Here is a 483,287-nt window from a genome sequence, read left to right on the forward strand (position 1 = left end):
CTGATGCGTCAGATCATTATTATTAGCAACTATTAATACACGCAGCGTATAGTAAAACAATATCAACAATTGAGAAAAGTTCATAAAAAGGAAAAAAGTTTAGATACTTGCGTAAAGAGCAGACTGCCCAATAACAGTATTTTAAAAGTTATTTGAAACATCTATCAAGATTCCTCTTTGGGAAACACTTGTCTCATTGTCAGTTTAGTACTAGAACATAATAATTACATTCTGCAACAACATAGGAATTAATCAACCTTATCTTTTATATTTACATCTATGTTTATATTATGTTTATATTTATATTATATTATTTACTACTCATACATGATTATTATGTACCACTAACATTGTGAGCCTGTCGGGCTAAATCGCTATTGACTCTCACTGTTGATGCGACTTTAAATTAAAATAAATAAATAAATAAATAAGATTCCTCTTTATATTTTCTTTAACACTTGATACTATTTTCAAACGAACAAAGAAAAAATAAAATTGTAAGTAAGAAAATGTTTAAAATACCTACAATCACAATTTTATAACAATAACAATTTCCGACTGATAATCGGATTCCGACTATAATAGTTTTAATTTTATGAAAGATAACTCGTTCCAGCGATACAAGATCATTCATAATCGTTGTGAATACGATCCTGTAATATTGCTAAACTGATATCAGCAAATACTGGATATCGTGTAAACAAGAGAGAAAAAAAAGAAATATAACGCACGGCAGGAATATTATTCATAAGGTGAAGCTTGAAAAGCAAACGCAGAAGGCCAATCTCCTATCCATTCGACCACGACGACACAAGATCACGACTGGAGAATATGATCGGAGCTGTTGATCTACGTCAGCAGGAGAATTCGTTTGAATAAACTATGAAAAGAAGGTGTGGAGCTTGATCAACCAATCCGACCGGTTCATTCGTCCTCCAGCCTCCCAGGAGTTCCTCTATTTTCGCAATAATTAACATTCGTCGCGTGTCTACCTTGAGATATGCAAGTTTATGTCGCAAATTGTAATCCATTCAGTTTGTTGTTTTCCACGGGTTGTTGAAAATACTAGAACGCAAATTGTTTCGATCAAAGTTGAAGGATTTTTCAAAAAATATATTTTTCGATCACGTCGCTGAACAATTTTTCAATAACTGCGATAAACGAAAGTTATTCTAGCAAGAAACGTGAATGTACAAAAAGATTGAAATTCTACAAATATATAAATAAAACGAGAATGTAATAGCGAAGTTTTTTATAGGACGCTTCGTTTTCGATAAAATTGGTTCTGAATATTTTTCGATTTATTGGAAAATTTTCCTGTACATACTAAAACAAGAACAATTTTTTGCGAATGAAAAATACCTTTTAAATGACCGTCTGGGGCTCCAGACTTATTATTTCTGAATTTTTATTTCTGAGACTACATTAAATTTATCGTGTACATTAACGATGTAAGAAGCGTTGAAAAATTAAAAAAAACAATTATTACAGCATATGAAATATTAAACAACCAATATAACATTAGAAAAGGTTTATAGTAATAAAACAGAACTACCTACATACAGGAAAATTTTATTTTATATTTTTGTTTTAGTTATGACGTCCTGTATAAATGAAATTACATAATCCTGTGTTTCTTTTTTGACAGGTATAATATTTACTCAAGTTAAAAATTGATTGTTGTTTAGCTGATAAAATTATTAGCTAATCTCACTGATGAACGATTCGTTCTAAAAAAATATGTACAAGCGCAGTTTTGTTTACCTTTACATAAAGATTTCTTGTCAATTTGCATCATCGACTTACACTGAATCATGCAATTTTCTTCCTTTAATTTACATGAAATGTTGGTCATCACGACTTGGTACGAAATCAATTGGAACTTGTAAAATTTTATTACGCTTGTAAGATACTTTATGCCTTTTGAATCTGATGTCATGTAATATTCATAGATGTACAATATTCATGCAAAAAATTCGTTATGATCGCCTTTACATGTGACGTTATATAATGGATTACATACCACGTGGAATCAATTTCACCTCTTACAGATGAAATAGATCGTGCTTTTAATACTATTGATAAATGTACCTACTTGTACCGAATTTTGCTCGAACTTTTTAAACATTTATTATTTATAATATTCAAATTTTGATAAAAGAAACATGATGTCCACCTGTAAAAGTATAACCAATGAAAATTAATTATGTAATGAATTGATTACTGTCTTTCTACAGTCACAATAAAATTTGCATACCATAATGATAAGATTTTTATATACATATAAAGAGCTAAACACTATAAAAAAGTGTCTCAAAAATATGCTTTAATAAATACTATACCTATATATTTGACTTATATCACGTTTAACTCACATCAGAATTTGGAATAATTTCCATTAAGTATAGCAATCTTTTTCCTATCTAAAAAGAGAATTTAAATTGACTGTTCTGTGTTGCATATTATAAAGTTCAGTCTCAAAATTAGCCAATGCGGTTGCCAAAAAATTAAAAAGTTTTATGAAAATGTAAAGTGTCGACATGTTTGCAATAATTCCTACCAACGCAGAAATTTATTTAAATACAATGGAATTAAACCTTAAATTCCGTCTCCACATTCGATAGTCCACTAGAAGAACAGCTTTAAGAAAATTAGTAGCGATAAGAGACTCATAATAATTTGTACCAAAATGTAATTTTATTTATATCGTAATGAAATAAAATTTGAATTATACATTAGCTTGGCAACTAAATTCGGCAAATAACAATTTCAATATTTCGTCCCTTTATTTATTTCTCTGTAGTAAAATTCGCGCAAAGTCGCGAATTTAGTTGTCGACATAATATAACGAAATTAAGTCTGAAATGTTACTATGAGAATTTTTTGTATAATAAAATAGAACGTGAAATTTCGCACAGAATAGGCAACAATGAAAATGATTAAAATTCGCAAAGTGTTTGAACACGTGATTTAGCGTAAAGTGTCCGAATCACAGGCTTCCCTGGTCGCGATAAAACGACAGAGGAAGTCGTTGAAAAATGTTGATCTACGCAAACAGGGAATCTGTTTAAATTAATTACGATAGAAGGTGTGGGATAGAGCCGACCAATGGAACCGGTTCATTCGTCCCCCAGTCTGCAATCGAGTATTTTGATTATTGGTAGATCCGAACAGATCTCGTCTCAGTAATGGAATACCACCTGGACGAGGATTATTGCTTTCTGATTCTTCAGTTTTTTCTCCAACAAAATAATTCCGACGACCGAAAAACATTCTGTTTATTATCAACAGTGAATGGTCATTTAAAAACTGGTGGATTTGTTGACGGCTTATACGGTGAATTTTCAAGTGTGTATTGGATCCGAAATGTCGACTTTGATTTCCCGCGAAAGATGGAACGTGGAGGCGTCGGAAATCGCGAGGAACACTCACAACCCTATAAGATCCATCATAGAGAGCCTCGTCGTCGAGCCCAACCCTGCTAAATCCGTGATAGCTTTATCCATAGGTGAGATTTATCCATAATTTCTATTTTAGAGTAACGGTATATATTTTAAAAATTAATTTTTAAAAATTCTTTTAAATCTATAAAAATGAACATTAGGATTATTATATTTTCATAATATTATTATATAATTTAAAAATAGTTATAATTAGACTGTGGATGTTTATGCAAATACAGTAGACTCTTGATAACTTTCCCCATTCGGGGCTGTAGGGGAAGAAACTGCTGTGAAAGGAAAACTTAACAAATGGCGCCATCACAAAAGTTAACGTATAATACTGGTCTGAAAAGATAGCTAGCCATTCGATTAGAGGTGTGTGAGTACTCGATTTATTCGAGTATTCGAATTTCGAGTCAAACAATAATCGGTCGGTCGAGCCGAATCTGAATTTGCTGAATTACTCGAAATCGACGAACTGTTTGAAACAAAAGCGAGCTACTCCAAAAAGTCGAATTACTCGAATATTCTAGCTGAAAATTCATCCTCAAATAAATCGGAGTTTTACGACGGCTCGAATATTCGAGTAGTTCGCTTTTCTTTCAAACAGTTCGTCGATTTCGAGTAATTCGGCAAATTCAAGCGCTCGGCTCGGCTCGAACAATCGAAGCGAGTTCAGCTCGGCTTGTAAATTACGAGTACTCGTACACTTTTACGGACGATATAGAAGCAAGTGGTGGAGGCAAGTATAATAGAATATTTCCAAAACAATTGATCGTTCTAACAAATCACATGCTTGAGAAACGGCGTGCTAACGGCGCGTGATTAGTATTGCTGAAACTACATGTAGAGGGTAATTGATCTGTATGGAAAGTGAGTAAACGGAAAATTATCAGAAGTCTACTGTATATGGTTTTATAAAATATTTTACAATATTACCCTTCATACATAATTTTGGATACTCAACACATACCAGTTCTTTAAATATTATTTTCTAACATATGAAATTTTTTCGTTTAAAAATTGATACGTCTAATTTTAATTATAATATAACTAGATATTTTTCATAGGCCCGGGTTACGATTAACCAAGCTCCAGAGCATTAATTGCTTGAGTTTCATTCATGCAATAATTTATGTGATAAAGTAGTAATTGAATATTTTATTAACAAACATTTTTCTTGTGATAGTCTTCAAAAAATTCTACATTATTGTCAAGTATATCTTAAATGTTAAATTAAAGTTTCTCTCAAATGCCTGAAAATTATGTTACTGAATTTAATTTCTATTACAAGAGATAAACATTCACGATAACTCCTCTATTACATGAAACTACTTCTTTTTAAACGATTATAATTATGCGTTTGATTCATTCTTCATGAAAAATTCAACAAATGTAAATTAACATGTTCTGTGTTTTCATGCAAATTGTGATTTCGAAAGCTGTCTAATTTTTTGTCAGGAAACATTTTTGAAAAAGCACTTTGAATAGATAAAAGTTTTTCATTAGAAGTTTCGGAGATTGGCAAGGAGTTCCGTGAGATCAGCTAATTTCGTGTTTCGCGCTTATCGTGACCCGTTCGTGTATAATTAGTTGGAAGTCAGTTCTGTTTTAATGTCTCGTTTAATAACACCATGGTTCGGAGCATTTTGGTTGTTTCAAAGCTATCCTGATGTTTGTAAATGAATTTCACAAAGTTTATTTGTTCACTTTCCATTGAATACACGAATGCACGTTCTCTTTTATTAAATTGTTGTTTGGCTTGGCATAACGATGAGAAGGAAGTGCTTAACATTTTAGCAGTCACTATACTAAAATACTTTATTAAATAAACAGAAAATTTGATTTTTATACTAGCAGATATCTTTAGTTTTTAGTAGAATGATGATTTCTGAAAGTATTATTATTAGTAATTACTAGGCTACATTTTTAACACGTCAGATCGCACAAAAGATATGTTGGTAAATTATACGATACGCGTGAAAAATCAAAATGGTTTTTATAATTAATTTAATTTTTTTCTACAGTATCGATCAAAGTAGGTTTCTCCAGAGAAAATGGCGATATACGAGAAGCAGGCGTTTTCAAAATCCTAAGTTTGAAGATATTGACATTAGAAGCGATAAATAATATAATTTTTCAGTACTAAATATTATAAAATTTAGTATATAACTGAGAAACATGAATAATAACGTAAATAACATTTCAAATTCTCCCGCGTAAATGTTTATACGCAAGTGGTGGGAGACCTTAGACCTATATATGTGTGCATATGGGGTCTCCTCAGTCCTCAGCTACACCGTTATTCTCCTCATTAAACGCTTAAGGGGCAAGGCGGGAGTCCGTGGAGGGAAGAATTATGACGAGGGCCAAGAATCCCGGAACCCGAGGAAGCTGACGAGTAGGTCGGGAACCCGAGTATTCGGCGAAGTTTACGAGGGTCGGAAGGGGGGCATCACAATTTTCCTTGAAGAAGCTATGCTCCATACTATACATGAAGATTTCAAAAATATTTTAAAATCGTTACTATTTTTTTAAATGAAACATTCTGTTTAAAAAGGTGTTAGAGTATAACATTAAAAAAATAAACGCAGTACAATTATTATTACATAATATTGTATGCGGAACCAAAAAATAATTTTCTATTCTTGTAGCAAATTATTAAGTTATAGTTATAATTAAATTATTCTGTATCAAAACAATTTTATATTTATTTCTGATTAATTTATAGGAGTTCGTTTGTCCCAAAATAAATGTTTTAGATCTGTTGGCCATTTAAATATAACATCCTTTCAATTAAATATAATATACGGTCATTTATTGAAATATAATATCCTCAGTATCAGTAAGACGTCCTCAAAATCTAAATTAACCTCATAATGTGACGTAATTGTCATTCTTAATAAAGAAATCGACGGTAATCGAGCAAGTTTCTTAATTATTTAGGATCTTCACAGCGGACGACGCGACATACCCTTCTGACGATTCACTGCCTACTAAATATGCACTTTTAATATATAATATGTTTCAAGACAACCATAAACTATGAAATAGAAACGTCTCAGACAACTTTTTGTTAAACCAAGTATTAAAATTGTATTTTAGAATTTTGTTAAATAATACAATCGATGTGAATCTTATAATTCCAAATAACGAGATGAAGCAGAATTCAATGAATTTCTTAATGAATATATCAATTTAATTTATCTTCTTCTATTTTTAGGTGACCCAACGACTTTTGGTAATTTAAAACCACCCAAAGAAGCGATCGATGCTGTCCAAGAAAGTCTTCTTTCTCAATCGTATAATGGATATGCACCAAGTACAGGTAAATTAATACAATTATAATAATTGAATGAAATTTATATCTTTGTTAGAAAAATATAGATTGTATAGAGTACAGATGGATTTTGTTAAAATTACAAATGAAAATGTTAAAAATTCAGTAAATATGTTTAATTAAAATTTGCATGATTTAACAATTATTTGTATTTAGAATTTCTTTAAAATGAATAAAAAAGTCTTTAAAATCTTACTATTTATTTTGTAAAGGTAAGTATAAAATAATATTTCACTGATATGAAATAAGAACAATCTTTTTATTTAATTCTTTTTTTAAATTTAGGATACCAGATGGCAAAAGAAGCTGTGGCAGACTATAGTTCCAGCGAATTTGTGGATGTGGATCCTAAGGTGAGTTTTAAATTTAATAAATTCAAAGAAAAATTTCAATCGATGTTTTTCAAACGTTATTAATTATAATACAAACACTCTAGTGCTCTGAAATTTAAAAAATTTCTACAAAAATGTAATCAACAGCAATTACTAAAATTTTCACCATAAAAAAAAGAATATAGAAATTCTAGGTAAAATTAACTCCGGATTCGTGGTTGTGCATTTTAATTAGTCTGAAATAACATTTCACGCTGCTAATTAATATTTAGTTGCAATTTCTGTAATTCATTAGTGACATAAAATATTGCTTTCCATAAACAGCATTAATTAATGACATTTCAAACTTTATTATGTCACTTGAGAGCGCAGAAATTATTTCATGCTACGTAATTCGATTTTTCTCTCACGTTAAATGTATTTCACAATCCGTTCTCTTATTTATTAACAATTGAAAAGCAGTCACCGATATTAAAATTTTTGTTCGTTCCGCTGAATTAAACCAGCAAATAACGATTATACTCGTTCATAAATCGATGAAAATATTACTTGTAGACATCGAGATTATTGTTAAACGTGATGATAATCAAAAACTTAATGAAAAGTAGAATTGCTTTCGGAATATTAAATGAAAAATCGCATATTATTAAATCAAGATATTTTTTTCCTTTACTTTCTTTAGCCACTAAAGAAACTTTTTTATTGAAGATTGATTAAAATCCTCTGAATTATTAAGTTACTAAATTGGGAATTTATAAGATATTAATTTTCGAATAATTTTAAACATTTAAACTTGACAGTATTTATATTTATTTTATAATTGCATTAATTTCATTGCTTTTGTAAATTTTAAGAGATGCTATTAACTTAATGTTCAAACAGTGCATTAAAATCTTTTAAAACACAATTTATCTCTGTAAATCTTTTCCATTAATTTAAAAAATGAAATTGATTTTCATCGAGATTTAAAAGCGTTATGTACCGGATATTTCTGTTACTCGTAATTTACATTTACGCCAATGACACATGAGCAGAAAACGCATGTAGATTAATTCAAAATAAAAAAGGATAGAATAGTTAACGAAGGAGTATTTCGCTACATTTCATGTTGTTATTGATCTGCAGGAAATGATGCTGCTGAAAGCTGCGTTGCATACAAATTTTATCCGGCCACGCCTTGTTTGAAATTCCCAAATAAATTGTACACGTTAATTATATTTGAAAGCTGATTAATTGTACAATTTCATGAATTATTTGAACAACATTTTGTAGAATATTTCGTTTAAAAATTTATCCTGATCACCATAGTTTCAGTATTTCCAAACCTAGAGAAAGATGGAACTAATAATAAAAATGATGATGGTTGTATTTTATGGATTAGTTTCTCAGTACAGTAAAAAGAAAAAATATTTAAAAATTGTACATATCTATTGTACAAATTTTTTGTACATTATTTTATTCATTTCTCTATTTCCAGTTCTAAAAATATTAGCAGTAGTTTCCACGGTCTTAGATACATATGTAAACGACGACAGGTGGTATTTTATGATATTAAAAACTATACTTATTAATCAACCTTCAATTCATGTTTGATCGTATTCGATCTATTGTCTATAATATATTGCTATATTAATGAAAATTGCTTTTACACGGTGACTGCCACGCTGAAGCTACTAACAATTTCGTTAGGTAACATTTTTATTTTTTAACAAACCTTATCTATTGTTTTTCCAATATTTTATTAATTTTACCATCTCTGATTTTAAGTATTTCATACGACTACTTCTAATTAAATGAATAAGGAGTTCCTAATGATATGGATGATGGACTCTTATGAACATTCAAATCTCATCTATACATATTAGTGACGTAGCAATTAAAGTGTTAAAAACAAAGAATCAGAACGAAATCTAATTTAACACAATGTAATTAAAAAAAAAATCATCTACGAGGAATAGACATCTTTCATATAAAAAATATTTTTTCAAACTTATACTAACATTTAATTGCCCTAATAGAAAACATATAATAAAATTTGAAAAATAAATTTGAATTTCAAACGTCATGAAAATTCATATACAGTTTTAAATAATTGTTCTATATTTGTTAACAAAAAGTTAAAAAAACCTGATTGAAACATGAAACAGAGCTGTGCAATCAAACAGAATAAATATAATACAATATTTTCACAGACAATTTCAATTTTCCACATGCATGGCGCCGATACGCTTTCAATTTTCCACAAGATGTTTCGATTCGAATTAGCCGAACGTGTAACCAGATGCACATAGAAACTTGTTCATCTACAGCCGGATTGTGTATTTATTCCCAGTTTCCATGCACGTCTATACGAATATCTAGTTAAACCGCCAGTTGATCGAGCCGTCGCGTCGGTGAAGTTTGCAGGGAAAACCAAATTTCCCTGGACGATCTGCCGCAAACTAGAAGCTTCGTATCCTCGAAAAGAAGAAATGCTATCAATTAACTGGCAACTGGTTGCTATCCATGCGATGGTCGACGATACAATCACTAGTAAAACGATGGATCTCTTTGATATCTTTTTCCATTGAAAAACAATTGCTTTTCCGATCAATGGACATTTCCTTTGCTTCCTGTTTAATTGCATTACTATTTGATAGTTTTGAAACTTCTAATCTCTTATTTTTCTCAAAATTTTATCCGGGAATTCCATTTATATGGTTTATTGAACAATCTTTTATTTTTCTTAAAATTTTATTGGGAAATTCCATTTATATGGTTTATTGAAAAATGAAAGACATATTTCGTGGATTCTTTACTGAAAAAAATATATCAGATCGAATAGAGGAATTAAAATTCATATTCATGTATTGCTTATCGCACTTTCATACGAAATTAATGAATGCAATTTGATACTTCTCGTCATTGTAAATAACCAATATTTTGTGTACAATGAAACAATATCGAATTAATAATCCTTTCGGAATATTCATGTTGGAATAAAACACGAATTATTATTTGAAATAAGGTGAAGTGGGACAAGTGCAGACTGGTTTTTGTAAAGTTGGAATTTAAACCTGTGTATTTTCAGTCTGTTATGTAGGAACCCAATTTTCCTTGTAAATTTTCATTTTGTTAGGAAATTATACAAAATTTCAACAACTGTGCATTTTCCTCGAATATAAGGCAAGAGCGTACCTTTGAGTTAAAAATCCTTTGAATCCTTGCTTCATGTTCAATGGGGCAACAACAGAATTATTAACAAGCCTGCTATAAAATGTTTTTTATTGCTGCATTCAAATATGTTGTTTAGTTCTATAGTTAATCATTTTTATACAAACATATACTTTTTGCTGAAATATAAAAATAGTGAAATAAAATGACAATAGAAAAAGGTTTATCACTATACTAGAGAAATTTCGCTCATATTATAATCAAAATAACCGATTATTGGGGAATTCTGTTTTTCTCCTATAAGCCACGCGGTTGGAGAGCGGCGGAGGCGCCACCGCTTCTTGTCTACTACGCATTAACCCGCAACGAAGACAACGTGCCGCGAGCTGTATTTTTGTGTTTCATCAAACGTATCATTAAATCCTTTTATCGCATCACTACGTTGGTTATTGTTTTGGAACTCCCCTCGATACTCCTGCTTAACACCGATAAATGCACTTGCCCCGTTTGCGAACTTACCCCACTTAACTACACTCGTAATAGAACCAGAGGCAGAATAGTTATGGGAAGTTTGGGAAAATTCCCGGAGGGTTGGTAAGGATTTCGGGCCTACTTAATTAAAATTAGAGCCCGTATTCTACAAGAGGGCCCGTCATATCATAAATTTCCTTGTTAAATTTGAAGTCCTAATTTGCCCCTGAGTAGCGAATAGTAGCACATAGATTTCGTACGCATTTTTGACTAACTTTAAAGAAGAAGGCTCTGTGTACACACGCGATCAAATCAGGTTTCTGCAGGATAATTGATGTCTCAGGTTCCTGTCCTTTCCCATACATGTCTCCTAGGAAAATGACAATGTATGTAGTGAAGGAGCCTCTTATACAGGGTGTTCGGCAACAGGTGAAAGATTTTTTAAGGGGTAATTTTAGGGATCAAAATAAGACGAAAATCAAGAATGACGAAATAGCGTTTGCGGCTTTGTTTTCCAGTAATTAACGTTTAAAAATTCGAGTAAAAAACGCCTAAAACATGTAATCTGCCCAACACGGACGACTGAATGTCAGGTCAGCAGGGGTGAGTACAGTCATAACCAAGAAGAGAAAGCCGAATGTTGCAGTACCGAGAAACAGAATAGCACGAGGTAAGTTTCTACTATTCAATGATTCTTGGTTATGACTGTACCCACCCCTGCTGACCTGACGTTCAGTCGTCGGTGCTGGGCAGATCGCAAGTTTTATTTTTAAACGTTAATTACTGGAAAACAAAGCCGTAAACACTATTTCGTCATTTTTGATTTTCGTCTTATTTTGATCCCTAAAATCACCCCTTAAAAAATCTCTCACCTATCGCCAAACACCCTGTATAAGAGTTTGACTCTACCACTTGCGTGTAAGCATTTATGCAGGACGATTTGAATTGGCATTTATTTATTATTCATATTTCTCAGTTACATACTATAATATTTAGTAATTACAAATTATATTATGTTTATTAAATTACTTTTAATATTAATATCGTTAAAAATGAAAATTTGGAGAATTTTTGCTTTCCCAAACTTCCCCAGGGAAGTTCGATCTGATTGCGAGTGTACGTATGTTAATACGTTTGTCCGCCAGTTTCTGCGGAACTATTAAATCAATTTTCATAAAACTTATTGCATCTGACTTGGCACTCTTCAACATAGATCAAGGAAGAAACACTTTAAAACTAACTGAGGAATTTCAAAATTATGCAAAAACTGTTTATATCATTATAAAAATAAATAAATAAAGTCACTTTTATTATTTTTTTCTTAAAAGTTTTTTAATACGTTGAAAATCCTTTGAATATTTCCTGCAGGATGTAATCCTGTGTAGTGGATGTTCCTGTGCTTTGGATCTTTGTATCACCGCTCTAGCTAGAAGGGACCAGAATATCCTGATACCACGACCTGGTTTTTCAATCTATAGAACATTGGCAGAGGGTCTTGGGATCACTGTAAAATCATATGAGTTACGTGTAAGTATAAACGCGAAAAGACTTCTTTTCTTTTGATCGAAATTAAAAGAATTTATCGTTAAAAATATTTCTGTAAATTTCTTTGTATACGGTAATATTGCTAAAAAATTTGCAGCTTCAAGTGTTGATATTGATTTAACATTAACTATGAAATAATTAACTCTGTCAATATCAAGGGGGAATTTCTGCTGAAATAAGCACTCAAAAATTTTTAATTTCCAAAGCTCACAAATTTTAATTTTAATAGAATACGAGATTTATTCAAAATATGAAGTTTCACCGCATTATTACCACTTCACGTAAATAGAAGGCTTTTGTTGGTATTATGAGAATTAAGTTGAGTTATAAATTGGATATAGTGAGGATTAATCGAAATTTCTAGATACTTGAAAATTTTAAGATATAATAAAACACAAAATCTTTTGAACTAATTGTAAGATACCAAAAAAAACAATAATAGCGTCGTTAATACATTATAATCGGTAAAGGTAAGAAGTTACCTTGATACATTGATATCTTTTTCAAACTGCATCGAAATAACTTCAAATACTTTTAATCCAGTAGAATATAGAAAACGAATGTTATAAACGAGATAAAAATATGCAAATTTATAGCGATTCTATGCGATGTATGGTAATGATATCTTTTTGAGTTATTCATTGTCAAAGATCGAGCCGTATACATATACATAAGTCTAGGTACCTGCAGCTTATCGTATTGCATGGTTCATACCATTTTCTGTGACTTATATGCCCACACATAGGTATTGATCCAGCTTCTATATAACGGGTGTCTTCAAACTATTTATTACCATAAATAAATAAATCTCAGTATACATAGAATAAATACCTAACTCAATAATTCCGCAGATATTTAGCAAATGATAATTTCTAAAATCGAATAAATTTTAATATTTCATTCATGAATGAATGCTGTTACATGTACTTACTTACTTACCAATATATTGCTTGCGAAAAGCGTCTGCTTCGTCAAATGAGTTTCATTTAGAAATTTTCAATATTAAAATATATTTCAAGTGGATTTTATAACGTATTTCTATGTTATAAAATGATTTTATATTTCATGAAGGTAATTACGGTACTAATTAAAAATATATCTAGAGCTAATACTAATATTTAAATTTTAAATTTGCTATAGAAAAATTACAAAGATTAGTAATTACAGCAGTAGTAATAACACCATATGAGTTATGTGATAAATTTAATTTTACTAAAAACCAAAAATATTTTACTGTTTAGTTAATCGCGCTTTTAAGGAATAATATTCGTTCTATTATTTTATAATACATTAGTTTCAATGTATGTAAATGAAAACTATGAATTTAATACAGAAATTTGTTGCGTTATCACAAAGTTACTTGGGTGCATGATTGGTTAAAATAATATTTTACCAAGTGCTGCTGTATTATGTCAGGAAGCGTTGTATTTTCTTTATTACTCCATGTATTAAAGACTCGGAACGTGTATGCATAAAGTTGTCGTGATATGCTGAAAGTATTTTAACTTGTTACACTAGATTTCAACAACGATTAATCCAAAAAAACGCAATAACAATATATTATGCAAATAAACTCTCAACTAACAAGAAGTTGTTTCTTGTGGCATACATAACGTAATACATAATCTCAATCTCAGTCGTTATAAACTTCGTTAAAAACACTTTACAAATATTCCATGGATAAATAGTGATTTAAAAAATGAAAATAAAAATGGAAAATCGTTAGATTCAGTAGAAAAAGGTAACAATTTAATTTCGAAAAAATAGAATCATTCGACTATTGAAGAATTCGTTACTGAAACAATTCATTTTAAACAAAAGTAGAGGGTATTTTTTGTTATCTAAAAAATTATGAATATTGAACGCAAAAATGATAAAAATACACGGGTTGTTTTTATATGAAAAAGTTTTCAATTTCCATACAGTACATTATTTTTAGATCTTTATTTTTAAATTTCGATTAATTTCATTAACCATTTTATTTTTCAGCCTGAATTTGGCTGGGAGATTGATCTGAACGACCTGGAATCACAGATCGATGAATCGACGGCGGCGATAATTATAAACAATCCTTCGAATCCGTGTGGTTCTGTATTTAGTCGAAACCACACACTTGACATTCTCGACGTGGCTGCTCGTTATTACGTACCCATTATAGCCGATGAGATTTACGAGCACATGGTACGAGCTTAATATTTACCTTTTATCATACAACAATCACGAAATTATTTCCTTTTTCGAAGAATAATATGGAAACGCTTATAAGTCAGCAAATAGTTGTCGGCAAAAATTCTTACTTTGTATGAAATTATTAATCCGTTAAGCCATTAACCCTTTTGCTAGAGGTGTGCGAGAACCCGAAAATATGAGGTTTGATCGTCTCAGAGTGACTTAGTTAGACACAATTTTCTTTTTATTTTGTAAATACTTCCAATTCAGGGTCATGTTCAATCAAGTTCGTTCCAAAATGTCGGAAATCTCGAGTCGACCGAAATAATTCTTGACCTGATCCGAGTACCGGATACCCAAAATTGCCGAGTTCTTGGACATTTGTATCTTCAAAAACCAGACTCGACTCGAGTATTGGGTACTCGACATTTTCCATTTCTCACACACTTCTATCATTTGCTATGGTCACTTTTATCTAAAATTGTTCTCGTACATTTGCATATTAAATTATTTAACTCACAAATTTAAACGTAAATAAAACAATTTGATCGTTCAGTTCTATTTTAACGTTGATAGGTTTTTGTTTTTTAAAATTTTTCGTTACATGTTTTTTTCTCTATAATATGTATCTCTTTTAATTCTTTGATGGTTTAAGTACTTAAATCTGCAATTGAAGTTTATGGTGAAAATAGAGTTAATAAAAAGAATCATTACACATTATTTTTTCTTTTATTTAACAGGTATTTCCAGGACGAACTTTTCATTCGTTAGCGTCCTTGTCGAACGAAGTTCCTATTTTGTCGTGCAGTGGTCTGACAAAAAGGTATGCAGAGATTAATATTTCAGTGAATTCTTATAAGTTTAGGAAAAATATTATGTCTAGATACAGTATATAAATTTGTCAAAGTCTTGAAATTATAAAAAATGATTTCCCCCTTCAAAATAAAATTCATATGTCAATCTGAAAGTAGAAATTCTTTACGTTTTATTGCACCGTTAAACAAATGTCAGAATAATATAGCGAGAAATCATATTAATGATCTTCAATCTGTTCAAAATAAATCCATCGGTCTTTATCGAGGCTCCTTTTTATGCTCGATTTACCCTGTTCAACGGTATACGTTATAAACACTTTAATTCGTTTTCAAGGAAATTTTAACGAGTCGGTCCGCCTCTCGATTCCCAGTTCAATGCTCTTCAAATTGCACTCGAATCAATCTTCCTGGGAGCAAACGATAAGCAACTTACAGCGAAGGCATTTCCAACGACTAACTTTCATTTGAATGTTTCAGATTTTTAGTGCCTGGCTGGCGTATGGGTTGGATTATTATTCACGATCGTCAAAATATTTTGAATAAAGAGGTAAGCTGCTTTACAAAATACAAATACTTCAAAAGTGGTTGTATTTTAGATGCTTGATTTCGAAGCATTAAAAATCTGATGTGTAGGCGTTTAGTGGAAGGGGAATTCGAGTCGGCGACCGCCAGGTGGCAGTAGGATTGGATCGGTTCTCTCGCTGGCGGTCCCCAGGTATGCGATTCGGATCTACAGGGTGTAACCTGTAACGTTACTCACGATTTTTCACCTACTGGCGGCCATCTGACAAAAAAAATTTTAAACAAGAGTTGCAGGGTATGAAGTGCACAATAGATATCAGTAGAAAAAATTTCAAAAACAGTTTGTTTTCATGGCGAAGTCGAGGTCACCTTGGATTTTACAAACAGGACCATATATTTTTTTTCTTTACCATATGTAGAGGACATCGAGACGAATTTAAAACACATATTACATGGTATTTTTACTAACATATTACTTGATTTACAGAAGTGTAAATGTGAAATATTTAGCTTTTTGTTGTATTTGACTTTGACAGTGTAAACATTATTTGACCCCGAAGAGATTACTGAATGTAAACACGCCACTTGAACATAACATAAATGCATTTTATTTAATTACATGTTCGAAATGCATTCCGTCTTCTGCGACGCAATATTCTGCTCTTTTATAGAAGTTTGAATGCATTGCTGCAGTTAGACTTGCTAAATCTACAGCTCTGCATGTAAAATTCTTCAATATTGTTAATTGGTGATTGATATACAACGGGCTGCAAATATCCCCATAAAAAAAATCAAGTAGCGATAAGTCCGGGGAACGAGCTGGCCATCGTTATTTCGTCATTGCAGTTCCTTCGTTAGTCTTCTTTTTTTTCCACACAAGATCGCACTTTTGAATGTGATGTCCTCTAAATATGGTAAACAAAAAAAATATATGGTCCTGTTTGTTAAACCAGACCTGTCCAAGTAGGGGAAATCCACTCCTGGAACACATGTTCCGGTTCCCCTTCCAACGCTGCTTCTTCAAGTAAGATGGAACGGTTCCGACTACCGTCTCTCCGTCTTTCCTAGCAGCGGTACTGTCTCCTCGGAGAGACGGTAGTCGGAACCGTTCCATCTTACTTGAAGAAGCAGCGTTGGAAGGGGAACCGGAACATGTGTTCCAGGAGTGGATTTCCCCTACTTGGACAGGCCTGTGTTAAACCCAAGGTGACTTCGATATCGCCATGAAAACAAACAGTTTTCGAAATTTTTGTGACTGATATCTATTGTGCACTTCATACCCTGCAACTTTTGTTCTAAACTTTTTTTATCAGATGGCTGAAAGTAGGTGAAAAATCGTGAGTAATGTTACAAGTAACACCCTGTATAGGAGTTCCGAAAAGCGGGGTTATAGGTGTCTGGGATAGGGATCGTCTGTCGTCAGCCCAACTGATAAGTCTGACAGACGATCCCGAGACGGAAAAAACGCCTCCTTTTTCCGTTCGTACAGACCCAATTTTATAACATAAAAATACTGCGAAACAATACTTACCCTAAATCAATCTAAAGGTTAAAGTTTGCTAAAAATAACTATATACATGCTTTATTAATACTGCTAATACAAATTATCTGGTTTACAATTACAGCTATTAATTACCAATTTTGAAATGTATTTGGTTTAACACAATTTGATAACATAAAATCGTCGCAAAGTAGCATTTATGGTACATTAATTTAAAACTTAAAGTCTGCTGAAAATGGCTGTACAAGCCCTTTTATTAAGATTACTTATTTAATACAAAAATGATTGATTGTTAAAGGGCCGTCTTTTCGTTACAAAGTTATTAAGGCAAACAGTGTACTCAAAGCACCAGTTTGTATCTTAAACATGATTTTAAATTTCTTATACAAATTAAATTTATGTACTATAATGAATATTATCTCAAATAATATTGTTTCCTGAGAGTATAGAAAAATTTGAGTTAAACAGGGCTAATAAGGGAGAACAGCTTGAAGCCTGCGACCACGTCGTTTCCGCACGATTGAATTAAATTTCGTTGATTAAACTTTATTATCCGTCGTTGAAGTTCGTCTGTTGGTACCGTTCTCAGCTTCGTTCGAGGTTTAATTTTGTCATGAAAAAAATTAGCAGAGGATGGCTAAGAGTTCGAGCTGAATCTTGCTTTGAAGAAACTTTAATTCGTGTCCTTCCTCTTCTATCCATCTTCCGCGATTCCTAACGACTGGAATACCTGATAAATCTCCTCCAATTTCTTCTTTTTGCCGTAGATACGGAAAGCACTTCACTGTTTGAGTCAGAGAATTATCGGCAGTAACACGCTGATTCAAGGTGCGCTTCCAGCGATCCTGAAAAACACCCCTCAAAACTTTTACGACAATATCATGCACACGTTGTATGTGAGTGTTAATTGTTATTGTTTAATGCAAGACGATCGATTTTATGCTTTAATATGTTGACAGCATAATATTATATTAGACGGGGCAATTAATTCAATTTAGGATTTATTTTTCAAAAGTTTGAATGTTTTAAAAATTATTATAATTATTCTCGTGCTATTTATTTGTAGAATTTCAACTTTATAAAAGGGGTAAAACACTATTTAAATCTAAAATCGCAATTAGAAAGGTGTGACATTAAAGATACCGAAATAATTTGTAAGTACAGTACTGAGCATTGTAGACTTTCCCTGCCTCGGGCTCCAACCCCTACCCATAGGTAGCCCTGCAGAGGATGACGTTGTAGGGGGAGGGGAGTTCCACATATAATGCTGCGTAGCCTCCCACCAATTTTATAATATTTAATAATTAACCCTTTCGCTACGAGCGTCGTCTATAGATGACATCCGCGTGACGACCTGTGTGTACGAGCGTCGCCTATAGACGGCATTGTACAAAAGTACAACGTAACAGGAAATCTTCCTTGAATCATTAGAAGAAATTGGATAGAAGCTGTTAAGTTTTCAAGGTTTCCGAACACCAGTTTACCTAAGCGCAACATGCACACTTTGCGGCGCAGAGCTCTGTTCAGTGGCGCTATTCGGCGGTACCGATGGCGCGTACAGCGGTGCCACTCTGACGGAGCACACTGCCGGAGCGAAAGGGTTAAAAGTTATTTTATTTCTAAATCACTCCTAATATTAATGTCGTCCAAATTATGATTTTAAGAATTCCAATTTCTCCTATAACATCATTTTCCCTAGGGAAACCTACTGTGATCGATACTGTACATTTAATAATTGGTCAAGAATTAGAAACACAGGATGAAAATGAGTCAATTTGTTTTTTTCAGTTAGTAGGTTAAGTAATATGAAGTTTTGTCTGATTGTAAGTACTATTTATGATTTTCAAAAATTTAAGGCCTCAAAATTATTAAAATATTTAAAAGTATCTTCTGGAAATTCGTCATTTTTAAACACATACGATAGAACCTTTTAAATGTAATTCGTATCATGTAGTTCATAAAAGATAAATTTTGGTAGTTCGTTGTAACTTTAATGAAATATCAAATTTATGTACGATTATTTCTGACTACCGCATAAAATAATATAATTTGACAGACAAGTGTGAAAGATTTGTTTAAATATCAATTTTGGATTAAAATAAATTATTGAATACCTGTAACCAGTAAAGCTTATGCAATTTTCTGATTTCAAATTAATTTCGAAACCATCAGTTTTAATGCACCAAAAGCTACTGATATTCATAATATTTATTTTTCATTATTAAGGCAAATATTTTTCATTCGTGAAAATCTCAATAATTAATTACATCTACCATATTAGCTAATTTAATTAAAATGAATGATTCTTATATTAACTCTTAAAATATCACTTAATTTAGAAATGTATAGAAAATATTTTTAAACACATCAAAAGAACACAGTATTTATTTTCTAGATGCACATATATTCTATCAATATTCTAATTATTTATTTTCTATTTTTAGAACCATTCAAAGGTAGCATACAACTGTATAACAAAGGTTCCTGGATTGAAACCAATAATGCCAGACGGTGCGATGTACATGATGGTAATTACTTGTACAACGTTAATGTTTGCATTTGCAATTATCTCACAATGTAACTAATCAACTTTCAATTATAATAGAAATTTCACACTTGAGATATAATGAGTATTGATTCTAACTATACATATAATCATGAATACAACAATCCAGTATTGTAAATATTTCAAAAGTTATAATAATTTATATATAACAAAATTTTTATTAATCATGGTAAATGTTGGTTTGGAAGGGTTAAAACAGCTTTGTAATAAAACCATCTCAGAAGTAAATTGGCTATAAATGGTTCTATTGATATGCAGGTTCACATAGATCTATCTTGTTTTCCGGAATTTAATTCCGACTTGGAATTCGTGCAACGGTTGTTAATGGAGGAATCCGTGTTTTGCCTTCCTGGCCAGGTACTCCGCTTAAATCAGTAATTTACCATCGAATCACCATTTATACTGATTACATGTTTCTCAATTATTTTTGTAGTGCTTTGATTATCCGTCCTACATGCGATTGGTGATAACAGTGCCCACGGACATGTTGGAAGAAGCTTGTCAAAGGATTCGGGAATTTTGCGAAAGGCATCATTACAAAACGGCTGAACATACCCGTAGAAATAGTTTCTTTGACGGAGAAATATCCTGCTGAAAACGAAGCGAATTAGTTTGATGCGTTACCAGTTTCGTTTCAGCAGTACTTATTTGAGTTACATAATCATTTGTGGATACTCATGAAAGAAACCAAACGAAGACAGATAGTTTGATTTATTTGATTGTCAACTTTTTAAGTTTTTTTAAGTTTCTTTATAGTGCTTGTAAGATTTGACCTCAATGTTCAAGAAGAAATATGCTGGAGTATTTAACTCTTGAGTAGGCACATGGGCTCATAGGCACGTCAAAAAACAATTGACCGCAAGCAGTTTCTCAATATGAATAAAAAAATATTTCATATTCCTATAATTTTGTATGGCTCTTAGTTTATTTAGATCTTAAAAAGAAAGTTGTGGTTGCTAATGAATCCATGCGCCCACATGTATGATTTTGCCATACCTAGTTAAGGGTTGAAGGATACAATGAGAAATAGGAACTTATGTTTTTTTAATAAAGAAATTTATTAGCATTGAGAAGATACAATGGAAAATATAAAATTAAATTCTTACGATTATTAAAGGAATGTTATCATATCTTACTCGAAGGGTTCGATGAAAAATAAGAAAATCAATTTTTTGTTAAGGATAAATTATTATATTAGTGTTCAGAAGATACAATGCAAAATATGATATTAAATTCATCGATAAAAAGAAATTATTAGTATTCTGGATAGGATGGGAAACACAAAGTTAAATTTTTTCAGTAACGAATTGTTATTATTTTAATATTCAGAAGATAGGTAAAAAATATAAACTTAATTTGTTTATTAAAGAAAAATTATTTTATACACGAAATACGACGAAAAATAGAAAATTAAATTTTGTAGAAAACATGAATTTTTTTTATTAAATGAAAGCAATTTTATTAATACACAAAAATAAAAAGTGAAAAATACAAAGTGAAATTTATTGTTAATGAAACATAATTAGTTAGTCTATTTAGACATTGAATTCAGTATGAATAAATACTTATATACTGCATTTATTTAGCAATCGCTAATACTTGTTAAATGATTTATTTATTATTAATCTTAATTCTGCCAGCAGAAATTTACCCCTTACATCTCAATTAATAATTGTATATACATATAATACCATTTACAATTAATGAAGTATAAATACGTCGTTAACAATAGTAGGGTAAAGTTATTGAATTGATACGAAATTTGCTAGGAGGCACTTATGGAGATGTTTGAAAAAGGTTATTAGCAATAAAGTCAACGTTGTTCCGTAAAATTCACCGAACCAGTTACCATTGCTTCTCTTCATCCTCTCGCTTCCGGCGCTCGTATCCTGTTAACTTCCGCTTAAACAAATCGTCCATTCGCTACTGGATGAAAACGTTACAATGGAAACGCGGCTGATAATTAAAACGAACGATTCTATGCGGAACGAAATTTCCTAACACACGCTATTTTTTCAATTTCAACCAGTGCTTGTTTATCGTTGTTGTTCGTTTGTTCGAATCGAATTCTGTTCATCTAATAGAAAATACGGAAATGCAACGTAAGTTTTGAAACAGTCCAATAAAGTACTTGATCATTTTAAGAGTAATTTTGTATTCACAAGAAGAAAGGAACATAAATACATTTATTTTGAAATCCATAATACGACGAACCTTATCAAATAATAAGCTACATACTAGTGGTGTACTTTTCTATATAAAGTAAAACAAATTGGATTTTTATTTTTTGGATTTCTTAGAATTATAATATCAGGTTTTTTCAAGTTTTCGCAAGAAAGAAGTAGTACAAGCACATTTATTTTTGAGCAAACACAGGGTGGTTCAAATGAAACTGAAGGATGTAAAGCTTAATAAGTTTTTTGCTATTAATTTCTTTTATTTCTTATTTTCCTACTTGCCACCTATTTTTGTTTTTATTCCACTAGACGATCTGTTATTTTAACTCAACGAAGATATCCTTAATTTTTTCATATCATAATACCTCCATTCCCCGATTTGGCAGGGGAACTCTTATTTCTTCCTGTGGGAATATTTAAAGGAACGAGTGTATACGAATAAATCCCAAACCATTCACGCTGAAATCTGAAACTTACAGTCCGAAACTTACAAGTAGTAATATAAAATACTCTGGAAAGCAGTGGCGGCTCGCGTATAGGCACTGTGGAACTGCAGCACCCCCTATTTCCACTTGATATTATCGATAACATTTAATATAGTGAGTCCTTTTTTCTTTAATTCTTTCTTTATACTCGTACAATATATAATTCTTAAGCTTAATGTCAGTAGCCGTCCCCCAGTTTATGAAAAAGATACAAAAATCTTTGTATGGAACTGTGCGCTTCACAGTTTCAGCTGCGTGATGTTTGACTGTATGCGCATGCGCACATCACAAGCTGCGCGCGAGGCTGCGCGGGAGAAAGAGCACTGTCGCTCCCACAGTGCCGGTTTTTTAAAACAAAGGCTAAAAATTTTCTGGAGAAGCACCTCCACTAATTTTAGCTACGCCACTACTGAAAAGGACCAATATTTGTCATAAAGAAAATGGGAGGTATTGCAGGCTATTATTATATTTCATACGTAGATACACAAAGTTTATCACAAATAATAGAAAATAGGTACAAATACTTTTTTCTTTGCAAATGTTATTCAACTTTTATATTCTTCAATTCCAGTTGGGTCACCCTGTACTTTTCTAACTCATCATAATTATTCCAGGTTCTGGTTAGTGATCACATCGTCGCAGCACGCAAAACACGCCCTGAAATATTCGAATTACGATTAGAAATTACCTCGTATATCATTCGCAAGAGCAAATTGGAAAATACGGGCGTCTCCCAAAGTTCGTGTTTCACGCGAGCCAAGGGTTGGTTTTATTTTCGTTGAAGACTCCGTTGTAACGCGGAACAGCAACCGGCGCATACTACAGCCTCATTATGGCCTACCAATTACTTGCATGATTATTCACGTTGCGTGTTGTTGGTGATTCTGTTTGGACTATTACGGATATTCAATACAGTTGAACATGTAGTTGTATTAAACTTTTTATTCACACAAGATACGCATCGACAAGCATAGAACAGCAGTTCTTCGAAAAGGCGATTTATAGAGTGTAGGTCAAAAATATAGAGCTATTTTATTCAAAATTGTATTTTATAAGGTATATGAATCGTATACAATTGAGTTACCGGTGAGTTGAATAATAGTACAAGTTTAAAAAATTACGTTTTAACCCTCTCTTCATCTCTAACTTATTTTTATATTATTAAAGAATTTTAGGAGTTTAGGATCTTAGAAACTTACAATTAATATCTTAAAGTCTTAGGAACTTAGAATTTTAGAATTGTTTAATTTTCTAGTTTTCTAATATTCTAGTCTTTTAATCTTCTAACTTCCTAATATTTTATTGTTTTAATATTTTAATATTGTAATTCTCTAATGTTCTAATAGTCTAATTTCAGAATTTTAAGAAAACCTAATCAAACCTCCGATTATACTTATATTGATTGGGAAAATTGAGAAAAGTTGCGAATAACATGAGAATATTTTATATTTTATGAGTCGGAGAATATTTGCAACTATTTTTAAAATAACTTTGTAAGTGTCAAAAGTTAAAACCACTACATTGTAAGGTGTATTATACAATGCTTGTTTGTAACTTTGCAGTATCAATAATTTTATGTAATAGAAAGTGTGTGTACTTCATTTTTGATCCTAAATTCTAAATCACTTTGTACTTGTTTAATTTGTAGAGTTTTCACAAATTTTGCCTTGAACAGTTGCTATAACCATAATTTCATAGAAATGAAAAATCAGAGGGGATATCTAAACATCTGAAGTTTCCGTCTATTATTGGATAGAGTAACTATTCAGCTACGAAATTGGAATAATCTATAGTTCGTATGATTCAGTAACTGATACATGGCTCCAGAAGTCTTAATTCCTACAGATTAATAGTTTTGGAATCTGATACTGTGATCAGGGAATAACCACTGCCAGATCTTATAACTTCGAGAGGTATTACCTTCCTATCACATAATTCGTATATTCATCGCTCCTGAATCATATGATCCAGGAAATCCCTTAGTGTGCAGTTTAACAACTTATAAAGTTATTAATGAATGATGTAATTTAGAATGATATAATTTACAAGTTACTATCACCGCATTTTTTATTTAAAAAATTATCGTCATTGAATCGTTCAATTTGATGATGCTAATTATTAAATTGGTTGATAGATCCACTATCAAGACCTCTTTTATTTATATTATTTTACGATTAGAAATTTCAAATAAAGGGTACATTTATGTTGGAGCTACGATAAACGACCAACGTGATGATAAGGTGAAGCGTAGAAGTACATTATAATGGAACTATATATTTACATTGAAACATTGTTGCTCGAGCAGAGCAACACTTACTAGATGGCCAACGATACAAGCGATGAGAATCAAATAGTAAATTTTTCTTCGCTATTATCGTCGTTCTCATCGTCGACACAACTTTATTGACGGTGGGTATTTAGAAATTAATAAATGTTTATTAGATTTCTTTTATCGGATCAGAGAGATATAAATTACCATAATACATTTGTTTTAGATAAATTATGGATTGAATTGGCCATTAAATTAAATACTATTCATTACTTTTTTCCGACGTACCATTTTGCGGAATTTGAAGATAATAATAATTCTTTTTCAAAATCACTCAGGTTGAAATGGTTCATTTTTGTGAAATATTAAACTACTAAACGTGTACTATTATCACAGCTTCATTATAAACACACCAAAGAAAAATATTTTTTAGTACCTTTTATGATCGCTCTGATCGACGCAACTCTCACAACTCCGACATAAATATGCCCTAAACATAACAAAATATTTAACAGTCTGTTTCGCCTTACGTTTAAATTCAAGTTGTAACCTTATACAGCAACAGGGGTTCGGGGCTGACCGAAAACACAGGGAACACCATTAGCAGCGTATGCTTACAAAGTATGTATTTCACTGATTATTATTACAGAGTCACAGCTTGTTCTTAAACACTACAAAATTCGTACGCGGATAAAACACTCGGCCGGTGTTTCGAAAAAACTGAACCTCGTGAAACAAGGGCTGCCTCGTGGTCCGGGTTTGATCTCTCAAGGGAGCAAGGTCGGAGCCAGGCAGGGGTTACTGTCCTTTCGATGTCCACTCAAGGGAGCGTCTTTAAAGCAGTGATCCGTCTTGTCCATAAAAATATACATAGGTCTGTGGCCCTTTTTATCTTCGCGGGAGGTCTTGGGCCAGCGCGAGTAGTTGGGTAGGAGAGTCTATCACGCATGCGCACTGGAGTGGACATGGTAGCGGGGATGCACGCAAGTAATGACTACAGATAGTACAAGGTAAACCTCTCGCTACGCTACCCGAAAGGAAGTGCCGTCACAATAGAATGTAGTAGTCGACATCCAATTTCTGTCATCGCTTACTTGACCGAGGTGGCCCCTGCAGCGAAAACCGCTGTGTGCGTGAAAATGTGTTAAGAAAATATTCTGTTTTGCGCAGCGCTTAAATGGGACTCTTCTGCTCATTACACACATTTTCACGCACACAGCCGTCTTCATTGCAAGGGTTAAGTAAGCGATGACAGAAATGAGATGTTGACTTCTACATTCTATTGTAGCGGCACTTTCTTTTGGGTAGCGTAGCGAGCGGATCACCCTGTAGAAAACTGGACATGTCGTTGTTCTCAACGGGTCGTGAATTTGAGCCTTGAGAAAATTTGACGGACAAAATTTGAACTAAATTTTTCACGAAAAAACAGCGCCCCCTGGCGACGAAAATTGGAATTTTTTGCATGATTTCTCTCTCTGTGGTGCAGGGATACTAGAGATGCAGAAATATAAGAAATGTATAGGTTACAGGCATATAAAGAATGCGAAGATGTGGGCAATACAGCGATATAAGGGATGCAGGGATATATGTATCAACTGCCAAGGAAAGCCTTGGTCCGTAAAGAGAAGGAATAGGATTTGTTGTGACTGTAATAGTTTTTGCGTAATCGTAGTTCGAAGTCAAATTGTTACTTTTATCCTCGCTCCCTCCTATTATTTACGTATTCCCAACACACCGCTTTTCATGTGTGTTGTAAAAATGAATGTGTTTTTAGAAATATTACGGTATGTTTTTCTTCATCTCTCGCCTCTAAATTGTTTCGCTAGCTATCTGGTGGGGGGTATCTGTTAAATTTTTGTTTCCCAGAAATTCCCTCTTTTAAAACCTTGAGTATAGAAAGTTATCAGGACTCTACTGTATTGCTTTTGACCGACTAAAACTTTTATTCTCTCTATTATCAAATAGAGGACCCACAAAAAATGTAGGAAAGATAGTTACACCAAAACTTTTCATTTTTCATTAAGACTATAAAGGAGAAGGATCTTCATCCTAGTTCCTCTTCCACCTGATACTCCTCCACTCGTCTAGCCTACCTCGTTAGCTGTGTGCAGTTAGGAGGGCTTACCATCACTGCATGTTTACTTACATTGTGAACCCCCTTTTCCTGCAGCCGCATTCTACTTCCCACGTCCTCTCGTTTGTTTTGTAGAATTATGTTTCATTCAGGTCTCCTCGCAACTGACCGCCCTGTTAGTTTTGAAGCACAACTTTCCTAACGTTTCACCATTTTGCCTTTATAAAAGTTTGCTTGTACGTTATATTTCATTGTTTTCTATTTGCATGTCAAACGTTTAGTAAATTTTCCAAAAATTGTGGTAGTTCTTTTCTAATATTATTTATCTCAGATTTTCGCTTCTGATGACGGGAATGAATATATTTCTTTTTTTAACCGACTTCGAAAAGGAGGAGGTTACTCGATTCAATCAGTATATATTTTTTTTTTGTGTTACTCCGAGACGGATGGACCAATCGGAACGAAACCTTTTGCATCTTGTAGGGTATGTCTTCCGATTGGTCCCATTAAAATAAAATTTTTCATTTTTTCATTGTGATTGCAAAATACAGGAAGTTTTTAATCTCAAGATTGGACGATTTCAATGACCTTTTAATATGTTGTCGGGGGCATGATTCTGAACAACTTTTTCATTATGCATAATTAACGGAAAGCTTTAGTTTCCGAGGTATGTATACGTGAAAAACTATTGTTACTACTACATTGAATTCTACGTATGCCTACGTGTCTCTACCGGTGTATGAGTGAGCATGCAGTCGCCGATTCTCTACTGTTTCTATATACATATAATACATATACATATATGTATACTCTGCAAGGCATGTACCGATTGCGATGAAACCTTTCATATCTAATAGGAGATATTTCCGCGATACCTCACTTGCAAAAGTTTATGCAATTTGTTATTGTTAATAACTATTGTTATAACAAAAACCCTATTCCTTGGTGTTACTTTGCACGGAATGTACCGATCGCGATGAAACATTTCGCATTTAATAAGAGATACATATTTCTGCAATGATCCCACTTGCAAAAATGTATGGAACTTGTTATCGTTAAAAACTATCGTAATTGCAATTAACCAATAAGAACGGTAAACCACCTTACGGCATCCTACAAATACTGCTCGTCCCACTAAAAAGTGTGAAATAAAATAATTTTTAACAAAAAATACAACCGACTTCGTAATGCACTAAAAAGTATGAAATAATTTCTACTTCATTTATACAAATACCCAACAGCTATTAATAAAACCTATTTACTCGTTAAATAGTATACTAAATATGTACATTTCAACCTTTTCGAAGGCGGCGCAAAATTAAAAACTTTTCTTCTACTAGGAAGATTCTAGTTCAGGCGTCGACAACCTATTAAATCATTATTGGCAGCATCGTATATTCGGGTATTTTTAAGTTTGCGCCGCCTCCGAAAAGGTTGAAATGTATTTAGTATACTATTTAACGAGTAAATAGGTTTTATTAATAGCTATTGGGTATTTGTATAAATGAAGTAGAAATTATTCCATACTTTTTAGTGCATTTCGAAGTCGGTTGTATTTTTTGTTAAAAATTATTTTATTAGATAAAATGTTCTACATATTTGCCATTTTCCATTCTTTAAGATACATTTTACAATATATTTAGAGATCGATGTGTTTCTTAAATGTTAAACAACGTTAAAATATATTACATATACTCTCCATCAGATTAGGTTTCCCTAGGGAAAATGACAATATAGGAGAAGCACAAATTTTGACGTCATTAATATTAAAAATGATTTAGAAATTGAATAACATGATTTTTAATTGTTAAACATTATAAAATTGAGTATACAACTAAAAAGTACGAATAACAAAAATAAATATTTCGTATCATTCTCAAGAGCTAATAATTACAGAAAAATAAACTTTTACAAGCTTCGAAGTAGAATAACCCAAGGAGTCATAAATGTTGGAAAATCAAATAAAAGTCTAATATTTCTTGTTGGTTAAGTAAATTTTTCGGCTTTTATTAACAAACACACAGTTCTAAAGTTATTTAGAGTTCAGAATATTTAAATGGTAATATCGTTTGCTTGAGTGGTTTGGACTTTTATGTTTTTTAAGTGTAAATCTGCATTATTAAGGCACTAAATGGAGATTCCTTTGAGGAGATTTATGATTGTTCCAGTTTCTCGCATCTGGCTTCTAAATTGATGGATGACGAATGATAAGATCCATCTTATTATTCAATTATTTTTATTATTTCTATGGAATTTAGAAGCATGCGAACAAAAAAGAAGATACAAAATATTATCCAGTGAAAAATAGTTGAAATTTTTTTAATTATCTGTTTAATAAATAAATTTTCAGTTTTAATTGCATAAAATTTTATATTAACTCTTCATACAATAGTCGTTGTTAAAAGTATATAAAATATCTACACACAAAATTTTTGATTACTTTAAATAATAATAGTACGATTTAACCAACACCAGTAACAAGTGAAAATGTTGCAGAACAAATTCTTTAGAAAAATTCTTACATATCATATAATATAGTACCTACAAGATATTATAAATTATATAAACTTGCTTTCAAGCAAAAGCAAAGTGAAACTTTGATAATATTTTATTAACAATAATAGTATCACCTATCACGTATTTTCTGCAAAATTAAGAAAAATTTAGATAATTGTGTAAATAAGTAATAGCTTGGAGAATTTACTTATTGCAAGACATAATAATGATCATGATAAATAATATTACTTTATGATGTGCGCAATAGATTAGTGGAGGTTAATGTCTACGTACATGTAGAAAATCAATTCACATGTAATTACCTATCCAAGCTTGCCAATTTTCTAAATTAAAGAGCCCTCTGTGAACAGGAAACGTAGATGTTTAGAATAGCTGACGTGGCCTTGATGAAGGGGTGCGTGTAATCGTTTCCTATTATTCCAGGAATTGAATCCATTTCACGTATGCCATGTAAACATAATAACTAAAGAAATTATAATTTTACACATTATCTCGTAAAATGAAATTTAATTGAATTTCTCTACTATAGTAAAAAAGAAATAACAAATGAACAAATGATAAATATACTAAATAAATAATTATAATAATTCTGAAATATTAAGAACATTTCATTTTTTCTACTTCAAGTATTTCTAACCATTGTAAATATCTATATGTAATACCAATTGTGATCGTATAATGCATAGTTAATTAATATTGAATTAATTTTTAATCAACTCGATGCCATTTGCCATTACACATCTTTTTATACAATCCCGTCCCTTTGAAGCAAAGCGTCTTTCGTTCGAAATGTCCTAGAGACGGCACCTAAGAGTATCAAAGTGAAACGTGTTGCGATGTCTTTTGTAAAGAAAAAGAGAAAAAGAAGAAACACGAACGATGTCAAAAAAACAAAGAGGACCTGAGCGCATCATGCTCCCTTCATGATTACATCGGGATGCTTATGGCTATCATTTCGAACATCTGTGGCAAGCTGGTTCCTAACAGCTATAATTGTCCATTCCTAGATTCTTAAGTACAATAATTCCTTTATAGATCTTGAATAACGATAGTATAAAAATGATGTCGTTAATAGCAACAACGATGACGATTTTATACATTTTTACAGGTCAATTTGAATATGTAACTACAGGGCATAAATGAAATTGTAGTATGGAAATGAATGCATACTGATGAAGTAATAAAGTGCAAATGAATAAATGTGAATTTTTCTTATTGTTCATTATTAAATGCTTTCATTTCATTACTTAATGAACATTTGCAAAATTAAACGTTATCATTGCAATTTGAATAAATACATAGTAAAGAGCAGTGTGTTTTATAAAATATTACATTTTTTTTAATTTTTAATTGAAGATTTATATTTAAAATATCATGGCAACAGGAATAAGTGAATTTTTATTATTATTATTATCATATTCTCGCGCTACTTTTTAAATACACAGAAGGATGAGAAAATATTCAAATTTAAAATAGTAATTAAGAAGGCACAATCCTGAATCCTTTAACCTAAAGTCAAGTGTATAATTTTTACGAAAGAGTTCCACGTGTAAAATTTAGAAAATGGAAATGATATGAAATACAAAATTAAATTAAAATTGTGGCTCTCGTCGTGGTCCACCGTCCGAGGGTTAATACGTGGTGTCACGTGTGCCCCCCCGTTACAATCGCTGCGCGTCTCGTACCTCCCGTTCCAAAGTCGTCATGACCCATAACCCTTCCCTCACCTTACCCCTTTCTCCCTGTCCACCGGTGTCGGGCCGATGGAGGCGACGGACAGAATCCACGAGGACTACCCTAAACAGGAGCTTCGAGGCCGGCAACAGACACCCAACCTTTCCCAGGAAAGGGAGCAACGCGGGACTTCGAAAAACCAGACGAAGCAGCCCAGACGATTGCGAAAACGCCCACCCGGAGCCATCAGTCGTCGAGCCCGAGGACCTCAGCCCACACCCGTCGCCACAGGACATCCGCCAGCCTCATCGACCCCGATCACCGGTAAATCGAGGATCGATAATCGATCTAGCCCGTTGCCGGAAGAGGCCCCCATCCTAGACCCATCCCCTCCCCAAAATTATCCCGCGACGGTCTCGACGTCGCAGCAACGACGACGAGCCGGCATTGAGCCCTAGGCTATCGTTGTATAGAGAGTAATAGAAGCGTATAGAGAGATTTGGAGAATATAGAAGATTTATAGTAGCGATTTTCGTGGTGCGTTTGAGTGCGAGAGTGAGTAAGGCGTTTGGTGAGTCCCCTCAATTACTATAATTGTAAAGTTTGAGTTCTAGCAACGGCAATCTTCGCGCCCGCGTATTTTCGTGTCCGCGTATTGTACCAACTATCCAAAATTTCTACGTTTGCGAAACCCCCTGGTCCGACCCTCATTACTCCCGTCTACAGCAATCCTCCTACGCGTAAAGTACACGAGCGTTCCTGCGAAACCTTTTCCCACCCTGAGATTTTTCCCTACCCTAGACTGTCCTCCACTGCGTACTTCCCCGCGAAGAACTCTACAGACGTAAGTGCCCGAAACCCATCCCCTGTAATTGCCTCTATACCCCCTTTTCCTTTTTCGATTTCGATTACCACCGTGAGTGGCTGGCGCCCAACGTTTGTAACAAATTATAAAGAGAATATAGAGTTTCGTAACCTAGTAAAAGAATATAGAGCAAACCCCCGAGAGGGTCACAATGTATAAAATACTATCTAGTGATTCTTTATCATTATTTTTTAAAATTATTTACTCTCGACCTGGAGAATAATTAACCAATGACAGGAGTGGATAAATCTGTCATGTTATAAAATAGATGCTAGGTTAAAAGAATTAAAATAAACGATACAGGTGTCCCTGACAATACAATATTATAAATCAAAAGGGTTAACACAGACAGTATTCTATAAAAATGTAGATATCTAGAAATACCTACAATCTGATAAGTAAACGTCTCTTCATTTCAATGTAACACAAACACGATCGACAACTGGTTGTCCAAACACATCTTCTACAAGCTGATTTCTGCCAGTCTGTCTGTTCAACAAAGAGTGATATTCCTGCTGGAAATGGCCATGGAAACTCTGCGCTAGTGTTAGTTATTAATTGATCGACGAGCATGGAGAGATTTAACAGAGAGTTGGTAGTACATACAAACCGAATGTGAATCGGAATGGAATTCAACGTGGCCTGTAAGAGAATTCTCAGCATCGTTGAGAGTGCTACACGGGATTTCACATAATTGCGATGCGAGGATAATCCTTTGAGATGAAAACCGATAACTCGGTATGTAATGTGAAATTACTTGAACACGAATGTAATTCCTGATTAATAATTTCAAGGCACCGTGACCGGCCGTATGTGACCTCTGGTAATTGCATTCTGTAGCCCATATTCCGGCTTTCCCACGAATCATCAACCGTCTTTAATATCGAAAATCGTGTCAGAGCATTGATAAAAAATTCGACAAATTATTCGTGATAATTTCTAATAATTTTTTAGTAGTTGTTCCTATTAATTTCTAAAATATTTTAATCTCTAGAAGCAATCATTTAAGGATACAAATTTTTCATTTAATTGTACTTTGAACTCACAATAATGTTTAATTATATATTAGTTGTTCCTGTTAATTTCTAAAATATTTTAATTTTCTTCATATTAGGTGTACAGATTAATTCTGTGCCCTTTGCGTTTTAATTAAAGATTTATTTCTAAACAGTCATGATAACTCTAATTATTGAAGTAATCGTCAATGTTATTATATTTTTGCATCATTTTTCAAATACACAGAAGCGCGAGAAAATATTTAAATTTAATACAGTAATTAAGAAGGCATAATGCTATTAGACAATGAATTAATTCGTATACCTAATAGTAAATCAATTGAAGACATTTTTTTCAGTTATACTTTGAAATCATGATCATTTTAAAGCATTTTTTAATAGTGGTCTGTGCTGATTTCTAAATATGTAAATAATACAACTTAAAAATCTTAACTAAACATTATTCTGACGAAAATGGAGATCTTATTTTCCAAATATTTATTCCATGAGATAAGAAACGTTATTCATTATAATTATATTTGATAAAAGAAACCAATATCGTGATATAAAATAATATTTCGGTACACGAGTAAATAAATTTTGATATAAATTTTCTATCTTGATGGGTGTATTTTTAACGTCACAGACGCCGTGTTATCTGTGCATTTTGTTCGAGACAGTCGTCATTTATGTGCCTTAAAATTTCAGGATTTCGTCAGTAGCTGGAAACAGGATGATTTATCCTTCGATCGGTTTTCCAAACGCCGTTGCGGTCGATGCCTATATTCGTCGACCAGTTCATTCGCTATATGAAACAACTTTACCTCCCAACGGACGAATATTCGCGAAACGTTGATATCCATGCGGTATTGATAAAGCTGCTATCGCAAAAATTCCTCGGTCGAATCCAATTTAGATCGTAGCTGAATCGTTTTGCAAGAAGTTTTTAATGCACTTGCATGAAATACCGGTCGTCCAAGTTTTATCGGAGTTTGGGAAACGATCACGCCTATCTTGTACATCATACCCGTTCTCCAAGATCCGCAGTACTTTTATTTCAATTTACCGTGTTGTAGAATCAGAATGTATTATAATCTTGGTATTACCTTCCATGACACGAAATAAAAATTTGTACAGAGTATAAAAGGATCGTTGTGAAGGAATATGTAATGACAGATTTTTTATTATCTGTTATTATAATTTTTAGTAAGTATGGGTTGTAATGAATTTGTGGAATTATTGTTAAAAATTCTGGTAAATGTCTACAATAGTTCTGATTCCAAAACTGTTGATAAAATTTGGGGGTCGGTAAAAATACAGGGAACGGTAAACGTTTCACGGTTAATTTATACAAAAGTGGCAAATTCTATTCGAATATGTATGAGCAAGGATATTATATAATGACCAATTTTATCGAGTATGGAAATAGTATTTAATGAAAATTACGAATCGATAAAGAAAAATTGATCCGTTTCTTTCTTTTCATCAAACGCGGTAATTAAAATTCTAATATACTTATGAGTGAGACAAATAAAAATTAATAAATTGATAGTTATCTATATTTTTTAATTGCGGAACATAATATCTAATAAGCGTGGGGGCTAAAATGCAAATTAGGATTAACCTTTAATTATTACCATGGCTAAGAAATGTAATACGCAGAACAGTGCCGAGTAAAAATAATCTCTATCATTTTCTAATGTGCAGTACCGAGCATGATAAGGTCCTTCTGAGAAAATGATGTCTCCCGAAAGGCTTCCCCCTTCCACCGACTCCCACCCAACCTGGAGGTGGCCCCACAGTAGATATACAGGGGGGCCTCATTAGGTCTGTGACCTCCCACCACATGCATATAAACTTTTAAGCGGGAGAATTTGAATTAATATTTATTTTACTATCCATATTTCTTAATTATATAATGAATTAAAATTACAGTAATTATTAATATCGTCAAAATTAAGATTTTAAGAGTTTCTGCTTCTGCTGTATTGTCATTTTACCTAGGGAGGCCTATTTTTCTCGATACTATACAAGTAATACTGTCTATAATTTCCTTTTTTTTACATATTTGTAATATTAGAATTTTAGTAATGTCGAATTGGACTTTGCGGAAGTTTTCTGATTTATGTAACTGCATACTAAGTTGTTTCACGTCAAGTAACTAACTTTGAAACACAGAAAGTTTAACATGATTTGGTAACATAAAAGTATCGCAAAATAGTACATAAGTACTATAAGTATATAACATAAGTTATATCAATTTGAAACTTGAGGTTTGAAAAAAATAACTACACAAACGATTTATCGATTTACAGCTAAGTATGCCCGACTTTGAAAGATAAAGGAAATTGGTCGATCTATTGTTCCTTCCAATGAAGAACTACACAGTTGCAATTAAAAATATTAGTAAAATGTTTATGCAGCCATTTATAGCTAACCTTAAGTTTTAAATTAATATACCATAAGTGTTACTTGGCGATTCTTTTAAATCATCAAATTGATGTCATTTACTGAGGAGCCATATACAAACTTAACTTAGAAATCGGTCATTGTTTACTATAATTGGTAACCAATCATTTGATATTAAGGATACTAATGGAGGGTCCATGTGGTCATTTTCTTCAAACTTTAAGGGGGGATATAAATTGTTAGTTCAATATGTCAAGAATATCATCCCAAAATTTGAAAAAGAAATTCGAAGTATTTTTGAAGCTATAGCCTTTGAGCGTGATATGCCACTTGAGCATTGCTGAGGCCAAGCAAAACTTTAAACGCCTTTTCTCGAAACATGATTTTTTAAATTGGCGGGAAATGTAACTCAAAAATTATTTAACCCATGTTTCTGAAATTTTTATCACAGCTTCATAACACTATTACCTTGTCGCTAAACCTAATTGTTTTTGTAAAAAGTACTTTGTTATTGCAAACAATATAAAAAAAGTACACAAGAAAACCTGTAAAAATTTACTATTTTTTCTAAACGCATATAAATCTTCCGATTCTCAATTTTTCAATTTTTATTTAAGTACAATTAGAAATTATGGGTATGAGTAATAAGTTCTTTCTGTCTCCAAGGTTTGAGAAGGATATAACGGGCGCTACACGTCACGCCGATTTCCACCTCCCACGCGGACCTGTTGGACTATCGTATTAATAAAACCACCATTTTGAAAAATTAAAGATTAAAGAAAATATGATTTTGTACCTTAATATAGGTATTAATAAATGCCAAAGTTTCAAAAATGTACCACTATTTCTTTCTGCTCAAAAAATTTCCGCAAGAGCTTGCAAATTTCTAGCTTTCAATTGTATTTCACCCCTTAAAATAAAAATATATATTATCTAATGGAACTTTCGACAGGTTGAATGTCGTAGTCAACATATTGAATAAGTTATAAGCATTTCTACATTATACAAATTTACTTCAAAATAGAAAATACATTTAATAAATAGAAAGTATTTTTATTTAGCTCGAGCGAAATAAAACCTGTATGAACCCTGAGTTTTCCAGAATCGACCCGATTTCTCGGGTACCCGCACACTCCTAGTAAATTTTCTGATCTTTTTCTATCCTTAGAAAAAATAGAACATCCCAGTAAAGTTTAACCATCTATTTTTCTGTCACTCTATACAAAGCAGCAAAAAAAAAATACTTTTCTAGGTCAAAAAATGGTTGTTTTCATAATAGTTACTATGTTTATTTGCATTATGACTCGGTGTCTTCAATAATGAATTGATATACCTTATTCTCAGACAACTCATCCTGAATATTTTTTTTACCCCTTCTAGTTCGACCCTCGCCGACTTGTCTCCTTTTGCTTTCGTAATAACCAGTGTTTCTCATGCGCGCATACTGAAACCCTCTTGATTCTCAAAGCTAGGGACACAACCCTTTACTCGCAGACGAAGTAAGCCGACGTCTCGTGAAGTGGATGAGGCTGCAATATTCAGATGCCGCTGGGGTGGATTTTCTCGTCCGAGGCGAATGTCTCGACTTCAAGCAGCCAGGATCAAGCTGGAATACTTAGCCACACCGTGGTGACATCAAGAAATAACCGGCTTTACGATTGTTATCCTTGCGGGAACTTTGTTACGAAGATGTAATTGCAAGAACATTTCGTGGAACCTCCTGTAATCTGTTCAGGAAATTATTTATTTTACTTATTTAGAACAGCAAAATATTTATTTTAGAATAAATACATCACTATCAGCTATTACTACATATTAACCACCTAAAATACACGAAATCTTAAATTTTTTCATGAATTTTTCCGCGGTAATAAAATTTCATAACTTTGTGCAATTTTGCAGATTCGCCTGTGGCAGTTTTTAAAATTAAACACTAAAGTTTTGTATGTGAAATATTGATTGACTCGCGTCAATATTTATATTATTCGTGTTGTGATTTTTTGAAAAAAGTTGGCTCTAAACTTTTGACACTCGTAGCTTAAAATTTTTAAATGATACCATAGAACAGAGAATTAATTTGTAGTTCGAATATCGAATATGCATAAAAAGATATTGGTGAATATCATTTTCGTTAATCAACAATGTGGTTAATTGTTACCTACATATATCTACATTTCTTTTAACGTTAAACACATTTCTAGGAAAGGAACTCGCCGAATTTTATACGATAAGTATTAACCAGCTTGACGATTGCTATAAAATGGTCTTTTAATTAGAGAAATATTATTAGAATAAATTTAACTAGAGGATCATTTTGTGCAATTTTATTCTATATATACCAGACTTATCTATGTTAGATCATTATTTATTTAGCTCAATATAATAAATATATTGCAAATATTAAAGACGTATGACAAAATTATGATTTTACAATCAGTATTATTTATTTATGATAGCTCAAAATCATATAAAACAGTAGTAAATATTTTAATTAACATTCATATAGTAACAATAAATATTTACATTTTCAGGTGTAGATCTTGAGGAACTTCATCTCAAAATTGGCTCCGTAATTATCATTCTAAAGAGTAAGCATCTTAGAAAATGCAGAACATTTATGAAAATTCACTGACAAATTTATTACTTGTACTGTTCTTTAATGATGGGTAATGAAGGTTACATAAAATAAAGGTAATTATTTTGATTAATAGTCATATCTACACTTTGTAACAACAAATACATTTCTAAGGAAAAACATGAAGAACACGCAGAAAAAATTAATAACTGGCATCTGGATTGCCATTATTAAACTGTAAGTATTTATGTAAACATACATTTTTACAATTTTATTACATTCGTATGCAAATCTTACACATTTTCCACCTTCTACTAATAGTAAAAAAAGTTTGCGTCACTTTTTAATTTAAACTTTTCATTTTCTATCTACCATTTTTTTTTTTTCTGAATAGTCGATGGTATTAGATTCGTCGCGGCGGTCACCAATAACCCGCACGACAGTCAGTGTGTTAAAAATCATATCCACGTTTCAGCAAGGAACTCTATACTTGCTAGAACAGATTTCTAAGAAAAGAACTGGAGAAACTTTCCCTAACAGTTAATATAATTCAAACTCGACAGTTCGCGCAGCTACTCCAGTCAACCGACAAGCAAAGAGAAGTTGGAAATCGTGGTGCCCGCATCGCGACGCTTTGAATCGTCGCTAGTCCACGACGACGACGACGGCGTCTGCTGGGGTGCTGAATGTGAAGAACACCAACAGCGACCCCGGAAAAAAAAGGGAAAGAAAACGGCTGGGTGTTTTGCACGAGTGAACACGCCGCGTGTGCCGCCTGCTGCATCCTATGTTCCGTTTACTGGCCGTGTGCAACGAATGTCAATAATAGAGGTCGAAATAAAGGGGTGCCTGTGTGCGAAACTTTTGAATATTATCAGAAGTTGCCGAAGGAACAGACACGTGCCATCGAAGTGGTGCACAAGTAGTAGAAAAACCTTACATTTGTAGGTCGCGGCAGGTCATCGACACTTCCGGTTTACCGGGAAATATATTATTCTTACATTTGATGTTTGCTATAATTTGTTTCTCTATTTTAAATTCTTGATCATGATTTTCATCAAAATATTATATTGTAAATATAAAAAAGTATTCTGAAAAGTATTCATATTATGTAGTTAGGTACACTCGCGATCAAATCAGGCTTCCCTAGAGAAAATGATAATATAATTAATAGGTGAAGCAAGGATTTTCAAGATCTTAATTTTGAAAATATTAATATTAAAAAATATTTTGAAACAAAACAAAACAATAAGATTTTTAATTATTAAATATTATAAAATTTAATGAATTTAATATAAAAAAATATAAATAACAGTAAATATCAATTAAAATTTTCTTGCGTAAATGTTTACACGCAAGTGATAGAGCCACAGATCCTATACATATTGAGATCCACCTCCCCTACATCGCCAGTTCCTCTCGGAAAGTCTATAACGAAGGACGTAAAGCCGGGACGTCATCATTTTTTTCTAGAGAAGTTTGATTTGATCGCAAGTGTACGCCCAAAATAAATGAACTTCTTTTGTTTACTTTTTATTGCATATCCAAGGAGAAAAGAATTTCCGATTGAATATAAAATTAATTGGGTTAACCTTTACGAGCCGTTCGATGTATAATTGAAACACGCAGTTTTTTACGGCTATTTTTCTTAGATTTCGTGAATTAATAAAAATTTGAAAAAATTATATAAACAGTTATATGTAGAGTACAAGTTATCTTTCTTTCAGCGTTATGATTAATTTCGAAGACGTGGGCATTTTCGATGCTCTAATTAAATGTTCTAGTTACTATTTCTAATATTTCATTATTGCAATTGCCATTTAAATGCATGGACTACATTTCATTTGCATCTAAATACCAATCGAGACATCTGGCCGATAACCTCTTGCTTTGATGTACAGATGAGCTGCCAACATCGATTATGTAAGATGATGATGTATACAAGAGGGGATCTTTTTACAGTACTAAACGTTTAATAATGATTCTAATTTAACGCGTTGAGAGTATGCAACTTTTACAAAGAACGGTTTCACACTTTCTTATACTTTTTTCCATGGGCGAAACTCGGTAAGGGCTTGATAAAAATATGAAATGGTCCCCCCAAGTATGGCCCGGGTCATTATTATTCTTAGATTCTCTAATTTTAAACATCCAAAGTTTTAAGATTCTGAGATTATAAAATGTCCAGTCTAAAATTTAAAAATTAGATCATTCTAACATTCTTAGATTCTAAGTTTCCTAAATTTCAAAATTCTAGAATTAAAAAATTGAAACATTCGAAGATTTTGAGATTCTTTTATAAATTTTGCGCAATGCAAGGTAAACACTTGACACTGTTAACAAAGTTAAGAGACTTAGCCCATTTACATACATCAATTTTTACATCTATCCTGTTGAAAATGTAAAATATATTCCGACACTTATTACTATCATTATATAACATAATAACAATTGAAATTTAATAAAATTCATGTTATCAAAACCCCCTTAATGTAAGAAATTTGAAATTCTATTATTAAGAATGAATTACAGATAATTATTAATACTTTTAGGAATTGATTTTCTGTCAGTTCCACCATATCAATCAGAAGTCTATCAATAGATACGGAATGATTACTGAGTGGAAATTAATTAATAGTCCGTTAGTCGACGTAGATTTATTTCTTTATTAGAATGTTAAATTTTGATTCTTTGAAGACAGTTTTACATCAATTTTCTTTACTTTATCATTATTTACTGTGCTATGTACCAATGATTTTATCAATGATCACTTTTTTAATTTTATAATATAATGATATACATTTTATGTTTCCATCAGCTTTAGATAAATTGCTAGCTAGAGGGCAATAATTTATCGCTTATAAAATTGTTTCCACCATTTCACAGTCAATTGGTTTTATAATTGATGTTCAGCTGAGCTTGAAATGGCAACTTTTGCCATTTGGAAGAGATCAGAAGTGTCACTAGGACAAGTCTTTTAAATTCACAATTCGTTCTAAAATATTTTCTTATTTACATATTAAATACAAACAATAGTAACAAAATAAATTAATATACATTATTTAATTTTTGCAATTGCAATTATATCTACAAAAAATTTAGCTGAAAAATATTTGAAAGTACTATACAATTTGTCTTCTTAAATGACAATTAAAAAGCCATGGAAACAGTATAAAAATGAAACAATCTTTCTACAAAATTTCTTCAAAAGTGGTCATTTAATGATTGATGTAACTCATTGCTCCACAGTAAATATTAATGGCGCTCCTTTGAATTCCATCTGGATTACCTGTTCGCCTTGAACCAACATTAATTTTCGTCCTTTGAGGTAAAAGGTATTCACGGCACGCTTTATAGGTTTCCTCGAAGTAGGTTGAAACGTCCTAAACGCGTCTGAAATGTTCTGATAAACTCTCATCCCGGATAAGGATTTGCGTATGCTCATGAGGTATATGTACGTGTGGCATTTCCGTCGAACATTTGCTCGTTCAATATTTCTTTCACGCTAAAATGCTAAAAATATATTCATACGTTACCACATTGATTTCTACCTTACTTAAGTATATTTAGGTGACGTTAGAGTTTCCGTTCGAATCCATTATCCGTATCATTAAGAGATCTTTTATTCATCTAATCAAAAATACCCCTATTAGGTGTTTGAAATTTCGTATAATAAAATTAATTAAATGTTGTAAAAATCATTGACAATAATTAAAAATAAAAAAATATTACCTAATGATATTGACATTATGTTTAAATCTTATTTATGATACATAATTGCAAATCCAATATTTATTTTTTTATATTAATAGATAATAATAATTAATAATTGTATCAATAAATAAGTTATGTATATTTTTTTCGGAATGATTCGATACTTCATCCATTTTTCTAGATTCTTTACAGACAATGTTCTTTTTCAGGATATTTTTAGTCACAGTTTCTATTATATTTGTTACGTTCCGAACAGAAATTTTTACACATTCACCTTGCGTTCTCCCCTCCCCCCATCATTGAATTGTCCTCCGCATTAACTGGCAGTATCGTTAACGTCACCATCATTGAATTGTCCTCAGTATTTACTGGGATCCTGTCAATTCGAGTCCTGTCTAGGCGAAAGCCATGTCTGCCCCCCCCCCCCCCCCCCCTTCTGTCCCTCTTGATGGGCCTGTTCCCATCATCTTGATCCGCCGTACCCTTGACCTTGCTTGGAGGTGCGAACGAAAACCATGAACATTGATAGCTTGTTTTACATTCTGGACCTCCCCTGATTGGACGCAAAACGATCGTTGATATTTCGAGATAGTCTATCTTTTCCAGACATAATTCCGATTGTTAGCCTAACAAATTCCTTCCTCGAAATCAGCGTGGTCCCACGACTCAAAGTCACGTGTTGTCCTTGGTACTGAGTATCGCCGGATGTAAACCCGAAACATCATTCGTGTGGTCCGATAATCTTGACCACTCTAGAACGTTCCTTATCGGTTCCGCGAAGATGATCGAAATTCCTTATACATACATTATAATAATCCGAATTTTCTACTAATTTCCTTAACACTGTAATATTGTATTTCCACCACGCCGGTCAGTCCAAGTTGCGAATTTAAATTTTTATTTAGCATTCGTTCAAATTCAGTAATCTGTAATAATTTTGGGAAGCATGTTTCCTTCCTATAACGTTAAGATCAAAACAATTTTGTAAAATTTATTATATTTTAATGAATAGCGAAATCTTTAGTATGATAGGAAGAGTAAAGGAATATTCGCGAATTAGAAAGAGAAAGATTGAAACAGAGAAAGGAACGCACATATCCCTGCTGCACCACCGATAAGCGAATCCCGCCTCCTTACGCACCGACACCGCCGCCTAATTCGTTAGGCGCACAACAACGCAATGTAAACAATTTCGGACGAGGCTCGCTCTGGTCTTCTCCGAGAGGTGCAGATTGTGACACTCTTCGACGTACAATCGCGAGCAGCGTGTCGGCGGGTCCGCGGAGCAATATTGAGACGAGTTTTGTACTTAGCTTGAAAAGTGACAAGTGAGGTAAAAGACTCAACTTCGCGTATAAAAATTCTTAATTCAATTTATTTTACCTTTTTAATTATTCTATATTGTTTTATTTTAAATTTGGTTTTTTTTTAATCGTAGTTTACATTGATAATAACGTAGATTTAAATTTGGAATAGCCCGAGTGTTAAAACTTCGAACGGTGCAACAGTTCAAGGTGTGTGTGTTCTACTCTCCTTCCTCCAGTTTGACGACAAGGAAATAGCAGCGATAGAATTTGGATCATTGTACGGAATTTTTCCCCATAATCCGGTGAGTCGTTTCCATTACTCTTCCGGTTGTTTCATGAATATTTTATCAAGGAATTTCCAGTAGTCAAAATTGACTACGTCAATTTTGATTGTAAGAGTCTCTTCAATTGGAAATTCCTAATTCTAAATTGTAGTTCATCACATGTATTTGTCTATTTCCGGCCAATAATTGTGTGTCTCAAATCTAAATTGTTCACGAACTAAATCTGCATTTCTTTATATTTAATCGCATTATTATATTTCATTATATTTTAATATTTTGCACCTATTATTATTATATTTCAATATTTTATATACTTCATAATATTTCAGTATTTTATATACTCTTCACATACCAATATTTAATATATTTTATACCTTTCAATATTATATGTATTCCATTATATTTTAACATTTTTGTTTTATGATATACCATTTGATTCATTTTAATCAAATCTAATTTTCTTTGACATAACCTTTTATTAGCCTCCTTCATAAATCCTATTATATTAGCGATCTGATGAAAGGGCCCGTATGGGACTAGCGTATCTCCGAACTCACAAATATTTAATAAATTTTCCGGCATCACGGCGTCACACGCGCGTTACGTTATCGATAGTTGCATTGCTCGGCTAACACACTACCACATTTCATACCTTTACATTCATACATCAGCTGATGCTTCCACACAGTAGCGTCACAATCACACGCGCGCACATGTTCAAAGTATTTTTAAAAATCAAATTATTTACAAGTGAGTGTTGAAATATAAGGGAATAAAAAATTTTACGTCAGGTGTCCGGTAATAAAAAAAGAACTATCGTACAAGTTACACACGGCCGAGCGTTCTCGCGTAACACGTAATATCCTTTGAACAAGGGCTTCTTTATATATAAAACCGGTGCTTTTTGTTTTCTGGCTCATTTGATCAACCATAAATGATTATTATAAAGAATGACTGAAAAGAAATTACGGCTTCCTTCCTCTATAATAACCAGATTTATTTGATTGAATTGCACTTCCACATTCTATTAATCTTCTTCATCCTTATGTAAAAGTTAATTCAATTAAAGAATGAGTTAAGGTCTTGAAAACGGTCGAAATTAATTCTGAAAATTTCTTACATACGCCATTAGATTGTCGCGTATCAAATGGTTGACTTTAAAATATAGAAAATCCTAAATAATTTAATGACATAAAATTATCATAAAATAGCATATTAATTTTGTGACATACTACAATTTAGCAGAGTCTCTGGCTCGTATCAACATTATCAACGATTCTAAGTGCAATGTAATATGACAGTCCAGTCTATATGAACCTCAAAGGATAAAATTAATCGAATCTTTAAAAAAACTTTCCAACAGTCTACCACTAAACATAGAAATGCTTATCGCGAAAGCAGATATTAAAGCTTGCCTCTGCATTTTTTCGTTTTTAAAAAATTGTGATCTGCATATTTAGTTTCTTAAGCTACGGTCCCAATGGTTTAATCGTCTACTCATTTGAGTTACGTTAATGTACGTTCGAATAAATCCATGTATCCTCTTAATTTAGTAATTTGAAATTTGAAACCGCACAATGTAAAATTTCAATTGTTGTTGTATAGCAAAAATAAACCTCATTTAAGGTTTTTCAAATGCTTAATAAAAAAGAAAATTTTGTGACATATCAATTTTAAGCTTAAGGAGGGAAATACAATTGAAAGCTAGAAATTTGCAAGCTTTTGCGGAAATTTTTTGGGCAGAAAGAAATAGTGGTACATTTTTGAAACTTTGGCATTTGTTAATACCTATATTAAGGTACAAAATCATATTTTTTTTAATCTTTAATTTTTCAAAATGGTGGTTTTATTAATACGATAGTCCAACAGGTCCGCGCGGGAGGTGGAAATCGGCGTGACGTGTAGCGCCTGCTATATCCTTCTCAAACATTGGAGACAGAAAGAACTTATTACTCATACCCATAGTTTCTAATTGTACCTAAATACAAATTGAGAAGTTGAGAATCGGAAGATTTATATGCGTTTGAAAAAAATTGTAAATTTTCACAGGTTTTCTTGTGTACTTTGTTTATATTGTTTGCAATAATAAAGTACTTTTTACAAAAACAATTAGGTTTAGCGACAAGGTAATAGTGTTATGAAGCTGTGATAAAAATTTCAGAAAGATCGGTTAAATAATTTTTGAGTTACATTTCCCGCCAATTTAAAAAATCATGTTTCGAGAAAAACGCGTTTAAAGTTTTGTGGCGTGTCACGCTCGGAGGCTATAGCTTCAAAAATACTTCGAATTTCTTTTTCAAATTTTGGGATGATATTCTTGACATATTGAACTAACAATTTATATCCCCCCTTAAAGTTTGAAGAAAATGACCACATGGACCCTGCATTAGTATCTTTAATATCAAATGATTGGTTACCAATTATAGTAAACAATGACCGATTTCTAAGTTAAGTTTGTATATGGCTCCTCAGTAAATGACATCAATTTGATGATTTAAAAGAATCGCCAAGTAACACTTATGGTATATTAATTTAAAACTTAAGGTTAGCTATAAATGGCTGCATAAACATTTTACTAATATTTTTAATTGCAACTGTGTAGTTCTTCATTGGAAGGAACAATAGATCGACCAATTTCCTTTATCTTTCAAAGTCGGGCATACTTAGCTGTAAATCGATAAATCGTTTGTGTAGTTATTTTTTTCAAACCTCAAGTTTCAAATTGATATAACTTATGTTATATACTTATAGTACTTATGTACTATTTTGCGATACTTTTATGTTACCAAATCATGTTAAACTTTCTGTGTTTCAAAGTTAGTTACTTGACGTGTACATAAATCAGAAAACTTCCGCAAAGTCCGATTCAACATTACTAAAATTCTAATATTACAAATATGTAAAAAAAACGAAATTACAGACAGTATCACTTGTATAGTATCGAGAAAAATAGGCCTCCCTAGGTAAAATGACAATACAGCAGAAGCAGAAACTTTTAAAATCTTAATTTTGACGATATTAATGATTACTGTAATTTTAATTCATTATATAATTAAGAAATATGGATAGTAAAATAAATATTAATTCAAATTCTCCCGCTTAAAAGTTTATATGCATGTGGTGGGAGGTCACAGACCTAATGAGGCCCCCCTGTATATCTACTGTGGGGCCACCTCCAGGTTGGGTGGGAGTCGGTGGAAGGGGGAAGCCTTTCGGGAGACATCATTTTCTCAGAAGAACCTTATCATGCTCGGTACTGCGCATTAGAAAATGATAGAGATGATTTTTACTCGGCACTGTTCTGCGTATTACATTTCTTAGCCATGGTAATAATTAAAGGTTAATCCTAATTTGCATTTTAGCCCCCACGCTTATTAGATATTATGTTCCGCAATTAAAAAATATAGATAACTATCAATTTATTAATTTTTATGTCTCACTCTCAAGTATATTAGAATTTTAATTACCGCGTTCGATGAAAAGAAAGAAACGGATCAATTTTTCTTTATCGATTCGTAATTTTCATTAAATACTATTTCCATATTCGATAAAATTGGTCATTATATAATATCCTTGCTCATGCATATTCGAATAGAATTTGCCACTTTTGTATAAATTAACCGTGAAACGTTTACCGTTCCCTGTATCATGAATTTGCTAATAGCACAGAGGTCGTCTGTCATCTTTTTATATTTTATAGGTACCGATGTTATGGGGTTTGAAAATTACGATCTACACAATTTATGGAATTTATTATAGCATACGGGTATGCAAATGGAAAATAAGTTACGATAGGAAGTGGAAGCACTTAAAATGAAAATGCAGTACTCGTATTTCATGAAAAGATATTGTGCAACTTTAGCCCAGCGTCGATTAAATAAGATGATTTATCATGAAAATTACTTGTTCTTCCAATACGTATTTTTCAATATTTATTTTCGATATCGTGTTCAATTTGACATTGTTTCTACCGTATATCAAATATTCTCCCCTAAACAATTAGAATTTGTTAAATTTAAAAAATTTCTGTAATCGATCGAAGAAAAATTATACTAGACAATCTGTGCTTAAAATGTCGTTCAGCTTCTCGAACGCCATAAGCAATTCTTTGTAGTTTAGCTGCCGCTTAAGCTCATTTTTATTGATCGTAGCCATTTTGTTCCTTAAGACAAGCAAATAAGATGATAGAACATGCTAAAGTTGCTTTTACGATAAAACATTAAGGAAGTGTTAGTAAATCAGTGGCGTGATAATAATTTTGATAGTACTTAATTTTAAACAAGTTGTTAAATTTTGAGCATTTAAAGATATAATTATACCCTGATTTGTTCCCAACCTATTATTCTGTATGTTTCTAACTAAAATTGAAGTTAAAAGATATTCGCTGTAACGAATATTAAATTCGTTAAATTTCTACCGTTCAAAAATCTTGAACCGTTTATCTAAACAAGATCTTGGCAGAAGCTTATCGAAGAAGCTTTAAACTCTATATCGACGGTCAAGAAGCTTATTTTCAAGAGGATAAATCTGCTTTTCGTTATTTATAATTTAACTAGTCGCATTGGATCTTGGACAGAAAAAGTATAAGTAAAAGCTTGGTCAAAGTGTATTTTGATACATTCATCAAATAGCCAAAATGTGTTTCAAAAATGGAAGTGAAATGAAGGTCGCATTGCCAATTATAAAAAACTATAAACGACTTACTCCAGGAAGGTGTAATTAAATATGCCAATAAAAGAAGTGCATACCTTGAGAAATATTTTTAAGAAAGAGGTGTTAAATTAAGAGTAACTTGTGCATTTAAAGGTTCAAAGACAGATTATTACATTATGAGTTTAATTGAAAGCGTTTCATTTTGTTAATAAATTATGGTTTTCTTCTATAAAGGATAAAGAAGACGTTAGGGGAAGTATTAAATTTACTAACTAACAACATATTCCATGTTATAAAGTTCGTTAAACTCTAACCAGAACTAAAATTTCGCAGGAGCAGATTGTGGTCCATAATACGATGAAACCGCAATCAAACTCAACATCAATCTTTGGAAGAAAAGCGACGTGTCCAGACCGCTATCTCTCTTATCAGCCCTTCCGTGAAAACTCGAAAGAACCACCGAGCGAAATTTCTCCCTTATAAACCGAGATCCGATTTCCTCGAGCACGAAGCGTAGATTGTGCTCATAGCGAAGAGAAAGATCGCGGCGCGCCATCATCAATTTCCATCCCCTCGACGACCTTATCCAACAACGGTCCAATATATCACCGGTGCGCCAGCTTAAAAATTCTTCGATCGTCCGAAAGACGAGACAGTACCGAAACACCTATATCCTATCTCGACCGCAGCATTTCCATAATTCGCCGCGGGTCATCGGCATTCCAGGGTCAAGCGACGGATTCTTTCCGGAAAGGGACAGAGGCGGTCGCTGTGACGCAGCATCGTCTAATCTCCAACCCCCGATCGCACACGGTGGGTCGAGTGACGTGCTCGGTCGGTGAACGTTAACGAGACACGCGCGAGCAAAGCGTATATGAGAGCGAAGCGTAGGGAACGGGTCGTGCGCTCGCGCACCCTGCAGGGTCGTGGGATGACGGCGACGCGACGCGACGCGACACGACGGTCGTGGTATCTAAGCAGCATGGTAGGGGTAACGCAGGTGGTGGGTGGCCGTTGGAAAGAAAAGGAGGAAAGATGGGCGAGAGGGTAAGGCTTGGTGGGAAGGGAGACGAACATGGGTCGTGTGTTGATGGTAGGGGCAAAGAGAGAGTGGGGAGTTCGCACGCCGACCGGAACGGCCCCACCGAGTTTTATCCAACGATCCGGGAGGCTCGTCGAGGTAGTGGTCCGCGCCCCATAGCCGCGACAGCTTGAAACGCGTGTCGTTGTGCTGCGTCCGTTTCTCTCTGTCTCTTGGTTTCGCTTCTCCTCTCGGGGAAGCAGCCGTTTGACAGAAAAGTCGTGCGTTGGAGCGCGTGTAACTCATCTACCTACCCCACGGCCACCGTCTCCATCGGGTTGATGTGTTATCGTTACCTGTTTTTTTTTATTCTGGACAACGGATTGAAAGGGGTCAGGGTGGTAGTGAATGCTCTCCTTTCCGGTGGAGAGAAGAGCGCGCGATTCGGATAACGAGCAAACGAGACGAGACGTTCGTTCTCTATCCGCAAGGTGGTGGGTAATGATAACAGAGGGTAAGCTTCGAGAGGGGGAGACCTCTGCTGACAGTGTGATCGTCGCAGGATTCTGAGTTGTTGGAAAAAGGAAGAATCGTCGATAATACCGGTGCGTGGTGAGCTCGTGCCAGAGCTAGAGTTTCTCGAACCCCCGAACCCGGCGAGTAGACAGTGAAACATACCGGTCGTGTTGCCCGGTGTATCTAACCTTTTGAGTTGAACCGATTGGACTGGAGGAGACTCGGTTACACACGGACGTCTCAGCTACAATTGCAGGTGCCAGGACTTTCGGGGGTGGTGCTGGTTACACTTTATTCCCATACACGACTAACCCGAACGACCGAGGGAATAAACGACTTTGGATAATCACTGTTGGATCGCGTACGTATTTTTCTAACACACACCTGACTCGTGCTACCTTTGCCACCTAGTGCGGCGGTGCCGTGCTATGGCCTCTCTCCTTAGGTTCTCTCCTACACCCCCAAACAGGTTATTGATTTTGCCGAAGTAAGGAGGTACGGATGTAGCTCGTACGCCCTGCGGCCTGCGACCTGCTCATTTTTCTACCCTCCCTCTCTTTACCTCCTGTCTCTTGCTCTCGCTGCTTCTCGACTTCGCTTTCTCGCTTGCCTGTCCTTGGTGCTTGCTACCCTCTGACGGCAGGTGAGCTTTACGCGATCTTTTGACACACTTTGAGAAATACCAAATACAGGGTCGAGGACGAAATTGCTGGTGCAATTTTTATTACCATCTCAGAATCCCGATGTACATACGATTCTGTTAATCAGTTAAAGGAAAATTGTTCAGAAGTCAAATTACAATGAACTCTGATTTAGAGATAAGGATGTGAGACTTTAAGACACACGATTTTTAATACTGTGACATTACTCGGTATCTCTCCTTCAGGGTGATAGGGATTATAATTAGAGACGGGTTATACAATGGTATTAAATCGTAAGAGGAAACCAGACGAGATACGAGTGATCAGGAAACGCGTTGTGCCGCATTGGTGTCTGTTCTTTGATTCCGGAAACAACCGGTGTCGATTCCCTGAAGCCAGGCCGATGCCGTGTGTCGTATAGTGTACCGTGTCACTGAACCGTTGGGGCAGACTGTTGCAGTGCTAGCGTGACTATACACCCAGACACACAACAGCCAGAAGGAGATGTCGACTGACATCGGATCGATTTAGTGGCTGAACTTTTCACTACGAGATTTTGCGGTGCTTTCTTTCTTTCGCAAAAGCAGCGCCTCGTAGTAAATCAATAGAAGCCACGTGAAGTCAGAACGGGAGTTCGCGCTCTCTCCTTCTCTCTCCCACTCTCGCTTTCTCTCTTTCGTTGCTTCTCACTCGCCCTCTAGCCTATTTCTCTCTCTGTCTGTTTTTCGATTCGCGCGTTTCGTAAATTTTGTCGAAGCTAGCCGCCACCGATCGATACGAGACGAAACGTTGCTTCGCGTGCCGTTCTGTCTTCCCGCTCCGAACAGAATTAAATGATTAGCCCTGATCGTTTGGGATAGTTTTGCTGCTTGATTCTCGTAGAGTGACGGTGTCTGTGCGCGAATCGTCGCATCGCGTCGGCGAAACGTTATCCGTCCGTTCCACTCGTAGCCGCTACGAGTTCGTCAATTATGTAAGATTTCCTGAATTTCGGCTTATCGATCCGACGTGTCGGGCAACGGGGACGTGATTAATTTTTCACCGATTCCTGACGTTTTCAAATCGTATTTCTGTCTGGTTCGTTGAACGTCCAGTATTCGATTCTCTCGGTCTTATTTTAGTGACATCCACCACTATCGTAAATTTTACGACCAGAACTATTCCTCGCCGACATCATGTTTTGATTCTGCACGATTTTCTTTTGGTAGCAAGCAAGTCTCATTTTCAGCCTGCCCTAAAGATGAGTCTTAGAATAACGATGACATCTCACTTTTCACGTTTTCTGTTAATCTGTCCCACTTTAGGGACACCCTGTAGAGATACTTCAAACAGAGTTTTAACTGAGGCTGATATCAGTGAACACATTGAAATTTGGTGTTGGTAAATTTTTTATCATCTCGGGTCAAAATAAGGCCAACTTGTAGGCGTGTCTAAGCTACTCTATCCACGAAGAAATAGAAGTGTTTCCAGGACAGATGTGAGGGTCATATCGTGCTACTTTTACACTGGCTACATGGCTGTCAGGGTAAATGGTATCGTGTTCATCTTAACTAATGAAAGAGAGAGAGGGAGGGATGGGGAGAGATTAGCGAGTATTAGATCGAATCTGTGTTGGTGGACATGAATTATGAAGTTGTCACATGTCAGTGATTCTATCGTGATCGCGTTGAATTGCTTCGTCTTCGACGGTCTCGAGCGGTCATATTCCCATTTCGATAAAACTTTCCAGGTTTCAAGAATAGCCAAAATTAATAAATACGTGAAATTTTAATACCCGAATTTTAAGGGGTGAAATCACCCTTCAAAGTTTCAGCTCCCAAGAGCTAACTTGGTAATTGTTGGAGATAGAAGAAAACTTTCTTAACCAGAATTGGATAGTTTTTAACGTATTACACGAAAATGCAAAGGTTGAAAAAAGTTTTCAAAATTGTTCAAAAAATTTGTGTCGGCCATATTTATTTGAAACACTACAGCAACCATGTATAAAACAAAAGATATTGCATGTTTACATAGTTCCTTCGTCAGTTACTGAAAATATATCATTTTTACTACGCGATTCGATAATACGTAACCGATTGTAACCATCGTTGCTACTGTCCAGGTGGTTATAAGTGTAACGAGGTTTAAAATTTCTACAAATTCATACTTCAATTAATTTTTCCGACGTAGATGTTCAAAGTACTAATATCGACGGTAACTCTGATAATTATAATGAATTTATATTGCATACAAAAGTACAAAAATATTGCGACAACATGCGTATGTCTAATAAAATGATTATTACCGACATGAATTAATACACAGATAACATAGTAATAATCAAACACGACAAATTACCTGCAAAGTTTCATCGTTAAGTAATAAACAGCGTCTATTGTTCATGAATGTCAGTTTGTATCAAGAGTTTAAAGGTGACTTTGATCTTTTGTAAAACAAAGTCTTATGATCGTGTTCGTATGATCGAATGGACTATTTTTGTTAAACACTCACATCCTTGAGTTGATTATTTTGCTCCATTTCTCTTTTCTAATATTTAACTGGTAGAAATTAGGGATATTTAGTTGGTGAAAGTTAAAAATAACCTTCTGTTGGTATTAGCCATGTTTAATTTGAAAATCGAGTACTTTTGGATTTGAAAGATTAGTCTTAACTCAATATTATAGAGCAGCGAATTATATTGTAACTTCAATTAGTGAAAAGAAATTTGCAAGTTGAGAACAAAAGGAAATTACGACATTGAAATATAACTGAGCGACATGAAATAACGGGCTATACTTGCACGATAGAGCAGATGGCAAAATACGGCCAATGACCAAGGCATGCAACGCGCTGCAATCCATGGAAACCCGCCAGTCCCGAAATACAACGGAAGTAACGTCCATGGAAGGACGTTTTCTGAACGGTTCGTAGCTCGTTATTCCGGCGTCTGTTTGCTGAAATTCTGACAAGCTGGCAAAAAATATATCGACAAAAAGTCTTGACTATTCCCCAACTTTCATTTTATCCAAAGCGGTACACTGTATAAAAACAATGACTTTTTAACTTTGACAAATATTTTGTGAAGCTTTCAATATTTTTATCTGTGAATCTTGGGATTTTCTAAAAGAATGTTAATGTGAAAGATTACAAATTGAAAAAGTGTTTTCGAATTATCAATTTAAGGTATATATTTTGATTTAAAAAAGCTAAAGAAGGTGTCATTTTAAATTGTGAAATGACAGTAGATAGTAGGCATTAAATTTTAGCCATGTGGTTCGAGAAGTTAACAAAGGTTTACTTTTAAATATAAATTATTGTTAAGAAACACGTTATTCGAATTAAATTATGGTATTTTGAATAAAACAAGACTAAAGAGAATGACAGTATCTGACTTTGACTGACAAGGAATAATCCCGAACCCGGAAATTCAAAAAATTATGAAACTTTGTGGACACGTAGAGGGTGCCCCCCTGATTAAAATGCAATTTTTTTTGACTATCCATTTTCAGTCCAACGGGGTGAAAATCGCCCTCAAAGTTTCGGCCATTTTTAAAACTTTTTCTCCGAAATCGTTAAAGACATCCAAAAACTTTATAAACGAAAGTTGTTCGTCTTAATGTATAGTGTTTGTTTATGTTGGAGCAAAAAATTGTTTAAACAATTGCAAAAAGTTATAAACAAAAAAGCTTAAAAACTATTGAAAGGTTCTAAAATTCGTTATGAAAATAGGAAATGGTTTGTTGCTTAAAGCGACGTAACATTTGATTATCATTTGTTATTTTATGGGAGTAAAAAATATTACTGAATACATACACATAATCATATATTTCGTTTTTATTTTATTTGCAAACGGTTACTGATATAAAAAGGTTCTTAAGACAATAATTGTTGTTCTTGATCCCATCTATCATTTTCTCTGATTAACAGCTTATATTTATTAACACGATTGTATATTAATATAAATAATTATTACTTTTATATTATATTCTTTTAACATTTGTATCTGCTAGTAATTCATATTAACTAAAATTAGTTACTATTGAATGCAGATAATTTTAATAATTATCCGTTACCTATATATACATTGTGAATAATTTTTTGCCAGTAGCGTTGTTGTATACGCCAGTATCAATCTTCGATTATAAATAGAAACAGGGCACAGAGTGCAGCGAAAATGAGACAAAATATTCGTTATCCGAAATTTTTGCGAAAACATGTTTTCCTGCGCCTTTAAAAAGTTGTGATACTACACGTCCATATTTTAATGCTTTAAAATTTATTTTAAGAAAACATTTATCTAGTAAAATGGTTGCCATAAATCCGGTAAATGTAATTCGTTTGCTTATGATTACATTCAGGGTAACGAATGATAATCAAACACCAATTAATAACCGTGAAGAAGAACCCTCTACGTATCCAGAAAGTTTCATAGTTTTTTGAATTTCCGGGTTCGGGATCATTCCTTGTGAGGGTGAATCACATACATTTTTAACGGTCTTTAGGCCTTCAAAAGATAAGTAATGCTTCTGTGGTATAATTTGCTCATTTTATCTTTGAACGAATGTAGGCAGTGGTTCATTGTACGTGCTTAAGAGATGACTATTTGATGATGACATTCGTGATTCTGGCAATTTTAAACGGCACAATAACGCGTATTTGCAAAAATAAGCTAATTATAAACAGAGTGTAATCGTTATTGCTTTACAATATACACATTCCTTATTTTATGTTAAAGTTGGGAATAAAACAGAACCTTCTAAAGCACTGCAAGAAACTCACATATTTTAGATTCTTCAGACAACTATTTCAAGATAGGCACTCATTTTGTAGAATTACTGCGAAAAGATCAGTCTATAGTTAATAGAATTAACTCTTATCTAGTTACGAAATTAAATTTTACATTGTGTGGTTATTGTAATACTACATTGTTCTAAATTCTCAAATCATCGAATAAAGCATCTATGATGACACTCAAACCTTGCAGAGGTATTGGTTTTTATCATAATAGCATTTAATTAAATTGTAATTAATTTTTACAGTTGTTGCTAACAATTTATGCAGTTAATGCAACATTAAATTACCTATATTAAATGTCGTATTGACATCTTATATTAAAAAAGACACTTACCTATAATACAATCGAAGCTGTGAATTCCAAAATAACAGATGTCGATCAACCAATATTTCAAGGAGAACAATTTTTAATTCATTTTCTTTCATTTTTCAGTATACACTTTGGGGATAATATTTTTGTGTTATTTTAAATGTCACTAGATAAGTTTGAATTACTTAACCAAAAGCAATTATATTAAGAACTCATAAGGTGTTAAAAATTGGACATATGCTATTTTGAAATTTATCCCAAAAAGTGAAAATTTCCACTTTTATGAGTCTTGCATACGGAAGGCGATGTCTTCGAAGCGATAAGGATTAAGAAACCACGGTTTTCCCATCGATTTTCTCGGCAGAAGAGTATCAGACAGGGGGGTGAAGATAAAAATTCGCAAACGGGTTTTATGCAGACGCGTATTCGCCACATGTGTGCTTTTCTCCCATCCCTAAGACTATGTCTCTTGAAAAGAGGTTCCCTATTTGACACCGGTGTGCTACACCCTCGTGCCGGATGGGAATCGTGCGTGTGCACGCGCGCGCACGCGCTGACAGCCGCGTGGAGTGCTCGTCTACCCCGAACACAGAGGTTCCTCTTTCTCTTCCCTTTCGCTCTCCAGCTTCCCTTCGGTTAAAGAGTCTTTAACGTTTGCGTGAGGCCAGCTCCCTAAGCGGCTACTTAGGTCGAAGTTTAACCGATGTTGTGCTACGATCACGTTTACCACGAAACTGCGTGAATCTCGATTGTCTTGTGCCGGTGTGCGGGGATCTTAAACCTTAATTGGTGAGCAGAAATTCAGGAGATTCTGAAACTAATTCTGGTATTATTGTGTTAGTCTATGTATGTACAGGGTGCCCTATGTATTTAAACTTCCGTCCATGAGTCATGGAACATTTAGTTATAATTAGTAATTTCAGCGTTACGTTTAAGTTAACGTTAGAATAATCAACGATGGACGTATATCTACTCCTAAATTGAGAATAAGTTGGAAAATAATTCTACTTAAAAAAGTATTTCGGTACAGTGTTAACAAAAATTAACAGTTCGAAAAATATTTTTAATTAAAAATATGGTATTTCATACAAAAATTTTTAATATCACACAGTTGATTTTGTACCTTTTTATGCAAAACATTTCCCTTTAAAACTGTTCCATTATTGTTTTATGTATTCCACATATTATAAAACATGTTGTAAATGGTAAAGTTTGTTCGAACTTGAATAAGATGTCGTTACTAAAAAGGATTATCAAACGAAAGAATACAGAAGCATTAGTACAAACTTTCCAGACAGTCCAATAATTTTCTCCTAGGTTCAGTGAACCCAGGAACACTTCTACTACAATAGGCTGTTCTATCTCACGAATTTCGAGCATCATAAACTACTGCGGACTATTCTTTCTAAGTTTCATACTCCCACAATCGAATTATACTATCCATAATTAAAAATTAAAATATCTTCTAAAGTATTTAAGTAGAGAAAAACATTCAAGAAAACGTATAGAAATACTAGTATAAATTTTCTAGATGACCCATAACAGATTCAATAAACCTGGAAACAGCATTGTTAGACCAAGCTATTTCATCACATTAATTTCAAAATATCTTTGTGTATTTTGTCAAATTTGTTTGTTTCTATTTATGGAAAACAAACAATGACTTTAATTATGGGTAACAATGAACATTAACAGAGAGCACTCTAGAAAGCAAGAAATTTTGTAAAAGGAACTAGATATCAGGAAAACTGATTGCATTAAGCAAAGTAAAACAAAACACATGTAGACAGTGATTTGTCGTTTCAACCTCACGTTTGGGTCATTTTTAATAATTAGAATAAAATTGTGTATTTACGAACTTTTAAAATTTGTATTGAAAATAGGCATAACTGATAAATGTGTACTGTAAAATCTTCGCTGTTAAATAATTTACCCATTGGTGGAACTAGGTAAGAACTAAGATGGGTCTGGCTCTGCAAAAATATGGACTATTGCAAAATGTGGACACCACTGCAGAATTTTAAGATTCTAAAATTCAAATTACCAAAATTCCAGAATTGCAAAAATTTTAAATTCGACAATTTTTAGATTATAATATTCTAATAACCTAACACTTAAAACTGTTAATGAAGCTAAGAAATCTAGCCTACCCCTGAAAAAAATCACAGTTCCGCCAATGTATTGTTAGAAAAATAATAGTATAGGCGAGAAACGTATCAATACTTTAGCAGCCATCCAGGCATGACGAAATTCCAGCACAAGAATTTTCAGTAGGAAATTCCATGTTCAGAACAAAATATTTCAGTTACAATCATATCACGCATAAAGATTCTTGAAAAATACGAGGACCATAAAACGATACGGCACCTCGAAGATCACAGCAGACATCAAAGGTGGCGTCAAACTACCATTTCACGGCGTCTCGTCGCGAATCTCTCTCGAAACATAGGGGAAATTTACTTTCTTACCCCCTCTTCGAAGGGAAGTTCAAGTTCCCCGCGAGGGTGGCGATGATGGCTAGGGCGCAACGTGTCTGCGCAACCATGGTGCAGCAAACATCAGGATGCCAATGGTTTCAGGGTAATTTCATAAAAGATTTACCGGTCGTCTGGCATCTGTCGTTGTCGTCGTCGACGTGGTTATCTTCGTCGAGACGGTCGTCCTGCTCGTGATGCAATTCGTTGGGAATCAAGAACGAAATTTACATAGTTCCGCGAATATTCCTGCCTATCTGTCTTGTCGACTCGTAAACGAGCCATGGAGGACCCTTTTCAGAGACAGTGCGTCTGGGGAGGGCATGGGTATCTTCCGTTGCCTTGGAATCGTGCAAAGTTTGAACAGCGTTACCGGGAATGGGCGTTCCTCTATGGCCCTGATCTACTCCTTCTCGCCTGGAGCACTCTAATTAACAGAATTCTCTTTTGGAGAGTTTAAAAAATTCAATTTTCGATTATAGCATTTTTCAACACTTTCAAATTTTTGATACGTGTTTCCATACTATTTTGATGGCGTTTGAAAAATTGCTAAAGATATGGTTGAAGAATTTGATGATCAGGACAAGCCACAATTTCCAAAACAGCACAGGTTCACTTTCTAACACTTTTTCCAGCTCACACAGATTTATCTAATAATATTTAAAATAACACAAGAATTTCATCTCTAAAGTATAAACAATACCCTATTCACAAGAGAACTCATTGTTAGAACAGTTAATGGAGAATTGAAGAAAACAAATTATAAACCTGTTCTTCTGGAAATATTAGTTTCCAATTCATAGCTTTAATTATAATCATTCAAAATACAATTATTTCATTCCTTCATATGTTGTTGAGTAGTGATAAAAAAAATAAATAGTCCAATAATAGAAATAGCTTTTTCTACTAGTACTAGCCTTTTAATGTGTACTAGAATTAATAAAATTATTTAATACTCCACAATAGTAATAGCTATACATAGCCAGAGTGCGATAAAATGAATTACTGAAAATATTCACAATTAATCTTTTATACGATGCTTTGCTTTGTTATGTTATACTATTAGTGTAATTTTTATAGTACGTAAAACCCACGCTAGACTTTTTATTTCCTTATTATTTAATTAAATTAAATTGGAAGTGTCGATAACAGGTGACTAACGGAACGTGATGATGACTGGGTTAATTAAACTTTTCATTTGCTACTTTTCACGAATAATATAATTTTAATGGTATATAAAAACTGTCATTATTTGATTCGATGTTAAAATACAAGTTAACTTGCAATTAACAATAACAATGATTGACATTTCAAATTTAATGTAATCGAATAATTATTTTAAAAAACAGAGGAAATAACTTTTGAATATCATTACTATTATATTAATAATGTAAAATAGCAATTTAGAAGCTTGAGTTCAAAAATTAACCATTCGTATCGTTAATAAGTGGAGTATGTTCTGTATGTCTGACTAGATATGTCCATTTCTACTGTGGCAGTTAACGCGTTAATCCTGCTATACTTCTCGCTTATGTGCGCATCGGGTTCATATCTCTTTGGGTCACAATAAATAGAAATGTGATATTTTAAGAATGTTCTAAACTTTATAAGAAGCATTATATTTATTTATTACATATAAAATAATAAGATAAGGTGAATGAAAAAATATTGGTATGTAAATTTATTTCTCTTATAATAATTATACATTAGGATTGAAACATTATTATAAAATGTATTCTATGGTATTTTAATATTCAGTGCAACACAGATAATGTAATATACAGGATATTGTACCAAACCTTTTACAAGTCAGCATCTACGAGTTAATAATTAGTCATGTAACCATTATTTCTCTATTTCAAGTTCAACAAAACAAATAATATCTTCAAAAATTTTATGAATACTGAAGATTTGAAAGATGGAAAGAGGGTATAATACTTGTACTTGAATAACAAGTGTACAATCATTTATTCTTTCACTTTTGTCACATCCAAGTTCGAAATCATCAGTTTTCTGTGATTTCTCACTGAAGTTCATCCGCTTATTATTATTTGCAAAATTATTTGAAATGTTACTTCAAGAGTGCTCAAATCCGACTTTAAAGATTAGGAATAAACATACGGTTGCAAAGGATTAATACTAACCCAGCCTCTTCTCTTTACCGCTTAAGCAGAGTACATCCGTGAAACTATGTATAATAGCGTGAAAATAATTCAAAGTCTGTTTATGTACGCTTGTTTGAAACAATATTCTACTTCAAGATGATATGAAGTTTTAATGCCGCTTTTAAAGCTGACTTTTTACATTTTCTTCACAATAGTTGCTTGACAAAGTGGTCGTAAAAAGTTTGCCAAGTATAACGATAAAGGGAATGGAGAAACGACACTTTGTTCGACTTGTGCGGTTCCTTCGTTGTTAAAAGTGTTTGTAGTTATCACTTGCTTATCAGGTATATTACCATTCATAGGTATTTATCCATTGTTAGGAATAAATAATGTCTTAAAAAGCACCGAGTAGTCAATATTAATATTGCAAAACTAACCCAAAACGTTCAAATTTTCATACATAAGTCATTTGTCGAATTGATTAAATCCAAAAATCAAGATATCAAAAAATAGAGAAATTGGTCAAATAATACAAGTTAAATGTAAATTAAATGTTTTAGTAGTAAAATTGTAAAAAATTCAAAAAGTAATGTTGATCACTTTGACCTATAGAAAGTTCATACGTGTCTTTTAATCACCTTTAAAATATTTATTAAATGTTTATTTAAAAAGAATAATGTTTCCTAATGACATAATACCTTTAAATTACAATGTAAAGTATATGCATCGGTAAATGAACATGTACCTATCAATGAATGAACATTATATTTTAAAACAAGTAAAATTAATTAAAACAAGTAAAATTAATTAAAACAAGTTAGTTAATTAATTAAAGTATGAAAGTGATTAAATATTGATTTTTTTCAATTCTTAGTTTCATATTCAAGCAATTTTCCCACTACCAACTTATTTTCATTAACTAGTTAATGTTGTTTATTCACTGGAGAAATTAGTATTGTAATTAATGTATTTTGTTAATTTCTGAAATAGTAATCTATATATTGTAGAAAATTATTGATATCAGGAAATCTAATTTTCATCTAATAAATACTTATGAATATTATTATTATTATTTAGAATTCAACTTCAATAGTTACAGAATATTTTATTCTGTAAATTCTTATAAAAACTTATAAGGAAAACTTACGTATTGTTAAACATGAGTTAATTTTAAAGCCTTTTTAATTTACCTAATTATATTAGGAAAATTCAGTGAATTTCTTGAAAATGAACACAAGAACTTCGAATAGTCTGTTCAAAAGTATGGATCTTAAATTTTAAAGGATCAGACACATGTCTTGTGAATATGAAAATGTAGCCACATACTTTTAAGAGGTAGTGTAGATAGTTTTCCATTAATACGTAACAAGGATACTTTATAATTAGCATTAAACCGTGCTGTTTCAGTGTTTCGAGGATCTTGACTCTCATGAAATACGCGAAAGCTTTTCCTTACGCATGAATTCGCGTTATCCTGCAAAAACGGTAACAGCTCCGTCTCGCCTGCTCCAAGGTGCACGACGAAACAAAATTTTGTATTCAAAACTTTTATCCACAGGATTAAATAGAGATTTCCGTGCGAGTGAAGCTTGCGTTTACTTGTTTGAATTATTTCCACTTTTTTCACTGAACTCTGGTTTACCACGATTTAGTGCTAGAATCCTTTATAAATACTACACAGCAGGTTTTCAATATTTTCGTGATACGAATTAATATGTACATACATATATATTTATTTAAAGTGATTGAAGCCTTCTATAGTAAACTTTAGTAAAATTTAGTGTTACTCAACAGTTTTTCAAGACTATTTATATAATTTTATTTTTCAATTTACTCTGAAACGTGAGCAATACTTCTCGGAGTAATCTTTACTTAAATTGTGATTTATGTCGAGAATTTTTTTGTCGACAACCCAACGAAATATAAAAGGAATTCTCGAGGTACTAAAACTCTCACGAACTCGAAAATTATTGCGAATGCACTGTGTTACTTGCGTGCGGTTGCTTCCTCTTTTGTTTCGGTAAATTTACGAGGTTACATTTTGAAATATTTCGTTTATTCTGAAATAATTTACACCGAACGAAAACGCGACGGATAAGCTTATCCTGCTATGATGTAATTAATAGATTAACGAAGACTATCTCCATTTAGTGTAAATTAAGATGTGATCTTTTTAAACTTTTCTTTTTGTATTGCGGTATAAGGATGTTGTTTTCGAGTAATTTCATTTGTCTGGTCAAGCGAAAATTTCAAATGAACACTTTACTTACACTTAATATTTATTACTTGCATTTGCAAAATCTTTATGTTATGAACTTAAACAAATTCCTTTTGATCAGAAATCTGATCTAGGACTTTAAAAAACGAAAGCTTTCAAAATATAACATCCTAACATCAACGTGTGATGTTCCTGTATTTCTTATTTTTTATAATTATTCTGAATTTGATTTTACATAATGTTGCAAATTTTCATTATTACAAATAGAAATTATTTTGTGTATTACTTTTTAAAATTAAAAAAGGGATCATACAATGAAGAGTTATGTTTTGCATAATGATTGGACTTAAAGAATTAAAACCAATCACATTTTGGTATAGACTCGCGATCAATGTTGCGCGGCATAGTAGACCGCTCACGGAACTATAGTAGCAGTTTTATACTTTTAACAATCTTACGGTTCTAACTATCGGGAGCAATAAACTCACCGTAAGATATCGTCCGGTTTGCCTTCTATGTACCTGGTAAAAATGGTAACAATGGTAAATTCATGAACCAATGAATTTACTGCACCAATTTAGAAGCACGGTCAGTCATATTCAATAACACATTGTCTAATTGCTAGAAACCTTTCTAAGCTGGTCGGAGTAGTATTTTGTCACGTACAGAATCAATCACCATGAAGCTTCAAAAGGTCCAACAGAAAACAGACCTTCTACAGTACAAGGCCAGTAAAATCAGAACGTTTATTTGGCATTCGCATTGTCCACAAATGCTCACGACGAGCAGTTTACAATCTTTTACGAGGTCTTGCCATTCACTTTACTTAAATTCTAACTTCCTCTTCCGTGTCTTAAACGGACCCCACGCCGTGCATGTGTCTTGTGAGCTCTACCAACCCCGACAGGGTTCGAACCGTCTTCTGTGCTCTGTCCCAGGTACCATCGGTCACCAAGACCATCTGGGCCCACAGTCGCTCTTGCCTGGGAGATATCACCGGTTCTGTGCAAACACGCACCTTAAGACTCCCACGTGCACCGCAGCTGCTGGGTTTTCGGCTAGCTTACATGGGAAATGTCCAGCGAGGTGATTTGCTAAACCGTCAGCCTATGACCATTAGTCAAACTCCAAACGTTTGCTAATTGGCCACTTTTCGTCAACACCTCCCTTGTTGGACACCTCTCTGCGGCTCCTTGCTGACCGTTCGTAAGACCCAGGAGAGGGAGAATACAAAACTTGGAACGAGACACCGAGACTCAAAGTCACTTCTCGTTGATCATCAGATCTGATCACATCGTCAGCATTTTTAAAGTCAACTTACACGATCTATCATACACTCCGACTTAGCTTCACAGTTCAGCTTTGACGTACCTCTGAGGTATTAGTTCTCACAAACACATAAACACCAAAGACATTTGTACAACATATACGTATTAAACATATCTATAAATCAGTGTTCAAATAATTTATTCTCATTACAAAGGTAAAAGGTTGTAAGGAAGCTACGCATCTTCCGGTGGTGGAATCCGCGTCACACAACGGTATCCTCTACCACGAAAGCGTAAGCAACAATCAATCCAGGCTTCCCTATGCAAAATAGCGATGGCCCGGGTTTCCGCTCTTCCCTGTAGGCTTTCCCAGGGAAAATGACAATATTGGCAAGGGGTCCCATATATAAGAGTCTGGCCCTCTCATTTGCGTGTAAACGTTTACGCAGAAAAATTTGACTCAATATTTACCTTGCTGTTTGTACTTTTCACTTATAATATACTAAATTTTATAATAATTAAAAATTATATCATTTTGTTTCCAAATTACTTTTAATATTAATATCGTCAAAATTAGGATTTTGAGAATTCCTGCTTCACGATTAACAGTAGAATAAAAATGCATCTACGACACCTAAAATGGTGACAAGAATAATTTAAAAATATATCTATAAATATTTCAACCCTTCTGCGAAACCATCAATATAAATGATGTATTTAAAAATATAACACGGATGTAAAGTCATTACAGAAACCAAGATTAATCAAGAAATTAAACCGTGCTACAATAGAATTAACGGTATTTATAGTGTTTCATTAGCCTGATTAAAATTCAATTGATATCTTCATTGTTGTAAACCCACACTAACAATTAATTGAAACTACAGGTCGCAATCAAACAGTATTATTGGATTTTGAATGCAGTCCAGAAGATTGATTTTGTTTACAGCATTAACTGTTCTTAATTAATTGAATCTGCATCACACGTTCGTAACAAGTTCTATTCAATAAATTGTTTGAATAAAGGAAGAAATAAAGTAGAGAAGTTGATGGACCGTAACAAACCGAATTCTCGTTATTCATGGTCGGTCATTCTTTAAACGATCAACTACAAAGATAGAATGACTCACTGATTCAACTGATTCGCGTGTCGTTGCTCTTAAAAGATGAATAAGCAATTAGACGGACAACGATGTATAATTTATCATCGCAGTTTATTTTATCGTTCGCTTCGCGCTGCTTATTTCGTGGTTAATGAGGCTTATTAAGAAATTTGTTATACAACCTGAATTATGCGAAACAAAACGGATGAATATCTCCGTTATTTATAGAAATATTTATAAAATAACGCGGCATCGAGAGGCCATAACATAGTAACAATGATTCTTTTATAAATAGAAGATTTTCAAAGGATTTTTAAAGTAAGTTTTGTTTGTTTAAGTAGAAGGGTATATTTTTTTCTATACAAATTTTGTACACAAAATTATTAGGGTACAATTAGCAACCGATTGGAATTTAAATTTTTACGAGGAAATTAGTGATATGGCGGACTCTTTTGCAGTAAATTTTAATTAATTAGGTCCCGAGTCCCTGCTGGCTCATTGGAAATTTTCCCCAACCCCCCATTGCTCAGTCCATCGCTGGATATATTATTGAAAAAATCAATAATTGTTTAGATATGATGTACATTCGTAAATAATATATACCTGTATTATACCTATTTTTATTTCTTATTTTTTGAATCATTACTATATTTACAAATTGCATTATTATTTTGCCAAGATAATTGTACGTAAGTGGAGAAATGTATTGCAAAAAATATTGAATTTAATATTAAACAACTGGTTTTATTAGCTCTGAAATGTACTTAAGACAATTGAAGACGTAAAGCCATGAGAATGCGGTTGTTTCAAATTGCCAATCAGAATCAGGATAAAAGATCTGTCATTGTTACGATTACAGCTCACGTAACAGTCATTGTTAATCTCATAGTAGTTCATTGGTAGAAACAAAGCGAGCAGAAGGGCGCGAGTAAATAGCCGCTAACTCGGTTACGTTCATCTGTACAGTTTTTCGCAAGCAATTTACTCTACTTTGCATTTGGTTGACGTCTAATGGTCGGTGCTTCAATTTCTCGATGAAGATTCTCTCACAGTCAGCTATTTGCAAGGATAAGGTCGTCTTAAACGACCGGTCTCTCTGTTTCTCCCCAAACGGGGGTTGTTCTCATTGTCACTTGTTTAACGATGCATTGACTTAGTAGCAAATTCATGAAGGGAGCTATCCGAATCTCCATACTTCACTATATTTCTTGCATTCTGTTGCATCGCACATCGCAATTTTATATGCAAGACAAGATTTTATAAACTGATAAGTGTTGTCATTTATTTTAATAATTTTTGGTCATGTAGAGGAAGGGGTTACAGCACAGGAAATAATTAAGTCAGATGAATTCATTAATTTTTGCAGTCATTTTTTTAATATTTCAGAAAAAGAGAAGTTATTTGTCCGATTAATTTCAAACTCCCAAGGAAAATAAGTGTAAAAGAATCAAAAAAGGGGAATCCTCACAAGTAATAATTTTATTGCTAACCTTGTCATTACTTTTGGTCAGAGGTGTGCAGATAGCCAGCCTCGGGTTTGGTGGAGTAATGATGGAGTCTCGAGTCACGTTCGGGTTCTAACTTGATATTCGGATCCCGAAATTACGAGTGCCCGAACAAATTTATGTGCTGGAAAAATTTGCAAGGTTCCATCCGCACTCGAAACAAATCTTTTTTTTACGAAAAATGATATTATTTTATTTGTAGTTGATTGAAGTAACAATAGTTTCGTTTGTAGTTTTATCAATTAATAAATAAAAAAAATTGAAAAAGTGACCCGCACCTGACATTGAGATATTTCAAATCCGTTTCTTCCATGTGATAAAACTACAAACGAAACTATTGTTACCACAATCAATTACAAACAAAATACTATCATTTTCCATTAAAAAAAATTAATTTTTTTAAAGTCGGGTGCCAGGTTCACATACATAGCTGCCCAACCCTATAAGTCTTACAATAGAATCTTTGCCTAACAAATCAATTTGTGACCTATTTGTGTATTTTGTTTTTGAGCTATCCGAATTTTATCGTCGAAGTATTAAAAAATTATCCTAAATATAGCAACGAATTTAATTTTCTTGGTATATGAAAATGGTACATAATAAGCATGATATAACAGAACAAGAAATTTGATTAAAATGTAACAATAAAGTATGAAAATAGGTTTTTTATTAATTAAAAGCGGCAAGCGGATCGTCGAGCTTGTCCGTGATAAAAGGAAATTACGATACTCGCCGTGATAACAATCATCTAAACGATTACCGCCAGAAGAACTCTCATTACCGTTCATCCAAGAACCAATTTCTTTTTATACAATCATCTGATAGCTTTTTCGGTGCTTTCCACGATCGAAAAGTGGCGGAATAAAATCCTGCGGCGAATAAAGAAGCCACAACTTTCGGATCGTTAGGTTTTTATTCGGTCTGAAACACTAAGACGATCTCCTTGATCGCATTTACTTAAACGTTCACGATTGCAATAATCAAGCAAATACTTTGTTGCATAAAAACATAAAACGGTAGGCATATAAAATAATTTGGTACTTTTAACATTACATCTTCCTGATTATCATTTCACAATTATCAAGAATTCTGATAACGATAATGATTATTTGAAGAATTGAAAATACTGCAACATTTGATAAATAAATAAGTAAATAAATAAATGCACCAAATTAATTTATATACCTAATAGCAATATAAGGAGCAGACCTAGAGTATATTCAGTCCAATTTTTGGAAAATATCACATTGTAGCCATTGTTAATTGAAATACAAGGAAATCTGTTGAAAGACAGGATTTATTTGGATTAGGTGAGGTTACAAGGTGTAGGATACATTTTCTTTATTTATTTATTTGTACAAAAAAAAAAACATTCAGACGTGTTTATACTCTTCCCGTTCGATAGGCGTCCAGGTATTATCGCCGAACTCTCCATATCGAACGGGCGTTTTAGGAAAACTAATTCTACTAGGGCGTCCAGGAGGTGCTCTGTAAGTACTCTCTCGACCGACAGGCGTCCGGGTATTATCGCCGTACTCTCCGTGTCGGTCGAGCGTCCAGGAACAGGTCTCCCGTACTCTCCCTTCTTCCGGTAGGCGTCCAGGTATTGTCGCCGAACTCTCCTACCGGGATCTTTCTCTCTTTCTCTCTTCTCCGGCAGGCGTCCAGGTATTGTCGCCGTACTCTCCTGCCGGAGTCCCTAACCTGCTGACCAAGAGCGGCCGATGGTCTTACCTCGTCCTTTCTCTCTGTTAACAGCAGGCGAAATAGACGGAGGCAGTCGCGAGCCCTTAATTTATATCCGCTCGTTGCTATCCGCGGTCGCCGAAATCAACGATCTCGTCGTCAGGAATGAATTTGGCGTTTTCCGCGCTCGCGTTCCGCGTCTCCGCTCGCGCCTCGCGGCTTTGCTCACGCCTCGCGTCCCTGCCTCCCGCGATGCTCTATCATCGACTTTCCGAAATTGTCTGGACGTTTCCAGACTGCGTCGCTTTCGCGAAGCTTCTTTTTTTTTACTGGTGTTACAACATTTTATATACAGGTTTCTTTTATGAAGTTTTTCAATCTCAATTTAGTTTTTAATATAACAGAGTAAAAATAATATTAAGCCCATATCTTCTTCTGAGCTAAACAGTCTAAATTGCCCTTGATACAACTTTAAACAAAATTTCAGGACCGAATAATTTTTTGTCCAGTGTTAGGTTAAAATAATTTTGGACTTGATATCTGCTTCACAAAATACATCCGAGCCATATAAACTGTGTTCAGGTTTATGGTATTAAGTCACGCAAAAGAAGATACAAAATTAAAATCAGATAGTATTAAGTCCATCGTCAAAGCCAGACAGTATCAAGTCTAATTTATTTTTTACGTCAGGAAGCGACAATGTCCTGTATACGATTTTACTTTTAAACAATAAAACAATACATTCTTTGTTTTCGTTAAAAAATTACGTAGGTATATGTATATCTTTCATGGTTTCAAAATTATAAGGCTTTTGCATCTTTGATTTGCTCTCCTATAAAGTTTGAATAGTGCGACTTACACATTTCGGCTCTGGGGTCCAGATACAGTGGGTGATCATATTATTATGAACAGTTCGAAATTACCACTTATTTGAAGTTTGATCGGAAATGGAATTGAAAAAAATACACTTAAAATGGTATGCCTTTTTATTGCAAAACTTACTGTTATATTTTTATTACTATGATATTGCTATATTTTACAACTTTTATAATTTAAAACACATATAATGTTAATATTTGGTCACGCCGCGCTTGGTATCTATAATTGCCTGAATACGTCTCGGCATGCTTTCCATATTTTTTCGGCAATTTTCTAGCATTTCTAGGTCGTGATGCCATACGAATATAATTTTGTCAATCAGTTGTTGCTTGTGAGTTATTGTCTCTGATGCAATGCGACGCTTTAATAATTCCCATAGATTTTCCATTGGGTTCATATCTGGTGAGTTTCCAGGCCACGATAAAACTTGAATTTTTTTATTAGTTAGGCAGGCTGTTACGGTTTTTGCTAAAAAGGATATATTTCACTTTTATGGAATACATAATAGCATCGGAAACATAAAATATGTAAGTTTTCCATTTGTTCATAATAATTTGATCACCCACTGTATGTATGATTAATGACCTAAATTTTGGATGACGTAGCAGTCACTGTCAAAATGATACTTCATATCTCCTAATCTAAAAAATATTAAGTTCTGATTCTCATCTAACGATCTTCTTACTATGTCGTTGATGATTCTCTACGGCCTTGAACCAAGCGGTTAAAATCCCCCATAAATGGTCGGTCGATGCCTTCATCGAGGAGACCACGATGGCCAGGCATTCATACTAATTAGGGTACGTGTACGCACGCGAGCCAATAACGTGTCGAAGGGTGGATAGAACCATCAGGAGGGTAAATTCCCCAAGCAGGCCGGTGGTGCGTGGCGTTCGCAATAATGGCCAGGGGTGTCGTCGAAGGGTGCAACACAATGAGCCAAAGAACAGTTACGCGTGCGGGAACTGCAATTTTGTAAATAGGGAATAGCGCTGGATTTATTCTAGGTGCCGATTATTCAATCCGTGATGTGTCCCGGCAGCTGTGCACTATCAGGCATCATCCTTAACTGTCCTCTCCGTGTACATGCAGGAAGAGTCGAATTTTTCATGGGGTCATTGATTTTCTTCGTAAGGGAGAACGAACGTGGGAAAATGATTTTTTGATAAGATTTCTAAAAGATCTTTGGATTTGATTAACAATTGATACATAGGATGATTTAGAAGCTGGCGGGCAAACTTTAATATACCTACATTGTTAACTCGCTCTTTTTATAATAAATTAAAAATTCATTTTAAATTATAAGTGTTACTGTAATTTAAATCAAAGGAAATGAGTACATGTATTCAGAATTAAGTAAGTGTGAATTGGATGAATGTTTTGAGGTATAAGTGATGGTAAGATGTTGGTTGTAGATAGTATCTAGGTGTGAAAGCTAATAGGTTGATGAAATATAACTATTTTTAACCTGGGTTAAGTGGATTAATCTTATCTATGTATTAATAGTATTACTGTGCAAATTAAGGTGCTTGTTTGATGAATTATTAACAATCTTGGACTTGTTTAAAACTTGAAAATGATTTAAAATGTCGCCGATATTTAATTATTTAATAATACTTTGTTATAATTTATTGACATAACACAGAAGTGATTAAAACAACAAAAAGTAAAAAATTTATAAATACCACTATGAAGGATCATCTTCACTTTCTAAATTTTTCTGTTTTATTCTCTAAAGAAATTTGTATCCACCAGTTCAAAGCAAAATAAATTTCACTATTTCATTTCAATACGACTCTCTATTAAAGTGATGGTTGCTAATCTTAATGAAATACAAAATTAATACAAATATAAGATTAAGTATTACGACTAATACTAATAAATATTAGTATTGACACTTAGAATCATTTTAAACACATTCAAGGATGTTAATAAATTATCCATTAAATATTCTAATTTTTAAAGTATCACTATTAATACATAGACAAAATTAATCTATTTCATCCAACAAAAAGACAGATAGAGATATCTTTTGCAAAAACGAATTAATTTTTCTCTAATTGTAAGTGAATTTTCATTTATCACTTCAAAATAGAATAAATTTTAGCATTCCATTTTAATACAAATTTCTATTAAAATGATTGATGCTCGCCTTAATGAAATACGAAATTTTCCCCCAGACAGCACAATCTTCATGCCATTAACGGTCCATTTCAGCAGTGAATCCAATCTTTCTCATTTCACCAGCATCTCGCCACACAATCCCTCATTTTAATTACACCTTAATAGCTGTTATCATTCGAGTTTACACCACACCTAGATACAAGCTATATCTGTTTCCAAGTATCGTAGTACGATGACCTCTGCGTATAAATAAATTTCCAGCCTAAAATACACTTCGAATAGTCTGAATAACTTTAAACAACTCATTCAAGCTGGACTTTTTCTGCTTCACTGGAACGACCTACCTGCATTCACGTGAATGAATGTTTTTATAAGAACGTGTTAATTCATGCTTCGAGCACCATAGAAACGCAAGAAGTGGATGGTACGTTTAGCCTAGACACAGATAAATTTTCTGTGATACTTTATCGTTGGGAAATCTGTACACCTTACCATGGATAATATGAACAAATCTTGAGAACCATTATCTATTCATTCTGTTTTTACCATTATGTTATCGACAATGACAACATTTGTAAATATTAAAATTATTATGCTTTGAATAGTTAGATTTAGGTAATTAAGGCATGGTCAATTTAAGATTGTGAGTAATAGACTATAATTTAATTTTTGATTAGTTGAATAGTTAATAAGCTTGTGTGGACAATGATAGTATCACAAGCTTGATTACTTTTTTGTTTCCAATTTTCAAGAATAATATTAACCGTCCGACAGCGGACCATGGAGAGACTCCCAATTTTAATTCAATTTTGTATTTCGTGTTATATTAATTTTCTAAATTTTACACTGTTTGTCTGACAACTAATTTTGCAGTATATGAAACTTTTTCGTTTAAAAATTATTATCTTTGTATGTGTTTTGTAAGTTTGGGTCTCGATTGACCCAAACTCCGCTGTTGAAGGGTTAATAAAACTTCTAGAACTTAAAGATTAAAAAAAGAGAAATAGAATTACAGTATATATTCAATACAAAATTGAGTTAACTTAACACGTCTTCATTAATAGAAATCCTATAACATTCTTTACAAGGAAATCTGTATGAATGACCTAAGGTTACAAATTCATGAATACCATTATTTTTATAAGATCTTTGTTATTATATCTTCCTCATAGAAAAAAACAAATCAGTAATAAGAAAAATAGAAGTTAAAAAAATATATTTAATTGAAACCTCATGATATTTCCCTTAAAAAAATAGAAATTACTTAAAATTAATATTAGTATCTTGAAATCATATTTTGACACTATACTTTTGAAAAAATCATAGAAACATACAACTAAAGATTACAGGAGGCAAGTTTCAGCGCAAAGGACGTTTACAAAGACTCTTCAACTCGCGTCGCGTCTAGCGGCACAAGTTCGGAGGAGATTTCATTCAGGCTGATCCCCAGGAGGATCGTAGAGCGGAAACATAGCAAGAAACGATATCGTTCAAGCTTCCAGGGAACATTACGAAAGTCCCAGCTTGTATACTCGCGTGCACCGGGCTTCACGCTGCGAGCAGTTTTACGTGTCCGCGTCGCGGGTATTATAAAGTTGGTCACGCCATATGGCGTCGATGGAGCGTAAAGGGTCGCCGGTCCTCGAGCTCCTGAAAGCCGCTCGTTTTACCAGTCCTTCACCTTGGGTCTCGAGTGGTCGCCATTACAAGGAGTTCCCGCCCTTTTGTTCGAGCACGGTATTCGCACGCGTTCTCATTTTGCGCGTACGTGCTCTCGCAACGCGTCGAAAGATCGTTCGTCCTCGCTCTCCCCTGGTAATTAACGCTTCTTCTTTTTTTTTTTAACCCTTTCGCGAAGGGTTCATGTTAATGAACGGTAAACGTCTGCCTACCCAGAGGAAGCATCGACTCTCGTGTCAACGTGCTTCTTTCCTTTTTATCGGGGAAACGACGCTCCTCTGGCTTCGACGCTCCCCGGAGAGCTTGCGTCATCTATTGATCTGTTGAACGTAGCTGTTTGAAATATAGGGTGCATTATATCATTCCTGTTTTTTGCTTTAATTAACCGACAGCTTTTTTTCATCGAAAACACTCCCCGGATGGGTAATGACAGAGGAAAAAGAATGAATGCACTTAGTTCTTCCATGGCAGGTATGGATGTATCTTAATTCTTTTATTTTTTCCTAGGTCTATGTTATTATAAACGAAGATCAGGTTTCCCTAGATATTATACATATTTCTTGAAAATACTCACAAGGGATTGGTCAAAAGTGGATGGTAGAGTTGCTCGTCGAGACTATGTTTATTAAAAGAGCATGAAACAAGGAGTTTATGGTGCAATTTTTCGATGCCATTGGCAACGGGTTCAAATGTTTTGGGACTTTGAAATTTTCATATTTTTAACTGCAAATGATTAGAAAACATGAGAAATCGAAATATGAAGTGAAAATTAAGTGTAAAAGTGACAAAGGCATAAAATTGCATGTGTGATGCAATTTGCACTTAAAAATATCAAAATTTAAAAGTCCTATAACTTTTGAACCCATTGCCAATGATACCCAAAAATTGCACCATAAACTCCTCGTTTCATGCTCTTTCGAATAAACATAGTCTGGACGAGCAACTCTACCATCCACTTTTGACCATTTCTTTGTCATTATATTCGTAGCTCCACGTTTACTTCTTTGCTATCTTATATTTCAAAATTTGAAGAAAATATAATGTTTCTTGTACAAAGCTGGGGTAACATACACGTATAGATAACATATGTACTTACTGTATGTATCTTGATTATAGAATTTCTATTTTTATCATTTTTGTGAATATATTTTTTTAGTTTTGGATTCAATGATTAAATATTACTTTTCCTGCTCGTAAAATGTCATATTCTTCTTAATTACGGATATTTTTCATATTAATTTGTAATAATCGGCGTCGATTTTTGGATAATCGCTGTAGAGCCGTTATTCCATGTACGCATTATTAAATTCTTAAATATTCTTAAATATTAGGGGTTTTCCAATTACTTCGTTCTCCTGGATTTCCCGATCCTACATGTAGAATAAAAATGACAGAAAAGTAGCAAAAATAATTCATTATATAAATGTATAAAAATATAATTTGACATACGAGATAAACTTTACACGAGAAATTCATATTCACTATTACTCTTGGTAATAAACACCGATTATTGTCATCAATTCTGAAGTATGACAAATAAAACACCAAACAAATATCAGTAGATATACTAAATTTGAAACTGATATATGCATTTTTTCAAAATGAGTGTAATTTATTAATGTAAGCGACAAATTATTAGCTCTCGTTGGTTGATAGAATAAATACAATGAGACCAGTTTATGAGTTATTGATTCCGAACATAGGAAGTGAATTAATTAATTCATTCGCAATTTATAGGATTATGAAGCTAGTTTAACGATAACATGCTAATTTAGGATTAGTAATATGAAATGTGTGGGTTCGTATTAAATAAACCAAATGTTGCCATGTAATCTATAATTGATTTACGTAATGGTATATTTGGGAGAAACACAAAACAATATTGTTTCTACAGTTAATTGCTTTTAGTGTTGAAATACAATTGTTTATGATATAATACCTGCAGATAAAGATTATTAGATTCTATACGTTTTGACCAAATAAATTATTTTGTTTATAAATTTTCTTATAGAACATATCATTATAGTACATTTCTATTCACCTCTACCATATTTAGTTTTAATATTTCATCCTTAAAAGATAACATCGTCCATTTGCCAGAAGAAACACTTCAGAAAAGTACATTTTTCAAAAAATTGGTTTGAAATTTCGCATGATAGAAAAATTATTGTTTACATCATCATTTAGCAATGGCAACATTTGATTATTTTTTTTTATAATTTAGCCAATATGTTTTTAATTTCTATTGGTCTTTAATAAAATCCTTGCTTACTTAAAAAAGGATTTTAAAAGCCTTACTTTGAATTATAACATTGTTCTTGCTAAATAGTGCAATATTTTTGGTCATTCATGAAAAAGGAGCACAGTTATAATTTTTTATTTACGAATTGTAGCATAATGTTAGACAAAATTGAGATATTTTTAACCGACTTCAAAAAAGAAGGAGGTTACTCAATTCTATCAATTCTATGTATATTCGCCGATTACTCCGAGACGGATGGACCAATCGAAACGAAATCTTTTGCATCTTGTAGAGTATGTCTCTCGATTGGTCCCGTAAAAAAAAATTTTGCATTTTTTCATTCCTAACGACTTTTATTGCAAAAAACGTAATGCTCCATTTATATTTTTCGGCGTTTACTCTGCAAGGAATGTACCGATCGCGATGAAACCTATCGCATTTAGTAGGAAATATATCCGCGATGATCACAGTTGCAAAAATGTATGAAATTTGATGTTTATTAATCATCTAAATTCGGTCAATATATTTTTTTCAATATATGATTATTAGCTACACAATAAAAACGCAGAATCACCTCAAGATATCCTACAAATACTGCACGTTCCACTAAAAAGTGTGAAATAAAATAATTTTTAACAAAAAATACAACCGACTTCAAAATGCGCTAAAAAGTGTAAAATGATTTCTATTTCATTTATACCAATGCTCCACAGCTATTAATAAAATCTATTTAATTGTTAAATAGTATACTAAACACATTTCAACCTTTTCGGAGGCGGCGCAAAATTAAAAATACCCGAATAAATGATGCTGCCAATAACGATTTGATTGCGGTATGGCAAACTTGGTAATTAATAAGTCGTAAGAAAAAATACGGAACGTTATAGATACGGCAGAAAACATTTGTAATTGTAACGTTTGTATCAGAAATTGGCAGCACTTCTGATGTATGTATGATATATGTAGTTAAACCGCAATGGATATGTTGATTCTCGTTGAATATTGTTCACTTGAAATTATCAAATTATTACTTGGTGACCCACGGGTCATAGGTTACCAACGCCTGTACTATAGAATTTTGTAGAATCTCTCTAGTTGTTTGTAAGCTGAAAAGCGAAGATGGACAACGTGGGCAGGACAGACACGATTTTTCGAACCTAGCGGCTGCTTTTGATCTCCGGCGACAAGTCGTAAAAGGGAAAGATAGCATGAGAGCCGTAGCAGCCGAGAAATTAACAACAGTTTAGCTTTCTAATTTTTAGATTTTTCTGGATGCAAATTGTTTTAACATATTGGTACAATTTTTCTGATTAAAATGAGACCAAACATGACATAATTTGGACTATATGGACGAAAAAAAAATTCGCATTGGGGATGTTCCCTTGTTCATAAAATAAAGTAAATATGCTCCAAATTATATCGTGCTTGGTCTCATTTTAATCAAAAGAGTCTGGCCAACATGTTTAAAAAATCCGTAGGTAAACAAAATTAATATTAAAAAAGTTACAGTGCTTTATTATAAACTACCAAACTCTAACTCTCATCAAAGAAGTCGCGTCGCGTATCGCGCGACTGACTCGAACGAAATACATAGGCATAGGACAAAACCGACGGACACTGTCAGCAGGGCAACAAACGGACAACTAGAAAGATTTTACTGTAGAAGGAAAGCTTTAATTATGCGCCGCCTCCGAAAAGGTTGAAATGTATTTAGTGTACTATTTAACGATTAAGTAGGTTTTATTAATAGCTCTGGAGTATCGGTATAAATGAAATAGAAATTATTTTATACTTTTTAGCGCATTTTGTTAATGTAACAAGAGGTTTTATCAATAATTGTCACGTAGTTGTATAAACGAAATATAAATTATTTTACATTTTTCAGCGCACCTCGAAGTCGGTTGTATCTTTTATCAAAAATGATTTTATTGGCTGCAAAAAGTCTGGATTCACTGAAATTTTCCCCAATTCGTCGCGCAACTACTCAACGGTCATTTAATTCATTATCGCGTGTTAAATAGTGAGCTACGCTTCAGCGTTAATCGACCGTTTAATGAACTCAATATATAATCGGAGTTTTTGGTGCTGGAAACTGAATCTCACTGTTAATTTGTATTTTCAATACTGAAAATAGACATTTTTCTAACTGAACAGGAAAACGTGAAGAGCTTATAAAACGACACAAGTATGTATGTTTTAATATTTGCTGTAACGGAAAGATAAAGAGGGCACAGCAAGATTATCGTTAGTTTCTTTCTTAATCAGCCGTGTCGATAAATGCAAAAGTTTACGTAGCGTGGAAAATATTCACTGTGACGAGTCCGGCTTGGTCTCAAAGCTGACCCTTCAAAGGGTTGAACGGGAGAATAACAGGATGTGAACGCAATCAACGACGAATACGCTACGTGAAAGGCGTCGGACACAATGAAGCCGTGGACATGACCGGGCTTCAATATTGTTTTCCTTTGATCCCAGTCTAGAAAGGTTAGGTAATTATTAAAATAACTAATTTCCTTTATGTCGCAAAAACTAGAAACGTCGTTGTTTAACCACCGAATACAATATCTCACAATTACATGCACTATTTCCATGGCGGTAAAATACAAACGAATAACTATAGCTTTTTCAATTTTTATTTCTTTTTTTTACATAAATAGAATAAAAGATTTGGGTGATCATTATCAGTAAATTTTAATCTCTAAATTAACAATATAAATGCTTCTTTGTGACAAAATAACATCAAATCTTGTCAGACTTTTGATGTTTGGGAACTGGTCATTATTTACTATATTTGGCAATTAATCAATTTATATCAGGAATATCAATGAAGCGCATATGTAAACATTTTAAGGAAATTTTAAGCTTCAAAGTGATGTAGATTAAGTATTAGTTTATGGTACTTTTATTTTATTAAATCTTTTCAGATTTTTGTTGTTTGGAAATCGATCATTTATTCTAATTGGTGATTAGTCAATTTTGATGAGACGCTTATATCTTCATTTTGCAAAATAAGCTTTATGCAAAATTTAAGCTTTAAATTGATATGTATAAAGTATTATTTTATGATACTTTTATGTCATTAATTTTGTCAGATTTTTGGTGTCTAGAAATTGGTCATTTAATTTTATTCATTTGAAACTTAATAAATTATTCCGAAACAATTCAAACTTATACATAATCACATGCTGTTGAAATATTATTTGCATTTTTCCTCTTCATGGGCGAGGTAGTTTTATTAAATAAAATACGAGCTTGCGCACCACCTTCGATTACGTTGCGTCTAATGCGGAATTTCATTTATGGTGTAACCAGGTCCTCGACAACGTTCCCAGGAAATACATGTCACCTATAAGTTCGTTACCGTGGAATTCACCAGATCCACTTAGCTTTAAGATTCTTATTCCAACGATATCATCGGGGATACGGTAAAGTGGATCAGAAGAGTTTTATAACCGCACGGCATCATGGGGCTGGAGAAATTTCTACGGTACCTATTACTTCCTTTTCCCTCGACGAAACTCTCTCGAGTATATTCTCGAAACGTTCTAAACAAATGACCGAATAACACGCCTTAGTTGAAGATAATACGATGCTCGCCAGATTCGGGTCAATTGTGGCTTACTAATTAATCGATTAGCCTCTGGTGGTTTTCTGCGGCTTTAATAAGAAGCTAACATGACTTCCGAGTGTACATTACTGAATTGATACTATCCTAAATGAAGATTACACTGTTGAAAATGAAAATTTTCAAACCACTATCTTCTAACAACTTAGGTCATATTATTATTGAATTTCATAAATGTAAGAAGCTAGTCGTATTATTTCATTTTTTAAAGAAAAGGGAACGTTATATTAAGTGTACATTTAAATACCTGCTATTCTTTTAACTTGCAAAATGTTTTGATAATCCTACTTGGTACGTTGTAATTACAAGGGTTTAGTAACTTTAATTTTTTTTAAGAAAAAGAAATTAACGCCAATTATGTTAACTAAGTATATTGGGCCGTTCATTCTGTAAGTGGTGCAAGTTCATTTATTAAACAAATTTAGAAAACGAAAAATTTACATATACTTTAATGTAATCTTTTTTATTTATAAATGATGTATAATTTTTTTGAAAATAGACTCACACAACTTTCAAAATAAATAGTCTAATTATAGTATTGAATTTCCATCTAAATACTATTTTTGTAATGTTGTAGTATAATTTGAAAATCTAAATTTTCAACATATAAGTGGTAATAACATCAGGAATAATTTTTTTATTCATAAATGATTGTAAGAGTCTTAGAATTATTCGGTTAATACATTAAGGAATTTTTCTCATGAAATTAAATAGGTAACAGACAATCACCTGTCATGCAACAGTGAGTTGGGTGATATAAAACTTTTGAATTTTAGTTTTAGTTTCTTTATTCAAAATAATTTTCTCGGGTGGGATAGGTATATGAATTAGGTCTTTGGTATAATTCCATATTTCTTATTCATTCTCTTGATTAATTTAAATGACTTTCAAGGTTTCAGATACAACAGTGTCATTAAATACTTGCAAAATACTTGTTTCAATTTTGAATTTAGTTTTATATAACAAGAATGGTGAAGGCGCCTTTAGGAAAATGAACATAAATAGAAACAAATAGCACGTATAGTCCAAGATATTTCAAGATTGACCAGATTCAGGTCAATTATGGCCAGCAATTAATCGATTAGCTGTTAGTTGTGGCTTTGGTAAAGCGAAGTTGGAGCGAGTTTCCACGATATGTCGTTGGAATTAAGATATGTAGTATTGGAATGGCTGCAATGTCCGATACTGCTATTTAGGAGATATCTAGAATTTCTGATTCTATTAACTGTTTAGACGATAGAAACTGTTTGTAATGATTAGTGTTTTTAGATAACAAGCGCATATTGAAAAATAATACTAATTAAAAAATGTAATTTACCTATGGATATATCTCATGGTGATGACACCTGTGATGATTTAGTTTATAACAATGAAATTTGTGATATTTTAATGTATCACATAATAATATTATGGAAATATTATTGATTTCTTTCCTATAATTTTAACAGGTTTAAAAATTAAAGTTCTTAAATATATGGATACACAAGTCATGAAACATGAAACCTGTAGTATTTCAATATATCTTACAATAATTTTATAAAATTAATATTATATCCACAATATTACTGGAGAAACGTTACTCTAAATTTAACACGTTACTTATTGCTTTGAATCTAAAGCTTGGTACACATTTAATGTTCATTAGGATAACCAGGATTTTTCTGGGGTTGGCAAGGTTCTTTAGTAATTTTAGAATTTTGGAATCTTAAAAGGATGGTAGAGACCCATCCTGACCTCTCAGGATAGACTCCTTACGTCAAGGCTAATGTTAATTTTAAAAATAATGTTTTACAGCTTCATCGACTTAATGTTTATACGTCATTATTTCGAATCTGAGATACTCAAGTAGATACTTATTCCTTTTTTTCTAATTCATTTAAAAGCAACTGTAATCAATTGATGGTTCCCTCTTTAATTAATTTCTGATTCAGCGTTTCACGAGTGAAAAATTGGGATCGCAGAATCATTCAAGAGACACTGTTACATATAGTAAAAAAGAGAGATAAAGAAGATAGTAAAATCTAGGCCAGCGTATTTCAAGCTGACAGGAGTTCAACGAAGTCGTTGATTAATTATCGATTAGTTTAATAATTGTTGGACAATCTATTTAAATCAAGAGTGTCAGTACTAAAGTTGAACTCGCAAATGAAATCGGCAAAAGGGTCAACGAAACGATTCATGCGGAAATCGTTTTCCTGAGCAGCGTGTTAAATCCCATAAATCTTTCTCAGCGCTAGTGACTCAGCGTTACCCTTGTCTGGTTACGCCCAACTATCCTTCTCTTTGTGTTTTGTATTTCTGGGGGTATCATCTTCCTATCAATTACTATGCTCGATCGAAATACAAAACGAAACCGGAACGTGTACGTGTGTGCGGATTAGGGCAAATGCTATAACATATATTCGCAATATGTCAACAGAGGGAAGCTTATAATTAATGGATTTTGTGATTCTGGCATGGGAAGCTAAAATCAGTTTTTAAAATTCGATGAAAAGTTTTATCCTGTAAGGAAAAAGGGAAGAATAGTGCACTGCTGATATAGCAATCATTTGGATTTAATTTCGTTTTTATTTTTTTCCATTTAAAACATTTTAATCTACAATATTTCTTTAATCCTACTGTCTCCCTTCGGGTCTATACATATAATCCACAGTGAAAATTATTGCACACCTCCATGTATGTATGTATACAGTATGTACCAAGCGGTGTAGGCTTCCCTAGGGAAAATGACGTTACAAGGAAAACAGGAATGATCAAAATTATAATTTTGACAATATTAATATTAAAAGTAATTTAGAAACAAAATAACATATTTTTTAACTATTAAGTATTATAAAATTTAGTATATAATTAAGAAATATGAATAATAACATAAATATCAATTCAAATTCTACCGAGTAAATGTTTATACGCATATGGTGGAAGGCCACAAACCTACTTATATTTATGGGACTCTCTCCCCTATATCGTAATTCTCCCTACAGCCACGTAAGGGGAATAGAGGAGTCCAAAGAAGGGGAAGCCTACAGGGAGAACCGGGAAGCCGGGGTAAGCTTTCCATGTTCGGTACTGTAGGTACTATGTTTTTAAAACATTCTTTTTAATTCTGAATTGAGTTTTAATTTTATATTTACTATTTTAATATTTTGATTTAAAATTCAAAAAGATATAGTATACAATCATAACACCTTCCAAATATCATAAAATGAAACCGAAGCGGGAAGAACAGAAGGGTTAAATATTAGTTTTCCAATATATGACTGTGATTTCATGGATATATATCGGAAAAATTTATTACCTCCAATAATTAAAAGACCGCTATGCATTTTTATAAAAGTAAAATATTCAAAAAATATGCGAGGATTAAAATACAGTGAAATATAATACTCTGCAATTCGTATTTAAACGCAAAATAGAAATGCACTAACTGTACCTAAACTTTTGACCCATGGTGTACTTTTTTTTGTGAGTTACAAAGAAACGGTGATCCCTATTGCGTTTCGTTGAGGTTTACATTTCATTTCTCGGCGCTATGGTTCTTCTCGACGGAAGTTTCATTTATTTTATTACGAGAAACCTGGTTGCAGCTACCACTGTGAAACGAAAGCAATGTTGGATATCCGTCTTCCTAATAGAGGGGCCACTGTGCTCGTTAGAAGCTTTGCTACAAGTGCTAGTTTAGCGATTAGAACGAGGGTGTCTCGTATATACAACTCCTCTTCTGTTTTTTGTGCCTGACAATAAGTGGTATTCTTATAGTATGTATACTGTAAAGACCGAGGTCGAGAACCATTAGAGTCTATGGATCTGATTTGAGGCTTCGAAGACCGTCTGGAAAAATAAAAGGTGTCAATAACAAAGGATGTGTGAAACCAATTTTATGCAAATTATCAACCTGACCTGTGATTTACTTAATTCGCAACCTGGTCGATTCAGAGTACTGGTGGTTGCTTCAGAAACTTTGGATGGAATTTTAGAAATAGAAGGAGTAATTTATTTTCAGCTTCTTTCTTAATGATTTAGAAATTAACGGGATACAGAGATTTATTAGTGAAGAAAATTAAGGAATATTTAATTCGTATTTTATTTTTTCTTGTGTAATTAAATTTTACATTTTATTAATAAGTTACCAATGATAAAAATTAAATTTCAATATGAAGACACTTCCGCTATGGGAAGCAAAAATCCCTAGGCTACAACTAGCGCCACTTCCTGTTAGTTGTAGTGTTGCTAAGCGTCTAGTATGCACGCAGTTATAATTCATTCGATAAGTTTATTCTTTCTTTTTGTATTCATAACTATGCATAAACTATTATATTCTTTTCTATTATGTGTCATAAGACATCCTTAAATATACATATTAATACTAAGTAATTATCATTTGTAAGGCAACGTTTATTCCACCATACCCATCACACAATATCTCTTGATAATTAATGTAAATATATGTAACATGAAATATTACACTTCCAAGAATTAAAATTATTTAACATTATTTTTTCTTGTATTAGGTATACAAATTAATTCTATGCTTTTTTTTAACTCGCGATTTATTTTTAAATTTATCATATTTTTTTATATTTATCCGAGTGTATGATAATAAAAGTTAAATTCAATATTTTTTATGAAAATTAATGTACAATATTTTATTGAATTTGAAATTACGCTTTCTGTAATAGTTTTAAAATTAAATTTGTTAATAAGTATTTCGAAGAATACCTTAATATTGTTGAATATAAAAATAGCTGTAACTTGGAAGCAACATCAAATAAGCTACTTACATAGGTAAATATTTAGAATAAGGGAGCCATCTCCGATTTCGATGACCTAGAAATATGCTGTCAAGATCGTCATTCTGAACAATTTTTTTCTATACATATAATAGGCGGATTCTTTCAGTTTTCGAGATATTTGAGAAAATAGTTATCTTAAGGCTACATTTTTCGACAGCATTTTGCGTTCAATAAAGTGCTTTTATATATTGCTTACATTTTTATTAACCCTAATCACTTACATCTCTAAAAAATCACATATTCCCTACACAGGGTCATATAGACCCCAGGCAACTTTCGACCGTTCTGTAACTCATTAATGCCTGAGGCATTAAATTTGGATGGACTTCCGAAGAAGGGTCATCCCCGATTTGAATGAAACTGCGTATACTTACGTATTTGGATGCGCTGATTACATAAATGATAGTGAAAATTGGCGCAAAATTGATTTTCATGGTGAAAACCGTAAAAAACCCATGAAAATTATGATTTTTTATGTTTATCTTGAGAAATACTAAGAAGTTCAAAACACATTTCAAGTAAAAGTTGTAGATCTCATCGAAATATATATTTTATGTTCTATCTATTTTTCTTCTACGACTGATAGTTTTTGAGAAAATCATTGATGTAGTATGATGTCTCACGCCCCACCGCTTGACTGTAGGCTCTCTCCACTACACGTTTTACTTCATTACTTATATGTCCAGATTCGGTTAGGTTAGGATTGCCGGCTACGCAGGCAAATGTCAACATTATTGAAATTAGTTAATTTTGATTTTAAGCTCACCCGTTATGTGGTCGGTAGCCAGGCCAGAAATAGTAGAAAAGCGATGGTCACTTGCGGACGATAACACAACCGCGGATGTGTATTCGTACGTCCAAGTGAAATTTAAGTTCATCGCAACTTTCAACCTCTACATATCTCCGCCCCCTTAAGACTTACAGGTTAGACACCTGGAATTACCATATTTGTGATCCTCATTCTCCAAGCTATCCGACTATATATATATTAAATCGGAGTACAGATTTAATCTAAATATAAATGTAGAGTATCACAATATACATATACCTATAAAAAGTTAATTTGAGTCATAACAGTAAAAATAATAACTTTACGAAAAAAATGTATATAACTTTGGGGAAACTTCCGAAAGGCCCCATCACCCCAGGACAACCAAACTTCGGATTTATAGTAATTGAGGAACGAGAAATCGAATGAAACCATTTTCAGAACTGGCAAATTAACCGTTCTCGAGATATACAGGGTATTCCAAAAGTGTGGAAACCCCCTATTATCTTGATAAGAATGCATTTCCACGCAAAATGACTAACCCTAACCCTAATCCTGAACCCTAACCCTAATCCTGAACCCTAACCCTAATCCCAACCCTAACCTAGGTTAGCATAGTCATTTTCCGTGAAAATGCGTTCTCATCGAGGTAATAGGGGGTTTCCGCACTTTTAGAATACCCTGTATATCTCGAGAACGGTTTATTTGCCAGTTCTGAAAATGGTCTCATTCGACTTCTCGTCCCTCAATTACTATAAATCCGAAGTTTAGTTGTCCTGGGGTGATGGGGCCTTTCGGAAGTATACCCATAACTTTTTTCGTAGAGCTCTTTAAGTACTTTATTTTTTGTTTGAAACCTTTTCCTCTAAAATCAATATTTTTGGAGATATACAATAAAAACGTTTTAAATTTTGAAGGGGGGTGGGGGGCAAACGGGGCCTTGTCGCCAAAAATCCTCTTAAGGATTTTATTCTCTAATCAGGTATAAGCTTTGGTAAAAATTTTATCTAAATCGAGGGTGACCCTTTTTCGGAAGTCCATCCAAAAAAATCTCTGAAGTTGATGCTGGGGTCTTTCAGACCCCTAGTGAGTGATTAAGGCTAAAGTCGTCGACTTAAGCTTATAGCTGCGCATACCATTCATTCATTATTGACCTTTAATAATTTCGAATTTCAGTTTGCATAGTCGACCGCCTGAGTTCGCCCGGAATGTTAGTACATATTCTAACCTAACCTAATCCACCGATTAGGTAGATTGATGATTGTAAAATATCTGAAAACGTATATTACAAAATACTGCATTGTATTTGTAACACTTAATCCATCGAAACAGAAATTCAAAATCACTGAAATCGATTAAGTGTATCTTTTAAGTTCATCTGTTGTTTGCTGACCGTCGTGATGTGTTTATAGAAACAATATACAAGCGGCCACCCCATGCTGATACATGTTATAGGTTGCCAGGACCGTGCACGTGTAAGTAGACAGTATTCAATGTGGTAACAGCAGCAGTTTTTCGCGAATATCTTGAAACTTGAAAGAGTCCGCCTTTCATATGTATAGAAAAAAGTTGTTCAGAATAACGCCCTTGATAACATATTTCAAGACTATCGAAATCGGAGGTGGCTCCCTTATTCTAAATAAGGAGTGATCAAATTATTAGAGCCACTCGTGTAAATTGATGATTTTACATAAAAATCATTAATTCTTAAATGGTAACCGAGTTAAACAGAGTTTTTATTATTTTTTTATGATGTATTGATGCTTGTAAAATTATGATACACAGTTAAAAAAGTGAAAGTTCTTGACTGGCCTCGAAATTCTCTGGACTTCAACCCTATCGAAAATTTGTGGAAACACTTATTATTAATAATAAATGTCAATTGATTGAACGTTTGATAGAAGTATGGGCTAGAAATAAAGCAATCAAAATGAATTGCTTAAAATGCATCGAAAGTATCTATGCCGAAAAGAATTGAGGCAGTAATTGCAGCAAATGACGGCGTTACGAAATATTAATATACATATGTATATAAATATAATCTTTTAGATGTACTTGTTTATTTTTGTAAGTATTTTTTTGTATATTAGTAGTGAAGGGTTATTGATTAAAAGTTACACAATGTAAAAACCTTAAAATTGTGGCTCTATTTCTATACAAACACAAAAAACCTATTTGTCATACAGTGGCTCTAATAATTTGATCACCCAGTGTATTTACCCAATTCCTTCAGTTATTTCTGCGTACCGACTTCCCAGATGAAGTTGTGCTCGCATTTTATGAAACGTTCTGTACAATTTATCGACATTTTGTACAAGAACGTTCGCAACAAAAGACGATCTTGCCCTCGTGTACAAAAGAGCGGCGGTTTTGTTTGTAAATGTATGCATTATGACTTGAGCTTCGTTCTTGTCGGCCGTCCCGCGACGGCCACGTTTTTTTTTTCCAATTCTTTTTCCTTGAAGATCAGTTTTTTTGTGATTATTTCACCAAGCTTGGACCAATTTTTTATTTCAATAGCCTATAACCATTACATTGTGATCATGGTGCGCTGTGCCAAATTTGGTCAAGATTGGATAAGCCGTCTAAGAGGAGTCTCTGGAAAACGAAATACATTTTTCGCGAGAAATTGAGCTTCGTTCGCTGCGCTCAATAATAGAATAAAATAAGTCAGAAAAATATTATTTTCTAACTTCATTGTGAGAGATTTTCTGGTAATTAAAATTAATTTGTATAGTTTATTTAAACATTTTTCAGACAGCTGTAAGTTGATTTATTTTAAATTGTAGCTGTAAAATTATTAAGAAGTATTGTATATTTTTTAATGCCAATTAAAATCTTGTAATACAGTTGAATGTTATTCAACGTTATTTTTAGTTTATATATAAATATATTTAGGTTAATAGATAAGTGTTCTACAATATTTACAAATGACTTGAAACATTTGCTGATTTGATACAAATTTTTTATATTATGATCCATTGATTTATGAAAATAATTGATGCTTAAAAACAAATTATGGGTCAAACTATTACGAAATGATTATGAAATCTTACAAGTGGACGGTCAGCTAAAAATACGATAGGAATTTGAAACCTATTTTTAGTTTCACAAAGTATTTAAAACACATCCAGTGATTTTGCATTGCGACATTTTTGTCTATTGCTATATTTCATAGGAATGAAAAAAAAAACAGCTTGTATAGCATATTAAAACTGTTATCATTTGAGAAATTTAAAGTAACAATTAGCAACGTTTCGAAAAGGGATAAATATGTAATAGTTAATAATAAAAAGTGACATTTTTGAAAGATTTGTATTTCTAATGCATCTATTTAATATGTATATTTCAATAAATAAAATAAAATTAACAATAAATTCTTGAATGCCACATAAAATACATTATAAGTAGAATAAAGTGTACAAATCATTGCCAGTGATGCAAATTCAAGAAGCAATTCTATCTTCCATTTTTAATAAACTTTTCCAATTATAGTTTTAACTTTTGATAAAACAACCAAATGGATGCCGTAAAAGTATTCACCTTCATCAACATTATGTTTCGCTAAAAAGCGTATTTCACAAGCAGAGCCTCCTTGACGTTCATACCTTATTAACAAGAAGACAAAGCTTACAAAGCATACAAAGAGCCAGACTTGAATTTAAAGTCACCGAGCACAGAGTAATTCCTTGCCCGAAACAAAGAACGTTATTATGAACTCTCAAAGGGACCTACAAGATGTTTAATTTGTAAACAAAAAAATGTAACATTCCATCGTAGGCAGCTGATCACGGTTCAAGTTTCTGATTTTATGACTAAAGAGATTACAAGGAAATTCTATAATCCAAGAATCTTAATCTTTTCTTTTTAAATTTTGCAAGCTCGTAGAGGACCTCGAAGCAAGCATTAGGTAATTTTTTCTTTCTGCTACTTCGTGGTTTTATAAAGAAAGATCAACCCTCCAAAATTAATACATAGTTTTTTATTATTTTTCTTGTGTATCTTGAAACTTGTAATAGATATAAAAAAAGTTATTAGAATGAAAATATGATAGGGTTTTCATGGCGTATAAAACTACTACAAACCTGCAAATTTTTAATTAATTGGAATTTTTTAATGGTCTTCAATACATTATTACAGGATTCCTAGTAGTTCATGTGAGAATTAAAAACATCAGTAAAAAATGATTAATTATGAAGTGTGCGAGAAATGCTAGAAATCTAAGTGCCATAAAAACTTAAAAGAAGAAACTGACTCCTAAAGAGACACACCGATAGTCGTAACTGTTAAAATGTTAAAAGGAAGTTCCCATCGTTTTTCCTCCCTCGAGCTATTTCGTTCTAATTATAGACAACTGCAATCACGTTTCAGATGTTTATCCGAAAAGCATGGCTGACCCTGTCCACGACGCGAGAATGATCTAAATTTGGATAGTTTTAAGGGCGACAACGTAGCCAAAGGCACGGTAATACCTGAAACTTTGCGGATTAATTGTTTCTAACAATAACGAGGAGAATAGTAATAGTTAGTAGCTGGAGGCAGCCGAGAGGGTGGCTTTAGACTTTAGACGCATGCAACCACCATTATCGATTGACATCCCCGCCTCGTTCGCGTCGACGACACCGCCATAGTAGACCCGCAACCGTCGCGCCAGCCTCTTGCCTTTTCTCTCAATCAATTCGAGTAGTTTCCTCTCATTTCTACTTCCTCTTTTCCCCTCTCGCTTCGCCATCTCACTTTCATCCCCTTTTGTCTACTTTCTATCCACTATTTTCGTGCATTCCTTTCTTTCATTTATATTTAGACTTAGCCTATGAAAACTTATTAGATGACCAATTACTCTAATTAAGCTTAGAGAGCTCGATATTTTTGTAAAATTTTGATCAAAGTTATTTCAATTTATATATATATATTTGAAACACAACAAACTATAAAGTTTAAGTTAATTCAATGTTGACAAAATTTTTCATTAGTGACCTAAAAGTTATCAGAATTTATGTGATAAATTACGGTAAAAAGCATTTGTGAATTTTACAGAAAATAGTTGAAATCATAGTTTGTGAGTAAGTATTCCATTCAATACAAAATGACTGTTTATGGTAACCATTAAAAGTAACTTTAATCAAACAATGTAATCATTGCATAAATTATGTAAAAAAAGAAAAAACTTAATTTTTTCGAGCTGCTAAAGTGTTGTTCAAGCTTAAACGAAGCTTAACTCCAACAATCCCCAGAGAACTTCATTCAAAGTCCGTATATTCGAGTCGTGACAACTTTTCAAATGCTGTTCTTCAGTCCACCTTGGATTTCATGAAGATTTTCCATCGTTTTCTTCTTTTTTCTTCATTTACCATCCTCTTTCTCGTTTCGTCTTTCAACATTTCTCATACTCCTCCAAGTATTTTCTACTCTTCGCTCCACACTCTTTCACGCTAGCTCGCAATTCTCCTCTCAGCGTTTTCCTCTAGCCACCAGAGAGCCTCTCTCCATTTTTCGACCCTCCTTCCAGACGTCTTTCTCTGGAACAGAGGTCTTCTTTCTCCAGCTGCAACTTCGCTCTCTTACTCACTGTTCTCAATCCCTTCTGTCCTCTCGCCCTCTGTGCCCAACTTAACAGAGAGTTTCTCCTCCTCGACGTCTCGCCGTTACATTTCTTCCCCAACGCGATGTCTCTCCCCTTTACGACGGGAGATGGAACGATCGAGCGAAGGGCGATACGGTGGCAAAAGCAGAGGAAACGAGCGAGGAAAGGGAGACCGGCAAAGGGCACGCCCTTCGATCGGGAGCTTCCGAAATATTTTACGAGTTAAACTGCACCGGCGGCCTCAGATCAATGTCCGAAGATCACAAGAAAACGAAATTCCATTCTAGTTAATTTTGACCTTTAATTACTATGCTGAAATGGAAGTACACTCGCGATCGAATCAGGTATTTCTAGAGAAAATGGCAATATAGGAAAAGCAAGAGCTTTCAAAATTTTAACTTTGAGAATACTAATATTAAAAGTACTTTAGAAAAAATAATATGGTAAATGTCTACAATTAGGGCCCCAACGAAAAATCTATTGAAAAGAGGTAAATTCTATGTATTTTTGCCCCTCGAATCCAAAACTGTTGATAAAATTTGGGGATCGCATTTTTCGTTTACCCTTATGTAAATAGTTTTGGTTATAATTGAAAAGATCATCGCTCTTTCAGTTATTTTATCAGCTCAATTTCCTCGGAATTAGTGCATAAGTCAGCAGAAGTAAATTACCATGCATTGATACATGGTTTAATATTAAATTCATACGAAGAACATCGTTTTCTACCTTTTGTAATTCATAACTGGTTACTCTACATATTATGTATATTCATATGAAGTCTGATGAAATGCATGAAATGTTCTGAATCGCATGAAAAATCCATTCTAGCTTTCCTATGTTTTACTCAAGAAATTAGGTCATGCAAGCTGTTTGAAATTCTTTGTATCTTTTAGTTTCTTTGTGTGTTCCTACTTTCTGTGATATTATCATGCAAAACGTTAATTTATCGTTATTATACAGTAATATTAATATAATTACCGTGCAATTTTTCATTATCAAACATATACTATTTTTACAAATTTTCAACTGATTCAATTTCTATTGAAAGATTTTAATATTTTTGTTGCAAAAATTTTTGATTAATTTTTTTGTTAGAAAATTACAATACAGATGAAAATTATGTAAAGTCATTAGAAAAAAAAATCATTTAAAGCGAATAAAGATATTACTACTTTATAATTACTATAGAATAACTCTCAACCGGCGGATCACGGAGTGAGCCCCGATTTTAATTTAATTTTGTATTTCATATTATTTTCATTTTCTTTTTATAAGACTCCTTTAAAAATTATTCTTTCAATATATCAATCCGTTTCGTTTAAAAGTTATATATTTAACTTCAGGTTAATATTATATTTTATAAGATAATATAACAGTTCTGCTGTTCAAGGGTTAATGTCAGCAGTAAAATAATTTACACTGAATTAATTCTATTCAAAGACTAATATTGTTGTTACAAAAATTTGGTATGCTAGAAAATGACAGTGATGATGGCTGAATTTTACTAAAATCGTTGGAATTAAAACTGAAAGTAAATGGGGACATTTAAACTGGGTTGGCAAACGACTTGGCAATACATAAATGACATGTTTTATGATTTAATAACTTTTCTTTTGTTTTTGTTGCATTTTACATTCATGAACACCACTTTTGTCCTTTCTTCTTTATACAAGCACCACTTTCCCTGTACCCACCTATGCGAATTCAAAATTTATACGGCTTGGGTGTCCCAGTTTCGCATCGCGAGCGAGGAATTTCTGAATTTCTTTCCTTCTAACAGACAATGGTACCATTTCAAATATGTAGTAGGTTACGATTGTAACTTCCTGTGTTTATGGCACATTGTGTGCGTTTCTGTGTGATACCTTTACAGTGAATATTCTATGTAAAAATGTAGTTTTTCTCTGTACAACGTCTATCTTTTCTCTTGACAAGGAATTATTTCTTGCATTTTATTGATATTCAGATCAAAACATTGAATACACCTTTCTGGAATTTCACATTTGTTAATTACAGTTCCATAGATAAAACCATATCCTTTTAACTTCATTTATTTGATCATGAATAAATATTTTATTTACACCAAATGGGAATGTAAATATTAAATAATATTTCTCCATAAGATAGACACTAAGCGTAGTATTTTCAAATTTTTATCATTCCTCTGAAATTATTTTAAATTTTCTCTAGTTATTAATGTCTTAACTTTTTGGAATGAGTTTTGTGATACAACCACCTTAAAGGAGAAAGTGTAATTCGTTGACCGTAGGCTGGCCAAAGGGAATTTTCGATTTCCGATTATCTAGAAAGCGCAAGCTCGCAGGTCACGTTATCACATCGTTCCGTCGACCCCGTTTACACCTTCCGTCGACTCGCGACCGGAAATTCCTCTTGTCGATCGTGGAGGAGGCCGTCTAACGAGGCGTGTCTCTCCACGGGAAACTGGGTTAAGTGCCGAGAAAACGAGTCATAGGCGGAAAAGTGTAATTTTCGGCAGCTTTTCTGCGGAAATATCTTCCTTGAGGATTGTACAGGGGGTATTGGCAGCGGAGAAAACTTAATTCCTACACGACTTGGAATAGATACATCCTTTTTTCTGCTACAATTTCAAACCCTGTCGTGGGAGTTAATTGTCCGAGCAAAGCCTTTTAAGTTTAAATGTTTATTCGTTCCTCTTGAAGCTTTTTTTGAATAATAAGAAGTTTCTTTTATAGTCTATTTAAGTCTATTATGATGGAGGATTAAGCCCTTTATCTGGCTAAAGGATACAAGTACTTGTTGGACAACATTCTTATACAAGTGTGGATAATAAATGATAACGATGATGCTTGTTTAAAGAATTAATTTTGATTGGTTTAATCAATAATTTATCATTAAATCAAAATTCAGTTTAGTTTCAATTCGATCACTGGAATATTTTTACTATTTATTTTAGTTCTCTTGAAATTTCTTTTTATTATTTAAACACACTGTTAATTTAATATCATAAATATTTTCTCAGCTGTACATAATTACTATAATTTTATCCACATTTTTTATCTTTTTCTGATTTAAAATTGTACCACTGCGGTGTCCTATATAGCAAGCTAAAAAATTTGAAAAAGAAATGAAAAAAAGTCCAGTATTTATCGTGATGTTTGCTAAAAGCCAGTAGTAGATTCTGAAAGAAAAACTGTATCGTTCAGTGCAGTGTGTATGCGAAACATGAGCTTCATAAACTGCATACAAATATACAGGGCATAGAAAAAAATGGATCAAACAATTTTCTTTTCTCTTAATTCTCGATAAACATATAAAATATGCAAACGTGACCTAACTTTGCACTCGTGTCTCATGGAGTTTTCTGATTTGACCAAATATTTTTACAGATAATCGTTCAATTTTTAAACATATTTTTACATATGAAAGATTGCAAACGTCTTGTTTCCCAACCTTTTGGAATGTAACCAAAAGAAACGTTAAATCGTGTCGCGTAATTTAAATAGATAAATTGACAACAACATCCAATCTTCGAAATTTTAACTTAAAATGGAAAAGTTACAGCAATGCACTTTCATGGAGAACACGTTTGAAACTGCGTTTGCGGCTGAAAGTGCTTGCAGTGACTTCAACGAAGTTAGGAAATCACTTTATGTTATTTTAAAACTTCAGTCGCTGGCTCATAAACAATTTTCTTCCCCACGATTTGAAAACTTTATTAAATATTCATGGTATAAAAATGGATATGTATCATCGAGACCACCTCATTTTGAAAATCCCGTGGAGTTCTGCTATGCTGCAGATAATGAACCACGATGTCACGTATGTGGTGATGTGGCTATTATTACCTGTGCTTGGTGCCGAAAGCCTTTATATTTGAAGTATTTCTTCGAAGAATATCATTTTTGTCACGACTATGTTCTTTAAGTTATTCAAATTCCTTGTTGCATATTAAAATTATCAATTTCATACATCCACCCTGGAGTATGTATAGCTTTAATTATTTTATATCATGCGATACAAATTTAACAAAATTAACCGTTGTATGTTATAAAAATAGTTGTTTTCCACTTATGCGGATAAATAACATCGGTATATAACGTTAGATACGATTAAAGTATCACGCGCTGACTCAGCGGGCGTACGCGCGAGTCATAAATAATAAAAATCTGCGGAACTATAGGAGGGAATTTCATAAACATATATATCAATGGATTTGGAATGAAATGCTCTACATTTTTTGTCATTACATAAATTTAAACAAGTTGTAAAATAATGTTATAAACATTTTTTATGTTATAAACAAATGGTATTTTCGACAATCTGTTAACGCCATATTATTGTATATAAAAAACCATTAAATCCGCCCATTAGAAGTTTTCACGTATCTTCTTTAGTTTTCGAGATAGCAGTTTCAGGTCGAAACTTTGAGGGGTGGTTTCACCCCTTAAAGTCGCGTCTCAGCCGATATAAAAAAATACGTGTCCCTTATTTTTACCTGCTTAACAAATGTACGAAGTTTCATCAAAATCGGAGGGGGACACTTCGCGGCCTTTCCTTGTTAATTACATATTAAATTTTATAATATTTAATAATTGAAAATTATATTATTTTGTTTCCAAATCACTTTTCATGTTAATATGGTTAAAACTAATAAGATTTAGAGAATTTCTATTTCCCCTGTAACAGCACTTTTCCTAGCGACGACGCCTAGGAAGAAAGAAAGGAAGAAATTACATTCACACTGAGCCAATATTTCAGAATGTCGAAGCATCCTTTCTTGTTACTCTTTAGACACCGCCACTGTTGAACTTTTCTGAATATCGGTGAAAAGTTTGCAACGCCGCTGCTGCAAAGTAGAATAAAAGTATTATTGGATTTTCAAAGTTCCTGCGGAAAATATATATTATTGTTTACTTCTTGCGGGATATTGCATTGAATAAGACGTTATTTATGACATTCACGTTTATTTTTGGATGATATCAATTTTAAGATTTTGATGATGAGCGTCAGGTATTCACGATTTTGATATTTTTAATTCAGTTTCTCGATCTAAATAATACTCATAAATTTATTTAATACTAGCCGTTTATCAGTGCTTTGCACGACCTTTATAGAGATCTTTTTAATTTATTTATTTTTATTCATTTTTCCTTTTCTTTAAAGAATCTTTATTTTTTCAAAAAGGACCATTGCCCGCGTGTTATGTTCCTGATTCATTGAATTTCTGATATATGAATACCATGTACCTTTCGACCATCTACCATCCCCATTTTCATCCCTTTAAAAAGTGAAAATCTAAATTTCATCCTACATGTATCTAATGAATTTTAACAAAAAGTATTTCCATCTTTCATGTTTTTAGTACTAATCGTTTCTGAAAAAGACTAAAATTTCAATCCCTCTCATTTTCACCCCTTTGAGGGTTGAGTATTGAAAAATTCTGTCTTATTGAATGTTTACGTTTTAATGAAAAGTCAGTCTCAAAATTTTAACTTAGGTTCAACGATTTGGGCTGGATGTTAAATCACTAAATCAGTTAGGGACTTTACATAAAAAACTGAATATATTTTATTGACGAACATTTTCAAGTTACTTTAGATAATTCCTGTCTCGGCTTTCATCGCTATCATCAAAATTAGAACAAAGGTATTAAAAAAGAATAGAGTGTAAAAATTGTCTAGTGTTTCCATTATTTTGTATATCCTCTGTATTTCACGAACATTGACGTTCATGGAATAACGTTCTTCCGGAGTATGAGCAAAATACGATTCTCTTGGTAACTATCGCTGGGCGCTCGTAAATCAGAGTAAAGTCTGAATCGCGGACAGAGAAACATGTTATGTGTCTAAAATAGAGCGAACGTACCAGCTCTAACCGAGATATATGGTAGCAAAGTAAAATGTCTGGAAGGCACGGAGTGTTCCTTGTTGCCAGAAATCTCTGTTTGCGTCTTTTGTCTCTTTTCTTTTTTCAGTACAGCGTAACGGGCCAGAGGAGGAAAGGAATTTACAAGGATTTCGGCTGCATTTTTATTCGAAAGCGTCTTTGTGTTTACCTTCTTCCCTCCCGAGCCCTGAACGCGTTGCCAGCAGAAATCTTGCGATTTTCTTTTAGATGCATTCGCGTTCGTGTCACGTTCAACATTCTCGCGTGTCGAATTTGTCAGGAGACTCATTTTTCACGTGAATCCTTTAGAAAATTCGTGGGGCTTTTAACGTGCCGCGTAGCATCGTGCAACTATCGATGGATTATTTCTGGTTTACGGAAATGCATGTGACAGTCAATGATGTCGAAGTTTGAAATTTGAAAGAATTTTCTTGTTTCCAGAAACAGTGTATTATTTTGTTTTACAATATAAATGCAATCCAAGCTATTATTATTATTATATAATTATTTTATTAAGGTTACATGAAAATTTATTTAAATATACATTTTCTTCTGTAACTGTTATCTTGCTTTTTGAGTTCTGTGAAACAATTGATATGATTTTACTAATAGTAAATTACCAATACTTGAAATTCAAGGTGTTGTTAGCATCACATAAAAATTTCATAAAGAATTACATGAAAATTGGCAGAAATATAAATTTTTCTCTACCATTATATAAACTCAGGTAACCTTTTATTTACAATCACCGGATTCATCTTCTATGTTTCTAATAACAGCATTCGTTAAATCCATTGTATGAATTTGAGTTCATAAATTTAATATTTCTATTATTCTTTTTTTTCATTACCTTTCTAGTAACATGAAAATGAGTTTGTATGAATATAAAATTTCCCTGGAAATGTTCAAATCATAATGCTACTTTGATTGCTTGAATTAATAATGCCTCTTCTTCATTGAAAAGCTCAATATCAAAGAATATCTTCGATTTTGTTGAAATGCATTGCAATAAATATGAGGCACTGAGAATCAAAAAGATATTCTTTTTGTATTTGCAATATTGCATTTCAAGATTTAATTTACCATTTCTGTTGTTGTTTCTTTAATTCTAAGTAGTTCATATGCAATATATAAAACATGCAAAATAAAAGCTACATTTTTTTCAGAATTTTCTAAACAACAAAACAAATTTCTATCCAAGGTATGCATTTACATAAAAGTATGATGTCTATTATTAGAATGACCCAATGACTACATTCACTGTGCAAAATCCTCAAGTAGCGTCAATAATAGAACGCGATTCCCCGAAGAAACATTTGAACGTTCCTGAAAATAGTTCCATCGAAGCTGGTGTATTGATAGATCCTGAGAATTGGGCTTGGTGAAAGAGTACAACGACCTACAATCGTTTTACGTCACAGGAATCGAGTGCATGCGTACTATCGTATGCGACATGGGTAGTACTTACGACATGAGTTTTCTCGAGTGTACTCGACAGGTAGGTATCGATACTCGATACGGAGGAAGCGATGTAGCTAGCAGCCGCATCGTCGTTAGATTCTTTATGGCTGTTGTCGCAGGTCGTCATGGTGACTTCACCGTGGAAGTTCATTAGGGGTACTGGGAAACTCTAAAGTGTTCTTTGAACGTGTCGTATCAGAATCCTCCTGCCAACATGGAGGACCGACGTCTATGGAACGACGACTACAGTTACGATCTTTCAAACGATTCTCTGCGGAGTTTCTCGTTTAACTTACGAGTTTCGTGAACAAGTTCCCTTGTTTCTTCGTTATTACAAGCCAGAAAGTTCCTGTGGTCTTTATAAGTTGAACCAGATGGGACGCCCTTATTTTTATTTTATTTTAATGAAACCTAACGTTTAGTTAGATCGATTAACAGAAAACAAGATTGACGATTATTATGGTTCTTAAAATGTTCGTGCCTCGGATTTCTAATTATTATTCAGAATTAATGAATTTTCGACTTCGATACAATATTGAATAGTTGAACTTTTCTTAAGTGTTCATTTTTTTTTTAAAGCATCATTAATTTACTGTGCTTTCTTTCTAGTGCGAAAGGAAAAGGAAAAGGAACAAAAAATAAGTATAATGAATTTTATGCAATTATTTTTTTACAGTTTGATATCGAGCTTTCAAACCTATAGAGAACTTCAGGGTTTATTCGAAGAATAAAATTTTAACAAATAATTTGATGTGCCTTGAGAAATTATAAAATGCCTAATTACACTGTCCAACAAATTTTAACTTTTTTTTGGTGTTCCGATCTCCACTAGGTGATTCTTACAGTGCTTTGCACGCTGATTACAAATCTGCAAGCCGTTTTGCTCCTATACGTACAGTTTTTGAGAAATTTGATTTTGAAAAATAAACATATTTTTCAGATTTAAACAAATTTTCAGACGTAATTATAAAAGATATTGAAATTCTATTTACACTGAAAAATTCTGTAGACTTTCCTGAATACAACGATACCTATCTTTAATACATTATAAATGTTTAAGTATATTTAAATGATCATTGAACGCGGAGGGACCCCGAATTGGCACCAATTTTTTAGGATATTTTTCAATTTATCTGAAAAAGTAGAGGTCCAGTGTAAAATCGAATTATACCACGCGATAGAGCAGATTTTTATCTTGAAAAGCCACCCAGAGAAAGTTGCAACATCGATTTTTTTATCAAGCCAGAAAGCGAAATAGCTTCGCGGGAGACGAAGTACCGACATACGACAGTGGCGCTCCGCGCCAGGACGGTTCCTCGGCGTCCCGCCTAATACAGTTGCTAGCGGCAAGAATTTTAATATTTTTTATAATTATGTCAGAAAAGTTTAAATCTGAAAAATATGTTTTTTTTTCAAAATCAAATTTCTCAAAAACTGTACGTATAGGAACAAAACGGTTTCCAGATTCGTAATCAGCGTACAAAACACTATAAGAATCACCTAGTGGGAATCGAAACACAAATTCACTGTTGGACAGTGTTATTTATTATGATCATGGCAGAAGTATTATAAAAGAAGGATTTAATCCTTTGAAACCTCCTGGTACAAATGCGTACCACAAACCTCTCTTTATCCTCGACTTATTTTTATATTATTAAGGAAATTTTAGGAAAACCTAGTCAGACTTATATAGATTGTGATAGTTTAGAAAAGTTGTGAATAACACGAATAGGTACCAATCATACGTCTTTAAAGGGTTAAGGCAGAAAATATTACTGTTTTATTATAAAGCTAGAAAATGCTATTGATTAGGAGCATACATTTTTGAAATCAATCCTTTACGTCATATTTCTATTGTTATTTTTATTTTTTATTTTTTTCATACTGTTTCATACAAATTTTTCTATATCAAATAGTATCTGATCATTTTTATTGTATGAATTCCTTTTAAGGTTACAGTTATATCAATTCAACATTATGTAACCTGGCAAACCATGAAGTAATAACTGTTTGATTGTGTTAAAGATAAATATAAGTATCCATTTATAATGCTTTAATAGAACTTGCAATTTTATTCTGTCATAAGATAGAAAACTAAATATTTCAAAGATTAGTTTATGCTGTCATATTTTAAATATTAATTTAACATATACTTTGCTCTCTGACATAAAGAAAAAATGGTTGTTATTTTATTTAACTTACTACATCGATTTAAGTACAGAGAACAAGTGTTAGCTATGTGAATAAGGACTTATCATTAACAATACCAAAGTATAGTAAATTCTTCATTTATTTATCTTCAGTCAGTCATAACATTCATTAATTCTCCCTGGAAACGTTATTTTACCTAATCCTTACGATTAGTTTTAATAAAATGAAAAACTGTTGCTAAAAGGTATTGCTTCATTGTGAAATTAAACTGAAACAGTTAAGACCTGTCATTAACAAAATTAATTTTTCTATTTAATTTCTTTTGGAAATCCTATTTTACTTTACTTCACCTAATACTTGAATCTGTGATAAAACAAAAATTTTTACTGAAATGTATTTCATCATAATTGAAAACAATTAACTACATCAGTGAAGGTATATCGTTAACAATATCAACAATAGTAAACCCTCTAGTTATTTATCCTCGATCAATTTCGATATTCATTAGTTTCCCCCTGGAAACCTTCGTGTAAACCAATACCATCGTAATTTCAATCGGTCCATGATATCGGTTAACGCAATCGTAAAGAGGTAACATGTTTTACACCTTGGTAACAGTTTGACGTTTGCAGTCGCGGTTCAGGATTGAATTTGCATTACATGAGCGTGTTTGTGTTGTTGCAAAGTTTGACTAATAACCTGGGACAACAGCCAACGTAGAAATACAATATTTGCCGGGCCAACGAACTCGAAACGTCAATATTGCTGATGGGGAGGCTTGTTGTTATTTCACTAGGAAAGAAATCGATGATGGTCGTGGTCGAAGTTGCGCCGCTATTCGTAACCCCTCATTAACCCCTTTCAACGATTCGTGTATCCGCGATAATAACCCCCGTTATTACCGGTCCTTCGCTTCCCCTCGTTGTCCGTTAAACGTTCAGACTGAACCACGTCACTTTCTTAGAAAACATTGCCTGCCTCGTTAGTATGCGACTCTTCGTCCTCTTAATTGGCTTAATTGAACTCTCCACGTTTGTTGCTAATCACCCGACACGCGGTCATTCAACGTCCCTCGAATTCAAGTACTATACGGTAACGGTAAGCTGCCGTCCAATCAAATTCGTTGACCTGCCTCCAGTCCAATCAGTTGGTTATTGGCAGAGGCCCGTACATCCACAAATCTATCTCATGACGAACGTCGCTAAGGGCAGACATTGAAACAAAATGACATGAAGCGATAGCGAGCAACGATTCGGACGCATCGACGTAGACGTAGACATAGATTCATAGTTTTTACACTTTCCATAATGTAATTTTGCATAAATTTTATATAATAACAACTGTTGCCAAGAACAAGTATTATAAAAAATCCATTAATATCCAGAAAAAATCGCAGGTTTATACAGTTAAATGTACCCCTCGCGAATATAAAAGTTTTACGCCTATGCAATGTGACCGCTGACTTTTCAAGTTACGGGTTCTTGGAGGGGATTAGGTGGAGCCAACGACACAGTCCTCTTGCCCTCTGTCGTTCAGTTTATAGGTGCTTGGCAACATTTTTTTTTTGATTTTACAGGAGAGGAAATACATAAAATTCGGCTAAGAGGGCCCGGGCAGTGTGGGACTCGTACCACCCACGCCAAAAAACTCGGGGTGGTACCCTGCCCACTAAAACCTCTCCCCTGTGTGGGCCGCCAGTACCCTTTCACCCTCGGCAACTTACCGTCACCGAATAGTACTCTTTTCTCTCTATCCTATCGAGGCTGTGACAGGCACCATGACGGGCCAGTCAGACGTCTGCAAATCAGAATTTATGGTGGAAAATTATGTATGTATACGAGAATTTTTGATTAATGGAAAAGTCTCTCTAGTTTTCATTTGTCGTATCTTTGGTGGGCGGGAAAAACAGTATAAGTAAAAATTATTAGTTTTGTAGAGAAGCACTTATAATACATATTTAACCGTATGTATTAATTTTCAAACGAAAGAGAATTCCCCATACATTGGAAGAATTCTTTTTGGAAGAAAGTGTTAGTTTTCAGCGTGAGATTTAAGAAAATACCTCACACTTGATTTAGAAATATTTTTGTTTTTAAATCAAAAAACTTTTTAATAAAAAAAAGCTTTGAGCAAAATTTAACTTGTACTCTGTTGCTCTCCCATTAGAGATGTATAGGTTTTTTTAAGATGATGATCTATAAATTCTTTGAAGATATAATGAATTTTATTCATAGGGAATTATGAATTTATACATTCAGTTTCATTGTGGTAGATATGTCAGTCTGTTGCATTATAAATAATGGATTTCATAATCTGAAAAGTCTGACGTAATTTAAACTGAAAGTTGGAAAGAAATTACTATGCAGATTCTTCATTAATATTTTTTGTATGAAATGACTAGTTGATAGTTCCAGAAAGTAGCAACTGATTTTGGAGAATGTAGAGACTAACACTAATGGTATATTAATTTGAAGCTTAAATTTGAAGATGAAAATGACTACGTAAATGCTTCATCAATATTCCTAATCAACCAATTTATAATTTAGCCATTGTCTATTAGCAAATATTCAATTTAATGTTCCAAAGAAAAACTAGTCACTTTTTATTATGAATATTAATGAAGCATTTATTTAATCATTTTTATTAAACTTTAAGCTTAAAAGATTCGCGTAATATCCCTTAATCACGAGGATCCACAGCTTTCAATAATCCTTCATTTATTGCAAATTTTAATTACACTGTAATAATCAGTTATGAAATTCCTATAATAAATACATTAGTTAACGTATCATATTCACATCAATTATCTACTTTGTTTATTTTCTTTATAAAAATGAATGATAAATAATATATGGGATCATTTTATTAAAATTTTGTTGTTAAGAAGTTGAATGCATGTTATCAAGAAATGGATACAAGATTAATAAATTGAAACGTCAGTCTAATTCTTCAGGAAAATCATAGGGGTACGCCCACGCTTAGCTGACGTGTTTAAAAGCTTAAGCCGTTTTACAGTGCTATACATCCTGATAAAAAATGAGAAGTTCCGACGTTCTTTTTAATAAAGCTTGCTCTTCCAACTGGTCTTCATCCACGCTCTTCAATTATTCCTATATGCGCACCCTGTAATCTTTTAGACCGCTAAGCGAGCAGCGCACATTATTCATTTCCAATAAAGGAAGGTGAAACTTACACTATCGCTAAAAGCTTATCATACATACCTATATCCAGAAATATTGCAGTGCATCTTTTTAGGATTAATTTGTGTTTTATCAAACGTTGTCAATCACATGTGAACTTACAAGCATATCATGTTAAGAAATAAATACATTTTTGAAAAAATAATAAATAGATACTTAACTTGAACTTCTATGGACCCTTTTTAAAGTTTTAAGTGAGCGTTAATTAGTATAGCTTTAGGGTAATTGTTTGGGATAATTAACTTTCACAAATTTCTCGGTTAATTTTAATAACATATTAACACTTTGCTAGTCACATATCATTAAGAAAATAAATCGAACGTTTTATATGCTTCACATATCCACTATCATATAAAAAATGTCAAATAACAAAATATTTGCTGCATATTTATATTTCTTTCTATAATTTATCTTGAGTTTAAGTGAAGTTTAATTTTTTTAATTTTCAAAATTACCATGGAACGAATGGAAACGTTTCGCGGTCCGGGCGGAAATTTTAGCAGGATTTCAAGCTCCTAGGGTGAAACGTTTAAGAACGGAATAATCAGGTTTCCGACCGACTGTCTCGTGAATTTCTGCACGTTTAAATACGATCGAGCCAGGAGCAGTATACGCGTCAGTTGCAATAATTTTTGCAGCTTTGTTATTGTTGTATAACTGGCATTTAATCCGAAAATTGATACCGACGCTAACGAACGACCTGTCGATTCCTGCTGCATAACCACCCCCTTTTTCACCCCCTGTCTCGCCGCAATTTGCCGACAACTCATTCCCTGTATCCTTCGAATTCACTGATGATCCTTTTTCGATATCGTTGTTGTTGATTTCCGACGATTTAATTGGCATCATAACTGGCATTCCTTTCGAACGTTGCGACAAGCTTGAATTAATTTAATGCTATATTCAACGAGGTGATAATATCTGTTCAAGTACGAGATTCGAAAGCACTTGTACGGGTGCGAAAATAAAGGACTTTTACTAAAGGTCGATGTAAATTGATTTTTGTATTGAAAAATATTTTGCTTGATTATGGAAGGAGATATGTTGATAGAATGGTTATAAAATAATCTATGTTGCTGTTTTTAGTCTTTAAAGGGATGCATTGACTTATTATTAGGTTATTGTATACTAAATAACCGATAATGCGATATAATATTTGCTTCATTTCTATAAAATAATTAATAGAAATCAAGATTTACCCATTAGCGTAATTTCGACCTCCTTCTGGGGTGGATCAGATCTTTTAGATATTTCAAAATTTCAAAATTTTGGAACTTCGGAAATTTTGAAACGAGTTCTGGAATTTCGGAACTTGAAGTTTTCAGGATTTAAAATTTAGAAAGTCATTTTGGAATTTTGGAATTCTAGAATTTTGGTAATCTGAAATTCTGATATTTTAGGATTTCAAAATTTTGGAATTTTGGAACTTTGAAGTTTTAAAATTCTAAGCCTGTCCAGAATTTTAATTTAGATTTCATTTGTAAGGGAAAATGAGACCAGATACACCCTGGCTCCCACTTAGTTACGTCAATGAATTCGCCAATGTTTTATTAATCTATTGTATGTATTTTACATACGATAATTTTCTAAATTATGATTAGTAAAGAATAAATATAAAAATTCACGAACTGAAGTTATGAGTATATGAAAAATATATAAAGTGTTGAATTGAGAAATAATGATATCTGCAGTAAACGATATGATAATATGCCTAACTGAATAAAGCTACTTTTCACTGCCACAATTAGTATAAGTACGAAAACATTATGACATTCAACTACAAAATACAGTATTAGATAGAAACAAGGAAATTAAAAACTTATTAGTTGATTAGTTATTAGGTAACATGTATTAAATGTACGATATTATTCTAATTGAATAACTACAGGGAGGGAAGAGAACATTAAAGTGACAAAGCTATAACTCGTTAGATAATTTATAGTACTCCGAACTTTCAAGAAGTTTTGAAGTAGATGAAAATAGAATTTAGCATGGTAGGAAACTTTTTCATTTTACGACTGCACGAAGATAATTAATATGCAATTTACAGACGAAGGAGTGCCACTCAACCTTTGAACCTGGGACGAACTTTAATTCAACCTAGTGGATTAAAAATTTTTACTGAAACTTATGTTTTGTGCAACATAAAAGTATGATGCCACTTTGGAGATGAATGAGTTTTTAATTATTTCCAAAGGATATTTGGATTGTCTCTTTTTATTTTTGAATTGCTTCATATACAGCCATGTGAAAATATTAACAAGTAATTTAATTTAGTTTAGTTTTGCAAGTGCAACTCAATTTGTCTTCTAAAATAGTAATCATATTACAATTAAGGTGTCGGAGTTATTCATTTTTATGTTTTACAGTTATACTAGCTGAACTTTCCTTTGGAGCATACAAAAATATTAACGTTGTTTTATGTATTCTGAATAGTATTCAAAAAGAAAATTAAAAGATTCTAGTTTCAACTTTAGGAATCCATCCGTCAAAAGTTATGTATATGTAAAATTAAATGTTTTTAGTGTACTTTCGAAGTTAGTTTGACACCATATTAACTTTTGCTTATAATCTGATTGGTTCACGAAGAAGAGCGTAAAAATGCTGTGCAAAAAACTAAGCTAACTAATCCAACATGTGCGATGCACATCTAGATAAAGAAATCTAATAATAAGTTATTTCGCCAAATATATCTATTTAAAGGCATCGACTTCGCTCATTGGACGAATTATAAGTAGAAGCCAACATGGCGTCAATAAACTTCCTAACCTCAAAATGCACTAAAAACGATCAGCTTTACATATAATCTTTGATCGGATTGATTTCTAATATTAATACTTATATTTGAAAATTTCTTTCTTCGCATACTATTAAAATATATAAAAAATTATGAACAATTTTGTGCGCCCCAAAGTAAAATTCAGTCGTTTTTAATTAGCACCTCAAAACTAATATTGCACTTATTCAACAGACAATTTCAATTCAGAAATTTCAATTATTTATTTTTGTTCTTTTTTCTGTTATTTTATTTCAACTCCAAACATGAATGATAAATATCTGACATGAATATAAAAATGTCATAAAATGGTAGTTTCTTCGGCAGGGCTTTATAATCAGCCACAATTTCTTCTTACCCCGAAGGGAAACCTGAAATCGAATAAGTTTCATTTCTTTTGAAACTCACACAGATCCAGGATGTACGTTGAATAGACAATCAAACGCTGTTTCAAGGAAAGCTCTTTGCGGCAGATTCCCGAGCAACACGAAACTGGAAACAATTGTTTCCTGTCCAAACGCAGGAACGTATTCCCTTTCAGGGAAATCGCATCAGCGATTTCGAGTTGCCGGTTGCTTTATTCTTTCCACGTGAAAACCATAACAGTAACGAAAGTTCCGACATGCATAAAGGCACCGGTGGCCTGTTTGCAATACTCGCGAACGTCTTTGGCGAAGCTAAAAGCCTTTTGTGGATTTAATGAAAGGTGGAAAGTTCCTGTTCCTTTTGTTCCTGCGTTAAGGTCATAACGATAAAAGTCGAAGTTCGAAAACGAGAAATGGTACTGGAAAAACCGTTTTTAACAATTATTTAAATCCTTTCGTTGCGACACATTTTAACTGAAAACTTAAAAGCTGAAGTGAAACATTTCTATTTCTATAGTTTTGGTAGAATTCAAAACTCGAAAGCTAAAATTTAAGAATTTGTGCAATTTTTACTTTTGCAATTTTAATAAATTTCAAAACTTAGAAGCTGGAATTTGAAGTTTTTACAATTTCGATAAATTTTGAAATTCAATACCAATGTCTCCAATCTCAAATTATTTTGTATCGTATGTGTAACCTTCGCCATTGTATTTCAAATTTGACGTAAATTCAGTTTGGTAACATTTGATGACTTTAACATGCGCATGATAATATTAATGTGCGGCAATAATTATTCGTATCGAGTCGATAATTTGCATACGTTTACGGTTTGCTTCCCTCCGTTTTGAAAGTTACGTTTGTTCGAAACGCATACCATATCGCGTCATCAGCAATGCTTCGTTTTAATTGCTCACGGTGGCTATATTTTATTCACTGTTTGCTGTTTGCATACGTTCATATTATACACGGGTCTCTTTGATCGATCATATAATTGAGTAATTCCAAGCCTGCTCGTTCATTTTCAGTAAGCTCGTTTCCTGTGTTCGTTATATGCTAGATGAAATATATTACGCTCATTTGTAAACGCATCCGATATTTCATGTAGAACACTGAAATAGAATACATAGAAAAGATTATTCTGTTATAAAAGCTGAAATTTAATAAGGGAAAAGAGATTGGACTCTGAATAATTTTTTGCAAAATAATAAAATGCAAAATATTATAAAATTATTAAATTAGTATTAATAGTCTTAACTTATGTTAACGATTCGTAGTTACCTCACTATTTAATTATCATGATTGTTAGACATAGAATCAGATTATCGTGTCTGCTACCGACATGTGGGGCAGGGAGCTGCCACCCAGAGTGGTGCAGATCCAAAGACTTCTGTAATCTAATTTTTGAAAACGCGTAGTAAAAATTACACCATTCTTATATACAAGGTACACATGTATCTTATCTATCATTGAGCAATTTGGGGAGGAGGGTCTCGCCCAGGGTGACAGACATGCTAAAGTCTGCCTTAATTATATCCTTCATACGCAGTACACCAAAATTTATTGATAAACCAAGTTTATGCATCATCTAATATTTTGACAGTAACAAATGAAATGTAATATGATACCATACCTATTCTTTCAAATAAAATAATTACAGAAATGCACAAAGTAGAAATATTTTTCTTATTTACTGTAGACGTTAATCTTATTATAATATGCATATCACTTTTGTTAGAAAAGTAATTTAAACGTAACAGCAGCTTTTATCTTATTACAAAACTATCTTATTAGTCATTATTGTTAGTAATAATAAAGAAACACATCTCAGTTATTTCCTTAGCAATTTTTAATCTACATATGTATGTTCTGTGATTCCATGAACCGGAAAAGGAAAAAAAAGATTTATCAATCTGCTTAAAGATATGATTTTTTTAAGTTCTAAATTAATATTAATGCTATTCAAAACTATTTTTTTTTTAAATTATTTTGATAGGTATATTAACCATTCGTGAGCATTATGGTTCATTTATGTCCCAACCGAATTCCAATTTTCTCCAAACTTTCTCTCAAATATTTATTGTTCCTAATTAATCGCTCAAATTTGAGCCCTCCATAAATATTCCAGAATTTTGCTAGATTTTTTCAGTGTCAAAAATAGTAAAAAAGTTAATCGTGGACATAAACGACCCAGGTTATCTTCGGAGGATTTTTGTAGCAGTCAATATATTAATACATGTCAAATAATCAAACGTTTGGCTCATGGAAAAATCATTCTAATAATATTTCATTGAAGCTATCATTTTAATTAAATTTTACAATTGAACTATAATTACAGATTAACGATAGTAAATTCATACAAATGTTTAAACTAAAATTTCAACCTTGCCAATAATAATGGTCAATTTTGTTATGAAATTTCGTTAATTACGCTTCAGTACATATAATTTACTGTGAAATTAACTGAAGCTATAACAATATTTAATCAATATTCATGCTAATGCAGTCTGCAATTCCCAGAAACGAGCATATAATTATTACATTTTATTGCCTATTTATCGAAAGAATAGATTCAAAACATGTCGATACAATCAAAATCAACGAGCGATATTAATAATTGGGGCTAAAATTTCAGGCATATTTTATAATTATTAAATGTTAGGTCAGCAACTAAATTTATCAAATTTCCGTTTCAAAACTGTTCGATTTCAAAGGAAACTAGGAACTACGAAACACAAATGTTGACTCTAAAGCTGCTTACTTTAATTAAAAATTGCTATTTGTAAAATCTTACTAAATAATTTTAAAGAAATATATGCAAGTTTCAGAAATTAAATTGTCAGCATAATATAACCATTGTCGAAGTTCTTATTATTTAAAATATGAACAGATAATTTAAAAATTTCTATTTCTATTTTATTACTTTATTTTACTATAGAAAATTATTCTTCTATTACTATTATATCTATTAATAGTAATACTATTCACAAATTTTCTTTTTTGTATTTAATTAACACCTGAGCTTCTGTAAGAATGAATATAGACGAATGATGACACGAATGAAAGAAACAATGAACATAGGTAAATGATTAGATGAATGAATCCGACGAAGTATGAATCTGTATGAATCTATTAAATGAATCTACAAAAAAATTGATTGAATTGATTGAATGGGGTTGCACGGTAATAAAGAAGTAAACGAGGAATCAGTCTGATTGAACATGAAAACGAAAAGACGTGTTTGTAATAAATAATATCAAAAAAGATAGAGAAAGCTTACACTGTAGACTTGTTAAATAAATGGTAATCAATTAACATGTTATTTTACAGTAGCTTCAAAGGGCGATAACCACAATCGCAATACCAATAATCAATGTGCCCATTGAATTGTCTTTCTAATCAGTTAGACACACGTTCGATCGCATTAATCCCACACAGCTAATGTATTATCGGTTCTATGTTGGTTGTCTGGCGGCAAATGGACGCGTGCTATGAATCAAGCCTTAACTACGTACTTACCATTTCTGGCCTGAGGATAACATGTTTGTGTAAAAAGTTTTGCAAAAACACCGATAATTTATCCTCTCTACTAAGTTATTAATTTTTAGAAGGCTCAAATTAGTCTTTTCCAAATAGATCCAAACAATAGATCAGAGATAAAAGTTCCTGCGGTTCAAAATAATCAGTTGAGATCAATAGAATGGCTATAGGCTTCTTCTTCTTTTTCATTTTCTTCTGGGGATCACTTAATTACTAGACAGATAGAAACAATATATAAAAGATCTAACAATAAGTATGGCAAAATGATCAGTATAATTGTATTTGAAATATTGAAGTGTAGCAAGGGATTATATTTTATCACGTATTGTATTTTATATTATTTTATTTGTTCAAATAGTAATAGTTGTATTTCATATAGTTAATGCATTGTGTAGTTTTATTTTAGGTGTTTAAATAATTACACGTATATTAAAATACATTGGCATAAATTGGAGCTTCTTTTGGAGTGGGTCAGGTCCCTTAAAAATTTTGAAATTAGCATCTAGAATTCTGGAATTTAAAACATCTGAAAGTTTCAAATTTTGAATTTTGGTGTTCTGAATTTGGTGAATCTCAGAATTTGGGAATTTTGAAATTCTGAAATTTTAGAATGGTGAAGATCCAGGTTTTTGGGGATGGGCCAATCCAGATTTTTTAGGGGGAAGGGGCAGGCCCTTGCACCTACCTAGTTATACCAAAGTTAAAATATCAAATATTAATAACTATATTATTAAATTGAAATATTAAAGTTCAGAATTAAAATATTAGGCATCAAATATTCAAATGCAACTAAATATTGCAATTCTATTTGAATATACAGAAAATACTTAAGTTTACCTAAAACATTAAAATACCTTTAGTATACTAAAGTATTGAACGTCATGAATAATTGAGGGTGTTGACAGAAGGATTAAACACGTTCAGAGCTGCCTTTAATTTACCCTTTTATTTTACCCGTGTCAGATGATCAGTTTACAAAGGGCCATTTTACCGAATTCCGAAACGGGATTCCACTTTCTAAGAAGGAAGTCTGATGTCACGTACAAGTGCAGCTCGACCGGGAAGTCCATGGAATGAGTGGAATTGTTTTTTCCCTTTAAAAGGGCGCCATAGCTTGATGTATCGTTTTCCATGCTCGAGTCCTGCTGGTCCCAGCTGAAGGTAGTCATTTAATACGTTTCAAGAAGGGATTAGGTATCGTGTTTCTCCGGACTTAACCATATAATGCTTGCTCGACCCGTGGCATCTGCTGCCATTGCAAATGTTGCTCTCGACAATTCGCAGTGGCAGATGACCCGACTCCTAATCGTTATTCGTTCAAATGTTAACTGCAATACTCAATAATGCGAGGGTCATTGACGACCAGCGTCATAAAATAGATATATTAGAATAATTAAAAGAAAATGTATTATTACTTTAATAATGTAAGGTAATTAATTAGGAGCTTGAAATTTGAAATTTGGTGGTTAACTGTTCTTATGCTTAACATTCAGAGTTTCAATATAATTTTATAACAAATTCCCATTTTCAGAAGCTATAAATTCTTTATGGCAAAATAAACAAAAAATTCCTTTGTCATTTTGTCATATAAGCAATCGAAAATTGAATATTTGCTAATGAATAATTGCAGAGTTGGGTACAATTTAAAAATAAATATTTCAAATTCTGCTTCAATATTAGATGTTAGAAAGTTTCAAATAAAATAATATTTATTTAAATAGGAAGCAAAATTTTGGCAAATAAATAAATTTTATTTTATACTTCAAATTATATTAATAAAATTTGCTTTTCTTACTGATATTTCGCTTGATGTTTAAAATATTATTTTACTTAAATTTTGTAACATTATTAGTGTTTAAAATATTATTTTACTTAAATTTTGTAACATTATTAGTGTTTTAAATATTTTGTGACAGTAATATTTTAAGTGAACTGAATCTTTAAGTAAATATCTTTAAGTAATCTCTTTGAAAGTAAACTGAAAAACGAAATAATATTATAACAAATTATAAATAAATAAATTTAAAAAAAAGAAACTATAATATGTACCAAACTAAATTTATTTTTGATTATAATTCAGTATAAGTATTAAAATTAGTATTTGAGAAACTTATTTCTGTAAATAAGATGTATTTTTTTTTCATGATTTGAAATAAAACAAACTATTTGCTATTTACAAATAATATTGTCAATTCAATAATTGATAAAATCTTAATATATTTAAAATAAACACAAATGAATACAAGGAATGAAAAGTCGAAAATAGTACATAACTAACTTATAATAGGATAATGAAATAAAAAATAACTTCGCTTTTCTGGCGCTTCTATCATGATGCCTTTTTGCAACATGGCAGACCACTCTACTAACAGGAGCAAAAGTAACTAGGCCCACAGCCGGCCCCAACAGAAACAGCCAACGGCAGCACGGTTCGGCGCCCCGCCAGATTCAAAGACATCACTAGAGAATGTGAAGATGGCTGAAGCGCAACATCCATCAATCTCCCACTTTGCGCTTCAGACTCTCTGAACTCAACTTCAACTCATTCACGCAATTATCATGCTTAACTCTACATAATGCCTTAGTAAATATATCCGCGAGATTATTTTCAGTAGTTACATATTTTGGAATAATAATATTTTCGTTTATCGCGTCTCGCACTATATGATAACAAATGTCTATATGTTTTGTTCTCGAGCGCTCTATACGGTTTTTAGAGAAGTCTATCGCTCGATTATCGCACAGCACAATATATGGCGTCTTGAACATTTCCAGCTGCATTTCTGTAATGAACATTTTCATCCATTTAGCCTCTCTTGCAGCTTGTGACATGGCGATGTACTCCGCCTCCATAGTAGATGCGGATGTGGACTTTTGCTTTGTAAATCTCCAATCCACAATATTTTCTCCAATAATTGTCAACATCCCGCTATAAGAACGCCTATCGTCTACATCACCAACCCAATCCGCGTCTGTCTGAAACAAAATAAAAGGCTCCCCCTTTCTATAATCTAAGCCATAGTCTTTGGTACAATTCAAATATCTTAGGACCCGTTTTGCGGCCGTTCAATGAATGCGTCCCGGATTTTCACAGAATTGCGACAGCTTAGCAACCGTGTAAGCTATATCGGGTCTAGTACACTGTGCGAGGTAAATTAGCGATCCGATTAACTCCCTGTATGGGATTTGCTTCATTGCATGTTTCTCTTCTTCATTATCCGGCGAATCACTCCTGGATAATATGTACAACACTGGGATCCATCGGTGTTGCTACGGGTCGACATTTTTCCATTTCAAAACGCCGTAGCATATGTAAGATATAAGCCTGTTGATTTAATGATATTTCACCTTGGGCATTACGTTGAATTTTCACTCCCAGAAAGTGTGAGACCTCTCCAAGATCTCTGATTTCGTACTGGCTCCGTAACATTTCTGTTATTTTGTCTAAAGTTTCTTGGCTTCTGGAGAACATGACCACGTCGTCTACATACACCACCAAAAAAGTGTAAAAATCTAATCGATATACGCAATTTGACGACGCCAACTGTTTGAATCCCATTCTTACTAAATAGTCATTAAATTCATCATTCCAATTCCGACCACCCTGCTTTAGTCCATATAGTGGGCGTAATAGCTTCGCTACTTTTCCATCTTTGTTTTCATACAATGGCGGTAATTTCATGTACAGATCCTCATCTAGTTCCCCATTCAAGTAAGCACACTTTACATCGATGTGCCGGGTCACCCAGCCAAAAATGCTTGCCATTGCTAACAATATTCTAACAATAGCGAACTTGGCCACAGGAGCATATGTCTCTTCATAATCATCACCTTTCCTTTGAGTGAAGCCCTGTGCAACCAATCTTGCTCGGTAGCGAGAAATTCTACCATCGGCGTCAGTTTTTATTTTAAAAACCCATTTGCATCCAATGCAATTCTTACCCGGTGGTAGTTCAATTTCTGTCCACGTTTTATGCTTGACCAAATTATCTATTTCTTCTTGTATAGCTTTTCTCCATTCGCTGGAGTGCGGCGAGGCGAGTGCTTCATCGAGATTCTTAGGTTCAATTATTTCTGTAAAATTAATTTCTACATTTTCCTTCGGTTTGCCTTTGCGTCTATAAGGATTCGGTGGAGGTCTCTTTCTTGGCCGTCCAAACTTGACACCTCTTTTTCCTCCTACACTTTGGTGAGGCTCTCCCACTATCTTCTTATCTTCCTCTTCTGTATTTTCCGTGTTTGCCGGGTCTATATGTGGAAACTCATCTTCTTCTATTTCGTCTGCATCCATCTGGGATGGTTGCCCTTCACTTGACTCTTCTTCTCTAACTTCAGACTTACAGCTTTCAGTGCTTGTACTAAATTTCAAACTTGGTATTTCTGTCCACACCTCTTGATTTCCGTAGATACAGTCATACCCGATTTTATTCTCGTCAAATCGCACGTGTTTTGTAAGAATGATATCTTGTTTCTTTGGGTTCCACAACCTGTAACCCCTAGTTTGACTTGCGTATCCGACAAATATGCATTCTTGGGCTTTCGCATCCAGCTTCTTTCTTCCTTGAGTAGCTAGATGAGCGTATGCTAGGCAACCGAAAACCTTCAAATGTTTCACGCTCGGTGCACGCCCTATCCAAATTCCTTCGGGGACTCCATCTTTCACACTTGCATGCATTACTCTATTTCTAACGTACGCGGCAGTGTTTACAGCTTCTCCTCAGAATTTCGGAGGAACTTCGCGGACATCATCATCGATCTAGCCAGATCCATCAACGTGCGATTGGCCCGCTCAGCTACGCCATTCATCTGTGGAGTCTCGACGCAGCTTCTTTCGTGCTTAATTCCGAGCTCTTCAAAGAAATCTCTTAATTCTTTGTCCGTACGGAAACGCTTAACTTTAACATCCTTTTCGCGTTCGACCCTTCTGATAAATCGTTTGATATAGTCGACGACTTCACTCTTTGACTTCAGGAAACACACCTCTATTTTCCGCGAATAATCATCTATTAGCGTCATAAAATATACAGAACCGCCTATAGACTTCACCGGTAATGGCCCGCACACATCTGAGTGGATTAACTCTAGGAGTTTAGTTGACTGTTTACCTTGCAGCCTTTTGCACGGTGCTTTACTGGATTTTCCTGCGTAACAACCTGAACACGTTCCAGACTCCAATTTGGCGTCTTCAAGGCCTCGAACGAAGTCCTTTTTAGCAAGTGCTTGGATACTTTGGCTACTCACATGGCCAAATCTTTTATGCCAAATATCTAGATTTTGCACAACCGTAGAGTGCAACTTGATTACTCTGTTGTTCTCTGGATTTACCACATCAGCTCGTACGACGTAAAGATTTTCTTCCCTATGCGCTTCGATAATCACGTTTCCAGATTCCTTGTCTTTTATTCTTACTTTGCCATTATCGAAAACAATACATTTGGCCTTCTTTTCCACTTGGGCAATTGATATTAAGTTTCTTCTACACCTAGGAATATTATATACGTCTTTTAAAACTATTTCACAAGTGTAGTTACTCACGCAAGATTTCAAGACCACGTCGCCGATTCCCTCAGTCATCAGCGTATTCTCGTTATTATCTGTGTTTGACTCCGCTGTGCCAATCGGCTCTGAGGAGGTTCTAAAATCCCTGAACCAGCTCTTATGTCTGCACACGTGGTGCATCGCAGTACTATCTGCAAGCCAGGCATCATTTACAGTCACATGTTGTAGGGACATCAAACATGCATATGAGTTCTTCTTATTGCTCCTGAACTCCTTTTTCTGTGTCTTGTCTTTACTGCGACAGTATCTTGCAAAATACTTGCCACACTTAAAACAAGTGTCTTGCCTTGCCACACTTAAAACAAATTTTCTGCTTGTCTGGTACTTGTTTGTTGCCCTTCTTTACTTGGTACGCAACCACCTCCTGTGATTGTTCTTGATTCTCATTTTTATCCAAGCGTCGTTCGTACTTCATCAGCAATGCCTTCTTTATTTCTGCTGAAGTAAACTTTGTATCATCTAAATTGGTTAATGACATTGTTAATGCATCATATGAATCTGGAAGCCCACTGAGCATTGCATAAGCTAGGTCTTCATCCTTGACCTCTGAACCTGCTGCGTTCAAGAAGTCACAAGTCACTTTCATTCTAGAGAGGTACAATGCCATAGTTTCATTTTCTTTAAGCCGTAGCCTGACGAATTGTCTCCTCAGTTGCATGATTCTTTGTCTTGATTTTGGCTCATATACCTGTTCAAGCACTTTCCAAGCATCCATGGCTGTTTCACAATCCACAATATGCACCTGTTGATCTGACTCAATTGATAGAGCTATTGTGGATAAGGCATTTGCGCTATTTGTGAGAAAAACTTGCCTTTCTGCGTCTGCGGCATCTTCCGGCAACTTCGCCGTTCCATCAATGTATTGTCACAATTCTCTTTGTATTAACAGCATTTTTATAGAAAACTTCCAGATTCTGTAATTCTCGCCATTCAGCCTGTCTATTCTATCTATCACATTTGCACTGGCCATTGTAACGCTGCTTTTTCTAGAGAATACCACTTTCTACGCAGTTAGCGTGCTAAAACGTAGCACAGCAGAAAACACCCTGGGCCCATAACCCTGATAAAATCTTAATACATTTAAAATAAACACAAATGAATACAAGGAATAAAAAGTCGAAAATAGTACATAACTAACTTATAATAGGATAATGAAATAAAAAATAACTTTGCTTTTCTGGCGCTTCTATCATGATGCCTTTTTGCAACATGGCAGACCACTACTAACAGGAGCAAAAGTAACTAGGCCCACACCCGGCCCCAACAGAGACCGCCAACGGCAGCACCGTTCGGCGCCCCGCCAGATTCAGACATCACTAGAGAATGTGAAGATGGCTGAAGCGCAACATCCATCAATAATATTTCAAATAATATTTTATTTAGCAGTAAATAATTGTTTATTCTATGAAAGAACTAACACAAATTTAAAAAATTTGAGATATTTCAAAGAAGGAAGTCCTAAATTATTTGTATAGGATAATTTGCAATATTCCTGCCCCATGAGGAAAATTGAAATAGTTTGTTTTTTTAAACAATTTAAGAATTGTTGGAGTAGTATGATGAATAGAATACCTTGGGTAAACAGATAGCTAGAATATGTTGAGAGCGTTAATTTTATGTTGAATATGTAAATACCTTAAATACATATAATATAATAGGTGAAATAGTCGACATAATCATAAAAATGTCAACAGCAATAACTTTTCTGAGAATGATTAGTCCTTTATCAAAACGCGTTCCAAAAGGTTTTTTTTTCTAAAGCCATGAATGGTTCAGAGTTATACATTTCTCTTGATTGTGGCTGCACATTTGGGTCGTCCATAGGGTTCATTTTTGAGATTCATATTTTTTCATTGAAATTTGTTTAAAGCTGTATTGTATGTCCATCAGCTTCATATTTTTGTAAATGGGGCGACACATTACCAATGGTTTCGGTTATATAATGTTGGGATTGAAATCACAAACAATACCCGAATTTCACTCTGTTTTATTGTTGACTGTAATTGGCAAGCAGAGATTCTGTACGACAAATGTTAATGAAAAATGTATTCATTCCCAGTAAGCGTTGAGATTCAAATTGATAAAAGTTCTATTTCAATTAAATTTGATACGCAGAAATATTGAAATATTACTCTAAATGAAACTGTAATATGATAAGCAGACATAAAAAGAAAAAATTTTAAAATTCAGTCTTATTTTTAATTACATCATACACTAAATTTAACACCACCTGTTAATAAAAACAGAATATCAGTTTCAGTTTTCTCATTTCCTCCAGTATTAAATTTTCCACTGACAAAATAAATTACGAGCGCCATTCTTCCATGCAAAAAAGCGTAGCCAGCGAAAGAAAAATGCAAATATTGAAGTTCATAAAAAGCGTCAAATTTCTCCATAAATTATATTAACACAGAATATTTATATTTAAAAAATAGAAAACATAAAATGTAAATTTTCATATAGCAATTTTTCGTATAGCAATAAGAATGTCTAAGGTAAAAAGTTTCTTATTGCAAAGAACATTTTATAAACAAAGTTATTTAATATACAAACATTCAGGAACAGGTCTCGACAGAGGCCATCACAGTTGAAAGGTTAAACTTCGTATCACAATAAAAATTTTTATATTTTGACAATATTTCAATATCGTCGATATTATTGAACGCGTGAGGAAGAAATTGACGTATTCCCAATATTTAAAATATTGACGAGATGATTCGATGAAAACCAAAGTCTTTTCAGTATTGATAATAAATATTGATCGTTCGAAGATCCCTTTAAAAAAATTGAAGAGAAAGGTATCCAAAATAGGGTTTCATCTAGAACGCGGAGTGAATAACGAAGAAACGACAATCATTCAATGATTGTCTCCTTTTGTCGCTCGATATATCAGCGTCGCCTCTGGCGTCCGAGAGACACCAACGGAATGAACAATGTCCGCAACGTTGCACCGGAAATAAGAACCGGCGCGTACGAGTTGACCATTGTCATTTAGTAACCCCCTCTGTTCCATTTGATTCTATTCACGCCCCAAGAGGACCGGACGTGAGGTCAGCCGCGGCTCGTTTAAGTTCGAAACTACTCCGGCGAAAAAAGACCCACAAAGGGAGAAACATTTTCGTGACGGGTCTCAACGACGCCTCTCATTCAGCTTCATTTAAATTTGCCCGTTTCAATTTCTATATCACTCGATCGCGATGCAACATTCTTCTGGGTCAAATAACTAATGCATCAATCTATCAATAAATATTTGGTATATTACAATAATAGAATTTCAATTTCAATTTCTAATGGTAAATTATTTATTACAGAATTATGCTATTTAGTATAGATCAACGGTTCTTAATCTTTGTATGAATGGTGCCACCGAAATCAAAATTCAAGAATTTCAGTACCATCAAGAAAAGTATGTCCTGTACATAAAAATTTAAGAGATTTTACATTTAATTACATTACTGTCATATACATATTTCCTTTTTTGTTTCTGATAGAATAATTGTATTTAAAAAAAAGGAATTGGAGCAAAGTAGGTTTTCCTAGAAACAATGGCGATATAGGGGAAGCAAGAATTCATAAAATTCTGATTTTGGCGATATTAATATTAAAAATGATTTAGAAATCATATTATTTGATTTGTAATTATTGAATATTATATAACTTACAATTAGTAAACAGGATGTTAAAAAATACCCTGAAGACCTCTACGCCGCTAGATAGATCACGAAAAAAATCAAAGTGAAAAGTTCTGTAGCATTTTTCGATGGGATCAGTAGTTTAGCCACATTTCGTTGTTGAAAATTGAAAAATTGACCAATCAGCGCGCAGCTTGAGTGGCAAGATCCGCGGAGTAGGAGACAAGCCTCCTCTGCCGCCGAAGAGCCGCGCCGCTGAGCGTCACGCTTACGCATGTGCCGAGAGTCTAGTGGAGACAGACAAATTATTTGTTTGTTTGTTTGTTTAATCTATTAGTGGGTCATACCCAGTCGTTTCAATTTATTAAACGGTTTGATAAATTGTACACGTACAATTTTCGTCTGTATCCTGTAGTAAAGATTGATATCGAACATATCCAAAAAAGCATAAAATTGCTATTTTTACAATAGCAAACAACGTTTGAATTATTTAAATAATTAATTAATTTCGTCTCTACTAGACTCTCGGCGCATGCGTAAGCGCGACGCTCAGCGGCCCGGCTCGACGGCGGCAAAGGAGGCTAGTCTCCTACTCCGCGGGTCTTGCCACTCAAGCCGCGCGTTGATTGGGCAATTTTTCAAATTTCAACAACGAAATGTGGCTGAACTACTGATCCCATCGAAAAATACTACAGAACTTTTCACTTCGATTTTCCGTGATCTATCCAGCGGTGTAGAGGTCTTCAGGGTATTTTTTAACACCCTGTATAGCCGAAAAGTGCGAATATCGAAGTAAATATTAATTCAATTTTTTCCGCGTAAGCGTTTATATGCAGATGGTGGGGAACCACAGATCTAAATACCTAGGTATCCTCTATATCATCATTCTTCTGTGGAACGCCTAAGGCGCGAGGTACGAGTCTCGGAAAGGGGTGGTTACAGAGTGAGTTGGGGGTATCGCTATTTACCCTGCGGAAATCTACCATCCTCCATACTGTACGATTACCAAACAATATTGCAATTTTTATACTGTATATTGCACAAATTATCTGCGTGCCATTCAGCTGCCTCTCGCGTCCCATTAATATTTCTACCACTAGTTGAGAACCGCTGGTATAGATCACCATTACTATTTATTATACTCTAAAATATTGTAGAGTGCTGTATTATTTATTACAAAGTTATTATAGAATAAACAGTAATGTTACAGTGCTTCGTTAAATGTAGCAAATGACCTAAGCCTTTTAAACGGTAGTATATACAGTTTTCTGAAAATATTTCTACCTTAAATATACATATACACATCAAATTTTTCATTCACAATGAAATAAAAAAGTCGTAGATTTTCTTTAGCAGGTTATTTTTTACTTCGAATGAAGTATGCATTTGGAATGAAAATAAATGACTGGTGCATTCTGATATTTTTATCTTCACAGATATGAAATAAAAATGGAAAAATGGAAAAGTGGAAGGTTATATCGACGACTTCTTTCATTTGCTCTCACAGAGTTTCAGTCGTGCTTGTAGATTAAATTTTCATTGTTTTATGTAATATTAACACGTTGGCTACTATTGAGGTCACCAACAAGCGATGTCCCAAATATAGCTACTATGTATAATCTAATAATTATTAGAGAGGAGAGAAAGAGGAATTTGAATAGCATTACTATTATACCAACTGTAAGAATATGATAACAAAATTAAGGCTTTTAACCAGATACATATTAGTCTGAAAGTAAGGAATAAAGAATAAGTCTCTTCGAATTAAAATCATTGTACAATATGCAACGTGTTCTATTGAAAATCAATGATCTTATAAATTGTTTTTCGAATATTGCAAGTATCCGTAGTATCGTATTTAATGTGGAATCAGCATTACGATAAACGAAGTGTCGACACGTAATTTCGTGTCAACCCTTCATGATCCGCAACAGCATGAATCTCGATAATGATGCCTCATCATGGTCCCATTCAGTTCCATTTCTCCTTTAATTTTCGACGGGGTTCAAGAACCGACAAAAAGGCCAAATGATGAAAGGAATACGGATAATCTATTAATTGCCAATACATTTTGAACAAAATAATGAAAAGTTTTATTCACAAAATTGTATTTATTATCTTTTCAATATTTATTTGTGATTTTCTAGCAGGTGATAATTTTAATATTGCTAATTTACCTAATTTCTAATTAGGTAATTAACAAAATTCTTTATAATATACATGATTGACCTCTATCGCATACGAGTCAATATGTTAATTCATAAAATAAAAGTTGAAATTTATGTCAATGAAAATATCAAAGAAGTTATTAATTTTAGATTGACAGAAAGTGAAGTTGATTAGCCTACTTTCTGAAAAGTTATTTTCACAGCCTGTTTAAAAGTTCAAAGTTCAAATTTTATGTGTTAAGTCGAGGAAATTTAGTTATGGAACCAGTATTTCTCGTTTATAAGTACTCGACTGATGTTAAAATTCCTTTCAACGAATTCGAGTAATCAGAGAGACATAGAAAATCGCATCAATTGGTATGAAAATTGCTTGTTACATCGATGTTGGCATGTACGTGGGTGCGTGTACGCGCGATTTGGTTAAAGGGTGGCATAAATCTGAATCAACCAGCGGATTACACTCGTCGAAATAATTTATCGTCGTTTTAGGGCTGTCTGTCTTCGTTTCTGGCACAGTTTTCGCCAGACAATTGGCATGGGAATATGTGACTGAACCATTCATCCTTTCAATCCATGAACAACCGAGTCAAGTGATCGTTTTCATCGCTAAACTACTGTTTTATTTATACAGTTCTAGATATTAATAAACTGTGAAAGTTTATATATTCATGACATATTAAAATATGCAAAATTCACAAAAATGGATGCTATATTTAAAAAAATAGAATTACCAATTGTCAACAAATCGCAAAAATACTTTCTTCTTTTAATAAAAACATCGAGGCCATACAAATGCTTTTATGTGGTATTGTAGATATCATTAAGACAAATTCAGTGATTTTTAATGATATTTTTATTCCATAACGTGCAGAGAAGATCATTTATAATGTAGCTGAGTCCTCCATAGATTCGCCATACCAAAACTTTCGTTTATTTTTCTAACAAAAAATATAATTTGAAACTAGGAAGATAAGGCAATTATATTTTAATAATTTATTGAAAGTGTAATTATTTAGCGCCGGTGCAGGGGGCTCAATTGCAAGCCTTCCACTTATTTTGTCTCGTAATATTGAATGACATTTTTTTTACCGTTGCCCTTTTTCTTTGCAATTAAATGTTACTTAATTTTATTTAAGATAAATTTCAATTTTTGAACCAAGTTTAGCAACCAAGGGGACCCTCGAATTTTCGATAGTCCCAGGCCTCAGAAACCTTAATACGATCCTATAATTCAAGCAATTATCGTTGTAACCGTTACACAAAACTCGCTTTTTCAAAAATAAAACTATCTATACCAAAGATTTATTCTATAATTTATGAAATAACATGTTCTAATTGTAAAGCACCTTTGATTAACCCCACTGTTTCTTATCTACTTGCAGATGGTGTCAGCACTCATGCTTTAGTAAAAGCACGAGAGTATTGAGAGCGGAGCGGAAAAGAGGCAGCACGATGTGGCGCATACTAGTCGTCGCAGTCTTGCTGGTGGCCACCTCGGTGGGTGACAAAGTGGTGGTTTTACCCCACGATGTTTATCCAGGATACGAGGTGACGCTGTTTAATACAAAACGTCCATCGAACTTCCATCTGATGGAGAATGGTTTTTCCAAATTCTTCACTGTATTGGGAAACGGTCTGGTGATGACTACGTCCGATTTGTCACCGCTGGTCGACCGGCCAGTGAACCTGATCGTCCTCGAAGAATTGGCCAACGGTACCGAGACACATTTCCTCCATCTATACGTGATTAATCGCCGGAACATGATCACCTTCTCGCACGATCACCTTGGCGAGGGGGAGGTACCGGAGAATTCTGTCTCTGGCACCTTGATCGACGGCTTTCCGGTCCTAAGAGCTCGAGGAAGCTTCCCGGTCCATTACACCATTCTCCCGGACGAAACTGGGGATCGTCCGTTCGCTTTGCAAGAGGAAGACTCGAACCACACCGGTTTCAATCTGACGTTGAACAGCCAGAAAGATGGGGTCAGGGTGGTGACCGCGAAACCTCTGGACCGAGAGACCAAGAAGCTTTACACTGTCGCGATACACGCTTCTGATGGTTATCTGCTTAGCAGTTCACAGATCAGCGGCGTTGTCCACGTGCTGGACGAGAACGACAATAGCCCCGTGTTCGAGAAAGAATTATACACGTTTGAGATAAGACCGAGCAACCTGGACGCCATTCACAAGAACTCTGTCGCACTTCCTGGATGGAAACGGTTCTCTGTGGTGGGGAAGGTCGCTGCGAAGGATGACGATGGTGACAAGGTTGCCTATAAATTACTTACGCCTAGCAGTTTGTTGGTGGTAGTACCCCAGACTGGAGAACTTATGTTGGTCGGCGAACCGGAAATCACGATGGACGAAGACAGCGAGTGTGTGGTGATCGTCGAGGCTCACGATGTACGAAGTCCTAGTCGATCTGCGGAGAAACCAGCCAAGGTTATTGTCAGATTCTTGACGTCACAACCGGTGGACGTTGAAGTTCACCGAATACAAAAACGTAGGGTAACCAGGGCTGTTAGGCCGACGAAGAAGGTGGACTTTACGGAAGCGGACGGCGATGTCGAAGGAAAGATCGTGTTTTATTTGGAGAAGGAGAACGAGAAGGAGGAGTACAAGATTAGGGATGAGAATAAATGGGTCTCTGTTTGCTCGAATGGGTCGGTTGTGGTGAAACAGAAATGGGATTACGAGGAGTTGGGCTCGGAAAAGACCATTGACTTTTGGGTGACCATTACGAATACAGGTAATGAATATTACGTTTGGTTAATGTTAGTATTATTCCATTTCTCGTAAGTGATTAAAGAGAAAGAAGGTAATGGTGATATTATTTTTGCCTAATTGGTTATTCAAGTTTACTTCTCCATCTTTTTTCTTTTTGGTACATTTGAAATTAAAAATAAAAATATACAAATTTTTCAGTGGTACAAGACATCTCTCGATGCCTATGAGTTTACTTGGTCATTTCTTTAATAATTTTGTTTTTTATTGATGCTGAAATTTATTAAAAATTTAGAAATAAGAAAATTAGAGAGTAAATCTAGCAAAACATAACAATTTTTAATAGTTTAAAAATTTATTTATTTCTTTATTTCGTGATCATTTTTATAATTTGCACTTTGATCTACTGTTAAGAATCCCGATGAAACCCAAGTTTTTTCTAGAATCATTATATATCAAAATCTTCTTTCCTTTACTTGACGTAATATTCATTTATTACTCTTTTATTACTCGTATTATTATTTTTTTATTATTCGTTTATTACGTATTATTTCTTTTAATTAATATTTATTTTGTTGTTCGCCTCGTGGCCGAAGATCGGTGTTCACGGTACCCGCCGTATATCCGGTGTCCATTTCACGGTACAATTTTAATTTTTGCTTATCATAATATAATCTCGAACACACCGTTTACACATCGTCCATCAGCTTTGTCCACGCTGTGGCTCGGTTCTTCTCACTGAATTTCTTTTCCGTGGGGATGGAATCATGTGCTTATAGAAAGCCATACACGCTGCACGATTATGTCGATTAAGAACGGTTACAACCAGGGGCGGACTGGCTACATATTGGGAGTTCGAGAAAATTCTCGGTAGACCGGTAGGAATTTGGGACCTAATTAATTAAAATTGTGTCACTAATTTTCCGATAAAAGTATGTCCCATTCCGCCCCTGATCACAACACTAATTGTACATTTGTATCGTTAAGGAAACACGGCGAGAAACATCCAAGGCAGACTAATAAGTATTATCATTTTAAATATTTTTGAATGTTAAGGGGTTGAAGAAAATATTATCAAATAAAAACTGCATGGCAAAAAGGATCACATGAAGCTAAGAATTTGTTTCTCGTACTTAGTCGTTTCTAAATATGATAGAATATGTTTAAGATATAAACAGTAAAATACATTATTATACTAAATAAAATACAATACGATATAATATAATATAAAACGAAATCGATATTTCGTGAGATTTCAAGTTTTTGTATAAAACAGGTAGGTATCTTATTTTTGAGTTTATAGTATTTCACGAATTTTTTATTTTTTTAACATTGCACATTCGCGATCAAGTCAGGCTTCTTCGAGAAAAATAGTGATGTACACGGGTTTCTCCCTTTCCCTGTAGAGTCTATGCCGTAGACCAGGCCTGTCCAAGTAGGGGAATCCACTCCTGGAACACATTTTTTGGGTCCCCTTCCAACGTTGCTCCTTCAAGTAAAATGGGACGGTTCCGACTACCGTCTCTCCGTCTTTCCTAGCGGCGGTATTGTCTCCTCGGTCCCATCTTACTTGAAGGAGCAGCGTTGGAAGGGGACCCAAAACATGTGTTCCAGGAGTAAATTCCCCTACTTGGACAGGTCTGCCGTAGACCGTCTAACCTGCGGCCCGCGGGCCACTCGTGGCTCCTTCCCCTACCACGCAGCTCGCACTCGGCTCCCCCCGACTCTTCCAGTTGGTTTCCCGCTCTCCCAATATTTGACGCGTATTCCTAGTCCTAGCTGCTAGAAACCGCTGCCCCACTACTGACACTACTGGATGGTGGGGAAGTCTGAATCGGTAAGAGTGGGAGCAGTGACTCTTTCACTTCTAGGAGTTAGACAGGCCTGCCGTAGACTTTCGCGAGGAAAATAACAATAGAGCGAAAGGGGCCCTATGTACAGGATGTCCCAGAAAGAGTGTTAGTCCTTGAAGGGGGTGGTAGCCAAGGTGAATCTGAACAACATTTTCCTTTGCGAAAATGTTGTTTGAGCTTTGTTTTCGAATTATTAAGGAAAAACATTGGCCAATCCGAGCGCGCATAGCGCGCGGGCTCATGGACGGCAGCGTCGACTACGAAAAATAGGCTTGGCCTAGGTCCCAATAACGAACACTTTCGCCATCTTGCTGGTATAGCAGGATTCGAGACTGTCGCCCCTGAGTCCGCGCGCTATGCGCGCTCCGATTGGCCAGTGCTTTTCCTTAATAATTCAGAAACGAAGCTTCAAATAATATTTTCGCAAAATATCACCCCACCTACCTTCCCTTTAAAGGACTAACACTCTTTCTGGGACACCCTGTATACAGGATGTCCCATTTGAATTGAATCATCGATACTATAGTTCTGCATTTATTGTCTTCAAATACAATATGTGATATGCAATAGTTTTTATGAGCTATTCAATTTCAAAATGTAAATATAAAACTTTGAATTTTATGAAGTTTAACAGTAACTATATTTTGTAGCAATATGATCACCATCTGGTTCACTTTAAACAGGACACTCTGTACATACAGAAGTCTAGGCTCTTCTACCAATTGGGTATAAACCCTTACGTGGGAACATTTTAATTAATATTTACTTAATTGTCAGTTATATACTAAATTTTATAATGTAGTATATAATAATTAAAAATTATATTATTTTCGTTTTTTAAAATTGCTTTTAATATTAACATCGTCAAAATTATGATTTTGAGAATTCCTGCTTTCCCTATATCGTGATTTTCCCTATGGAAGCCTGATTTGATCGCGAATGTACATTAGCTCTTTACATAAAATACGTTGAAGATAAATGTATGGTTCTATTCGAAAAAGTAAAAATACTTTCAAAAGTAACTCTACCTAAAAAACAAGTTACTGACACCATCTGATAGTTTCTTTTTCACTATGAAACCTTTAACATTTTTTCGGTGGTTCCCGCAGTTTGAAAAATATTCAAGATGATAATTTTTAAACATTCACCGTGTATATGGGATTGAAGTCGTATGCGAAAGTTTTTCTACTTGCACGTGGATACAATTTCCTTTCGGAACCAGGGTAATTGTTCGAACATGGACCTCGTATCGTGGGTCAAGCGTTAATTACAGTTTCGCCGGGAAAAATGAGTGCGACGCGTGTTACGCATGAAGGGGCCGGAAGGAATTAAATTACGTCGTATTCCGGTGTGTTAGCGTTATTTAGTGACGCGAAATTATTACGTTGTCGCAGTTTTCATTATTATACAGTTTTAATTAACCCTCGTGCTTCAGGTTTCACTCGAAATTGATCCGAAATGAAAATTCACCATATATTGAGTACTATCGAAGGTACCCAAAGAATGTGTTTAGAGGATCCTGAATCCTTTTTTCAGGGGCCAAATAATAATATCGATTAACGTGTACAAGTGTTGAATTTTAATTCTTTGTTTCGTTCTGTTTCTTTTTGTTGAAATTTTAATTTAAATATATAAATACATTTCTTACTTATAAATACAGAAAATCCATTTAAAAATATAATTTATCGTATAATATGTTTTCAACCTACTTATATAATAGATATGTATTTGTCATCATCTTTCAATGCATTACAGTTCATTTAAACAAATTTTCAAAGTATTTGAAAATTTAAAAAAACTGCTAAAATTCTAATTTCTTGTCGTGCTTCCTTATCTTTAATTATCTATGCTTTTATTATCACTTTGACTAATGATGAACATTTTCTTTCCCGCATTCTCGGCTTCCACAGGATTTCAATGTAAGTAAAACCACATGTCATCTTCATTTTCATTTATTCGCACAGTCACTTCTTGTATATAAAATATTAGAAAGAAGCATCATAAGCTTTAGTAGTTTGCGTAGAATAAAACAATCCAGGTAAAATTTTGCACTAGATGCTTGTAGTATAAAATTCAGCTTGCTATGTAGATTGCTCGGTTGCTGGGTTGACAGTGTTTATGGGCGGTGACGGAAGAAGATTTAAGTGAATAAAGTGAATTCCTTTTACGATGAAAGCTTTCGTGACAGGATGCTTGACTTTGCAGTAAATCGGTCAAGAGACGGCTTGAACGCTGTTCCAAATCAATTTTGCAGGAGTCTGTTCATCGTGAAAATTAATTAAACCTTTCATTCTTGTCGATGCTTGGAGAGTATATTTTTATATTTTTCATTGTTGTTGCAGTCGCGATAGATTCGATGAGTTCTGTACAACATGGAACTGACATTTCAGACAATTATTTCGTTTTTATAGATAGATTTCGTAATGATAGGATATGCGTAGACAATTCTTCAGATTATAAATTTAATAAATAACATTGCCGTAATTAAGATTCTTTTCTGGAATGGGCCAAATCTTTGCGAAATTTTGAAGTCCTAGAATTTTTAAATTTTTAAATTATGAAATTTTATTGAGAATCCTATATTTCTATTATAATGAGGGATCCATATTCCACCCTACTTATGCTAGTGATAAATAAATTACTGTAAGTTGTTATTTTTGTACATGAAGAATTGTACTATTCTCAAATCTCAAATATCTTGAAAACACCTAGATAAAATTTCGGTGAAAATATGAGTCATAAAATGGAGCAGTGATTATTAATATTAGAAAAAATAAAAAGTTTAAGATTCTAGATAAATGAAAAATTTTTCAATTCCAGTTATCTATAATAATTTATACTTACAATAATTTATTACAATAATTTTTTATATCTCCGAGTGTATTTTATTTTTTACATTTGACTTCACTTGATACTTCAGTATAAAATTATAGATCAATGCTGAAAAGCAAACTTCCTAAATAAATATTACGCTGGGTCATAAAAATTTTGAAATAACAGTTATTCAAATAAAATCTTTCGAAACATTCATTCCATCAAATCAAACACCTTGAAAATACATATAATAGATATACATATGTATAACGGAATTGATCGTGCTAAATTCAAAGTGGAACATCGCGTTACAACATACATATCGAGAAATTTCATTTTGAGATTCACGTCGAATTTAACAGGCCAAAGGTCAAAGCGTCCAACGAGATAATGTCAAATGCCATTCGGCCACCGCCTTTGAACACTGTTCACCGTATCCCGCCAATATGGGCTTGCGAGCTCATATCAATAATCGATCGATGATTACAGACACAGACAATCAGCGTGTCATTATCAACATGAAGGACGTTAACGATGAACCGCCATACTTCATAAATCGACCTCTGCCAATGCAAACCGTCGTTCAGCTGAATGCACCACCGAATACCCATGTGTTTACCCTTCAAGCAAGGGATCCTGACACCGACAGCAATATTCATTACTTCATAGTGCGAGATCGGAGTACGTATGAATTTTCGACATTCCTATTTTCTACGTTGCCAATTAACATTTGTAATATAATAGGAGATTATTAATCTTTGAACAGCGGAGCCTTCAATGGGTCAATCTTGATCCAAACTTACAAAATATACGAGAATATTGACCTAAAGTTAACTATAATATATAATTTTTAACGAAAAGGTTTCATACATTTGTAATATAATAAGCGATTATTAATCCTTGAACAGCGGAGCCTGGGTCAATCTTAATCCAAACTTACAAAATATACGAGAATATTAAGCTAAAGTTAAATGTATCATTTTAAACGAAAAGGTTTCATACACTTGAAGAATAATTTTAAAAGAACAGTCTAAAATTTAGAAAATTAAAATAAAATGAAATACAAAATTTAATTAAAATTGTGGCTCCTCCCATGATCTACCGTCCGAAGGTTAATAAAATTTTATTTGATGGGGTATCGACTTTTAGAAGTATGGAAAAAAGGATTTCTTTGGAAATTTATTATTATTTCCTTTGTTAGAAAGGGGATATATTGTCGGTTACAATATAATTATTATAATGATTAATAAATAAACCGATCCCTATTAATTTTACAAATTAATCAAATGCTTATTTCAAATTTTCCATAAAATTTCCATGTACTTCATACTTAATAATTAACATAAACAGTATATTTACATCTTCACATTGTATTTACTGTAATTCCTAAATTGAAATTAATCAATTCAAAGAAATATTACAAAATTCCTCAGTCTTGCATAAAATTTTAAACAATACTAACTCGGTAAAGGTCATCTTAACAGTTCTCACATACAGATGTATTAAAATAGGTAGCAGTTTTAATATCGAGAAGATGAAAAAATAAAAGAGGAGAAAAGAATAAAAAATGTCTCTATAATCGAGCATCGTTGTTGTTTTCGTTCTCTGACAAAAGGGACAGCTTCCTCATGAGTTGCTTTCCATGAAATATCCACGGGACTCCCGCATGAAACATCGTGTCCCCTATTCGATGTCAGTCGCCATAAAATAATCCGGCTGAGAAATAAATGGCTCACGTTTTGTCTTGCAGCTGGAGGCCGTTTCGAGGTAGACGAACGATCCGGAGTTGTACGTACCCGGGGGACCGATCTCTTTCAGTTGGACATGGAATATGTTCTGTATGTGAAAGCAGAAGATCAGAATGGCCGTATAGACGAGAGGCGTTTTCAGTCGACTCCTGAGGAACGTTTATCGATCGTAGGTGGAAAACGAGCACCTCAGTTTTACATGATCGCGTACGAAGCTGAAATACCGGAAAACCAGAAGAAAGATTCTGAGTAAGTTTCAACCTTATCTGAAATTCCTTTCTGGTGAACGCTGCTGAAAAACTAGCCAGTATCATTGTTTTGAGAGCAATATAGGCACATATGTACAGGGTGTTCCAGAACTCGCGTAACATTCGGAAATGGGTGGTTGCTAGGGTGATTCTGAACAACTTTTTCCTTTACCAAAATGTTGGTTGAAGCTTCCTTTTTGAATTATTAACGAAAAACACTGGCCATTCAGAGCGCGCGCTCAAGCACGAGAACGTTGGTTCTGAACCGCGCTCGGTCGTGAACAAACGCATTGGCACAGCGTGGGTATCGAAAGAAGTGTGTGATAAATATTACATGTGGAATTAATCGCACGCTTCCCTCGATACCCACGCTGTGACAATGGGTTTGTTCACGACAGAGCGCGGTTCAGAGCCAACGCTGCCGTCCCTGAGCACGCGCGTTCGGATTGGTCAGTGTTTTTCGTTAATAATTCAAAAACGAAATTTCAACCAACATTTTGGTAAAGGAAAAAGTTGTTCAGAATCACCCCAGCAACCCCCCATTTCCGGGTGTTACAGGAGTTATGAGACACACTGTATATCCATTTTAATAAAATTCTATATTAGTGATGATTTAAATCAAATTTCTTGAATAATTTTGTACAATTCGGAATAATGGGCTAATCACCATGGAAGTAATATTCTTCACGATATTAACGAGAATTAGGACAATAATTGCAAACTAATTAATATTTAATTTTCAATAGCAAATATTTGTACAAATTTACTATTCAATAAAACATTTTTCGAATTTGAGTAAAAGTCCTCATATCATATCATATCGCAACTTTTAAATATACATTCACTGATATTTGATTTATAATTGTTTTCAGTATCATATCCGTGAAAGCAAAGTCATTTGCCGATCGTGAAATTCGTTATACGCTAAAAGCTCAAGGACTAGGAGCAGCAGGAACATTTAACATCGGACCAAGTTCCGGTATTGTGAAGCTCGCTAAGGAATTGGATTTCGAGGATCTACGTCAACCACATATTTATTCTCTCTTAGTCACTGCTACCGAAGATTCTGGTGGTTTTTCCACTTCCGTCGAGGTAGATTAATTTCATCTTTCTCATAAGTATTAGTTACACTATAAATACCTATTTCTGAATGTAAAAGTTACAAAGTATTACCCAATAATTTCAATTACAAAAATTTGTAGCTTTTTCCGATCTCTAGTTGCTAACAAATAATTATTAAAGAAATTTTTCAACCCTTTAGTGCCAAAGTATCATATTTAGGATGGTTTCTGAGCCTTTAGTTTATTTGTCTATAAGTACAGAAATTATACATCTGTCAATTTATAAACTGTCATCTTAATAGAAATAAGTATTTTCTTATTATGCGAAAATATGAATAAAAATTATGACATTAGACTTTTGACCCTTTTAGTAAAGTTAGGGGGGCGTGGCTTATCCCAGATAAAAATCTTAATTACACCAATTATCATACTTGATTATGAAATCCACAATGTTTGCCAGACAAAGTATAATCTTATTAATTTAAACAAATCAATCAATACCAAAGTACCAAACCTGCTATACGTACAGTTGCAAAATAATATCACAAATCGTTCTACGTATAATACTCGAATTTCATCCACCTATGAATTTGATCGATTCTATAAAATTCATTGTACTAAAATTGTCTTGCGGTTTCAGCTGACCATACGCGTGTCCGATGTGAACGACAATGCCCCGAAATTCGAGCTGCCCGATTACCAAGCCCACAATGTTGACGAGGATATTTCACTGGGCACAAGTATATTAAAAGTGAAAGCAACGGACGCAGATTCCGGTGCTAACGCGGAAATAGAGTATTTGGTGTCAGACGACCACTTTAGCGTGGATTCCCAAGGGATAATTGTTAACAATAAACAGCTAGATGCAGACAACAATAATGCTTATTACGAATTTGTTGTTACCGCCAGAGACAAAGGTGCATTCTCATGTTCTTATAGAAAAATTGTTAACTTTTCGACTGTATACTATTGTAAAGGAACATTGCTAAGAAATGAAACCAATACGTGAATAATTCTGATAATTCCAGAGAGAAAATGGCTTAAAAATAAAAATTTGTTAACTATGAATCAATGTGTAAAAAATAATGGGTTTCAATTTTCAAATATAAGTTCCTATAGAAATTACTAACAGTCAAAGGGTTACATAATAAATAAAAGCTCCAACACTACATATATCTTATTCACAAACTCTCTAAAAATCATCTTAATATTCTTTCTACTAACTCTAATAAATATTTACAGGAGAACCACCAAAGACTGGTACAGCAACAGTACGAATATACACAAAGAACAAGAACGACGAAGAGCCAAAATTCTCTCAGCAAGTGTACACGCCAAACGTGGACGAAAATGCTGGACCCAACACCCTTGTCACAACCGTGGTAGCTTCAGACAAGGACGGTGACAATGTTCGGTTCAGATTCGTCGGGGGGAACACTACGTCCGGTCAGTTCGTGATCGAGGAGATCACTGGTGTGATTCGACTGCACGGAAAAGAGATATCTCTGGAACGAGACAAATACGAACTGAATGTGACTGCTCTCGATGATGGAGCTTGTTGTCCTAATGGAGAAACAACAACTCACACCAGTACTGCTGTCGTCGTGGTTTTCATCACTGATGTCAACGATAACAAACCAGAGTTCAAAGACTGCAGCATGTATAATCCAAAAGTCGAGGAAGGTGCACCCAATGGAAGTACTGTTATCAAGGTTCAAGCTACGGATAAAGATAAGGGTGTGAATGGGCAGGTTAAATATTCCATTGTTCAACAACCCAATCAGAAAGGAACAAAATTTACTGTTGATGAGGAGACTGGCCAAGTCCTGACGAATAAGGTACATTTTGTGTGGAAATTAATTCTTTGATTGCTGACGCAATGATAATTTAATTTGAATTTTATATAAATATTATATTTTAACGTACAAAACGTTTTCGTTAAAAAATTGATAGATCTAATTGTAATCGAAATATTGTTGGATATGTTTCGTAGGTCTGAGTCACAATTGATCCGGCTCAGTCGTCCAAGGGCTAATGAAACTATGAACATTAAATTCAAATTAGATTAATATAAATTTTTGGTATTTTATTATCAGGATTTTTACAATAGTGATTTCAGTGAAAAGAAAAAGGGGACAAGGTTACAGGTGTTACAATTAATTTTAATGGTTTTTTAGGTATTCGATCGTGAGGGAGATGATGGAAAGTTCGTATCTGTTACTGTTAAAGCAACAGATCAAGGTGAACCTTCTTTGGAAGGTGTCTGTTCCTTCACTGTTGAAATTACTGACGTTAATGACAACCCACCCCTATTCGACCGTCAGGTGAGTGATTTTGTAAATTATCTAAAAAGAAGCTAGGTTATATGATGGTTAAAAATAATTATTATATAAATCAATTTGTGGAGAAGACTCTATCTACAATGCTAGAAACAGCCACAAATGTTCGAAACAACTATTACATAAGCTTTGCAAAATATAAAAATTCAGAGTAGCGTCATTACTGAAATCATAAAACAGGAATTATGCTTACAGTTTTATATTTCACAAACAGAAATCAATTTTTACTAGATTTTGAGCTTTTCATTAAACGAATCAAATTATTATTCAAGTGTTGTAGTACAATTTAAAAGAAATTTCTACGGTCGATCAGGAAATACTATATACGTGTACATATAATTAGAAAAAATTGTAAAAAGCTTTAATAATATTTCAATCATAAAGATAAATATAAATCCAGAACATACGTAACGAAAAAAGAAATCATGATATCTCCATTACATCATACTCGAAAAATAGAAGAAAATTTTCACGAGTACCTACATATTCTATGTCAAGTTGATATTCTAAATTTATTAAAGTTAAGCAAAAAAATTTGCACTACAGAATAAGAATTGGGTTTTTAATGTTATAAATATTTTACAAATAGAAATTATTTTTTTAAATTTTCCAGTTCGCATTAATTTACATTTTATCATACGCTTCATTTCGGAGTTTAAATACTTAATGAATTAAAGATTAAATAATAAAAAAAAAATTCAACCATTTAACTAATATATATTTTATACAAATCTCAATTTTAGTTCAACTAGATAAATTTTAAATTGGATTAAATTAAAACCTGATTCATAATAGATTGAATAATTATTATTATCAATAAACCGACATCATGTACCTAAGTACTAAAAATTAATGCAATATATCCTAATTTTAATATAATAAACTATAATTCAAAATATAGTTAATAAACAATTGCAATACACGCGTCATATTACATCTGTAAGATAGTATAGACGAAAGCGTGCCCTTTAATATGCACTTAATTGTAAGTTGATATCTCAAGTGGTTCTCGAGATATAACACTTTAAAGTTGCCATTCAATATATACGGAGTATTGAATGGTCATTGATAATTTCGCCAGCGGCGTGACCTACTTTTTTCCAGAAAATGCATACGCGCGTAGTAGTACTATGCAGAGATGAGAAGTTGACGAGCGGGACGGCACAGAGGCAAAGGGAGCAGTTCGCACGCTCCGCCCTGTCCCCACGTTTGGTCCTCGCGTTCAAAGTTCGCCGCAACGCCGACTTCGTACCAACTCACTTTTGTCACAGTCTCATTTTCCTTCTTTGTCAGACGACGCGATCAGTGTGTGACCGCATCGTCCAACAGCGCGCGACGATCTAGAATGGGTGTGCGTGAGGCGTGACTTACCGACGACGACCAATCGTACCCGCATTCCTTAAGCTCGTCAACTTCTCATCTGTCTATAGTAATAGTAGTAGTAAAACAGCTTGAATCAGCGTATGCCAATGACCACAACTCCCGGCTTGGGATTGGTCAGTGAATCCGAGTAGGGACTGGCCTGTGCGAGTGAAATAATCTAAATTACGGGTATCTTTCAACGACGATATCTCGAGAACGGCAAGTTCTATTGACATCTAACGAAATGTACTTTAAAGGGAAAGAATTGCCCTTTCATATGACGGTAGATGCAGTACTTTAGGATAATATTTGGTGAAGCTGTGCGACGTTTTTTGAAGGCCACCTTTTCTCGTGATTAATTGATGATGAGTAGTATCTAGTGTTGCATGTTATTAATTAAATGGAAGTTCGTGCACTTATAATGAAAATAGTGGAAAGTTCAATGAAAAAAGAACAAACTAGAGCTTTATATAATACGTTTGTACGAAGTTGTTACAGTAAGAGCGAAAAATATCGTGATACCTTTTAAGCTAACTTATATAAATCACTTTAGGATAAACTTAAATTGTTGATGAGATATAAATAATGACTACGAGGCTCTTAAAAATTTCTACACAAGTAGTGGTATATTGAGATAACACTATTCAATTATGTCATGTTCTTTTGGAAATATTTTTGTTCATGTTAATTTGTTTAATATTGGTTATAATTAATTTTTATGGAAGTTTAACATAGAAAATATATTTAGTGTGATTAGTAACTATGAAAAGTAAAACGTGAAAACATTTATGGAATAATTTGTATAATTTAAAATCTGTGTGATGATAAAAGTTCATTGTAATAATATTTCTTTTATAGATCTAATTTGTAAGAAAAACGTAGCTTCAATAACTTTTTCTAAAATCCTTACTACATTAATCATTTCGCAGAAAATTGTAGAGTGGCATATTATATCTGAATATACTGATTAAAGTTGCTTTGTTATTATATTAAAAATAATGTTAGGTAATTATTTACAATACATTAATTTAATTGACCTTTCGTTTGATTTAATGTATATTGTGCTTTATTTGAACAATTGCTTGATATCGATCGTTGAAACGAAGTATCAAAGAATAGTGTTTCATTATTAATGGATAGAAGAGGCGGGTAAAATTGTCTTTCACGTGGTTGTATTGGATCATTCGATGGCCTTTGAAATTCAAACAGTAACCATCGAAGCATACAAAGAGACCAGTTTGAAAGAAATGCAAAAGATGGTTGACTGGGACAGTTTGCACTTTGTGCATGGCATAACAATTAGGAATAGATTGATTCGCTCAGAATGAATGAAATTCTTCGTAATTTGCATTCTCTTTGTTAGCCACATGTTAGCCTTTCTATTTTCGTTTGAAACATTTCCATTCAATAATTTGTCCTGCAGCAGTTATCTATGTTCAACTTACAATTACAACGTGTAATTATTATCCTAAGAGTTGACGTACAAAGATTAAAAATATTGAAAAGGATTAACACTACTATTCAAAGATGGAAAGTAAACTAGCGGGACGGCACCGAGGCAAAGGGAGCACTTCACACGCTCCGCCCTGTCCCCATGTTTGAACCTAGCGTTCAAAGTTTGCCGCAATGCTGACTTTATACCATCTTGCTTTGTCGCAAAGTCTCATTTTTCTTTTTTGTCCGGCGACGCAATTAGTGTGTGATCGCATCGGCCAATAGCGCGCAATAATCTAGAATGCATGTGCGCGAGGCGTGACGTACCCCTAGTTCCTTTCCCTAGTTTACTTTCCATCTCTGAACAGTACTTACTTATCACACATTGCTTAGATCAGGCCTGTCTAAAAGTAACTGCTAGAAGCGAAAGAGCCATTGCTCTCATTCTTACCGCTTCAGACTTCCCCCACCATCCAGTAGTGTCAACAGTGGGGCAGCGGTTTCTCGCAGCATGAGTAGGAATACGCGACAAATATTGAAAGAGTCGTGAAACCAACTGGAAGAGTGGGGGGAGCCGAGCGCGAGCTCCGTGGTAGGGGAAAGAGCCACGAGTGGCCCGCGAGCCGCAAGTTAGACAACTCTGGCTTATTGTTAAGGCTGGTTCAGACACGGCTAGTAGTTTAGTTGAGTGGCGAGTAGTTTAGTGTATGGACACTAGAGTTTAGTCGAGTAGTTTAGTAAAACGGTTTAGTCGAGTCGATCCGTTTCATTGGATTTTGCTGGTCGAGTAGGCTTCCCCCACCACTAACTAGGCTTGCCCCACCACTAACTAGCTTTCGTGACAGACCTGTCCGGACGCATTTCTTCAGTCAAGGGATATATCTTGAACTCTTGATTTTCAAAGCTCAACTGTACTAGTCCGGACACTTTTCTATGCACTAAACGGTTTAGTAGTAAGTAGCTACTCCCCACTCGACTAAATTACTAGCCGTGTCTGAACCAGCCTTTAGATGTAATTATAAGTCAAATCGTCATTTCTACTAAAGAAGCTAAATTTTCAATATATCCTCAAATTTCTTCTCTTTTTTTCCAGCGATACGTAGAAAACGTAAAACAGGATGCTAGTATTGGCACAAACATTCTAAGAGTATCGGCATCGGACGAAGATGCCGATAATAACGGCGCTATAACGTATTCGTTGACATCGCCGAACAATGACCAAGGGTTGGAGTACTTTGAGATTCAACCAGAGTCTGGTTGGATCGTCTTAAAGAAGCCTCTAGACGTGAGTATTTCAATTCATGATAATTTACATATACTCTCTTTAGCAGTAACAACAACAATGGTTCTATGGAGGAGCATCGTGCGTTTCTCGAGCAACGAACATCTGGTTCTTCGATTGTACATCGTTCACCGATTCGTCTATCGTATTTAAAAATACTTGTAAGCCTATATAACTACGTATATTTTTATAAAACAACGTTGTTATAATTTAAGAAATTTTGTTACCCACGAAGAACTGATTGAAAGCCGAGAAGCCACGTGGCATTCTCCATACATATTATGCCCGAATATATATGTGTACTCACACACGGGTGTATATTCAATTGATACATTCGTGTGTGTGTGTACAAGAGATTAAATATGTTTATATCTATATTTATATTATATAAAAACAAAGTTGAGTGTACACCTTCTGCCGATATATATATATATATATACATCTATATATATTGTATATTGTACTTTTACGTTCAATTACGTTCTTTAAACACCAATCCGTTTTGTTGCTGATCGGATATTAACTTTGTATAACAATATGCGTTTGGTCGGCAATTATTTCTCTAATTATCACAAATATGCAACGAAATGAGTTTCCTTTTTACGGCACATGTATAGAACTTTTTAATTCCCATTGATATGCACAATGTGTTCACTATGGTAAATACTTAGCTATGCCTGATTTCCTTCAAACGCTTCATGTACCTGAATCGATCGACCGTTCGGGCTATTTTTGCAACAGAACACTCTCTCTCTGTCTCTTTCATTCTTTTCTATCGAGAACATGCTCGCGGCGCGAGTACCTTTTTTAACAAGTTCCAAAATCGAGCTTTCGAACACCTCTTGTCCAATTTTTTATTTATCGCCGTATCGGTCGTCGACGAACGTCTTTTCTATCATTTTTGTCTCTTTTTCTTTCCGTTTTACGTTTCCCGATTTTCTATTTTTTTTTTTTTTTCTCTCAAGAAACAAGAAACTTTTCCAGTCGATCTTGTTCTTTTTTGTTCTGTTGTTCCTTCAAATTTCGATCGTTCTCAACACGTTCCACGTTATTTGATTTTGTACATTTTTATTTTCAAAATTCGATGAAGATTTGTACTGCGCACACGGACCGGTCAGAATCCGTTGATCGACGTACACTTTTTTTTCATTTTCCATCCTAGCCATGAGGAAAAACTGCCTGCGTGTTTTTCCTTATATTTCTTTTTTTTCATGGACTTTTTCGTTTCTTCTTGTTTTTCTTTTTGTACACGCGCCACAGAGCGTCGCGGAAAAACAACGGGAAGGAAACGAATGAATAACAGAGCAAAAGGAAGAGAAACGATACGAGACCCTACTAATTACCTTTTAATTAATTCTCCTTAAACTAAATACTAATGTGAATGTTTTTCAAAAGGGAAGTGATGTTTTTTGAACTTCCAGGAGCAGGTGGGAACGACATTTTTTGAGCCCCACGTACGGTGTACTTCAACCTCTACGCATTTTGTGGTGCATCAGACATAAACAATTTTTGAAAATGCTTGCAAATATTTTATATGAATGTGTTTTTGATTCCTTTACAGGAACGGATCTCGCTCTCGCTCCTATTATCCTTCCTTTCTCAACTCTCTCACTCTTTCTGTTTCCTCTCTTTCTCTCTATCTTTTACACTATGTTTCATTATATTTTTTTCCTTCTCTATTTTTTGTATATTTTTTCTTTTGGTGGACTTCAATAATTTTGCATTTTGTTACATGCAACTTCAGTAATATTTTTACTGTTTTTCTTTCTTTTTGATTTTTGCTCAATCAAAAGTTGATCGTTCGAAAGGAAACAACTTTTGCAATTTGTATTCTCTTGTCACAAAGATTAACTGATTTTTCTCTCGATTTTTTTCTATTTTCATATCCTTGGTACTGGAACAATTTCATTACCTTTTTTTTTGTCGGATTCTTTTGCATTTTGGTATTTTTGATTTTTGGTTTTTTTCATCTCGACGTTTCCAACTTTCGATCCACCTGTTCTCCCTCAAACTGCGACGTGACTGACAATGAGCCGAATAAAAAGCCAAAATAAAAAAAAAGAACGAAACGAAAGACATTTTTTGTCGAGAGCGCAATAACAATATAACCGTAAGAAATCTGTCCGTGGTGTGACATTTTTTCTTCTGTGATTGGGGCGGCATACCACTGTCGTAACGAAACAGAAATAATACGGAATAATGCAGATCTATAAATACAAACGACGAAGCAACGTAACGAAACATATATAAAAAAAAAAATCCACGGTACAAAAAAACGTCCATCGGTTTTTGAGTGTCGTTAAAACGAAAGAATCAGACGAGGGGTCGTCATGAATTTTTTTTTCCTTCTCTCTGTAACTCCGATTATCCTCCTTTTTGATTCCGCCCTCTCCAACCCCCTCGTGCTCTCTTTTATTTATCACTATTTCTCTCTCTTTCTTTCTTTCTTTCTTTCATTCTATTTATTTCTCTCTAACTTTCAAAATCTTTCTCTTTGTCTACCTCTTTTTTTCTTTCTCAAGTCGCCCTATTCCTCCTGATGCCTCTTTAAACGCATTCTTGCTTGCATGCAAATGCCTGCATTGGTTGATTTCGTAAAGGAACTAATTTGAATTTCTTATTGTTTATGTTTGTGTTCATTGCACCATTTACTTTCTTCGGATTTGATGATGATGATGATGATGATGATGATGATGATGATGATGATGGTGATGATGATGATGATGATGATGATGATGATGATGATGATGATGAAAATGATGAAAAAAAGGGCTGTTTTCCAGTAAGTAGGAACCACATTCTTGTGTTTCACATTTTGCATCGAGACACCAAAAAGTATAACATGATATACAGCATTGTTATACCAGTGTAAAGAAAAGCAATGAAAAAGAAAGATATACATATAAAAAAAAGTAAGAAGAAATATGAGTTATGTGATATTTGGTAGAGCGGCTTTTCGTTATTGATTATTGATTGTATTCAATGGTTTTTCGATTGTTTCGTTCGCCTCTGTTGTTGTTGTTGTTCTATGATTATTGTCACTCGGAGACGTCACTCTGTTTTATTTTTTACTTTCTTTGTATAGCTCTCTCTCTCTCTCTCTCTCTCTCTCTCTCTCTCTATATATATATATATATATATCTATCTCGCTATCTCTTTCTCTATCTCTCTCTCTTTCTCTGTCTCCGTCTTCGATCAATTCTTTCTTTATTTTTTTTCTCCTTTGGTTTTGATATTAATTTGTATTCAAGATTTAATACCAACTGCGATATTTCTGCAATTTTTCTGTTCTCTTTCGGTTTTTTCTTTTCATTTCGAACAATAATCGCGTTTCCGTTCGTTCTCTTGTCCTGGTCTCGAGTGTATCCGTTGGTGAAGGACCTCCTTATGATGATGTATCGCCGATAACCATTTCATTACCTTTTTTTTGCTTTAATTCTTGGATAGGTATTAGTCATTCGAATTTTTAACCCTTATCCAGTTAAGGTGAGTTTAATGAACTGACGTATGTACCTACTTTATATAGTTCATTTAATTCTGAATATACATTTTCAAAAAGCTGAATGTTTTTGAAAATTTATTATAAAGATGAAATATACTTTTTTATCCAAATTGCATCTTGATACACATCTGTTTAGATAAGGGTTAAACGAAAGACTTTCAAGCATTGAAAAAATAGAACGTAAAAATAAAAAAGGGTCTAAGATTGAATTTTAATTTTGGTTGTTTGAAAATTTTTAAATTGGAAGCACGATAACTGAATAAGAAAGTAAATCCTATTCTATTATCGTATCGAAGACAATTTACAAATTAATGTAATAAAAATCTGGCACTGAAACAAACATAAATAAAAATTAACGTTATCGGCACGAATAATTATTTCATACTGTTGATTTTAAATATCATTTGAAAATTTCATTATGAAGGAATTTCAACTTAAAATTCGAACGAATGTGAAATCCTTTAAAAATACATTCTTGGTTAACTGAATTATTTTGAAAATTATAATCTTTGTCTCCATACCGGGTAAGTATCCTCCATAGGGATTCCAATGAATCAAAGTGTCAATCAATTATTCTACAATAACTGATATTCGATAATGATAGAAATTTTCAGGTTAATCAGAGATTGGTGAACACGCGGAAGATAAATGATAATCGAAAAGGTCTGGAACGATGTAAACGGATACCCACGAGACCGTACGGTCCTTCACTATCTTCTATTTCTTTCGTTTAGATATACCCTTCGGGTCGTTTTAGACGACCGCGCGTAAAAGTATATACTTCGCCACCGAGTGACTTGCCTCTCGTAAACGTCAATCAAAAGCAGTTAAAAAGAAAAAAGAAAAACAAAAACCTAACGAATCTAAAAATATACCAAACAAAAAGATCGAAAGCAAAAAAGCAGTCATCAGAGAAAGTAAAAACAGAATAAAAAAAAAAAAAAAAAAAAAAAAAAAACAAATAAAACAATCCGCTAACAACAGTCCCAAAAAAGTGTCCTGTGAGTTGACGGCCCAATGTTTTGCCATTAGCGTGACAGCTATCGCCTGCGAGTACGGGCCTCCGACAGAGGGACGCAAGTGTTGTACGCAGATGTGGACGTTGAGTTAGACGTCGTAGACAGAAACAATAAACCACCTGTGTGGGATGCGAATGTATACGGCCCCATTCACATCAAAGAAAATGTCACAGTGGGTACTGTAGTGACGTCGGTGAAAGCCAGGTTTGTATGCCACGACATGACCGAGACAAGACACGTGACATGCCGTGCCGTGCCATGCAATGCTACTCCCTTTTTTCAGTCATTCTTTCGTTTTTTTTATTTGCAGTCGGTATTGGTTTTATTAACTCTACGTTTCGTTCTATTCAATCTTTCACCATCTGTCACCGACTATGTTCGTTCAGTCTTATTATATTAGCTTCACGTTTCACAATTTTCAGTCGATTTTGCGTAACCCTTTTGTTTGTGTCTTCGTTCGTTATCATTTTCAAAGCGTTTTAACTGTGTTGTCTTTCTTTCATCTCTGTACGTACATGATGTAATTTCATCGGGAGAGGAAAAGCATGTATGGTTATGCGCGGCGCGGTAGATCGCTGATTGGTCGGACACTCCTAACTACTTACTACTTACTTACCTACTTACTACTACTACTGTTACTACAACTACTACTACCATTACTATACTATTACCACTACTTTCTATCCCTTACTTATGTTAATTATTACCATTCGACGGAGTCGGTTTCTTTGGATAACTTTTGGGAATCGAACGTCACCGAATCAAATACAATATTAGAGTTTGAAATAACGTATTTTGAATAAAATTTCTAATAAAGTCCTCTGTATTTACTTAATATAAATGAAAGAGATTCGGTGCAAGATGGTTGCCGAAGGATCGACGAAACCGGCTCCGACGACTATAGCGGAAACCATCCCTAGATGTGTACGAGTTCGGAAAACCGGATGCCGGATTGTCCTTAGCGCGATGATCCGTATAGGGTAGGCGAGGATATAGCGAGAGATCCAGGTCCCCGTAGACGGGGGAGAAAACAAAAAAAAAAAAACTTGTCCTTTTTTCTTTCACGAGCAGAGTACAGGCAGGTGCAGAAGCTGGCATCAGCGATTGCCGATCCTCGTTATCTAGGGGCCTTTGGTGTCCCCGTTGTAATCAGCACGCTCAGCTTCCAGTTGGCGCTAGTCCCGCTTTGCTTAGAGCGTAAATCGCGCTAGTAGAGCGTTAAAATTGAGCGAAGCAGCGGCTAAAGCAGAGAGAATTGTCGTCGAAGCCGAATCGACGTTATGATTTAACATGTGATCTAACCAGACACGATGAACACTGGCTACACCAGGGTGCGAATGTTCAAATAATGGCCATCAGAATTGAAACGTGTGATTAAGACAGACAGACACAGAACGCGATGGACCGAAAGAGAGAGAGAGAGAGAGAGAGAGAGGGGCACGAGAGACTCGAGAAAGAGCTAACTAGGCTCATCCCGAGATTCAATTGTTCCAACTGCCACGAGTCATTACGACTGACACTAACGCCATTGTTTTTTGTTCCCGTTTGTTATACACGCGGTCTGGTGTAGCGTGAGATGTACAAGCTGGAGGCGATGGCCCAAGACAAGGGCTTCCCGCCCTTGTCGCGAACGGTGGAGGTACAGATTGACGTTGTGGACCGTGCTAATAATCCGCCCGTATGGGACCACATAGTGTATGGGCCGATCTACTGTAGAGAGAACATGGCCGTTGGGGCTAAAGTTGTGTCTGTTAAAGCCAGGTCTGTCACACTGTTAATGCTCCGTGCGGCTCTGCACGAACCCGCCCTGCACGCAATCTCGTGGCAGTATTGTTCTTGTGCACGTTAATTGATATTGTGTACGATTTCACACACACACACACACACACACACACACATATACGTACGTATCTACACATTTGGTCACACAGAGATACACGGGCGCGTATAATGGATTGGGTGATTAATAGCGATGGGATCAAGTGCAGTATGTATTCACAAATTAGAGCCAAGTTTTATTTTATGCAAAACATGAGTTCCATTTTATGAGCTTCGAATATTAATCAAATGAGATCGTATATGTGTGCTTGCGAAATACTCGAAATATACGAGTTGGTTTCGAACCCCACAGTTATGAAATTAATACTTAAATGCTGAAGAATACAAAATTGCAGATATACATATATCTATCATATAAATAAGGACATTACTATGACTATTTTATTATTACATTTATTAAATTAAATATAGATTTCTTATTTTTTTGTTTTATTAGCTGTATCTTAATGTTATATTTACTAAACTAATCATACTTATACATATTCTCATTTTTAAAAGTATTTACAATGTACATACATACATTCTTTTATTCACGTATGAATTCTCGTTCAAATATCCTGTTAAAGAGCACAAGGGGTAGGAAACTTAAATACTTGAATCAAGGTTTAATTACGCTTTAAAGCACTTACCTCTTATTTCTGAAAGTACTCGTAAGAGGTTCGAACCTATCTCTAGGTTTGAGTATACTCGCAAGTATCGCTGTTATTTTAGAAGTACTCGTAAACTAATTAATCAATCGACTAGATTCGAAACTATTAGTAATATACTTGAATCCCATCGCTAGTGACTAACGACGGGCTAAGACATCTTTGGAATTTTCAATTAAAAAGGTTATTACAAAATCATAAATTTTTTTCTTGGATAAGCCGAGATCCTCGAATGGGTCGACTGTCTCGAAGCGGTTAGAGTCGTTTCTTGAGTAGCATAGTAGCAGCTGTATCAACGCTTGAGCGAGTAAAGCGCAGGCAATAATGTGATAGAATTTTGGTATAGAGTTACGAGGATATATAATGTATCGTTGTATCTCAATACTATTGCATGCATCAATTTCTAATGTTACAAAGCTTATTCTGTTGTGCTCCCAAGTTGATCGAGATCGTCAAATCATTTCAAGATCTCTGTGTCTCCTGATGATTTTCGATTGAAGCATATTTATTGAACAGTAAACTGGTGTCAAAATTGCCCGTCGTTACACACGATAACTAACACGAGCACAGGTGGACACGCATACACGTCAGGTGGTGAGCACGAGTATACGTTTGAACGGAAAAACGGAAAGAAGAAAATATGGGGAAACACGGGGTGCGATTCGTTTGCGAAAGCTCGTTACTCGCTCGTACGAGTCGCGCATATTGGGTGCCGAACAGATGTTATTGCGCGTTTTTTTTTTCTTTTTATGGGTGATTCTAGCCGGCCCCTTGTAATTTAAATCGTTTGTAAACGAAATACATCTTCTCACGAAGCGACTCGTTCGATTATTTTCAAACAACGCCGCGAAACATTTTAACAACTAAGGTAATTTTATAATATATTTCATTCTAGCTTTTTTAGTGGATTGAAAATTGTTGGTGATAACACTTGGGGAGGAAATAGATGCACGTATAAGGAAAGACATTTGATTCATGCTCGAATGATGCTGGTACCTTATTTTGAAGCCTGAATTATGGTTTAAATAGGGGCTTGAGTTGTGGTATAATTTGATGCTAGTGATTATGTCAGAGATTGCTATAGTGTTACGATGTAGTACCTTGTCAATTTTATTAATATGTCAATTGAGATGATAATTAATAAATTCTTGCCGGCTTATTGAAAATATAGAAGATCGAATGCTTTTGTTAAACAAATAGATTGTCGCTGTTTTGAATTATTTCTATCAAAGTTTGCATATACTTTTCAATTGCAATATGTACTGATATCTCTAGACAGGAGTAGATTGATATTTCTACTCAGAAAGTTTTATATAAAATGTTTCAGATTTTATTTTTGAAGGGATCGAATAGAAATGTGATAAGTTAAATAATTAAGACATTTAATTAAAATTATTTTATTTAAAATTAAGACATTTTCAAAAATAATTTAAATGCATACACTTTATCTTTAGTTAATATATTGCTTTAATTGTGATGAATATTAATTTAATTGCAAAAAACCAACAAATTTCTATACCAGCTGAAATTCTCTATTCAACAAATTGAATGGAATGTTCTCTTTCCGAGGAAATTTTCTTTGAAATTAGCACGCAGTATTTCACGAAAGGGGTCACTAAGCACACCACGATTTCGTTCACTTAATGCAAACGTTCCTTCTTTTTTTAGACGTGCAACCGAATAGACCGCGGTGAAAAGCATCAGCACCGGAAGGTATGCTTTCGATTACGGTTTTCGAGCGGAACGTCCGCCGGAACAGATGGACTTCCGGCACGAACGAATCGGTTAATTACGCGTGCATTTGAGCCAGATGCCGTGACCGCGTGCTGTCGGTGCAGCACTGGGATCAATGCATTTCACGGTGCACACAAAGTCCAAACACATTTCGCATAACGTCACGCGATCGTTCGTACGTCAAACACGTGCCAATTTCTTCCTTATTGCGTTTGAGGTGCAGGCAACAGATGGGTGCAAGATTTTATAGCACAAGTTGAAAGTACATGCTGGAAAGCATAAGATATAGGATACGGAAGGATATGACAAAATCTTGCAGATTGTTTTATTGTATAGACTGTACATTATTTTGATATATATTCAAGATTTTTTAATATAAATTATGGAGGGATGTGAAAGATGGAAGAGGAACAAGGGCTTATTATTAATTTTTTTGAAACACTGAGCTAAAAATATGGAATACAACTTTTTCATATGCGGCTTTATATGTGAGAAAATTAAATTTTTAAATTCTTCAAAATTTGGTATTTGGAAGAAAATTATTTGCAGCACGCAGCAATCAAACCATTTTTTCGTTAATTTAACAATATTAATTTGGTATTTTAGAAAATTTATACTATTTTTTTCTGTATTGATAGTACAATCAGAAAGGAGGAGATTCTACATGAAATAAAAATATGTCATAAAATTGTTTCATGTAGAGCTTCATTTTTGGGAAAATTGAATTTAAAAATTCTTCAAAATATTTCTATGAAAATCTCTAACAATTACTAGATGTTACGAATCAACAAATGTACTTGAATATTTTCTACTATTCCATTTTTATCATTACTTTATGTTTTAGTTTAAAGAGATTGAATCAATTTAGAAGCACAAAGATGTACATACATACCATTAGTCTAATATTTCTCGCAAAAAGATTAGTTTTTTATCTTTGCAACAAAACATCCCGGAAAAATTTGACATAAAATAAAAAAACATAAATTCTATTCTCTTTCACTTAAAAGTTGCAGAACGATCGCGTCTCGTTTTACCAAAACGTCTGGAATTAGTCGTTTGTTTGGAAACGAGTCACGTGAGTTTGGTGTCGGAAAGATACGAGATTGTATGAAATAAATGAAACGGGGGCAGGCTGGAACGTAAAGCGGTTCGTGGTGGTGGAAATATCGAGCAATCGAGTGGCGGATTATCGCAATCGGTGGTTCGCACACATCGCGAAAAGGGGGTAAGCGAATTCGCGAAAGTCACATTCGTTCTAGCGATTATCCAGGTAATCGTGGGATCCGGATTTAGCCGCAGCAAAGACTCTCATATAATACAATTAGTGTGTGTGTGCCGTAAATATTTTTTGGGCATGCGTTTTACAAATAGCTGCTTCCCTCAGACATTCGTACTTTTTTCGATTGATTGATTAATTCGTTTAGTTCAACTGGTTCACCGGTATATACTCCCCATATTTTCCGTTCTTTTTTTTTCTCCATCGTTCTCCTCTTTATTTCAATTTTTCACTGTCCCCTCTTTGTTTATTATTTGCACCGAATTGGCTTTTTTCAAAATTCCATACCGCTCGTTGTTTTCGTCACGTATCCGGGTATAATAAATAAATCAATTGCTCGTTGTCTGATTCCATGTCGATATCGAATTTCAAACTTTGACGAACTTGCAGAGGTAACGTCGCGGTGACACGTGTTTTTCCAATAATTCATTGATAATTATCAATGACAAAATATATACACGAATCATGATTTTCGACAATACCATCGCGCCTATCGTTCAGCATCATTTTTTCAACGTTTCCTACGAACCTTTTTGTTTCTCGTTTTTTTGCAATATATTGCGAGACTTGCATATTCAGTTATAGATCGTCGATATGTATACATATTTATATATGTACATACATTACTATATATATACGTACTGTACATTACGTGAATGCCGTATTAATTTTTGGGCATGTTTCGTCAGTTGCTTATCTGCGGTAGATTACCTACCGTATTCGTTCTGAAAGTGACATGTTTTTTTATCGAACCCTCACCTTCTCCGATCTTTATTCTGCAATCTCGTCGTTTTCGTTGGACCAGTCTTTCTTTTTCTTTCTGTTTCCTTTCGAGAGCGTAGTGTGTTCTCGTAGTGGTTTTTTGCCGGTCAGACATTTTTGTGTAAAGCAGCTGGCAAGCTCAGTAAGAATTAGGCCTACGAAGTTTCTTTAATTAGATCATCTGTTGGAGTTCGTTAGTCAATTAATCGCCACGCTGATCGACGCGATTGATCTGAATGATTAATTTTAAGAACATCCTGTTAACGATAATTGTATCTCGGGTTCTGTCGATTGAATCTGATTAACACGTTGAGTGCTACAGTGAAATATATTAGGGAATCTTGTGATAACTGATCATTTTAATTAAAAGGCCAACCACCACGGTATAAATGGCATTATGCACCTACTGACATAAGATTATTAAGGATATTATGATTTTTGGAACATCAATTGAGATCAAACTTTGTATAATATAGGGAATTCCAAAAGTAATGACATTGCAAAATTATGGGGATTGCAGGGGAAATCATTGCCCCAACAATGATATCGATTTATATTTATACTATATAATGCTTTTTGCCTAAAGAACAATTCATTGATTTCAATCCCTTCGCCCCTGATAAGGGAGATATCGGGGTAACTACGTTAAACTTTATTAAATATTTTTTTCTCGACAACTGTTTAAGATATCTGAATAAATCAAAATGCAAATAATAGATACTCATTACCTTCACTTTATATATTTTTCTCAGAATTTTGAGCTAATGATTAAGGGTAAAAAAATAATAATTTAATTTTTGGGGGTGATTTTTGCAAACCCCCTTAAATAACACCCATAAAAAGATTAAGAATAACGTTCAAAATTTTTTGAATGCAGAAGTTACTATGATTCAATGATAAGGTACTCGCTACGCTAAACTGTGCCTCGGATTTATGAGCTTACAGAGTACACTTGGCACCTTACCATTTAGCTATAATGGAATAGTTAATTAGACATTAGCCCTGGAATAAATGGGTAATCTGTTTGGTAAAAATTGTTCTTGGATTTGATAGAACAAAAAAATTGTTTTCCTGTTTGAAATATTAAACATTATAATCATATGGAGTGGAAGTTATTTAAAACAAGTGCGCAAAGTGATATAATTTTGCAAAGTGATTGCTTTAATCCTCTGTCTACTAGGCGGGGGCCATTGGACCCGATTTACACCCTTAATGTATTTTTTTTAATTTCATAGTTCGAAAAATAATTTTAAAACTTTTTGAATTTGTTTTTATATAATTAGTGCATTTATTTCTGGATGAAATTGAAATTCTTTTTCATTCTTCGTAGTTTACAGTCTTTCGTTGAACCCATAACTATATTAATATATTATTTTATATTATATCAATACAAGCAGCTATGTGTTATTTATTTAATATATCAAAAAGATACATCCATATTTCTTCAAATGGGTCCAATGGACCCGAATGGTAGTTGATGTGTACTGAATTTTTTGATAGATGGAGGGTCTAGAGATCCTTACAAATTTTGAAGAGTTTAAATGAAATCAGTGTCTTAATTATTTGATTAAATTAAATTATTATTTATACATATATCAAGTTGTCAATTTAAGAGGCGATCGACTAGATAAATAAATACCCAAATCTACTATTAATTTTTCAATTTATTTTGTAAATATCTTTGCAATAAACATTATTGAATGTACATACTTTTTAACAACAAATTTTTAATTCAAATTGTCAAATTGTAATAATATTGCTATTTAAAATTAAAATTCTCTTTTCTTTGCTTAATTAGTTCATTATTATATTTAATCTGTGGTGGTGGCCAACGGTGACCCTCAAGGCAATTAACGTGTTAATTAACGGTCAGTCTCAGGTAACCAGGAAAAAGGATAATTTAATGTTTGTTCACGAGAGAATATCGAGATTGAAATATCGAGATTGCGCTGGAGATCTCGGGTGTGTTTTAAAGAATATACTGGATCACAGGCGAAAACGATGACACAGATTTGCTGCGTCCTTTCATTTGGCGAGACGATGCTAATTAACAAATTATCACGCTGAATACACTACTGCCAAACACATCGCGCACATCGTTCGGAGACAATTCAAGCACTGTTTTTCTTTTTCTTTTTTTGGAAAGGAATATGAAAGGTTCACGCTGTTTCTTAGTTGTTACTAATCACAACTGATGCGTTAATGTCTTCGTCGGCTTCTTGTTGCACACATTACTGTGTGGATAGGTGAAGTGTCACGCTTATGAATTACTAACAAACACTACTACTATTTATCAATTATACACTTTCCATCTTTTCCTTACTTCCCATGTTTCATCCGTTAGACGTATTTTGGAATGAAGTTTAAGTTACAAAAGTGAAGTTCACTTAATTTTGATTCCTAAGAAAATTAAATAAATTATTGGGAATGGGTCTAGTAGGTAGTTCTAAAGGTTTATTTTGGTAAATGTTTCCAATTAGGGCCCCAACGAGAAATCAATTGAAAAGAGGTAAATTCTATGTATTTTTGCCCCTCGAATCCAAAACTGTTGAAAAAATTTGGGGGTCGCTTGTATCTACTAAAATATTGTGGTAAATATTGACATAAAATCATTATTTTCAAAAGTTAATGACTTTGTGGGATAGACAATAATACTTTGAAAGCACGTCACTAACCTACATAGGTTAGGTTAGGTTAGGTTATCAGAAAAAATATAACTTACTTCACAGCAAAATCTTGACCAGTCAACAATAGTCTTATAAGTTACCTTATGGAAGGCAACAGAATTCAACATAATTGGATTTCATACCTCTATTTTTCATACCTCTTTTCAATTGATTTCTCGTTGGGGTCCTAATTGTAGACATTTACCTTTATTTGTATTTTTTTTATATCTCTATATCAGTGAAACTATAAAAGAAACAATTGGGAATGTGTGATTCAGTAATTTCCAATATTTTGAGTAAATTAAAACGTACTGTAGAAATATTTTTTTTAAAGGCAGCTTTTATAAATTTGTTTATCATTTACGAACCATTAATTTTTAAATAATTTACTGTATTACACTTTGATACTTATGCATCTGTGGTGTTAGATTAGAAAAACCTTAAGAATATTATAGTATGATAAAGTTGTTTTACTTATTATATGGTAATATAAAATTACAAACAATATGAAATTAATGCTGTGATATTAACATAGATATTTAACTAGACGATTTTTAAATATGAATAGGTAAACAAATGTTCATAAACATTGAAATGAAACATTAATTGTTTATGTACCTTAAAACATATGAAAACCATTTTTATTTGTTTGAGGATCTATGTTATGTTAAGACAAAACGTTAAAAAAGAAATTCAATTGTTTATTTGTTTGGTAATTTTCAATCACATAAGCTGATCTATTTCAGAGTTCTATTTATTATTAAATAATATTATTATGTTAAAATAAGGTAATATATTGATATGTGTTTCTTTAAAGAAATTTGTTTACAATTAATTTATTGATATTTGTATCTCATACTAGTTAAATATTTATACATTGAAAAAACAAAATAATCACAATAAGTGTGATTAAATATTCAATTTCGTATAAAATAACAAGCATAAAATGGATAGAAGGAAACAGGAATGACATTTTCTCGAATTTCATATTTTTGGTTCTGCTATTTTCTGGAGAGCTCCTAATTTCTATGAATTGTCTGCTTTTGAGGTTAATACCTTTTTAAACCTTACTGTGTTGTTCCCAATGTTAAAAGGTATTTTCTTGGCAACAGTGTTGCAGATTATCGAATTAGGTTAACTTACTTTTGATTATCAAATAATTGTCAGAGTAACGTAATTAACTTGAATTCCATTGAATCGTAATTTAGATTACATTCGTTCGATTGAACTATACCGTTTAAACTTAATCTGTTTTTAATCTTACGGCTGGATGTTATTAAAAATTGCATCCCAGGATTTTTTTAATCTTGTTAGTCCACGTGAAAACTTTAATCCTTTCGCTCGGCTAGAATTATTAAGTCGGAAGCACGAATTTGGGATTAACTTGAAAGTAGACATTCAGGATTATAAGGAAGAGGTTCGTGACTTCGATCTTTAAATTATCTTCAAAATTTTGAAATATAAAATATAGATCGTTTTGTGAAAACTCTATTAATTCTTTAGATACAATTAAAAAATTATTATTTTATTATTTACAGTATTTATATAAGAATAATCGGAATGTCTAATTTTATGAAAAAAGTGTTTATTTCAAAGAATATTTCTTAATAAAAACCTTCTTATTTCCTATTTCTAGAAGCGTGCCGGTACCAAAAAATTCGAACCTCGAGTTAGGTCGGGCAGGACTTCAAAAGTTTGTCCTCGTACTCTCCTCAGGATCCGAACACGACTGGAGACCCGAAACTCAATTTGGAAAACGACACTACATTCGGGGCATGATTTTTCTGACTCATTTTAAATTTTTCTCGAATCGTATTCGGGTCCCGAAATCACGAGTATCTGAACAAAATGTGTTGAACAAACTTTCGAGGTCCCGTTTGAACTTAAAAAAATTCTTAACCCGTGCCCGACCTGAATTGTCGGTACCCGTACACCACTACCTATTTCATTTTCAATCTTCAACTAATTTTTAAACGAATTAGTTCTCATATTTTGCCCAATTTTTGTATTTTTATATTTTTATATTTCTATATTTCATAAACTAAACAAAACCATTCTTTTAAATTTTGGAAAAAAATTAAATTCTCATGTTCTCAATATGAAACTTGAAATCATATTGTTAAACATTTAGAATAGAACCTTGGAGATTCAGAAATTAGATAAAGTGATACCTATTGAACTCCTCAAATATTTAATTGCGCAGTTTTGAACCCTTTTTATTTATTATTCACTACAATCCATTTTAATCTGCTTTTGTTTGTATTGTATGAACTACGATCTACTGATATCATACAAAATTTTATTTATATCTCAGCACTTCGTCGAATCTTTTTTTCTGTTCATAAATACGACGGCTACAACAATCATTTATGAAAAACTCTGAAAAAAAATTACAATAATATTTTATAATGGAACTTGCATTATGCGGCATCATGTAAATACACCGTTTCAAACTTATTGCTCGCATCAGCTTGCTGGTAATACATTTCATGCTCGTGCAGTTCGTTGTCGCGTAAATAATTTTCACACAGGCACCCAAACTGGTCCGTTTCATACTAAATGCAATATTTCAGTCACTGGCTTTGTCATACCAACGTAAATTCATTGAGTACGGATTGTTATCGTTTGTCGCTATTAGAAACAAGATTAACGACTTCGACAAGTCACTTTATAGCTCAAAAAGGTGTATTTGTTAATGTTAAAATTTTTCAGGAAGATTAATATTTATTAAAGAAAAGAATATTTCATTTTTTTTTCTAGTCATACGTGAAATCAACCATACACTATATTTTTCCATGTTCTATTTCATTGTATTAGGCTGTTGCCTATTAAATGATAGAATACAAAATACAGAAATCAGTATTTTTTTAATGACTAAAAAATGACAACCAAATTATAAAATATTGAAATATTTCAAATGCCAAAAATTATACCAAATTATGCCAATTCATATGCCAAAAATTATAGAAAAATGCTTGATCACTTTTTCTAATGTGTGCATGAAATATTAACTAATCACATAATAATTTTCTTTTCATATATCATTTCTACACACAAAATTCACGTTTATCTGTACATTAATAATATACGAATCTTGCCAAATGGCTGCAACATAAATTATTCAGTGATTTTAAAATGAATTAATACGCTTGAAATGTATAAATAAATACATTATCAACATCGCAGTATTTGGAACGTATAAAACAGAGATGTTGATTTCGGAATTCCGTTTGCTTCTTCAGTGTCCCATGCTCGATCGAATATTCCGGCGCTCGATCAAATTGACAAACAGTACCATTAATTCCACGACCTTTGAATAGCTATCGAGTCATGATCGTCTAACGGATGACAAGCAAGCACACAACGATAATGGTTGGTGATTATGTCGTAATGAGAGATTTATTAAAGAATCATCCATGCTTTGGTGCATTCTATTTTGATAAATTGTCATTTCAGCACGATAAAAGTAACGTTTATCCCAAAAAAGATTTCTTTAAAAAAGAATATTTTATGATAAATAATTTGATATATTATAGGTAATTTATTGTGGAGCAGCTTGTAACAGAAAATTTAACAAATTGTAGGCACGTGCGGATACTGATAAAATTTAACTGGCTTTTATTTTTTTATATTTTAATTTCATAGTATGAAAGTGACAGTAAAATAGAAACTGAATTTATTAATAATAAAATAATACAGAATAAGGGTTCTATAGAGATGAAAGGATGTAAAACTTTAACATGGAAGCAAGGATTTAAATTTCAAACTCCATATGGATATACATCTTTTACAAGTAAAACAAAGTTATTCGATTTTTATTGAATTTGAAACGCTACACGGTTATTTAAATTTTTTATAAGGCACTATGGAGTTTACATTTTGAGGTCAAAGGGCTTTCAAGCCTTATGCAACGCGTTTCAAATATCACATGCAAGATTAAATTGTCTCTTGTAATAAATAAAGATACGACTGAGTGCAATTAAAATTGCATAACACTTTTACTTCAAACTTTTTCTCTGAAATTATTTCATTAAAATTTCAATGGTGGAAGATTGTAATTTCTAAATTTTTTTTCGTAATTTTACAAAGACGAAGAACCGCTCTTTCTTATTTAAAAAAATTTATGATATTTGTAGTTTTTGAAAAATATGAAAATTTAGATGCCTTTCAAAAACATTTATATCTATCTATGTATATTCATGTATAGTAAAATCATTATTTCAATCGAAAAAGTTAGAATTTAAATTTCCTCAAACATATTTCAAGTTCTAATGATTTTAAAAAGTGGAAATTTCCAATATATCAAAAATTGTTAAAATAATAGGAATAATACTCCCAACAAAAGGAAAACTTTTGTTGTCACTAATAACTATCGCACTTAAAAAATGTGAAAAGATATATGCATAGGAAACATTATCACCGATCATTATTTCAATTGATAAAGGCTTTATGCTAATCTCCCAACCATTATTTCATAATTACTCCATCATTCCTCCAACTTTATAAAATACAATTTTACATAAACACACACATTAAGACACAAAACTAATACAGCACAGCGTGATGACACAGCCCTAACAAATAATCTGCTGATAAAAAGAAAAAGTGAAGAGTACTAATGCGGATAAAGGGACCGATTAAGTTCGCTATTAACGACACCTTGATTACGCCTCTCGCATTCGTACGTATATCGGATAATGGACTAACCACCTTGATAACAGCATCATTCGATGAAACGCGTCAGAAACGGAAAATACAGGCGAAGACCGGAAGTGTATATCGCGTTAGGTGAAATTAGTTAAAATACGAGTAGTTCGCATCGCAGCTCTGCTACCTTTGTAGATGTCCTCTTAGCTGGACGGCGTTCCTTTCGTTGGTAAAAACAAGAGAAATGCAAGTGGAAATAAAAGGATAGATCAAAGAAAAAAAGAACAAGAAAGAGACGTATGGTACGACGAATCGCATGGTGACAATTTTCGTCACAACACGGTACAGTTTAGCCTCTGTTCTCTAGCCGGTAAATTAGCCTTGGTATTTTTCGATCTACATATGTCTACCCTAGGAGATTTCCGTTCTCGTTTCTGTTTCCGTTTCCCGTTTCCGTTTGTTAAGCCGACTTCACTAAGCGGAGCTGATGAAAACAGAGCTGGATTTGTAACATGTCCCTATGGTGTGTGTGTCGACAGCTCGGGAATCGACAATAATCCGACGGTGTTTTACCGGTTAATGCCCGGATCCACGGCTCAAACCAACAAGTTTCACACGTTTTACCTTCAGCAACGAGCCGAGAAGTCCGTCACCTGGGCCGATATCAAGGTTAACCATCCTCTGGATTACGAGAGCATAAAGGAGTACAATCTGACTATACGAGTCGAGGTACGTGCAAACATCTTGGATTTTCTATGTGCCAACTCAGAACGAATGTTTCAGAGTACTTGCACTGTTGTTAAAGTAAGCTTTGACTTTTGGACTTTGAAAGCTTGAGTTATGCTTCAGAACTTAACACGTTCATTGCCACATCGAGAACATATTTCTCTAATAAGACATATTAAAATACTAATTATTCAGGATACTTAATGCTTCGCATTATTAGTGTAATACTAACACTATTGATAAACAAAATCATGGCAGTCAATGTGTTAAAAGATAATACCATTAAGATTCGAATCTTGAGCTGTAAAAGTTAGAATCTTCAACTCTTCCGAGGTCACAAACTTTAATTTATACAATTGTTTCAGAGTTTATTTTAAAATATAATAGATAATTATTTGGACTATCATTCAAGGAAAGTTATAACCCAATACTGTAATTATCTTACTATTAGAAGTTATGGTAATTTATGTGTAAATTTCTCTTGGTTGAAAAGTTTCAGGAGTTACAGAGATATTCTAATGCGACTACTCATCTTCAATCTGATTTCTGGAAATTAAATTAAAGAATATTATTGAACATAGCAAGTTGACGTTTTGCATGCATATTTATTTATACGTGTTTAAAATAAGCCATTTTATTAAAAATTTAAGAGATTATGAATAGTCGACTGAACGAAACAAACGTAGTTCCATTTTATTTACCATGAATATGATTATTGTTTAACCTAGAATAGATAATGTAAAAAAGAATTGATAGAATAACAGGGCTTTAAAAGAAAGCCTTCAATTTGACTCAACAATTTTTATTTCTCGTAAAAAATAACTTAAAATATGCTCTATATGTATGCAAAATTACAATCGAACCGCTCAGTAACCTTTTGAAAAAAAGATGCATCCCCACTTTGAAAAATATCATTTGAAAATAACGGATATTTTAAAAGCAATGTAAAATGAAGCGAATTAAAAGATCTTTCGTGAGCTAATTAAGAGAATTTAGAGAATTTGCAGACTGTAAATTGAAAGTCGAAAAAAATGAAAGTTTAGAATCGATTAAATACAATTTTAATATTTATATTTAACAAAATAACATATGTTACAATTTTTCTTATTAAATAATAGTTTACAATACATTAAGTATTTTCTATTTTGTGTTTTCAAAATTTAATTAAACATTACTTTAGCCATGTATATTGTCCTTATTAATTTCTTTCATAATTGTATATTCCTAATTAAATAACTTATTTCAATGAAGTTTTGTTTTGCATACAAAAGTTTAATTAATTAGATCCGTAGTTCGTTTTACAAACACATAGGATATTGCAAAATATTTTATATGATACGAGGATATAATTGAATTTCAACTGCTGTGTAGTTCTATAAAAGAGAACAGCAGTATCTCTTCGGTTTTCAAAGTATCACGTGATGCGATATTGAATGCAGTTAATAAATTTCACAACGAACGGTATTTCTCGCGAAATTGTCGAGCTACTGGGGAATGCAATCTCCCCGGTTAAATAACCGCTGTCCTTTAATCCATTTAGAAAACTGAGGACGGAGCAACTTGAAAATCCGCTTACGAATCTCTGTATTATTTTTATTTTATCAACTACACGGAATATCTGCAGCTTGTGCTTTTCACGTACTAACGATAAGTAGCTCACTGTGAAAATATGCTTTTCATTTGTTTCTTCGGATAATGAAAACCCACGAACGAGTAAGCTTTTTTTCGAAAATTATCTTAAAATTCGATAAGAATCAAATCCTTAAAATCTCCACTTTTGATTCAATGTTTGCAACGAACGTTTATTATGATACAATTTCAAATGAAATATTAGTGAAATGAACAAAATAAAAGTTGCAGGGCAGATTTGTCCTCTCTGTGAGACACAGTTGTCTGGCAACATTAAATAGGAAAATTCTGAAAGAAGGAAATTAATATAGTCTGTACTTAAATAGAAACTAAATAAGCATAGTTGACGCAGAAAATTCAAGGTGCGCGTAAGATAAAGATAATCTTGTTTCACAGAACAATGGTGCCCAGCAGCTTGCTTCTGAAGCAACTGTCTACATTGTCTTGGAGGACGTTAACGACGAAATACCTTTGTTCACCGAACGCGAACAAGAAACCGTACTCGAGGGTGAACCGGTTGGCAGTAAAGTTACTCAAGTCAACGCGATTGATAAGGATGGCACTTTCCCGAATAATCAGGTGAGTAAACATCATGGAGAGTATCCATTTCCACCGGTACACGAAACGTCAATCTGCGAGAACGTTACACGACTTCGAATAACTTCATGATAATTAACGATCAATTAATTGCTTAACTTTGCTGATAATCGCTGTTATATTCTCCTTGTTTAATTTTTTATTAAATAAGATATACAGGAATTTAGCTCATGGATAATTAATTTGTTTCTATTAGGATGCTATAGTATTTTTCACGAGAAAGTAGTACCATCGGATGAACGAATTCTGGTTTTATTTGCGCATGTTGGCTCTGATTGGTTCTGCCACGCTCCGCTACCAAGGTAACGCGCAAGCGCTGTACGACTGTATGTCGTAAGTCACGTAGAAAGTATATCCGGTGATCATAAACTTGTGAATTATGATTTACTACCTCTGTCCTATGTATAATTATCAGCCGTTCCTATATTAGTATATTTTGTCCACCGTGTATATGGCGGATGCAATGAGAAGTACAGTATTGCCTCGAAATAAGCAAGTGGTCTCTGCTTCGAAATAAGCAACTCGCTATCCCCTCTTATTTGCTTGAAGTCGCCCGCAAAGTGAGGTCTAAGAAATGAATGAGAGGTCTGTGAAAGCGAGAAGCCGATGTTTTGGGTAATAAATTTCACGCTCGACTGATGAGCAGTGACATCGGTTAGTAAAAGAAGGGTAGAATATAAATATAATATATATTGCTTTCTCATTCTGGTATATTTGCCTCGAAATCATCGTAATGCGAGAATGAGAGTATGCTATATTCTATCCTTGTTCAAAAAATAACATTTATGATTTGCCGCTACCTCGGATCTCTCACTCGTTTCTCGTGTCCTCTATCGTCCCGTTTCAAGAACAAAGTCGAGCCGAATAGCATACTTGCTTCGTAATAAGCAACTGTTCGGTTCCGAGTGAGTTGCTTATTTCGAGGCAATACTGTAAATCATGATGGGGTAGCGCTACTGGTGGGGGAACTTTCTGAACTCACTTCAGTCGAGCTGTGTTACATACAGTAAAATCTCTCTATACTAGCTGTCCGTAAGCTGAGAAGCGAAAGTGAACAATATGGGTAGGGTAGACACGATTTTTCGAGCATCACGGCTGCTTTTGATCTCCGGCGACAAATTGTGAAACAAAAGGATAGCATGAGAGCCTTAGCAGCCCAGAAATTAACAACAGTTTAACTTTCTTATTTTTAGATTTTTCTGGATGCAAATTATTTTAACATATTGGTACAATTTTTCTGATTAAAATAAAACCGAACATAACATAATTTGCACTATATAGACGAAAAAAAAATTTGCATTGGGGATGTTACCTTGTACGCTGAGTTCCATCGAAGTTGTCGCAGTGAAGTTGGCTACACATTCATTAACACATTCACGCCGTGTCGTCGGCACCTCGCCCATCGGCTCACTGCCGCGGCGTGAAGGCGTTAGCGCGCCAACTTCACTGCGACAACTTCGATGGGACTGATTGTGAGTGTATGTACACTCAGTCCCATCGAAGTTGTCGCAGTGAAGTTGGCGCGCTAACGCTGCCGCGGCGTGAATGCGTTAGCGCGCCAACTTCACTGCGACAACTTCGATGGGACTGAGTGTACATAAAATAAAGTAAATATGCTCCAAATTATATCGTGTTTGGTCTCATTTTAATCAGAAGAGTGTGGCCAATATGTTTAAAAAATCCGTAGATAAAGAAAATGAATATTAAAAAAGTTATAGTGCTTTATTATAAACTATCAAACTAAGCGTCGCGTATCACGTGACTGACTTGAACGAACAAAACATAGGCGTCGGGTGAGAAATACATAGGCGTAGGACGAAACCGGTGGTCTCTATCAGCAGGTCAACAAAGGGACAACTAGAGAAATTTTACTGTACATCAATTTGAAGCTTAAATTTTAATCGAAGTTCATTTTAATGTTCTTAATACAGAGGAACTAGTTGCCAGTTACAGCAAACAATGGCCAGTTTCGAAGGACATAAAGTCTAATATAACTTCATGACATAAAAATATTGCAAGATGACATTTATGACGTAAATTTAAACGTTAAAGTTTGTAAAAAATAGTTACATAAACGTTTCATCGGTATAGTCAATACAAACTGGTTAAATCATGATTAATCACAGTCCAATTTCTCTAAATAAATATTATGATATTAGCAGTTCAGTAAACGGATACATGTATTATTCAGACCGAAACTTTGTTAATTGAACCCGGTGAAATTGTGTTTGTCGAAGTCGCGGTTATGATGGAAATGCCGTGTAACTTTGTTGCCCGGTGTAATGTTGTTATACTGTAAAATACCGTAATTAAATGTGATCGCGCGAACCCCGTTATAATTTAAAACGTCGTACAGTTTCATTGCAACGTGTCGCCGACAAGTGCTCTTGACACCTTATGTAAATGTCTGCGGCAATATTTATTCACCGTTGTTGTCCTTTCATCGTGAGAATGTTAAGGGTAGTTTGCAGTTAATAATTTATTTTTGAAACGGTTAGTCAAATACATTACACTGACAAGTCTCGGCTAAATATTCTGTGCTATACTGTTTTACATGATTGAAAGAATAATATGATAAATTTTTTGATTATTCAGATATTAGTAAAATTATGCAACATTCTGATGGGATGTCGCGTAGCAAATTTTTGAAGTGGAAACTTTTGAAGTGAAAACTTCTTTAGGCGCGTTGAGCGATTTTCGGAAGGGAAAAATCTTATGGGTTCGCGTCACTGACATGCTCGAAATGACGATCTACTGCTCTGGAACCAGACTGGCACACGCGCTATAAGGGTAACGTGTCATGCAACATTAGTGCTGTGTATATTTATACAAGTAAAGTTAAATTAACTACGTGGAAAGTATCAATATTTGTGTTTAAAAATTTGATATTATTTATTTTTTAGTTTTTTAATATTTAACCGGTAATTATTTACATTACGGACAGTAACTCCGATTTCGATGATTTTTAAAATGTTGTAGAAATCAACATTTTGAACAACTTTTTCCTATACATATAACCGCCGCTCGGCCTTAGTTTTCGAGATATTTTCGAAAAACTGTCGAAACTAATACATTAAATTCTGCCTGTCGTGTGTATCCGTGTACTTCTTACGCGTCAGTGTGCGATCGCCGCTTTTCTATTGTTTTTGCAGGCAGCAGCACGGTGACCGACAGCAATATACATATACATATATATTCATATATAACGGGTGGGATTAAAAATTAAATTTAACTAATTTTAATGATTTTAAATCGCACTTAATTTACAAATTATGAAATTTTAATTTTTCATACTACAATTAATTTGAAAATTCAAAAAAAGCCACTGTTATTTCATAGTTTTAAGTTTTCACTTCTGTCGACAGTCCCCATGACTGTTTTCGATTTTTTTTTTTTATATATTGGATGATTGAGATCGGCGGCTAGCGACTTTTGGTGATGGAGGGTTGGTGAACCTGACAAAGGAAGTTCGGTAACTCGAAAATTCCGATTTTTTTTAAACTTTGCAGGTTTGTAGGGAACCTCAAGAGAAGTATAGCACAATTTTTGTTTTTGGTTCAATTTCAGTTCTTCAGAGTGAAAACACCCAGTGCTGGTAGATAGGTGTTTCCATATTTGATTAATTTTTATTTTTCAAATTTCAAAATGTGCTTTTTTTCAATTTTTATATTAATCTTCGGACGGCGGACCACGGAGAGAGCCCCAATTCGTATTTCATATTATTTTCATTTTCTAAATTTGATGCTGTTCCTTTAAAAATGATTGTTGAAATATGTATGAAACTGTTTCGTTTAAAAATTATACATTCAACTTTAGATTAATACTCGATTATCGCGACTTTACTGCTTAAGGAAAAAAAAGCACTTTACGTTAATAATAATTACTATAAGGAATTAATCTTATCACCATTCCTGCCTGTATTAAAATCGAGACGTCCTTTTTTGTTTAGGTCACTTATTACGTGGTCGACAGCGATAGGAACGAAGGAAAGGACTACTTCGAGATCAACCGCGAGACGGGTGAAATTTTCACGAAGGTTATGTTCGATCGTGAGAAACAGGGCGCTTATGCATTGGAAGTGGAGGCTAGAGATGGTGCACCATCGGCGAGACCTAACAGCAACGGACAACCGAATTCAGGTACGTGGATCATCGAGTTTTCTTCGAATTCGTTCGACGTGGCCTAGCCATGTCGACGCGTATTCACCTCGAAATTGAATCTGTTCGGAAGAGCATTCAGATTGGAAACTTAAGCTTGAACGTACGATCGTATTTCTTCATGCAAACGTAGAGTAGATGGGTGAAGAACGTCGTTCTTCTTCGATCGCGTTCTTTCGATAATTCTTCTAAGGTGATTGAAAAGGGAAAATAAATGTGAAGTTCGTAAAATATCGTTACACGAGCAGGGGTTAAAAATATGAAACAAGAGTGAAATAATTGTTAAAAATAAAAGAATTGAAGAATTTTGAAACTAAGCCGGACGCAAAAAAATTGTAGTCTATATTTTGTATTTATTTTTTCACGTAGAATCACTTTTTTTATGGTTAGGATATTCTATGTATATTTTTCAGAGTCTCATATGCTTCGAAACTCTGGCGGAGCTTATAATTCGGTTCAATTATCGCAAAGTTTACACAATAAAATGAAACTTTGAAAATTCATGGCTGATTGAACGGGAAACAACAATTGGTCCTGCTTGACCACACTATGCATAAGAGGGTAGAATTCTCTGAATTCTGAAAAGTTAGGAAAACGTGACCAATTGGATCGCTGCTTAAGCGCACGTGTTGAGTAATTCCGCGGGTAAACTCGTACAATTGCGAATTCCGCATGAACGAACCGAGGTACAGTGTCACCGAAGAAATTGAATTCTGTATTACGGTAGCTCGATAAATTTGCAACCGAGAATGAATTTCTGATACGTGCCGTCCTGTAAAACGAAGTCATTTGTTCCCGAATGCACGAGCCAATTCGGCTTTGAGCGTTCGCGGAAGGATTCACGACGATGCAATCGTGTTCTGAGTCCTTCGGATAGGATAATCGCGAAAGAATTGAATGAAAATGTTTTAGACGAAAGACAGTCGAAAGGACGAAGGATTGGAGATAGTGATATGCATGGTATCGATCAAGTGATACGAAAGCTCTTCAAATTGTTTTATTGAAATTGATATCGGAAATATTCACGAATGGTGAAGTGTAAATGTAAATAGCGTTTGGAAATTCAAAGGTTGGAGTAGAAACAGCAATTTGTGAAAGAGAACATAATTGCTTGTATAAAATGTATATAAATTGTAAAAGATAAAATCTAAAATTAGACTGCTCTAGAAAATATTTTAGTCTGTAATGTAATTTGCAATTTTCAGTTCTACTAAAGTAACTCTATTCTCCCTATTCCCACTTTTTATATCTAAATGAATAGGCAAATTAACAATTCTCATTGTTTATATATCTTTTAGAGGTGTCTCTTGACAGGTCTTTCTAATTAATTCATTTATTTCCTTCTTTTAGAAGAATCTTTATCTCCTCAGAAAGATCCATTGCCCAAATATTATGTTCGTGACTTATGCGACTTATGATATACGCGTACGTTTTAGACCATCTACCAACCCTGTGTTCACCCTTTCAAAAAGTGAAAACCGAAATTGCGTTTTACATAATATGCCAAATATATTTCGATAAATATTAAATATTGGTTGAGTTATGGTTTACGGGGTAATCTCAGATCGACCTGATTTTTTTACCGTAGATAGCCCCTGAGATGGCGATTCCAACAGTGGTCATCCCATCTCTTAACTCCCACCCGCCGCCCCAGTAGAGGTCAAAAACTAAAATCGTCCAAAAAGTGGTTTTTGTACTGATCTCTCAGTGAGCACAATAAGAAAAAAAATTGAAAAAAAAATGTGAAAAAAAATATTTAAAAAATGAAAAAAATATGTGAAAAAAAATAAAAAACCTAACCTAACCTAACTTAACCTAACCTAACCTAAACAGTCAACGGAGCAAAGGCGCCGAAACCACCGCATATAAGCGAAAAGAGGCGAGGAGTTACATTAGGTTAGGTCAGGTTACGTTTTTTTCATTTTTTAAATATTTTTTTTTTCACTTTTTTTTTCTTAATGTGCTCACAGACATCAGTGCAGAAACCACTCTTTGGACAATTTTAGTTTCTGACCTCTACCGGGGCGGCGGGTGGGAGTTAAGAGATGGGATGACCACCGTTGGAATTGCCATCTCAAGGGCTATTTATGGTAAAAAAATCAGGTCGATCTGAGGTTACCCCGAAAACCAGAATCCAACCTAAATATTAAATAAAGTATTTTTATCCAAGCTTCTAGAATCTAGATCAAACCGTTTCCGAAAGGGTCTAAAATTTCAATTCCGTTCTTTACCCCCCGGGGGCCGAATTTTGAAAAGTCCCTTCTTAGTTGATGCTTGCGTTTTAAGGGGAAGTCATTCTCAAAATTTTAACTTTTTAGGTCCAGGGTTTGGATTATAATCTTGATTATAATCTTTAAGTTAGCGAGTCAGTTAGGATTTTATAAATGTATGTATATTTTCTATGCTTTATACGGAGATTTATCTACAAGGTGTCCCACGACTACGTCAACAACCGAAGAGGGATGATTGACAAGGTGATTCTAAACAACTATTTCCTTTGCCAAAATGTTGATTAAGGCTTCGTTTTCGAGTTATTAACAAAAAATACTGGCCAATCAGAGCTTGCCTTTAGCGCGGACCGAACCATGAGAGCACGACCACAGCATGAACGCAGAGCAAACGCAGAGTTTTTTGTTAATAACTCGAAAACGAAGCCTTAATCAACATTTTGGCAAAGGAAAAAGTTGTTTAGAATCGCCTTCTCAATCATCCCTCTTCGGTTGTTGACATAGTCGTGGGACACCCTGTAGACATGAAAAATTGGAATAAAAAAAAAATATTGATATATGTATGTATATCTTCCACTTCGTGAAAGAACTTGTTTTTGTAAAATAGATAGTTCAACTTCATGAAAAGATCAAATTAAGTAATTCACGCTGCAAGGAAAAGATTAATATTTATTAACAATAGAATAATATATCTATTGTTAAATTCACATAAATTATACGATGAAAATTGTAATGAGATTTCAATCTGATTTCAGAAACTTATTTAAATGGAAAATTTCATTTACAAAACATATGTACCTATATTTGATAGAACGATTATACAGGGTGTTCGACAACAGGTGGGCAAAATTTTAAGGGGTGATTCTAGGGATCTAAATAAGACGTAAATCAAGAATAACGAAATAGTGTTTGCGGCTTTGTTTTCCAGTAATTAACATTTAGAAATTCGAGTAAGAAGCGCCTGAAACCTGCAACCCGCACAGCACCGACGACTGAACGTCAGGTCAGCAGGGGAAGGTACAGTCATAACCAAGAATCGTTGAATAGTAGAAACTTACCTCGTGCTATTTTGTTTCTCGGTACTGCAGCATTCGGCTTCGGTTCTTGTTTATGACTGTACCGACCCCTGCTGACCTGACGTTCAGACGTCGGTGCTGAGCAGGTTGCAGGTTTCAGGCGCTTTTTACTCGAATTTTTAAACGTTAATTACTGGAAAACAAAGCCGCAAACGCTATTTCGTTATTCTTGATTTTCGTCTTATTTTGATCCCTAGAATCACCCCTTAAAATTTTGCCCACCTGTTGTCGAACACCTTGTATATTTTACAATACATATAATTTTAAATATTCTAATGTAGTTATAAAATACAGTTTTATTTGAAATAGTATGCTTCTACATCATCAAATGCAAAATTTATAAAAGTATGTAAAATGAACTTCCTATTCTTCTTAAACTACTAACTTCATAAACGAATCATATTTTAGCGGTATCATTAAATTGAAATTCTCTTTGATACGTGAAAGTTGAATGGCAGTACATTTTCATAGAATAAAGTAACTTACATATCGCTTTCAAATGCAAAATACTTTCTTTCCTCAATTTATAAAAGAGCTACGTCCCTGAAACGATTCCATTATTCATATTTTCAGTCAAAATTTTCTTAACTGGTGCTTATATATTCTTAAAACTCGTCTGTATCTTTTATTACGAGTATTCAAAAAGTTTAGAGTAATTCTTGTATGCAAATTGACAATTTTACTCTAGTTATTACAAAGAATAGACCAAGAACTATGTCATAAGAAAAAAGAATAAACCTTGACAAATTACTATGATGTTAAGAAATATGATATTAATTTGTCACCTTGTAATTACAAATAAATGTAAACGTTTATTTGTAAATATAAGTATAAACGTTTACACGGAAAAATTTGAATCAATATTTACTTTGTTATTCGTATACTTTTCAGTTATATATTACATTTCATAATATTTAATAATTACAAATTACATTTTTTGTCTAAGTTACTTTGAACATTAATATCATCAAAATGAAGATTTGGAGAATTCCTGCTTTCCCCATATTGCTATTTTAATATACTTTTTTTTGTACAATTCTTTATATTAGAAACAAAGAAAAGAAATATATGACGGTAATCTCTATTAAATTCTTATGTACATAGCATGCTTTTCTTGGTGGTACCGAAATTCTTGGTACAAAAACAGCATTCCTACTGAAATGTAATCAAAAACAGCATGCTGTCAGCTACCACATTCAAACTTCACAAATAAAAATTCTTCTACACTTTAAACAAGTTCATGAAAGTTTAATATTAAAGGCTCATCAGTTACTTTTAAGTCTGGATTAATCTGAGCAACTTCCGAAAAGAATTTAAACAAATATGAAACTTTGCTACTACTCTCTTCTTTAAATTTAATTATAAAGTTGTATCAATCCTTGTTCAGGTTAATAGCAGTCATAATCAGCACCGCCTTAAGGCATGGACGTACTAGCTAATTTTTCAAAGCTTGTATTATATTCTTCAAAAGTTTGTATTGATTATTTGTGTCTGTGTTAATTGTATTAATTTTTGGGATTATTTGCATTCTTATTCCCATGGTTAGGTAGGGCGCAATGTATTGATTTGCCCAGTACTGTTAAGACGGCTCTGACCATTTTGAATTAAGTGGCAGATAATAATCTATTAATTTAATTATAATTATTATTTAATAGAGTGGAAAAAAGGGGGTAGAAAAACGGTAGCAAAAGAATCAATATTTAAATCATAAATATGTAACATCAATTATGAAAATGTTAATCATATTAACGTAGAAAATGGATAAAATTACTTGCAAATATAAAATCTTCAGAATTTGTTTGACACGTGGCAAAACAATGCCTTTGGGTCGTTCGATGGTCGTGCATTATTCGGATAATGCAAAAACTGATTACTGTTGTCGACGCTGTGGCCTTTGCACAATGGTTCTCGACGATAAATCCCATAACGACTACTCCATTATTGGCTTTTTGGTAACGCGCGTTTTCCTCGCCGAGGCACGGAAACTCCATTCTCATCGCCGCCACTGGAATCGTGAAATTTATAACGCGTAATATATTTCGTTAGCATATTTGACGCGTGTATCTACATTGTATCGAGGGCAACTAAATTTTGGTTAATGGGCCGTTTTTCATGGGGATGGTAAATTTGTCCGGCTAGCAGATTAGCTCGAAACCGTGCAATGTTTTGCCATATAGCTAGCTCTATTTAGTGTAAAACGATACAAATGCGTCGCGTTAGAGTTGTTCCGAATAATTTGGATAATTTTCTTGTTACAAATGAATTTACGCTAATGAACGATGTTATTAAATGGATTTAATTCAAGGGATTAGTGATTTAAAATTAGAGAAATATTAGGCTATGACACCGGTAGGGATTTAGGGCTTAATTAATGAAAATTAGGGGCCATATCTTACAACCGGGCTCGTCATATCAATCCCGATAAAAATTTAAGTCTTAGCTCGGCCCTGCTGTGGCATATCAAATGGTTAATTTACGAAATGTAGAGAGTCTGATATAATTTCATAACATAAAAGTAATGCAGGATAGTACTTGTGGCATATCAATTTGAACCTTACAATTATATGAACACGATCATATAAGTGTTTAATGATATTCTTAGAATAGAATTTATGTTACACAAATTTAGAGCTTATGGTTCAAAGAAACTAACTACATAATTACTTCGTTAATTTCGCTAATACTCTGAATACTGACTGCCGGATTCTTCATTGAATTAAATTGGAATTAAACATTCACTAATGGGTAATATTACCCTATGAACCTGTTCTTTGGAATGACCAATCATTTTGTATTAGGAATATTCATAAAACGTTTATGTAGTTGTTTTTGTCTAACTATAAGCCTTAAACTGATGTGTCACATGTGCTATTTAGTGGTGCTTTTTTGCCATCAAATCATGTTTTACATTTAATGCTCCAGGCTGCTATTTCGAGTTATTGCGTTAATCTCAAGTCCTTCTTCATGTTTCACTTCAATGGTTAATTTTTGTCTATACCTACTTCGTGCCAGTCAACATAGTAAAATTGAATGTAAATGTTAAAAAATGTTTAGGAACAGATGAATTTGCATATAAATTAATTGCAAAAACTGATCCTCTTAACGATATCTTATGTCACTTAGAACAAATTTCATACTTTTTACAACCATAAGAATCCGAAGTCTTTAGAAGTTGAAAGTACTGAAGTCTTCAAAAGTTGTCAAAGTTCCTGAAGCTGTTAAACTTTATAGAACCGACAAGGAATGAATATTGGCCAATTTTGCGAGCATCGAATGAATATAAACGATGTCCCGAGAGAAATGGGGTAATCCATCGTTTCAACCTTTTAACTGGGGATGACGAGTTAACTCGTCATAGAACTTTAAAGGCGACCTCCGTAATTTTTAATCTTTTAACTGGGCATGGCGAGTTAATTCGTCATTTATTAAAATTATTTACGTTAGCTTAAAAAACGAATAAGTCAGCGGTTTCCTTTAGAGGTGTGCGAGTACTCGTAATTTACAAGCCGAGCTGAACTCGCTTCGATTGTTCGAGCCTAGCCGAGCGCTTGAATTTGCCGAATTACTCGAAATCGACGAACTGTTTGAAACAAAAGCGAGCTACTCGAAAAAATCGAACTACTTCAAGTAAATCAAATATTCGAGTAGTTCGATTTTTTCGAGTAGCTCGCTTTTGTTTCAAACAGTTCGTCGATTTCGAGTAATTCGGCAAATTCAAGCGCTCGGCTAGGCTCGAACAATCGAAGCGAGTTCAGCTCGGCTTGTAAATTACGAGTACTCGCACACCTCTAGTTTCCTTAATAATTGTATTAGATAATGTGATTTATTATTAGATAGATATTCCAAATTTTTAAATACCCGTGAAAGGTGATAACAGTTTACCACTATTATTAAATGTTCAATTAAAATCTAAACTAAATCGCGGTTGTGTTAATCCGGCTTTCATGCCGAAAGTTTTTGCTGAAATATTTAACAAACTGATTTATCCAACGTTCAAAAACTGCTCGCGTGTAAAGTTAAAGTATCAAATAGTTTTATATCGAGAAGTTAGTGAACACAAGCGCGTATAACCGACCACGCTATTAATTAGTAAACGTCAAACAGTAAACTGTTCAATTCAAAAGTTGTTTGCGAAATTTCGTCCTATGTTGAAGCACCAGTTTTTCATTATCTTTGCTAAATAGTATTTTAATCTCGATTTTCATGGTGTTGAAGATTTACGATAAAAGTTTGACTTGACTAACTGCATCAAAAATGAAATATAATTAATTGAGTATAATTGATAGATTTAATTATTTGTCTTATGTGTATTAATTCTTATTTACTCCAAGTATTCTTCTTCTCAAATGAAATTGTGAATATTATTACCGAGTTGAAAAATTGAATTTTAAAAACGGTTATACTTAATAATGTTGTCCCAAAATGTCCTAATAGATTATGTTGTTTTAACGAATAATAGAACAGATACATAAAATAACTGTTCCTATTATTTTTCGTCTAATTATTGTCGATTGCAACAAATTCTTGTAACAAATGTTTCCATTCATTCATCCAACTCCTGTCGTCATTACCATTTTAAGAATTAAAAAGAAATCCTAGGGAATTAGTAAAACTTTATCAATTAATTCCTGACAAATCGCAGAAAACGAACACGCGTTTCGTGGCTCGATTCGGCTCGTAATAAATTCACGATCGATTCGTGCAGAATTGGCAGCACCCACTGCGGAATCCATTTCTGACCATGGCTGGTATAAATCGAGCCGCAAAACTTTTCGTGGAACTCGAAAAAGGTCGGCTGTCGTCGTGGTATCGCACAGCCATGCAGATAGCCAGCGGAAAAAAATTGCCTGATCGTACTTTATCGCGTTCTTTCGCATTTGCGATTTTGGTCAGCCTGGCGTGAACTCCGTTTCCGCAAATTTACCGAACATGTACTTAGATTTAGAAACTCGTGGCTCGTTTTTTCTAACGTGTTTCGTGTTTCTAATTCGACAAAGCTTTGAAGTAATCGACGATTTATTTATTCGTGATATATTTCAATGATATGTCTCTTTATATTATTAGATATAAACATATAAACACAGATTAGAGAAAATTCTTTAGATTTCTTTTTTATTTTTAAGCCTTAACATTAGAACTATCAGCATTCAATGCATACTTATTTTTAACACGTTGATCACTACGCTGAAACTATTAGAAATTCCATGAAGTATTATTTTTATTTTTCATAAATTTTATCTATTATTTTTACGATATTTTATTATTTCAGGTATCTAATATGAACATTTCTAACTAGATAAATGAAAGAATTACTAATGGTATGAGCGATAGAATCCTATTCAAAGTGTTAAATTAAAAATAAAATAGAAGAATGAAATTCTGTACTAGCAGTGTAATTCGACCAATCGAAAGAGCTAATTTTGGCTATTTTCTATATCCTACTTTGTAAATGGCTGTTTCTTCCATGTAATTTATTTAAATAATAGACTTAATTTTCATCTGTACAAGGTTTACCTCGAAGGTTGGCCCAAAATGTAGCCTTAAATCGTGCCACGTTGCGTGAAAACCGCAAACTGATAGAGGTAGACATGGGTTAAAGTAAGCAGAATGGAGAGCAAGATTCGAGTGCAGATTGTGGAACAGGTTAACCGTATTTATTGAAATGCTTCTGGGAGTGGATAGCATGGTCGCGTTGCATTATGAAGGGAGAAATGCGGTTAGATTTGGGACTGCATTTCTATCGCGGTAGTTTCACGACGAGATTCGTGCCTGTCGGGGCTCGGTTAATTAACAAATGCTGCTACGTATTCGTTCCGTGCTGTGTCATTTCGCTATTGGCATCTTCTGCATGATTTTGTGAATAGAGTTGAGGTCGAGAGAAAATAGAACCGAAGGTTCTATCATTATAACAAAACGGGGCCTCTAAATATTCAATAGGTAAATTGAAGGGAAGAAAAATATATTCCTAAAATAATAGTAGTAATTGCTAATGAAATTATTCTATCTACGTAATTTCTATTTAATAATCTATTATGGCTTCAGGTTAAAAAAATTTCTGAAAAGATAAGAATTAATGAATTCAATAAAGGGATTCTAAAGGGATTAAATATAATAATATTTTTAGGTGGTCATAGTAACCCAAAGGTCGTTGACTTTTGGATAAGACAGATAATGAATGCCTACTGATATTACAGTGTTAAAAAATATAGTCATATCCTTTTACATTTAAAAGCGATCTAGCCTTCAATGAGAAATTTATAGAATAGCAATTTGGCTATAATTTTCAGAATTATAAAATTCATTTTTCAAATAACAGAAATATTAATACAACAAAACAATTTTTCTAAACTGAAAATATATTAACTTAATTCGACAAACGATTTTCGAGATGAAAAAATTCATAAGCAAATCCTGTTTTCCTGGAAAGAGACAAATATGGTAAAATGCACCGATGCATTTTAAACAAATTCAAAACCAACAAAATGATAAACCTCCCCTCAAACCTCCTCTAATTTCACTTATACTACACTGTACTTCATTTTAAATAAAATCCTGTGACGGATTTTATGCTCCTATAATGATATAAGAAATCAAGCGACGAAAGAAATAAGATATCCAGATCCTTAAAAACTTGTTTACGAACTACTTGGCGATCACGTCTTTCTGTCAAGGGGGAAAAAATTCCTGAACGGGGTGTAAAATCTTAACGTTAATGGGATATCATCAGGGTTGAAGGGAACGCGCTCGATTCGGCTCGACTTTGCATAAAGTAGTTTCGTGTTCGTGAGAAAGCTTTGCGATCGTCTTACGTCAAATCTCCTCGTTTCCAACGTCGGGGTCGTAAGGAGGAAGTTTAAGTTTGTCGTCGATGACATCCGGCGCCGTGATCCATCTAACCTTCGTTCGTGATCCAATTGTCACCGACTGATCCATTAAGTTTCACGAATGAATCTTGCTTGCCGCTCGATTCGAAATTCCTACGCGAGTATCGTATACATTGCGTAGGCGGAATACGTGCGAAACGATAATTAACATCGTGCGGAGAAAAACAATCAACTTGGAAAATTATTCCCGTTGTTTGAGAGGATTTCAGTGTAGAAACTCCTGGTCTGCTGAGGATTAAAACGAAACGATTCGAAATAAACAACCGAGAGGAATATGAATAACTTTGTTCTAGTGGTTTTCACGATGGATGTTGAATATTTTGAATATAGATGGAATTTTTGATGCTGGAATGATGATTTAGAATCGTTTGAAAGTATAATAAGATTGTATTGAAATATTTTTTATTCCATTTCCTGTAGCTCGTGTATTGTGTTGAATAGATTGAAAATAATAAAATGAATAGAAAATTTGAAAGATATTACATTTGGCAGAACTGATTTTTTCATTTCTTGTATCTCGTTCATGCTATTATGATTAGTATAATTTATCTTTTTAATTGATTTTTATCCTATACTTACTGACATTTAGAACTATGTGGTATTTCATAGGTATTAATATGTTTAAGATTAACAATAGATATTTTAATATCAGAAATGCACAAACTCCTACTTTAATCTCTCATTATCAGATCATTATTAAATGAAACTATAAAGTACAAATTAATTTTCCAAACACGTGAGAAATATAACATAATGTCAAATATTCTTTTTCTCCATCATAGATTGAATTGTAAAACTACAAAATGAAAATTGTATACCTTCTCAATATTAAAGTTACTCATTGCGCATAATTACAAACATTAACATATGTATGGTACAGTATCAAGCAAAGTAGGCTTCCCTAGGAGAAATGGCATTACAGGAGAAGCAGAAATTCTAAAAATCTTAATTTTGTAGGAGGGGGAAGAAAAAGGCGTTTCGTCTGGGGATCGTCTGTCAGACTCGTCAGTGGGGCTGACAACCGACGATCCTTGCTCCAGACACCTATCATACCACAATTCGGAACTTCTATGTATACATATTCGAACTGCATGCCGGGCGACCGCTTGCGAGAACACTGTCACCGATCATCTCGCCGCCACCTGGCGGTCCCCGATCTGAACTAAAGACGTCCGGAGAGACGAAACCCTCTTCCCCCTCCACTAAACGCCTACAATTTTGGCGATATTAATATTAAAAATTGTATGACACGCTTTTCACTTCTCACGTGTAAGAACACGATTTTCATGTTTTGAAACTTATAAAAGCTAACTCTGCCATATAATTTAGAAAAACAGCATAATCTTCAGATAGTATGCATGATTCAAAGTTATATTATTTTATTAAACGAAAAAGGTGCTTAATGATCGATGAAGTTCCAATTTAGTGCCAACATGGAACATGTTAATGTCATAAATTCATTATCGCAATAAATGAAATGAACGAAATAATAATTCTGGAATGTCAAGTACAGATTCCTCCATTAGGTAAATATTTTTGTCCTACTTGCTACTCGGAAAATTGATGGCTAAATCGTTTATCGCAATTTCTGATGCTCATGTATGTTTAGAGGATTAGTTTTAATCCATACTGTTCTCACCGCGCCAATAATCGACGGTATTCAATTTTTAAATTCTTCAGCGAACGATATCGTTCGACAAACAACCCCCGGAATAATGGCCTGGTAAGCAGCGATAGCCCATGAAAGAATATTTCCGCGAGCTGAATCAGCTACGTTTTCGCGACACGTTTTTCAGCGACGAAATACGATTTCGTCGTGGCGCTGCCTCAGAATGGCAATTTCGATCGCATTCAAGCGAGAATGATAAATAGGATCTGGTTGAAATAGGGAAAGTGCCGTTTATAGTCGCGTTTCGAGGACGCATAAAGCGTAGCTTGGCGCCTTTTGTACGAACCTTCTCCTGTAAGATTGCTGGATGCAATTGAGGGCCTTTATGCGACTGTAGCGTTCTCGTGTACGAACTGTTTTGAAATGAAAGTCGATTTCTGAAAGTAACACTGAAAAGCACAAAAACAGTTATAAATACAAAATTACAAGAAATTCGAATATTTTATCCTCTTCGCAAACATTGCCCGTGTTACGTAAAAGAAACGAAAAGAAAAGAAAAGAAAAAATTGGTTAATCTAGATCTAGATGATAGGTGAATTGATCGATTATTCTTTCCTTGATTTTCGGGCGATGAGAAAGGTATCGCTGCCACCAGTTCTAATCGCGTATGACGCGATTAAACGTCCTCTACGATTAGGACAATTTAAAAGACGGAAAAGATGATTATTAATTTATTCCGTTTGGGTTCGTCATTGCTCTGGGTCCCATACGGGTCTCTTCTTGAAACAGTATGATGGTATACGTTGTAATTTGAAAAATAAAAGTAAGCTGTTTAGTGTGCTAAAATCGGATGTAATTCAAATAAACTATTGAAATTAACAGAATGAAATAAATCTTTAACAGAACGTATGAATGTGAAAAATTCAATAATTAACTGAGTTTAAACAAATGAGTTGTACAAGGGTAAAGATGCTTCACCTATTGCGAAAGTATGACTATTGTTACAAGATATTATTGAGAATGCGCTTTGATTTGACTTGAGGCTTATTAATGAAATTTTGGGTAAAATTTTACTTTACCGGACCCAAAATTTTGGACTTTTTTTTTATTTATAGGTTTTTTTGCGTAGAATCTGAAAATGCAAGTCTTAACTTTAGGAATCCAATGGTTAAAAAGTTATAAGCGTGTAAAGTTTGACATTTTTAGCAGATGTGCTACGTTACTATGACGCCATATTGCCTTAGATGTATAACCTGATTGGTCCTCGTATAGCCCAGAACTAAACTTCCGCTTACCTTAATTAAAAACATATTGTTTTCGAATCGCTTCCATCATTGATCCCATGAGGTCTATTTTGTTGTGACGGCAAAACCGTCGCCACCGATATTCGCATAAACGATCAGCAAATTCCTTGTCGTGAAAACGACCCCTTCCCCTCATTCAGTCCTTCGCCGGCCGCCAATTTGACTCTATTTGCTGCGTATAAGTCCCATCACTAGCTGTATTTAAATTATTCATAAAATTGAATTCTTTCTCTCTCTCTTTAAAAAAATATAAACCTAACTAACTCAGACAGTATCAAATTTATCTACCTACAAATTCTATGCTGTGATTAACAGATTTATGAATAAATCCTGCTTCTGAAAGTCCGGCGTAGCTGCGAAAACTATCGGCAATCCTTACTGCTAGTATCTACCATTCCTAACACCCAGTATCCTTCTAAAATTCTTCCGCGATTGTATTTCCTTTTTCCAAACTTTGCCTCATCGATCTTGAATAATATCAAAATAATAAGATACAAATAACGTAAGTGGAATAATAAAAAAATATGATATTAGTACGCAATGCACCTATATAACGATCCGCGAACCGGATTCCGAAATTCCTCCTAATTTCGGTTTCTCCGCCTGCATGTTTGAAAAATAATCTACAATCATTTCGCGGCAGTAATGAAACCACGCAGCGATTATGGCGGAAGATACGGTTTGAGTGTCATTCTCCCGCGTAACATCAGACAGTTCGTGGGCGGTATCGTTGTAAGAGAAATCGCGGGCAAAGCAATAGATCAATCTTAAAAAATTTAATAATTTATTAAATATTTTAAAAAATATGTTAGTTATTTATTAAAATGATACAAAACAACTTGAAACTTACATGATCGCTTTATGTAAAGGTAAACGCACTTCTTCAAAAAATGAGTTCACCGTGGCCGCAAATTTCCGATATTTACGAGACGTACAACGAAATCGGCCGATTGAGGATTCTGTTTCATATAATTTCATTGGGTTCCGGTGAACTGGGCAATTTTTTGTTGTACGTAACAATCCATGTTCCCGTGCCCAAATCACTACTGCTTCTTGCGAATTTGGCAAGCTAAGTAAATTGAATTTTACATTTGTCATTGTTTTTATATATATTAATAATCAAATATAAATAAAAAAAACTAATAAAAAAACACAACACAAAAAAGAATACACAAAGTAGTAATAAACAAACAAAATATAAAAAAGAACACACAAAATATCAATAAACAAAAAAAAATACAAGAAACTAAATAAATTGCAAACACTAAAATAGAAAATACTAAAAGCTAAAATAGAATAGTAAATAAAAAACAGTAAAATACAATATAAAATGAAAAAAGGAAAATTCGCAAGACGCTGTGCACTGATTCAAGGCATAAGAAACTCTGAAAAATCTGTTACCTGTTGGCTGCAGAACAATTGAAAAGACAAAAAGCTAAACATCTGGAAAACACATTTAGCTAAAACGGTTTGACTAAACCCGCCAAAGTAGTCGGCACCCATGTGAATCTGCCTGCAGCTAGCGACACCGTCCATTGGACAAACCATAGACAGAAGTCAATATGGCGTCACAGTAACGCAGGAAATCCGCTAAAAATATCAAACTTTACACGCTTATAGTTTTATAACCATTGGATTCCTAAAGTTAAGACTTGAATTTTTGGATTCTCCGCATCAAAAACTATAGATTCACAAAAAAAAGGTCCAAAAATTAGATTTCAATGCAATTATAATGAAACAGTTGAGAAACAGGCTATCTCGATGTTCAGTGACGGGAAGTTAAAGGGGATTCGTTCCGCGAGGGAACGACTTGTATGAAGAGACTCTTGTAACCCGAAGGCCTAACAAGTCGTCCCTCGGTTGAAATTCGCTATCGAGGTAATCATTTCGGAAACCGTTGATAATAGAAAAATATAAAAATATATTACAATTCAGTACCTTGTTAAGAAAAGACGGGACGATCTAAAATGAAGTGACCCTTATAACCCGAAGGCTTAGTAGATCGCCCACTTTGCCTCCCTTGAAATACAATTTAACAGTGTCGTGTTCGAGAAATAGAAATGGACAAACTTACCAGGAAGATGAATATTGCAATATAATATGATAAATTGTTCTTTCTGAATGCTGAGAAACTACGTAGTCTGATGATCTGGAACACCAAGAGAGGATGTAAAACTTCGCCAAACACGCACTTGTCGCGCGCGGTCGAACGTATTTTTAATTGCAAAATTACGCGACTAATTAACGAGTTACGAAACACACGTTATACGAGGAAACGTACAAAACAACGACACGATTTTAAAATACTCAATTATCACGCGAAAAATGAAGTTAAACGAATTCTAAGCGAGCAAACAGATTAAAATCGAAAGAAGAAAAGATAGAATTTTAATAATCGCGTCACTGAGTCTGTGCCGCGAAATCACGAAATTCACCCTCACGACACACTGCCTAGTTAGCTGCCTAATTAGCTGCCGCGCAGCTAATTTGCACGATATTCAATCGGCAACTCTATCTCTAGACGCACGGATTCCTGTCACGTACTAAACGATTGATCGACGAAGAGTCAAATTTTCGATCGCGATCGTAACCTATGCAACTAAGTTGTACAACTTTCCGTGCAACTTCGGGTCCGAATTTTTGTGTTTCTGGCCGTGCCTGTACCAGGTATGCCGCCCGAAAAAGGAAATGATTTTCTCTTGTAGAAATACCAACTTCCGCATTTTTTATCAGATCTTTGCGGAAGCGACGTCAATCGATTCCTTATGTTTTTGCGATCAAAATGAAACCAAACGCGACATAAATTGGACAATAATTAACCAAGTTACGTGAAAAATCTAAATGCATAGTTAAAAGCCAATTTCGTTAAAAGTAGTCCGGTTTACGTGATATGAGGTATCATTTTAATCGAGAGAACTCCAGCAATCCATTGGCACCACTTTCATACCGATGCGGTGAAAAATAAAGAATTTGATGTTTTGAAAAATTGACGCGGTCGGTCGGTTCGATCTTAGGCCGCCGAGCGCCTCCCTGGGGCTTGTATAAGCCTCATATCAAAATGATACCTCATATCACGTAAACCGGACTACTTTTAACGAAATTGGCTTTTAACTATGCATTTAGATTTTTCACGTAACTTGGTTAATTATTGTCCAACTTATGTTACGTTTGGTTTCATTTTGATCGCAAAAACATAAGGAATCGATTGACGTCGCTTCCGCAAAGATCTGATAAAAAATGCGGAAGTTGGTATTTCTACAAGAGAAAATCATTTCCTTTCTCGGGCGGCATACATGGTACAGGCACGGCCAGAAACACAAAAATTCGGACCCGAAGTTGCACGGAAAGTTGTACAACTTAGTTGCATAGTCTGAACGCGGCCTAAGGGCTCGTCGCGCGCGATCAGTGTCCTGCGTCGGGACATCCTGACGAATCGGGGTGCGTAACGGTGGCGTCACGTGCGCCGTGATTGGTTGAAGACGCGTGCTAGGCGAAGTTCTCTCCCTGGTTTCCTTGATCCTATCTTCCTTTTCTAAAATTCGGTCAACTCAGCCGTTTCATAATGATCGATCAAGTAGGCTAAGCGCTGACGGTTGGTTCTTTCGGTAATTGCTCGTTTTATTATTAACAAAGTCGCAAAGTTAACGCAAAATGCGAATTGCAAGTGGAACGCAAGTTTATCGTTAACAATTACGATAGTATGCGGTACCCTGATGTTCAATTAATGTTAATTTTTGGGGCGATATTAATTTGAATTTTATACTAGTGTACATAGCAATATTCGTTTGAGAACGTTCTTCTTGTTTAAAATCTACCGTTGGGTCTTGATTTCAGGCAAATTCTTAACAATTCTATACAATAACTTTTATTGCCTCGTACGACCTATCGTCTCTAAACAGTTCTCGAATGCTCGCTAACGTTCGCACGCGAGGGTTCTCATTCCTCGCTCTTCGTATCCATCCAAATTTTAGACACTCATGCCTTTCTCAACTCTCATACTATCATTCAATTCCCACACATGGTCAAGTTTACGGACCGACTGGCGCCTACGCGAAAAGAGGGGAGAGTATCGATAAAAATTTAAAGGATAATCATGCTTTTTCGCTTTTACGCAGTTAACCCGAGGAGACCCCTCGATAATGCGAAGCACCGGCTAACTGCGTAATGAACGCTGTTTACGATACCTCTCCCGACCGAAACCGAGTTTTTCTCAGTGAAAACTAAAGGAAAGAAAAGTCAGAAATAGAATAATTATATGCTTAAACTCTTCCCTGTGCATTCCTCACATGAAGAGTCTTTTATAACCCGAAGGCTTGATGAGGAAGCACAGAGTTGAGGAGAAGGGTTAGCAACGGTGAAGAGGTAATTCATCCCCTTCACGCCCCTTACATCAGGAGACTCCTACAACCCGAAGGCTTGATAAGGAAACGTAAGTTGGACAAATTTGCAAAAATTTGGACCGGACGTGACACCCGCTTCAAAATTTCTAGTGGGTCACAGAATTATTCGCTCACCGTTTGAAACAGAATACCTCATTTAAAATTGGACCGAATGACTTGAGGTTTCTCGAGAAGCTATACAAATTAATTTACTAAGATATGTGCTTTTGTTGTTTTAAAAAATTACAATTTGTTGAAATCATGAAAAAAAAATAGTGAAGGGTAATTTTGTGACCCACTGTATGTTTATTTCTTAAATCGCTCTGATTAAATTCAGAACAAGTTCTTTACTTAATTATCTTCGTTTCTTCAACTAAAAGCACACATAATATTTTAGCAAAGGCAGCGAATGAAGTTGCAAAAAGATTGAAGAATGGAGCTTTAAAGCATGCATGGTCAAGTCGTCGCAGTGGAAACATTGTTTCTATCCACAAAGCTTGCGGAACTGAGTCAAAGCGGAAACGTGCAGTTCGTCGTGTTCCCTTTTTCGCTTACGTTTCCATTGGCAAGTCCAAGAACCCACGAAACAGAACGAACGACGGGACAAAAACCACCGACAAATTAGGACACGTTTCCTAAGAGGATTCTCTTTATAGTAGCTATTCTTGTGTTGGTTGGAAACAGATTTAAATTTTCAGATCTAATTTTCAAACCATTTGTCTGTACCTCCTTTGTTCGCAACATTTTAATTCCTCATTGATAATTAAAACATAAAGTTCGCACAAAAGAAACAAACAGAGAGGATGGATATTTTATTATTGATTTAATATTGTTATTTTTTTCGATTACTTTGGATTCAAATTTTGCTAAGGTTTCATTGAACAATTATTGATATCAATGCAGCTTTTCTCTTTTTCCTAAATGGAATTCTTTGAAATTCATTTCTTATTTCTTCGGATATGAAAGATTGCAATTTTTTGTTATATTGAAATGTAAAGACTGAAGTTGGTATATTGTCACTGTAAAATCATAAACAGCTTGCAGTAGTCTAAAGTTGGAAACTACCTAATTTATTGTTGCATTATATCCAAACTGAGAACAGTTCCAAAGTACATACAGATTAATTGAGTTGCACATACAAACCTAATGACAGTTGGGTGTACGACAAACAGAGGCGGACTGGCTATTGGGAGTTCGGCTGAATTCCCTAATTAATTATAACTGAGGCCCGTATTCTGCAAGAGGGCCTGTCATGTCCGTGATGACAAATAATATTTATTGTAAAGATAAAGTTTAATATCTTGTAAGACAAAGGACAAGTACTTCTTTGAAATAAAATACAGAAATGAGCTAATTATTATTAATTAAACTCGGTAACAATATAATTTAAGCGTTTAAAAATTGATAACAAGAAATTTTTGACTAATGGTGTATTTTATTTTTAAGAACATTGAAAATAGGTCAGCTATTCTCAATTATTTATTTTCCGTATTGCTAAATCATTTGAGAACACGAAATGTGAAATTAATTTTTTACCATAAAAATGAAATAAAATAAAATTTGTATCATAGATAATAGGATTTTATAATTAATCATATGTGCTAAGTTTCAACGTAAAAAGAATAAACTAATGTAACTATAAAATTTCAAATGTAATGTCTTCAAATGAGTAAGTTAAAATTAATTTAATAGATATTCTTTTCCTGTACAATTTAAATTCTAAAATGTTTCCTCGACACAATAGAGCAACTATGAAAATTATTCTATTTATAAATCGGATTGAATCGAAATGAAATGTAATGAGTATAAAACCGCAGTTTTATTTTCGTGAAGCAAAAAGCTGTTGCTTCGTTCATCGATTAGAAACGCAGCTCTCGAAACCAACATCCAGGAAAGCCAAGTCGAGATATCGATTCTGTTTGACACAATTTCCGCGCGTCGACCAATCGCGTGTATTCGCTAACGGAAACGTGGGATTCGAATGAATCATTTTGATCGAGATTATTTTTTTCTTTTCTGTCTCGCATCGTTTCACCACTTGATTGGCAAACGCGTTTCGAGCCCAAAATTTTTGGTTACATATTCGACGTATATTAACCCTTAGACAACCGCGGTGTATTTCAATTTTGTCCAGTTTTATTTGAAGCCTGTGATATTACGTTTTCGTATAACTTTTTTTTTGAAAATACTTTCAACACTTCGTTGAACGTTTATTACGATGAACGAATATCATACACAGAGTGGATTATATTTGATTACTGTTCTGTTTAATTAGGATGTTATTACTCTGATTTTGTTAAAAAACGAATTATATATCGGGGTGCGTTTGCATATGATCGACGCATTATTGTTAACGATTCATTCAATGATAAAATCAATATATTTATTGGAACATCTCTTTTGTTGTTCGTTATTTATTTGAGCGAAATGAACCAACGTGAGGGGGCAGCGTTTATTAAGGTTCATGAAATAACTGAGAATGTAAACATGGTCAATGTTTAATTTTTCGCAGTATTGAACAAGGAAAATATGACAGATATTGAAAAGCATCAAAATTCATTTCAAATATTGTAACAATTAAAAAGTATGTGTACGTGAAATTCATTCGATATTTTTTATTTAAATATGAACAAAATAAGCTATACAATATTTAATGCAACTTGTTATAATAATATGTGTTGATTTCTTTTATTAGTTATTTGTACTGTACCTATATTCATAATTTACAAATTTTAGAAGCAAAATTTACGATTGGCATAACAATACATATTTAATTTGGTAAAATACTTGAAAAATGAAAACAGTAGGACAATTTTTAATAATTTGGAAAAGCTAATTCATAATTGTGATGGTTTCTAATGTGATGGTCCACATATCAATTGCAGCTTTTAAGTTTCTTTTTTCTAAATTTATTAAAATAATTTTAAGTGATTTTAACATTCCCTATTTCTAAATAATTGCTCATTCGTCGACTGCTGTGATAGTCATTAATAATTAGTGCAACAAAAATTGAATTATTTTAAACTTAATTTTTAATTACAATAGGTGTATTTATGACTACCCATAGATCTTCACAGATTAAATAAATAATTTAATAACTGTTAGTAACCATACAATAAGTTTTACAGTAGCAATGAAAGGAGATCATAAACCTTATTAATATATTCCTAATAAGACATCAAATTAAACATTAATATCGCAAGATTAAATTCTTATAGTGTGCTGCGTAATATTCGACTTTTCTCACTCTGGCAATGAGCAATTTAATATTTAATATACGAAAATAATTACGTCCATAAATTAGTAGAGTGTACAGAGACGCTGTGCAATTAATTTATCTCGTGTACCTTGAAACAACACCTTACACTTCTGTTCATCACCCGTACTGCTCTTCATTCGCTTCTTCCTAGATCGTATAGCGAACAAACACAATACACTGTCTCCCGTTGAGTCCGATTTCATTTGCACTACCGTGAAAGATGTTCAGGACAGCGTGCAAAAATCGTTTGCCCGGGTACATAGCTTTGTCCGGTAGCCCGTTGTAAAGGCAACATAAAGGGTTACGTCGACACCGGTTCGACGCGCCTCAGGCAGAAACTTGTCGTGAAACTTTTGGACGGACGCATACAATTTCGTGTTTATCTCTCTGTGCACTCATCGTCGAAGTTACAAAACGATGGTGAAACCATGGACCAGTTAAAACCCAGAAAGAGGAACAGAGAGTACGAGAAACAAGAAGGATGGGGTATAGAGAGTTAGTTAATGAGCGGTCGTGAAAGGCGGGATCAGAATAATAGGAGAGAAAGAGAAACAAACGAGTAATCCTCTAATAATTTATAAATGAATTACGTACAATGTGCTATGGAAAATGATGATGTCTCGATGTGTTAGTTTATAAAAAACGAAATAGTACATTAGGATACACCAGTGATTCTCAGCCGTTTCATAAATGCGTTCCGAAACCAAAATTCAAGAATTTCAGTACCATCAAGAAGAATATGTCCTGTATCGAGTAAAGTAGGCTTCCTTAGGAAAAGTAGCGAAATCTTAATTTTGCCGATATTAATATTAAAAGTAATTTGGAAAACAATTTTGTGATTTTGAATTATGAAATATATTTTTTAAATATATATTCTAAATTTTATGAGTAATATAATTAATATCAATTCAAATTCTCCCATATAAATGCTTATGCGCAAGTGTTGGAAGGCTACAAACCTATACATATATTCACTGCTACAGTCGTTACAAAACTCATTTTTGTTATTTTTTAAAAAATATTTCGACAGTAGCCAATCAGTTAAATATGCTAGAAATATGTGCCGAATATGCAAGTTACTATAATTATTTGTTTAAATTTATAGTATCATGATCCACAAGGCATTTAATATATTAATTCAACAATGTAAACCGGATTTAACCCTGTTGTTAGTACCCAGCGATTTTCCACAGTCCTGCCAGAAATACACGGATAAATATGCGGTTTTGAAGACATTTATTAAAGTTATCATATCTTTCTTAAAAATAACGATAAATCTCCACTTTTTTAAAAATTTTATTAGAAAATCTATATAGTTTTCCGTTAAAGATAGAAAAAAATTATTTTCCATAGGTATAAGTTTGTATTTAATGATGGAAACAAAATTTATTTTCTTTGGAAACATTTTCATATTATGAATCAAGTGAAAACAGTTATATTTTATGAAATACAACAACATATACATTTTTAAAATAAAATATAAAGACATAAGAATCCTATAACAAGACTTTCCATGTACTCACATATGTATTTGTGTTCAGTAAACATGTTTTCTAATATAAAAACGTATTTTATAAAAATAAAGTGTCATTAGGTGTGTTAAAATTTTACTGAGAACGGAAAGCCGAAATATCGGCTCAAGGTATTTTTGGCGAATCCCGCAAAGCCGATATATCGGCTCAAGGTATTTTTGGCGAATCCCGCAAAGCCGATATATCGGCTCATGGGTACTAAAAGGGTTAAGATCCAACTTCGTTAGTTTCATCCGAAACGCACCGCGTGAAACCATGATTCAAACATATCTTTTCTGATAGCGGATCTTTGCATTTAAGAATCTACTCGTCAGCCAAGAGTCAAGCCCATAAATACTAGAGCCACAGACAATACTGGACGTAAAGCTGATAATGTCGTACGTTATCATGGCGTGAGAGCATTATATCAAAAGAGACGTGGTGCATTTACAATCAGAATTCCGAGATCATGGCTTCTGGCATGAAATTCTATTTTCTTCTAGCCACATCTTATTTATTATTTCTGCCAACTACGTTTCACTTCAGCTGCATTCTTTTATTTTAAAATTTTTTACTCTTCACAGTTCTACTAAGCTTTTTCACTTTCTTCAGTTTTCGCCTTCTTCTTTCACTGGCAAAGAGCTTTGAAATGCGATAATACCAGTCATGTATGTTACTTTAACGCGTGTCCCTATTTCTTTGCGTCGCGTCGTTGAAGAAGTCAGGAACGTGTTCTCTTTAAATTTGTCCCTGTCCCAACGCAGCTTGAGAGCGTTACATTACAGACGTGATGTTCCGAGTCGTCGATAGCGGGCCGGATTTCCGGATTTTCTGTCGCACGTCTATTTCTCCGACACTCCGGTTCTACAGGAATTTCTACTAGCTTTCGACTGTCTCTCTCGTGGAAGTCGCACGATTTGACTGGGAATTGAAGGAACAAAGTGTAATCGTTTCTTCGCGACTTCGAAGCGAGTTACGTGAGGTGGTTTTGGAATCAGCAGGATTTAGCTGTGAAATTTTCTGTAAAACAACTGGAGCAAGAAATGGAGTTTTACTGCGGTATAAAACTGTTAAGATTTATGGGCGATTGATGACTGTGAGGATAAGGAAAACGTGATGCTTTCCGAATAACAGCTGTAATGCTTAAATTAATGTATTGAGTTTTCATTAACATGTTTGAAAATTATTTATTTAAATAATTTTATTTTATTTTATTTATTTAAATTTAAATTTATTTTAATTCATTTAAATTTTATTTATTCATATAATTTAAATAATTTATTTAAATAATAGGTATCCTACCTAGATTAATTATCATTTACTGTCATCTATTTTAGTGAAAATGATCTTAATTACTCAATTACAAATAATTTTGATACATACTTGAATGCCTAGGTGTTGTTATACAACACTAATTAAAGTATTTATAAAATTAAGTTCAGTAATTTTAATACACGTCTCATATTCGTTTACATAAAATAATAATTGAATCATCTCAGAATATGTACTGTGTTTACATCTCCGCATTTCATGTTACGATATTATGAAAATGTTTCATCTGCCAGTGTTTTCGTGTTTTTAATTACCGTCATTTTCACGGAGAACTTTAATTAGGTTCCCACGATTTGCAGGGAAATTCGAAGTGACGTTTAACAACAGAAACACGCGTTAACCAGTATAAATTTAAGCCGCACGAGAAAAATTAACAAGATGGTGAAGTAAAATTTCACGCGTTGGAACAGTTGGAATAATTTACGTTGCAAACAGAGTTATATAATGTTCGACTGGAAAATAGTAATGCAAAATATTTATGCAAAACGCGTTCGCGGAGAATGGCTTTCAATTTACATTTCCAGGTCTTTGGTAACATTTTAAAATCGAGTTGTTCTTGAAAGCATTCTCGGAAAAAATAGAAAAAAAAATCAAATGGACTCCAGTTGTATCATTTTTTTTTTTTTAGATTTTAATGGAGCCGAAAGTGAAATAATTTTAGGCGTGGAAAAGAATATGTTATTCGTTTTTTATGATTTAAAAGAGACTACCGTTCCAGCATTTTTTTTTTTTTTTATTAAGCATTTGAAACCTTATACGAGGTTTATTTCTGCTGTACATAATTTTACATTTGCAAACCAAATTTTACATTTTGCGATTACTAATTTTAACTCGTTGGAGTTGGAGGAAACATGGAGATTTACAAACGCAGATTAACTTAAATCGAATGAAAAAAAAACAATTGAACCATACGATCGAAACTTAAGTAACTAAATGTACAGGTTACAATTTTTTAAAAACGAGAAGATGCAGAGGCAGGCTCTAATATCTGGCTTCGCAATAAGCATTTCTATGCTAAGTGATAGACTGTAGGAGAGTTTTTTTAAAGATACAATTAATTTACTCCTTTGAGGATCATATAGCTGGCACTGCCATATTATATGATTTAAATTTTCGCTGGCAGCATTACATTTGCATGTGGGATCGTTTATGAAATTGATACGAGCTAGAGACTCGGTCAGATTGTAATGATTTGACCTACATCTATTAATGGTAACAATAAACTCTCGAGACAGACATTTCCCTGAGTACCGAGATATCTTTTTTTCAGAGTGATAGAGCTGGAAGTAGGTCTTGCCCTTGAAGAGGCCCTGCTCACGAAGAGAGTTAACAGATAGAGCAAAGGCTTTGGAATTAAACATTTCAAATAAGTCTGTAAAGGGAACTAAGTGAACGTCAAGAGTTGCGGAAGAAGTCATAGATTTTGCAAGCTCGTCAACAAACTCATTTCCTCGAATTCCTATGTGCGATGGGATCCAATATAGCTCGATAGAAGTATTATAAGGATTTTCACTTATAAAGTCGTTATATTTTCTTTTGATTTCAAAGATATAGGGGCTAGTTTTAATATTGCATTTTGTAGACTGTAGAGACTGAAGAGCGCTAAGAGAATCGGAAAAAATATGAAAGTTTCTATTTCGATTTTGCAGGGCGAAATCGAAAGTATCATTCAGCGTAATGCACTCGGCAGTGAACACGGAAGCGAAATTGTTAATGGCTTTTTTGGAATACAAGTTTAGTTTAGGGCAAGACCAAGCAGCCCTGACGGCAGTAGAACCTGCAATTTTACTGCCATCCGAGTAGAGATCGAGAGCCTCGCCGCTCCCTACCAGCTCGCTCAGCATCTGATTTACATCTCCGACATCTCTTACAGTTTGCCCAAATGAGGTATTGGTAGGAATTGAGGTAGTTAGGACATTGTAATCGAAGCAGTATAGGCTCTGATTAATACGAGTATCTATTATCGGACAGATGCCTGTGTTCATTATTTCAAAGATACATTGGTGAAGAATTCTTTTCTTGTTTGATGAATATTTTTTGGCAATATTGAAAAAGCTTTTTATCGTTTTGCAAGTGAGAGAGTTGTTAATGGATAGGGTCTTTGCTATAAAACAATTACATAAATATTTGGCGCGGTCGCTCAGAAAAGTTCATTTTGATCCAGCCAGCAAAAGTGGGAGTGCTTTTTCGGAAGCCCAGAGCTGCCCTAATTGCCAAAAATTGGATCCTTTCAAGTTTTCCAAGCAAGCTTTTGCGTGAGGGAAAATATATGTAGCAACCATAGTCAATGATGGATCGAACCAAGCTCTTATAAAGAGTTAATAAAGTATTAGGGTGAGAACCCTACCAGGTACCGCAAAGGAATTTAATTATATTAAGAGCTTTGTAGCATCTCTTCTGTACAAGGCTAGTGTGATTCGAGAACGACAAGTTATAGTCGAATACAATTCCCAAAAAAGGAACAGAAGCACTGGATTTTGTTTTGAAATCATCCAATTTTATTTCAGTGCAGCCTGGCAATATTCTTTTATTATTAAAATGAATAAATGTAGTTTTACTTGGTGTGAGTTCTAAACCTAGTGCCAAGAGGTTCTTTTTTATTTTCAGTATAGCGTTTTCTAGCATTCTTATACCCCTTTTAGTTGCTGCGCATTTCACAAAGACCGCAATGTCATCCGCGAACTGAGAAATAAAGACGGTCTTGGAAACACCATCAGTTATGTCTGCTACATACATTTACGCCTCCTTGAGGGACCCCCTTGTGAACTAGTCTTGGAGTGTTTTCCATGGAATCAGTGAAAATCATCCTTTCATGTGTAAGGCACCCAAGCGAGGCTAATTTAGAAAGCAAGATGTCAATATTAACATTGTCAAAAGCTCCCTGAACGTCCAGAAAAGCGGCTAATACATTCTTTTTTTCCGAAAAGGCTTCGTCAACTTTTAAGGTGAGGTTGATCAGGTTATCGGCGCACGATTTGCCTTTCCTGAATCCGTTTTGACTTATAGGAATGAAATTGTTATATTCGGCCCACCATTGCAGCCTATTTTTAAGCATGGTTTCAAATAATTGCATAGGCAGGATGTTAATGAAATAGGGCGGAGGCTTTTACCATCAGCTTTGTTTATAAAATGGACAAACGAGTGCTTCCAATTCTCTGGATAGTTGTTCCTTAGGTACATTTCATTAAAGATATCAACTAAGAGCAGTTTATACTTAATCGATACCAGACGAGAGATCAACAACGGTGTTTATTCCAGTAGTAGGATATTCCCGTAAGTCATTTAAAGAGACGGGAGCGTTTACCGAGTGAGTCGTGTTGTCAATGGAATGTGTATTCGTAATCGTTTTCTAATTGCCCGTAGTTGGATTAGAGTCTCTCGTATATTGCTTGTCGCTTGTTGGTGAGCCGGAATTTTCCAAGGAGCCTGATTCCGAAGGAACAACAGTGAATTCGTTTACATTTGAATCCATATAACTGGGACAATGCTTTGCAATATGGCCTTCTATTTTCCATAGAAAGCATTTCAACACGTCGGTACTAGGATAAACATAGTACGTAGTCTCATCAAAGACAATTTTGATAAACTCAGGTAATTTTTGAACATCACTAGGGTTAATGTAGGTTTGCCTTCTCAAACTAAGAACATGTTCGTAGCCGTCTTTAGCTATAGTAGCTTTAAAAGTTGTGATAGGAGCACTACGTTTTATATTGAGACTGTCAATTTTGTCTTCAATGACGTGATGAGGAATTGGAGGGGCCACGTTGGAGATAATGACTCTCTGCTGTTTCGAAATTAGAGGTCTAATAGTGACTTTTTCTTTTTCTATTCTAAGGAATTCGTGTTTGTCAGTAATATCATTTACCAAGTCTTTACTAGACAAGTACAAACAAACTCGGTTGTGAGAGATTCTGGATGAGTACAGAATATTTTTGGGATGAACAATGTCGCCTACTGCTACGGTGTAATCCGTTAGATTTAAGCCTTCGACATAATCCAATATTAGCCCTTGGTCTCTTTTCGGGAAGCGGTTCTTTTGAGCAACTGCGGCATAACTCATACTATTAGCACTTTTAATAACAGGGTTGGGAACTTCACTTAAGGTTGAACTGGAACTAGAACTATTAAGCTGATGGCTTTTTGCTAAAAAAGCCATTGTAAAATCACTCACGTGATTTTCCACTCGCGTTTAGGCGGTGTTTATAAGGGCAAGAGCCCCGCGCAAGGTAACACGCGGTGTACGAGCAATCAGAATATATCGGAGAGCTAGTAAACACGTCTATTCTCGATGAAGGTTCAGAGCGAACTCGTTCCAGCATTTTAATATTTTTTAATATTCATATATCTTTTTATACATATTTTTTGCCGCATGTATTCTTCATGTATCTTATGGACGTGTACTTTATATCATAGAATCTGGATTTTTGCCTATAAAAATGAAAATTCATTTGCAAATTGTTTTATACAAAATAAGATTATTTTCATTTACATTGTCTGTTATTCGTGTATAAATACTGAGATGAGATATTTCAATAGAATTTTTAACATATATTTGCGTCACTTTGCACAAAGAGTGACAAATATACACATACATTGACATATCTACATTTTTAAATGATTATATATTTTTCTTATTTAGCCTTATACAAAATTACTACTGTTACTTTCATCACAACCGTGTAGGTTTCATGAACGATTTTACAATAAATAATCATTATAATTATTAGTTTGTTAACAGGTCATCGATAATTGTATTAACTTTAATCTTTAGAGTACTCGCCATTTTTTTTTTATTCTGATTTTTTTCTACTAAGAAATGGCAAAATATTTTGTTAAATAAAATTAATTCTCAGTTTTTTATTTATTTAAAAACTCAATATCTATACCTAATCATTCTGCGCTGCATAGGTGTATCTGTGCTATTCGGTAAGCTGTGTGCTCATCTTTAAAGGATTAGTTTATCTTTGCAACAATTTCTATATTTATTGTGCAACCTTGGCGACAAAGAGCATCATAAGCCGATTTTTGATATTATCCTAACAAAATCCTCGCAAAACCCGTGAATATTACGTTGGAGCAAACAAATAAGGGAGCATTTCCGAGGTGGAACGTGACTGAGCTTTTCTCCCTGTGTTGACGAAAAATGCTCGTTTCCCCAATATCTCTGTACGAAGATTTCTTACACGAGGCAGTGGCTAAAAATCTGACGTCAGCAGCGATAGCTTCGTAACGTCGGAACGTGGCCGGAGGCCACGTATTCGGAAGCAGCTAACATCAGATAATTTCGAAATTACACGTCCGTTACATTGTCCCTTTCCGAACGATTTCGAGAAAATTTTCTCCTTTGGAATCGCACGGTGAGCTTCAAAAACGATGTGCATTTCGTAAATACCAAATTCTAGAATCAGGAATTGAAAACAGTTTATTAAATTGTGGATGTTTATGCATTTCTAGCACCTTGGAAAGTGCCAAAAAACTTTTAATTATATAGACGAATTTACTCAAAGCCTTTAGCACTACGCTTTCTTAATTACTATTTTAAATTTGAATATTTTCCCGTGATTCTGTATGTTTGAAAAATGACAAAATAATATGATAACAATAACGGTTACTTTATTAATTGGAATAACTATGACTTTTTAAAATTAAATGTTCAGTCAAAAAAAGAAGAGACACATAATTAATTTGTACATTTAATATTTAAAATACATGCAAAATGTATGAATTAAAGGGGTTGTGTCATATGAACATTTTATTAAAAAGTTGTTTTAAAATGTAGGTAGATGAAAATAATAACATTTATTTAAATGTATGGGGAGAAAACTCTTTGACATAAAAAATAACACTGATTAAGAGAAAACATCAGGTACAGCTAATGTTACAAAGAAAAGATGTATAAAGATGGATATAGATATAATAATTATATTCACATGCTGGTGAAATAATTGCAAAATCAACTAAATATTTCAAATAATACCTATTATGATTTATAATGTTCAGTTGATATGGAAATAAATATTTCACATCATCGAATATAAGTAAGTTTGGAAAATAATCTTTATAAGTATTTTAAAGATCCTAATTTTTAATGACCTGGTAAATATCCACTGTTCGAAAATTAGTCGTATCCATATGAACATGCAGGAATTACCAAATAAATTAGATACATACTTATAAAATGTGTAGGTGCTTTTGACTCCAGTTATATGTATATCGTTATCTTTTGATCGTGTCGATCTCAACCATGGTGTTTGATGCATTTCGGATTATCTCCTTCAATATATTCCAATCGTCAGGATAGAGGTCGAGTGTTCAAAACGGGGGCATCCCGATTCTATGCAGTATAGGAACTGATATTTTTCGGTATTTTCTATCTCCGTAATACCGTAAAAAATGCAATCGACAGACGATCCGATGTTTTTTCATTTTTTTTCTTTTTTTTTTTAGCTGGATAGAAAAGTGAATACATCGTCGGGCAATAAAGCTTCCACGTTACGATGAATATCAATTGAATAATGTTGAAGCAAATTTCGATAACGTTGGATACCATTTACTATGATTTATTCACTTAAATATAATCGTATCAATTTATATAATCAATATTCATTATTCATTCATTTGTATATTTGTAAAAATGGAAGCTATTTTATATGCATTTGTATAGAATTTTTCATTCAAAGGACAATTCTAGAAATGAATGAAATTATTGATTGATAAGACAAAATATATCAATTAATTAAATTATAATATTTTGTATCATGAGAACTAAATTATTATTTCAATGATAAAATTGTAAAAAGGAAACTGTAAAGATATTATCTTTCCTAAAAGCTTGATGTGAAATACAGATAGTTCTAAATTTTAAGGGTAGTGATATTATACAGGGTGAGACAGTAAAAATTTCCACCTTAAATTTCTTTAAATCTGTAGGAGATAGAAAAAATATTATCAACTTTACTCGAAATCAATATCTACTAAAAAAAAAATTGTTGATGCAGTTCTGCTTTTACCCTGAAGCTTTATATACATATAACCATATTAAAGAAGTTATTTATAATATTGCATGAATAGATATACGAATCATTGTAATGTGAATATTTTAATTGATATTTACTCAATATGTTAATTACTTTCTTAATTTATTCCAAATTAAGTAATATTATTCACAAAATTTTACTTTCAATAAATATAACAACCATAAAAGGTTATAATGTTTAATTTTTCATTAATTTAAAATTTTTCCTTTTTTCATGTTTAACTGCTTCATAACTATAGTATTTCAGAAGTTTATTTTAATGTTCATATAATTAAAATTGACTCTGCATTAATCATCTGCGATGCACAATCAAATGGCAAAGAGACACGTGATTATGATAGGCTCTACAATTACTATCTCATTAAAAACTGAGAATCAATTTTGAAGACACAAAAGACAGTTCACTGAAAATTCAAAATCGAAATTGAAATTAAACTCGATTACTCATTTGTACATTCTCACGCGATAATCAAAAAGAATGATCAGTGCTCGGAATGGACTCTGTTTATCTTTTTTTAACATTTAATATTTTAATACACAATAATGAAGTAACAAACTTTTATAATTATGTATAATTTCATAAGAACTTTGTGCATTATTATGATTAATATCAAACTTAATTAATTCGTATGTATACATTATGAAAATTCTATAAATACAATGTTCATATTTTGTAACAAGTCCATTTTGATCCGTTAATTATTATTACAAATTTTTCCAAACCGGATAATGATTTTAATGATTAAATTAAAATTTACTAAACACTGCTGGTAATCTGTAATAAAATTATTACACATTTTACTCTACATTTATAATTACAAATTTAATAATTGATTGTAGGTATCGAAACACACCTGTTTGAACAGGGCTGCATATTTTCGGACATTTTAATTCCTATTTCACCAAAAAGTAATAAATAAACTCGTAATAAATCGGTATTATGTATTTATAATTATAAGCAAAACACAGAAAATTTCAAAATTTATTTAAATTGGATTGTATCTACATTTTTAAATATTATTGATTCCTATTTGCTTATTGAAAAATTTAACTTATCATGCAAATTATCCACTTATGATGAATTAGTGTTATAACAGTCTTATTTGTCTTATTTGTTAGAACACAAAGAATTATAAAGTATCGATGATTTCGATTTATAGAACACCTTGAGAATAAAATTCAATTTTTTATAGCAGTTTGATAATTGAATTTTAAAATGTAATTGGTGCTACTAAATGTTGTAGAATTTTCTTTTTATAACAACAGCAATGTATAATATTCAAATAGCCTATTCTTAACATATACTTAAATACATTTCAATTAATGAAACATATAATTAATCTGTTATAAATGTAACAACAGTGTTTTTGTTAACTCTACCAAATTTTGATATGTCTGCTAATGATATCTTTAGCTTTACAGATTAATTCGTTTCAATAACAGGATCTCGTAGCAAAATCGATGATTACATGATTTTACCTAAAGTGCAAACAGAAATTCATTATACTTACGTGTATATTACGATATTTGCCTGTATATAAGAGCACGTATGTGTTGTTAAATCAGAATGAATATGCTTCTATGCGAGCAGTGTCGGAATTCAGAAAATGGTATTCGTTGTTTGGCTCTTTGTCTATGTTGCAGCTTCATTTGTACGATTACAATGGAGTGCTGACCTATCGTTCCTTAGTTTGCGCACTGGCTTCTCGTACATTTCAATTTCACTGACTGCGAACAGTTTCAGCGATAAAGTTCTGATTTTTACAATCAACCGAGCAAATACGCGAACGACTATTGTTTCTCAAACAGGATTCGCTCATTGTAGTTAAAGTTCCTGATTTTCTTTTGATTGCTGTATAATAAGGTGTTGGTGCTTTGAACATTTCAGACATTTATTATTGGTATAAAACTAGAGTTTATGGAAATTTATTAAGCAATTTTTTGGACACTTTATAGAAAGCACAGGTTGTATTAGAAGGATACAACATTTTCAATCGAGGTTCTTGTTAAACTTTTGTAGTGTGTAAAAGTGCTCTGCTTGCGTACTAAGGTAAACATAGAGCTCCTAAAAGTGTCGTTAAATTTCAAAACTGGGCTACAAGCCCAAAATTATTGCCTCACGCGAATGATAAAATCAAACCCCACACAGGCGAATTATGATCTCTAACTACAGAAGTCATTTCACAATGAGTCTTTCAAAAGTTACTTTTGGGGCTAAATGAAAATTATATATAATTCACATTTTCATATATTACAGATACTAAAATACATATTTTAGCATAAAATTGCCTTTTAACAGATTATAATCTTATCGCTACAATAATTATCAGGGTGCATATACAGATCACGAATATGGAACGAGGTAAATTCATGTTTATCAGAATGATTGAAGTATAATTAACACACGCATATGTCTAGATTAATATTCGCGGCGTTCATAGATCCAAAATACTAAAACCAGCATAAGCATATACATTATGTCCTTTCTAGAAATTCACTACAGTCCATGAAAAAGGACGTTAACATTGGAACCCTATTCGATTTTGTCAAATATAACTTTTCATGCCCATTCATCATTTATTTTATTGGCCGTGCACCAGTTCGATTATTCCATCGTGTAAAAATGTACATCCTGCGTTCGCGAAACGGTAATTGCCTACATCTGCCATTCGATGGCTCCAAAATTATGATTCACTTACCCTCTTATAATGCACTGTTTCCTTCGATTTTACCATGCCAGCGTTCAATGAATATCGAAAACGTGGCGAGAAATTTGTCGCGTAAGCGTTTATCGTTTTATGGAAAAGCGTCATTTAAAATTTCCTGCTATAAAATCTTGCATATTCTTCTTTCAATTTCCTTTAGAATTGTTAGGATAACCGTCATTGTTTGAAACAATGTACTTTAATATTATAATAATACTTTTGAATACTTTTGATTTATTCTAAAATTAGTCTAATAGATGAAAGGGTGGTATTGTGCCTCCTGCTGTTAATTTAGTCAGATTTAGTTAAATTGTTTTTGTTTTGTTTTTTTACTTTCATTTTTTATCACAGATGACCTTCTCAGTTGACTCATATTTTAAACAAGTATTAAAGTAGTTTAAATTACGACTCAGATTTTAGGAAAGAATATACAATTGGCAGAGCCATATTACCACCATTTTCTCTACTCTTTATCTAAATCGTACACTAATACTTATATGTTTTAATAGACTGTGACTGTTCGCATTAGGTATAATACCGAGCATAGTAAGCTTCCCCAGGAAAAATGGCGAAATCTCATCCCCCCTCCGTAGGCTTCCCATTCGCTGGGCACCACCTCTTTCCATAGATGGCGTCAAAGAGAATGACGATGTAGGGGAGAGGATCCCATATACATATAGGGTGTTACGGGTAACGCGACGCACGATTTTTCACCCATTTGCAAACATTGGACAAAAAGAGTTTAGAACAAGAGTTGCAGGGTATTGTAGAGTGTACAATAGATATCAGTAAAAAAAATTCGGCTATAGTTCCGAATGTCCCCGGTCGCGGATCGACATGAAATTTGGAGGGTTGGTTGGGAGCAGGTAGACGACTCCAAATATAAAGTGGTATTCTTCGGCTTCCAATTAGTTTCCGAGGTATTAATTAAAAACTTTCGGTACAATATATAGACTTTTGCCTATACAGACGCAACTAACACAGCCATCTTCTCTGTAGCAACCGCCATCGTCAAGTGTCGAACAGCCGATGGCACCATAGCGATATCGGCTTCCGTTTGTATAGGGTGTCCTATGTAAAATCCATTTTTTTACAACTTTTTGTAACATTTTTCCTTTCCTTGTCACATGACCAAGCTAACCGACCAACCAACACAAGAAAGTTTCAGCAACGTTTCAACGGTCGTCGTATCTCTAAAGTTTTGAATAGGACACCCTATAGATAGTCAGGTTGGAACCCCCGCTGCGTCAACGGCTGCGTCTACTACAGCGAAGACGGTTGTATTAGTTACGTCTGTATAGGAAAAATTGTATGTATTGTACCGAAAGTTTTTAATTAATATCTCGGAAACTAATAGGAAGCCGAAGATACCACTGTATATTTGAAGTCCCCTCCCCCTACTCCTCAAAATTTTATCTTGATCGGTAACCGGGGACAGACGGAACTTTATTCAAAACAAGTAACAACTCCCTTCTTCAAAGCAGGACCGAGTTAAGCTTTCTGGGGTCCAGGACTATGACACCTTTGAGGGCTCCTTGGTTAATAAACTTGGTTTAAAAATTGAAATGATGATTTATTTTTGCAACTTTACAAAATTATAGTGGGCTCCGAAGTTGGAATTTTTGAACATAGTAAATGGAAACGTTAGAAAACGGGATCTGGGGCTCTAGCCCCCCTTACACCCCTCCCCCTACACGTTATAAATCTTTACTGCTCACACTTACAGTATACGAAATTCTCAGTTACTATGGTGATTCTCTTTCGACGAATATATGCATCAATTGTCTGTAAAAAATTGAAGCTCTCTGTTGTTGTGAAACTGATCTTTTACACCTCGATTTGTTGCCCACTGTTCTCAATCTGCCACAGGGTTTCCATTTCATGCCGCGTATTATTTTTCGGTCCGCTACCCGTCGCTATACCACGTAACATTCGCGTTTTATAGGACGTGCAGCCTCTAATAACAAACTGCAATCCACTGGACTGTAACCGGCCGAGTGTTTGCACATAAATTCTCATCCAGTTTACAACGGCATCAACAAGCTCGGACAGCGAATTCGCGCGGTCCTGGTTGGCCACTTTCAAAGCGCACGTGTGTTCCGATCAGAAACGAATTACATGCCGTTCAAAATGACCCGTTTGTTTTTACGTTTGGTTTCCAACGTTACAGACGGCTGTTGAATGATACCGAAACGATGTTTCCCTCGGCACGTCCCACGAAATAAACTTGGCTTCGTTTCCAACGATTTCTTGCAGTTCGTTAAATTCATATCTTCTCTGTCTAGAAACACTTCGTTCTTTTATTTCGATCGGTTCGCGGCGCATATGAGTTCGACTTCATGCGAGAACGCGGATGCACCAGCTAGTCGTGATATAGGTCACTGGAAATAATCCGGATTTTTTTTTGTTTTTTAATACTCTGCTTTTCTTTTTTCACGAACGCTCGTATTTGTAGCAAATAAATTGCAGTTGTTTGGATCCTACGTTTGGAAATATTCGGATCGATGGATATCCGGTTTTGGTGGTTATTATCTCGATTAAGAATATTCCTATTCTTCGTGGATATTAATGTTCGTGTTTTTATTTATTGGGGGAACTAGAACGGTTCGGTAAACAATACTTATTGGTAAATTTGTTTTTAATAACCTGCCTTTTCCGTTCCCGCTAAATTTTATTATTTTATCAAGGGTTTATTCCATTGATAAAATTTATATTCAATATTTTATTAGTTAGCTTATTAATCATAATCTGTTTAGAACTTCTTTCTTTAAGTATGGTATTTATAGTTGAAAAAAAAAATATTTTATATATAAATTTAAGACGACTGCATAGGCGTAACTAGGGTTAGTTACGTCTATATAGGAAAAATTCTATGTATTGTACGAAAGTTTTTAATTAATATCTCGGAAACTAATAGGAAGCCAAAGATACCACTTTATATTTGGGGTCCCCTCCCCCCTCGCCCCTGCCTCTCAAAATTTCATCTTAATCGGAAACCGGTCGTATTCGGAACTTCATCCATCTTTTTCGTTACTTATATGTCTAAATTAGGTTAGGGTAGGTTATATCAATATAAACTGCCGGCTGCCTAAAGGCGGCTGGCCATGCAAATCCAATGTCAAAAATATTAAAATTAGTAGTTAACTTTGATTTTAAGCTGACCCATTATATGGACGGTAGCCGGGCCATGTGTTACCGAACAGAAACAGTAGAAAAGCGAGGGTCGCGGACGTATACTTACGTAAGTAAGTACTATTGACCGATGAGAAGTTGACGAGCTGGTCGGCACAAGGGCAAAGGGAGCACTTCGCACGGTCCGCCCTGTCCCCACGTTTGACCCTCGCGTTCAAAGTTCGCCACAACGCTGACTTCGTACCATCTCGCTTTGTCGCGAAGTCTCATTTTTCTTCTTTGTCAGGCGACGCGATTAGTGTGTGATAGCATCGGCCAACAGCGCGCGACGATCTGGAATGCGTGTGCGTGAGGTGTGACTTATCGACGACGACCAATTGTACCCGCATTCCTTAGCCTCGTCAACATCTCATCGGTCAATAGTACTTACTTACACTGCGTTGCGTTGATTCTATCGCGGCGTGTAACACTAACACATGCGCATGCCGGCGGCCGATTGGCTGCAGTCCCTCCTTCGCGTGCCCCTCGCCCATCGGCTCTCCGGCGTGAATATGTGTTAGTGTCACACGCCGCGACAGATTCAACGCAACTCACAATCAGTCAACTGCCTTAGCCATTTAGGCCATACCGATACCCGTAAGATCACCGAAGTCAAGCTAATTGTAAGTGGGCACGGTTTCGCCAAAAGATGGGTTACCGTGTGCTGTTGGCAACGAATAGCGAATAGCGAAAATGAATAATGAATAAGCGAAATGTATGAATGGTAATTATTTAGTATGGCACAAATATTAAAATAGACGAGATTTGAAAAAAGGCGCACATGTGCGCGTGGACGCTAACTTTCGTTGGGCAGAAAGGGGCTGTTAGCCCTTAGATAATGCCGCCCTCAAAATCGAGGGAAAAATATCAATCAATCAATCAACGCAACTCATTGTACAGGTGAAATTCAATATACATATAATAGTAGTATGTACTCATACTTTTTTGCAAATATCTCGCAAACTATTCGAGTCCGACATTGTTAGGACGTTGATAGGTCCTGAGTATTTGCACGGAGTGCCGTCTATAGGTTATGGAAGGACCACCCAAGTTGAATCGGCTTGGGACCGATAGTAATTATGTTGATTGTAGGTTGAAATATTTAATCGTAATTAATGGTAGTGTGTGTGTATGTGTGTATGTTACAACGTGTAGATTGGAGTGTGAAGTTTGTTACACTTGAAAAAACTTTGTGTATCTATTTCTATGTTCTGTACGTACTATGCTCTATCTAAAAATTCTGCCCTCGAGCGAATTGAAGACGATTATATAGCCACAGTTCTTCCCTTCCAGTATGCCCTTGGCGTGGTAGATCCTGGAAGGGGAATGTACCCTTCGTACGGGGGAGGAAAAATGCGAGCTGGTCTGGGTTCTCCAGAAATCGCACGTGGTTCCTCTAGGTCAGGCCTGTCCAAGTAGGGGAATCCACTCCTGAAACACATGTTTTTTTTCCCTTTCCACCGCTGCTCCTTCAAGCAAGGTGGGACGGTTCCGACTACCATCTCTCCGAGGAGACAGTACCGCCGTTAGGAAATATGCTTGGGGCGCTTAGCGTTAACAATATGACTCACGGTGCTGTGCTAGGGTTGTTTTGATTTTATTTTTTTCCTTATAAGCGCCCCAAGCATATTTCCTAACGGCGGTACTGTCTCCTCGGAGAAATGGTAGTCGGAACCGTCCCACCTTGCTTGAAGGAGCAGCGGTGGAAAGGGAAAAAAAACATGTGTTTCAGGAGTGGATTCCCCTACTTGGACAGGCCTGCTCTAGGTCAACGTGCCCCCTTTGTCGTCGTAGCAGAGTCACCCTTCGGGTCTGTACGATTTATAGGATGGCCTTTCTAATTATTCTGAACTCTGCCAGGTACCGTTAAAGCTCTGGCAAGCATATGGCAAGGGAAAACTATCTGGTACAAAAAAATAGCTATTTCTAAACTTGCCATGCCATAAACCGCGCCTATTCTAACAGACATGTAGCTTAGAGGAAAAGAGTTGCTTAAAATGACGAATTTTACAACATATTTAAAAATCACCGAAATCGGAGGAGGAGTAGCTTTTCTACAAGTTCACCCACAACAATTAATTTGGAAGATAATAGAGCGAATAAATTAAAATGAATCAGTCTGTATATAGCATAGAATCGCTTCGTTCGCAAATGGTTAAAAATACAAATCACGTTTACCTCGCACGAAGATTGAAACTCTCGGGAAATTATTGATCTTCTGCCACAGTTTCGGAAGCGAGAAACTAAGCTGTTCTGAGAGAAACGTCTTGCGGTTTCCGCGTCGTACATCGCGTAAATGCGCCGGAAAGCAACGTTTTTAAGAACGAACCACAGTTTTTTCTTTCAGTTACACTTTTCTCCTTCGTGAATGCTCGACTAATTATTTTGAAACTGTTGCCACTGGCAATTTAATTGCCATGTCAAGTCCTGCTTGCTTTATCGACTGAATATTACCTCCTTTTATTGGTTGATGAGGCTCGTGAAGAGGATAATGAGATTGAATGAAGTTGTCTCTGCGTTGCGTTAATACTTCACGACTGATGAATATCCCATTCATTAACGGCTTCCATTGTTTGATTGTTAATTTAACCTTTCATTGGCTGATATATTTCGATGTTCCGCGGTAAACCTTTTCTTCTTACGGATAAGATTTAATGTAAATTCTGAGAAAGAAATATATTTTGATTACCTTCGAATTAAAAAAGCGAGGAGAAAATTAAGTAACAGTATTTGAGAATTGTTAAAGTTTTTTAAGTTATTTTATAATGGTTTTTTATGGGTGTAATTTTTAAATAATTTTAATTCAAATTGTTATTATTTTTGTATAAATAATGTTATAGGAGATTTCTACAAGTTAAAATTTTATTTCTAATATAATAGAATTTTATTTCGAACTGCCGATTTTTTTAAGTTCAAACTGATATCCATTTCACAATGTTTGCATACCTTTCTCTATTACTTTTTACGATTTCATCTTCCTAACAGCTTTTTAAGAGCCAACAATGATACCCATTACAATTCATCTTTCCTTTTTATCACTGACCATGTGCAGCTTTTTGATATAAAATGAATAGCAGATATTCCGTGAAGTTCAACTTTCTATGTAAAAATGTATGAATAATTTTCCAAGTTTTTTTGTTTGATATTCTCTACGTCTACGAATGTAGCATTGTTCTTGTTCTGATTATTCATAAGGAAAATCTTTCGGAAAAATGCATGTTACATTCGGAATTATCATTTGTAAAGCAATATTCTAAAAATATCCTCGAATACAGTCATTTCATCTAAATAATCCTGAAATAGTTTTAGTTTTCGTCAGGAATTTAATTACTCGATTAAATAAACTCAGCGTACATGTTAGCCAAGCCAAACCAAATCAATTCAATTCTATTCTAACCAGCGCAGCGTTCCCGATTAAAGCAAAATTAAAATGTAATTATTCAGAGATATTTACACAGTTATTTTGATACATTATTGCCTCTGTTGAGAGTAATAAATCCGGTAGAACGGATCATTAGAAGGTCGAGGGAAAACAGAAACAATTGCAACCATGAAATTCAATGCACGCCAAAAAATTGTTACATCCTGGAAACTTCTGGTATTCTGCAAATTGTTCATTCAGACAAACTAGGTATTATAATTGGATTCTCAAATTCATAATTGTCAAAGAAATAAGCTCTATGTTTCGGGAAATTTTGGTTAAGGATAATTTCGAATTTTAATACCACATGGAAACGAATGATGTAAAACTTACAGCTTTGTTCCTCGATAATTGATAAAAATCACTTTTCGCTTCTAAATGGAGAGAAATTGTTATGTATAATAGTAGTAAGTTGCAATAGTAATTCTAGAGGTGTTCGAGAACCCGAAAATAACGGGTCAGGTCGGGTTTTCGCGCATATATACTCCGTTCAACGAGACGAGTCATCAAGTCAAAACAAATAACTCCCGCGCTTTTCACGTAATCGGCTCTGCGAGTGCGGTCATTGGCTGTCACATGTTACAACTCAGGGTCAAGTTAGGCCCGATACACACTAGCGGTTCGGTCCCGGTCCGGTCTCGGTCTGGTAAAATCTTACTGCACGACTAGATGCACACTATGGCGGTTCGGTCCCGGTCCGTTCTCGGTCCGGTATAATCATACCGTATGACTAGATCCACACTATTCGGTTCGGTCCCGGTCCGGGAGCAAACCGAACAAGTGGCTCAAGTGGCTACTGTTCGAGAGCGATTGGGACCGGGCTGGGATCGAAGCGAGATCGTCGTGAGACTGGAGCGTGACCGGACCGGAGCTGGCAAGTGTGTATGCTCTCATAAGATTTACATTGGAGTATATTTTGCCGGACCGGGACCGAACCGCTAGTGTATATCGGGCCTTATGGTGGTCCCTTGCCGAGGGCTCTTGTATGCAAAGTATCTTACGATGCGATGTGGGGATCCGGAACTCGTACATCGGCCCTGCTCTGCTCTTATGCACATGTTTGTACTTGATGATTCGTCTCGTTGAACGGAGTATAGGGTAATTACACACTACATGCATGTGTATATCGTGACATTCTAAAGAGATAAACATACTTTTAAGCGAAACATACAGTATGTATAAGAAAGGCAGAAAATTGCATAATATTTATTTAAACACTTGAAATGTTTATTAAAAACGTTGAGAAATTTTTAAACTAGTCTGTTCGCGCCTTAGGCGCTCCCGCGTGGTACGGTATGCTTCAAGCCCTCCGCGTGTTTTTGATAACACGCGTAGAGTTTAGAAGGCGCCTCCTATTGCATTTTAAGAGCCCCCGCAGACTGCAGACTTTTTATTGGCCGATAATTTGGTCGGGTTGGCCTGTTAACGCGCACATTAGGCCAACTAAATAGACGGGTTGGTAAAAGAAGAAAAAGGGTGAAAAGAGATGGATAGTTTAGTTTGAATGCAGTCGTGTAGCCCATCAAACTTATTTATCGGTCGATACCGAATCGTTGTAATATGCGCACTTGCATACATCTTCATACTAATTAAGAACCCGATCAAACTATCGACCGATAGAAAATCTGCAGTCTGCGGGGCCTCTAAGAACTAAAAGGAAGTGAAAGGTACCAATAGCGACCGGTTGAAGGCCCGGATGTAGGCACGCGGGCGTTGATCATGAGGTGAGAGGTTCTTGGCCGAGCGTGGCGTGCGTTGGAGGCGTGCGTGCGTGGTGTGTAAGAATGTTTGATTCTGGAATGGCTGAGCTGGGGGGCTTCTTGGGGGGATGAGGCAGTAGCTGCCCTCATAGAAGAGATCTGCCCTGTCAATCTCTCTGGGATGCACCCAACCAGACGGCATTACATTGCCCGAACAGCAACACGTGACGAGGGCTGTACCCGTACCCAACATCTCCCACATTCTGAAGGGCTGCACGGCGAAGGCTATTCACCGTTGCAGTGAGCATTACTTCCCACCGAACTGGTGGTGATACGAACCCCGAGTAATTAGCAAGAGCGCTCTTTCAAGATAACCTGAATGCATTCAAATCCGATTACAGGTTAAATTCCATTTCTTGAACTGTAGCCTCTGTATCTTCTTCTTGCCGGCTTTTTCCACTCGGCGAATGGAGGTTTTTCAATCTCAATTACTCATTTATTCTTCCGTCTCCCAAATTCACATTCCCCTACTAGTGGTGGGCATATTTCTGAATTGCATCGATATTTGGTATCGAGCAAAGTATCGATATACATCAATTGGGAATAAAGTATCGATATTATTGATATCAATCAATATCGCCCATCACTATCACCTACCTAATTAGAATTCACCTTAGAAGTTGTGTTGGCGGCCCTGTCAACTGTGCTAATACGTCAACAACTCGACGTCGAGACGCCTCGCCTTGAAGGTAACTGCAGGTTCGGCTCAGCCAACCGTTAAGTATCAAATCCACAGTAACTTTAGAAAAAACGAAACATAGTCACGTACCATCAGTTCAAAATGAACTGTAACAATCCTCTGAAAACATATTATAATTTTACATTACACCTGCTCGCGGTATTCTAAAGAATAATACCCTGGCAGAAACGACGAACGAAATAAATTGTCTTAGTTAGCGAAACAAGTAAGTTCAGTGAAGGAATAGGTGGAAAGAAAATAAACACATGGATGAGGCTCGTTTGCAAGATACGCTCTCTCGTGATTTGCAGGCCAGGTCCAAAGGCAAAAGGGGGTCATAAGCGAATGTTAAACGGCCAGCTATAACGGCAGGGCACTCGTGAATGCACTTGGAAACTCGGTGTTCCCTCGTGAAAGCTCGTAACGTTGAGACTTAATGGTACTTGTCCAGTTGCTGTTATTAATTGTCATTGTGATACACGCAAGGCAGCGTTAAACAGCGCAACGCCGGATGCGTCGGATATATACGCGTACAAGTGCGTGAAGCACACTCTCGAAAATGGTATTTTCCGGCTGCATCCGTTAGTTAGGATTGCGCCATTAAACGCAAAGGTGCTAACTGGCGCTGATCGCCCGATGATAATTACGTTGTCGGTTTTGCCCGAGACATTGCACCGCGATGCTAATTTGATAGTCGGCCCTGCCACGAATGTCGGCCAACGACGGGATCGTTTGAACAGCGACGAGCTAACTGACGTGGAAATTCGGCTAAAATTCGCCCGGGATTTCGTGATCCTTTATCCTACACGAAAGTTAAAAGATAACGATAATTTAGATCATGGAAATTTATTGTGAATTTTAATTTCGACGTTAATTAAGGAGATTCTTTTGTTCAATATCATTATGCTCTCTCTTTATTATTTCATAGTGATTCCGAAAGATTTATTATCGTTTCAAAAGGGCTTAAGAGTTGCAAAATTCATTTATAGGGTTTTCATAGGGACTGTAACAGCATGAAAATGACAATTCATTGAATCGTGGTGGAAATTGGTTTTAAATTTATACGTGAAATCAAATGAAATAGAAACCAATACAGGGGTTGTCCTTTCTAATATGATTATAGGTTTGTCTATATCAGCAAATCTCAATGTAAGGCGATGTAAGTGAAGCAGTAATTTTCAAAATCTTAATTTTGATAATATTAATATTATAAAAGTAATTCAGAAAGAATAATGTAATTTTTAGTTATTAAATATTATAAAATTTAGTATATAATTAAGAAGAATAAATAATAAAATTAACATCAAATTTTTCCGCGTAAACGCTTATACAATTTGTCTACGTCAAAATGTTGCTCTATCTTATCATGCAATGACCACCAAAGCAATTTCCTGTATCTTTAATAGTTTAGGAAATATTGGAGTGTTTCCAGTTACGTGGGACACACTGTATAAATAGTGGAAGGCTACAGAGCTATACATACAGCCACGCAACCATAAATATACCATACTGCCTTTATCACCTTCAAATGTAATATGGAATATGCAATAATTGTTATAAACTGTTTAACTTAAAATTACTATTGTCTATACTATCGTCTATACTAACAATATACTATTGTCTAATTGTATAGATTGTTTATGCCCGAACTGGTTGAGAGAGGAAACAAAACATTGCCAAGTTTAGAATGAGACGTGGTTGATGGATGTGTGATTTTATGAGCTGGGTATTATTGTTAATATTTAGTTCAAGTATATTTTTATTTTTAATAAGTAGGTAGATCAATAATGAGGTATACTAGGAAAAGTAGTGTCTTCACTCAGGACTCCTTAGCAATGAACTTGGACATGTTGTTTTTATATCACCTCTTTTATTGGCCGATGTTTTTAGTTTGAAACGTATACCTACACTCAGTCTTTGTCTGAAGACTGAATAAAAGAACTTGGACATAGATAATTGATTTCATTTCTTTTATTGGCCTTTGCGTTAGGATTTTTTTGGGGGAGGGGAGGTATTGGGGGGGGGGCTTGGCCTTTGTTTCACATTTATATTTTTTTGGGGGGATATCATTACTTTTTTCTAAGTGTTTAAAATAATGTAGATTGTTTTTCTTGAGAAAATTTTCCATAAAGCTTCCTTCTTCCTACCAAAACAGTTTTAATAATTCTTCTTACACAGGAACTGGTTTATAGAATTATAATATAAAAACTCTACCCTCTACTTTCATAAAGAAAACCTCTGTGGGCGGGGCACTATTACACTTTTTAGGCATTTTTAATAAATTTCTGTACTTGTGCTAAAAGAACCTTCTTCCCACCAAATTTCAACATTTAACCTACCCATGAAATGGTTTATTATAGTATATTAGTATACCCTAGCCGCTAACAATTAAAATCCCTGTGGGCGGGGTACTTTCAAACTTTTGGGGATTTTTCGATTTTCCCTTTATTTACACGTCAATATCTATCACCATGCCAAATTTGAAGTTTCTACCTACACGAGAAGTGCTTTATAATTTTGATGAGTCAGTGAGTCGTATAAATTCCAATTTTCCACCGCCTATATCTTGGAAACAGCTAAACGTAGAACTTTGAAACTCTTCGGTTTTGCTTATCTCCACTCTCGTAATATGTATTTTAATTTCATGGGTTTATCTTGAAGTGGACAAAAGTTATGAGAGGGTAAAAATCGACTCTAAACCTTCGTGTAATATACACACTGTGTGCGTAGGCTGGAACTTGGCCTGGCGCACTACCCTGCGCCTAGATATAAAACATTGAATATTATGAAGCTTAACGGTAACTATATTTTTTACAAATATAATCACCATGTTGGATTCCAAGGAATTTAAACAACACGTTGAGAATACTCTTAGAAACTTTATTATACAATATGCACTCAATTAGTAGGTACCAAAATCTGATCCTAGTAAAATCTTGTAGCCTTTTTATATACTATTGGTGGAGATGGATAGTGTTAGGGATGATGGTCAAGGAACAGTGTGACTATGAAAAGGTACGAAGTGCAAGATGAGTAAGGAATAGGAACGATGGTCATGGTACGAATCGCAGGATGAGTAAAGATTAGGAATCATGGTTAGAATGTTTGGCTGATGAATCTATAGTTATGATTATGTTATGATTAGTGGCGTTGGTCATCCAACAACCATATTTTTGTTGATGGACCATATTTTTGGACTGTATATGGGGTTTGCTTCCCTACATTGTCATTTTCTTTAGAGAAGTATAATTTAAACTTAAGAGACACTGTATCTTTATATATTACCTTTATATTACAATTATATTACTGTCATATTTTTTCTTATTTCTAATAGAATAATGGTACAAAAAAAAAATTAACATATACGATTACTAAACCATATTAAAATTGTTATACTTTCGCGTACTATTAGCAGTTCACGTACCACTGGCTGAGAACCGCTGACATATTTTATGAGGAAAGATTAATTTTTGTAATTTCATGATGATTGTGGACGATCAATAAAAATTTCAAACGATTAATTGAGTCATGATAAAAATTAGAGTTGAGTTTTTTTATAAGAAATGACAGAAAATAGAGGATAGAGAAGGGTTCTGTTTTATTTTATGACCAAATTATGATAAAATCAAATTTTTCTAATATTTTTGTGCTCTTTTTTGTTACAGGTGAGTGCAATCATATGTTGACAGCATGATAATAACAAGCAGTGAGGTATTTATAAATCATGTATATTGCAAAAATTTTATGATGAAGGACTAGGAGGATAGCTCTACTAATAACATATAACATTTATCTAAAATATGACAAAATATGTCTTTCATAAAGGGAAAATTCAGATGCTGATAAAACAATATTGAAATTATCTTTAACAAGTTGACTGCTAACTTCTGAGTGGGTTGATATTATTGATATACTAAAATGACACTTATAGAAAGAAAAATCTTTAACAATGTATCATACTATTTCTAGTTATTTTTACTACGGCAGTCAACATGCTAATAGTTAAAAAACAAAACAAATAGAACTTGTAATACATTTTTACCAGTTCTCATTATTTTTTTATACGAATATTCCAAATATTCATTCCAAGCGTGTCACTACACGTTTCTAAGGTATGAAAAAAACCTATTTTAACCGACGTATGCAGTTCTTGAAATGGCTGACTCTAATTGTTCAAGGTGACGACAGAAAGAAAAAAAAAAATATATAATCACATGAAATTTGAATGCATAGAATTAGGGCAACGTTAAAACGCGAAATGACTGGCAACAGTTTTTCACGGTGGCCTGGTCAAGAGGAGACCCTTGACTTAGAAACAGACCGGCGGATAAAATGCGACGCCCGCGCCCGTTAACTACTTCCGGGTTATTAAAAAGTTCGACAACGTTGAGTTAAGCGGCAAGTAAGTATTTCAGACGCGATCGAAGGAAATTACTTTCATAATGGATGTATCGAAGCGTCATTCAATTATGAGACGCTTTTGAAGCGTCGAACGTCTGCACGAGATAAGATGCAAGTTTGCTTGATTACGAAATTCCCGTTTGTTTCGCGCTCGTCAAACCTGCGTCAAGGTCTTTAAAAGTTTTAAAAGAGATACGAACAACTTATAAACACGTTTAACGAAATTGTATAACTGATTAACTCTGTGATAGTTAATTAAGCAAACAAATAATTGATTTCGAAGCACATAAACTTTGAGGTGATTTGATGACATTAAAGTATTATAAAATAGCACTTGGGCTATGTTAATTTAAAGTCCAAAAAACTAAAATGACTATATAAACCGTTTTTTAGTATATTTAATATAAAATGGTTAATTGCTAATTATATCAAACGACAACCGATTTTGAAATATATAAAGTCTAACATAATTTGATGACATAAAAGTACTGTAAAATAGCACATATGATACATCAATTTAAAGCTTAAAATTTAAAGAAAATGACAACATAAAGGTTTTATTAATATTTTTAGTAAAAAATCAGTGGTTATTGCAAAGAAGCAATTCACAGGATTATATTACCAATTAGTGAATGTTATTTCAACAACAAATTAACCGACGTTTACTAAAGGTAATGAAGTTATATTCATTGAATTTCAAATTTTAAATTGATGTATCATAGGTGCTATTCCCCTAGTAGCATTTATTTTTGGCATTTTGTTGGGCTATTAATCTGTACTACTTTTATGTCATAAGATCACGTTTGACTTTATATGCTTCGAAATTGGTCATTGTTTACTATAATTGACTATCCTTCATTTTGTACTAAAAACAATTGAAAGCTTTCAACTGATATGTCACGAGGTCGTGTCAGATTGTTCATGTTTTTAATATAATTTATCAAATATGTAGCTCATTGTAAATATGAGAATATTAAGATTTTCATCATAGATCTACGTTTCATTTCATCTGAAATAGTAAATAACGCCGTTTTGTTGCTTTCATTAAACGCGAGAGAAATATTTTATTCGAGATTTTCATTAAAATTCGCTGGCTCGTTTCACTTTCCATTTGCTGCAAAAAATTAATAAAGACTAGTTTTGCATAAAGTTGTGAACTCGTATAGCGTTTCACGGATGAACCTTACCGCTTTTGCTGCTTTGACTTAAAGCGTAATTTTATCGTTTCTGTGTTTAGATATTGTTCGACAATATAATTTTCTATTTCCCATGAACCGATCCTTTCTAGGGTATTTGGTTCGAGTATAATGAAAATGTAAACTAGTCGAAGTTAAATGAATGTTTAATGGTTTATTCTTAATTGGAAAATAGCCTTTTTGGAAAATCATCGGTATTTATTAAATATCATAGGTATTTATCGTGAGAAATAGTTAGTTATTACAAATACTATTTACTCTGGTGTTTATTGCACTTTTTCATAATTTTTATTTAAAAAATTACTCGAATAATAAATAATGCATTAGTCGCGAATAACGCTTACTTTTTCGATAAATTTTTATTCGATTATTTGAGTAAAAAGTGATTCATTATTCATGAATAATTTCATTTTATTCATAATTTTTAGCCAGAGATTATTCGTTATTCATAAGTATAACCATATTTAATAAAGAGATTAACTAGGAAGGAGTTAAAATGAATTTTCATCTACGTCAATCCATAAAACAGACAAGATTCTCCTGCTAAGATCTTTAAGATTACAGTCGATCGATATTTAAATAAGAACCAAGACAAATTCAATTATGAATAAAAAAAAGAAACTACATCGAAGAAGGACCATGAAACTGTTTTCTGCGATAAATGGATTTTCCAATTCTTCATGCAGAAGAAGATATAAGACTGGCACGTTTTAAATTTCTAAATAATCCAAAACTCATCGTCAAACAATGTCTGTACATATTTTTGTATTGTACATTTTTCGCTCCTACACGTTTATTCCTTTTTCTTTCTCTTCCTCGATCTGGAAGTCGGTCTTCTCCCTCGGCCCTTAGTCTTTTTGCGAACAGGCTTGGGAATATACTCTTAACGGTCATCTTTTTTCTTTCTTCCTTAACGAAGGAAGATGAAAAAGTAATTTTCTTTCACGACACAAAAGACATTTTTACATTAACACATTCATCAGAGCTCTCGGGGATTTTCGTTTCTTTTCAGCGCCGATTTTCCTCGGAAATATCCATCCTTTTCTTTTTCCTTTTCGAGCCGCGTCGAGAACACCTCGTGAAAATTCTCTCCTTTTATTCATCGCATACTGATGATTCATTCTCACCGATACCATAATCTCAGCTCCCATTTTCCTTCCTTCCTTCCATCCATCCATCCATCCATCCATCCTGATTGTCTTCAAGTACGCTATCGTTACTTGGACGGCACGTGTAAATGTAATCAAAGCGGAAACGGATGGTTGTTCGACGAACAAATTAACATTCGCTAAATTTGAGGAAAATTTTCCGTGGTATTTGGAATTAATCTGCTCGTTCAACGTTTATGTAGGAAGGAAAGAATTGTTTTTGAAAAAGAATGTCGACAATGTGGAATAATATTTTCTCTTACCAAGATTTGTTTCTCTAATGTATTTGATAATACATTGAATTAAAAAAATATTGGCATACCTTGCTTTTTTTATCACTTTATTTTAAGGAAACAGTGTATTATATTTGAAGACAGAAGTAGTTAAAAATATAAAAGATCATGTTATATTTATTTTAAAATCAGTTTTTTAGCGTAATAGCACTCTACCTTGAGTGATATTTTTAATTTATCATATTACTCTGATAACTTCGAATTTTCTAAAGATAATAATATCTTTACCTCTTGCAAATTTAAAGTGTATTTAATTACTTTCATTGGTTTTCTAAAAAATCAAAATATCTCCTAAACTAATAATTTCTGGGCTTCATAATTTAATACGATTTCATGTTTATATATACTTACAATACTTCGAGAGTAAAAAATAATTATATCAAAAAAAGAACTAACTATAATTTTAGAAATTATGAAAATTACAACTCTTATTTGTTAAATGATTTCACTGGATCCATTGTTTATGAAGCAATTGAAACATTTTATGAAATTGATGAGTACAACAAAAAATTGCTTTGCAAAGCTTAGAAAACCGAATTACATAAATTTTCAAATAATTGCATCAACACGCATTAAAATATAAATACTTACGGGACCACTGGGATCCCCATAATACAATTAATTAATTAATTTCAGGTTTGACATTCTGTTTACACAAATTCGATATAGATTTGATATATTATCAAGCAGCTCTCACAATTTATCGACGTTTAGTGACAATCTGCAGGAACATAAGCTGACAGGTGCTCAGAATTCGTGGGACACCATGATTAATTTTGAATGTGACACCCTGTTTGAGCAAACTCGGTGTCGATTCGATCCATTATCAAATATCTGTCTCTGTTTATTGCCGATTAATATCAAGCGTAACTGAACGTTGGAATAAACTGTGGTGACTGTTCCGAGATAGATAGATCAATGAACGGCCGTCGCTGTTAGTTGAACATCATCGAGTTCGAAGTTTCATACAGACAGTTACCTCGTTGTAATTGTATGATTTGCTGTCAGGTAGCACAGAAACAAATTACACCTGCTGCTCCATATGAATTTCCCTTTGAATAATTAATAACGCAATTGCGTTGCGACGATGGAAATGACCACGTCGAATCAACACGTTTAAATGCGGATGTTTTGTCGCTATAGCTCTTCAACGTGTTCATCGTTGTTTACATTATTCTTGTCAATTCACGGAATTATATAGGTCTATGAGGTGTAAACCCAAACATACATTTGGGAATTTTTTTCATTAGTTAACTAATGGTGTGTTAAAATCTCTATTTGGAAATTTTTATGGGACCAAAGCAAATGATATGTTAAAATAATTTTTTATGCATGAAGAATTGTGTACTTTCCTCTAATAATAACAGAAATTCAGCTGCAATAACGTTGCAGCTGATGTACTTGATTTTTTATCGAATACAAAATATTTATTGGAAAATTTTTTATTGCAACCTGTAGCCGATTAAAAACTAACCAGCTTTTGTTTAAAATACTTTTTCGTCAGATTTTTGAAATTGCTTGAAAAATGGTGGTAAATGTTATGTTGCACAACTTAGAGAATTAATTTATTCATTTTCTGAGTTTACGTAATTTTCTAAATTATTTTTAATTTAAAAGTAAGCGTGTATAGAACGTCAGTAGTTCTAATAAATTTTATTCTAGTGGACAATAAAATTTTATGTCCCTACCAGTGTAATAAATTTTTGCAACATTTATTCAAATACAAAAGGGAAGATCATAATCTTTGTCGATTGAAGAGATGAATTATTGTCTTTGTGTGATTGATAAATATTGTAGATGTGACCTACCTCGCGAAGCTCTGAAAAAATTTATGTTACGCGTTTAAAAGCCGTAAATTCTTGAATTTAAAAGTTGAAAATGTAGAAAGGTCGCATAAATTGGCGCGCATAATTAATAGATGACCGTATAATTTTCGGAGCCCGTTAATCCGTCGACAATGACTGTTTCAGTTCCAAGAAGATATATTTTAGTTATTTTCCGGCAGATTCTCTCTTCCGTTGGTCGTTTCATATTTTTCATGGGACGATTTTAATGCGAAAAAATAACGTGAATTGCGCGTCGCATTTTATTAATCGTTAATACGAAAAATACGCATGTTTGTCCGTGAATTTTGCGAAGATCCATTCGCAGATTGGATTTTGCCAGAAATACAAAATGCATTTTACCGTTCGAATTATTGTTCCGTATTTTCAGCGCGAAAATTCGCGGATAAAACGTCGCGAAGCTGGCGTAATACTAGAATAAAAATATATCCTGATGAATTATACTGTCAAAAAGCAACCAGCTGAAAAAAAATGTGAACAGAGAATAAAAAAACGGAAAATTAGTTAAAACGATAAATCCAATTTTGTAGAATCGTGTCACATTTGTAACAAATATGTATTTTAGTATTATTACTTAATCCTAATATACATACACCTACATATCATTCTTTGTGTACTATACATGTTTACCAAACAAACTCGTATATGAGAATAAAATAAATGTATACATCATAAAAATCTTTCTTTGCTTTACTAAATAGACGTCAGTTAAGTCTGAAAAATGAAAATATTTAGTTTCAGAATTTCTGAGAGATATGTCATTAACGTGTTCACTTCCGCAGTTTAAATGGGCATCTGGTGTAAGTTGTAAGTTATATTAAAACTCTAATTATTAAGAATTGGTATTTAATAGGCTCTTAACACTAGGTTTACCGACATTTCTTATATACCTATCTATACCGACACGGGTCAATTCGACTCATGAACCACACATCTCACACATTTTCCTTAAAAAACAACTGAAAAACTGACATAATTATACACAATAATCTTATAAATGAAACTATGAGATGTATGAGATTAATTTCTATAATTTCCCTCATGAAGTTCGAAATGGGTTAAAATAACGCACCCGATAAACCTAGTGTTAATAACTGACAATTCGTTTTTCTGCATAGGCTTATTGCCGTCCACATCTACTTTCAGTACTACTATTTATGTATCCCTAGCTCACCGTTTCTTCACGAGTGTGATTTGTTTATTACGTTATACTTATTTCACCTCTTACCCCTGAACTGTTTTGTCTAGTTATTTGGTGGGGAAATTAGTTAGGTTCCGTTTTCCAAAAATTTCGTTTTCTACAGCCCTGAATGTAGAAAGTTATTAAGAATCTGTAGTAATTAATTTGAAAATTTCAAATTTCAATATTTCTATTTACTGCTTTACATTCTTAATAACAATAGCAATACTATTCAAAGTAATGTAGACACAATAACATGCTAAACCCCCTTTCGAAGCAGAAAGGCATAAAATAGAGTTATCTGTCTATCTACTGTTCAAAGTAATAATTTTCTATTGATTTCTATTAATTATTCGAGTGTACAGTTTATGGTGCCGGTCACTGGTGACTAGAACCGGGTTAAGATTTTTGGGTCTCGGGGCTATCGAATCTTCGATGGCTGTCTTGCTTAATAAACTTGGTTAAACATTGAAATTTATTTTAAATAAAATTAAATAACTTAATTGCAAAGAAAAAGGCAATTAGAAGGGGGCCTTCTGCTAGGTGGGGCCCGGGGCTGTAGCCTCCATTAGATCCCCTCTTTAATTCGGCGCTGTTGGTGACCCATAAAGCATTCACCTGTTGGTCATTTGTAATGGCTACTGTGACCCTTCCGCGGGAGGGGGGCACTCTATACAATCTTCAAATAAATATTCTTACGATAATATTGGGCGCCAGCCACTCTTGTGGCACCGGAAGGTAAAAGGGGGAAGTACGGGGACTTTTTGGGGTCGTTACAACGTATAAGGGACACGCGGCTCGACCGTGGCCGCCCGTCACAGGCTTCATCTCAAGGATGGAGGGTTCGAGGACATTCGTTGCGTTACGGGATCGAGGGAGGATTGTGCGGTGGAACAGGGAATCTTCGGGAGTGGGAAAGTAGGTGCGACGATATCGCGATTTACAAATATTTGTAAACACAAATATTCGATTGACTTAAAGATGAATTTGAGTAGCTCGCTTTTGTTTCTAACAGTTCGCCGATTTCGAGTAACTCGGCAAATTCAAGCGCTCGACTCGGCTCGAACAATCGAAGCCAGTTCAGCTTGGCTTGTAAATTACGAGTACTTGCACACCTCTACTAATAAGCGCTCGTCGCAGTCGAGGCGACGGCGAGCCTGGCGCATGGAATTTTTAGCGCCGTCAAGGGCTAATTGGTTAGTGGGTCTGTATCGATAAGGGATTAGCTAGGGGATCTGGGTCGATAATAGGTCGATGTAAGTAGAGACTGCTCGGTGAGGGACCTTAGGTCCTTCCTATTGTAAATTGTTATCTCACGAGTACATAAAGAACTGCACATTTGCTCGAAAACATGCTCCGGCTTATTTGTTTGCTAATGTTTTTTGGTGTCAAAAACATGCTTTCCATTTTCAATAGAAAACAAAAAGTACGAGAACGTTCGTCTGAGCGTTTCAGAATGAATATTTGCAATACGTTTTTATGCCGTTTTTAAATAGTTTTTATGTACGTCTATCAATGTTTGCTGCTAATGGTACGCAGATCTAAATGCATGACTTGTTATTACACTCAGGAACAAATATATATTTTTATACAATGTTTTCTCTCCGAAGTTGCTTAAAGGTATTTTGTTTTCCATATTTTCTATATTTCGTGTATTTTCAATTCTAATATGAATTTTTGAAATACAACATAAAGTATACTTACTCCTTTTATATTTTTATATCATAAATACATAAATATCCGCAATACAGTTATTAATCACGTGAAATATTTCATATATAATATTTAAAATTGAATGATAAATCAACTGAGAGGGAGGTTGACGGATCAACTTGAAATTTGTTCAACCACTGATGACAATGAATTTAATATAAAAGTACAGAGAGAAAAAAAACAACGTTCTGTCGAGAAATTGTGAAATATTGGCTTGAATTTTTAACGTGGGCTATTCATTTCTCGGGAAACAAGTTCTCGGCAAACAGGACGATAAATCGTACGAAATCCACGTGGAAAATTTACAGCGCAACTACTTAGAAAGACATCGAGTGTTTGCCATTAAGTTAGCTGTAAAAGTTGATCGCGCGTAAATCGAACTTTACTACGAAATCTATTATCGTGTTTTATTGCCGGATTAGGAAGCCTGGTATTAAAAGTTTGATCATCAATCGATCAAGTTACGTGTAAGTCACCGGTTGATCGAACGTTCTCCTTCGCGTTTAAAGTAATATGTGATACTTATTGCGATTAAAATTAAAATTTCCATTACATATTAAAATTATCATACCTTATTATTAACTATTATAATAATTTTTAAATTACATTTGCTACATTTAAATTAAAATATTTCCTAGAATAATGTTTTCTTGGTATTAACACTTTTTTATAATGTGCAAGCTGCATCTATTATACGGTTCGATTAAAATTAAATTAAAATTGCTTCTTACCAATAATACGAATTTTAAAAATTTCAATTATTGTAAATTATAAATAAGACTAGTTTCTAAAATCGTGGGTACTGTATACCTACTTTGTATATGTATATGTATAGTACTAGCTGCGTTACCCGGCTCTGCCCGGGAATTTTAATCAACTATTATTATCCCTACTTCCTTGTCCCTATCCCTACTAATATATAAAAGTGAAAGTGTCTGATCGTTTGTTCCTCTTCACGTTTAAATGACTAAACGGATTTTAATGAAATTTGCACTATTGGACAGCTTATTCTTTCAAGATGGACATAGGGTATGTCATATTGCGATTTGTTATGTTTTTGACTAACAAAGAAGCATTCAAGAATTGGTTTGGTAATACTCGGCATTGCCACCAAGACCCCCTCAGTATGCTACACTCATAAAATATAGGAATGATCACGAATTCTCGCATATTTATACAGATCGCAACCCGTGATCCCCGCCGCGATTGATGTAGTCAATTAATAGGAAGGTGACGATCATAGGTGGGGAAAGAGTCATATTTCGGTAGACTAACAGCAGTGACATTTGGAGAGTATTCGAAGGCGTTCTCGTAACGTCCCCAATAATTAAACAGCACTTTCGTAAATTCGCCAACAGTTCATTTTAAATTGAATGTTAAAAATGGAAAAAAAAATCAGCTAAAACATACTTTAATACAAACAGAAATACTATTAAATGCAAGGCGCATTTTTTTTAAAATGACAAATATTTCTTTGTTATCTAATACGACATAAATAAGAAAACGAATGCCAAAAAAAAAAAAAACTGATAAATGTATATTATGAATATAGTATACTGACGGAGTCTAAGTTGCAATGCCGAGTATTACCAAACCAATTCTTTAATGCTTCTTTATTAGTCAAAAACATAAGGAATCACAATATGACATAGCCTATGTCCATCTTGAAAGAATAAGTTGTCCAATAGTGCAAATTTCATTAAAATCTGTTTAGCCGTTTAAACGTGAAGGAAGGGCAAACGATCAGCATTTTCACTTTTATATATTACATAGTAAGGAAGTAAGGAAGTAAGGAAGTAAGGAAGTAAGGAAGTAAGGATAAGGATAAGGATAGGGATATATTATTAATTATGGTTTTATTTGGTATTATTGGTGGGTTTTTATACAATTTGATCATTAGAAATTCATGACTCTGGAATTCTTAATTCTACCTGAATAATAAGACTTATGGCTCTCATATACCGTAACTGACAATGAGTAGAAAGTAAACTGGAAAAGGGAAAGTAAGCTGCTTTAAAAAGTTAGTCTGGTAGCTTCCGATAAATGTGGACTTTCCCCAGTGTAGAATTTTAGGACTTCAATATTTCAGAATCACAAAATTTTGAAATTCTGAAATATTAGAATTACAGAATTACATAATTCTGAAATATTAAAATTACAAAATTACATAATTCTGAAATATTAAAATTATAAAATTACATAATTCTAAAATTTTAAAATTTTTTAATTTCAAAATTCGAATTTTTAATTTCAAAGTAGACGTAATGATAAATTCGAAGTGTAATAGTACCGGTACGATTAAACTCACACCTATAGCAGGCGATGTGTTCGTACCCGTAATAACCACACCGAATTTAATGGTTATTCTACCTTTTGAATTAGTTCGAATTAACTCTTCGTTTTTCTTTTCTTTATTCGTCGAATTTTGCGGACTGCATTGATTGAAAGCAGCGGAAAATCTGAACTATTCCCGCGTTTTATACATATAAACGAGAAATCGTGACCATTAGGAAGTTCTGTTTCGAAATCCGATAACGTATTCCATCGTCATTGTAACGTTTTTATTATTATGGAAAACGCAATGGGAATAGGAATATGGGACAGTATTCGCTCATCTTCCCGCGTTTTATATCTCTCGAGATAAAACCAGGTGTTCTAAGATGCGTTATCTGACATCTGTGTTTTCATGAAAACAGCTCGTGCGTGTTTATAGCGTGCCGCTGACAAGCGTGAATAAACGTCACCGACCTTAGACATTTATAGAGAAACGTGCATCTTTAACCCTTTCACTGCAACGAAGTGTTCACTGTAATCACGGACAAATGTAGTGCACATTTCAAAATAACAATTAAATATAAAAACATGCTTATGGTAAAAAAGTATCATATTACAAATAAAATTTGTAGCACGTACAGTGCTAGACAAAAGTATAGCAACACTGTTCAAAGCAAAATACCTTTTTCACAGAGTTGCACTAAACTATTACTTTATTAATGTTTGTATAAAATGAGTACAATAATTCATGAAATTAACTTATAAACTAACATTATAAATGAAAAGATTATTAAAAGAAAATAATGTGGACATGTGTGCCACACCGCTCTTTATCGCCATGACAGAGTAACCACCAAAAGAAAAAAAACAAAGGGTAGCCAACTTCATAATTATACATGGCCTATAGGGATTTCGTGCCAACACTCCCTCTATCACTATAGGCCCTAACATATTTTGTAAATATGAGACTATTTTAAATTTAACCTGGATAGGCAGTTGTGGTATTTAATCTTTGGTAAAGGTTTGGTAAATATGTCTGCGATCATATGCTCCGTGCTTAAATAACTAACTTTTACAACGCCCTTATCAACTAACTCTCTCATCTATATGTTTACTCCTTTTATGTAATACTGCATTTTTGCTTAATTCTATGGCTGTTTGGTTATCACAATACACTGTTATTGGAGCTTTTACATATTGTTCAAAATTCATATGAGTCATTAATCGTATCATAAACACTAGTTCTCTGCATATCTCAGATACTGCTACGTATTCCGTTTCGGTTGTAGACAATGAGACCGAGGTCTGTTTCTTGGATCTCCAACTTATTGGACCGCCAGCTAACATTAATAAATTTCCGGTGCAAGACTTCCTGTCATCAACGTCGCCTGCTCAATCCGAGTCTGAGTATGGTACGAGCTTTTCATTAGACTTTTTATATTGTATTTTGTAATTTGACGTTCCGTTCAAGTATCTGAGGACTCTTTTAGCTAAATACCAGTGTGCTTTACCCGGATTTGAGGTAAATCTACTAAGTGTAGCAGCTGCGTATGCGATATCAGGTCTAGTTGTGTTTGCAAGATATATAAGTCCTCCAACGAGTTCACGATAAGGTCTTTTTTTCATTTCTTCTTTTTCCTTATCTGTTGGAGGTGCCATTTCTTTAGAGATCTTCGTATTCGACTCTATTGGTGTTGACACTGTCTTTGAATTTTGCATACTGAATTTACAGATCAATTCCTTCGTGTATTTTTCTTGTGAGAGTGTCATGCTGCTTATTGCACCGTTTCTGTCAACCTTGATACCCAAAATATCACGAACTGGCCCCAAGTCAGTCATTTCGAATTCTACTCGAAGTATGCATTTGACTTCGTTCAATTTTTCTATATTCTTCGAGGCTAATAATATATCATCAACGTAGCTTATCATTATCACTCTGTTTTCATTATTGTCGAAAACATATACGCACGGATCAGCTTCTGTTCGACGCGCTCCTTGAGCAGTAACATAATTATCCAATTTCTTGTATCACTCTCGTCCGGATTGCTTTAATCCATATAAGGGTTTCAATAACTTGCACACCTTATCCTCTTAGTCGTGCTTTGCGAATAATTGGGGTTGCTTCATGTATATTTCGTCCGCTAAATCACCCTGAACATACGCTGACACAACGTCCATTTGATGAACATGCATTTCATCATTCACTGCCGCTGCCAATAGGATTCTTATGATTTCATATCGTGCTACAGGAGCAAAAACTTCTTCATAGTCAATGCCTTTACGCTGCGTGTGTCCTCGCGTTACTAGTCGTGCTTTATATTTATTTATGGACCCATCTTTGTTGTACTTTGTTTTGAATACCCATCGGTTGCTAAGAATCTTCTTGCCGACTGGCCTTTGAACGAGATTCCATGTTTTGTTTCTCATTAACGTGTCATATTCGACTTTCATAGCTTGCAGTCACAACTCCGAATCCTCTTGACTCATTGCATCATCCACACTAATCGGATCTTGTTGTGTTTCCTTTGATGTCTCCTCGAAATTGTAAATTTTGAATGGTCTCCCTTTTTTACCTGTTCTGTGAATTTTTGGCCTTCCCGGTCCACGTTTTACACTTACTTCTTTCATCCGAGGCATGTCACTCTTTTGTATCATCTCTTCATCTTCTGACTTGTTGTCATCCGACTCTTCCTGTGTATAGTCGTCGTGAAATTCTTCGTGGTGTTCCTCGGCATCTTCAATATTTAATGGTGTAATCACTACGTCTTTTGATCGTTCCTCATTTTGTTCAATTGATTCGATGAATTTTACATCTCGCGCGCGGATTACAGTTTTTGTTTTTGGTTTCCATAGACGATACGCTTTCGACACATTATCATACCCGACTAATATGTATTCATCGCCTTTTGGTTCAAACTTGCCACGTTTGCCCTTTTTATTCAATACAATTCCTTTACTCCCTATTATTCTCATAAAACCAACATACGGCTCTTTGTTAGCCCATGCTTCTAGCGGCGTTTTATTATTTAATGTTTTCGTGGGACACCTATTACGGATATAAGTTGCTGCATTTATTGCTTCAGCCCACAACGATTATGGAAGATTGGCCTGAATCATAATACATCTGGCCATTTCCACGAGCGTACAATTCGCACGTTCCGCCACTCCATTTTGTTGAGGAGTATAATCCACACTTAATTGACGTTTAATACCTTCCTCCTTTAAGAACTTTGAGAAATCATTCGATAGGTATTCTCTTCCGTTGTCTGTACGCAACTGTTTAATTGAACAACCGGTTTGTTTTTCGGCCTGACGTTTGTACCTTTTGAACGCATTGAAGACGTCTGATTTATTTCGCAACATCACTGTTTCAGTGTATCTTGTATGGTCATCGATAAATGTGACGAAATATCTCACACCTCCTATCGACTCCGTCTTCATCAGACCTCAAATGTCCGAATGTACCAGGCCAAGTTCTTCTTCGTTCCGGCTTGTTGAGGTTTTATATGGATGTTGGCATATTTTTCCTTTATTACATATTTCACAACCTAAACTATCTATATTTGTATACAAATTCATGCCATAAACCATTTCGAGTGACTTTAACTTTTTCAGATCGCCTATATTAAGATGTCCGAAGCGCTGGTGCCATCTTACCAAATTGTCTGTTTCATTACTTGCACGCATTGCACGATTATATTTTTGGTTTACAATATACAATTGCCCACGCTTAATCGCTGTTAACGCTGTTGTAACGTTAGCACGTTTCACCGATGCCCCATTTGGACCGAACTTTACAACGTAACCCTTGTCCGTAATGGCAGAAACCGACAATAAATTGTTTTTAAATTCGGGCACGTAAATAACATCGTTTAGTTCTACTTGGTTCGATCTTTTATTAATTTGAACGGCAAGCTTTACTTTTCCTACGCCATGAGACTTGACACACTGATCCGCGGCTGTGTATACGTTCGTTGTTGAATCTTGGTTCAACGACACGAATTTATCGGCTGCGTTGCACATATGTTTAGTCGCCCCGCTGTCAAGACACCATACGTTCGATCGAGAATTTACCATATTATGTACAAGTAATCACTGTCATCGTGTCGGTATAATCGTTTCGTTTCATTCTTGACCTACAATTACGACTTATATGTCCGAGTTTTCCGCATTTGAAACAACTTCCGTTGGGTTTTGAATTATTCTGTTTTGTTTGCTTGTCTTTAAATTTTGACTGTGTTTGTTTACCGCTGCCAGCGACGTTTTTCGTTACCAACGCCTCGTTTTTTCCTTCTACACCATCATAAAGAGTCTTTACGTCTCTTTCTTGTTGTCTCGCTTCTTCTTCCTTTAGCTTCGTTTTTAGATAATCGAGGGTCGGTACATCATCTCGAGACTCGCCACGCAAAAATTTTCATACTCCGATGGCAAAGATGCTAATAACATTATCGACAATAGATCGTCTGGTAATTTAATGTCTGCCGCTTCCAACTGTTTGGCTTTGTGTTCGAACGCGGTTACGTATTGTGTCATCGTCATGTTCGTTTGTTTCGTCATACGCAATAACTCTTTGTATAATGCAGCTTTTCTTACCGGACCTTTCGATTCGAAGACAAATTTCAATTTGTCCCAGGCTTCCTTCGATGTTTCCGCCTTTTTAACGTGGTTCAACTGGCTTTGAGAAATGCACATGTTAATCAACGCCACACAGTCAACGCCAATGCTTTCGCATCTCTTTTTAACCATTCGGCTTGATTTTCTTGTGGCTTTACTTCGGTTCCTTCGACAAGCGACCATAAGTCGTTAAACACTAAGGCACTTTTCATATGCACTCTCTACAGTTCGTAATTGTCCTCGGTTAATCGTTCAATGTTCGCAATACTGCTCATGGACGCCATTTCTACCACGTTTTTCACCTTATCACTAATCCTGGGCCCATAACCTGACAGAGTTGCACTAAACTATTACTTTATTAATGTTTGTATAAAATAAGTACAATAATTCGTGAGATTAACATATAAACTAACATTATAAATGAAAAGATTATTAAAAGAAAACAACGTGGACATGTGTGCCACACCGCTCTTTATCGCCATGACAGAGTAACCACCAAAAGAAAAAAAACAAAGGGTGGCCAACTTCATAATTATACATGGCCTATAGGGATCTCGTGCCAACACTTTTTTAAAATTGAACCAAATAATTTGAGATTTTCTAAGAAGCTGTAAGAATTAGTTTACTAAATGATGTGCTTCTGTCGTTTTGAAAAAAATGTAATTAGTCGGAAAAATAGGTAAAGCCACCTTTTATACCTTTTTTAAATCTGAGCTTATAATGAGAAATTAAACAATACAGTTTATAGATTTAAATGAGTTTATCGATTTAAATATGCATGCTGAAAATTTCACCGAAATCGGTTAACGCCCCTAGAAGCTACAAACAATCAAAATTAGTGAAAATCGCACTTTTTGTCTAAGAAACGATTATGTTGAAATATGAATTACTGAGAATATTAAAAGCTTAAAAAAAATTTTAAACAGTATTAACCCTTTGCTATCGAAGCGATTCGGCACCAAACATTCTGAAATTATCAACCTATTTCTGTTACATATTGCATACCATAATGAAACATCAACTAATTATTCAAGAGATAACTGTGTCATTATTTGAATTTCTGTTTAGTTATTCACTGATATTAAATATACAGTGCTGGTCAGAAGTATAGGATTTTCAAGTTGTTCTTTATTACTTCTCAATTGAAGTCACGTGTCTGATAAAACTGAACGCATAAATTTTAAACAAAAACATTTCTGTCGGGTTCAAACAGCTCAAACGAAAGGAAATACAGGGTGTTCGACAACAGGTGGGCAATATTTTAAGGGGTGATTCTAGGGATCAAAATAAGACGAAAATCAAGAATAACGAAATAGCGTTTACGGCTTTGTTTTCCAGTTATTAACGTTTAAAAATTCGAGTAAAAAGCGCCAGAAACCTGCAATCCGCCCAGCACCGACGACCGAACGTCAGGTCAGCAGGGGTCGGTACAGTCATAACCAAGAATCGTTGAATAGTAGAAACTTACCTCGTGCTATTCTGTTTCTCGGTACAGCAGCATTCGGCTTCGATTCTTGGTTATGACTGTACCGACCCCTGCTGACCTGACGTTCGGTCGTCGGTGCTGAGCGGATTGCAGGTTTCTGGCGCTTTTTACTCGAATTTTTAAACGTTAATAACTGGAAAACAAAGCTGTAAACGCTATTTCGTTATTCTTGATTTGCGTCTTATTTTGATCCCTAGAATCACTCCTTAAAATATTGCCCACCTATTGTCGAACACCCTGTATATACATACATTTTTGCGACAGTGTAGTGACAGCTCAAAATATAGCCAGAGAGGTTTTAAGTGTTCTTCGTTATGGTTGACTCACTGTAAGAATTTTAGATTTTTAACCTCCTCTCTAAAAGTAATCATCGATTCGATGTTCATTTCATTTTACCTTGAAAAGCGAGGAAATAGTGAACTATTTGGTGGTGTTTCGATTAATTGAGATTTATTTACATGGTTTCGCAATTAACCGATTTTCTGTAATTCAAATGCAGCCAAAATAAAACGCATTAACGTAGAACATAGATTTTCCATCTTACACGTATTGGGAATAAGAGGTAAATATAGGCTTAATTTAGGTTGTATTATTAATATTTATAACATTTCATACTTGTAGCACGTAAGTAATTGTTACTTTTTGAATAGAAATCTTTGCAAATAATAATTCAACTAATTAGCTCATATACACCTATACCTCGCTATACGGCCGCTCTTTATACGACATTTCGCTATAACGACCTTTTTTAATTATGGCACTTTTTCGATTTACTGCCCACAATGTTTCGTTATACGGCCAAAAAAAATGCGGCACTTTTATTTTTATGTAAGCATTTTTATAGGAAATAAAAAAAATAAAATGTATTATGAACTAAAAACTATATTATTTTATAAAAAATTGGGACAGATCCAATTGAATTTATATGGGTTTGTATCAAAATAATTGGTTCGTTATACGGCTTTTCGCTTTACGGCCAACTTTTTCTGAACGTATTTAGGCCGTAAAACGAGGTATGGGTGTAAGTGGATTTTATCAAATGTTAACGAAAGATTAGCATTTGGTATGGAATTGAATTACAATAATCCCAATAGAAATTTGATTAAAAGATTGTTACGTCGCGAGCGAGATACGGCGCGCGACGAACAAGATATAAAAAGTTGAGGTGAAGGCTTATTGGTTAGTTAATGATTCTATTAATTCCAATACGCGGTTGAGAACGGTATTAGCTCTGCCACCAGTCCCAATCGTGCTCGACGATGTTAGGTCGGTAACGATTGGAACAATTTAAAAAGAATCGATAAATTTAAAGTAAGATTCTGGATTTATTTATTGAGTCCGTCAATGCTCTGGTCCCATACGGGCCCCTCGTGTGAATTCGTGCAAGAAGGTAGGCGTGTTAGTGAAGGAAATGAAAAGGGTGTTTGAACGCAAATTATTAGAAATTGAATATAGGTAACATGTGTACAATTCCGAGTAAAATAATTACAACAAAATGGTTTGATTAACAAAATGTGCGAGCTGTATGAAATATATGGATAAAGAAAATTATAATATGTTAGAACAGATATTAAATCAGAACGAAATATGTGTAATATAAATGTGATGAACTTCTAACAGAAACTGACAGGAAAAACGATATTGTTATTAGGAATCGTGATTCGAACTTCGGTGTTTTATTGTATTTTATTTTGATCAATTAACGATCGGAGAAGAAGACGGTCCCAGTGGGATACTTCCAAGACTAACAGTCTCGTGGGCCGTCTTCGTGCGCGTGTAATCGGAAATTTTTAATAATTCTTTTGAATACCTCGAACTTTGCGCTGAAAACGGAACGATCTAGTGGGATACTTCCACGACTAGCAGTCTCGTAGATCGCCGTTTTGCCCTCACTCGACACCAGATTCGTTGTGTTAAGAAAGATATAGAATGAACGACTCACCAATTCGATGTACAATAATATATTTAGATACGATTATCTTTATGTGTTTTGCTGTGGTGATGGTCTAGAAATCTAGAAAATCAAAGAGAGCATGAGAACTAAATGCTCACGCACTACGCACTAAGCGTTAAAATAATTAACATAATCATCTGATAAAAGCTTTAGAATATTCAATAATTTAGAATGTCAATAATTTATTTGAAATTACAAAATACACTAGACGAACGGACACTATGATTGATATTGTACATAGTAATAGTAAAGAATACGGTATAGTCCACCGTGCGAAACCTGAGCTTGCGATATGTCAATGGAGAGTTTACATAGTGAAAGGGTAGAGCGACACGGTGAAAATTAGGGGTGTCTTAAAAGCACTGCGATAGGATAATATGTTATTAAGCGATATGATGTTCTTTAAAGGTGACTCTTTCGCGTTACAAATCACTGATGATGAATAGTATCCAGTGTTTTATATTAACAAATAAATGAATATTTGTTTTTTTTTAGGATTAGAAGAGTGATTGTTTTGATAAAAGGAAAAAATACGACTTTATGAAGAGAGTTTGTGGAAATTATTGGAATAAGTTTGAGAAGTAGATTACATAAATCGATTTAGTGTAAAGTTATGGAGTTTTGACCACTTGTATGATACTAAAGTATTTTTTCCTGAATTTTTTAATTAATTAAATTTACCTGTAGTTACATAATATTGTAAACTTTATATTAGTTACCTAAATATTTGATCGAATAATTTTTCCTTCCCCTTTCTTCACTTTCATCATAATAAAAACATAATAGCAATATAAATCACTGATTATAACTACTTTTTATTATTACTGTTGTTAATAAATAATAAATTTTCAAACTTGCGCTGAGTGAAGAAAATCGCACATTGGTAAATGCTCTATTAATATTAATATATTCGCCATGAGTAACAAGATTGATATCCATTATCATTCAATTTATACATGCACGCGCGTGAACTGATTTGAAGAATGAAAGTAATTGTAAATAAAACAGTCCAGAACAATTCATTAATAATTCTTCTGTTTATTAAATGGACAAGAATATATATTAACAGTGAAACAATAATTGAGAATATCATTTCATATTTATGCGTTACAGTATCCAGCATTGTATTATTCTTCTAGTTGAAGAAAAATATGTTGGTTACCCTCTTAACAAATTTTAATCTTTCATTTGAAATAATCAGTGAGTGCTTCTTACAGATTTCTATCCTTACTTAGGAAACAAAAGATGATTTTCTGATTCTCCTCAACTTTTAAAATAAATTCTATAGTGTCCAGGAAAATTTGTATGCTTCAACTTTTCGCACTTTAATTATTATTTACAGAAGTTTATTCAATAGAACTTATAGAACCATTTCATGTAAAAAAGTAGCTAAATGATTGTTATTATTAAATCACTAAACATTCTTCAGGAAAAATAAAAAGTTTTCATACTTTACATTAAAATTAAAAATTTGTATTTTACTTTCAATTTAATATCCCAATAATTGAGTAATCCTACTGAGTATTGCAAATTCAAAATGTGATAATGATTATAAATAATGTCTAAGCAGTCGGTTTCATGCAATTCTCCAAAAGCTGACTGCTCGATTCTTTGAAAAGTTGCCAATCTTTGTAACAAATCGTACATACGTATGCGATTGTGCGAAGCCATTAGACGCCGTTGCTTTGAGTTTATGTCACACATTACGTTCAATGTTGAATTTATCGTGACAATAAATATTAGAGGAAAAAGAAGAGGAAACGTCAAACTTGATTCTACGACTTCCGTACTGGGTGAAATTCTATTCGCGAGCGGTGGAGCTTTGAATTCGTTCAGAGATTTGTATTGTTATCGACCGTAAATCGAACTTGATAACGAGCTAACCCAAGAATATCTCTGCAAAACTCGTATTTTCGTCCAATTGTTTTGGAACTATCTTTGTGGTGATATTTGTTGCCAAGTATTGATGAAATTCTAAGAGAATTGTTATTTTTTCATTTAGGTTTCAATGCATTAATTTTTCAAGATTATAAATATATGTAAGACTGTTTTTATTAATTCTAAATATTCAGAAATTAATTAAATTCACGTCCTTATTTATTAAACTACACACGCGAGAATAAAACAAAGGAACTGTCCCAAAACGGAACGTCCCCTCGTGGCGTTTTACATACATATATTATTTTGAAGGTATAGTGTTTTCTAGTACACATAAAGGTAATTGTAAATAAGTAATATTTACTTAAAGTAAATAGGCAATGAAAGATAAAACGTACTTCAATTGAAGGAATCTTATTATGGACGCTTTATTGTATTTTCGTGTTTTCTTTTGGAAACTTTGAATTTGATTTGAACGGAACCTTACAGTAAATTCGTAATATTTTCATAATATTTACTAAAAAATAATTAGAAACAGGAATTGTTGATCTTGATAAAATGAATTAGGTTTTAATTTAGCAAGCGGAAAATATTGATATTTGGTGAAATATTGATATAATAAAATCGTAGAATTTCCAAGATATGAAAATAATTTCTCCGTTTATTAATTTGCTTTATTCGCGATATTTTAAATAGCAGACACAATTAATTATAATCAATAATAGCTATATTGTTTGCTAATCATTCCTAAAATTTTTCAACTATTTAGGCAGACAAAGTGCATTCTTGAATACCGTTCTCAACGGTATTTAATTCACAACTAAATGCAATGAAATTAAATCCATAATTTTGTAAGAGTGGTGGGATTGCCCAGGGCCACTATATTAATGTGACTGTCCCTGCAATCCCAGAACTTTCTACGGCAACGAATGTTATTAACAAAAGATGTATATAAAACAAATCATTCTCGATTTAGCCGTTGACGAATAAAGTCTACAATTTTGGTTAATTTTACTGTAACGCTTATTCAAAATTTTATATAGAGTTACAGTACAAACTGCAAATTTTAATATCCTCTAGCTTAAAGTAAAACTTCGTTTCCCATATTTTAAAAATAAGCTTCACAGGATTTTAACTTGTATTAAAATAATTTAAAGAAGCTTTCAAAATAATGCAGGAATTTTATCATGGTTTTATAAATGTGTTAATTTTAAATGTTCTGCAATTACCATCCAAACATAGTGATCCAAATATTTTCCTCCTATTAGAAAATTTTATCACACCTTCTAGATTTACGGGCATTTTAATTAAGCCATCTCACGCTTTAAAAAAATGAGAAAATCTTATGGTCTGAACAAACGTGAAGAATGTCGAGACGGCAGCTTTTCCCTATGGTCAATGTTCTCGTTACACCTCGGAAAATTTAAGTAGGTCTTCTTTACCTCGTGATCAATCGGTCGAAAGTACGTGGTCAGGAAATTTTTTACATCGAATCTCATGGATCCCCGAAAATTGTCTATAAATCAATAACACTCTTATAATTCATAAGATTCACAATAAAATTATATAGAAGTACTAGCATCCCCATCGCGGCTTCGCCCGCTCTCATAAATAAAAACTTCGATAATTTGAAGTAATAATTGTTGTATTATTTTCTGGTGATCAATCTCTAGTATTTCAGAAAAGTATTGTTGGCTGCGGAAACAGTAGAAATGCGGCGATCCCAAACTAACGCGTACGTTGTTACGATTGCACACGAATAGGCAGAATTCAATGTGATAGTTTTCACAGTTTTTCAAAAATATCTCAAAAACTAAGGTCGAGCGCCGGTTATATGGATAGGAAAAAGTTGTGCAAAATTTTGGTTTCTACACTAAATTTAATAATCATCGAAATCGGAGGTGCGGTCCGTAATCTAAATAGTTACCTTCACCCCTGAATCTAAATTTGCGCCTTTAGAGGTTGATTGGAACGAAATCCTGAATTATGTTTTTAATCATTTGTATGGATGACCTTCGTAAGCAAAAACTAAGTCCGGTTTGTGTGATCCGTGTAAATAGATTTTAACCCTTTTTACACTCTTAAGGGTCAAATTTCTAAACATCCCTTCTTAGTAGGTGCTTACGTCATGAGAGGAACACACTACTCGAATTTCATGTTTCTAGGTTCAGGGGTTTGGGCTGGGCGTTGATGAGTCAGTCAGGACATTTGGCTTTCTTGTCCGGTCAAACTTCGACACCTCCAGTGCGTATATACAATGTATTGATTCAATCTCTCTGGCTTTTCGCCAACTTTTATCAATTTTAGCAAGTAATTATAATTCAAACTATAATATATCGTGTTTGGTATCATTTTAATCAGAAAAATTTCACCAATGCGTTAATAAAAGTTTCAGTAAAAAAAGTCAAAAATAAAAAAGTTTTATAGTTGAATTAGTATTAGTCATACCGATACGTTTCGGCTCTTTCCTTTGATCATCGGACCTCTCTCTTTCCACCACTGTCTGTCCTTTTCTACGTTCACGCTTGGCTGCTCGTCGCGTGTAACCCGAGATTCGACACCTCGACTGGATATATGCAACGCCTGGGTCCCAATGTTTGTTGCATATATCCAAGTTTTACTGTAACGTGAGATTTGATACCTCGGCTGGATATATGCAACGTCTGGATCCCAATCTCTGTTGCACATACATATTCAGCTTTTACTGTATAGACGGGAGGTCCCTCCATTTATTAGTTCTAATAGTACCACAGTACAGAATGTTTCAAGGAGTTGACACAAGTAAAAAAAAAATGCAATTCCACTTAAATAAAAAATGGATTTGCTTTTTTTGAGTGCATTCACGAAGAAAATGAAATCACAGAAAAATAGACATTATCATATCATTCAACTTTTACATCAATAGCTTTTTCCTATCTCTTACTAAAAAGATATAACCCGTCCCAATTGCATGATGTATCCTGTATACTTTGATTAATTAAAAAACATTTATTCAAATAAATTAATAACTTTTTCTAAAAAGTATTCTCAGATAGCACGTTCCTTCGGTTCTTCAGAGTAGGCATATATTTTTCACCAACGAGGGGTGCTACGGTGCGCTATATAAAATCCACGCGTTTGGTCAGTCAGAATTTACCGGAGCGGGACAATTCTATCATTTGGGTTGAAAGAAGGATAGTATGATCACCGTATATCTCACTCTAAACACGCGCCAATGTTTCGCTTTCGTTCTTCAGGCGTATCGTCGCGATGCCTCTGACGAGATGAGCGTTTGAATGGTTTGTAAAAATACTTGAGGCGCTGTTGCCTTCCTAGATCGTGTTGCGCGCACGCTAGCTAAGAATTAAACCTTTCAAGTTCGTAACAAAACACGCAAGTGGCTCCGTCAGGCCCAACGAAAAAACTACGTCCCGAATCGGTGACGTCACGTGCCGTGTCTACCAAGCAATATAAAAAGCAATATTTGAATGCTATTGTGAAAACACAAAGCAATTGTCTATCATCCTATTTCCTTTTCATACATTTGCTACAGATGAAATTGAAAAGTATTATTCCTTTCTGTGTCTAACAATAAAATGCAATTTTTCCAACTTCGAACTAAAATTAAAGAAATAGTTATTTATTTCCCCTTTGTCCTATTTCTATGAAATTTCAATTTCCAATCTATCACAATTATCAAATTCTATCATTGCCTGTTTCACCCGCGTCAATGTGTCTCTTTATAAAGGAACTACAAATTTCCAGAGATTTTTCAATGTTAGTAGAACCGGAAATAGATCACCGGGGACGTCTCGTTGAATGGATTGTCTCTCGTTTTTAAACACTGTACTTTATCGACTTCGTTTCATCAAAGTCGTTTACAAGTAACGGAAATTAGTAGAATAAAATAGGACAGAAAAAGGCAGCGTGAATTCGATCTTATTTTCTGGTTTGTTTCAATGTTTTCTTTGTTGGTACATTTCAAGGGCATCTCAAACATCTTATACCTATTTCATTCAGAGATGTTTCTCAAACAGGTCATTATTTCATAAGACGATTTTTAGCACACATAGCGTTTAAATCATAAAAGGTCGAGTCGATGGGGATGACTCGAAGCTGCAAAATCTTGTAACGTCCACACTAAAGCATCGTTTCTATCGATCGATCAGAATCACTGAAAGTTTCATTTTCATCGAATGTCTGAATGGAAGCTTGGATGCCTCGATAAAACCCTCTTCGCTCTGTTCTCCAACGATACCAGCGTTCGAGAGATGATAAATAGATGAATATTACTCTTTTTTCCACCAGGAAATATACATACATACATAGGTATGTCTAGTTAAAATAGATGTTAAATAAACATTTAGTAGGTATGATGAGTTTTCGAAAATAAAAGTTTATTTCTTAAATTACAAAAACTTAAATTTTGAGGTCATAGAGTTGTAATATTATGAATTCCTCATTGCATCATTTTCTTTTTTTTTTTTAATTTTAGAAAGAAGTATAGTCTTAAATAGTGCAAAATATTTTTTTATTGTAAAAATTTATTTACAAAACGTACTTACAAAGCAAACTTACAAAGGTATACAAGGATATTAACTGAAAGTTAAATATACTTAACAAGTATCCCAGAATTTTTTCAGATTGTTCGAAAGCCAAGAACAATAAAAGAATTAGTCGTGGTCAAAAACGACCCATGTGACGTTGGAATATCACATCTCTACTTTCCAAAAACCCTTTCGTTTCTTGAAATTAAACAAAAGTACCTAGCAATCTTTAAATCAATCAGACGTTGAATAACCCAAAGGACCAGTACGTCCAAGTATTTTCTCGTGGCTCGATGTGGTTTCCCCAAAGGCCTGGAAAAACGTATTAAACGTATAGCCATTTAAACCGTTTGATCGTCAGAATTACTGTTTCTCTGGTGGCGTCAGAGGATTTTAAAACATCCGAATTCGATAAAAAGAGAAGGTGGTTAGAGCTGTAGGCGATTCTCGTAGTTAAAATACAGTACGGAAACATCGATATGAAAACTTTTGCGAAACGAACTAATCGTTGAATTTTTTTTTCATTAATAACGTAAAAAGAGAGTTAATGTTCTAAACGGGAGGGAAATAGCAACTGCACGTTTAGAATTTACGCCGGCGTTCTGAGAAGAATTGACCCGACCCCTGGAAAATTCATTATCCTTCACTGTTTGTGTAAATTGAAGTAAATGAAGCATGCTCGCGCGATGAAAATCGCACCTCGCGCGGTCGTTCAACGATTTAACTTGTTTTGATCGTGATTGGTTGTTAATGAGTTTCACTGAAGCAACAACGAAACACCTAACTGCCTCGTAGAAATCGCAGTTTTAGACGAATAATCGTTTCTAAACATTGTTATTTAGATTTGTGTCATTAACATGTTGTCTAGGATGAATAGGGTTAATAATTTAATTTAATTAAATGATTATGCATTAAATAAAAATGTAGGGAAAATTCTTACACACACATATATGGGATGTATAACCATTAAAAAATACACATCATTTTTGGTCACAATAGATTTTTGATAACATATCTCTCGCTAACTTTTTAAAAAGCTCTATTGCCCTCCCCAATTCATGTATCACCAGCGTGCCATTGTTCACGCGTGTGCTTTGTTTGAGCATTCAATTATTTTGGAAATACTACGTTATGCTTGTTTTCATCTCTTGCCCCTGAGCTATTTCACTAGCTATCTGGTGGGGGCATTTGTTAGGTTTCCATCTCTCACAATCAGAAACTTCCTCTTCTACAGTCCCGAATGTAGAAAGTTATCAAGAGTTTACTGTATTCTAAATCAAAAGAATAAATTATAACACGAGCACTGTTGTTGTTTTGACGATGTGCATACGATACATTAATATTAATATTTGAGTGTGAATATTAATAATGTTATTAACATTTATGTCGTTATCAATATTACTTGAAACTGTTTCGTTCGCCAGGCGAATATCCACATATCTCTTTTCGTAAACGATGTCGATTTAAAGATGTCGGAACGCGTTGATACCAGGATACACCACCCTGGTTTTTGAAGATTCCGAGACAATCAATGTGTACACATATTATGTGTATCGACATTGATCTCTCAGAGGTCGATATTTTCTTTCTCAAGACCGGTAGGACAAATACGTACTATAACCCCCTTATCGTCCTGAAACTTACTTTTTTTTTAATTTTAAGATTTTAGAATTTTCCAATTTTCTAACTTCTTAATTTTCCAATTTTTTAATTCTCTAATTTTAGAATTTTAGAAAAATCCATTTAGACCTCCAACTATACCTATTTATGTTGATCATAAAAATGTACAAAAATTGCAAATTACATGAGTACTAAAAATTCACCTTCAAAGGGTTAATAGTTTCCGAAATAGCCTTACGGGTGCCAACATTTGAACAATGAGTTCAACCCTTAAATTAGAGTATATTCAGGAAAATGACGACTTCAAGACTTCAAAAATGAGAAACTATTTTTTAATATTTTTAATAATCTATGTACAACATATCGTTATAGATATTTTTATGTGACAACAGCCATAGAAGGTTTTTTTTCATAGAAATTATTGAAGATACTGTGATATCATTTTTCAATTTATTTGCTGATATTGTAATTTGCTATTACGAATGAAATATTACCTGAAATGTCATTTCCTTTGTGGCTTTTGTAAATTAAATTCGTTGAGTCCATAACTAGTGATAAGCCGGGTAGTCAATGTGTTAATCATTTTAATTATTGAATAATTTAACTGTATTAGGTATGGTTGCTTTCACTCTGAAATATGCAAAATACGTAATTAATATGCACCATATTGATTCATTAGGTATTGTCCGTATAAATGTAATTATACATACTATGATCTTAATTGTTGAAGGTTTAATAGAATGATTTAATGAACTTTACTGATTTAAATATTATTAGAGCTCAATTACTCTTATAGGGAAATCTGCCTCAAAAAGAATTTTGATAAATTATTTATTAAGATTTGACAACGTCAGAAAAATCTTGTTTAATATTTTGACTGTTATAATATTCAATTTATTATTAAATATATGAGAGAAGTACAAAATTATTAACTTCACTTTTTAAATTTTCTACAATTTTACAACCAAAGCACTTCATTATTGCCTAATTTTTTATATTTTATTAGTTTCTCTACTTTTGGACTTTTTGAGATTAATCGAATTGGCAAATGAACGATTCATATAGAGTAACAAGTTTATTAAAAAGGTTTAAATAAATAAGTCTCCGTATACAATAAATCTACTCCATATACCTGAAATTTTGCTATGACACTCGAATTGGTAAATGATATTAAAATATGTATCCTCTTCTAAAGTCAGTGTCGTTTAAAATTAACTGTAATTTAACACAAAAGTAGTGTCAACATCGGTAAAAGGACTGTTTGAATCACTTGGGTTGAATAGAAATCGACGACCAACCAAGAGATTCATTGATTTCACTTGAACGTCCAACTCTCCGCGGTTTGTCGTCTCAAGATTTACTTCAAGATGTCGGAAAACTTTGGGGAAATTAATGTCCGACCGAGTTCAGATAACTAGGTCCCACGCGATAAACGGCGCGTAACTTCTGATCGAGAGAAAAGGGAGGGAAAGTGTTGAGGAAGTTCGTATCTGGTTTCGAGATTCGCTTGAACAATTTGGGAAACTAGCTGGATGATCGGGCAGAATTTAATTAGCTCGAATCACCCAAAATGTGCAAGTTCGATTTATATGTAGCATAAACTAATACGTCGTTTATTAAACGTGGTATCAGATAAATTGGACTATTTTGTGGTATAATGAATGAATGTTGTTTATTAGACTTAATAATAATAGATGGAATTGAATAAGATACCAAATTGACAAGGTAGCTCGCAGGCTAAACGTTCTTCACTCTTTGGAAGTCAACTCTAGTCTGACCCATCCCGTAAAGCAGGCCTGTCCAAGTAGGGGAATCCACTCCTGGAACACATGTTTTTTCTCCCTTTCCACCGCTGCTCCTTCAAGTAAGATGGGACGGTTCCGACTACCGTCTCTCCGTCTTTCCTAGCGGCGGTATTGTCTCCTCGAAGAGATGGCAGTCGAAACCGTCCCACCTTACTTGAAGGAATAATTTCCCCTACTTGGACAGGCCTGCCGTAAAGGCACTCGCATTCATAGTTTTTCTTACACCCGCACCCTTCGCTAGGGCCCAAGACCTCGCCTGGAAAAACACGTCATCGCCTTTCTCTTTTATGGCTTTCTTCCTGCCTTTAGAATGTATAAACTACCCTAAGTTCTAAACTACGTTACCATAGTTTTGATAATCATTACGTTACAACCGGTTGGAAATGATGGGATATCCGCTAAAATTTTATACTTGGAATCATTGATCAGACGATTAGAATCGTTTATAGTTTAAATTTCAGTGGTTTACATTTTTGTTCTATTGACTGACCATTGAAAGAGTTGGGAAATTTTTTTGGTTCACTGCAATTTGATTTAATTACACATAACCGACTGTTTCGTTCGATGTAACTGAAATGTTGAATCGTTTAATCGGATAGAAACAGTCTTTTTTTTTCATGAATAGAGTTACAGTATTTTTGTTACCAGTAATATTGGAAATTCGATTGCGTGACATTTTTTCCTGGATTATCATTATTACTTCTTAGAAATTCAATCATTCACTATGGAACAAAGCTATTGCAAATGAATAGTCAAATTCATGGCTTTCTTAACAAGTGAAACTTAAAAGAATAATTTTTAGAAGTATGCGAAAACTTGAAAATTTTCGGTACCCGATACTCCTCCAGTCGAATCTGTGTTGCTCAGGTCGGGTTCTCGAAAGTAAAGTGCGAGAATCGGAATTCCTGAAATTTGGAGAACTGTGTTTCGGGATGAATTTTGTTGAACATGACCGTGAATTGGAAGTGTTCACAAAAAATTGTATCTAATTTACTCTGAGCCGACTGAAACAATTCCTGACTTGCACATCCATACTTTCGAGAACCGACCCGACCCGCCCCAACCCGACTTGACATTTCCGAATTCTCGTACATCTCTAATACTTTTGTGCCTTTTGAGGAATCATAAAATTATTCTTCATAAATATAATAGGAAAATCCTACGAAAGGTATCTAACTCAATTTTATTATAGATTTAAAAGGACTATAACAAAAACTGAAACAAGTAAAATGAATTAATTTTTATTTCTTATTAATAATTTTCATTCATTGAAGGAGGTGATTTTGTTTCTTTTTATTAATGAAATAATATTATTTCGATAAAATGAAGAAAAATTAGGCAGGTATCTTTTTAGATATTATCATGTTTGGTACGAATGAAAAATCGAGTATCGTAGGCAAGATTCAACGCATCTTCTATGATGAAAGCGTTGACCCAGTTTTCGGCTAGGCCAGAAAATCAGGAATTAATTCAGCCTGTGATTATCGAACTACGCGATTGTCTGTCGGTGCCGAGCGATTGCCGACAGCGACATTCTCCAGCTTCAGTGATTTCCGGAGAGATATGCTACCGGGACTATTTCTCTCATTGCACGTACTTCCTGTCACCGCGTATTGACCTGGAAATCCATAAATTCTGCCGACAATATCGAAGCTGATCGTATGACGGAAGGAAGAAGAAAGAAAGATCAACTTTTTGACTACCATAGACGTACATACGCAGTGAGTAGAAAAATATGTGCACCCAACAATTTTTAACTTTATGCAATTTGTGTTCTTTTAACAATTTAACAATGATAGCCAGATCAATCGGGACTCGGATCTACGATATATATACATATGTTCAGTGACGAATAAAGTAGGTTTCCCTAGGGAAAATAGGTTGCAAAGAAAGCAGGAACTTTCTAAATTTTCATTTTGATGATATTAATTCACGGGGGAGGGGGGGTTCATCGCCATTTTTCTGAAGGAAGTCTCCCATACTGTACTGTACAAAGACGTATTAATTAAAATTAGATACTCAAATTTCTAAATGAAAAATCTCGATATATTGAAAAAATAATATGTAGGGTATCTGACAACAGGTGGAACAAATTCTAGGGGGTCAAAATAAGAGGAAAATTAAGAATGATGAATAGCGTTAAAAGATTCGAGTGACAAGCTCCTAAAACCGGCAACCTGAACAGCACTCGTGTCTGTAGGGGCGTTTAGAGTCATTGCCAACAGTCGTTGAATACTGGGAGCTCGCCACGTGTTATTCTGTTCCTAAGTGCTGCAATATTTAATGTAACATGTAAACAGTAGACAACTCCGTGCTCATTTTAGTTAGTACGGTATGTGTTATAACATTTCCTCTGAGATTGAAAATGGGTTTCACGCTAAGTAACGATTTATCAGCACTTTATATCATACTGTAACAAAAACGAAAACGATATCACGCGCTAAGCTTATACAGAAACGGAATTGTCTACTGTTTACATGTTACATTAAATATTGCAGCACTTAGGAACAGAATAACAGGTGATGAGTTCCTAGTATTCAACGACTATACACGCCCCTACTGACGCGTCGTTCAATCCTCGGTGCTTTACAGATTGTCGGTTTTAGGTGCTTTTCACTTGAATCTTTTAACGTTAATACCTAAAAATCAAAGCTGTGAACGTGAATCCGTCAATCTTGATTTTTGTCTTATTTTGACCCTCAGAATCATCTCCTGGAATTTGTCCCATCTGTTGTCGAACATCCTGTATAGAAGAGTAAAATACATAGTAAGTTTGTGATAGTTTAAAAACTAGTTTATCAACTATTATCATTCATATTGTCCGAATTTTTAATATTATATTTATTGTTTAAAATACATTTAATACATCAGAAAGCAATTGTCCACAATTAACACTAAAAATTGGACAAATTATTCCCTGCTAAAAGAAAAATATTGTTAACTAATTTTTTTTACTACAATATACATTAAAAATTGAGTCTGGCATCTCTCAACCTTGAATACCTAATAATAAAGATTAAGTAGAGTTTTCTCTATAAAATTTTGAATATGAGAATGAACTTTCCCATTAACTTTTAGTAGGAAATACAAACCTTCACTGTTTCTCCGAAAAAAAATAATAGAATGGAGAATGTATAAAGAGATAGCAAATTTAATTCCGGGAAAGCTGGCACTACCAGAAAAGTATTACACTGTAATCATTGTCGTAGATTGTGACTGGTCGGTGTACCATGTCAACGTGTTTCTTGCACGGCGGTGTACAGATTAAAATCTTGTTTTTCACGAATACCTTTTTGCGGATTACTTTACCAGTCTGAGTACCGTTCTTTGTTTCTTGTATGTGATATGTACATGCTGTTTCAAATGCTGGTGCTGTGTTTCCTTTTTGTTCGTTTATCCGGTACGTAGTGGTAAATTTAAGCTGACTTTAGAGAATTCTTGAAGCGTGGCTTAAGATGGATTACCTTGAAGAGAATTATAGTTATCGAGCTCTGGAGTATGGGAAATGATATGAAATAAATGTGTACAGAAATATTGGTTGTCCTATTTAACGCGTTTGGTGTCACAGTAAAATGGATATATGTAATAAAACACATTGAAATATTAATTATTAAATTTAAATTTATAATTTGGTTACTTGTGCAGTTAATATAATATTAATATTAACATTATTTATTAATTCACACATTACACATTATAATATTAATTCAAAAGTGGCCTTTTACTAATTAATCGATCATTCCAAATTTAATTAAAAATTGACCTGGTTTTAATTGAAGATTACTGTCATTCAATTACGTAGATACGTATTATTTAATTTCTTTGAAATAAAACCCAATGTTCCTTTCTTCCTTTACTTCGAGAAGAGGATTTATTACCCAATGTGCTACCCTATTTTGTGAAGCATTAAACGACCAAGAGAAAATAAAAGGTACAGTACTTTCGTTGATTAACTGTAATTTGGCCATGACAGCTTTAATTCTTTGAGTCGGTGAAAGACTGGAATGACTGTTGCAAATAGATGCTTTCCAGGAGCTAATTATTCGAAAATAATTAAGGTTAAAGAGATTTGGAAAAGTTATTTTCAGATAATGAGTTTGGAGTCAGACGTTCGTTTAAAATAAATAAACTATTTTATAGATACAAAGTTTCTGAGAAATGTTTCATTTAAGATTAGGGAATTAAATGTCTTTTTTAGATAATTCAATTAATGAATTATTGTTTTGGTCTTTACTTTTATGTAATAGTTCTATAAGGTACGAAATAAAATTGTATATAATAACTTGAGTCGTAAATGAAATAATAAATTTTGAAGTTAAAATAAAGAAAAAGTATCGTATCTGATGTGATTACAAGAAATTGTATAAGTTAAATCATTGTTCTGTTTCTGATCATTATTTATCTAAACAAATCATTTAATTTCTTAATTTTTAATAGTGACCATTATACATTTTCATTCAAGAAAACCATCGAGTATTCAACAATACAAAACAAAGTGGCAAATTCTCTTTAGCAAAGGGTTGCTGGAAATCAGACAAATGTAAAGGAGATTAAAAGCCAGAAAAGCCCACAAACACGACGAGATTAACAACAAAGAGCTACGTATTTTCTTGTCTTACAATTTTATCACCCTCTTATCCACGATCTTGTTTACGAAGTAGTTACTTCGAGACCCGTAACCGTGCTATTCTCTTGCACAGATCACTCTTGGCGAAGCAAGAAAAATAGAATTACGAGGCAGGCCTGTTTTATGAACAGATTTTAATCCTGCCATCGTATTTTATAAAGTGCAGCGAAAATCTGCTTCCATTCTGATCTTAAAATCACAATTTTATTTGCTCGACTCCTATATACCTACACGAACCATCCTTCGGATTTGTAATCTTTAATGCCCTTTTATATCCACTTGCTGAGTGCTGAATGTTTTTTTCCTCGTGTTGAAGTTAAATCGTGTTTTTGAAGAGTTAATATTCTATGACTAAAGTGTAAAACGGATTAGAAAATTCTTAGAGGAAAATTGAAATAAAATTTGAGAGAAACGAAATCATTTCTAGCAGGTATAGTTTTTGAATCATTTCCTTAAAGGAAATTTTAGAAAAAAGGTTATTTAAAAAAAACAGAAAACCCAACTGCATAAAAAGCGAACTAAAAAGATGGAAACAAGATGACGTAGGAACATAGTAGGAACAGTCGGAGGCATACATGTTTTATACTTGCTGCGACTCTTGCTTCATGTATGCCTCCGACTGCTCCTACTATGTTCCTACGTCATCTTGTTTCCATCTTTTTAGTTCGCTTTTTACGCAGTCGGGTTTTTTGTTTTTTTTTAAATAACTTTTTTTATTGCCGACTTTTTAGTTTTGTTTTATGAATATATTGTTGAGTAAATATATACAAAAAGACTCCACCCGCCCATGACTTTGACCTTGACATATGTTGTCAAGGTCATGACCCTGAGTAACGGTGACCTTGAAAAAAGTGACGGTCACGATCCGTTCAAAAGATACGGATCATTTTTCGTCTCTACCGCCATTTTGTATTTTACGGCCGCCATGTTGGTTTTATAAAAACAAAACCTAGCCTGTAACCATCGCACGGTTACATATCGATAGATACCTCATTGATTAAAATCCATCCAGCCGTTGGAATGCTTCGAAGGTATAAATAATATACAGGGTGTCCCAGAACTGGGGTAGGACCCGTGGAGGGATGATTGCTGATGTTATTCTAAACAACTTTCTCCTTTGCCAAAATGTTGGTTAAGGATTCGTTTTCGCGGGCCGAACCACGATAGTGTTGGGTATGCTCTGCGTTCAAACCGTGGTCGTGATCAAGTGCATCAGCACCACGTCGGTGTAATAGGATTCGTTTTTCATGAGCAACCAATAATTCGATACTATTATTCCTTTCTTTTTTATATTCATTATTCGATACAACTTTTGCTCAACGAATCCTATTACACCGACGTGGTGCTGATGCACTTGATCACGACCACGGTTTGAACGCAGAGCATACCCAACACTCTCGTGGTTCCACCTGCGCTAAAGGCGCGCTCTGATTGGCCAGTGTTTTTCGTTAATAACTCGAAAACGAACCCTTAAACAACATTTTGGCAAAGGAATAAGTTGTTTAGAATGACCTCAGCAATCATCCCTCTACGGGTCCTACCCCAGTTCTGGAACACCCTGTATTATATCCAGATACGCGTGAGAAACATAACCCTGTCTTTGCTGTCGCGCAGTCGGGTAAAAATTCAGATTCTTCTTTTAAAAAAAAGAACATTTTGTAATATACTGATGTGTTTATTCTGGGGAGATCAGTTTTATTCTTCGCGTCCGTTTAGTAATGATTTTAATAATTATGATAAGATCGTTATTTTCCTCATAATGTTAAATTACGTTTAATAAGGTGTAAATTGATTTTTCAGTTATTATCATTAAAAATATACGGAAATAAATATTAATGGTAATGAATTATTCATGTTGAATATTTAAATATCTGTTTCATAAGCATGCAAGAATATCAGTAAATGAATAACCAAATAATGCAGTAAAAAAAGAAGAGTTTATTTAACTATACTAAAATCGAACAATATTTTATTTACAAGCTGTAAACTTCCTGTTTTTAGAAACAATAAAGACCATCTAAAAATATGTATATTAGGTGCACAAATTAATTCTGTGCCTTTCATTTTGCTTTAATTGAACCTTTATTTTTGAACAGTCATGGTAACTCTGATTATTGAAGTAATTTTTATTGTTATTATATTTTCCCAGAAATTTTCAAATATACAAAAATGCGGGAAAATATTCAAAATAGTAATTAAGAGGGCACAATACTACAGGCACGGAATTAATTTGTATACCTAATATATTACAATTTGTATATCTAATATTTATAAACATGCTTTAAAAAGATGTGTACTTTTTTAAAAATATTATTTAATCGCTATACTTGGTGCAGCATTAAAGAAACGTTATATTTTCAAAGAAAAGTTATAAAAATTGAAACTGTTGTAAACTGATGAGAAAATATGCTAAAATAATCCATTTGATTTATTTCAAAGCGCGAAGCCTCAACTTCCACTGTATAGCAGGTGATATGTGGAATGAAGATATATACTTTTTCTCTTCGAAAATTTTACAATATCAATCCGCTCGAAAAATATTCCAACATGTTTTCATCAGTGAAATCCCTGTGGGGATGAAAACTGTGATCTCCCCATTACAATAATCTTTTAAAATTTGATGTGCGATTTTCTATCGCCATTTTATTGAACCTTATGTTTGAAGTACAAATAGCGGTATGCGTACAAAGTCGTTGACGTAACTTGGACCCTCTGAGATGGGCTGGGTCTCTTGAAAATTTAAAAATTTTCGAATTTCATAACCTCTAAAATTTGTGAATCATGTAACTCTGGAATTTTAATAACCTGAAATTTTGAAATTCTGGGAATCTGGAGTTTTAAAATTCCAAGATTTTGGAATCTTAAAATGTTAGAATAGTGAAAGTGCTCATTTTTCGGAAGGGACCAGCCTAGATTTTTAGGGATGCTAAGCTCACCCTGATTTCTATCTAGTTACATCAGTATAAAATGTTCCTAAAAATCAATATCCAAGCAGCAATGTGTATTAATCAGAAAGCAATCTCAGTAGAAGTAAAGTGAATCGAGAGGCAACGTTACAAATATAGTAACTGTGGTAAATACAGACGATGGATACGATTTCTAAAGTGTAGGTGCTTTGAGAACGTACCTATCGGTCTTCGGCAGAGGCGACAGAAAAATCGATCGAAGAGCAAGTGGCTTAAAGCCAGCTTCCGGAGACAACTACCGGCTAACATTCGTTTTCCTGTAACTGCCTATACGTTATCGAGTAATCCTGGAAACAAGTTGTTAAAGTAGAGAACGACACTCCCATCTACTGTCCGGCCGTGAGTTAAGGGCACAGACTCCTTGTGCCATGACCTGTATGCGTGCACTCACACAATCAACGGAAAGCATGCACGTATACGTCATGCGTGAGAGAGACACTCGATTTCGTAGATTTCGTTTTTCGTCTCGATAATTGCAGAAATGAAATTCTCACGGGTACAGCACCCACGGGTAGACTTCACCATAGGGTGGTCTGGTCCGTTTCAACGCTAATAAACACCATACTTGATGACATTCTATCTCGGAACCCGTGCGCGCGTGAACTCATGAATGTGGCAACAGCGCAATGTTTGGCATGATCGGCGATACTCTGGTCCGAGATTCGATTCGGGATACGAGTATGTTTGTCTCTCTGCCGATCGCGCTCGAGTTTCGCCGAGCCGAGCCGACTTGAAGTTCCACTGCTCGTCGTGCATACTCGTATCCCGAATCGAATCTTGGACCAGAGTTCGGTCGATTAGCAACTTAACTCTAGGGATTTTTACATCGCTCCCCACAGCTCTCTACGTGACATTATACAGGGTGATCCTCTCGCTAGTGGACTCAAAGAAAGTGCCGCCACAATAGCATGAAATGGTCCAAGTCCTTATTCTGTCATCGATACCTTTTCATGGACACAGCTACAGTATGCACCTCCGTCAAGAAAAGGGATTGGGTCCATTCATAACGGTGTGGCGGCATTTCCTTTGAGTCCGCTAGCGAGAGGATCACCCTGTACTTTCAGCAATGGTTTGCAGGAGGTGCATCTATCGAATTTTAGCGCTGTTGCCGCATTCATGAGTTCGTGTGCGCACGGGTTCCAAGATACATAAATGGTGGACCCTGTAGTTGTCTCGTACTTCCGTTTGACTGCTTTTAAGCCAGTTCTTCTTTTGTCTTGTAACATAGAAATGTTACAAAAGCCTTACAGTGAATATTGTGGTAACTTTTAGTTATAGAAACTTACTTGAAAAGATTATTATAATAACCAGTAATGTTTATTAATTTTGTAAACTTTAGGAATTTTATGAAGTTTGTGAAAATGAAATGGTTACTGGAAATGCATAAACTTAATATTTGTTAATTTATGCACTCCACATACGCAGAATTTTCGTAACAAAAGGTATTGTATTCAAAGAACGGAATACTCGAAAGGCAAATATTAGAAAACCAGTGGCAGGAGGAAAAAAAATTCTCAAGAAAGTTTTACACACGGAACGGAGAGGTCTGGCGTATGAAAGAAACAGGTTAAATCGCTGGAGAACGAGCGGAAGAAAGTCGAAATAAAAAAGTTTCGTGGTACTTGAACGGGTTAAGCGCAAGTTCAGACTTCCGAATTGCAGTTACAAAGCCAACACTGTGATAATACCGGAGGTCATAGTCTCGATTGGAGCAGAAATCCTGGAAAATTTAGACTCCAAAATTTCCCGGTGGAAACTTTTACCAACGTGTTATCGAACAATTTTATACACCGTTGCTTCTTATCTATTTATCTGGATAATATGTTAGCACTTTTAAGGGCACAGACTCCTTCGAGGCTTCCCCCGAATCGATGTAAGCGCCATTGGAAAGAATCGGCCAATCATGAAAACACTTAATTGAGAAATTTGACATTTGACGGTGTGACATCTAACGTCATTATGCAGAATAATAAACAAAAGTGAGTTCTTTCGCGGTGTTGCCGCATCTGTGACCATCTAGCAAAATGAATTTGCTCGAGCCGAGTAAGATTTTGATTCCTGGCGGATATAGAAAAGGATAGCACGAGAGAAAGAGAAGGAGTATCATGAATGAAACAACGTAGGGCCAATCGGCGGAAAGTCACACGCTACAACAGATTCGATGAGACTCTGTAATACACATAACGTACGCGACTATAAAACTTATAGGAATAAAAACTACATGGCATTAATAATTTCAGGAAAGGAATTAAAAAGTAAAGATATGTAAATTGATTTATAATATACAATATTTATTGATTTAAATATAATCAATAAATATAAACAATGCCTCTTCTTTCTCCGCGACGTTTACATCGTCGGTTACCATGACAGCCACTCCAGCCACGTGTTATTGAAATTTTTTTCATCTGAAATATAATAATGAATTTTAATATAATTGTACCTGCATATGTAGGGTGTCCCAGGCTAAGTGTGACAGAATTATATTAAAATTCATTATTATATTTCAGATGAAAAACTTAATCAAGAAAATGCTACATATACGGTAGGAGGCGGCGGTGGCGGGCTGCCTATTATTGTTAACATATACTAAAAATATATACATATATGTATAAATAAACATTATAAATCATTACATTTCTTTATTTCTTATTCCCTTTTTGAAATTATTATGTCATGTAGTTTTCATTCCTATAAGTTTTATGGTCGCGTACTTACGTTATGTATATTATTTCATTGCGGAGTGGACTGGCAATATGTAGTTATATTTATCGAGTTTTCATTGTATATGGTGCAAGTTTTATAATTCATTTTTCTGGCATACCATTTCAAGTATTCTATCTGTAATTTCATTGATAAAAAAATATGATTATAAATATGAATAAAAAAGTTTTATGGTTGCACACATTAGTAAGTAAGTATATGTATTGTTTCATTCTCGGACCTCTTTCTCTCTCGAGCGCACTATTCTTTTCTATGTCTGGCAGGAATCAAAATCGGCTCGAGCCGATTCATTATGCTGATGATTACAATTGTAACAGATGTGACAACAGTGTGACAGTAGTCTTACGATTAATACGTTGCGGCAACTATGCCTTACTTGTGGCTATATTCGCGTAGCAGTTGGTGGTGTCAAATTAGAATTTACATTTATCGACTGATTTTATCGAGAGCAGGATCGTGTAACTGGCTGGTAATTCGATTAACAGGTTTCCTAAATAAAGTAGAGACTTTTATTTTCACCTCTGGAAACGAGGTGAAAAACGTTTCTCTATTATCAAGGTGTTTCCGAGCTGTACAACCAAACTACACTTCATGGGTAACTAAATGGCACCAAGGTTGATAAGAGAGAGTTTTATTATATTGGATTTTTATATACAGGCATTCACAAAAGCGTGGTGATTTTAATTGAAATAATTTTGTGTAATAATATATTTATTTATTAACATACAAGACAATATTAATCACCTTATAATAAAAATGTCAATTTGCACTTAATATATCTAATATTAATCAAATCATGAAATAATATTAACAAAATTAATCGGCTGATTAACAAAATTAATTTCATTTTTAATTTATACTACACTATATCAAACGGTATTTTGTCAGTATATAAAATAAATAAATAATTTTTTGAGAATTTTATACCCTCACTGTTACTAAATATTTTTGGTGGTTGAGTAATTAAACAGCGATTAAAATAAATAATATAGATGCAAACTTTCAGTTCAACCTTTTAATTTTTCTTCAAGATGATTTTCAAATTTTAAGCTTGAAATTGACATGTCACAAGTATTATACTATTCTGATATGCCCAGAGACAAATTAGGACTTACAATTTTTTTAATTGAAAATTTTGTAATCTTTAAAATGTTTCCCTTAAGAATTTACATTTTAAAAATTAAAAATTTTAATTCGATAATTTTTACTTAAAAATGACATAACAGGTCCTCTTGCAGAATACGGGCCCTAAGTTTAATTAATTAAGCCCCAAATCCCTGCCGGCCCATCGATGGGTAATTACAATCAGTTCGCCCCTGGATATACCGCTTGGTATGTAATAAACTATGTAATAGAAATTACTTAATAACACAACAAATCGTGTTACCGTTTACGCTTTGTTTGAGCTTCCATTTCGACTACAAAGAATGCTTCTTTCCTCAAAATCAACCAACCGAAAGGTCTGAAACTGTACAAGGAATACCTGTCGGATTAACCCAGTTTCCAAAGTAGGCGATATTTCACGTAACTGATACCATTCTTCCTTATTGATATTGCTTCGATCTTTTATGTTTGGAGAATTCAAATCTGTATTATACTGTGACTCTTAAAACTATCATGAAAACTTGTCAAAATTTCAAATATTATGATACTGGATTTTATTCAACGTCAAAATTATATGTATATTGCACTGCCCTAAGAGCTGAAATCATTTTATAGTAATATTTTAGTAATATCATAGAGACTATACATATACATACTTTGACAGCGCTTATATCTATGGCTTGGTACAAGAAGTGCCAGTATCATATTTTTGCAAAAACGAGTGAAACACGGTGTCAAGTTTATAAACAAGTTTATACAGTCTGTATAAAAAATGACAGTGTCAAATTCTATTCAGAAATGACTATAGTGACATTCGTACATACTAATGTTAACGTTTTTCGTAAAATAAACTTATGCGCTTTTATCAAAAACACAAATAACTTAAGCTTTAATTCTCTCCTTTTGCATTAGAAAAGAAATTTGAAACAGCACAAACCTGTGCCAGATATTATTCGAGAACGTGAATTTTTTAACATATCTTTAAGTATTTACTAATATCTCAATTTTATAAATACTGATATTGCTACTTTTTACACCAAGCCACCGATATAAATTTTGTAATCATTTATAACTAAACTCGTTATAAATAAGACAAATGTATCGGTATCGAAAAGTCGTCATCACCGTTCTTTCAAATTTTACGACTCACATAAATATAATATAGGTTTTATTAATTCTACGTACTTAACTAATTGTGAACGGTAAAACTATATGAGTAAACTATGGATGAAACGGGTTTGTCGCGGGTTCGTCGCGGATTCGTCGCAGATTCGTCACAGATTTGTCGCAGGGCACGTCTATTTCCCATACGTCGTCGTCGTCAACTGATTGTCGATTTTTTCTATGATCGGTCGCGTCGCGGACCCCCTGCGACCCCCCTGTCATCAGCAGTAAAATCCAGAATATTCTGGAATACGTACATCTTTTATTTCCTACAATAATTTTCCCGAGGATCCAGTAGGCTGGAGGCTTTTCCACATCATGTATCAGTGATTCAAATAGGACAAACTTTGGCTAAGTGTATTTTCACGGTTAAAGATAACAATGATCTTAGAAATTTTTTAAAAACGGCGTTTTAAATGTTTCCGTCTATTAAGATTATGTAAATCGGATTGAATGAAATTATTCATCAGGTGGATAGTGCTGAAACTTTCCTGAATTTTTTTTCCGGAGCTTGTAAGCTTTAATGCGAGTGAAAATCGCAAAATCTGTTCCTCGTTCTACTTATTTACGTTCGTAGAATTAATGTGTCAGCAGATAAGAGCCCTATCGGGTCTAAACTTTCGCGGTTTCAAGCGTAGCCTTTTCAGAATTTGCTAGCTGAAACGTAAAACCCAGCTTATCTTCCCTTAATTAAGATTCACTAATTCTAAGTGAAAAATTGGCCTATAGCTTAGGCTCAAATGAGATTAAAAATATCAATCGTTGAAAATTAGCAATTTATAAGTCAATGAGTACATTTAGTTTTTGCATTTGTGATTTTATATGTATGTATATTTTGCATTCAAATGTAACAAAATTTAAAAAGAACATTTTAAAAAATACGCATTTAATTAATTATTACGGGCCTTCAAACATAATAAATAATGTAACCCCTCTTAATTTAATTCAAAATAATTCATACATTAAATAAATAAATATTCTTGTAATAACCTCGTGTATCAAAAATTCATTAAGTAAATCAGTTTGGACCTTTTATAATTATTTGTATTTCTAAGACTGCGAAGAGTTAGTACAATATATCTTTATTCTTTTGAATCTTTAGAATTTTTAAAATTATAATAAACCTTTGTGCCCCACTCTGCTAATAGATGTAATAATAAATGTATAATACAATTAACCAAAAATTTATGAAATTATAGTACCTATATTTCAAATTCTCGTACAATTTTATCACAGTTCTTCAATTTCTTTTCAATTTCAGCGCGCGAGTGCTTCAAATCTCTCTTGCCTTTATCCTTATATTTTTCACTTTTACACGTTATCCATGGGTTCACGGGTGGTCTGTAATTCAGCGTAATAACTGTCAAAGTGTTATCGTAGTCAAATGTTAGTTGAACTTCGACACGAAAGTTGGAAGTTCGTATACAGGAAGAGATCGTGGAAATCTTTGTTTCTTTTCACGTGTAACTTGGGTCAAGAATAAAGTTAACAAAGTGGTACTTTACAAGACCAATCTGCTCGCTTTCATCCCATAACCAAATAAACCATTCTCATTTAATTACAACACTTTCTCGAAAAATTGAAATCTTGTTTTAGTTGCCGTAAAGCAAAATGAAAAATGAAAAATATTCGTTTCATTGAGAGAAAATTTGTTTCTTTCCCACTAATAGAAACTATTGCTTCCACTCCCCACAATCAATTATAATAGTTTACTGTATTAATAATTATTTATTCTTAATAATGTATATATCACTGAAACTGATTTATTACCATTTGAAACACTGAACACCAATCAGTTCCATCTTCAATTTTAATTAAGTATTTTTATTTAAATTAAATTATTTAAGACCTTTGATTTATTATACTTACAAATTTTACTTGTATTAAATAAATATTCATAGATAACCATGAATTTGTATTATTGAAGAACGACTGTGTTACTTGAAATAATTAGGTAATAACATTGGAGGATTTCAATTATATTGCATCTTCAATTTTCCTTTAATTTCAGATTGCTCTATAAACAGGAGGAAAGTTTATTTAAGGAGAAGTTCTTATCTGTAATTTATAAATGTTTGTATTAACTTTATGAATATATAATACATATTATATGGAAGGGTGTGGTTTCGATGAAATAATGAATCTAGGTAGAAACTCATCTCAAAAAGCAGAGATGAAATATTAGAATTTTTCAGTAATAAAATTTAATAAAAACAAAATCATCTAGCCGTGTTATCATAAATATAAAATCGTTTCAACTCAATTTATTCTTTATCATGTAATTTACTCTTTATTTATTTATTTATTGTTCATTGCTTTAAATCGTATATGGTTTATATAGCAGATACAAAATATATAAAAACTAGTGCAGATATTCTATCTTAAAAATATGCAGATTATACAGAAGTTTTTACGCTGTGTACAATTATACATAAAAGTTTGCAGTTGTTACCATATTTACAATAATTTACTGTTACAATATTTAACTAAACTTAGATCTTTACAAAATATTATTTAAGAAACTTAAATATGAGATTTAGTCCGTCAATATCAGGATCACATAAGAAAGAACGAATATCGAGTGGAAAGCAAAACTCACATCTGCAGAGACGAGCTTCAAAATTCTATTAAAAAGCCACTCTACTTAACCCAACCTAGCATGCGTAAAGCACATCTATATAGATAAAGATATTTAAGTTATTCCGTCAAGACATCGACCTCGCTCAGTGAATGAATTGTAGGTAAAAGCCAACATGGCGTCAAAGTAACCTCTTGAACTATGCTAAACACGTTCAGCTTTATACAGGGTGTCCCAGAACTGAAGTAGGACCCATGGAGGGATGATTGCTGTGGTCATTCTAAACAACTTTTTCCTTTGCCAAAATGTTGGTTAAGGCTTCATTTTCGAGTTATTAACGAAAGACACTGGCCAATCAGAGCGGGCCTTTAGCGCGGGCCGAACCACGAAAGTGTTGGGTATGCTCTGCGTTCAAACCGTGGTCGTGATCAAGTGCATCGGCACCATGTCAGTATAATAGGATTAGTTTTTCATGAGCAACCAATAATTCGATACTATTATACCTTTCTTTTTTTAATTCATTATTCGATACAACTTTTACCCAATGAATCCTATTATACCGACGCGACGTGGTGCTGACGCACTTGATCACGGCCACCGCTTAAACGTAGAGCATACCCAACACTCTCGTGGTTCGGTCCGCGCTAAAGGCGCGCTCTGATTGGCCAGTGTTTTTCTTTAGTAACTCGAAAACGATGCCTTAACCAACATTTTGACCTCAGCAATCATCCCTCCATGGGTCCTACCACAGTTCTGAGACACCCTGTATACATAGACTTTTGAACGAATGGATTCCTAAAATTAAAATGAAATTTTTGAATTTTCCTTGTAGGCTAGTATTAGAATATATAAAAAAATTAATAATTTTGTGTGCTCCAAAGTAAAGTTCAACCAAATTGTACATCAAAAGAAAAAAAATTCAAAAGCATTTCATTAAAAAAAAAAAAAATATCACTCTAACAGTATCGTACGTGGTTTCTTTTAATCCAAATATTATCTGGCAAATACTTGAAACAACAAACTGATGTTTTTACTGTGAAACAAAACATCCGTATACCCGAGGGGACGTTAATTTACAAACCTCGGTACCATACGAGTTGAAATGTCAACGCAAACATTAGTAAATGTCGTTTGCTCGAATAAAACGCACAAAACAAACAAAACGAATCTTCTCCCAGCGGTATGTCGCGATATTACCGTAACGAGTCACTTACAATCGCGTCACAAAGGGGTACAAATGAAAATTGAAGTAACCGTTGCAGGTTAATTGAAACGGGAGTAAAAGGAAAGAAATCTGAAAAAGATAAAATAGAATGGCTCCGCTTTCGGAGCGTTGCCGGTGAAAACACTCGTTGGTTGTTTTCGAGGATCAACATTTTTGTTTTGTTTTTCAGCAAACACTTCGTCGCTCTTTTATTTCCTTTCGAGGTTAAAAATGATTTTTTCCATATGTCACGTTATCGCTGCGTCTCTCTCTCGTCGTTTTATTTACATACGTGTTACGTGAACGGCTGGCACGGTGGACGAGCCGTCGTAAAGAAAAGAAGTGTTTTCGGTTATTTGTTCGCGCGACCCATTTTATAACGTGTGTGAAGTTAGCCCCGCATTTTTCGAATTTTGTATTTTTTGAAATTGTGCTGCATTGTGCTACGTTTGTGCCGTATTGTGCAGTAAACCGCAACTCTGTAAGTCAAAGCGTACTCAAGAAAATTAAAAAAAACAAAATTTTTGATAGCCCCGCACTTTTCGAATTTTTAGATTTTCTTTTTTGTGCCGTATTGTGCTATGTTTGTGCTGAATTGTGCCGCAAACGAGAGATCGATAACATCAATAACAATTAAGAAAATAAATAAAAACAAAATTATACTAGCCCCGCACTTTTGCCGAAATAAACTTTTTACTTTTTAGATAATTTGTGATAATTTGTGGTACGTTGTGCTGTCGATAGAAACTTGATATCTCTATTCATTTTGTAGATAAAAAATATTGAATTTTTAGGAATACGAAATTTAATATTCGTATAACTTACGAACAGCGATAGATAATCGAATTCTGCAAGTTGTGCAGAATTGTGCTATTTACAATCTGCGAGATACATGCGTTAAAAGTTGATATTAGCTTGAGTGTCAATGAAAATTAACAAAAAAGGATGGGGATGATTCAAACATTAGATATTTTCGAATTTTCTTTGATTGTGCGGGATTGTGCTAGACTAGCACAACTTTTCCTAATGACAAAATTTTGTCAGATCGCCAGATTTCGCAGCACTGGCAAAGTTAAGAATCATACGTTAGGAATTTGCATGCATTTAAAAGCTGGATAAGTGCAAGAGAGATTGGGACCCAAACATTGTACACTCAGTCCCATCGAAGTTGTCGCAGTAAAGTTCGCGCGCTAACGCCGCCGCGGCTTGAATGTGTTAGCGCGCCAACTTCACTGCGACAGCTTCGATGGGACTGAGTGTACACTGAGTTGCATTGAACTTGTCGCAGTGAAGTTGGCTACAAATTCACTAACACATTCACGCCGCGTCGGTGAGTCGATCTCGCCCATCGGCTCACCGACGCGGCGTGACTGTGTCAGTAAATCTGGAGCCAACTTCACTGCGACAAGTTCATTGCAACTCAGTGTACATATACAGATATCCAGCCGAGGTGTCGTCGGTTCTGCATTCGTACACATCGTTTGTATTCAGCCGAGGAGTCGATTCTGTGTTGTTTATTTATTCTATTATTATTCTATTACTATTGTTAGCTTGTAAATTACTTTAATTTTCAATGGGAAGAAACTGTCCGGTTTCATGGAGATCACGGGCTTATCCTAACATCATGAAGTATCTAATTTGCAGTCAATAGTTCCGCAGCATATTCTAAATAAATAAATAAGTAAATAAATAAATGAATATAATTCAAACTATATCGTGTTTGATATCATTTTAATCAGAAAGATCTCACAAATGCATTAGGAATAGTTTCATTAAGAAAAGGACAAAAATAAAAAAATTTTATCATTGAATTGGTATTAGTCACACTGATATTACGGTTCGGATCATATTACACGGCTTTCACGTCGAGCATCTCGGTTGCCAAGGCGGAAGCCCCCATGTGGAGGGGATAGCCACCTTGCACTTATCCAGCTTTTAAACGCATGCAAATTCCTAACTTTGCTAGTGCTCCGAAATCTGGCGATCTGACAAAATTTTGTCATTAGGAAAAGTTGTGCTAGTCTAGCACAATCCCGCACAATCAAAGAAAATTCGAAAATATCTAATGTTTGAATCATCCCCATCCTTTTTTGTTAATTTTCATTGACACTCAAGCTAATATCAACTTTTAACGCATGTATCTCGCAGATTGTAAATAGCACAATTCTGCACAACTTGCAGAATTCGATTATCTATCGCTGTTCGTAAGTTATACGAATATTAAATTTCGTATTCCTAAAAATTCAATATTTTTTATCTACAAAATGAATAGAGATATCAAGTTTCTATCGACAGCACAACGTACCACAAATTATCACAAATTATCTAAAAAGTAAAAAGTTTATTTCGGCAAAAGTGCGGGGTTAGTATAATATAATTTTGTTTGTATTTTTTTTCTTAATTGTTATTGATGTTATCGATATCTCGTTTGCGGCACAATTCAGCCCAAACATAGCACAATACGGCACAAAAAACAAAAACTCAAAATTCGAAAAGTGCGAGGCTATAAAAAAAATTTTTTTTTTTTTTAATTTTCTTGAGTATGCTTTGACTTACAGAGTTGCGGTTTAGAGCACAAACGTAGCACAATGCAGCACAATTTCAAAAAATACAAAATTCGAAAAGTACGGGGCTAACTTCACACACGTCATTTTATATGTAGAATTCGATGGGCCGAAGGCTTATCCCGTGACTTATAAACTTCTGTGTGATTCCTTGGTTAGGTCAGTTTATCATTGCTATCTTCGCGTGGATGTTCGCGTGAATTCCTTTAAATGATTCCCTCAAGACGTTGCAATCAAATTAACACGTTGATTGTCACGTTGAAGCTGCTACAAATTTTATTAAGTTGCTTATTTATTTTTTTATTTTTGACAAATCTTACTTCTAATGTTTCTAATTTTTATGGCTTTTCATTGTTTTCTTTATATAAAGCTCCGAGATATTTCTCATTAGATTTCTATAGAAATTCAAGTGGTAACCAGCTTTTATGTTAATAATGTTAATGAAATGCTTATGTAATCATTTTTATAAAATTTTAGGCTTCAATTTGACATTAATACAAACAAGTTTATGGTGCTAGGCTTATTGTTAGATTGAGTTTATCTTAAGTTTCATTATACGTACATATGTAATTTTTGTGTAAAAAAAGATTTTTACACCTTATAATAATATCGTGCTTATTAAGTTGTTGCAATCTTTTTTTCGTCTATTTAACTTTCCTCTTCCCTTCAAAAGCCTCCACGAACTTTTAGGTAGTTACGTGTTAGAAACCAAACAGCTACAAAGTTGCATCTATAAGAACGTTTTTCGTCGAAAGTGTCTTTATACAGCTTGGAAGTTCGTGGAAACTCTAAAAGCAGAGTTTGTCAATACGATGTTTGCAGAAGTCGATTTACAAATTGAGTAGAGGAAACAATTTTAAAACATCGACGATAAAATAAACTGTGGTTATTTTCAGTGCATACAAAATATTACCTAGAAATTAACCGTTTACTGTAAGCCTGATAATATTTAAATGAAAAATTCCTGATCTTGTTTGCTTTCGTACATATTCAATATTTATCCAATAAGACTGCAAGTGCCCTATAAAAACCAGTCGGTGAACTGCATCAAGCGAATAGGTTATAAAAATAGTTTATCTTCGAAGTTAAGGAATGGACTACAAAATAAAATTTATGATAGTAATTCTGAATTTTTAAACAAGATGTTGTACCAGTTATTACTCAACTACTGTCACCTATAACTAGCACTGTTAATTCATAGTTAGTTTAATTGCATAATTAAAGAGAAAAGAAGGAATACTGTTACTTCATAGAAAAATTAATATTTCAGTTAATAACCTCAGTTACTATATTTCAAACAAGTATTTTCTAAACCTGTTTATTTTAATGGTTATTTTGAATAATTTTTTGCTTTAAATATAACCAGCTCTATAAGGAAGATGACGACATAGGGAGAAAAAGCTGCACATACATATAATATGTATACGTACAATATCAATCATAGTGTCCGTTCATCTAGTGAAAAAGCACTGACTTTGGAGTCCTAATTATTTAATAAAAGCGTTAAAATAATTAACACAATCATCTGATAAAAGCTTTAGAATATTCAATAATTTAGAATTTCAATAATTTATTTGAAATTACAAAATACACTAGATGAACGGACACTATGATTGATATTGTATGTATTTAATATAGCTTTATGTCCCTCTCCACCACTTACGTATGAACGTTTACGCGGGAAAATTTGATTTTATATTTATTCTGTTCTTTATATTTCTTAACACTAAACGTACCGAGATTTAATATATACATATTTGTACCGCAACCGGTCAAATGACCTGTCGTGGTAAATTACGCTAGGTTACACGTGTTTATCGAATTTAACAAATAAAAATATAAATAAATGATGTAAAATTAATTGTATATATTTAATATAAAAAATCATGAAGTCAAATCTGAAAAAGCGATACCATTTTATGCGAATTTTCTAATCAAAAGTTTACAACTGGTCATTTGACCTGACCGGTGATGGTACGTTTAGTGTTAATTATACACTAGATTTTATAATACTAATAATTATATTATTTTCCCTTATCTTCCCTTCTAACGTCATTTTACCTATGGAAGCCTACTTTGCTTGATGCTATACATTTAACTTCATAAATTAATTAATTCGGTGCATTTGTTGAAACAGCAGTAATTGTCAGTTCGTACAATGTACTTAACAACATCTGTAGAAGACGATTCTCTCAAAGCTTCAACCGATTTAATAATTAAAATGGCTAAATAGTAATTAAGCGGTAATAGGATAAACTAGCTTTTATTTCATCGTCTGTGGTATTAACTTTTTTAATGCGGATTTCTCTTGTGTTCGTCCCCGTCCGCTAAACTAAATCCTAAGCATTCTCCTCGGTTTATTAACCGAATTCCAAACAGTAAGCCGTTACGGGTTTTGTGGGTTCATAATAACAGGAACGTGACTGCAGACATCCACGTTTTGCTCGTTTTATCATAGAAATGAATACATGCTACCTTAATCCAACTGTTCCTCTCATTTTCTTTTTCCTAAGATTTCTCCTTAACAAAAAATCCTCTACAAAGAGTTCCGAATGTAGAATGAATTTTATGAATTATCATTGGTTTCTTTTATGAATTCCCCTGGTTTTTGTCTCGTGTCTGTCACTTTAAGAAAGGAAGAAGCTTATCTCATTTACCGGAAGATGAGTCTCGGTAATTAGATTTTCTTTGTTTCATAGGAAAAAAGTGAGCTTGCTTTGAGCAGTTGTAACAGAAATGTCCACTGCTTGTTGTAAATTAGGTTCTGTTTGCTGAATAATGTATTTGCCTGGAATTAAACGTAGCGATTAAATGAAATTCTCAGAAAATAAGAAAGCAATGTTTATTTATGTAGACAATTATTTTGAACACTTTGAAGGAAGCAAGAAAAGTCCTTCATGAATGAAGAATATTCTCTATAATTTAAGAGACATTTTATCTTTGGAAATGTTTCTTTATAGTATTTGGCAAATAAAAGATTGTGATTTTTTCAAAAGATATAGTTTTAATTTTCATCTTTATATTGTAATGTTTGTTTAATTTAAAAATGTTACAAATGTCAGAGGTATTTTATAAAATTTCTTTTGCTAGAACATGATTGACTGTCATTCTTTAGAAAAATTGAATTCTTTTTAATTCATAAATTAAAATCTATTATTTATAATATAGTTTATGATTTTGCAGATATTATAATTACAAAAATTTTCTAATGACTTTTAATATGGTGCGTCATATTAATGGTGAAGTATCATGTTGTCATAAGGATAAACGTAATCATATGTTTGAGAAGAAATGTAATATCGTAAATTTTCATGGGAAAAATAGAGAAATTTTTCTTTTCCTGGATCAAAGGCAGAAACATTTGTTTCACGACTGCTTTTACAATTTTCATAGAACCTCGGGGAGCAATGTTTGTTTAGTCTGAATGTCGAAACCAACAATTTATTGAACGATATTTTCCGCTTGGAAAACATATTTTACCGTATCATCTGTGCCCATATCCGAACGAAATTTATGGCTTTTGTAAGACACCCTCCATTCTCTATCTAAACATGCGTCTTCTATTTTCAATAGAAAGCAACTGTTACCGGTACTATTTTAATTTAATCTCTGTGAGATATGCACAAAATTAAAAAGAATTTTAAGGAGTTATTTTGCATTCATTTATTTTTTATACGTTAAGTTTTATAAATTTTTTACTAGAAAACTAATTAACTCATTCACACTTTCCTTTCAAGTAGCAAATTGGTTCGCTCTTACAATATTCTTAAAGTTAATATAAAGGCGATTAAATGTCACTTCGAACATGGTAAAGCGAAATTAAAAGCCCCGAAAACTTAAAATATAGCATTAATGGAGTAACACTTTCGTTATTTAATTTTCAACGTCTTACATTAACAAACTTTTCATGAAAAAATTATATAAATCAGATAAGGATGTATAAGACTTCTCTATTAACCGAATTTTATATGAAGCTTATTAATCGTGATAATAATGTGAGATCAGAATCGCGGTGAAATATTTGTTTCGTGCGAAACAATAGTGTATGTTTAAGATTATAGTTTATTAAATGGAATCAGGGTAAACATTAATACATATATAAAAGGGTAAAATGCAACTCGCAACACTTGACATACGGTATACGACCTATCGACCGTTTCCATCGAATAACTACGACACGATTGTCGACGATGCCTTTGACGCTACACAACGACTAAAAATCTTAAGGGTCCTTTTCTAAACAAACAGCGCGACACGACGCGACGTCCACACCGAAAGCTACCTTCACACCGACACATACACTGTAATAATTCTTTTTAACCCTTTCGCTGCCACGCGAATTTTTGAACTTGCACCAGTGGGCCACAAATTTCATATTAAAAATTTTATAATGGCAAAGAACTGCGAAATATATTAAAATAATGCACATTTTTCTTAATGGTGGTCACCGGTGATCACCCAGAGGACCACTGTGGCAGCGAAAGGGTTAATTCATTTAATACATTTAAAAATATTATAAGTTACATAAAAGATTGCATTAATACCATGATAGAATAACTTAGCGCTGTACTAGATTTTGTATTGGATGCTTGTCCGTTTGCTTATTAATAAATAATAATAAAATTATTAAGCAGTACTAGTTTGCATTCATTCAAAGTCGCCTTTGACACATCAGATGTACAGTCGTCATTAATTTTATTTCACTTACATTTCATTTCAATACCTGTCTACAGCATTCTTGCACGAACAGTCTACTTCTTTCAGTTGGATGAAACGTACCCTCCTCGACTTCGTAATTTACACCTGCATCGTGTCTACCACTTGACAACATTTTCACCTCTCTACAGTGCGAATAATTACAATTTGACAAATTTAGATCTAATGAATTGCATGAAATTATTCCTGAAACGGGGTTAAGTGCTTTCGTTATATTTGAGAGAACTCTTGAAATTTGTATTGTATCGAATGCTTTGAAATATTTCCAGTTTTTCTAATAATGTTGGTATTAAAAAATAAATAAATAACTACCATTAGGTTAATAATATGAGGTAGTAAATTGAGAGCTTAAATTTGAAAATTAATTACAGTAGGACCTCGATTAACCGGTTCCAAATTATCCGCGATCTCGAGCATCCGGGGTAATGATTATCGGAGGTTTCGAATTTATTAACAGTTTACGTTTGCTTATTACATTTTTCTTTTGTTTGCAAGCAACTTTTCGGATCATTTTTTCTTGGGTCTCGATTATCCGTTGTTTCTTGATTAGGCCAGTTAATTGAGATCTTTTTGTATTCATATTTTGGATAATTAGATCTTCAACATGTATTATTACACATGTATGTACACTCTCAAACAAATCAGACTTTCTTAGGGATAAAGGTGGTTCCTATACGTATATCTATGGTCTCCTATCACTTGCGTATAAACTCTTAGGCGGAAAAATTTCAATTAAAATTAACTTTGTTATTGCTACTTTTCAGTCATATACTAAATTTTATAATATTTACTAATAAAAAGTTATATTACCTTTTTTGTAAATTATTTCAAATATTGATATCGTCAAAACTATGATTTTGATCATTTTTGCTTTCCTCATTTTTGTTACCATTTTCCCTGGGGAAACCTGATCTGATTGTGAATGTACATTTTTAACGTATTATTTAAAAAATATTTAGTAACATAATATTTATGAGCACATAATCTTGCATTTCGGGTCATTTACATTCAGCCACTTAGAACAAGTAAGGTTAAAGTTGCATGAAGATGGAGTGTGGGAGAAACAGAGAGAAACTAATTCCAACATTTAAGGCACGAAGGGTTAAATCACATAATACACGCGTTCAATTTCGGCAATGACTGTCTACCCTTCCCAGTTACATTTATCAAGCAGACAGTTAACAATCTAACAGCATTCAGAGACAAGCAGGCGCACAAGACTATTCGAAACATTTATAACAGTGCATGTTGATATATCTATGAAAGCAACTTGTAACTAGGTTACACTGTTTTCTCCGTGGAGCTGTAACTCTAGGAAACGTTCGGTTCTATTCTGGCGTTTACTGTGTTGTATCAACAGCTTTGATCCAAGAAAATCCTGCTGACAAATAATTGCACAGAATGTGTTTGTAATGTGATAGGACGGTCTGCTGGTGGGCAACCAAGAGTAAAATAAATAAAATAAATAAGAAAGGTTCGATAAATCTGTTGTGTTCAAACTCGAGTTTCCTGTTTTAACAGATTTTTGATTTTGTATCTTTGGTAGTGCCGTATTAAAAGGAAATCTAAGGGAGCCCCACTTTCCGGGGTAGCCCATCATATGTCTTCCATTTATTATGTGATAAAATATTCAACTGTTGCTCTTTTTCGTTACAATTAAATGTTATTTAACTTTATTAGAATAAATTTCAATTTTTAAACCAGATTTATCAACTAAGGAGGCTCTCAAAGGTTTGACAGTCCCAGGCTGCAGAAATCATAATTTGGTCCCGATTTTTGGTGTGAATCATTTTAAGGTTTTTACAAAATTTAAATTGAAAAATAGAATTAATCAAATAGGAATAAAAGAAACTAATATTAAAATTTGCATTGCAATGAAGTTATTTCAGTATAATTTTTTAAATGAAAAATACTATGATGTATTTGGAACAATGTATGGAAGTATGTCGGTGCTTGTTTCTAGCTCTGAAAATGCCCTAATTAGCTGTGTTGTAAAAATGAAATACTCCACATATTTGTTCATTAATTTTCTCATTACCATGTTTATAATTTACTTCAATTATTTCATTGCACTGCTCTTAACAGGCGGAAAGAAATATGCTATTTTCCTCGTCTTCATTTTTAATTTAATAATACATAGAAATAATAAATAATTTCTGAACTTATCGCTTTAGTGGTGCAAGAAAACAAAACATTAAAATATCATAAAATCTTTTCCCGAACTTCAAATAAATATTCCGGAATAAGGCTGGAAGAATATTCAAGTCCCTGTGTTGGCAGATTCCATCCACGTCAGAGTAAAATGCTGCCTGCGAGAAAATAACGAGCGCGTATCGGGCTTGGCATCTAAACGGGTCGAATTTGCCCGACCGCTTTCAAACTCGGGTAATTACTTCGGCTGATCGAACGTTTATGAACGAGCCGTATGTAAAACGCAATCACGCCTCTGCGAGATTTCTACGATTGGATGGCGAACAAACGAATAATCCACTGAATTTTGGCGTAGCTTGAGATTTTGAAATTATCTATCCGCCTCAGGATAATATAAAACATAATTAGGAACAATCGTTGGGGAAGCTTCACTCGAATTTCTGAGATTTTTCTATTTATTTCCTGAATGATAGTTGTGGAAAGCAGTGATGAGAAGATTGATGTGCTTAATCATTCAATATTTAAACATATTTAAATTGAAGTATGAAAGTTATTGTAAATTACGAGTATAAAGACCTATTTTTAACCGACTTCGAAAAGGAGGAGGTTACTCAATTCGATCAGTATGTTTGTTTTTTTTTTTTTTTTTTTTTTTGTGTGTGTGTTCACCGATTACTCCGAGATGGATGTACCAATCGGAACGAAACCTTTTACATCTTGTAGAGTATGTCTTCCGGTTGGTCCCATTGAAAAAAAATTTTTCATTTTTTCATTGTTATTGCAAAATACAGGAAGTTTTTAATGTCAAAATTGGACGATTTCAATGACCTTTTAATATGTTGTCGGGGATATGATTCTGAACAACTTTTTATTATGCATAATTAACGGAAAGCTTTAGTTTCCGAGATATTCGTAAAAAACTATTGTTACTACTACATTGAATTCTACGTATGCCTACGTGTCTCTACCGGTGTATGAGTCAGCATACAGTCGTTGATTCTCTACTGTTTTTTGTATACATGTATACTCTCCAAGGCATGAACCGATTGCGATGAAACCTTTCACATTTCCGCGATACCTCACTTGCAAAAATTTATGCAATTTGTTATTGTTAATAACTATTGTTATAACTTGTATGGAACTTGTTATTGCTAAAAACTATCATTATTGCAATTAACTAATAAGAACGGTAAACCACCCTACAAGTACGAGCATCCTACAAATACTGCTCGTTCCACTAAAAAGTGTGAAATAAAATAATTTTTAACAAAAAATACAACCGACTTCGAAATGCACTAAAAAGTATGAAATAATTTCTACTTCATTTATACAAATACCCAACAGCTATTAATAAAACCTATTTACTCGTTAAATAGTATACTAAATACATTTCAACCTTTTCGGAGGCGGCGCAAAATTAAAAATACCCGAATATACGATGCTGTCAATAATGATTTGATAGGTTGTCGACGCCTGAATCTTCCTAGTATAAGAAAAGTTTTTAATTTTGCGCCGCCTCCGAAAAGGTTGAAATGTATTTAGTATACTATTTAACGAGTAAATAGGTTTTATTAATAGCTGTTGGGTATTTGTATAAATGAAGTAGAAATTATTTCATACTTTTTAGTGCATTTCGAAGTCGGTTGTATTTTTTGTTAAAAATTATTTTTTAAAAATATATATTATGTAATTAGATCATATAATTACAATATTAAATGCTTTTAGCCGAATACAAATTGAAACGAGAACAGAGAACGTTTCGTCGTTAATTTAAATCATTAATGATGAATTGAATTGAATTAGAAATACACTTTATATTTGCAGTCCAATATGTATTAAATTCTGAATGAATTACGCTCATTGGAAAACAACAAGTTCAATTTTAACGTAAGAATTAAAGTGACGATAAAAATAGATAAATAATTAATTCAACGACAGTATCGACATGAGATTTGCATTAATTTGCTATCAATTTGATTTCAAAGGATGCATGTGATTTCCTTGTTCAACAATCGTATCGAATTTAACAGATAATTCAATTGTGGTCTATACCGCCCGATGAATTTGTATGTAAATGATGTTCATTAATCAAATGTCATTGTATTAGATCGAACAGTGAAACAATTTGGGGCATGCAACATAATGATGTGGAATCAATTGGCGAATCAATAGTTACACTGCCTTGTTGAAAACTTCTTAAATTCCATAAAGTGTGCTTTCGACAATGTTTTTTATATAAGTTTTCAAACTATTTGAAACTTAGAGGTATAAATGTACCAATACTGATCTCTCAGAGACTGATATATTTTTGTTCAAGACTGATGGTACAAATACCACAACCCTTTCTTCATTCCCGATTCATTTTTACATTAGATGTTAAGAAATTTTAAGATTTCACGATTTTAGGATTTTAGAACCTACTAATTTTAGTCTTCAAATTTTAGAATTTTAGACAAACTTATTTAGACCTCCGACTATACACTTATATTAATTGTAAAAATTTGCAAAAGTTGTAAATAACACGAGTATTACAAATTCTTAGAATTTTCCAAATTTTTGGCATATATTCAAAACAATTATTCAATATAATACAATTAGATTTCTTTATTTTTGCAAATATAAAAGATGTACATATACATATGTATCATTTCATCATTATTAAAATACGATAATATTGCATTTTGCATATATAAAATATATTAATATGACAATCATAGAGGTCATTTGTATACTCGAATAATTACTAATAAAAAAGAATTCTAATTAACTTTGATATTACATTTGTTCGTAAGCTAACAAGTGGAAGATTTAAATTGAAAAATAAAATCATTGCGTTTAGAATAATCATAATTATAGCGTGTCGTACACTCGCGATCAAATGAGGCTCCCCTTGGGAAAATGGCGAAAAAGGGAAAGGAAGAATTCACAAAATCATAATTTTGACAATATTAATATTAAAAATAATTAAGAGAAAAGTAATATAACTTTTTATTATTAAATTTTATAAAATGTAGTATATAACTGAGAAACATGTATAATAAATAAATATTAATTCAGATTTCTCGGCGTAAACGTTCACACCCAAGCGACAGTCAGTGAGGTCCCTTCCCTAGATCGCCAGTTCCAATGGGGAAGTCTATGAGGAGACATCACCGTTTTTCCTAGGGAAGCCTGATTTGATCGCGAATGTACATTTGTACATAATTAGAACAGTCAATGTAACAAATTTATTTTCAAATTCAAGCTTTCAATTTTCTACATAATATCGTTGGTGTAATTGTTAACTTGGCACGTAATTGTCGTAGATGTAGGCCCAAAATAATTTAATCGCAGTAATACTGATATATATATTTATTGTATGGAATTAAATAAGAACAAAACATAGTTAAGCTTAAAAGTAATAATACTTAATGATTCGTGACAAATACAAACGACATCTTTGGAATAGCAAAAAACGGTTACGTCTCGTAGAAAGCATCTACTGCGTAGAAGAAAAAAGAACGGAAGTGACGCATGATTAGTCGCGGCATTATTTGAATTTTAACACCTCCAACAGTAATAGTAATGCTACTTTTCAATTTCGTCCTCTACTTTTTCTTTTTCGAATGATTTATTTAAATTACATTTTAAATTACTACTGCAACAGCTGACGTGTTAATGTTATTTCCGAACTATGCGTTATGTTACATTATTGCATAGAAGCACGTTGTTTAATTAAACTGTAATTAACCGAAACATACCATTGAAACTGATGCAGATAGCAACGCAGCTTGTATAATATTATATTTTGCAAATATCTTGTGTAACCCACGCGATACTCAGTGGCTTATGTTAAACCGGAAACGTTCTTCTCAGTGCAACGATTGAAATGTTTCGTAACAGTTCTATAGCGCATGCAGCTCCCACAAATATGCAGTACTTCACTAGAGTATGCAGTAACCAAACGAAACAAGACAAAGCTCCCAAAATCCGCTTCTATTTACTGTATCATATACCGTAGTTTCCCCATAAATTTCCGTAAAATACATGCAATACGATTCGAAAGTCTTAAGATATTTGTTATTTTGAACGAAACTTGGTAACTTTATATCTATGTCACGGTGAACGCATAAATATATTGACTTGTCAAATTAGTATTTCAAATGCACTGTTGGACAAAAATATAAGACATCCTAAAAATTACCCCGAATTACTTCCATCTGTAATCTTATGAAATTCTTATAAAATATGAAACATGCTTATTTTTTAAGCTTCCATCTTACCAATAGGAATAATTTTCAGTATCCAAATTTTAACAGCTATCAAAGAGTGTAGAGATTTTAATTTATTTATTTTTTATTATGGAACCATAATTTGTAGTCACTCTTAGTTAAATTTCATTTAAGACCTTCAATAACGTTACTCTCTTAATATAATAGAAACTCAATGTTCGAAGTTTCAGATACTTTTCAAACGTCCAAAGAAAATTGAACGATAACGTGATAATCGAAATTGATTCGATTGGTGAAGATTGAAGGTTTAACAGGTAGTTCAGTTTGATTCGATGTTGAAAGATTGTTCGAACAGGCAACTCACGAACAATGTCTCACTACTAGGTGTACCGCTTCGTTCGCCAAGGGATCAGCTTGCTTCGAGGATCATGTCGACATCGATCACTCGTCCCGTTTGTTACCTTATATAGGGTATCAGAATTGCACGTAAGATTATCTGGAAACTGGCCGACACATAGCCAGTCAGTTGGAAAGGTAGCATTTCGGCTACGTGCAACCTCCAACTTGGGAAACGTATTATTATTCGTGATAGCGAAGCAGTATTGAACGGACACGAGAGTTTCAGCCTGCGTGGATTTAGGTAGAGTACAAGTCTGCGCAATTCATTCCCAAAAATGCAAAAGACCAAGGAAACCAAACTGGCAGCTTTGTTTGTAAATGTATCAAATATGTGCTGAATTTGAGAACATTTTTGGTTGGGAAATATACATCTCGTGTCGCAAATAAAATAAGTTGTTTATATCGTATCTATTCTAAAAAAATAAAATAATTGAATATCAAATAAACTTTGATTTTCTTCTTATTCAGTTAAAGATTGTTTGTATTGAATTTCTTCAGGTTTTTTAAAATTATTTTTATATATTCTGTTAGGAGTTTTACATGTTTGTTAATATTAAAATTACTATAACGATATATGTAAATATACTTTTATAGGAACTTATGTTAATATATTAAAAAATATTTCTTCACATGTTTTACATAGCTATAAAATAAAATATTGAAAAATATTAGATTAAAGTGATTATTTCCTTATAGAAATTAATCAAAATAATTAACACAAGTGTAAACAATTTTTTATGCGGTTTGTCTTAATTTTTCGATTAATTTTTTCACAGCATAATGGTCAATGATAAAATTCTTATTAAAAAGTGATCACATTTACAATTAAAGTGATTTTATCAATTCTTTCGAAACAATTTCTACATTTTTGAAGTATTTATTTGTTAGTACATGTAAATCTTAAGAATTATTCTGTAGAATCTGTCGAAGAGAGTTTGCACAATGCATCTCCGCCTTTGCCAGTTTGATCCTAATTAATGCGATTGCTTGAAGTGTTGTCACGTGAGAAATTTACATAGCAATTAAATGATTCGTCGAATAATGCACAGCACTTTCAGTATCCGATGTTCAATCGGAACATTAGTTCTCGTATTAATTCCAATTCGCCAAGATGTGCTTCTGGTAGGTCTATTCATATTAGACGGCCAATTTGTAGTTAATTGAACGTTCTTGCTATTGTAGTTACAGGTGTACAATTCTGTTGTCTATACATATATGTATATATAGTTCTATTTCAAATCCAATGTATTTACATATGTATGTATCATGAATTAGAAGAATATAATAAATAATATTTCGAGGTCCAATCAAATATAAAGTGGAAGTTTTGCCAAAATTGAAACAATACATAAATTATTTTCCAAACTAAAACTACAACCAGAGCGAGTACGAGTTAAACAACTTTGAAATTTAAGGTATATTTTGACTAAAGATTGAAGTTTTTTATTTCTTATTACCCACTGCATTTGAATATATGACTAATTTTCTAAATAATTTTTGAGATAGACTTAGAAACATTAATTTTCAAACGATGAATATTTTATAACTATCTGCTGGTGAAAAATAATACCTACCCATTTTTTATATGAGGCTGATTTACAAAATTTTATTAACATTAAAAGAAAATTAACACAACATTAACGTTGATGTAATCCTTGAAATGAATATCCTAAATCTGAAAAATTCAATCAGGAATTAATTAAAATTGTTGATTAGTTTCTTAATTATCATTCCAATTCTCTTCTTTTATTCAGAGTATTTCTTAACCGCGTTTTATTACCTCCACAACAGGTAACGACTAATCACGATCATTAATAAGACACAATTCTCAAGACAAGTTTAAACCCATCGATCTACTAGCCAACGTTCTTCGTAAGCACAGTGCTTAAGGTCCTCTTTAATTCCTTATTAAGTTAATCCTCGACGAACTCTCCTATTCCATCGTTTCGAATCCTCTTACTCTCCGATCAACAAGAAATTTCCTCTGGACCAATCGACGAGAATAATCTCTCTCAGTTTACGATGTCTTCGTAAGCGTCGATAAGTTTCTCTACGAGATTCCGCAAATCGAATCTTTCCGGTGACTTTGGTCATTTGTTCATTAGTTAAGCACATGAATAACAAAGTATTTGTTGGACAAATTAATCGTATTTTAAGGAAGTTAGCGAAACTAAACAATTAATGTAGTTAATGCAATTAACTGTAAGCTATAAAAATTGTAATTGTGCTCTGAAATAAAAAAGGTCAAAATTGTAAGTTTTACAATTTAAGATAAAAGTTAAATTAAAATTAATTTCTGATATTCTATTAATTGGTTAAAATTTGTATTAGCGTATGTACAGGGTTAGGACGCCAGTTTTAAGCCAATTTGTTTGGCCAGATTTATCACAGAATTAAATGCTTCTGGGTAGAATCAGTGTATGGAAAAGTAATTTGTACTTGGCAGGGGCGCAGCATTTGGCTAAGTGGCAGTTAACTGTAATCAAATCGTTTAGACAAATGCCTAGGCCGGAGGTTCCTAGGATTAAATAGGGAACGACTATTCGTGGAATCGTATCGGGACAAACCGGCATCCGATTACCATTTGTCTGATAATCACGATACAATGGCTAATTCTGCTCTTCATGTTTCGAACCGAGCCGGCACGTAGACGCGGCCGAAATTGTCTAGGGGTTGCGTAATGGAGTTTTGGATCAGTTGGCACGCATTGTGTCGGCGGTTGTTCTCGTCAACGTCGCCAGACGCGGAAACCGCATTCCCAGTATTCCGTGTATCATTCACTCACAATCAGTGACCCAGCAAATTGAGCGATGATGTTTCGTGTTGTTTGCTTTTGAGATAGATCGGTCGTGAAACTTGTGTTAATAGTGTCATTGGTAGCACGTTAATATTGTGAGCACGTTAGCTTTTTGCAGGAAAAATAGAACTTTCTTCTTGCTAAATTTTCGCAGAGAGCTATTGCCCTCCACGATTCGCGCATTTCTCGCAAACCGTTTTTCACGCATGTAATTTGAGTATTCAGTGGTTTTGGAATCATTACGTTGTGCTTATTGTAGGATGCTGGCGGAAAAATTATGGCGGTTTGTCTCTGGAACACTGTCCACTAGAACTCGTCAGTTTTTTTTTTTTTAATGCTCTTTATTCAATGCCATGTTTACAATATTTACATCGTCTAATAGTGAATAATCTACAGTCCTGAATGGTAACTCTCGCTGTTCGACTGCATGATCAGTTCTCTGACGCTCTCAGCCTATTCTGATTGCAACGTTTTGTGGGCATTCCGTATGTCGTGATTTCTTTGGTTTCTTTTTGGTGATACTTGGTCATATTTTCATTTGTGGTTTAGGGGTCTTTCTGATAAAACTAGCGGGTCTTTCGTGTGGGGATCCGAAAAAAAACTACCTAGAAAGGGGTAGCGCGGTCCTCTACCTTGGAGGGTACTTACTATAGACCGATGAGATGTTGGCGAGGCTGAGGAACGCGGGTACGATTTGGTCGTTGTCGGTAAAGTCACACCTCACGCATACGCATTCTAGATCGTCGCGCGCTATTGGCCGATGCGATCACACCTGCGTTGCGGTGAACTTTAAAGCAAGGGCGTAGGATCGTATTATAGAGTTCTGTCTATAATAGTACTGTCTCCCTCGGAAATACGAAATTGCTACGCCTATGTAAGAGCGTGCCCGCTAAAGGCGGATGGTGTGGATTTCGTGAAGATCAAACGTGGGGACCGGGCGGAGCGTGCGAAGTGCTGTCCCCCTTTGGCCCTGTGCCATCCCTATCGCCAACATCTCATCGGTCTATAGTACGTCTATAGAACTCGTCAGTGGGGCTGACGTGGACGGTCGCTGCCCCAGACGCCTGGGTTCTATATTCTCAGATCTTATATATATGTATATATCGACAAGGCCCGTGATGGAGTACTTGCGAGAAAGGATGGAGTTACACGCGCGACACCTTGCGGCCATCACAGGAAAAAGAGGCAGGGGCCAGGCGCCATGCTCTGCTCATAACCCCCACATTATCTTCATCTCTTGCCACTGATTGTGAGTTGTTTCATTTGGCTATTTAATAGAGGCATTTGTTAAGTTTCCGTCTTTCAGAAATTCTTACAGTTACAACTGTAGAAAATTCTCAAACCTCTACTATAGAAGAGAACGAGATCCTCCCAGTGATGGGTCACCATTAATCCTAAAAAGACTAATCGTAAGAATAGACTTAATTAGAGAATATTGAAAATATGTTATTGTTATCATTAGAACAATTTCCAAAAAATTATTTACTCAAAATTAATACTAAAAAAATGATCTTAGTTTGGTAGACTAGTTTAACCCTAATTTGCATTCGAAAGGCGATTCACTCGTTACTATGATTAAATCCATAGGGCTTTACAGAAATATTCAAAAAATAGCTAATTATAAAAATTAGAAAAGGTCGTATTGTTCACCTAAAAACTATTTAAGTTACATTCAAAGAAGAAAAAATTCACCTTACTAGTTAGGTTTAATTGATCCTCGGACGGCGGACTATGGAGAGAGCCCCAATTTAATTTATTATTGTACTTCATATTGTTTTTCTTTTCGAAATTTTACATTGTTTATCTAAAAATTGCTCTTCTAATATGTGAAACTCTTTCGTATAAAAATTAAACATTTAACTTGAGGTTAATATCCTTGTATATATTTTGTAAGTTTGAGTTTAAATTGACCCAAACTTCGCTGTTCAAGGGTCAAAACAACTTAAATAGAGGCTGAGAGGTGATAATGCTGCGGGGATGTTAAAATATTGAAGAATAGAAATCCTTGATTAAAGTAATCATACGTAGAATCGTGTTCTAGAACTGTTTGTTCTGGGAAGGACTTTATAAATATTTGAGAGATCGGAGACTATGCATATGAGAAAAGGTATATAACAGAGTTGTACCTGAAGTTGACAGAAATTGTCTTGGTTGATATATTGGTGGGAAGATACTACATGTTTTTTAATCTTGAAAATACTGTGTTTGATATTCAACTCGTTTCTCATCTTCCTTGATGTATTGAGTTTAACTTCGTGCTTTTGAAACGTGTACAAAGTAATAACTTTAAGTATAAGTAAAATTCAAGATTTAGTTGAAACAAATCATCTGTTTGGGGATTTTTAAAATGGATTTAATTGCTTCAGCTATTAAGTATGTTTCATTTTTCATATTTTTTTTGGTAGTATTTAATATTTTCTCCCTAATACAAACATTTAATTAATATTCCTAATTTTTTATTCACATTAGTTTACTAGAAGAGTAATTGCTTAATTTTTTCAATTCAAAATTTTTTGTGATCAAAAATTTTACTTGTAGAAACATTTAACAATGACAAAATCCTTCTTTCACAATACATATAGTTAATAGTCTTTAAATTTTGAAGGCACCTAATAAAGTATCATTTGTATGTATTGCTTGCTATTAAAAAAAAAAATTAAAAAGCCTTATTTCAAATTGTGACATAATGAAAATGATATACATTTTTTAACAAATGATTAAATTATATAATACTTTGTATGAAAACAGTAGTGAGAAATGTTCCAAATTTAATTACAAATATATAAATTATGGTTTGTAATCTGAATTTTAGTATTGCCACGTATATACGAAATGTTATTATGAATGTAATTTTAATTACATATAATTAAGTAATTTTTTTGTGCGAATCTCTTTTAAAAGTATTACTAGAGCGTAGCAGAAAATTCCATCGATCACTTTGTTAATTTTGCAATCTACACAGATACTCACAAGCGTGTTTGCAGTAAATAGGTCACGTTTGCGTTGATCAAAACGTTTCATTTGATTTTTATTTTGTACTGTACTAAACGAAATTGGTAATTGTAACGTAACCGGTCACGAGCGAAATCGAATGTTCGGATATAGATATTGAAAAGACCTATAACGGAACGTTTTTTCTATGTGAAACTCACGTGAACGTTTATCGAGTATGGTGGAAGTGTTCACGAAGCTTTTAACGGGCCGACACTTCTATAGAAACTGCTTTAAAACAGCGCAAACCATGACGTTGAATGGAGTACTGTCGGAAAAATCTTCTGAAATATAGAAGCAGCGGTACGAGACATGAAATTCTAGCAAATTACGAACTTGTGGTTGCTTTATCGACATTCATGGCCCATTTTTCGAGTAAATAGGAAATAAAAATAATTCAAGTGGTAAAAACTTAATAACGATTAATAAGTTATAATACTAGTTACAATATTCAGTAATTTGTAGGCAACAGGTTGTTAATCAATTTATTGTATATTAGATCTTTAATGACCCTCATAAGATGTACGTTATCATTACTGACAATAAAAATTTAATTATATTCATTAGCGACAAAATGAGTGTAAAAAGTAGAAAAATGTTTATGAACTTAGACCACCTGAATATTTCTTAATCTAGACTGAAAATGAAATAATTTTATGATATAGAAAGCGGAGCAAACTATGTTCAAAGTTTATATCTCACAAATGGACCAATTTTCAGTTTAAGAAACCTATTTTGCTTTTTTCATGTAACACAGATTGCCCTCATTTATGACACATTTTCCCTATTGGTGCTATCGTCTTTAGTAATCATCAATTATAGCACTTGATGCTAATTAAAAAGAAATACAATAAATAGTTGTATGTTATTTTAAAATAAGTTAATTTCCAATATTATTCTAATATTATTGACAACTAGTGATTCATTAACACATGTCATTCTATTAATTTTCATTCAATTTTAACAATTTGTTTAATGCATACACAATTATAAATTTCCAGTATTTCCAATAATGAACGCGACCATTTATGGTAAAAATCGGTAAAAAATTATGCTTTACGAGGTATCGTTAATATACGATCGAGTGAACGAAAACTTTTCCCCTGTGAAAGCGGTTTAAGCGTACTTGACTGCCGTAAGAACCCTTCATAAAGTGTTGGAAACGATGTGGGGGTGGGGGAGGTTGCAAGTCGTGTAGCCATCACAAAATATCAAAAGTATTACTCTTTTATAAGGAGAAATGCTTTTCCGTGTAGAATCTCGGAAGCAGTCTACCGGCACAAAGAGGAGTACTCTTTTGGAGCAGTGTCAAAAGTTGACGATTATCGCAAATATAAACGCCCTTACTGGGCATCCATGTACGTATAACTCGGACAGAAGGGAACGTGGCTTCCAGTTCATTCTTAATACCATTGAAAAACGGTCCAACCGTCACAAAGCGAAAAAATGCAAAGGCGCACAGAAGAAAGCTCTTTCAACGAACAGTCAAAAGTACTTTTCCCGTCGCGTGAGCGGACATATCCTCTTAGTAACGGCCGAAATTGTCGCGTCGTTGCAAAAGAGAATCGTTAAATCCGAAGCCTTGAATGCGACGTCGTGCCACGAACAGAGGAACCATTCGTTTAGAAAATGAACGATACGCGGAGAATTCGTATCAGCAAATAACGGAAATACTAAATACCATTGCTTTCAAAAGCTTCTCGAGCTGATGTGGAAATTTTTAAATTGCTGAATTTTTGGAAGTGCAAACATTTTCATTTTTACGTTTCAATAGTGATATGAAATATTTCAGTATAAAAATAAAATACTTTATAACATTATTATTATAATACAGTATAAAGAGATCGAGATGCTGCAAAACTATGGAGGATAATAAATTTTTTAAATAAATGGCCTATACTCAACTTTAAAGGAATAATAAGTAAATTAACAAATTCTCAAACTTTATTAATGGATGCCTTGAAATTTGAGATATTCACCTTTCTTTGAAAATAAGGCTTAAATTAAAGGAATTTTTACATTTAGCACTTCCATTGCTTGTACCATAAATTTTGTCAAAAAAACTCTATGTAAGTACAGTATGTATCGAGTACGGTGGTTTCACTCTGAGGTTTTCCTGTTCCCGAGCTTCTGTGCCCCCCCCCCGTCAACATTTACGCGGAAGAATTATTGCACATGTTTCTTAATTATATACTAAGTTTTATAATATTTAATAATTAAAAATTATGTTATTTTCATTTCTAAATCTCTTTTATTACTAATATCTTCAAAATTAGGGTTTTGCGAATTTTTGTTTCCCTTTAACACCATTTTTTCCCAGGGAAGCCGACTGTGCTCGATACTGTCCCGCACATCAAAAACTGAAACTTTACACCTTACCTTTCCCTTTCTCTACACATCCTAAAAGTTTTAAACTAGGTACCCCCTTTTAGCAGTCTGTGTATTATAACGATACCAGTTATTACTATATAAATTTACTTTCATCTTGAGTGGTTACATCTCGGTCGCTTCAATTTATTATAACAACACAAACTATCCATCTAAGAATGAACTTTCAAGTGCTACATCAAAGTTAATCAATTCTCATTGAAGACTAATCAATTTTGCGCTGTTCAGACGAACCGATATCTAGGAAGATTCTACATCAAACTCGATCATCTCCCTGGTGAAATATTCAATTCTATGATGTTCTCGAGTAGCCCGAATAGCGGTACTTAAGTGCATTCTACATCGAATTCAATCAATCCTGCATCGGCGTTGCTGTAGAACGGGGAAACAACACTCAGCATAATTCTGTGGCACGAGATATGCCAGTCAATCCATTTCACAGCGATTTATGTGATAATCAGAGGGTACTGTCTAGGGCCATTCTCTGTGTCCCAGGCTTATGATCATGTATGAAAATGACTGTCGTTGTACCGACGTCTTCCTCTTGTCACCAAGCAACGTGTTGTCACTCTTCTACCATATATTTCAGCAATGTCCAACCGTTTACAGCAATCAGAATTGAGCCCTGAGTCGTTGTAAAATGATAAGCCTAATTAGCATAATTAGGATTTTTTAGATGGACCAAATTCCATAGCTAGAAATATCAAGCGTCTATTGGTTAATTTTAATATAATTCAGAATATTACGAGACAGTGCGTAATTTCATATTTAATTTCAACTTAATTCAGTCAGAAGGAAATAATATAATAAGGCAGTGTATATACGAAGCATGCCGGAAACCATTTCCACCACTGTCTGAGATTCAGATTCCTTTTATACCTCTGTTTTTTACGAACAACATGATGAATCACTAGTTGCAGAGCTTTTGCGGAAAGCTCTTCCAGAAGGAAAGTTTCGTAGGTTTAACCCTTTCACTAGAGTAAGCTGACAAAAAAGCATTGCTACTCTACAAGAGAACAGTATTGTGCACTATGCAACGAATGGAATTTTTGTATATGTATTACATCTTGTAATTTATTGTTTTTTGTAAATTGTTTAAGTTAGCATAAAAGAACGTTAGTAACATTGAAAATCTACTAAAAATACAAATAATTGACTATTCTAAGCATAAGAAATAAAATTCTTGACGTTTTTAGAGCTGCAATTATACATATGTATATAAAAATAGCATAAATTTTATTTAGGATTTACCTAAATGATCTGTTCATTTGAATTATATTATTGTAATTCATTTTTTCAAATTCAATTTTTCTAATACTATTTGTTACCTTACTTAAAATAATATTTTTCTGTTGTCTTCTTTTAATTATTTGGGTATGTCCATTGGCTTAATCAGATGAGAATCAGCCCTCCTCCCAGTCCTGTATGGACTGGTCTCACCATTTTAAGACCCTACAGTACTGATATTCTAATATTCTAGTTACTCTAAAGGGTATTTCTAATTTGCGATGTCGATTATCAATGATCCCCCAGGTATGCAATGTGTTAAAAATGAAAGAATAAAAAGTACAGGTAGGTCTCGATTAGTGCGAGTAATAAATCCCTGAAATTGTTCGCATTATTTGAATTCGTACTACTCGAATACTAGGGATTTATTACTCGCACTAATCGAGACCTACCAGTAGCTTAAAAAGGCGTGATAGTCCTTTACTTCGTGACTTTAGAATCTGAAGCCTCCTCGTCAGGTTCAAAATCTCACAGAACTCTGCAGTGAAAAGTTTGCGCTATACCATCGAAAGAGACATTGTAACAAGAGGCTCCATTTTGCGATAGTTTAACGACATGGATGAATAAACTCTGGTCTAGCTTGTTCAGCTGCAACAACGATCGACTTTCGATCGCATCGAAAGGCGATACGCTGTTCAGCCGGCTAACAACTCGAACCTTAATACGGTTCAACGATCTTGTCTAGCGTCGTCAGGAAAATAGAACGTTGTTGCGACGAAAACGATCTTTGCAGAACCATTCGAGCTGTAGTCGCTGGTTAATTCTTCGACATTGTGCTTGTCGTTTAAAGTATAGCGAGATTGACGGTAAAAATGAGGTTTCTTTGCTGTTGTTACCAGTTTCTTTGAATTTTCTTTGGCACAATTGTTCTATGAATTACATAAGCATTGAAAATTTTATTCGGCTTCGATGGCTGAAGGACACAAATAGTGTATTGAATTTGCATTTATAGTTACTCGCAATATCAATAGTACATTTATGTGTGACGTGAAAATTGTCTGGAGAATGTGGATAAAAATACATATTTAGGAGCAATAACGTAATACACACTTCTAACCTTATGTAGGCAAACATATTTTTTTCCACTTCGTGAGCAAATTGGGTCGTTTTACCGTTTTATGCTTTCAAAAGATCTACCATACTTATGAAAGTGTTTACTACATTATACAATCGTACGTTACATCAAATCTTGGAAGCTTTTATTTATAAAAATCCAAATATAAATGGAAGACCAAGTTCAGATTGCTAAATGAAAGTAGAATAGAAAGAAGTTTAAAGAGAAGTGTTTTTGGATTATATCATATATTTTTCCTTTTATTTTCTCGAGAATTTTCCAGAGTTTTATGCCTGACTACATTTGGAAATAAATCTAATGTTTTTCTAACGATAAGTTTTCGAAGACGTATCTGTTAAGAGCTTTTTTAGTTGCATAGCTCGGATTTGTGGTTAATGGTCCATTTAAATCGTGCAAATGGTTTGCAAGAAAAGAACGCCATGAATTATTACAGAGTAAAGAAAAGCCATAAAAGATGCACAGGAAATGAATGAAATTTCAAAGTACAAATAGGTATACAATTTTTACCAAAGCGATGAACGTTAACTGTAACAGTTAATTGAAAGGATTTCTTCCTTAACGTAATTATGTACGTTATATAGTATTTTTATGAATCAATTTCCATCATGAAACAAGGTGTCAACAACGTAATTTAGGATTTACGTTTCTTACTTACATATTATCCACTCTTACGAAAGACAACGTGTTACATTTTGAGAGAAAAACGAAATTAATATTCTGGATAGTTATTTAGGAAACACAAACTCTTGTGGAACTTCCAACTCTCCTTTTAAAGACCGTAATTATAAACTCGCATAAAGCCCTATTGAAATATCTGCATCATTATCTGGGAGCTCATCATCCTGCTACTGTCTTACCTGTTTCTCTATTGTACTCTTCGTACTGTTACAGATATCGGCAAAACGATATAGATATTTGTCTTCTTTGTCGTTAGATATCTTTACGATATAAACTGTTTCTAAATGCTTCTAAGAATAGAAAATATCCTCTACCATTTGTAAGAAACAAGGAACATTATCTGACTGTGTAATTTCAAACACTTAAAAATTTCTTTGGAAATCGATAAATGATTTTAGAACAAAGATATGAATTATTCAAATTGTACAATAATTTTGGTCATTAAAAGCGACTTACTTTTTACAAAAAATATTATGGAAACTATGATCCATAATGATATAATGAAAATATGATCAAACATAGAGCTGATCCAAGTTTATCAAAGATGTTGAACTCTAGATTGGAGATTTTTTTTTCATAAAAGTGAAAATGTTCAAATAGTTGGAATATAGTCGAAATTAATTGAAGAGGAATCAATTCTATTATTATTATGTTGGCAATTAAATTTACAATATTATCGTGTATTCTGCTTCAAAACCATTAGAATGTTATCGCAAACTAATCTCGAAATTATCACAAATATGAAAACAAAAATTACTTATCGAATAGTTATTTGTTGAATTTTAATAAGAAAACAAATGTAAAGGCCATAAATTTAGCTGTCAACACAGTAATTGCATTGTATTATATAATAATATGCACTACAGTAAAATTGGATTAGTAAAAGGTACAGTTGCATGATTTATGTCAATATTGGACAGTATTTAATGTAATTAATGATTATTGACTGCGAAATACACTTAATAATTGATATTTTACGATCAATTGCAGTTAACAACTAAATTTATTATTCAATTGACGTATAATCGCAATTGATAATTAAAATGATGTTGGTAGTATTAAGAGTTATACCTTAAAAAACAGAGTGTCTGACTTCGAAATTACTTTTCACATCTTTAACCCTTACGAAACTGTATTCCCGCATTTCTACATTACATTGTCTAATTCGATATTTAAGCTTTTTTCATACAATTTTATGTACAATGAAAAATTTTGTAGTATAAACGCTTTTGCTTCTAAAATCATACAGTAATTTCCTTGGCATATTAAACGCTGTGCATTAGACGATCATAATCATTCGTAGAAGCTAAAGGGTTAAGAGCGATTAGGCACGAATGAGACGTATCATTATTCTCACCTTGAATCGCTCTATAAACCCACAAAGTTTCATTCAAATCGCTGAATAAGGATTCGTGATATTTCCCCCGTTAGTATATCATACCTTCGACTTATGAATACAAATAACTAAATTTAAAACACAACCAAAAAGGGTTAAACGCGTGAACAGAAGCACGTTTCAGATAACTATTATATAATATATGCAAAGACTGTGTATGATGAGAAATGTGAAATCGTGTCAATCGGTGGATAACGTTCCGGAAGTTAGTTGCTATCCTCCAGCGGTTGACTGATGTTCGAAAATCGGATCCCGCACGTAACATCCGGATGACGATGTACCCGGCGTCGCAGTTGTCAACGGTCGCGGTGGCACATGTCGTACGGACCGCATTCGGCCGATTTCTCGTTCCGTACTCGGTGACACGGTATATCGACTGAGGGTGGATTGTGCCCCCCTCCCCGACTGATTTTCCGCGACTGCGCGAATCTCAGCTCGAGCCGCGGCCTCTATATACCCCACTGTCCCGTTGGTATCGCGTACTGTACCCTCGTGACTCGTTCGGTACCCTTTAGCCGTGCCCGTGGCACACGCACACCGTGCGCTTACTAGCCGTCGACGCCGACGCCGACGCCGACGTTCGGCGACGCTGCCGCCGCGTCGACCTCTCTCACGCTGTTGTGCCGTTACACTCGACCGTCTCCTCTCACCCCTTTTCATTCGAACACACGGCCACACTGTGCTCTTCCGGCGAAGATAAAAACATGTCGATGACAGGCGTCGTGCTGGACCCTCTGATACGTCAGTGCCGGTCTGTTTCTCCGCGACCCGTCGCGATATAAAGTATAGAAGATCTTCGTGTGGTTGTTGAATAGTGGCAGAAGAAAAAGTGGAACGACAAATAAAAGAGAACCGTGATTGCAAAGTTTTGAAAAGGTGAAGAAGAACAGAGTGCACTAAAAGATCCACGATTTCCAGTTTCTTCTTTTTTTCTTTTCTCTCTCGTTTTTGGTTCCTCCAGTCAGGTTCGGTTGGTTCTCGGAGTTCTTCTTGTACGGTGGTTGTTGTCTGGTGAAAAAGATATTCGAGACCTCAGTGTGTGTTATTGTGTCAACGAGGACCCGGCACCAGCCGGCTACGCTTTATCCATTGGAACGTATCGTTGATGTGATGAACGTGGTTTAATGGTTGATCCGCTAAAACTCTTCTGGGTTATTACCAACAGCACCTACCTAGGTATGTTTTTTTGCTCTTTCTTACGCGAGTGGAGAAACACGGGGATGAAAATTTTGGCGCGAAAAACAATGATCCATCGGGGATCGTTTGACAAGTTTGTCAAAGTTTGCCGTTCGAAACTCGAGAGATATTCGATCTCGGGGAAATTTTAGGAGATTGAAACTAGTTTAGCAGTTGCCAAGTTACCTGCGAAATTTTGTCGTAATTAAGAAGCATTGACGATCCAGGAAGTGACTGCTCGACTAAATTTTCTTCGATACCACAACAGGTGATAAAACAGTGAACACGGTACGGGAACTAGAGAACCGCGAAACTTTTCACGGTCAATTTCGTTGAAACTCTTTTAACTCTTTGAGTGCTGTGCAAGAACAACCGCCTCTTGCGAAAGTTATTTGCTTGAATATAATTTGCTGAAATTTAATCGTTGTGCATATACAGAATTTGTTTATCGTTACAAAGAAAGAAGTGAAAAATTATGAAACATAAAAGCAGATTATCATAGATCACGTCGTCCATTCGCGTTTGCACCCGTCGCTCGACTCGTCGCTCTGTTTTTCCGTGGAATCATCATTTTTTCAATAGTGCTTCAAAAGAGTACACATGCATATACTGCATATGGGAAAGATTTTGCATCTCTCCTAATCCTTCACTTTCATGTACATCATCCTTAAATAAGAGTGAAAAGCAACGTTAATGTAATAGAACCAATTGTTTTTTTTTTAATTATCCATTTATGTTTTAATAGAGTGAGCTTGAGAGGCAATTGATGTTTTACCTTCACTAAATTGTCAGTTCTAATCGACATACATTTAGAAATCTGTTTTCAATAGTAAATGTGTATTCTACAAATTCCTATTGACGTATAAATTTAATGTGAACAGAAATCATCACTGTTTGTGACACGTTTACAGAGTGGACCGTTAAATCATGGTGCAGCTGGGCGAGGGAGATTCTATAGCTAAAAATAAATTGAAGTGATAAAGTGAGATGAATGGACTCAAAATAAGTTGAAATTTCTAAAAAGATGGATTTGAGAATCAATCGAGGGTACGTGTACCTAACCGAATATTTAGTTTTATCTTAATTATATCTTGTCGATTTACTTTCAGTTTTAGAATCATCTGCGCTCTATATGAACATTAACACATTGATTAACATGGGGATTACAAATGACTAACGTCATGAATTTATAATCAAATACTCGAAAGAGATTTTTTAATTGCATAATTATTGTAATAATAACATATGGTAGAGAATAGAAGAATTAGAGTGAAAAATAAAACAACCGTATCTTTAATAATTCTTACTGCATTCTGCCATATTTCCACTCTTTTTCCAAATAACAAAGAAAAGACGTAATAATTGTAAGTCTCATCTGGTCAAAATGAAGTCACATTTACGATTCATCTTAAATATAATTCAATAAATAAGTTTCTAAGCAATTTTTAATAATTTTTAAAATTCTATTTTAATAACAAATTATACCCCTTGTCAATAGTCTGACGTTGAATGGGCTCTGATTATCTGTCTGCTTTATATAAATGGACTATCCAGTTAATCAAAGCAATAAATTAAAAATTAAATTATTATGTCCTTAGCAATTTATTGTCATAAGGTGCCATATCATACATGTCCATTTTCATTGTATTACTCAACGCGTTTAATACAAACAATCATAAATGCAAATAAATGTTTTCAACATTAATTACGTCGGGATAAAAGTCATTTTTGGTAACGTTTCACTTTTGCAAGGGCTCACGATCAAAGGGTTAAAACAATGTCCAGGGACGTTGGCGCGGAGCGGCACTGCTCTTCGCGATTTTCCAACAACCTTTACCGGCCGAAATATATATGTTCCGAGCGTGAGAATGACAGAGGAAAGGGTGAAATTTCGATACAGTGGCAGCATCGAGTGACGATCAAATTCTCGTTACGTCGTCGCTCCGGCAAACACCGGAGGCGTTTTGGCGAACGTTGCTCAGTACAAGCTGAATCCGTAGTTTCCGCGCGTGTGGCATCGATCGAGGCCGGCGTTATTTTCAAAGGACACAATCTGCACATTGTACGCATACAACGGTGTCCCGAACAGGCACTGGTGTATCCGCACAATTGGGATATCGTTCCATTCAAGCGACGTAAAATCAATTCGGCTTGGTAATTACGAGCAACGCCGTCGGCGAAGATATCGCCAGCGTCGCACAATGAGTCCGGTGAAGATTTCGGGACTAACGGATTTATTAAGTAACTTTCCCACTTGCAAACATGTATATGAATATTACTTTAAAAGCAGCTTATAATCAGCCCAACTCTTAAGACACTTTGTTAGGTGAAACCAGGTCAATGTCGAAATTTAATCTAATGCACCATCCTACTGTTCTGCAAATCAATTTTAGTCGCATGAATTGAAATTTAATTGTCGATTAGGTGAACTATAAGCTAATATATTTTGTCACAAGCGTACGAGATTGAAACAGTTAAAGGAAAGGGTGGTAACATGGCCCCCCCCTCTCTGTTTTATATTCCTTCTTGAAATCTGATAATTTCTTAAATCTTAAAATCTTCATAATTTAAACAGCTTAAAATTTTTTTTTTTAAATGTAGGTAAATTGTAATAATAAAATTATTTGTAGTAAAAGGTGAAAGTATTATAAGTGTTTGTTATAACAAAGAAGTAAATTACAAAGAAGTGCAAATTATGGGCAGGGGGTAATAATTACTACCATTTATTCTAATACCTTTAAAATGTATCATTACAGAATAATATTACCGTATATCGTTGCGTTTTTCGCCAATCCTGAACATTTATTTTGATCAATTTCCATTGATTGATTGCGAAACAATCATAAACGAATCGCATTAAAAAAAATGAGTGTGACAACGTTAATATTACACGGTGTGATACACGATTTCGTTCGAACAAAAGACACGACGTTCGACGAGGATTTGCCTGGAGCACGGGGATGAACAGGGATTGGGAGATTTAATTTAACGTCAGGACGATAAAAGTGCGCTCCACGTAAGCAGAATAGTCCGGGATCCGGTTTATCGCGGTGTTCCCGGAATGGCTGAAGGAAACACGTCCTGTTTGAACAAGCAGGATACCTTTCGTTGATTTGAGCGATAAACGAGCTGGCTTTCAGCCGTGGTTTTCGGGAAAATTTGATTAGAACTGTAGTTCGTTTGATAACGCGCCTATCCCTCGTTCGTTGCTGATGGCACATCTTTAATGAGTACCAAACTAAGATATTATTTTTTAATCAAATTTTTTGTATGCTTAATATTTTCTGAATTAACGTTATAATTTGAAAGTTTTTTACACTTGTGAATGGTTTTTATAGTATTCTGATAGTAACACGAAGTGAACAATTGGATTAATTAATATTTAAGTGGCTTCCAAATATTCTATTAAAAATTTCAATTTTTATACCATTTATAAAGTATTAAGATGATAAAGTGATACTGGAATGATGTGTTAAAAATAAAAATTATGTTATTACAAAAAAAGGATCAAGTTATTCTAATTATTACAAATTCAAATAATTTAAAGTTTTCAAATAGTGTCAGTTATTGTGTAGTACATGTTTTAAAAAAGAAGATTAATTCAGTCCGAATAATGAAATTTTGTTAAATAAAAAGTTGCAAAATTATTTTTGCAATTTTGCATTATAAATAATTTTTGTAAAACATAGTTTATTTAAAAACCGTCTATGAGAAGTTAAATTTCTGTAGAACATGATATTTTATTTGAAAATTGAATTTTGCAACAATATCCAATTGTTTTCATAGAAGATTCGTTCACTTATTTGTTACCTAATCCGATGTTTTTCAAAATATATTATTGATGCTTAACTTGTCATAGTATTCGCTTGATTTTGTTTTTACGGAATAGCTTTTTTCATGAAATTTTTCAACTGATGCATATCAAAGACACATTGTAAATTCAATGTGAGGAAATTAATCCTTCAACGGCATTTTTGCACTGAAAAAGTGCAGTGAAAAGCGAAGTGTAATAGGATTTCAAATTCGATGTAAAACTCGTATTAAATGCAAATAACTGATCACAATCGACGTTGTTGCAGTTTAATTGAAAGGAAATGTTTAAATTAATACATTCTGCATGTCACAGAATTTAATGAAAAATCATATAGACAATCAAAAATTCGTTTTTCCTCTGCAATTTTCGTTAGTTTAATAACAGAAATATTTAAGCAGCTTGAAAATAATTATGTGTATGAAACATTTAACAAACATCGTACGGTTACAAAGCATGAAGCGTTGTTATAAAAATTCATTGTCCGAAGTATGTATCATTTTTGAACTGTGGAATGTAACAGAAAGCGTATCAAAAGATAATATTTCTGCTAAAAGCACACAAAAAATCTCCTATTAATATGATAAAACACAGTTCTGCCGAGTTATAAAATATAATTTATGATAAACGTTTAAACATGAAATTGATAAGGTACCTAAAGGGAACTGATAAAATTTATGACGATAGCCAATGTTGCAATAAAAAAAGAGGATCTCTGAAATTAAATACGATCGATGCTCGACGATTTTTTGCACGTTTCTTAATTAACGATGAACGGAGGTTAATAGCGTTCAATTTTCAAAAATAAAATTTATTTCATACATATAATAATTTTCTGAAAAGATTTACGTTCGAAATTGGATTACTTGAAATGATTATGTAAAATGTTTGATCGAGAATCTTGGATAAATTCTCGTTACAGAGTGGTATGTATAGAAATGGCGTTCTACTTTTCTCTTTTTCATTTATTGCTTTTACGTTATTACTAGGAAAGTTAATCTGAAATATATTGCTGATTTCACGTTTATTGATTATCGATTGATAATTTCAATAATTACTATAAAAACTTACGGTCTTCTTCATTTTAATTTCGTATTTCTTGCAAACGTACTAAATACTATATTCACAAAAATAGTAATATATTTATGTAAGTACATATATTAATTTTTATTTAATATTTAGATGACAGAGAATTTAGAGTTCACTTTTAAAATTTCATATTAAGTTGAGACTATGACACTGTAATCATTATGTGTATAGTAATTAAAAACGCTATGTTCTTGTAGGTACTTATTAATCATTGCTCAGCTACACATATTAATATATGTAATACAAATTTACTGGAAAACTTTATTTACTGCCATGTACAAGGAACATATTATTAGGGAGTCTTATTTGACCTAATATTCATTGTACAGAGGGTTAATCCATAATATTTAAGATTTTTTATTCTTATTATTCGATCTTTTTGAACTTAATATAATAAAAATCGATAATAAAAATAAATAAGTCAAATCATATTAATTAAATAAACCTATTATCAAAAAAAATTATGAATAATATTTAATAACTAAAATTCTTATTTTTCTTAGTTCTAAAATCGTTTATGTGAATTCAATTACTACGTTGAATTTTAAAAAAGAATACAAGAAAATGGCAATAAAATATATGTACTTATCGTTAATGAAATTAAACAAGATGTTGTATCAAGCAAGTCGAGTTTCAAAAATAGTAATCTTATTTGACCATCGAACTTAAATTTTGTCGGTTTCAAGTTTAGTTTTATTTCACTGTCACCGTTTTCAGTCAATATTTCTCGAGACTGCACGTTCCCTGACAAATCTAGCCCACTGCCAACAGAATCAATACGGTGTCACCGAGCTCGTTCAAGAGAACAGATAACTCTTTATCAAACTACCTTTCAAGCGGACCGTCGAATCGACGTCCTTATTCATTTTACTCAGAAATGGAATGGGTATTTCGATCGTCATGTTCGTTTCTATTTCACTATCGTTCGAGTGATTTACAGGAGTTGAATCAGCTTGACCAGTTCAAAAAAATGAATGCGTTTCTAAGTAAGTGACAAATATATTTTCTCCCACGCGTAGCATTTTTCAATCAGTATTTATGCGATCTCACATTGGCATCCGACAAATAATTGTTACAAGAAAGAAATCCCTGAAACGCACTTTCGTTTCCTAATCGCATCAAAACGAAATCGATTCTCATGTTCGATGTTGTGGCAGCTTTTCAATCTTGCTAGAATACACTTGGCGTATTTCAATTTCTCGATCCACTGACGAGGAGACTTCGTGCTCCATAATCAACACGAAACAAAGCAGCTGCAGTAATCATCCACGATCGTGTGAATTAAACGTGGACAGACCGTAGGAAATTGGAAAATAAAGTGTCGCGCGGACAACTGAGACCATACGTTACAATCATTTCGAGGTTTTAGTACCACGAGATGATTTTCTCGTTCGAGGCTACAGCTTGGAAAATTTGCGCTTGTTAAGCTCGTTCATTAGTTCCTCCATGCTTGTGTGTTAACCCTTTCATTGCTTCTGCTGCCTATATGTATCCAATTAATTTTAATAATTGTGGTACGCCGCACAAAATTGAACAAAATTGAATTGATGCTCGTAGGTTGGGAAACAATTACATTATCGTAATAGTAGGGTTAGCTGTACTAATTTTCCTATTGTATTAGTTATTGGCATTCACACCGTTGGTGAGAATTCATAAAAGAAATTAAATATTATTTTTTCAAATAGTATGTATTTAATCAGTGTTTGAAAATTGACTTGGTAAAAGCTGATATGTACGTATGTTAAGCATTTGATTTAATGTAATTTAAATTAAAAAAGAATAGTAAGTTATCTGTCGAGTTAATGTTGAGTTATTATGTGCCAATAACTGATACATACATACATATTAGTGTCATTTTGTTTCTTTATTCTTACGAGTCCATTTTTAAACTAATAACTGTATTTTACAGTTATTTAAAAATACTTAGTTTAAAAATACACCCACGATCAAATCAGGCTTTCCTAGCGAAAATGGTGATATAGGGGAAGCGGTAATTTAGAAACAAAATAATATAATCTTTAATTATTCAATTTCTATCATTGAAAATTAGGATCAACAAAGTACATATAAATTCAAATTTTTTCCGCGAGAACGTTTGTATGCAGGTACACGTTATGTGTATGCGGCCTCTTCCGCTACATTGTCATTTTTCTTAGGGAAGCCTGATTTGATCGCAGGTGTACCAATATATATTTTATCTTACTTTGTAAAGAAAATTTCGATTCATTTTATGTATTTTTAGTAATTGTAACGAACTTGATATTACCTATCCTCATGGTAAAATAATGAACAGAATTAATCAATATAATTTTTAATATAAGTAAAAGTCTCAAGGAACACCTAAAAACTTCAAAAATTCTTGTTTTCAAACAGTTACAAATCACTTACCAGTTTTTCATTTTCACGAAGTTGAAAGCGTTCAAGAAGTTGTAACCGATTAATTAAAACAACTTACACAAGAACAGTTTCAACTCTGTTCTTACCCATTCCGGAAAAGAATGTTGCTTCAGAAAAAACTACTTTCCACAAAAACCATTTTACTTTGGAGGGAAATTCACAATGAAAACTTCAAAAAAATCAGCATGATTGCTTTTTTGACAGGCCATCTAAATTAAGTGCTTTAAAAATTCTTGATTATTGAATATGATAGCAGTCTTTAATATTTCATAAATAGAGATTTATTCATTATTTTAATAATAGTTCATTTATTCGCTCATACAGGGGTGCTGTTTTCTTAAATTTTCAGATTAACCTAAAATCCATTAAATAAAAATTTCTGGACAGAAATTTTGAAACAATCAATGTTAAAATAAGATCTAACGTAACGTAATTGTCAAACATTATAGCGAGTAGTTGAGTCTTCTTCTATTTACATCGCCACTTTCCCTAAGGAAGTCTATCATGCTCGGTATTGCACCATTCACCAAAGAATATCCGTGGAACATATAGTGCAGAGATGAGATGTTGCGGAGGCTAACGAGTGCCTCTTTGGTCTGGCCCGCCTAGTCCCAACGTCGTCACGCACCCACACCATTTGACTTTGCGGGTGTGAGCGTGACCTTAGTATGTGTGAGCGTTTCGACCAATAACGCGCAACGGTCTAGAATGCGTGTGCATTAGGCGTGACTAGAAACCTCTGACCAATCGTACCCGCATTCCTTAGTCTCTGCAACATCATATCTTTGCACAGTACTTTGTCCTATACAGGGTGTTTCATAACTTCTGCAACACCCGGAAATGGGGGATTGCTGGCGTGATTCTGAACAACTTTTTCCTTTACCAAAATGTTCGAATTATTAACGAAAAACACTAGCCAATGGGAGGGCGTGTAGAGCGCGCGCTCAATCACGAGAGCGTTGGCTTTCAACCGCGCCCGATCGTGGTCGTGAACAAACGCATTGGCACAGTGTGGGTATCGAGGGAAGCATGCGACAAATGTTTCATCATCTTAAATTAAGAACAATATGGAATTATTCGTTCTTCATAAATAACGAATGCGTTTATGCCAATGCGTTTGTTCACGACTACGACCGAGCGCGGTTGAGAGCCAACACTCTCGTGGTTGAGCGCGCGCTCTCATTGGCCAGTGTTTTTCGATAATAATTCGAAAACGAAGTTTCAACCAACATTTTGGTAAAGGAAAAAGTTGTTCCGGATCACTCCAGCAACTCCCCATTTCCGAGTGTTACGGGAGTTATGGGATAATGTATAACACGAATGAGGGAATGGATGCGTGATGTGTGAACATGGCTTGAGAGGCAGTATGAATGAGTCAGAAGGATATGCGTGTATGCGTGCGGGAGAGAAAGAAGTGAAGTTAGTCAGATGTCGCGAGACGAACGTGTCGTATTGCGTATTTATTACGTATTTCGTATTCTTATTTTGTATTTACTTTATTAATATTATATACCTTTTCTCGTGATACGTGTCTTTTTCGACTTTCTTCCCTACCACATCCTACACGAATTTAGTGTCGAAATCTGTATAACTAGAAAAATTCGTGTTTCGAGGTGTTGCGTTTCGCTATTGTTCTCGACAAGAATCGCAAAGCAAAACTGCGAGGACGTTGGTGAAATTGGAAACGTAGGTGCACATTCAACAGGAGACGATGGTTTTCGTATCGTTCGTAACGGAAACGAGATCAATGCTGTTTTTCGAGATCCATAGTACGTGGCCGTGTGCACGCTTGTGAACGGGTTTGAAAAAAGCGTGTATCTCCCCCCTCTGGTTGCCGATAAATCGACGCGAAGTGCTCTCGGAAGATCCGTTGAACGACTTTCAAACGACGGGATAAATCATTCATATGCTCGCGTTTGTACGGAAACTGGTGGTACGACGTTCCTCGAGGAAATGGATCAGTTTGCGGGAAGGATCGATTCCCCAGCTTCCTTCTTCGTTCCTCGTCCCAGTGTTCCTGCATCGGTTGCATGGAAAACTACGCCCTGGGGGTTCTCCAACGTCCTCCGGTCTTTTTACGCTCATATTTCACGCGGGACAACCTTGATAAAACAAACACGAACATATGCTATTCAAAATTTTTTCCCTTTTTTTCAGCTTGTTCTTTTGTTTAAGTATCGTGATACTAGAAAGATACTCCGTAGTCAAATAGAGAGCACAGAAAGGGTTGATAATTTTCAGTTTTTCTCAAAGAAGCACAAAAGTATGCTGTTCGAAAACTTGTTTTATTTTTTCTTCCTTTCTTTAAATATTGTGATAGTCAAGAGATGTTCGGTAGTTAAATTGGGAGCATAAAAATAGATCAACCTTTGTGAATTTAAAAGAAAAAGGTGTAGGATAAACTTCCCACGTATTACCTGCGGGTTACGGCGACTCTTTCCCCTCCCTTTCCCCCGTTTGTTGAGGGGGAACCTATATAAATATTATGCATAAACGGCATCGAGACAGTTCACGTACGCGTGCCCGAAAATAAATTATAAAGAGCAACACGAATATTAAAACGTATTCCATAATTTCAATCCGAGTTTCAATCGCCTCCTAGACGTCCCGATTCTCCCAAATTCTTCCACAAAAGAGTAAAACATTATTTTACTTTGTTGTTAATAATTTTTTTTTTTCTAAAACTAATAGAAATCTAAGCTGTCCAAAATTTTTTAGTTTATTTTTTCTGCTTTTGTTTAAAGTTTGTGATATTTAGAAGGTAGTCTACAATTCAATTGTAGACTCAAAAAGAAATCAATACTGTATTTGCATTTCTTCTTACTCTATTGAAAAATAGACATATCGTGCAATTCTGACAAAAATTTACATTATTAACACTGTTTTTTGTTATATACCCTCCATAGAACTTTCTAAAATTCAGTGTACTAAATGTTTCACTTTACTACTTTACGAAATTGAAGTATAGTATTGATATTACTTAAAAAATTTTTTTTTAATTTTGTTCTATTATTGGATTGTATTAAATTTATTGTACCGATTACTAGTGACTCCTACGCCATCCAACGTGTTTAAAATTACTGTTTTAACATGACTTGTCACAGATACCTCTCTTTACTTCAGCATTAAGCGCGTTAAAAGTACAATTTATTTATTAAACCAATGCAACACCACAGTTAATTACAGCGGTACCTGTAACTACATCCTACAGTCAGTCGTCGACGGATCGTTATCAATTTCCAGCCCTAATTAGCGTGAATCTGATAGGCGAAACCGAATCGAAGGTTAATACGAGCGAGCAGGATTCGATCTTGTATAGAGTTCTTGCCGCACAGGGCACATATGCGAGGCGTTTCGAAAGGTGGCAAGCAGATGGAGTAGCTGCAAAACCCTGGCCAATAATCCAGTTACTTTGATCTTGATGTCTACAACCAACGTCGCCCGTAAACACCTAGTGATTTTGCTCGTGAACATTTGGTGTACTAGTAAGGTCCTCTATAAAATAATGTTACTGGCAGAATTGAATAAAATTTAGAGGCAAAATATTTCGAATATTAGATGTTAGATAGTTTAAATAAAATGATATTTTAAATAGGAAGTGAAAGTTTAGCAAATAAAATAATTTGATTTCAATAATCTAGATACAATTTTATTTGCCAAAATTTTGTTTCCTACTTAAAAGTATTATTTTATTCAAACTGTGCAGCATCTAATATGTTTAATATGTATTTCAAATATTTCTTGGCAATTAAAATAAATTCAGAAAAGAAAATGATATTATAATGCAAGAAACTCTAAGTAACCAAAAATAAATTTATTTTCAAGCAGAATCATTTCTCAGAAAATTGCATATATGTACATACATGATATAATTGATTCCTAAAGGAAACATTGAAAGAACAATTAGCCAATAACAATAGCATGAAAAATTAATACTATTTCACTATCTAATTTATTAATGAGGGAAAAGTTTTGCTCGTATAAAAGCGATGAGGAAAAATACGAGTAAACAATGTATACCTTATGCTTGCAACTATGTAGTATAAATGGTATATGGTCGGTATTGGTAACAATGGCACTCAATGTTCTTTTGTTTGATAAATAAACGATGCTGCAGAGTCGCATCAGAACTGTTGTATCAACAGCATACCTTTTTGCAAAATAAACACGTATTGTTGTTTCATGTTGAACGTTTGCTTGCTTTTCATAGGTATGCTACACATGATATCAATCACCTACCTTTCCTATACGTACGTTTTAACTAATAATCATAATTCGACCTATTACTATTATTAAACATGTATCGCTTTTATTCGTAACTCTATTCGTTAAGAAATTTCAATTTCGAAATTGACTCCACGATATACAATAATATCTGTAGTCCTAAAAGGAAATAGTATTTGAAATAAAAAAATAAGAATACTTTTAAAAACTATATCCTTGAATGTGTTTGATTAAAATTTAAATAATTTAAAAATAATCTAAGCATTGAACTATAAATCAAATAAAAAGCAAAAATTGAAATTAATACTTATAAATCTCTACAAAATAATTTATTCTATGTTATTTTATTTCTGTTATTACTTTTCCTAAAGATCTCTAATTCATATCGTGCGTTTCAAACTCCGCATGAATACAAATTTTAGCATAGGAGAAGAAACGTACAAAACGAGAGGTCTAATGCAATGGGTACGGGTGTCAATAATGCTAATCTGGGTCAGTTGGAGTGGACAGTGCAATAAGCACGCGTGTATATTACGGGACAACGTTGAAGGTAACGCATTGAAACCACGTGGAAAACCGTAGTGCTCGTGGCACAGAATCTGGTGACCACATTTTCTGTTATTGCCTCTGCTCGGGAGTTTGCTCGAATATAATATTGTACGTACGACCAACGACCAGAACATCGGAAATATTCTCGAGTGAAACGCGAAAGCTCTCGGTTACGTATTTAACACCGTTCACTGCTCCTCTGAAAATGAAAATGTGAAGTAACCAGAAATGAGCAAAATTTAAAGAAAAAGTATTCCGACCATTATTTTAGATATTAGATACTAACATTTAAATACTATTTAAAATATTTCACTGTGGAAGAGTTAACTGTAAAACTCTTGTAATAGATAACGAATTCTTTGGTAAATAATAACATAATTATTCGTTGTTAAAAATAAAGGTGGAAGTCGCTTTATAAAAAATAAAAAATAAATTTCGGTAATTAATTAGTTGTATTATCTGATGGGTGTAGTATCAAGCATGGTTTCCTCAGGGAAAATGGCGATGCTCCCCCCATTAGATTCTTGGGTTCCGGGCTTCTCGGTTCTCCTCGAAAGATTTTCCTCCCTCGGCCTCCTGCTCCTTCCGGTAGAGATCCCCAAGGAAATTCACAATCTAGTAAAGGGAGCCCCGTGTATAGATGTACATAGTCTTGTAGCTGTCCACCACTTGTGTATAAACGTTTATATGAGCAAATTTGAAATAATGTTTACTTTCTTATTCGTATTTTTCAGTTATATACTAAATCGTCAAAATTAAAATTCTGAAAATTCTTGCTTTCACTATATCGCTATTTTTCCTCGGGAAGCTTACTTCGTTTGATACTGCACGTAGAACCCAGTGTGAGCGAATTTTTAGCGCCAATAATGAAAGGGTTAAGAATTTTCTTCCTTCTGTACCATCAACGTTATTTTATTCTACAGGGTGTCATGTAACGCATTTTCACGCTCCTAGATGGTGTTAGGGAGGGTGATTCTGAACAACTTTTTCCTTTGCGAAAAAGTGGTCCAAAGCTTCCTTTTTGAATTATTAAGCAAAAACACTGACCAATCCGAGCGCGTATAACGCGCGGGCTCAGGGACGGCAGCGTCGGCTACGAAGCGGGGCTTAACGTAGGTCGCGAACGAACGGCTCGGCACCCCGTTAGCATAGCACAATATTAAATTTACGAACGAATAGGTAAGTTTCACTGAAATTGTTTTAAAATTTGTATTCATTATTTCATTTCAAACATTTTTATTTGTTATTTAGAATGTTTAAAATTTCCTTTTTTACATAATGACAGGCGACAAGAGATTAGATTCCGTATTCGTTTTGAACAACAACAAAAAATGTTCAACTAGTTTAATTTTTTTATTGTGCTATGCTAACGTGGTGCCGAGCCGTTCGTTCGCGACCTACGTCAAGCTCCGCTTCGTAGCCGACGCTGCCGTCCTTGAGCCCGCGCGTTATACGCGCTCGGATTGGTCAGTGTTTTTGCTTAATAATTCAAAAAGGAAGCTTCGGACCACTTTTTCGCAAAGGAAAAAGTTGTTCAGAATCACCCTCCCTACCACCATCTAGGAGCGTGAAAATGCGTTACATGACACCCTGTATAATGACCCATTGCAATAGGCCATGGCACTCAAACTATGAACAAAGCGCGATTAAACGAGAAAAGTTGTACGAACAGACTGCAATTATTCAGACTGTTAAAGAAGTTTGAGTAAATTTTTTTCTCATCTCACTTAAATTATAAGAACGATGAAACAAAGAGCTTGTCGTTGCTATGCAGACATTTAAACAACGAAATGGTAATAATTAATAAAGGTACCTAAATTGTTATTATTATTTAATGCGACGAGAAAAATTCGAGTTTGAGAATTCATTGAAAACTTTTTTCAACGATAATAGTTCTTGCGCATTTGGGGTGTTTTTTTACATTGTTACGAAGCGTCTTGTGGTAAGGTTGAGTTAATTAATTAAATATTCATTTGATTAGTATCTTCTGAATAGGTTTTCTAAAGTTCTAACGACTTTTTAACTATACATGAGTTCAAAGGATAATTGAAGGGTAAAAAACTTCAAACTAGAGTGAAGGCGACAAAACGACATTGTAAAAAAATGATTTTGTAATTAAAATTAATTCACAATTTAACCGTGTTTCATTTAAATTAAGTAAACAAGAAGTTCGTGGTATTATATTTAAAGTTTTATGTTTCTATTAAATGTAAATAATAATTGAGTAGTTGATAGCTACAATGACTTTATTTCCAATATGCTATTGTTCTTAGAACCTGAAATATCTTTATATGTATAATATTGTACAGTAATGTACACTGAACACTAATCACTAACTGTACAATTTATTTGTTATTCACTTATATATTTGAAAAATATTTTTGTGATACAGTGCTGGTTTAATTATGCCTTCTTATGTTACATATTGTGTGTGCACTCGCGGTCAAATCACTGTTCTGTAGGGAAAATGGGGAGATAAGGGAGATAGGAATTTTCAGAGTCTTAATTTTTGACGATACCAATATTAAAAATAATTTAGATACAACAATAATATAATTTTAGTTATTGAATCTTATAAAATTTAGTATATCACTTAGAAACATGAATAATAACTAAAGGTCAGTTTATATTTTCCCGTGTAAACGTTCCCACGTAAGTGACAGGACCAGACTCCTATATATATGTATGTACATATGTATTGTATATGTATCTATATATGAGGTCCCTTCCCTACATTGTTAATTTCCCAGGAAATATCTAAAGAAATGTCAGTGTACACATTTGTCGATATTAGTAATAATTTGTTGTTGATCTTGCTCATTTCTTGAGAAAAGAAAAAATAAATTTTAGAATGACGAAATAATGCGTTCACACATTTGCTTCTTGCATCAAAGAGGATGCTGGTTTTTATTATAGCCAACATAAAAGGATAAAAGTTACAATTAGGTGGGTGTTATTACCAACCCTGCATTTTCACCTTAACAATATTAACTAATAGTAATATAGTTTTGAAATAATAGTAGTATTAATTAATAGTAACAGATTTTTTAAATAATCATCGAATTTTTCATAAATGATTATATATGTACATTTATGAGCTTTATATAATTTCAATATTACACAGTTTTACATCAAGTCCTTTAAGTCGGAGGTTCCCAAATCCGTAGATCAATAAAGAAACAATAACTTACTGGCCAGATAGTCCAGTTGATACGAATATCTTGGAAAGAAAAGGTACGATTTAACGTAAGCCCTCGTAAATCCAGAAAATATGAAAATCCAAATTAATGGAGCTCATGGAACATTTACACCAACCACGTTACGATTTTATGAATGATATGTACTTTGTGCAATCTTAGTCTTCCATTCTCAGATTTTACCTTCAAGATTTTCAAATCCTGCCCATTTTTATTTTAACGGACGTTGAAGACGATCTCATGAACAATCCAAGAGTCGCTTGAATTTCTTGGGAATATTCTTGAAACTCAGCCAGTTGGACGAGTTAATAATGGAGTTATCGATTCTTCGTAAAGAAAAGTTTATTGTACCGTGGGCGTTTTCGTATAAATTCGCTCTAGGCATTAACAATTTAAATGTTTTCGTAAAGCAAATGGAAAAACGGCGAATATCGCGTGTAATTCATAAACACGCTTTGATACAATAAAAATCCCTGATATTTACGTGACAACGAAGAATTCAATTATTTATTTTATTTTGAATTTGTTCCTTTTTTTAATCCGTATTTGTACACCGGTATGTGCATACATACACGTAAATCAAAGATACGATTCACATTGCTCCACTGGAAACCTGGGAAATTAAAAATTCCTGTCGTACATTGTTTTCATTCAAGGTCTGCCAATTTCAAGCGAAAAATATTTCATAGAAAAAAACTCGATTACAACTGATAAAATATTTACGTTTTTTATTCAACATTTATTGCTTTCAATACAAATCTTTTCGTAAGGGTTAATGTATTTGAATGCAGAGCAAGCAGTTCTTGTTTAAAATGAAAGTGATAAATAATTACCTCGAATAAAATAACAAATAAGTTTATTTGTAAAATAAAGGTATACGTAAACAACGTGCACGGTCTAATTTGGAAAATAAGTTATTTTCTGTTATTTAATATAATAAATTATATTCATACAAATATATTATTTGCTTTGTATATGTAGTATAATATTTATCATGAAATGAATATGAATTTCAACAAATTTCAAGTAACAATCATGGGATATACGATATTTATATCCGTTTCATGAACCAAAGGGGGATGTTTTATGTTTTTAATAATATAATAAATGAGTAGTATTGCAAACTATTTACAGTATATAATATTAACTATGAAATATAAATTAATTTAAACAATTTTCATATAATAATATTGGATTATCACAAATGAACAATTAAGTCTTCAGCTACACATCACAATGGTTCAGTCGACAAAAGCGTTCTGTAAAATTCACGTTTCTTTTTTCATTTTACGGTGAAATTTTGGTTAAAGCAACTCCACCTTTAAATTTAAGTGCCACTAACACCGCGATGATTAATAGCTAGCGGGCTGAGGAAATTCGAGTGAAAAATTTTACGTTTCCTTCGAGCATGCAAATAATACAAGTACTTTCGGATAGTCGAAAAGCAAATTTCGTGATGGAGCTTTTATTATGACTGATTGCAGTCACTAGTTATGCCCTGTGTTTACTGGGTAGAGAAGAAAGAAAGAGATTAGGAGAATCTAGCAATCTTTCTTAAGCAGATAGCAGAAAATAAATGTCAGAGAACCAAGTGTAGAGATTAAGAGACTCCATTTTAATCTCTTTTACTTTTAAACAAACATTTTCTTTAAAATTTAACGAATTGTATGGTGCATTTGATCGAATACTGCGTAAAGTAAAAAAAATATAGCTTAAAGTAAAATGAAAATGTAGTAATATCTATTCTGTTAAACAAATTATTAACACATTATCTGTAGTGGCAAGATAGGTAGTAATAATATTATATTAAGTTATTGTGAAAATTTTGATATAATTTTCATTTGCAATTTAATTAAGTCTTTGACAAGAAGAAGACATTAATTAATTAATTTCATCCTCTTTTAAGAATTCGTTTATAAAATTCTGATGACATTTTTATTTAGAATAGTCCATTTTTTATTACCAACCTAAGATGCCAAAACAGCTTGAATTGAAAAATTAAACGATGATATTCTTATTAAATGATTGTATGATAGTTTTTATTAATAAGTTATAACTATAACTAATTATGAATAATTATTCTTAAGGAGGAATTTAAACTTTATAACAGTTTGTGATTCTACAGAAATATTATTTATAAAATTATTTAAATTTTTTATTCCATCGGAAAGTTTAATGCTTTTTTTGAATTTTGATTTCCTACTATTATTTATTGAAGTATTCAATATTTCTTGAATATCATAACAATACGAGCTTCAAGATAACTAGCCAAGAAAGTTGCAAGAAAATGAGTTGTAACTTTAATTTCAAATGCAGAGGAAGCTTGTTTGGCCAAATTATACTGTACATAACGGGGTAAAGTTTTAAATTGAAACAGCACGAAATCCAGGTACATTGTCTAGGAACAATTAATACTTGCACAATGATTAGCGTCTTTCAGGATCTTAAAGTAATCAGTAGTTTTGTAGCTGGTAATATCGTACTTCTGTGTATTGCGCGAGAAAATCTCTTACATTCGGAAATTTCTCTCTCTTTTCTTTGAAACAATGGAAACCATCGTGCCATATTATCGAGGTTCGAATCTTTTTGAGGTCCATATTGTGCAGTTTTCACGAAAAAAAGAGGAAGGCAAATACACGCAGCTGCTTTTAATCGTACTCCCTGAAAAGGAAGAAATTCAAGTAAAAATTAAAATTCTTTAATCAAAATGCACGAAATTGAAAAATTTTGTATATATGTATATTTATTATTGGATCTATACGTTCAAATTCAACATGGAAATTTATTGTTGACACCAACTGTCTCTTGTAAAGTTATTTTTTCTATTTTTAAAATAAGATTTGAAATTTTTATATTTATCGATATAAAAATTGTTACACATAGAATTTAATAACTTCTGTTGTTATAAAATAGTTTATGATTATATAATTGTTTTATTTGTCTATATCTTGAACAAGAGTTAATGTGATTAAAAATATATAATTGTATATCATTTTTCATTAAAGTTTTCATTCATTTTTCGTATGAAATACCACAATATTGAACAATAATTGTTGAGGTGAGCCTAATTAAAACGTATCCAACTCGTTTTCATATTATGTTTCAATATACATTTATGTATGCTACTGTTTTCATGGTAGTTATTGTTACCAGATAATATTTATGATTTGTTATTTTCTTAGCGACAATGAATAATAATTTAAAAAGACCATGATGAATTAATATGATCATTAAAATGATTCTCAGTGCTTATAGGAGTTCATTTTCTTCAAAATCGTATCCATAACTGAAAGTTTAAGAAAGTTGGAATGAGAGGTGAAAGATTCTTCAAATTTATATAAAATTGTTCATAAAACAATCGAAAACTCGTTGCAACTATCACCGAGTTAATTTCTTAACTCGTTCAAGTTTCAATCGAACAGTTATCTGGAAAAAGTGCTGTTATCGAACAAAGGTATCCAAGAAAACTTTGCTCCATAACATCTATCAAAATTAAAAAAAAAAATTTACAAGGAATATTTGAAGACATAAGTGGACAAAACTGTCATTTAACACCTCCTTAAAAATTAATTTTTCACTATAATAATACTTACAAAGTAATGTTACACCTATTCAATATCTTAATCTTTTCTATCTTCATGACAACTCAGAATTTTTGAAAAATAAATGTAGTATTATATCTTTTGAAAATTCGAAGAACGTTTTAATTTAAAAGAGACAAAGTACCTCTCTTATTATTACTGTTAGGACCGAATTAATTGGTTAATTAATTAACCCGTTTTCTTGGTTGCTAAATTTGGCTCAAAAATTAAAATTTATTTTGTAAAGTCGAATAACATTTAATCATAGGGAAAAGGGACAACAGTAAAACAATTACATTCAATATTTTTTGTCATAATAAATGGGGGGCTTATAACCAGGGCCCCTGCAAAGTGAGGCCCGAGGCTGTAGCACCCCTTAGGCCTCCCCTTAATCCGGTACTGCTGTCAATGGCAGTATAATTTTATTGTTACTTATTACCAGTATTTTTCAAATGCAAAAATATAGTGCATATTAAAGTTCCAGTTGAAAATCTTTACATCAACTTTGCTCCAGATAATCAATTTGTAACATGACACCTTTATCCACTGGTATTTTCATTTATTATAAAGTCAATAATAACCAAAATTTATTTATACAAATATTTCAGGATCATACATAAAGAACGTTTAAAAAAAATGTGTAGTCATTGCTGGATTTAAAAAAAAGTCTTTAATCAATCTCATGTAAATAATTCTTTTTCCACGCTCTTCATTTTTTATGGCGCTTTACCGCGAAACCGACCATTGTTCTCGGAAATTACAATAGCTCTCGTTCACATTATCTTTTCTCAGCGATTTTTCATCGTGTCTTCCGCCGTGTTTAATTCGCCGTGAAAAAGGATCCTCATTAATTTCGGTTTGTCGTTCAGACGGTGATCGATCGAACGAATTTGATAACGTTAAAACGGAATTGGAACGACGAAGCTACGCTTGATGAATTTTATAATATCGAAAATGATATTGATGATAATGACAGCGCCTGTTTTACAATGTAACTGTTTCGTATCAATCATATCAGTCGAATAAATGCCTGAATTACTATTATCAGTAGGTATGTGTTTTAAGAAATAGTTTTTGAAATATGAAGAGTATAAAAAAACAATTTAATTTGAATGATGAAAAATAATATTTCAGACAAATGTTGTTTGATTTTAAGAAGGACAACCAGATATCAATAGCTTTCTTGTATATGGAGGTTAATTTTATTTATTTATTTTTTTAAATGAAATTATGTATTTTATTTATATTTATATATTTTAGATTCTGCCATAATAAATGGTTGATTTCGAAATCCAATATGTACTATGTCGATCAATTTATTGAGTAATACGTATTTTCCTAAATTTTTGTAAAAATGATAAATTGAGAAAAAAGAGACCAGTATTATTACAATTACTAATTCGATAAAATATTGTACAAGAAGGATGAAAATATTCGAATTAATTATGAAACTAGAATCATCAGCACCTTTCATTATCTTCTGAAGAATAAAAAGAATCGTAAAAATTACTAATTTTAAATTATTATGAAATGGATAACATTAATTTTGTAATAATTTAATAATTTTCATTTTTTACGTAAATAGAAATTCTTTAAATGTTTTAAATCGAACCCTGTTTATGTTTCAATGTATCACTATTCGTGTTAGCTTTCAATTAAAGAAAATTCAGGGTGAAAATTCTATGTATATTTGAACGAGAACGCTTCGATAGATTCAAATTGAATTTCTTCTTGTTTGTGCCCGGAAAAAATACGGGATCGAAATGGGGGAATGGTGCTTTAGCTTTTACTCTATACGAGATTCTATTTTGACGGGGACGATTTGCTACTTCTCTTTCGAGTTTCCCGTTAATTCCCTCAATTGCAACGGCAAACATTTGGTCCTCGTATTTCCGCCCTTTTCTCAGATTGTATAGAGTATAGGGGATTAAAGGTCGTAATTTCGACTTGTTTTTTCACCTCGATCAACGTTGCACTCTCTATTTCTTCGTTAAGTTTCTGCTTGTACGATTATATTTGTTAGAGTGATAATGATGCTACAAATGGTTCTAAGCGATATGAAAAAATCAAAATAGCTTAGTTAAAAGGTTGGTTGAAACTTTAGTATTAAAAATCTTTTTGAAGCATAAATAAATGTCCAGAGTGGTTTTATGATATATTTCTATAAAAACATGCAAAATGGTTAAAAGACAAAAGTAGAAATGAATAGCCGGATAACTGATTGCCCACGCAAGGATTAAAGTTTTTAATTAACCCTTTCCCTACGGAGATCGTATATTTACGCTTTTAAACACGTACTGCTAATTGCAAAAAGTCAAATGCTTATCTTCATTGTCTAGTATGCAAATTTCACATATCATAGAAGGATTCAAAGTTAAATTAATATCGAGTGAAATATATTCTAATTGTAAGAATATAAAAATAATAAAGTATTGACTTATGACTGTTGCATAGTGAACGATTTTTGGTTAAAGTATGCCGTATAGAAATAATTAAGAAACTTGAAACGTAAATTATTTTATAGTAGAATTATTAACATTTGCAGCTAACCATTTTTAATATCAAAAAAGTAGAGGATGAGACTTTTAATTAAAAATTTGAGATCTGTAAGCGTAACATTTACAATTTAATCATTTTAGTGATTAATTAAGTACCATTAATGGATTTAATTCCCAACATCAGCGAATAAATCTGTAATATGATTATTTATAAGCTTTACTAAAAAGCTTTTTAACAATTTTTAATTTATAATTAAATCAGTGCTCGAATGCTTAAAACTACTTTGCAGAAATTCGATTTGATATATCAGTTGAATATATTTAGAAGAAATAATCGTATCAAAGTTCATATCATTCCTCTTTGAAAGTCATTATAGCGATGGAACCGATACGCGTGCATACTATAAGTGTTAGGAGTAACTAATTTAACGAAATTGCTCTTGAAAGTTTGAATAAAACAATCGTACTCGAGTGCGGTGAAGCTACGAAACGACTTGGCCATTTATAGATTTCGAATTCGGTATTCTCTTCAGAGATCTTCGACGTACAGCAATTTTCCATGGACCGAGATATTCTAGTAAAGTTCTAGAGACTTGGTGTATTTCTTCTTTTACTGCAACGATAAACTAGTTTGCTCCAGTTTTCAGTTATGATACTGCTCAATTTACTGTCTATATTTCAAATATCAATTATAAGAAAATGAAATTCTTAAGTATGAATTCAGAAATGCAAAAAGTAAAACTCAGAAAAACGAAAATATTAATCGAAATGTTTTATTATATTTGAGCAATTGGGTAATATTATATCATTATTATTGATTATCATCCAGAGTTTTGCAAATTATCTAATTGTAATTGGATAATTGAAAATGGAAAGGATTGAGAAATTTTTTGAAAGCATTAAAGTTATATGTATTTATTAATAAAATGGGGTATTTAGAGTAAAGCTCAAATTGAAAAATTAAATAATGGTATTCCTTATCGTTATTATTATTGCAATTAGTCGTACACTCGAAATCACATCAAGACTACGTAGAAAAAATGGCGATGTAGGAGAAGCTGGTATTCCAAGAATCTCAATTTGAACAATATTAATATTAAAAGTGATTTAGAACTAAAATAATATGATTTTATAAAATGTAGTATATAACTGAAGTGTAGGAATAACAAAGTACTTAAATATTAATTTAAATTTTCCCGCGTAAACGTTTATATACAAGTGGTGGGGAGCCATAGCCATGCATATGAGGCCTACTTTGCTACATTGTTAATTTCCTCGATGCCACTTACGGGGAACGGCAAAAACCCAAAACGTCACTATTTTCCCTGATGAACTTGATTTGGTCGCGAGTATACCACGTATGACGAGTTCCATTACCATTACATATTATGTTAATACTTTGAGTTTTATGAGAAGCATCACAAATTTACTGTAATCAAATAATCAAAAACAAAAATGATTTTGAAAAATTTTCATAGCATTAACGTTAAATCTACTGACAACGTGAAGTAAGAAAATTGAAGTACAAATTAAAAAACTAAATGATCGTATCCTTAGTGATTAACATGTTACATAATAATAAATAAGCAACCATATTATACTTCTGTAAGCTTTCTGTAACAATAATTATCAAGTTGTTCCTTTTTAAAAACCACGTGGTATTCTAAAATATTGTTCTTCAAACTTCAGATTAAAGATTAATATTAAGACTGCTCGTCTGTAATGTTGATGCGTAAAGGAATAATTGCTTAAACAAAATTAGTTGAAACGAAATACATGTACATAACAGGATTCACAACTTTTAGCGAATTCAATTAGCAATTGATTGAATGAAACGTTTCTGCTGATGTTCATACAATTTCATTTATTTCTCGATTTTCGTCGCCAAACCAAATCAATTTCGTGTTCATAATAATGAAATTAACAATGGCGTATTGAAAATTCGAAATGCGTTCAAATAAATGGGACACTCGTTGGAAATAACAGAAAGGGATTCTGAATTTTATAATTAGAACACGTTATGGAAAAATGAAAATTAAATTAAATTTTTAATTAATCACGGAGCTCCATAATTTTAAGAACGTTCATAATTTTTGGTTTAATTTGGAATCATTTCACAATCGACATTAAAGTATTAATATTATATTGAGCAATAAAGTTTTTGATTTGAAAAAATATAAAATATACATATCGAATTGAATATCCTCCTTTTCGAAGACGGATAAAAAGAAGTATGTAGATAATTTAAAAGAAAGGAGAATTTAAGAAAAGACTTTATTTATAATTGGAATGTAATAAATCATAAATTCCGAAAACTGTGACAGCACAACCATATTATTAATATTTAATTATTTAAATCGTTGTGCAACAATGTTTCTCAGATTTTTGAAAATTCTTTTTACTTTTGAAGTATTAAATTTAATAATTTGTAAAAGCTGAACATTCAAGTAATTAAAATTTGTTGTAGGAGAGGACCGTGAACCAGTAAAACACGCATATCAGTGTGATTAGATATATTTAGTTTAATATAATAAAAATTGAATGCAATTAGCACGCTTCCACTGCGGACGTCGAGACAGGGATAACAAAGAGAAGGGCAACCATAGACCACACAACACGCATGATTTAGGCTCGAGTCGGGTAGATGGCACAGCCACTCTTAACATTTGTAAATGTTAGAACTCTAGAAGTTGAGAATTATAGATTAGAACGTTATAATTGTAGGATGATGTGGGAAGGAGTCCACATTTTTAAGCCCCTATGATATATGTACATCACTTTTGTGAAATGAACTATTTAATATATGTATTTTGCGTTTGCTTGCTTCTAAATATTTGTTTATTCTATGCATTAATAAACATTGCTTTACGTAATGTTTTAGTAAATAGCACCCTGTTTTATTACGAATGTTTAAAATCATTGCTATAACCTCTCATGAATTTAAAAAGTAGGTGAATGACTCGATAATGTTTCAACATTCAATACATTTATTTCAATATTATTATGTTTTAAACAAAATATTTTCTTATTTCAAATCTTTGCACAATTTCTGTTCTTTCTGATTGTGATCATGTGCATTTCAATTAAAATACTAAATTGTTAAAGATATTGATTAAGACAATTGTTAAGCACATTTTTATCAAACATCAAGCTTCAAATGAATATGTACTTTTTTGTCATGAATTTGTGTCAGACTTTATACGTGTAGGCATCAATACGATCATTGTTTGCTACAGTTATTATCCAGTCTTTTTGTATTAAGGATAGTAATGAAGTATTTTTATAGATATTTTAGTGCCATTTTACTATGTCTGTTGTCCGCTTCGCTACTAACACAATAATGAGCGCAACTCGTATTCAGTAAGGGCTAATTTGTAGTGAAAAGCTTAAATGGTGATACCGATTTGTAATCAAATTTAGGAACTATCTTGCGCGTTAATTTTTACAGCGAAGCTCTCCTTGGCGCGTTTGGCAGTAAGATCGATCGGAGGAACGTTACGATTCCCCTACAGGGGAATTTCGGCCATCTCTCTTCTAATTCTCTCATCCAGCGAAATTTTGCGTCGATCGTAAGTACGTAAGTACTTACAAGAACGTTCGCGACAAAAGACGATCTTGTCCTCGCGTACAAAAGAGCGGCGTTTTTTTTCGTTTTCAATTGTACCATAAAATTACTAAAAAACAATTCTAATTTATTTAACTGTAAATGTATGCATTATGACTTGAGCTTCGCTCTTGTCGGCCGTTTTTTTTTTTTTAATTCTTTTTCCTTGAAGATCAGTTTTTTTGTGATTATTTCACCAAGCTTGGATCAATTTTTTATTTCAATAGCCTATAACCATCACATTGTGGTTATGGTGCGCTGTGCCAAATTTGGTCAAGATTGGATAAGCTGTCTAAGAGGAGTCTCTGGAAAACGAAATACATTTTTCGGGAGAAATTGAGCTTTGCTCGTTGCGCTCAATAATACTTTTATCTCATGAAATTATGTCTACATCATCCTAAATCAGCCGTTGTTTCTTGTAATCAATAATCAGCTATATTATATCAAAGACGTTAATTAAAGGGCTACTTAATAATCTTTTTCAGACTTTAAGCTTCAATTTGATATAGTATAAGTATTATTTTTTTAATCGCTTCAGATTGAAATCTGCTAGTTGGTACGTAAAAATTTAATACAACTTTTTTCTTGTATAATTTCTACTTGTCATAATTTATTCTTCTGGTATTTGAGAAGCTGGAAAGTCTTTCAACGAGTAACGAGAGAAGGGTGTGCACGTACGAACAATTTTACAGGGTCGTAGAGGATGGTTGTCCGTGTAATGAGGGTGTTTTATTATTTAATCCCCTTAAACTCTTCCGGATTATGGCATTTACGCCAGCTCGTCCATCTTCTGGTGAAGGTGGTACCATCCTGCTAATTAGCATCTACGTTTGCTGGTTGTCTGCGAAGCGTTACTTCAAAACATGCGCCTCGTTCTTCGAGTTCCAGCCATTTTTCCATTTTCAATTCACTTTTCTGCAAGCTTTGCTAATTTACACGAGCAGCATGTGCTTACCAAGCTAAAACCCTTTCACTAGTAGCTTGTTCACTATATTCATGAAAGCAATCGACGTATGTATGCGCATCTACGATGAGATTCGAAACATTTCTAATCGCTTCGTATGCGTAACAACACATTCAAATTACTTGCGATGCAAACAGAATGAGAAAAGTTTTCGAAGCTTTGAAGGGCATGATAGTGTTGATAAGTTTCAAAGGGTTTCGACAATTTGCAATGGATTAAATGGTATGGTAAAAACTTTATACGGATTGGTTTTTACTTTAATCCTTGAACAGCGGAGCCTGGGTCAATCGCATCCTAAAGTTACAAAACGTATACAAGGGTAGGGGGAGTTCCCCTAGTACCGGACGGTACCTAGTATCGGACATTAGATATATCTATAAAATAATTTTTAACAAAAAACAAATCCGACTTCGAAATGCACTAAAAAGTGTAAAATAATTTCTATTTCATTTATACCAATCTTCCATAGCTATTAATAATATCTACTTAATCGTTAAATAGGATACCAAATACATTTCAAAGTTTTCGGAGGCGGCACAAAATTAAAAATACCCGAACAAACAATGCTGCCAATAACAATTTGATTGCGGTATGGCAAACTTGGTAATTAATAAGTCGTAAGAGAAAAAGCGGAACGTTATAGGTCCGGCTGAAAACTTGTGTAATTGTAACGATTGTATCAGAAATTGGTAGCACTTCTGATGTACATGTATACTGCATTTTACGCGAGACCATACTTAATTCGCGCTGCTCACTAGGTCTAGGGAGATTTTTAATAACGTGTGTGATTCTCCTCTACAGCTTGCTTCTTATTATACTTTGCGATCATATAAATGGTGGACAGAAATATATGACGTACGATAACTGATAACCAGTGATGATATTGTAAAGTTTCACGATACAATGAAATTCCTATTATTTTTCGAAACAAAAATGACGTGAACGCAAAGTAAGAAGCAAGCTGTAAAGGGGAATCACACACGCCATTAAAAATTTCCCTAGCCCTAGTGAGCTGCGCGAGTTAAGTATGGTCTCTCGTGAACTGCAGTATAGTTAATCCGTAACGGGTATGTTGATTCCCATTGAATACTGCTTAATTGAAATTATCAAATGGGTCATTTGTCACAGGCTGCCGACGCCCGAATTAGAATCTTCCTAGTAGAAGAAAAGTTTTTAATTTTGTGCCGCCTCCGAAAACTTTGAAACGTATTTGGTATCCTATTTAACGATTAAGTAGATATTATTAATAGCTATGGAATATTGGTATAAATGAAATAGAAATTATTTTACACTTTTTAGTGCATTTCGAAGTCGGATTTGTTTTTTGTTAAAAATTATTTTATTTCACACTTTTTAATGGAACCTGTAGTATTTGTAGGATAGTGTAAGGTGATTTTGGGTTTTTGTTGCTCAGCTAATAACCATGAACCGACAAAAAATTGACCGAATTTAAATGGTTAATAAACAACAAATTTCATAAATTTTTGCAAGTGGGATCATCGCGGATATACAGATTGCTAAGGTGATTCTAAACAACTTTTTCCTTTGCCAAAATGTTGGTTCGTTTTCGAGTTATTAACAAAAAACACCGACCAATCCGAGCGCGTACAGCCCGTGGGTTCAAGGACTGCAACGTCGGCTACGAAAACCGGGCCTGATGTAGGTCGCGAACGAACGGCTCAGCACCCCGTTGGCAAAGCACAATAAAAAAACTGAAATGGTAGAACATTTTTAGTCGTTGTTTAAAATGAATGCGGAACCTAATCTCTTGTCGCCTGTCATAATGTAAAAAAGGAAATTCTAAGCGTTCTAAACAACAAATAAAAATGATTGAAATGGAATAATTAATAAACGTTTGTGTGGGGTGTGCAGGACGCGAAATAAAGTTCACTGTCTGAATCTTGGCACACCTTGATTGCAAACGAACAAAACTTGCGCTTTTATAATACGCGAAATGTGACTCGCACGAACTCCTCGTTTCTACTAAAAACTCGATTCGCGAAGAGACGCGTGCCGAGAGGTAGCCGTCTTCTTTTGTTCTAAAGAACGGCGCTGTCGTTCAATTGCCATTTTTCAGCAGTCGATAATGACCATCGATAGTGCAGGAACCAACAGTTTGAATTGGAGGCTACATTAATGTTGAAAAATTTGAAAACAATTTAAATGAAACTTTCGCATTCGTTCCTAAATTAACCTGCTACGCTGAAAGCAAATAATTGTCACTGGGGAACGAGGAAACACGTTCGGTAGAACAGCTGTTTTCATGATCGGGCCAGTGAACTCCCCTCATTTAATGCACTTAGGTATGAATAATAGGCGAGGTGTTTCCTCGTCGAATGTTCAGAATCGACATAGCGACCAAGTGGGAATTATTTGCTTTCAGCGTAGCAGGTTAATTTAGAAACGAATGGGTAAGTTTCATTTAAATTGGTTTCAAATTTTTCATCATTAACGTAGCCTCCAATTCAAACGTTTATTAATTATTACACTTCAAACATTTTTATTTGTTGTTTAGAATCCTTAGAATTTCCTTTTTTACATTATATCAGGCGATAAGAGATTAGGTTCCTGTTCTACCGGTTCAGTTTTTTTATTATGCTATGCCAACGGGGTGCCAAGCCGTTCGTTCGCGACCTACGTTAGGTCCGGTTTTCGTAGCCGACATTGCAGTCCTTGAACCCGCGCGCTGTACGCGCTCGGATTGGTCGGTGTTTTTTGTTAATAACTCGAAAACGAACCAACATTTTGGCAAAGGAAAAAGTTGTTTAGAATCACCTTAGCAATCATCCCTCTTCGGTTGTCGAGGTAGTCGCGTAACACCCTGTATATAACTACAAAATATGAAAGGTTTCATTGCGAACAATACATTCCTTGCAGAGTAACATGAAGGAATAGATTTTTTGCTATAACAGTAGTTATTAACAAATTCCATAAATTTTTGCAAATGGGTTCATCGCGGATATACCTCATACTAAATGTGAAAGGTTTCATCGCAATCGGTACATTCCCTGCAGCGTAAACGCCGAAAGATGTAAATGAAGTATTACGTTAATATGCGATAAAAGTCGTTAGGAATGAACAAATACAAAATGTCTTTTTGACGGGACCAAGTGGGAGAAATACTCTACAAGATGCAAAACGTTTCGTTCCGATTGGATCATCCGTTTAGACGTAATCGGTGAACATACATAAAAAAAAATAAATAAATAAATATACATATCGAATTGAGTATCCTCCTCCTTTTCGAAGTCGGATAAAAGGAACTGAAATGTGACAAAATTATTTCAACCATCAAAACAAAGGAGAGGATAAAACAAACGTTTGACGGTTGAAACAATTTGTCACATTTCAGTTATCCTATCGTATCCTACTACTATACGGACAGCCCCTTTTTCGTTTGGAACCGCTAACCGCGAAAACTACTGAACCAATCATTACCAATTTTTAACTACATCATCTTCATGGTCCCTGGACGGTTTAGCAACAATAAAATCGACCGATTTTCCATTAAAATGTTATTATGTTATTAAAAAAGTGATTTATACTATGTGAATCCCCATCGCGCATGCGCTCTAACCGCCTGCAGCCGTGCACGCGCTCTTGCATCGCTAGAGTGTAATTTGAGAATCATCCACTAGATGGCGAATGGCATTCCACAAGAGAGTTGGCGAGTTCAGGCTATAAGATGAGCTCACCTACTCGCCACATCAATTATTACTTCAAATTCTCGAAATTTTTATTTATGAGAGCGAGTGAAGCCGCGACGGGGATGCTAGTTTTAGATATAGCTAATGTCCGATACTAGGTGCCGTCCGATACTAGGGGAACTCCCCCTACTAATCCAAAGGTAAATACAGTAAAACCTCTATAAGTCGTCGCCCGGATAAGTCGTCATTTTCCTTTCCTCATCATTTTAAAATTTACATGGTTATTACTCCGCTTAAGTCGTCACTCCGTTTAAGTCATCAAAATTTCTCGGTCCCTTGAGTGACGACTTATTGAGGTTTTACTATATATCATTTTTAAACGGTTTCATATATGAAAAGAATCATTTTTAAAGCAATAATGTAAAATTTAGAAAATGAAAACAATATGAAACATAAAATTAAATTAAAATTGTGGCTTTCTCCACAGTCCGCCGTCCAAGGATTAAACAGTTATATTTTTACAACAAATTGTATTTCGATAGTTTTATTAATATATGTAAGTTGTAAAGTTACAAATGTCTAAATTACACAGTACAATTTAAAAATGGAACGTTGCGAGTTGAAGTCAGGAATATGTGATAGTGATCGTCGAACTGTTAGTGTAATTTCAGGCGGTGTAAAATTTTGGTTTTCAAGCTTAATTAAACTCAATTAAAGTCCATGAAATTTCCAGATAAACATAAATCTTTCCACGTGAAAGTAATGTTCAAAACAACTTGAAACAAGTGAATGATTGAATTATTTGGAAACATAAAACATTGATCGTTCATGGTTATTATACAGGTTCCATTCTTATTTTATTGTTTGCAGTTTTCAATGCAAAATAAAACTATGAATATTATTATTATTTTTCGTAATTCAACGATGATACCTTGAAATCAAAATCAGTGTTCCAAAATAAAACTTTGAACGATAAACTGTTAGATTATTAACTCGTTATGATAAAATTCATTATAATAATTAGAAGAAGAAACCATTAAATTTTGCGTAAAAAAGATAATAACGTTAGTAACAGATTACGACTTAATTTTAATTAATCCATAAAGTTAAAATTGAAAAAAAGAAAGAAGCATTTTTTTTCTGATTTATTAAATTAACAAATGCTTTTGAGCTAAATAATTTTTTAATTGGGAAAAAGAAAGTAGCATTAAATTTTATACTGAAAAAGTAAGATTAATAATAAATTTTGACCTAATTTTAATAATTCAAAAATTGTATGCTTTTGTTTTGTATTGAAAGAATGTAGATAAACTCTATCCTTCTGGTTTAATGAATTAATAGATTTTTTAATTTAACTCATTTGCACCACACTTTTCCGGATTTAAACCATAAATATCTTATCACAAAATTTGAGAACATTTTGACGAACTTTTGCATGTTACAGTTGGCGAAGGATGACAGCGTAGTACAGCAAAATGCCTTGTCATGCTACCAAATTTGCATGTAATGCGTAATACAAGATGAATTAAGCATTGTTCACTTAATTACACGATGTTGCGTCTAATATTTGCAAGATGAACATGTGGTAGTCGCAGTTAGAACACGAAACCTGGAACGCTTAATTAACACAGTTTGCTAGCAACTGTTACTGAACAGCGTGTCCTAATATCCTAATACTAAACGATCGAAGTCTAACAGCCTATGAAATTTAATATCCTCATTACAGTCCCAACCAATTTTAATTTATTTTAACGAAAAATCATTTTATTAATTGGGTTTACTAAAATCTGATTTCGAACAATTAAAGAAAATTGCGTTGAAAAGTAATCATGTAGTCTCATTAATAAAAGATGAAGTTGGATTTCTGTTTTTACTTTATCAATTCAGTTTAAATTCTTTTTTTTTATCCAAGTGATGACAAAATTAGATTTTACATCGTTTTACAGTATATTGTTTCTTTTTCTAAATTGATACTATCATTTTGCAACGTTTTTATCTATAATTTTATGGTATTCTGGGTAAAATAAAATTCCATTCATTATTAAGTTTCATTCATTTCACGCCATGGGATTTTGTTCAAAATGAAATATATTGTAGTGCACTTGAAATTAGGGGAGCTTTAAGTTATCATTCTGCTGCTTACAAGTTTGTATAAAAAAAAATGTGGACCCTTAAATTTTGCGATATGTTCCCAATATGTTCCCAGTATACGAAATATACTTAATACTTTAATGGCTAGTGCCACATATCCTTCATTTCAATATTCAACTTTTTACACGGTTATTTTTATCTACTGTGTCAGGTGCAAATTGCAATTTGCAACTTATTGTTAGTAATTTCGTAGCGTACTCTAAATAAAGCTCTCAAATATAATTTTCTATCAATAATTTTTATTAATAGATATAAAAAAACGTGACACTGCGAACGCGTGAACGTCAAAGTGTTAATTGACTAAAGCTAGATGTATTAATTTTAAAACAACGTGCTGTCATGCACTACAAAATAATATTTAAAAGAATGATAAACGATGTAGAATAAAAAAATAATATACAGTACAGAATCAAATTTAAATCATTATTTTCAGTGCGTTAACTGAGGTACATTATTCATAGATATGTATAAAGAATATAATTAGAAACCATAAAATCATCGTTTATCTGTGTTGAAAATAGTAAGTTCGTATCTCTCACACATGTTTAATTTGCGGTAAAAAATCAACTGCTTCTAGATGTTGGTGAATTGTGTTCCTTTTCCTATTTGTATCAGAATTTCTCGTCTGCTCGTGATTCGACCACATTTCTATCTCCTGATACAATATTCTCCACTTCAGACATAATTCGTATACACCCTGATGCACAATACACTCTATTTGCTCACTCTTCAGATGAATCATGTTAACATGGTCGAATATCACTGCTGTTAGCACCGTCTTGCTTCCCACCTACTCTATTTGCAGTTAATTAGTAGCTCGTTTCTCCGTTGACGATAATGAACCACAGGGGGGGGGGGGGAACGATGTTCCGTTGTTGTTTATGACAACGCAACGGTGGGAAATACCGATCCACCACAGAGTAGTATGGTTTTATATGAACAATTGTGTGGTAGCGAGCGAGATTTTCCTTTTTCAGCAAAATCGTATTAATTGGATCGTCCAAAATATGCTGCTTTATTATATATAGAGATTCATTTTTAGAGAGAATTTATTGGATTAACAAATTAAATTCATAATCTTTTATATTTTATTTTAGACTGATCATTCAAGTTTAATTAAAGAGAAGTCAAAAATTTGTTATAAATATGGATAAAAATTGGTGATTTGAATTGTACTTAGTTGTAATTAAATTGAATTATAATTGTAATTAAACACGTACTTAACTCCCACATAGTTAAAACGAGGAACACCTTAATTATAATTGTATAAAGGTACCATTTATATCCTACAACACAATCGGTTCCTACATACTTAAAAGGTAAAACAGAAAACTTAATTGAAAAGTTCAAATTGTTAATGTATTATTTAAATAAATGACTGTCCGGTCCGCTCTCGGTCCGGTAAAATATAGTACAATGTAAATCTATGAGCGTATTCATACATTCCAGCTCCGATCCGATCCCGCTCCAATCCCGCACCGATCCCGAACAATCGCGAAGAATATTTTCCTGAAGCCACCCTTTCTGTTCGCTCACGGTCCGTTCTCGGTCCAGTAAAATATAGTACAATGTAAATCTACGAGCGTATTCATACTATGCGTCCGCTCCAGCTCCGATCCGATCACGCTTCGATCTCGGTCCGGACTTGATCACTCACGAAGAATATTTTCCTGGAGCGTAACTGCGATCCCTTGTTTGAAACGCTTCAGCTTGTACATTTCCACCTTGTCTTCGTAGATTCTTTACATGATTTGTCTCAATGTATTCCAAATTCTTTTCGCAATTTAAGATCGACTATTTCTAATAATATTATGCAGAATGCATGTCGTTAAAATAATTGTAGTGGCGTTTTCAGGATCAGCTATGAGTCTTCTGCAATAAATTCTGAAGGTTTGTGATAAAATCCCAAATGCACACTCGACTAATCTTCTTCCTCTACATAATCGATAATTAAACATTCTTTTTTCAGTATCTTCTACACTTTTTGATTCTACATAAGGCCGCATTAAATATTTCTTTAACGGAAATGCTTCATCACCTAATATCACATAAGATGCTATTGTATTTGTTCCTGACAGCGGAGAATACTCGGGAATATTTAATTTGCAACTTTGTAAACTTTTTCCAAAAGCAGAGTTTTAAAAGCATTATTTTTTCCATATGAACCTATATCTACAGCAGTAAATTTATAATTTGCATCTACTAATGCCAAAAGTACAATCGAAAAAGACTTTTTATAATTGACCATCAGACTGACAATGAGAGCAGCTCGAAAGTGGCGTAGCAGTATGGGTACGGTAAGATTTTACTGGACCGAGAGCGGACTGTGACCGAACCGATAGTATGGATATTGCCGTACGGTAAGATTTTGCCGCACCGAGAGCGGACCGTGACCGAATCGATAGTGTGGATCTGACCTATAGAGGCGTTATGTTGGTTTTATTTTTTTTTCAACCATGTTCCACCAATCCGACATTCTTAAAACTATTGCAGCTAATAGTTAAGTAATAAACAGTTATTCTTAACTTTTTTAGTGGGTGTCACTCAAGGAGTTGTTTATAAAAATCAGCTAATAAATACCTGCTATTCGCACTTTAATGTGTTCGCATATCTTGAACAGTTTCCGAAGAAAAAAATAGTAAATTTTAGAGTTGTTACCCTCATATCTCCCTTACGGGGGGGGGGGGGGGGGGGGGGGGGTGTTGAAATTGCTCGCAGTTGTTCTTTGGGCAAAAAAGCATTACATGATATAAATATTAACCGAAATTGTTGCTGAGACCGATTTACCATGTTTATGCGGCTAGGGCTAGACCCTTTCAAGTAATGCAAAAGTTGATTAAAGAATACAGGTACTTTAACGTAATTCAAGTAAAGCTTCAGCATAAACTTCCTACTTTTCGAATTCTATACTGTCGATTTGCAAGTAACATTTTATTTAAATAAATTCATTTGACGTATGAGTGACCAGAATGAAATATAATTTTGAATCAGATCGGATGTATAACCGCAAAGAATAAAAATTTCATAAACTTTCTCACGACTTCCGTGGTATTTCGAATTCAATTTCCTTCCCGCGACACTTTTCGGAAGACTCGGTGATGCGAATTTGAAAGCTTACGAAAAATATTCGTCGTGATTTCTGTATAACCATCGAATGAAATTCAAGTTCCGTTGCAATACTCGTTTCTAACTTTTAATTACGACCGACTTGTGCTATTTATCGTTGGAAACTTTTAATTCCATTTTCTGTCATCTAATTGAATCGAGTCGTTTAATTAGCTGCCTTTTGTCAGTGTTAATTCACGTATGATGGCAAAGCGTGAAATTTGACGGTAAATTAATCATTCGGAAGTAAGTAAGAGCAATTCAGCGAATGATGATTCACAGCTTGACGTAGTGCTTTGGTATCATTAAATTACCGTTAGTTTAAATTAACTATGAGAATAGTAGTCATTCACTGTTAATCTCGTCATAGTCGAATGCTAATAGGAGTAATCTCTTAATTATGTATAACAATTGTGCACTGGCGTGCCGTTTAATGATTACTATTCGCGGTTTGTCAATTCCTGTCTAATTTAACGTCAGCCTGCATTATTCAATGCTAAAATGGTAACGACTATGAGAGATTAATTTTAATTCGATGGCGTTAATTAGAGAAATGTGATGCTCATTACAATTTCGAATCATAAAAATTTGATTATTTGAAGGGTGTCCCTAATGAAGGTAATTTTTGCGAATTTGTTAAAAGAAAATTATTTAGCTTTCCGATTCCATTTTATTCTTATACATGACTAGAATGATCAAAATTTTTGTTAAATAAACGGATAAGATGCTGAGTGTCAGAAAGTTAACATTTTACTTGTAATAAGTACTAGCAATACGAATTATAAAAAATTTGGCAATATAAATCAGGAAATTGTTATGTTACTTATAATAAATATTAGTAACATAAATCATCGAAAAGATTCAACATTCTATATTTTTAGTGAGGGCTGAAAGAATTCAAATTAAAATTAAATGTAAGGTTTATAAAACGTCACAAAACAATATCCAATCAAAATTTGTAAGCTTGTGACACCGTTTTAACGATTGGTCAATCGATATGCTGTTACATTCCACGTAAAAAAAAATTGTACCAACTGTTAACTAATAGGATCGTATCGATCTCCTGGATGCCATCACAAAGAACGAACGAATAACGATTAAGTCTCCGAAGGAGAAAAGTATCTGTTGGAGGATCGAAGTTCGAAGAATCGAAGGGAGGAGAGTAGTTACGAGAAGGCTGTAGAAATGAGTCAAATGTTTCAGGTAGCTTGGACGAGATCCTCTTCTGAATCTCGCAAGCCGTAAGCCTCCGGTAATCTTAGCTGAGACGTTTAAAAAACAAAGAAAGAAAAAAATGATGCAGTGAGTGGATCTTGAAGAGGATGCTTCAGTTCTATAGAAAAAAGCTCTCTCTTGAAAAAATTATACGTTTGTTTGTTAGCAAACGTGGCTCTATGTTAGACAATTTGTTTTGCGCTTGTATTAGATTCTGAACAACATGTTTAAAATAGAAAAAAATTCTAGCCAAAAAATTCAGAAAAGAAGGTATTTAAATATAGAAATATTTCCTTTGAATATTAAGTGGCATGTGGACAATGATTTTGGATCCTTTTCATACGTTTATTAATTATTGATACACTTTATTGTAAATACAGAACAAATAGATATTTACTATTGAAGGATGTATAATACTTTATACATTCTAAACTCAATTTGTACTTTTGGAATGGGAAGCGTGGAATTATAATAGATGGTTTCAGTAGAAGGAGAAAATGGGGTTTCATAAAGTAAGTTTGTGTGAATTATTAGAATAAGTTGGAGAATCAGTTTACGTAGATCAATTAAATGTAAATTTAATTTAAAAAACGAGAATAAAGGTTTAAGTAATGGTTTCAATGGTAAAAGAGAAATGAAGCTCCATGAAATAAATGTATGCAAATTGTTGGAATAAGTTGGAAAAGTAATTAAACCGACGTACGTAAATCGCTTTGATATCAATATTAAGACCTTAATAAGTTATAAATAATAACTATCTGACTTTTAGAAAGTTGAATACAGTTTCGAATACCAAATATCTTATACAATAATATATAATTCGAAAAGTGTCATAAGAAATGGATTGGAAGTGTTCTCTTTATCATTCTAAAAGGATTAATTAAGAAAGCAATCGCTTAGTCTTTGTCTGAAGACTAATAGAATTTATAAATCATGTAGTGAGCCCTTTTAACTATCTTGTTTTTCTTACCGTTTTATTTTACAACATTCAAAACACATTATATTTATCAAATTTTAAGAAAAGGGGTAAACGTATAATCTAAATTTATTAAATATTGTAAAGAAGTAGTTAACACATTCACTACCTATTCGTGGTTGAAAATTTATTTATCGTAGACCACGTTTTCAAAAATAAATTTAATTAAAATACTACAAACTTGACACATTTCAATTATAATTTTTCGTCGCAAGTATGACTTGACATTACAAAACAAAAAATTAAATGAAATTTCAAAATTTGGAGTTGATATTGTTCTAAAACATTGTTGTATATACCAACTTGTTAAATTTAATACATTTAAAATTAAGTAAATCGCGGTCCAAGGTAACCGAAAGTTTAATTTTAGAACGGCTGCGACAATTCAACCGTTTATCGTCTTACTCGTCGAACTGTCGGTGACGACCGTAACTTTGACCGGTCCTCGAAACTTGAAATTGAAAAAGTTCACAGAAATATCGGCCTCGAAATTCGCATTATGTATTTCGATACATGTACAGTGACCAATCTCCTCGGAATGCCGCCCATTTAGAATCGAAAAGTTACACGAATTCTTGCAATTGAACTACGAACAATTTTGAAATGAAATCGTTTGAGGTGAAAAATTCGAAGTTTGTATCATAAATAAAATGCGGTAAAAGATGCCACTAGTAATTGGTCATACTTCTTAATTGTATGGAGCTCTTGACTGTCTTGTGGTACATAAAATAAATCTAATCTCAGAAGAGAATATAAAAAATTATAAAGATTCTTCATGAATCTTTAATCACGAAGAAAAGGATTTGAAATAGGCATACTCTCATAGGAAATGATGAAAATAAATGAATGTAGAAAATAAGGTATTACAGATATTATTAAATACAAATATTCTACCATTATTTGAATAGTTCCATAATTAAACGAATAATTGTATCGTTCAATTTGTATGCAGATTCAATTTCATTATTTGTAATATCCAGGATATCTATTCGAACATTATTGATCATAAAGTCGCTGCAATAATTATGGAACATTCATAGATTATATTAATCTAGAGTTAACATGGAATATTTGCATACAGTATTTGTAGAACTCTATGCATACTCATTTTATGTGCTAAACTAATTTCAACGCTTGTAGTGTATATGGGGCTCTACGTCAAGGATATAAGCTAAAGCAATAAATTTTTTTTGCTTTTTATATGTAATCAGCAGAACGAAAATAACCATCCTGTTTTTACTTTGTAATCTGTTTCGTGTAATACGAATAGTCAATATAGAACTCATAAAATTTATCAAAAGCGAAACATGACTTAATTAAAGAGCAACATATGTTTATAGTTAAAAATATTAATGTAACATCAATTGCATTGTAAAGGAAATAAAAAAAGAAATTCGATTAAATATTCAACTGATATAAAGTTTACAATATTAACTAACCACAGAAAAACTAAATTAAATTAGAAATTTAAAATCATGCAAATAATGTTTAAAACTTTTGTAGTTAAATTGATTGACGTAATTTACTTCTCAAACTTATTCTAATAATTTGCACAAACAAATTTTATAAGACCCCATTTTTCTTTCTATTGAAACAATCATATTTTTAATGCTAAAAGAATAAATTGTTATTTAGTCGTTAACATGCAACGTCATTATTAATATTATTATTAATGAATTAATTTTGAAACGGTGGATAGCTCTTAGTAACGAAAAAATCTCGCCATTAAAGAACATTATACACAGTCAGATATTATCCTATCATACTGTAATTGACACCATATGAAAGTGAAATTCTTCCCTTTTAAAATACATTTTGTTGCAAGTCGCTAAGTCGTTCCATTTTCGAGATATCGTCATTTGAGGATACCCGTAATTTCGATTTACCCTCTCTCTCTATTAAGTGGCCTGTCGCAAGCTCAGGCGCCGTTATAGCCAATACCAGACGATAAGCCTGTTTTTTATTACTACTACTACTACTACTACTACAAACGTGCGTACGCATTTCCAGAGGAAAAAGTAGGTCGCGCCGCTGCCGAAGTTATCAATGGCCTTTCAATAATAGACAGTAGGTCCATAAATAGGTTTCATAAGCACCCATTTGAAGCTCTACATCTCGGGAACGGTTTGCCATATCAACCTAAATCTAATTGCATTTTAATTGTCAGAATACTTAGAATTATATAGCAAATGGATGCTGGGTCATTTTAACTCGTAGTGGGAAAAAGCTTTATATAAGTTGTTTGAAATTAGCCTTTATACTGAGGTGTCTGTTAGACACTTCATTATAATATGACGAATTAAAAATCATTCATTTTTATTAATATTTTTTTGTAGTTAAATTAAAAAATGTACTAAATATAATAAGGAAATTTCAGTGTCCTAATTAAATTATATAGTATTGCTACTTTTGCATTAAAAGTATAAAATAATTGAAATGTAGTAATTATGCTTCATATTATGTTTTGTTTTAAAAAGTGTTGCATTTTAAGATCTATTTAACTTATTTTTCCAAAACGAAATACTATTTCAAAAGCACTTTTTCTTGTATTTTTTGAACAGATTTAAATTAAAACTTTCATTCTCTCTGCTGACGTATTCTGTTTTGAAATAACATGCATGCTTGATTGTGCATAATTCATATAAAATAGAATTTTCATTTTTGAAATACTGATAGATACAGAAATTCATAATTATGTATATAAAATATGTAGTTCACGTTTTAATTACTTTTTCAAAATAAATTTTGCATTTGATAAAAGAGACTCCGGAAGATTTAAAATAAATATAAGAATATTCCATGCAGTTGTACTATTCTGCATGTTTTGCTTTCATTTCTACCGTATTTCGTAAACTATAAGAAGACGACAAGAGAAATGGCTGTTTAAGAATCAAACATTTCAGTGTCGTTTAAAGTAAAGAAGAGCTCTGGCGAAATAAATCACTTTCTGATAAATTGCATGGAACGCTGTAGTGACGCCAATTGCTGCAATGAAACCATCAAAGAAAGCGATATATTTACCTATAAATCAAGTGTCACTTACGAACCCTGAATAATGATTTTATCGGTGTGTGCTTTAGAACATCAATAATCCAGATTTATATTCATTTCTCCGCGAACCTATCATGACAAATTTACTTGGAAAACAGCTCTTTGTGTAAACGTAATTATTGATTTGTGCAGGTAGAACAATTAACATTTGAAATTGTTGCTTTCAATGAATATTCGTTTTATTACTGTTCTATAATGCAGCATGATTATTTCCAATGAATAAAGTAATTTGTATAAAAGTTTATACATTTCGTATCATATAAAAGTTTTTAAATAATAAAAGCGCTTTTAATAAAATATATATGAGCACGGAAAAGGTTGAAATTTATGAGTTTTATAATAATACTTTATTTTTACAATAAAAAAACAATTTGTTTGAGTTCAATTTTTTAATATTATTATTAATTAATTAATTTTGAAAGATACTTGTTTTTTAATTCTAAATATAATAATGGCACCTTTGAGTTTTTTTATTATATCTTATAAAGAATTTTGATTAATTTTTAGAATTGAAATATACCTCCTTTTATGATTTTAAATAATCCCAAAACTTCGTTCACCTCTATATTTCACTGAAATATGAATAATATCCAACGTGATTGGCTATCTATTCATTTTTGTATGCATTCAAAATTCATTCGATATTTCTTTAAAATATTCGTTTCACCTATCAGCCACGTGATACTTCAAACGAAATGTGAAATTAAACGAACTTTGCGATAAACATTAATGAGTAATAGCAAGCGGCAGTGCTTTGAAATAAAAAATATGAATAAAATATGTGTTCATTTAAGTACGACGATTTCATATTTTTGATAACGGAGGTATAGATACAGAAAGCACGTAAAACTGAAATAAAAGTAAATGTATTACGTGAAACATTATATGTTTTGGACATAAAATTCAAGAATTGTAAACTGATAATTATCACTTCTAAATTTGTTGGAAAATAATATTTCATGTTCATGTTTATTAATATTTCGTTGACGTAAAAAAGCTGTAAATAATTAATTGCAACAACTAAATTTTGTATTACAGTAGCAGCAATTTCAATGAGACATAGTAAAAAATGTTTAATATCTAGAAAAAAATTTTAAGAAATGATTCAGTCTGTAGTTTAATGTTGATAATGATAATTATTTCGCAAATATTATATTTTAATATATTTCCTATTATAATTAACGTTAAGTCTCTGAGAAAATTACAAGAGAAATTATTTTTGTGTCATAAGCATAAGATATTTATATATCTTTATTAAATATAAACAAAATACACATGAAGAAAAGAGTACAAAATTAACAGTAATAGAAATATCTAGAGAAAGTTGTACAAGAAGTTTTGTCTTTGATTTATCTGACGCAGCACACGAATAATTAAGTGGGCAATTTTCGCTAAAGGATATAATTGCGAAAGCAAATAATTAGAGCTGGCTAATTATAATTCTCCACAAATACTTGGCCGCCGTACGAGGCACACTACCTCAGACTAAATTCCTTAATTATCTTATTTAACGTATTTGCCAAGTTGGAAGTAGCAACATAAGCCGGATGCAGAAGTATACATGCTTGCTTCCCTGTACTCTGTCTTTACGGACTGCTTTTTCAACTAATTTATAGGAAATTTCTCGGCGTAAAGCTAAGATGCGTCGGTTTAACAAGTTCACGTGGATACTTAGCTAAAATTTCCCTCTGTAAATTTTCAACTTTCCGTGTCTCGATTTTAATCTACTAACTATCTTAATAGGTACAGAGCTTTCCGTTTAATACGAACTTCGCACATACAAAATAATGCTGATTTCTTTAACTAAAAAATAATAATTTCTATTTATTGATAAGAAGTTAAAAAATTAGTTTTGAACAGATAGCATTTAAATGTATTTGTAATTCAGTGAAAATTATTTATTGTTGCTTATTTTTGCAAGGTTCTGATAATACTAAATAAAATATACTTACAAGATAAATAAATGAATCAAAATTAAATTTTCGAACAAGCATTTGTTGGAAATGCTTTAATGTCCAATTAAGTTGATATGAAGTATGCTTGTAACGTGCAACAAATTCAGATATTTTCTTCATCTTTTTATCTAGTTCGCACAGAACAAGCGTACAGGAAAATCATGGAACGTTTAATGCTTTATGTACCATGAACTGCAAAGCGTTTTGATAAATTTCTCTATGTTTAAACGTTCTAGGAAAAAATTTGAGCGAATGTGAAATGGACTCAAAAACTAACAATGTTTCGCTGATTCGTTTCATTTCCTTTAACATCACTTTCAACATGTTTCATAGATACCCATTCGTATAAGAACTTGAATTTTGTATTTTGAATTGAGATTGTTTGGTGATATTCAATAGCTATCCTACGATTCTTTATTTTATCATAGGATATTTTATTGGATTTAGATATAACTTTTTCCTCATCGCTTCTGCAAAATCTCAAAGAAATGGATATAACACCGGTGTTTCAAATTACAGATGGTTTTCCTAATTAGTTTATTGAACGACAAATATAATCAACGAAGCTAATTCATACTATCGTTTCTCTGCTAATAGCACGTAGATTTCCAGTTACTATTTATCAGAACTGTCAATATACATAGATGCATGTAATATGTATATACGCGTGATCGTTTGATCATTTTATTGACAAGCACCTGTACAGCTGCACGCGAATACACGAGATGTACGTATATGTATATTTAAGTTCCTTTGAGGATCAGTTTGTAAAGATTTGTTTAATCACTGTTTATCGCTCCGAGCGTTACGTAGTAATGAGTACACACTGTTCACGTGTGTTTGGAATAGCTTATTAGCTATCTACTGTGGGAATAGTTGTGAGTATAACACGTGTGAATGTGATACTGCCATATGTATTATTAGTTAGTATTCTCCGTGATATTATTGAAATACTGATTTACAACATGATGAGTTTAACCCTTTCAATATGGCGAAAAAATCCGTTCGAGTGCGCCCGGTAATGACCGAGAACAGTTATTTCTCCTCCAGGTGATTATTACGATGAAATAACTTTTCTGCCTGAAAGGCTGAAGGTCTTAGAGACGCATAAACGACCCCATAACGACCATCAACAACAATGATATTACAAGCTTCATTGATGGGACATCATATGTCCCGCCCGGTGTGAAAGGGTTAAATGTGATAAGTACACATCAGAATAGGTAGCTCATATTATACGCTGGTAGACATTCACAAAAAAGAAGATTTTAAAATTAATTAGAATCCAAAAATTGAAATTCTTTTAACTCTATACATTCTACTAATTAAGAAGATGCAGAAAGTTCTAAAGAATCTATATACCAGAAATTATACCGTTTCATCAGAATAAATCTTTGAAGTAATTCAAATTAAATTAAAGTTTGTAGTTAAAAGGACACTGAAGAAACTTCATTCAGAAGAAACACTGCACTCGTCATCCAAGGCTAAAAAGTGTCACATTGTTCAATCCTTAAGAGAATCTTCCTCCCGAAGGATACATTTACTCGTCTGAAGGTAGTTCTTTGAAAGCGGAAACTGTATCTGACAGTTTCAGAACCACGGAACTCGCCAGACACTTAATAATTCTCCTTCGGCGGTGTTTTCTTGCCGGTCGACACCGGCTGTGCGTCAGGAAGCTTGGGGAAGTTTGGAGAAGACGTAAATTTCTCGGGCCGGTTAACTGATAACGCGAACCGGACGATGTATCAAAGATACCCGATGAAACGCGCAATGGCTTGCGGTTTTCCGGTTAATTCACGGCAAATTTCTAGCAACCGAGTCTCAAAACCGCTCCGGTTCAAAGGTTTCCTTCTATTCGCACTTCTACCAATTTCCTGCGGTTCGCGCGATAGAAACAAGTTACAGGACTTGTTTCCTGTCCAAACTAAAGCTAGCGATCGGTTAAGGGATCACTTGGACACTTTCAACTTACTATATACTAGATCAATAGGGCTCGTTTGAGACTAAGCCAAGCAAGGCGTAAATGGAACAGTCAAGGTGCTAACATAGAATTTGCTTTAATCTAATTTAGTATGCTGTCGTAAAATGGACTGTATAGAAACAGTAGATAGATAAAAATTGATAATTTATTGAAAATCGTTGTACAAATTTTGAACAGCTGAGTTTGGGTCAATCAAGACCCAAACTTACAATAAGCTAATATTAAACGTATGATTTTTAAACGAAAGAGGTTCATATACTGGAAAAATACTGAAAATTTAAAAAATGAAAATAATATGATATAAAAAAATTAATTAAAGTTGTGGCTCTCTCCATGGTCCGCCATCCGAGGATTAATAAATATCATTTATCTTCATGTTTAAAATAATTTAAAGTTACTGAAAAATATAGGACTCAATACTTAACTCTCAGATGGCCGAGCCGGGTCGATCGTAATTTAGAATTATGAAACATATTCAATAATAAGTACATATTTCAATTAAAGTTAGATTTGTAAATTTTCAAACGAAGGGGTATCATGCACCAGAAAATAATATTTAATAGAACAGTATAAAATTTAGAATAATATACAGTGTTTGTTACTCTTCTTTAGATATATTGAAACTGCAATTATTAATAATACAAATAATTAATTTTAAACCTTAAAATTGTTTGTGATGGGAATCGTAGATTAAACGTCCTACGAACTCTTGATGGAAAATCATGTATTTAGTAAACGATACTACTATATGTTAAAGCTAAAGTAATGCACATAAGTAATAAATGAGGAAACATAATGTAGGAATAAAATACTCGCGTGTTTACACCTAATCTAATAAGGTGGCGCTAGTTGCGGCGCGCTCTTCCTCTTTCATTGTGGCGAAAGTGCCTTTATTGCTACTTTATATTACTATTATTACATAATCAAAATAATAACTTTCTATTGTTCTCTTTTAATTATTCGAATATACATAATTTACAATGACACCCACGAAATTAAACGTATTAAAGTATTTAAAAAGTATCATTTTCGATGATACTTTCATGTCAAATAGCATGTTGTGTTGTCGTTCAATGTGTTTAAAGAAATTTCATCTGGAGCTGGTTCGTTGAACAAAAGAACGTAGCTTATTGAATGTAGAAGAGGCGCTCCTAGTAAACCGGTAATGCATTATCGTCATAAAATCTAATGGCAAAGCAGCGTTGATCACCGTATATTCTTTATTTTCTGCTTCATCGGCAGCATCGTGTTTATTGTGTTTTCGCGGGTAACTTTGGAGTTGGGGATAAGTTAATTTTCTGATCACCTGCGGGTGTACAAATTTCATCCTTCTTCGTTGACTTTCGTAGCGACAGGTAACTGAAAGTTTCCTTTAGGTGTATATTTTGATCGATAAACTCTTATCTTGTTGACTTTCTGAACAAATGAACTTTTTATGACGTTATTTTTATTTACTTTGTCAGATGCGAATTAATAAATTGTATACTTTGTCATATTAATTTTATTAAAAATTAAATATGTAACTGTTATCACGTTACTATTTTCATACAAAAAAGATATATGTTGCTGTTCCAAGCCTAATACATTGCTATGGCTAATAAATTTTGGCATTTTGAAAATCTGAAATTTCAATTAATAATGTCTTGTTGAGTACAACACGGAACACAAAATTGCATAAATCATAAATTCCACGAAAAATACCTAATATGATAATATTACTAACTCATCTTTAAACTAAACATGCTTTAATAAATGTTAATATAATCATTTAAAATGTTAACTTATGTACTTAATTTTCTAATACTTCGTCAAGTTTTCAAATGTTACAAATACAAAAATATTCCACATTAATGTAAAATGTTTGAGCGTTATTTTCAAGGATAGAACGTTTATATGAATTTAACTGTGTTAACTCACGAATGATTGCAATGAATGCTTTCGCAGAGCGCACAAACGATTTTTTAACGAAGTTCAGAAAGTACGATTGCAGAAAGAGATTGAGGAAGCCAGTGCAGATGAGTATTTTTATTAGAACACTCGACTCTTTGACTCGACTTTCTGTTCTTCTTGCTCTACGGTGAAATAAAATACTGTTCTTGATGAACTTTTATATTAACCGCCCAAGGATCGTATTTATTCGGCGATAAATTTCAACTGTTCAGGGTTTCGTTTAAGAGAAAATAGATTCAATTAATTAAGTAAAACTTTAATAGGAACTCTTTGTAATTTTCAACCGAAGAAAGTTCATAAATATGCAACTAATTATAGAATATTCTTTCGATTCAGGATACGCAGAAGATATAATTTTTTTTTTTAATCCTAAATTCAATGTAATATTGAAATATCGATTATTATAAATTTGCAACAAATTTTTAAATTATGTTAAATAATCAAATATTACTGGAATGTGATGCACTCTGAAATACACGACTGCAAATAGATAAATGAATTTACTTCAACAGATTTTCAAACGTCTAATTATACTTGAAATATTAACAATAACAATAATATTAACGTAGCTATAACTTGCTCTATAAAACAAAATAGATCCATGGTGTTGCGTGAACGCCCAGGTCGAGGGCGTGAATAGGGTCACCTCCGTACAGGGGCCCGTCCGGAAGGTGTCGTCGCATCGCATTTTTTTTCGGTTATTACGGCCCACTTGCGAGCGACGCGTGCCTCGTAGCCATATTGCGTCTTGTATACGATACTGTACACATCGCGCTGCGTAACAATTGTGTAAAACTTGCGAAGCTCTGAGCCGGAATGTCAACGGCCTTAGCCACTTAGGCCATACCGGTACCCGTAAGATCACCGAAATCAAGCTAAGTGGGCACGGTCTCGCCACAAGATGGGTTAACCGTGTGCTGTTGGCAAACACGATACGCGCACACACATACACACACAAGGACTAAAAAGTATGGAGTATAGAAAGTAAAAAAAAAGTATGGAATGACAAACTTCATAGAATTAAAAGTACGGAAAATGTAAGACAAAAGCAAAATTCAAAAAAATGCGCGGGGTTTAGGGTTGGCAGTGCCAACCTCATCCCCAATGCGCGTGGACGATAGTGTTCATCATTGGGTAATATGGGGACAGATAAGTCCCCAAAAAGCGCACGGCCCCTGTAGGGGCGAAATTAGTCAGTCAGAGTCAGTCTGAGTCGGAATATACATAGATTCGTGTACTGTCCACCGATGACAAGATGTCCCGCGGGACGGCACAGGGGCAAGGGGGGACCCTCGTTCGCTCTGCCAGTTTCCCCACCGTTTGACGCTTTTGTAACGCCAACGTTTGGGTTTTTGACGACGCACGTTACATAGGCGTAGAATTTCTGTGTTTACGAGGGTCGGGTTTTTTGACCTACCGTTAATCATTTCGTACTTCATTTAATATATTTAATATATCATTTCGTACTTAAAAAAAAAACCTCAAGTGGTTTAGTTTGATTTCGAAAAAATTATTCTGTTTTAAAGCATATGCCACTACTTTTCGGATCCACTGTATGTCTACGCCAATGCTCGCCTCGCACTATCTCACTCAGTTTCGATACGTCTCATCGACTTTCTTCGTCACACGGTCTGAATTAGTGTGCGTGATCGTTTTAGCCAATAGCTCGCTAGAATTGAAAATGCGTGTGAAATGAGGTGTCTCCCTTCCATTCTGACCAATCAGATTTGCGGCCTTCTCATGGGACATCTTGTCATCGGTGCAAAGTACCTCCCTCGTTCCATCGTGGATCTGAGATCGGTGTTCTTACCTCTGTTAAAACGTTTTCTTCGTGCTTGGGGTGAGAAACCTTGAATAACAGAATCACTTCGACCTCTAACGTTAGTAGTTTTCCTCGTTTGTGTGTATTCATTTTTGTGATACGCGAGTGATTGGCCGAATACGACATTTTCTGTACTATTCTGAACGTGCGATCTGCTACACACGGTGTAACGATCCCTCGTGTTAATCTGTGGTTTCTTTTAATAAACGGACACAGGTCAGATTTCCGGCCACCTTTCGTGGTTTGTGTACTTTATTGTTCGTGTTCGAACCCGGATAGAATTCCTCACTTTCCTCCTAACACAAGGTTTTCTGGTTTATTACTATTTGACAAAATTAATTACAAAAATAATAGATGCTAATCAGATATAGATTTGACAAAATTAAGGGTTGTTGGGCAAGTAGTGAATAGGAATATTTGCTGTAAAGAGAATTTGGTAATTATTTAGAAATTTGCCCTCCTCACCGATTTTCGTGACCTTGAAATATGTTGTCAAGGTCATCATTCTGAACAACTTTTCCCTATACATGTTATCGCCGCTCGGCCTTAGTTTCCAAGATATTCATAAAAAACTGTAGTTATACTTATGTCACCAGTACACTGTATTCCGGGAAAAATGGATCCTGAATGGTGATTGAAAGAGTGATTGAAGTGGTTTGAGGTTAGGGTTAGGGTTAGGGTTAGGTTTAGGTTTAGGTTTATAGTGTACATGGTGTAATACGAGAGCTAATATTCCTCGTTATGGAACTCGTACGTCTTATTACGTAGAATATATAGCTGAGTGTTTATTCCGACGTCAACATGATGTCAATGAGCGTATAATGGCATTTTTCGACATGATGGCCAAAAATGTTTCCGATTTCTGACGAAACACAAAATGAATAACAGGTATACAATATATAAAAGGTGAAAGAAAGAGTAATTATAACGTGAATAAATCAAAAACAAAACCCTCACTCTAACCCTAACCCTAACCCTAACCTCAAACCACTTCAATCACTCTTTCAATCACCATTCAGTCTCCATTTTTCCCGAAATATAGTGTACTCGTAATCTAACAATATAAGTTTAACTAAAGATTTTTGCAAATATCTCGGAAACTAAGACCGAGCGGTGGTAACATGTATAGGAAAAAGTTGTTCAGAATGATGACCTTGACAACATATTTCAAGGCTACGAAAATCGGTGAGGAGGGTAAACTTTTAAATAATTACCGAGAATTTCATTTAGATATGAAAATAAACAACCCATTAGGTATGATTTCAAGAAAACAGTACTCACATATTTAATTACACAAATAATTGCTTCAAATTCGTACTGAAAAATACGTGATTGAAACACAATTTTAATTGATGTGAGGACGAATAATTATTTCAAATTGCAAATGTAACAGAGTTTGGCGGGTAATTTGTGGAAATATTTGTATTTTTTATTTGAAACGATATTTCATCCGGTACTGTTTGTAGCCAACAATTGTCAAGTAAAAAATCGCATCACATTTTTCGAGCAGACGATCGTAGTACAGAGACGCAATAAAAATTTCATCGATTACTTTACGCGATTGCCATGGAAGTACGAGATCTTTTTTAATGGTGTATTGAATTCAAAACGTATGTTTCCCATTTTCCAAATACACTCTACCGGCGTGTATCATAGAATTCTTTGAAGCAAAAAGGTTAAAAATTCACGTAACAGGAAATATCAATCTGCAGAAACGTTTTAAGAAATCAAGAAAACTCTAAAGGTATCTCAGAGTTACTCAACTGTTGAATTTATTGTAATGGCAAACAGGACTTTGACCTTTGACCCATAAATATTGTATATGAATTTGTTTGTTTGGTCCAGTAATCACTCCTGTTAATTTGAGCACGTTACAGCAAACACAGTTAACGATAATTACCAGATGAACAAACACGATTACTATAATGTAAATGATACAGTCATTTGCAGCTATAAAATATAATATAAATTCCAACTAGAATTTTTTAATAAAAAGTATGCTTTTGATTTTCACATATCTTGATGGTTTATTATTTCGAACATAATTGACTTTTATTTTGAGAAATTAATGCTTGAAAGGTTATTGGTAATATTATTGTTATTGTTAATATTTCATGTATAATTAGACGTTTGATAATAAATATCAAAGCTTTGTGTATTGATTGTTTCTATAGAATTATGTACTAACATTATTGATTAATTGGTTATTTCAAAGTTATTAGTTCCAGCGAATAAGGATTTGATGCTATAACTTCCATCTTATTAGAAATGATATTAATTCGTTTCAAAATGAATATAATTGCATATGGTTATATTTGCTTTTAGAAAATTTATCTGTAGAATTCATATTCCAAGAATACTGAGCAATGAGATCCATTATTAACCCTGCTTGCTTGAATGCACAAAACATTTATATCATGCAAAACACCATGAATTCAGTACAATCAGACAGGGAATCACAAATCCAGTGCACTTGTATTGTTTTGCCTGAAGTAATCTTACATTTCCATTTATTTTATCTGATATCCTTATTTATTTTTTGTGAAAATTAAATAGAGAAAAATAATTTTTAACAAAAAATACAACCGACTTCGAAATGCACTAAAAAGTATGAAATAATTTCTACTTCATTTATACAAATACCCAACAGCTATTAATAAAACCTATTTACTCGTTAAGTAGTATACTAAATACATTTCAACCTTTCCGTAGGCGGCGCAAAATTAAAAACTTTTCTTCTACTAGGAAGATTCTAGTTCAGGCGTCGACAACCTATCAAATCATTATTGGCAGCATCGTATATTCGGATATTTTTAATTTTGCGCCGCCTCCGAAAAGGTTGAAATGTATTTAGTATATTATTTAACGAGTAAATAGGTCTTATTAATAGCTGTTGGGTATTTGTATAAATGAAGTAGAAATTATTTCATACTTTTTAGTGCATTCCGAAGTCGGTTGTATTTTTTGTTAAAAATTATTTTATTTCATACTTTTTAGTGGAACGAGCAGTATTTATAGGGTGCCGTAAGGTGGTTTACCGTTCTTATTGGATAATTGCAATAACGATAGTTTTTAACGATAACAAGTTCCATACAAGTTATAACAATAGTTATTAACAATAACAAATTACATAAATTTTTGCAAGTGAGATATCGCGGAAATATCTTCTAGATGCGAAAGGTTTCATCGCAATCGGTACATGCCTTGGAGAGTATAGTACATGTATACAAGAAACAGTAGAGAATCGGCGACTGCATGCTGACTCAACACCGGTAGAGAGACACGTAGGCATACGTAGAATTCAATGTAATAGTAACAATAGTTTTTCACGAATATCTCGGAAACTAAGAGCCCCCGCAGACTGCAGACTTTCTATCGGCCGATAGTTTGGTCTGGTTGGCCGGTTAACGCGCACACTGGGCCAACTAAATACTCGAAAGAAGAAACAGGGTGGAAAGAGATGGATAGTTTAGTTTGAATGCAATCGTGTAGCCCATCAAACTTATTTATCGGCCGATACCGAATCGTTGTAATATGCGCACTTGTATACATCTTCATACTGATTAAGAAAGTATGCAGTCTGCGGGGCCTCTAAAGCTTTCCGTTAATTATGCATAATGAAAAAGTTGTTCAGAATCATGTCCCCGACAACATATTAAAATTGACATTAAAAACTTCCTGTATTTTGCAGTAACAATGAAAAAATGAAAAATTTTTTTTCAATGGGACCAATTGGAAGACATACCCTACAAGATGCAAAAGGTTTCGTTCCGATTGGTCCATCTATCTCGGAGTAATCGGTGAACACCCACAAAAAAAGAAGAAAAAAAAACATACTGATCGAATTGAGTAACCTCCTTTTCGAAGTCGGTTAAAAATCATGGAAACCCAGATAAAAAATGTATTGAAATTTGCACTTTGAATTTTCCAACTTCTGCCTGCTTTTATGAAACAGACTGTGTTTATGAATTTTTATCTGAAAAACTATTTATTATTAAATTGCTTTCGTTCATCTTATTTTAATTTAGAAGGATTGATTTATATTAATATTTTTATTATTTGATAAATTGATTTTATAATATTAAAAATTATAATATTTAACCAGAATAAACTAATTATTGAAATAAGTCCTTTTTTTGATTCTAAGAAAAAAATTCGTAAACACAATTTATATAAGTGAAAGTAGGCAAAAATTACAAAATTTGATTGTTGTATTTCTTAAACAAATTCAGAGGCATTGCAATGATGACTTACTTAAACCCTTTCTAATTTCACGTGCACTAATCTATATCTCATTTTGAACAGAATTTCTCATATTCAGGTCAGGAAGTGATCGATTTGACCTAGAATGACTCTAATATCTCTTTTAAATACATATTGAAAGTTATTTAATGTAATGAGCATGGTCGGTTTCCTCAGTTTCCTGAGTTGCAGGATTTCTAGTATATCCTAGAAAGAGACAGCCCCCCCTCCCCCTCCGCAAATTTGTGCACTCCCCGCGCCAAAGGCTCCGTCTATAGACGCTTAGGTCTATGAGTGAGAGAAATATAAGTTTGTGGTTCCCCATAATTCACGTACATATGTATAAATGTTTACGCGGAAAAATTTGAATTTATATTTATACTATTATTCATATTTCTTAATTATCTACTAACAATAAGTTTTATAATATTTGATAATTAAAAGTTATGTTATGTTTTTATCTTTTTTACTCTTAAAATAATAAAAATGAAGGTTTTAAGAATTACATATAATGTTATTTTAAATAAAATGTCGTGCCTTTGATCAACGGTATAATCGTTTTGCTTTCCAATCACAAATTCGTGCGATCGTTAACAGAAACGTATTGATCTGCATAATTCACACACACACTCACACCAGAAAACTTTTGTGCAAATATAGTTGAATAAAACGTAGAGGAAATAATTCTCCGAACTTTTTGAACGCCCACGTATATTCTTTCGAGTCACCAAGCAATATCGCTAAAAGCGTGCTTGAAGAAACTTCGTGGTTGAATCGCGTGAACTTTTGCGAACGAATTTTAATACACCACCTTTGTAAAGCCTCCTCTACTCTCTACCTAAATTGCCTAGAAAATTTTAATATCTTACCCGTAGCTTGGGAATAAAAAAGGAACGAAAAGTTTCGATGGATCATCATCCAGAGAACATGTAATCAGTCACAGTAATTTACGTACATTTCACCAATTTGAAATATTATATCAAATATTGCAGCAGTAATTAAAAAAAGAACCTGTTTATTAAATAGATTTTTTAATAAGAACATGTATCATAAAAAGAAAAATGGTGTTTTGAATAAAATTAGACATTTTAGTTTTCATATATTTGGGAATAGTATAAAGGGATAGTTAAAAAGTTGAAAAATGAAAATGAAAATAATGTTAAAAATGTTATTTTAACAATCGACAGTTCAAAGGTTGCATATTTCATTTTATGTACCTACGCCGCAAAATGATTGATTTTCAATATTGTTCAGTTTCAGTAATAAAGTATAACATTCTTATTATTAATTGTAAATAATATGAAGACTAGTTAATGAATACTGTCAATTTTTTTATGATTTATATTGCTAATGTTTATTATAATAAATAACTTGAAAATGTTTTATTTGCAAACCATTCTTTGTTTCTATTGGTTCAGATTAATATACAGCCCTGGTGTCTAGTTTCCAAGTTGTCCTGCAAACAGCTTCATAAAGCATATAGAAGCATACAGTGCAGAACAGCTGATTTTAACGACCCCGTTCGAGTGACAAACTCGAGTTTGTCTCTCGTACCATTATCTAACAGATTACGAACGGGCGTGGCTTAAAGATCTTTGGCTTTTATGTGTGTCTTTTGGAAACGTTGCTAACAAATGGAATTATAGAAAATCTCATAATCCATCAGCATAAATTCATATGAAAGGATGTGTATGTTCTCTTTTGGTGATTATGCAGTGATATAGATCTATTTTAAATTTCATTGCTTTTAATTACATTACATATTGCATTTCGATCCAAATATTTATTTCGGATAAGTTTCCGAATGGCCCCACCTAAATTGAGAACTTAGGTTCGGTATATAACCTAATTTGACTATCAGAAACCGATTAAAATTGGTTTCAGACTTGGATGTCTTATCGTTTTTGAGATATCGCGGTAAGAAATTTTTGTACAATTTTGGGACTACGTATTCGATACTGAGCATGCACTATTCAATACTGTACATGCGCTATTCGATACTGAACATATGCTATTTGATACTGCGCATACACAAAACCTAACCTAATCTAACTTAACCCTACCACGATATCTCGAAAACGGTAAGAGCCCCCGCAGACTGCAGACTTTCTATCGGCCGATGGTTTGGTCGGGTTGGCCAGTTAACGCGCACACTGGGACAACTAAATACTCGGGTTTGTGAAAGAAGAAACAGGGTGGAAAGAGATGGATAGTTTAATTTGAATGCAATCGTGTAGCCCATCAAACTTATTTATCGGTCGATACCGAGTCGTTGTAATATGCGCACTTCCATACATCTTCATATAATACTTATTAAGAACCCGACCGAACTATCGGCCGATAGAAAGTCTGCAGTCTGCGGGGACTCTAAGACACCTAGCTCTGAAACCAACTTTAATCGGTTTCTTGTAGTCAATTTAGGTTATATACCGAACCTGAGTTCTCAATTTTGGTAGGGCCATTCGGAAACACAGCCTTTATTTCTATTAATATAATGAAAGCTCCGTAAAATTCTGACTGAATTACTTTTAGCTCTGAATGAGTTACTTAACCAAGCTATAGCTAACCCCTTCCAAGTTACACTAATAGTCCACATATAAAAGTTATAAACAGACAGTCCCCCGATGTGCAGTTATATCATCAGCATTTCCAGGAAAAAGGAAAAAAAGGAAAGAAACTAAATGAAAGACCTTCCATTAACTTAAAGTACCTCACGTAACAAGTTTACATTGGTGCACCGGGAGAAATAAAGAAGACCATTCCTTGTATAAGAAGAAATACCGCAACAACAATTTAGCTTAACAAACTTGAAACACGGATAGGCTATTCCTTCTAGTAACAACGGTAGCGTTGAACATGCTCGTTTAAGGATCCAGGATGAAGTATGAAGATCGTTTTTAAGCCGTGGCCATTTCTCCCTAGGTACTCCGGGATACCGGGCTGTTAGTGTCACGGTGGTTCATACTTTATGGAGTACAATCTATCCGACGATCGTTTCCGTCGGTTTATCGCAGAGTTTTGCCGCTTACCAGCGCCATACGTCGCTTATATTAATTAAGTTTACGAGGTGCCCACGGGTTTACGTGGAACTTAGCGAGCAATTGCCCGAAGAGATTCGTCTGTTTCCCAGATGGTCATAAAGGAACCAAAGAAACATTGTTTATGCGAAGACGGGAACAGTGGCTGGATTACGAAGTTTCTTCAACGTAGAAACATTAATCCACAATAACAAATGAACGACGCCCTGGTTAACTACAATTCTCGCGAGAGCGATTTCGCGTTAACACCGTGATGTTACTGATTAGCGCGTTGATCACTCTGTGGTTGTTCCTTTTCCTCCTTGCTCGATTTATATTAGCTTTTAAACTTTTCATCTCCTTTTTTTTTACGCTGGTGTTGCAAAGTATTGCACGCACACTGAACTTATCAGATAAATAGTCATAGCAAAGTAAAAATTGCCAAATGGGGGTTAGTGAAAAATCTTGTATGATAGAGGAATAGACAATTGTTTCAATGTTGTTAATAATTTACTTGAAAATTTAATTTTGGTTGGTTTAATTAATTAGTCTTCAAAATATAATTTCAGAAATATTGAGTTGTCTGGCAAATTGAAATCTCTTGAATTGAATATAAATCGGCAACCAACAAACAATCACAAATCAACGATTAGGCTCATTTTTTTATACGTGTAACGTTTTAACCTTTGGTCAGATCATTTTCAAACACTTTATGATTTATAAGTTTACATAGTATTATACACATTGGCGTAACTTTAACATTTTCCCAGAGTGAACCAGATGCCTTGAAAATTTAAAAATTGTAGGATTTTGAAAATCTAGGATTTAAAAATTTTTTAATTTTTAGGATCTGAAATTTGGTAATTTTTCTATCTCAGAATGTTAGAATTTTTGAATTTCTAAATTTGAAAATTTGGAATGTTGGAATTATAAAATGTAGAAAAGCTGAAATTTGAAAATCTTGGTACCTTTAAATTTTAGAATGGTAAAAGTCCAGAATTTTGAGGTGGAGACAACCTGGATTTTTAAAGCCATCCTGGTCCCTACCTAGTTATACGAATAATTATACAATAATGCTATTACGTTATAAAGAAATCAGATGCAGACAAAGAAATACTTTTTCTTGCAATTTTTTATTTCATATCATGGATTGTAAAGGAGTTTAAAAAGGACCTGAACGAGGGTCAAAACACTACACACGTTAAATGAAAAATGAGTCTGATCGTTAATTTATGATTGCCTTGTTGGTTGCCAATTGATAATACATTAGATCCTGTAGTTTCGTCTCGGGATCGTCTGTCAGACTCGTCAGTAGGACTGACAACAGACGATCCCTGCTCCTATATATTCGAACTACATGCGGAGCGACCGCCAGCGAGAACACTGCCATCCTTGCCGCCACCTAGCGGTCCCCGGCCCGAACCAAAGGCGTCCGAGGAAACGAAACCCTCTCCCCCTCCACTAAACGCCTACAATCCAGTTAATTTATTTCTCATTATTCGACAAAATTCAATTTTGTTACTTGCGTATTCAGGAAAAACAATCACAATATCGTATGTTGCAGGACTTACATATATTATATTCTCAAAACGTCATTGTTAAGTTATAAAGCAGTAACGATTATTCATTTCACCTATTAATATTACTTTGACTAGCATATAATATCAATTTAACTATCAAGGTATAAATCACGAATTTTCATCGGTTTAAACCATAGACCGAGTTAATAACTATAACAAGCAATTAACTTAAAACCCAAAAGCATGCAGTTCATTCTAATATAAGGGGAAACTTTAATTATCGTTAAATTGGGTAAACACGTTAAAGATTAAACTTCTGATCCTCCTGAGAAATTCATTTTATATACCGGTGAAAATGGGAACAGAGAGAGAAAGGAAAAGATTGTTTGAAGCTGTCGCATATTCTACAGGATCACGGTGTTCATTTTCACGCTGAAGAAACCGAAATGGATATCCGTGGTATGTACACTTGGGAAATGAATTGCTATTTTTCCACCGGCCTGACGATTATTCAAAGCTTCTCTTACAGCTGGAGTTATTTAATTTGACCTTTTAAAATTGTTACAGATAAAATTCAAATCATAAGAATGTTTCATAATGTTAACACATTGTCAGCACATGATTGAAAGAATACGTTTATTTTGCACCGATAGAAATTTTCAGTAAATTGTCCTCTACGCATCACTTCAAAAATATGATAAATCATCTTTATTAACAAAAAAAGACACAACAGAGTGAAAGTTTTGTGCTACATTGTGAATATTGTATGGAATATAATAAACAAATTTTTTTCTTTTCAAAAGCAGTAAATATTATAAGATTGTTTATAGAACCATCCACAATTATAACTTTCCGACAAACCACCCTTTTTTAAAAATATTTTTGCGCATAAAATTACCCCTTTTTCTACTAAAAAGTGTTGCCATAATTTCACGATTCTATAAAAAATTTTATAGAATTGAGAAAACCATTACAGAACGTTTTCGAAAAAAATATAAAATTATTTTGTGTTATCTATCTCTTTTCAAAAAGAAGGATTTAATTTAGGATGACCTAATTAGAGAGGAATAAATAAAAAATAATTTTCATTACTTTTTTGCTTTGAGTATCTATTTCCAATATTTCGAGTTTCTTCTTTTCTTTTTATTACAACCTCGGCGTAGAATTTCTTTTGTCTTTTAAATTAACGTTCACATTTAACATTAATGAACATTGAGCCACGACGATACAAAGAATCTTTCTCATTTATTCTGCTAGAATATCTGGCGTTGCGAATCATTTCTTTCTTTGATGAAAGTTTTCTTTCCCGTGGATGGAAAATGAGAATACCTAGTAAGAAATATTTTTCTTTTTATTTTACTAACAGAAAAATATTATGATTTTCATTGCGTTTGAGTTAACGCTTGAAGCCCCATAGATATTCAAGTGCACAAGCACGAAAGAGGAAAATTGATCGAGGGAACTAACTGTAAATTATCGTCTGATTCTGTGTAACAAATTTCCATGTTGTTTCCAACGTGCATTTCTCTCCACTGTATTTTTCAAGGCACGTGACGTTTGACCCAGTTACTCTGCATTCACATTGTCATATACATACATATAGTATACCCTCCATTTTTTTTTTGAAATCAGTTTTCTTCTATATTTCAACCAGAGTTTTGATATTTTTGTAAATTTGAAATTTTCTCTATTATTTCTAGAAATTCTACGCTATTGTTTTAATTACGTAAAATTCTTAATATAAAAAATTGAGCAGTATTAGAATTAAATTAGAATGAACCAGCATTAGATATTTGACGCTTTAAATAAAGGTAAAATGTCTGCCCCTTGAAAAATTCTAATTAAATCATAATGAATGCACGGAAATTATAAAATGACTGTTTTGTGAAGTGTATTACCTTATTGTTACCTACCTTATGAAATTTCATTGAAATCATAACAACCAGAATAATTTCTTTCACCATACACATCACTTCCTGCACACGTAAAGACAGGTCTTTCAAACTCATTAAGCAACTTGTGCTTTTACTAATTGCCAATTAATACGCACCGAATAGGATTTACAAAATAAGACCAGCAACGTTCAACAAGTCAGGTAACTCGAGTTACAAAGCTGGATTTAATTCATCCCAACCATTGAATCGCTAACTCAAATCCCTGTTTATTTTCTTTTCAAAATTCATCGAGTTTTGTCCCGTATTAACAGCCCTTCTATCTTTTATTTCGATCCCTTTCAGAATCGCGCACGCTGCGACGAGTTTTAATTGTTTCTCGTATAGCACTACTCGTCTTCCTTTTGTGAGACGATCTCGTTATATCAGATTCTGAGATTAAAGATCGAGGTTGAAAGCAACGATTCACTTGAGAAATCGGCTCTTTCGCGAAACAATCGACGTTGGATTTCAATTCCCTACGGGTGGTAGGTTTAAAGGTGGCAAGGAGTTTGTGAGAAACGAATGTGACCCAAAACGAATTGTTTTAGTTCACCAACGAGTTTGGTTTCGTGATGAATAACACGGATCTTGTGCTTCAAAGTTATAGCACGAAAAGAATTGCGAAGTGTGCAGCGTAGCATGTGACTGATAGTACGGTATGAAAAATTGAAATTCTGCATGATAACTTATAAATTACTTAATGTATAGATTCAATAATGATACGTACATTTAACTGAGCATAGCATTATAATTTATATCATCATTCTACTTTACACGATTCATTCAATTACTCAGGACGTTTACTATGCATCTAATCTATGTATTTCTGCATTTTGGATGCATCTAATAGAGCGCAGCCTATCAATATAAATGATGCTATAGAACTAGATGAATAAATGAGCGGTAGAGGCAAGGGGACTCACGTACAAAAAGCACCCCAAAGGAGTCTAAAATCGCACTGAAACCTCCACGTGGTAGACTCCGGTAACTATAATATAGGCTAATCGCAGGTGTAATAAAAACACTCAATATCATTGTTTCTGTTTAACAGTACTTTTTTTTCATAATTAAGGGTCAGTCTACTAGAATAGGTTTCACTATCAATTATTTGTTTATTGCTTATTTTGAAACAAATAATGTGTTAATAAAATGCTATCCGTTATGATTTTTCCCATTTTAAATCACCAATCAGTTCTTGCAAATAATGACATTTTCAAATTGTTTAAACAATACTGTCATAAACAATTATTCTTTAACTATTTTGTTCACTAAAAATTCATATTGTTCCCTTATAATAGTAGCCGCATTGATCCGAAGGTGATATCTCTGCTGGTCTGACCTTAGGCTTTTGAAGGGTTCAAACGACGAAACTGTCCATTTTTTTATATTTTGAGAAACATTTGTTCAGTGACCCAAAAAGTACAACATATTTCAAATTTAGCCATTTTGATTTCAGATTCGGATTCAGCAACTTAAAAAACCAATATATTAGAAAGATCGAACAGTTAAAAAATATAGTTTCACAAGGTATTTCATACGCAATGTCAAAGGAGCGCGGCAATTTAGGAGTTGTTTACTCCCCAAATATTTATATAAAAAAAAAAATAAAAATTAGTGTTCCTTAATTAGCTTTCCTCTTGAAGTTTTAATAGATTTTACTTCGATCTGATCAAAACTGATTTTTTGGAGTAAGAAATTGGTCACTTTAGAGGTAGTTCACCCTCTAATTTTCACTCCCCTTTCAACATACCTAGGCCGATTTTCGTCTTCTATCGAAAAATACTTTCATATCAAAAATCATTAAAATCATTTCAAAGATATCGCAATTTTTCCATTTTATCCCCCATTTTGGGGGGTCGTTTCACTCCTTAAATATGTTTTTCCGCTGCTAAAAAAAGTACGTGTCTCTTAGTTTTTCATGTATTATAACATATCCAAATTTCAGAAAAATCTGAGAGTGGCATTGCCGTAGGTTTACTTGTCAGCGTCATAACTGACGATGAGTACATAATACAGTGCTGCCTAATTACATACAAAAATCGATTTTAATACATGCACCGTCAGACTTGCAAATGAGAAATTCCGGGTACTTTTTTTACGCCATGTACACATTTTTAGCTTCGTAACCGTACATTCGTACGTTACATAGTATAGTATAAAGTAGCATAGCTTTTTCAAGGGAAATCGGAACTGTAGCGAAGAAGACTGATATAGTATAAAGAAGACTGAGTTTTTGAGTCGCGTTAAAGTCGCTCGACTGGTTGAAATATTTTCTTTTGCATTACCATTTTTGTATTACATTTCCGATTCGCGCATCAATCCGATCTGCGTACCTTGTACGAATCACTGACGATCAATCTAGTTAAGTCCGGTGTATATGTATTATATTTTGTAATAAGCGCGTCTATTGAACATCTAGTAGATGATAATTGCGTTCCGTTGATTGTTAAACGCATAAATCGCCATAAGATTTGCGGTGCTTCTACCATTCTGTGATAGACTCTTTTGCCATACTCAAGTACCTATTTTCTTTTTTTTGAATAAATCAATATTTTGTTACACCGCAAAGTTACGTCTCATTACTAACTTCACCGTTCCTTCTGCCTTCGCGAACGCGAACCACTCCTTGAGAATCGTAGGGGAAATCGTACGCTCAAACTACTCGCGTCACATTCTCCTTCGTACAAGTAGAAAAATAACTAACGTTACAGCTTTGATAGATCAGCGATTCTCAATCTTTTCGTAAATACGTACAATCGATTTTCCATATTATCTATTAAAATAGTGCAATACGAAATTTCACCGTAAATTATAAACAAATATTTTAGTGCATCGGTTTTGCAAGAAAATATACCATAAAAATATTCCATTTTCATGGAAAGCCTATTTAATAATATTACAATGTTACTATAATTTAAAAAATAATCATATAATACTAATAAATTGTAGCCAGAAAATACAACAAAAATACAGTAAACATTATTTCCTTTCAACTGAATTTATAATAAGAAAGAAACTGAAAGAAAAGCTCAAGTAAGATTATCAGATTTCCCTAAAAAGCTTGGTCGAGCTTTGTTCGAGGCACTTTATATTCCAGCTTCTTTGTTCCATAGTCAAAACTCGAGGGATCTTTTCTCGAGGAGTTTCTTTATCGATACACAGTGGTGGCAAAAATTTCAGGGCCATCCGGTAAGAAGCATTCCCAGCAGCCGATTTCTTGCACCCTTTAGCAGTCTCTTCCCTGGAAAAGCGGTAGAAACACGCGGGACATAAACAAATGAAGTCAAAACAAAAAAATCCTCAACGTAGCGAGAAAGGTTTTTCCAGTGAGAAACCGCGTTTGCCCGACATTTAATTTTCCTGACGACGCGACCGTGCTTTTTTCTACTTTTCTCTCGTGCAAACCCAGGACTGTTTTCCCTCTAGAGTGGAACGAACCAGCTCGAGACGCGTATTCAGAGATGAACTCTTTTTAAAACGCTTGCCTAGCCATTGATACAGATTGCTGGGTAAACACAGTTCTTCTGAAACTACGATTAAAAATCTGAATCAAAAATTTAATAGAGAAAAATGATAATAATAGTGTTTGAGTAACTATATTTAAAAAATATTAAGGGACTTGAAACGATCAATATTGTCAATATTATTAAACGTGAAAAGAGCTAAATTGACGTATTGCCAATATTTAAAATATTGATGAAGTGTTTTAATAAAAACAAAAATATTTTTTAATTTATCGAGTTGAAAATTCAGTACTCAATATTTGAGATTCATTCTAAGCAAAGCTTGTGGGCTGTTTGAACGATAATGTGATCATATATTTTTAGTAAATTAACAATACATTTTGATCATGCAAAAAACACTTTAATCCTGTGGAGATGTATTTTTAATATGCATATTATTCGTAATGTTTATAAATTTGTACAATCAATATAAGTACAGTAAAACCTGGACAAATGCAACCAACATTGGGACCCAGTGGTTGCATTTATCCAAGCGAGGTGTCGATTCTGCGTCTGTACACATGTTTTCTATTCAGCCGACATGCCGACTCTGTGTCCGTACACATGTTTTCTATTCAGCCGACATGCCGATTCTGTGTCCGTACACATCTTTTGTATTCAGCCGACATCATTTATATTCAGTCGTGGTGTCAATTCTATGTTGTTTATTCTATTACTATTGTTTATAAATATAATTCAAACTATATCGTGTTTGGTGTCATTTTAATCAGAAAAATCTCACAAATGCGTTAGTAAAAGTTTCATTAAGAAAAAGTTAAAAATAAAAATGTTTTATCGTTCAATTAGTATTAGTCACACCGATATTACGGTCGGATCATATTACACGGTTTCCTCGTCGAGCGGCTCGGTTCGCCTAGGGGGATCCCCCCAAGTGGAGGGGATAGCGATGTTGCACTTATCCAAGCATTCTTTGGTTGCATTTATCCAGGTTTTACTGTACTACAATAGGTAGTCTGACTAGGTTCTTCTAAAATTCTAAAATTAGAAAGTTAGAAAATGTTAGCTAGATCGATATTGCGACATGTTGGTGGCGTGCCGATCAGTATGGATCGATGCGTGCAGTTTCCGTTCTATATAGTTTTTGTTTTTAGTTCTCTTTGGTTTTACGCCATGATCGGCACCTGCGTTTACGTTTCTCTTTTTGTATTTTGTAGTTAATAATGTTAAGTTAGTTTTTCACGTTTAATATATATATCTTGATTTATCCTTAAAAGTAATGTTATTTTTATTGACCAAACAAACCTAATAGAAAATTAGACAATTGAAAAATTAGAGAATTAGAGAACTGGAAAATTGGAAAATTAGAGAATTGGAAAATGGGAAAATTAGAAAATTTTAAAACTTAAATTCTAAGATACCAAGATCCCACTATTCATACCGTTTTACAAATAGGAAAGGAATATTAGTCTTTGAGAGATCAGTGTCGGTACACATACACATGTAACCTATGTGTAGACGGTTTCAAAAGGTTAATATACGAATCGTCGTGCAACGAGAATGCATAGTGGAATTCATTTAAGTTACTGATTACCCATTTAAGAAGTTAAGCTAAATGATTAAATTGAACAAAGTATTAATATCTAATTAATGTTATTATTATTATTACAATCTGTCATAATATTTTCAACAGTTATTGTTAAATTAAATTATAAACTTTGCTAAATTTAAATTTATAAATGCTCGTCTATTAACCAATAATACTGTGATGGGTATGGTGGAATAAACGTTGCTTTACAAATGATAATTACTTATTGTTAGTGATGGCAGGAGTGGGAGCGGCAGTGGCACACGACACGGTTAAAAGTGCAAAAGTATTTATTCTGAAATATATGATAATATAAGATAAATCGTACAATGACGCGTTCCGACGTGTACGCCATGTGTTACGGAAGTGAGGACGTTTACAATCCGATCTTAGCCACAGATACGAATAGAAAAACCACTAGGCGGTTGGCAACTATTATCCGCGCGTCGTTCGCCGGTAACACTTCCCCTCGACGCGTGGGCAACCATCGGACGTGGTAGTTTTCATTCCAAGTAAATCTATACATTCCTTGTGTTTGGGCCCTGCTAGAGCCTTTGTTAGGACATCCGCAGCCATACGGTCAGTGGGTATGTACTCCAAGGTTACGAGATTATCCCTTACCGCATCTCGCACGAAGTGATGTCGGATGTCTATGTGCTTGGTCCTGTTGTGAAAAACAGGATCTTGGGCCAATCGTAGAGCGCCTTGATTGTCGCCATAGAGCTTGATGTCCGACAATTCCTTGAGTCCAAGATCAGTTAATAATTTCCTCAAGTATATGGCTTCCTTCGTAGCTTCTGATAAACTCATATATTCAGCCTCCGTGGAGGACAGAGCAACGGTCTTCTGCTTTCGAGATTCCCAGGAAATCGCTCCGCCGTTGAGGATGAAAGCAAATCCAGTATGCGAACGTCTGTCATGCTGGCAGCCGCCCCAATCGGCATCGGCGTACCCGGTTAGCGATTCGCTATTCCGCCCGTAGGTGATACCCAGGTCCATAGTTCCCTTCAGATATCGAAGAACACGTTTCGCCGCCGTCCAGTGCGCTTCTTCGAAGCATGTGTTATACTGGCTCAAAACATTCGCGGCATGTGCTATATCGGGCCTCGTTGCAGTAGACAAGTACGTGAGCGACCCCACTAGCTCTCTGTATGGGAAATTGCTCACCCTATTCTCGCTGGATCCTTCCCCTTTCGGTAACTTTAAGTTGACTTCCATTGGGCTGCTTACTGTGTTCGCCGCGGACATTCCGAATCGCACGAGTAAGTCTTTTATATATCCGCCCTGTTTCAGGGTAATACTTGATCCATTTCGCAGAAAATCGATTCCGAGGCAGTGTTTGACCTCTCCCAGATCCCTAATTTCGAACGAGCGGGCTAAGAATCCTTTCAGATCGTCCACCTTCCTTCGATTTTTCGAGGCAATGAGTAGATCATCCACGTAGATCAAAATGAGCAGTAAATCCTCTCCTCGACCGGTGTAATACATACACGGATCAGCCCCTGAAGGTACAGCACCGAACGCACTTAATTCCTGGGTCAATCTGTAATGCCAGTTTCGTGCGGCTTGCTTTAAACCGTATAGAGCGCGTTTTAGGAGACATACTTTATTGCCGTTCTTTAGCTCACTCAACATTTCTCGGGACTTCCTCTCTGTTTCGGGTTCGTAATTTCCAGCTTCGAGGATGAACTCCAAAGTTTCCTTCATTTGATCCGGCACTTCCATGAATATAGTTTCGTCAATTTTTCCGTTCAAATATGCAGTGGTTATGTCGATCTGATGCATTTCCATCTCGAATTTCGCAGCAACTGCACTCATTATACGGATTGAACTCAACCTTGCGACCGGCGCAAACGTCTGGTTAAAGTCGATCCCCGGACGCTGTGCAAAGCCTCGAGCAACCACTCTGGCCTTTCTCCGCTCAAGGTTTCCATCTGCTCCATACTTATTTCTGAGTACCAGTCTGCTTCCGATGATGTCGCGATCCTTTGGTCGATCTGTCAGATCCCACGTATCGTTTTTCAAAATTGATTCGATTTCGGATGCCATTGCTCGATACCATTCTTCTTTATCTTCTCCGGATAGAGCCTGTTTCACTGGTATTTCCGCGGCTAGTGCGAATTCTTCGCTCGCGTAGTGGGACTCTACTGGGATAAATTCCTTGCGAGGTCTTCCCCTTAATCCTGTTCGGACCTTCCTGGGTCTTCCGCGACCTCTTCTTGGAGTTTCCTCTGCTTGGCGCGGTGGTTCGCTTATGCTGTCGTATTCGACTCGATCTTCCAAGTCGTGATCGGTTTCCATGGGAGTTATTTCAATTTCTACTTCTCGACGTTCTCCGTTTTCCGTCGTGTCTTCCGTGGAGAACTCTTGCCGGTCTTCCGTGAGGAAATCTTCGTACTGATGCTCAGGATCTGTTCCGAATTCTTCGATGAACCTCACGTCTCTACATACGGCTACTCTTCTCTCTTCGGGGACCCAAACTCGGTAAGCCTTCGCGTCTGTAGGGTACCCTATGAGGATTCCTTTCTTCGAGCGCGGGTGGAACTTCCCCTTGTTCGGTTTCCCATCGAGAAAGTAAACGGTACAACCGAATTCTTTCATATTTCGGACATCCGGCTTCTTTCCAGTCCACGCTTGGTAGGGCGTTCCGCCCGACAAACTTTTGGTTGGGCATCTATTCCGTATATAATTCGCCGTGGATACGGCTTCCGCCCAAAAAGAGGGGGGTAGCTTAGATTGCAGAAGCAGACATCTGGCCATATCCGTGAGAGTACGGTTCTTCCTCTCCGCCAGTCCGTTTTGTTCAGGGCAATAGGTGACGGATAGCCTTCGTTTAATTCCGTGGCTCTTCAGAAAATCGTCGAACGCCGAATTCTTGTACTCCGTCCCATTATCCGATTGAAGACTTTTAATTTTTCGCCCCGTCTGATTCTCCGCATAAGCTTTGAATTCTTTGAATGCCCGCAGTACCTCGTCCTTTCCTTTCAACGTGTACACTTCGCACCAACGCGTGCTGTCATCGATGAATGTTACATAATATCTCGATCCCCCGTTCGATCGTACACGCATAGGACCACATACGTCGCTGTGTATAATTTCCAGCATTTCCGTCTTCCTGTTTGAATTTTTAGGAAAAGGTAAGCGAGTCATTTTCCCTCGAATACATATATCGCACTCCAATTCGCCTAGCAGTTGCTTGGGGTTCAATCCGATGATTGTACCCTTTCGCGCCGCTTCTTGTATGTCCCTCGCGTTTAAGTGACCTAGACGATGATGCCAAGCTTTCAACGCATCGATTTCCGTCGGTAACTTTACATTTTCCGATGTATTACGACATTCGTTCTGTTTTGTTCCGCGTAGGTAATACAGACCGCCGATACGATCGGCGCTAAGGATCGTCTTTCCTACCTTATCGACTACAACCGCTAGATTTTTCTTGAATATTACGTCATAACCGCGATCGGTTATTTTAGATACGGATAATAAATTCGCTCGGAGATCGGGAACGTGCAAAACATGATTTAACTTGAAATGTTTTTCTTTTCCTTCGTGACACGCCATTAACGGAACTGTTCCTTTCGCGTAGACGCTTGTCGACATGTTATTCGCGAGATTCAGTTCTTTACATTCCGATCTCTCTACATCCACAAAATCGTTTTCATTTTTGCATAAGTGCGAGGTGCAGCCGCTATCGAGGCACCACTCATCGCTATTCGCACTTGTATTCAACGCTTTTTCAATAATGGCTGACGCGTACAAACTCGTTACATCGTCGTTCCGTGTACACTGTCGCGCGTTACCGATCTTTTTATCGCAATCCGAAGCCTTATGTCCTATTCGTCTACACCGATGACATCTATACTTGAACGTTTCCTTTTCAGATTTACTGTCTTTATTCCGGTTTGAGAACTTCGACTTTCCGCGATATTTACCTGCAATCATCGCGTTAGGTACGCTGTCGACCGTTTGATTTTTCCGCGCGTCGTATTCTTCAATGACTTTTACGCGTAACGTTTCCGGATCCGGCAACGCGTCTCGCGATTCTATCGCACACCGAAAATTCTCGAACGTATTTGGTAGGCTGTACAGTAACATGATCGCTTGCACATCGGGATTGATGTTCACGTTAATTTCCTGTAATTTGTCCACGGCGTCGAAGAACCTACCTAAATGCGTATGGATGTCTTCTTCTTCCTTCATTTTATGAAGTAATAGTCTTTTCAGCAAAGTTGCCTTCTTGGCGGGTCCTCTGGATTGATATATTTCTTCCAGTCTCCTCCACATTTCGTGCGACGTCTCACACGATTTCACTTGCTTTAGTTCTGAAGCACTTATTGATAATATAATGTCCGACTTAGCTTTTTCATCGTTTCTTTTCCAGGCCTTGTACGCTGCCTCCGATGCTTCGTCGTCTTCCTTCCGTTCAGGCATTTCACTTTCACCACTAACGTATGTCCACGCGTCGTTTTTTATCAATAATGCTCGCATCTGCATTTTCCACGTGTCATAATTATCACGCGTTAGCGTTTCTATTCGGGCGACACTCGTCGTCATCATTCTCGGTTAGTCTCTTTGTACTACGCAACTTAACCTCGATGAACACGTGTTCAGATTCCGCATTTCACTTCGATTGTCGATGGCGATATTCCTCCTGGGCCCATAACCTGATGGCAGGAGTGGGAGCGGCAGTGGCACACGACACGGTTAAAAGTGCAAAAGTATTTATTCTGAAATATATGATAATATAAGATAAATCGTACAATGACGCGTTCCGACGTGTACGCCATGTGTTACGGAAGTGAGGACGTTTACAATCCGATCTTAGCCACAGATACGAATAGAAAAACCACTAGGCGGTTGGCAACTATTATCCGCGCGTCGTTCGCCGGTAACAGAATATCTAATTAATGTTATTATTATTATTACAATCTGTCATAATATTTTCAACAGTTATTGTTAAATTAAATTATAAACTTTGCTAAATTTAAATTTATAAATGCTCGTCTATTAACCAATAATACTGTGATGGGTATGGTGGAATAAACGTTGCTTTACAAATGATAATTACTTATTGTTAGTATTAATATGTATATTTAAGGATGTCTTATAACACATAATAGAAAAAAATATAATAGTTTATGCATAGTTATGAATACAAAAAGAAAGAATAAACTTATCGAATGAATTATAACTGCGTGCATGCTAGACGCTTAGCAACACTACAACTAACAGGAAGTGGCGCTAGTTGCAGCCTAGGGATTTTTGCTTCCCATAGCGGAAGTGTCTTCAAATACCAACGTAACTAAAGATCTATATAAATATAATATTTTTTCCTTTCTGTTTTTAATAGATTTCAATTTCCAATTTTGAAGCTTTAAACTAATTTTTCATTCAGACGTTAACGTAAAATATACTGAAAGTTGCAAACATCATCTAGTTGAAAATAAATCGGAATAAAGCTCTGGTCTGCAAGAATAACAATTTTAAAATCCTTTCCGACTGGAACTGTGTAACAAGTGTAAAGAACAGGCGTTTCAAATATTAGATTTAAGAAAAACGAATCGGTCTTTCCTTCTTTCTTTCTGTAACGAGATTGGTTAAAGCAGTGGCTCGAGTAAACAAAAAATCTGGATTCCGATTCACCGAGTCGATCAATCAATTTTTTTTTTTCTTATTTTACTTAAAACGTTCACGGTGCTGCGAATGTTTAAAACAAGAGACTGTTTACTTGCCACGGATTTTTCTTTCATGGAACGATGGAAGAGTGTTTGAATGGAGATGGTAATGGGGTGGAAGAAATGGAATAAAAGGAGTAAACAGTTCGGTTCTTTCCTCATTAACAGGAACGCCACATTCTGTCGGCTATAAGATTTGAAATTGATCGATATTTTGTTATTTTTAATGTTGGAATCGGTAGTAAAGAAATTTTATTATATGAACTTTGTAACTTTAGAAAAACTGATTTGGTCGAAAGAATTCATATTCTTTAGAAATTATTATTTTGATGTAGTTGGGTAATTAAAAGTGTCTACTAAGATATTATTAATTAATTACAAAAAACATGCCTAAAAAATGTAGAATTCGATAATTTAAATTTTTTAGATCAATAAAGTCTGTGCGAGGCTTATAAAAAATTACTAAATTAACAATGCTTTCTTTGATAATTTCTGAATACCAAAAAGCCAAAAGCACCATGAATTTCTCTGAATACTTATGTAAGTAAAACTTGACCTGTATCGCCTCCCAAATGACCCAATATTAATCTACGATTACTTTCAAAGAACTGAACGCAATTTTAGCCCAGAATAGCTACTTACTTTCATTGAAAAGAAGAAAGTAATTTTCATTCGAAGCACTCGTGGTTAATTCAATCGTTCGTCCCCGTTTTTACGTAACGAGATCCACGGAACTCGGAACGAATGAAAATGGCACAGAATTGTCGAAATCAATGGCGAAACGTAAAAGCTAAACAGAGAAACGTATGAAACTCTGCTAAACAATGAAGAACGAAAGGATGACGTTCTCGTTCCAAAAATTTTCACAGCTGAGTGAATTATTAATTTGAAATTCCTTCGTTATAATTGAACGCCATGATTTTCCATTTCAGGAGTTTAATTAAACGTCATGTCCAAAATTCTATCCGTACTTTCTGTCTTCCTGTTCAGCTCGAGATCACGGAATTCGCGCGACGGAAGTTTCGTCTGTTTCCGGATAACAAGGAAAGCAACCTGCACTAGCTATTCACTCGAGTACATCTTGCAGCAGCAAGTCACATTGTTATTATGATCACATTGACGACACTGAAATTTCAAGATACAGTATTAACGATGTTGATGCGTCATGTGAAAATAATTTTATATCCTGTTTGTAGGTGTTTTTATTAAGAAAATGAAATGAAAAATCTTTTTCCCTCTTTTGAGAATTAATAACTAATAACTCATCTTTCTGGAAATTGAACTGTATACATACACTGCTTTGTTAATTAAATTATCACTTAGAGAAGCATTTTCACAATCAACAGCGAGGTCCAGTTTCCCAAAAAAACTATTGTAGAACATTCAGTAATAAAGGTGTGAAGCGTAAAGCACAATAGTCAGGCGAAGAATTTAATTTTTCAGGAAAATGTAGAGAAGAATGAAACAATAGAAATAAATGAGCTCATATAAGGTTGTAAAAAATAAAACTGGTATCATTTCTTTCGAAAGCAATGCGTACTTTCCTCATTAATTTCTTAATAAGCTTTCTGTTGTTCTTGATGAAGCTTTTTAAAATGAAACAAATGTCTGTAATAAACAATAATTACAAGTGTAAAAGCTTCACGCCTTTCATTTGTTATAATTTTTGTTTTAAATTGTAAATTTGCAATTTTGCTTTTTAAAAGCTAAAGAATAAATCAATGTTTCACGAATTGTACGTATAGACCGGATGCAAACAATTATCGGAATTCGCATTTGATTGCAATTAAGCAATACCTGTAATTAATTAACAATACTCAGAAATTAGATTCGCTGATTTGTGAAACGCCGTTTGCGCAGAATTAACCAATGAGAACTGGAACGTTTCTGAGTTCAATTTGCACAAATATGCTTTAATTTACTTACTGGTAAATTACGATAGAATTTGTTTGAAAAACGTTAGTATGTGAACAGAGATGAAATGTCAAGTTCCAGTGCGAAAAGGAATTGCTACAGAATATCTAGGAAAAAATAACATGGTTTTTCCTCGATGAAAATTTAAAATTCACGTGAAAATGTTTTTCATGATTCTCAAAGGTGTCTTTGACTGCTGCTACCTATAAAAATTAAAATGCAACAGTCGTTGGCTAAGCAGTCTGAACCATTTTACGTGCAAGCATGTATGCATGCATAAAATTTCCAGTGTTCCTTATGGAGAATAAAATTATTCTCCGAAACGTGACGTTTCCTCAAATGTATTACAACAAAATTCAGATTTTTGTTATTTTATTTTAACAGGGGTTTCTCAACAAATCAAAATGTAATGCACAGAAGTATTTGTTAATAAAAGAAAAATAGAACATTTATAGAAAAATGATTGAAAGAAAGTATAAAATAATGTTTTCTATCAATCACCTCAAAATTTACAAGAATTAAAATTGAAAAAGGATTAAGTAACTTAATTCAATCACTTAAAAATTCCCAAAGTGGAAAGGAAATGATTAGTATTTTATAATTGAAGTGCTTTGACATTTAGAATTTATTGACTAACACGATTATTGTTGGAAGTGTTTACAATTCGCGCGCTTTCTAAATGACGATCACCTTCAGATTTGGCCAGTTGTTAAGGGGGTAGACACGGGTAATAGTAGCGCGTTGACATTACCGGCAAAAATGGGCCTAAAAAGGGGTTTACGGGAATACACTTTTCGTCCTTATATGAGAACATTTGGGGCTGAGTGAGGGCTTATTCGAAAGAGGAAGGTCCAATGCAGGGCGCTGCACTCATGTTTTAGTAGAATTATGTTCATGTTTAGTAATATAAGCGTCCAAAGTGGAGGAAAAAATCGACAAAATGCAGTCGCGGAATCGAAGCATTTTTAGGCCACTAAAAGAGTGCTGTGATTATAATCATGAGTGCAGCGCTCTAGCCACAACCCTTACCTGCAAATTAAGATCTATTTTGTCTTCATTTGTTGCGAAATAAGGACGAAAAGTGTAGTCCCGTAAAAGCATTCCCACAGACCAGCTCCGCCATTTTGTGGATAATACAGAGCAAGTCACGTGACAAATTCAGTTCAACTAGTAGTTATAAGGTGGCGTCTAACTAACATAAGAAGGCTGTCGATTTGGAATCGTAGCCAAAATCAGGCGTTAGCTTGGTTACGTCACTCGACTGTGTCAGCGAAGGCAAGCGAAAAAGGCAACAACGCCTGAACGCTGAGTGAGACGCACTACAGTCATGCTGTCCTTCTCTCATTCTGAATGTTGAGATCTTCCCTATTCGCTAAGTTTTGAGTGACGCCCGCCTGGATTTTTCGCAGCGCCCCATAAAGCCGGGTATCCACCAGTATCAAACGCCCGTATCGTATCACCGTTCCGAACCCTTTTGAATAGGCAGACGTTGCCTCGTTGCATGCAACGGCATGCTGCGGCGCGGACAACATTTCTTCGTTTCTTGATATAAACGGTTAGGCAATAGGACTGGGCCACTACAGGCGAGGAGTTTCGTTTTGCTGCGTGGCGTTCCAAAGGAACGGAGGCAACGGATCCATCCGAAAAATTTGTCGATTCTTTGCTGTTACATCGAAGGAAAGGTTCATGCGTTGGCACTTGACATAGCGTTTCGTGCCGTCACTTGGGTTTCAATTTATTTGAAATCTTGCGGTATTATTGGATTCATTTCAAAAGCGATTAAATTATTTATGAATTTAATCTAATTTAATTTAGACAAATTTTATCGTCTAAATATATTTAAACAGATCAATTATCTTCGGTGCTACGCTGTACATAAAAGAGCAATGTTAATAATCACCTGTGTGATTATTGAAAAAGGACAATGTTAATTTTCCAGAGATTTTTCCGTTGCCGAGTATCGAAAGTTCTATTGGTCTGTGATACGGAGGCGAAGGAACGGGCCGATCCGAAAATTGTCGGTTTCTTGTCGTTCAAAGGATTGGTTCGAAAACCACTTGAAACGTAAAAACAACATACCCAGGCGAAGGCCCGAAATGCTATGTCAAGTGGAAACATGACACTTGAGGCACGAGATAATATGATTTGGAATTGGATACATCAGTGAGATAATACTAATGCAACGACTGAACTTTGTTATTTTTCATTTTTTTCTTAAAAAACTGTTACCAAGATATTTGTGACGTTTTTCTGATTAAAATGATACCAAACACGATATGGTTTGGACAATTACACTAAAGAAACAGCATGCAGCAAATCGAAACTTCTCGCCTATAGGAGTTTATTTCAAGACACGAAGAACTATTGTCCGAGCCGTAGCACGCCGTGGCATGCAACGAGGCAACGTCTGCCTATTCAAAAGGGTTCGGAACGGTGATACGATACGGGCGTTTGATACTGGTGGATACCCGGCTTAACAAACCTCGCTCAAAGAGGAGGTATAACAAGAGAAGAATATACCTCCTCTTTTCAATACTTCTGCAAATGTTTACATACATAAGTTGTATATGAGATATTTATTTATTTAAATTATTTGCATTCACTCAGAATATTGACTAACACTCCTTTGTATTTTTTATTAGTTTCGAAAAACAAAGTTACTATAGGTTTTTGGAAATACAAGCGTCACACAATTGGGACGAAGTATATCTTTTTGGTAAGAGATAGAAAAAAGCTATTGATGTAAAAGTTGAATGACTTATGAAAAATATGAGATATCTCACGAAATATTAGTTTTTTAAACATTGTACTGTTAGATATAGGTGATAGGCAATAGTGAGAGGGAATAGTAGCGAGGGGAGAGAAGGAGAGAAGGAGCCGAGGCCCTCCATTTATTAGTTCTAATACTACTTTTTTATCCTGAATTTTCCAAGGAGTTGATACGAGTAAAGAAAGAAATGCAATTCTATTTAAACAAAAAGTGCATCTGCATTTTTTTAATGAAGAAAATGAAGTCACAGAAAAATAAACATTATCATACCATTGAACTTTTACATAAACAGCTTTTTCCTATCTCTTACCAAATTCAAGATATAACCCGTCCCAATTGCATAATGTATCCTGTATACTTTTATTAATTAAAAAACATTTATTTAAAGAAGTTAATAACTTTTTCTCACGTTCCTTTGGTTTTTCAGAGTAGGCATATATTTTTCAGCAGCGAGGGGTGCTACGGTGCGCTATATAAAATCCACGCGTTTGGTCAGTCAAAATTTACCGGAGCGGGACAATTCTATCATTTAGGTTAAAAGAAGGATAGCATGATCACCCTACATCTCACTCTAACCACGCGCCAATGTTTCCCTTTCGTTCTTCAGGCGTATCGCCGCGATCGCGATGCCTCTGGCGAGATGAGTGTTTGAATGTGTTTGTAAAAATACTTGAGGCGCTGTTGCCTTCCTAGATCGTCTTGCGCGCACGCTAGCTGAGAATTAAACCTTTCAAGTTCGTACTAGACCACGCAAGTGGCTCCACCAGGCCCAACGAAAAAACTGCTGTAAAGGCTGGTTCAGACACGGCTAGTAATTTAGTCAAGTGGGGAGTAGCTACATACTTACTTATTACTAAACCGTTTAGTGCATAGAAAAGTGTCCGGACTATTACAGTTGAGCTTTGTTGAGTTCAGGATATATCCCTTGACTAAAGAAATGCGTCCGGGCAGGTCTGTCCGGAAGTCTAGTTAGTGGTGGGGGAAGCCTACTCGACCAGAAAAATTCAATGAAACGGATCGACTCGACTGTTCGGACACGGTTGAGAACCTTTGTCCATCAGGGGAGGTTTATGATGCCAAGAGGCCCAGCGCGTTCGTCGCCGGGAATAGCCTTTTGACTCGAAGGACGAGTCAAGGCAGGGCCTTTGTTTATCGGTTTTCGCCCGGTTCGGTTCTACGAATTCCCGTGTAACTCATAAATGACCTAACGGGACCGCTGTCCCTCGTGTGTCATCGGTAGAAACGAAGAAAGAAAGAAAGGACGTTTTCAAATGCTACCCCTCTGATGCTAGAGTTTTCAGGATAGTTCCGGGTATATTTTTTGCTTGCTTTTTAGTCGACTAGAAGACTTCGAACGGTTCGGATCGCGGTCGTGACAGAGTTAGTTCGCGAGTGCAGGAGCCGAATTTCTTTGAATTTCGAATATTAGATGTCGTCAGACGTGACAACTGCGGTCAGCTGACGACTCGTAGAGTTATACGGATGTCGTTCGGATGTGATAATTGCGATCACACCGACGACTCGTAGGGTTGGTTACATCACGTAACCACCCTGATTACACAAATTACAAGTACACAAAAAGACACCCGTGGTCGTGACGACGACGCGGTAGAGTGGTTACCCAGGTAATCACTCTAATTCGTTATGATTGGTTAACGCCGAATCATATTTATTAGCCGACAAGCATGGCATTACACAAGACAAATTACACAATAGAAAACACATGATCGTACCGATGAGCCGGCAAGCAATGGCTTATATATAAATAATAAGAGTTAAAGATAACGTAAAATTATATTACATGCGATCGCTCGCACCTCGTTTCAATTTATTTCATTTTTAAATATATTTTAAGAATCAGGGGTTTTTATGCCGTATGGCTTTTCCCCTTCGTTTTTTTGAGAGCCAATAAACAATAACATTTTTGGCTCAATTATTATTTAATTTATTTCAAACCTATCACAATCCTTATCGAAACCTGAAATACGGGACTTCTCCATGTTGGAGAGGTTTCGACGCTACATCGACTAAACCGTTTTACTAAAGGCTGGTTCAGACACGGCTAGTAATTTAGTCAAGTGGGGAGTAGCTACTTATTACTAAACCGTTTAGTGCATAGAAAAGTGTCCGGACTAGTACAGTTGAGCTTTGAAAATCAAGAGTTCAAGATATGTATATCCCTTGACTAAAGAAATGCGTCCGGACAGGTATGTCCCGAAGGCTAGTTAGTGGTGGGGGAAGCCTACTCGACCAGCTAAATCCAATGAAACGGATCGACTCGACTAAACCATTTTACTAAACTACTCGACTAAACTCTAGTGTCCATACACTAAACTACTCGCCATTCGACTAAACTACTAGCCGTGTCTGAACCAGCCTTAAACTACTCGACTAAACTCTAGTGTCCATACACTAAACTACTCGCCACTCGACTAAACTACTAGCTGTTTCTGAACCAGCCTTAATACCGACGTCCCAAATCGAAGAGGTCACGTGCCGTGTCTACCCCCTTAAGCATCCCCTGGAAAAATGACAACGTAGGAAAGAGAGGGGCCTTATATCAATGATGTATAATTTGGGCTGAACTTTTCTTCAGGGGCCCAAAAATTGTGGCCTTTTTTTTATCTTCTTGTGAAAATCCTATTTTTAAGGCGCGGAATCCATCGGTTCAAAAGTTATGTGTGTGTAAAACTGAGCGTTTTTAGCGTATTTTACATGTTACTTCGACGCCATATTAACTTGTAGCCTGTTGTCGTCCAATAAGTGGAGTCGCCGTCGGTAAAACAGAATTATGTACATAAGTGGCGGCCTAAACCCGGTATACCTAAGGTTAGTTTTTTTTTATAAACAATATCCCCTCGGATTTGATAGGAACTGATGGTACTCACACCCAACGAATAGAGCCCAACTGGCGGTCGGCAAAGGATTGGATGCGGGGAATAACCTGTCAAATACGCTAACAACGCTCACTTTTACACACGTGTAACTTCTCAACCGATGGATTCCGCGCCTTAAAACTAGGATTTTTAGATTCTACTCGTTAAATACTTCAAGAAGATAAAAAAAAGGCCATAATTTTTGGGCCCCTGAGATAAAGTTTACCATTCAAAATTATTTTTAATGTTAGTATCATGAAAATTAGGATTTTTGGAATTTCTACTTCCTCTATGTCACCATTTTCCTTATGGAAGTCTTATCTGATCGCGAGTGTATTCTTATTTATTTCATTTGCATAATAGGAAATACTATCATCAAAATAATATTTGTATATTTAACCTCAAGGAATTAATGGATTAACATCTGAATTAATAACAAACTTGTATCATTTTCGATACGTACTTCAATTTGTTAACAGAAACAATTCACGATCAGTGTTCTTCGAGGACAGTTCCATTAATACATAATTTCATGCCAGCTCGAATGACAACACAAACTTGTCGATACTTTGGAGATTTGAAAGTTCTTTAGAGGATTGAAATATCGAAAGTTGCGAAGCCCTCAAAAAGATGACAAGTCCTCGAAATCTTTAATAGGATGAAGGATCTCGAACGTCTTGAAATCTTCGTGAATAAAGTCTCAAGAATCATAGACGACCTCGGGCCAACTAATACTCGATATTCTGATACTTTTTCATAAACTTTACGATGCTCTTTAAAGATGCGCAAACTTTCTTTCGAACGATAGAATCAGCACATCATACGTCAGCTTACATCTCCAGAACGATTTAACTCTGCTTTTAAACTGTCTTGTCGTAAACTTTCTTTTTCCATTTCTTTGATATTGTTTCATTTTATCAGTGTTTTATAATTCTCTTTGTTCTCTTATGTTTTATAATCTTTTCATTCAATTAAATTTTGCAGCCAATGATTTTTGTAGATGATTTTTTAATATCATTGATTTGAAAAACAAATTAAATCTAAGTATGTATAATTATATAATATGATAATATAGAAATGAAATAAGTGCTTAATAGTATTTATCGCACGGTTTATTAATGCTATGGTAAAATGGTACAATTTTGAAAAAAGACAAGATACTTTTGTTTTGGTCTGTATTATATGTACGTCTGTTTAAAAAAAAACGATCACTTGCATCTCTTTGATTTTACAAGTGTCTCATATTATAAATAGTTGATTTTTAAATTTAAATTTTGTATCGTTACTCTATGCTATTCGTATAGCAGTAACTTTATTCTGGAAAAACAAATAATATTTTTACATCAACAAAGTACTCGCATGAATCCGAAATATGTCATCTAGTATACAGGTCCTTGTTGACACACGTAAATATACGCTGTGTGTAATATCGCTCACGTGCACCAAGTAAAATTGATGTTCCGTCGCGTGAAAGTTAAAAATTCAGCTTTACGGCCAGCCATTGTTTACATTTTCACGAAATTTTCGCACCTGTCACGGTGATACCCCGTTACGCGTTCGACCGATTATCCAAAAGTATTGCCGAAAAGTATCGCTTTCGTGCCGTTGGTCAAATCGAGTCGTGGATATATCGGTGTTTCGACTTCATCCGTCCGTTCGATGATCCCCAAATAGAGGGTAAAAATAAAAGAGAAAAATGAAATATTCGTTCCACCGTGGAAAAACGTATTTTTCCTCATCAAGTATCGGGTTTTCAATGTACAATTCGATAACATGTCTCTGGATGAATTTGATCCGATAACGTCATTTTGTAATCTATTTACATCAATTGATGCAATTATAAAGGCTTTGGAAACGTACAATATCGTGTACTGATTTCATTGGTAACATTGATAACTCGATTTTCTTGTTACAAACTGGTTAATTCAAGTTTTTGACTTATCGACGAGAACACTGCTGAAGCAAATCATTGGTTACCACGTCTTTCATTATTTTCACCAATTGTAATCTTTTACTATTTTTATCATATGTAGGTTAATTCACTTTTTTTTATAATCTAGTAGATCTTGATAGAATACCAGGAAGGAATCTTACATTTTTTACTAAACTTTTTAAAATGTTTCTTCTGATGCACAAAAACAATTAAAAAAGCAAAATGAGGTTCAACCATTTTTTCAAGTGTTATTCATTTTTAAAATAAATTTACTAGACTATAAATATTAATCTATTTGAAGCGTTAAATAAGGGTGTAAATTACACGAGACGTTTGAAAATTTAGTTAATGGATATTTTTAAAAGTTATGCAATGCTCTTAATATTAGCACGATGTAATTATGTTTACCTATCTTACATTCACGATGTCCTGAAATATATAAATTAGCATTAAAACTAATTTAAATGGAGACAGTGGATTTATTCTCAACAATCATGCTATAATAATATTATTTGCAATAAAGAATTTAACCAACACATTTTCTTAAAGAGTGATTATTATATTATTTTGTAGCATTATACTTGGAACGAAAGGGATGCAAGTGATATTTTTTGAACTTTTTAAATTTAGAACAGAAATAGTTACTTCAAACATTAAATACAATGTTGTAAATATAAAAAAATGTTTCCATTGTAAGTACACTTGTGATCAGATCAGGCTTCTCTAGTGAAAATGGCGACATAGGGGAAGCAAGAATGCACAAAATCTTAATTTTGACGATATTAATATTAAAAGTAATTTAGAAAAACGGTAAAATTATTTTTAATTATTATATATTATAAAATTTGGTATATAACTGAATAGAACGGATAACAAAGTAAATTGGCTACAGACCTATGTATGAGTTCCCCTTCGTTAAATTGTCACTTTCCAGAGTGAAGTCTTTCTAGGAGAAGGGCGGAACTACCATTTTCCCTAGAGAAGAGTGAATTGATGGCAAGTGTAAATACGTATTCCATTGAGTCCTAAGGAACTGGAAACTATAAATGAAAGAAGATCTGAACGATCCTTTGATTGCTCAATAAATGTATTTATAAATGATCTTCTGTTGTTGCGTCTTTTATTGTGTACTATAAAATTGTGGAAATATAAGTCGATTCGTTGGTCGATTTAAGTCGAGGGTTCATGAATTATTCCAGGAAGCACGTTGTACGGTGCAAAATCGTAGCAGGTAGTCGGTACTTTGAAATTGAATTTCCCGTCGTTTAGCGGTTAAGTCGAAATACCGTATAACGTAACGCGGAAGTTCATCTTTTATTCGTGGTTCCGGGAGCTGCACCTTCGCAGACGTAGGAAAGCATTAAGCCCAAATGAAACATTTCTCTGCTTGAATTTTAATGGTCGTACCCAACGATGACATACGATTCTCGAATTTCCATCCGTTAAAAAAATTATTCTGAAATTCATTTTATTCCAGAATACTTTCGTTCGTACCTATTTTTACATTTTTTCTCACATTAAATTTTTCAAAGGAAAATTTTATAAAAAATTATACGGAAAGTTTTGAAAAATGGATTTCATTTGATTTTAAAATACTTTGGCTCGTACACAATTTATTCGGAGGAAAATTCTATAATTTAAAATCATATGAAAAGTTTAAAAATTTAACGGTTTGAGAAGAAAGGGAACTTATTTGATTCTAAAATTCACTTTATTCCAAGGTACTTTGATTCGTACATAGTTTGTTCAAAGAAAAAATTTATAATTTGATAAAGTTAGAGGTTTGAAAGTTTAAAGCGAAAATTGAAAGAAAGTTTTTACAGTTCAGTGGGAAAAGGGATCAAGGAAATGGAATTATTCTTTCACGGGAAGTTTCGTGGCGTTACCGAGTTTTCAATTATTGGATACATAAATACTAACTGTTGTATCGGTTTCCAATCACTGGATCCGTAATTAATTAACGCCTGCAAGTATATTCGATATTGGAAATATAGATAAACAATGTAGTAGATTTTAACAAACGTAATACAAACAATACACAGCGTGAAGTTCCTTTTAAATAATATCTCATTACTATTTTGAGATATAGACGTTTGAAAAATGGATATTAACAAATATTCGGAATACAAACTACTGCGCTCTTGTGTATTTGAAAAGTTACGCAACAGTATATTAACAATAATGATTACTTCAATAAATGGAGTTACTTTTATGAATAGAATTGTTCCAAAATGAATTTTCAATTTGAAAAACCAGAAAAGGCATTAAGAATTAATTTGTATACCTAATAAAAATTGGAGTACCACAAAGTAGCACTAATGCCACATCAGTTTGTTGAGGATATAAACAATTCATTGATATTCTTACTGATCAAAACAAACAGAAAATCAACTAATTTGAAATTTTATCTACATTTATTTCATAAATTATAAAGGTACCTTAAGTAGTTAACGCCATTGTACACGATGTCATGTGTAAGCACAATTAACCTACATTTGTTAAGCTGTTGTATAACAAAGAATTGTTATACATTCGTGAAAACAGAGCCATCCTTTATCTTGGTAAATCGTGCATTAACAGCTTATCCTTTATCCTACAGAGACGCATTTCGTATAATTAATAAAACAAAGAGATGGAGTATTATCGTTGACGTAGATACAATTTATGAAAAGTAAGAATTTGTCGAGAAAATAGGGAAAGATCTAAAAGTTTTATGGAACAATTGATCTGGGTAATCATTAAACTATGAATGTGTACGAAAATAATTTTTTCTCTCAAGATGACTTAAGATACTCTCTTAATCCTTTGAAGGCTAATTTTTAACACTGATGTTATTCGCAACCTTATAAATTTTCACAATCTATATAAATATATTAGGATTGGGAAACAAAGTCTTTTACTACATATTAGTACCATCAGTTTTGAGAAAAAAATTACTAGTTTTTGAGAATTCAATGTCGGTACCTATATACATATACATATGTATGTATATGTATGTACAAAGAAGGTTTCAAAGGGTAAAATCGTATATTTTTCATATTTTATACATTTTGAATAATGCTCAAGGAAACTTGATTTCCTTGTTTATTAATCTTATGATTATTGCATTTTAATAAATTTTTACATTTATACCTAAACGTAGTTTTATGCAAATATGAATTTTTCAAATTTTATATGAATGTGAATGTCAAGTTGTCAATGTATAAAGCACTTACTACATTTTATTCTTCTTTCCACAAGATACGATTGAATTTATTCATAAGTATACTCGTGTTAACTTTATGTTGAAAATATAAAAGAAATAAGAAGATAAACAACTGTACTTTGTAATGTAATTTCAAAAAAGGACTACACAGAAATATTCCCGCTTACAGGAAATGAAAAAGTTCTTGTTTGTTCTTTGTATTATTCCCATTTAATGAATCATCCTGTCTACGAATACAGAAACTTAATAACTTCTGCTAAGACAGAAACGTAGGATTCCTTGTAGAAGAACAATAACGTCAGTGATGTCGTTAAACTGAAACTTATTTAATAAAATTCAAGAAATACATGAATTATTCCTTTTCTTAATTACAGAACAAAGTTATTGCATTTCAAGAAGTCTTTCATTTATAAGTACCATCGCACTAGAATATTAATATTAGTTGCACAACGAAAACTATATTTTCTTGATTTTTAATTGAAATACAGCATTTTTCAAATCGTTATTTAATTCCCTTAAGTATCGGTACATTGATTATAAAAAAATAATAGAAAGTTATTAAATAAGATGGCAAGATAATTATCCTGAATCACTAATCAGATAACATGATTAATACGTATGATATTAGGTGTACAAATTAATTCTACACCTTTTCCTTTCTTTTTAATTGAAGATTTATTTTAGAAAGTAATGGTAACTCCAGTTATTGAATTAAACTTTACTGTTGTCATATTCTCGAGACACCGTTCCAAATACACAAAGCGTGGGAAAATATTTAATTTAAAAATAGCGAATTAATTTGTACACCTACTACCTAACCCTTCGTTGTATAATTTTTTTCCTAAGCTTAAAAGGAAAAACAGCATTAAACAATAAAAAATATTTTTCCGTACTAAAAATTAAATAAAGGAAAAATTGTATAGGTAACACTGATAATTCTCGATATTATGTGAAACAAAATTTCATAGTATGTATATTACTTTATGTAACATGTATGCAACCTAATGCAACAAAACTAAATCCGGAAACTTTCTGGACAATTTATATATTATATTTGACCAATTTTACGCAGTTTCATATAATTTAAATTATCGATAATTGATTGATAAGTAGTAGGTATATGTTTAGATAAACTAACGCTAGCGTATTTGAAAATCCATTATTTTTCATCATCAGAAACTTTCGTATTCTTGTGACAGTTTGTCATTCAATTTGAATCGACATTAGAAAATTGATTCGCCGGAAGGCATTTGATTCTTTTCAACTCTTTCGACACAACATCGTGGAATAGTTGGATTCGATACGGGAAGGGCTGAAATTACGAGAATAATTTTCTGCGACGACGTGAACGTAATAGAAGCTCATGCTCAACCGCGGAAAACCCTCTGCCAATATTGGTATCGGGATCGAACGTCTTATTCGAAGCTTCTTAGGGTTGAGGAATGGATATATCGAAACAGCTTCGTGCAGTTCCTATTTCCTCTGCTGACGATCGTTTCTTCAACGAGGATTCGATGAAGGCAATATGCGTGCCACTGTACGGTTATTTTCTCGATTAGAATTCGAACAATTCCATGCTTCCATATCACCCAACCAAACCACTCTTCAGTGTTCTTTTATTTACATATATTAAACTAGCTGCGTTACCCGGCTCTGCCCGGAAATTTTAATCAACTATTATTTTCTATATAACATAAAAATGTGATGTTATGTGTTAATACTTGTACATATACTGAAGATGTTAGCGAGAACACTAAGCTACCTTATATTTTAATTTTTGGATGCTTGGGATTTAGATATCTATAATAGAATTTGATTATAGAAGGGAAGGGGGTCATATTTCAGTCGACTAACAGCAGCGATGTTTGGAGTAACGTCGCCAACAATTAAACAGCGTTCTCGTAAATTCGCCAACAATTCATTTTGAATTGAATGTTAAAAATTAAAAGAAATTAGCTAAAACACACTTTAATACAAACAGAAATACTATTACATAAATGCAAGGCGCAATTTATTTTAAAAATGACAGATATGTATTTCTTTGTCATCTGATACGACGTGAATAAGGAAACGAATACCAAGAAAACAAAAAACTGATAAATCTATATTATGAATGTATATTTGCATACTGAGTGGGCTTGGTGGCAATGCCGAGTATTACCAAACTAATTCTATGCTTCTTTGTTAGTCAAAAACATAACCAATCGCAATATGACATAGCCTATGTCCATTTTGAAAGAATAAGCTGTCCAACAGTGCAAATTTCATTAAAATCCGTTTAGCCGTTTAAACGTGAAATAGGAACAAAAATAATTTTTAACAAAAAATACAACCGACTTCGAAATGCACTAAAAAGTATGAAATAATTTCTACTTCATTTATACAAATACCCAACAGCTATTAATAAAACCTATTTACTCGCTAAATAGTGTACTAAATACATTTCAACCTTTTCGGAGGCGGCGCAAAATTAAAAACTTTTCTTATACTAGGAAGATTCAAGCGTCGATAACCTATCAAATCATTATTGACAGCATCGTATATTCGGGTATTTTTAATTTTGCGCCGCCTCCGAAAAGGTTGAAATGTATTTAGTATACTATTTAACGAGTAAATAGGTTTTATTAATAGCTGTTGGGTATTTGTATAAATGAAGTAGAAATTATTTCATACTTTTTAGTGTTTTTTGTTAAAAATTATTTTATTTCACACTTTTTAGTGGAACGAGCAGTAATTGTAGGATGCCGTAAGGTGGTTTACCGTTCTTATTGGTTAATTGCAACAACGATAGTTTTCAGCGATAACAAGTTCCATACAAGTTATAACAATAGTTATTAACAATAACAAATTGCATAAATTTTTGCAAGTGAGATATCGCGGAAATGTGAAAGGTTTCATCGCAATCGGTTCATGGCTTGGAGAGTATACATGTATACAAGAAACAGTAGAGAATCGGCGACTGCATGCTGACTCATGCACCGGTAAAGACACGTAGGCATACGTAGAATTCAATGTGGTAGTAACAATAGTTTTTTACGAATATCTCGGAAATTAAAGCTTTCCGTTAATTATGCATAATGAAAAAGTTGTTCAGAATCATTTCCCCGACAACATATTAAAAGTTCATTGAAATCGTCCAATTTTTACATTAAAAACTTCCTGTATTTTACAATAACAATGAAAAAATGAAAAATTTTTTTTCAATGCGACCAACCGGAAGACATACCTTACAAGATGTAAAAGGTTTCGTTCCGATTGGTCCACCCATCTGGGAGAAATCGGTGAACACACACACAAAAAAAAAAAAATACATACTGATCGAATTGAGTAACCTCCTCCTTTTCGAAGTCGGTTAAAAACGGTCAGACATTTTTACTTTTATATATTAGTAGGGAAGTAGGGATAGGGATTGTAGCCGAACGTCGAGAGCGGCCAATGGGGTGAGCGCAGATCACAAGATCGTAAGCGCGATATGGCAGCAGCCAGACCTGTCAATTCGTTAACTTTAACTGCTCGTATCTCCGAAACTAAGACCGAGCGGCGGTAACATGTATAGGGAAAAGTTGCTTAAAATTCGGTCCTCTATATATAACATATTTGAAGGTCATAAAAATCGGATTTTTTTTTTTTTTGAGACAAAAGGCAGCCTATCGATTTTATCGAAATCTGTTCAGCGGTTTAGGCGTGAAAAGGTAACAGACAGACAGACAGAGAGAGTTACTTTCGCATTTATATTAGTATGGATAAAATTACGGTTTATGAATTTCATTCGTTAAAACACTTAAGTAATTATGCAAAATTTCAATGATCTTCACATATTGGAAGGGTCAATGTCCTCAGTAATTTTACCATATGTATACTGTTCCAAAGGGGTTTAGCAGCACAAGTATGGGCTATCCCCTCTAATTTCAGTGTTTACAAATACCAAATAATGTTTTCTAGTTATAAAAAACAACTATGCGTAGTTTCATTCGCTTACCCCCTCTGGTAAGGGAGATATGGGAGTAACAGCCCTTAACTTCATCCTTTCTTTTTTCAAGAACTGTTAATACATTAAAATGCAAATAGCAGGTGTTCATTAGCTTCACGTTATATTTTTTTTCGGTTATGAAGGGTGGAACAATAATAATTTAATATTTCAGAGTGATTTCTCCAAACAATCCCTTGAATGATACCCACCAAAAAGATTAAGAATAACGCTTTATTACTTACTCCTTGTTTTTTGCATATAACGAGCTCTCATATAGGTATATTGCAATTTTATTAGAAGTATTACATTTACATGTATATTGCAGGGTGAAAGATATTGAAGTTTTAATTATTAACAATATGAATAATTAACTTTGAAATTTAAATTTTCTATTTGCTTTCTGCTATTAATAATTTGATATTACTGCTATTTAAAATTTTTCTTTCTTATTATAGTCATTTAACCACCATGACTCCTGTATCTCTTTAGTTGAAATAAACAGACGATTTTAATATTAATTACTTAATGAAGAAGGAGATCTTATTAGTAGTATCTATATCTAATTCAGAAAATTTTGTTTATTATTTAATCTAATTTAAAATGAACAAGTCCCATATTTTTAAAATCTAATACTAATTAAAAATTGGAAAGCGTGATTCATATTATTATTATTTTAAATCATTCATGACCAAAATCAATCACCAAACCTTTCAATAGATTTTTAATCACTAAGGTGTGAAAAAAATCTCTGCAACCTTTGTATATAAAACGATTTCGTGACCATATCAACCTGGAAAACTCTGCTATGAGATATTCATGAGGAAAGAAAGAAAACGAGGGGAGATAAAAGAAATATATTGAAAGAGAAATAACATTTTCTATATTCTGTTATCACAATAGTAGAAGAACCACTAATACCAGGTTGTACAAGAAAAATATATCAATGTGTAGGACTGTATTCTATGAGAATGTGTTGATTTCTGTAACAATAACATGTGGAGGCAAACAGAATTTTATGTATAGGACTTTATTCGATAAGGTTGGAACAAAGAAACAGGCAGAAAAATGAGAAAAATAAAGAAAATCTAAAGAAAATAAATTGAAGAAGCGAAGAGAAAAGCAGGAAACGAAAGAAGGATAGTTGACTTTAAAGGATCTTTCAATGCGATTGTTAATCCATTAACTTTAAAAGCACTCACGTTTGTCTATTGATAAGGTCCATCGATGAGCAATTCCTCAAAGCGTATTTTTATCGAATAACTTGATTCTAGAGAAACGAACAATTCGTTACTTTCTTAGTGAATTAAATTGAACAGGAAATACGATGGGACTTGTTTACTCGAGTATGTTTTTGTCTGTAGTAAACAGAATGAATACTTAGAAAATGGTAAAATGTAGCGACTTGTGAAAGAAGTTAACATATCAATGCTTCGCGTTGTAATACCTTTTTACATTCCTTCTCCATACTACAGTTTTCAATGTATTTGTTTTTGATTATACGCCAAAGAATGAAAGAAAAGTTTACGAGCCGGAGAGGGAGGCTGCATAGCCGGCGCTTTATTTATGTTATGGTGTTGTTAGTTGGCTTAACCAGTGTTGTTAGGTGACAGTGGGAACCTAAGGAATAAATTAGATATGTACAAATAATTACAAAAAAAAGTGTTGAAAAATATTATTGTCAATAGCGTTGCTGTTATATTAATAATATAAGATAGCAAATAGAAATTAACTATTCGTATTCTTAATAATTATTGTTAGAGTGCTGGATTAATAGCCGGGCCCCATTCTAAGCCTTCCATTTACTATGTCAAAAAATATTCAATTAAATTTTTTTTATTTTTGTTCATTTTCTTTACGATTAAATATTATATATAATTTAATTTCGAATAAATTTCAATTTTTGAATCAAGTTTATCAAACAAAGGAGGCCGTTGAATATTTAATAGCCCTGGGCTCCAGAAATCTTAATCTAGTCCGTCTTATAATAAATACCCATTTTCACTGCGGCAAAATTACATTTCCTTAAACAAAGTAATTTTTTTGCAAAGAACCTTAATTATCATTTTATGGTGTCTTAATCTTTTGCTACATACCATTTAACCTTTTGACTGCGAAAGACAAACGTGCGCCAAACAATTTTTCTTAAACACGTTTACTATTTTATTAGTATTGTATGATACAACAATATTGTTGCATACGTATTGTGCAGCAACTAGCCAAATAATTTAAATATTAAAAACTGTTTCCTTATTTTCAATCCTCTGTTGCATAATTTTTTTAATGTTGTCTTAAAAAAGAAGAAGCTACATTTTTGAGCTTTTACAAGCGATAATGGAGCCAAATTTCGGTCTACTTCAAAACCATATATAAAGTAAAATTTCTTGATATTGCTAATTTACAATTTTAAAACGTCCAATTCATTTACTATTTTATGTGGCATGTTTACAATACGATACAACGAAGGATTAACAAGAGAAATTTCTCTATTTTCTAAGAGAAATCTTAGAAACACCTCACCGTAAAGTGATAATGGTTACCATTTAGAACGTGCCGCAGTTAAAGGGTTAAGAAACATTGTTCTAAGAGAGCGTAACCAGCGAAGGGATAGGAAGCAAATGTGGTTGAGGTCAGTAGTCATAAATCTCGTCGGTTGGGTCTTTCCGAACGGACAAACAGGGGTTGGAGAGGAAGAAAGGGATCGTTTAAAATTCCAGATTGGTCCCGTTAAAAAGTTTGCTCGTAAGGAGCGCCGGTAACCGACGTCGATTCTTCACCGTGGATGGCTGTTCGTGGCTTCTACGATAATACGCGACCGTGGCCGTTGACACTTTTACAGTGTCCTAATTCATTCGATCAATGCGCCGGTAATTAGGCGCCATTATGCGGGAAGATGAGTCGTCAAGTTTGGAGTTCGCGACCTGGATCGGTGTGAAAGAGTCGAACGAGATGGGAAATGTTGGTAGAAGTTGCCGAGGCGGACAAGACCCGGCTTCGACTTTGGAAAGTGGATTTCGAAGGAGATTGATGGCGCGTTTGGAAATTCACTAAGAATTACCAACACACTTTGTCTTTTGATCGTTGGGTTGAATAAATAAACGCTTCTCGTAATTACGTTCATAAATTTACTGACTAATCGTAAGGGTCGTTTCTTTAATTTTAATCTTAAATTTATTTTAATGTCTTTCTCTAAAGTTTGGCACTTTGATCAATTGTATTAGGGGCATACAAAAGTTTCCATCGCTTTTAAGGCAATTTCTTGTTATCCAAATTTTGAAAAGACGATAAAATATGTTTTTCTATTTTAGAAATTCATTTAAAACAAAACTGTATAACATGTTCTGAAGATTTTTGATGTTTTGTGAAAGAAAATTTGTTATTTCAAATATTTAAAAAATACTAGAATTTTATAGTACATTATTTTATGTTACACATGTGCAACATAATACAACGGAGGATTAGTAATACTTCGGAAATAATTCTTATGGTAAATGTTAAATAAATTTTATTACAAATGTATTGAAATTGAAGAAACAGTGTCCCATGTGCATCAGGTTGTTTAAAAAGTAATTAAAATTATCATTAACAGCAGTATCTTATTATTAATATAGATTTTTAACAGAAGTTTAATTATAGAAGTAATTTTCATAAAATTAATTTAGGTAAATATTTCTTACTTTTCATAATGCTAATAATTCTCTGTTAAATGAAAAAAATTAAGGTCTCTGTACCATTCCATAAATTTACCAAGGCAAAAGGATACAATTTCTCCTGTTATCAAAAATATTCAGAACAATAAGAAATAGTTTCGTTTATTAAATTCTTTATACAAATACTTATCTTCTTATGGAATCTTGATCGAACCATAATATCTCTTAAAAGAATCTTTGTCTTCTATAGTATTTTTATGAATATTCTGATCGGAAAATATCTCGCCTATATGAGATTAATGATGAATCGAAGCGTCAGGAAACCTCGATAACAGAAATCACTACATAATTCCCGTCAGATATTTGCTTGGAATTTCTGGTATCCGGTATTCAGGTTCTGTGACTCGAGTATCGAGCCACGCAAAATTCCTTCATCCATTTTGACGCACGATGTGGATCGTCAATGTGACGAGACAGCATTTTGGGTGAAGAATTACCAAGGATCCCGCAAAATTCCACTCGTCGAGTTTCATGGTAGCATCGGATACCAATATACAATTTCCCCAAGGAATTTTTCGCTCGAATTCTGGTTCTGGCTTACTTCGTGGAACACGCAAGAATTGGCCTGGTTGCCAAGGGATTCGTTTCTTTATTTCCCTGCCAACTGAATCGAGCCGGAAGAATCTCCAACATAGCTCGTCTGCTATTGTTTACAGCGAACGAAAGAAATCGATGTTATTGTTCGCGTGAAAATGCGTCCTATTGAAATGCACTCTACAATTTAGTGCTTGCAGTAAACGGCTGAGAGTTTTTGTATTATCGCAGAAGTTGAAATGGGATTAAAATACTGCTGTTGTGAGACGTTTGCCATTAATTAAATTTTCATTCAGCTTTAGATATAAAGCCTATTTTTGAAATTTTTACTATTTTCGTGCGGAAGTATAGATAATACATAAAGGGGTATTTTCGTCACTAAATTCAAATCAGATATTAGAATAAAAGTCCAAATATTTTTTCTCATATAAATTTTTCTCTTATCTTTATATATATGTATAATTCTTCTGTGCGTGTGTATGTGACTGAACTCCTCCTAAACGGCTGGACCGATTTTGATGAAATTTTTTGTGTGTGTTCAAGTGGATTCCAGAATGGTTTAGATTCACAATTCGGTCCACTACAAAATGTTTTTTTAATTAATTTTTTATTTATAAGTTGTTGTTGATCTTGGAATGTTTTACATTGGATTTGGCAGACAGCGCTGCGATCGCGGTGTCGAACATTCAAAAATATTTTATTTTACTTCCAGTTTGTCCCGATAATTGATAAGTCGAATTGTGGTAACTGTACACGTGATGACGTCAGGTATTGTAATAACTTTTTTTATAAAAATTTTCATCAAAACGGTACAGATTGTTACAACTTATTCAAAAAAGTTTGAAATTTTCGGATTTAAGACGTGTGTACAGGACAACGTCTGTCGGGTCCGCTAGTAATTTCTATATAATTGGCCGCGGCCCGCGACCCAACTCTCGTGTAACTTGTTAATAGTACTTGCAATAAGCATGTGCAAAATCTGTTTTATATGGAATTTTGGAATAAGATAATTTTCCGAAATAGCCCGCCCGATGTTTTCCGAACCGACCTGACTAGTCGGGAAACCGACACATTAATCGGGCCGCACATCACTAATTATGTAGTTCGAACGCGTTGGGGATCCCTTACGACCGCCCTGCCCTTGGCAGTGGAATCCAGAATATTCTGGACAGTCGGACGATACATCTCTTATTTTCTCCAAATATAAATAATAAATGTTTTTATATTTATAATCATATAATAATAATTTTTATTACTACACCGCACACAAACTATACATGTATATGTCTTTTTTCAGGAAGGTTATTTATTTGTCATAATATAATATTTTAATACACAAATGGAAGTCCAATCAATGTGGTTGTTACTTATTCAGTTTTTAACACATCCTACAAACTGGAGCCCAATTTTTTCGTTCACCCTGTATGAACACGCCAGGTGTACGGCTCGAGAGCAAAGCGCGTGGACGTGATACAGTTTGGCCCTGCTGCAACGTGACACTACTTTTCTCTTGCGATTTATTACCGTGGATTTATCACTGGAGATTTATTTCTACGGAAAACAGGAAGGAAATTAAGTCGAAAACCTCTTGTTTCTTTTTCTCTTGTGGATCGTGCCTTTATGTTTGTGTAGTTATTCGTGACACACGCACGGCTGTCCCGAACTAACCTTAGAGCTGTATGTGTTCAAAAAAAAGCCATACGTCTTTCTTTATTTTTATCTTATTTGTCTGTTTAGATATAAACTAACCCCATAACTATTGACGTTACAAGAATTTTGTTTTGAGCTGGGCGAGGTTCCATAAAAATTTTGAATCGTTGAAATTTGGGAATTTTAACATTTTAGAATTTTGGAATCGTAGGATCTTAAATTTTTGGAATTCTGGAATTTCGAAATCTTGGAATTTTTGGATCTTAAAGTTTTACAATGGTAAAAAAACCGATCTACACTTTTAGGGAGACCAGACCCCCCCTGGCCCCTGATTCCTATTAACATATCAAGATAAGATCTCTCGATGCATATACTTAAAGTAACATTAACTATTAAAACCATTTGGCCAGTAATTTTTCTATGTCTCATTATTAATTTTGATAAATACGAACAGATAGAAAACAAATTAGTTAAGATAATTTTTCTGAAAACAAGTTAAAGATTCAGCTTTTTCCTTTTTCTTCAAACATTTACCTTCATAATCACCCATTATGGGTACATAAATCATTTAGATTTTCATTTTAAGTTAAGACTTATTGTTAGAAGGATTTAGAAACTGTCAAAGTGTTTATAGAAGAGGAAAATGATGTTACAACGTGACGTGTAATATAATTAACGATGTACATAGTAGGTGAATAGATGAAATTTGAATGAATCTTACGCTCCTGTTTTATCATGTTTCGATTAATAATACTTCCAAATTTTGTTAGCTTAGGAAGTGATTGATGAGAATTCTGATACAAGTATTCTGCTATGCTAATATTGTAAGTAAGTACTTGTAGGTTAAAATGGGAGTTGAAAAAATATTAAATGGCATTATCTTCTAAGTATTTAAATGCAAATATATTATTATATTTATTTAACGCTTCCCTGTCGGGATCGCGTGGCGTTTTTACGGAGCGTTCCCCAACCTTACAGACCAATTATATTACATTATAAAATCACAATGATTGTTCTTTATACTATCTCTTCGCTCTCCTTCTTCCTCTCCCCTTAAATGCAAATATACAATTGTATATAAACTAAACAAAAATCTGTTATTAAATATTAAATAGCTTTAGTGTCTTGATATATTAATATCTTAAATTATTTGAGCTACATAGAAATTGGTATTGAGGTGAGTTAATAGCTAATTATTGACAAGTTTGATTTATAAGGGATATTTACATATTTGATATTATCATGATATATGAACAATTATTGGAGTTATTACACGGTTGTAATGGCCGAAATTATCGAACGTACCTACTACATAATTAATGAAGTAGTATATTTTGGAATATAAAAATACGTTTCTAATTGCCATGGGTACAAATAATAAATAAAAACTAAAACTAACGATAAAGAATTATTCATAATTAACCGTTTAACCCAAGAAACCTGTAATTTAATATTTGAATTTTGAATTAAATTTCATTTATTTAGGTTCAACATGAATTTTGAAAAATTCATAAATTCCTTTAATTTACTTAATTTATTGCTTATTAAAGTAAACAAAATTTGAATCTTCCTTAAATATTTTCTTAATGATTCCTTTTTTACCATAGTTGTATACCATAATTTGGCCTAAGTATCAAGAACGCTTTAATAAACATGGTAAAAAATTATGTATCACAAATTTTTTAGAAGGACATCGAAAGAAACATGGAAACTACATTTCTCTTAATTCGTGTTAAGAGGTCTGGGCATTAAGTATACATAACTAACTTTGAACGCATTGCGTAAACATGAATTAAATTCTTTTGGGGTGCCCCGCAAGATATTTTAAAATAATGATACAAGCCCTATAAATGCGCAAACCATGATTTTTAATTATCATCAACTATACAAGGTGAGTCGCCTAAGGCAAGCCACCTGAATAACATCTACATTTTTTAAGATAGAAACAAATGTTTCAGACAACAGTTGTTTGGTTTCGATGAGCTCATTACGTGGTGTACATAACTTTTCTTTAGATGGAGGCGCTTAGAAGATTTGAAGGACAACTTAGTTTTTTTAAATGGAATGGGGTACCTTTTTATGCAGCTAGACATTCTTTATAAAAAAAGTACTGACCTATGTATGTCGAAAAGCTGGTAGTTTAGGAGATATTTCAATTTAAATAATTCTAAAATTCGTATTGACATTAGCGTTTATTCACAAGTATGGTTCAACATAACGACCATTTGCGTCACAGCATTTTTTAAATCGATGAAGTAAGGACTGGCCTACGTTATTTAATGTAACGGCTGATATTTTGCCACATTCGTCTATAATACGCTGCTTCATATCAGTCACTATAGTTGAATCTTTCGCGTAAATTTTATCCTTTAAATAGCCAGTCCTTACTTCATCGATTTCAAAAATGTTGTGATGCAAATGATCGTTATGTTCAACCATACTTGTAAATAAACGCTAATGTCAGTATGAATTTTAGAATTATTTAAACTGAAATATCTCCTAAACTACCAGCTTTTCGACATACATAGGTCAGTACTTTTTTATAAAGAATGTCTAGCTGCGTCGTTTGATGCATAAAAACGTACTCCATTCCACTTAAAAAAACTAAGTTGGCCTTCAAATCTCCTAAGCACCTTCATCTGAAGAAAAGTTATGTGCACCACATAATGACCTCATCGAAACCAAACAACTTTTGTCTGAAACATTTGTTTCTATCTCCAAAAATGTAGAAGTTATTCAGGTGGCTTGCCTTAGGCGACTCACCTTGTATATAAGCTATATTGAACTATAAGGAAATATCTGTTTTGGTTTGTTATATTCATAATAGTAAATAATTTTTTTTCATTTTGAATTAGAGTGAATTAGAAGAACAATTTGAATGAAATAAATTTATTTTAATATCATTTTTATATTAAATGACATTTCAAGCCTTATTAATAAATTCAGTTAATTAATTAAAATGAATAATTTTCAGTTTTATTGATTTCATCGACTGTTCGTTGTTTTCCACGTATAAAATATGCTCAAACAGGAACTGTCTTTTGTAATCAATTTATTTCGTGTTGCACGACAGATTGATAATTATAATAATTAACGAACTTCCGGTATAATTCAACTGATTGTGTTAATGGATTATTTGAAATATTAATTCAATAGTATTTAAGTTCGTAAAAGTACAAGCACATTAGTTAACTTCATTATATAACAAAAATTAATTAAAATTTTTATTAATTTTCGGTGGATTTTGAATCTTTGAAGGTAATTAAAATTTTTAATAAAATTTGTTATCCTTTACATAAAGTAATGTTGAATTCTAAGATAAATTGTCAATTACCATTAACAATATTCTGATGAAATTTCCATATTTGTGTAAAAATTTTAATAAAAATAAAAAGTTTAATAAATTTGTCAGTCAGTGTACACAAGCAAACAATAAATATATTGATCTTCAGAAAATATTTCATTTCTTTTACTTGATATAAATTGATAAGAGGTGCAAAAATACTTAAATCAACTTTATAATTGAACTGGTTTTATGTATTCAGTATACTTCCAAAGTATTTTCTTTCATTTTTGCCTGTACTTTTAAGAATAACTAACATTGAATATAAAACCTGTAAACCATTTTCGGTTCGAAGAAACTTGACGAATATCAAGGTCAATCGCGTCGTCACGAACAACGCTAACAAGACAAGGTGAAAAAAATTCGTTTCCACTTTTTTTCACCGATTTTTCCTCTCTTCTTTTCATCCGGAAGCAATTTCAGCCAGCTTGGAGACTCAATTACATCATTGTCGCAAACAATTCCAATTAAACGAAAAGCGTAGCAATCAGTACGTTCTTTTTAGGAGAGAAGCCTGTCACATCGGAGGTGTAGAAAGAAAGAGAGGAAAAAAAGATCGATGCGATCCATTAGTCTCCATTCAACCTCGATTTCCCTCGTGGCGATCGAATGTCCGCTTAAATCGAATCTTTAATTTCCAATTTTGAAATTGCGCTCGTACGCTGTAACACTCACTTCATACGATTTACACCCAATTCAATGAACGTTCATTTGCTCGTTTTATTACTGAAGAAATTAACAGAAATGTGAAGTGTTGAATTACACCTGTCTCATTGGAATTCGGACGACTATTTCATTTTGCGTATTAAGAAATAGAAGTTGGGATCTTAATAGATGTAATAAATGTATCAATTAATCCTTTAAAAGTGGACCACTAAAACCACCATAATTTAAAGTTCTTCTTGTATTTTATATTATTTTTATTTGATATATTCTTATAATAGTTCCTGTAAAAATTAATTATCAGTGTATAAAATGCTTTTGTGTAAAAATTTTTGTTTCATAATGCCGGGTTACAATTGACCCTGCTTCACCTTAAAGGGGTTGATAATTAACTGTAGCACAAAACATCGAATAATTTGCAAAATGAAGTAAAATTATCTACTTCTTTTATGAGTTACTAGCAATGAGTTATTAAAAGTTGTAAAGAATTGATAATATGGATTATAGAGTGTGTTATGAGGAAAAAAAACAATTTTCTTGTGTATGAAACATGTTTAAGAAATGTATAATAATATACTTCGTTTAACACTTCATAAGCAGGTAGAATAAACTTCGTATAAATTACCCTTTACAAGCCACGTGAATTTATTATTAATCTATTAACGTAATTAATAAGTTACGATCGAAGTTACTAACCATCGTATAACATGAATTTTCTTTATTAATAAAAACTGTTCGTCGACAATATGCTAAAGAGTGTTATTAAAACAGGAGATAATGCCACGAAATATTAATGCATTTAACTACGTTTTTGATGTTTCGTTATTGTATTTAATATGCACAGTATCGAGGACAGTGGGCTTCCCTAGAAAGAATGGCAATGTAGGGGAAGTAGAAATTCGATATTAATATTAAGAGTCACTTCAGAACAGAGTACAAATATGATTTTTAATCATTAAATATTATAACATTCAGTATGTAACTAAAAAGTACGACAAACAGGGTAAGTGTTCATTTAAATTTTCCCGCGTAAACGTTTATACGCAAGTAATGAGTCGCCACTTTCTCTTTCTTTACATCGTCATTCTCCTTGTGAACGCCTATGCGAACCAGCAGGGATCTAGGAAACGGAAGACCTACGGTTAGGTTCAGGAACCCTGAAATCCGAGGAAACCTATGGAGGAAATCGGGAATCTGGAAACTTACAGTTTGGGGGTTGGGGTTCGGATATCACTATTTTCCCTGGGGGGTCTACTATGCTCAATGCTGTACATCACTTAACATGTTAGGTATTTCTAGAGAAAATGACCTCTACAGTTATACACGAAAGTATTAAAGATTTAAATAATTAAATGGAGTAAAAATGATAATTATCAAAATTTTAATGTGGAAGATATGCATTTGAAAATTAATTTAGAAAAAATTCATATCATTTTTAAATATTAAATGATACAAAATTTAATGTACAATTGAAATATATTAGCAATTAAATCAAATTTTCCCGAGTAAATGTTTACACCTAAGTGATGAGATCAGTTTTCCCGAAATAAATACTATTGTACATGATCTATTCCCAACAAATAATTCTCCTATTTATAAAAAAGGATTTCTAATTTAACATAAAAGTAACAAAACTCTTTTAAATTGGGTAAACGAAATTCATATTCAGCGACTGAAGTATCCTTTGTGCGTGTCGGTATACCATTTCCTTCTTTTCGTGTTCCCTATTGAATAGACGATTAGGGGGTTGGTTTGGTCGAAGTCAAGGCAACAGAGATCAAGTATTTTCAAAAGCAATCGAGCGTGTCGAGGGAGGGTGCGGCTAAGGAGCAGGTTCTCCGAACCGCTGAAGCTTGGAAAGTGGTTGCAAAAGGGGTTGGAAAGGGGTTGAGAGGTAGAATAGGGGGGGCTTTATCGATTTCTTACCCCGTGGCCCAGTAACGCGTTTCGTACATTCGGTGTACAGTCATTGGGTGTAGCTGGCCGCGTTACGAGAAAACAACCCTCCCAAACCCCCTCTTCAACTTCTCGATCCTCTGACCGATAACCGATGGCCTCTCGAACTCGTTAAACTTTTGTTCCGTCGTTTCTTCGTGACTTTAATGAAGGACACTAAAAACAGATCTCTGCTGTCTCTTTAAACGCAGGATAAATTTGAAAGCTCGTCCCGCGCTTAACGGGACTTATGCTGTCGTTACTTTTACTCGCAGCAAAGGAGAGAATTAATTTAATTAATTACGAATTCCGAACAAGATCGTAGAAATGATGGAAATTTGTCGAATTTAGTTTTCTGAAAGAAAATACGATGTCATTTTTGGAGTAATTTTATTCTTGGATTTTTTTAATAATAACTAGTAACAAATTTTTTTAAATTTTAAAACTTGATATTTCATTGATTTAAATTAATTTTAAATTGTGAACAAAGCACGAACTACCTTTTATAATCGTACATACTGTACATCCCTATTGCAACAAGGAACATGTTACGTATATGTATATATGTAAGTACTATGTATATGTAAGTACATTGTATATTCCCCTATTTTGCTTAGATATGAAAGCTTCATCCGAGTCTTTTCAATTTTATCATGTCAGCCCATATTACAAAAGGTTATTACATACAGGGTGTTAAAAAATTCCCTGAATACCTCGATTCCGTTGGATAGATCACGAAAAATCGAAGCGAAAAGTTCTCTAGCATTTTTCGATGGGATCACTAGTTTAGCCACGTTTCGTTGTTGAAAATTGAAAAATTGACCAATCAGCGCGCAGCTTGAGTAGCAAGACCCGCGAAGTTGGACGCACCTCCTCTGCTGCCACCGAGCCAGGCTGAGAGTCGAGGTGCGACGGCGCCGTCTTTGCGCGCGAATTATAACTTGTCTCCATTTTATATTATGAACAATTATGTATATATTAATTTTTCAATGAGATCCAAGAAAAATTAATTAAATAAATTCGGTTAACCTTTTTTTCAACAACTTTTTTAAAACCAAACAGAAATTCAAAATAATAGCGGCAAACTCCTGGGGTGCTGACAAGCAAACCCTAACGAACACATATAAAGCCATTATTAGACCCAAACTAGATTACGGATCAATCATTTACAGATCAGCAAGCAACACCTGTCTACACAGATTGGACCCCATCCACAACGCTGCATTAAGAATAATATCTGGAACATTTAGAACCAGTCCCACCTACAGCATATTAAAAGAAACAACTGAACCATCTCTATAATTCAGAAGAAAACTACTCAGTGTCACCCAAGCAGCTAAAATCTCAGCCACCCCCAACAAACCGTCTCATTCAAACACATTTTCTCACCGAAATATCAACAAATACTCAAAATATCCAAAATCTCCAAAACCCTTTTACTACAAAATTCATAAATATCAAGAGGAATTACAACTTAAAATTTCCTCCTCCAGCATTCGAAGATTACCTTCAGTGCCACCTTGGAAGATCCAACATATGGAAATAGACACATCCTTATCAATGCTTCCAAAACATGACACACCGCCAGAACTTTTCCGTGCAGAAACAGAGAAAATTCTCTACAAATACCAAAACTATAAACATATCTACATAGATGGATCAAAAACAACGATAGGCACAGGGTATGCAGTCCATTCCCAGACAATTCATCGGTCTGCTGAACTAACCGCTATCTATCAGGCTCTCAAGATTGTCCTCGACATAGCTTACCAAAACCAAAAGTGTAACAACAGCTATCAAAAATCTAGAATCAAATAATGAAACTATATTACAAATCTTCGAAACCTACCAAAAAATTCTTGAGAAAGGTAATAAAATTAATGTTATCTGGATCCCTGACCACGTAGGTATAATCGGCAATGAAAAAGCCAAAAAAGCAGCAAACTCTCAAAGGATAATTAATGAAGGCAAATTACACTTAGAATATCTGACAAGGGAAATAAAAAATAAACTGAACTCCCAGTGGGAAGACGAATGGAAACAAAAGGCTCCTAACCATATTAAAAATACAACCGACAACTTTTTCGAGGACCTGAAAACGACCCCCAATCTACTCAGAAGAGAACAAGTGGCCATCTCAAGAATTAAAATTGGCCATTCTAGAATTACTCACTCCTACAGATTATCAAAAACTCCAGCTCCCCAATGCAATGTGAAGAGTGTGACTGTGCAATATCCGTAGATCATTTAATCCTCCACTGTACTTAAATATGATTTCCTCCGCAACAAACATAAACTAGAATCTTCACTCAAGGACAACTTAAAAAACAGTAAAATTCAGGACTTACTTAAATTTATAAAAGATATCAAACCGATAGAACAGATAATGTAAGCTTTACCTAAGTACTCCTTGATGTCGCTAATAACCTTGTAGTTGATGTGACAAAAAACCCTAAATAAAAAATAAAAATTAAAAAAAAAATTGATTGTAAAGTTAAATTGAGATAATTATAATAAACATATAGAGTAACATTATGTTATACAAAATTATGGAAAAACAATTGTAAAACATTTCTCTATATGTATAAACGTATTCATTACATATAAAAGATAATAATCATTGAAGAAAACATAATAAAAGTATTTCGTAAGATCGAATAAAAGAATAATAAAAATAGCAAACTATCAAATGATTCTGTGTACTGAAATCTCTGAATTCACCTTTGGATTTCAATTTTATTTCGATTCCAATTTCAAAGTGCACGAAAACTTTACGAGCCCGTAATTTCCTTTCGATGCTACGAGGATATTAGCTTACGACTGCAAATTTCATTCTCTTCTGTCGAATAACAGTAAATAGTATATCAGGTTTACGTATGAAATTTGCAAATGTCCCGGTAAAATACGTTCAGGCCGAAATCGAACTGCAAACGTGATTTATGGGGACAAACCTTACTAAAGAGGTCACGATCCCTCGTAGCCGTGAAATGAGCGCCATTCTGCGAAAATAGTCAACGAGTAGAAACGAGAAAATCGTCGTATACGAAGCATTCGTAAAGTTAAGTTCGGATTCTGATCAAGTTTTAAAGCCTTAAAGAGAGTTGAAACGTAGTTATACAGTATCGATATTCGCTGGAATCGAAGTTCAGATTAAAAGTTACATCCAACTTTGATAGTTTAAACTCTGTAATTTAGATAACTGTACACATACGGTGAAGATTTCTGCGCGTCGCGTCGCTTTGAATCCTTGCAGTGAAAATTTTGTATATGCTAAAACTATTGGGTCATTAAACATGAAACTTGACAAATGTCAGAACGTAACCTTTGCTATTTATTGTTTCTTTTTTTTTATATTGTTTATTTATAATGGTCGCATGAACGGCAACGTCATTAGCGACCACGATATACAACATATGTAGTTACAAATTAATCGCACATGTATAATAGTTCAATTTTATTATATAAACCCACTCTTTTCAGAAATGAAAGAGTTACAGTAATACCTTCCAGACTGCCTCGGCAGTCATTGAGATTTGTCGGAAGCTTGTAACCCAATCGTTTAAGATGTAACATTGGGCAGTTAAGCAAAACATGTTCAACAAATAGTCTAACGTTACAGGAGTTGCAGATCGTTGGTGGATTCTTACAAGGGACATTACCCAATCGACACACGCCGATTTTGATGCCCTTTGAGTATGATATAGAACTCAAAAAAATATTTGACACGTATTTTTTTATCGGCAATCGTCCATGCTGAAGGGGTGAAAAAAATGACAAAAATAGATTATTTTCCAATATATTTTTTAAACAAATAAATTTATCAAAAAGGTGGCTACATAGAAAAATTTGCTGTTCAAAAACACACAAATTTCATTTTTAACTTTTCGCCTACACCTAATAGTTCCTGAGATATTCAAGAAAATATGTTTTGCAACCCCAACTTGGAGGGCTATTTTCATCCCTTCAGCATGGACGATTGCCGATAGAAAAAAATACGTGTCAAATATTTTTTTGAGTTCTATATCATACTCAAAGGGCATCAAAATCGGCGTGTGTCGATTGGGTAATGTCCCTTGTTAATAATTTTGTAGATGTGAGTCATATTTGTGTGGTCAATTCTAAGTCGCGTGGCTACAACCTGATCCTTCCTGCCAATAATATCAGGACATTTGTTATTATAAACATCTTTCCATATTTTAAATAATTTGGACGGTGGTGAGCTAAGTCAAAAATGGTTCCAACAGTTTTTAATTCTTATTTTCAGTTCCCTGAACTGAAGTCGTTGTGGGAGATAAGGAGGTTTTGGGATTGTTTCTTGTTTCGCACCGAATTTCAATGAAACGAAGTTTTTCTCATTCTGAATTTCACCGAATTTTTTTTACTTTGACTAATAATCATAAATTATCTCGTTTTGCCAAAAAAAATGAAAAAGTTTAATTCGGATTTGTCAAGATTTATATATATATATTTCATAAATGAACGATTTTAAAAAGTCTAATAAAAGTATAGTAGAATATCATGTATAACATATCAATTTAAAGCTTAAAATCGATTGAAAATGGATATATGAATAATTGATTTTGACTGTTTCATCATTTTAAAATATGAAAACTGGATATTTCCCAATGGACAATATTAATGTTTCAATGAAGAATCAACCAATTTGTATTAAATGTATCGATTTAACGCTTTTATAAAATAAAGGTAAACTTCGGCATTAATGAATCAAATGAAATTTGGTGACTGCTTATTTTAATTCTTCGTCTTTTATACGCGGTAGGAGCCATTGAACGGGCAAGATGAAAGTTCAGAAAGTAAAATAATCTACTGAGGTATGCTGGTCGTATTTACTTGTCAAACACCGAAAACGAATCCTCGGTTTCGCACGGTGTTTATCTTAAAATTTATACTGCCACGGTTGGCCGAGCATAAACGAAAGATAAATTCTCTCGAAGCACAGGATTTCGTTTTCTGTGGAGTCTCAATCAAGTTTTTTCCAATCCAATATTCATTTACCAAATGCAACGAGCAAGCAATAAAAATATCTTCACCGTTTTGAATCCATTACGATAAAGCAAACAGTGGATTTTTTCGCACTTTCTCATTGTAATTCTCATTGTAATTAAATATACACGTGAATAAATTTGAATATTGATATTTTTCATCACGAATAACATTATAAGTATCTGTTGTGATACTTTCAGTAAAAATTGATTTAAGTAAAAATAAAAATTACATTATTATGTATTTCATGGTGTAATGTTTGCTCTATTTGTATTTCTTATCCTCAAATCAAAATTGTATACAACAATCTAATACTCTATCATATTTTTTTACTTAATTATCCTACATTTGTACAAGAGAGCTAACATATAACTGAAACGACTTGTACAATTAAACTCATTGTCAGACGACAGTGGTGCTAGTTTGACTATGCACAGACTTATTCCCCTGAAACATAGGATGCTCGGTAATTAACGCCATAATGTCAGTGAGCGAATGGACAGTGAATTGGAGACGATTTAGAACCACAGTCGAGTGGTCTGACTGTTCTAATAGTAAGTGTTCTGGTGCCAAATAGGTCTGGAAAAGCTTGTTTGACTGATCGAATATACTGATGTTCACTATGTCTAAAAGTAATCTAACGAAATCTCCGAATTATACTTCTGGATCCAATAAAATTTCTCAGTTCCAAGAAAAGTATACCTAAATAAAGTTATTGATATTTCTGATCGAATTTGATATTTTTCCATTGCAATTTCATCAATAAATTAATTATTGAAATTAATTTCAATTGCAGGTTTCTGAAATTATTTTTCATAAAATATTAAAATATAGTAAGTAATGTTTTATTTTGACATAATTTTTATATTTGTACACGTATTAAATTGTTCTTTCATGTTATTGAAGGGTTCCTTATTTTGTACTGTTGAAAAGTTTTATTTTTGAACTTCTTTTGAAAGCGCCTCCTCTGCAAATCAGGCCGCGGCAAGATCTAGTTTCTTCTTTTCCTCAGAGAGCAATCTGTTTCGATGTGCAATCAACACACGTTTCTGTTTTCTGATAAAATATATATTTTACAATCCTGAACAATCGTGTTGTCTATTCATGACCCAAAACATGTACAATATAGGACCTTAAAGTTAAATTAATATCGAGCCACGAGATACCTAATAAGAATATTTCCTAAAAACTATGAAGCTAAATAATAAATAATTAATTTACTAAATTTTAACCATAAAATTACGTTTGCTATCCATTGAACAATTTTTGGTTGAAATACATCATGGTGAAAGAATTATATGAATAAGAGTATATTCACGATCGAATCAGGCTTTCATAGAGAAACTAGCATAGTTATAAGAAAAGCAGAAATTTTCAAAACCTTAATTTTGACAATATTAATATTAAAAGTGATTCAGAAACAGAATAATATAATTTTTAATTATTAAATATTATAAAATTCAGTAGTTATATAACTAAAAATTACGAATAATAAAGTAAATATTAATTCAAATTTTCCCACGTAAACGTTTATACGCAAGTGCTAGGGGTTACAGGCTAAGTGTATGTATATACATACAGGGTTATCCAAATTGATTGTCACATCTTCAAATTGAAATAAAACGCAAAGTATTTGATTTTCGTATGGTTACTTTATTTTAATACAAAATCTATTTGATGACATTAATTATAAAAAACAATATCATTCAACGGTCCTTCTTCGCTTTTTTTTGCGAGCTTGATACATTTGACCAAATTTAACGAACGAGTAATTTTTCACGAGGAGGAGACACCAATTGCCACCAAGATCGGATGATTTAACACCATTAGATTTTTTTTATGGGGTTTATGGAAAATGAAATTTACGCCAATAATCCAAAGACTATTGACGAGTTGAGCTACAAAATCACGGTCGCTATTGATGATATTGAATTTCACTTTTGTGAAAATATAATGAAAAATTGGGTGAAACGCATCAGGCTCGTAAAAAAAGCCGAGGAGGACATTTAAATAATATTGTCTTTGATAATTAATGTCATACAGTAGACTTTGTGTTAAAATAAAGAAACTATACAAAAATCACATACTTCCCGTTTTATTTCAATTTGAAGATGTGACACCAAATTTGGATAACCCTATATATGCATATATATATGGGGCTTCTTTCCTACATTATCATTTTTCCCGGGAATGCTTGCAGGGAAGGTTAGGACACCGGGACATCACCATATTTCCTAGGGAAGCCTGATTTGATTGCGAATGTACTTTCAATATAAGAAAATGTTAAAATCTATGAAATAAAACATTTCAGTCGGTACAGAATTTACCGAAACATTCAATTTTGATAAAATCAGCAAATGACTCCGAACTTTTAACAAATACCGCACGTAGCAATATCTCTCAGGAAATTAAAAAAAAGAGAAAAATTGATCGAATTCAACAAAGAAAGTTCGATAGGGATGATATTACAAGCGTATCCGTATCCCTTCTGATTTTGTTCATTTGTCAATGGTTTTCCGGCGTACCATCGGCTCTGGTTAGCAATAAATCGTGGAAAGCCTCGCATTAAGAATTACGGTCGAGGAAAAGTGGGTCGCGAATCAATCGAGGGAAAAAAACCTTCGAATTGTTGCGGCTAGGTCGGACGATTTTAACCCGTGGGAAAGAATAATCGCTGTAGCGGGGCCTCGTAGCATAATTAATTCCTTGGTCGAGCTTCAGAATCGACTCCCTTTGTGTAAACACGAACATATTTCTCTGTTCTTTTTATCGCTTTTCGACCCATCACGTTAAAAATTAATTTGATAAAACGTCAAAGAAACGAGAAAGGTAGTTACGAACCGGTGAACAAAAAAAGAAGAAGATACTTTCCAGATTTCTCATTTCTCTGTGATCGTTACACTTTACTAGAAAATATTACGTGTTTCTGATGATTTGTTTTAATTTTCCTTTCCTTTCGTACTTCAAGCGGCTGTGATTGTTGATTTCCGGAAAAGAAAAGGAAATATGATGGATTACATTTTGTGGATGAAGCTAGGATGATACGAGGTGATTTCAGAAACTAGGGCGGACTGTTTTCTGCATGGAGAAGGCAAAGAATAGAGATGAAAAGAGCTTATTTTTCTCTGATGATATTTTTCCTCGTTGTTGCGATGATACACTCACAAAATATGACTGTATATATTTTCCGTAAGAGTATATTTTTATTTTGATTCAAGTTAATTCTATGAATAAAATTACATTCTGCTTCACCAAAATTTAATAATTGCATTTATTAAGACATTGAATATATTTGAATATATCATAATTGTGTTTGAAAAACTTTGAAAAATTTGAATATATCATAAAATCTTTCGTTCTAATAAAGTTAAAAAAACATCAAATTCAAGAGTTATTGAATCAAACAACGAAAAAGAAGACGAGTTTCAATTATTTTACCATTTTGATTTCTCTAAAAAGCTAAAAAGCTGTTTCTCATCATCAGTGTGATTGTCTTTTCAATTCTATTTGGGTAGGTGGTAATAATTGTTACCCTTTTTGTCAAATTGTTTCTTTTTGTGAGGTAATTTGTTCAATGTGAACTAGTTTCAACCGATATTTACGACCGAAAGACGTGAAAGAAGCAACGATACAAAGTATCGAGAAGTATCACTCGTTACAATCCCACTAGTTATATCCTTCGGGATAACAGCCATTCGATTGAGAAATAAGCCGGATTACAAGGATTAAGTAGAAGTGCTATCGACTTTTTTTCTTCGTGCAATGTAAGCTGAATCGGGGAAAAATAAAATTGTTAACCAATATAAATCAACAGTAGTGGATATAGGAATAAAAATGAAATCTATATATTCTCCAACATTCTGTAAAAAAATGTAGGCATTTAAATATGCACTAAGGAAAATTATTTAAATGTTTAATAGTTGTATATATAGAAAGATTTAATCATAATTGTGGTAACTCTTGAGTACAATTATTGTATACTAAATTCCACAAAATTTAATAATTACAGATTATATTAATCTTTTCGAAACTGCTAACATTAATATCTTTCTAATCTAATATTCACACATTTAACGCTTCTTAATACTTTCAAAAATTTCAATATTAATATATCCAAAATTAGGATTTTGAGAATTATCATTTTTTCATTTAATCGTTCATACATTATTAAAATTTTTAATATTTTTATATGTAGGATGATTTACTCATAATACATGGTAACTTTTGAGCATTTAGAGCTCGGTACAGTACACTTGCAATCAAATCAGGCTTTTCCTGAAAAGTGGGTGAGTTTCCGCACCGCCACGTAAGTTTCCTCGGGGAAAAATGATAATCTAGCAAAAGGGGCCCCATATACGTTTGCATATGTATACATTTAGGTCTGTGCAGCCTCCACCACTTACATATAAACCTTTACGCAGAAAATTTGAATTAATATTTACTTTGTTATTTGTACTTTTCAATTATAATATATAACAATTAAAAATTACATTATTTAAAAAAAAAACAAATTACTTTAATTATCAATATTACCAAAATTATGATTTCGGGAATCCCTGCTTCCCCTTGTAACGTGGTGACACCCGTGCCCCCCCCCGTCACAATTGCTGCGCTCACTCATACGCCCACCTAACGCTAACCCGTAACTCTTCCCTCACCTCACCCCTTTCTCCCTGCCCACCGGTATCGGGCCGATGGAGGCGACGGACAGAAACAACGAGGACCACCCTCAACAGGAGCTTCGAGGCCGGCGACAGACCCACCCCTGCAGCGAACAGGAGCAACGTGGGACTCCCAAGAAACTCCGACGAAGCAACCCAAAGGCTGACGCAAACGTCCAGCCGGCAATCAGCCTTGAGCATTGTATAGGTATAGAGCGTTATAGAGATTTCCCAAAAGCGATTATAAGAAGCGATTTAGAGAAAGAGAAAGTTTCGTCACGCGACGGAGAGTGAGTTTGAGTGGAACGTGAGGCGTTTGGTAAGCCCTTCCGTTATTAATAATTGTGAATTCTGAGTTTTGGCAACGGCCACCCTTTCTTTTCGACCCCGTTACGAGATCCCCTTTTTATTGTTAATCTATGCGTAACGTAACGAACCCCGTGAGAACCCCTCCCAACCCTGCAACCTCCCTTCCCCCAATACTCCTCCCCGCGTACTCCCCCGCGATTTGTGAGGACGTAAGAGCCCGAATCCCCTCCACTGTAAGCGCTCCAATACCCCCTTTTCCCTTTTTTGATTCTAATCGCCACAGCGAGTGGCTGGCGCCCAACAAATTTGTATCGCGAAAAGCCCCCCCAGTATAGAGTGTACCCACGTCAAAGGGTTACACCCTATATCGCTATTCTCCTCAGAGAAATCCGATTTGTTCGCGAGTGTACATATTACTCTTCCTGGATTATATCCAGTGATATCATTATCTGATCGTTCTGAACAGGTCACGTGTGTAATACGTGCTTAGTAAGTTTGATTCATTAAAAGTATAATGTCTGAGAGACGCGATTCCAACGTCAAGGGTTAATTAGACAGATATTTGTTGAGAATGGAGGATCAACCGAGTTAAACCACTCGTGTTCCTAAGATAGGTGGTGCACTGGAACTAATTGCCTGCAGCAGTACATCCTGGCGTTCGCCAAATTGACGCGAGAATTCATCTTAATAATCCAGCAATTAACGACGCATAGATACGTAGGTATTTTGGTACGTCGTTTCGGCAATTATGTGCAAGCTGGTAACACCCGAATTCCACTATGTCGAAAATAGAGATGGAAACGTGGCAAACGTGATTCCATCGTCCATAAAGTCGTTCACAAACAGTAAATCTCGTTGTGTCTGCAAATTGAAAGATTATTGTCCATGGTAAATTGATTTGCACGAGATGTCTCGTTTCTTTTGTTTTGACTTCATGTACTATTTTTATTGGAATTTTAGAATAGCAACTGATAGATTGTAGGAGTTTGTACAAATACACAATTTATTATCAATATTTTACATATCCTGGATAAGTGAATTAATATCTGAATTGTAATCGTTAGTATTAGTAATTTTCACGTTTATTAAGAATTTTCCTTTTGGAGCTTCTGGAATGAACGAGTTTTCTTTAATAGCAATATAGTAATTTTGTTAAAAGAATAATTTAGGTGAATGGCAAATGCGAAATGACAGGATAATAAAGTCTGTTGAAATTTTGAAAATATTTGTAAGTTAAATATTTTCTACCCTTTGGAAATTCAACTTTGGTGTAAAACTTAATTTAATCTAACATATTAAGATGATTGTAATAATGAAATAAAACTACTAAATTTTTACTTTATTCCTGCTAGAATAATATAAAATGATATAATACATATACGTATTTGAAAAATATACGCATATCATTTTTTTCAATTCAGATTGAAATAAGTAATACTTAATTTTTATAAAAGTTAACATAAATTTCATTTTTTCAGTATTCCAAGCTTGCAATGGTCCTTTACTTTCATAGAAAATATTCTCTCATCTTAATTTAGGAATTCAAGATGAATAAAAGAATATACTTCACCGACTAAATTACTATTTTATAATCAATTAATTCCCTTCGCTGCTTTCGTAATGAACTTCTGTCTTCATTTAACCGTTTTATCACGAAGATCGATTTCCTCAGCTCACAAATCTCCGGGCCGCAACGGAAGCTAATAAATTACCGAACATGAATTTCCCATTAAATTATCCGCATAAATTAACCGTGAAATATCAAATTGCTGGAACAACTCGCGAATCTTTGAGATCTTGTTCGTACTTAAATGAAAATCGACAAGATAGAAATACTATGATCTAACCGTTTACTATGATGGACCGTTGAGCGATAATTGGAATTTAATTTTAAATTCTACTTTATTTCCATTTTGTAACCTTTAGGCCACTCTTTTAGGTATTATTCTCAAATATATACATACATGAATCTCTTTTATTTAAAAATTGCTGCATCTAACTTGTGTGAAAATTTTATTACATGCATTTCGTAGGTTTAGGTCGTAATTGACTCACCTTTACTCATTGTTGGAAATAAATAAAAATATGATAATCTTGTTTCAATGTACACATTTTCTTCACTTTCAAGAATAATATCACAAGAATAATACTTGTGATTAAATTAAAAAATTGTAGTATTATTCATTTAATTTATGAAGACGTTAAATTAAAATAAATGGTTCTATTTTATACACGTGCAATGCTATATAATATAAATAATATAAATATTGCGCTCTTTTTCCTCTAAATATTGATTTTTAGGGTGTTTTGTAATTCTGTCCAGCAGAGTATAAATATTGAAGCGCATTTTGCAAAAAGAACTGTTTTGTTGCAATCATTTGTAGATTTTAAACACAGATACCACTCTTCCATGCGTCTGATAGAATGAAGTTCCCATTTAATAAAATGAAAAGCTGTCCTCGAGTTCTTCACCCATGCATCCTGTACAATAGAGAGCAAAGGATTCAGAAAAAGGCAAAGAATAGAATTTGCATTTTCAAGAGATATATCACGAGGATATACGAGTACTGAATTTTTCAGAAGGATTTCCCGTATTTCGAGACTTTCATATCTCACCATGAAAATCCGTAGCGGAACGAAATTTTTAACGTATCCTTCTTCTTTCATCTGTTGCAGTAACGAAATTCATCCGTATTGGAATAGCTGACAAGAACGACAATCCACCTTACTTCGATAAAGGCCTCTACGAGGCTGAAGTAGACGAAAATGAGGATATTCAACACACGGTCCTCACTGTCACCGCCAAAGATCACGACGAGTGTAAGTAGAACCGTATATCTTATATTATGATATAAAGATATCCTCTTCTTTAAAAACACCTTCGTTATCGTGTCGTTCATATTCAAGAGACGCTTACAATTAGATTTTCATAGGAATCTAACACTCACGTTTTAATAAAGCTTGCAACGAAATATTGCAAAATCATTAGGTACATAAAATTTGCCAAAACCAAAAACTCTATCTAAACAGATTTTCAACACTTACAGCATGATAGTAAAAAGAGTAATACAGCCACTGCCTATGAAATTAGGATTATGTGCAATAATTTTATTTAAAAAATGAGAAATATTGAAAATTTTAAGTGGTCGTAATTCGACGATAAAAAAAAAATATTATTTTAAAATTAAAAAAACAAGTTAATCGTAAGAATACAGGCAGATGACACTATTGAAGTACTGATTTCTTGAAGAAAAAGGAAAATGTGATTATTATACAAGGTGTTCTACAACAGATGGGACAAATTTTAAGATATAATTTTGAAGATCAAAATAAGACAAAAATCAAGAACGACGAAATAGCGTTCGCGGATTTATTTTTTAGTTATTAACATTCAAAGATTGCGGTGAGTTATTAACGTTAAAACCGGCAATCTGCACAGCACCGACGCGACGATTGAATGTCGTGTCAGTAGGAGCCTGTAAAGTCATTGCCAACAGCTACTGAATACTAAAAGGCCAGGTCCCTTAGAAATTTCAAGATCTAGAATTTTAGAATTTTTAAATTTTTAAGATCTGGAATTTAGAAAGTTTAAAATTTTCAAATTTTTGAATCTTGGAAGCTTAAAATTCTAAAATTTTGTAATTTTGGAACTTCGATATTTTCAAATTGTAGTATTTTAGAATTTCAGAATTTTGTAATTTTGAAGATTTATTATTTTGGAATTATAAAATTTTAAAGTTTTGTTATTCTAAGATTTTTGAATATTGGAATTTTGTAATATTTTTTAATATTAATATTTTCGGACTTTTAAGAGGCTGGGCCCCTTGGCCCATCCCTAGTTACGCCAGTGAAGTTGAATAATATCATTGCTAATAAAAAAATTGTCCAAAAAACATTACATATACGGATTAAGTAAAACGATAAACAAAAATTTAGTCGCCGAGATAAAATAATCAGCAGTTCAGCGAATGATTTGCTACGCGGAAACACCTGAACTTCTCATCGTGTATCTTCTCTCTGTTCCTGATAATGATTTTATAGTGGGTTCCAAGTTTCGTATCTTTAACTCGGCTCGTAAGTTTCGCGAAAATCCATCCTCATCCTCGCGACTTGCTACGAAAGCACATAAACTGCTTACGAAAGTTTACATACCAGATGGCTCGGTCAAACTCACGAAACATATTTAACCGGTGGACCTCAATTAGGAAAGTTCGACGTTCGGAGTTATTAAATTGCAATAAAACACATTCAAAGATATAGTTTGTCTTGCTTCGAGTCACCGGTGAAATAAGCTCAAAATTAAGTAGTTAATTTCTGTGTGATATTTATGATCGAACGCGTTCTCCTCTGGGAAATTTACTGGGTGAAAACTTCAACACCGATGATTCGATGAATTTTGCTGTTGAAATTATGTATCAACCGTAAATCAATTGTCACAAAAAAATCAACTAGAATATTTAATAGTTTATTATCAGGTTCGAAGTCCTAAATATTTATGGTCATAATTTAATAGGTTCCGTTAGTTTGTTGAAATATACAAAACAATAGGACAGTTTTGGATGCCATTAAGATTATACCGTTAGGTTGTTGCATATTATTATGTAGTAGGTGTACAAATTAATTCGGTACCTTTAAAATTACGCCTTTTTAATTACAATTTTTAATTTGAATCGTTTTCGGCGCTTCTGCGTACATATTTGGAAAATGACGCAAGAATATAATACAGTATAAGTTGGATGAGCACCCAGTCAGAGCCATTATACAGGGTGTTATGTAACGCATTTTCACGCTCCTAGGTGGTGGCAGGGGGGATGATTCTGAACAACTTTTTCCTTTGCGAAAAATTGATCCGAAGCTTCCTTTTTGAATTATTAAGCAAAAACACTGACCAATCCGAGCGCGTATAACGCGCGGGCTCAGGGGCGGCAGCGTCGGCTACGAAGCGGGGCTTGACGTAGGTCGCGAACGAACGGCTCGGCACCCCGTTTACATAGCACAATAAAAAAATTAAACTAGTTAAACATTTTTTGTTGTTGTTCAAAACGAATACGGAATCTAATCTCTTGTCGCCTGTCATTATGTAAAAAAGGAAATTTTAAACATTCTAAATAACAAATAAAAATGTTTGAAATGAAATAATCAATACAAATTTTAAAACAATTTCAGTGAAACTTACCCATTCGTTCGTAAATTCCTATCTGGGTCAATCTTGGGTTATTGTGTCAGTCTTCATCATTTGACGAAGAAACGCGTGTGCAGAACAGCTGATTTCACGGTCGGGCTAGTGAACTTGCCTCGTTTATTGCACTTAGGTACAATAAACGCTTTTGTGTGGTCGTTTCAGTGAAAAAATCGACCCCGAAAGGGACTGCGCGAGTGCGATACCTAAGTGCAATAAACGAGGCGAGTTCACTAACCCGATCGTGAAATCAGCTGTTCTGCTCACGTGTTTCTTCGTCAAGTGATGAAGACCGACACAATAACCCAGGATTGACCCAGATAGGAATTTACGAACGAATGGGTAAGTTTCACTGAAATTGTTTTAAAATTTGTATTCATTATTTCATTTCAAACATTTTTATTTGTTATTTAGAATGTTGAAAATTTCCTTTTTTACATAATGACAGGCGACAAGAGATTAGATTCCGTATTCGTTTTGAACAACAACAAAAAATGTTTAACTAGTTTAATTTTTTTATTGTGCTATGCTAACGGGGTGCCGAGCCGTTCGTTCGCGACCTACGTCAAGCCCCGCTTCGTAGCCGACGCTGCCGTCCCTGAGCCCGCGCGTTATACGCGCTCGGATTGGTCAGTGTTTTTGCTTAATAATTCAAAAAGGAAGCTTCGGACCACTTTTTCGCAAAGGAAAAAGTTGTTCAGAATCACCCCCCCTACCACCATCTAGGAGCGTGAAAATGCGTTACATAACACCCTGTATAAATGTTCGGTAATAGGGATGTGCGGGTACCCGATATTACAGGCTCGGGCGGGCGTTCGATACCTCCGTGCAGTCAGATAGACCGACTATTTCGGGTTCGGTCGGGTACAGTCAGGCTGATTCGGACGAGCTCCCGCGGGTCACGGCCCGTGACCCAGCTTTCATGTACTTGTTAATATTTGCAATAAGCATGTGCAAAATCTGTTTTATATGGAATTTTGGAATAAGATAATTTTTATGATGTGGAAAAATAATACTTGTAACGAATTTATTTGAAATGAATTTCATTCTATGTCACCAGTATATTCATTTTATATAAAATAGATTTTGGACATGCTTATTGCAAATATCAACAAGCACATGAGAATTCATGTCGCGGGCCGCGGACCGCGGCCCACGGGAGCTTGTCCGAATCAGCCCGACTGAGCCCGACTGAACCTGAAAAAGTCGGGCTACCCGACTGCACGGATATACAGGGTGATCCTCTCGCTACGCTACCCAAAGGAAGTGCCGCCACAATAGAATGTGGTAGTCTACATCCTATTTCTGTCATCGCTTACATGACCGTCGAGGTCCCTGCGGCGAAGACGGTTGTGTGCGTGGAAATGTGTTAAGAAAATATTCTGTTTTCCGTAGCGTTTAAATGGGACTCTTCTGCTCATTACACGCATTTTCACGCACACAGCCGTCTTCGTTGCAGGGGTCAAGTAAGCGATGACAGAAATGGGATGTCGACTTCTACATTCTATTGTGGCGGCACTTCCTTTGGGTAGCGTAGCGAGAGGATCACCCTGTATCCGACGTCCACCCGAGCCCGTAATATCGGGTTCTCGCACAACTCTAGCACGCATGTGCCTGACGCCCGCCCGAACCCGCCCGATGTTTTCCGAACCGACCCGACTAGTCGGGAACCCAACACATTAGTCGGGCCGCACATCCTTACTCGGAAACCATCCCGGCCACTTGAGGGATCCCCTTTGAGGAACAGGGAAGCTGGGCGAGCGAATGGTGTATCGTTTACTCCGAGCCAAGCTCCAATATCGGTGAAACAATACTAATTCAACCATGACATTTTTGTTATTTTTTATTTTTTTTCAAATGAAACTTTTACTAATGTATTTGTGAGATTTTTCTGGTTGAAACAAAACCAAACACGATATAATTTGAATTATATTTACTTATTTTATGTACAAGGGTATATCCCAATGCGAATTTTTGTTTTCGTCCATATGGTCCAAATTATATCATATTTGGTCTTATTTGAATCAGTAAAATCTGACAATTACATTGGTGAAAGTTTTATTTAGCAAAAATGAAAAATAAAAAAGTTTTATGGTTATATTAGTATTGTCTCACCGATATGCTGTTTTCGGTTGCTTTGATTCTAGGACCTCTTTCCTTCCGTTGTCTGCCTTTTTCTAAGTTCGGCAACATTCAAAGGCCTTACCCGCGCCATTTCTATCATTAAAAATCTACACCTCCGTTTCGTAAATGCCTGGCTTGTCCCCCGATTTTCGGGTGTTTATCCAACTTATGCTGTAGCAATAATGATTACTTCAATAATTGAAGTTACCATTACTTTCTAAGATAAATTGTCAGTTAAAAAAGGGAAGGCACAGAATTAATTTGTACACTTAATGAATAGCAGATATCGAAATAAAGTTTTACATGATTTAATAACATAAAAGTATTACAAAACAGCACTGATACCGTATCAATTCAAAACCTAAGGTTTACCTAATAAAAATGATTGTACAAGCTTCTCATTAATGTTTCATATCTGGGTGACGCTTCAGTTTACATTAATTATTAAAATTATTAAAATTACCTAATTTTAAAAATTCTTTAAGTTATCTAATTACACTTACGATTAGTGCAGTGTATAGAAAAATAATGATGTATATATTTTTATTTTATTTTCCAATTACTTGTGTTATTACGATCACTATTTTTTTTCTACGTTTTGGCCTTTTATTGGGAACCTTCATCTGGGATACAATAATTTTAACATATCTATGTACCTATAAAAATGTATAAATTGCATCAATTTCAAAAAAGGAGTAAGCTGTGTGATTAATATTAAAACAAAAAGATATGTAATCTGGTATGTATACATGGTGAACCAATCAAAATTACCACCTTGAATATCGTTCAAATTATAGAAGTTAGAAAGTAATTTTACCTTAAAGGAAATTGTTAACACCATCGAATGAATCCTTTTTTACTTTGCAAATTTTATTTGACGTTACTTTCTTTAACTGCTACAAATTAAAAGATATTCAAGATAATAATTGTTACTGGTCTAACTTGTACAATTAGATTTTTTACTTTCTTTCTGAATCACGGATACATATAGTAAGATTGAAATATTGTAGAAATAATATAAATATAAGTTTATTAACAATAAAATTTCAACCACTTCAATCAATGTGGCGGTCAATGCTAATGCACTTCTCTGCTCACGCAGCAAAACAAGAAATAAAAAAGCTGTAATTTCCAGTGGTATTTTACTTAAAACGATCTTTCTCTGTATTTTACAGCCTCGCGTATTCGATACGAGATTACGAGCGGTAACATAGGCGGTGCATTCGCTGTGAAGAATATGACCGGCGCCATTTACGTCGCAGGTGCATTGGATTACGAGACCAGGAAAAGGGTTAGTACTTAGTACATTACGACAATTTTATTAAAAGAACATTGACAGTAGTGAAGAAACGAAATGAAATAAAAAGAGTGAATGAGAGACGAAAGAAATGGAATGAATACTTTCTATACGTCCATGGTTAATCCATTTTTAACCACCGTGTCGTCCTCGTTTTATTACTCACGACCCAATAAATCCGTGAAATAGCGCGAAAACTTTCGCAGTTATTGCACATTTCCTGCTCACTCGTTTGTCGCTGCATTAATAAGTCTTTCCTTTTATACGGACTGACATGGTACCGAAATAGTATTATCGTGAATTTCATTGAGGAATCAGTTCATCTACTGCCGGTTTAATCAAATTTTCTACTATCATAAAATACCGAATTGCGTTTCAAATGATTCATTTTTTATATTATAAATATTGGATAACTGTTCCTCTGTAATCATTCGATACCGTATTGCAGTATCTTCTGATAAAATATTTGAAAAGTAAATTCGTTTAATCGCTGGAAATATTAATTTCTTTATTTTTATGTAATTCATATGACAACGATAAAAACAGCTCCTGTAAATTTTATCCGATTTCTCGTAACAAACAACATTACTTTTTTAAACATGCTGTGGATTGACTAATCACATTACAACAGAGAACTCATTAAAGATAAGAGTTTAATTGGAGAAGGATTTTCGTGTTCCTTGAATTGTTTCATTCTTTTATTTTTTTTAAATGAAAGAGTTATTTTTAAAAAGTTTGAATAATTCCAATTATTGAAATAATCATTATTGCTATTATATTCTTACGCCACTTTTCAAATATGTACACAGAAATATTCGAATTTGAAATAGTAATTAAGAAGGCGTAATGCTAAAGGTGCCGAATTAATTTGTATACTTAATAAATTTTATTAAAATCTCGTTTCTCAGAAAATTTTGAGCAAGTATATCGAGTTCTTTTATTACAATAAAAGTCATCTACAAAATATTTCATTCACTTATTATTATTAACCCTTCAGTTGTGCAACGTTTCAAAGAACAATTATTCACAAACTAATTCATTTTTACTCATAAAATATACAAGTACAATTTATTTTCTTTCTGATACAGAGATATCATTTGTTTCTTTATTTCTTTTTATGTATATGTTTTTGATTATACTTAAATATAATATTTAAACAGACAAAAAGATCTTAAATTTCGTATATAATTCAGTTTTCGCGTTCACGTATTATAATGACTTCACATATTTAATTATGGGTTAAAATAGCCCTCAATTTCTCTACCTTATCACTTTCAAAGCATTCATTTTCCAACCCGTTCAAGTGTTAATTTGTAACTTGTTACTTCAGAGACCATTTCCGTTTTATCCGAAAATGGCCACAGTTAGCCAAGCAGCTTAACTCAACTGCTGTGAACGTTGTTATCCACTTGTTTCGCTTTAATCTTACAGTACGAGCTTCGCCTCACCGCGTCGGATAACTTGAAAGAAAATTACACTACCGTGGTGATACATGTAAAGGATGTAAACGATAATCCGCCTGTCTTCGAGCGTCCAAATTACTGGACGCAGATCACCGAGGAAGACGACAGGACACTACCGAAACGTGTTCTTGTGGTAATTATTATTCTTGTCCTGTAATTACCTTATAATTATTCCAATTAGCATATTTAACCGTTTCAAATGCACGTGTTACGTAAGTACAGACATTTATGTCCAAAAGTCTGAGAATACTTATTAAATTTTATGTAAATCTGAGAAAATGTTTCAGCGAGGAAAAATAATTAGATTTAAAATTATAAGAACACTTCGGGTTTGAACATTAATTATTTATGACAATATTAAATATAAATGAATTACTAGCCAAGTACAAATTGCTTGGTTCATATTTTTCAAAAATAACAACTATACCTAATATTAATTTCAATATAGTAGAAATTTTTTTATAATCAATATAAAAATATTATATTAATTATTATTATTTGTATTATTTGTATGAAGTATTTAAGGAAATAGTAAAGTAAATAATTTTTTAGAAATTAAACTAAATAGACTTATGTTAATCAAGGTATATCTACATAATACTTATAAATTTATTACTTCATTATATTTTTTCATGTAGGTCACAGCTACCGATGGCGACAAAGACAGACCACAGAACATCGTCTATTTCTTAACTGGACAGGGTATAGATCCTGATAATCCAGCGAACAGCAAGTTCGATATCAATCGCACGAGCGGAGAAATCTATGTATTAAAGGTAGATACAATTTAATTAAAAATACTCTTCTTTTCTGCTAGAGTAACAAATTTCTTTATCGTAATACACTGAACTTTTAAATAATTTTTTGCTTCTAACAATAAGAGTCTCGGATAAAACATTTAGTGAAGGTTAAAAACCCTGTTCTACAATAAATTGTTAATTTTATTAGATATTTATAACACTGCCTTTTAAAGTAAAAATAACTCACTTATAGAATTAATTTTTTCAAATATAAATTTTCTATACATATTTAATTTTTTCTACCTTTTCCTTTTAATTAAACAAAAGTGACGCTGATTAGATTGTAACATTCATACAATTCTTTTTCCAAGTTTCCCATCACTTCCAGAATAGAAATTTTTCTGCTCCATTTAGTTCCAAAATTTGTTACGGTTGTTCTCTGTTTCGCGTCATTTAACACTCGTTTCTCTGCAGCCCCTGGACAGGGATCAACCAAATGGAAGACCTCAGTGGCGATTCACCGTGTTTGCTCAAGATGAAGGCGGAGAAGGTTTAGTTGGATACGCTGATGTCCAGGTGAACTTGAAGGATATCAACGATAATGCACCAACCTTCCCTCAAGGAATTTATTTTGGCAATGTCACGGAAAATGGCACCGCAGGTAACATTCCACTTTTGAAATGAAGAAAATACAACTTTTCTATTTTTTTTTTTTTTTCATAATAGCTGAAAAAATTCTTTTGATATTGTAGAAAGTAATTTTTATTACAGGTAACACGAGCTTTCTTAGGTTTAACACTTTTATAGACCAAACACTAACATTACTAGAGTTGTACATAATTGATTCGAAAGTTATTCATATAAAAATTGCGAATAAGATGAAGTTATTAATAATAACAGAATTATAAAAAAACTTAAACTTTATAATATCATTTTTTTGAATAAAATTCTAACAATTTTAATTCTCCAAATTTATATTTAAAGAAAATATAAACGAATAAAAATAATAACTATTTGGAAACAATTCCAAATAGTCCGTTTATCAATTTTTACCATAATTTGGTTTCGGTAAACCTTTTATATGACGGAATATTTGAAATAAAACATTTTCTTCCACCAATACTGCAGAAATTTAATTTTCCATTAATTTTCTCGAATACTATTTCACCAGGAATGGTGGTGATGACTATGACGGCGGTCGATTACGATGACCCGAACGAAAGTACAAACGCTAAACTGATTTACTCTATCGAGAAGAACGTGATCGAAGAGGAAACTGGTTCGCCAATTTTCGAAATTGAATCGGAAACAGGTGTGATAAAAACGGCAGTATGTTGCTTGGACAGAGAACGAACCCCGGATTATTCTATACAGGTGGTAGCAATGGATGGAGGAGGGTTAAAAGGTACATTTTTGATTAAATATAATCGACTTAATTAAAAAGTAATGATAAATAAGAAATTTTTGGTAGAGTTTTAGTAGAATTTAGTCGAATTTTTCATATATTAATTTATTTATTTCGAGTCAGTTATACTAAAATTTTGCTTATTAAAAATTCATATTGATTATCAGTAAGTTAAAATTTTAGCAATATAATTAATATAATTAATAGCTTATATCTAATTTTCTAATGTAAGCGTTCAAATTGTTATGTTACATGATTAATATAATAGTAACGATATTTAAAATTTAAAATCACCTCTTTTTATTATACTTTTGCTATTAGTTAAACTAATATTAATTTAATTTAGTAAAAACTAGTATTAAATGAGTAATTAGACTTGAAGCTTTCATAAATTAATTGAAAGTTATGGTATCAAAACTAATTGTACCATCTTTTACAAATTATACTATCCTTCGTCAAAAGAGATAGTTATCGCATGGTAACTATTATAATGAAGTAATTACTTCATCTCATACATAATTTCTTTTTATTTTTGCTGATACATAGGGACGGGGACAGCTTCTATACGAGTGAAAGATATAAACGATATGCCCCCGCAATTTACGAAAGATGAATGGTTCACCGAAGTGGACGAAACGGAAGGTCCAGATTTACCGGAAATGCCGATTCTTACGGTCACCGTGCACGACGAAGATGAAACTAATAAATTTCAATATAAGGTGCAGTATCTCTCTAATTACATGATGAAGCTATACTGTACTATAAATTAAAAGAATAACAAAAAAAGCGATATTTATATTTCTGTAATTATTGATTAACTGAGAAAACAACATTATGTACCTAATGATAATATAATTAAAACTAATGAATTTAGTTTATTCCCTATTTTATATATTTCTAACCGAAGTGAATGTTAACTTATAAATGAACAGGTGATCGAAAGCAGTGGTTATGGTGCTGACAAATTCACTATGGTGAGAAACAACGATGGCACAGGTTCATTAAAAATAGTGCAACCATTGGATTACGAGGACCAAATGCAAAGCAACGGTTTTAGGTTTAGAATACAGGTCAATGATAAGGTACGTTCATATTTAAAATCTTAACTATTTATCCAACTTGTTTATATGATTTCTGTATGACAATATTCACTGTCGAGTAACAAATAGTCTAAATTCTAATTTGGTGCTGTAATTATATTTCCATGTACTAATTTTCAAATGAATCGGTTTAGGATTTGGTACATGATTAAGAAATAAATATACAACGTTACATTTTTATATATTAATGAGATATTTATTTATCTTTAAATTTCTTTAGGGTGAAGACAATGACAACGATAAATATCATGTCGCCTACTCTTGGGTAGTCGTTAAGCTTCGAGATATAAACGACAATCAACCACAATTCGAGAAGGCCAATATCGAGACTTCGGTGCCGGAAAATGCTCATATTGGAAATAGTCTTGAAACCTTCACAGCCACTGATCCTGATCAAGGTGGCAAGAGCAAAGTATTTTACACGATTGACAGGAGTTCAGATCGTAAAAGACAATTTTCAATTAACGAAAACGGAACAGTTTCGATCCAGAGGAGCCTTGACCGTGAGGAAACACCACGACATCAGGTCACACCATTGATCATTTAATGACCGAAATATACAATAATGTTTATATTGCGTAAAATTTGAATTAAAAAAAAATTAAACGATGTTAGATTTAGAAAAGTCTTAATTATTACACTACTACTTCAAAGAGTTAAAAAATAGTCCTCGTAATTAATTTCTAAATTTCTTTTTAGGTGAAAATTTTGGCCATCGACGACGGTATTCCTCCAAAAACCGCAACAGCCACCTTAACAGTAATTGTCCAGGACATAAACGATAATCCACCAAGATTCTTGAAGGATTATCGACCAATACTTCAGGAACATTCTCAAACGAAAAAAGTAGTAGAAATATTGGCAACGGACGACGACGATAGATCAAAGAGCAATGGACCACCGTTCACTTTCAGAATGGATCCGAAAGCTGATGATGTGATTCGAGCCAGTTTCAAAGTTGAAAGCGATAACAGTAAGTCTTGAACCAAGTCATTATTTTCTAGGGATAAACATTGTTAACCATGATAGCTTTTGCTAACGAACATCGCTCTTTGTCTCGTTTCAGAGGGTGCAAACGGGGATGGTATGGCCATTGTGTCATCATTAAGATCGTTTAATAGAGAACAACAAAAGGAGTACTTGATACCGATCGTTATCAAGGATGCAGGAACTCCTTCAATGTCTGGGACCAGTACCTTAACGGTCATTATCGGGGACATTAATGATAACAAAATGCAGCCTGGATCGAAGGACATTTTTGTATATAATTATGCAGTACGTATCAGATTTCCATTGTAACAGTTAATGGTGGAATTTGGTTTTACAAAATAATTTTTCTTCTAATACAAATTTGTTTATTGGATTTTTAATTATTATGAATTTATCTGATGTAACTAACAATGCTGAAAAATTGTAATAACTTCTAAAGTATAAATTTAAAAAAAAGGCTACTGGAAGTCAGTTTATTAAATTTTTATTCATTGGAAATTAATTTAATTGGAGTTCGAATGCTGAAAAATTTTGATAACTTATAGTTGTAACTGAATTTTTATTTAGTAGAACTTATGTAACCAAAGTAACAGCGTTAAAAACATTAAAAATTCTAAGCTTTTAGAATTTTAACTCAATTCATAATGCAATACATTTATTCCACTCCCAAATTTCCTAAAATCACAATAATCATCCTTAGATACTAAATTCTATCGCTGAGTTATTTAAACGCTAAAAGCAGTTTTAAAATGAATTTTTCATTTTTGAAGAATTTCAGAAATGATCGATATCGATATAATAAAATTTAATCAAGAAACAATCATTACTTCTACAGGGACAATCACCAGATACCGAGATCGGAAGAGTATACGTCTATGATTTGGACGATTGGGATTTACCAGACAAAAAATTCTATTGGGAAAGTTTAGAACATACTCAATTTAAATTGGACGAGGATAGTGGTATGATTTACATGAAAGCAGGCACTCATGATGGTAGATATCACTTGCGCTTCAAAGTCTACGATCGGAAACACACTCAAACAGATGTCCCAGCAAACGTTACTGTTACCGTAAAAAGTATTCCTCATGAAGCTGTATTGAACTCTGGATCAATTCGAATATCCGGTATAACTGACGAAGATTTTATTCGAGTTTGGGATTATAAAGTAATTATTCTGTTTATTAACCCTTTTGACCTGACTTAAGTTTATTAGTATATATATAATATATTAGAATATAAAGATAAAATAAATATTGATTCGGATTATAATAAAATGATACATTACAATGCAAGATTGTAAATACTTTAAAAATTGTGACAGTTTGTATGTAACGGAATTGCTATTAATTGAGTGAATTGAGATTAATACTTTCTATTGCTTTCTTTTCAATCAACTGGGTACTAATTTATTGCTTCATTTTTTATTTTACAGTCGTCAACTTTGTCTCGTAGTAAGGCCGAATTATTTCGAGATAAATTGGCTCATTTGTTGAGTATTGACAGAGAATATGTTGATGTATTCAGTGTTCAATTACGTAGAATGCATCCACCTTTAACGGACGTTAGATTTGCTGCTCATGGTTCACCGTATTACAAACCTGTCAGGTTAAATGGAATCGTGCTAATGCACCGTGAAGAGGTAAGTTAATAATTTATGATAATTATATTTATAATGGCAGCAAAGATTTAAAATCGGCTCAGTTGTAATGTGAAAGACCTTTAGTAAACTAAAATTAAACACACAACAGAATAAATTAATACCGAAGCCTACAATCCATATTAGTTTTTTAATTAATCACAAAATGAACTGAATTTTATTAAAATTTATAGTTCATATTATATAGTTCATATTACTTAGCAAGTTAAGAAGGCAATAAACCAAAATGAGAAGTTTATACTAATTAATAAATCAATTGTATAATAAACCTACAATCCACGTTAATCAGCTAATCAAACACAGGCTGAATTAAATTTGATTGACATCTATAGCCCATATTAATTAGCTCATCAAATACACAGTGAAGAATTTAATCCGATAACAACTACCAACGAATCAAACGATAAATAGAATTTTACTGAGTCTACATTAATTGACAAATCAATTATGCAGTAAATTATATTTTATCGACGGCTAGTGTCCATATCATATAACCAATCACGACAAAATAAACAAAATTTTGCTAAAATCTATAATCCATATTAATTAAAGTCGTTCATGAAAATATTTAAACGTTTGTATCCCAACTTGTTAACAGATGAAGTACATACGTTGAGCTCATATTTCCAAAATAAACACAGCAATTAACGTAACTGCACCCCAAATTTTCTTGTGCTAAGATAGTCTTTTTTATATAATTTTCGGTTATAAACAATGAAAAGTAAAAAATACATAGTGATTATAAAGTAAATTAAGCATGCAATAAAGTAAATTTTATCGAAACCCTATTTTGATTGAATTAGATCGAGAAGGAAGTTGGTATTAACATAACAATGGTCGGCATTGATGAATGTTATTACGAGAACGAAGTATGCGAGGGTAGTTGCACAAATACGCTGGATATCAGCAGTTTACCTTACATGGTAAACGCAAACAAGACTGCTTTGGTCGGTGTGCGGGTGGATGTAATCGCAGAATGTACATGCGGGGCACGAAATTTCAGTAAAGGCGAATCTTGTAGAAGTAGCCCTTGTTATAACGGTGGTCGTTGCGTGGAAGGACGATTTGGATTATCGTACGTATCTTAATTTATAAAAGTAGATGAAACATAGATATTATAATAAAAAAGAAAAATTGTTACTGACAGTTTCTTTTTATTATATATTTAGATGTCAGTGTCCAGCTGGATACAATGGTCCAAGGTGCCAACAGACTGCAAGAAGTTTCCGTGGTAATGGTTGGGCTTGGTATCCTGCTTTAGAAATGTGCGATAACAGTCATTTAAGTTTCGAATTCATCACGAAAAAACCTGATGGTTTACTTTTGTATAACGGGCCTATTGTTCCTCCTGAGGCGGACGAAATTATGGTTTCTGGTAAGTTACTATGGAATAACTTAACCAAATGATATTTACAACTTGGAGTGCTATGTTAAATAAAATAGTAGACAATTTTTTCAGTTTGTCATTTTTATATTTAATAAAATTATTACATTTAATGATATTTAGTTCTTTCTATTGTATAAACTTTAACATTTGACAAAATTGTTTATAATTGGTTAAAAATATGGGTGATATGTCAGTACATATGTTTTGAGTTATCTTAATTTTACTGATTTCCAAGTACAGGAGTTGCTTTTTTCTAGAAAGTCTTTTAACCAAATAATAACTTATACAATACCAAATAAATTCTGTATAATTGTTATATAATAAATACTTATATTTGCAGATTTTATATCTGTCGAATTGGAACGTGGAATACCTCGATTATTGATAGATTTTGGATCCGGAACTCTAGAACTAAAAGTGAAACCAAAGAGAACATTGGATGATGGAGAATGGCACAGATTGGATATCTTTTGGAATACAGAGGTTGGTGTTTTTCTTTAACTTACATAATTTTATTTGACAAAATTTAAGATATATAAAGTAAATCTACCTTATGAATAGTAAAATTAAATCTTTATATCAGCTTCTTAATTATTGTAATTGATATGAATTTAATTTATATGTTTTAATTTAATTTTCAATAATGTCTGCTTATTGGAATACTTTGAAGTCATTGATGAATTTCTTTTTTTATTTAACAATTCCTATTTATTCACAAAAAGTATCGCGCAATAATTTATTGAAACAAATAAAAAAAAACTATAACAGTTTCTATCAATATTTAAATACAAATCTTCTTCGCTTTGTTCTATTAGATAATTCTATGAGCAATATCATTTTTACATAGCTACAGGTTGTAACCCTTCTGCGGGGGTGCACTCTATACAATCTCCAAATAAATATTCTTACGGTAATGTTGGGCGCCAGCCACTCTTGTGGCACTCGAAGATAAAAGGGGGAAGTACGGGGACTTTTCGGGGTCGTTACAACGGATAGGGGACACACGGCTCGACCGTGGCAGGCCGTCACAGGTTTCGCGGAGGAGCACGCAGGGGTAGGGAATCTCAAGGGTGGAGGGTTCGAGGACGTTCGTTGCGTTACGGCTAGGGGATCTGGATCGATAATGGGCCGATGTGGAGACTGATCGACGATGCGCTCTTCGGTGAGAGGCCCAAGGGCCGGGCGTGGAGATGGTACCACCGGGACGTTTAGTGGCTTCCTCGGGCCAGGCACCGCTGGTCGCGGGACGTTATCTGCGGAGGTATTCCTGTGGGTCTTCGTCGGCCTTAGGGACGGGATCTCCTCCTTACCTTGTGCAGCGTCGTTGCTCTATCTTCCGATCTTTATTCTCTCTCTTACCCTTTCGATCCGAAAACGGTGATTGGCTACCTCTGTAGGGTTAAGGGGATATGGGGACGGACGCGGTAACCTAAAATAAAGCCAGGCGTAGCTTGGCGATGTGTGTGGGGGGGGGGAGGGGGACGACTCGTGTCACCACGTTACAAGGTATACCTTTATTACACTGGGAAATGACAAAACCTGTCTCATTTTTCCAGACCGTGAAGCTGATCATTGACTACTGCAAGTCTGCAGACATCTCAGAACCGGAAGACGGTACACCTCCAGAATTTAACGATACCAGCTGCCAAGCACAAGGCACCATACCACCTTTCAATGAATACCTAAATGTAAACGCGCCACTTCAAATCGGTGGTTTATACGTTGAAAATTTCGATCCAACCCATTACAAATGGAAACACATGCCGGTTGGCAAGGGCTTTGAGGGTTGCATAAAGAATCTCTTCCACAACAGCAAACTTTATGATCTGGCTCATCCTGGACTCTCCAGAAACAGCGTAGCCGGATGTCCGCAAACCGAAGAAATCTGCAACAACCAAGAATCTACTTTGCGATGCTGGGAACATGGTACTTGTGTGGGAAGCTTTACCGAAGCTAGATGTCAATGTAATTCCGGCTGGACGGGTCCTGGATGCATGACACCCACTATACCAACAACGTTCAAACCACAAAGTTATGTCAAATACGCGTTGTCCTTTGAACCGGATAAATATTCCACTCAGGTTCAATTGAGGTTTCGTACTCGAGAGGTTCATGGCGAACTGTTTAGAGTCAGTGATCAACACAACAGAGAATATGCTATTTTAGAGGTGAGTTTTTCTTTTATTGTATGATTTATTAAATTAGTATTTAGTATATTATAGTTGAGTTAGAGAAACTTTGATTTGTAATACGTTATAGTAATGCTTGAATTCCTATAGGAACACGTCGCTTGTACTATACAGAACTTTTTTCTCACCTAAGCTTTTTAAACTTTATTATTAAGTTAAGATCTGAGTTTCTTGTGCTGGTAATTACCGTAAAACAAATAACGTATCCTAAGTTGAGTTTTACCTAACACCGAGTTTTATTTTACAAATAATTGTATAATCTGAATTTAATAATAAGCAATAAAAATATTAGGAACCAAGAAAATTTACTTAAGAAACTTTCTATATTTCTATTTCATTTCTTTAAAAAGAATTAACATTTATTTAATGACTACTGTACAATGGCTTCACAATAAAAAATAAAAAACGTATGCATGAAGTTTTAAAGAAGAATTAATAATTTACGACATATACTTTAATTCGTTAGATCAAGGATAGCAGACTGCACTTCCGGTACAATTTGAACAGTCTGAGGACCGAGGAGCGTGATATTTGGCTCACTGCCATAGCTGTCGACGATGGACAATGGCATACGGTCAGAGTTTCCAGATACGGATCAGCTGCTACTTTGGAACTAGATGGTGGTGAAGGAAGAAGATTCAACGAAACATTTTCCTTCGAAGGGCATCAATGGTTGCTGGTTGACAAACAGGAAGGAGTTTATGCGGGTGGCAAAGCTGAGTACACCGGTGTCCGAACTTTTGAAGTGTACGGTGATTATCAAAAAGGTAATCTAATCTATCCAAAATTAAACTTGCATATATTTTATTATTTATTAAATGTTTTCTCATATGTAACTATTACATTATATCCCAATTTTGATTATTAATTGGGTAATTTAGATAAGTTAGTATTATTTCAATTATTTAACCCTTTGAGAACGAAACACTTCTAAGTTTAAAATTATACGCATATGAAATGCTTTGTATTTGAACTAAATTAAATAATATTTTTTCACTTCGAAGTACCTATACACTGTACATTTCTAATATTTACTAATATAACTGCACTTTTCATCTATGTTAAGGATGATAAAATGTCAAAATGATAAGAAAACAAAATTTTCAAACAATATATTGTTCTAAAGTCATTAGATTTAACAATAACAAATATTGTTATATACAATTTGTATTGCATATAATTATGACGCTTTTTCAAATATGTTTCCAAAAGGTTGTCTCGACGATATAAGATTAGAAGGCAAGCATCTTCCATTACCGCCAGCCATGAATGGGACACAATGGGGTCAAGCAACGATGGCCAGAAATCTGGAAAGAAATTGTCCATCAAACAAACCCTGTGCCAACGTCATTTGCCCGGAGCCGTTCGAGTGTATTGATCTTTGGAATGAATACGATTGCACGTAAGTATCACGAAAATGATCCAAATACATAAAAGAAAAATTGCTAATCGGGAGAGAACAATAACAATTAAACACTGGAGCACAGTGATTTCCAATTTATTTTATTTTCATCCGATGAAACTCTCCTTTCCTTAATAAAAATTGTTGATCTTTCTACTTATGAAATATTAATAATTTCTGAAACTTTACTTGAATAAATTTTTCATATTTTAAACTACTAATCAGAGTTGAAAAATTATTACTATTTTGAAGTCCCAAATTTTTTCAATCAGATTTTATCAAATCCTAGAATTCCGCAAAGTGCTGTTTAGGCACTCTTGCGCATGAAAGATGATTTACGATCACTTCATAATGAGTCATTTAAAATTTTAAATATGTTACGGATATTTAAATTTATATATAACCTTGATTATCATAAGTTTCACAAGTTATTCTTGTTACGTGCGGCACGCGCGTGTGTGATCGCGACGCTACTGTGGGGAAGTGTAAGCTGATGTATGAGCGTAAGAGTATGAAATGTGGTAGTGCGGTAGTCGAGCAATGCAACTAACGATAACGTAACGCGCGTGTGACGCCGTAAAGCTGGAAAATTTACCCTAACATTTTCTATTGCTATTGGGTCTAAACGTTTGTGAATTCGGAGATACGCTAGTCCTATACGGACCCTTTCATCAGATCGCTAATATAATAGGATTTATGAAGGAGGTTAATAAAAGGTAATGTTAAAGAAAATTAAATTTGATTAAGATGAATCAAAAATGGTATATTACAAAATAAAAATATTAAAATATAATGAGATACATACAATATTGAAAAGAATAAAATATATAAAATATGGGAATGTATAGAATATATTAAATATTGAAAAGTATAAAGTATATAAAATATTGAAATATGATAATAGATATAAAATATAAAAATATAATGAAGTATATGTATATATACATCTTGAACGTGAAATATAATAATGTGATTAAATATACGAAAATGCAGATCTAGCTCATGAACAACTTGGATTTGAGACACACAATTATTGGCCGGAAATAGATAGATACATGTGATAAAATACAAATCTAGAATTAGAAATTTCCAATTGAAGAAGACTCTTATAATCAAAACTGACTACTGGAAATTCCTCGGCAAAATATCCATAAAATAACCGGAAGAGTAAAGGAAACGACTCACCGGATTATGTGGACAAATTACGTGTAATGGTCCAAATTCTATTGCTGCTATTTTCCTGTTGTCTGGTCCCTGGAGGAAGGAGAGTAGAACGCACACACCTTGAACTATTGCACCGTTCGAAGTTTTTAACACTCGGACTATTGCAAATTTAAATCTACGTTATTGTTAATATAAACTGCAATAAAAAAAATTTTTAATAAAACGGTATAGAACAATTAAAAGTAGAATAAATCGAATTAAGAATTTTATACACGAAGTTGAGTCTTTTGCCTCACTTGTTACTTTTCAAGCTAAGTACAAAACTCGTCTCAATATTGCTCCGCGGACCCGCCGACACGCTGTTCGCGATTGTACGTCGAAGAGTGTCGCAATCTGTACCTCTCGGAAAAGACCAGAGCGGGCCTCGTCCGAAATTGTTTACATTGCGTTGTTGTGCGCCTAACGAATTAGGCGGCGGTGTCGATGCGTAAGGATCTCTCTCTTCTCTCTCTGTTTTAATCTTTCTCTTCCTAATTCGAGCATATTCCTTTACCTTTCCTGCCGTACTAAAGATTTTGATATTCATTAAAGTATAATACATTTCACAAAATCGTTTTGATCCTAACATTACAGGAAGAAAAATATGCTTTCCAAAATTAATACAAATTGCTGAATTTAAACGAATGCTAAATAAAAGTTTGACTTCGCATCCTGGATTGACCGACGTGGAGGAAATACAATATTACAATATTTAATGAATTAATAGAAAATTCGGACTATTACAATCTATGTATAAAGAATTTCGATCATCTTCACGGAGCCGATAAGGAACGTTCCAGAGTAGTCAGGATTATCGGACCACACAAATAATGTTTCGGGTTTACATCCGGCGATACTCAGAACCAAAGACGATACGTAATTTTGGGCCGTGGGACCACGCTGATTTCGAGGAAGGAATTTGTTACACTTACAATCGGAATTATGTCTGGAAAAGATAGACTATCTCGAAATATCAAAGATCGTATCTGCGTTCAAGCAGGGGAGGTCCAGAATGTAAAACAATCTATCGATGTTCATGATTTCCGTTTACATATACCTCTAACGAAGGTCAAAAGTATAACGGATCAAGATGATAGGGGTAGATCCATCAAAAAGAGGACAGAAGGGGGGCTAGAAGAAACAACATGGCTTTCACCTTGATAGCTGACAATGACAGCATTGACAAATGGCAGTCACAAAATGCGGGGGACAATTGAGGGGAGGGGATCAAACAAAAGGGAAATGTGTAAAAATTTCTGTTCGGAACGTAACACCCTCCTTTCTTGGAAATGATACGTTATTTAATAAATTATTGCAAGGAAAGAAACACGGTTATCATATAATAACTATGTAAATTATACGATGAAGAATGGCTACAAAAATAAATATAATTTTAAACGTATACACTGGGACTTAGAAATTTAAATTTCCTAAAATCCGTAACATAACTAGTTAAGTTCTTAAAAGTCGCAATTTTCGGAAATTTAAATTACCTGCAACTTCTAACAATAAGTGTATTGACCGATCTCGATGCAATGTTTAGCATATACATAACTTTTCCGGAATCTACGAAAGACATATTTTAAATTTTTATTATAGGCTCACAAAAAAATGTTGAAAAATTGCCTTTTACTATTTCTTTCCCGATTTCGACAAATTGTAATTTTTTAAAACGAGAAACTTCAAGTCATTGAGTCCAATTTTAAATGAGGTATTCTGTTTTAAACGTTGATTGAATAATTTTGTGACCCACTGTAGATAGAATTTGATGAATTGTACTTGTTGTATTTATGTGCTTAGGTGTGGTGAAGGAAGAATTCCATCGCCAGATAATAAAGGATGTATGGATAAAAATGAATGCATAGACTATCCCTGTTTGAACGGTGGTAGATGCATCAATCAGGATCCTAGGTTCCGGTATAGATGCATTTGTAACGATGGTTATTGGGGAGAAAATTGTGAGCTTGTTCAAGAGGGTCAGACTCTGAAACTCGGCATGGGAGCTTTAGCAGCTATTCTTGTCTGTCTTCTAATTATTCTCGGTAAGTTTTACATGATAATTTTCAAATAATCATTTAAATAGAAAAATGTAAATATTATTACTATATCACAATGTTTCTTTTTTCAAGTTGAAAAGTTTATTTTTTATATTTTACACATTTTATGTATTCGTCATAAATGTAGAACGAGACGAGGTTCCTATTACTATCTATTACTATAAATCCGTATGAATAAACTAAATCTATGGTAGGCCCATGTGCAGTACTCTGTAGGAGGTGGTCTAAATAAATTGTACACGTTGTATCGAATGTGTTCTATTTTGGAGGACGTTCTTCTAAGACACCTGAATTCTAACTGCTCTTTTCGAGTGCACCGAAGGGTAAAAAGTACATGATCATGTAGGGATGGGCCGAATAGGACTTGCCTGCATTCTGTGACACTGCAAGAGTCTGTACTATCTCAAAAGGCTGGTTCAGACACGGCTAGTAATTTAGTTGAGTGGCGAGTAATTTAGTAACTTGCTATGTATGGACACTACAGTTTAGTCGAGTAGTTTAGTAAAACAATTTAGTCGAGTAGATCCGTTTCATTGGATTTTTCTGGTCGAGTAGGCTTCCCCCACCACTAACTAGGCTTCCGAACAGACCTGTTCGGACGCATTTCTTTAGTCAAGCGATATATCTTGTACTCTGGATTTCCAAAGCTCAACTGTACTAGTCCGAACACTTTTCTATGCGCTAAACGGTTTAGTAGTAAGTAGCTACTCGCCACCCGACTAAATTACTAGCTATGTCTGAACCAACCTTAAGATCCCAAAGAGGCTAATTGGGGGGTTGTAAATTAACAGTCTACCATTCAAAGTTTCAAACATCGTAATTTTTCAACATTGATATTCAAACGTTAAAAAACATTAATAATATTTTTCTTTTATTACAGTTCTTGTCTTAGTATTTGTTGTCTACAATAGAAGAAGAGAATCTCACATTAAGTATCCTGGTCCTGACGATGACGTGAGAGAAAATATTATTAATTACGATGACGAGGGTGGCGGAGAAGATGACATGACCGCATTCGATATTACACCACTTCAAATTCCTATTGGTGGCCCGATACCGGAAATGGGTGGAAAACTACCTCCATGTAAAATAGCCTGTAAGTCACCTTAATAAGTATACATATAAGTATCACATATCGTTTATCAAAAATATGTTGAAAAAATATTTCTAAATGTGTTTGAAAATATTTCTCTTCAGATCCACTAGGACCGGAACCAAACGTGGGTATGTTTATAGAAGATCATAAAAAGAGAGCTGATAGTGATCCAAATGCGCCGCCATTCGATGATCTACGAAATTATGCCTACGAGGGTGGCGGAAGTATCGCAGGCTCATTATCATCTTTAGCTTCCGGTTCGTATGAATCTCTTTTAACTCATTGACCGCCATAGCAAAAGTAATCCTAATAAATAATCACGAAATTTAATTTTTGAATATAATACTTCAGTTTGTTATTTTAAATTATTAGTGTAATTTTAATAATATTTATAATTGTCCTGCTGTTTTTATTTCTCAGTTATTTAACGAAATTAATTTCGTAGTGTCATGTTGGTTATATCCGTATCTTGAAATTCAAAATAACTGACTATAATTAACTGTATTCTGATTAATTATAATTGATTATTATAGGGAAAGATTGGAATTTATCGCTCAGTAGTTTAAATTGTTCTCAAACTTCTTAATGTATATAATAGGTAACTTCTTAATAAATTAAATTCTTAGAATTTTTACAATTATTTAAACTATTACTGATGTATAAATCTCCTTCGTGTATGGAAGGTGATAATCATCAATTATTATTTCAATTCAAAAATTATTGCTCGTTAATAATAATATCAGATGAAATAAAAGTTGATAATAAAGAAAAGAGGAATGGACGCGAAACACGTTTAAAATCAACAGGAACAGACGACGAGCAGCATGAGTACGAGTACTTAGGTGCCTGGGGCCCAAGATTCGACAAGTTGGCTGACATGTACGGGCCAGCAGAGGAAAGCGAAGAAGAGGACTAAAGAAATCCTCAACGAAACTCCATAGCTCACACGATCCATACACCTGTAGGAAGAATAGTGCCCGTATGATCTTAAATCAACAGAGAAAAAACGAACAAGAAACTATCCAATAGAACACGCGAATTCGTATGAACAATTCGAGATGAACATACCTATGAAGAAACGAACAGAGAAACAGGAAATAGAAAGAAAACCCGCAATCTAATCGAAGTGGTGTATTAAGTTTCCTCGAGCAACAAGAACGTTCCGTTTCATTCAGCAATCATCGAGCCACATCCGCGTTTCCGGTACGTGGCATATTTTACGCAATGAGAAAGAAGCATAAATGAAAACGCATCCGCTCGTCGATGGTGATCCCATTGAAATGGGCTTTCTGATTCCCGTCGCGTTACGAACGTTGTTGCAATAAAATGTATGTCGAAGTCACGGCTATTACAAACGCGCCCTACGGTTGCGTCACCCTTCGAGGGTGCATACCTATCTGTATAGCACGTTACGCGTATACGTAGTGAATTCGTGCGTGTCTTAACAACGCGCAAGACTTTTCTATCGATAAAATAAATCTATATATATATATATATATATATATATACAATTCATTATTTTTAGTCACAGTCATAGTTACTATTTATCGGTACCACTGACCTCGATGTCCCGGTATTCGATCGGTTAATTATTAATCGTCGACGCGACAACATCGGTTCGACTGGAATTAGGGGACATTTTCACGTGACAGTAAAGTGAATGACTTTACAGCATTGACATTTTGCAGTACCAACTTGTTGAAAATAATTTTATTTTCCCAATTAGACCTCCTTGTTAAGTCAACTCAGAAAAAATGAGTCTTTCAAGAGTCGACAGTACAAAAATTATGACTTTTAATTATCACATTAAACTGTTTGGAAACATTTTTAGTGCTACGTGAAAAGGTACTATTATAATAAACGTTACTGATGCCAGTATCGTCGCCGTGTGCGTAATCGTTTCCGTTTTCGACCGAGTCGTACCTCAAGGGCATTGCTCATTTGACCCGTTTCTGACCTTCATCTTCAATAGTTACTCGGTTCCTTTCCAACGCGAATGCGCACCGGCTACCTGGTTCCGTGTAACGTACCCTGGACAAGTGTTGTCGAGTTTTTAATAAAAAGAATCCTCAGATAAATGATTCGTGACGCCTTCCTCGTTCGCGTAATACAAACGATCCTAACGGTTATAGGGTTATTAGGAATATTAAAAGGCGGGTTTAGATGTCGCGAGTCGAAAGCCATCCTCATCGTTGTCATCGTCACCGTCACCAGCATCCTCATTAATTATTGATAGTATTATTATTGACATTATGATAAATATATATATATGAATTTATAAATAAATATAAATATACATATATATATATAGAAAGTGGAAAAATAAAAGAGAGTTCAGTAAAGTGGAGCGCACGAAAGTCCGCGAAAGAACAAAGAGAGTTACCGCGCGCATATGTAATTATTACGATTAATATTATATAGCGATATAAATAATGAATATAAATATAAATATATACATATATGTATATTATATATATGAGAAGATGAATTACATACAGACGAGGAAACGTAAAGAGAAGTTTAAAAAACAAAAAAAAAAGAGGGTGAAGAGTAACCGTAGCGAAAAATACCAAGGACGGTTGTCGAGAAAAGCTCACGATTTAACTCTCGACGTAGTATTAATATTTATTTTCTGTCAGTGTCGAACCGGTCGAGAGTTTCAAAAGATATGAAGCAAAACGATCGAAAGACGTGATAATCCTTTGATTCGTGGTCGTCTGGGTAATTTCGACCCTTGATCATGCGCGACGTATCTCGGGCGAGCACAACGCGGCTTCCGGCAAAGGAAACATCCTAGTGTCACGACGATAAAGATAGTGTCGCCTCGGAACATCTCCACGCGTGTGTCTCGACTGATTTGTAAAATTTCTCTACGGAAATATTAATAGTCAATTTATCGGTTAGGGGAAGCTCCGTCGGATCGTGTGGTCCGGGCATAGTGTTAAGCACTTGTACGAATATTGTAAGTAACGTCGTGTATTTCGGTGTACCGGTTCCCTTCGTCTTGCGATCGGTACCGAGCATCTCTGTATAATTGTCCTACCAAGATTCGTCGTATCGTTTCCCAGTGATGTTTGTGATATTACGTTTCCCATACCCGTTAATTCGACGTTTGTATCGTTTCCTTTTGTAACCTCTACTGCCATTGAGAAACGCCCTATGATCATTTATCTTTAATCGAAACACTTATACTGATACTGATGGATGATATCAAATTTTCAAACCTTACTTTATCCTTTCATTTAACCCTTTCGTTACGAATGGTGTACATGTACACTGGAATTCAAATTATAGGATATGTACTTGTATTAATAATCTTTAATTATTTAAATTATGTATGCAGTGCCAGTTGTAAAAATAGATCATTTTTAATCTTATTGTTAACTTCAAGTTTTCAAGTTCTATTTCTTTTTTCCTCCTTTTTTTGTTTCTTCTTTTTTAAGAGAACAAGTGATTTGATTTTCAAGTCAAGCAATGAAAAAGTATTCTCGATGTTGGTAGATTTGCATCAATAAATGATCATGTTTCATCGTCTCACCGTCCTCCTCCTCCTTCTCCTCTTCGTAGTTCACCCTTTCGTTTCTCCGGCCATTCCTAACGTCGATTTCACCCCGCCAAGTAGTTTCTAAGCAGACACAGTATTCGACGGACTGGCGTTGTAGGAGAACGAACGGTTTATCGTTGATTAACTGATAATGAGTTAAATAGCATGCGTGAGCGTGCACACGAGTGTACAGTGGCAAAACCGATTATCCCGCGATACGCTTATAACAGCGAAATATACGAAATTAAGAGAACTTACAATTTCTTGGAGATTAAGTTTGCAAGAGAAATAAAGAATGTATATCGGGTTCAGTTCAATATTAATTTAATTTTTTTTCTGTTGTGTTACCGCATAATTAAAATGGCAATGTAAACATTGAAACAATATAAGAATATTCAGTATGAAATATACTTTTCTATTAAATCTTTGAAACTGAAAAGATTCTTATATTATATGAAGAACATGTGAAATTAAACTCCAAGATTATCTCTCTAGCGCAAATTTCTAGCGCAATTTAGTAACTCATAAAAAAGATTCTCTCCAGTCGCGCGACTTAAGCACCTCGAAGAATGTTCAGTAGTATGCAATACCTTACGAACTAATTTGCAATAAGTGACTGAAAAAATTAGTTAAAATATAGTTACACCAATTTTCGATTTTTATTCAATGTTTGTAAGATGTTACACTTCTTTTTACATTGAAAGGCAAATTTATGATTATTTTAATTGATATTTGAGATTTCCGAAATCAACTCAATAGGATTATACATACATAGTGATACAGATCTTGAAAAAAGATTAGCACAAATTCTGCAAATTATAAAACATTTCAAAATATTAAGTTTATATGAAAGCATTTGAAATAATCTTTGGATATTTAATCCAACTAAGAAATTTTTTTGTAACTTAACTTACATTAAAGTTCAATAATTTTGCAAAATATTTGAAGATTAATGCCAAAATGCAAGTAGTTCGTAAGGTGTTAATTCACGAAGCTAACGAGACACTTCGTCTATTGAATGCGAAAATAAATAGAATCAATGCGATTTGCATGGAAAAGTATATAATTACGGTTTAATTTGCCACTGATGAATCAATACAGGAAAGAAACGAAATTCTAATGAAACAAAATAAAAGATCGAAAAAAAGAAGTGAGACCGTTAACAGCAAAAAGCGGCCGTCATTCCATAACGGTCGTACTCGTGGTTGGTTGAAAAGAATCTGTATTTTTAAGAATCAGAAGCTAATAGCTTCTCTTTAGTCATTAATAAAAATCGTACTCTGTTAGGATATTACAAATTTTTTTTTGTTAATTATAAGACAATTTTTCTTTATTCAATAATATTAAAATAGAACATTTCTTTTGTATGATGCATGTTCAAAGTGTGTTCACGAGTGACAATGAAATGAATCCAAAGAAGTAAAACTTGTACATTTTGTAGTATAGTTACTTGTGAATATTTAATATTTTTGTTTCTGTGTGTGTAACAATTATCGTGCAACGTTCGTGTCATCTGTAACTTAAATTCATTATACATTTATTATATAGTAAGTTCACCTACTCGTTACAGTAGGAGTTAATCTGATTTCACGAAGATCAATGTACTTTTTGTACGAAAACAGAAATTCGTAACAAGTCGACATTAATCGTCATGAATATTCGTTTCGTTCTAGCAGAGATCATATCCGTTTCAGCAATACACGAACATTTTGGAAACGATCAATTAACAGCCGTCGACTTTCTTTAACGAATTTACCATCGAATGATCAATATTAATTTAAGGTATCTCTTTCAAGCACACACGGCTCAACTTTTTTACCGAAAACGAGTTGGTATGCACCTAAAAAATGATGGAGAACAATACGAAAATAAAAATAAAGAACGAAACGTACTTATTCTCAAAGAGATCTCATTGTCTGGATTGATAAATGACCGAAAGACGTCCGTTCTCCGGTTATGGTAAAAGAAAGAATGAAGGAGAAAACGTGAAGCCCCGTGAAAATGCGAACGAAAAGAACGGCGGCCACGCGAGCTCATCCTACATATCTGTAAACTTTTTCCAAGCACTGCCTAATCGTGCACAAAGAGAAATGCTCGAGCAGAGTGGCTCGACCCTCCATCCGGTACAATTACGATTCAATGAAGCGATGATTACTTTTACAACGGCACTAGTCCGATTTGTCGAACGACAGAATTCTTCTCGCCAGCTCGAAATTTCTCTTTGTTCGTTTTACATCTTTCGAACAAAGATTAGAGGTGGGATCTAAGTATACTGAAAATAGGTTCGAATATTTGGAGAAAGAGAAGCAATAAGCTCGAACCTAGATGAAGTGGGTTCTAATTTTTTATAAGTACTTTATAATTATAACTCGACTCTTTACGACTATTTTACCTAAGTAAAAATTTTCTATTAAAAGTTTACATATATTAATTGCTGCAGTAAAAATGGACATTTATAATAAGGCACTTCAAATGCAGTTATGAATGATACAGTTGGTTAATTTTTAAATTTAAGTTTTTAAATGAATATTTTACATTATTAGCATAATACTAACGTTACTCATCACTTTCTACGGTAACGAGCATGTAGGGCTTCCCCAGTGAAGATGGCGATATCCTGGGCTTCCGTCCTTCCCTTAGGTGGCCCTGGGAAGAGTGGCGGTGTAGAGGAGAGGGTCCCATATAATATAATATATAAGTACAGTCGAGAGATGGAAAGAATATTAGGAAAAGGAAAGCGGGTACGATTGGTCGGAGTCAGTACGTGACGCTTCGCGCACATGCATTCTAGATTATCGCGCGTTATTGGCCGATGCGATCACACACTAATCGCGTCGCCTGACAAAGAAGGAAAATGAAACTTTGTGAGAAAGTGAGATGGTACGAAGTTAGCGTTGCGACGAACTTTGAACTGTGAGAATCAAACGTGGGGACAGGACGGAGCGTGCAAAGTGCTCCCTTTGCCCCTGTACCGTGCCGCTAATGTTCTTTCCATCTCTCGACTGTACAGCGATTAATGTGTGATCGCATCGGCCAATATGTAACGCCTGATAATCCAGAATGCATGTGCGTGAGGCATGACGTACCGACTCCGACCAATCGTACCCGCATTCTTTTCCTAATGTTCTTTCCATCTCTCGATAGTACTTTATGCAGGACGCTCATCTCCCACTACTTGCGTTAGACGTTTACGCGGGAGAATTTCAATCGATATTTATGTTATTATTCATATTTTTTAATTATATACTAAATTTTATAATGTTTAGTAATTAAAAATTATATTTTATTTTTTAATCACTTTTAATATTGAGATCGTCAAAATTAAGTTTTTAAAAATTCCTGTTTCCCTTGTAACGTTATTTTCCCCAAAGAAGCCTATTGTGTTCAATGCTATACAATTGTGTAATTAATTATTTTGTTTCGTGTGCGCGTAAAGTACGATTAACATTGCTTATCTACTTTTAATTTTGTATTAGGAATTTCAGATCGTAAGGACTACTTCACAATACTTTTATACTATAAAATTTTGTCAAATTTTCTATATTTCAATATTCAATGTATCGTTTTATGGTTCGAAAGTAGTTCATGTTTTATGATACAAGTATCTTTCTTCAATTATTACTTTTTACGAGTAGTAGTATTCAAATCCCATGAAGCGAATACATATCGAACTTGATCCCATCTCTAATGATAACCCTTGTGTTACGAAGAGCGAGCGAGACATTGTGTACATCGAAAAATAAAATATTCGTATCGCTGAAAATATTCGGTTGGAATGTCCTTTTGATAATATATATTGTATTTTTCTTTTCAGTGACTCTTCGAAATGTTATTTTTACGCTATTAATCAACTGATATCGAAGGAAAGATGTATACATAAACCATGATACAAACTTGTATCCATAAGAATTCGTGAAAATGTTTTCTATTTTATAAATATTTACCTACATAACAATTATAAATTTATTTCTTGGTTCACGAAGTCTAAAAATATCTAACGTTTAGCTCTTTACAAAAGAAGCTTACTGATTCTTCTGCTTTGAGGGGTCCTAATTTTTCCTCTTTTACTAATCGTAAATTTATACTTATAATTATACTATTTTTCTACATTTATACTTCATTATCTTTCTAAATTTATTCCATAATATTTTTACTCTATGAGTAAATTAACGTTGTACTGTATCCAACCGAAAGTATTTTCAGACGATCAGAAAATCTTTTTCTCTGGTATCATGGTCAGTGCCCCGGTCCTTCTTTTTTGAATCGAATGTAACAAATCAGTGCGGCGCGGCGCATGAAAAGAAAGGAAGAATTAAAAAGAAAAACGTGAAAACTATGAAAGCACAATCGAGGACAAATGATCATCGGTCAGCGAGATTGGAAAAATCACTGTAATATAATGACACAAAATGATTGTAACGCTGCCACTGAACACATCCCGTGTAGTACAATTACTATATATATAATATTCCCCACTATATTGGTACACTGTATTATTAATTGAATTGATATTTATTAACGATTAATTATTACATTATTACCACTATATTATCTATACCAATTTGTACTTTGCATTTCAGTTCGAATGAAATAAATGCCTTCTTTTTCATAAAAATAAAAATGCTCGGTTAGCGTTTTGTGTTGAATGAAATAACCCATCAAATCTTCAGTTTTCTTCATGGTTTCCCAATTCAACTGTTAAGTGTAATAATTATTATTTACTTCAAAATTAACATTATAAAATAAATAAGGGTGCGTTGATACAAACAAAAAAAGAACGAAAAATCACTATCTCATACACGAAATCGTTGGTATTAGGATAGGCGTAACACGAGTGCACTTGCCCTTTTCATGTCACGCCTGGGTTAAATTAAATTAAGGGGGGCAGTACAATTAGAACTTTCAAAAAATGCAAATATTTTTTTTGCATAAATTGTTAGTTCAATATGTCAAGAATATCATCCCAAAATTTGCAAAAGAAATTCGAAGTATTTTTGAAGCTATAGCCTCCGAGGGTGACACGCCTCTTGAGCATTGCTGTGGCCAAGCAAAACTTTAAACGCGTTTTTCTCGAAACATAATTTTTAGAATTGGCGGGAAATGTAACTCAAAAACTATTCAACCGATCTTTCTGAAATTTTTATCACAGCTTCAGAACACTATTACCTTGTCGCTAAACCTAATTGTTTGTGTAAAAAGTACTTTTTTATTGCAAAAAATATTGAAAAACTACACAAGAAAACCTCTAAAAAATGAACATTTTATCCAAACGCATGTAAATCTTCCAATTCTCAATTTTTCAATTTGTATTTAGGTTCAATTAGAAACTATGGGTATGAGTAACAAGTTATTTCTGTTTCCAATGTTTGAGAAGGATAGAACGGGCGCTACACGTCACGCCGATCTCCACCTCCCGCGCGGACCTGTTCGACTATCATATCAATAAGACGGCCATTTTGAAAAATTAAAGATTAAAAAAATATGATTTTCTTCCTTAATATACATGTTAATAAATGCAAAAGTTTCAAAAATGTACGACTATTTCTTCCTGTTCAAAAAAATTCCGCAAAACCTTGCAAATTTATGGCTTCCAATTGTATTGCCCCCCTTAATATACTAGCCGCCATTAGGTGGCCGGCCATGCAATTCAAAATTATTGAAATAAGTTAAGTTTGATTTTTAAGTTTACCCGTTACATAAGAGTTTGCCGGGCTCCGTGTCGCTGTTTACAGAAATTATGTATGTACAAGCAAGCGACGCGACGGTCGTATGCATTGCTACGAACGCATACGAATATTGTAGAGGTAACGATATTTATTTGCGAATATCTCGAAAACTAAGCAAGTCCGACATACAGGTTGGAGTAAAAAAGGGATAAAGTTCCGAATGTCTCCGGTCGCGGATCGACATGAAATTTGGAGGGTTGGTTGGGAGCAGGTAAACGATCCCAAATATAAAGTGGTATCTTCGGCTTCCAATTAGTTTCCGAGATATTAATTAAAAACTTTCGTACAATACATAGAATTTTTCCTGTACAAACACAACTAACACTACCATCTTCGCTGTAGCAATCGTCATCGTCAAGTGTCGAACAGTCGTTCACACCATAGCGATATCGGCTTCCGTTTCTATAGGGTGTTCTATGTAAAATCCATTTTTTTAGTTACATGACGTTATGTTTTATATTTTATTACATTAAACACATTTGATTTATACGTAGGTTAGGGCAGATAAATTTCCGGCCGCCGGAAGGCGGCTGGCAACGCTACAACAGTCGTCGTATCTCCAAAGTTTGGAATAGGACACCCTATAGATAGTCAGGTTAGAATCCCTGCTGTGTCAACGGCTGTTCGACACTTGACGATGTCAGCTTACTACAGCAAAGACGGTTGTGTTAGTTACGTCTGTATAGGAAAAATTCTATGTAATGTACGAAAGTTTTTAATTAATATCTCGGAAACTAATAGGAAGCCGAAGATACCACTTTATATTTGGGGTCCCCTTCCCCCTTCCCCCTCCTCCTCAAAATTTCATCTTGATCGGCGACCGGTCGTATTCGGAACTTCGCCTGCACGTATACGTCCGCGGTTGTGTGTGCGTCGGCAAGCGACACTCGCTTCTCTAGTGTTTCTGTCAATAACACCACATGGCCCGACTACCATTCATATAACGGGTGAGCTTAAAATTAAATTTAACTAATTTCAATAATTTGAAATTACTTACCTAAAGGCGGCCGGAATATTAATATAGCCTAACCTAACTTAATCTGGACATGTAAGTAACAGTATTTTATTTTGCTTTTACTTATACTTGTAGGTACATGTACCTAATTGGACATGTAAGTAACAGTATTTTATTTTTCTGTTACTTATACGCGTAGGTTAGGTTAGGTCAGATGAGATTAATATTTCGGCCGTCCTCGGCCGGCCACGCGCGTCGGATATTATAATTTGATTTTTCAGCTCACCCGTTGTATGATTAGAAGCCGGACCACACGCTGTTGCTTACAGAAAGGGTAGGCAAGAGAGCCGGCGCACACATGACCACGGGCGCATACGTATAGGCAGAATTCGCTGGATTAGTAACAATATTCTTTCGCGAATATCTCGCAAACTAATCGAGTCCGACATATAGCTTAAAGGAAAAAAGTTGCTTAAAATGACGAATTTTACAACATATTTAAAAATGATCAAAATCGGAGAGGGAGTAGCTCATCTACAAGTTCACCGATTTTATCATTATAAAATTCTCAAATTCTAAGATTTCCAAAATTCTAGTATTTAAAAATTGTAAGGTTCTGAAGTTATATGATTTCAATATTTTCTAGCAAAATCCTTCAAAGTGTAAGATCCTAAGTTTTTGATACCGTTAATAAAGCTAAGGAGCCTGGCTCACCCCAGAAAAAAACAAATACGCCAAGGGGTACCAGAAGAACGGGCAACATTAAAAAATATATTTGTATTAAAATAATTGTTTGAAATTATTTTATTATATCCAATAAGTTCATAAATATTTACATTGGCTGTTTTTTGAAACTTTACATATCAATTTACAGAATGGTCTGTTATTATTTGAGATGACTCTTGCTTCGACCACGTCTACGAACTTTGCAACGACAAGTTTTTGTTTCTTTATTCAAAAATGAAAGTTCTCGTTGCAATCTGTCCCATAGTCTTTCTTTCACATCCATAGCGAAAGGCATTGCACCACAATCCCTAGAGAAAGTGCTTGATATTAATTCTAAATAAATTAATTGTAATTAACCCTTTCGTCATTAAAGAGGAATTACATGAAACGAAATGATACCTAAGAATTGTATAATCCACCGAATCTGTAACATGAAGTGTAAGAAGAAGGAACGTGATTGCAACCGTGTAAGTTATAATCACTGTCAAAGATTTGCTTGTGAGAAATGAGATTACTGCATCATCGGAACCAAACTGTTGAAGCAACTGCATTTATTTAAAAACAAAGTAGTTTAATATGCTATTTTTCTTTTCTATTGGAATGTTATAGAATGAATGAAATTGTTACGTTACGTGACAAACAGTCGTGGGTAGCCTGGTTGAGATTAACACATCAAGAGGTGTCCAGATGCAAGCCAATGTAAATTCTAAGAGAAATACTGTGGCCAGAAACTGCAAACAAAAATAAGCTCAATGGTGTTTCAAGAACCATGTATTGTACTTACAGTATCGAGCAAAATAGGCTTCCCTAGAAAAAATGGCGTTACAGGGGGAGCAGGAACTCTCAGAGACAACTCTTAGGAACAGAATAATATAATTTTTAATTGTTAAATATTATAAAATTTAATACATAACTAAAAAAGATTAATAATCAGATAAGCATCAATTCAAATCAATTCAAATTTTCCTGCGTAAATGTCGACACGCGAGTGGTGGTGAGATTATATGTGGGACATTTACTTATATGTACTCCCTCGCATCGTCATTCTTCCCGAGGCTACCTACTATGCAGTTATATTAACCTAATTTTATTCGGTTAAATCTCGAATATGAAACTTCAGATTTTTAAATAGGAAAGAATTTTTCAAATACCTTTCTAGTAAGGAAATTGCAATTTTCAAGATATCATATTTTTTTTAGCATTCTGTAGAATATTGTTTAATCTTTATGTGGACAACAACGTACTTCTCTGAATCCCTATACATTGAATGCTCTTACATTTACTTACGTTTATAAAATGTAAAATATCTTAAATATTGAAGCTTCAATGACTACGTGGGTACCTAATTGCTCACACAAGGGTTAAAAAATCAAAATTAGAATGAAAGTTAAACATTACTAACCTCATAGAGTACTAAGAAACCCATTTCTGGTTCACGGAAAGAACGTGGGAAAAGGGTGGAGTGAATGATAATCATATAAATACCAAGACTAAAGAGAAATGAACTAAATGGTGGTCCGCAAAGCAACGATTCACGATCTTCGTCCTCCATAGCGTTAGCAAAACATGTTCGAAAAATTGGAAGTTCCAAAGCATTTAGCAATAGCGCCCAAATTGTGTGGAGCAACTGTACCATTTTCAGGAATATTATACTTCAATCATTTTGAGCTTCTATTTAATATCAACGTTACAAAGAGATTATTAAATACGACTGGTTGAAAAGGACGTTTGTTAGATAAATATACGAGATATCTCGAATTTGTTTTCAACGTTTCGATTGTTACTATAAATGTATCGATAAACATGCAAATAGTTATTCTTGTTATTATTTGTTAGCAACCTTTATTTAAATGACCCGGCATGGGAGGGGTTACCGCCTTAAAACCAAATTTTTCAATTTTTTGTTAATATCTAAAGTTTTTTTTAAAATTCATTTCATTTCAAACAGTAAAATAACAAACTAAATAAAGTACAACATTAATATTGATAATGTAGTCTTAGTTTCTTAATTAAATTATTTAAATTTATTTTACGAAATATAATAATCTGTTAATGTGTCAAAAAAAGGACTTTATTACAAGTAAACATGTATAATACGCGAATAGACATCCAAATTATAAAGCACAACTTATGTAATATAAATACTTATTATAAAATGAATTACGTTGAATTATGAATCTGATTGCTTATTTTCATTCCCAGGGTCTGCACTGCACATAAATTTATATACGAACCAATCTGTAACTTCAGGATTTGCAAAACTAATCTTTCTCCTTTTGCATGTGCAAAGTGACCAAAATCCGCCGTTTTGTTCTCTGAGAAAGAAATACACGAACATTATAAATATAATTTAAGAAATAACCGAAAGCTTTGAATCATTAGAAAAATTAATTAAAAAATTATTACTATTAGTAAAATACATTCTTTAAAAAATTATGTAGTACGAATAGCTACCAATTATTTAAGCCTTAGTAATAGGAAAAAATAAAATATTACAGGTAAATAGGTGTTTTATTACTTTTTTAAATTTAGTTAAAAAGGAATATAAAAAAATTAAACATTTAATCATAAAAAATTCTTTTTCTGTATATCTGTTAAATGAAATTAATCCAAAGTGTAATTATTTCAAGAAGTATAGTAAAAAAGTAGATTGTTTTGTCTATACAGGGTATCCCGGAACTCGCGTAATTCCCGGAAAGGAGGGGTTGCTGGTGTGATTCTGAACAACTTTTTCCTTTACCAAAATGTTGGTTGAAGCTTCGTTTTTGAGTTATTAACGAGAAGCACTGGCCAATCAGAACGCGCGCTGGACCACGAGAGCGTTGGCTTTCAACCGCACTCGTGGTCGTGAACAAACGCATTGGCACAGAGTGGGTATCAAGGGAAGCGTGTGATAAATGTTACATCGTCTTAAATTAAGAACAATGTGGAATTATTGGTTGCTCAACGAATAAAATAATGAATTGTTCATGTAGAATGAATAAATCGAATTGATCCAACACTTTTATTCTATGTTCGATATGGAGAAAAACGAATACACGTTTTGGAAATCAAAATAAGTTTGCAAATCATAAAAAAAGGATTGAATGTAAATGAAACTTACCCATTCGTCTGTAAATGACTAGACTGCAATGAAAATAGTTTACAGTCACTGGATCATTGTGTCGATCCTGAACATTCGAAGAGGGAACACATTACGAAGAATAGCTGATCTCCAGACGAGATCATTAAACTCACTGAACCACACGGTCACTATCACCTTTCACATAATTTCATTACGTGGTCCGAAAGGGTCCGATTCTTTCAAGTAAATAAACATTTTTATTCACAATCAGGTTGCTATTGCACTGGACACGAACGAAAACATGTACATAATATTTCGCACTATGTACTTCGTAACGTCTTCATAACGTTATTGGTCTTCCTTTCCAACTTCAAATGGGACTGCTAGCTTGAGCGTCTGCGAGATCTGTTTCGCTTTTTGTCCTTTTCTACGTTCAGCAATATTCAAAGGATCGACACGGGTCTCTCTCGGGTACTCTCGGTTACCGAGAATAACAGATATATGGCCACGAACTATAACCTATTTTCAAATGTAGAAACATCGAATAAAAGTGTTGGATCAATTCGATTTATTCATTCTACATGAACGATTCATTATTAGAGCGAAGCTCTCCTTGGCGCGTTCGGCAGTAACATCGACTTGAGGGAACGTTACGATTCCCCTACCTCCTACTAGCATCCCTCGTGCCCCTCTCCTCTATTTCTCTCACATTCACATGTTTTCAAAATGATTATGTATTAGTATTGTAGCGGATTCAATCGTGCGTACGAGAACGTTCGCGACAAAAGACGATCTCGTCGTATTTATCTACAGTAATAAAAATCATTTCTCTAATATTGACTGTTTTATTTTCATTTTCAATAATTGTACTATGAAATTACTAAAAACAATTCTAATTAAACTGTAAATTTACGCATTATGACCTGAGCTTCGCTCTTGTCGGCCGTCCCGCGACGACCACGTTTTCTTTTTTTTTATTCGTTGTTCAAGAGCAACCAATAATTCCACATTGTTCTTAATTTAAGACGATGTAACATTTATCGCACCCTTCCCTTGATACCCACGTTGTGCCAATGCGTTTGCTCACGACCACGAGTGCGGTTGAAAGCCAACGCTCTCGTGGTCCAGCGCGCGTTCTGATTGGCCAGTGCTTTTCGTTAATATTTCAAAAACGAAGTTTCAACCAACATTTTGGTAAAGGAAAAAGTTATTCAGAATCACCCCAGCAACCCCCCTTTCCAGAGAATTACGCGAGTTCCGGGACACCGTGTATACCAAATTTAAAATGAAATTGTTTAATCAAATGATTATTTTATTTAATTGTATTACTCGGATTATGTAATATGCCTCCATCAAGTGCCCTAAATATTTTAGATTGATTGATTATATCGCTAATATTTGAATGAAGAACTACGATTTATAACTTAGTTGCTCTACAATGCAAGTGTCTTACAAAACTAAACATCACTGGTTCACTACTTGGCCCTAGTGTCCAAAATTGCGTCCAATGATTCGGTGGCATCCAACATCCAGACGAATGACAGTATAGACATACAGAAAGCCATGTGCATCGCGGCGCAATCTTTTGCCATATAGTAAGCAAAATCAGTCAGCAAAGAGTAATGACTTAGGCCCAGTGTTGCATTCAGCCATAATAACTGGAACAACAAAATGTAGATATGTATTGTAGATCTGTAATGTAGATATGTACGAGAAGTTATTGCTTTTTATTTTTATTGTAACTTTATAACAATGCATTTATAAGTGTTTTTATTTAATGTTCTTTCTCTACCTTTTTTTATCTGTAACCAAAGTTAAGGTACAATTTGGTCCAATTATGTGACCCCCTCTTCATGCAACATAAACTTGATATTCAACATGTTTTGTGTATTGCAAAACTAATATTTGAAGAACAGTATAAAATTTTGACGACCAAAGTGGAAAAGTGAAAGACTTAATTGTTGGTTTAATTTGATGAGTAACGTATTGTAATTAAGTATTGTAAATTTTTTCTAAATTTATATTATATTAAATTTATATGGATACTGAATACGCTTTTAATTACTCTAGGAAGCGAAATAATTTCAATAAACTCACCCATCTGCTTGATTCCTGAGTTAAACAATTGATGGCATGCATAAGTGGCACCCAAATAGCACGTGTAGTTAAGTTCGTGATCAAAGCTGCTACCAACATCTACATAAATATTAAGAAAAATAAATATTTTCATTTAGTTGGATTTAATTGAAATATAGTACCGTTGCGTTAATTAATAAAAAGAACATTGTACCCAAATATTGAAATATGCTTAACCCTTTCAGCCTTGGATTTTTTGATACTCAACAAAAATTCTTTTGGCGTAAAATAGTGTTTACATATAACTGCTATAAGAACTCCGGCGCAAAATTTAACCGACTTTCTACCATGGCAATTGACACCAACAACGACGTCTATTGCAAGTATGTACCGCAGAGCTCTAAATATGATGCAATTGCCATCAGCAGAGCTGGAAGGGTTAAGAAATATTTAATAAATTTCTAAAGTGTTTCTTAACATCTTCAGAAGTAAAAAGAAGGAACTATATAACTGTTTATATGTTATCTCCGTAAAAATTGTTCGCGCATCATTGTTTTGTCATTTAAGTAATTAAAAGCGAAAATACTTATTGTGCTCACTTCATAAATATAAAGAAGTTGAATCGGTGGCTCTTTAAGAGTTCTAGGCCAAAGTCTATACTCAGCAAGAAGACAGAGGACAGAAAATACAAAAATCACCGAGGCATAAGATGGATCAAAAGGAAGAGTGGTGTCTTCATCAAAACACAAACCAATTATGCAAATTTGACGTAGATGGGTATACATCCCTGTAGCGACCACCGCTATCCAATGAGGATTGATGAACGCTAGGTATTCCTTCACTGTTTCCATATCCTATCAATAAATAATAAATTTTAGTCATGAGACTTCAAGTTCACGAAATGTGATAGGAATGAAGTAAATGTTACATTATCTTGTATAAATATAAACTGCAATAGAAGGTTATAATCATATTTTAATTCAAATTTAATTTTAAAAAATGATTCAAAGCTATAGAATATTTTTATCGTTAATATGCGAATAAAGCTATGGTTATTTTCAGAAATGTTCAATTATATTCTTAAACTATTAAACTAACGGTAAGATCTTATTTGGTTGATTATGGATCTTATAAGATTTAAGTAATTTTTATGTAACAATTAAGTTTCGGAAAACCTGGACAAAAATATGTTTTTACATCAATTAATTATTGCTTAAATGATGCTATGATATCATTAGCCATTTGAATTGATTTCAAATTATTTCCTTTAAGTTTTGATTTGATTTAATTTAATTTAATATACGTAACACAGGAAAAGATATAAGACCCTTAGTAATAAAAAGAAATTCAAGGAACAGAATATATAAGAGCAATAATTTTTACATTATTGTTTAAAAATCACTTAAATTTATAACTTGCTCATTAACAAATATAAAATCATTTCAAAACGGAATCATCGAACAAATTCTTAAATCAAACATCTTTCTTAAAAATTATTCGAAACGGTATTTTCTGTAAGTACGAGAAGTAAAGAATAGGAACGTCTTAAAAAGAACGTTCTTAAAGAAACTTAAGAGTGGTGAACGACCTGAGCTCTTGAACAAAGTCTAGGAATAAAGCAAGTGAAATATGTATTACGTAAAAACGTAACATACCATTTAGACGTTTGTTGGTAAAACACAGTCCGACGTTTACAACAAAAAATTAACATTAGGAATATTTTTCTAATTGCTTTTCTGTCTAATTTGTAATCCTTTAGAAAAAAAAGGTTTGTACATTAATAATATACAATTTCGATTAAATTCTTTTTCACTATTGGAATTAGATAAACAAACAATAATTGCTGGTAATTTTGATTTGAACTATCGATTTATCATCCTTTTATATTTCTTCTGCTATCCGCAAGCTAGGTTAGAACATTTGTTACACTTTAGAGATTCGATGCCTTCTCGAATTTATTGAGATGACAATCATCGAACGGATGATGATAATTTCACGCTAGTTCTAACATTTTGCAGAAGAGAAAATATGCCTACTTCAGTGATAGCTATACAAAATTTGGATGAAACTCATTCATAAATTAGTAAATTATAATATTATTTTAAATTTGTTTTACAATATATAATTATTGAATATTATTTATCATTTTTACGTTATTATGTAATTTATAATGTATTATATAACATCCAGCACTAATAGATTAACTACTGAAAATTTTTAAAAACATGAAAGTCGATACATAATTAGCATAAGTAGCATAATTACATAAGTAGCATAATGTTGCACATTCAAGATCAAATCAGGCTTCGACAAGAACAATGGTGATGTTCCGGATTCCCTTCTCTCCCTCGGACTATAATTGGAATTGGAACTACAAACGGTAGCACTTTTGTGAAAAAGTGCATCTCCGGGACAAATGACAATGTAACGATGGAAGCCTCCTATGCATAATATATAAAGGAAGACAGAACGTCATATTATTTTCATTTATACTATTAAAACTTCAAGTGATCAATTCACCCGCAGTGGCAATGACGCACCTCTTTGTGTCGCGGGACAACACAGGGGCAAGAGGCTCGGGCGGGCTCTGAAAAAATTGAGCGGGCTCGGGCGGGCTCTGAAAAAATTGAGCGGGCTCGGGCGGGCATCCGGTACATGCGTGCAGTCAGGTACAAGCTCGACTATTTCGGGTTCGGTCGGGTACAGTCGGGCTGATTCGAACGAGCTCCCGCAGGCCGCGGCCCGCGATCCAACTCTCATGTGCTTGTTAATACTTGCAATAAGCATGTGCAAAATCTGTTTTATATGGAATTTTGGAATAAGATAATTTGGGAGCTTGTCCAAATCTGCTCGACTGTACCCGACCGAACCCGAAATAGTCGGGCTACCCGACTGCACGCAAGCATCGGACGCCCGTTCGAGCCCGCCGGATGTTTTCCGAACCGACCCATCTCGATTAGTCGGGAACCCAACACATTAGTCGGACCGCACATCCCTACTACGCACACATCGATTACTCCCTTAGTTTTACACCAGACTAAACATAGACACTATGGTCTAAATATTAGATGCAACCATTTCGACCAATCATACGTCGCGACCTAAAATACGTGTGAGCTGAGGTGGGGTGCAACCAATCAGATTGCGATATTCTCACGGAACTTCTTGTGATCGTTGAACAGTACTTCTGTGGCCCCCACCGTTTGCACATATAAGTCCACGCGGGAAAATTTAAATCAATATTTGCTTTTCACTTATATACAAAATTTTATAATATTTAAAGATTAAAAATTATATTATTGTTTTTTAAATTACTTTTAATACTAACGTGTATCGTTAAAATAAAAATTCTTCTACGAAAGTCTGATTTCATCGCTAATTTAGTTTTTGAGTCGTTCAATTCTTATACAATTTTAGAAACAATACTTCAGAGTATATCTTACATTCCAGGTTAATGGAATTCTCTTGTGTTTGAATTTTGTTAAACTCGTGGTCAGTTTTAAATCCATCACCTGCTTCTCCTATTTTCTCTTTTCTTTCTTATTGTTTTTATACAATTAATTTCACCATTTAAAATGAGCAAATAAAAAAAATATATAATTAAAAATTAAAATAAATGAATTATACTAGAACTTTAATTCAGAAAAATTGTATTCAAAAAATATTGCATCGAATATGAAATGTTTCTATTAATTTTTACCACAAAACTGTACTTTAATAAATATCATTACTTAACTTGAATCCATCAATTATTTTTTTTTTATATTTTAAATTCTTAATACAAATAAAAATGCATTTATTTATTAACATTGACGTGATATTCTATTGTTATTATATAGTTTAAAAAAATTTTGTAAGGTGTTTTGATACCTCAGCAATAGAAAGAATGAAACAGAAATCACTCGTAAGCATTACCCTCAGTTACGATGGACCTTAAGGGAGGTTCATTTTCTGAAACGGAGTCGTTTTACTTGAATATCACGCATTCATACATAATGCATTACATTTACCGATAGCTTCCCTCCACCCTGAAAAGTAACGAATGGCTACGAATAATTCAGTACTTCCTTCGCGTCAACTTTCCCCCAACTTTAACTGTTATCGCATTAATGTAACTTTAACAATAAACAATATAATGTTGAATACGTAATATTTGATGGAAGCGTGAAAAACAATAAAGAATATAAATTGCTGTGGTATAAAAGTAATAATTGAGAAAATAGATTTCACTACGTCTCCAACGGTTGAAAATTGGTTGGAAATAGTTGAAATTGGACATTTGATATGCAACAACCTAATAACGTAAATAATACAAATTCTTTTACAAATATTTTTTTAAACTGTGCAAAAGATAATAGTATCTAATTACAAAGAAGTATTAAGAGCACTAGAGTGAGCAAAGCTACCAAAAAGGGAGAGAATTGGGCGATTCAAAGCCAGCAGGATCTTGTGAGATAGAATGTCCGAACAACTTTAGTCAAAGGAAATGTCCGACCAAGAGACACCAGGAAATTGTCCTTCCACGCTCGAATCCTTTCCCCTGTTAATGACATTTTCTCAATATATGCGAATCTTCGCAATCAAATTTAAGAGCACAAAAAGATTGAAACAATATTAATCAATCAGTTAAAACATAAATAAATGTAAGTTATAAGCGAAACTTTTGGTATTGTTTTTATATTTAAATTCGTACATCAACATTTATTATTTTATGTTATTTATAATATTTGTAAGATATTTGAGATAAGATGGTAAAACAAATATTGAGTATAGTTTTAATTATTTAGAATAATGTTGGATTAGCTTTTGGAAAAACCAAGGTGAGCATGTTACCTATAAGAGATTGAAAAATAGAAATATTGTCATTAATCTTAATACTAATAAATTTTTACTGCGCTCCGAAATCTTTCAAAATTTAATTTCTGGACATTTTAATCTTCTATTTTCTATCAGTAGATAGATAGAGGCATAAATAGATAGAGGCTGGAGTGCCCCCCCCCCCCGAGGGATTGGTCCTTTTCATAAAATTTTAAAATTCTCACGTAGGATGTTGCGAAATACAAAATATTAAACATTTAACGCTATTAATAAAGCTAAGAAATTTGGCTCACACCCGACAATAATCTTATCGTTTGTTATTCCAATGTTTTCTATTCTGAGTTATCTATTTCATAATAAATCTTTAAACAAAGTGACTATTTCCTTGCATTGTTATATCTTAAATCATTTTATTTTACCCTATTTTTATATTATATACTGAAATATTCGATGACTCTCTAATGATGTATCAACATCGATCAAGGTTTCCCCAAAATGTATCATTGATCATTACGATGTCTGACTATCTCTCGGAATTAAACTGGAAGCGAAGAACGCTTTCGCGGAAACGAGAAATAAAATGGCCTGATATAACACAGGACATGTCCTTAGAGGCAGAAGATTATCCAAGACGATGGTAGTCATGACGACGGCACAGTGTATCGTGGAAAAGTACATTCGTTTCTTAGCTTTTCAACGTCTGAATAAGGGTGGTGAATCGAAGAGGGAGCAGAAAGGAGCTCGACCATGTAAAAGTTACTTGGAAGTGGAAAAATTGACGAGAACTCGGCTACTTTAACCCCTTTTTTCTGTTTCAACCGCACAGATAACTTCTTTGAAGAGCATCCGACCATTATTCAGCCTTTAGTCGGATTACGATCTGAACTTTTATTATTTTCCAAGTGAATTAATATCTTGTCAAAGTAATCGTTGCAATATTAGAGGTTTCAATTTTTTGATTACATAATTTCAGTAAATAATTACGTAAATTCAGTGAGTTATTCAAATTCATTACATTTGGATGAGGAGTCACTGGAACAATTTCAATTTAATTTGAGACATTTCTTTACCATTCTTTTAAAAATGAGAATTTTTGTTTAAAAATTTGAATATTTAATTTTAATCAAAGTATCGTTGTTTACGTTTTATAAATAGATCTGACTCACAAATGACTCAGCACCATCGTTTAGAGTTTAGAGATTATTAATTTCAGTAACATTCATTAAAAATCAATTATCTGTATGGTAGTAATTATGGTACCTACGCTTATTTTACTTTATCATTGTTTCTTTAAATTTTCCATAATAAAAAACTGACGATGAGTTAGTTGCTTTCTGAACTTAAAGCGCTTTCATCTTTCACCGCTTTTAAAAATGTTTCAAAGGTAGTGGTACTCGCGTCACGATCGCGAAACCGCTCGTTGCTGGTTTGGATTTTCCGTCTCAGTTCGAATGAGTCAGTGTTGTTTTACGCACGATTCCCTAGCAGGATATTTTTCTGTGATTCCATGAAAGTGAACAGGCTGAAGCAAAAGCGAACGAGATTCGAAACTATTGACACAGATATCATTATAACCGAGCCGAAGCTTGCTACTGTTTAATTAACGGAGTCAGAACGAACATTATATGACACTAATAAGTATTTCTACCTCGTTACAACGATTTAATAAGAGGATAGAATTCCGACGAATGCTAGGAAGCTACAGGTTTCCTTTTCTTCAGACAACTTGTTGATCGTTGACTTTTCTTACACAATCTCGGCTGGTTTTAGAATAATTTCAAGATTTTGAACAGTAGTTAATCTATTTAGTTTGATTAATTTTTTTATGATTCATTGTTATCATAAGTTTTATTTGGGGATTTAAATACTTACCAAAATAAAACTACAAAAATTAGAAAATAAAGGTACGATGATAAAGTCTATGGTTCAAATCAGTGATGAACTTCTTTAAAAATAATGCAAATATTTGTAAAGTAGCCAGTAATTTAGATATTTCAAAAATTCGAACCGAAGTTTAAACAAATAAAATCTGATGTTCGAAAAAATGGACCGCTATTTTTGTATATATTTAAATAAATTCTTAAGGAAGTCTAGTCAAAATTAAAATGACAACTTTCAAAAGTATGAAGTTTCGTCCCGTTTTATACGACCTTCGTTGTTCGTTCACTGACTCAGGTATTATGTGTGCAACATTGCAATCGTTAACAGTGAAAGTCCAAACTAGTTGCACGAATAAATAAACAGGGATCAGCCAAACGTACAAGTTCCGTCTCGGCACAGTTTTATAAGAGAGCGCGAATCGACAAGGAAACGGTATAGACTTTGAAAGCATTAATTCGGCTTAGCCGACTGAATGGTGCGTTGATTTTGAACTTGAAATCAGATTACAATTCGTCTTATTGTTAGAATCGCTCGCTTTGATTTGCCAAACGATATTATGCTGTTAGACTTTATGAAGCACGCTCATTTATTTTGAATCGATCTTCAGTAATATTTCTTAAATACAACAGATGACTTTTAATTTAACTATATTCTTGTCTTATGTTAAGTTTTACTCGATTATAATTTCGATGGAATAGAAACAGAAGATCTCTAGCAAAGATCAAGTCTAAAAATATTCAAAAACTGAAACTATTAATAAAGCTTGAATTTATAAAAAAATAAAAAAATAAATTATTTCTATTCAATGAGGAATCACTTCATCACTTATCTCTTACCAAATAATGAACCCTTAAGTGCACCATCAACCAAACGCTTTCACAACAACCAAAGGTAAAATCAAATTAAAGCAGCATCACAAAATCATTTTGAAACTGTCTCTTGGCTAAATGTAATTTCCTATAAGCAACACTGGAGTTCGATCAATAAACTCAATTAAAATCCCTAATCAAACTGTATCAGAATTTAGTAAACAACCGTAAAGAAATTCTTTAGAGATTTGATAGTAATTGGCCTCATCAGAGGACACTTAACAAAACGGCAACGTGAAACGAGCAAACAATTAACAAAGTCGTTAATCGTAGAGGTTCGTTCCCGTATCGCTTCGTGAACTTTAATAAAACACCTTGTCGGGCTTATCGATCTTCGACTTCGAGTCGAGATAGATCGAATCGCAAATTCAGGGACGATGTGAGCGGATCTACCTGCGCAGTTCGCGATCACTCGATGGTAACCGATGAAAGCCGAACTGTCGTCAATGGGTGGGGCGGTATATAAAGAATGCCGATGCGGAGGAGACAGCAATTTAACGCGGACATTCGCGGTTCGTGCACATCACTCGTTCATAGCTGCTCAATCACCAACCGGATCCACGTGGATACCACAACTGTCAAGCGATAACACCGCTACTATAATCTTGGTATGTTTGATCAACATTTAATAGACGTTTTGATAAACGGATTAATAAGAGATAAATGAATTAAAAAACATTCTTTTTTATTATGATTCAGTGTAATTATTTTGAGCCATGTTGTTTGTTAATAAGGGGATAGGTAGGTAAAGAGCAATTGAAATTTATCCATTTTTATTAAATTTGTTATCAGGCTACATTAAAAAATTTATATTACAAGTTTAGAGTAATTGTTTTGGGTCAAGTTATATAATTGTGAATGATAAAGTGAATAATGATAATTAGAATTTTAGTATGTTTATTGAATTTGTTATTCTCCAAAATATTTTTGACATTTTTGTTTTAAGAGTTCTTAATAATAGATGGCCAAAAGAAATAAGGATGTGTACAAAATAGAAAAGTTTAAAAAATAGATTTTTATCATTGATAGATATAGTTGAAAGTGATTAATGGACGTTGATTAATCATTGAGGATGTCGAAGATTAAATTGATAAATGGTAATTAAATTTAATAAGCTTTGACTACTTGTCTTATAGTATTTAAGGTAGAAAAATATTATGAATTTTTATTGTGATGGAATTGTTAAGGTTTAAGCTTCATTTTTTGAAATTGAATAGTTTGATATAAAAAGAGCTGAAATATCATGGGGATATATCAACAATTTCAACTCGTTCTATAACTCTTCTTACATTCCGCATAAGAATTAAGTCTTTTCCGTGTCGATTAACATGTTTACGTAAAGTAATGATAAAGATTCTAGTACAAAAAAAAATATGATTAAAGAGGGAAAATAATGAAACGTAGCTTTTCTTTTTTTTTTTTCCTTTTACGTGGAGGAAATCTTCGGAAAACACCTCCAGCCTCCCTAGGGAGAGACCGGAGGTAATGTGGAACAGGGAGGGTCCCGGGACCTCTTACGAACACACTGGGACCCCCATCCCTGGTACCCCAATCTAAATGAAACATACCTACAAATCTGATTCAATTTTAACAATTCACATCAAAAAGTTACTTAATTAAAATATACTTTAACATAGTAGATTACACATGTTACATATTTTTTCAAATCGATTGAAAAAGAATTAAAAAAAATACACGTGACAAATACATATAGCACGTAAACATGTGTTCGGATCACGCACTAGGCATAGACTAGTTTAGATGTTCAGAAAATATCAAAATAACGTAAATGTCTGCTACATGGAAAATTTAGAAAACGTAAATATATGATTAACCTAGAGATAAATGATGTTACAAAATACACAAGTACGTTGCTGAAGCTTACATCAAATTGTACGCGCGATAATGCGTGTTTACATTAGTTTACCGAGCCTGCAATACGTTTTCTATCTTTGCAAACGCAAAGCATTCCAAGGATAGGATTGTCCTTTCGCTCCTGTAGCAGTCTAGATGATTAATCGAAGAATTTATTTGCCTTTAATCGATTTCTTTTACTGTTTTAATTATTTAAAATGGGATTAGATTTTTTTTTGATTAGATAATCGAGAAATGGTTCATATTTCGCATGATTTTCAACACATTAAAAAATCGTACAATTAATGTACCTTATTATTTTATCAACATAAAAAGTTTATCGTATATTTGAATTGAAGTTGAAAATGAAATTGCTCATCTTTCAAATAATGTCTATTATTCAAAAAATTTTAATTATGTTTATTTAATAATTTAGCCATCACTTTTTTTCAGTCAAGCTGAGCTGAAAATCTCTAGAACCAATATTTTATTAAATATTTAAAGAGTATAGACCAGTGTTATGTTTGATCTTCTTTTGTTTAAGAATTAATGAATAAAGTAAAATCAGAGATTTTTAAAGCTGAAATCTTTCGAAAGTTGACTTTCGCATTGAGTTTCTAGAACGTGGGCTAAATGAAATAAATTCGGAGTAATTAGAATTTGAAAGGTAGAAGAGTTGAGTAATTTTTGTTGGGTAACTGGTAGAAGTACGTAAGATCTTGATTTTTATATAAGAACATAATAATTATGACCTTGATTGATCATAGTAAAGATTGAAGAAAAGAATGATCGGTCATGGTCGATTTAATTCAAATATTACAAAGATATTATGACATGTCTTGAATCACTCAAGCATACTCACTTCATGTGTTCACATTAATTTTTACTTGTTCGTATGTTTTAAAATTTCGTGATAAATTAAAATTCATTTTACATTCTTTGATGTAAGATAATTTACATATTATAATCGTTTCCTGAATAATGCTTCCCAAAATTAAACAATAACTGAGAATTATTTCTATTAACAGAAATGATTGTAAGGAAATGGAAATTTTTATGTATAATTTATAAATAATATTTAGGATAATTTGATCCGTAGTTATTAAACAAAAGCGTAAAATATCACAATGAAATTGGAAAAGTAAATAAGCAAAGGATGGAAAAGAAGTTGACCTGTATAATAATTATTCTTACCTTCGATGTAGTTAACATAGATTTTGTTAAAAGTTTTAGAAAAATTTCTGTAATTTGAAATAGAAAAATTGACGAATTTGCCTCGTATTATATAAATATTATTTCCATTGAAAAGATTATAGATTAAACAATAAAAAGCTCTTTATTAAAACACATAAGGATCTCGATGCAATCAAATAAAAAATCTCGTACCTATCCCAGCTGTACAGTTATTATAACAGCCTATGCAACTGCTTCTAAGACCAGAGATATTTTCCTTGTGTTTACGCAATTGGACATCTCCAAAGATATCATTTTACCAAACGAAAACAAATTAATCCTACGTGAAAGTAACCATACGTTCACCTGTGTATCAACAGCTTGATGACCTCAAATGGTTAACGTGTTTAAATGAACTTCTGCTTGCATTTCCAGTTCTGAGAGTCATTTGACGTCATTGCTGCGATCATGGGAGTTCCCAAAGGGAATTCCTCCTTTTTCTTTGACGTTCGAGGTTTTACGTTAAATCGTCATTTCCTTCTTTCTACGTAATAATACTGAACGTTATCTGCCGCAATAGAAATGGAATTAAGTAGGAATTATTAATTATTAATCGTTATTATTGGTAAATATTTAATTTATTAATATATTGCAACTGTCGTAATATATTAAATTTTGAAACCAAATTGGACAAAATACTTGTCAAAATATAAAAAAATTTTATTTAATAATTTTAGGTATGTCTAATCGTAAAATTGTATACTTGCAGAGTGATTTAGACAATTATTGTTTATAATGTGCTACACAAGTTAAATGAAATTTTATGAAATAGCTTTTGTTTTCATTTAATCCTCGGACAGCAGATCATGGAGAGAGCCCCAATTTGAAATTAATTTTTGTATCTCATATTATTTCCAATTTATAAATTTAAACATTGTTCCTTTAAAAATTATTTTGTCAACATATGAAACTCTATCGTTTAAAAATTATTCATTTAACTTTTAGGTAATGTCCTTGGACATATTTTGTAGGTTTGGGTCTCGATTGACCCAGACTCCGCTGTTCAAGGATTAAAATAACTTCAAAATAGAATTAATTGATTGCACAGTTTTTTACAATCAATACGAATTTAAAATGTCATAATTTTTTATAAATTTATTAAATCTTATCAGAGCTTTTGTTGTTATTTGCTTAAAATCGATATTAATTTATGAAACTAAATTAAGCTATACTTCACAATGTCATAAATTTAAAATCATTTCATTAAATTCTTTTAATTAATAACAAAATAAAATTAATAATTTCATATTTTTAACAATCGAAGCATAAAATGTAACAATATGCTGATCAAGGAAGCTCTGAATTTTAATCATATATTTATATTGATGGTTCTCAAATTTCCACAATGAATGATTTATTCCTGTCAAACGCTTTGCTCCAACAAATCTGATGACAAATCGATTATGCGTTCGTGTTCCGTACGGTTGTCAGGAAACAATCTATGACCAATCACGAAGGGGAAAGGTGTCGAACGAAACTTGCTTCAAAAAAGAAAAAAAATAGGTCATGGTCATTGTTCTCTCACGAATCAACTTGTCTCTACTTGCGATGGAAATCGTAGATCATTACGCACAGATCAAATCTCTTTTCCTCTCTTACTATCTATCCAAAGAGGAGACACGTGTCTCTACCTCCTACCTCGATTCTAAAGACCCACATTGAGAAGGCAAGTCTCGCCAATTATTGCATCGTACATATGTACATACAGAACACTGCCACGATCTGAACGTCGTGGCACGACGACTTTCAGTGATATCTTGTCATCGGGTATAACGTGAGTTGCTTATGATTCAGTTAACTGCATTGGCGTAACTAATTGTAAGATTTTTAGATTTACTAAGGTCCTCTAGATTTACTAGAAGTATCAGATGTCTAGTATGTATTGCATAAGGGACTACGTGTACCTAAGTCGATTGAAAACCCAATCTTTGAAAAACATTTTAATTTGATAATAGTACTATCTTCAAACTATATTTTGTGAAAACTTAATTTAAAAATTCAGAAAAATTAATAAAGTTGCAATCTACAAGAAATAAATTATTATTTAGCTTTTCAAATGAAAATTATAAGAGATATATGTTAATTACTGGGGAAGTTATTTCCAAACAACTATCTATAAGGAACTGCTGTTGCATATTTAGTTTTCAGAATTTTCGGATAAAATATACATGATTGTTACTAAACTATACCAATTTTAATTGCTTCACAAATTCATTTACAGGTCTATCTCACACTTTGGGTGCATTCTTTATCTTTTAAATATACATATATGTATATTACTGAAACAGTTAAATTCAAGTTTTTATTATTTCTTTTTTAAATTCCGAATTAGAACTTCTTTTTAATAATATGACAATTCTTTTTATATATGTTACTAAACTAATTGTTATTAAATTACTTAGAGTAATTATTTATACTATAACTCTAAATATGTAACAAATGATTGCATCAATTTATTATTGTAATTAGGTATTAATCACAGAAGTATTTAAACAATTAATGCTTTGCTTTAACATATCTATATTATTTTAATTTTGTAAAAAATCATCATGAAAAAAACAACATTGTACATGAATAAACATCGATCCTTGTTAACCGTAATTTATCAAGTCCAACATTTTTATTCACACAAATACATAAAACATCAGTCGTTCATAACATAAGTGAGCTTTGAATATTAGTCAACAGAATGTGGAAATGTTGCAGGAAACGTAACATGGATCCCGACGGTTTCAAGGATTTCGCCAAGGAAATGGCGGAATATATTGTTAATTATCTGGAGAATATCAGGGACAGGTGATTTTTTTATTGTCTTTAAACATTATATCCTGCATCATTTGTCCTTTGCGTTTTGTTACACATACCTGCATTGGAATGTTCGATATTTATTATCATAACAAGATACATTTGTAGCAGAAGAATTTTGTAATTGCTTGTAGAAAAAGTCACTTATTTTCATTTTGTATTTTACAATTGTACAAAATTGTTACAAAAGAAAAATTTCAAAAATTTATAGAATTTATTGAAGATTTTATTAGCTCACAAAGGAGATCCAATCACCACACTTTTCTACATTTAATTAATATTTCATAATAACTAGCAATAGTACAATGAAAATTTTAACAAATGCAATTTCTTTTAAGTCAAATTGTTCTTAATTTGTAGGAAAGTATTACCAACAGTGGAACCAGGTTACATGAAGCCTCTCTTGCCAGCTGAGGCTCCACAAACTCCAGAAAGTTGGAAAGATATAATGGCAGACATTGAAAGAGTAATCATGCCAGGAGTGAGTAATCCAATCTGAAAACTTATTATTAATCCTTCCATACAGTAATCATTTCACAAGAATGAATACTCATATCTAGAAACCTATTATTAATCTTTCCATGAGCTCTAAAAATATAGCCACCTATTATTGTTCCACTATTAAAATATATTATTAATTGTATTAATTTTTTACACATATTATTAATGAATATGATTTTAAAAAGAGCCATAAGACAAGTAAGAGATTACATTAGAATGTGCAATTATTTGCAACAAAAGTTAACAAAAATTTGGCTGCTATTATTATTATTATTCTTCTTTTGTGTCTTTGTTTTTTTTTATTTTGATCGAAAAAATGTTGGTTTTAGGTAACTCATTGGCATAGTCCAAAATTCCACGCCTATTTTCCTACAGCTCAATCGTACCCAGCAATTGTTGCTGATATGCTTAGCGGTGCTATCGCTTGCATTGGATTCACTTGGGTAAGAGTCAATGATACTTCACTTCTTAATTATTATCATTATTTATTTACCAAGATATAAGTGCATTCATTTGTTTACATAATTTCGAATTATTTTCTTACACTTCTATTCTTACAATTCAAATTAGTCAGTGCCATTTATTCTATGCTGATACGCTTCATTATATTTTAATATAATTTAAATGTGAAATAAGGTTAATTAATTTTTGTATACAGATCGCGAGCCCTGCTTGTACAGAATTGGAAGTGATAATGCTGGACTGGTTGGGAAAAATGTTAGATTTACCTAACGAGTTTCTAGCTTGCAGCGGTGGAAAAGGAGGTGGTGTTATACAGGTAATATTTTGAAAATATTGAAAAAGTATTTGAGTTATAATTCTTAAAATTTTGAATGCGTTACTAGATTATACTATACTGACGATGAAATTCTTAGAATTTTAAATAGTGTACTATACTATAATTTTAACTCTTAAAATTTTAAATACTAACGAACTCAACTGTGAAATAAATGCTAAGAAATTAAAGCCTATTTTATTTAAAATTTAACATAAATTCTACTAAAGTTCATCTTATAAATCAAGTAATATTGTTCCCTAATGCATTTTGTATTGGAAAAATTTACTTGTCTAATTTAATCGTTAAGAAATCATAAAAGCATACATTTGTCACCTGTTGCTCGCCTATTAAACTCTTCATGATGAATCTTAAGCTTTATCTTCGGGAAAATCGGCTAATAGCAGCAATAAAATAGCAGTTGAATTTCACTTTATAGGGAACTGCAAGTGAAGCAACTTTAGTAGCACTTCTCGGTGCCAAGGCTAGAAAAATAAGGCAGGTCAAGGAACAACATCCTGAATGGACAGACAACGAAATAGTGGGAAAACTAGTCGCTTATAGTTCCTGTAAGTAATTAGTTAAAAGGAATTTAAAATGTATTTACACGTTAATCTGTTTTTCATTTTATCTTACTTGGAAAGTTGAAGAAGTTTGATAAGTAGCTTACACATATAAATTTAAAAGGTTTAATACAAATTGTATAGTAAGTTATAATAATTTAAAGAAATCATTAAACATCACTGAATCATGACGTTCATAAAAAAAAAAAAAAAATTACTCTTATTTTATACAATACCAAAAATGAAAGAATCACTTTCATCCAGAATCGATGAACAACGAAAAATAAGAATGTCAAGGGGATTAGAAATTAGGTGGATAAAAATTCTAGCCACTATTCGATCATGATTTCCTCTTAAACAAGATTAACGATGACGTTGGCCGGCGCTCTTTAACATTTGACAAAGGCATGAGAGTAAGAGGGTGAGTTGACAGGACAGAGTACGGGGTTGCAGCACTTCATCAGCCAGCACTTTGTCACCATGGCAACCCGTAATAACCACTCGAGTTATTCCAACCCTTCTATCCTCGACCACCCACATTCACCCCTTCGATTGCTCTGCGCTCCTGTTACCACTTCGCTCTGTTGGCACGTCGAATCGTAGAAAGTTACCTGCACAAAAGCATTTCGTAATTTTCCATCGTCAATGTAGCTCGACGAATGCATTAGCAATTCGAAGAAGAAAGGAATGAGGTGTCTCATGAGAATACTTATAATGCTTCTATATCGATGATTAATACCTATTGAAATGATAGCTTATTGATTATTGTGTTGTGAAGATTGAAAATTGAAAGAGGCTTTTATTTTGTTGAATGAAATGTAGGTTATTTTATGAAACTTGCAACAGTTGATTAATACTCGAATGAAAATAGTAGTGTTTATTGTTTATAATAAATTACAAGAAATAGGTATAACAGAATAATCATTAAAACATCTCATTTATAAAAATAATGAAACTATTTTTTAAACTAATTATTTTAAATGTGTATATATTGTTATTGTAACTGTAGATGGTATGAAAAGCTTGAAATAAAAATTTCAAAAAGATTAATTTCAAGTAAAATACAATTAGAATAAATTAAAATGTGATTTTTCATAGGGATTGTAATCAAATTCTATTTTTAAAGTATTTATAAACTACTTTGAACTGTTCGATTGAATTTTCAACAATTGAAAAAGGTGTTTATTAAACTGAGTTTTCTTACATATATTTTTGATAACATAACAATTTTTTCATATATACATTTCTATATATGTGTAACAGACAAGATAAAATTTTATTTTTAATTTGTCTTTCAGGTCAGGCTCACAGTTCTGTAGAACGAGCTGGCCTTCTAGGAGGCGTGAAATTTCGATCCTTAGAAGTTGATTCTAAATACAAACTTCGTGGTGAAACACTCGCAGAAGCGATTCGGAAGGACAGAGAACAAGGATCAATTCCATTCTACGTAAGTTTCAAATTTTCTTTTAAAATATTAACACTAAAACGACCAAAATTTCTTCAAAACGACGAACTTCACATTTTTTATTTTAAGTTACAAAAATTATCAATATCAAAATGAAAAATTATTTTATATGGTAATTCATTTCTAATTTTTAATTTTTAATTTAAACACAGGTATATTTCTGACGTCGTATTGTCCTAGAGTGTTAAAACTTCACTTGCTATAATTTATATAAGTTATAATTACGTATTTATTAAAATTATTTTGTAGGCTGTTGCAACGTTAGGGACAACTTGCTCCTGTGCATTCGATCGCCTTGATGAAATGGGGGTTGTTGCAAATCGCGAGAATATTTGGTTGCACGTGGATGCTGCTTATGCTGGTGATTATTAAAAAATTATACTATTCTCTATGAAAGATTTATATAAAATATATTTATTTGACGGTTTTTTTATTAGGTTCCGCTTTTATTTGCCCGGAATTTCGACATTTAATGAATGGTATTCAGTTAGCTGACTCTTTCAATTTCAATCCACACAAATGGATGTTGGTGAACTTTGATTGTTCAACCATGTGGTTAAAAGATCCGACTTATGTTATTAATGCATTCAACGTTGACCCGTTGTACCTGAAACATGACATGCAAGGATCTGCCCCAGATTATAGGGTAAATTTACACATTCATTTGTAATATTTAATCATTTTTATAATGGTCAATGAGTCACGATATATGTAATATTACACAAACCATTGAATTAACAACAATTTAAATTTATTTGTAATATATTATTATATATTACCTTAAGGTTTTTTAATTGTCTTAAATTTTAATTATATCTATTTTAAAATAATTTTAATTCACAAAAGTAAATTTCAGTTTGTAAATTTAGAGCAATATACACCTAATTTTGTGGTTTACTTCTTTCCATGTAAAAGCAACATCTGTTTTTGTTCCATAGCATTGGCAAATTCCATTGGGACGTAGATTTAGAGCGTTGAAATTGTGGTTCGTTTTGAGAATTTATGGGGTAGAGAATCTCCAACAATATATCAGGACTCACGTCGCCCAGGCTCATGAATTCGAGGCACTGGTCCTTTCAGACCCACGATTCGAGATTGTGGCTGAAGTGGTATTAGGACTCGTCTGCTTCCGGTTGAAGGTAAATTATTTTCAAGATTATCATTTATAACATAAAGTGTATGGCAATATTGTAATTACCTATGTATCCCTTTTTAATTCTTTTTCTTTCAGTTGTTTTTTCTGTATATAAAGTAAAAGATTGAAAATTTGAATTTGAAAATTAACTATTCTTATCCTTATGAATTATGAAAAAAATTTATTTTATATTATAATAGTATTTTATGTCTGCATTTTCTTAAATATTAGATAAAAAGAATTTTTAGCTTGCAAAGAATTAAAGCACCAAACATCTTATTTTGTTAGCTGCATGAAAACTTTTATATTAACTATATGAAAATTATTCACAGGGATCGAACGACCTGAACGAGAATCTGTTAAAGAAAATCAACGCTACTAAAAACATTCATCTTGTGCCATCCAAAATAAATGATACGTATTTCCTGCGGTTTGCAATTTGCTCACGATTTAGCGAGAGCAAGGATATCCAGAATTCCTGGAAGGAAATAAAACTCAGGGCTGATGAAGTCCTCGAGGAGCAATCGGTTTCTAAGTGATGGCGGGCTCAGATAGCTCGTGGTTGCAGATCCTTGGCACCTGCAACCTGCAATCAATCTTAGCTTTTAGTTCTTTTCTTGTCTTAAGTAGACCTGGAAGAACCAGTGGATGATTTAAATGTGCTGATCTGTCTTACGTATTTCACAATTTTAAATTAATTACAAAATTTATACACTACTTACTTTTTATGTTTATAACAGGTAAGGAAATTTTAATTTATTAAAAATATTTTTTTGCGCTACGACATTATAGCAAATATAGTTAGTGTCAAAGAATTATTTAAAGAATCTGATTACTGAAAAATCTAAACATTTTTCAGAGCTTGTAAAATTAATTTATATGGATGTATTAACCCTCGAACGACTGTTACCAGGTCACTCATGATCCATTCCTAAGAATGCGTGAATTAGAATTAGAAACATTTCAAACGAAAGACTTTCAAACATTGGAAAAATGCTAATTAAAAAGATAGTATAACGTTTAAAAAGTAACAATTTCAAACGAATTTAAATTCTAAATTATGCTTTGGGTGGGAGAAGACCTGATATGTTATTTGAGGATTAATCAGTACCAGATTCTCAAATAAAAATTATTTATTAGGTAATTAGTAAGATTTGGAAATACGCTGGACATGTCCCGTGTGTACGTAAAATGCCAAAGATCGTTCTTCAGATGCCGTTTTACGCAAAGAAGCACATAACTCGGCGTAAACGCAGTATTACTGTCACCTTGTGCTACTTTTTCCGATAGCTAGCCAACGTTCTTCAGATCCTTTAAATCGCTTTCTTCCATCGTTGAACGACACTTACACTGTGCATCTTTTGCAACACTGTTACATAGTTGTTGGCACACGTGCAACTTGTAAAAATATTGTTGGGTTTTCTATCAAAGAAACAGAATCTTATCTTGTATAAATTGAATAAGTTAATAATATAAATCCAATATAATTTTTGCATTTGCTTGATAAATTATGAAAAATACATGGTGTTATACAGGGTGTTCCACACTTTTCTGATTAAAAGTCAGTTCATTCTATAAGTATAAAGAAGAAAATAAAATGTTATTGGATCATTGAGTATGAAATTTGACTAATTTTTTTGACAAGCAAATTTAAGATTGAACGATCGGGGTCGAATCATGATCGGATTGGGATCGGGTCGGGAATCTTTACAATTTTGTTCGGGTACCCGCAATTTTGGTACTCGAACTCGCTTTAGGTGAATCACCATCATCCGACTCAACCCGATCTGGGCTCGGGTTCCCGAATTTTCGTTCAGTATGTGTCGTTACATTTAATCTGTTTATGCCAGCTGTCTACAAATTTGAGGTCATTGAAGGTATTAAATGTAACACCGTTTATGGCTTCTATGAGAGTGGATATCCACTACAGCAGTGTTTCCCAACCTTTTTTGTGCCGTGCCCCACTTAAGCCTTTCTAAAATTCTTATACCCCCTATGTAACGTAAACATAATTTTTAATATTCAAAAATTGAATTGTTCACTGAAGAAACTTAAATGGTAGGTTTTACAAAGAAATCACTAGGAAGTTGTTGAGGAAACACAGTAAGTAAATTTTGAAAACATAAAATGGAGAACCGAAATTCAAGTACGAAATAATTTTAATGAAAGATTTTTCTATATTATTTTAATTATTAGTAATTATGGACGTTTACCCAGCTTGAGTAGCGACTGAGAGTCGCCATACGATTAACTTAAACTCTGGACGAGTCCATCTTCGAATTGCCCCCCTTAACAATCAAATTGCCCCCCTGTGGGGCGTGGACCTCGTGTTGGGAAACGCTGCACTAGAGAGTTAAACTCGCGCAAGAAGCTGTTAAGAACATTTATCGTAAGTGGACACTGTGCCTATCTAGAATTATATTTGAGAATTTCAATTTATAAACACTACAAATTTATTAAATCTTGAATAGTAATTATATATGACATGGAGCGTCAAAGTTTTAACAGTATCAATGACACAAAAACAAATGCTTTTGGTATTACACCTTCTTAGCTGCCGTTTTGAATTTGAGTATTTTCCCGCGCTTCTGTGAATTTGAAAAGTGGTCCAAGAATATGATAACGATAACGATGAATTCAATAATTGAAATTACTGTAACTTTTAAAAAATGAATCTTCAATTTAAAAAACAGAAGGCTCCGAACAAATTTGTGCATCTAATATAATACATAGATATATGAATCTTTTCTTTGCCTTTGGAAAATAAAATCTAAACAGTATGATGACCGAAATGAATAATCTAAAATATATTAGGTTTTAACTAAAAAAACAATACCGCTTTGCATGTTACATTTCTTATTTATGTTCATTGAATTTACAGACATAGTATGACTGAAAAAACTGAGATACCCTGTATATATCATCACAATAATGTACCCTTGTTGAACACATATAATGTTAGTGTAGATATCAATTGCAATACGAGAAACGAATTAACATGAACGCTGTTGTTGAATTAAATCGCGTTGTAAGCAATGCGCTGAATGCATTTTCCGCGACATTGTTTAATAAATGTAGATTCAAATATAGTTTTGTTAAAAGGAACTCTAAATTGACTATAGTTGTGAATATATCATTAACAGTTGCGTATATTTTAAAAGAAAACATAATAATAAAAGTATTTTTTACTTCTGTAACAAAATGCAGTTTCTATAGTTTCCTTATTTTCAGCATATTTTGTACAGAGAATTATACAAATTAGGAATATATAATTTTATTTTCCACTTTAATACTTTGCGACATTTTAATGGAAATTTAATTATTTGCAAAATATTCTGTTAAAATGTGTTTAGCTAAAAGTAGGTTAACTAATTATAAAATTGTTCCGTGATGCAATATGTATATGAAAAACAATACTGTATAAAATATTGTTTAATAAGTCTGTATATTAAACAGCAAACAAAGTTATATGCATAATAATGAGCTATAAAATATTGAATAACTGATTGATTAAATTTAAATTAAATTATATTAAAGTATTACATATTTCTTTTACATAAAATAATGATAATGAAATTATTTAATTAATGGAATATTATAGATTTCAATTCAATATTGCAGTTCTAAAAATAAATACTCATCTAATGTGTATTAATTGTTAAAGAGTACGTAGCATATTTATGTTGTAAATAAGTTATAATAATCATAAATATGTAGTATATGTATGTATGTAAGATATCTTAATCTTCCTCTTTCGCACAAGCTATCATCATTCCCGAATATTATATTCATTTGCCATAATTGTACTTGAATTTCAATATCAATAATTGAAAATAACTAATAACCAAATTAGTTAGATTTAATGTAACACTTCGAATGTAATACTAATATCTCGAATGATTTGTTTTATATTATACTGTAGCCATTGGCATAACTTGAACCTTCTAGGGTGGGCTAACAATAAGTCTCTTTTGAAAAATTATTTAATTTTTGAATTTTGAAACCTTCAGAATTTAGAATTTTGAAGTATTTAAATTTTGGAACACTGAAATTTTTGAATTCTGAAATCTAGGGAATCTAAAAATTTGAAATTTTTGAATTCTAAAATTTTAAAATAATGAAGATCCACATTTTTGGAAAAGGACCAGGCCTCTACCTAATTATGCCAGTGCCTATAACTGATAACAGATTATTTGCAACAATAATTGTTGAATTTTCATATTGTTTCGAATACACTTATGGCATTTTTAATGTAAAGTAGTGCTGCAACTGGGACAATAAATAGATCTAGAATTACTTTGCACTGTTTGGTCTATCGAACGAGCAAACGTTCTTAAAAATAATCATAATTAAATAACTATTTCGTATGCACTGGTTACGATTTGGCACACTGATTTTCTATAAGAATGAGCAACATACAGATATTCAAGAACAGTTATAATAATTAAAATGAATATATTTTTTTATACTCCAGGTATTCAAATATATTGAAAATGTTTATATAAATAGGAGTATTAGTTTAAAGCAATGAATTTGAATAAGTATTAATTTTGTTAATCATAAGAACGTTTTCTCGGTGAAATAACACAGATTGCTGTTAAACGGGACCAACGGAAAGTAAAGAAAAGAAATGTAACTCTATGTACGTACCTGTTATACAAAAAATGTGTTTCAAGCTTTCGTTCAATAGCTTAATATATAAACGTTAATATTATCTGTCAAAATGATTGTTGTTATAGCAATATTAATACAATAAATCATATAAAACATGTGACTTAATTATTAAATTGTCTTAATCCTAGGACACATACAGAAGTAATTGAGTACCCCACTGTGCTCTAATTATAAGTTATAATTATTCTAATGTTTCTATCTTAGTAAACATGCGTGTTTTTTGGTATACTTATTTAAAATGATGTGTTATAAGATTGTTTATAAGTGATTTGGGTCACCTCTTAACTTTTCTAAAAAAATCAAGTATTACAGGTAGAGTAACTCATCATCCCGTGTACTTACTCATCATCTTAAGACTTTTTAACCGACTTCGAAAAAGGAGGAGGTTACTCAATTCGATCAGTATTTTTTTTTCTGTTCTTTTTTTTTTATTGTTCGCCGATTACTCCGAGGTGGATGGAACAATACGTACGATTTGCAAAAATGTTTATATTACGAATAAATTAATGCAAGTGAGTTCGATCCGCCATTTTCTTGACCGTTGATAGACATAAATTTCAATATTTTATAACTTTTTGACGATTTGGATAATGTAAGGACCAGAGTGCCATTCTTTAGGACCTCCTGAACACGTCCCTTAAATTTTTTTGCATTCTGTTTAGTAATGACGACGTAATTTGTGTTCTCGTTTCTAGGGATTTTTCAAGGGGGGAGAAATTAAGAAGCTGGAGGTTAGAAAAGGGCAGGATAAGGAAAGAGGAATCAAGGCAGGAGGAAAAAGAAAGCGAAAAAAAAGGAGAGGGAAGAAAAGATCAGTTGGGGGAAGAAAAAGAAGACAGGATTGAAAAGGAGAAAAAGAAGGAGGAGAAAAGAGAAGATACAGAGGATAAGATGAAGGAGAGAAAGAAAGGAAGGAGTAGAGTATAAAAGAGAAAGACAAGGAGAGCAAAGAAAAGAAGCACAAGATAATAAAGGGAAAAATCAAGAAGGAATACAAGGAGGAGCAGGCGAAAGAGGATGCGAGAAGAGAAAAGGGAGAAACAAAGAAGGAGGTCGGAAGAAGATCTGGAAGAAATTGACGAAGCAAAGGAATGGAGAAGGAGCGAGGAAACAGGAAGAATGAAGAGAGAAGAAGAGGAATGGATAAAGATATGGGGGAAGAGAATGGAAAGGGCGAGAAGAGAAAGAACGAAGAGAAGTTTAGTGGAGGTAAAAGATCTAGAAGAAAGAACAGTACGCATCAAGAAGATGTTAGTGAAAGAATTGGGAAAAAATGGTGGAAATTAGGAAGAAGTATTAGGGGCAGGAGGGAGAATAGTCATTCTGACAGAACTAGAAAAAGATGATGATAAAAAAGAAATTATGTGGAAGAAAAAAGGTATGTGGGAGAGGTGGCAGGTGGCAATAGATGAGGGCCAATTGAGAGAAGAGAGAAGAAATAAATGACGAATTAAAGAAAAGGCTAGAAAGGAAAGGGCAAAGGTAAAATGGGTAGAATACAGCAGCAGAAGACTATGGATCGATGGAGAAGAGTGGAGATGGAACGAAGAGGAAGAGAGATGGGTATTGGGAGATGGAAAGTAAGTAAGACAAAGGAAGACAAAGGTTAGGGGAAGAAAAAGAGAAGGTATGAAGAAGGAAAAGAAAAGGAGGTTATATCCAATAACAAGTGTAAATATGCAAATATAACAAATGTAAAGTTAAGAAAAGCTTATGTTAAAATGTAAAATGTACCAGGTTCGGGCACGCTCCTACAAAAAGCGCCTCGCTATCCCGAAAATACATTCATACATACAATACCCATTTCTCATACTTTAGAAAAAATATTTTGGAGGCCTTGAGGCTGATGTAATATTGTATAAATTGACCCCACATTTTCAAACAATGGAATGCAGTAATATGTATATGTAAAACATATTAAAACTTCAAGCATAAATTAAAAATTATATCTTTTATTGAACTTGACTATGTGCAATGTAAAATTGTAGCAAAGGTATAACTTACAATTATAAAAAATAATATAATCATCAAATGACAAATTAAATACATTCCTCAAAGAATTTGGAACTTAATACAAATTTCATTTTCAGCTAAACAATATGAACTGACAAATGGCTTTTCGTGGACAGTAGATCTATTTTTGGACGTAACACTTGGTACAGGTACATTTACTTCAACATATATTAATTTTTCACACTTTTAAGAACTCTTCTCGATAATTTTCTTTGGTGGACCACCAAAACGTTTCGTCAATTGAATTATCCTTTCAGCTTCTCGAATGCCACTTAATCTAGCACCGTGTACTGTGCTATAGTGACCCGGAATTGTGGCTTCTCCAGCAAATAAGAGAATTGGTGGTATTGGTTCACATGTACCTGAACAAAGATAAGAGCTTTTTTCCAAAACGGCCATAGCTATTAAACAGAGAGCTAAATTCACGAATTCCTCTCCTTCTTTTTTACAAAGAAAAACTATTTTAAAATAACATGCATGTAAAAAGATTCTATTTTAATTACCACTTTAATAAAATAAATTTGGACTTCATTATTTATCCAACATACTTTAGATTTGCATTCTCTTGCACTAGCTGAATCCACATGTTTTGTAATTTAAATTTGATAAATGAATTATATGCGAAAATGTCGGATATCCAATGCTCGAGTCGGGTTCAGTCGATTCGGGATTTTTGAAATTTGGAGATGTTAGGTTTTAGTTAGCAAAAGATGGTTCTTTTATTTTTGTTACTATATAGATGACTCTGCCTCCTCTCCCCCTCTCTCCGGTTAGAGTAAAAATGTTTGTTAACCGCTGCGTAGTTTTTCGCAATAATGAGAACAAAGAAGAAGATTATTTTGCGTTACGGTGTAAAGTTTAATATCTTAGAATAAACAAAATACAAAATTAACAGCAGAGCTGTGTTTCAGGACGAATTTTGTTGAACATGACCGTGAATTGGGAGAATTTACGAAAAAAAACAATTATTGGCCCGATCTGGGTAGCGAGTACCCGACATTTTTGAAATCTTGCACATCTACATATACTATCGAAAACCTACCCGACCCGACCCGACCCGCCCCGACTCTGTATTTTTAGATTCTCGCATATCTCCAAAAAACAGTGTTTATACCTGGCAAAGGACTGGCCAAATCGCACTGATGCCCAACAGTGCTGTCCATTCCCATATAACTATATGCACCAGCAAAGTATTGATCCATGCACCATTTACTTCTGAGGAGATTTGCTGGATAAGGAAGCGTTGGATCACCGGTAAATTGTCGAAGGACTCTTGTTATTGACTCAACCACCTCTTCGTCGGAACATAATTCCATATCCGCTGCTTCACGACCACAGATCCATGCACATAAAACGTGCTGTGATGTCGATAACTCTTCTATGTTTGAGATTCCTGTAATATGAGAAAATCTGAATCAATTAATTTAATGCATATGTTATTTAATCACTTTAAAAAATAATATTTGTTTGACACTCGAAGGGCTAATTGCAAACGACGATATCAGGTCACAGGGAAACTTCCGAAAGGCCCCCCCTCCCCAGGACAAACAAACTTCGGATTTATAGTAATTGAGGTACGAGAAATCGAATGAGACCATTTTCAGAACTGGCAAATAAACCGTTCTCGAGATATACAGGGTATTGTAAAAGTGTGGGACTCCTTTATTATCTCGATATGAACGCATTTTCACGGAAAATGACTAACCTAACCCTAACCCTAGCCTAACCTAACCTACCTAACTAATTTCTCCCGGGATAAATGGTAATAATGGCTTTTTAAAAATTCTATTTGACCTACAAATAACTTGCAAGGTTAAGTTCAAGGTCACTACAAGATAATACTTTACGACCCCTACAACTTTTGTTTTAGTCATTTTCCGTGGAAATGCGTTCTTATCGAGATAATAGGGGGGTCCCACACTTTTAGTATACCCTGTATATCTCGAGAACGGTTTATTTGCCAGTTCTGAAAATGATCTCATTTGATTTCTCGTCCCTCAATTACTATAAATCCGAAGTTTGGTTGTCCTAGGGTGGGGGGGCCTTTCGGAAGTACACCCCAGGTCACTTTTTACTCACAGCTGGATTTTCATAATTCATACTTTAGATCTTGCTCTTTAATAGAAACTATTTTCTGCTAATGTTTGTATTTAAAAATATTATTTTATTTAATTCTCTGTTGGTTGTTATACATTTTAAACGTATTTTATTATACTTGTTGTCATTGACAGGAGTGAAAAGTGACCCTGTATCAGTTGTACGAGGGTTAATAATGTTATTAAGCATATAACGACAATAGGAATAACTAATTAAAGCATAGTCAAACATGGTAAATGGAATTATTCACTTTTTAAATTTAGTAATAAAAATAACATCGAATACTCTTTCTATTTTTAAACTTTAACTATTATATTAAAATCTGACCTTTCACCCAGTCGCATCTGTCAGCAAGTTCATCAGCTGACCAAGCTAGCTTAATGCCACCTTCTTTCCAAACCCAGAACGGCCTCGCGTATTCCAAGAATATTTTATTAACGTAACCATATCCCAATTTACAAATAGCTTCGACTTTTTCAGCAGGCAATGCTGGACAGAAAAGTTTATCGTGTTGATGTTTCAGGACACCAAGAGACACGGTAACGATAACGTAATCAGCGGGAAATTCTTCGCCATCGCAACACTTCACCACAGCTCGAGGACAAGAATCACTTATGGCACCCCATCTGACACAACTAACCGGCTTACAGTATCTAATAGAACAAATGTACCCATTTCATTTTCTGTAAATAAATCAACTAATATTGATAACATTAAATATAACATTTATTTATAGCGAAATGAATAGTTATTTATTGCTTTTGATATTGATATTTTTGGTAAAGGAGTAATCATTAAGATTGAATTGGTTAGCATCAAACATTCATTACACTTTACATTAAAAATTTGTTAGGTAAATTTGAAATCTATTCTGGATGCAAAATTCCAATAATACATTACTGTCCGAGGATTGATTGATTGATTATGAGCAGTTTAATCAATGTTATGAACCTTCTACTAAGAAATGTGTAACGAAGAATGAAGTTCATATATTTACGATGTTATAAATAAATTCAATTATATTTTGAATAAAAGTATGTTTAATGACTTTAATAATAATTAGTAGGCGAACTTTTCTTGTTTAATAGCGTTGATGTGAAGAGTAATAATTATTCATTTTATCGTTAGAATGTCAAACTTACAAGTACATTCTTTATCTGACATTCTAACTTCTAGAATACAAATTACAATTATTAATTATTAATTCAAAGCTTCTAAAAGTCCCATCAATGACTATTACAAAATTAATAATATCTATGGTTAATTTTCTAATACCTAATAATATCCTTTGATTATACAAATTAATATACATATGTATAAATCGTTTTAACCCCTATAATAAGTATTAAATGTAACATGTAAATTATTAAAATTATCGTATAGAAACTGTGAATTATAATGATCCATACAATATCATGAAACTGAACAATAATTTCCAAAAAATTTGCAACACATTAATATGTAGAATATATAAAATAGTAAACGACAATTGTAAATATTTTTATCGAATAATTTCAGAGTGAAATACAAATATACATAGTTGCCAGAAAAAATGAGCAACAGGTAATAGGACATCCGGTCTCTGTGTTATCTATTTGAACTTGAATCGGTCAAAATCAATCAGTTTTGCTTGAAACGCTTTGCAAACACCACTGGTAACAAAAGAGTTAACTAACTTGAGAGAACAGCTTGGCAAATCTCGTAGCAGCGGAGCAAGTACACCAACGTAGCCAAGAGGCACTCTAACATTACCACCAGGAATCTCGATGTAACTTCCAAATTGATCAGCAGAAACTAGCGAAAGATCATCACCGCACCGGCATCTCACGCAGTTTGTCATTCCGTACATCACTCTGGCTGCGTCATATCTGAAGACGTAAAATTGCCAACGGTATCGAGAGGGAACATTTTGAAATATCGTGTCGTTAAAAACGCAGTGATGTAACGTAACATGCTAGATCTGATTTACTATCTAATTGCCAAACAATTATTTTCATTCATATAATTATTTGTCAATTATTTGTATGATAGGAGGTGTATTTCTGGAACTAATTAGTTGAACACCTGTTGAAGTGTTTTAACATTCGATTATTTAATTCACGAATTGACGGTTTAAATATGAGGCGTTAATTATTTCAAGTTATCATTCATTTAAAAGATTGTAATTACGAGTGCAAATAATTTTAATAAAATGCAAATGTCACAAGATCTCAACAAATAGTGCGTGATTATAACTTTTTAAATACTCCACAAAATTGACAATTTACTGTAGAGCATATTAAAATTCTGCTAGCATATAAAGATCATTTTTTTAAATATGTTTATTGCGGACTGGGGGCCACGGATATTCGCTGGTTTAATTAAATGAGTAAAAATAATATTAATTGTGAAAATAAATTAATATTAATATGCGCAGTATTTGAACCTCTGTTTTTACTTGGTCTCTGATACTTTCAATATGATATTATTACATATTCGTTCTTAGTGTATCTTCAGACTTTCGTGCGATTGTTCGAACTTTGAATACAAAACATTTATACGAATTTTTGAATCTACTCAAAAACTTTTAGCCTACTATACCCCAATCCAACCTAACCTAATTCACTTATATTAGGCTCAATGCAATATAAAAAGTACAAGCTTTTTTTATTATAACTTTCAAATCATGATCGCCCTAAAACTCCGAGAAAGTGCATTTTATTCAAAGCCCTTTCTTATATAAAAAATACCCGATTTCATTATCAGTGAAATCGTCGTTAAAGGCTTTTTTCCATGGTTTTACCCATATCTTATAAAGTTGAGAGTAGAGTTTGAAAGTAAATTCTGAAAAGTCTGTAAATAGCGTTGTTAACGATATATCACCATCTTATCAAACTAGAAGAGTATTGTTGAACAACTACATAATAATTAAACTCGTATTCTGAAAATATCTCTAGCAATTTCACTACCATCTACGGTAAATTAAATCACGCCAGTACGAATATTACAGCTACTTTTACATCACTGCTGATAAAGTTTGCAGTTGACCTGGGCAACTGTACCGTTGCTCCTCCGGGAAATTGTGGAGCTCCTGCTGAATTCTGACACCCATGAAATTCAGCAACGTACCGTGGGTGCGGCCACAACCTAGGGAGAAAAGAGCTGCTGCCTGTTGCTCGATTTGACGGAAGGTATGATAAGCAGTAATGCTGACAGGAAGATCGATAGCCCGTCCATCGCTTGTACAAAAAAGACCGCGACTCGGATCAGGTCTGAACAGAGGTGGCTTCAGAAGACCCTCTTGAGCAGCTAAGGTGAAAACAGGATTCGCCACGCATCCTCCTTCGATCCAAGTGGCGCCCATTTCCGCCACTACGTCACCTAACCAACATGAATGGATTCGGCCTCCTGGTCTGCAAAGAAGATTCGTTATCGGCACCTTGTAATTAATAATCTACCAAAAATATGGGACCAACTTTTGATAGGGATGTAAAATAACTCAGCTATACGAAATATGTACACAGGAATTTAGATCAAAATGAAGGACTTAAATTTAAAAACGACCAAATTTCATAAATTGAGAAAATAATGTCTCAAAAGGTCTAAAGTTAAATTTCAATCACCAATGATTTGTTTAATAAATATATAATCTAAAACAAATAATTCTAAATATGATTTAACAAATAAATATTAAATGATTCCAAATATCATATTTTTATTCTCAATACTTAAAAAATATTAGAACTATCTTTACTTAGCATGAGTACTTACAAGGAATGATCCCGAACCCGGAAATTCAAAAAATTATGAAACTCTGTGGATATGTAGAGGATCCACAGAGTCTATCTGATTAAAACGCAATTTTTTTGCTAAGAAAATCGCCTTTAAAATTTTCATCGTTTTTCGTTGTTTTTTCTTTTTCTCCGAAACCATTAGAGATATTCAAAAACTTCATAAACGAAAATTGTTCATTTTAATATATAGTGTTCTTTTTAAATGTTGAAACAAAAAATGGTTTAAACAATTACAAAATGTTATAAACAAAAAAGCTTAGAAGCTACTGAAAAGTTCTAAATTCTTGTGAAAATTGGAAATGGTCTGTTGTTTAAAGTGATATAACGTTTAATTATCATTTCCTATTTTAAGGGTGCAAACATATTACTGAAAAAAATATTACTGAATATAATAACAATATGTTTTGTTTTTATTTTATTATTTGCAAACGGTAACTGATATAAAAAGGTCCTTCAGACAATAATGTCAAAGTACGCTAAATACATTTTTTTCACATAATCGTATCTTTTAAACAAGTGGTTTCCTAAACTTTAACTTGCATTTTCAAATATTCCAGGTCGAAAACTATGATTTAATATTTTTTAACCAAAAATTTTCGGTCTCCTAAGACGAATTGCAGCCTTTCTATCTACTAATAATTCATATTAACTACAATTAGTTACTCTTGAATGCAAATAATTTTGATAATTATCCATTACCTGTATACATTGTGGGTAACTTTTTGCTAGTTGTGTTGTTGTATGCCCCAGTATCAGTCTTTTATTATAATAAATAGAAACAGAGGGCACAGAATGCAGCGAAAATAAGATAAAAAATTACGCCTTTAAAAAATTGCGAAAAATCATTTAAATCGTCAGTTGATTGGAATCTGTGACCCTGCATGTCCATATTTTAGTAATTTTAAATTCTCTTTTAAGGGAACATTTCATCTAATAAAATGCTTGCCATAAATCCGGTAAATGTAATTCGTTTGCTTATGATTACATTCAGCGTAACGAATGGCAATCAAACACCAATTAATAACCGTGGACAAGCACTTTATGATATATTAAAAGATCTGCTGGTTAGAGCGGTTGAAGATACGTCGTCTGTAATGGAAACCGAACGTACATTAAAATTTGTTCATCTGTTTAGATCACATTCTGTGGAATTTGTGGATGAAATATTTTCACCTATTGATGAAGAAGTTGTAGAACACGTAGAAGATAAAATTGAAGCATATATTCCACAAGAAGGAGGTATTGTGACATTAGAATATAACGGAAATGCTGTTGTATATTGAAAAGGTGGAAAAAGGAAATGACTTTCATTAGAAAATGTGTAACATAAGTTCCGAAAAGTTCAATCGATTCACCAATAGTACAGGTAAAGCACATTTAAAAAAAGAAATATTTTTCTTTTGTAATAGCATTTGTTACAATAACATTTTGGAATAAAATGAATTAATCTTTTTACGTTTTTACAGAGATGGGAAGAAGTACTGCATAAAGAGGGAACTCGAAGAGAAAAATAATTACAGATTTCAGAATACGTTTTCAATAAAGTTTGTAAAAGTGAAAATCGTGTCATTATCCACGATTTAGATATCCGAATGTGGACTGTAGAAGCAGATGAAGTAATGAAACTGGAAGAATTTAAGGCATTTTGACTCTAGTTATGGAGTTTCAAAAAGGCTCATAGAACAGTTTCTAGAAAAATAAACAAATTTATTACCCGTTCATACGAAATTGATTCTACTAAATTGGACGAAATTGCCTCCTCTTTTGTTAATCGCGTACAACCTTACATTAAAAAAAATATTGGGGCAGATAATGTATTCAATACTGACGAAAGTGGATTCGACTTAGAGTTACATTCTGGTCGTACTTTAGCAATGCAAGGATCAAAAACTGTAGAAATTGTTGTTCAATCTACTTCCGCTGCGACTCATCGTTACACAATACTTTTTACAGTTTCAGCTTCGGGTAAGCTACTTTCTCCTCTCTTTCTTGTTCTAAATTCAAAAGGAATAAGGAGGTAATTTCGGGCCAAAGGTACCAGGGTCATTGTTTAAACCGTGGAATGTTTATTTGGTGGCATCAACATCTGGAAAATTAACAAAAGAATTATTCATTCATGAATGATTAATGAATGTATATCTACTCAATACAGGACCAAAAAGTGTCTTGTTAATAAACTCATGGTCACTGTTCGGAAATATTAAAAGAAAATGTGCTGTCAAATAAAGATTTGGAATTTTACACAATACCAAGAAAAACGACAGGATTGATGCAACTTCTTGATCTTGATTGAAAAACTTTGTCACAAAATTTTCCGACCTCGTCATATTAAAAAATTATGACATTAATTTGCATTTTCGAGATAATATTATTAAACTTCAATCGTTAGTACATAATCAGCTATCGCCACTAAAATATCACAATATGTTTTCATATGCATGGTACAAAAGTGAGTACATTGAAGAAAAACCAAGTAATTTTGCAAACCCAGTAGATTTTGTTTTTGCTCAACAAGATTCTGTAACCCCACCACATATATTCTAGCTACGCTGTAATACGATCGAGATTAACACAAAACCTACGTGATGCATAATACGTAACCATCGTGGTTTTTTAAACAAGGGTAAACAAGGACAGCAATTATTGTCCTAAGGACCGCTTTATATCAGTTATCGTTTGCAAATAATAAAATGAAAATGAAACATATCATTATATTTAATAATATTTTTTGCTCCCTTAAAATAGCAAATGATAATTAAACATTATATCACTTTAAACAACAGACCACTTTCTATTTTCATGACAAGGTTTAGAACTTTTCAATAGTTTCTACGTTTTTTTGTTTATAACTTTTTGTAATTGCTTAAACAATTTTTTGTTTCAACATAAAAAGCACTATACATTAAGATGAACAACTTCCGTTTATAAAGTTTTTGGATATCTTTAACGGTTTCGGAAAAAAAAAATGAAAAGCAGCCGAAATTTTAAGGGCGACTTTACCCCTTTAGACTGAAAACGGACAGCAAAAAAAAATTGCGTTTCGATCAGGAGAACATCTTCTACGTCAGTGTTTCCCAAACTTTCGACATTTGTGTACCCCTTCTATCATTTTCGTAACACTGAGTACCCCTCGTAAAAAAAAAAATTGCATATACTTTAATAACAATATATATTTATTTTTTCTTTTGTAGTACATAAACAAAATAATAATAAACGTAAAATAAAATTCATTCAGTGCGTACCCTCACCAAACTCTTCCTGTCCCCCAGGAGGTACGCGTACTACACTTTGGGAAACACTGCTCTACGTATCTACAAAGTTTCGTAATTGTTTGGATTTCTGATTTCGGGAGCGTTTCTTGTTAGTTTGCATTTCCATGAATAGTCTAATGAGTGTAATAGGTATATGATGACTTTTCAGTCACGGTTACGTGATTTACGGTTACTGTAAATGGTATACCTATCCGTTGCCTCTAATATTGTGAAATTTTGAAGACCACATTGTGCTAAACGATGCGCAGCTGAAAGTCCAGCCATCCCTGCACCAATGATCACCACTGTTGGTTCCGGTTTGCATGGATCCAACATGCAAGGATCCAGCTGACATGACTCGAATCTGGCTACTTTTGTACATGACGGTATTTCCTTATCACCTCCTCCTTTCTTTGACGAGTAGGTTCTAGACATATTTAACATAAACATACATATATCTTATGACGGTTCCCATTTTCTTCTTTTTTATATTTATTTGCTTAGAAATTTGTAGCTAATCAGATAAAGAATTTTCATTTTATGAAACTTTAAGAGTCACGATTAAACTCAATAAACTCGTTGAAATTGATTATCTAGGGTACAAATTTTGCGATTGAATTATTGATAGAAAACAACTACATAATTGATTTGAAATATGAAATATTCTGTGATTTATAAATAAACTGTTTGGTAATTATTAGGCTGCTTCGAGTTTTTATTTGTAGAAGAAAAAACCTGCAATGAACTGTATTAATTACATTATATTTTCATCCGTACAATTCCAATAATTATCACTGTTTAATTATAAAAATTTGTAAAACTTTTCAAAAGAATCAAGTTATTTATGAAGTTAGCGCAAAATACAATTATGATTAACCACAAACGTAAAATATTGTAGAATAATAATTTGTATCTAATTACTGAAAAATTAAGGCATAATTTAATTCAGCAATACTTCAAATTCAAATATTGATAATCAATAAAAATTTATAATTCTCTCTTTAATCACGCAATCTGTCATAAATGGTGTATGAAGTTATCAAACTTGCATTCCAACCTTACAATTTTTTTTTTATGAACACATTTCTACAGTGTTTTGTAAACAAAATGAAAATATTTGTTAGTTAATTGTAAATTATTCCTAAAAAAGACACTCAGGATGTAAATTCAGGAGTATAAAATCTAAATTTGAAATTCTAACGTCAAAATGTGAATGCTAATTACCGTAATAACTTACTTTACTAAAATTGTTTGGAACCTTCGAAACGATAATCTGGACCTCGTAAGTAGCATCTCATTGGACGTAAATCTGCGAAACTAGTAAATTTGTTCATGAAGACGATGATGCTTAATCTTGATAAAAATTTACATAGATGTTATCAAGAAGGGATTTTTTATTGGTGAACGTTGCTATGAGGAGAGCATGTCACACGCGCAAACAAACGACCATTGCCTTCCTGATGTTTCATTGTTTAACTCTCGTATGTATTGTATGTACATATAGTAATTCTGGTCAAATTGACCAAAAATCAGAAGCTAATATCTAATCATCTATTAACAAAATTTTGTACTCCTAAGAAATTTACTGTTTTCTAATTAAAAGCCATCGTAGAACACATTTATTGATTAAAATATAAATTAATTTTACTTTTTACTTATATATGGAAAAGAATGATACGAATGTAATCAAAATTGGAACGGTGCACACGGGTTAAAGTCATAGCCGACTATGACAATTTCCTGTTTTGATTCCGGTGAAATTGTAGCCTTTTATTGAAATTTCGTCCATAATCGTCCATAATTTGTAGAACACTTTAGGATTACTTTACAATATTTTGTAAATTAGGGATTTTAGATAAACTTTAGATGAACTAATTGTTCTAGCAAAATAGATCTTTCCAGTCAATGCAAAACTTGTAATCATGGAATTTGCCGCAATTTTAATATTTTTATTATTATTTATTTTAATTTATAGTCGCATCAACAGCAAAGGTCATTAGCGACTTGGCCCCACAGGCTCATAATGTTAGTGGTACATAATAATCATAAATGAGTAGTAAATAATGTAATACAAATATAAACATAAAATAAACGTAGATGAAAAATATAAATAAGTATAATTCTAATATATAATAAACATAAGGTATATTAATTCGGTGAGTGGTGTGTCGATATTTATCTTCAGTTGTCCATCATAAACTATTAATAATTCCTATGTCGTTGCAGAATCCAATTATTGCTTCCTGGTACTTTACTAAGACCAGTGAATTCCTCAGGTCGTCCTGGATGTTAAATTTCAATCTTCCTAAATTGTACTTATCACATTTGGTGATAATGTGATCAATTGAGAGCATCACATTGCAAACTTCACACATCATACGCGGTTCACCATTCAAAAGACACGCATGAGTCAACCTGTAATAGCCACCTGTTCTTTCCTATTAAACTGAGAATTGGTTTTGAGATCGTAGAAGTAATTGATTGACTTATGGAGAGGGCTAGCTTTGTAATTCTTTCATGACTTATTCCACTCAAGCTCGCACAAGGATCCTATATGATTGGTGATATCCAGAGTAGAGTTATAAATGGCATGATTGTTAGGGCGAAGGGTGGTAGCCATTTTAGCCCCGAGGTCGGCCATTTCGTTTCCGTAAAAACCTTTATGGGCGGGTATCCATGCAATAATTATTGTTTTCCCTGAATTTATCAAATCATTATACAGTTCTTGAATTGCAACATACATTTCGGTGGTCTGCCTGAAATGATGACATTTTGTTAACGTGGAAAGAGAGTCAGAGAAGATGATAAATTTGGAGTCAGGAAAGTTAGCAATGAAATTAAATGACATGAGAAATGCATATGTTTCGGCGGAAAAGATACTGTTGAAGGAATTCAATCCATGATTGATAGATTCGTCCTAGGTGAAAACCGAGACTCCTGTTCCCAGATTATTCTTGGAACCATCAACATAGATGTGTTTAAAGGAGGGGTAATTAGCACAAAAAGCATTAAATCGGCCTCTCCAATCCTCGTCAGATAAATCTATCACTTCACCCAATTTAAGCGAGGTATCAACAACTCGAGTTTGAAGCAACCAGGGTGGATCCTTGTGGAATCTATTTTTCTCCATTGTGGGTAATATATAGTTCATATTGTCGAGATAATTTTGAATTCTTAGCCAGGGGGGATCATTACCATGTTGACGATTTACCCTGGACTGGTTTTTAGGAAAAATGTCATCGTGAATGATACCATTCCTCGAAGTCGCAGCTTTAATAGAATATTTAATACTAAGTAACTTCCTTCTGTGTTGAAGAGATGGTTCACCAGCTTCAATCAAAATACTACCAATGGGACTAGTATGAAATGAACCAGTTGAAATCCTCAGTCCAGTATTATAAATTGTATTAATTTCATTCAGTATAGTTGGTTTAGCAGAATTGTATATAATAGCTGCGTAATCAAGTTTGGAGCGTACAATCGCTTTATAAGCTTGAAGAAGAATGGTTTTCTCAGCTCCCCAGTTACTATAAGCCAATGATTTTAGTATGTTCAACCTTCTTTTGCAGTTGTCAACAAGGCTGTCAATGTGATGGCTCCATTTGAGTCTACTGTCAAAAATTAGTCCAAGAATCTTCGTACAAGAAACCACTTTTAGAAGATTAGTTCCTAGAGTTAGTGAGGGCGGCTGAGATCCACAGCAATTGGTGAATAGAATGCATTCAGTCTTGGTGGATGAAAACTTAAACCCAGTTCTTTTAGCCCAGGCATTTAATTTATCAAGGGACAATTGAATAAAATTTTGAGAGGTACTAATAGATTTTCTTTTACAAAAAATAGTAATGTCATCAGCAAACACTCTTGTGATTGTTGGAAGTTGTGTGATGCTGCACGCTTCGTTGATAGCAATCAGGAACAGAGTAACGCTAAGAACAGCTCTCTGTGGCACACCATTTTCAATCACAGTTTTTTGTGAGAGGAAACCATTAAAACGGACCCGGATACTCCTATTGCTAATAAAGTTGTTAATGAAATGCCACATATTGCCCGTAATACCCATCTCTTTGAAATTGAGCAGAATTTTGTATCTCCACACCATATCGTATGCCTTTTCGATGTCAAGGTTAACAGCGAGTACATGCTGCTTGTTGGGAAAGGCTTCACGGATCCGCGTTTCGAGGCTAACAAGGTGTGAGATGGTGGAGTGGCTAGTTCGAAAACTGAACTGATTGTCAGCTAAGAGATTATTGCGCTCGAGAAACCATCTCAACCGAAAATTGATGATCCTCTCAAGGATCTTGCACATATTACAGGTAAGAGAGATGGGTCTATAGTTGTTGGGTTTAGATGAGTCTTTACCAGGTTTAGCAATAGGGATAACGATCGCTTCATTCCACTTTTTAGGGAACACATGATTAGACCAGATGATATTAAATATATCAAGAAGTATTTTCATTCCAATAGGAGGTACATTTTTGATGAAAACATTAGGGATATTATCGGGACCCGGGCTAGAGTTTTTAGATCGAGAGATAGCTTCATTGAGTTCCCTCTCAGAAATAGGGGTATCAAGAAACGGATGATTGAGATCATCGGTTACATTGATTGTTTCTTCTTCCAGATTACCTTTATATTGTCTGAAGTCCTTATCATATTTCATCGTACTAGAATTATTTGCGAATGTGAGTGCAAATATGTCAGAGATCTGTTGAGGACTAGAGACAATATCATTCTGGTTGTTCATAATAAACTGCGTGCCGCAACCCTTCCTATTGCCCCTGATTGCATTAATTTTATTCCACACTTCTTTGATGTTAGTCTGCTTGGTTAAGGTTGAAACAAATTTCATCCAGCTATTCTTTTTACTCTGTTTAATAATTTGCCTGGCAGTAGCACGCAACTTTTTAAACTTAATTTTGTTCTCTTCCGAATTATGTCTTTTATAATAATTAAAAGCTCGTTTAGAGTTTTTCAGGGCTTCCCTGCACTGATCATTCCACCAGGGAACAGGCTTGTGCTTTTTCGGTGGAGAAGTCACTCCAATAGTTTCGTTAGCCGCCTTAATAATAAAATTAGAAAAGATTTCGGTAATACTGTCGATATCATTAAGACAGTCCGCAAAATTAAACTCTTGCAGACAGGAATTAAGTCGTTCCTTATATAGGTTCCATCTAGCATCCTTCAACTTCCATCGTGGGACAAATGAAAAAGTGCTATGATTATTAGGGATATTGAGTAGCTGAATATAGATAGGAAAGTGATCACTATCGTGTAGATCATTCAGTACTGCTCAATCCAGGTTATGGACAAAATTGGTACTACATATCGTCAAGTCAATACAACTAAAGGTACCTCTGGATACATTAAAGTGTGTGCAATGGTCAGTATTTACCAAAGTAAAATCTGGATTTTCCAATATAGTACCAATAATATCTCCACGGCGATCTGTTGTCACAGAGCCCCATAATGTATTGTGGCTGTTAAAGTCGCCAACTAGAACAAATTGTTTCGGCAGTTGTGCAATCAAGTCATTTATTTCGCTCAATTGGAAAGTATAACTATTTGGTAAATAAATGTTACAGATGCATAACTTAATTGGAGCTGAAATCGCAACCGCTTCGACACTAGTTTGAAGCTGAACTTCAGTAGCTACTGCTTCATTTCTAATATAGGTAGCTACCCCTCCACTGGCATGGTTAACATTGATTCGATTTTTAACAAAGCACTGATAATTTTTAATTTGTCCAGTAGAATTGTTTTTAAAATTAGTTTCCGGGAGACACACTACCATAGGTTTATAGTCTTATAGCAGTAACTGGATCCTCTCGAGCCGAGCAAAAAAACCATTAACGTTCCATTGAATAATGCTATTCATTATAATTGTACAATACTTCAGAAACAACTTATTCAAATTTATTCGGAGATTTCAGGCTCAGATTCTTCGGTGTCTTGATTTGTCAAACCTTTTTTTAATTTATTAAGAATTCTTGTGAACCTGCTTTTAATAGATCGCTCACTAAGGTGCGGGTAAAGGTCGAATATCATATTCACTAAGGATTGAGTATCACTCGTGTAGTCTTTGGCAATGCTAATAGGATCACCAGATCCAAAAGAATTTTCTAGAAAACCTTTAAATTGGTCATAGTTAAGAATAAACTTTCCAGGTGATAATTGGATGACTTGCTTAATTGGTTCAATTAGTTCATCAGTTGATTTGGTTTGGGTTCCTTCTTGGCCTGCGTTAGCTATTAGTTTTTCAGTTTTAGCTTTCTTCTTTGGCTTAACTTCCTTATCCGTTGATAAATTGTCTTTAGCCTTAGTGTGTTGTGATGACCCCGTTGAACTTGTAGAGAGAGGTCGTTTAATGGGAGACGGATCATTGTTCATATGAATTTCTGCAGTTAGCAAGGTACAATTCGGAGAGACAAACGTTAAAGGTGGGGTTTCGTTTGCGGCATACGGATAGTTGTTTTCCTGATTACTAGCGGCAAGAACGGAATCATGAATACAAATATCATTAGAAGTAATGACTTCAGAGGTATTAATAGGCAAAATAGTTGTGTTTTCTTGCATAACTTCCACTACAGATTCTTCATTGATAGTAACCTCATTATCCATTTCATTAACGATTATTTTATCACTTGTATTTGGCACGCTTTTAACAGTAGGACATTGTCTCACGATGTGACCATCTTTTTTGCACAGAAAACATTTGTTTTCTACCTGTATGCCTGTAGGTTTTTTCGGATTACAACATGTATAAACACTGAATTTGACCAAGACCACTTTTACAGATACAATATGGGCCTTAACTGTGTAAAATGATTTGCAAAATGTCTATTCATTTAAACATTGTTATGTAGGAGAGGGGAGAAAAAGACGATCCCTGTCCCAAACATCTATCATACTCGAAACTTGTATGTAATAAAACCTAATAGTCTAATCCAATTACCTTGAATCGGTTTAAGGAGAGAAACGATAACAGGCTATTCAGGAAGCATAACAATGAAACACATAATTAATATAAAAAAAATAAAATGCTAGTTTAATGTACACTGAGTTGCATTGAACTTGTCGCAGTGAAGTTGGCTACAAATTCACTAACGCATTCACGCCGTGTCGGTGAGCCGATGGCGAGTTCGGTTCACCGACGCTGCGGCGTGAATGTGTTAGTGAATTTGTAGCCAACTTCATTGCGACAAGTTCAATGCAACTCAGTGTACATATTCCAACCGCATGCCAGGCCTGCCAGGCGACCGCTTGCGAGAGCACTGTCACTGGATCTCTCGCCGCCACCTAGCGGTCCCCGGCCCGAACCAAAGGCATCTGGGGAGACGAAACCCTCTCCCCTCCGCCACTAAACGCCTACAGTTACAATATAATTTCTTTATTTTTCAAATCCTACATTAATATTCTTTTTTTAAATCTGCAATAACAAATTATGAATGAAAATATTAATCAACGAACACAATTAATACGAGCTATAAATATTTATGCCAGCAAAAATATCATTACAATGATTACGCTTAAATTAAACCACAAAGTTTCATTTTTTCCGGCAAAGAACTTTGCAATTATTTACCTTCATCATACAACTCACATGCTACTTTAGATTCGAATAGTTATTACAGATATTTTCAATATTTTACTCTCATAAACTGAACATCCAATTTCAACTATTTTTCTCGTTAACTATAAACGAATGAACGAAGTTTTGCATTAAAATCTTATTTTCTTAAAACTAAACACCATCCTGCGAAGACTGAAAGCTCTAACAGATACTTGAAACTTTGAAATCGAGTTAGAAATTTTAGAAAATTAAATACAATTTTCCTACTTTTGCTCCATAGCGTTAAACTTATTCTACGATATTGTTTGCGTTTTTGACTCGAGATTTAAACTTTCTATCCTCGTCGCTAAATCAGCCGAAGATTTTGCGAATGATTTATGTGCTTTTTCTTCCAAACAAGGTGTCTTAGGTCCCACGATTTCTGTCGCTTGTTTTGTAATTTCATTCCAAGCAAATATAACATCATCTTCTCGAGTTAAACGACTGCAAATTACGAATCGAACAACCAATTTTTCGCGAAAAGTTGCAGCAACCACATAAATCTTCTTTTCGGCTGTTAAACGGGTGAGAAGTTCTTTAGTTAACTGATTGTCACCCTGAAAATCATAATAAATTGATTAAAATAAAATTTATAAAAGAAAAGAAATTACACTTTATGTGAAAATAAAAGATTGTACATATCTATTTAATCTCATATTAATTATTCATATTCACATTAGTGTCTTACAATTATAATTTGTTGAAATATTTACGTAAATTAACATCATAGGTTAAAAAGTTCATAAACTTATATTTCATTTTATGATGAACTTCTTTTCTCTGTTATGTATACACGTATACATAACAGTTGAAAGTGGCATTTTTTTAAAAACAATTTTTTTGTTACAGACTTTTAAATTATATCGCGAAACTTTTAACCACCTGGGTACGGCAAACATTGGACACTTCTTGTCTTATCGACGGAAGCTGATTTTTCCTTATCAAACCAAAGCGTTCGCAGCTCTGTTTTTTAATTATAAATGTTGAAAGATTCGAATGAAAAGCACCTAAAACCCCAATCTGCATAGTACCGACGATTGAACGTCATGCCAGTAGGGATGTGTACATGCATATACAGGGTCTACCATTTATCTCGGAACCCGTGCGCGCGCGAACTTATGAATGTGGCAACAGCGTTAAAATTCGATAGATGCACCCTCTGCAAACCATTGCTGAAAGTATAATGTCATGTAGAGAGCTGTGAGGAAATCGACCGAATCCGAGATTCGATTCGGGATATGAGTATGCACGATAAGCAGTGGAACTTCGAGTCGGCTCGGCTCGGCTCGGCTCGGCAAAACTCGGGCGTGATCGGCAGAGAGACAAATATACTCGCATCCCGAATCGAATCTCGGACTAGAGTATCGCCAATAATGCCAAACGTTGCGCTATTGCCACATTCATGAGTTTACGCGCGCACGGGTTCCGAGATAAACGGTAGACCCTGTAGTCATTGTCAACGGTCATTGAATACAAGAAACTTACCACGTGCTATTCTGTTCTTCGGTGCTGCAGTATTTAATATGACGTGTGAACAGTAGACAATCCCGTATTCATTTTAGCGAGTACGGTGTGCGTTATAACATTTCCTTCAAAGTTAAAAAAATAGAGTATTTAATGTTAAGTAACAATTTATCAACATTTCATACCATACTGTAATAAAAACGAACATAATATGTATTACGTGGTAAGCTTCTAGTATTCAATGACTGTTGGAAATGACTGTACATACACGCCCCTCAACGACGTTCAATCGTTGGTGATATGTAGATTGCCGGTTTCAGGCGCTTTTCACTCGAATGTATTAACGTTTATAACTAAAAGATAAATCCGCGAACGCTATTTTGTTATTCTTGATTTTCGTCTTATTTCGAACCCCAGAATCATCTTTTAAAATTTGTCCCACCTGATTTGGGGCATCCTGTATAGCTTAGCAACCGAACGTATCTTATGATATAATAATTATATTTTTGCACTGGCATGTGTGAGCTAAGAAACTTGATAAACAAAACCTACGGTATATGGAGTTTGGTCGATAAACCAAGAAATCATGCTTTCTGCGACCTATGAAGGTCGGCTGCTAGGTAAAAGTTTCTACGGCATGCGATATTTGAAAGTCGTATTTGGAGGATTAAGTAGATAATATTCTTCAAATTTCTGATTATTTTAATTACTTCATTATGTGTATTTTGTTCTATAATTTTTATATATGTACCTTCATTCTGAAGCAAATTAAACCCATGGATCTACCTATCACTAATTCGAACCTGCTGTCCGATTTAACATATTCTTCAAATCTTTGAGCAAATTTTATGGTACGCCTTATGTGTTCCTGTAAACCGTCCACTCCATATAGACGCAAGACAAACCAAAGTTTCAAAGAACGAAAACGTCGTCCCAACGGAATTTGCCAATTCTGAAAAATAATTTTATATTTGTGAATTTTTCATAAAAATAAACAAAATAATTTATTGAATAAGTAAATAATTACCCTATAATCTGGAGCAAGTCCTTCTTTATCGTGTGCCAAATAAATCCTATCTACACTGAAAGCTTCAATGAGTCTCCTAGAATCTTTAACCCTATAATTGTTTAAAACATACAGCTATATCGTTTTGAGAGTAAAACATTTTTTTATTTGTATAAACTACAAGAAAATACACGCACCATAATGCAGAACAATCGAAATTCACGAGTAACCATTTGTGTGGATTAATATTGAAAGAGTCAGCGTATTCAACTCCAGTCATTAAATACCGATATTCGGGACAAACGAAAGCAGCACCTACAAAAATATATATGTTTACATAACATTAATAACTATTTTTAATTTTTTGGAAAGAATGTAAGTTCCTCATTTCTATCTACTTGTTATTTATTTTACGCTGTATGATTTATTGAACATAGATTAATTAAAATTAATTTTTAATTTATTCAAATCATATTGCTTGGTTTTAAAAGCTTTGAACGGAATTCAATATAACTCAATTTACAGAAGTTTGAAATTATATTTAAAAAGTGTACTATGTTATACTTTATGGCCTAAAAGTAACGAAATTCAAAGTGATTAATTATTAATTGTTAAACATTTCTAAACAAAAGATTGTAGTTGTTGTAAATTTATTAACCTGCATATGCAGCATCGACGTGCAACCAAACATTGTACTCTTTACAAATGGGTCCCAATTCTTCAAGTTTATCGAAGGCACACGTGCCAGTGGTACCCAAAGTAGCTATAACACAGCATGGTATCAAACCTTTCACCAAGTCCTCCTTGATCGCTTTCAATAACGTTTCACCTCGAAAAACACATTTCTCGTCGGCTGGTAAAAGTTTCATAGCAACCGAGGCTAAAATTCCTGCTTTTTCTACGGAGGAATTTGATTGATCTGTGTGAAACAAACATTGACACTTAAAATGATCAATCTTGCTGTAAAACTATTTAAGAAAGCGATTGATGATTAAACAAATTTATTTTCTGAGTTTTAAGTAACATTTATCTCTATTGATTGCTAACTGAAGTTTAGGTTACCATTTAACAAAATTTCATGTTAATCTTTTCTGATAAATTTCAAAAATTGGAAGTAAAATGTAATGTATAATTAGCACATTAAAGATATATTAATTATAAAATTAAATAAGGGCATAATATGAAATAGTTACCAGACGTATATGTAACCAATTTCGACCTGATATAAGCATCATCCCAGTCTGAATGAAGATGTTTTATCTGACGTGTGGTTTGTTCTATAGCTGCTAATAAACACACCAACGTAGTCTCACTTGCTGATCCCTATTTAAATAAAGAAAACTACGTAATACATGTAAAAATAATTAATACATTAAATCCTAAACAGCAATTAACCCTAAACATATGTATAAGTATACTGATTCTTTCCCACGGATCAATATATTTATTCAATAATATTATCTATACAGTGTGTCCCACAAACTCTGTCCACTTAAATATCTTGGTTATTTCAAACAATACGAGAAAATGTTACTTACAAAAGTTATAGAGCTTAAGAAACTGCATAATGTGATATAAATGGTGTTCTTGTAAGTGGAGGCGTAGAGAAGATACAGCGGTCACCTTCGTTTTTTTAAATGGAATGCCTAATATTTTATGCTCGATTTCGATAGATTAGCATCTTCTGAATATGAAAGTAATGCATCTTAGTGCTTTTGTACTCAGAATATGCCATTCTATCGAAATCGAGCGTAAAAAATTAGGCATTCCATTTAAAAAAACAAAAGTGACCGCCTCCACTTACAAGAACATCATTTATGTCACAATATGCAGTTTCCTAAGCCCTATAACTTTTGTAAGTAACATTTTCTCGTATTGTTTGAAATAACCAAGATACATATTTAGTGGACAGAGTTTGTGGGACACACTGTATGTTTAGGCTAATAATTTCTAGAAACGTAACATTAATCATAAAGATATTAAACATAACAATTATTGAACTCTCATTAAGTTTTATTTAATTATTTATTCAACTGAAATGAGGAACCTAAAAAGTATAGTAGGATATAACCAAAGGAACAGTAATATTGCCTTGATACAAGAATAAATTGAAAAAACTGATTGAAGGAATATAATATTTTTGTACAATAACATTAAAAATAATGATGTAATAAACTTAATGAATTTTATATTATTAATTTATTTAAAGACAAGTGCTTGATATAGCGGCTCGTTGGTCTAGGGGTATGATTCTCGCTTAGGGTGCGAGAGGTCCCGGGTTCAAATCCCGGACGAGCCCAAACTGTTTTTATTTTTACATTTTAATTATAAAATATAGAAAATGTGTTAAAAAATAGATATTAACAATTCCGCTGTAAATGTGTCAATTACAAGTAAAGGATTATTAGAAAAATATTAATACTGAAGTATAGGTAAGTCTCGATTAATGCGAGTTCATATAGTGCGATATTCGATTTAGTGCGAATTTTAAAATGATACCAGGTCGCATTTAATGCGAATAAAAATTGAGTTAATGCAAGGCTTGCGAGATTTTTTTCGATCCAGACATGGATCGAAGCATGCAAGTTAACAGAGACGTGGATAAAATTCTGCGGGTTTATCATCACATATACGAAGATATGAAAAAGCAGAAGAAAGTGCTATCAAAAATACTTTTAAAAATAATAAACATGTTTATGCTATTATAATTTAATAATATACGTATGAAAGGTATATTTCAAAAGTTTGATCGTATATTTTCTTTAACTAACAATAAGAACCGATTCCTATATTTCAAGTAATCGAATAGTACGAATTCAAATAATGCGAACAATTTCTGGAATTTATTACTCCCACTAATCGAAATCTACCTGTATATACACACGCCCTAAATTAGTAAGATGAATACAAGAGAACTGTAAAGCATGCTTCTTTAAATTTTTTGAGACAGAAATTTTTTTAAAATACAAATAAAATTTGCATCTGTGGATCACAATTGATAATTTTATTAAATTGTTAAATAATTAATGTAATTTGTAAGAGATACAACGAGAAACCTCATTTTGTTGTAATAACTTAGTGCATTAAAGCCATCATACAATCAAATGTACGGTTTGTAAAATTTATTAAAAAATTATAGCATATTTCAATCTTTCCAAAAAAAATCTTTTCCTTAAGATATTCTCACCATGTTGAATTAAGATGAAAATACCCTCACTCCGATGGGAAAAAAATACTAATTTGTAGATGACTTTTAAATGGATTGTAGTTTTATATACAGAAATCAAATTTCTGTTTTTTTTCTTCTTTGAATTAACAATAGTTACCTACCTGTATAACACCACCTCCTGGACCTTCGCTACAGTTTAGAAACTCCTTCGGTAATCCTATTAATTTTCCGAGCCAGTTCATCGTAATAACTTCGAGCTCTGTGCAGGCGGGTGAAGCAAGCCATGAAAATCCAATACAACCGATACCACTGCTCAAAATTTCACCCACAAGAGCCGGATAAGAATTTGCTGTCGGATAAAATGCATGAAAATGCGGTGAATTCCAATGTGTTACCTGTAAATAAGCACAGAACACTGTGAAAGTGGCTACATATAGTTGTAAGACGTACTAAATTATTAATAATAATTAATAATATGATTGGTTCACTTTTAAATTCACGTTTTTAGTTTATTATCCTACATGATTAGTATAATTCTAACGCCATTAAAAGCCTATTTACTCTTTTCTTATTAAACCTTCGATAACTTATCCCTAGTAGACACCAAAACTCTAACACGTTGATTGTCATGTTACCTATTAAGAAAGATAAATATCTGGCTCAAAAATATTTCATCTATAATCGGCTTAAAATTCATGTACTTACCTATTTAAAAATATTCGTATCAGTTATTTGCAATTATAAACAAAAAGAGTAACAAAATATCGAAAAAATAATACCGCGTTACTTCGAGTTTAAGCTGCAGTAGGATTTTAAAATTGGAAAATTAGAAAAAATAATAAAAATAAAAATGATTTTATGATAGGTATTGAAAAATAAGAAAAAATTTGTTTCAATGAAATAGATAACTATAATAAGCTACTTACAATTTATTGAAAATGTTCTTTAGATACACTATCACTTTCGACATCTTCATTTAACATCTGATGTTAAAATATTCACTTTGAATTTAAACCGCACCATAATTTTACGACTTAAAAATGTGAATAGAAAGTGCGGCTTAAATTCGAAGTAACACGGTAAGTCAGACTTGTTAAAAATAATAGTATTTAATGAAACTTGTTGAAAGATTGGTTCAAAAATAATTCTATACCTGACGATAAGAGCCAGATTAACCCAAGTCCATGTTCATTACATTCCAGTAAAGCAGAAAATCAAGAACGGTCACACATTGCTTTGTATAGAAATCGAATGTAGTCCTTATGATCATCTTTTTCATTTAAAGCGCAATATGAATATGTTTCTGTAACCGTTATAAAGAAAGAACAGTAAAATAATGTACTGTCTACCGATGACAAGAAGTCTGATGCGACGGAACAGGGGCAAAAGGGTGATACTATGCTCATATCCGCTGACCCCCTAAGGTGGGATGCGACCAATCAAATTACGTTATTCTTATGGGACTTCTTGTGATCGGTGAATAGTGTATAACTTCATTTTTTTTTCAAATGGACTTGGGTTAGTCTGGCTGTCAGGTACGAAGTTAAATCTTAAAATGCATTCACATCCGGAACCAACATATTAATCACGTGATGTTCCATTCGCCACCGTTTAATTTTATTTAACTTTTTTTTTCAATAAACCAAAAAAATGAAAGAATTTAATATAATACAGACTTACCCCTGGGATAATATACTGTTCGACATCTTTAAGCACTTGCTGCCAGGTTTCCGCTTTCTGTGGCGCTTCTTCCGGCAACAATTCACTAAGATATCCAGGTTCAACATCCGGAAGGACATTCTTGTTTCTCAAGTTATCCGTATAATTAGCCACGAAATCGATGGCCGCTTTGCCAAAATCAACAAACTCTTTCGTGTCCATTACCGATCAGAATTTCCGAATAATATACTATTTTATTTTTAATTAATCCTATGTGTTAGAACAAAACAACAATTATTAAGATATAAATAAAAAACACAGAAATCTTTTGTGAAATTTGTTATAATATCAACGTTCTATAACACACACGAAATTTCAACGGAAACGATCTAAGGACAAACAGTCGAACCCGATCGGAACCTATGACACACGTGTCGTGTTGAGAACGGTCCCCGAAGAAGTAAGGTCGCTTCTGAACCTCGCCGGATAATGTTAAATGCCGATACATAAGACATAGAAAACTTTCTCTCGCTTTCTCCATAATTATACAAAAAACAAAATTAATCTGTCTGTGCCGTGAAGGAAACGGAAAAGATCCTATTTCGGGAAAGATTCTGTCGAATTTTCGTTTTTTTTGGTGATTCTCTTGTAAACGCACGTTATTATGAAATTCCTTTAAAATTTAATTAGATATAAATAATAATAATATCTAAACACTGATGAGATTTAATACTGTAGAAATTTTGATCTCTTGGTAGCTTGAAAAATAAAACTTTATCAAAGAGTCAAATAAACTTCGTGTTAACATCTTGTATTCAATAATTGACAGGAAAGATATTATATAATTTTTCCTTATTTTACATTGTTAGACTACCACGGTTAGGTCATTTGTTATATTTATCAATATACTGATATTTACATTTAATTCTAGAACGTTCTTTCATTCTATTATCCACTTAAGGTCTTTGGGTCAAAAATAATTCAAAGACCGCTCTAGGGTTAACTTCTACGATACATACAACCACTTCCATTAATCCATGAAACCGACGATTTTATACCGATATTTGTAATTTCAGTAACTTTAGTTTTATGAAATTGTTTGTCACAGTTGCTCGTCTAGATGTTGAAGAATGAAACGGTTATGTGGTTTTCATTGAACGTTAATGTAAGAACTTACATAAATGCAATTAAGTTATGCGATAGAATATTGATTATCTAGATTGACAATCAATTACATACGTAATTGAAAAACATATTAGGTTAAATAATTGAAAAATAATTATTAATCCTGTTAACCAGTTTAATTATTTCATTGAAGATTCATAAATGTTGATTATTATTTTGTTTGTTTTGTTGTGTTTCGTAACTCTTACTTTTCAGTTTAATTAATAATTGCAGTGCGATTTTACGATATCCTGACTTATTTATGGTTTTAGACATATAACAATAAATAACGGAGTAGAGGAACAAAAAATTATGTGTATTAAGTACTATAGAAATAGTTACTTTTCAAATTTATATCGTCAGTTTTTCGCTATTAGTATAAAATAATAATAGTGCTATACAAAAACTTCCTTTCTCCTTTCTTTTAATTACTCACTGAATTACCTTGAATTTAAAGCATTAGTCACTTATATCCTAGTGATGGTCAAGGTGTTAATATTCCTTGAAAATTTTAACTAATTTCACTCAACTGTTCTACTGTTATTTAAAATTAAGTGGAAAAAAAAGCAATAGAACAATCACTCCTTGTAGATATGCAACATATTTATATAGAAATGGTACTCTGTAAATACTATGTAGAAGCATATCAAACTTATTTAAATATTTTTGAATACTTATATGTTCTTGAAGATATTCATTTATGAATTATTCCTTTAGTTAACGAACAAAAACGATAAAAATGGTAAAAATATGATATGCGGAGAGAATGTCCTTGAACTAATCCCGGAAGAGCATAAATCAGTCCGGTAGTGCATAACGGCCTTCACTTCTTCCAAGGAAATTATCCGAAACGTGAAAAAGCATTTACAGCAAACGTAAATTTATGAAATACATTTATTTTCCATATTCCAATTCAATTTTCAAAACTAATCGTTGTTACTATCTCTTGATATACTGTTCAGTATGATAATCAATTTATAAGAAGAAATATTGCTCAAATTAGAAATAGAGATATCGTAATTTTCTAAATTATTCTAATGTTACTCGCGAAAAAATTGAATAATTATCTTGCGATTGAATTAAACATTAGCCCTCAGATGCTTATTCCTTAAAAATAAATTAAAAATATCTTACTTTAAGAAATACAGCAAAAATTAAAGAGCAAGTATCAATTCTTTTCCACAATAATTTTAATTTGTTGCTTAGTCTGTTATCTAATAAATTTTGATGAATAACATGAATTTTATGAAATGGAGAGATTCACAATCATGATTACAAATTAAATATTTGTAATAATATTTGCACGTGTAAACTATTAAAATCACATTTCTATTAATATATGCCCTAGATAACTTTTTATTATGTTCAACCAATACTCGCATAACTCAGTTACAATTGATATACAATGTCAAGAGCAATTATACATTTCGTGGTAATTTTAACTTTTGCAATTCTAAATTCCTTTTTGTATCTAACAATTTACATAAACTGCAAAATTATTTACTTTTAAATGGTACTTTGTATTTGCCATGCTAGATAAGAACAAGATAAAAAAAAATAGTAATAAATATCAACATTACGAATATAAAATACCGGCTGTCAAGGTATTAAGCTAATCAAAACTTTTCTTCTTTTAACTATTTTATTTTATTATTAAATTGATGGCACTGGTCACCGATGACCCCATGGCATTCAATGTATTAAATTTAACATTGGCTACCCTGCTACCTTGTATAAACAATGCAATATTAATAGCGTATGAAATTCTCTTTAACCTTTTTTTCCTTTAATTATTTGATAATATTAAATTTCTATTGTTGATCAGTGATGACAGAAATCAACGTGTTAAGTAAATAAATTTACTTACCAGAAGGGGTAGTGCACTGAAAAAGACGATTTTAGAGAATTGCAATTTTTTGAATGGTCAGCTTCAATCAACGAGGAGAACGTATTCCACTGAGAATTATAGCAAACCCATCCCCTTTATATACCCTCGGCTGATTAACACTGTTTTTCACTTATTGAATGTAAAATGGCTGACATTTCTGTGCATGTTTCTTTCTCCCAGGATTTTCATTGCTGTCGTGGGCAACCTTGATCAATCATAGCAGCACGATCATTTTTACAACTTCAATAATTATTTGTTTCAATTCCCTGAAATTGTTTGTAGGAGTGAGATGTGAGAGGAAAATGCTAAACTATGGAATCCTTTTGTTGAATAACAAAAATTGACTTTACAGTGTACAAATTCAATACTAATACGTTGAACGCTGCACAACAAAAGCAATTAAAGATAATTTTTAATAATATTAGTATTATATTATTTATACAAAAGATCAAATGGAAAGTTTAAAATGCAAACTACAATCGTATTCAAAGAAACGATGTATAATTATAGTCTGCCATACTACAATCAAATCTATTTTTGTGCGGTCTTTTTTTATGCGATATTTTTTTGTGTGATTTTTTTTGTTAATCACAAAAAAGAATCGCAAAAAACAATTGCAGTGCAGGCGTTTCAAAGATTTCAAGGTCAAATTCATTTTTTTTAATGGAACTATACAGGGTGTTCGACAACAGGTGGGCAAAATTTTAAGGGGTGATTTTAGGGATCAAAATAAGACGAAAATCAAGAATAACGAAATAGCATTTGCGGCTTTGTTTTCCAGTAATTAACGTTTAAAAATTCGAGTAAAAAACGCCTGAAACCTGCAATCCGCCCAGCACCAACGACTGAACGTCAGGTCAGCAGGGGTCGGTACAGTCATAACCAAGAATCGAAGCCGAATGGTGGAGTACCGAGAAACAGAATAGAACGAGGTAAGTATCTACTATTCATCGATTCTTGGTTATGATTTTACTTTCCCATGCTGACCTGACTTTCAGTTGTCGGTGCTCGGCGGATCGCAGGTTTCAGGCGCTTTTTACTCGAATTCTTAAACGTTAATTACTGGAAAATAAAACCGCAAACGCTATTTCGTTATTCTTGAGTTTGGTCTTATTTTTATCCCTAGAATCACCCCTTGAAATTTTGCCTACCTGTTGTCGAACACCCTGTATACTCTTCAATACATCAATTGTGGTATTGGCACTTGGGTTAAAAACTAATCAGTTCAAAAAATATCTTAAGGGAAGCAAGAAGAGTCTAGCGGCCTTTCTCTAAGATATTTTTAGTGCTGCAAAATTTTCGTGCCAAGTACCTTAATTCCTTTTTTGTAGAGAGCAAAAAGACGCTTCGATTGACGTATAAAAAAATATGTAGTTCCGTTAAAAAAAAATAAAATTCATCTTGAATTCTTTGAAACGCTTCTACTTCCGAAACCGATACATGCACCAGGAGATTCTCCATTCGACACCATTTAATGTAGCTTAATGAAATTTTTCTCTATTTTTTATTTACTATTATGTTTATACATATAAGTCGGCCCAATTGCATAGGACACCCTCTATACAGCCGCTTCCATTATTTAATAATTCTCATTCATAATATTTAACTACTGCTATGACTTCTGATAATTATACGATATTACCAAAAGTGTATCTATAATTCGTGCAATATAAATTTCACAATAATTTTACAGCAATTAAATTATTAATCTGTATTTAGAATTTCAATCTGTATTAATGACCTATATTTACGTAGGTTTCAATTAAATTAAACATTTTTATACTTAATTATCAAGTGAAGAAGCTAAACACAGTAGAGTACATATTTCCTTTGGGATACATCTGTGCCCGCCTTGTTTTGAAAGATCCGCAATACGTTTGAAAAACAGCATCGCTGGCGCCATCTTATGTAGACTGTAAGAAGTATAGTTATGCAAACGAAAATGCAGTTTAATTATAAAATAGCGATAATTTACATTAATTTCAAGCAGAGATCAATTAAACCATTAAAAGCATACAACGCAGAATCATATTTTTCAAGAATAAAGACAAAATATCCACTTGGTTATTTGAAATTAAAGTAAAATATGTTCACGTTTCTCATTCAATATCATCAGTCATTTTA

At 33.6% G+C, this 483,287-nt stretch overlaps 6 protein-coding genes and 1 non-coding gene across 13 annotated transcripts; 4 read left to right on the top strand and 3 right to left on the bottom strand.

Moving 5' to 3' along the window:
- Nucleotides 1-3,136: 3,136 nt before the first annotated feature.
- LOC114879112 (tyrosine aminotransferase) lies at nt 3,137-20,763 on the top strand. 2 transcript variants are annotated; one of them, XM_029193701.2, is made up of 11 exons: nt 3,137-3,508; nt 6,667-6,771; nt 7,069-7,136; nt 12,108-12,266; nt 14,274-14,465; nt 15,194-15,276; nt 15,746-15,815; nt 18,059-18,187; nt 19,736-19,819; nt 20,116-20,214; nt 20,291-20,763. In XM_029193701.2, the coding sequence occupies exons 1-11, from the start codon at nt 3,367-3,369 to the stop codon at nt 20,450-20,452; spliced, it is 1,293 nt and encodes a 430-aa protein (XP_029049534.1). In that variant the 5' UTR covers nt 3,137-3,366; the 3' UTR covers nt 20,453-20,763. The 2 variants fall into 2 exon arrangements, with proteins under 2 accessions (XP_029049534.1, XP_029049535.1); XM_029193702.2 differs by lacking the exon at nt 18,059-18,187.
- A 28,289-nt stretch (nt 20,764-49,052) lies between these two features.
- On the top strand, nt 49,053-420,767 carry LOC114876213 (neural-cadherin). The gene is made up of 38 exons (XM_046288745.1): nt 49,053-49,753; nt 121,271-122,637; nt 123,209-123,253; nt 127,769-127,960; nt 129,030-129,276; nt 130,148-130,367; nt 130,977-131,253; nt 131,579-132,174; nt 132,514-132,660; nt 136,565-136,756; nt 139,524-139,535; nt 141,288-141,478; nt 155,385-155,574; nt 157,597-157,779; nt 161,747-161,936; nt 390,791-390,934; nt 396,593-396,708; nt 398,146-398,310; nt 398,816-398,953; nt 399,392-399,578; nt 400,089-400,322; nt 400,869-401,041; nt 401,255-401,404; nt 401,643-401,948; nt 402,122-402,395; nt 402,489-402,697; nt 403,248-403,580; nt 403,848-404,054; nt 404,876-405,147; nt 405,242-405,447; nt 405,800-405,942; nt 407,016-407,627; nt 408,115-408,415; nt 408,861-409,050; nt 412,054-412,295; nt 413,191-413,406; nt 413,508-413,663; nt 414,213-420,767. The coding sequence occupies exons 2-38, from the start codon at nt 121,341-121,343 to the stop codon at nt 414,320-414,322; spliced, it is 9,063 nt and encodes a 3,020-aa protein (XP_046144701.1). The 5' UTR covers nt 49,053-49,753; nt 121,271-121,340; the 3' UTR covers nt 414,323-420,767.
- A 3,780-nt stretch (nt 420,768-424,547) lies between these two features.
- LOC114876217 lies at nt 424,548-437,345 on the bottom strand. 3 transcript variants are annotated; one of them, XR_006830512.1, is made up of 7 exons: nt 437,033-437,345; nt 430,097-430,351; nt 429,519-429,617; nt 428,875-429,079; nt 426,522-426,672; nt 424,990-425,088; nt 424,548-424,902 (listed from the first exon to the last, which is right to left on the bottom strand). XR_006830512.1 is itself a non-coding variant. In XM_029187452.2 (5 exons), the coding sequence occupies exons 1-4, from the start codon at nt 437,057-437,059 to the stop codon at nt 428,897-428,899; spliced, it is 564 nt and encodes a 187-aa protein (XP_029043285.1). In that variant the 5' UTR covers nt 437,060-437,345; the 3' UTR covers nt 426,430-426,672; nt 428,875-428,896. The 3 variants fall into 3 exon arrangements, 2 of the variants coding, with proteins under 2 accessions (XP_046146023.1, XP_029043285.1); XM_029187452.2 differs by lacking the exons at nt 424,548-424,902; nt 424,990-425,088 and having other exon boundaries at nt 426,430-426,672; XM_046290067.1 differs by lacking the exons at nt 426,522-426,672; nt 428,875-429,079; nt 429,519-429,617; nt 430,097-430,351; nt 437,033-437,345 and adding an exon at nt 425,760-426,222.
- A 220-nt stretch (nt 437,346-437,565) lies between these two features.
- LOC114876216 (aromatic-L-amino-acid decarboxylase) lies at nt 437,566-451,117 on the top strand. Of its 3 annotated transcripts, none has more exons than XM_029187449.2 (11): nt 437,566-437,673; nt 442,859-442,948; nt 443,318-443,438; nt 443,788-443,901; nt 444,117-444,236; nt 444,673-444,802; nt 446,095-446,243; nt 446,511-446,622; nt 446,699-446,907; nt 447,200-447,400; nt 447,729-451,117. In XM_029187449.2, the coding sequence occupies exons 2-11, from the start codon at nt 442,869-442,871 to the stop codon at nt 447,933-447,935; spliced, it is 1,443 nt and encodes a 480-aa protein (XP_029043282.1). In that variant the 5' UTR covers nt 437,566-437,673; nt 442,859-442,868; the 3' UTR covers nt 447,936-451,117. The 3 variants fall into 3 exon arrangements, with proteins under 3 accessions (XP_029043282.1, XP_029043283.1, XP_029043284.1); XM_029187450.2 differs by lacking the exon at nt 437,566-437,673 and adding an exon at nt 441,874-441,926; XM_029187451.2 differs by lacking the exon at nt 437,566-437,673 and adding an exon at nt 441,930-441,970.
- Nucleotides 451,118-454,268: 3,151 nt separating this feature from the next.
- LOC114876227 (spermine oxidase-like) lies at nt 454,269-463,540 on the bottom strand. Its single transcript, XM_029187467.2, has 6 exons — nt 463,413-463,540; nt 459,222-459,572; nt 457,857-458,048; nt 456,508-456,833; nt 455,198-455,476; nt 454,269-454,445 (listed from the first exon to the last, which is right to left on the bottom strand). Exons 1-6 carry the CDS (start codon nt 463,538-463,540, stop codon nt 454,270-454,272), a joined length of 1,452 nt encoding a protein of 483 aa, XP_029043300.1. The 3' UTR covers nt 454,269.
- Nucleotides 463,541-470,679: 7,139 nt separating this feature from the next.
- On the bottom strand, nt 470,680-481,224 carry LOC114876220 (aromatic-L-amino-acid decarboxylase-like). 2 transcript variants are annotated; one of them, XM_029187455.2, is made up of 9 exons: nt 481,143-481,224; nt 478,133-478,381; nt 476,614-476,847; nt 474,477-474,606; nt 473,942-474,202; nt 473,481-473,598; nt 473,305-473,395; nt 473,029-473,229; nt 470,680-471,370 (listed from the first exon to the last, which is right to left on the bottom strand). In XM_029187455.2, the coding sequence occupies exons 2-9, from the start codon at nt 478,331-478,333 to the stop codon at nt 471,068-471,070; spliced, it is 1,539 nt and encodes a 512-aa protein (XP_029043288.1). In that variant the 5' UTR covers nt 478,334-478,381; nt 481,143-481,224; the 3' UTR covers nt 470,680-471,067. The 2 variants fall into 2 exon arrangements, with proteins under 2 accessions (XP_029043288.1, XP_029043287.1); XM_029187454.2 differs by lacking the exon at nt 481,143-481,224 and adding an exon at nt 479,720-479,857.
- Trnap-agg lies at nt 475,511-475,582 on the top strand. Its single transcript has one exon. It is a non-coding gene; the product is annotated as a tRNA-Pro (tRNA).
- Nucleotides 481,225-483,287: the final 2,063 nt, after the last annotated feature.

Source organism: Osmia bicornis, chromosome 2 (genome assembly GCF_907164935.1).
Source record: "Osmia bicornis bicornis chromosome 2, iOsmBic2.1, whole genome shotgun sequence".
Lineage (NCBI taxonomy): Eukaryota > Metazoa > Arthropoda > Insecta > Hymenoptera > Megachilidae > Osmia > Osmia bicornis.

Excerpts from the sequence above, each read along its gene's own strand:
- LOC114879112 (XM_029193701.2), top strand. The coding sequence starts at position 3,367 with ATGTCGACTTTGATTTCCCGCGAAAGATGGAACGTGGAGGCGTCGGAA. Across the intron at positions 15,277-15,745 it reads TGCAGTGGTCTGACAAAAAG|ATTTTTAGTGCCTGGCTGGC; the intron begins GTATGCAGAGAT and ends TGAATGTTTCAG. Across the intron at positions 20,215-20,290 it reads TGTTTTGCCTTCCTGGCCAG|TGCTTTGATTATCCGTCCTA; the intron begins GTACTCCGCTTA and ends TTATTTTTGTAG.
- LOC114876213 (XM_046288745.1), top strand. The coding sequence starts at position 121,341 with ATGTGGCGCATACTAGTCGTCGCAGTCTTGCTGGTGGCCACCTCGGTG. Across the intron at positions 127,961-129,029 it reads CTTCATAGTGCGAGATCGGA|CTGGAGGCCGTTTCGAGGTA; the intron begins GTACGTATGAAT and ends TTTGTCTTGCAG. Across the intron at positions 409,051-412,053 it reads TGGAATGAATACGATTGCAC|GTGTGGTGAAGGAAGAATTC; the intron begins GTAAGTATCACG and ends TTATGTGCTTAG.
- LOC114876217 (XM_046290067.1), bottom strand. The coding sequence starts at position 425,993 with ATGGTACAGTTGCTCCACACAATTTGGGCGCTATTGCTAAATGCTTTG. Across the intron at positions 425,089-425,759 it reads GTTTCTTAGTACTCTATGAG|TTTCTGGCCACAGTATTTCT; the intron begins GTTAGTAATGTT and ends TTTTGTTTGCAG. Across the intron at positions 424,903-424,989 it reads TACCCACGACTGTTTGTCAC|TTGCTTCAACAGTTTGGTTC; the intron begins GTAACGTAACAA and ends AAATAAATGCAG.
- LOC114876216 (XM_029187449.2), top strand. The coding sequence starts at position 442,869 with ATGGATCCCGACGGTTTCAAGGATTTCGCCAAGGAAATGGCGGAATAT. Across the intron at positions 442,949-443,317 it reads CTGGAGAATATCAGGGACAG|GAAAGTATTACCAACAGTGG; the intron begins GTGATTTTTTTA and ends CTTAATTTGTAG. Across the intron at positions 444,803-446,094 it reads ACTAGTCGCTTATAGTTCCT|GTCAGGCTCACAGTTCTGTA; the intron begins GTAAGTAATTAG and ends TTTGTCTTTCAG.
- LOC114876227 (XM_029187467.2), bottom strand. The coding sequence starts at position 463,540 with ATGTTGGATCCATGCAAACCGGAACCAACAGTGGTGATCATTGGTGCA. Across the intron at positions 456,834-457,856 it reads TTGCCAAGCTGTTCTCTCAA|ATACTGTAAGCCGGTTAGTT; the intron begins GTTAGTTAACTC and ends TTGTTCTATTAG. Across the intron at positions 455,477-456,507 it reads CAGATGCGACTGGGTGAAAG|GAATCTCAAACATAGAAGAG; the intron begins GTCAGATTTTAA and ends CTCATATTACAG.
- LOC114876220 (XM_029187455.2), bottom strand. The coding sequence starts at position 478,333 with ATGGACACGAAAGAGTTTGTTGATTTTGGCAAAGCGGCCATCGATTTC. Across the intron at positions 473,230-473,304 it reads GACTTGCTCCAGATTATAGG|AATTGGCAAATTCCGTTGGG; the intron begins GTAATTATTTAC and ends ATTATTTTTCAG. Across the intron at positions 471,371-473,028 it reads TAATTTGCTTCAGAATGAAG|GGTGACAATCAGTTAACTAA; the intron begins GTACATATATAA and ends TATGATTTTCAG.